At 39.9% G+C, this 540,827-nt stretch overlaps 4 protein-coding genes, 1 long non-coding RNA gene, 1 other non-coding gene and 1 pseudogene across 8 annotated transcripts; 1 reads left to right on the top strand and 6 right to left on the bottom strand.

Annotated features, from left to right (window-relative positions):
* Nucleotides 1-399: 399 nt before the first annotated feature.
* TXN (thioredoxin) lies at nucleotides 400-15,040 on the bottom strand. Its single transcript, XM_055427565.2, has 5 exons — nucleotides 14,883-15,040; nucleotides 10,161-10,265; nucleotides 9,656-9,715; nucleotides 1,042-1,107; nucleotides 400-607 (listed from the first exon to the last, which is right to left on the bottom strand). The coding sequence occupies exons 1-5, from the start codon at nucleotides 14,904-14,906 to the stop codon at nucleotides 545-547; spliced, it is 318 nt and encodes a 105-aa protein (XP_055283540.2). The 5' UTR covers nucleotides 14,907-15,040; the 3' UTR covers nucleotides 400-544.
* Nucleotides 15,041-21,664: 6,624 nt separating this feature from the next.
* On the bottom strand, nucleotides 21,665-22,317 carry LOC129557041 (uncharacterized). Its single transcript, XR_008686153.2, has 3 exons — nucleotides 22,179-22,317; nucleotides 22,031-22,094; nucleotides 21,665-21,756 (listed from the first exon to the last, which is right to left on the bottom strand). It is a non-coding gene; the product is annotated as an uncharacterized LOC129557041 (long non-coding RNA).
* A 14,778-nt stretch (nucleotides 22,318-37,095) lies between these two features.
* TXNDC8 (thioredoxin domain containing 8) lies at nucleotides 37,096-75,239 on the bottom strand. 2 transcript variants are annotated; one of them, XM_055427942.2, is made up of 6 exons: nucleotides 75,216-75,239; nucleotides 71,608-71,712; nucleotides 62,879-62,938; nucleotides 59,080-59,145; nucleotides 38,017-38,082; nucleotides 37,096-37,158 (listed from the first exon to the last, which is right to left on the bottom strand). In XM_055427942.2, the coding sequence occupies exons 1-6, from the start codon at nucleotides 75,237-75,239 to the stop codon at nucleotides 37,096-37,098; spliced, it is 384 nt and encodes a 127-aa protein (XP_055283917.1). The 2 variants fall into 2 exon arrangements, with proteins under 2 accessions (XP_055283917.1, XP_088693878.1); XM_088837752.1 differs by lacking the exon at nucleotides 38,017-38,082.
* A 27,465-nt stretch (nucleotides 75,240-102,704) lies between these two features.
* Nucleotides 102,705-306,876, bottom strand: SVEP1 (sushi, von Willebrand factor type A, EGF and pentraxin domain containing 1). Its single transcript, XM_055427567.2, has 48 exons — nucleotides 305,983-306,876; nucleotides 270,398-270,653; nucleotides 266,442-266,618; nucleotides 234,229-234,387; nucleotides 233,089-233,268; nucleotides 226,969-227,148; nucleotides 216,539-216,736; nucleotides 213,610-213,728; nucleotides 211,443-211,572; nucleotides 206,028-206,135; nucleotides 205,150-205,281; nucleotides 204,345-204,539; nucleotides 203,045-203,166; nucleotides 200,860-200,968; nucleotides 196,411-196,575; nucleotides 195,170-195,403; nucleotides 192,874-193,035; nucleotides 191,445-191,606; nucleotides 179,544-179,705; nucleotides 178,721-178,812; nucleotides 176,499-176,595; nucleotides 174,670-174,783; nucleotides 173,717-173,830; nucleotides 172,746-172,947; nucleotides 169,000-169,157; nucleotides 166,212-166,413; nucleotides 164,139-164,314; nucleotides 160,900-161,024; nucleotides 159,605-159,728; nucleotides 157,921-158,091; nucleotides 156,377-156,550; nucleotides 155,835-155,954; nucleotides 153,803-153,979; nucleotides 153,297-153,381; nucleotides 152,058-152,249; nucleotides 150,877-151,044; nucleotides 138,233-138,905; nucleotides 133,684-136,475; nucleotides 130,898-131,123; nucleotides 128,088-128,243; nucleotides 123,180-123,243; nucleotides 121,449-121,622; nucleotides 119,985-120,161; nucleotides 114,221-114,391; nucleotides 112,924-113,019; nucleotides 111,072-111,167; nucleotides 105,064-105,157; nucleotides 102,705-103,093 (listed from the first exon to the last, which is right to left on the bottom strand). Exons 1-48 carry the CDS (start codon nucleotides 306,517-306,519, stop codon nucleotides 103,072-103,074), a joined length of 10,719 nt encoding a protein of 3,572 aa, XP_055283542.2. The 5' UTR covers nucleotides 306,520-306,876; the 3' UTR covers nucleotides 102,705-103,071.
* LOC148777494 (U6 spliceosomal RNA) lies at nucleotides 104,767-104,860 on the bottom strand (annotated as a pseudogene).
* On the bottom strand, nucleotides 220,328-220,434 carry LOC148777495 (U6 spliceosomal RNA). Its single transcript, XR_016037951.1, has one exon. It is a non-coding gene; the product is annotated as a U6 spliceosomal RNA (small nuclear RNA).
* Nucleotides 306,877-389,238: 82,362 nt separating the features above from the next.
* MUSK (muscle associated receptor tyrosine kinase) lies at nucleotides 389,239-481,359 on the top strand. Of its 2 annotated transcripts, XM_088837755.1 has the most exons (17): nucleotides 389,239-389,465; nucleotides 402,382-402,508; nucleotides 407,151-407,302; nucleotides 411,956-412,083; nucleotides 413,432-413,573; nucleotides 422,971-423,000; nucleotides 432,380-432,409; nucleotides 441,441-441,565; nucleotides 448,580-448,739; nucleotides 458,888-458,894; nucleotides 465,472-465,735; nucleotides 470,609-470,784; nucleotides 471,451-471,474; nucleotides 476,407-476,608; nucleotides 477,107-477,298; nucleotides 478,663-478,811; nucleotides 480,091-481,359. In XM_088837755.1, the coding sequence occupies exons 1-17, from the start codon at nucleotides 389,387-389,389 to the stop codon at nucleotides 480,771-480,773; spliced, it is 2,670 nt and encodes an 889-aa protein (XP_088693881.1). In that variant the 5' UTR covers nucleotides 389,239-389,386; the 3' UTR covers nucleotides 480,774-481,359. The 2 variants fall into 2 exon arrangements, with proteins under 2 accessions (XP_088693881.1, XP_088693880.1); XM_088837754.1 differs by lacking the exons at nucleotides 389,239-389,465; nucleotides 402,382-402,508; nucleotides 407,151-407,302; ... (6 more) ...; nucleotides 458,888-458,894; nucleotides 471,451-471,474 and having other exon boundaries at nucleotides 465,370-465,735.
* The last annotated feature ends 59,468 nt before the right edge of the window (nucleotides 481,360-540,827 follow it).

Genomic DNA, 540,827 nt, shown 5'->3' on the forward strand with positions numbered 1-540,827 from the left:
AACCACCTATGAAAAATTCCTAACTGGTAATAGGACTCTGTTACCAAAGTTGGCAGCTCATTGTAACCTGAGACAGGAAATCTCAAATCAGAGATAAAAATTCCTTCATGGGCAGACATCAATTTTGGTCATAAGGATCATTCAGAGAACACAGGAGATATAAAATACTTTCTCTGTGCATAAGTTAAAAAAAAAACAAAACAGAATTTTAACATACTACTGTTATCTGTGCATTGCCCCCAATAAGATTTTTCTAGAAATACACAAAAAAACCTTAAACCAGTGGCCTACAAGTTTACCAAAAAAGAATCAAGAACATATGAAAGTAACTAGGACATTAAATACCATCAAATGGCCAGTTTTCATTTATTTTGAAAACTAGGTAAAGACATGAGACAGTTTTAAAAAGTGTAGAGTTAATATTTTATTGTCACTAATCAGATGGCAGTAAGGTATATAATCTTCATACTTGATCTTTCGTGTAAATAAAAAAAAATTACAAGTTTAAACAGCCAGGGGCTGGTCATGTCTTCAGAAAACATGATTAGATTAATTCATTAATGGTGGCTTCAAGTTTTTCCTTATTAGCTCCAGAAAATTCACCCACCTGTTGAGAGAATATTGAATTGCCATTAGATGTAGCACTGCATCCCTATTTTGTGTAGCAGATATGACCAAAGAATGGGTCTGGGGAAGACAGGAAGTATATACTTATTTAAAATTTACACCCATGGATAACACTCAGTTAACTTTAAAAACAACAACAACAAAAACCCACCCTCAAAAGTCAAGGCTCAATTTTTCTACACAAATACCTCTAAACAAAGATAAATGCACTGTGATATAAATATGAAGTACCAATCACAGGGATTAATCAGCAAATCCCTGTGACTTAACAGAGATTAATTAACGATGAGATGTCTCATAATGTACTTAATGAAGAATGACACATTTATATATTCATGAAAGGCAAGTCGCTTATTTGTTTATATGCCACGCTAGCCTATTACCCAGATGGTTTTCAAGGTCAGGTGTACCTACCTTCTGTCCCTTTTTAAAAAACTGGAAGGTTGGCATGCATTTGACTTCACACTCTGCAGCAACATCCTGAGGGGAAGAAAGGTATAGCAAGAAGATAAAAACAAGACTGAGTATTGGGCGCTGGCACCTGTGACCTAAAACCAGATTCTTTTTCCTCTCACATACCCAGAACTCAACATTAGGGCTTTGTGTCAATGTTTATATGCCTAAACAATGATACAGTGGCACAAAAGCCAAATTGGTTATATTCGCAATTAAAATTTTAAAATATGTACTCTCATCTTTGAGAGATACTGTGGGCTGCCGTCTATGGGGTCGCACAGAGTCGGACACGACTGAAGCGACTTAGCAGCAGCAGCAGCCTCAGATACTATACATAACAGTTTTACAGAATTATTCTGTTTTCTTGAAGTGAAACACATAAATGATGATCATAGGCTAAAGTTCAGAGTTAGCGAGAGGGACAACTTGTTTACAAAGGACTTGTTCAAGAAGAAAGTCATGGTAACCTACAGGACAGCTCCACATAGACTTTTCTGCTTTTACCACCCGTCACTCTCCACACTGTATTCACACCAGGTTTGCGGGGGGGAAGCGGGGGGGGGGAAGAGTCCATGAAAATGTTTTGGACTAGAGTTTCAAGTGAACAGGTCCATTAGGGATTCAAAACATCAGTTCAGCACTCAAATAGGGAAAGAAATGCAGAAGGAACTATGCACTCTTAACTGCGTGGTTAGCAAAAGCTATGAAGAACAGCAACCAAGAAGGCAGAAAGAACCCTGAGAAGCAGATCACAGAAACCAAAGAACTTTCACAGGAAAGCAAGGTTGGTAACACCATGGCATCTTCTAGTCAGGGATCTGGCAATGAGGAACAGAGGAGTTAAAAAGGGAGCAGCCCCAAGACTGAGCCACCAGTCAACGGAAGCAGCCTAACTTCACCTCTGAGACTGGAAGAAAAGTGTGGTTTTACATCTTTAGGAAATTGCATGTGTACTGTTGCTAGTTTGGGCAGGAAGGCGGGCAGACAACTACGGTTCTCCTGATAACCTTTTTCTTTAAACACTGCACACCAAGCAGCACAGGGCAGTAAAGGCTGCAATAAAATGGCTAGTAACGTACAAGGCAATGGCAAGCCACTCCAGTACTCTTGCCTAGAAAATCCCATGGATGGAGGAGCCTGGTAGGCTGCAGTCCGTGGGGTCGCTAAGGGTCGGATACGACTGAGCAACTTCACTTTCACACATTGGAGAAGGAAATGGCAACCCACTCCAGTGTTCTTGCCTGGAGAATCCCAGGGACGGGGGGAGCCTGGTGGGCTTCCGTCTATGGGGTCGCACAGAGTCGGACACGACTGAAGTGACTTAGCAGTAGCAGCAACGTACTGAATGCCTTGTATATTCCAGGCACCAAATACTTACTGAAAGCAAGAGTTATATGGAAATTAGCAAGAACATTTGTTTAAAACCAAAATGAAGATCATAACATTTTAATTGTACCAATTCCAGTAATTCAGGATGAAAAATGGGATGGAGAGTTGACAGGAAGATAGTGAGCTGCACATGTCAAAGTTCAGGACCTTGAGGGTGAGTAATCAGGAGACCAGGCTTCCCAGATGGTGCTCGTGGTAAAGAACCCACCTGCCAAGGCGGGAGACATAAGAGATGTGGGTTCGCGCCCTGGATTCAGAAGGTACCCTGGAGGACGACATGGTAACCCACGCCAGTATTCTTGCCTGGAGAATCCCATGGACAGAAGAGCCTGGCGGGCTATAGTCCATAGGGTCGCATAGAATTGGACACGACTGAGCAACTTAGCAGGCATGAACAACCAGGAGACCTGAAGATGACTAGTTAGAAGGGCAGGGGGACTGGTTTAGCTAAAAGATTAAACAATGGTTGTCTATAGGATGAATCTGGTCCAGATAGGTTGCTTGGTTCATGTAAGTGCTTTTAAAAAAAATCTCTGAACTGCTTGAAAATTTGGGGACACTGGCTGGCTTCTCCCAGCACTGGAAAAGCAGCTGTTTACTGCAGTTCCCTCACTCTTAAGTCGCCAGGTGGATATCATATTTTATGCAAGCAGTTGGCAGAAGCCTCAGAAGAGGTGGGTTTTAGAAGGGCAATGGGGTTGAAATGGTGAGCCACCCTCTCCACGACTTCTAATCAGAGAAACATACAGGTGTCATAACTGACCTTCATCACCTACGAGAGCATGAGCATGCAAGACAGCAGGACTTGGAGATAAGGAAGATGGGGCAGAAGGACCTCGAGCTCACCTCCTCTCCTGAGCACGTCAGAACCACAACTAGCTGCTGAACATAACCATCAAGAAAGACTGGAAGCTACCAAAAAAGATATTCTCCATCCAAAGACAATAGGGCTTGGACACTGATCACAACTTTCAGGGGAGAAAGCTAATCCCAAAGCTTTATGAGCAGAAAACACAGGGTCCCAATCAATGGAAATGATAGTCTCATTCCTGTTCTCAGATTCTGGATACCTCACCCTGTCAGAGCCTGGCACTCCTGCATTGATACAACTGCCTAACTTAAAATAAGCTAAGTCGTGAAAACACTAATGCTTCTGAGAAAGCTTCCGAGTGTTTTAATCATGTTCATAGGTTTTATGTCTTAAAATTGCAGTCTAAGTCTTTACATGATAAATTTTTAAAGCATAAAGAATTCTCTCACTGGGTATGAAAGTGATATTACACTGTTCTTCAATCCCTATCCATGAAAGTAAGAGCTGCTAAGGGAATGAGAATATTCATTTTAAAGCCCCTAGATACACCTGGTTAAACTACTTCGCAATTCGAATGTATCAGTTTATCAGTATGTATCATGATTTTTGACATCCAGTTTGACTTTTCATATAATCAGATCCACCAGCCCTTCCCTACTCCAATCATTGAAAGCATGGGCTTTACTGGATTTTTAATGACCTCAGTAAAGACCAGTTGTTGTTTACTTGCTAAGTTGTGTATGACTCTTTGCAACCCCATGGACTGTATCCCGCCAGGCTCCTCTGTCCATGGGTTTCTCCAGGCAAGAATACTGGAGTGGGTTGCCATTTCTTTTCCAGAGGATCTCCTAACCCAGGGATCAATGTTGCATCTCCTGCACTGGCAGGCAGATTCTTTACAACTGAGCCACCAGAGAAGCCCCAAAAGGTTAATAGTCCGTAACTAATATTTGATCTCTGTTACCTCTGTGAATGTTTTACTTTTTTTTTGTTTTCTATTACTTGTTCTATGCACTAATTTGCCCATTCCTGTGGGGATTTGAAAAGACACACACTCTTTACACACTCTTTAAAATTAAGGAGTTACTGTTGCAGTTTTAAAAATATCCTTTATCCTGAGTTGATCACTTCCCTCATTTAAAAACAGAAAGCTAGCCAATCCCTAATGGCACCCCAAATTCCTGCCATTAAAAAAAAAAAAAAAACAATCTGGAATTTATGTAGTTACAGCATAATCAGGATACACAACTCTTTCCTCATTACCCTAAAGCCTCCTCAGTGGCTCCTTTATGGTCAAACCCTGTCCCAGCCCAGCCCACCCCTGATCTGTTCTCCATCACCACAGGTTTACCCAATCTCAGCTTTTTAATTAGTTTTTACTAGTTAAGTGTAACAGGGCTTCCCAGGTGGCTCAATGGTAAAGAATCTGCCTGCCAATGCAGGAGTTGCAGGTTCAATCCCTGGGTTGGGAAGATCCCCTGGAGGAAAAACGGCAACCCACTCCAGTATTCTTGCCTAGAGAATACCATGGACGGAGGAGATTGGCAGGATACAGTCCACAGGGTTACAAACTAGTTGGAAATGACTGAGCACACTTGTACTAAGTGAAACAAGGCTACATTTTACCTTATTAAGTTTCTTTTGGTCGCTCTGAGTCTGACACGACTGAGCGACTTCACTTTCCCTTTTCACTTTCATGCACTGGAGAAGGAAATGGCAACCCACTCCAGTGTTCTTGGAGAATCCCAGGGACGGGGGAGCCTGGTGGGCTGCCGTCTATGGGGTCACACAGAGTCGGACACGACTGAAGTGACTTAGCAGCAGCAGCAGCAGCTTAGCATTTTGTCCCATGGGGTACAGTGGTAAAGAATCTGTCTGCCAATGCAGGAGACACGAGAGGTGGGTTCAAGCCCTTGGTCAGGGAGATCCCCTGGAGAAGGAAATGAAATCCTACTCCAGTATTCTTGCCTGGAAAATCCCAAGACAGGGAAGGGCTACACTGGTGGGCTGCAGTCCATGGGGTCACAAAGAGTTGGACACTACTAAGCAACTGAGCACCGAGGACCCAAATCCCTTCAAACCTGCTCTTGTCACCTGTTATTAACTCACTCCTGGCTGTTCTAATCAAAATGGAGACACATGGCATTCTAAGTTACTTTGTTTCTTTTATCTTACAAGTATCATACTCTGCAGAGCTGGGAGTCTGCTCTTGAGGAAATAACATCAGCCTATGATTTGCAAAAGTAGTATTCGCACTTTGCTATGCATACAGAGTTGTTTTGTATGTATACCACATTATATGTCCATGCCTTCTGACTGTCCACATTTGAATTTATTACACCTGAAAGATAATCTCTTCCAGCTCAAGTGTTTAGAGATTCTTCTATTAAAACTAGGTGCTGTTTGCCCCCCAAATACTATAAACATTAAGTGCCCTGGGTTGGGAGTTTATGGACAGCAATTATCTGCATAAAAAGTATAAAAAAATATTTATTCCTAAAACATTCCATCTATGATATGATCTAATGTTCAAAATGATGATATCCCTATTATCCTTCATCTGCATTCTTTTAGAGCCAAAATGAGGAGATGGTTTTATCTACAGTGTTCCAGAGCAACCAGACGATCCACTCCTGGAATCTGTAAATTCCATGGGGAATAATTTGTGGAATGACAATGAACTGCATTACCTCCCTTCTAATTCTGCTGACTGACCAGGTGTGTAGGAACAGACAGACTGTTACTGTGTGTATGGGACAACCTAGAGCTCTGGAATTCAGTTTTTAATGCTGCAAAAGGCTGATAAGGCTATTTAGATGGCAGAGTAGTAGTTAGTAAGAGTATGAAAAAAACCATGTTACTCAAAGTGAAAGATCAGCTTATGAGAAGGTCATTTTACGGTCTAGACACTTTGAGGGAGACGATGAGGATGCCAACCAGGCCTAAAGGAGGGGCTGTCACATGGACACCTTGGCCTGGTCCGCGCACCTACTTCCCAGAGGTTCTGGTCTGAGGCAGACAGCATCTGCCCTGGGCCAGGCACAGGACTATAGGGGCAAAACCTCCAGGCTCTGCCTCTGACCTTTCTTCTGCGCTGCAGTTTCATCACCTGTGCAGTGGGGGTGCTGATAAAAACACTTCTCCTGGTTACTGTTTGGATGAAATGACATAATACAGGTAGAGGGCTTAGCGCAGCATCTAGTATGTGTTCAGTTCAGTTCAGTCACTCAGTTGTGTCCAACTCTCCACGACCCCATGAATCACAGCACGCCAGGCCTCCCTGTCCATCACCAACTCCCGGAGTTCACTCAAACTCATGTCCATCGAGTCGGTGATGCCATCCAGCCATCTCATTCTCTGTCGTCCCTGTCTCCTCCCGCCCCCAATCCTTCCCTAGTATGTGTTGCTGCTGCTGCTGCTGCTGCTGCTAAGTCACTTCAGTCGTGTCCGACTCTTCACGACCCCATGGACTGCAGCCTACCAGGCTCCTCCGTCCTTGGGATTTTCCAGGCAAGAGTACTGGAGTGGGCTGCCATTGCCTTCTCCTAGTATGTGTTAGTACTTCCAAATAAAAATGTATTCACTTGATGTCTGATAGGATTAGAACCAGTTTCTCTAGTCCTTTCCAGGTGCCATTTGTACCTGGCTAAAGTGACCAGATTAAGAGAAAAAACATTAGGTTAAAACAGGGAGCAAGATTTTTTCACAAACACATACTGTCTGCTCTTACTTAAAAAACCCAAGACACATCAGAATAACTGTACTTGACAACCATATAGATTCCTTCATTCTATACCTATTTCTGCTTCACTGACTGTGCCAAAGCCTTTGACTGTGTGGATCACAACAAACTGTGGAACATTCTGAAAGAGATGGGAATACCAGACCACCTGACCTGCCTCTTGAGAAACCTGTATGCAGGTCAGGAAGCAAGTTAGAACTGGACATGGAACAACAGACTGGTTCCAAATAGGAAAAGGAGTACGTCAGGGCTGTATATTGTCACCTTGCTTATTTAACTTATATGCAGAGTACATCATGAGGAACGCTGGGCTGAAAGAAGCACAAGATGGAATCAAGATTGCCGGGAGAAATATCAATAACCTCAGATATGCAGATGACACCGCCCTTATGGCAGAAAGTGAAGAGGAACTAAAAAGCCTCTTGATTAAAGTGAAAGAGGAGAGTGAAAAAGTTGGCTTGAAGCTCAACATTCAGAAAACTAAGATCATGGCATCTGGTCCCATCACTTCATGGGAAATAGGTGGGGAAACAGTGGAAATAGTAGCTGACTTTATTTTTTTGGGCTCAAAATCACTGCAGATGCTGACTTCAGCCATGAAGTTAAAAGACGCTTACTCCTTGGAAGGAAAGTTATGACCAACCTAGATAGCATATTAAAAAGCACAGACATTACTTTGCCAACCAAGGTCTGTCTAGTCAAGGCTATGGTTTTTCCAGTGGTCATGTATGGATGTGAGAGTTGGACTGTGAAGAAAGCTGATCGCCGAAGAACTGATGCTTTTGAACTGTGGTGCTGGAGAAGACTCTTGAGAGTCCTGTGGACTGCAAGGAGATCCAACCAGTCGATTCTAAAGGAGATCAGTCCTGGGTGTTCATTGGAAGGACTGATGCTAAAGCTGAAACTCCAATACTTTGGCCACCTCATGCGACGAGTTGACTCACTGGAAAAGACTCTGATGCTGGGAGGGATTGGGGGCGGGAGGAGAAGGGGACGACAGAGAATGAGATGGCTGGATGGCATCACCGACTCAATGGACATGAGTTTGAGTGAACTCCGGGAGTTGGTGATGGACAGGGAGGCCTGGTGTGCTGTGATTCATGGGGTTGCAAAGAGTCGGACACGACTGAGCGACTGAACTGACTGACTGACTAATACCTACCGTAACCCAACAGGTGTGCTATGTAAAGGGGAAACAAAGGTAAGACAAGGTCTCGGATTCAGAAAAACTGACAGACCATAATGAAGCACAGAAACAAAGATCAGTATGGTAAGAGCTAAGCTCGCTGAGAGCTTATCACGCTCCAGGGCCCGCTCTGAACACTCACAGGTCTTATAAGATGCTGACAACTACCTTATGATGCTGCATCAACATTGTGATTTTACAGAGGCTCAGCCTGAGGCACAGAACAGAGCTTTACCAAGCACACACAGCTAACAAGGGACATGATCCTCCCATCCCACAACACTGAATCCAAGAAAAAGAAGGGTAGAACACACCAGGGGAACACAGAGGAAGGGAACTAACCCAATCTGGGCATGAGTGAGTGAAATCGCTCAGTCGTGTCCGGCTCTTTGCGACCCAGTGGACTGTAGCCCACCAGGCTCTTCCATCCATGGGATTCTCCAGGCAAGAATACTGGAGTGGGGCAGCAACTAGAGAATTCCTGGAGAGGATGTGTAATTTATGTCCAGGAGTGTGTCCGGCAAGAGATGAGAAATGTGCTGGGAATAAGCAATGCAGTACAGGGTGGAGCCCACAGGCTTCGGAAGTACTGCCACATCCCCCTTTTTAAAGACCCTTCTGGACCTTTAGAATTTCCATGTTTGCTCAGTGAATAAGCAACCTTACAAAGCTGGTAGGGCAGGTGTTAAGATGTGCTCATAGACAACGGAACCAAAGCTCAAAGGAGACAAGGCTGAGCCTAAAGCAGAAGTCACTGGCCCAGGACTGGAACCAGGTCTAGCACCCTTGTTGCCACTTGGTACCTAGCCCACTCTTGTCCCTCTGAGGTTTGGTGAACATGCCCACACACATTTAAATCCCAGCTCTGCTACTTACTGTAACTCTATGGCCAACCTGTTTGTTTTCCCATCTGTAAAATGGGCAATATGACAGGACCAAGGATTAAATGAATTCATACTTGTTAGGCTCTGAGAGGTGGTGAAGGACAGGGAGGTCTGGAGTGCTGCAGTCCACGGGGTCGCAATGAGTCGGACACAACTGAGGGACTGAGCAACAGCAATGCACATGGAACAGTCTGCCTGACCTAAAGTGTTAAGCATATTTCTTTTCTCAACTCTCTATCAAGGTATCCTGGTGTTTGGTCTTTTCAATTTCTATTTGTTGAGCATCTTGGATTGTTAGGTAGACTATGGAGGCTTTTAGAAAGAGGACTAGTAAAGTCAGGTAATAGATGCCTCAATGATTTTGTTTTAAGATGTGATATACATAGCTCCTGACAGCTAGAATTAAGCTTAAAATTGGCACAAGTACCTGTTCTTCTGAAATAACTTTTTAGCTAGGGTGGTAGTTGTAGTGTTTTTCTTATTAGAACAAGCAATGTGCAGTTCAGAGAAAAAGGGCAAGGGAAAAAGTTCAACATTATTCCAGATTTCTAGCCACATACCTGACAGTCATCCACATCTACTTCGAGGAACACCACGTTGGAATACTTTTCAGAGAGAGACTGGAGAATTAAAAAAATAAAATAAAAATCCACAAAGATTTACCACTGGGTGGTAGCAGTCAACACACTTAAGCTTCTTAAATGGAAACTTAAAAGTAGGGACTAAAGATTCAGATATTTAGACTAGGGACAGGTAAAAGCATAAAGGTCATTTTCTCTGAATCAAATTCTTCTTAGTATAAAATAATTTAGAACACTGATTTTGATTCCTGAACTTCAAGTAGGGCCCATGTTTCAACTTGAAGAAAAACAAAATCACTTAGACAACCAAATTAACTTTTGAAAGTTGTCTTCCATGGGCTGTATGTATCAAACTTAAGTTCTAAATTAAGCTGTTATGCTATGACTTTAGATGAAAGATCCAACAACAAAACCTCTTTCCTAGTGTTGTGACCACCAACCCCAAGCAAAGAGCTTACAAAAGCAGAAGCTGGTTAATACTTACATGAAAGAAAGGCTTGATCATTTTGCAAGGCCCACACCACGTGGCTGAGAAGTCAACTACTACGAGTTTCTCTCCTGCACTGTTCAAGGCTTCCTGAAAAGCATACTAAGAAGGGAGAGAGGAAAGCTGATGTTAAATTACATTTATTTCCAAAAGCCTTGATAAAATGTGACACAAAGCACAATTTGGAGGTCCTATTTTCAGGGCCTGTTTTTTAATAAAGAAAAAAAAAAGAAAACCAAGCAAATAAACTGAAGAAATCCTACTGTGGTGTATAGTGTTAGTTGCTAAGAATGAAACAAGTATGATGTATACAGTGTATCAATATTCATGTCTTCACAAATACAAAATATTATTTAGTTAATCCACATCCAAACTAAGTAAATGAAAGGAAAATAAAGACATTTGTATTAAAAGTGCTTCCACATCAAATCTAGGAATATAGTAGACATTCATTACATGCTTATTGATTGATGCAAGGAGTCACTCTTCAACTGAATGTCACAAATGCACAAAATTTTGCAACTAAAACACAAGTTGCTTTCAAAACTAAAACTTCTTGATTAAGCTAATTTTACAGGGAAACAGTGGAAACAGTGTCAGACTTTATTTTTTTGGGCTCCAAAATCACTGCGGATGCTGATTGCAGCCATGAAATTAAAAGACGCTTACTTTCCAGTGGTCATGTATGGATGTGAGAGTTGGACTGTGAAGAAAGCTGATCACCAAAGAATTGATGTTTTTGAAATGTGGTGTTGGAGAAGACTCTTGAGAGTCCCTTGGACTGCAAGGAGATCCAACCAGTTCATTCTAAAGGAGATCAGTCCTGGGTGTTCATTGGAAGGACTGATGCTAAAGCTGAAACTCCAATAGTTTGGCCACCTCATGCGAAGAGTTGACACACTGGAAAAGACTCTGATGCTGGGAGGGATTGGGGGCAGGAGGAGAAGGAGACGACAGAGAATGAGATGGCTGGATGGCATCACCAACTCGATGGATGTGAGTTTGAGTGAACTCCGGGAGTTGGTGATGGACAGGGAGGCCTGGCGTGCTGTGATTCATGGGGTCGCAAAGAGTCGGATACGACTGAGCGACTGAACTGAATAGAACCTATGTTAAAACATTCAAAAGCTCAAAAAAAAAAAACATTTCTCCACATCCTTACACTCAATTACTGTTGATTTTTAAGCATATACCCTTATATTCTTTTTAATGCAGTTTCCAGAATTGAGATCATACTCTTGATTTATCATTAATTTTTGCTTTCATCGTTGACCAACTAAAAAACTTTTAGTTCTTCATGAAGGGAATTTTGTTATTTTTCATAAGCAATGCTTGTTGAATAGAATTCCACCAGCAGAAATGATCAAGAAATTCCTCACCACCAACCTCCCTGAATAATTTACCAATGGTCTTGATACTGTAACCCTAGCAACGTAACATTCTAGTTAACTAGGGACTCATTTTTAACCACAATTAGTCAGCTGCTGCTGACCAAAGCCATGTGGCCATGAAGAGAAATCAGAACACAAACATCTATATCTGAAGTCTCAGTTTTCTTCAAGGAAAAGATGCCAGTCACATTGGTTTAATCAAAAACCAACACAACCACCCCCTTGCTTTGAAAGCTAAGAATCAGGTCAGATCTGGTCCAGTAAAGAATGAAAGTAAATAAAGCACCATTAAAAAAAATTTTTTAAGTGAATTCCTCTGAAGTTATTTCTCTAGATTTCTAATTTCTACCTCATGTTTTAGGGAAACAATTCACAAATGATGTTTCCCTGGGATGGTAGGTCATGGTTTCTGTTTGCAGTTATGCAGGTACAACCCTGCATGCAAATAAACACACCACACCATTGGGTATGACAAGGTAGGGGTGTTTAGCGGAAGGGCACACAGGGTAAAAAGTATAGAAATTATTCTTCCAAACCATCACCTATATTTTCCAGATGAATATCCTTCAAAGCCTTCCCTAATGTGATTTTTTTAGGTCAAACCAGCCATTCTTTGCTGCAAGGTCCAGGTAAGACAAGAAAATAAGGAATGACAGTGTCTGCTCAGATGAATGCATGGTTTTGTGAACATGGTTGGCTTTCAGTAAATACTGGGTTTCTGAAATTCTAGACTTTCAATCTAGAATATCTTTCAGCAATACATTTTGGCTTCACTGAACATGAGTCACACAGCCAGGTATAGGTAAGACTTCATGATAAATTTTATTCTCTCGCCACTTCAGTTTGCCTGAAACAGACATCACTTTGAAAATGAGTCAATATCATCTTACTAAGAAGCAAGCCATAATTTCTAGCCTCCAGAAACTACCAGTGAACATTGATAAAAGTCCCCATCACTGACACAAAGGTTCTGAAAACAAAACAATGCACTTATATTTGGGGCAGATAAGTAAAAGTAGCTTCCAGCATCTCTTTTCCTAAACACACCCATTCCCAAGGCAATCAACAAGCCTAAGAGTGGTTTGTAAAGCATTCAGTAAAAGTGCCTGTGTGTTCAAATTAGGAGTTCAAGAAACAGCAGTGGCCATTCTTAGAACAAACTGTTTTTTTCTTTTTCCTCACTTTTACAGTCTAGGTATCCCACTTGGATGTGAAATAGACCCCAGTGGTTCTGAACTACTAAAACCTCAGTTGTCTTGGATGACCAATGGCACCAATTTTAGTCCATCAGGATGAAAATTGAAAGTGTATTCAATATTTACAAGAAATATTCAAATCAGCTTACGTTTTGATTGACTCTGGATCATAGTTTTGAAGACCCATTGATTACAACCCCAGATCAGTGCTTTTCCTGTCACCCTCGTACATCAATGAGGGGAGGAAAGTGCCACAACTAAACAGGAAATTAAATATGACAACTAAAAATAGGAAAAGACTGAATTTTGAGAAGACTGTGCTCCAGGAATCAATCAACTTTTGGTTTGCAGTTGTATGGATTCTGAGACACATCAGCTAGACCAAACATTTTTCACTCCTTTCATGGGTTTTCAAAGGTTCTACTGAAGTCGCCAGCCTCTACAGAGGATCACCCCTTACTGCCCCCGCCCCATAGACTGTTATTGGTCATTCAGTAGATGCTGACCCCAGGCTTTCCTGTGGCTCGTGGTTAAGAACCCGCCTGCCAATACAGGAGACACGGGAAATGTGGGTTTGATCCCTGGGTTGGGAAGATTCCCTGGAGAAGCAAATGGCAACCGACTCCAGTATTCTTGCCCAGGAAATCCCATGGACAGAAAAGCCTAGTGAGCTACAGTCCATGGGGTCACAAGAGTCGACACGACTTCACGACTGAATACACAACCGATGTTGACCCTAACCTGAGGAAACAGCCTCAACGCTGTATAAAGCGTCAGTAACAGAAACATTCACTGAAGCATGGAAAACTGCCTAACATGTCCAGCAATGTCTTCAGTTATTGAAATGATTCCAAATCTTCTAATTACACAGAAAGAGTTCAGGCTAAATGAGACCACAAACACACACCTCAGAAATAAAAATGTCAATTATCTGTGGCTGCTTCTAGGAAACAGCTCTCTCTTCCCAGATTTCCTACAATGATCTTTATGTTTCTTGATCGTAAAAGGAAAAAAAGGAACCATTAACATTGAAACCTCCATTCCTCGAAGCCAACCTCAGATCTGAACCAAGTGTGGGCACTCCACTCGCCTTTCCCTGCTTTACTGGGGTGGGAAGTTTTCTCCCACTGACTTTTCTGACTCTGGATTAGCATCCATTTCTTCTGGGGGGCGGGGAGGGCGGTCACAGTACACCAGACACTCTTAGGCTCTGAATTCTCAGAGCAGGAGAGTATTAAGTTTGCAATAACTCTCGATATATGCAACACTTTTGCCTTGGGCATTTCTAAAAGGACACAACCGCCGTCGAGCACATAGCCGGGCGCGGCCGCACCCAGGGGACTCCGGGCTCCAGCGGACCCCACAGACCGAGAAAGAATCCCAGATGGGTAGGGCAGTGGAGGGCCCCTGGGCCCAGCCTTGGGGACTGAGTCATTCCAAAGCCAGCGCTGCCGGAAACACGCCCTGCGTCGCAGAAGGAGGAGTCCCGAGGGCGCGGCCCGGACTTCACTTCCTTGCCGCCACCTGGGCCACTGAAGCCGGACTCGTAGGGGTTGGGGTGGGGGTGTCTCCAGCCCGGAACCGCCCCTTTCACGCAGCTACAGCACGCGTCACCTCTACGGCCCGGCAGCCGGGGTGGGTCTCCGGCCTAGACCCGCTCCCCAGGGAGCTCACTGCACCCAAAAGCGCGGGTGGATCACGCGGCTCCAGAGGAAGGAGCCCGGGCTTTCTTCAAGAAGCCCTCCACCTCCTTGTCCAGGCCCGCGTCCGGATAAAGATGGGGGGCCTCAGGCAGACTCCTGCACCCTCCACCCGATCGCGGCTTCCCGGCAAGAGGGGTGGCGGGGCGCCGTGGAGGACTCCCGGGCGCTCTCCGCGCGCGTGCATCCTCCAGACACGCTGGGTCACCTGGACCTTGCCCTCCAGGGAAGCCTGTCCGTCTCCTCCCTTCCTCCAGGGAACGCGCCACCGTCCCGGGCGCGCCCAGGCCCGGGCTGCCCGCGGTGCCAGGCCGAGCGGCCGCGTCCCCTTCCCCGAGGGATGCGGAGGGGTGGACTGCCCACCTTCGGCCCACCGCCCACCCAGCTGCCCGGAGCTTGGTGCCGCGCCCTGGCATGCCCCGGAACGCCTACCTTGCTCTCAATCTGCTTCACCATCTTGGCAGCTGGGGGGGTCTGACGAGGGACCTGACGGTGCAAGAGATGGAAACGGATCCGAAGCGCCGGACTGAGCTTGGCCAGCGCGCAGCCCGCTTTCCCTTTATAGTAACGGGGGGCGGGGCGGGCGGGCGCGCGCGGCGTGCGTGCGGCGGGGGCGCGCCCGCTCGGGCCTCCCGCGCCCGCGCCGGCGTCAGGGCGAGGCCCCGCCTCCCGGGGGCCGCCGGGTGGGGCCGGGACCGCCGGCAGGGGCGGGGCCGGAGGGCGGGGCGGGGCCGCCGGGGGCAGTCGGGACAGCCGGCAGGGGCGGGGCCGGAGGCGGGGCGGGGCCGCCGGCAGGGGCGGGCGCGGGGCGGAGCTCCTGGGAGTCGTCTGGGCTCCAAACCGTCGGCATCGCCCACCTGTACCCCACCTGCGAGTGGGAAGGCGGGAGGGCCATCAGATGACCTATAGGGCGCATGCCGGCGGCCACCCCCTGATCGAGAGCATCACCTGGGAAGGCGCCAGCCCCAGGCCTTAATCGGACGCGCCCAGAGCAGAGCCCATTTACGGTTTCTCGGAAAGACCCGCCGTACCGCCGCCCCACAGCCTCGCGAACCGCCGCAAAATGCTGAGTAACGATAACCAGGAAGTGTCTCTTGGTGTGACCCCCCCACGCCCCCTCGCCGCCTCCTTTCCGGAATGTACCGCGACGGTTCTCCTGGTCCCTTCTTCCTGTCCTTTCACTTTCACCCAGGAACCTGCTGTTGCATCATGACACAGCAGTTCAGTGCCATTGTGAACTGACCGGGCTCTTGCCGGGTAGAGTTGATGCTGGTTGTTAAGTGCTGCGGCAGTGACACAGTTGTGACCCTGAGCAGGTGCTGAGCTCCCGGTTCCTCCGATTTCCTTACTGTAAGATGAGAATCGGGATGGTCCCTGACTCCTGCCGGTGGTGTTTTGAGGATTAAATAAAATTCCTGTAAAGTGATTAGGAGAGTACTTGACACATGGTAGGCACTCAAAAAATAGTTATAATTAAAGATGGGAGCAGTCATTAATCGTGCTTGGTGTCACGGGGGTGGGCATGCTTGAAGAGTTTATAATGGCATCAGCACTGTGTGTGTGTGTGTGTGTGTGTGTGTGTGTGTGTGTGTGTGTGTGTGTACAGAGAAGTAGGCAGTTCCTGCTGACACCGGGTTGCCTGTGGCAGGCTGGGTTTGGCAGGATTGGGCATTGTGTAAGGTGAACATGTGAAGCCAGGAGGGCAGCTGGAAGTGGACATAGGCAAGCTGTTGAGCTGGACAGGAGTGGGATGATGTGGGGCAGGAAAGCAGAGCATGAGTTTTTCAGAGGGAGCACTCTGGATGCAGCTTCGTCTAGGTGTGATCAGCTGGGATGGTGAAACAGCCCCCTGGCTTCCTTCTTTCTGGTCTTTCAGAGAGGAGGGAAGGAAAACAGAGGTTTTGATCCTCTTGTGCAAAGTTTCTAGAAGGTTGAGGAACACAACCTTCTAGATATAAGGATATAGACAAGGGACAAATTCTAAGGACAGCCCTAACAGAGGGAGGATAGGCTGGCCTGAATGCAGCAAACTTCCTGTAGAAAATAAGGACCAGTGGGGCAGAGAAGAGGCCTTAAGGAGTAGCAAGAGCATATTACATATCCTGGTTTGCTGCTGCTGTGTCTTCAGCCCAACACACATCTCAGCTTTTGGGCCTATTAGTTGGTATATTTACTTAGGAGACGACAATAAATAATTGAGCTGTAGGAAACAGAGGTACAGATACCCATTGACTATCGAAACCTCTCCCAGTTGACACCTCTTTAAGGACCTTTCCAATGTCCAGGACCAATATGGGGGGATACGGGGGATGCTACAATTATAGGGTACAGGTAACTGAGAGTCTAGCACGTGCATTAAAAGCCTGGACTTTGCAATTAGATTCTCTGTCCTCGTCCCCACTTTACCATTTAGTGGCTGGGTAACTCTAGACAAGTTTAAACAGTCTCTGCCTCAGTTTCTTTATCTATAAAGTGGATACAATAATACCTCCATGCTATTAGAAGGGTCAAGTGAGCTAAAATACATGTAAAGTGCTTAGAACCATGCCTGGTACACAGTGGTGGTGGTGGTGTAGTTGCTGAGTCGTGTCCAACTCTTTGTGACTCCATGGACTGTGGCCTGCCAGGCTCCTCTGTCCATGGGATTTTCCAGGCAAGAATACTGGAGTGGGCTGCCATTTCCTTTTCCACTGGTACAGAGTAAGTGCTATATAAACTATGATTACAGGCTATTATGGAATGGTGACATCCCTGTGGCAGAGGTGGAAGGCAAGACTGTAAAACAGGTGTCAAAGTCTTAAGTGAATTAAGTTATCAGGAAATTCATAATGAAGACTAGGCTCTATAACATGAATCTCAAAGGAAAAGGATTCTCTTCCTTCGGAGGGTAAAAAAAATATAGATTAAAGAGGAAGGTCTCCTGTTTACAAGCTCATGGGACACTCACGTCCTTAGTATTTCAGTTGGGACAAGGTGGTAACATTCTGTGGGGAGAGGGAGGTGCAGGGGAATTATTGGGACAGCCAGTAAGGGAGGATCTGTTTGTGCAGAAAGGTAGAGGTGAGAAGACAGAAAGGGTGATGAAGGCCTTCACTTGGGGGAGCGGGGGTTGGTTCTGTGTATTAGTCAGAACTCTCAGGTGTAAGGAGAAATTCCAGTTCAAAGTAAAAAGAATTAGTAACTCATTCAACTCCAGGGGCTTAAAGATGTCACAAGAGCACCACAGCTGTTTCATTCTCAGTGGGTTCTCCACCTAATATGAGACTCACCCCTCCAGGCTTAGGTCCCTACTGATTTAGTGTCCTGGAAGAAAGGGCACTCCTCTGCCTTGTTCTCGTAAGTGCCCCGGAGGCTGACTTTATTTGACTTTAGTTGGAGGGTGGAGGAGGGCGTCAGCCTTGCTTGGACCATTTGTTTCAACTAGGAGTGAGGAAAATTCGAGGGGTTGCCAGGGAAAGGAGAAATGCGCTTTGGATAGGCTAAAATGGTATTTCTTCATTGTCAAGAAGAGCAGAAATGAGTAGCTTGAGTGATGAACTTGCTTCAGGTTTCTGGGTCAGCTCAGTCTGAGTTTTCCTGGGGGACTGGAAAACTAGGTTTGCTGTCTTTGTCTAGGTTCGAATTTGAAGGAAATGCAGATCTGGGGCTTCTGAGCAAGCTTTTCTCAGATCACAGGTTTCTCTTAAGTGTGGCCCTTGACCGCATCATTCAGTACAGTTCAAGATACTTGATGATCCAGCAGATATCCGGACCACACCCGGACACATTTTATAGAACCACAATCTTCTGAGGTAGCTCCCTGGACTCTGCATTTTAAAGGATCATTCCAGGTGATTAGGTACACTAAGATTTGATAAACTTGCCCTGGGATCTCCAAAGAGAGGCCAGCAATTAGTGACGTGGAAAGACTGAGTCTAGCAAGAGAGTTGAGATGAGGACACAAAAGTGAACATGTAAGTGATCGAAAATTGAGAGTTCAAAATATAGTGGAAAAGATGGTTAAAGGAGAAGAAACAAATACAAGTGTGGAACGGTCATTCAGTACCAGACCTGGAGCTGGGTATATTGCATCATTTTTCTCAGCATCCCCTAGGAGATAGATTTAATTCTTCCCATTTTACAGAGAGGAAAATCAAGATCCGAGGAGGTCATCTGGTTACAACACATGTGCACCAATTCTTATACTCTGTTCATGAAGGAGAGGAAGTGCCAACACAGTTTTCAAGCCAGCCCATCTACAGATCTTGAAATATCCTTTATGTCACCAGTGAAAAGTATCTAACATTTGTTATGCTAATTTACACACTCTATAAGGACATTTGAATAGTTTGCAGGAATCCCCTCTAGAACATCAGTTCCTACTTAGGGATTTTCAGATGCTGATTTAAACACCCCAGGAGTAGACTCTTGATTAGGTACTTCAACTGTTAACTGTTTATATTTTTAAAACTAACAAACATATAAATACATTCCACATTTTCAATGCTAAGTATTTTCATGTAAATTTCAAATAGTATAATAACCCCTGTGAGTAGCCTACCCTCTTTACATTCCTAATCTGGTGCTATCGTCCCCTTCCTGTGTCCCATTTCACTGTGGACCTTGCTGAAACCAGCTGGATTCAGCAGCACCAATATACTGCGAATCTCTTCTCAGATATTTCTTTTGTCTTACCTGAGACTACTGCTCTTTTCAAGTGTGGGCTCTATGTATGTAGGAGCCCAGGAGGTCAAGCAAACACTTCTCCTTGCTCCTTTCAGACTCTGTTTTTCTAGAAGCCAGTGGATATCTCTATTTAAAAAAAAAGAAGAAACTTGACCTTTACCTTACACCATACGACAAAATAACTCAAAATTTACTATACAACTTCTAGAAGAAGATGTTGGAAATAAATTTTGCAACCTTGGGGCAAATATTTCTTAGGCAGGACACAGAAATTCCTAACTAAAAAAGAAAAACCTAATAAATTTGACTTCATTAAGATGTGAAACCTCTGCTCTTTGAAAAGCATTGTTACACAACTGGTAAAAAACATGGCACTAACTGGAACACACACTTCTCCAAAGAAGATATCTAAGTTATCGAAAGTACACAAACAGAAAAATGCTCAACATCATTAGTCATTAGGGAAATTCACAACCACAATGAGACACCATCTTGTACCCACTAGACTGGTAACACCAAATGGAGGTGAGATTGTAGATTAACCGGAAATAATTTTGATACATTGCTGCTAGGCGTGTAAAACTATACAAGTACTTTAGAAAAAAGTTTGGTAAGTTTGTTTTGTTTTCTCTTTTTTTTTTAAAGTTAAACATACATTTAACATATGATCTAGTAATTCCACTTCTAGATATTTACTCCGAAGAAATTAAAACACAAGTCCACACGAAGACTTGAATATTTATAGCAACTTTATTCAAAATAGCCTCAAAATAAACCCAAAATGAAATGATGTTACACTATGTGCCACAATATAGATGAACTTTGAAAACAAGCATAGTGAAAGAAGTCAGATGGAAAAGGCCATTAGTATATCTGAAATGACCAGAACAGGCAAATCCAGAGTCCACTAGTGATTCCCAGGGGTGGGAGGAAGTAGGGGATGGGGAGTGATTACTAATGGGGGTGGAGTTCCTTTCTGAAATCTTGAAAATGTTCTGGAATGGTGATAATTACATAACTTTGTGAATCAATCTGATCACAAGAAATGTGTACCAATTCTTATACTCTGTTCATGAAAGAAAGGAAGTGCCAGCACAGCCCATCTATGTATCTTGAATATCCTTCATGTCATCAGTGAAAAATACCTAACATTTCTTATGCTAATTTACGAACTCTAAAGATATTTGAATAGTTTGCAGAAACTCCCTCTAGAACATCATACTTGGGGATTTTCAGATGCTGATTTAAACACCCCCAGGAGTGGACTCCTGATTAGGTATTACTATTAACTGTTTAAATTTTTAAAACTAATGAACATATAAATACATTCCACATTTTCAATGCTGGTGTAAATATACTGGTGCAGGACAGGGAAGCCTGGCATGCTACAGTCCACGGGGTTGCAAAGAGTCAGACACGACTGTTTGACTAAAAAACAACAAGTAAAAATGGGATAAAGATATTCATTGTGCCTTCACCAAATCATTTAATAAAAATAAACATGCTCCTTGGATTATAAAAGAAGAAAAAGAAATGACAACCCTTCCTACAGAAGCCAGCTGAATCCAGTTCCTTACTTTGGAAATTTTATATTTTCAAAAGGCAGAGAGATAAAATATAGCTATATTATCTTTGCCCAGTGCCATTAACAACTGGTCCAGAGCTAAAAGTGATCCTGATTCTTGTGGGGAGGACAACTTGCTTATCTATAGCCACCAAACAACCAGAAGCACATATTTTTGATTATTTGTTCCTTATCTACATGGATGCTGGTGTGCCACACTGTTCACTGGCACTGTGTTAACAATCCAACTATGTTACAAGGAACCTCAGACATGCAGATGATACCACCCTTATGGCAGAAAGTGAAGAGGAACTGAAGAGCCTCTTGATGAGGGTAAAAGAGGAGAATGAAAAAGTTGGCTTAAAACTCAACATTCAAAAAACGAAGATCATGGCATCTGGGCCTATCACTTCATAGCAAATAGATCAGGAAAAAGTAGAAGCAATGACAGATTTTATTTTTCTTGGGCTCCAAAATCGCTGCAGATGGTGACTGAAGCCATGAAATTAAAAGACACTTGCTCATTGCAAGGAAAACTATGACAAACCTAGAAAGCAGATTGAAAAGCAGATGTCACTTTGCCAACAAATGTCCGTATAATCAAAGCTATGGTTTTTCCAGTCATCATGTATGGATGTGAGAGTTGGACTATGAAGAAAGCTGAGCACTGAAGAATTGATGCTTTTGAACTGTGGTGTTGGAGAAGACTCTTGAGAGTCCCTTGGACTGCAAGGAGATCCAGTCAGTCAATCCTAAAGGAAATCAGTCTTGAGTATTCATTGGAAGGACTGATGCTGAAGCTGAAAGTCCATACTTTGGCCACCTGATGCGAAGAACTGACTCATTTGAGAAGACACTGATGCTGGGAAAGATTGAAGGTAGGAGGAGAAGGGACGACAGAGGATGAGATGGTTGGATGGCATCACCGACTCAATGGACGTGAGTCTGAGCAAGCTCTGGGAGTTGGCGATGGACAGGGAGGCCTGGCATGCTGTGGTCCACGGGGTCGCGAAGAGTCGGACGCGACTGAGTGGCTGACCAACAACAACGTGCACAAGCTCCTTCCCAGCAGGTGAGCTTTGAGGGGAGAAAACCGAAGGCATGAAGGCAGTTTACTTGGTTGGAGGCTCAAGACATAAATAAGATTTCATTTGAAACGTATGATTGTCTAGACTGTCTAATTCTAGAACTCTTCAGCAATCACTTGACTAAAATTAAGTAATTAAATGGTCCAATAAATGCATTTAGAATTATTCCTGATATTGGTAACTTTGAGGGTACAAGTCAAGGTATCACAAGCAAAGATGTTAACACATTATCAGTTGGATTTTTCTGTTACATTGGCTTTTACCTTTTGTTTATCATTGTCTCTTGGCACACGTTTGTGAGGACCCTGTTCTCTCATGATCCTCCTCCTAAAAAAAACAGGGTTAGTCTTTAATTAGAATGTTGATCAGCAAAGGTGATCACAATATTTAAAAATAAATCGCTGTAAGTACCATTTACTGGTGTGAGGTCATCTTTGTTTTGCTCATAAAGGATATCTTTACTCCAGTAAAGCACTTTCTTCATTTCTGCTTCACTGCTACTGCCCTCCGGACCACTTAATCTTACCTGGACCACAGCCATACACTCGGACTCATCCCACTCTGACCATGCTTGCTCCCCTGTGACCCATTCCTTACACAACAGTATGTGCATCTGAGCAAGTCAGTCCTCTGCTTGAAACCCTTTATACCGCCCACAGTTACAAAATGGGAAAACAGATTTAGTTGTGCAGCTCTGATCAGACCTCGTCAGGAGCCAAGATTTCCTCATAAAAATACAAAGACTGGGGAATAGGGATTTCAGCTCTACTTACTTTAGATCCCTTTTTGTCTTTTTCAGAAACCAGTAACTACTATGTCAAATAACAAAATAGCATGTTATATGGTACCCATTTCTATGCTAAAACAATTTCCAAACAAGTATGACACACTGAGCCTTTTTTCCCCTTCAATATCTGTTTCACAATGTACAGGAAACTTATTTTAGTGTTACTCACACTTAGTCATTTTCTCAGGAAACTTATTTAGAAATCCATTAGTTTTTCTAGAGAAATCTGATAACTGAAATATACAATCTAGCACAGCCCCATTTGCCCACACCCAAATCAAACAAACCAGCTGTGTCAACTCCATTTAATCTTGAGTAGAGGGCAGTGTTTTCACTTTCTGAACATTTTATCACAATTATTCATAGACCTCATACACATACAATTATATTGAAATTTTAGCCATTCTTTCCTGAAAACAAGCCATTAACTCTTAGCGAAATGTGGTCTGACCACCACAACACTTAAATACGAAGCAAAAAATGAACTGCAAAGTGACTGAATTAACTGAATTAAAAGGCAGTTGAGGGACATCCCTGGTGGTCCAGTGGTTAGGCCTCCAAGCTTCCACTCCAGGGGCACAGGTTCAATCCCTAGTCAGGGAATTAAGATTCTGCAGGCTGCATGGCACAGCCCCCAAAAATACAAATAAAAAAAATAAAAGACAGTTGATCTTGTAAACTCTCTGATTTTGGAAGAAATTAAGCCCTACAGGAAAAACAAAAACACAAAGAAGTGTGGCTCCGGAGTTGCTTCTTTTGGTAAAGCTTCTCAGATTTCTTGGAAAGCAAATACTATAATATTATAGCAAAATAATACTGTAGATTTTCCATATTGGTTGCTTCTGTATTGCTTTCCCTACCATGGCCATATGAATCTCTAGGGCAAGTAGGAACATTCCTTTGATAGGGAAGAGATGGAGACAGGTGAGGTGATCTGCCTGAAGTTAACAACAGGAGACCCTGGATGAGACTCTGCCAGAGGTCCAAGTCCTGGCTGTGACTGTTCTTCACGCTGGACAGTCTTACACCTGCATGTAGAGGGAAAACCAACTGGATCACTTCAACTCTATCCCTGGGACAGGAAGCACATGGACCTTAAAAAAGGGAACTTGGCAATTCCAGGGGTAGGTCTGGCTTCAGTTATGACTTGGTGAAGAAGGTCAAGTGATGTCACCAGGACCTACCTTCTCTTTGATCTTTTGATTCTTCAGCCTCTGATTAGCCCTGTTTCTAGACAAGCCTCTTCCCTGTGTTAGCAGTTTGGTTGCTATAGTTTCAAACCTAACCTCCTAGGCCTTCAAATCCAGTGAAAAAGACACACACACACAAATTCCCCTCCCCCACTCAGGAGTCAATATTCAGGTTTTATTATGTCCTATTGGTTCAGATTGAATGGACAAGTCAACGTGGCCACATATCGGGCCAGGCCAAGGCCACATTCTCTACCCCTTTGACTAGGCTAGGACTGTAAGAGGTAGAATCCTGTAGAAGGAGCCTTCAGGGACCCCCCTCAGCTTCTTCAGTAAAATGGCAGCCTTTGGTTTCACTGTGTCTCTTAGATTTCACATTGTATGGGAGCAATACTTTTCTATGGAGGAATCAGGGGATGTCAGAAAAAAGGAATGGTTGCTGAATAGGGGTAAGAAAACAAACAAAAAAAAACAAGCTCCCAAGTTTTAGGAGCTTGTTCATGTTTGGAACTGTCAATTGTTAAGAGAAACTCTGCTTCATATTTGGCTTCCAGAACTATGCCATCTGTGAGGGAGTGAAGCTGAAAAAGGCTGGAGAGGCTGTGCCCAGCTTATGAGCACCATGATCCACCTCAGCAAACAACCTTTATCATCATTTAATAAGTCAGTAGCCCAGGCACCCCACTGTCCAACCCTGGAATGTGCGCAGGACAGCAAATGTCACCACCTAGAGCCAAGATGCTTCTTTCATGGTCTAGAGAAGAAAGGAGGGCACTGTTTCCAGCCTATAACTAACAGTATCATTAAACTGCTCTATTATACTACCCAATGACAACTGAGAAATTAGCATCAGCCCCTAACCCAAACAGAATTCAGATCATAAATATGTCTTATTCTGAGAATGTAACAAAGTTAATAGGAATACAGTTTAATTTAGGAGCCAAAAAGTGTTACGTTTTTCATGCTACAGGTTTTTGTTATCTTCAAATTGCTAAATGTAGTAGGAATTAGATTATGATATATGAAAATAGTTTCATTTTGTTAGTCAGGATAGGCTAAAGGAGGGCTTCCCTGATACCTTAGTTGGTAAAGAAGCTGCCTGCAATGCAGGACACCCTGGTTCAATTCCCGGGTTGGGAAGATCTGCTGGATAGGGGATAGCCTACTGACTCCCAAGCCCAAGTATTCTTCGGCATCCCTTGTGGCTCAGCTGGTAAAGAATCTGCCTGTAATCCGGGAGACCTGGGTTCAACCCCTGGGTTGGGAAGATCCCCTGGAGAAGGGAAAGGCTACCCACTCCAGTATTCCGGCCTGGAGAATTCCATGGACTGTGTAGTCCATGGGGTCTCAAAGAGTTGGACACAACTGAGTGACTTTCACTTTCATTTCACTTTCAAAAGGAAAAGACAAGTCCTAGTAAGGGACTTCAGCCTGTTTATGCCAGAATTTTGTTAGCCTTAACTTTTAAGTCACTGAACATTCCAGAATTGTTTCCATTTTATCCTTAGGTTAGTTGACACAGGAGGTGTTGTTGGGAAATTCCTTAAGGCACTGACTAAGCAGAAGCTTGCTATTCTAAGACCCAGACTTCAGAAGGCAGTACCATGCTACTTCTCCTTTAAAAATGTCCTTTCCCCTTTTGTGTTTCATACTGATTTCAATGCTCAAGGACTGGTTCACATTTTAGTAGTTGATGTTGAGGTCTGGATGATCAGAATTCAGAGTTGCAAGCAGCCAAAGCTTACCTAGTATGATTTATTTGTACAGAATTTCTGGTCGTGTAGAACTAGGCTTGGAAACCGAGCAGGAGTCAGGGAAGGAGACAGCAGGCTGGACTGCAACCCCAAACAAGTCAGAAACCCAGTCTGGTGAGGCCTCTTCTGCCATTGCCACTGAACACTTGGTTGCTCCTGGAAACTGGATTCCATTGGATTAGGTCTAGGATAAATGTAGGATGCCTAAAGCTGAATTTTAAATAAATGATGCTTTGATAACTCAAAGTGGCCTCTGTCTTCCACTAAATCTTAAATTTCTCAGACATACGGGTGGGGCAGCAGTGAAGTTCAGATATTTGGGGAGAAAAAAGAGAAATGCCTACTCTATTTTCTCTTTAACATATAATCTTTCCTTTTCTTGTCTGGTGAGCTGGGAACCAGGCATGATGCTGTAATTTTTTTTGCCAATTTGACTGGTTCAAGAACCCAGGTCTCTCCTTGACCACTAGGGTTGTTTCAGGATGGGGTATATGACCTAATCTGGACCATGGAGATGAGAGGAAAGTTTGCTAGAAGATTTTGGGGAAAGTTACCTTATTCCTGAGATCTGCATTGAGAAGTGATCTCATTTTCCCTCCAGATACTGTTTTCTGTAGTTGTAAGGCTGGGAAATTCTGAGTCATCTTACTTCCATCCTGAGATGAAGAACATGGAGAGAAAACAAGGCAGAAAGCATCATGGTAATTGCAGAGGAGAAGGGCTGGAACCACTGGACAAAACCCATCCACCCCACCACCACCTGCTGCCTCTCCTGCACCTGGACATTCAGTTCTGTGTTAACAATACATTTCTGTCCGGCTTAAGCAACTTCAAGTTGGATGTTCTGGCACTTACAGCCCAAAAAACCTGACTGAGAAAAGGATTCGTTAATACATAAGCCATTTTCATAATCATCTACTGAATTCTGAAAGTTCAGCATCGTGTGTTTTGATTGAACTAGGAACTGTTGCTCTTATGAAACTGTGAAGCAAAGATGAGTATTTAAATGAACGCAACACAAACAACTAGTGATCTGCTTCATTAGGCCAGGGAAAGAAGCAGTTTATGATTATTGCCAGATTCCTGCTTTTTTTGCATGAATGCCCCAAGAGGATGAGCCAGCCTCTGAGGGAGAGAGATGCATTTAAATTCCTGGAAAGGCCTCCAAAACAAATGTAACTAGTATTTTAGAAAACATTGCCCTCCCTTCTTCTTCTTTCTTCACCCAGGGGACAGCTGCTGCTTTGGCCTAACAACCTTCCCCATTTCTTTAGGTAATGACACCTATCTCTTCCTTTGGATAACTCTCTCCCCTCCATTCCCTGTAATTCTGTTGGGACCAGTCAGTCAGGTACCACACCTGCCCCTACCACTAGGCCCAAGCATGGGCAGCAGACTTCAGGCCAATCAAACTCTCTCAGAAGAGCTTAGCTCTCAAGGCTAATGATTACTCAAGGAGTAATGCAAGAGGGACAAATCACAGGAGTCACTCCTAAAGGGCTTCTCCATGAGTTCCTGAGATGCCTGGAAATGCCTGATTCCTGTCCTTCCTGAGGCTTAATACTGGGAGCCTCCCCAGTGGCTTTACTTACAGCAGTCAGCCTGAGTTTCTCTTGTAGGTTGTCAAAAACCTTAGCTGATATTCTCTGCCTAAACAATCCTTGACTACAACCAACCCTTCACTGAGGAGTCACATTTTAAATTTTTACTAGGCATATGTAATATAAGTCAGCTATAAACCTGTTTATTAACAACTTTGATCATGTGCCTAAATGATCAGATAATCAATTATTAACGAAAACTTTACTGGGAACTAAAGCATTAGAAATTTAAGTAGTTTTATGATTGAAGGAACACATATATAGCATTTATTGTGTCCAAGGCATTGTTTATTTGTCATTATAATCTAGTGATGTAAATATCATCATTATCCCCATTTTATAGGTTTTGAAGCTGGAGCAATGAAAAGTTAAGTATGGTCAAGGACACACAGTTAGTAAATGGAAGAGCTGTGATTCAAACCCTTACACTCTGACTCCAGTCCACCCATCGTGTAAAATCTGGCATCATCAGAATGCTGAGACTTCAACTATAAAATCAACTTCTAATGAACAACATTGGTTTTATGCAAAAGCATCTTAATGCTAGAATGTCTTCCAGACCAGAAGCAAGAGAGAGAAACAGAGTTGGCTGAAACCTCTGGGTTTGGACTCTCAATTTTGGAGCCAAATGAAGACCACTTAGGGTTTCCGGGAGGGGGGCGGGAAATCCTCATCTAATTAGTTAGCAAGCAGGAACTAAGTCCAAACACCTGCTGCTGTTTTTATTTCATTGTTGCCAGGTGCCCCATGAGCAGCCTTGGATCAATAAGTAATTATAATGGAAGCTGAGTATAACTAATTATGTAATTTAACTTACTCAGTTTATCTCCAGGAAAATGCCCCATAAAACTGGAGCATTTTAAAGGTTGTTAGAGAAAAGTGGAGACTAAAGGCGTTAGAGAAGAGACATTGGACTCAGCTGTGAGTCATCTCCTCCACAAGGTGAGTTCTCTCATCTCACTATTATTAACTCTTGTAAATATCTAGAAAGTTTTTCACACACTCATTCAACTCAGCGTTAAGTACCTGCTAGGTGCTCAGCACTGTCTGGGCACTGGGATGATGGCGGCAAGCAAGCAGATGAAAATCCTTGCTCTCATGGTGCTGGCATTCTATTGGCAGTTGTAATTCCCCAGCTGTACAGTTGAAAAGGCCTGAGTTTCTCCTAGCTCCTGTTTCTATTACTATAATGAATGAAAGATGAGTTCATCTGAGGGCTGTGCGAGTCTGTGCAATTATCAGTTGGGCTGGTGCTTCCAGAGGTGGCCGAGGAAGACTCTGAGGCTAAAGGCTGCCTGGGAGAGGTGATCATATCTGCTGCGAGATGATGATGATCCATTATTTCAGATGAATGAACCATGCACTCTGCACTCTCAAGCGTAATTCTCACAACCACCGAAGCTCTAACAGCAGGAGCATCGCATCTCCTGAAACTGCTGCCTTGGGTTCATCTTCTCTACTTTTCGCCCTCTTCCCAAAGGTGAACCCCTCCCTTCATTCCACATCTTAGATGTGAACTTCCCGTCTAAAGACTATGAAGATCAACACATTTGAAAATGGAAAACCAAGAACGAACAGATTCTTCCCAAAATACAAGTCGGTTATTTCAGAGGAGTTAATTTCAGAAGGAAAAACGGATCAAGTTTGAAAAAACTTACATGGATCCTAATGGTAAAACAGAAACTTGGGAGACTGGGAAGCAGACAACCAGGAAAGGACTGTGGCAGTTTTCCTTGAGCTATAAAGAACTCTTCATTGTTAAGTGCATAGTCCTGGTGAAACAGTTCTGAACCACCAACGGGTGGGGCCTTTGGGGGGTGATTATGTCCTGATGGTGGGGCCCTCATGAAAGGGCTTAATGCTCTAATAAAAAAGATCTCACAGAACTCTCTGCCAGGTGAGGATACAAGAAGTCTGCAACCACAAGGAAGTTTCTCACCCGACCGTATCTGCACCCTCATCTTGGACTTCCAGTCTCTAGAATTGTGAGAAAGAAATTTGTGTTGTTTGCAAGCTACCTAGTCTGTGGTATTTTTGCAAGTTTTTATTTTATATTGGAGTACAGTTGATTTACAATGTTATGTAAGTTTCAGGTGCTCAGCTAAGTGATTCCATTATACATATATCCATTCTTTTTGAGATTCTTTTCCCATATAGGTTATTACAGAATATTGAGTAGAGTTCCTTGTACTATACAGTAGGTCCTTGCTGAGTATCTGTTTTATATGTAATTGTGTGTATATGCTAATTCCAAACATCTAGTTTATCCATTCCCAAGTGTTTCCCCTTTGGTAACCATTAGTTTGTTTTTTATGTGTATGAGTCTCTTTCTGTTTTGTAAATAAGTTCATTTGTATTATTTTTTTAGATTCCACATGTAAGTGATACCATATGATATTTGTCTTTTTCTGATTTAAGTCACTTAGTATGAGAATCTCTAGTTCCATCCATGTTGCTTCAAATGGCCTTATTTCATTCTTTTCTATGACTGAGTTAATATTCTATCACCTCTATAGCCAGTTTCTTTCTCAAACTCCTAAACAGCAGCTGCTTCTGGGCTTGCCTTACCCTCTGCGACACCGGCAGCGAATTCTGGGCAGTTGGACACTACCCTTATGGCAGAAAGTGAAGAGGAACTCAAAAGCCTCTTGATGAAAGTGAAAGAGGAGAGTAAAAAGGTTGGCTTGAAGCTCAACATTCAGAAAACAAAGATCATGGCATCTGGTCCCATCACTTCATGGGAAATAGATGGAAAAACAGTGGAAGCAGTGTCAGACTTTATTTTTTGGGGCTCCAAAATCACTGCAGATGCTGATTGCAGCCATGAAATTAAAAGACGCTTACTCCTTGGAAGGAAAGTTATGACCAACCTTGATAATATATTAAAAAGCAGAGACATTACTTTGCCAACAAAGGTCTGTCTAGTCAAGGCTATGGTTTTTCCTGTGGTCATGTATGGATGTGAGAGTTGGACTGTGAAGAAAGCTGAGTGCCAAAGAATTGATGCTTTTGAACTGTGGTGTAGGAGAAGACTCTTGAGAGTCCCTTGTACCGCAAGGAGATCCAACCAGTCCATTCTAAGGGAGATAGATCCTGGGTGTTCATTGGAAGGACTGATGCTAAAGCTGAAACTGCAATACTTTGGCCACCTCATGTGAAGAGTTGACTCACTGGAAAAGACTCTGATGCTGGGAAAGGTTGGGGGTGGGAGGAGAAGGGGACGACAGAAAATGAGATGGCTGGATGGCATCACCGACTCTGTGGACATGAGTTTGAGTGAACTCCGGGAGTTGGTGATGGACAGGGAGGCCTGGCGGAGAGTCGGACATGACTGAGCGACTGAACTGAACTAAACTGCCTCCATATATTGAAATCCTCACCCCCCAAAAATGAGGAGGGGGCTTGGACTCTAGATCAACTAAAGGAGAAGCAGTGACAAAACAGGATCAAATCCTAAGGATACAGAGCCAAAAGGGAACTTAGAGATCACACAATTCCAACTTTCTCATTGTACAGGTGAGAAAAACTCTATCCCAGGTAAATTGTTCAAAGCCACAGAGTTCCAAGAAGATGATGGTATATATGTATATATATGTATGTGTGTATGTGTAAGAGAGAGAGACAAACGTGGTTATAAAGGCAGGTGCCAGTGAGGACTTTGCTAGGTTTAACTCAGGTGTCTTAATATGGAAATACAAGTTTAATGATAGCTATAGTTAAACGAAGCTAGGAACACATAAGAATTAAGATGCGAGAAGGCCTTCTAAATGGTGAATATACGTTTGCGACAGTAGATTATGAATCATTCTGAACTCATTTTCTTGAGCAACCGGTAAGAAGGGCAGCTGGTGAGGTGGTGACCTCATGGAGGTGTGTTCCTGATGGTGAGTATCTGGGATTAGGGTACATGTCCAATAGAACATCTTGGCAGGAAATATGTGAATGGCAGTTTTTATGCCAAAACTGTTCTTTACTATTTTAAGAAAGAAATGCCTACTTTTTCAATGTCTCTAGCACTAATTTGCCCAAACTTGGTCTATCAAGGATTTATAAAAGATGGTGTGTAGTCCACGAGTCACTGGGGTTAGTTTTTGACCCTGCTCTACCCTGCTGTGGTTAAATACTGTCAGTTTTCTCAAAGGCAGTAAAACACTGAACATCTGAAACACTCTGGTCTCTTTGGATGTCTCTAGGAGGAAAAAATACTGCTTATGGTACCAGAGGCTGTTGGACAGTACAAAAGAAGTTTATAAATAAATCAGTTCATATGTTCAAAGAGATTATATTCTGGCTGGAATAGTAGACATAAAACATCATCATCCTTATCCCCATCATCACTTGATCACATGCTGTGGAGAGGTGCCATAGAGATGCTTCATGTAGATTATTATATTTAATTCTCACATTGACCTTTTGGAGGTATCCACGGTGGCCCTGTTTACAGATGAGAAAACAGCTCCAGAGATACCTCTGGCCTGGCAGTGACTGAGTCAGACCTGCAAATGCAAGTTTATTTGACTTCAGAGCCTGTGATTTCTTCTATCATTGCACACTGCCCTCACAGGAATGCCTGAAAGCAAAACACTGTGATTCACTGCCTACCTGATTAATAGGGACAGAACTGGCCTCAACATGGAGTAGATTTGTCCTTGGCTGCAGCTGCTGTTTATCATGCCTGTCTTTGGATTCAGTTCTCACCCTCACAATGTGATCTGTGTGGGAGACACCTATAGACTAGAAACGTCGGTAGAAGCCATGCAGTCTGTAACTTGTTATTATGTGTGTTAAAGACAAGCTAGAGAATAGAGTCAACAGTGGGCCTAGTCTGTCGATCATGAATGTATGAGATTTGAGCCTGTTATCTTTCCCTCTTCCAAACCTGCATTTCTAGGCAGGAATAAAAATGTACTCCTGGTCTAGCACTGCACACACAGTGGTTGAGGGCCACTACCTTTGTCTCAGGGAGCTAAGTCTCACTGGAGACAGACATGGGGTTGCCAGGTTTAGCAAATAAAAAATACAGGGCACTCAGTTAACTATTACACGGGACATACTTACATGAAAAAATCTGAAATTCAAATTTTACTAGGTACCATGTATATTATCTGGCACCCTAGGCAGACAAAAAATCCACCACACCCCACAAAAGATGGTGGCTCTAATGGTTGTGTGTACAAAGCTCCATAGACACTCAAGAGAAGGAATGCTCTTCACTGTCTGGGATCGCAGAGGGAGGCTTTGCATGACTGTGTGGACTCACTGGAAGGAATGGTGTGTTTGCTAGTGATGCTGAAGAATGTTTGGCAGGCAGAGATGCGAGGAGGCAATTTCAAATGCAGGGAAGACTACAGAGCTTGACATAATGATAATGCCTGGAGTCCATGGACAATGGCAGGAGGGCAAACATGAACGTAAGGGCCAGATCATGAAGGGCTTTGGCAGAAAGATGAATGATTCACAATTTCATTCTGCCATCAACAGGAAAACATTCCACTTCTATTTGTTTTTTTTTTTTTCTCTTTCATATAATCAGAGTTTGGTTACATTTTCACAAAATGGAAGCCACAGATCCACGTGACCATGAGAGATAATTTCAGGTAGTAATTTCTGATGATTTGGGGTAGTATGGGGAATGTGGTATCAAATAGCTTTGACACAGGGAGAATGGTATTTTTTTTTTTTTTTGCTGTTCAATTTAAACCCCTTAATTTTATTTTTATGTGTACATAAAAATTAATAGGCAGTCCTTCCCTTGTGGCACAATGGATAGGAATCTGCCTGCCAGTGCAGGGGACATGGGTTCAGTTCCTGGTCCGGGAAGATAAGATTCCACATGCTGTGGAGCAACTAAGCCCATGAGTCACAATAACTGAGCCTGAGGGCTACAACTATGGAAGCCTGCATGCCTAGAGCCTGTGCCCAAAACAAGAGACGCCCCTGCGCCCCAACAGAGAGCAGCCCCTGCTTGCCATAACTATAGAAAGCCCACACAGCAATGGAGTCTCAGTACAGCCAAAAAATAATAGTGATTTTTTAAAGTAGGGTTTTTTTTTAATTTATTTTTTAATTAAAGGGTAATTGCTTTACAGAATTTTGTTGTTTTCTGGCAAGCCTCAACATGAATCAGTCATAGGGATACAAAATCGCCTCCCTCTTGAACCTCCCTCCCATCTCCCTCCCCATCCCACCCCTCTAGGTTGATACAGAGCCCCTTTGAGTTTCCTGAGACATACAGCAAATTCCCATTGGCCATCTATTTTACATATGGTAATGTAAGTTTCCATGTTACTCTTTCCATACATCTCACCCTCCCCTCCCCTCTTCCCATGTCCATAAGTCTTTTCTTTACATCTGTTTCTCCAACTGCTTCCCTGTAAAAAAATTCTTCAGTAACATTTTTCTAGATTCCGTATATATGCGTTAGAATACAATATTTATCTTTCTGACTCACTTCACTCTGTACAATAGGTTCTAGGTTCATCCAGTTCATTAGGACTGACTCAAATGTGTTCCTTTTTATGGCTGAGTAATATTCCATTGTGTATATGTATCACGATTTACTTATCCATGCATCTGTCGATGGACATCTAGGTTGCTTCCATGTTCTATATGGAAGCTGTCCAGTGTTGGAGAAGACTCTTGAGAGTCCCTTGGACTGCAAGGAGATCCAATCAGTCAATCCTAAAGGAAATCAGTCCTGAATATTCATTGGAAGGACTGACGCTGAAGCTGAAACTCCAATACTTTGGCCACCTGATGCGAAGAACTGACTCAATTGAAAAAACACTGATGCTGGGAAAGATTGAGGGCGGGAGGAGAAGGGGACGACAGAGGATGAGATGGTTGGATGGCATCACCGACTTGATGGGCATGAGTTTGAGCAAGCTCCAGGAGTTGGTGATGGACAGCGAAGCCTGGCATGCTGCAGTCCATGGGGTTGCAGAGAGGCGGACACAACTGAGCGACTGAACTGATGTTAAAACTGAGAAACCAACACAAGTATGTTACTGTGGACTAAGCACCAGATTTTACTTACACTTCATCATTTTTCCCACTTATGCCCCTTTCCTGCTCTAGGCTCCCATTCAGGGTACCATGTTGCATTTAGCTTCGTGTCCTGTGGGTCTCCTCTGGTCTGTGCACTGGGCTGGATGTCAGAGAATTAGAGATGAGAAAGACAACATGCTCCCACCCTATGAGAATGTTTCAGCCTAAACACTGTAAGGGTCAAGATAAGCAACTCAAGGTTCAACAGAGATCAAGAGAGCTGGTACCCCTCTCTGCTCCCCGCTGCTGTCCTTCTCCTGTTTGTCCTTTCCTTAGTGAAGCAAACAGCTTGGTACTTGCATTTCAAGGGACTGAGATCAACTTATCATTCAGAAGAAGTACAAGAACCTTTTTATGACTGCTCTTAACCTTTTGCTCTTGAGCTAACATTTAATTGGGAGATCAAGGGGGCCGAGTACTCCAGGTTTACATTATCGCACATTTTAACATCTTTGAAATCGCGATGCCTCTGACAAGAAGTGGCATCTCATAATCTTAGTGGACCAGGTAGCAGGTCTGACTTAGTTGTCACTGTGTGTGCACAAATTTAGCCGGAGCTGTTCAGGTGTGGTCACCTGAATCGATTTAGAAGCATTGTTGATGCCCTAGAAGTTTTTAATTGCAGTTTAAAATGTCTTTGAAAAGAATGCACTGTCAGCACTGAAGTGAAAAGTTATTGTAGATGCAGAACGACCTGAACACACAGCAGGAGGATATACATTTGGGCCCCATGAAGGTGAAACAGGAGGGAAGGGAGCAGGGCTTAAGAATGACACAGCCCAAGGACACGACATAAACTGATTAGAACCAAATAGGTAAATCATGGCAAACAGCTTCCACCAGACCTTAAGCCTCAGTATATGCTCATTGTAACACGTTAGCAGGCTGACACACCCACAGACACCATGACAGATCCAAGGCCAACCATAAACATCAAAAAGTGGGTGGGGACACGATTCCTGGAAATCCCCACCCCTTTTCCAAAGTGGAACACTCCTACCACTCATTAGTATGAAGTTCAGTTCAGTTCAGTTCAGTCGCTCAGTCGTGTCTGACTCTTTGCGACCCCATGAATCACAGCACACCAGGCCTCCCTGTCCATCACCAACTCCCGGAGTTCACTCAAACTCATGTCCATCGAGTCGGTGATGCCATCCAGCCATCTCATTCTCTGTCGTCCCCTTCTCCTCCCGCCCCCAGTCCTTCCCAGCATCAGAGTCTTTTCCAGTGAGTCAATTCTTCGCATGAAGTGGTCAAAGTATTGCAGTTTCAGCTTTAGCATCAGTCCTTCCAATGAACACCCAGGATTGATCTCCTTTAGAATGGACTGGTTGGATCTCCTTGCAGTCCAAGGGACTCTCAAGAGTCTTCTCCAACACCACAGTTCAAAAGCATCAATTCTTCGGCGATCAGCCTTCTTCACAGTCCAACTATCACATCCATACACGACCACGGGAAAAACTGTAGTCTCTGAAGTTACCCACCCCTATAAAAACTGACAGCCTTGCACCCTGATGCGGCTCTCACCTTCAGAGATGGCTCACACTCTGTGAAGTGTTTCCCTCTAAATAAAACCACTTTTTACCGATCTCTTTGTTTCTTACTGAATTATTTCTGTAATGAGACACCAAGAACCTGAGCTTCATTAAGTCCGTATCCCAGTTAAAGGTCTGTGGGTTCAAGTCCCAAACATAGTTAAACAGTTTCAACATCATGTTGGTAGCTTGAAATTTACCAGGTATTTATACCACAGAAATTGGCAATCACTACAAACTTTTTCCACCCAGCGAGCCCATTAAACATTTACCCATACATGTCTACTTAAAGGATTGCTGCAAATGTTAAATGAGGCGATGGATACATCATCCATCCATTGAAACTGAGCAGGATCCCATGGGGCTCCTGGGCACAAAAACATTTCTGTGTCCCCTGTTTCTTGTTTGTAGGAAATAGGCTTCATTCACCCTCCATGCCCTCTCCTGAGTTCCAAACAGCAGGTTCAAATAGTTGCTAATAAGGGAAAGAGACAAGGGAGGAGCAGCCAAGAAACAACAGAGCAGCCTTGGGGCAGGGTCCTGGTTCCCTCTCAAGTGATATACACAGCAATATCTTTGAGCTGTTTAACAGATTCTAAAACCCCACCAGGTGGGAAAAGTTAACTGTATGCTGCCTACAAGCACAAAGACCCCAGGCCAGTTGCAACTAGAAGTCTGATGATGCTGACTCCCAATTACCTCACCACCAACTGATCAGAAGAATTTCCATGAGCGGATCACACCCTCCTCTTTGAACAATTACTATAAAATTCCTCACCACCCTCTTCAGGTCAGGACACGTAGTTTTGAGGGCATGGCCTCCTTTGCCTGGTAAAGCAATAAAGCAGGGTTTTTTTCTACTTCACCCAAAACTCTGTCTCTAAGGTTCCATTTGGTATTGGTGTACAGAGGCCAAATCTCAGCTACAGGCTTGGCATATTGCTTAGCACATAGTAAGTATTTATACATATAACCACAGCTATATACACTGTGGTTTCTTTTATCCAATGACATTGTTCCAATACAAGATTATGCACTGGAGAAGAATTCTTTACCACAAACAATGGCTCAACTGCAAAGAGTTTCCTATATATTTGGAGTGCACCAAGCCAGTAAGACTTCTGTATATTTCTTGATTGCTATGACAGATCCCATCTTCTGCTATCTCTGGAAAACCTTCTCACTGAACTGGTATTACTTAGCTGTGCAAGGCTAAAAGAATGGAAATGACACAATCTCTGACAGCACTAGAGTTTCGACAATTTTTGCAGTGAGATTGCAATATGGAATTCAACCTGTAAAGCATCAGGAGAGAGATCAATAGAACACCACAATGTTTGCTGGAAATAAAAACACAACACATTCACTGTGGCCTTTTAAAACATTGCAAGTGTATTTTGTCTTGGAGTTCAGCTTACATGAATTCTCGAATCTTTTCTTCCAGTTTTTTAGCATCAGCTCCACAAAGTTCAAAAATCTGTTCACAAATACACAAAGGTGAAATATTCATTGGTTCAAATATGGCAAAGATGAAGCTTTGTGGAATTTTGTTCCTGTTTATAAATTTATCCACTACTCATTTCCATCATCTGCAAGATACTTTAGATATAAATACACATTAACACACTAAATTTCTGATGTTTTAATTATTTGGCACCTTTTCAAAATTGCTTATGCTAATATTTTAACAGATTTATGTAATTTTCCATGATATTCCTCTAAGCTAAGATCTAAAACATATCATGTTGTTGGAAATGAGGAAACCCAATCATCGAAACTTCTCAGGGCATTTATATACTGATCTTGAGGGCTTGCTAATTCATATACATGATCCCCTAAAATCAAATGACTTGTGATTTCCTATGCCCTGACTTTAGTTCAGGTAATAATAATGATTCTAAGAAGCACATTTTCTTTTTAATTTTTCATATCTCTGAATTAGGATGGTGCATCTGTCAATGAATATCTTATATCTGATGAGATATGGAAGTTAAAGACCCTTACTCTTCATGATCAGTTTTGTACCAACTGTTTGAGGTGGGATGGAGAAAAGGAAGAGTGTGGGTAAACTGAAGCTGAGATTTGGTGAAGACTTGAGTTACTAGTGAGGGAGGTTTCAGCAGCCAGAAATGGTGTTAGGACTTTGGGGGTAGAGGTTAGAAAAGTCTAGAACTACTTTCAGTGCTCAGTGTTGCAAGAGGGAGGAAACTACGCCCACATCTAATGATTCTGCTTCCCCAGGTAGCAGCATGGCGCCTGTGGACATCATGGTTCCTTCTATTTCTTGAAAGTCAACCCCACTCTTGTGCTTCTGTCTTGATCCCATTTCACTTACCGGCTCGCTCAGGGATCCACTTCTATAACAGCAAATTGCTCTTTTGATTCTCGAGAATAGGGTTACCTAAGTGTGGGTGCAGAATTTCATGTTTTATCTGGGTTGTCTGGTTTGCAGCCATCTCCTCTATAACTAGTTCTCTTGGCCTTGGCCACCAGGGGAGGAAGGTGTCAGAAAGGATCTGCAAAAGGCTCTTTCTTAAGAGTCAGTGGCAGCTGGATGGAGCCTCTAGGGCATGATGGGAGTCTCATGCTCCTCTCAGGCTAGGGAAGGTACCAAACCAAGAAGTCTTGGCAGTAACATAGGTAGGACTTGGTCACCTGAATGACCAGGCTTGGCCAGGGGTAGAAAAAGGATGATAAGCTTAGCCAACCGACCAAGGTACTGAACCCATTGCCAGGAAACTCCTGATGAAGAAGAGGCAAAGGAAGCAAGCCTTTGCCTGCTTGGCATGCTCCATGAAGCTGGGGGCTGGGAGCTGGGAGCTTGGGCATGCTTTTTTCACTCTTTTCACTTGGGGATATTAGGACTTCCTAGACAGCGCAATCTGGTCAGAAAGGAACTTTGTCCCTGGTCTCTAACCGATGCTGGGGTGGAAAGCAGGGTGGGAGAGGCTTGGGGTTCACTTCAGTCTCAGTCTCTCTCTCCCCCTGTTTTTAACTATGTTTGCAGTGGCTCCCACTTATCCTTCCTTGTGGCTTCTGTCCAAGGTTCCTCCTGAGTCTCTATCCTCTACTCCTCTGCTTCAGGAGTGGCTTGACTCCAGTGAAGGCACACGTTATAGCTGAGCAGAAGAAAGGCACTGGCAAAGAAGGGATGAGAAGTTCCCAAGCTGTGTCTGTTCCCCATGACCACTGCCAGTAATTCTAGACAGTCCCCCGCACCCCCAGTGGTCTAGAAGATGTTTTATCATTCTTATGGCAATGATTCTAGTGGATCTGATTCTGACTCCTTATCTTAGGATCTCCCCCACTGCCAAAAAGCAGCATGGAGCCAAAGAGTTTGGGGGCCCCTAAAAATGGGCTTCTCTTCTTGGGTGAGAGTTCCCTGAATGGAGGGGTGGCACAATCTATAGGGGTATTAGAAAGAGGAGGGCTCACCTCGAAGGGAGATTTCCAGGGAGGGGTGCTTTCCATGACCATAGGGATTGTGGTAAGCCCATGCTGTGACTTGGGCAGCCAGAAGCCACAAATGCACTAAGAGCCTTGGCAGCCATGAAATTTGACTCCTCTTTCTTCTAGATACATTGAATCTAACACAAGGCCACCATCACCACCCAGGTAGCTGAGCCAGGAAACTGAGGCCACTTAAAATATTCATATATATTCAGAATATTGTGCAAATGACAGCATACAGCTTGGCGAGTTATTATGACCATGTCCAGATCAAGATGTAGATATAGCTTAGCTCCTCAATCCCAGTCATTACCCTGTGCCCAAAGCCAAAGTCTATTCCAGATTTTTCACCACAAATGGGCTTGGTCTGTCTTTGAGCTTTTATAAATTGAATTCTATAGTATGTTGTGTGTATTCTTCCGTGTCTGGCTTCTTATTCCACACGAAGTTTCTGAGATTTATCTGTGTAATGGCCATGCATTCATTTTCAGCTTTTTTTTTTTTTTTTAGTGTTCTATTGCATGACTATAACACAGTTTATCCATTTAGGCTATGACCAAGAGTGCTGCTAGGAACATCCTTTGTGCAAACATCTTTGGGGGCATATGAACACCCATTCTTGTTCGGTTCTGTCGTTTACCTGAAAGGGGGATTACTGAGTTCAGCTTTTGTAGGAGTTACCCAACTTTTCAAAGAGATTGCATCAATGTAAACTCCACCAGCAGGGGATAAGTGTTCTGCTTGTTCCACATGCTTGACAGCACTTGGTACTGCCAATCTTCTTCATGCTAACCATTTGATGGCTTTAGGTGACATTAAATTTGTGTCTGAATTCCATGGCTTTTACCCAATCAACTTTCCCCTGGATTTTAGCAACAGCTTACACTTTGTTTCCTTCTCCAGTCTTATGCCCCTGAGACTTCTTCTCCCCTTCAAAGCTCAAAAACACAAATCCTGTCATTCTATTTTTCTTTGTGAAATTCTTGAATGTTTTTCCATCATATAAAATTCAAGCTTCTTACAGGGATTCCTTGATTTTATCTTTTCAACCTCCACTGTTGCTCTCTACCATAAACTCTGGACTCAAGCAACAATTTATAGCTGGAATTGTTTGTTCACTTAATAAATACTGAATGAGTGCCTACACGATCCAGACATACAATGAACAAAACAAGACAAAATTCTACCACAGAGCTCACATTCTAGTGATAATTAAATACTCTTGGTGTATGATTACCAAATAATTCCTGACCTTGTACCAGAGACACTTTATAACTCTCTGCTTCTGCTCATCTTTAATCACTCGCTAAACTTAACAATCCTTTAAGATTTAACTCATGAAGACTTCCTGAAGTCTTTTTCTGTCATCTCATAGTAGCCAGTGCAATTCCAGAATCCAAGAGTTGATTTGATTACCATCTTCTCCACTAGACCAAGGATGGGGACTATATTTTTCCTTCACAGTTTGAGTACCTAGCTCAGAACCTTACCCAGGGTAGGTGCTCTATTAGAATGGTATTAACCCTGAAGTGAGTTGAGCTAAGTTGAATCCTTGTCATTGAGGGTGGGTCCAAGACTCAGTGCTAAGTTTCGGGGATTGGGTGTTATCTATCATATTCTTTCCTTGTCTACTTTGACAAAGGCAAACATTATATTTGTGTCTCCCTGTCTAGCACAGGTCTTTGCATACAGGAGTTTAATAAATGTAGGTAACAAATGAGGAGCAGTTTACTGATAAGGGCTCATTTCACAAGTAGCTTTCTTTCGAAGGGATATATTTGCAAGGCCGTTAATATCTAATTTCCGCCCAAAATATTTTTTCATTTTAACCTGAACGTTTAGTTGTACCTCTCAAAGCATGCTCCACTCTGAAGCATTAAGAAGTAGTGTTAAGCTTGCTTTTCTCAACGTCTTCATTTTTCTTGTGCAGTTGCCACCCTAGTAATGACTGCTAATGAAAATTTCAAGCTCCAGTTTGCAAAGACCAGTGGAATATGTGGTGGTTGTTCATGCATTAGAGAACCATCAACTACGTCCAACAATCAGTGCAAAGAAAAACCCCAGGACTTTCCTGGTGGTCCTGTGGCTAAGACGCTATGCTCCCAGTGCAGAGGGCCTAGGTTCCATCCCCGGTCAGGGAAGTAGATTCTCTATGTCACAACTAAAAGTTTGCCTGCCGCAGCTAAAGACCCTGCGTGCCACAGCTAATACCCAGCACAGCCAAATAAATAAATGAATAGAAAACCCAAACTTCCGTTATGGACACTTTCAAACATTCACAAAAATAGAGAATAACATGAACACCGTCCCCCCATTTACCCACCACCCAGGTGCAACCAGAGGCAGTTTCTTATGCCAAAGACATGAAATCACCTATAAAGAGTTTATTCCTGCACTGGGAAAATGCAAGGGTGCTGGTGAGACAGTGACTTCTAAGAATATACCTCAAGGAGTCTGGCTAGTGATGTCCTTATAGAATAAGTATAAAATACTTTGGTCAGTTGATACACAACTGAGTGAATACTGAAGTTACATTTGGACCACTTGTGTGAAAGTTCAACAATTTTCAGACATCTGCAGTTAGAAACAACAAGAGCAGCATTAAAATTCTCAAAGCAACAGCAAATACCAACATAAACCAAAAGGCCCAGCCAAACTAACCCACACAAGATACTTCTTGCGGGATGGGCTGTGGAAATACTTGGATGAACAATACAAGTTTATAATTGAGATAGTATGATATACTTTTTCTTCTAAGACATTACATGTGATTAATAAGATGAAAAGGGTATATCCAACAAGGGAATGTTTAAAAGTACCTCAACCTTCTATTGAGAGGTGGATAGGGTTAATTACAGTTGGTTCCTATCTTGGCTTTTTTCTCTGACTCTCTGACTCCAGCCACACTCATTCTTTCCTCAGAACCATCTGCATCATATTGCTGGTATTTGCACACTTCCTCTTTCACTTTCACAACACCCAGGGCAGACTCTGCAAATGCAAGCAGGTAAATTAAGGTTTTTGAGCTGAGCAAAATCTAACCAAGAAGACACAGCCTCTTTGAAATAGTCTGTTTCAAACAACTTGCATTTACTTGCACCTGAATGCAAGAAAAGAGCGTATAAAGCAATCTGTTAGCTAATCTTTCCTTAATCTATACTGGCTCTTTTCTCAACTTGCTCCAGGAGTGAGATTTCGATAACATACTAATGCACTTTCATTTTCCTGTAGTAGAGTTAGAAACTACCTATGCACCTGTTTCTCAGTGCACTGGTGGCATAAATACTTTTTTGGTAAGGGACCTGCTAATACCCATCTTAGGTTTTACAGGCCATATGGTCTCTGTCAAAACTACTCAAATCAACTATCTGCAACTTTTACGTAAATCTAAATTTTTTCTCTATAAATCTATAAAGTTATATAACATTGAAAATACAGTATACTTTTTATAATGATAATGCAGCAATAAACTTCCTTTTACTAAAGAAAAATCTACTCAGGTTATTAGGAGAAGCACTGACTAAAACTACCCAAGCTGGCTAGGCATGATATTAACCACTTGGGTGAGTTATCTTATGACAGGAGGTCCTGGAAAGGAATGTGAAACTAACAAGCTGCATCAACCAGAAGAATTTGGGAAAGGTCTAAAGGAGAGAGGAGGTGCCAGTTCATATGTCCTACCAACCTCCCAGAATCCTTTTCACTGGACTCCATCTTGGTTGAGTGATATGCATGCCACTAGGAAGAACCCTGAGTCATAATGATCGGCCAGAGACAACCGGAAACTAATTCCATTACCATAAAACCTGAGACTGCGAGTCACATGAAAGAGCAGTTCTCCTGGGTTCCCTTACCTTCCTGCTCTCTGCTCAGGACCCCTTCCCAATCAAGTCTTTTGCTTTTCAATACGTGCATCTCCTTAGACAATTCATTTCCGAGTGTTAGACAAGAGGCCACTCTCAGGCCCTGAAAGGGGTCCCCCTTCCTGCAAAAAAAACAGCTATTGTAGTGCAAAGGTAGCTGTAGATAATATTTAAACAAATGGGCATGGCTGTGTCCCAGTAAAACTGAGGGTCAGATTTGGCCCTGGGGCCATAGTTTGCCAACTATGAATAACTATGCCATCAACTGAAGCTGCCTGAAAGTCAGTCACTCAGGACAAGGTGGTTTTCTGTTGGAGGGGAAAAAAGAGGCATGAATCTAGTGCTGTAGGAATTTATGTCAAGCTACATTGAGAGTATGACAAGTGATTTTGGACTCTGGCCAGAGAAAATGTTTTCCTGCCCATTACTGGAAGAGTGGGAGGGAATTTTGTTCTCGGGGATAAAAATAGTTTTGGAGCCATTCCTTTCAATGGCATATACTATTGTTTTTACGTTTCCATTAAGCTATCTGCTCAACTGTCCAGTATTGGGAAAATATACCTGTTCGCTATATCCCTTCACTTTCTTCTCCCTAAGTTCAAAGGAAAGCTAATCAGCTGAGCCTAGACAAAGGGATGAGCTCAAGCCTGTCCTCCTCTTCCTTTTAGGAGTGTCTGCTCAAGGGACAGGTCTGTCTGCTTCTGGAAAGCATATTGGAAGTAAGCCTAATATCTGCCTTTTAAAGATAGCTCTGGAAAGCTATCACCCTCCCTTTGGGGGCTAAATAGTTACAAAAATCAGCTTCCCTTTGGCTCAAATGGTAAAGAATCTGCCTGCAAGGCGGGATACCCAGGTTCAATCAGGGTCAGGAAGATTCCTTTGGAGGATGGAATGGCTATCCATGCCAGTATTCTTGGCTGGAGGATTCCATGGACAGAGGAGCCTGGCAGGCTACAGTCCACAGGGTCTCAAAGAGTCGGTCACAACTGAATGACTAACACTTTTTTTTCACCATTACAAAAACAGTAGTATCTCCTCCACCTGGATGGGTAAGTGTGTCCTCTGCAGTCCCAGATTCTCCCACAGATTGGTCATCTCAAGGTCTAGGTTCCAAGAATCTAGTGGAAAGTCTTTTGACATGGATCCAAGCCATGTTCTTCAATTACCACAGTTTAGCATGACTGCTACTTTTAATAAAGGTGACACTTTAATTTTCCACATGAATTCATGTGAGAAAAAAGGTTAACATAACAGGTCTGGTTGCTTATTCCTGGTGTGTCTCCAAGAGAACCGTGACTTCACTAAGTCCTGGGGACTGTGGTCCTCCAAGTGTTCCTTGTGTTAGCTAGCAATGGATGATTTTGTTGTATATTATCTCTGGAGCAATGGACTATGCCATTGCTGGCTTATTAAGCTGCTTTGCATAAACATCAATAATGATGATGTGCACCTAGTTTTACTGTTGAGTTTCCATTGTTAGGGCTGGTTGTGAAGCAGTGATTCCTTAGCAAGTTATGTCATTGTGACCAGTCCCCATATGAAAGAACTCAGACCCAGAGACTCAAAAAGGCATCCCTAGGCAGAGACATTCCACACATATCCCTGAAGTTCCTGCTAGGGAGTGCTTGTCCAGGAGTACTTAGAAACTTAGGTACTTCTAAGTAGCCCTGGACAAGGAGGAACATCAGAAATTTGTGCTGGACATTTCTAGACTCCAACAATGCCTCTCTTTTTCTCCCTTGTTGCTTTAACTCTATGTTTATTTCTGTAATAAATCTTAGCTGTGAATATAACATGCCATTGAGTCTTGTTAATCCTTTTGTGATTCACTGAATGAAACACTCCTATAATTTCAACAATTTAAAATCCAGAGAAGAACAGGGCTGGGACGAGGGTGGAAAATTTAAGGGGTGCGAAAAAATTTTAGTAATGAAGATACATAATATCTTAGTACTTTATAAAAAAAGTATTAAAATTTAATGCAAAAAAACCATGATAAATAAAACATCAACAATTCAAATGAAGACACATTTCCACACAGCAAGTGCAGTATCTTGCCTCACCCGAAACCCTGCCCTGGAGAAAAGACATACACAAGTAATTGCTGCCTTTAAGTTGCTAAAGTTGAGCGCTGTATCTTTAGCAATCTTTAGCAAGGTTGCTAAATGGTGGTAAATAGTTGCTGTACTTTGCTGACTTTCCCTTCATGTTCATTAGTTCTTGCCTCCTCCAGTCAATTAATCTCTGCCAACACATTAGATGCTCATGGGGTTCATACGTAACCCCTTCTAGGGATTAATACCTCTCAGAGCCCCGAAGACCATGTGAAAGCTCTTTTCCTGTCCCCCTCACGCAGAATGCCTCTGTAACTGTGCAGGCTAAGTTGCTTCAATCGTGTCCAACTCTTTGCAACCCTATGGACAGGAGCCCACCAGGTTCCTCTGTCCATGGGATTTTCCAAGCATGAATACTGGCGTGGATTGCCATGCTCTCCTCCAGGGGATTTTCCTGACACAGGGATCTAACTTGCATCTTTTATGTCTCTTACATTGGCAGGTGGGTTCTTCACCACTCTGGCCACCTGGGAAGTGACAATCTATTAAGACTGAAAACTACTGGGTAGGTAACTCCAGAATGCTAAGATAACTTAGCTTAAACGCATACTATAGTTACTCAAAGAGCTTTAGAGGTCTCCGATAACCTTTATTTCTATATTTCTATTTACCTATACGTTTTCAGGGAGATAGGTACACAGCTAGGTCCTGGGGCTCGAATAATAGCTACAGTTCATAGTATACACCAAGTCTAGTGTGAGGCACTTTATTTACATTGTCACAAATTTTCATGATCAAGGTTCAAAGACACAGGATGTTGTCGCTATGAAGAATGAAACCAAGCCTAAAGGTGGTTAAGGTACATTCCCAAGATCTTCACTAATAAGAAGCAGACCTGGAATTCAACTTATGATCATTTGGCTCCAGAGATGGCAAGTCAGCCACAGACACTTTTTGGGAGTGGTGGGTCAAATGCTGTTTTTTATGAACATGAACAAAGACCATTTGGGAGGCTTATTCTCCAGGGACCACCATTCTCCTCACTTCCTACTATCTCATCTATTGTCCCTGCCTGGCCCTTGAAGATGCTGAGTACATGATCGCTGCTTCCAATCCTATCTTCTTTTCAGCACCCAAAGGTGCTGCCCACTTGGGATTCTTTTCATCTCTGTGCCTCCTTCAAGGAGGGTGCTTGCTGGAAATGACATCCGTGTCCTCAGCTGGAGCCCACAATTCACACCCATATGGGCAAGAGCTTCCTCTCACTTAAAATGAGAGCTCAGTTCTTCTGAATTATTCATTTGTGAATAACTCATTTATTAGCATCTATGTGCTTACATCCTTTCACTCTCATCTTTCCTAAGTGCTTTGGGAAACCATCTTACTCTCACATCAAAAGATGAAAAAGTTAAAGTGAAGATTACTCAGTTGTGTCCGACTCTTTGTGACCCCATGGACTGTCCATGGAATTCTCCAGGCCAGAATACTCGACTGGGTAGCCTTTCCTTTCTCCAGGGGATTTCCCAACCCAGGGATCGAACCCAGGTCTCTCTCATTGCAGGCAGATTCTTTACCAGATGAGCCAGAAGGGAAGCCCAAGAACACTGAAGCGGGTAGCCTATCCCTTCTCCAGGGGATCTTCCCGACCCAGGAATTGAACCAGGGTCTCCCACATTGTAGGCAGATTCTTTACCAACTGAGCTATCGGGGAAGCCCAAAAGTTGAAAAGATGGAACCAATTTTTGAGAGTTGGCCCATATTTAAGCAGTTGACTAAGACCTGGCAAATCTCTGTTACTCTTCCTTCCCTCTGTTCCGTAGACTTCTACCAATTTCAGCCTGGAACCAATGTTATGAACATAGGAGATCTAGTGATTGGCTTCAGAGGCTCACTGAATAGCCTAGCAATATGCACATTTCGATTTAGGTGCATACATTATTCTTCTGGAAAGAGTTTATAGTCTCCATTGGATTTTAAGATGGTCTACAGTGGAAACAGTGTCAGACTTTATTTTTTTAGGCTCCAAAATCACTGCGGATGCTGATTGCAGCCATGAAATTAAAAGACACTTACTCCTTGGAAGGAAAGTTATGACCAACCTAGATAGCATATTAAAAAGCAGAGACATTACTTTGCCAACAAAGGTCCGTCTAGTCAAGGCTATGGTTTTTCCCGTGTTCATGTATGGATGTGAGAGTTGGACTGTGAAGAAAGCTGATCGCTGAAGAATTGGTGCTTTTGAACTGTGGTGCTGGAGAAGACTCTTGAGAGTTCCTTGGACTGCAAGGAGATCCAGCCAGTTCATCCTAAAGGAGATCAGTCCTGGGTGTTCATTGGAAGGACTGATGCTAAAGCTGAAAGTCCAATACTTTGGCCACCTCATGCGAAGAGTTGACTCACTGGAAAAGACTCTGATGCTGGGAGGAATTGGGGGCAGGAGGAGAAGGGGATGACAGAGAATGAGATGGTTGGATGGCATCACCGACTCGATGGACATGAGTTTGAGTGAACTCCGGGAGTTGGTGATGGACAAGGAGGCCTGGCGTGCTGTGATTCATGGGGTCGCAAAGAGTCGGACACGACTGAGCGACTGAACTGAACTAAACTGATAAACCAAGTTTATGAACTACTCTTAACAGAATATAGTATATTTTTCTGGTCATAAAAATCAGCCAAGATTTTGGGTGCCCCGTCTGAAAGACACCAGAGGAATGCATTTTTATTTTTTGTTTTCTTTTTCTTTTTAGTTTTTTAAAAAAAGTTTTTATTTTGAATTGAAGGATAATTGTCATACAATATTGTGTTGGTTTCTGCCACACATCAACATGAATCAGCCATAGGTACACCTATGTCCCCTTCTTTTTGAACCTCCCTCCCACCTCCTAACCCATTCCTCTAGGCTGTTACAGAGTCCCAGTTTGAGTTCCCTCAGTCATACAGCAAATTCCCTCTGGCTATCTATTTTACATTCTAGTGTATATGTTTCCATGCTATCTTTCTTTCTTTTTTTAACCACAGTGAATCTTACTGGAACACGCTATGATGGCCTAGATGAAAACACTCAGGGGCAGAGCAGGAAAGAACAATCCCACCGTATTTATCACCTGGAATTTGCTTGGCTGGCCTTTGGCCTAAAACTGTGAAATAACGATAGCTGTTGTTTACAGCACATCGCCGCCAGATGTTCATCCAAACTCTGTATGAAAACTTCCAGCAGCAGGGAAGACCCATCATCCACCATAACCCTAGGTCATGGTTATGTAGCTTCATTTCATTTAGAGTTTTAAAGTTTTATTTTGTGTATAGTCTACGCGCTTTGTGAATATTTTAAATGAGCAAGACTCAAGGAGCTAAAATAATAAAACCAGGGTCTTTTACCACTGGTGGCTCAGTGGTAAATAATCTGCCTGCCAACGCAGGAGAGACAGGTTCGACCTCTGATCTGGAAAGATCCTATATGCAGCAGAGGGACTAAGCATGTGTGCCAAAACTATCGAGCCTGTGCTCTAGAGCCTGGGAGCTGCAACTACTGAGCCCACATGCCTCAACTACTGAAGGCTGCCAGCCCTAGAGTCTATGCTCCACAAGAGAAGCCACCACAACGAGAAGCCCGCACTCAGCCATTAGAGAGTGGCTCCCGCTTGCCGCAACTAGAGAAAAAATCCTGCACAGCAACAAAGACCCAGCACAGCCAAAAATAAATAAAAGTATTAAAAAAAAATAACAAAACCATTAAAGGATGATCCAGGGTGGAGTTGGCAGTTAGGAAACGCCAGGAAACTGAAGGTAAGGGAGACTATTGTATTTGAGTAGAAGAGGTAATCCTCCGATTTTTGGCAGCAATGAAAATAGAGAAACCCAAGGGATTCCCTCAGTCTTCTGGTCTAATGAGAGGAAGCTGATCATATTTTCAAGGTAGGCAAACATTCCCCTAACTCTCAGGCCTATGAGGAATTATCATAAGGTTTTTTATTGCAGTGTACATTTTAAAAGTGTAGCTTAATGGACAGTGGCTCTTGGCCAGATGTTTTATAAGAAATGTAAAGACATTTCTCATAACATTTCTTCATAGAAGCTCAATTCTAGGGGTTTTAAAAATACTAGATAAGTAGCAGTTAACTGCTTCAATAAGTCGATTTTCAGTTGTGCCATTCCAGAAGAAAGAGGAGAATATTTATGGAAGTGGTCTCAGAGAAGTGAACTTAATTTTTCGCTACCCCAGGAAAATGGTGAATGTTACAGGTAGCCTTCCTATTGACAGGTGGGGGTAAATTCACTGGTGACAGTGGTGGTTGTGGTGGTTTAGTCGCTAAGTCGTGTCTGACTTTTGCGACCCCATGGACTATAGCCCACCAGGCTCCTCTGTCCATCAAATTTTCCAGGCATGAGTACTGGAGTAGGTTGCCATTTCCTTCTCCAGGGGATCTTCCGGACCCAGGAATCAAATCCGGGTCTCCTTAATTGCAGGCCGACTCTTTACCGACTGAGCTAGGAGAGAAGCCCTATTCACAGGGATTTTTTTTGCCTGGCCACTCCAAACTACCTCTGGTTCCAGTGATTTTCCTGTGTAGATCACTGCCAGGTAGAGCCTGGGGAGAATTTCAGAGGTCTCATGGTTTGCCCACATCTCTGGATGTAATGGTTAGGAATGAGAGCCTTGTAGAAACCCTGCAAGGTTGCTCAGTTACCCAGTGCTGGGGGTGGAGCCAAAAGAGGTAAAAGATTCATAACGTGTGTGCGGACACTCTCAGTCACGTCCAACTCTGCAACCCCACGGACTGTGGCCATCCAGGCTCAGTCTATGGAGTTTTCCACGCAAGAAAGGCAAGAATACTGGAGTTAAGTTGCCATTTCCTTCTCCAGGGGATCTTCCCAACCCAGGAATCGAACCTGAGTCTCTTGCATCTCCTGCATTGGCAAGTGGGTTCTTTACCAGCTGGATCACTGAGGAAGCCCAAAAGATTTATAATACTGTGTCTATATATCTCTCCCACCCCATTTTTTTGGTGCCTTTGTCTTTTGCACAGAAGATTGATATTTTTTGTCAGTCAGAACCAGCATTACAAATCTTTTCCACAGGTTTTCAAATGCTATTTCAGTTGCTACAGATATGAATCCTTCTGGAGATATGATTACATACACACACAAACAAAAAAATTTGGAAAACTCAGCAGTGGCCACAGGACTGGAAAAGATCAGTTTTCATTCCAATCCCAAAGAAAGGCAATGCCAAAGAATGTTCAAACTACTGCACAATTGCATTCATTTCACACACTAACAAGGTAATGCTCAAAATTCTCCAAGCCAGGCTTCAACAGTTCATGACCCCAGAACTTCCAGATGTACAAGCTGGATTTAAAAAAGGCAGAAGAACCAGGGATCAAGTTGCCAACAGCCACTGGGTCACAGAAAAAGCAAGAGAATTCCAGAAAAACATCTACTTCCGCTTTATTGACTATGCTAAAGCCTTTGACTGTATGGATCACAAGAAACTGTGGAAAATTCTTAAAGAGATGGGAATGCCAGACTACCCTACCTGTCTCCTGAGAAATCTGTATGCAGGTCAAGAAGTAACAGTTAGAACCAGACATGGAAAGGAGAACGTCAAGGCTGTATACTGTTGCCCTGCTTTATTTAACTTATATGCAGAGTACAGCATGTGAAATACTGGGCTGGATGACTCACAAGCTGGAATCAAGACTGCTGGGAGAATATTAACAACCTCAGATATGCAGATGACACCATCCTTATGGCAGAAAGTGAAGAGGAACTAAATAGCCTTGTGATAAAGGTGAAAGAGGAGAGTGAAAAAGCCAGCTGAAAACTCAACATTCAAAAAACTAAGATCATGGCATCTGGTCCCATCATTTCATGGCAGATAGATGGGGAATAAAATGGAAACAGTGGCAGATTTTATTTCCTTGGGCTCCAAAATCACTGTGGATAGTGACTGTAGCCATGAAATTAAAAGACACTTGCTCCTGGGAAGAAAAGCTGTAACAAACCTAGATAGCATATTAAAAATCAGAGACATCACTTTGCCAATAAAAGTCTATATAGTCAAAGCTGTGGCTTTTCCAGTAGTCAGGTACGTTGTGAGAGGTGGACCATGAAGAAGGCTGAGCACCGAAGAATTGATGCTTTTGAACTGTGGTGTTGGAGAAGACTCTTGAGAGTCCCTTGGACTGCAATGAGATCAACCAGCCAATCCTAAAGGAAATCAGTCCTGAATATTCATTGGAAGGATTGATGCTGAAGCTGAAGCTCCAGTACTTTGGCCACCTGATGCAAAGAGCTGACTCATTAGAAAAGACCCTGATGCTGGGAAAGATTGAGGGCAGGAGAAGAAGGGGGCCAAAAAGAGGATGAGATGGTTGGATGGCATCATCGACTCAATGGACAAGAGTTTGAGCAAACTGCGGGTGACAGAGAAGAACAGGGAAGCCTGACATGCTGCAATTTATAAGGTTGTAAAGAGTCGGATATGACTTAGCATCTGAACATTTGATATCATGACATAAGCATACCAAGTTTTAAAAAATAACTCCATAATCAACATGTTAATTTAGTGCTATTCAACAAGAAATTCTAGTCTCAAAAAATTTTCTTGGGAGATAGATATCCATGATATAATCAAAGCCTTGCTGGATGACTCTGCAGTTAGAATACAGGGAGGCAGATCAGCTTAATGGACAGGGTCACTTGACTTTATTTTCCATTAGCTAAAGAATGCTCAAACTACCGCGCACAATTGCACTCATCTCACATGCTAGCAAAGTCATGCTCAAAATTCTTCAAGCAAGGCTTCAGCAATATGTGAACCGTGAACTCCCAGATGTTCAAGCAGGTTTTAGAAAAGGCAGAGGCACCAGAGATCAAATTGCCAACATGCGCTGGATCATGGAGAAAGCAAGAGAGTTCCAGAAAAATATCTATTTCTGCTTCATTGACTATGCCAAAGCCTTTGACTGTGTGGATCACAATAAACTGTGGAACATTCTGAAAGAGATGGGAATACCATACCAGACGACCTGACCTGTCTCTTGAGAAACCTGTATGCAGGTCAGGAAACAACAGTCAGAACTGCACATGGAACAACAGACTGGTTCCAAATAGGAAAAGGAGTACATCAAGGTTGTATATTGTCACCCTGCTTATTTAACTTATATGCAGAGTACATCACAAGGAATGCTGGGCTGGAAGAAGCACAAGCTGGAATCAAGATTGCTGGGAGAAATATCAATAACCTCAGATATGCAGATGATACTACCCTTAAGCCTCTTGATGAAAGTGAGAGAGGAGTGTGAAACGGTTGGCTTGAAGCTCAACATTCAGAAAACGATGACCCAGAGGGAGGATAAAGGGAGGAGGGAGGTGGGAGGGGGGTTCGGGGGGGGAACTTATGTAAACCCGGGGCGAATTCATTTCAATGTATGGCAAAACCAACCAATATAATATTGTAAAATAATTTGCCTCCAATAAAAAATAAATTAATTACAAAAAAAAAAAAGATCATGGCATCTGGTCCCATCACTTCATGGGAAATAGATGGAAAAACAGTGGAAACAGTGTCAGACTTTATTTTTTTGGGCTCCAAAATCACTACAGATGCTGACTGCAGCCATGAAATTAAAAGACACTTACTCCTTGGAAGGAAAGTTATGACCAACCTTGATAGTATATTAAAAAGCAGGGACATTACTTTGCCAACAAAGGTCCATCTAGTCAAGGCTATGGTTTTTCCCATGGTCATGTATGGATGTGAGAGTTGGACTGTGAAGAAAGCTGATCGCCGAAGAATTGATGCTTTTGAACTGTGGTGTTGGAGAAGACTCTTGAGAGTTCCTTGGAGTGCAAGGAGATCCAACCAGTCCATTCTAAAGGAGATCAATCCTGGGTGTTCACTGGAAGGACTGATGCTAAAGCTGAAACTGCAATATTTGGCCACCTCATGCGACGAGTTGACTCACTGGAAAAGACTCTGATGGTAGAAAAGGTTGAGGGCTGGAGGAGAAGGGGACGACGGAGAATGAGATGGCTGGATGGCATCACCAACTCTGTGGACATGAGTTTGAGTGAACTCCGGGAGTTGGTGATGGACAGGGAAGCCTGGCGTGCTGTGATTCATGGGGTCGCGGAGAGTCGGACACGACTGAGCGACTGAACTGAACTGAACTGAACTGAATCGGCATAAAATTCATAAAATTCAAATTTAAGCTCCTTAGGGATCCCTAGAATACAGGTATCCTGTTCCATTAATTCAAAAGGGATCCATACCCTACAGACACCAGTTAAGAAATACTTGATGATAAGAGGTTGCTCCACCCCTAAGGCAGGGCTCTTTTACCTCCAGATAGAACTGAGACCAAACAGGACCAAGTCTTTCCTCAGAAGCATGGCTATGGATTTGCTCCAGAGCCTAGATACAGCAGAATTAACTGAGAATCCAAAGTTTTATTTTTGTAAAACAGGGTAAAAACTGTTGAGTACCAGCAGCCATCAAGCAATATCATCTGTAAAGAGAAGGAAACCAGAAAGCTGTTCTGAGCTGGCGAGAAACTTTCTCTGAGTCCAATTAATACAAGGATAAAATCAGGAAGGGAGACAAAGCTGGTGGGGGGATGCAGGGGAAAGACAGCAAGATTCACTTGTTCACCCAGTCATTCATTTGTTCACTCACGGGTGCTGGTTTAGTTACTAAGTAGTGTCCGACTCTTGTGACCCTGTGGACTGTAGCCCGCTAGGCTCTTCTCTCCATGGGATTTCCCGGGCAAGAATACTGGAGTGGGTTACCATTTCCTTCTCCAGGGGATCTTCCCAGTCCAGCGATCAAACCTGGATCTCCTGCATTGCAGGTGGATTCTTTACCAAGTGAGTCACCATCAAATACAAAGTGTGTGTTTTCTATAGAGGGAGGATTCTCCTAGGCACTGGGGTTTCAAATCAGACATGAACAACTCCAAGTACTTAGAAGAGAATGAGAATAATATACAAAGTTAAGATCTGAGTCACACAAAAAATGGGCTTGGGAGCATAGACTGGGTTAAAATCATGGAGAAATCCAAGTCAGACTGGAATACAAGGGTCTAGTCTTGATTCTATAGGTAACGGCAGAGGAGGGGTATAAAAATTGAAATAAGAGGATGACATACATGGAGCAAGGAATTATTTGGAAAAGAAAACAAGAGTGTTGGTGTGAACTTGAGGCTACTGTTTAAGTTAAAGATATTTATAGCTAGAAATAGAATTGGGGGATGAAATTATTAATGGAGAGAGGTAGAATGGAAAAAAGACAGAGCCTTGGAAAACACTTACATGTGAGAACAGCTGGAGATAAAGAAGCCACAGGAAAACCTGGGGAGGAATCAGGGATCAAAGCCAAAAGAGGAGGAAGTTTTCAGGGTATAGAAGCTGATCAGTTAACGTACTTTGGTGTAAGCCAGGGATACTAGGATTGAGAAACAGGAATTTAAACTAGGTCTAAGAAGATCCTTGATAACTTTCAAGACCGTAGATGAAGGAATGATTGGAAAATGAGAATTGGAAGCAGTGAATACATCTAATTCTTTTAAGAGTTAGATTATGAATAAAAGAGAATAGTCTGAGAGAACAGATACATTCATTAGAAATCTTTTGGTTGCAAGTGACAGAAAAAACCCAAAGTTTATATAACTGAAGAATTTATGGGGGTAGTTCAGGCTTCAGACATACATAAATTCAGGGTTCCATCAATGCCATGGGCACTTCTTGGCCTGATTCTGCTTTCCTCTGTATGGTAGCTTCATTTTTCGGTTCCCTGTGATTGCAAGCCAGCTATAAGAGCTTTAGCACTATATCTTTCCAAGTTCAAATTCAGTGCAATCAAAGTAAGAGACTTTTACTGAGCTGTTTAAGCAAAATCCTGGAATTAGTTCTGGTTGGGTTTGGATTGGCTTGACCGGAGTGAAGGGCCCATTCCTGATGGTGATGGAGTTCACTGATTGGTCTACACCTAGAGATGGACCCCTAAGGAAGTACATGGACTAAGGACTAGAAAGGGCTTGGTTTCCTGGAGGAAAATCAGAGAACTGCTAAAAGGGAATGGAGAATGGTAGCTGGGTAGCAAAAAACAGTAAAAGTCCAGTGACCAGGTCTGAAATAGGATAACGATTATACAGTGGAAGTAAGAAATAGATTTAAGGGTCTAGATCTGATAGAGTGCCTGATGAACTCTGGATGGAGGTTCGTGACATTGTACAGGAGACAGGGATCAAGACCATCCCCATGGAAAAGAAATGCAAAAAAGCAAAATGGCTGTCTGAGGAGGCCTTACAAATAGCTGTGAAAAGAAGAGAAGTGAAAAGCAAAGGAGAAAAGGAAGGATATAAGCATCTGAATGCAGAGTTCCAAAGAATAGCAAGGAGAGATAAGAAAGTCTTCCTCAGTGATCAATGCAAAGAAATAGAGGAAAACAACAGAATAGGAAAAACAAGAGATCTCTTCAAGAAAATTAGAGATATCAAGGGAACATTTCATGCAAAGATGGGCTCGATAAAGGACAGAAATGGTATGGACTTAACAGAAGCAGAAGATATTAAGAAGAGGTGGCAAGAATACACAGAAGAACTGTACAAAAAAGATCTGCACGACCAAGATAATCATGATGGCGTGATCACTCACCTGGAGCCAGACATCTTGGAATGTGGAGTCAACTGGGCCTTAGAGAGCATCACTACGAACAAAGCTAGTGGAGGTGATGGAATTCCAATTGAGCTATTTCAAATCCTGAAAGATGATGCTGTGAAAGTACTGCACTCAATATGCCAGCAAATTTGGAAAACTCAGCAGTGGCCGCAGGACTGGAAAAGGTCAGTCTTCATTCCAATCCCAAAGAAATGCCAAAGAATGCTCAAACTACCACACAATTGCACTCATCTCACATGCTAGTAAAGTCATGCTCAAAATTCTCCAAGCAAGGCTTCAGCAGTATGTGAACCGTGAACATCCAGATGTTCAAGCAGTTTTAGAAAAGGCAGAGGCACCAGAGATCAAATTGCCAACATCCGCTGGATCATGGAGAAAGCAAGAGAGTTCCAGAAAAATATCTATTTCTGCTTCATTGACTATGCCAAAGCCTTTGACTGTGTGGATCACAATAAACTGTGGAAAACTCTGAAAGAGATGGGAATACCAGACCACCTGACCTGCCTCTTGAGAAACCTGTATGCAGGTCAGGAAGCAACAGTCAGAACTGGACATGGAACAACAGACTGGTTCCAAATAGGAAAAGGAGTACGTCAAGGCTGTATATTGTCACCCTGCTTATTTAACTTATATGCAGAGTACATCATGAGGAACGCTGGGCTGGAAGAAGCACAAGCTGGAATCAAGATTGCTGGGAGAAATATCAATAACCTCAGATATTCAGATGACACCACCCTTATGGCAGAAAGTGGAGAGGAACTCAAAAGCCTCTTGATGAAAGTGAAAGAAGAGAGTGAAAAGGTTGGCTTGAAGCTCAACATTCAGAAAACAAAGATCATGGCATCTGGTCCCATCACTTCATGGGAAATAGATGGGGAAACAGTGTCAGACTTTATTTTTGGGGGCTCCAAAATCACTGCAGATGCTGATTGCAGCCATGAAATTAAAAGACGCTTACTCCTTGGTAGGAAAGTTATGACCAACCTAGATAGTATATTAAAAAGCAGAGACATTACTTTGCCAACAAAGGTCCGTCTAGTCAAGGCTGTGGTTTTTCCAGTGGTCATGTATGGATGTGAGAGTTGGACTGTGAAGAAAGCTGATCGCCGAAGAATTGATGCTTTTGAACTGTGGTGTTGGAGAAGACTCTTGAGAGTCCCTTGGACTGCAAGGAGATCCAACCAGTCCATTCTAAAGGAGCTCAATCCTGGGTGTTCATTGGAAGGACTGATGCTAAAGCTGAAACTGCAATATTTGGCCACCTCATGCGACGAGTTGACTCACTGGAAAAGAGTCTGATGCTAGGAAGGATTGGGGGTGGGAGGAGAAGGGGACGACAGAGAATGAGATGGCTGGATGGCATCACCGACTCGATGGACATGAGTTTGAGTGAACTCCAGGAGTTGGTGATGGACAGGGAGGCCTGTGATTCTTGGGGTCGCAAAGAGTCGGACATGACTGAGCTACTGAACTGAACTGAACTGAACTGAATGGATAAAGGCAGGGCACAGATGGGAGGGATGCAGTCAAGAGACGGAACTGACTTCAAAGGAGGAAGCATCTTCATTTCTGAGATGGAAGAGAAGAGAAGATAATAAAAGATGACACACAAACAATTTGACAATGGAGGTAAGCGGAGTTGATAAGGCATGTGTTAAACTGTTTCAGTTTTCAAGTAAAAACTCAAGAGAGGAAACAGGTAGCCTTATCTTTTGGGGGAAAAATTATTTAAATCTGTTGCCTCAATTATGTTACAGCAAGCACATATGAACAAGCAGAAATTGAAAATAAAATTCTACAGCTAGCATATCAAATGATCTCATCCTAAAGATTATCAACTAAATGATCTCATTTTAAAGATTATGCAGACATAATCTTTAAAAAAGTAAAGTATGAATTTTTTTTACTTTATGTATATTCCTCATAACTTTTTATTTTATTGAATCTTTTAAACTCATTTAAATAATTCTAAAACATTTTTATAGTTTTTAAAGGTTACTTTCCATTTATAGTTATTACAAAATGTTGGCCATATCCCCCATGTTGTACAACACATCCTTGAGACTGACACACCCCATAGTTTGTGCCTCCTACTCCTCTATATTGCACTCCTACCCGTAACCACTAATTTGTTTTCTTTATCTGTGAGTCTGCTTCTTTTCTGTTCATAACTCTTTTAGTTGTATACTGTTTCATAGACTAGATGGGCTTCCCAGGTGGTGCTGGTGCTGAAGAAGAACCCGCCTGCCAATGCAGGAGACATTAGAGATGCGTGTTTGATCCCTGGGTCAGGAAGATCCCCCTGAGAAGGGCACGGCAACCCACTCCAGTTTCTTGCCTGGAGAATCCCATGGACGGAGGAGCCTGGCAGACTACACTCCACAGGGCCACAAAGAATCAGACATGACTGAAGCAACTTAGTACACACATAGACAAGATGTATCATAAGTCACTTAGCCACTTTACTAAAAAAAGTCATTTACATTGCTTCCATATTTTGTTAGAAATAATGCTACAATTACCATGCACTTAGATGTTTATTTTTCCATGAGTTATTTTCATCAGCAAAAGTTCCCCAAAATGGGATATGAAAGGGAATGAACAGTTTATTCCTCTTAAGTATGCTGCAAAATCACCTTTTATAAGGTACACACAGGTGTCCGTGCTCCCAGCCATATATATTATTACTAGTTCATCACACAAAGTATTTGAGACACTTCATTCCATTAATATCATCAAGATAACAACCAACATAACATATTCGTGGGTCAGGAAGGGTCTAAAAAGTTTAGTTGTGTGAATTCATTTCATTTTCAAAACAATCCTACAAGGGAAGGGGAAACTGCTATGATTCATGTTTTTACGATAGGGAAACTAAGATACCAAGAGCTTATTAAGTAAACTGCTAGGAAATGGAAGAACTGGTTTTTGAACCACACAAATCTGAATCCAGACCCTGCCTGGTCAACCAGTAGGCCATATTACCTTGTGATTGCTTTTGATTTTGATATTCACTCGAGTGTTGTTAAAAATGTATACATTTGTGCAAGAATTTCATCATATCTTTTGTTGTAAGGTTATTTTTTAATGGTCACGCCCCCAGAGAGAGATAAGAGTCAGGTATTTCGTATAGATTTGGACACTTCAAATGGTCTGAATGGGAGATGTCTCACAGTTCACCCCCCCCTTTTTTTAAACTCCTTGCCAATATGTAAGTTCAGAAACTAAGAATTGCATTGCTATAAAAATAAGTACAGTTGTTTCATCCATCCAGGATACCTCAGGCCTTTTTTAGACTCTGATGGCTTTATAAACTATTTCAACCTGCCAGTTACAATAGAAACATACCTTCTTGGTTTGCTTGAACATCTGAAATGTGGGTACTGCTTTGATGTGGTAAGTTTGGGCCAACTCCTAGAAAAGAAAAGAAATGGAATGAAGTCATTATTTTTGTATCCTCTTTTTGGACCAAGAATGGTACTTGGTGACATCTCAGGAGGCATGTCTGAGAGCCCAGGGATAGCTGATACTTTACAGATTCTCTTGCCAAGAACTTTCCTAACATATCCTCAAAGCCTCCAGGAATCTTAAAACATAAAGTGACTGTTTCCAGCATTCCTGAGCTTTCTCACTGATGGGCTCTAGGAGCCAAAGCAGAATGGACTGAATAATGAAATGAGCTCTATTTAAAAGAGCTTGTGAAAGACCGTAGAAGGCACCAGCAAAACCCAACATGGAAAGAGAATGTTGCAAAAAAATAAGGATGAGTAAAGGTCTCTTTACAACTCACATTTAGACGTGGAGTGGTATATCGTGCATTTTAAGTAAGGCTTATGTGTTTTTTTCTTATATGCCTTACACCTTTTCACTGCCCATTTCTATAAAAGATTTTGTAGCCATGAGATAAGAAAATACATGAGAATCCCAACTGTTCTAATCCATTACAATCTGATTTCATGTATCACATTTTTGTTTATCTTGTTTAAGAGTCAAACAAAAATTAGTCACCCACAGTTCAGTTCAGTTGCTCAGTCCTGTCCGACTCTTTGCGATCCCATGGGCTGCATCACACCAGGCCTCCCTGTCCACTGCCAACTCCCAGAGTTTATTCAAACTCATGTCCATTGAGTTGGTGATGCCATCCAACCATTGCATCCTCTGTCGTCCCCTTTTCCTTCTGCCTTCAATCTTTCCCAGCATCAGGGTCTTTTCCAATGAGTCAGTTCTTTGCATTGGATAGCCAAAGTATTGGAGTTTCAGCTTCAGCATCAGTCTTTCCAGTGAACATTCAGGACTGATCTCCTTTAGGATGGACTGGTTGGATCTCCTTGTAGTCCAAGGGACTCTCAAGAGTCTTCTCCAACACCACAGTTCAAAAGCATCAATTCTTTGGCACTCAACTTTCTTTATAGTCCAACTTTCACATCTATACATGACTACTGGAAAAACCATAGCTTTGACTAGATGGACCTTTGTTAGCAAAGTAATGTCTCTGCTTTTTAATATGCTGTCTAGGTTGATCATAACTTTTCTTCCAAGGAACAAGCGTCTTTTAATTTCATGGCTGCCCACAGGATCAAAACAAATCTTTCCTCTACTGCTCTCTGCTACTCCAAACACACACTAAATTATAACTTTCATGACCACAGTAATGACAACAATGAACACATTATTAGAAAAAAAAACTGTGCATTTTGTCTCACCTTGAGACAACGAGCTATAAAAATCAAAAAGTAAAACAGTAACTAATGCTGCTGAGGATAAAGAGAAATAAGAAACCTCTTACATCGCTGGTGGGAATGTAAAGTGGTGCAGTACTTTATATGATAATTTATAAGTTCCTCAATAATTTAAATATAGAGTTATCATATGACCCAATAATCCCACTCTTAGATATATAGCCAAGAGAAATGAAAATATATGCTTAAATGTGTATGGCAGTATTAGTCATAATACCCGAAAGTTGCAAACAAACCAAAGTCCATAAAAGAATGAATGGATAAAAAAGAGGTAGTAAATTATTTAGCAATAAAAGGGAATGGAGTACTGATACATGCCAGATCATGGATGAATCTTGCAAACTCATGTTAAGTGAGAGAAGCCAGTCACAAAAGACCACGTTTTCTATAATTCCATTTATGTGAAATGGCCAGAATAAGCAAGTCTACAGACAAGGGAGACTAGCAGTTATCTAGGGTTGAGGTGGTGGATAGAGGGAACTAGGGGGGATGACTACTAAAGGGGGCAGTATTTCTTTCTGGAGTTGTAAATACCTTCTAAAATTGATTGTACTGATAGCTGCACAAGTCTTTGAATATCTGATCCTAGCTGTTTATTCTGAATTCACGGTACATGATTCAGCGTAAAGGACAATTAAACACTGTCACACTTTGAGGGAAATAGAAAAATGGAACTTTTATTACATTCTGGGTATAATGCCATATATTTTGTGTCTTTTATTTTTTCATATTCTGTTAAATATTATTACTTTGTTTTGCATATAGAGAAACTGACATTTATAGAGGTTAACAGATAAGTGGTCACAAAACTGTTAAAGGACAGAATGGGTAAATAATAGATTTTTTAATTATAAAGCTCAAATTCAATCCAATGTATGCACAGGGCACTTATGCTGCTATTTTCCCTCATTTTAAAATAACAAACACTAGGAAGAATAAGTTTTTAGACACATTGTATGTATTAATAAGCACATGTTGATTGAAAACATGAGGCTGATTATATGGTGGGGGTGCTGGGGTGAGGAAGAAAGACTCCAGAGAAAAAAGGGAAAGGTTTCCTGGAATTCCCTGTGATACTCAAAAAACTCCACACACACACACAAAACAGAACTCCACAAAAAGCATAAGCTACAGAAAGGGGAAAGCAAGGTACGTAAAAATGTCTGTAATGCACAGAACTGGATTTTAGAAATTTATTAATAATCTATCACAGGAGTGAAATTAAAAGATGCTTCCTCCTTGGAAGGAAAGCTATGACAAACCTAGACAGCATATTAAAAAGAGAAGCATCACTTTACTGACAAAGGCCTGGGCTTCCCGGGTAGCTCAGCTTGTAAAGAATCCTCCTGCAGTGCAGGAGACCCTGGTTCAATTCCCAGATCAGGAAGTTTCCCCTAGAGAATAGGCTACCCACTCCAGTATTCTTGGGCTTCCCTGGTGGATCAGATGGTAGAGAATCTGCCTGCAGTGCGGGAGACCTGGGTTCAATCCCTGGCTTGGAAAGATTGCCTGGAGAAGGGCATGGCAACCCACTCCAGCATTCTTGCCTAGAGAATCTCCATGGACAGAGGAGCCTAGCAGGTTACAGTCCGTGGAGCTGCAAAGAGTCAGACATGACTGAGCAACTAACCACACATGGTTTTTCCAGTCGTCATATACAGGTGTGAGAGTTGGACCATAAAGAAGGCTGAACACTGAAGAATGGATGCTTTCAAATTGTGGTGCTGGAGAAGCCTCTTGAGAGTATCTTGTATAGCAGGGAGATCAAACCAGTCAATCCTAAAAGAAGTCAACCCTTTCAATATTCATCAGAAAGGCTGATGCTGAAGCTCTAATACTTTGGCCACTTAATGCAAAGAGCGGATTCATTCGAAAATACCCTGATGCTCAGAAAGACTGAAGGCAAAAGGAGAAGAGGGCAGCAGACCATGAGATGGTTAGATAGTGTCACCAACTCAATGGACATGAATTTGCACAAACTCCAGGAGACAGTGAAGGATAGAGGAGCCTGGTGTGCTGCAGTCCATGGGGTCACAAAGAGTCAGACACAGCTTAGCAACAGAAGAACAACAACAGGGGTGAAAATAATTTTTCACTTTGAGCCCAACTCTAACCAACTGGTATTGTCTGTCTAGAGCAACTCTGTTGGGCAGGATTATGGGGCAGAGTCAAGAGCAACTGATGAAAAACTTTGGACTGATCAGTGAATTCTACCATAGTATGGGAGAGGGGCACATAGCAGGAGAGCCACATATTTATTGTCTTTAAAAGAATACGAAACATACAGGAACCTTATGAGGGCGTTTACTACTTCATTGCACTTTAAATTGCCTGTATAATCTCTGAGACAGCATCTCAACATCACACTGGATTTTATGAATCTACAAGGAGGGATTTAAGATTCTTACCCGAGCATTGTCCACATCCACATTAGCAAACATAACGCTTCGGTATTGCACAGACATTGCCTTCAAAAGAGTAAAAATTTCCCATTAGCTTAATGTTAAGATTAAATCACACTCTAGCAGTGTCTTTTAGCGAAAGCAGGAACCAAACAAAAGAGCTGAGAAAGAGAGTTAAGCATCATCCTGGCACTACTGCCTAGAATCTTAAGGACGGAAATCAAGGGCTGTGTGTTGCCAAGTCAAGCAAAGATCAATGGCAGAACCAGAGTCTAAAGTCTGTGTTATGTATCAAAACTAGATTTCCCAGAATACTCTGCCAGTTGTCTTCCTGTTAGGTTCTGCCAATGGGAAGCATTTTCAGGAAAATGGAAAATGGGAATAGGGAAAAACAACTCTTCTCTGCTTCAGTTCCAGACGTTCTGGAAGCATCTTTGACAGTGGTGGAGATAATGGTGGTGGTATAATGGGTGTACGGTAATGGATGCAGAAGTAGCCTGTAAACATCAGCTCCTGGGATATTCTTTTTTTCCAGACAACTGTGCTTATTCTTTGAAGGTACTGAATGACATATTGATTTGTTTGCATTAACATCATATCTGAAGCATTCTCACCGACCTGTTTCAATGAAACCTCTGTTCCACGGTGGTGTGAGGTGTCTGGAGCGTGGCCAAGTGGAGGCAACAACAGACAGAGCTGTCACTGGGGGCTGCTCCCATGGACAGGCCGGAAGCAGCATGACATGAACTGATTAGGTGGACAGTAGGTGCAGAGTTCTGTTGAAGGGATTCTCTCCAATTGTATGTCCATGGAATGTGTCCTAAGTGGGAGTTCTTTCTTCAGTAGTTCATCAAGATGGGGAAATTGGGGGAAAACTCTTGGATAATAAACATGAAGGCCTTTGGTACTTTAGAGTACTTTTCAGATTAAAAAAAAGATGCTGATTTTGATCAGCAGCATCTCCATGCCTGGTAGGAAGATGGTGCTGCCCAGGAACTCTGGGGAAACTGACTTGTACTTTTCAAGTTTAAGATATATGGATGTTCCCTGGTAGCAGTCAGGCAGGGAAATGGATTTGACAGATATGGACATCTGATTCCAGAGTCAGGTTCTATGGATGAAGTTTTTAGTCTCCCAAGTCTGACAGGAAATGGATAGGGTTACAGAAGTTGTCATTTTTGTATTGAGTAGTAGCCAGAAGTCCTGGTACAGATGTGGGTTTCTTGCTAGACTGACTGGTGGTCCCTTATGAATACTTCCTTCCCTCTCTATTCCATACCATCCACAAAGGATCATCCTCTGTCCTCAGCAAAAACTCCTTCTGCTCTATTCTTCCTCCCATACAATCTGTTACCATCTAGTCACCTATTCTGTTGATCTTAACTCTAAATTGTCTCCTGAATTTGATCTTTCCTTTTTCTCCCCAAACCACCATCCTAGTTCTGGTAAACCCATCACTGACATTGTTGTTAAACTTGAGTTACTTGCCTCAGGCTTTCCAGCCCATTCTTATACAAACTGCCAAAAGTATTTCCCCCAAATTCACAGCTGATCATTGCAAAACCCTTAACATTCTTCTTTACGACTCTACAGCAACTCATTAAGCTATAATACAAGGGTCCTTTCCCTCTGGGCTCAGCTTCCTTTTCAAGGTTCACGGGTTGCCACTTCCACTGTATAAACTGAAAGCTAACCTCACAGAGTACTTGACTTCTCATGATCACACCACGTAATTTCTCAACAAATTTATAATCTCCCTTTTCTCAAAAATGCTTTTTGGGGATCTATGCCTGGTGATTCTCTTAGCCCAGAGTCAGCAATCTTCACCCTATACAGGACTCCACATGGTCTCATAAATAAAATTTTAGTGGAACACATTTGCCCATTCATTTGCGTATTGCCATTGCCTGGTTTTGTGCTACAACATCAAAACTGAGTATATATATTATAGACCATATAGCCCATAAACCTGAAAATATTGACTATCTTTAGCCTCTACAGAAAAGGTTGCTGGCCTTTGATTTCAGTCCTCAAGGCCCAGATCAAATGGGACCATGAAATTCACTTAAGACTTAAAAGCTTTAAATCACTTCTTAAAAACCACTTTTGGTTATGATTTACTTTTTTCTTGTTACCAGACATCCTTTAGTAGAGACTCTGGTGGTCAACTTTCAGTTTTTGTGTATTGGCAAATATCTTGGATTCTTCCCCACCTAGAATAACGGTGTAGTCAGCTCACTTCCATTCCACCTTCCTGCAGAGCCTGGAAAAGGGAAAAGGGAAAGATACCTCGGATTCCCTTGCAGCTAGAGTTCTGGATGCAAACTGGTTTTACCAATGAGACGCATGCAGGTAAGACTGGGAAGGCAGAAGTGAGACAGAGCTACTTTCTTTTTGTCTTTGGATGTTCCTGCTGGAAAGCAAGATCATGAGTGATTTTGTGCTGGCGGTAGCAGCAGCTACACTAAAGGATCCAATGCCGCAGCATCAGCTTCCAGATTGTGGTTCTGACTCCCCAGCTGTTATTTCTCTGTTGTTGCTTTTTTCTCCCAGTAGTGGCCTCTCAGCTCCTCTCATATCTCATTGTGCAAAGTTGGTTCAGTTCAGTTCAGTTCGGATCCCCACAAATGGGCCTGTGGTGCTCTTGAGTCATTCTTGGGGTTCCAGTCTGGAGCCCATTCATCCAGCCTTCTAATGATTTTATGAGCATTTAATTCCTTATATTAAAGTTATTTTCTGTCTAATTTGGTTCCTGTTTCCAGTGTTTGAGCTCTGACTGATACAGTGCCCTAGAGTAATAAAAGCCTTTTCTCCAAATCCATTATGTACTGTGGGTTTTAAAAAAATTAAGCAGAATACATAAATACATTCTCTTGTAAAACCTCGAACATCACAAGAAAAATAAAGCAAAATATGAAATTTCCCTATTCTCAATCCTACTCCAATTTTCACTCTCTTTCACAGAAAAAAATCATTTGTTATGCATCTTCTGTACCTCTTTGTCTACATATATACTGATATATACATACACAGAAATGTGCTGTGTACTTAGTCGCTCATTTGTGACCCCAGGGACTGTAGCTTGCCAGGCTCCTCTGTCCATGGGGATTCTCCAGGCAAGAATTGAAGTGGTTTGCTGTGCTCTCCTCCAGGGGATCTTCCCAACCCAGGGATCAAACCCAGGTCTTCCATATTGCAGGCGAATTCTTTACTGTCTGAGCCACCAGGGAAGCCCTGGTGTATATATATGTATCAGTTCAGTTCAGTCACTCAGTCATGTCCGACTCTTTGCGACCCCATGAATCACAGCACGCCAGGCCTCCCTGTCCATCACCAACTCCCGGAGTTCACTCAAACTCACGTCCACAGAGTTGGTGATGCCATCCAGCCATCTCATTCTCTGTCGTCCCCGTCTCCTCCCACCCCCAATCCTTCCTAGCATCAGACTCTTTTCCAGTGAGTCAACTCATCGCATGAGGTGGCCAAAGTATTGCAGTTTCAGCTTTAGCATCAGTCCTTCCAATGAACACCCAGGACTGATCTCCTTTAGAATGGACTGGTTGGATCTCCTTGCAGTCCAAGGGACTCTCAAGAGTCTTCTCCAGCACCACAGTTCAAAAGCATCAATTCTTTGGCGATCAGCTTTCTTCACAGTCCAATTCTCACATCCATACATGACCACGGGAAAAACCATAGCCTTGACTAGACGGACCTTGGTTGGCAAAGTAATGTCTCTGCTTTGTAATATGCTGTCTAGGTTGGTCATAACTTTCCTTCCAAGGAGTAAGCGTCTTTTAATTTCATGGCTGCAATCAGCATCTGCAGTGATTTTGGAGCCCAGAAAAAATAAAGTCTGACACTGTTTCCACTGTTTCCCCATCTATTTCCCATGAAGTGATGGGACCAGATGCCATGATCTTTGTTTTCTGAATGTTGAGCTTCAAGCCAACCTTTTCACTCTCCTCTTTCACCTTCATCAAGAGGCCTTTGAGTTCCTCTTCACTTTCTCCCATAAGGGTGGTGTCATCTGCATATCTGAGGTTATTGATATTTCTCCTGGCAATCTTGATTCCAGCTTGTGCTTCATCCAGCCCAGCGTTCCTCATGATGTACTCTGCATATAAATTAAATAAGCAGGGTGACAATATACAGCCTTGATGTACTCCTTTTCCTATTTGGAACCAGTCTGTTGTTCCATGTCCAGTTCTGACTGTTGCTTCCTGACCTGCATACAGGTTTCTCAAGAGGCAGGTCAGGTCGTCTGGTATTCCCATCTCTTTCAGAATGTTCCACAGTTTATTGTGATCCACACAGTCAAAGGCTTTGGCATAGTCAATGAAGCAGAAATAGATGTTTTTTCTGGAACTCTCTTGCTTTCTCCATGATCCAGCGGATGTTGTCAATTTGATCTCTGGTGCCTCTGCCTTTTCTATAAAACCTGCTTGAACATCTGGAAGTTCACGGTTCACATATTGCTGAAGCCTGGTTTGGAGAATTTTGAGCATGACTTTACTAGCGTGTGAGATGAGTGCAATTGTGCGGTAGTTTGAGCATTCTTTGGCATTGCCTTTCTTTGGGATTGGAATGAAGACTGACCTTTTCCAGTCCTGTGGCCACTGCTGAGTTTTCCAAATTTGCTGGCATATTGAGTGCAGCACTTTCACAGCATCATCTTTCAGGATTTGAAATAGCTCAACTGGAATCCCATCACCTCCACTAGCTTTGTTCGTAGTGATACTTTCTAAGGCCCACTTGACTTCACATTCCAAGATGTCTGGCTCCAGGTGAGTGATCACACCATCGTGATTATCTTCATCGTGAAGATCTTTTTTGTACAGTTCTTCTGTGTATTCTTGCCACCTCTTCTTAATATCTTCTGCTTCTGTTAGGTCCATACCATTTCTGTCCTTTATTGAGCCCATCTTTGCATGAAATGTTCCCTTGGAATCTCTAATTTTCTTGAAGAGGTCTCTTGTTTTTCCTATTCTGTTGTTTTCCTCTATTTCTTTGCATTGATCACTGAAGAAGGCTTTCTTATCTCTCCTAGCTATTCTTTGGAACTCTATTTATCTCTGCTTTACATGAATGGTACTATAGTCCATAAATTTTCCTCTTTTTACTTAATTCTATGTTGTCTTGGAGAGAATTCCATCATTATATATGGGTCTATTTGACTCTTTTTATCATCTGAACAGTATTTCAGAGTGTGGATACACCCAAATTAAAAACAAACAGTGTGTGCATTAGTCTGGATTCCAACAGAAAACAGTACATTCAAATTAGGGTAATTTAGGGATGTTTATCACCAAAAGGCTAACTATAAATAACTGTAAAGTTAAGGATGGGTGTGAAGGAGCTGTGAGAGCCTGGACACAGCAGTGGCAGAGACTTTACCATCCTCAGGGCCTGAAGGTATGAAGGGAAGTAGGGGTTACTAAGCCTGAGCCTAAAATGTCTTGTTGGCCAATGAAATTTGATCAGCTTTGACTTTGTGGCAGGTGAGAATATTTATACTCCTAAAGCTAAACATTGGAGACACTTAAGTTTTAAGTGTCTGAATAGAGAGGTCTGCCAGATATTAAAATATTTGCTGTGGATATTTCAATAATTTTAGGCACAGAATAGATGTTGATATGTGAACCGTGAACTGCCAGATGTTCAAGCTCGACTTGGAAAAGGCAGAGGAACCAGAAATCAAACTGCCAACATCCACTGGATCATCAAAAAAGCAAGAGAGTTCCAGAAAAACATCTATTTCTGCTGTATTGACTATGCCAAAGCCTTTGACTGTGTGGATCATAACAAACTGTGGAAAATTCTTAGACATGGGACTACCAGACCACCTGACCTGCTTCCCAAGAAATCTGTATGCAGGTCAAGAAGCAACAGTTAGAACTGGACATGGAACAACAGACTGGTTCCAAATTGGGAAAGGAGTACATCAAGGCTGTATATTGTCACTCTGCTTATTTAACTTATATGCAGAATACATCATGTGAAATGCCGGGCTGGATGAAGCACAAGCTGGAATGAAGACTGCAGGGAGAAATATCAATAACCTCAGATATGCAGATGACACCACCCTTATGGGAGAAAGTGAAGAACTAAAGAGCCTCTTGATGAAAGTGAAAAAGGAGAGTAAAAAAGTTAGCTTAAAGCTCAACATTCAGAAAACTAAGATCATGGCAGCTGGTCCCATCACTTCATGGTAAATAGAAGGGGAAACAATGGATTCAGTGGCAGACTTTATTTTCTTGGGCTCCAAAATCACTGCAGATGGTGACCGCAGCCATGAAATTAAAAGACACTTGCTACCTGGAAGAAAAGCTATGACCAACCTAGATAGCATATTAAAAAGCAGAGACATTACTTTGTCAACAAAGGTTCGTCTAGTAAAGGCTATGGTTTTTCCAGTAGTTATGTATGAATGTGAGAGTTGGACCATAAAGAAAGCTGAGCACCGAAGAACTGATTCAGCTTTGGAACTGAGGTGTTGGAGAAGACTCTTGAGTGTCCCTTGGACTACAAGTAGATCCAACCAGTCCATCCTAAAGGAAATCAGTCCTAAATATTCACTGGAAGGACTGATGTTGAAGCTGAAACTTCAATACTTTGGCCACCTGATGCGAAGAACTGATTCATTGGAAAAGACCCTGATGCTGGAAAGATTGAAGGTGGAGGGAGAAGGGGACGACAGAGGATGAGATGGTAGGATGGCATCACTGACTCGATAGACATGAGTTTGAGTAAACTCCAGGATTTGGTGATGGACAGGGAAATCTGGCATGCTGCATTCCATGGGGTCACAAAGAGTCGGACATGACTGAGTGACTGAACTGAACTGATGTCATGTAGCCAATTTCTTTATTTGAATATATTTCTTTTAAATATCAAAGTTTACGACTGGTTAGAATGAATTCAAGTAGATTTAAGAGTTTAAGTTAAAAAATTGAAATGTTAGAAACCCTCCTGAAAAATAATATATTTTCAGTTGTGTAGAGAAATCTGAACTTTATAATTGAGGTAGGAGATTGCACAAAATGGACTGTAAATGTGAAACTTCTGTGCAGTAAGGAGAAATGAGGAGGAAATGTCCTGAGTTTCTTTCTGCAGCATGTTGTACGCTCCCCCCACCAAATGGTGTAAACACTTAAATGGGTTAATAGGAAAATTAACTAGATGAAACACTGCATAGACATGAAAATTATAATCTGGAGAGTTGATAGAAACATAAACCAATGTGTATATGGAAAAAGATCAGAATATAAATATATGATACAATTAAGTGGAATATTTTACAAAGAAATTTTATAAAGGAGCTCAGATATGAAAGGAATAAGTAAGGCATAGGATTTCTTCGATAATAGGGTTGAAGGATTGGGGGTAGTTTATTCTTTTTTATTATAGTTTAAAAAAATACCATGTTCATCCATAATTTATTCCAATATTTGGATGTTTTGAACTCTAGAACTGTGGTAAAATGTCATTATTATGAATAATCCATTCCTTTATACAATTGTACTCTTTTGTACATTTTGATGATCCTTGTAGAATTATCCACAAACAAACAGTATTAACCTGGTGTGTACTAATGATCTAATTAGATCTCACTAAATTATCTTCAGGTTAAGCAGGATGCTTCCAAAAAAAACTATGATTCCATGCAGAAGATTTTAAGTGTAATCAGGTCCCATTTGTTTATTTTTGTTTTTATTTCCATTACTTTAGAAGGTGGATCTAAAAAGATACTGTTGCAATTTATGTCAAAGAGTGTTCTGCCTATATTTTCCTTTATGGTATCTGGTTTTACATTTAGATCTTTAATTCACTTTGATTTTATATGGTGCTAGTGAATGCCATAATTTCATTCTTTTACATCTAGCTGTCTAGTTTTCTGAGCACCACTTACTGAAGAGACTGTATAGTCTCTTTCTCCATTGTATAATCTTGCCTCTCGATAAACTGATCTTGATAAATTGATCATAGGTATGTGGGTTTATTTCTGGACTTTCTGTCCTGTCCCATTGGTCTACATGTTTGCTTTTGTGCCAGTACCATGCTGTTTTGATTACTATAGCTTTGTAGTGTAGTCTGAAGTCAGGGAGCCTGATTCCTCCAACTCCAACTCTCTTTCTCAAGACTGCTATTTGCTTTTTTTGTTTCCATGCAAATTTTAAAAAACTTTGTTCTAGCTCTGTGAAGAAAGCCATTGGCAATTTGATGAGAACTGCATTGAATCTGTAGATTGCCTTGGGTAGTACAATTATTTTAAAACAAACTTATGCTTACTCACGGAGAAAGGAGGGGGAGGGATAAATTAGGAAGTTTGTGTTGGGATTATTTATTGGGATTAACACACACACACTGATATACATAAAACAAATAACCAACAAGGACCAGGGAACTATATTCAATATTTTATAATAACTTATAAGCAAAAAGAATCTGAAAAATATCTCTATCTCTATATCCCTATCTATCTATCCATCTATCTATCTAACTGAATCACTGTACTGTATGCTTGAAAGTAACACAACATTGTAAATCAACTGTACATCAGTAAAATTTTAAAATTAAAATAACAATAGTAATAAAGAAGTGGGCACTAAGTGGGGGAAAAACTATCACCCCATAATGGCTCATCACTGCCAAACCTTTAAGATTTATTGGGAAAACTATTTGAGGACTTTGAATTCCTTCTAAAAAACTGTGAAATAGACACTGATGATACTTACATGAAAAACAGGATAAATCTTTTTGCAAGGACCACACCATTTTGCTGAGAATTCTATTACCACAAGTTTGTTCCCAGCAGCTTTCAAAAACGCTTTTAATTCATCCTGAGACCAGAACATAAATGAGGAAATGTGTACAGTCACTGAATCTCATATAGTCATGCAAGGCATAAAAGGACAGCGAGATTATGGTGCCCCACCCCCTTGCTCTCCAGGGGACCCAATCTTTCCTAAATGTCCCTGAGGGCATGTATATATTTATCTTCCTGCTGCTGCTGCTGCTAAGTCGCTTCAGTCGTGTCCGACTCTTGCGACCCCATAGACGGCAGCCCACCAGGCTCCCTTGTCCCTGGGATTTTCCAGGCAAGAATACTGGAGTGGGTTGCCATTTCCTTTTCCAATGCATGAAGGTGAAAAATGAAAGTGAAGTCGCTCAGTTGTGTCTGACTCCTAGCAACCCCAAGGACTGCAGTCTACCAGGCTCCTCCATCCATGGGATTTTCCAGGCAAGAGTAGTGGAGTGGGGTGCCAGTGCCTTCTCCAGTTTATCTTCCTAAGTATACATAAGTGATGATAAATCCACGTAAAAACTTTCAGTTCAGTTCAGTTGCTCAGTCGCGTCCAACTCTTTGCGACCCCACAAAAACTTTAAGTTCTGTTTACCAGATGGATGGGTGATGATGGTTGATAATGGCTGGATACCTCTGGCAAAAGACTGAGACTGATCAATGAGAGATGAGGGTAGAGGCTGAGGATGAAGGGTGTTCAAGGCGGACACCTACAGCTAAACAAGGACCTAAACAGAGAAGTCTAAACAGAGAGCTAATTCAGCACCTTAAATCACTTCTTGTTTTTGTTTGTGTTTTTGGGGGGGTGCTGATCATTATTAAAGCCATAGTTAAAACCATACATTTAAAGATTAGACATGCTTCTTGCTGAATGTCTTAAGTGAATTTTCTATCAGTTATCTGTATCATCTAAATAAAGTAAGATTTTCCTTCTGGGACCTCATGTCATGGTATCTATGCTTGACTGCTTTGTGAACAGTGTCCTACACTAATTATTCATGACTTGTCTTTCCAACAAGTCCCCTACACAACCCAATCCTGACTCACTTCAGTGCCTTCATGACCCCTAACTGGCACATGGTAAGTACTCAGGGAGCATTTAGTTGACTACATGAATAATCTGCTAATACATAGTGTTCTGTTCAGGATTTATTTTTCCTTTTCTCACTGGAATTGCAATAATAGTACCTAATTTACTCTGTGGTCGGTATTCTCTTCCTTAATCTTTACAACCACCCTATGCAGTATTATTATTACTATCATCCCCACTTCACAGATGAATAAAAGAACATTTTTAAACTTTCTCAAGGTCAACCAGTTGGTGAGTGTCATAGTTGGGATTACTAACTTTACTAGTTTGACTCCAAGGTCCATTTCCTTATCCACTACAGAAAATTGCCTCCTGAGTTCTTTATGGTAATGGAGCTCACTCTTTCTCTCTCTAGCCCAAATGCCATCATTCATTCATCCCTGGACCACTAATTAAGATGGAGGGATGGAATCAGTAATTGAGTTAAATCAATTGGGGCCTATCCCTGGAAATAAGGATGGGATTTATTCCATACAGATGGAATACACTCTATAATAGGGGCATCCTGACAATTGGGGCATCAAACACTGTCATTTGATTTACTTTCAGGAGGTGAAACTGATGACTCAAAGAAGACACATTCTTCCTTTAATAATATGCCTCCAAGAGAGGAGTGATTAACTTTTCAAAGAGCCACACCACCTCCACTTCTCACTTGCTTCTGAAGTTGTAAGTTAGATGTCATCCTCAGAAACCCCAACTCTTCACTTCCCAGTAGTTGTTAGGGTATAAACTGACCTAGTTGGTCCCATGAACTTGACTTGGCTAAGTTCTCTGTAGGTAATACTCCCATGGTACAGAGTGATCCCACATGTACCAATTAAGGCCTACTCTGTGCCGGGTACTGGACACACTGCTAGGATACAGCATGGACAAAAAGACAAAACATTCCACCCCCTCCCTTCATGAACTCTGCATTTAGGGGAAAGTCAATGGTAAGATAAGTGAAATATATAGTAAATTTGTGATCACTGCTAATAAAGAAAAAAAGTGAAAGTAGCTCAGTCATGTCCAACTCTTTGTGACCCCATGGACTATACAGTCCATGGAATTCTCCAGGCCAGAATACTGGAGTGGGTAGCTGTTCCCTTCTCCAGGGGATCTTCTCCAACCAAGGGATCAAACCCAGGTCTCCCACATTGCAGGCAGATTCTTTGCCAGCTGAGTTACCAGAGAATCCCAAAGAAAAAAAGGAGAAGAACAAAATAAGAAGGAAGGATGAGAGTTGGATTACAATTACAGTCTGGGTGGCCAAGGACCACCTCGATGTAATATTTGAAAAAAGGCATAAAGGAAACAGTAGGTCCTCAGAATAGGTACCTAAGAAGGAGATGGAGAGGGCTTCTCTGTGAGATTCCCAGGAAACAGAAAAGAATTAGTAAAATCATTAGCAAGTGTATGCTATTTTTAAAACACTTTCGTAAGCCAAAGTTACATGGCCATACCTTCTTTCAATCTGGTTGGTCTCATATTTGTGATCTTAAACACAAGCATGTTTGGGAAAGTGTCAAAAGCCTAATTCTGAAGGTTCTAGTGGAGGGAAGACCCAGGCACTACTCTCCCCCTTCTCTCCAGCTCCTGCTACTGCTGCTGCTAAGTCGCTTCAGTCGTGTCCGACTCTGTGTGACCCCATAGACGGAAGCCCACCAGGCTCCCCCATCCCTGGGATTCTCCAGGCAAGAACACTGGAGTGGGTTGCCATTTCCTTCTCCAATGTATGAAAGTGAAAAGTGAAAGTGAAGTCGCTCAGTCGTGTCCGACCCTTAGCGACCCCATGGACTGCAGCCCACCAGGCTCCCTAAACATGGGATTTTCTAGGCAAGGGTACTGGAGTGGCTTGCCATCCTAGTCCCCCTGAAATGAGTGGGTATCAGAATGTCTGGATGCTAATGCCTGCTTCACTTCTCTACTCTTTTAAAGGCAATTTTCTTCTTTATAAATAATTATCCCTGGCCTTTACATGTATTGAGATCTGTTGCAGCAGTACCACTGGACAATGGATGGCAAGTGGCTTTAGGAAATACTACCTCACCAACTAATGCCCCCGTTCCATTCTACAGGCATGTCTGGGGGTTTTCTTTCCTAGGATAAGAGAAAAATGTGGACTATTTTACTTCCAGAAAAATTTCCAGGTACAACCAAAGTAAAATTGGTGGGTTCAGATACAGGATGGGATATGTTACAAGCTGGTCTGGATCTAGCTAGAGTAAAAGCAAGAAATGAGAAGCAGGAAGGGATAAAACTCTTTTTGATCAACTTTGCTCTTGGCATTTCTCCAGAGAATGCCATCCCTCAAGAAACAGCATGAAGAAAAAGCATTAAAAATAAACTCTTCTTGCCTCGGAGCAACAAACGAGTACTGCATGGAGGAAATATTACTTAAAGCTAATCAAATCTGCTCTCAAGATGGTCTCTTTTGAAATACTTCTTGAAGCCAAATAAATACTTGCCATGTCTCTGATATTCTGCACCATGATTTACACCTGGGAATTGCTGACAAAACTCTTCTGTTGGTTCAGTTGGCAGACTGTAACTCTCTCTTACCAATTATAGGATCCTGGCCGGAGTATAAGGGTACCTTCTCTATGACATCACTGAACGTGACATCTTAGAACCTAGAACTTTGGAAGACATGGAGCTAATTTCATTTTTATGTCATGACTACTTGGTCAGTATGTGGTCAGTAAGAATCAGACAACTGCTGGCCTTGTGTGTGGAATCAATTTTAATCTCCTACTACCTATTTCCATGCACCTCCCTCCCTCCCCCAGTCCTGGCAACCAACAAATAAGAAATAAGCAAGGTATTCATCTATTAAATAGATGAAAGTTATTTTCATTTAGGATTTTGAAGAAATTATTTTGCAGTTGAGAAAGATACTAAAGCCTTAATTCTAAATTAATTCTTCTTGTAAATTTGGATTTTTGAGTCCCTAAACTTTATTATTTTGCCTTGATTATTTAGGCGGTAGAGAAATTTCACTCTTATGGACTGAGTGGATCAGGGGTTGGCAGACTTTTCCTGTCAAGAACCAGATAATATTGGGGGCTTTATGGACAACATGTTGGTTCATATTCTTTGTTTTCACAATCTTTAAAATGTAAGCATTTTTAACTGCTGGGCTTTATAAAAACAGCAGCAGCTCCTCAAACCTTCTTCAGAGCCAGTGACCACCACTACTAGCTGAATTCCCAGCAAAATTATTCTTTCTAGCTTTTCCATTCCTCCATTCAGGCCTCTCAGGAATGAATTATCTGTCTTCCTTGTGTGTGTGTGTTAGATGAAAAACTATGAATATTTCTTGTATCATCTCAGCCAAATTGTTTTTTGTAGCAGATATCTGTCAGTTGCTTTCCAGTACCCATTTCTTCCTCTTTCTACCAAAAATACCCTGATTTTCTGTGGGCAAATTTATCCCTCCTCCATTTTATTGCAGCTATGCAGTTTGTATGGGATTACTCTAACCCTAAATCCAGGGTTCAACCCTGATGATTTTTTATTTTTTTGGCCAAACCACGTGGCTGGGAGACCTTAGATCCCTGGCCATGGATCAAACTCATGCCCCTGCAATGGAAGCATGGATCTCTAACCACTGGGAAACCAGGAACTCCCTTGATCTAATGATCTTAATCCAACCAACAATCCTATATTTAGACCAAGGGTTACCCAAGAGAGGATAAGAAAGCAAGAGAAAGCAATTCCTAGCACTTGTGACAATTACTGAAATTTCCTCTTTATCTGGATACAAACAAGACGCTGATTGGCAGCTACTAAAAAACATGCAGGAACCAGTCTTTGTGTAATAGCAATGTTTCAGATCTTCCCTGTAGCTTAGATGGTAAAGAATCTGCTCGCAATGCATGAGGCCTGGGTTGGATCCCTGGGACGGGAAGATCCTCTGGAGAAGGGAATGGCTACCCACTCCAGTATTCTGGCCTGGAGAACCCCATGGACAGAGGAGCCTGGTGGGCTACAGTCCGTGGAGTCACAAAGAGTCGGACACTACTGAGCAACTAACACTACTTCTGCTGTTTCAGAAAGCAGAGAGTTGGTTTCTTGGTCCACAGGATGAAATATTGCCAGAAGTTCCATCAAAGCCTGGACTTTTTGTTTCCATAGACAGCAAATCCCTTTATAGTTTAAACCAAATTAAGTTGGAATTTCTAATAATTACCTGGTAACCTCTCAGATACAGTTTTATAGAAATTTCTCCACTTGGGTCAAACTGCAAGAAGTATGACTCAACATTGCCACTGCTGTTTAAAAAATCTCTCATTCAAGATACACAGCAGTAGAGCAAAATCTAACTTTAGGACTGAGGAATCTAATTTCTGTCCTGCAACGTGTCCAGACTCAAAATAGTCATTACTACTCTGAAATAACTATTTACCAACCGGCATTCCAGTCATCTAAGTTTCTTTCTGAGCTTCCCTAGCTGCTTAATATTTATCAGGGGAGAAGGTGAAAGGAAAACAAGCTTTAGACTCAGACAAATGTTATTTTTCCACTTTGCAATACATGAGAGGCACCAGACTTGGATGAAACAACTTGGTTTCAAACCTAAGTGCTGCTACTGTGAGCTCTTGAGCAAATGATTGCTTATCTAAGCTTCTACTTCTTTATCTGTAAAATGGAATTAGTGCGCACCTCCTAGGGATATGATGATAATGAACAGATATAAAGAAATACATTTAAAATTATTATTTCTTTATATCTTTTATAATTATATATGTTTTTATAATTGTACAAGATAATTAACAGATATAAACAGATATGAAAAAGAGCTCCTAGCTCAAGTCAGCAAAGGCATGTATCACTCTGGCTTTCGAAGTTTCTACTTCAGAAAGGGTTTTCTTTCCTCTTAGTGGACAAAAGGCAAACTGCAAGTCAATATGCTCCCTTTGGAGCTGGCAGAAGTCTGAAAAGAAGAAGCAACATAGGTTGTAAACTAATGTCCACAAGCCCCTGATGACCCACTGTTGATTATATCATAGGGTTGACCAACATTTACAAACTGGAATATTTTAAGAATAAATAAAGCCTCTTACTCATTTTGCAAGGAGTCCTAAGATCTGGCAACCCTGGGCCTCTCCTTCTGTGTTGTATAATGACTGTCAAACGAAGAGTAGTGGTTGCCCTGCTAGAAGGAGCATGCTCTTTCTGGCTGGATCCTGTCCTCATCATCTTCCATAGCCCCAAAAACCCAAGGTAGAGTAGAAAGATGCCATTTTTGTTGAGGGTGTGCAGCTATTTGTCTTTTACCATGATAACAAGTACTTGAAGCATTTCTAATGTCTCTGTCCAGTATCTACTGTATTATTTTTTTTTTGTTCATGGGGGTGGTTTGCTTATTAATATTACTTGCCTGGCTTCTATTGGCATTTGAGTTTGAGCCTGCTGATTTTGATGCTTTTACCATCACAGTCCAGACTTTAATTCGTGGTTATCCACTGAAGATCCTGCCATCACCTCTCCTTCTTCTTTTTTTACTTTTTCATTCAAGAAGGAAAGATAGATGCTGGTACATATTGAACATCTTCCAAGCCCCATGTTGAGAAAGGCTGTTTCAAAGTATGGACTCTGTTCTTGGTGTCACTTTGTTATTTTATAAATACTCTCCTAGTTAAGGTGATTGTGTCCACTCTACGGAGGAGATGATCAAGGTGCAGCAGCAAGCTTAGATAACTTATTCTAGCCAGAATTAATTTTGAATTCAAGTCTGGGTCACCCATCAGACGGGGAGGAACATGTCAGCTGACCTTACGTCAGGTCTCTGCAGGTCACTTAGTGAGCTAGTTAGTACTGGATGAACCATGCAGTGAATTCCTTTTTTTTTTTTTCCACAACAATAAGGTATCTACCATCTCTACTATCCTTTTCCTTATGGAACTAGCTCTTCTTGAACTTCCTTCCACTGCACTTGGAAAGGAGATGGTACAGATTTAACTCTTAGGCACAGCTACTAAACCAACAAACTCCTGCCATGTCCCTGGCTTCCCAGAAGTAGAGCAAGATTGGGCCAGGATTTCTGCCTTTTGGTACTAGGGTTTGCAGATTTTTCCACAGAATTTGCAGCAAAGCAGCTTGCCCAGCCCAAGGGCAGGGAGAGTAGGAGCTGACGGATCTCAGAAGTCTGTTTGTATCCAGCTGGAATTAAGCACTATTATAAGGTCCAGGAAATGAACGACCAAGTTCATAAAAACACATCTTTTTTTATGTTTTGCAGAAAAAGTGCTTAGTTGGTAAGAAGTACAAGTTTCTAGTCCGGGATAAAAGCTCTCAGTCAAGTATTTTCTAGAAAAGGGCGCTCTAGCTTTGCCTTTTGTACTTGACTATCTTCTTTGTTTCCCCAACATGCACTCACATGTATTTTCCTAGACCCATTTCTGACCTCATTGTTGGAATCATGAAGCTCCAAAACAGTCTGGGTGGAGTCTCTTTCTGAATACTTGGGGTTGCATTAAAATAAAAAAAAAATTATCCAGGGATGGAATCCTAAGCATGTGTTGACAATTTAAAATCTTAAAAATATTAACAAGAAAAAAAAACAGAGTGGGAAGAAAAGTAAAGACAGGAAGAAAGAAAAGAAAGTGAGAGGAAAAGGGAGTGAGGAAGAGCAAAAGAGGGCCAAGAGAAAACAATAACAGGATTAATAAAAAATAAGAATAAAGAGATAAATCACTGATACATATGACTTGCAATCCACCTCAGAACTTACAGAGACATGCCAACATGTGAAGGACTGCTGCTGCTGCTGCTGCTAAGTCACTTCAGTCGTGTCAGACTCTGTGTGACCCCATAGACGGAAGCCCACCAGGCTTCCCCGTCCCTGGGATTGTCCAGGCAAGAACACTGGAGTGGGTTGCCATTTCCTTCTCCTATGCATGAAAGTGAAAAGTGAAAGTGAAGTCGCTCAGTCGTGTCCGACCCTCAGTGACCCCATGGACTGTAGCCTTCCAGGCTCCTCCGTCCATGGGATTTTCCAGGCAAGAGTACTGGAGTGGGGTGCCATTGCCTTCTCCGATGTGAAGGCCTATTTAGTATTAATATAAGATTCAGATCATGATTAGTTTTATCTAAGGAAAAAAAGATCAGATTCTCTCTTACCAAACACTCCGGTGGGTGATACCTTCTTTGAGTTGACTTCGGCTGTAGTTGAGCGGTGAGAAGGAGATGTTTAAGGATATGTTTGCGAGAAAGAGTGACTTCTTTTTTTGCCTGGGTTCAATATCTGGGTTGGGAAGATCCCCTGGAGGAGGAAATAGCAACCTGCTCCAGTATTCTTGCCTGGGAAAGCCCATGGAGAGAGGAGCATGGTGGGCTTACAGTTCATGAGGTCACAGAAAAGTCAGAAACAAACTTAGCAACTAAACAACGACATGAGAAGAAGAAGGGGTTGATCTGAAGCGCTCTGCAACCAAGGCCTAGAATTAAAGCCACTTTAGGGTCTTACTCCGGAGAAGGCAATGGCAAGCCACTCCAGTACTCTTGCTTAGAAAATCCCATGGACGGAGGAGCCTGGTGGGCTGCAGTCCATGGGGTTGCTAAGGGTCGGACACAACTGAGCAACTTCACTTTCACTTTTCACTTTCACACATTGGAGAAGGAAATGGCAACCCACTCCAGTGTTCTTGCCTGGAGAATCCCAGGGATGGGGGAGCCTGGTGGGCTTCCGTCTATGGGGTCACACAGAGTCGGACACGACTGAAATGACGCAGCAGCAGCAGCAGGGTCTTACTCTCCAGGATGCGCTCAGACTAACAGTATTAGCATCACCTGTGAATTTGTCATTAAAGAAAAAAGAATGAAAGAAGCTACAGGAGCTACAATTACAAAGAGTAATAAATGAAAGAAGGATGGGAAGGGAACTGTGTGCAGAAAGGGCAAAGGATTTGTAAGGGAGGACTTTCATCATGTGGATGAGAAGCATGAATTCTCTTTAGAAGACCTTGCTATTCAAGGGCATACAGACAGGGGCATCATCACCTGGGATGCTTAAAGGAAAAGCAGAACTTCAGGCTCCATCCCTGATGTTCTGAATAAGAATCTGGATTACAAGATTCCCCGGGTGATTCTTATGCACATTGGTGTTTGAGAAGCTGTTCTAGAGATCCTTTTCGATCAGGGAGCTGTCCGTGGAACAGAGGAGCATCAGCCTCAGGGTTGCCTGGGAACTGTGACAAATGCCAATTCTCAGGCCCCACCCTGGACCTAATGAATCAGAATCTCTGAGGGTGGGGCCCAGATGTGTGGTTTAACTAGCCCTCCAGGTGATTCTGCTGGGTGCTCAAGCTGGGGAACCACAAGGCTAGAAGTTCTTTGTAACAAAGGGATTGATTTATACATTGATCTGGTGTATTGGGCTTTCCTGGTGGCTCAGCTGGTAAAGAATCTGCCTGCAAAGCAGGAGATGCAGATTCGATCCCTTGGTCAGGATCCAGGATCCTCTGGAGATGGGAATGGCAACCCACTGCAGTATTCTTGCCTGGAGAATCCCATGGACAGGGGAGCCTGGAGGGCTACAGACCCTGGGGTCACGAAGAGTCAGACACACCCAAGCGGCTAACCATGCGTCTGATGTATCACTGTTTGAGCCATCAAGGAAGCCTGATGATGAAGAAGCAGCAATCAAAATCACAGCCTGAGAATTCCCTGCCTATCCAGTGGTTAGGACTTCTATCAGGGTAACTAAAATCCCATAAGCCTCGAGAGGCAGCATATAACAAACAAATGAAAAGAAGGGAAACAGACAAAGGAAACTTACACCCTGAGGGCCTTGGCCACGGATCAATCCAAATTTGTACCAGCTTAGCTGGTGCCTGGCCAGGTATTAACCCCTTCAGTTGCTGGATTGTAGGGAGAACCAGGGTGTCCCTGGGGGAGGGACTGGGGCAGCCTCAATGAAGTGGGACATGAGGACAGAGGCTGCTTATTAGCCTACACATTCCAATAGTTTAACAACTGGTTCAGCGAGCCATTCCCGCACCTATCAACTAAAGATCAGCCTCATGATATTGATGAAAAATGCAACAACTGCTCTTTCCAGATATCCAGGGCAATTGTAACATTCAGAAGTTGTTATTTACCAAGAAAAATATTTGCTTGGAGCTTTCACATTGAGATAGGAATAAAACCTTCAGTGATCCCCTAACTGTGTTGTGCTTAGTGGCTCAGTTGTGTACAACTCTTTGTGACCCAATGGACTGTAGCCCACCTGGCTTCACTGTCCATGGAGATTCTCCAGGCAAGAATACTGGAGTGGGATGCCATGCTCTCCTCCCAGGGGATTTTCCCAACCCAGGAATCGAACCCAGGTCTCCTGCATTGCAGGCAGATTCTTGACCATCTGAACCACCAGGGAAACCTGATCCCTTTACTAGAAGGAAGCAAAACTCTGCTAGGTCCCTAGGTTGATGGCTAGTCTATGGGACAGAGCAGGAAGGAGCTGTGCTATTTGAAAGGCACTGGTACTGGCTTAAGGTTATGGGGCCAGAGTCACAATGGCGGGTAGTATGAATAGTTTAGGGTTCAGACAGTGGGGAGAAAAAGAAAGGCAAGAGGCCAAGCTCACATAAAGACTAAGACAGAAAAATTTCAAGCATCTCCTAACCCCCCACAACAAGCCTTCAGGGAAGTGAATGAAATTGTAGGTATCAAAAACTGCGCCAAAGGCAAAGTGTTCACAAAGGTGATCATTTAGCATTAGGGTAATTATTAATATAACCATCATAGGGCAATTTCTGCCAGCTTGGGGCAAACTCGTGCCTCTGACTTTTGTGGGCTGTGGCTGCAGTACATGGTGTGAGCTATGTGACACTGTGGTAATACTAAGGAAAAACATGTACATCATTACCCCAAACTTCTTAGATTTGGTTCCTAAAAGTCCTTGGATTTTCCTTCAGGCATGGAAAGAGTTAGAACACAAGCTGAGGTCAAGGAAATGCCTGTTACTTGGAGTGAGAGAGAAGTTACATGGGAGTCAGTTTAGAAAACCATCTGCTTGAATCAGCAAACGTTCTGTAAAAGAAAAAGAAAAATCAGTGTGCCCTTGGATAAACTGAGGCATAGGGGATCACCAAGGAAAAGAACTGACTAAAACCCTGCGTCTTTCCTGCTGAAAGGGCCCTTTGTTTTCCCTATTTCAGAGAACACTGGCGTCTGCAGTTACTTCTGTCACGTCCACAGGTGGCTTAGAGTCCTCCCACACTTCCCAAAGCTGCTTGTAAAATCTATAGTTACTTGTGTATTTCTGATTGTTTTTTATTAAAAAAACATTTCAAAATACTGAGAACAGGAAACTAGAAAAATAATTAATGGAGGTTTTATTTCCAGGATTGTATTACCACCATTGTTTATATTTTGATGTTACACACACACACACAATGTAGTTTAATCAAATCACCATTTTATTACTATGTGGTTTGGCATTCTGCTGTCTCCCTTAATGTTATGCTAAGGACATTTCCTGATTATCTAATGAACTCAGACTGCATAATTTGCAGTTATTGCATACTCTTCTACCATTTGGGTACATTGTGGATTTTTTTTTTTTAATTTACTTTGGAGTATACTTGCTTTACAACGTTGTGCTAGTTTCTGCTGTATCTTAATTGACTTTTTCTTATGTTCTTCACAAATTCACAGTCACAAAGCATCACGTAAAACTGTGATGAGTGTCTTTCCAATAAGTAATTGTGGAAACTTATTTTCTGGGAGTAATTTCCTAGGAATGTACTATTTTAAGGAATCTTGATGTGTTATGCAAAACTTTCTTCTTGAGTGCTTATGCCAGTTTACTTACACCACGATGTCCATGAATTTGCTAATCTCACCATTTTTTAATCATTAGTACTGATTTTTATGACTAAACTGTTTGGTAAATTGATAGGTAAGATGGTATAGCATTATAGTTTAAAGTTGTATTTCCTTGATTACTAATGTGGTTGAACATATTTCTATTTTTTATATAAAATTATTCAATATTTAATTGTTTATTAGGCTGTCTGATTTTTAATTTGTGACAGTCTCTTTATGTTTTAGGTTTTTTGGCACAGAAATTAAATTTTTAGTCAAATCTGTTGATCATGTATTTTGCCATTTTTCCACTGATTGTATACTAGGAAAGATACCCTCTTTTTGTGGTTATTAGTGAATATTCATAATTTTCCCGATAACGAAAAGTAATTTTAGTTTTTAAACTTTTTTTTGTAATCATTAAAACACTTATTATAAAGACCTAGGACAATCATAATACACAAAGGACAAAGGATGTTCCCATCCTTCAACAAATAGAATATCACATATATCCTCCCCTATGTGTCCATGCACACTTTACTTTTTAATACTTTCACCACTTCTTTTGTTGTTGAGGAGCAGATGAGGATATATTTACATTTTCCTTGACCCGATTTATGGAATGTCAGTCTTTCTCCCTTGCTATATGATGTTTCCTATATAACCTAGTGGGATAATATCTGACAGGGCATGTTTAAGCATTTCTATTTTTCTACCATTGCTTTATGTATTTATTCTTGTACCAGACCCACATGTGTTTACCACACATTTAATTAAAATATAAAAACTCATTACTTTTCCACTGCAAACTTTTCTTAGAGATGAATAAGAGGGGGCGTAGGGATAGATTAGGAATTTGGGATTAACAGATACACACTGCTACATATGAAATAGATACACAACAAGGACCCTGTATAGAACAGGGAACCATAATAAATAACTTATAATAACCTATAATGACAAAGAATCTGAAAAAGAATATATATGTATATTTATATATACATATCAATGAATCACTTTGCTGTTCACTTGAAGCTAACACAATATTGTAAATCAATAAGAGAAAGAAAAAGAAAACATAAAGAGGTCTGGAAAAAAATCTGTGCTGTTAAGTTATATATAAAAAATAGCTCCTTAAAAAACTAAAAATAGAGCTACCATATGATCCAGCAATCCTACTCTTGGGAATATAGAGGAAACTGTAATGAAAAGATACATCCACATCAATGTTCTCTGCAGCACTATTTACAATAGCCAAAACATGGAAGTAGCTTGAATGTCCATCAACAGAAAATGGATAAAGAAGAATAAGAAAGACATGGTATATTTACACAAGGACTGTGATTCAGCCATAAAAAGAATGGAATAATGTTACCTTCAGCAACAGCAATGGCCCTAGACATCATGCGAAGTGAAATAAGTCAAAGACAAATAGCATATATTATCGCTTATATGTGCAATCTAAAGAAAAATGATACAAATGAACTTATATGCAAAACAGAAACAGACCCACAAACATAACAAATTTAGGTTTATCAAAGGGGAAAGAGGTGGGGGAGGGATAAATCAGGAGTCTGAGATGACCATAACATGCTGCTACATATAAAATAGACAACCAACAAGGACCTGCTGTAGAACACAGTGAGCTATATTCAACATCTTGTAATAACATAGAAAAGAATCTTCAAAAAAATATGTATAACTGAATTACTTCGCTGGTACCCGAAACTAATACAACATTGTAATCAGCTATACCTCCATTAAATAAAAAGAAAGCAAAAAAAAAATAGCTTTTGCACATGAAAGACAATAGAGTGTTAATACATGAGGTGGAAATGTGAGTTGCATAAAAGTTGTTTCAAAGATGTTTAAACATTGTATCTCTCTATGTAGAGCAATTTGGACATGAGTTGTAAGAAAACTGACTGGATAGGTAGACTGTGGTTAGATTAGAAAGGACTTCACAGAGAAGAGTCTGATGTTAATAAGCAGCTAAGAAGAAATATTACAGGGTTTTGAGAAGAAACAGCGATGGTGGAAAGGCACACTTTAGGAAGGATTTTTATACTAATGTTATGTGGCTCAGTGGTAAAGAATCACCTGCCAGTGCAGGAGACAGGGGTTCAATCCCTGGGTCAGGAAAATCCCCTGGAGGAGGAAATGGCAACCAACTCCAGTATTTTTGCCTGAAAAATCCCATGGCCCCCGTGGCAGGCTACAATCCACGGGGTCACAAAGAGTTGGAAGCGACTGAGCATGTGTCCTATACAGGCTAGAGGCAGAGACACTGATTCAGAGGAGTGTGTTGGGAATTTATAAAAATTCATCTATAGTAGAATTAGAAATTTTATAAGAGTGCAATGGAGCAGAAGGCAATGTGTCCTCCATACGTAAAATAGAAATGATGGCTCTGGCTCAACAGATATTTACTGTTTCTATATACTCTAGGTCTATAAGGGACAAGAAAGAGAGAATGCCACTGTTATAAGCTTTATGATAGTAATACCACTGATCAAAATGGGAACATCTTCTCCTACTGTGTGGGCTACAGGAATACCCCTTTTCCACTCAACTCACCGTAACTAAACCCCAAAAGACTATGTCCTCATCATTTTTCTCTACAATAATTCCCAAGGAGAACACAAACATTTCTGTTTTTTTTTTGTCCATCAATCTGTGGATGGAGAATCCAGTTGTGACTACTGGTTGTATGCTCTGACTTACAGGTGATCTTCGCTTCCCTCCACTCTTCCCAAGTCCCATGCGGGACAAACTCTAATGGGGGTTTTCCACCTGGGAAGTCCCTATCATTAGTTTATGTAGGAGGAGGAAAAGCATCAAACTGCTCTCATCCTTCTTCTAGGTCTTGGAGACCAGCCCTCCTGGGTGATCTAGCCCTAGTATAAGGTGATGACTACTGACCTTACTTCAGTATTCAGTCTTGAATTTTGGGCTAATTTTGGTTCTCTGTTTGACCACCACAAAACTAGCAGGAACCCAGAGGCTACAGCCCTGTTCACGATCCAAACATTCAGGAGGATTTGAGGAACAGAGTCTCAGAGAATGGTCATCTAGCTGACCCTGGGTAATTTTGTCACAAAAGAGCTGTATCTCTTACACAAATTTCATAATATGTTGGAAATGTGAGCAGTGCCCTTTGGCAATCATTATGCTAGATTATTACAACAATGGCACTGCCTGCATTGTGGGCAGATTCTTTATCATCTCAGCCACCATGGAAGGGATTTTATCTTTCAGTTCAATCACTCAGTCATGCCCAACTCTTTGTGACCCCATGAACTGCAGCAAGCCAGGCTTCCCTGTCCTTCATCAACTCCTGGAGCTTGCTCAAACTCATGTCCATCAAGTCAGTGATGCCATCCAACCATCTCATTCTTTACTGTCCACTTCTCCCCTTCTGCCTTCAATCTTTCCCAGCATCAGGGTCTTTTCTAATGAGTCAGTTATTTGCATCAGGTGGTCAAAGTATTGGAGCTTCAGTTTCAGCATCAGTCCTTCCAATGAACACCCAGGACTGATTTGGTTTAGGATGGACTGGTTTGATCCCCTTGCAGCCCAAGGGGACTCTCAAGAGTCTTCTCCAACACCATAGTTCAAAAGCATCAATTCCTTGGTTCTCAGAATTCTTTATGGTCCAACTCTCACATCCACACATGACTACAGGAAAAACCACAGCTTTGACTATGCGGACCCTTGTTGGTTAAATAATGTCTCTGCTTTTAAATATGCTGTCTAGGTTGGTCACAGCTTTACTTGGGACAAAAAAACTGAATCTTCTTTGAATTTGGTGTGTGTTTCTGTGTATTTTTGTTCAAGAAGGAATGTAGGCTTTCAAGATCTTTACTAGCATGGGGAGGAGAATACATCCCAAGGTCCATGTTAAATAATTTTACTGTAATGAAAGAATGATCATGAATGGATCCAACCAGGGAAGATCCTCAAGCAGTGAAGGCGTTTAAGGGATCAATTAGGGACCTATTGCCTTACTGAGGTGAGGGTGCCAAGAATACAGTGTGGGACATGCTTTAACCCTTTCCACATACCTTCTACTCTTTGATGTGGACAATTGATTCTTTCTTGATCGTCAGTGAAATCCTATGCAAATCAAGCTCCATTTCCCAACCACACTGCTGCACCTATAAAGTCACCACATTCTGGGTGATAACAGTGATGTCCAGTGCATTCTCATACCCTTTTATTAGGGAAAACAACCCTTTTATGATCCAGAACAACTACAAAGAGGATGACAGCTATTCAATACTGCAATCTATCTGATCTTCTTAAACTGCAGTTGGAGAGCATCTAAACACAGGAAGAGGCGTCTGTTCCCTAGTGGTGGTTACCAAGGTTCTGTTATCTACTCTGTTGACAATGATGATGTCACTCTGTGTAAGTTCCTTAGCCCTGAGCTTCATGTTTAAAAATCTAAAAGTATACACAGATGTATAGAACAGTCTTTTGGACTCTGTGGGAGAAGGCGAGGGTGGGATGATTTGGGAGAATGGCATTGAAACATGTATATTATCATATGTGAAATGAATCGCCAGTCCAGGCTCAATGCATGAGACAGGGTGCTCAGGGCTGGTGAACTGGGATGACCCAGAGCAACGATATGGGAGGAAGGTGGGAGGGGGGTTCAGGATAGGGAACACATGTACACCTGGGGCGGATTCATGTCAGTGTATGGCAAAACCACTATAATATTTAAAAAAAAAAAAATCTAAAGGTAAAGAGAGTCCATGACTCTCAAAGACCTTAAGAACCTCACTAAAGTCCATATCCCTTCCACTAACAATAATATTACAGAGAGTTGTGCTGTTAGCAGGACTGATTGGTTGTGATTGTTACTGTAGAAGCAGGAAAGAAGAATATAGAGCTCAAGGTCAGCACACCAAGAGAAAAGGGAAAAATGACCATATCAGCAATAGGAAGCCCAGGACTTCGCTGGTGGCACAGTGGATAGGAATCCGCCTGCAAATGCAGGCGACATGGGTTAGATCCCTGATCCATGTCATGGAGCAGATAAGCCTGTGAGCTACAACCACGGAAGCCTGCACACCTAGAGCCTGTGCTCTGCAACAAGAGAAGCCATCACAATGAGAAGCCCAGGCACCTCAACGAAGAGTAGCCCCTGCTCACTGCAACTAGAAGCAAGGAAGATCCAGTGCAACCAAAAATAAAGGAAGACTAAATGTTCCTCTTCAGAGTGGAGGGGTGTAGTCCAGATACCGCTGCCAAACAGACAAGCCCTCCAGTTCATGCTAATGTGAGTCACCCACGAACTCAATGACAAGGAAGATACTGGGCGGAGGAGGTACTTCAAGTACGTGAAAGGGAATGACTATTATAAGTGGCATCTTAGGCGGAAAGAAGGTGGATTTGGCCAACTCCTTTTTCCCACAGCTTCCACTTAGCTGTAAGAAAAACTGACAGAACTGAGGGCCAGGGTAGATGCGGGTCAGGGTCTAGAGAGATCTTCCACAATGACTCATACAAACAATGACGCTTAGGAAAGAGCGGTTCTCAAATCAAAGTTCAGAGTTTCAAAGAACTTACATGTTTTTCTTCTATCTTGATGCTTACTTTTTTTTTAAAATTAGAAATAGCAGGGTTTAGAGAACACAGAGACTCAGTTTGGCTTTTCACAGACCCAGGAAATATCTCTAGAGCTCTGGGTGGTAATTCACCTAAGCTTGTAAGTTTCCATATGTCAAATGTTTATATTGATAAAGTGCCAGGAACTGAAGATGTCATTTGATCACTTCTTATAGAATCTAAGCTACAATGATGGCAAGGTATACTCTTAAATTGCCAATTGTACCACACAATGCCGTTTTAAGAGGTATTCTTAGTTCCAAGATGTTAAAAAACATGCATTTAGGCTGAATGAAGCATGTTTAATATCCTGTTGAATACCATGATTTCTATTTAACTTTAACTGCTACCCTAGCACTGTTATACTCTCTAGGGATGTGGTGAGGCAACTCTGGCCAAGAGTTTATTAATTCTCAGGGCCTTATTGTGATACCTGGGTCAGAATCCTACACACCAAGCCAGAACTAAGTTGGGAGGGGCATGGTAGTGTGTTGGTAGCAGGGGCTCTGGTTAGTTCAGGAAAACTGACTGTCTTGGCAGATTGATAGCATGGCACAACAGACCAAGGATAAGAGTGCTCTTCAACTCTACTTCCCAATGCTGACTGTGCCCTTCTCTCAATATTGTCCTTTTTTTAAAAAAAAAGTATTTCATTAAAGTATAGTTGGTTTACAGTGTTAATTTTGGCTGTACAGAGAAATGACTGAGTTACATACTAATACTGTCCCTTCTTTAGTGGAAGAGGTTTGGGGTTATCCAGGCATCAAATCCGTAAGATCCACAAAATGTCTTATTTACTCATCTAGAGCATCAGCAATGTTGCATGGGGATTAATTTGCTTGCAATTTCCACTGAAGTGCTTGGCTTTCAGTATTGTGGTCAGGTTTCCTATAGTCTAGCCCAGTTGCCCAGACTGAATATGAGGTTAGGAGATAAAAGAACCTGGATTACCGACCCACTGACTGTTAGCGTAGTAGTGAAACTCACAAGGAAATGTACTTGATTGACAAAGGTGGACTGACTCAGTAAAGTCTGTGAGTATCTACTTATTTGTGAGACTTGATCTTCACAACAATTGGAGCAGGTCTTTTATTATACAGATAAGGACAGAGAGGCATGTTGTGCAATTCACACGGCTTATAACAGAAAAGGCTAGCACTTGAATGTGGTTGATTAAATTCCAGAGCTTGAGCTTTTAATCAACTGCACCTGGTAGCTCAGCTGGTAAAGAATCTGCCTGCAATGCAGGAGACCCAGGTTCGATTCCTGGGTTGGGAAGATCCCCTGGAGGCGGGATAGGCTACCCACTCCAGTATTCTTGGGCTTCCCTGGTGGCTCAGCTGGTAAAGAATCTGCTGCAAAGCCGGAGACCTGGGTTTGATCCCTGGGTTGGGAAGATCCCATAGAGAGGGGAATGGCTACCCACTCCAGTATTCTGGCCTGAAGAATTCCATGGACTATCTATATAGTCCATGGGGCTGCAAAGAGTCGGACACAACTGAGGGACTTTCACTTCACTTCACCCATAAATAAGAACTCAGTCTTGCCATTAAGGAGATTCAGACATAAATCTGTCATGATAGAATGACAAAAGTGCTTTAAAAGACATATGTTTGGAATGCTATGGAGCCCAGGGAATGAAGCAGCTAAGTTTATGTATCTTACATAGTAACACGAAAACTAAGCATGAAGAAGAGTCAGCTATTTTTTTTTACACATATACATGTATTTATTCTTTTCCAAATTCTTTTTCCATTTAGGTTGTTACATAATACTGAGGTTTTCTAATCTCACATTCAATGTTCTTTCTCATGTGTGTATTTCTTCTCCTTTTATTTATTCTTTAATATGTTTACTTATTTTAATTGGAGGCTAATTACTTTACAATATTGTATTGGTTTTGCCATACATTGACATGAATCCGTCCTGGGTGTACATGTGTTCCCCATCCTGAACCCCCCTCCCACCTCCCTCCCCATATCATCCCTCTGGGTCATCCCCGTGCACCAACCCCGAGCATCCTGTATCATGCATCGAACCTGGACTGGCGATTCGTTTCATATATAATAATAAATATGTTTCAATGCAATTCTCCCAAATCATCCCACCCTTACCCTCTCCCACAGAGTCCAAAAGACTGTTCTACACATCTGTGTCTCTTTTGCTGTCTCACACACAGGGTTATCATCACCATCTTTCTAAATTCCATATATATGAGTTGGTATACTGTATTGGTGTTTTTCTTTCTGGCTTACTTCACTCTGTACAATAGGCTCCAGTTTCATCCACCTAATCAGAGCTGATTCAAATGTATTCTTTTTAATGGCTGAGTAATATTTCATTGTGTATATGTACCACAGCTTTCTTATCCATTCATCTGCTGATGGACATCTAGGTTGCTTCCATGTCCTGGCTATTATAAACAGTGCTGTGATGAACATTTTAAAGAAGGGACACACAACCAGTAAGCCTGTGAGCTGCAACTGCTGAAGTCTGAGCACCTTAGAGCCCATGCTTTGCAACAAGAGGAGCCACGACAATGAGAAGCCCTTGCCCTGCAACTGGAGAGTAGCCCCCTCTCGCAGCAACTAGAGAAAGCCCACACACAGCAACAAAGACATCCACAAAGAAATAAATATTTTTAAAAAATAAAAGAAGGAACACATCTTATTGTTCCATAATTTCAGCTTATGGGTTTCCAGAGTACCATGGATCTGCTTGCTTGTGGCTCCAATCACAATGCTTTTACTTCCAGGCTCCTGAATATTAAACCTGAGATTCATCGGATACTAGCCAATAAATGCGACATAAACATGTTTTTCTTGATCGTGGAAAATTTCAAACACTCACAACATAGAGAAGAGAGGCAATGAACTTAAGTATCCGTAACTCAACTTCAACTATTATCCAACACTCTGCTGTTCTTGCTTTAGCTGTACCTATCTCTCCTCTCCCACCACGCCCCCACCCCCTGCCTTTTTTTTCCTGGAGCATTTGAAAGCAAATCTAAGCATGCATATAATTTATTAGTAAATAATTTACAGTGTGACTGTCTAAACTACCAAGGCTTAAAAATAATCAAATGCCATTATACCAACCAGTGAAATTAACAATAATTCCAAATATTCACCTAATACCTAGTTTATGTCTAATTTTTCCTGATTAATAAACACGCTTTTATCAGAAGGACTTTTGTCACTATCAAATGTCTTTCTAAACCTCTTCAGGACACCAGCTGTTCAGGATATTGGACCCTTCTCAGAATCCTCTGAATCAATCCAGCTATCACCATTTTCACCTTTCAGATTTCTTCTGTCTTTGACTTTGGAAAGGCAAATTATGAAAAAGGATTGAAAAACTGGGTTGTTTGCCTCTGAGGAAAAATTATACACACACACACACACACACACATTATCTAAAATATCATGTTACATTTTTATGATACTATATTCCAGGCTCCCCCAAAATACTTTTTTGTTATCTTGTATAAAAGCTTTTCTTCCCCACTGGTCTTTACTGTTTCATTCTTTCCTTAGTATCTATTCTATGGCAAATATCACCAAGGATAAATTGATAAATAAGACATAATTTCTGCCTTCATGGAGGGAGGCAGGCCAGCAAATGATACTATGTGCCATGGCCTAGCCTCAGAACCACAGATGGCAGGGGGTGGGCAACTATTGATCAGGAGAAAAATAAGAAGGGTAATTTACTCTAGAATGAGATGGCTGGATGGCATCACTGACTCTGTGGACATGAGTTTGAGTGTAATCCTGGAGTTGGTGATGGACAGGGAGGCCTGGCGTGCTGTGATTCATGGGGTCGTGGAGAGTCGGACACGACTGAGCGACTGAACTGAACTGAACTGAACTGAATCTACTCTACAAGAGAAAGAAAACATATCAAGTTTAGAAGTAGACAGAAAGAAAGTTGAATTGATAAATTAAAGTGTTTTATATATCAGAAGGTGAAATGAGGAGAAAACATAATGACTGATTCTGCTTCAGTCATTAGGGAGTAGGATGATGGTTACTGTGACTTGGGTAGATTTGTTTTCCTTCAATCTACTGTTCAGTTTAGTTCAGTTCAGTCGCTCAGTCGTGTCCGACTCTCCGCGACCCCATGAATCACAGCACGCCAGTCCTCCCTGTCCATCACCAACTCCCGGAGTTCACTCAAACTCATGTCCACAGAGTCGGTGATGCCATCCAGCCATCTCATTCTCGGTCGTCCCCTTCTCCTCCCGCCCCCAACCTTTCCCAGCATCAGAGTCTTTTCCAGTGAGTCAACTCGTCGCATGAGGTGGCCAAATATTGCAGTTTCAGCTTTAGCATCAGTCCTTCCAATGAACACCCAGGATTGATCTCCTTTAGAATGGACTGGTTGGATCGCCTTTCAGTCCAAGGGACTCTCAAGAGTCTTCTCCAGCACCACAGTTCAAAAGCATCAATTCTTCGGCGATCAGCTTTCTTCACAGTCCAACTCTCACATCCATACATGACCACGGGAAAAACCACAGCCTTTACTAGACGGACCTTTGTTGGCAAAGTAATGTCTCTGCTTTTTAATATACTATCAAGGTTGGTCATAACTTTCCTTCCAAGGAGTAAGCATCTTTTAATTTCATGGCTGCAATCAGCATCTGCAATGATTTTGGAGCCCAAAAAAATAAAGTCTGACTCTGTTTCCACTGTTTTTCCATCTATTTCCCATGAAGTGATGGGACCAGATGCCATGATCTTTGTTTTCTGAATGTTGAGCTTCAAGCCAACCTTTTCACTCTCCTCTTTCACTTTCATCAAGAGGCTTTTGAGTTCCTCTTCACTTTCTGCCATAAGGGTAGTGTCATCTGCATATCTGAGGTTATTGATATTTCTCCCAGCAATTGTGATTCCAGCTTGTGCTTCTTCCAGCCCAGCGTTCCTCATGATGTACTCTGCATATAAGTTAAATAAGCAAGGTGACAATATACAGCCTTGACGCACTCCTTTTCCTATTTGGAACCAGTCTGTTGTTCCATGTACAGTTCTGACTGTAAATCTTCTGTAGGATTAGTCAAATACTCATATAATAATGTACATGAAGCCAAGAATACACATGAGTGGGTGGACCTGTCGATTCCTTTGATCCACTTGGAGTTATCAGAGTTTGATCATCTCGACAACCTGGGCAATGAGGAATCAACTGGAGCTCAGTGCCTGTTCTTTTACTTTGATAGGAGACACCTTAGCACCCAAGAGTCTACTGTGTTAAAGTATACGCATATTCCTTTCACACCATGCTTATAGGCTTCTGGGGCCCATCTCTGTATTTTGGGGATATACTCAAGGTTCAAGTGTAGCAAGTTGGGCAGAATCTTAGGACCAAGATTGTGAACTATTTTGATAGAAATAAAATGGTTTGTGGTGTGGATGCACTTGTGTGTAATACTGCTTCCAGATATACCTAACCTATTGTTTCTTCCCCTGAATCTTACATCTTTCACACCCATACCCACAGACACCCCGAGTATTCATTCTACACTTGAATAACAATGTTGGTTTGCCTGTTCTGCCAACTGGCAATGTTGACGAAAAGTGAGAATGGGATGGGGGCAGGAGGATTTAGAACAAGGACAACAGCATCTGAAGGCTCAAAAACAAATGCTGTTGTTGCTGCTGGGGTTGGGGGAGAATTGGGAGTGGAGGAAAGTGACACAGGTAAAGGAAATGTCTGTACAAAGGCTTCAAGATGAGGACTGAAAGCCTGTTCGTCATGACATCTTTCCAATGATGTAGTCATGACTTACGGAACACTTTGAGCTGTCCTTTAAACACAGCCTGGAGTTATTTGGTGGGACTCTTACGAAAATCAAGGTTGCTTTGTGATTAGGAACATTTTCTTTCCCAAACCTCAGAAACACAGGCTGTAATAATAAAGTACCATGGTTACAAAGGTTCCTGAGAGTGTGCTGTGGCTGGTTACTCTGAACCTTAGCCTTGGTCTTCAGGTGTCAGGCAATAATTTCTAGATCTTGTAGGCATTGCTTCACTGCCTCAGTTTTCTTAAATGTAAAGAGGGAGCTCTGCAGAATTAGCTGAAATGGGGTGGGGAGGGCCTGAAAAGCATGAGGGATGCAGATATTTATCCAGCCACCCACGTGACTTCCCGTTCTCACAACTTTATGAGACAATGAAGAAGAAAATACAGTTTAAATTACAAAGCAGAATACAAACTCTAAGGTGTGCAAAAAAAAGTTTGGAAACATTTCCCTTTTGACGATACATTTCATAGACTCTCAATAAAGGATTCAGCTTTCTTTGAAGAAAGTGGCATAACTGAGAAATGCACACAAGTGGTTTTTGCTACTTCTCTGTGATCCTCATCTTACTCCATTCTTTCAGGTTTTTCTAGTTTGTCAGTGTTTATTACCCTTGCTGACTGAATACACTTTAACTTAGAGAAGCATAAACGACCTTGAACACTGCTGGGAAAGTAAAAGATATAGTGGATGTAATGAAAGCAAGAACTTTAATGATTCAGAAGGGCGAGGATCAGGTGTGTAATTAGACAGGTCAGGACTCATGTGGGTGGAGCAAACACACTGCAGAGTGGTTTCTATGAGGAGCGGGTGTGATCAGCATTTTCTCCGAAGAGAAAGAAACAGCGGTCTGTACTGTAACGTTTAGACACCCCAACAGCCTCAGTCAGTGTGTGTCTCTTGTAAGCAGTTTGGCTGTGTGCACAAAATTTAACAGCCCAGAAATATTCCACTGAGGATCATATATTTTAAGTGACTTTTCCTGCTGATTACTGTGGCTGGGAGAGGTAGCTCTAGTACCAGCTGAAGACATGTGGCCCTTACAATATGTTTGCAGCTTTTTTATTATTTTCAAAACAGTGCATTTCTTTCAGGCTCTATCCAAGGCTACACTTTGACCCAGGTGACCTTGAAGAGCTGATTGATAAGATAATTAGCCGGCGGGGGGTGGAGGCGGTGGGTAGTGAAAGTCTGAAGTTACTGTCATTGTTTTAAGGTCAGAGTTAGGAGAGAACCATGAGTAATTAAGTATAATTCCTCTGAACGAAAAAGCAATGCTGTTGCTATGTTGGTTGTTAAGGAAGTACAAATCTGATGTAACTTGGCTGGTAAATTTCAGGTATTGTAAGTGTCCGTCTTTTATGTTCCTGGAGCATAAAGCACAAATATATACTCTATAAATACACTGAGAGTTCTAATAACTGATTTAAGTTCCTTAATTTGATCATCAGCAAATATTTCCCTCTGATGTATATACAAACAGCTCACAGTTGATTGATATTTCCTCTTGGCAACAGTTTCCATTTTTATGTTAACCTACTAACCAACCATCTTGCTCTGAACTTTTGTCTAAAGTTTCATTCTAAGGAGAGTTTAAATTAGATGGAGGCATGATTTTTAAACTTATACAATACATGCCAATGCATATGCCAGATTAATTAGGGAAAACAGAAAGATGATGTTATTTTCATTCATGTGGGGCTTTTACTTCATTTTCGTGAACTTAAGTTTATTTTGTATGAATATTAAAGTATATTTAAGAATGTAAAAGTAATACATGTTCATTGAAAACAGAAATAAAGGGAAAACTGGATGAGATAAAAATCACTGTTGTTTTCTATCTTAGGGAAAATCATTATTAACAAAGTTTGTAAATTTCTATGAATATTGCACATGGATATTCTAGGCAATTGAAAGAGCATTATAAACACCTTCTATATACTATTTTCCACTGAACACTATGCTGTGATGATTTTTCCTGTAATTAAAACTCTTTGTTAATGTAATACTTAATGGCTTAATAATATTTAATCTTATGAATTCCATAACCAATACCATGAATTCCATAACTGATTCCAGGAATTTCAGTCATATAAATTGTTGCTGATTTTTAATATTAAAAATGCTGGACTTCCCAGTTAGTCCAGGGGTAAAGAATCTGTCTGACAATGCAGGGGGCACAGGTTCGATCCCTGGTCTGGGAAGATTCCCCCTGCCACGGGGCACCTAAGCCCTTGCGCCACAGACTGACTGAGCCTGTGCTCTGGAAACTGCAAGCCACAACTACCGAAGCCTGAGTGCCTTAGAGCCTGTGCTCCGCAACAAGAGAAGTCACTGCAATGAGAAGCCTATGCACAGCAACTACGGAGAAGACGTCGCTCACCGCAATTCAAGAAAGACCAGGCATATAGCACTGAAGACCTAGTATAGCCAAAAGTAAATAAATAGATAAAACATAAAAAATGCTGTGAAAATTATCTTGTGCATAAATATTTGCCTTTCAGTTGGATTTTTTAAAAAAAGAGACTGTGTTTCAGGCAAGGAATTACTGTAGCAAATGTCATGCATTTAAAAAAATTTTGATACAAGTTGCCAATTATTTGGAAGAAAGGTTGTTCCAGTTCCCTACAAATGTTCAAGAAAATGATTTTATCTAACAGCCAACTGCATACAGTCATTAAACAAACACTGCAACCACCACCACAATCTTTGCCAAGTGGGTAGGTGAAAATTTATCTCATTTCTTTAATAATTAATGAAGCTGCTCATTTTCTACCTGTATTTCTTCTCTAGTGAACTGCTTGCTCATCTCTCTGCCCAAAACATAGTTTTCTTATAGTTATCTGTTAAATCATGATATTTTAGAGCATTATTATTTTGTCATCCATGTTTCTGCTTGGTTTTACGATGCAGTTTGTGTTAAATTTCAACTTATGAGAGAAATTCCATTTTTGTAGTGAAACATCTTTACTGTGTGGGTCCTTTAAAATTTTACTTAAAAAAATTTCACATATACTTCCGAGGTTTTTAGCATACTATTCATAAAGTTGTGTAGCTATCACCACTATCTAACTGCAGAGAATTTCATCAGTCCTATATCTATTAGCAATTACTCTTCATTCTCTCCTCTCTCATCTTCCCTATAGATTTGCCTGTCCTGGGCATTTCATGCTAAAGGAATCTGATACTACAGGGCTTTTTGTGTCTGGCTTCTTTGACTTAGCATATCCTCAAGGTTCCCAAGGTTAATCTCAGTCAGCCTTTGTTTTGTCTCCTTTTGACCACATTTGGTTTTGCTACATCCTTTGTCTTTTTTGAGAAACCACAGGAACTTAAAATCTATCTGTTCATAGTACACCTTAATCCACTGACTTTGGTTAATTAACTATTCAGCTTCTACTCCTTCTTACATCATCTTTCTTGTCTGAGTTTTAGAGATTGTTAAAAATAGAGGGACTTCCCTGGTGGTCGGTCCAGTGGCTAAGACTCCATGCTCCCAATGCAGGGGGCCCAAGTTTGATCCCTGGTCAGGCAACTACACCCAGCGTGGTGCAATTAAGAGTTCACAGGCCAAAACTCAAGATCCCACACGCTACAATGAAGATCAAAGATCCTGCACACCACAACTAAATCCTGGCTCAGCCAAATAAATAAGCACATAAATATTTAAAAAAAATGATATTAAATCTTTCTGAAAGGTTTTCCTACATCTATTGAAATGATCTGACTTTTAGTACTTGACGTTCCTATGATATACAGTAGGAGCAATTTTACTATAGTTGGACAAATTGTTCATTCTTGCTACAAAAAACCATATCCCATTTGACTGTCATGGATTGTTGAATTTGTTTTTATCTGTTATCATTAACTGTTTTATGTTTGCCATATGGATGTTCCAAAGTTAAGAAGCAGTCTTTGAACACAGTGAAAAAACACAGGTATTTAAGGCCAGCATATCTGAGTTTTAATTCAAGTTACAATACGTAAAATTTTGTAACCTTGGACATTTTCCTTTTCATCCCCATTCAGCATTATTTTTGTAGATTTTTGGCCATATGAATATGGAAAATCTTATATCTTCCTCTTTTCCTCACTTATTTTTACACTACATACATTTTCCATGTTGTTGCATTATCTTTTTGAAGGCTGGTATAATATATGATTGAGAATTGTGCTTGAGGTAGCAGAGAGTTCCTTATTGGGACTTTCATCTGTGTCCACATTTCACCAGTAATAATTCTGTGATGAGCTTTATTATGTCTAAAACTTGTTTTATTAGCTCACATATAAAAATACTTTAGAGATACAGATCATAGTGCTTTCTAAAATTATTATACTGATTTACACTCTAACTGACAATATATAAAATGTCCTGTTTTATCTCATGCTTGCCAGCACTGCTTATTAACACTGCAAATTATTAACACTGTTATACTAAAAATAAGTCACTGCTAATCTGATATACAAAATGTTTTTTCCGTATCTGTGAGGTTAAACTTTTTCTCACACACATATGAGTATACAGCATTTCTTTAGTGTGTTCTGCAGTTCCATAAATTTTTTTCTATTTATATAATAAAACCATTATAATAAAGATTAATATTTGGTCTGTCATAAAAATATATCTTTCCATTTTATGTACCTTTTTTCCTCTTTTTTTTGGGCCACACTGCTTGGCTTGTGGGATCTTAGTTCCCTGATCAGAGATCAAATTCATACTCTTGGCAGTAAAAAATGAAGAGTCCATGGGCTTCCCTGGTGGCTCAGTGGTAAAGAACCCGCCTGCTAATGTAGGAGACACGGGTTCGATCCCTAGTCCAGGAAGACCCCACATGCCTCAGAGCAACTAAGCCTGTGTTCCACAATGAGAAGCCCGAGCGCCACAGCTAGAGAGTAGCTCTCATTCACCGCAACCAGAGAGAAGACCTGGTAGCAGCAGAGACCCAGTGCAGCCAAAACACATGAAAAAAAGCAGAATCCTAACTGCTGGACCACCAAGGGATTCTCTATTTTTCCATTTTGGTTATGATTTTTTGAATGACAGCCCAAACTTTCTATTTATTTATGCTATCAAATCTATTATTCCTACCATAATTTTTCTGTAACTTCTAAACTAGAAGATTCTTTTAAGTCTTTAAATTTTTTAGATAATCAATATTTAACTCCCCAATCCACCTTGGATTTATTTTTATGTGGTGAGAATACAAATTAAAGGATTTTTAAATTTTTACCTACTGTCTAATGCTAGTGACCTTTCTAATATTTTACAACAAAAATTTCACTGGTTGTTTATGCTTTCTTGATGACTTCTGAGTTTTTAAGTAGAATATTTAAACTTGTGGGTATATACTTTTACACTGATGTTTCCCAATCCAGAATGCACCATTTTAATTCCTACAGATTTTAATACTGGACAAACGCCCTTACTTCATATTTTTTAGAAGTTAAAGAATTCACTGTGAATATATTTAGTACTAAAGGTTTAAAAAATAACATTGTTCTGTAAACTGGTACAGCCACTTTGGAAAATAGTATAAAGGTTCCTCAAAAAACTAAAAATAGAGTTGTCATATGACCCAGCAATCCCAATCCCGGGCATATACCCAGGAAAAACTAAAATTCAAAAAGATACATGCACCCCTATGTTCACAGCAGCCTATTTACAAAATCCAAGACAGGGAAACAACCTACATGTCCATCGACAGATGAATGGATAAAGAAATGTGGTATGTATAATACAGAATACTACACAGCCATAAAAAACGAATGGAATATGCCACTTCAGCAACATGGATGGACCTAGAGATTATCATACTAACTGAAGTCAGATGAAGAAAAATATGTGATATCACTTATATGCAAAATCTAAAACATGACAGAAATGAACAGAAACAGACTTGTGGTTGCCAAGGTGAGGCAGAGTCGGGTAGGACAGACTGGGAGTTTGGGACTAGCAGATGCAAACGATCACATATAGAATGGATAAACAACAAGCTCCTAGTGTGTACCAAAGGTTACTATATTCAATATCCTGTAATAAACCAGGATGGAGAAGAGAATGAAGGCTATATATACTATATATATATAGCATATGGATATGTATACAACATATAAACATATACTATATAAGTATATATTGGCTTCCCAGGTGGTGCAGTGGTAAAGAATCCCCCTGCCAATGCAGGAGATGCAAGAGACACGGGTTCAATCCCTGGGTCAGGAGGATCCTCTGGAGTAGGAAATGGTGACTCACTTCAGTATTCTTGCCTGGAGAACTCCATGGGCAAAGGAGACAGGTGGGTACAATCCCTGGGGTCACAAAGAGTTGGACATGACGGAGCATACATACTCACGTGCCCGCATATGCGTGCACACAACCACACACGTAACTGAACCGCTTTGCTATGCAGCAGAAATTAACACATTATAAATCAAATATATCGCAATAAAACAAATTTTTTCAACTGCTTTTAGCATTATTTCCCTGTGAATCACATTTTTAGTTATGCAGATCCTCCTGTCATTTGCAAACCACATTCTTATGGTGCTTTACTTCCTTGTCCTGTCTGCATAACTCAGTTAATATAACTTACGGTTAGGTATAGATCTTTTAATCTATTCAAACTAACCCAACACAAATTTTACCTAGTAGGTAGATTTTCAGAAGTGAGTTTTGCTTTCAACTGTAGTAGCTTTCCCTAGCTTAAAATTTCTGGTACCACCCTGCTTTTTATTATTTAGATTTTGGATTTGACAGTTTTATGATCATAAATAACAAAAAATCAACATAGTTTGGGGGTCGATGGGGGCATCAGTTAAATAAAAGAAACACTCATAAGCATGGAAGACAGGTCAAGAGGGCGACTGCCGGAAGAAAGAAGGAAGAGGAGTCAATGGCTGACAGAAGAGAAGACGGTGAGGAGGACCACCCGGACAGTCAAGACCTTTACCACACGTCTCTTCAGTGTTACAGCGTGCTCTGGGCCTTGTGTGGACGCAGTTCTCCCAAAGGAGGAGCTGAGCTGACTGCGGTTTTCCTATTTGAAACAAAATCCAGTATTGTGGCTTCCCGCGCCCCCCAAAAAAAAGTCTGAGAAAATCTTTATCCTGGGAGAAGGATGGTGATGGAGCTAGGGGGAAGCAGTGGGAATTGAGGGGCAGCTCAGCTCTGCCTTAGGCAAACTCGGTTTTGTTTTGTTTTTCTGCAGGTGAGGCCAGGAGCACAGATGCAGCAGTTTTCCCCATTTGCCTCTTCCTTTCCCCTTTTCTGTTGTGTTATTCCAATCTCCTTTCCCCCAAAGCAGTGAGTGGTGGGATTATGACCCAGAAATGGGCTCTCTGTTAATCTTCCAGTTCTTGCATTTCTTATTCCAGCTGAAAGAAGGAAGTGAAGCACTTTATTTTGTGAACCACAGTCATGTTTTTTTTTCCCCCATCCACTAAGTTGATGCCTACAGCTTTCCAAATACTGGAGAAGGAATTAGTCAGGCCGCCTTCAGCACCAGAACAGTGTTTTGCATGGAGGATAGTAGGTCCAAAAGTTACTTTCTGATTAAATAAAAGGAAACTTTTACTGTTACATATATTGTAGGCATAATGGATGGAGCCTGAAGGGGTCTCCTTTACTGTAATTTCTCAGTACATTGCATGTAACCTCATAACATGCTAGCGGCACCAATCATGAATCCTCTTCTTTTTTCCCTCATAAAATGGCACTAGTGGCAAAACATTATTTAGTAGCAAAATATATTTTAATTGAAAAATCATTTTAAGTAACTGAATAAAAATGTATACCAGGAACCTTCCAATAGACAGCAGAGTATGTACATTTTGTGAGAGTGGAGCAGCATCTATTTAATATATTTTTATATAGAAAATACAGGCATATTTAAAAATGGAAACATGTAAGAAGGTATGTCACAAGAAATAACAAACTATAACACAAAATAAAAAGGTCAACCCAAAGTAACACGTTGACTGAAACAAGACAAGACCCAGCACCGTGTTGGAAAGTCTTCGCATAAATTGTGCGATGTCCAGGGCTGCCAGGAAGAGATGATCCTGCATTTTAGGAGAGCTGGCTGGTTGTACGGTGGTTAAAACCCAGTCCTCCTTTTCCTAGAACAAAAAACAAAGATTCAACAGTAAAGAAAGGGGAAACAGCTGTTTGGGGGCTGATTAAAACACAACTTATGGTCAAAGAAGTTACCATAAGTTCTTCTTTCTCCTAGGAGAAAAACATAGGCCATAGGCTCCTTGACATCAGTCTTGGCATGATTTTTTTTGGATTTGCCATCAAAGCAAAGGCAACAAAAGCAAAAATAAACAAGTGGGACCACATCAAACCCAAAGCTTCTGCACCATAAAGAAAAGCATCAGCAAAATGAAAAGACAACCTACTGAATAGAAGAAAGTATTTGCAAACCATGTATCCTATGAGTTAATGTTCAAACTACATAAAGAACTTACAGATGTATATGAAAAGCTGTTCAACATCACTACACATCAGGAAATACAAATTAAAACTACAATGAGATGTCATCTCAAGCCTGTTAGAATTGCTATTATCTGAAAGGCAAGAAAATAAGAAGCATTGTTGAAGATGTACAGAAAAGGAAATCTCATGCACTACTGGTGGGAGTATAAACTGGTGCAGCCACTGTAGAAAATACTATGGAGTTTCCTCAAAAGATTTAAAATAAAACTACCATGTGATCCAGCAACTCTCTGGGTATTTATCCGAAGAAAATGAAAACATTAACTGGAAAAGATGTCTGCACGCCCATGTTCATTTTGGCATTATTTACAATACCCAAGACATGGAAACAACCTGTGCCCACTGATGAATGAACAGATAAAGAAAACTTTCTTTATAAACACACACTCACACACCTCACAACGGAACATTATTAAGCCATAAAAAGAATGAAATCTTGTCAACTGTGACAAATGGATGGACCCTGAGGTCCTTAGACTAAGTGAAATGAGTCAGAAAGAAAAAGACAGATACCGCATGATTTCGCTTATAGGCAGAATCGAAAACAAAAACCAGAACCAAACTTACACAGACAACAGATTGGTGGTCGGCTGGAGGTAGAGGTGGGTGGGGGGTTGGGCAAAACGGGTGAAAGGAGTCAAAAGGCACAAATTTCCAGTTATAAAATAAATAAGTCATGGGGATAGTATATATAACATGGCAATTATAATTAATAATACCATACTGCACATTTGAAAGTTGCTAAGAGCAGTAGATCTTTAAAAGTCTCATTTCAAGAAAAAAATTTTTATAACTACACACATGGACTTACATAGTTAACTATACTGGGTGATCACTGCACAATATGTACATATAGAAATACTGAATCACTATGTTATACTAATATACTAAACTAATATAATGTTGTATGTCCATTACACTTCAATAAAAAGTTTATGATATTTAAACTTTCAAACTATTTTTCCTTTATTTGGGGATAATCTTTTCTGAACTATGATATTTATCTGCTTACAAATGAGAAATCAATTGCTAGAACACATTTTTACATAAATTTTCTTCTAGTCCATTAAATACTGACTATATATACTGTAAAAAATACGGAATAAAAATTTTGACTTTAAAAATAAATGTCCCTTATCATCAATTTCAATACTATTTTTATTATAAATAGGAATGCAAATGAACATCGGTAAAACACATTGAGTTTAAATTTATTTGCATCCTTTCTTATGAAGGGTGCAATCTACCATTCAAGAAGGCGTTACCTTGTTTAATTAACCCCTTTTTCTTTGTCAAAAAGCTTCACAAATTTGCATGTCCTCCTTGTGCAGAGGCTATGCTAATCCTCTAAAATTGTGTTGTTTCAATTTTATTTGTGCTGTAATAAATGTGTGTTTTTGAGAAATCATTGTTTTATCTGTCAAATATTAAGTAATACTTCTTCATTTGGCTTTAGATCAAATCTCAAAATGGATATTTCTGGATACAAAATAGTTACCTTCAAACCAGAGATCTCTTCTGGCTCTTGGGGCAACTTAACTTGAATTTCAGTCTTATGTTGTAGATAAATAGTAGTTTCTAGTTGTCTTACCTGGAACAGTCATGTCCTGTCCATGCCGAGAGACAATGGCATCGGTTTGGTCTTACGCATTTTCCACCATTTAAGCAGGGAGACTGGCAGACAGCTGGGATGAAAAATTCATGCATTTACTTAATGAATACTAAGCAATCACGAAGATGCTCATGAAGACACGCAGAATAAGATTTAACTCTGCTTTCTGCTCCAGCTGCCACCATTCCTCATGGACTGCATCCTGCCAGTTTGCTCAATCTCACATTATTATGTGGTACCACCTCCCTCTGTCCTTCCAAGTAAGAATCGATCTTTGTATTTAAAACCCAGCTCAAGTTCTAACTGCATACTGAAACCTTTGCTGATAACTCCGAGTCCACTAATTTTTCTCTTCTCTAATCCTTATTTATGTAACTAATTTGACACTGTTTTGAACTGAAAATTATTCATATGCTCAATGAGACTGTCAAGTTCTTGAGAGAGCCAGCAATGAACTCTATGACTGATGAAGTCGTTATATCAGATGTTAATTCTATGACACTAGATCAGGCACATAAACTAGCTAACATAACAAATGATTCAAAAGCCCTTTGTGCTTGCTAGGAAATGTATTTCATGGCTTTTACCAACTTTAATTGGAATTACAGAGCCTGGGGTTGAGTTAAAAATGAGCCACTGATGCAACTCTGAGTGAAAACTGAGAGATTTACTATACAGCCATCTTTCCCACAGGTCCATAGTCTCAGGGTCAAACTCTTCTTCTCCATGAATCTACTTGTTAAAAAAACCTAAGGACACTAAAAACAGCTGAAGACCAGCCAGTCTAACGTATCAAAGAAAAAAAAAAAAACGATGCCTGTTAGGAGAAAGTTGGAAATGAGAAACATTTCAGTCTCATTATAGCTTGGAAATGCAGGCTTCCCCAGATGAAAGACTCATCTTTGGTGAGAGATAAAGAAATGTCACTTCTTTATCACTCATTAGTAAAATCAAGGGAAAACATCAGCAATCCAGGTACTTGATAAGCATTGAGAGAGGATAAGAATGAAAACACCAGTCTTTGCTCTTGTTAAGCTTTCTCGACAAGCAAGCCAACAAAATGCACATATTTGCAATATAACAAAAAGGAAATTATAAAATGAAGCAGGGTCAAGAATAGCAAAAAAAAAAAAAAAGAATAGCAAAAATAAAACTCAATAATCTACAACTAATTCTCCACAGCTGCTTGCTAATATTAAAAAATCACTCCTTTTTAAGAGCATGATGATTTAGCAGTAACTGACTGTACTAATATTTTTTAAAAATTATTATTTTTCACTTATCCATGTAAGAGCCTAACACGTTCCTCCTTCCCTATAACATGGGTGACACCAACGTTCCATTCTGCCCACCTTCTCATGCCACCTTCTGCACAGACTTCTTTTCTTTTCCTCCACAAGAGTTTTCCAGTGATGACTAATATCTGTCTTCAATGTAATGTATCTTCTGGGAAGATACATCATCCAATTACCTGTCAGACCTCTCCCTTGTATGTTCCAAACTCAGTGTGTTTTTGTGCATGCATGCATGCGTGCTCAGTCATGTCCAGCTCTATGACCTCATGGACTGTAGTCTGCCAGGTTCCTCTGTCCATGGAACTTTTCAGGTAAGAATAATGAAATGGGTTGCCAGTTCCTCTTTCACAGCATGTATTTTCTTGACTCCTTATCTGTACCTTCAACCTCAACTGTCCTTACTTAACTCTTTATCTGTATCTTCAAACTCAGCCTGTCCTTACTTAACTCCTTATCTGTACCTTCAAAGCTCTCCCTTTTGGGTTCTCTGTCTCAGTAAATGGCACCATCTTCCACCATATTTCCACTAAACTGGAAATATCAACCTTGACTCTCCTTAGACCTTTATTTCCACAATAAATCTATAACCAGGTAGTGTTGATTCATCTATCTTCTCTCAAATATATCCTTTTGGGTCACCATTTCTTTAGACTTCATTGAATGTGAAAGTGTTAGTCACTCAGTCATGTCCCCCTCTTTAGGACCCTGTGGATTGTAGCCCGCCAGACTCTTGTCTATGGGATTCTCCAGGCAGGAAGACTGGAGTGGGCTACCCTTCCCTTCCTCAGAGGATCTTCCCTATCCAGGGATCAAACCCAGGTTTCCTGCACTGCAGGCAGATTCTTTACCTCTTGCCAATTCAGGGTGGGATACGTCTCTAACAAGTCTATTTTTAAGTCTTGCTTTCTGCCCTTTTCTGTACCGTTCCCCAAATAATTTTTCTAAAAGAAAATCTAATCACATGATTTTCCTGCTTAAGTCCCTTTAACAGCTTCTGTGGCTCAGAAGACATAATTAAGTACGCACTGCACTTCCTAATCTGGCTCTGCCTAGCTTTATACTTCCGGAGAAGGCAATGGCAAGCCACTCCAGTACTCTTGCCTAGAAAATCCCATAGATGGAGGAGCCTGGTAGGCTGCAGTCCATGGGGTCGCTAAGGGTCGGACACGACCGAGCGACTTCACTTTCACTTTTCCCTTTCACACATTGGAGAAGGAAATGGCAACCCACTCCAGTGTTCTTGCCTGGAGAATCCCAGGGATTGGGGAGCCTGGTGGGCTTCCGTCTATGGGGTCACACAGAGTCGGACAGCAGCAGCAGCTTTATACTTCACTTCCGGCCATACCCCTAAACTGCCTCTATGGCTTCCGCTCTGGCTCTAGTTAGCTAATCAAGTTTGTGTTACATTTCTATGCCTTTGTCTGGAATGAGCTCCACCTGGGGACTCCTCTTGCTCTTCCTTTGATTCTATGCTTGCAAAGCCTTTTCTGGACATCTATTGGGACTTCCCTGGTGGCTCAGACTGTAAAGTGCCTGCCTGCAATGCGGGAGACCCAGGTTCGATCCCTGGGTTGACAACTAAGCGACCTCACTTTACATTTGGGTGGTTTACTCATCTTACTATTGATCATGTAGAGAGTTCAATTAGCCTCCAGTCACATACTTATAGGCCATTCTACATCCCTTCTTCTTTTCTAGGCTGGATTCTGGAGAGGAAGATCTCCTGTTTTATACCCATTTGTATGTTTAATACCTAATGATATAAGTGGGGTCTTTGCTGAGGTAGCTGCAGCAAAATTGAAAAACATAAAGACTGTATGGCTCATGTCAGTAAGGTGCTTAATGTCAGGGAGCTAAGGAACTAAAAGAAATACAAATAAGTTAGCCATTGAGCTTAAAATGGTATGTGTGTGAGTTTAGTCCCTCAGTCATGTCTGACTCTGTGTGACCCTATAGACTTTAGCCCGCTGGGCTCTGTCCACGGGATTTTCCAGGCAAGAATATTGGAGTAGGTTGCCATTTCCTCCTCCAGTGGATCTTCCTGATTCAGGGATCGAACCTGCATTTCCTGCATTGCAGGTGGATTCTTTACTGTTTACTGTTGAGTGAGCAGGGAAGATCCTTAAATGGCACTGTTCTAGCTAACTGTGTAATATCTACAGAGATGGAAAGTTAGAAAACAGATTTTCATGGTAGAGAGCAAGTTTAGGGATAACAGGAAACTTAGGCAGGGCTTTGGAGGTGAGCTTGAACAGGCAGTAGCCATGTCTGCAGGGGACAAGATGTGATTGGCAGGAAGGGAAGTAAGTGGATCAGGTATGCTGGTGCCAGTCCACGCAGCACCTCAGGAGGCGGAAGAATCGGGCTGGATGTGGAGACAACAAGCAACTATCTCAGGTTCTTAAACAGAGCAAAGACATGCCCAGAGCTGTGTGTAATGGTTATTTTGGAAATAGAAACGGGAAGGTTAAGTAGTAGACTCTGGCAGTGATCCAAAGGAAAGGTCTCCTACTAGTTGGTGATAGTGGAGACAGAGTAGGATGCAAGAGATATGGAGTGGGAAGGAACAGAAGAGTGCTAATACTGGCAGATGAAGGAGGAGAGCGAATTGAGCGTGTCTCCCTCTGGAGGCACGCTGCCAACACCTACAGAGATAAGATGCCTGGGCAAGGGCAAAGCTGGTGTGCAGGGAGGTTCAACTTCGTATGCATGAGAAATGTAAATAAATATCAAGGTTGGGGCTCCCCTGATGGCTCAGTGATAAAGAATCCACCTATCAATGCAGGAGGCATGGGTTCCACCCCTGATGCGGGAAGATCCCACGTGCCAAGGGGCATCTAAGTCTGTGAGCCACAACTACTGAGCCATGCTGCAGAGCCTGGGAACTGCAACCACCGAAGCCCAAGCAGCCCACTAGAGCCTGTGGTCCGCAACAAGAGAAGCCACTTCAGTGAGAAGCTGGAGCACCGCAGCTAGAGAGTAGCCCCTGACTGTGGCAGCTAGAGGAAAGCTCGCACAGCAACAAAGACCCAGCATAGCAAAATAATAACCAAACAAATAAAAAATTTAAAAAAAAATCAAGGCTGATTTGTGATAAAGAAATACCAAACATTACTTTAAGACTTTCAAATACCCCTTGCTCTAGCCCTACTTTTATTTTTATTTCGTTTTGCTTTTCCCAATTTTTCTTGAGGTATTTCAAATTGGTTCCTTTTCTCTGTAACCAACAGAGTCATAACCATGTAAGGCATTAAAGGAATCTAAAAGTTGATTGTTTTCCATAAAAAGTTTAAATAATGAGTGAGAAGATGGGATGGTGATATCAGATTTTAAGGGGTGTTGCAGGCTTCTTTGAGACTTTAGTGAAAGTTATGAGCCCACCTATACAGCAAGATACACACATATCAAACTTTTAATATAAGAGTGAAATGTCATGGCTTCCTACACCACCCAAAGCTCATCTATGGTACTCTAAAACCAACAAGGTTTACAACAGAGCACTAGTGATAATGCAATCAGGAGTCAACCACTGTACCATTTCATTTGAAGTCTGCCTTTTCTCTGATGAAAATAAAAATGGAGAAATTAAAAAAAAAAAGAATTTCTAATAAAAGCTTCAAATTTAGCTTACAGTATTACATTTTTCCTTTCCTACACTCATGGATGGCTCACTTTCAGCTTTATGTGGGGTGGCTGCACATCTGATTTTGGGTTTTTGCAACTTTGACTCCCATTTCCCTGGCATGCTTCTTAATAGCCCCTTTCATCCTCCAAAACCTCCCAGTTTGGAGGCTAAATTATATAGTCACTTGAGCCTTTGAGTTCATGACAAGCTCTGGTGTCAGTTGACCTGCTCTGTTTTACAATTAACCTCACCAGGAAGTGGTATAATCATTATTTACAAGAGGAATAGTAAGGGTTAGAGTTAACGCAAAATAAATACAGTGAGTTCTAGGCTTTTAACAGTTGCCTGACAATTAGGACATTAAAAAGGTAAAAAAATCTATCATTTTAGACTGCGGGATTATTTAGACAATTACTGAAAAACCTGTCATATGCGGGCACTATGCTAGCTACTAAGAATATAAAGATCACAAATAGCCCTGCCCACCAGTGGCATATAATCTAGTGAGGGCAGGGAAAGGTCAAAATCAAGCAATTAAACAGATAGCAAAGTATAGTGGATAGGCAGGTAATTTGAGCATGGGTCGCTATGAGGACATTTTTGTCACCAATTAAATCAACAACATTTGTTACTGTCTTCCATGATAAGGAACCATCTCTTGTTATTTCACTTTAACTTCAATTGTATTTATTTACAGCCCATTCTTTCTAAATAGTTACTGCGAATTTAGTGGTTTAGCTTCATAGAGATTTAAATAAATATTCTTCTGAACTTCTGCATTATATTTTCTCTACATTCTGCAAAACAAAGCAAATGACATGAAGAAGGCTGACAAATGAGTTAACTCAGATGCTCTTATTTGTCATGCAACCCTGAGAGGTGTCTCTGAGGTAGACATAGGTTGAGCATTGAGACCACCATTCAAGGGACCATCTTGAGGAATTCGTGAGAAACCCTGATACCCTTTTGTTTTACTGCCACCTCTGAATCTGAGTCACACTCATCAGTGTTCTCTAGGATTCATGGAGTCCATTCACCAAGAAAACCAACTATGACAGGATGCCTACCTGTATGACAGCGGGACCCTGTCCAGCCAGGTGAGCAGTCACATTGATAAGGGGCCACACAGCGACCACCGTTCAGACAGGGAAGAATGCAGATAGCTAGAAAGGAAATCAAAAAGGACTGGATCAAAACCCACACACTCAGATATGATAGAGTGTTCGAAAGATATTTTCAGGAGGAGTAAAACCTTAGATGACCCACTAGATAACCTTCCCGTATATGATGTGTTTATTAATCAGTATTACTGGGAAAACACAATCCAGAAAGTCAATCTGGACCCTTAGCCTTGTGTAACGACTCCAACGCCAAATGCACTCTGTCCGAGAGGACACACCGAAATCAATGCCTGCTAAGTGCTTTACTTTCTCTTCACAGAATAAGCAGAATGTTTTTCATTCATTATCGTTTCAAATTTCCATTACAAATTACATAAAATGCTCTAAGAGCGTTTGGCTGCCTTGAGGTTCTCTTCTTGCCTGTAATTAAATGTGAAAATAGCAGTCAAATAAGCTCTTCTGTGGGTTGGTGTGTTCAACACTTTAGTAGCTGCCACCCTTTATTTCCTTGGAGCTGAGGCCTAATGGTGACTGAATCTGGCCTCTCTGACATTCTCCATGGCAATCATTTCTCCCACTAGAAATCACTGAGCTCTGTAAAGAGGTGTTATCTGTTTAAAAGAAGTGCGATTGTTTACTGACTTGGTATTCAAAGCATGGTTCTCAAGACCAAAACATTGGCATTACATAGGACTTAGTTGGAAATACAGAATCTCAGGTCTTGTCTTGGATCTACCAAATCAGAGCCTGCACTGCCCTCTCCCAGGTTGTCTGTAAGCACAGGGAAGCCTGAAAGCCCTGATCTAACACACTACAGGTACATGCGCAGCGAAATAAGCCAGGCCTGTCATGATCCTTGGCCTTCTAGCAGGTCACATGTGGGAGCCCTAAGTAGGAAGGTAGGACTGGGGAGAAGAAGAAGGAAAAATTCTCTTCTTTCTGAATCACTGTGAGAACACTTGCTTTGGTGAGCTATTAGCAGCCTAAACTGATTTCCACTGTATATTTTCCTTTCTGGATTAGTTGAAATACTTACACTTTAAAAAGTTTCAGAATTTCTAATAAAATGTCTGGCCTTAGGAAAAACTGATATAGACCAATGGCCATCATATTAATGACTCAATGTGATTAATATACTCCCAATAATTTTATCCATGTGTATATACTTTTAAAGATTTTGAAACAAAGTATAGTTTAGACATTAAAAAAATTAAAGCCACTTTTTCACTTTCTCCTGGAAACTCAAATTTAAATGTATTTTTTCCTGAGGACTGAAATTCTGTGTTAAAGTATCAAGCATTGTGTAGCTACTGGAGTACCAATTTATTTTTTTTTTTAATTGGAAAGAGCTACCCTTAATGAATGATGGACTCCCTTTCTTACCTGCAAAGTACAATTTTATGCAATGCCATGAATTCATACTGACTGCAGCAAGAAGCAGCACAAGATATCCTTGAGATAAAGGGAGACCAAGGTTGGGAAACCCTTTATTATAAGCTCCTTCCCAAAAAAGTTCTTGGAAATCTGTGCCAGTAGGCAGGTGGAGATGGCCTTAGATGGATCTTGATAACTGTATTTTCAAGGTCTGTAATATTCTAGATCTTCTGCAACTAAATGACATATGTAGATCAGCTCTCAGCCCTCTGTCTGGTCTATTATGGGATTTAAGCAGGAAAATTCCTGCCACTAGTAAGGCCAGTTCCTAGTAACGCCCCTAAGTTGGCAGCTTCCAGGCAAACCATCAGAACTCAAAGTAAAATCTTAGGACACAACTTGTAAGATATGAGGACAGACTCACGCTCTTCACAGAGGCGACCCATCCAGCCATCTGGACAGGAACATGCATTTGGGCGTTGGCAGATCCCTCCATTCTGACAAGGGAATCGACAGACAGCTGGAAAACAAGCAGGATGGGTCATAAATCTAGGGAATTCGGGAAGGCAAGGCTGGGTGTCAGAAAATAGGATTGATCATTTACATTTCAGAGTATTTCCTTGAATCAAGTTTTAAGGAAGAGAAACGAAACCCAGTTTCAAGATTTGGTTGGGGATGAACATGAGGGGCTCAGGAGGGACACAAAAAAGTTTGGGTAGTTCTGAGATTATAACTATCAAACGTTTTAGTAGTATGGGGATTCAGGGCAAAAGAGAACAAATTGGTTTATATAAAAGATTGTCTCCGTTTATCTGGACCAGGGGAAATGCCTTTCTAGGAGATTTGAAAATTTCCTTAAAGGAAGCCTTTGATGGCTAATAGCTCTCTGGTGCTGCCAGTGTTCCCCATTCTCTTAAAGAAGTGAAGACACAAACAAGTAAACAGACACACGACTCTCATTTGACTTCTGACTTTAAGTGACATGAGCTATTTCTTGAGGCGGTAGCTCCTCAGCACCCCTCTCAACAGGAGTTTGCATGTTTTCTTACAACCTATGAGCTAACAGACACAAGAAAAGATGCTCATTATCACTAGTTGTTAGAAAAATGCTAATCAAAACTACAATGAGGTATCACATTGGTCAGAATGACCATCATCCAAAAGTCTAAAATAATAAATGCTGGAGAGGGAGTGGAGAAAAGGAAACCCTCCTATCTTGCTGGTAGGAATGTAAATGGACCCAGCCACAATAGAGAACAATGTGGAAGCTCCTTAAAAGATTTAAAAATTTACTATATTAGTCACGATAGGATCCCATATGGGGCCTCATTCCTTATGGGGCACAGGGATCTGCCAAGGATGGTTGGTTAGAACTGGTATCCGTATTGAAACACCTGAGTGTCCAGGAAGTTGACCTCATGACCCAATCATGACACAGCTCTGCCTAGCGACTGAAGAACACTCCCAAGATCCGGAGAGAAGACTTGCTTAAGGAGCCATGATTGACTCAGGAAGGGGCCAGGTACTGGGCCAAAGGTCTATGTGCAAGCTTTCAAAACTCCAACTTGTAAAGTTAAGGAAAGTACCACACATAAGATAAGAGAAAACGGAAAGCCAAGGAAAGATAAAATAGCATGCCTACTAGTTGTTGGCCATATCAGACTTCCATATACATTTTCCTACAGCTTCACTAATAACTAACCATTCAAATATCTCCTTACCTCTGCAGACAGGAGGTGATGTCCAGGTTCCATTCTCTAGGCAAACACTCCTCAGGGAACCCTCCAACATGTATCCACTGTAACAGGAGTAGGTGATCATGTCCCCATACTGATAATGTACGCCTCGGGAAATTGCATTTTCTACGTGTGTTGGTGGACCACATGAGATTTCTATAGGAAAATAAACAAACAAAAAATAAGCTTGTGATACTAACCCAGCCAGTGGAGAGGAGAGAGCATAGTCTCACCTCTAGGACTTAAAGAAGAAAGATAAAATTCACAAAGGTAACCTTTTTAACTACATTCAATCTAAAAGACACCAGAAACTAAAAGCATCACCTGCTGCTCTCTAGAAAAATTAGATGTACAAGATCAAAGGTTTTGCCTTCGGATTCATATGTTGAAGCAGAGGTATTTTATACTTAAGGCACGAAGTCTTGTCTTCTTATACCTTACCAAAGAGATACAAGAATTTCAATGCAGGATGCTTAGCTTATCAGATAAGAAGAGAAGTGGCATGCGTATTATTTACAGCCTATCACTTTAAAGACCACGATTTGCAAGAATACAGATTTCATCACGGCTGTTTTATCAGTGCCTAGAACAGTACCTGGAGCAACGGGCTCTCAATAAATATTTGAAAAATGAGTAAAGGAATGAATATTGTCTCGAACCTAAAGATAACTCCATTTACACAGCTTGACGGGGTTTATGAAATTCAAGCTTTCACATTAGTTTCCCTCTTTTCAAGACTATAAGCAGTGACCCTCTTCTTTTGGAATATGTAAGACTGAAGGATAATCCTCTCTTTTAAAAGCGCATGCTTTGAATATTTAAATAAAAATGTTTATAACTAATTTTGCTTTGAGAATTTTATGGGGATAAATTAGATAACTAGAGTTGTTCTGCAGTGCCTCTTACAACAAGGGCTGAATTGGAGCCAGGATTCTCATCAGTTTCCAGTTTGTACAATGCTAACTTTTGGATGAATTTTCATCAACTGGCTTTTAAAAGGCCACTTTCTGGCCATAATACCATTTATAAACTTGCCAGAGGCCATGATCAATTTTTCTGGTTCTTCTAAATTTTATTTTCCTTCTAAGGTAGTTAAAAACATTAATTCAATCAGTCACATATCAAATAAACATGTATTCATGCCTTACTGTGTACAAGAAACTGGAAAGAAATAAATGAAGAAAATGCTGTACCTTTGCTCAAACAAATGGGTGAAGACAGACAAAGAATACAGTCATATAATTTAAAAACAGCAGTATTAGAGGCCTGGTTACCATACAGCAGAAAATTGAGGTCAGTGTAACTAATTATGCTGAGGGGATTGTCAGTGACAGTGGTCTTTGGACTAGGCTGTAAAACTTGAGTGAATCAGAGGACTACGGCTTCCAGGTTAGAGGAACAGTAGATACAGAGATAAGTGAGCTGCTGCGTTGGTTTACTGAAGTGGTTATCAAAGCAGAGATGTCAGGCCACGTACGTGGGAATCAGCTTGGATTCTTATTAAAAATGCAGACTTCTGGGCTTCTGGCTCATGAGTCTGTATCTTACATACTCTCCCCAGGAGATTCTCATGCGCACTGAATTTTAATCACTGATTTGTAGTGATAAATAGCAGGATGAGGCGAAAAGGATGAGGAAGGTGGCTAATTCGGTCTCAGGAAGGATATTTGTTCTAAGCCACAGACCTCCTGTCTAATAGAAAATGCAAAAGAGGGACTGAGGATAACAAACAACTGTGGAAACTGTCTCCTCTCCTAGGCAACCCCTGATCTTCTCAAGAATATTGAGGGGTAATTAAGCATGCCCTGAAAGGACATTTGTAATAAAGGCATGTCCCTCCTTGCTGTTGCTTCCGGTGCTCTGAGTAGTAAGTCTCTGGGAGCCAAGACCAACGTGAGGATATGCGGGTAGAATCAGGCCACTTGGCTCACTTTACTTCAGGCTAATGGCTTTAAAGTAGCCTAGACAGTCTGGCTTATACATATTTAGTTCTTCTCACTTAACTGGGGGTAGATTTCAAAAGGATTTGGGACCCAAATACCCACCTAAAAGTATGATAAACACTTTCCTGGAGTAAAATCAAAATTCTCATGCTGCAGTAGGCTGTTGGTGGAAAATTCAGGGGTTTGGGGTTATTTTATGCTTTCTATCAGGAGAAAGCAAATCACAAATATATATCAATTCAATTATTTTTTTAAAACAGACCAATAAGATAGGAATTTCTGGTGCTATTTACAGATGAGAACTCCAAAATTAAAGAAGTTAGGGCACCAGCATAAGTTGAGGATTAGGACATTTTGAGGATAGAATTCAAACCCAGGAGGGTAGGATACTGGGCAGAAAAGATGCATTACGTGTGTTAAGAAGTATCAAGAGTACTTAAAAAAATAAACAAAATAATGCCATTATTATTAATAATATTATTAATAAATAATGAAATAATGCCATTCGCAGCAACCTGTGATTACCATACTAAGTTAAGTCAGACAAAGACAAATATCATATGATATCGCTTATATGTAGAATCTAAAAAAACGGTGTTCAGTTCAGTTGCTCAGTCGTGTCCGACTCTTTGCAACCCCAAGAACCACAGCACACCAGGCCTCCCTGTCCATCACCAACTCCCGGAGTCCACCCAAACCCATGTCCGTCGAGTCGATGATGCCATCCAACCATCACATCCTCTGTCGTCCCCTTCTCCTCCTGCCCTCAATCCCTCCCAGCATCAGGGTCTTTTCCAATGAGTCAGCTCTTCGCATCAGGTGGCCAAAGTATTGGAATTTCAGCCTCAACATCAGTCCTTCCAATGAACACCCAGGACTGATATTCTTTAGAATGGACTGGTTGGATCTCCTTGCAGTCCAAGGGACTCTCAAGAGTCTTCTCCAGCACCACAGTTCAAAAGCATCAATTCTTCAGCACTCAGCTTTCTTCACAGTCCAACTCTCACATCCATATATGACCACGGGAAAAACCATAGCCTTGACTAGATGGACCTTTGTTGGCAAAGTAATGTCTCTGCTTTTTAATATATTATCAAGGTTGGTCATAACTTTCCTTCCAAGGAGTAAGCGTTTTTTAATTTCATGGCTGCAATCACCATCTGCAGTGATTTTGGAGCCCAGAAAAACAAAGTCAGCCACTGTTTCCACTGTTTCCCCATCTATCTGCCATGAAGTGATGGGACCGGATGCCATGATCTTAAAAAAAAGATGTAAATGAACTTATTCACAAAACAGAAACAGACTCACAGACACAGAAAACAATTTTACAGTCACTAAAGGGAAAGGAGTTGTTGTTCGGTTGCTAGTTGAGTCTAACTCTTTGCAATCCCATGGACTGTAACACAACAGGTTTCCCTGTCCTTTACTATCTCCTGGCATTTGCTCAAACTCATGTCCATTGATTGGTGATGCCATCCAACCATCTTATCCTCTGTCACCCTCTTCTCCTCCTGCCTTCAATCTTCCCCAGCATCAGTGTCTTCTCTAATAAGTTGGCTCTTCGCATCAGGTGGCCAATGTATTGAGCTTCAGCATCAGTCCTTCCAATGAATATTCAGGACGGATTTCCTTTGAATTGATTGATTTGATCTCCTTGCTGTCCAAGGGAATCTCAAGAGTCTTATTCAACACCATACTTTGAAAGCATCAATTCTTTGGCGCTCAGCTTTCTTTATAGTCCAACTCTCACATCCATACATGACTATTGGGAAAGCTATAGTTTTGACTATATGGACCTTTGCTGACAAAGTGATATCTCTGCTTTTTCATATGCTATCTAGGTTTGTCATAGCTTTTCTTCTAAGGAGCAAGTGTCTTTTAATTTCATGGCTGCAGTTACTGTCCTCAGTGATTTTGGAGCCCAAGAAGATAAAATTTGCCTCTGTTTCCATTTTTTCTCCATTTGCAATGAAGTGATGGGAACAGATGCCAAGATCTTAGTTTTTTGAATGTTGAGTTTTAAGTCAGCTTTTTCAATCTCCTCTTTCACCATCACCAACAAGCTCTTTAATTGCTCACTTTCTGCTATTAGAGTGGTATCATCTGCATATCTGAGGTTGTTGATAGTTCTCCTGGCAATCCTGATTCCAGCTTATGATTCATCCATCGCAACATTTCACATGATGTACTCTGTATATAAATAAGCAGGGTGACAGAAAACAGCATTGACATACTCATTTTCCAATTTTGAACTAGTTCGTGTTCCATGTCCAGTTCTAACTGTTGCTTCTTGACCTGTACACAAGGTTTCTCAGGAGGTAAGTAAGGTGGTCTTCAATAATTCTCATCTCTTTAATAATTTTCCACAGTTTGTTGTGATCCACACAGTCAAAGGCTTCAATGTAGTCAATGAAGCAGATGTTTTTCTGGAATTCTCTTGCTTTTTGTATGATCCAGCAAACACTGGCAATTTGATCTCTGGTTCCTCTGCCTTTTCTAAATCCAGCTTGTACATCTGGAAGTTCTTAATTCACATACTGCTGAAGCCTAGCTTAAGGATTTTGAAAATTACCTTGCTAGCATGTGAGATGAGTGCAACTGTGTAGTAGTTTGAACATTCTTGGGCATTGCCTTTATTTGGGATTGGAATGAAAACTGACCTTTTCCAGTTCTGTGGCCACTGATGAGTTTTCCAAATTGGCTGACATATTGAGTGCAGTACTTTAACAGCATTGTCTTTTAGGATTTTAAACAGCTCAGCTGGAATTTCATTATCTCCACTAGCTTTGTTCATAGTAATGCTTCCTAAGGCCCACTTGACTTCACACTCCAGGATGTCTGGCTCTAGGTGAATGACCACACCACTGTGGTTATCCAGGTCAAGACAAGGTTAATCAAGGTTATCCAAGTCATTAAGGGAAAGGAGGGGGAGGGATAAATTAGGAGTTTTGGACTAACAGATACACAGAAATATAAATATATATATAAAATAGCATAGGGAACTGCATTCAATATTTTGTAATAACTTATAATGGAAAAGAATTTGAAAAAGATTAAATACATATATGTGTAACTGAATCACTTTGCTGTTCACCTGAAACTAACAACACTATAAATCTAGTATATGTCAGTAAAAGAAAAAATAAAACAGCAAATGCTTATGCATATTAAAATATTAAAAAAACACAAAGACATGTCAAGAGTTGTCACAAGGCTGCAAGAGATGCTGCCAGACTGTTACGTATCAACACGGTGCTAGCCCACAGGTTCTCCAGTTGGGTTTTTAGGACCAGCAGTATTGCCATCAGCAATACCTGGGAAACTGCTAAAAATGCAAATTCTCAGGCCTCACTCCAGACCTACTGAGTCAGACACTCTAGGGTGGGCCCTGTTTGTACCGTGCCTGCTAGGTGGTTCTGATATCTGCTCAAGTTGGAGAACTACTGTGAAATAAATTTTCTATTCCAAAACCCATTAATGGATAGTTTAGAGACTCGACAATTTGGAGAAAAATACATATTTTAGCTTTAACATGCTGCCTATCCCTAGAAAAGTGTGATTTGAAAATCTATTCAGTGAATCCTGGTCAGGCAGGTTTTAGCCTAGTTCTGGTAAGTTTCTCTTTATGTTTGGATTTCAAATTAAATAAAAAAAAAATTTAAATAGCAACACAGAAGTTGATGACCATAATAAGACAGAGATCTAAATATCTACATGTCAGTGACTTGACTGAAAACAACCTCAGGAAGATGGGAAAACTTCCTCCCCCACAAGGTAAATTCACTGGCTCCCCTGCGTCCACTCACTTTCACATTTGGCGCCTGTCTGCGTCCACGTCTCGTCAGGGTTGCAGGTGATAATGCTCTGGCCCCGGAGCAGGAAGCCTTCCCTACACTTGATAGACACGTTTTGATCGACATAGAACTCCTTTTCAGAAAGCACAGCATTCTCAGGGATCACAAATGGGACAGGGCATGGATTTGCTGTTAAAAAGAAAAGAAAATGCTTACTGATATTTTCTCCCCTTTTTTTAGTTTGTTGCTTTGAAGGCAGCGTATGAACTCTGCCAGAGTTGAGTTCCCAGTGATGATACTATGAGGCTTCAACATACAGAGCTTCAAACATTAAATAGACTTATGTTGCATCCCCATGAAATTATTTGTCAGGATAAAATAGGTAAGATCTGAAAACATCAAGATATTCAACCACTAATGCATGGCCCTAAAATTCTAATATGGCAAATTAAATGCTTGTTCACAACTGCGGCCCTTCGCCAGTGAAACCAAAGCTGTGCTAGAAACCAAGAGTTAGTCGCTCAGTTGTGCCCAACTCTTTGCAACCCCATGGACTGCAGCCCACCAGGCTCCTCTGTCCATGAGATTTTCCAGGCAAGGATACTGGAGTGGGTTGCCATTTCCTTCTCCAAGGAGTATATCAAACATCCCCTTCATATTTGAAGACAAGAACGTGGGATGAACGCTTCCTACTGTCCCTGTACTTTCTTTTACTGAACATCCTTCAGAAGGATGAGCCAGAGAAAAGTCAGACATTTCTCAGAGAGCTGAATATAACTTTAGACCCACACTACTCTATCAGAGTGTCAGAGCTTAAATTATAGAGTTTCCCAGGCTTTTTGGTAAAAATGGACTCATTTTTCTATGGGTTTGAAGGAAAAACAGGAAGTGTCGCTTTTAGTGTAAGAGTGTGATGCACCTATCAACTGATTTCAAGCAATTTCAGTTTTTCTAATTTTCAATGGGTACAAACGAAGTCTTTGTGTGTAAGAAAGGGTGTCATGAATTCCAAAGGTTTGATTAATGTGTTGTAATACTTCAAACAATAGCTAGAGTTTTCTCAATTTATACCTTGTTTGGGAATATTGTTTTCATTCCAATGGCTGTAGTTAATTATCTTCATATACTTTATTTATGTTTACTTTATTATATTAATATTGAACATTAAATATATTTTCTTTCATCACTTCTATCACATGTAATTCATTATACATTTATGTCAAATTTTTTTAATTAAGTTGCATTTTCTGTGTGTTTTGGAATTGTACTCATCCAAGGAATCTTATGAAAGCTGATTCTCAGACAGGATATTTTATATAATACAGTTGATTTTTAAAACACCTCATATTATTTGGCTTGGATATACACAGATTTCTTTCTCTGGGCCAATTTCACTTATCCATGGAGTTTCTACTATGTTTTAGACATCCGGGGAAACTAAATCTGATTTAAGCCCCTCCTACGGTCAACACACACGTTTGCAGAGAGGAACAGGGTGGCTCCAAGTCCCATTTTCTGTGCAGGAAGCCTCGGGCGCCCCTTCAAGGCTATAGCCTCTGTTGCAGGAATACATCACGCTGGGCCCAGCGGTACTGTTTTCAACTTCAGCTTTCCCATTCAGAAACTCAAGTGGAGCTTCACACATGATCTCTAAGAGGAAAAAGCAAAGCCTCATCTTAAATGATTCTCCTAACCCTCTTCTTTATACAAGGAATTTATATCACTTATTCGATAATTTAGAAAGAAAAAACACAGAGAATAACAGGATTCACATAGAGTGTTCTATTACTATCTTGCATTCCAGAGATGGAAGCTATACAAGCCATTATCATTGTAGTTTGAATTAAACCTGCTGCAAAATGGAAACAATCCCCTCACCAGCCCCAGAAAGAAAGAAAGAAACTGACATAGCTCAGTCATGTCAGACTCTTTGCGACCCCATGGACTGTAGCCTACCAGGCTTCTCCATCCATGGGATTTTCCAGGCAAGAGTACTGGAGTGGGTTGCCATTTCCTTCTCCAGGGAATCTTCCCGACCAGGGATCGAACCCAGGTCTCCCGCATTGCAGGCAGACACTTTACCCTCTGAGCCACCAGGAAAGCCCCCACCATAGCAGTTTCCTATTTCAGACACGAATCCGTTTCATTCCCCTCTCCCCTCCTCTGTACATACATTCACTTTTGATTATGTACTGTTTGATCATGAACAACTGAAACAAAAAAAATGCTATTATCTGGAATGCCCACTGATGTGAATACTGAGATGTTACTCAGTGTTTATGTATGTCTTTCTGTATGCACACACACTCCCTTTTAGAGCTACAAAGTCATACTCTCCACTGAATTTTAGCCATATAATATTGCTTAAAAGACTTAAGATTCCTATTGCCCACAAAATCAGCTCATTAATCTACATGCGAAACAAAGTGAACAAAACTCAGGTACCCCAAGTCCTACAGTTAGCTTCCACTAACTTCATTTCTGATACTGGGCAGGTCACATCCCTTCTCCCAGTCCATTCTTTCTCACTGGTTAACCGAAGCGGGTAGACTGGATTATCCAAGAAGTCTCTTCTGGTTTGAAAATTTGATGACTCCTCCAGAATTATTTAGAGAAAAAAAATTTTAAACTTGCCATTTGATTGGTTTGTAACTACTGCATTTAAATACATTGCTTTTTGGCAGAGGAATCATATGAGCCATATCCTAGGAACTGAGTCACCTGAATTCACCCACGTCTTGCTAAATAAACTTGGCTGTTCTCAAACAATGAATTAGTGCAAAATTCCACCAAAAATGTGAATATTCATTTGTTGGACAGATGTGTCAACGTTAAGAAAATGTCAGTTTTACCCACTATCATTACCAAGGAAACAGCTCTAAGTCTTCTAAATTATCATTATTTTGGGGGAAACCCACAGAAAGAAGGCAAGTAAACTCAATAATTAACTAGTTTTGAAACAAAATGTTTGCCATTCCAGAATCAGCAGTCTTCTGTTCTGTTCCAATCTAATCATTAATCTCAACCACAGTTTTTCACTGTTTTATTGTTTTGGTGTCTGTGAGCAAAAGCCCGTAAAAGGTTTTCATACAGTTCATGGAGTCAAAATTTGTTTTTAATTACAGGAACAACTTGCAAAGAAAATGTGGCCACGTTATTCTTCTGTGTCCTTAGTATCATTTTGGGACTAAGAGTCATTTGACTTACTTCTGCATGTTGCCACCCCTCCGCTCCACTGTCCAGTCTCCTGACATACCCGTTCTCTGGTCCCCTGTGAATCAATAAAAACAAGTCACTGACAAGATGACACCTCTATAATGAAAAAATACGAGAATGCAGAGTCACCTCAGCTGTGAATTTGAAATTCTTGGCATTGGGATGCTAAATGAGTTCATTATATAATACAGTTTAAGAAGTAGGTTTAGACTTTCAAAAGTGTTTTCATCAAATTATCTCAAAATCCATATTCTGGCTGACCAGAGTAATTCAGGTACAGACACTGTTTCACTTTCTGCTTAAATGACAACTAGCTATAACCAGTAGCGAAGACTGATGTAGCATGTGTCTGAAATGTCTGAGAGGTATATTTGCTGAGGATTTTTAAAAATATTTTGAATTGAGTTTATTTTTCAGTATCTGAGAGGTACAGCAAAGAAGTGAATTTGTTTATATTTACCCTTGGACACTGAACTAGGTCAAGATATCTTATTGATATCAGGATTGACTTTTTTGACAATGTAACTTACCCATTATATATAAACTTACCCTATTAAGGGCCCAAGCAAGTACAATTTTAAATATTTTAAGCAAAAATCTTTCTAAAAATTTATTTCCCTGCTTTCTGAAATAAGAGCAAAAATAATATAAACTTATTTGAAAAATCATTTATAGTTGTTATCCTCAATGGACTTTTGATATATTTCCCCATATTCCACAGCCCTTTGGTGTGGGATGGGGGTGGGGGAGAGGGGAGGGGGAGGATATCAGCTATTTACCCTCAGAGTTACTATATGCTGAGCTAGGCTAAGATTTGAAATTTTGAATTTGAAAGTCGCTCAGTCGTGTCCGACTCTTTGCGACCCCGTAGACTATACAGTCCATGGAATTCTCCTGGCCAGAATACTGGAGTGGGTAGCCTTTCCCTTCTCCAGGGGATCTTCCCAATCCAGGGATCGAACCCAGGTCTCCTGCATTGCACGCAGATTCTTTACCAGCTGAGCCACAAGGCTAAGATTACGGGGTTTTTATTTCTGGATACGATTCTTATGCGTCCTCTTTTTTTGTGGTTTATCTTTTCTTGTAATCACAACTGTTTCTAATGATAACCTTTTCCTATGTTTTAAATTCCTAATTTGCTATGGAACAATTAATAAGATAAATAAAATTCTGTAACATTATGGGTTCTAAGTAGTGTGTTAAGGGGCTTGGCTTTAAGTATATGAACTGCAGCACAGGGATTTTGTGTGATGGTTTTTCAGTCCTCAGAGCTCCTTGGATACACATTCTCGGAGCTGGTTCTAAATTAGCAATATGTCTGAAAAGGAGCTATCCCCTCTCCTTTGATTTTTATCTGCTCAACTCTTGTCTTTCATCCTCAATCCTCTACTACTCAAAGGTATTTTCTTTGAGTTTACTGACAAAGCTTCACATACAAAAACTCCACTGATATCTATGGAAGGATACTCACCTGACTTTCCAAAAAATAACTGAACCAAAAAAAATAAATGTTTGAAAGAATATATATTATTTTCTTCTTATTGAAAAAAGTAATATGTGTTGATTATTGAAGGCTTAGAAAATATGAAAGAGAAGTAAAAAGTTTTCTAGAATTCTTCATCCAGAGATAAACCCTGTTAATATTTGCTGTACTTTTCCTGTGTTTATATACCTATACATGCAAAGGAAAATATACATTCTAGTTTGTGAACTATTTATTAATTTTGAGGAAGTATATGACAAGCTATTGAAGTCAGCTCCCTATTTGGGTATTCCAGAGTGGACTACACTCAAGTAGTTAATTTAAGCCAACAGTATTTTTCTCACTAATTTTTTTCCTTCTTTAATATTTTGCATAATAAATATTCTGTTTCAATCATGTCAATTTTTGTTCCAATAAAATTCTATTTTCTGTAGCTATTGCTGTAAAAAGTTGCAAATTTTACTATTTATCATTTTATGATTTATTATTTACTTTCCCTTCTCTCTTTTTTCTCTCTCTATTCCTATACATATTTTGTTTTTGATGATAAAGCTGGAGTTTTAGATCCAGATTAGCACCAAGTTACTATTTTTGACATAATATATCTGCTTAATCAACAATTAACTTCGATAGCTATATTAATTTTTAGCATCATCATAGAAACCACTTTACTGCTCATTAACAGCAATTTTAGAACATGATTATCCCATTTTTGTGTTCTTTATTTTGATTTATTCCTCAGTTGCCTGTAGGGATTTATATTTTGAGACAATCGCATGTGTAGTGACATTTGGGGGATTTAGATGTCTCAAAAAGGTTGGTAATCCTTATATAAAAGTGATAACATTTACAGAGTAGAAAAACTGACCAAGATTTACATTAGTTGTCTTAACTGCTTTGTCTGACTTTGGTAATCATATGAATACTAGGAGTAATGACAATTACTACCCTCTATTGAGCTCAGACATATAAAGTGTAGTGCTTGCCACTTTATTTTATCACTAATCCTTGCGGTAACTTTGGTTACTGCAAGGTTATGTGGTGGTTATCACATACTGCAGACAGGATGAAACAGAGGCTCAGAGAGGTTCCCCAGCATCTCTACAACCAGAAAAAGCAGAAAGCCTGCAACAGAGGTCTGCTGGGACTAAGTCCCTATTCTTTCCCAGCCACTGACACTTGGTACTAGGGGAACTTGTTAAGAAATGCAAAAATTCAAAAGTTCTTTTTATGGTAAGGCTTTCCCCCTAATGGTATGTTTTTCCATTTAGACGCATAATGTCTGACTCCATTATTATTATTATTTGACATCAGTAGCCATGCTGATGAAAACCTAAATCCATTAATTCATAGGAGTTGCAAATTCTGAGATTTGAATTCTATCATTATTGACTGGAGTTCATCCACTATTTGGTTATCTAGTCATTCAGTTGGGGGTTCTCTGGTGGCTCAGCTGGTAAAGAATTTGCCTGCAATGCAGGAGACCTGGGTTTGATCCGTGGGTTGGGAAGATCCCCTGGAGAAGGGAAAGGCTACCCACTCTAGTATTCTGGCCTGGAGAATTCCAGGGACTGTATAGTTCATGGGGTCTCAAAGAGTCATTCAGTTAGCCTTGAAAAGATACTTTTCCTCCTTTTGTTGTACTTTCAAAATATTGAATTTGCTCATGGGAATCCCCTAAAAGTTACCAAATAATCTTTTAGTATCATTATGAGTCTGTCATTCATGGCGTATTTGATGTGTCCATTAAAGTTATTACCCTTACTGACACTAAAAAGGTTTAATCTTGGCCATCTTGGGAGCCTTATCTAATTGGCTCCTGAGGTCTTTTTTTAAAACTTTATTATTTTTGGCTGTGCTGGATCTTTGTTGCTGCATGGACTTTTCTCTAGTTGCGCTGGGCGGGGGTTACTCTCTAGTTGGGGTGCACAGGCTTCTCTTGTTGCAGAGCATGGACTCTGGAGTGAGAGTTTCACCAGATGCAGCTCCTGGTCTCCAGAGCAAAGGCTCAATAGGTGTGGCACACAGGCTTAGTTGCCTTCCCGGCATGTTGGGTCATCCTGTCCCTGGGATTGAACCCATGTCTCCTGCGTTGGCAGGTGGATTCTTTACCTCTGAGCCACCAGGGAACTCTGTCTCCTGAGTTTTCTTTTTTAATTTAATATATTGCCTTTGATAGATTCCCTCCTATCTCATATGATAAAGATTTTCTAGGCTAATCTTTTACATACCATGTTCCAGACCTGAATTTGATTATTTCTGTAAATAACTGGACATAAATATTTAGAGACAGTCTTTCAGGTGCTTCAAACATATAGCTTGGAATAATAACAATTGCTACAACATCTCTTTCAATTTTGTGGTTACCGCTGGGATATTTCCAAAAATTTTAAGGTAAATTATCCACTTCCTCAAATTTAATGACCCATCAGTTTGCTTTAGATTTTACACCACTTTTCTTCTTAACAAAACGCAAGGTTAGTACTCTCACATGAAGAACTGAGTTTCAAAAACAGAAAAGCTCTCCAACTGCCATCAACCATTACATTATCATCCTTTTCTCCCCTAAAAAAGAATCTTTTGAGGAAATAAAACAAGATCCACATAAGCCTAGTTTCATCTTTCATGGACCTTGCTTATGAAAATTCTCTGATTCTATGGTCAGCAGGAAAATAATGGAACACACCATACACATTTAACAAATCTTTGGCAATGAACACTTCTCAAAACCTACATTTAATACCATTATAAAAACAAAAACAGGGAATATAGCTTCCTGAAAAATCAAAGGGCAATATTATACAATATTAAAAAGGCCTCTTATATTTCAAGTTTGATGATGTGATCATGTTTTGATGGCAGCATTCCCACCAGAGTAAATTGGTGCTGCTAATAGGAAACCAGGCAGGCATGATTTTGAGACCCATCATTTGGTTAAAACAGCTCTGATGATTTTTTTTTTCAGGCTATAACTACCTTGAGGGAACCTGGCATCTCAAAAAAAACCCTCCAACGTATTTGAGCCCATGTCTTGAGGAAATTCTAGTTGTGCATACTTAAATCCCTGTAGACACTGCCCCATGGTGACAGATTATGCAAAATATGGTTAACAGGAGGCCAAAACATAGGTTTAAGTGACCAACTAAAGTAATAATATCAGTCTTGGGGCGGGTATGTAAACTCCATTTTTTTCATGGCTTTGTTTTTTTAATCTGAAACTTATTCTGCTTTTTAAAATTATAAGTCACTTCAAATACTTCCAAGAAAAGGTTAAGCTATAAGGCAACAATGTATAAAAAAGTGTAAAAAAATCTTTTAGGACCCAAATCAGTGAGATAAAATGGTGTAATACTAAAAATATTCCTAAGTATATTGGAAAAACAAATTAATTCTAGTTAAACAATTTGTTTGCTTACCTCTAATTCATAGCCAGTTTCACAGTGATAAGTAATTGTGCTTTCAAAGTTGTATTCACTGCCAAACACAAATCCATGTTCTGGACTTTCAGGTTTCCCACAAGAAATTGGACTGCAGGATTCATCAGAAAATGGGGGCTCCCAGGTGCCGTCAAGCTAAATAACAAATTATAAATTACACTTAGGAATTAGTGTACATGAATGAAGACGTCTGCAAATACTGCTCATATAACAGGAAAATCCTCAAATGATAGTCAAAGGACCTAGAACTTGCTGCTACTACTGCTACTCATTATCTTTGACCTTAAACACACATTAATTATCAGATGGTCATCAGTAAACAATATTAGACATTTCTGAAACTCAAAAAACAAGCATTTTCTTCCTAATAAAATCCTTTAAAAATAATCAATAACACCAAGTACGTCTTCATTATGATGAGAACTGTATGGTAGATACAAATATTCCATGACTTAATACACCCTTATATTTTACATAATTCTACATTTTAATCTAAAGCTGATAAGAAATAGACACGTTTAGGCATACCGCCCAAAGTTTAAAAAGATGGCTTCCTTTTCTCCATGTCAACATGAATACTTGAAAACATTCTATGACATATTGTGAGCAAGTCACAAAATTAAAAAAAAACAAAACAACACACACAGAGACATTACTTTGCCAACAAAGGTCTGTGGAGTCAAAGCTATGGTTTTACCAGTAGTCATTTATGGATGTGAAAGCTGGACCATAAAGAAAGCTGAGCACCGAAGAACTGATGCTTTCAAACTGTGGTGCTGGAGAGGCCCTTGGACTGGAAGGAGATCAAACCAGTCAATCCTAAAGGATATCAACCCTGAATATTCATTGGAAGGACTGATGCTGAAGCTCCAATACTTTGGCCACCTGATGCAAAGAGCCAACTCATTGGAAAAGATCCTGATGCTGGGAAAAACTGAGGGCAGGAGAAGAAGGGGGTGATAGAAGATGAGATGGTTGGATGGCATCATTGGCTCAATGGACATGAGTTTGAGCAAACTGTGGGAGATAGTGAAGGGCAGGGAAGCCTAGTGTGCTGCAGTCCATGGAGTCGTAGAGCTGGACATGACTAAGTGACTGACACACACACATATTTACTTTATTCCCCCACCACCACAATTAGTATTAACATTTTCCAGTCTTCTTTTGGGGTGTACAAAGAGGTGCACACAGATGTTTCCCTTGAAGACAGTTATTCTCTTGCTAATTTATATGGTTTTCTTTGAGGAAATAGCATATGAGTTGAATAGCAATCGAAACAGGACTTGAGACTAAACCCTTTATTCTACAGATGAGCCCAGAGTAATTTTATATATATTAACATACACCTGTCACATAATTAACCATTCCCCTAATGTAGGAAATATACATTATATCTAATTTTCAATGCTGTAAATAATGCTTCAATAAATATATGTCTTGCACAGATTATTCTAGGTATTACCATTAATTTTTAAAAGCTACACAGTATTATTTTCTTTTGATGTATCTGGAGTTTATTTTAGCATATATTAACTTTTCCCCTACTGGGAAAAATTGTCATGATTCCTTTATTAGGATCTGCTTTTGACAATTTCTTCCATTTCATTCATTTCTCCATCTAAAAAATTTCACACTAATGCCTCTGACTCTTTGCAACCCCGTGGACTAAAGCACACCAGACGTCCCTATCTTTCACTATCTCCTGGAGTTTGCTCAAATTCATGTCCATTGAGTCAGTGATGCCATCTAATCATCTCACCCTCTGTCATTCCCTTTTCCTCCTGCCCTCAATCTTTCTCAGCATCAGTGTCTTTTCCAATGAGTCGGCTCTTTGCATCAGGTGGCCAAAGTATTGGAGCTTCAGCTTCAGCATGAGTCCTTCCAATGAATATTCAGGGTTGATTTCCTTAAAGATTGACTGGTTTGATCTCATTGCAGTCCAAGGGACCCTCAAGAGTCTTCTCCAGCACCACAATTCAAAAGCATCAATTCTTTGGTGCTCAACCTTATTTATGGTCCAACTCTCACATCCATACATGACTACTGAAAACACGGTAGCTTTGACTATACAGATCTTTGTCAGCAAGATGTCTCTGCTTTTGAATATGCTGTCTAGGTTTGTCATAGCTTTTCTTCCCTGGAGCAAGTGTCTAATTTCAGGGCTGCAGTCATCTGATAATCTCTAATTAGACTGGATTAGGAATGTCATGCTGATAGAAGCTAAGCAATTCTAAGTAACTTTATAAAGTGACATAAGCAGAGGCAGAATTTGACTCCAATTTGTTTCTTTTGCCTCTGCTCTTCTACTACAACCAGAAACATATGTGGTAACAATCAGGGCTCATTTCTATGCACAGACTGTCTATGTGTAAAGCATTCACATGGTTAATCTGTCATGAATCATTTGTTATAGATATCTGAACATTTTATCTATCTTTGGTACTTTTCATGTACCCTTGGCACTTTCTTATTTTTAAAAATGAGAATATTGGAAATAAATATATGTTTTTATATTTCTATGAATTAACTCCTCAAATTCTTTGACAGGATTGGAAACTTGAGGCATTTTCTCTTTTCAGGATAGCAAGATACTCCCTGTGTGGATATATCTATATCTATATCCACACGCTTATACACACACTTACTTATACACTTACACATATATCCATAAGCACACACACAGCATAAGACACACTTACATATATATCCACACTCACACACACTCACATATAGTATAATATATATATAGATGAGTTACACCCTACATGTTCTAATTAAGAAAATCTTACCTGACATGTTGATGTATTAACTCCCTCATAGGTATACCCTTCTGCACATGACACAGACACTTGCTTATTCACACTGAAATCATCTCCATGAACAAGTATATGTGTTACATTTGTTGGTAGAGGACATTTTTTAGGACTGCAAGAAATTATCTCAGGGAACCAACGACCGTCTTTCTGACAGGTGAATGTGTCTATATCTGTATCCATCATATAACCTTCTAGACACCTGCAATAGAAAAGAAAAGCAAGTGCCTTAAATGGAGTGCAATGTAGTTGGTAACTTGTTCTTGGATTCAAGAAGTTGCTACAAAGCCCAGCAGACATTTTATATGATATATTAAAATGGACTCAAATGTCAGGGAGATGGTGTTGCCTTGCAAAAACACCAGGATAACAACGATAATCAGATCAATCCTCAGTTATGCACATTAAAGAGGAGCCACGTCTAAACTTGCCTTCAATTTTGTTGACATGATTTACCTTTGCTCTGGATAATACCATTATTGAATTCATTTTTATTCTGAAAATACCCAACAGTTCAAGAAATTCTAGACAAGGTTCAAAATAAGCTCAGATACTAGTAAGAATATAGCACAATTAGTATTTACTGGGAATCTATTTTGTTCCAAGCACTGTTCTAAGTCCTCTACACAGTGTGTGTCTTTTAATCTTGTTTAGATTAAACATCTTGTTTAGATCTTGGACTGCAAGGAGATCTAACCAGTCCATTCTAAAGGAGATCAATCCTGGGTGTTCATTGGAAGGACTGATGCTAAAGCTGAAACTCCAATACTTTGGCCACCTCATGTGACGAGTTGACTCACTGGAAAAGACTCTGATGCTGGGAAGGATTGGGGGCAGGAAGAGAAGGGGACGACAGAGAATGAGATGGCTGGATGGCATCACCGACTTGATGGACATGAGTTTGAGTGAACTCTGGGAGTTGGTGATGGACAGGGAGGCCTGGCGTGCTGGAACTCATGGGGTCGCAAAGAGTCAGACACGACTGAGCGACTGAACTGAACTGAACTGATCATGTAACAGTAGTATTGGTGTTCAAACTCAAGTCAATCTGACTCTAAACTCTCAATGATTTTGAAAATTTTGCATTTTTTTCATTCAACAAATGTTTACAGAATATTTATTAAATTCCACTCACTGTTCCAATTGCTCTACAGATATTAAATCATTTTTGTGTCAACTCTATGAATAGGTATGATTATTTTTATTTCCGTTTTATAGGTGAAGAAACTGATGCTAGAGAGATTAAATAACTTCCCCAGGAAGCAGCAGAGCTGAGATTCTTGCCTAGGGAATCTGGCTCTAGAGGCCCTGCTTTTACCACTATACTGAAACCATTTAATTAATATTTATTGGGTGGGTATATTTTCAAAATTTCACAAGCCATCAGGCTAGGTAACAGTCACAGGTTTGCAAACTTGGAATGATCGGTTTACTAACAAGTGAAGATCTGAAGATAGTCAACACACAAGGAATAACAAACGGGAGAGTCTAAGGAAGCAGGTGGTATTGTGATTTCTCAAGCTATCTGACACACGAACAACCAAAGAGAAAACTGCAAATGCACTTCAAAAGTAGGAATAATTTTTGTTTTTCTTCTTGGTGCATAACCCACTATTCCTTAGCTTTCATTTCACTGACAGTCTTCCCTTGGGTCTGTTTCTTACTGCAAGTAAGAGAAAATGAAGGACTAAAATGTCTACAACAGACAGGCTTAAGAAGAGTTATTATTCATAAAACTTAAGAAGCCAATATGTGAAGAATAATCCCTAATTCCTTCAGAGACACCAATACAATCTAAATTGATTTAGAGGGCTGAGATATATTTGCACATTACAGGCATTTATTCCAATAAAAATCTAAATTATAAATTCATTCCATATTTTCTCATCTTTTTTTTTTAAGTACATTTTAAATAGAGAATTTTTCAGCAAAAAGTCACCATTGGTGCATTAAATGCTTTGTTTGCTCAGATAGCATAGGGTAGACATACTCTTAAGACTATCACTTTGTTTATGTTGCCCGTTGAAAGTACATGACTTTTGACCTGAATTCTTCAATTTTTGCCCTATTTCCCCAATATTTACATATATGAATACAATTCTTAGGTGATACCAAAGAAATTTACCAGTGTTTCAGTCAAAAAAGAGCCTGTGATTTAATAGGTATTAAAGCTAGTTCTAAAGGAGATCAGTCCTGGGTGTTCATTGGAAGGACTGATGCTAAAGCTGAAACTCCAATACTTTGGCCACCTCATGTGAAGAGTTGACTCATTGGAAAAGACTCTGATGCTGGGAGGGATGGGGGGCAGAAGGAGAAGGGGACGACAGAGAATGAGATGGCTGGATGGCATCACCGACTCGATGGACATGAGTTTGAGTGAACTCCGGGAGTTGGTGATGGACAGGGAGGCCTGGCGTGCTGTGATTCATGGGGTTGCAAAGAGTCAGACACGACTGAGTGACTGAACTGAACTGAACTGAAAGCTAGTTAAAGGATCTTGCTGGTCCAAGAAGCTCAACAGAATACGTTAATTATGATAACTGGATTAGAAACTATAATCTGAAAATGTGGAAATTTACTTTTACAAGCCAATCTATGGATAATTATGGGCAGAATAAGGCCAAGTGTTAAAAGCCTCAGTTTTCAGAGAACAGCCCAGAGAAGATATTTTCTTCCCAACTAGCTTAATTTCTGATTTATCACCTTTCATTTTATAACCCTCCTGTCTGCGCCCCTTGGAGACTCTAGAGCTGCGGTGTTACCTGAGCTTCACTTGACTTTCATAGGTGTGTGCTTCTCCAGTGGCCACTGCATTGGAGACAGATGGTGGAGGTCCACAGGACAGCGGCTCACAGACTGGGTAAGGCTGGCTCCACATCCCTTTCTCTGTACAAATCAGATCGGAACTGCCTCGGATGACATACCCAGGCTTGCAGGCGTAAGTTACCACATTTTCCTCCAATGAAGCCCTCTCAATGATGAACGTGTTTGCTATCGTTGGAGGAGAACCACACGAAGGGTGTTCACAGCGTGGGAAGTCGGAGCTCCACTGGCCATTGACTCCACAGGTGATCTCGGAGAGTCCCAGGAGTTGGAAGCCTTTGAAGCACCGAATCTGAGCTGCCTTTCCACAACCAAAATCTGTCCCATTAACAGCTCCACTCTGAATGGTTGGTTGGGAGCACTGGCAAGGCAAGCAGGAAGGTGGGCTGCCACTCCAGGAACTGTTAGAGAGACACTTTCTTGAAGGACTTCCATGGAGCTTATAACCGGGAAAGCACTGGTACTCTATCTGCCCCCCACGATAAAAGGAAAAGCCATTAGGGAAGCCACGGTCAAGATCTTCAGGAGGGCTGCAGTTGACTGGTTTACAGACAGGAACCTGGGCATCCCAGTTACCATCTGACTGACAGGTGAGTTTGGGAGCCCCGTGTAACGCATACCCATCCTGACAGTGGAACATCACTTCCTTCCCAAAGCCATAGTCCAGGCCATCCATCACCCCATTTGCCACCTGTGATGGGGGAGCACACTGGACGGGCACACAGATGGGAGTGTTTCCACTCCAACTTCCATCAGCAAGACAGACGCGACTGCTGGCCCCCTCCAGCAAGAAGCCTGGGTTGCAAGTGTACTGAACCTCTTTCTGGAATGTATATTCCTCTCCCTGTACCTGGCCATTGGCTGAGCTTGGGGGTGAACCACAGTCCATGGGAATACAAATTGGCTCGTCTCCATCCCAAGTTTTATCTTCCTGGCATGTTCTCCTGCTGGTGCCATTCAGCACATACCCAGAATTACACTGATAGTACAACACGCTCAGGTACGAGTAGTTACTTCCTTGGATGGAGCCATCCGTAACTGGATTTGGTTTGGGGCATGAGATGGCCTCACAGCGTGGGGAAGCACCGCTCCACTCTCTGTTCCTTAGACAAAGTCTGATGTCGGAGCCCACCAGAGTGTGCCCAGGTTTGCAGCTATACTGTACGGCACTGCCCGTGGTCGTCTCTGTAACATGCAGAAAGCCATTTTCAGGAGCAACGGGCAGGTCACATTCAACTGAAATGCATGATGGTGCACTGCCATTCCAAGTTCCATCTTCCTGGCAGATCAGCACAGCGTTCCCCAGGAGCTCGTATCCCGGATTACAGCTGTATGAAACCAGGGTGTTGTATCGAAATTTTGCCAAATGCATAGCAGGAGACCCCTTCGTGTTTCCCCAGATTTTAGCCACTGTTCCCAGATGATGAGGTGGGTAAGGAGTCACATGAGGAACTTCCATCATGTCATCTTCTTGGTTAAAATATCCCTGACCATCTCTGACCACAGTAGAGTCTCCAAAATCAATGTGAGGGGGGAGACCACAGTCGATGGGTACACATGTCGGGATGGAGCTTGACCATCCAGACTCTTCACAGGTCTGCATGGCGTGACCAGCTACCTGGAACCCAGGGAAGCAGCTGTAGATGATCATGGCACCGTAGCTGTAATCTGCACCTTCTACGAACCCATTTTCAATGGGTTGTGGGGGATCACAGTGGATGGCATTGCAAGATGGGATGTCCACATCCCAATCTCCTGTTTCTAAACAAGTCAAGGCTTTGGGACCTTCGAGCCTGAAGCCTCGGTCACAAGAGTATGTAATGGTTTGCCCATAGTGTAGCTCTGTGTAAGATAATTTGCCATTCAAAATCTCCTTGGGCTTTGGGCACTCAATGGGTTTACAGGATGGTTTTTTCCCAAGCCAGTGACCATTTTCTCCACAAAGAGTGGTGGTATTGCCCACCAACTCAAAGCCTGGCTTGCAGGTATACAGAGCTGTGCTCAGGTAGGCGAGACCTTGCACATCGATGATGCCGTTGAGGATTTCCTCAGGTTGTGGACATTCTACTGGCACGCATTCTGGAAGTGGAGAGCTCCACGTACCATCAGCTTGGCAGGAGGTGGTAGGATCTCCTCTTAAGAAAAACCCATCCACACAAGAATACTTGACAGTACTTCCAAAATGAAGAGCAGAAGAAGGAGCAGGCACACCGAAGGAAATGAGGGGAGGTGGGAGGCACAGAACCATCTTACAAACAGGAAAAGAATCATTCCACTGCTGGGATGGCAAGCATCTCAGGACAGAGCGGCCCTGGAGGACGTGCCCTTCCTTACAGGAAAATGTCACCACTCCCACCTCCATGGTCAACTCCTTCAATACGAGCTGGTTCTCCAAGAGGGGTGGCTCTGGGCACTTGGCAGGCACACACTTCTGATTTGGCTTCTTACTCCATTTGCCAGATTTCAGGCATGTCCAAGAATGGTCACCAATAAGCTCATAACCCTCATTACAGAAAAAGTGAACCTTGGCCCCGACTTCAAAATTTTCTCCTTTTGTGTAGCCATTCTGGAGCGGGGGAGGTTTCCCACAGTTGAGAGGGATGCATGACAGAGGGGAATCACTGTGCCAGTGGCGATTGGCCTGGCAGACAAACACAGGACTTCCAACTGACTTATAGCCTGGGTTACACTGGTACTTCACTTCACTCTCAAAGGTCCTGCCGGTTGTATGCTGGATAACAGGGAGAGACAATTAAACACAGTTTGTATAACAGACAATATAACTGACAAAATACAACGAATCATAGTGAAGAACTAAACTAAAATGCCTGTGTTAAAATAAATCAATTAAAACATAAGCAAATGAGGACTTACATGTTTCCAATAGGCCCACTCTATCGTTTCAATTTAAATAAATGAAAAGGATAGTAGAAGGTCAAATTAAGTCATCAGTCCCTACAGCAGAAATATTAGCCACAGTGGTAGGACCATAATAAGTAAAATATCAAGCCTCTAAATTGATTGATGAGTAGATGGAGCAATACCAAAAATTATAAACTGCTTGGTAAATTCAAAAAATCTCACAATGTTATAGTTTGTTGTTTTACTCACAGAAAAGAAAACATGCACAACACAAAGATACATCTGTGCTGTTAAAAATTTTTTAATGGGTATGGATCTATTGTCAGAGTTTTGCATTCATTTTTAATGCACTTTAAAAAAATTGCTGCCATAACATAAGGGTGGAAAATAAAAAGTAGCATTTTATCTTTTAAACAAAAAATATAATATTCATGATCTCAACAATCAGACATATAAGTATATAATATGATAATAGATCATTTCAGGCCATACTAAGATGAATGAGTTATGAAAACTTTAAAAACATTACAATGGTTCTTTCGTTAGTGATCACGGTAAAGTCTAGCTTCTGCGCTGCAGTAACCCTCCCAGTATTTGGACATAATTATTTACTTTGTTTACCTATTTATTTCTTGGGTACCCCACATACACGTAAACACCATGATGGACCTAATCACAGACCTATTCCGAATTATTAAATACTAGATCTCGATCACTTACCTGATACCTAGTTGGAGCTCCAGAAATATATGTTAAATGAATAAATGAAGAAAGCCTTCTTACATATACTAGACACTCTCATTTCAATGGAAAGTTAATACATCTGAACAAAGGTCTTAGACAAAGGCTTTCACTGTTTTAAAATATAAAAGAGAAATGGTGCTATACGCATGTGTGAATTTTTAAAAACTATTTAATTAGAATATAATCTGCTTAAAATGGCCTTTGATTTGGGAGAATAGATTCTTATTTCTGATTTCTTGATAGATTTAATGAGCAGACACATATTAATGAGAAAGGAGGACATTTGTGGATACGATATAATGCTTTGTCCTGATAAAATTACCTTTAGGTGCCCTAAAAGAAAATCGCAAAAGCTGTCTACTGCCCTACCTTGTGTCTAAAAATTAGAGATGATAACAGATTTCTCTAGGTTCCTTTTCGACCTTGATTTCTATAAAAATAAATAATACATCCATCTTGCAACAACTTTTATAAAGCAAAATAATATTTTCTTAAAACGGTTTTATTATAACTTCATGGTTAGCACTAAGATACTGCTAAAAAGTATTTCAAGTGTCTATATCCTAGCAGAAGGTAGAAAGCTCTAGATTAAAAGGATTTATAACCTCTGTCAAATTCTCTCCAATATTTACTGCCTATAGATTTAGTCTCTTTTTCAATTATATGCCCCTGCTTCTTTTTCAAGCATTTTAAAAAAATTGGAGTAGAATTGCTTTACAGTGTTGTGCTAGTTTCTGCTCTACAGCAAAGTCAATCAGTAACATGTATAAGTATATCCCCTCTTCCTTGGACTTCCTTCCACCCCTGCTTCTGAGTAAGCCACACAGTGGGCTGGCCCTGTCAGTGATGAAAGCCAGGGACACTTGTGAATCAGTCTCTTACCTCCAGAAAGCCATTCTCAACCTTCGGTGGTTCACTGCAAGATACAGGGTGACATGTGGGTATGGGGCTGCTCCACTGTCCTGTGGCTTCGCAGGCACTCTTCTTCTCCCCTTTGATGTAGAAGCCCCTGTTGCAGCTATAAGCCACCACGGCTCCAAAACTGTAGTTTGATCCAATTGCATAGCCATTCATGATGCTGGGCGGCTCCCCACAGCGCACAGGGATGCACTGGATGGACATGGGGGAAGGGCTCCACTGCCCACCTCGCAGACACTCAATCTTTGCTGAGGTATTCAGCACGAAACCCTCCATGCATTTGAAGCTCACAACTGAGCCTGCTGCAAATTTTGCTTTGCTCACAGATTCCAAGATGCTGTAGGAAACAGCAGGGGGTTTTTCACAGAAATGAGCTATACAACGGGGCATGGCCTGACCTTCCGGGGGAACCCACTTGCCCTGGGCATTGCAAAGGAGCTGGGAGTTGTCTGCCAGGCTGTAGCCGTCTGAGCAATAGTAGAACGCAATGTCCCCAAATAGCCGATGGGCAGTCTCTGGGGAGGCGTGTTCCACGCTGGGCGGCTCGTCACAGGAGACGGCCAGACACTGTTGGTCACTTCTGCTCCACTTGCCATTGGCCAGGCACTCAACAGTATCAGGACCGGCAAGGGTGTAGCTATTAAGTCGGGGAGAAAGAAACAGTAACCAAGTATATTATTTGAGAAAAGGTGTTTGCATCTTCTTATTTTTTATCTTTGGTCTTTCCAACAATGACTTTACTTTTATTCTTTATCCTTTAAAACAATATTTACTGTTTGAATTTGAGTTTATTGACCAAATCATCTTCATTTAAGATACACATCTTGGTAATAATACTAGGGCTTGTTCAGAAAGGAAGTGGATTTTTGCTATTTAAGAAACTCTAAAAATTGTTATACATTTTCTTACAAATAAAAATGAGGAATAAGTTATGGTTCTGTTTGATTCAACTTAGTTGGAACTTCATCTGTCTCCAGATAGTTTCAGTTGCTTGACTTGATCATTAGTCCTAAAAGCTCTGATGAACCATAGGCAGCCTCTATGTAACTCTTAGTTATTCTCTTACTTATAATCAATAAAGTTTAAAGGAGAAATTATAATTTCAGTCTCCAACGTTTCCTAAGGCCTTAACCACACTGTTAGCATTAAAAGTTGTGTCTGAATATGGCTATTTGACCAGCACAAATACATTTGCTTAATAACTCTCAGTCTTTTTTACGCACAAGGCTTTTCACCATATATGATGGTAGACTGATGACTTACAAAAATCTTAAATTATTCTCAAGTACTATCTCAATGAAGTAGAACACAATATTAGGATATGCAGTATTAGAATTATTACACTCTGACTTTCGTTTTCACTTTCTTACTGAAGAGAAAGAGGATGGGGAGATTGAAAGGAATGCCTAACATCTGATTGGTCCGTCGTTCTGATACTATTGAAGGGTAAGGGGGCTGAAATAATTTGGTAGCAATTGAACTCTGCTAAGAAACTGCAATACTTTGGCCACCTCATGTGATGAGTTGACTCACTAGAAAGGACTCTGATGCTGGGAAGGGTTGGGGGCGGGAGGAGAAGGGGACGACCAAGAATTAGATGGCTGGATGGCATCAACGACTCTGTGGACATGAATTTGAGTGAACTCCGGGAGTTGGTGATGGACAGGGAGGCCTGGCGTGCTGTGATTCATGGGGTCACGGAGAGTCGGACACGACTGAGCGACTGAACTGAACTGAACTGAAGACATATTAATTTCTTCATTTTACAGTGATGGTTCAGAAGGCTACATAATCTGCTGAGAATCACACAGATGCAACCAGAAGAGTTAGGATCTGATTTTGGTTTACTGAATTCTAACACTTTTGTCTTCTCTCTCTTCTTCTCTCCTTAAAATGAGGTCAGTTACATCACAGACGGTGGGGATCCTGTGGAAACTGTATGTCAGTGTTATTAGTACAAATTATTTGACTGACTCTTCAGCAGATTCTTAAATCATCAGTTAGTTAACATCTCCAATTTCACGTATGATAGAGAGGGTGGAATTTCTTTATCTTTGTTGGTAAGATTTATGAAATCTATAGAAAACAGAGATCAGATAAGAAATGATTGAGCAACACCAGAGATGTTTGTAACCTCCCTACCTATAATAATCATATATTATGCTGTGGGGAGAAATGGTCTCAAAGCAAATACTCATAGCTGTACTCAATAACTAAGGAGTCTCCAGTTGGGGTCTGCTGGAGCTCAGTGTTGTGGATTAGCTCAGTTCTTTGTATAAGAATCTGAACTTAATAAACTGTTAGACGGCTTCCATCTTAAAGGGTCCGGAAAGATATACAAAGATAGTATATTAAAACTTTAATTTTATTATTAAAAATCCACTGTCCAAGGTCTGAGTTCCTAGCTTCGGCTATTACTGTGTAGAACGTGCTCCATTTGTAGACATTCTTGATGTTTTCTATTTTTATGGCACAAATTTACGTCCTTGGAACACTCTGAACCATGCATCATCATTTTCACAAGGTCCTTTAATGCTGCTACTATATTTGATTGGCTGAAGTTTACAGACATCACCTGAGACATCCCTGATTTATGAGGATCCACTGCGCCATCTATAAACTGCCTCCTTTATGTCATGAGACTAGCTGATCTGAGGCAGAAGCCTCTGCCTCCAGAACCTTCCTTATTCCTCAAAGCCTCTTAAGGACACAGAAACAGTGCTTTGTAATCTGGCAGCATTTTGTTAGGCCTCTGACCTCTGATCTGCTGGAAAATCTCCACTAATTACTCTTTCCTAATGGGAAAATCACAGCAAAAAAGCAATTCTGCAATGTAGTGGGAGATTATCACTAAATACTTGTATTTTGAACAAATGAATTTAAAGAATGCATTTTTGATACTATCCTTACTTTCCTAGAATGGACACCATCCCTTTGTCTTGACTTTTCTTTATCACTCTCAATCAACACTGAGTCCTTCATCGGACAATGAGGCGATGCTATGTGCTAGAATCCCTTGTGCACAAGGTGTGCCTATCCTTGTTTACACATCTGTGTCCCAGATGAAATAGCTTTTGAGAGGAGTCATGAAAAAAGCAGCAAAGGATGAAAAGTAACAGGGGCAAAGGAATGGGAGTGTGGTACAGCTGGGGCCTTCTGCGAACTTACAAATAGGAATGGCTTATGAACATCTGGAAAAGGAAGCAGCGGTCACTAGGATCTCATGTGTTTTTGACAGGTTCTGAAGGCTAATGAGTGAAAGTGTGGCAGGCACAAATGAACTGGAAACTGTTTTTGACACTTGCTCTGACAAAGCATCTCATAAGATTTTAGCTGACAAAATGTTTCTAGAAAAGAAAGATATTTAAGTGGTTTATTAACTGGATGACCCAGAGTACTGGTTAACAGAAGTAAGCTAGCTGGGCATTTCCTATCTTGTGAAGGCCACAAAACTGTTCTTAGCCCATTGGTTTGTAAACAACACATAACTGTAGGGTGAAGGATGAGGGTTTTAATAGTCCAGTTCAGTGTTTCTAATTTTACAAGGTAATATTTAACAAAGATAAAATGGAGGTCCTATATATAGATAACAAAGAAAAATTGCACAGAGGGAAACCTGGCTTAGTGGCAGCCAGTGTTAAAGACTTTAGGTTCATCAAACGAATTGAGTGAGTCAATGGTGACATCCTTAAAAGGGTTACTGTATCTCCAGAGACTCATTTATTCAGAAAGAGAAGAAGAGAGATGAAATAAACAGTTATGTTTTAAGTACCGTGCTGCTGCTGCTGCTGCTAAGTCACTTCAGTCGTGTCCGACTCTGTGTGACCCCATAGACAGAAGCCCACCAGGCTCCCCCATCCCTGGGATTCTCCAGGCAAGAACACTGGAGTGGGTTGCCATTTCCTTCTCCAATGTGTGAAAGTGAAAAGTGAAAGTGAAGTCGCTCAGTCGTGTCCGACCCTTAGCGACCCCATGGACTGCAGCCTACCAGGCTCCTCCATCCATGGGATTTTCTAGGCAAGAGTACTGGAGTGGCTTGCCATTGCCTTCTCCGAAGTACCGTGCACCAGTCCCTAAATTTAGTGTTTCTTTGTTGTAGTTATGTTCTAATTTGCATGTGTCAGTGTGCATTCAGCTCTGGGTGTCACAGTTCAAAAATGGCTACAGGCCTATTGGAATAGGCTCGGAGGACTCTGAGAGTGAACAGACTTGCAATCACTTCCATTTATGAGAAAGAGAAAGGCAGACTTGAGGTTGAGCTGGCTGAAATGTCTGTCTTCCTAGACCTTCACTTCCAGTGCTGCGAGCTTGACATCTTAACCAGAGTGTAGCATTTTTTTGTTTTTAAGTCCTGGGAATGTATGAAGGGCTGGGATCCCTTTTTGAAACCTCTCAGTTAGCTCCAGTGATTCGTTTGTAGGAGAACCTTGGGACCAAGCCATCAAAACTTGAATGGCTGGCATTTCAGAGAAGCAGAGAAATTTATACTGAATAACTTCAAAAGGTGGAAATAAAGCCAGTGCTTTAGACGAGATAAAACATTCAATGAGGATGAGGACAGGAGCTTATTAAAAATAACTGTCTTCTAAGATACATCAGTTAGTCTTTTAAGATGCTAAAGAAGCGTATGTTCTCTGAATGACAAAAAGAGGAATTAATCTGTAGTTACTGCCTAGATAGAACTATAACCAGTCTTGGATCAAACTGCCACATCATTCCATTATGGTAGAAATCTAAATGAGTGCTCAGCTTTCTGGAGGATATAGTTAACCTGCTTATGTGAAAGAATCATTTAAAAATGATGACGTTTTATACTGATGGTAAGATACAGCCTATACATGTTGGCTACCAAAACAGGAAAAATTGGAATTGGTAAAAATCTAAAACGTTGAAATATTTAATTTTATTCTGTGTGACATTTTGTAGTCTCATTCAAAAAACAATGGGGACACCCTTGAAGTCTGTTATTTAAAACCAGGCCATATATATTTTAAAACAAGGAAAAATTTCTGTAATTCCAAAGAAAACTGTCCACTGATATTATAGTGATGCCATAGAAGGAACATTTTAGGATGAACCAGCTGTAATGAATCATCACACTTCTGGAATGATTAAAAAAATTCCTTGAAAATGGGCAGAGTAACCTCCAGATGCAATTTTCAGTGGTTTGATTCATGGCATGAACACTTACTAATTGATCTGGGCAGCTTTATGAGAAGACTTTATGAGTGGGTTTGTGAGTGGGTTATTAGCCCTTATCTTAAGAAGTCTTAAAAGAGCAGCATACTAGATATTTAAAGAGCTGCAATTTAATAAGATCAGCAGAAAGTATAAATCTGCATCAGTAAGTAATTCTGTTAACAATTGAAAAACATTATAAAAATGTTATTGTAGTATATACAGTAATTGAATTTTAAAAGTCTTTATTTGAGAAGACTCAAAAGGGAAACATTCTATCAGGAGGCTAGGCTGTCAATAATCCTTCTTTCCTATTGAATTTCTTACCAAGAGAGAATACATAAGGATGAAAAGGAAAATGGGAAATCAATGATAAATAAAATCCTCCAGTGTAATGTTTTGATAAAAGATGGATTTGGAAGGCCATTTTCAGGGCAGGAGACAGAAATGAGACATTCCTTTTCTGCCATTCATCTTACTACTCTAGGCTCCTAAAGTCTCTGCTCTTCCATCCTTATCTTGAGAGGATATTGTCCCTTCTTAATACAAGGAAAGGCTCATGCAAAGCACAACACCGACATAAGACGACAAAAACACTGAGACCAAAGCAAGAAGTTGTGTATGTGCACCCAATAAGCAGGAGTGGGTAGCTCACACACTGTGCAGGGCAGTGGCCTGTGTTAGGCAGCCCAAGGGAGAAGAGGGGAAAACAGGTTCTTATCAGGCCAACAGCACTTCAGGAAACAGGAGGAGATGACAGCACACAAAAGCCATGACATGAGCACAGTGATTCTGTCCTGGAATAGAACAGACACAGTGCATGTTCCATGCACTTTCCCTCGTGAGGGAAGAGATGAAAAAGAGGTGAAGTGATAAGGACACGCAATGGTTTCTTGTTCTGGCTATAATATAGTCTGAAAACCGCCTCTATGTAATACTTGATGAAATACAACAAAAATTATTTAAAATGCATAGCTAAGCTGACACCAATGTGCCAGAAATGAAGAGGAAATTAAACACAGAAAAGTCCGTGAATGAATGCTATGGTTGCCCTTGGGTTGGACAGGAAGGGAAGTAGAGGCACTATATATAAACTTGGGGTTGAAGTAGAGAGTAATAGCTGAGTCTCTGGCATGATTCTATGTCCTGGAAGGACATTCAGTGAAAGGATATTCACTAGAAAATTTGCACCTTGAGGCCCAGTGATATGACAAGTGAGATCCCTGCACTTGCTGGGAATCTGGTTAGAAAAACAAAGCTCCAGCTAAGGTAGCAGAACCCAGGGCTGCATCTCATGTGGATTTGAGGATAGGATTTATACCAATCGGGCTTCCCTGATGGTTCCATTGGTAAAGAATGGGGCTGCAAAGCAGGAGACCCAAGTTTGATTCCTGGGTTGGGAAGATCTGCAGGAGAAGGGATTGGCTACCTACTCCAGTATTCTTGGGCTTCCCTGGTGGTTCAGCTGGTAAAGAATCCACCTGCAATGCAGGAGACCTGGGTTTGATCCCTGGGTTGGGAAGATCCCCTGGAGAAGGGAAAGGCTACCACTCCAGCATTCTGGCCTAGAAAATTCCATGGACTATATAGTTCCTGGGGTCACAAAGAGTCGGACACGACTGAGCGACATTGTACCAATCATTTTGTATGGAAAGCCTTCAAACCGATAAATAAATGTAAAGCTGGATTTTGGTTGGTGACAGTCCTGGGGTACGTAGTAGAAAAAACAGTCCATATACTCAGACCATTAAAGAACTGTCATAGATAAAACAAACCCCAATACTATAAGGATATAATATAAAACTATAAAATGCATATTTTTCATCATGAATGGGTCAACAGACAAACAGCAAAATGAGGGCACCAATAAATTGAGATAATAGAAAAAGTGGTCTAGAATTTAAAAAATAATATGAAATAAATACGTTCAAACAATTAAAGACAAAAGCCTCAAAATTCTATTTAAAAAGAAGAGACTATGTAAAAAGACACTTGAAAAATAAAGAGTAATTTTAAAAATAAAAGTATAGAAAATAAAAGTTTAAAATAATGGGCACAGTTCAAAAGCAGATTATAGACAACAGAAAGAAAAACTAGTGAACTGGAAGATATAAATTAGGAAATTGCCCAAATGCAACCCAAGTGCTTAAAGACATGGAAAATGTGACAGATAAATGAGCGAGGAAAACGGAAACAGAAGCTCTAGTACACATCTAACAAAACTAATATATACCTAGAAACAGAAAAGTGAACGTGAAGAACAGTGGAGTAAAAAAGAGTTTATTCTAAAACTCGTGAAAGATACAAATCCTCAGATGTAAGAAGTACAGTATGCCCTGAACAAGATGAATGACAATCAATGCAGCTTTAGTCATAACACAGAACCACCAAAACAACAAAGACAGACAAAAAAAAATCAAAGGGAAAACACACTGTGTATAAAGGAACAATTCAACCATTTTCTCAGCCTCAGCACTACCGACATTTTGGACCAGACAAATCTTTTTTGTGGGGGTCTCTCTTAGGCATTGTAGTATGTTTTCGCAGCATCCCCAGAGTATATCTGCTCACTGCTAATAGCATCTTCCCCTCAATTGGGACATCAGAAACACCTCCAGACCTTGTCTAATGCTCCTGAAGGGCAATACTGCCCCTGATTCAGTTCAGTTCAGTTCAGTTCAGTTCAGTCGCTCAGTCGTGTCCGACTCTCCGCGACCCCATGAATCACAGCACGCCAGGCCTCCCTGTCCATCACCAACTCCCGGAGTACACTCAAACTCATGTCCACAGAGTCGGTGATGCATTAAGGACCACTAAATTAGATTGATGGAATCTTAAACAGAAACACTTCCCAAGAAGTCATGGGACAATGGAATAACATCTTAAAAAATGTTTATGGAAGTAAACTATTAATGTAGACTTGTATACACAGCTGGGGGCTTCCCAGGTGGCATAAGTGGTAAAGAATATGCCTGCCAATGCAGGAGATATAAGAGATGCAGGTTCGATCCCTGGGTAGGGAAGATCCCCTGGAAAAGGAAATGGCCACCCATTCCAGTGTTCTTGCCTGGAGACTCCCAAGGAAAGAGGAGCCTGGTGAGCCACAGTCCGTAGGTCACAAAGGGCTGGACATGATTGAAGCAATTTAGCATGCATGCATGTATACCCAGCTAAATTATAATTCAAGAGCAAGGGTAAAATACTATTAATTTTCAGACAAAGATTGAAGTACATGCCAAAAGAAGAATATAAAGGATGTAATTCAGGAAGTAGAAGCATTAAACCCAAAAGGAAGGAGGGGGATGGAAAAAGCAATTTCCATGACCCAATAATTCCAACTCTTAGTATGTAGGCCAGAGGTATACTTCCTTTTATGGACCAGGAGACCTGTACAAGGATGTTTACATGAGCACCGTTGTGTCAGCAAATAAAGTAGAAACCAATTAACCCTCTACCAGTAGGGAAATGGGTAATTTAGAGATTGTGCATTCTTACAAGGAAATTAAAATGAATTCTGTTGATTTACATGTATCAACAGTTATACATTAGGCTCAGCCCCTAAGTCGTGTCTCTTTTCAACCCCATGGACTATGCAGCATGCCAGCCTTGCCCGTCTCTTACTATCTTCCAGTTCAGTTCAGTTCAGTTCAGTCGCTCAGTCATTTCCGACTCTTTGCGACCCCACGGATCACAGCATGCCAGGCCTCCCTGTCCATCACCAACTCCCGGAGTTCACTCAAACTCATGTCCATCGAGTCGGTGATGCCATCCAGCCATCTCATTCTCTGTCGTCCCCTTCTCCTCCCGCCCCCAATCCTTCCTAGCATCAGAGTCTTTTCCAGTGAGTCAACTCGTCACATGAGGTGGCCAAAGTATTGGAGTTTCAGCTTTAGCATCAGTCCTTCCAATGAACACCCAGGATTGATCTCCTTTAGTGCCTAAATTCATGTCCATTGAGTAGGTGATACTATCTAACCACCTCATTCTCTACCACCCCCTTCTCTAATAGCTGTCAATCTTTCCCAGCATTGGGGATTTTTCCAATGTGTCAATAGAGATAAATAGAAAAAATATGTTAAATGAAAATCAAGCTTCAAAATGATACTCAGAATATGAAGCGACATATACAAAAATTAAAACACATAAATCAACAGAATATTTATGAGGACCTACATATATAATACAGAAAAGATATACATTGACTTTGGAAAGAGCAGGTGGTGAGAATGGCTTCCAGTTACATATATAATATTGTATTTCTTTTTATAAAAAGAAATATGCAATAACTATGGCAAAAATTTAACATGCTATTTTATCTCAGCAGTGGATATACAGGTAATTTTAATACAGATTATTTAATTTGGCTCTGTGCTCTTTTGTATATTTAAATATTTCATTAGACATTTGCCCAGAAAAAAGGAATAAGACAGAAGCTCTCCAGTCTGGCCACCCTCATGACACTTGAAAGATGAATAAATGTATGTAAAGTGGCAAAACTGCTCTTCCTCGCACCAAGTTTTACTTTCAAAAACATGAAGCTATCTCTTAATAGCTAATAATATTTTTTCTTTTAGAAAAAAAAATGAGTGGTAGTGATTTGTGACTGTATGTACTTTCTACTAATTTGGTTAAAAGAGTTTCCCTTATATTATTAAAATGTCATCTCTCTACATAACAATGATGATGATAGGTGTATGTGTGCTCAGCTGTGCCCGACTCTTGCAACCCCTGGTGGACTGTAGCCCACCAGGCTCCTCTGGCCATGGGATTCTCCAGGCAAGAACACTGGAATGGGTTGCCATTTCCTTCTCCAGGGGATTTTCCCAATTCAGGGTGTAAACCTGCATCTCCTGCATTGCAGGTAGATTCTTTACCACTGAGCTTCTGGGATGCCCAAAAATGATACAGAAAATACTGATAAAGCCATAGCACTTCTTGCATATATGAATCACTTTAATAAAAATGGCCTCATGCCCTTTAACAGCTATATCATTTAGGTGGACAGACTTGGTTTCCAACTTTCCAATGAGAAGACAGCGCCCACAGAGTGTATATTTGCTTAGAGCTGAAGGAGTCTGTATGACAATATGGCCCCAATACCTTCTGTTTTAACTATAAAATGGGAATAATATTTCTTCGGCCAAAACCCCCACTTTGTGGAAGGGAACACCTGAGATAATTCACAGGAAAGTCCTCTGAAGACTACAAAACCCTCTACGAAGGCTGGAATTTATCATCATTTTCAATGTTATCTTTAGTTCGTCTTTTAATAAATCCTTTTTTTCCATAATATATAGATTTAACATTAGGCGGACACAGAACTCTTCTTATGATACAAATGAATGATTTATACAGAAAAAAAGAAAATATGGGAATTTTTATAAGAGATGAACTTTATATGTGAAGACAAAGTTCTAGCAGGAGATATAGTAAAATATTACCAGCATTTATCTTTGGGCAATTTAAAAAATATATTTTTATTTTCTAGTTTTATACAGTGGTAATAGGTTACTTTTGTAATCAGAAAAAAAACCCAAAGTAGTCAATATCTAGTTATTATTTGAAACATTCATACTTGAAAAGATTTCACAAACATTTAAATGACTAATCTTATATAGTACTATGCAGTTCATTAGGAAGCAGTTTTTAAAAGAGTCAATCCACAGGAGAGAGATGAGACCATCAAAAGTTAACTTCTACAAATTAACACAACATTGTAAATCAACTATACTTTAATAAAATAAGTTTTGAAAAGCTAATTCCTACACTGACATTTTAATATTCAAGATTTCTTTTTTCACTTGTTAAGTGATGTTAAAATGTTAAGATCTGGGATTTCCGTCAACTATTTGAGTATTTGATGCCCAAGAGCTTTTTACAAGAAAATGTTGTCGCCACCTTCTGGCGGCCTGTATCAGTGGGATGGTCTTTTTATCTAAGTGAAATGAACTTCAACATTCATGTTCTAGAAACTGTGTCCTCTCTTCGAACATCATAATAATGGCAGAGTTTGTTGAGATATTGTCTTCTGGCTAGTCCATGCCTCATATAATTTTATCCCTCACAATGGCAGTAAGGAGTACGAACCTTTAATGAACTTGTAGAACAGAGAGGTTATGCCATTTCCCCAAGGCTACACAGATGCTTTTGAACTGTGGTGTTGGAGAAGACTCTTGAGAGTCCCTTATACTGCAAGGAGATCCAACCAGTCCATTCTAAAGGAGATCAATCCTGGATGTTCATTGGAGGGACTGATGCTAAAGCTGAAACTGCAATACTTTGGCCACCTCATGCGACGAGTTGACTCACTGGAAAAGACTCTGATGCTGGGAAAGGTTGAGGGCGGGAGGAGAAGGGGACGACGGAGAATGAGATGGCTGGATGGCATCACCGACTCTGTGGACATGAGTTTGAGTGTACTCTGGGAGTTGGTGATGGACAGGGAGGCCTGGCGTGCTGTGATTCATGGGGTCGCGGAGAGTCGGACACGACTGAGCGACTGAACTGAACTGAACTGAACTGAACACAGTAAGCAAACGACAGAACTGAGACACACATCCAGAAAATGGCAGCCCCTCGGCTGTCACTCGTTACAACTGTGTGAAAAGCAACTGTGGTAAATCTGGAACGTGAACGCTACGGACTATCGCTGCTAAAACATCTATTGAGAAAGCACGGGGAGAAAATGAGCAATCAAATGCCAGATGATCTGGGATTTAATCATCCTTCAATTCTTTCCTGCTTGCCTGAGACCTTGGGCAGATCACTGTCCCAGAGGGAACCTTTCCTTTCTCTGGGTCCTACATGGTTTTTGTGAGGATAAAATGAGACAAGGAGTAGGAAAGCACTTTGTAAACTGCTTCCTATTTGCTTACATCTCTAATGAAATGCGACCAGTAAAAATGCAAAAATCTGAACTTTATTATCTTTTTTTTTTTTTTCATGCAGACGCGGCATCTTAGTGCTGTGACCTAAAGTCTTACCTTTGGTTTTGCAGAGAACAAGACACAAATGCTTATTTAAATATGCTTTTTGCATCTATAATTAAAGTATCAAGATATTTTCCACTGCACTGCCCAATGTCCATTCTTTAAGGCCCAATTTGATAAATTACTTTAATTCCGGGAAAACACTATTTGATGGCTGGATGGCATCACCGACTCTGTGGACGTGAGTTTGAGTGAACTCCGGGAGTTGGTGATGGACAGGGAGGCCTAGCGTGCTGTGATTCATGGGGTCGCGGAGAGTCGGACACGACTGAGCGACTGAACTGAACTGAACTGAACTGATGCTCCCTTTCTTACAAGAAAAGAATATCAAGCTCTCTCTGGCTTTGGCTGCCAGGAAATTTAAGTTAGTGTTCAATGGAGCCTATCTGCAGTTGGGACCACCCTCTCTCAATAATCCTTTCCTTCCTTGGGTTTACTCACCCTTCTCTGCAAGCGTAAGTGACAGTGTTCCCGAAGGTGAAGTTACTCCCGGAGGTGACAGCATCTTTGATGGCCGGCGGCTCCCCACAAGAGACGAGATGGCAGGTAGGTGGCGCTCTATCCCAGCTGCCTGAGGCCGAGCATTCAATGACTGAAGGACCCTGCAAACTAAAGGAAAGAAAGCTGCCACTTCTTTCCCTGGCTATTGACTTACTGCTCTAGAGATCAACTAGGAAGGACTTAGGAGAGAACAGGGGCCACTTGGGAATTTTAACACATGAACTTTATTTCTGTTTTATTGATTTATATAAAAACAAAAATCTGAGTTTGGCTACAGATTCATTTAAAACTATGAGAAGGCTAAAACAACATAGCAACAACTGGGGTATATAATAAAATGGCTTAATGTGCTCATTGGTGATGTTGTCAAGTGCTTCAAACCCTGTGATGAGCAGATTACTTGGATGAGAAGCGGTGTTAGGCTGGTTAGGGTCCAGTGATAAGGGAGATAGACACCCAGGAAGTCAGAGTAATTGAAATCAAAGGGCACCATCCTTGCCATGAGCCTGGGCATCTGAACAGTGTTGTTCATCACTCTGACCTCTGTTCTGCCTTCGAATTTAAAAACCTAGGAGCTCTTCAGCATGGTTTACAACCACCCTCACTTGCCAACCAGATTTTGATTGTACAACTCACTCCATTTTCCGTTCACTTGATCTGTTAGCCAAGTTTTTGATCACAGCCTGAGTCTTTCACTTCTTTTTGAAAACACACACACACACATACAACATCAATCAAATTAACCTCTTAACAGTATTAAAGACTCAGGCCCTTATCTTGACATGATTTAACAATATTCTATGCAATGTTTTGTTTACCAAAAAAAAGAAATCATCATCAAAGCATTTTATTAGGCGTTATACTATGCTTCATAAACATTTTTTGCTTTCATGTTTAGTGTCTAAATGTTTATAGTATTGAATTGGAGCTCTCAAAGTTAGATGGACTATTTCCCTGAGCATTTACTATAGACTGAGCTTTAAGAAGCAAACATGTTTAAGAATCTTTTACACTTAGAAACTTGCATTTAAGGCCAGCCAATCACAAGGAAGTGAAACCCATTGAGTAAATAATGAGTAACAGGGTACCACAGGAAGCTTGTCTGCTATCTAGGACTGTACCTGTATCCATTCTCACACGAATACGATGCAGTAGAAAGATAGGTAAGCCCACTCAAAATATAGTTCCCATGATTTACATCTTCGGGGCTAGAACACTTGACCAGTTCACACACAGGAGGAGAATGACTCCAAGAACCACTAGCAAGACACGATGATTCTTTCTCACCCTCCAGACTATATCCTTTATTACACCTAAAGAAGATAAAAGAAAATGACAGAATAGAACTCAGTTTGCATAATTTCATCTGTGCCAAAACCTCCAAAAAGACTGATTTTATACATATTGCTAGTATATTTTTTTCCTACTGAAATAATGCTTTGAAAATTTTTTTTCAATATTGAATACTATGCATCTTGCCCACAGGGACCCTGCTGGGTAATAAACAGAAGGATGGATTTTAAGCATTTGACTTGCCTCCAGTTTGTGTCATGGGTTAGCATCTGCCAACAGAAAGTTCACTCTTTAAAATTAAACTGAAGTATAGTTGATTTACAATGTTGTGTCAATTTCTGCTGCACAGCACAGTCATTCGGTTATACGTATGTACACATTCAGTTATACATATATTCACGTGGTTCAGATGGTAAAGAGTCTGCCTGCAGTGCAGAAAACCTGCATTCAATCCTGGGTCGGGAAGATCCCCTGGAGAAGGAAATGGCAATCCACTCCAGTATCCTTGCCCGGAAAACCCCACGGACACAGGAGCCTGGCAGGCTACAGTCTATGGGGTCGCAGAGTCAGACACAACTGAAGTGACTTCACTTTCACTTTCATGCATTCTTCTCCATGATAGTTTATCACAGGATATTGAACATAGTTCCCTATGCTATACAGGAAGAACTTGCTTATCCATTCTACAGATAATAGTTTGCATTTGGCTAATCTCAAATTCTCAATCCTTCCCTCTTCTCCTCCCCTCCCCCGTGAATAACCATATACCTGTTCTCAATGTCTGAGTCTGTTCCTGGCAAACAGAAAATCCCTGGTTTGATAATGGTCTTATCTAAAATAAGTCCTTAAGATGTTATGAAAGAAGGCCCTACAAGCTAATGAATATTTTTGGTTATAAACTGGAGCTTTGGATCCAAGCCCAAATATAGAATTCAATTAATTCCACGTTAATCTGAAAACATCCTCGGGGATTGCTGTCTTTTTTTTTTTTTTTTTTACCAGTATTCTTTCACTGCCAGCATGTTATCAACAACATCTACAATGCAGTGTTAATCTCAGACACTCACCTATATATTACTTTATTGCCATAGGTAAATGCAGATCCATCAATGCCACCATTTTCTGGGACAGCTGGTGTACCACAGGAAATAGCTTAAAGGAGGGAAACCAACAGGCATTACTTTTCTTAGCCAGTATGTATAAAAATCTCGTTAAGGGCAGCTCCAGGATTTTGGCCACGTTTAAATATGAGCCTAGGGACTTCCCTGGTGGTCTGGTGGTTCAGATTCTGCCTTCCAATGCTGGGGGTGTGGGTTTGATCCCTGGTCGGGGAGCTAAGATGTACATGCCTTGTGGCCAAAAAACCAGAACATGAACAATAGAAACAAAACTGGAACCAATTCAATAAAGACTTTAAAAATGGTCCACATCAAAAAAACCTTTACAAAAATAAATATCAGTCCAATACTGGGCTTTAAATATAAAAAACATTGGGACCACACTTGGCATTTCTCCACCCTGACTTTCCAACACTGCTGTACACCAGAAACATGGGGAAATTTACTCAACATACCTTCACAATATGGTATCAGATGACTCCATTCTCCAGACTCCAAACATGTGATCCTGGCCACCCCCACCAGCTGGTATCCTTCTTCACATGAAAATGTGACCTCGGCACCCACGGTATAAGTCTCCCCAGAAGAGTGGCCATTTTCTGGATTTCCTGGAGTCTTGCATTTTATAGGTTCTTGAAAGAGAGAAAACAGTTTTTGTGGGTCAACAGGGCCTTTCACATAACCACATGAGGTCTCACAGCAAAAGAATTCCACTGCAGTTAAGGTACCAATTAAATCTTGAAGGGGGGAGAAAAAACTTCTGAAGGGAAAGGCATGAATTCCAATGACACACCAGATGATTTAATAGGCATTTGAAAAACAGTATTTTGAAACAGCAATGAATAAGAAAAAGAAACAAAATGTCTCTGTCCCCAAAGGAAGCTGTTTAGGGAGGAATTAGTGGTGGTGCCAGGGCACGGCTCAGAAGGGCTTCGGCCCCTCCTCCTCCCAACCTCATTTGTTGTTCAGCCGCTCAGTCATGTCCAACTCTGTGCGACCCCACGGACTGCAGCATCCAGGCCTCCCTGTCCATCACCATCTCCCAGAGCTTGCTCAAACTCATGTCCATTGAGTCAGTGATGCCATCCAACCATCTCGTCCTCTGCTGTCCCCTTCTCCTCCTGCCCTCAATCTTTCCCAGCATCAGGGTCTTTTCCAATGAGAAGACCACTTCTAAAGTGCAACTGACTTTCTCTCAAGATGATATAGAGGCAGCCACAGAGCACACTGAGGGGAAGTTCCCTGCCTCCCTTTTCAAACAGCTCCCAGATCATAAGTCTGCTGTGTGCAAATCCGGGGTCAGTCACCCCTTCTAGGAAGGGGAGTTATAGAAAGGGAGACTTAGGGCTGGAGCTGAACAATGGGACCAAATGAATACTGAAATTCTCAGAAAAGGGAGATATACTGATTCAATCTTTCTGAAGATCTTTTGGACTTTACATGGAACTCTCGCAAAAAGTAAACGCAATTATAAGACTGATTTTGAGAATTACTCATGAAGTTCTAATTTTTCTACTGGCTGCTTTCTCATAATTAGTATAGAGAGACATTGATGGGTTGAGTATTATCGACCTTACCACAAAATACAGGTAAAGCAATCTGGTAAGACAGAATGTCTATTTTTTCCCAATGATATAATTCTGTGTGGCTGAGGCAGAGGAAAGGTTCTGAAAGTGAAGAGGTGATGAAGTAACCTCTTTGCTCTGACTGAAGGCAGTAGAGGCCACTGCTTATATTTCTAGAGCCACTCTATTATTCTTCTATTATGGAGACATTTCTTCAACATTCAGGTGATAAAGCTGGCTCTCAGTTTTGTTTTTCAGAAACTGGGATCTATGGCCATACCACCCTGACTGCGCCCGATCTCGTCTGATCTCAGAAGCTAAGCAGGATCAGGCCTGGTTAGTACTTGGATGCGAGAATTTGTGAAGTTAGGAAAAGCAAAGCGGTAGTTTAAAGCACCTCCAACTGTTGCTTGTGTATCTTTAAACACTTTTTACTGAAGTATAATTTGATTTACAATGTTGTGTTAGCTTCAGATGTACAGCAAAATGATTCACTTATACATATATAAATATATCTATTCTTTTTCACATTCTTTTTCATTACACATAATTATAGGATAAGTTCCCTGTGTCCTTTGATTATCTATTTTACATATAGCATTTATAGTGTATATATGCTAATCCCAAACTCCTAATTTATCCCTCCCTCCACTTTCCCCTTTGATAACCATAAGTTTGTTTTCTATGTCTGTGAGTCTGCTTCTGTTTTGTAAATAAGTTAATGTGTATCATTTTTTTAGATTTCACATGTAAGCGATATCATGTCTTTCTCTGTTTAAAGTATCTTTTGAAAGATGATTTTTCTTCTCCTTATCCCTTTTGAAGTTGAAAATACTGTCTATTTTAATATGACATACATTTAAACTATATACTTGAATTAAACAATTGAAATAGACTTCCCAAGTACACATAGCCCAGTTACCTGCACAGTTTTTACCATCTCCTGTGTAGGGTGGGATACATGAGCAGACGTAGGATCCATTTGTATTCAGGCAGGAGGCGTGCTCACTACAGTCTGATCCAACTGCACATTCATCAACATCTAAAATAGAGATGGTTTACAGGCCATAATGCTGATGGATTTGTCTTATGGAGCAAACATTTGTTTTTACTTTTAAATCATTATGTATCACTTAATGCATCACACTATATATATTTTTCCTGAAGTTCAGATGTAATAGTCATAATCACATTGCAGATCTACCATAAAAGCTATTTCCACAGTTTATAGGTGGATAAGTAGAAGAAAGAAAGAAAAAGATATTCTTATATTGGGTCTGGTAAAAATTTGAAACGTGTTTGGCATGTCCATGGACAGCTGCTGTGTCACTATGGCTTGCCCAGAGCTGACTAGGACGAGATGAAATTAACAAAGGCATGCCACAAGACCCTCAGGAATTTGGGACAATTATCTCCCACAGAGTCAGAACAAAGGCACGCAGTAATTGCCAAGATTCATCTCACCAAGACACGACGGTGAAATGCCATTCCAGCTCCCGTTATCCGTACAGAACATCCTCGAATCGCCCAACAAATAGTAGCCACTGTTACACTGGTAGGTCACTGTGCTGCCAGCATGGAAGTCCTCGGCCGAATAGAAGCCATTCTCCAAAGGGGGTGGCACCCCACAGCTAATGCCTGGAATGTGACAACTACTTTAGGAGCAAATACTCAGCGAACATCTTATTTATATTAAACCTGTAGTTGAGTTAAGCATGAACTCTTCAATGCACACAAATATTACACTGAGAATACCACAGGGCTGGTGGCAGGCTGCAGCCACTCTTGTGCCCAGAGCATCAAGCACAGAGTCTGGCTCACATGGGCATGCAATTCATTCATTTAAAAAATACTTATGGAAGGACTTCCTTGGTCGTCCAGTAGCTAAGACTTTGCGGTCCCAAAGCAGGGGGCCTGGGTTCCATTCCTGGTCGGGGAACTAGATCCCACATGCTGCAAGGAAAGATCTAAAGTGTCACAGCTAAGACCCAACACAGCCAAATACATAAATACTAAAAAATAAAAATATGGTGACCCTGCTATCTGCTAGACATTGTCTGGGTGCTTAGGTTGAACCAAACAGACAAAATCCCTGCCTTACACAGTGCAGTGCTAGTCAGAGATGAGGTATATGAAACATACATATGCACCAGGTGGAAGGAGATGTTATGGAGGAACTTCCCCAGTCACCCTGTCTACAATAGCAGTCCTGCTTCCACCCAACCCTCTCACTTTACATCTCCCGATCCTGCTTTTCCCCTGGTGGCTCAATCGCTAAAGAACCTGCCTCCAATGCAGGAGACACAGGTTTGATCCCTGGGTTGGGAAGATTCCCCTGGAGAAGGAAATGGCCACCCACTCCAGTATTCTTCTCTGGGAAACCCCATGGACAGAGGAGCCTGGAGGGCCACAGTCCATGGGTCCCAAGAGTTAGACGCGACTAAGCGACTAAACCACCACCACCACCACCCTGCTTTAGTTTTCTTCAAAGCCTTTAATTCTGGCGTTTGCTGTTCTTACTTGCTATAAATAAAAATGTTACTTGTTACTTCATGCCTTTCCTACTACAATGCAAACTCCACAAGAAGAGAGACTTTCCCCAACTGCTGTATCTCCAGAACTTGCTCAGCGTCTGGCACACACTAGGTACTTTCAAAATTGCTGAATAAACGAATGAACGGGTGTATCTGACTTAAAGAGACACAGTCCTGTTTTCCCACCCAGCAACGACCCACCCCCCTCTGGGCTCCGGGCTTCACACCTGTCTTTCCCTCCATTCATTTCCTCGGGCCACTTGGGCGCCTTCACGGGTGGCGGGCTCTCTGTATGCTCATCTCCCACCTCCCTCATGGTGCCCAGCACACTTCATTACACGAAGAAAGTAATGAGGATCTGCTATACTGGCTGTTAAGAAGTACTTCACTTTTATCTAGCATTCCTCCAAATGTGTTCTTAGGCTTGCAGTAATTTTCGAGAGCTACTGAAATGCCTCAACAAAGGCTGCTCACGTTCACAGCGGGGCAATGGCTGTGTCCACTGTCCTTGACTCAGGCAATACTGCACAGAGTTCCCGACCATCTGGAAGCCTGGGTCACAGAACAGACTGATTTTGGAGCCTGGCTTTACGTCTCTTGATGCAGTTCGCAGATGAGGTACTGATCCTTCTAAAGATGGGCAATCTGGGGGCAAAGAACACTGGTTCAGAGCTTGTCAGAAACACACAGGCAACATCACCAGGTTAAGGGTTTCAAATCATATACTGTACCGGCATTTGAGAACCACTCTATTGATACTAAAACAAGATAACATGTAACCGGATCTCTGGCATGCAAAGTTTCTAGAAAAAAACTATTGGAGTCAACAAACAACTTTTCCTCTTTCAGCAGAAGTCTGCAGAATATTTTTAAGGAAAATGCCATTTTTGAATGAAAGTGAAAGAGGAGAGTGAAAAGGTTGGCTCGAAGCTCAACATTCAGAAAACAAAGATCATGGCATCTGGTCCCATCACTTCATGGGAAATAGATGGAAAAACAGTGGAAACAGTGTCAGACTTTATTTTTTTGGGCTCCAAAATCACTGCAGATGCTGATTGCAGCCAGGAAATTAAAAGATGCTTACTCCTTGGAAGGAAAGTTATGACCAACCTAGATAGTATATTAAAAAGCAGAGACATTACTTTGCCAACAAAGGTCCGTCTGGTCAAGGCTATGGTTTTTCCCGTGGTCATGTATGGATGTGAGAGTTGGACTGTGAAGAAGGCTGATTGCCGACGAATTGATGCTTTTGAACTGGGGTGTTGGAGAAGACTCTTGAGAGTCCCTTGGACTGCAAGGAGATCCAACCAGTCCAATCTAAAGGAGATCAATCCTGGCTGTTCATTGAAAGGACTGATGCTAAAGCTGAAACTGCAATACTTTGGCCACCTCATGTGACGAGTTGACTCACTGGAAAAGACTCTGATGCTGGGAAAGGTTGAGGGCGGGAGGAGAAGGGGACAACCGAGAATGAGATGGCTGGATGGCTCAACGACTCTGTGGATGTGAGTTTGAGTGAACTCCGGGAGTTGGTGATGGACAGGGAGGCCTGGCGTGTTGTGATTCATGGGGTCGCGGAAAGTCAGACACGACTGAGCGACTGAACTGAACTGAACTGAATAGTATTTCAGAATTAATAAAATGTTCTTATGAGTTAACAAAACCCATGAATTCTCGGATAGCTTCAGAAACTTCTTTAAATATTATATATTGAATTTTAGGAGGCAGCTGGGACCATTCAGAGTTTGACCACTCAGTATGTATATTATTGCATCTATTTCTTCTCCCTCTGTGCTACCTGCATGTGGATGATGGCTAGGAATTACAGAGCCAAGAGAGTACCCCATCTCAAACTGGGGTACAGGACTTCGATGGGCATTTAAAAAAAAATTAGCCATATCCCTCTGCTCATCCTATTTTCCTTATTTTACCTTTGTTCAAGTTTCCTGTACAATTATTTTGTACTGTGTTATACAGAAGGTATGTAAGTATTAAAAAATAATAGACCCTTTAGGTAAGGTAGGTTAAACATGAATTATTAGGTAAACAGTAGACTGACTAGCACACACTATTTGACCAGTAGAGAATCAAATGTCTCCTTTTGCTAGAAAATCCTAGAGTAATCAAGAGACAGCAGAGTCTAAAGAAGGAAGCTAACCCGAACAGAATATGCTCTTCGGATTGATCTTCACTCTCCCCACAATTCCCGACAGGAAATCAGGCCAGGCTAGCACGTTTCCTTTACTGAGTTCCTCTGGGCATGAGGTGGCCAGCGATTTCACCTGAAAGTTTACAAATCCATCTTTTAGACAAACCTCACTTATTTCTGGAAAACAGAATTACTATATCTTAATCTGGTCCTGCTGAAAACATTCACATACTTGTGAGCGGTGGGGGGGCGGGAAGCAGAGTTTTGGATGTAGGGTGTGATTTCAGGGGCAAAGGAAAGTTCTCTTCCTTTTCTCTCTCTCCCCTCCACCTCCACCATTCCTTTTACCAAATATTTCATAGTCACTGGAAATTCTGAAATTCTACATATAGAATTTCTTGTCTAAAACTTTGCAGTTTGTTAAGGGGCGCTTCCTCTTTGACCTCCTATCTCTGACCTGGAGGTGAGAAAGCTGAGGTTCAGGCAAGTTCTGCCACAATAACAGTAAGAGTAAACATCTATCAAGCACTTTTGCTGTTGTTTAGTCACTAAGTTGTATCCAACTCTTTGCAACCCCATGGACTGCAGCCTGCCAGGCTCCTCTGTCCATGGGATTTCCCAGGCAAGAATACTGGAGTTGGTTGCCATTTCCTTTTCTTGGGGATCTTTATGACTCAGGGATCGAACCCACGGCTCCTGCATTGGCAGGTGGGTTCTTTACCACTGAGCTACCGGGGAAGCCTGTCAAGCCCTTACTATGTGCCAAACAATACCTCAATCCTATATGCAGGATTTTGTTCCATTCTGCCAAAACTCCACTATGCAGTTCTATTTGTTTATCTTTAATAGATTTGAAAACTGAAGCATAGAGAGATGGGGTAACATGTTCAAAATCATCACAGTGAGTTCATGGTGAGATTGGAACTTGAACCCAGGCCATTGGACTGTAGGCTGGCTTTAACCACTAGCCCATCTGTTACTCTGTATGTGTGATCTTGTGCCAGCCCTAAATTTCTGCTTCCTGAGTCAGAGGGATTGGAAACATTCTTCTCTATGATTCTTTCTAGTTCTGAAATCACAAGATTTTATGAAACAGCCATGTCCAATAAAATTATAAAACATCACCAAGACACCGTAAATAACCTCTGGCTAGCTTAGTCTACTACCATAGCATCAAATGATACTGATGGAAAATTCTGAAAACTCAGCGGGGGCATAGACGCAGTAGCATTAGGCTGCGCACGTTTGTACTCAGTTTGTACCTGTGCAAGTCATTACTGTCATACACTGAAAATGGAATTGACCTGCTGTGGAGACAGGACATAGTCCCAGAGGTTGAGCTGGCTTATGGAGCCCACAAAGGACTCAGCGGGGTTGAATCCCTCTCCCTTTTCGTCTTGTTCTTGCCCAATAACCAATGCACCACCACCTAGGAAAGGAAAGAAAAAAAGGAAGAAGAGTGGCCCGGCTGTTATTTCTAAAATACTAAATTAATGAAGGCACAGCCTATACAAATGTATCAGGGGAAATTATTGAGAAGCTAAATTACCTGCATTCACTGCATGATTTATCAGTAAAGTGAGTTCGACATTTTATATAGCAACTGAAAAATCAGTCAGAGAGGATTTGGAACACAAGATTGGATTTATAAACATTCAACTATAAAACTACATATATACATATATATGCATATAATATTTTATGTCAACAACGTGGCTAAGTCCTATTTTGCCTCTTTTGCTCTAGGAAATTACCCTCCGTGACAGATTACCAGTGGCTGCTCTTCATCGTCGTCTTCTTTAGCCTAGAATGCTTAAAGTTCTATTACCAGTTCCAAGGAACATTCATCCCAGGGGCTGCTTAATGACCCAGTCCGATGGAAACTCTTCAGTACTCACCTCTGGGGACTCCTCTGTATCACTTGTTTCGTGGAAGCATTTCATTCTGCTAAACTGCCCCTCCCGGCACTCTGGAAGGCCTGCACCCCTCGGGAGCCACCCTGCCCCTTTCTCCACTCTGCTCGTGGCCGCAAGGTTGACACCCCTGGGCTACACCACCTGGTTTCTTCAGTCCTCCGGCCCCGAGGTAAGACAGTGGGATGAGAGACAAGTTTAACCTCTTGGATACCTTCCGCCCAGGCAACAGATGGAAGGGGCTGCTTTCCCCTCTGGGATCATCGCTCCCGCTGGGTGATTTCTCCCCGTCACTACAGTTCACCTACATTCTGGTGACAACTGCCACTCTCTGTCACTTCCGTACATCTCTTGTGACTTTCCATCGCTACTAGTCATGGGGTATTTTACTACCACATTTTGGTTCTCTTAACCTTGCCCAGGACAGCCTGCTGTCATTTCAATTGTGTTCTGACTCTCTGTGACCCTATGAACCACAGCCTGCCAGGCTCCTCCGTCCATAGGATTCTCCAGGCAAGAATACTGGAGTGGGCTGCCGTTTCCTACTCCAAGGGATCTTCCCAACCCAGGGATCGAAACCGCGCCTCTCACGTCTACCTGCATTGGCAGGCGGGTTCTTTACCACTGCCTGGGGAGCCCACATCTTTGAAAACAGTCCTTTCACGAAATTCTCCAGTTATCCTTCTTGTCTGTGTCACTTGTTTCCTGCCAGGAGCCCTCTTGACTGCAGTTGGTTTCCTTGACAGCATCCTCCCCTGGTTCTCCTTGAACCTTTCTACTCATCCTCAATCTCCCTCTCCACCTGCCTCTTAGAGTCCGAGGCACCCAGGATTCTACCTGGCTTCCTCTCTTCTTCCTTCAGTTATTCTCCCACGTGATCTCCTGCCAGTTCATGTCTGTAGAGCCCTCATTCATCATTTCCCAATCTATATCTTTCTCTTAAAAAGTTCATAATTAAAAATGGGTACATACACTCATTTTAAAAATGGAAGAACATTTTTAAAAATTAAGTATAAGGAATTCTTCCTATTTAACAATTCTGTGTATTTCTTTCTAGATTATATATTTTTTTAAATTATTTTTTTAGTATGTGTGTATGAGAGAGATTTTAAAACACACAGCATAGGATCCTACTACACATGATGTTGGAAGTTTGCTTTTCTTGCACATATTTTCATTTCATGAGTTTTAATAGTTACTTTATCATGTGAATGCACAACAATCCATAATTTTCTTAATTAACTAAGTTAACAACTATTTCTTAATGGTTACTGGAGTTGTTTCCAGGCTTGGTACCAAGGTAATGCTGAGCTAAATATATAGATACATAGATATTTGTTCAGATCACTGATTCGTTCTGATTAATTCCTGGTAGAGAATTGTTGGTTCCATGCAAAGAGTTTCTCTAAGGCTGTTGATGAATGTTTCTAAATAGCTTCCAGAAAGTCTAGATCAATTTTTACACCCCCCAGGACTCTATAGGAACATTCATCATGCTGAATTCTTGACAAACACAACCTATTACTAAAAGACAATTCTGTCATTTTGATATAAAAATGGTATCAAATTATGTTTTTAGCTGTATACATTCGTGGGATGTAAATTCATACTCAATATGTCTAAAACCAAATACAGAATCTTCCCCTACCCCTAGCTGTTGCTCTAATAATGGTCTTTTCCCAAGAATTTCTATCTCACCTAACACAGTCTTCAATAAATCTGGTCACCCAAACCATAGTCAGTCATTCACTGGGGTCTGTCAAATGGAGTTCTGCAATAGTTACGGACTGTAATTCATTCTTATTGCTGTGGTCAGAGAACCATCCCTGTGGGTAGCTACTAATATAGTTCCAATTCTTTTAAGATAGAAACTTTTTTTTTTACCATAAATGAAATAAATGCTCATTATAAAAATATCAGAAAACGACCAAGAAGAAATATAAAAGCCACCTGCAATCTCACCACCCAGAGAAGGGAGCGTTAAAAACAACACTTTAAACACAAAAAGAAGCCAGCCCTTCACAGGATAACACGACTTCCTGCAGAAACACTTTTAATGTTTCCTTATTTACTACAGGGAGCCTCCAGCTGTTCCTCCTCACATGACATACGTCACAGAAGAACCTAGATAGAGCAGGCTTACTGCCAGGTACAATGCTGAGAACCCTGGAACACTTAATACTTTTGCATTCCTTCAAAACTCAACTCTCTAAATATTTGCTTAAAAGTGTTTTTAGAAGAGAGCTTGAGTTCTATGAGAAAAAGGGCATAAAAGATAGATAACTATTAGCAGTGCTCTAGCTTGTATTCTGAATCTACTTGTTTAGTGTGTATACTGATCACAAACCAAACCTATAAAACATAACAAAACACCAGCAATTAATCTCCTTCTTGGAAGACAATTTAGTAATCACGCACAGTCAGCTCAGCATGCATTGTAGTCTTATTTTAGATTCCAAAGGCATTTCTTATACAGTCACACAGTTCACCTAGGAAAAGCTTCTAATAATTCACAGTCTGGACAATCAGGAGGTGGTTAGTGGGAGAGATAACTTAGCAAACTTGATGTTCATCAAAGCACCACCGCCTCTAGCATCAAACGGAATTCTGTTCTGCTTGCTAAGACGTACCAGGGATGGGTGATCCAATAGAGAGGCCCATGCCACCGTCGGATAACTTCCCATCGATGTAGACTTTCCAGGCTCCACCAGTACTCGTCCAAGTGATGGCAATGTGATGCCAATTACCGTCATTCACAGAGGGACAGTCTGTTATTTTTTCCTTGCCATTTACATAAAGAACCCAGCTGCACAAAGATTCAAAGGGATACAATCATCAGTCATATGTTGTAATCCCTTATGTGGGGCATGTTACTATCTTTCTTCCTTTTTTGTGGGTAAAGCACTTTGGGTATATAATCATTGCCTCTTTTTCTCCATTTGAGCCATGTTTCATAGAAGCAGATTTGATTACTAACTACCTTTTATTGTACTGCAGCTCACTGAAAACTGGTTTGTGTTTCTTAAACACTGAGGGGTAGGGAAAATGCCTTAGGACAAGCTGAAACAAACTGGCCCAATTTGAGATAATTCACCAACTGTCTATTCTGGAGAGAATAAATCAAGAATGGAAGGAATGGGAGTTTTGCAAATGTCAGTCTGGTTTCTTTTCTCTGGGATGTAAGTTCCTACAACTTGGAACAGACTTCAGAGATGCCCCAGGAAGTCAGTCCTCTCTCTCTATTGCCAGAACAGTCACTTGGCAGATGAAGTATGTTGATGCAAGGGAAAGAATAATTGGAACTAAACAGAGGTGACCAGCCGCAAAAGGGTTCCAACAACCATGTCACTTAGAGAAATGTCCAAGTTAAGAAGCAGCGGAAAGTGGAGTATCTTCAAAAGCAAATGGAGAAAAAGAAAAGATTAGGGGAAACTGATAAAGAAGAAGTCATGGCGTAACTGTATCTGCATCTTCTAAACCCCTATTCAAAGATGTTTATGAAAAGATATTTCTAAAACACGAATTGTTTCCCCACTGTTTTTCCTCCCCAAACTCAAACAGGCAACAGATTTTCTCTTTCTATACAATCTGTCTCAGGGGAGGATTTTGAAATTTCTTACATTTTGTTTCTGAATGTTCAAGTGTGCTAAGAAGGACAGGGTTTGAGGACGGGAAGATTTTCCCCAGAACAGGGAGGATCTCATGGCCTGAGGCAAGGAACGAGAGCTCAAGGTGCTGTCCTTGAGGCTGGCAACCTGTTCAGAGCAAAGGGCCACACGTTCGGGTGGGCCTGGGAGGGAAAGGCCATGTGGTGTGCCACAGAATCTCTCTGAATCAAAAGGCATAAACTCTCAGTCTTGCCAAGGACTCCACACATGGCAAACAGCGGAGTTCTGAAACGACCACAGAGGCAGAGGTAGTGGACAGCTCAGTGATCGGCAGGGTGGACAGATAACCAGTGATCAACGTCCCACTTGAGCCTATGGCTCTTCAGCAAAACTCTGTGGGTTTTAGATGATCCATGAGTATCTAAGACAGGAGAAGCAGTCACTAGTGAAAGAAATCTGAGAAACAGCTGAAGCTGACTTTCCTATCAGCTTAGAGGGATGGGGCCCCAAACTGCAACTAATTGATCCAAAAAGACATTAAAAAATGTCATCTTGCACCCTGGAGATTTCAAATGGATTCTTATTCAATACAAGGGTCTTCCAAGTACCAACAGTGCCACGGAAATTCTTTGACCTTTAGTCACTCTGATATAAACATAAAGGAGCACTGGTCTGAACAGTTGGTTTGATAGTTCTGCCACTCCCATGGTATGAGATTTGGGAGATAAAGTATTTAGCTTCTCATTCATTTTACCTGTTAAGGGGCATCAGTTTCTCAAGTCCTTGTGAAGCTCAAATGAAATAATACATAAGAAAATATCTGGGCTTCCCTGGTGGCTCAGATGGTAATATTTAGCAAATAGCAAAATGGACACGACTGAGCGACTGAACTGAACTGAACTGAATACATGATAAGGTACTAGCAACTGAAACGCTGCCTTCGTGTAGGACCTGTCCAGATGCTCTGTTTGACTACTGTCACCCTGTTGTCCTGTTGGAACACTTGACCCTCCTACTGCTCCATCCCCACCCATGTCAGTTCTAATCTGGTGCCAGGATAAGTCCTAACATGGCCTTCCTGATGTCTCTGCTTACCCGTTATAATCGGTTAGGAGGAAGGTATTGTCACTGCCATTCTCCAGGGCATAGGAGATCGGCGTCCCATAATTAATGTCGTCAGACGATTTCATCCAGAACGTGCAGGTCACAGCATGGAGGGACGGAAGCACACCATCCAGCATGACGTAACCATAAATGCCAGAAACTTCAAAATCCAGGTTAAAGCCTGCAGACTGTTCTGCAACAAATAAGAAAAGTATGACAAGACATACAGATGGCCAAGAGACGCATGCAAAGATGCTCAATACCACTAATTATTCAGTTCAGTTCAGTTCAGTCACTCAGTCGTGTCCGACTCTCCGCGACCCCATGAATCACAGCACGCCAGGCCTCCCTGTCCATCACCAACTCCTGGAGTACACTCAAACTCATGTCCACAGAGTCGGTGATGCCATCCAGCCATCTCATTCTCCGTCGTCCCCTTCTCCTCCCGCCCCCCAACCTTTCCCAGCATCAGAGTCTTTTTCAGTGAGTCAACTTGTCGCATGAGGTGGCCAAAGTATTGCAGTTTCAGCTTTAGCATCAGTCCTTCCAATGAACACCCAGGATCGATCTCCCTTAGAATGGACTGGTTGGATCTCCTTGCGGAAATGTAAATCAAAACTACCAAGAGGAATCACCTCACATGGTCAGGACAGTCATCACTAAAATGTCTACAAATAATAAATGCTGGAGAGGGTGTGGAGAAAAGGGAATCCTCCTCTACGGTTGGGAAGGCAAACAGGTGTAGCGACTGTGGACAACAGTATGGAGGTTTCCTCAAAAAGCAGAAAACAGAACTACCACATAACCCAGCAATTGGACTGGCATATATCTGAATAAAACTCTAATTCTAAAAGACACTGTACTTCAGTGTTCACAGTGGCGTGCACACACAAGCACACAAATGGAATACTGCTGCTGCTGCTGCTGCTAAGTTGCTTCAGTCGTGTCCGACTCTGTGCGACCCCATAGACAGCAGCCAACTAGGCTCCTCTGTCCCTGGGATTCTCCAGGCAAGAATACTGGAGTGGGTTGCCATTTCCTTCTCAGTCATAAAAAGAATGCAGTGAAGTGAAGTGAAGTCACTCAGTCATGTCCGACTCTTTGCGACCCCAGGGACTGAGGCTCCTCCATCCATGGGATTCTCCAGGCAAGAATACTGGAGTGGGTTGCCATTTCCTTCTCCAGGGGATCTTCCCGACCCAGGGATCGAACCCGGGTCTCCCGCATTGGAGGCAGACGCTTTACCCTCTGAGCTACCGGGGCAGACTAGTAATGAATGAAATAATGCCATTTGCAGCACCATGGATGGACCTAGAGATTATCACACTAAATGAAGTAAGTCATATGGAAAAAGACAAATATCATGATATCACTTATCTGCGGAATCTAAAAAAAATGACACAGATGAACTTGTTTACAAAACAGAAACAGGCTAACAGACATAGGAAACAAGCTTAGAGTTACCAAACAGGGTAAAGGGATAAATTAGGAGTTTGGGATTAGAAGATACAAACTACTGTGCATATGAACAAGTTTAGCACAGGGAGCTGTACTCAATATCTTGCAATATAGTGTAGGGAAAAGAATATGAAAAAGAATATACATACATGCATAAATAAACATATATAACTGAACCACTCTGTGTATACCAGAAACTGACAAAACATTGTAAATCAACTACACTTTAATAAAAAGAAAATATCATGGCACTTGTGAAGCATTTTTCATAAGGTAGTAGCAAGTACGCAATACTATCATCAAAGAAGCTTATTTCGGTAAATATGATAATCTGAGAAGCAATTTCAAAATTAAATATATATTGCTTATGAAATAAATAACATAGTACTTCTTTAGTATTCTGTATGTCTTTTATTAGTAGTATTTCTATTGAGATATAACTGATTTACAATATTAAATAAGTTTGAGGTGTAAACACAGTGACTCACAATTTTAAAGGTCATATTCCATTTATAGCTATTATAAAATACTGACTGTCTTTCCTATGCTTATCCCTGTAGCCTATTTATTTTATTCATGGTAATCTGTGCCTCTTCTATCCCTATACCCATCCTACCCACCCATCTTCCCCCTTCCACCAGTACCCACTAGTCTGTTCTCTGTATCTGTGAGTCTGTTTCCTTTTTCTTCAACAAACTGTTTTAAATAAAACCAACAGTGAATATCCAAGACAGGAAGAGCACTCAGCAGTGAAAGGAAGCTTCGAAACAGAATAGCTGGAAGGAGAGGTGGGGCTGATGGGAATAACTCAAGAGAGTGGAGTAACTGACATTGCAGGAGAGAAGGTGGGCGGGGTCCACTGCGAGGGCAACAGTCCATTCCTGCTCAGGGCCCTGGTTCTTACCCATTTCAGGAGCCCCAATCCTGCACATGCCACTCAACAGAACAAAAGTCCTATAGCTAGAAGACTCCTATGCTCTGAGAAAGCAGTTTAGCATTAATTCTCAAACATATCCATGGACTCTGACCTGCTAAATCAAGTGACTTATCCAAGTGTCCTTTCTAAACATGCAGAATGTGAAGAGTTCTGCTAAATTCGACTTTCTCCATTTCACCCTTACATGTCTAAGCTCAACCTCCTCCTCTGTGCTACTGGAGATAGCGTGACCCAGTTTATTGGGTGGCTGTGAAGACTAAATAAGTACAAAACGCTTCACATAGTTTTTGGTATACAGACTGTGCTTGGTTCAGGTAAACACTGACATTGCCATTGTATCACTATACTTGGTATCATTCTTAACAACATTAAGCTCACGTATACCTGTTTCACACCTGCTGCCTGAAAATCCTGGCTGACATTTACAGCTGTATGAGTTTAATTCATCCACACAGGTGGCCTGATTTTTACAGGGGTTAGACTGACATTCATTGATGTTCAACTCACAGTGTGCCCCTGTGAAGCCTGCGGCACACTGGCACCTGAAAGAATATGAAACGTTGCAACAATTAGAGTCATTGCAGAAAGGCATTAGCAGCGGTCTCCCACTAATGACAGCATTGGCTCAAAAGACTGGGAAGTTTAGTACTAATATGAGCTCTCTTGTATGTGGAATCTAAATACACACATGTGTATACACACCCTCCCACACCCACACCCACTCCCCCACCCACAGCCTACAAAACAGAGTGGTGGTTGCCAGAGGCATGGGGTGGGAAAAATGGGTGAATTGTTTTTTCTTTTTCTTTTTTTCAGTTTAACTGAATTTTTTACAAATTCTGAAATGCTCAAATACATCTTCCACATTAAAACGGTGCTTTAACTATTACTTTTTAAAGTTCATTCAAATAAATCTATTTAAGACAACATATACTTGAAATGTTGCAGTGGTAAAAAGAGAGTAGAGATTAGTTCTGGTCAAGGTGAAGTATTATTCACACACTGGCGATTTCTCTCACCACGAAGTGCTAGGAAAAATATAAGTTCACATACTGTTCTAAACACTTACCTAGGCCATGCCAAGTTGCTTTAGCTGTGTTTGACTCTTTGAAACCCCATGGACTCTAGCCTGCCAGACTCCTCTGCCCATGGGATTCTCCAGGCAAGAATAACTGAAGTGGGTTGCCATGCCCTCCTCCAAGGGATCCTCATAACCTAGGGACTGAACTCGAGTCTCTTATGGTCTTCCGGCGTTGGCAGGTGGGGTCTTTACCACTAACACTATCTGGGAATCTCCACATACATTAATTCAATCCTTATAATGATGAAGAATATTATTATTCCCAGTTTGCGATGAGTAAATTGTGGCTCAGAGAGGTTAATTTGCCCAAGTCCTCTTGATACTAAGTGGTGGTGAAGGATTTCGATCTCAATCAAGATGCCATACAGTCTCTGGAGAATGCAAGAAGCCATTTAAACTCCTCCAAATGGAAAATACATCTGATGATGTCAAATACTGACAAGAGTGTCATGAACCATGTGGCAATGTCAAAGAAAGTAGAGGGTTTGCATTTTCAGAGCGCTGTATGTCCACTTCTAGTATGAATTCTAGGAGATGACTGCCCAGGTGTTCAAGGACACATTTAACGAATGTTCACAACAACATCATTCTGCATGTTCATGATGCTGCTGCTGCTGCTAAGTCACTTCAGTCGTGTCCGACTCTGTGTGACCCCATAGACGGAAGCCCACCAGGCTCCCCCGTCCCTGGGATTCTCCAGGCAAGAACACTGGAGTGGGTTGCCATTTCCTTCTCCAATGTGTGAAAGTGGAAAGTGAAAAGTGATAGTGAAGTTGCTCAGTCGTGTCCGACCCTTAGCGACTCCACGGACTGCAGCCTACCAGGCTCCTCCATCCATGGGATTTTCTAGGCAATGTTCATGATGAAGTGAATGGGAAAATAAACTGTGGTATAATTATCCAATAGAATACTAAATGGCAGTTGAAATGAGCAAACTAGAGGCAAATTATCAACCTTGATAATACAGTGTCAAAAGGAAAAACAAAATACAAAAGGATTATATAGATATAGGATGATACTACTTATATAACATGTAAAACTATATTATTTATTGTTTATGAAGTCATATATGTAGTAAAGCGAAGTCTGAATGAGAAAGCTATAAACCGACTTTAAGACAGCGGTTACTATTAGGGAAGAAGAGGAATGTGTATGTGTGTGCACGCTTATTGGAGGGACTCCAAATCCATATTCAGACTTTATTTTTGTTTTAAATGAAAGATATGAACCAAATATAGCAAAAGGCCAAGGACTGATCACTACTGTGGTGAGTGTATGACTTTTATTATTCTTTGTAATTTTCAGTATATCTGAAATACCTTTAATTAAAAAGGATCTGCGCAATAAATATAGTTAATATTACTACTAGCATGTTTATATGGGGACCTCTTTGATATTGGTAACTACATAAATAAATGGTATTTGGAGGTTTAAAAGAAAATCTCAGTTGGAATTGGTGGGCATCTTTATGGAGTACTGTGTATTTTATGGTAAACCTACTTTGAATTTCACTCATCTTTATTGGTCCATGATTTTTTTGGAAATAACTTTAAAAATACTTGTTTTTTAAATTTTATTGAAGTACAATTGATTTACAATGTTGTTTTAATTTTTTTTTATTTTTTACTCATCCTTTACTAAGTCATTATGAAATTTTTCAATTTAACAGGGAGGGGGTTTTTTTAAGTAGAATTTTTATTGAACTATAGCACAGATTCAGATGAGTGACAAATCATAAGTGCACAGCTTGATGCGTTTCCACGAAGCGAGCACACCTGTATGCCCACATCAAGAAAAAAAAGATGATCAGAATCCCTCCCCCATACTTTTCTGTATATCTGTCCATGTTTCATATCATTATAATAGTTCAGTATCTTTGTGAAACAGATTCACTTCGGTGACAACTAGCATTCCTGTTGAAGTGGAAAGTTTGCCTTCTTCACCTTTCCTCTAGTTAGGATTTAGACAAATTTGGCATTTATCAATTGTTTTGGACCCTGGGGAGAGTTTGGAACTCTTGTTGTTCATCAGGAAATGTCTCATTGCCTATGGTTAGGTGCTATATGCCTGAAGATAATAAAAAAAAAAAAAACTATGAAAAGTTGATGCTACACTAAGGTCTCATTTTCATATTGAGAGTGAAAGTCTCACTGGCAGAACTGGCTCCCTATTTCTTCCAGATAGTGTACTAGCTCTCTTGGGGGATGGTAATGGAAGGGAGCTGGGAAATGTTGCAACTGAGGTAGAATTTTTTTTTTTTAAAAGCTTTTAACTTTTGAAAACTTGCAGAACCAGTTGCTTACTGAGGACAGTGAAGTTCCCTAAAATTCTGCAAGCAAGGCCAGCCTGTCTTTTTGTACCGCAGAAGCCACAGATCCTGCAAGGGGAAGTGAATGGATCAGAGCAGACTTGATAGTGATTAAAAAAAAAGTGTTGGTTTTCAGACTGCTTTCTATTGGTACCCTAAGACCTGCCTCAGGAAGCCAGTCTTTCTCCCCGCCAAACACCACTATTTTCAACCACATAAGATTAGCTTTAATTTTTTTTATTAGTTTACACTCTGATTTCCCTGGAAACAAGGGACACTAACCAACAAAGAAAGTTTGAAAACCATGGTCACAGAATGGCACTGTGACAGGAGAATTGCACGATTCCTTCTGATTTTAGTTGGTGGGAAAACTCCAGCTAAAATATAAGACATTTAAAACTGGGTTTTGAAAAGTGATTCTGCATTTGCTTTTGAATACATGTCCTTCCTTTTATCTTTTATGACTTCCCAAGTATAGAATAGTGGTTTCAAAGTCTGGCTGTGCTTCAGAAACACAGGAAAACTTAAAACATAGATTGTCTGTTACAAAATTACAGACTTTACCCAAGAGGTAGGAAATCAGAACATAAGGTGGTAGTCAGATTCTATCACAGCATATCCTTGGGCTAGGATTTGGGAAGGGCTGGCCTGGGATTCAAAGTAATACTCTGTAAAGACGGCAGAATGATTGAACAGTTAAAACAATAAAAACAGTGAAGAGAGTCAGGCTTAGTCTATTACCTGAAGCTATTGGCACCATCCTTGCAGGTAGCTCCATTTTTGCATGGTTGGCTGAGACACTCATCCATGTTTATGTCACACCGGGTGCCCAAAAATCCAGGTGGGCATTTGCACAAGAACCCCCCAAGCTGATCTTCACAGACTCCGTTATTTAAACATGGGCTTGACTGGCATTCATTGACTTCTGTTTCACAGTGTAGGCCTGGGGATGAATGAGGATGAGAGACAGCTCAAAGGTTAACCTCTTTGGAAAACTGGAATCAAGGTGAGGGCTCCTTGGAGGATGCTGCTTTGAAAGGATGAAAGGGAGGCTGCAGAGCCACTGGCTGACCAAACAGGTTTGAGACCTATCCTTAAATAAGCTCTGGCTTTTCTAAATCATTTTAGGACTGTATTTTTGATAAGCTGCTCTTTTAATTTTACCTTTTTCTGGAACTAACATTAGCAATGGACGCCTGAGATAATGTTTAAACAAAAATGAAACTGGCACATATAGTTCAAAATGTTCATCTGCATCTTTGATCCGGCCTCTTTCTGTCACTGATCATTTTCTTTGGACTTATTCTTTACCAGTTACATATATATACACACACACACATACATTCTATTATTTAGCATTCACTTATAATAATATTTTATCATCTCCAGTTACTTCTTGAGTGTTTGTCTTAGCAAATAAACTCAAGTCTTCTCTTTCTGTCTCTACATATACGTATATACACAGACATGTACGAGAACATATTACTTTTTCTGAATTGCTTTAGTCAATTTTAGACCTGATGCTCTCTTACCTCTAAATACTTCAGTGTGAATTTCCTCAAAAATAAGAACTTTCACTTATAAAATCATGGCGCAGTTATAAAATCAGAAAATTAAACTTATATAATGTCACTTATATAACAGTAAATATAATGATTTGGGAGGCTTTACAGAACTCTTTAAGACAACTAGGAAGAATGGAAACATCTTACCCATGTATCCTTTCACACACATGCAGTGATACCCAGCCAGGCCATCGACGCAAGTTCCTTTATTTAAACAAGGACTGGAGCTGCACTCATTTACATTTTCTTCACATAGTTGACCTGCAAAGAATCACAGAACATTTGCGCTTGAGAAAACTGAAAGGAATTTAAGACTAATAGTTTCAAACAAGTTGTTCAGGTGTAAGAGCAGAGAAATTGGAAATCAAGGCTAATATGTTTGTGGAAAAAAATATGCTCTTTGCCAAATATAATTATTTGCTGAATAATATCCCAATACATGTTATACACAGGGCTTCCCAGGTGGCACTAGTGGTAAAGAACCTGTCTGCCAATGCAGAAGACATAATGAAATGTGAGTTCGATCCCTTCCCTCCAGGAAGATCCCCTGGAGAAGGGAATGGCAAGTCAGTCCAATATTCTTGACTGCAGAATACCATGGACAGAGAAGCCGAGTGGGCTGCAGTCTACAGGGTCACAAAGAGTCAGACACAACTGAAGCGACATAGTATTAACGGATATCTACCTACCTACCTACCTCACATTTTCTTTATCCATTCATCTCTTGGTAAATACTTAGCTTGTTTCCATATCTTGGCCATTGGCTATTGTGAATAATGCTGCAATGAACATGGAAGTACAGATGTCTCTTTGAGATGGTGATTTCATTTCTTTGAATAGATATCCAGAAGAGGGATTGTTGGATTGGATGGTAATTCTATTTCCAAATTTTTGAGGAACCTCCATGCTGTTTTCCACCATGGCTGAAGCAATTTACACTCCCACCAAGAGTGCACAACAGTTCTCTTTCCTCCATGGCCTCACTAGCCCTGTTAGCTCTTACCTTTTGATGACAACCATTCTAACAGGTGTGAGATGGTAACTCGTTAGTTTAAGGTTTCAAAGGTTTATATTGTAAGAATGAGACACTCTCTCCTTACCTGCGTAACCAGATGGGCATTCACAAATGAATTCTCCAACTCGGTCTTTACAAATTCCATTGTTGTGGCAGGGCAGTGAGCTGCATTCATCAATGTCTATCTCACATTTTAAGCCTAAAATGCAAACACTGAAGGTCAATCAAAGAGAGGACGAACGGAAACAGCACCGTCCTTTAAAGGTAATTATTCCAATAACCTGAATTTATAGGGAGTGGCAGTGATGAAGAAAAGGGCAATATTTGTTAGGAATTACCATCTTATTAAGTATTTCATGAAGGTATTACCTCTTTCTAAATAGATTTAAGCTATCCTTACAAGGATAAACAAAAGACAGCAAAAGATCCCAAGTCAGAAGTAGAGGGGAAAAGGGAAATCTGAAAGCATAAAATGGAGCCAAGAATTAGTTTGATTCCAAAGCGAAAAATAAAAAGTCCCATGTACTTGTTACCAAAGCCACTTGGCTGAGGAATAGGGGTGGTGCTAAGTCCTGCCAGATCTCGACTCATATGCCAGGTGTCCTAGAATAGGGTTTATCTTCTCATAGGGTATGCATAGCTTTAGTCCATGACTAATTCTGCTGAAACCCATGTTCTTCTACAAGAGGAGGTCTCAAAGAATGGTCTCTGGACCAACAGCATCAGTAATCCCCTGGGAATGTGACAGAAATGCCACAGTCTCTGTTTTAGGAAATCCTCCAGATGATTCTGATGAGCATCAAAATTTGAGAATCACAGTCCTATACTATGCTTTTCTCAATCACCTCTCATTTACAAAATTCTAGGGCAAGATCATTATTTCTTATGAAATGTTGGGACAAAAATTCTTATAAAAATTGAAACACACACACACATACATGTGTGCACATGCTGAAATAACTGGAATGACAATATTCTCTATTTTGTCTTCCAACTTCTCTTTTCTGGTGAATTCTTTTATCTAAATATCACTTTTCTCATTAAAATGTTGGTGACAAAAAGCTCAAAAAGGAAAAACTGCATTTCTAGAAGAAAACAGGAAATTATTTTAAATGAACTGCAACATTTAACATATAGTTCATTTCTCCTCAAAAAAACATTATCTTTCTGTACTGAACTGGAATTTGAACCAAGTTGCAAGAAAACACAATTCTTACATAATTCGTACATAATCAAGTTCAAAGCCATACTGTTTTCCTAAGCACAGCTTGCAGAAAGATAGAAATAAACAACACATCATGGCCATAAGAACTTCCATTCGTGTGAAACAAATGAGAGAAACTGGAGTTTGTTTTAAAATGTTTATGCTAGACAATCTGTTCTAGGTTGAGTGTCATGCATTTATTTTGTGTTAGAATGCAACCTTGGACATGACCTCTGGAACTATATTCAAATTTAAATTGTAAGTTATGATATCATTTTTTTTCACGGAGAAGATGATTCTTTATTCTTCCTCCAAAATATGCAAAGAAAATTGTCATTTGTAAGAGCTGTATACTTTTTTCACATATTGGTTTGTTTTGTTCAACCAAATTTTTGTGCATCGTTATCTTTTTAAGTTTTTTTTTTATGTAGACCATTTATAAAGTCTTTATTAAATTTGTTATAATAGTGCTTCTGTTCTGTGTTTTTGTTTTTTGGCTACAAGTTATGTGAGATCTTTAGCTCCCTGACCAGGGATCAAACCTGTAGCCCCTTCATTTTTGAAGGTGAAATCTTAATCACTAGATTGCCAGGGAGTTCCCCAGTTTATGTATCTTGTGGCATTTATTTTTAAAGTTTCAAAGTTTGATACTTCAAGTTACAATGATGCAGTATGAAAGATACATGAAAATTTGCACTCCTCTGTGTTACCTGTATATCCAGGCAGGCAGAGACACACATAACCACGGCCCAGTTGCTGGCAGGTTCCACCACTGTGGCAGGGGTTTAAGAAACATTCATGGAAAACCTGTGAAAAGAAAATTTATCAGAGACAAGTTCATTTCAGTTAGAAGGTTTATAGCATTAGCTTGTTCCTATTTCCGAGTGAGTCCAGCAGGACTGCTGCCTGCATAACATTGGTACCTGCCATGCTGCTGCTGCTGCTGCTAAGTCACTTCAGTCGTGTCCGACTCTGTGTGACCCCATAGACGGAAGCCCACCAGGCTCCCCCCTCCCTGGGATTCTCCAGGCAAGAACACTGGAGTGGGTTGCCATTTCCTTCTCCAGTGTGTGAAAGTGAAAAGTGAAAGTGAAGTCGCTCAGTCGTGTCTGACCCTTAGCAACCTGACGGACTGCAGCCTACCAGGCTGCTCCATCCATGGGATTTTCGAGGCAAGAGTACTGGAGTGGCTTGCCATTGCCTTCTCCAATGGGCACAAATGCTATATATTATTCTTCAGTGATGCTCTGCTAAACCCAGGCAGTGTCACTCAATGCTGGTTGCATGTTAGACTTCATTTAAGGCATTTAAAAAGTTTACTAAGGATGCGTCCCAACCCAGACCAGCTAAATCAGGAATCTCTGAAGTTATATCTGCGCATCATTATTTTTTAAAGTTAGCCAGTGGATTTTAATATGTCTCCAGGGTGATATGTCTTTAGAGGTTCTATGTCAATTAGGCTCAGTTTCAAAGCTTCATTTACGAAGCCCTTACAAGTGAGAGTGTTTGGAAGCAGGAAGTTAAAATAAGAAACATAACTTTATTATCCTCCTTCAGTTCAGTTCAGTTCAGTTCAGTCGCTCAGTCGTGTCCGACTCTTTGTGACCCCATGAGTCACAGCACGCCAGGCCTCCCTGTCCATCACCAACTCCCGGAGTTCACTCAAACTCACCTCCATCCAGTTGGTGATGCCATCCAGCCATCTCATTCTCTGTCGTCCCCTTCTCCTCCCGCCCCCAGTCCTTCCCAGCATCAGTCTTTTCCAGTGAGTCAACTCTTCCTTAAAAATACTTAAAACCTAGGAATTTATTATGACATTGGGCAAGGTGCATTCAGATTAATGGCTGAATCACTCAAAATAATTGGTCTTAACTAGTCTTTAAAAAATAAATGGAGAACAATTATGTTTCAGTTCAGTTCAGTTCAGTTGCTCAGTCGTGTCCAACTCTTTGCGACTCCATGAATCACAGCACACCAGGCCTCCCTGTCTATCACCAACTCCCGGAGTTCACTCAAACTCATGTCCATCGAGTTGGTGATGCCATCCAACCATCTCATTCTCTGTCGTCCTCTTCTCCTCCTGCCCCCAATCCTTCCCAGCATCAGAGTCTTTTCCAGTGAGTCAACTTGTCGCATGAGGTGGCCAAAGTATTGGAGTTTCAGCTTTAGCATCAGTCCTTCCAATGAACACCCAGGACTGATCTCCTTTAGAATGGACTGGTTGGATCTCCCTGCAGTTCAAGGGACTCTCAAGAGTCTTCTCCAGCACCACAGTTCAAAAGCATCAATTCTTCGGCGCTCAGCTTTCTTCACAGTCCAACTCTCACATCCATACATGACCACGGGAAAAACCATAGCCTTGACTAGACAGACCTTTGTTGGCAAGGTAATGTCTCTGCTTTTTAATATACTATCAAGGTTGGTCATAACTTTCCTTCCAAGGAGTAAGCGTCTTTTGAGTTATGATTCTTAATTTTTGAAAAGGTCACAACTTTTCTCCAATAAATGATTCCCCCCACCCTATTCCCGCTGGCAAAAAATTTAAATATCTTTCATGGAAGTTGAGTAACTTGTCCTGCTAATCAGAAAAGGCCTTTGGCTAATCCCAACGTGCTTACTCAAACGATGGGTTATGCTCATGGCACATGTTAATTATTAGCAAATCAAAAGACTCTCCACATCCACAATTCTCTACACCAGACATCACAGGGAAAAATTCCAATTTCTGGTACTTAGGACTTCCAATGTTGTATTCTTGGAAAGTTCCTATTATAAATCATAAGCAAATGCAATTATTCATTGATAATATTCATGAACCTTGATTACTTGAAATTTTGAGTCTGGTAGTTTTCCTCTGTGTGACATGTATAATGAGAAATTGTTTTCCAAGCACTCCATTAGAGAAAATTTTACAAATACAAAGTAGACTTGCCTGACTGCTGACTTCATACTTCTTTTTGACATGTCCAGGAGAAGAAAGAAGCACTGCACTTTCCTCTGCTGCTGAGAAAGTTGAACTAAAGCCTAATAAAGTTAAAGGGAAAATATCTGAGAAATATATTTGGTGTAGTAGATGTTGCCAATTACGTGCATTCTATCTTTTCCTTTTTCCTTTTTAATTGAAGTATAGTTGTCTTACAATGTTGCACTAATTTTTGCTAGGAAGCAAAGTGGTTCAGTTTTAAATATATATATATATGTGAATATATATGTAACTTAATATATTTTTATATATTTGTTTTTTATTCTTTTCCATTATGGTTTATCATAGGATTCTGAATATACAGTCCCATGTGCTATAAATAGGACCTTGCTGTTTATCCATTCTATATATAATTGCTTATCTCTTCTACTCCCAACTTCCCACTCCATTCCTCCCTCCACCCGCCTCTCCCTTGGTAACCACAAGTCTGTTCTCTACGAATAGACTCTATTTAAATGCCGTGGTCAAGATTTTGATTCTCAGAGTCAGTAAAGCCACGTATATTTTCCTTTAGTCATATAAGAAGACAGGAGATAAGAGACGGATGTGATATGTCATTAAATTCTAGACTTTTAGAAATTTGGAAGTTATGAAGTTTGACATTCCCAGAGTGAAGAATCTGAGTCACTGTCATCAAAAACACCTTCAAAAGGACAGCTTACATCCACACACCCAAAGGCACTGAAAATAATAATATTCACAATTAGAGTTACCGCAGAGATAAAACTCTTCAACAGAGGATAACATGAGAAATGAAATATTATCATCTTACTGGAACAATCTGTGATGGATCTGGCACCCGTGATGGTTGTAGTTCCATAAAAGGGACAAGATAAACAGAAGGACTTCCCTGGATTGGGTTGGTAATAGTCTTGAGGACATGGATAACAGGGCATTAACCCAGAACGAGAGAATTCTCCCACTGGACAAGGCACTGCAAAAGAAAGAAAAAATCATTTGTATAAAGCAATATACCCTACCTTCTAAAAGAAGTGTATTAACCTTTGGTTATAAGAAAGCTATCACATTGCTGGTATTTTCTCTTGCACGTATTTAATACCCAGATCATTAATACTCAGACCACTTAAGTAAATATTTTGTTGCTTCCTTCCCATCTTTAGCAACACACATTAATAAAAATCAGAATTGGTCATATAATATTGTACTGTGATTTTCCCACTTTATATTGTAAGTAAACCACTCCCCAAATCATTAACTAACACGATGTTTAATAAATGAAATCTACTACATCTCACTGTCAGACCATAACTGTGCTCATATTTCCTCTGCTACTGGTCAATTACAGTTGTATCTACTAGTTCTATTTGTTTCCGATAATTTCTAATATTATAAATAATGCTGACACGAAATTCTCTATATAACATTTTTTATATAACTATGATTATTTCCTTGGGATAACACTTGCCTTTAGTTAAAGCCAAAGATATGAAAATTTAAAGCCATAAATATATCATGCCTAAATCATTTAAAAAATGTAATTTACAGCCCCATCAGCAGTGTATGAAAGTCCCCTTCTCACTGCATGCTCATCAGCATTGAAAATGATACCTTTTTTAGATTTGAAGGTAAAAATGGAACTGCTCTGTTAATTTGCGTTTTCATGATACAAGAAGTTGTATTTTTATGTTTATCTGAAACGGTTATTGCTCCTGTATCAGTTCAGTTCAGTCGCTCAGTCGTATCCGACTCTTTGCGACCCCATGAATCACAGCACGCCAGGCCTCCCTGTCCATCACCAACTCCCGGAGTTCACTCAAACTCATGTTCATCTAGTCGGTGATGCCATCCAGCCATCTCATTCTCTGTCGTCCCCTTCTCCTCCCACCCCCAATCCTTCCCAGCATCAGAGTCTTTTCCAGTGAGTCAACTCGTCGCATGAGGTGGCCAAAGTATTATTGGAGTTTCAGCTTTAGCATCAGTCCTTCCAATGAACATGCAGGATTGATCTCCTTTAGAATGGACTGGTTGGATCTCCTTGCAGTCCAAGGGACTCTCAAGAGTCTTCTCTAGCACCACAGTTCAAAAGCATCAATTCTTCGGTGCTCAGCTTTCTTCACAGTCCAACTCTCACATCCATACATGACCACTGGAAAAACCATAGCCTTGACTAGACGGACCTTGGTTGGCAAAGTAATGACTCTGCTTTTAAATATACTATCTAGGTTGGTCATAACTTGCCTTCCAAGGAGCAAGTGTCTTAATTTCATGACTGCAATCAGCATCTGCAGTGATTTTGGAGCCCAAAAAAATAAAGTCTGACACTGTTTCCACTGTTTCCCCATCTATTTCCCATGAAGTGATGGGACCAGATGCCATGATCTTTGTTTTCTGATTGTTGAGCTTCAAGCCAACCTTTTCACTCTCCTCTTTCACTTTCATCAAGAGGCTTTTTAGTTCCTCTTCACTTTCTGCCATAAGGGTGGTGTCATCTGCATTTCTGAGGTTATTGATATTTCTCCCGGCAATCTTGATTCAACTTGTGCTTCTTCCATGTATTGGGGGGTCATCTATTTTTAAACCTTTTAATGTTATTTTGTGTTTAAAATGCTTTTCATATACTACATGCAGTTGAATATCGTCATTTAACCAAGTGTGAAATTCTCTTGCCAATATTTGGTGGAATATGAGAAAAGAGCCCCGGGCTTCCCTGGTGGCTCAGTGGTAGAGAATCTGCCTACCAATGTAGGAGATAGGAGTTTGATCACTGGTTTGGGACAATCCCACAAGCCACAGAGCAACTAAGCCCATGCACCATATTTATTAAGACAGTGCTCTACAGCCCAGGAGCCACAACTACTGAAGCCCATGCGCCCTAGAGCCTATGCTCTGCAACAAGAGAAGACACTGCGATGAGAAGCCCAAGCATCACAACTAGAGAACAGTCCCTGTTTGCTGCAACTAGAGAAAAGCCCAGAGAAGCAACAAAGCCCCAGCACAGCCAAAAAATAATTCGATAAATAAATTAAATTAAAAGGAAAAGAGCTCCAAATATAACATGGATTTTCTTCAATAAATTTTGGTTACATTTGGCAGAGGGGCAGTGAGGTAGATTATCCATGACTAAATATGTGGGTTGGGGTTTTAGAGAATGATCCAAAGACAAATTCAGGTGGAGTGTGTGAACTGGAGTCATTTGGGTGAGCCTGAAAGTCATTACAAGCTGAGAAAACTACTATAACTATTAAGACCTATCTGTACAAAATTGGGCTTCCCTGGTGGCTCAGAGGTTAAAGCGTCTGCCTCCAATGTGGGAGACCCGAGTTCGATCCCTGGGTCGGGAAGATCCCCTGGAGAAGGAAACGGTAACCCACTCCAGTATTCTTGCCTGGAGAATCCCATGGACGGAGAAGCCTCGTAGGCTACAGTCCACGGGGTCGCAAAGAGTCGGACACGACTGAGGGACGGAACGGAACGGTACAAAATTAGGCATGGAAGATAGAACACAGGGAAACAGCTACTCAGTGTATCAGCATACTTACCCTTTAGGTCTTAGATTCTTGATGATAAAAAATAGTTTAGCAGAAATAATTACCAAAGAGGCTGAAAGATTTAGAGATACACTTGAGGCTCAAGAAAGCAGGATACTCCAGGTGGTGGCATCCTTTTATCAGTAGGACAATAAACATTAAATAAATGACAACACATCTGTCATAATCTCAGAATGCTTAGATCAAACTTCTTAAGCAAAAACAGCCAGCCAAATCTTTTGCAAAAGATCTCTTTTACGTACCCAACTGACAAAACTCAGGAGTTGAATCAAGAGATGGCAGAAGATAACACAGATATTAATGCATATTTAGAAAAAAAAATTCTGGTGGCTACATTTGCCACATTCAAGAAAAGTTTTAAACTCTAAGTATCTTTGTCTAACCAAGAATAAAATATCTACTCTGTTACTAGAGATAACTAAACTTCTCAGTTCAGTTCAGTCGCTCAGTCGTGTCCGACTCTTTGCGACCCCATGAATCACAGCACGCCAGGCCTCCCTGTCCATCACCAACTCCCGGAGTTCACCCAAACTTATGTCCATCGAGTTGGTGATGCCATCCAGCCATCTCATTCTCTGTCGTCCCCTTCTCCTCCCACCCCCAATCCTTCCCAGCATCAGAGTCTTTTCCAGTGAGTCAACTCGTCGCATGAGGTGGCCAAAGTATTGAAGTTTCAGCTTTAGCATCAGTCCTTGCAATGAACACCCAGGATTGATCTCCTTCAGAATGGACTGGTTGGACCTCCTTGCAGTCCAAGGGACTCTCAAGAGTCTTCTCCAGCACCACAGTTCAAAAGCATCAATTCTTCTGTACTCAGCTTTCTTCACAGTCCAACTCTCACATCCATACATGACCACTGGAAAAACCATAGCCTTGACTAGACGGACCTTGGTTGGCAAAGTAATGTCTCTGCTTTTTAATATACTATCAAGGTTGGTCATAACTTTCCTTCCAAGGAGTAAGCGTCTTTTAATTTCATGACTGCAATCAGCACCTGCAGTGATTTTGGAGCCCCCCAAAATAAAGTCTGACACTGTTTCCACTGTTTCCCCATCTATTTCCCATGAAGTGATGGGACCAGATGCCATGATCTTTGTTTTCTGAATGTTGAGCTTCAAGCCAACCTTTTCACTCTCCTCTTTCACTTTCATCAAGAGGCTTTTTAGTTCCTCTTCATTTTTGGCCATTATTGGAGTTTATAATAGGTTTCCTGATTCTCAAATTTCCAAAAATGACTGCCTATTTAGAAAAGGTATTAATACTTTCCAAAAAGCTAATTATTAACAGTTAACTGAAAGCATAAATCTTCCACTGATAAAAGTATAAATTTTCTGTTTGAAAAGATATCTATGAATGTGTATCATATGGTAGAAATATAAATGCTGCCTGTAAAACTCAAGATACTATAGCGAATTAAACTACTTTTTTCATGTAATTTTTTCAGTACAACCTCACTATTAAAAAGAAAAAAAGACTGTGCCCTAAAACCTGACAGAATTATACTGTCAGCTGTAGTACATAATTATACTATAATAGTCAACAATTATACTAAGACATAATAATAATAAAATCTTAAGATAAAAAATCTTAAGCCAGTTGGCATCTCAAAACAGCATAGTACTGTGATGTCTGTTTGTTGCTTTTTGACCCAGAAAGTGCAAAAGAAACTTTCACGTGGAAATGAGTTTAAATTACTTTCCAAGGGCAAACAGTTGTCATCACAAACGTACTTTCCAAGAGTGGATAATCAGCATTTAATATATAATTTATATATGTAGTTAGTACATACACATGCACACATGTGGCGCTAGTGGTAAAGAACCCGCCTGCCAATGCAGGAGATGTAAGAGATGCGGTTCAATCCCTGGGCAGGGAGGATCACCTGGAGGAGGATGTGGCCGCCCTCTCCAGTGTTCGTGCCTGGAGACTCCCATGGACAGAGGAACCAGGCAGGCTGCAGTGCACAGGGTTGCAAAGAGTCAGACACGACTAAAGTGACTTAGCACGCGCTCATACAACATATGAATGTATAACATACACGTATACATAATAATAGCACTATCTACTACAGTATTAAATGCACAGACGCGACACATACATGACACAGTTCCCAATGGATTCACATCATAGGAAAGAGGGGAGAAAGTTTTTGATTTAAATCTTGGACAAAGAAACCATGGTTTCTAAGTCAAGAAAAATGAAACAAAACCCATCTCACCTCTTTTATTGTAGAGAAGGAGAAAAAATATTTAAATATGCCAAAAGTGATATAAAAACAGAATTAAAAATAGAACATTGAAATGAACAGGGAAAAATGAACCCCATATGCCTGTCCCCTGATGGTATAAAGGGAAAAATACAGTCTTGGAGACCCTGGTTTCTGATGACAAAGACAGAAGTCAAGCCTCTCATTCTAAGCCTCCTTTGAACTTCATCCTAGAGGGGCAAGGTAAGAAGTGTTGTTTTCTTGTTCCACATATAATCTTTCCTTCTATTGGTATCATATGTAAACAACACCATGAACAAAACCCATTTGTGGGACTTATGATTTTGGTAAAAATTATTTTTAAAAAACTGAAAAGCTGCAGATTCTTCTAACCAAGACTCAAGACTATTAACCAAGGACTCAAGACTGTTAACCAAGGACTCAAGACTGCTTAATATCCTAATACATGATAATAGATGAAATGTATAAAGAATATTACATTATACTAACATAGTTATATTTGTTCTTCTTTAGTAGCTAAGTTGTGACTGACACTTTTTGTAACCACAAGATACTGGAGTGGGTTGCCATTTCATTCTCCAGGGGATCTTCCTGACCCAGGGATTGAAGCTATGTCTCCTGCATTGCAGGCAGATTCTTGACCACTGAGGCACCTGGGAAGTGCAACATAGTAATATACTTAAATATAATCGCTATATTTATTAATGATATTTTAACTTCAGTTCAGTCGCTCAGTCGTGTCCGACTCGTTGTGGCCCCATGAACCGCAGCACGCCAGGCCTCCCTGTCCATCACCAACTCCCGGAGTCCACCCAAACCCACCTCCATTGAGTGGGTGATGCCATCCAACCATCTCATCCTCTGTCGTCCCCTTCTCCTCCTGCCCTCAATCTTTCCCGGAATCGGGGTCTTTTCAAATGAGTCAGCTTTTCGCATCAGGTGGCCAAAGTACTGGAGTTTCAGCTTCAACATCAGTCCTTCCAATGAACACCCAGGACTGATCTCCTTTAGAATGGACTGCTTGGATCTCCTTGCAGTCCAAGGGACTCTCAAGAGTCTTCTCCAGCACCAGGGCTTGAAAGCATCAATTCTTCAGCATGTATCCTTCTTTATGGTCCAACTCTCACATCCATACATGACTGCTGGAAAAATCATAGCCTTGACTAGATGGACCTTTGCTGACAAAGTGATGTCTCTGCTTTTTAATATGCTATCTAGGTTGGTCATAATTTTCCTTCCAAGGAGTAAGAATCTTTTAATTTCATGGCTGCAATCACCATCTGCAGTGATTTTGGAGCCCAGAAAAATAAATTCAGCCACTATTTCCACTGTTTCCCCATCTATTTTCCATGAAGTCATGGGACCAGATGCCATGATCTTAGTTTTCTGAATGTTGAGCTTTAAGCCAACTTTTTTTTTTTTTTTATTATATTGGTTGGTTTTGCCATATATTGACATGAATCTGCCCCGGGTGTACATGAGTTCCCCTTCCTGAACCCCCCTCCCACCTCCCTCCTCTGCTTATCCTCCCTCTGGGTCATCCCCATGCACCAGCAGCCCCGAGCATCCTGTATCATGCGTTGAACCTGGACTGGTGATTTGCTTCACATATGATAATATATATGTTTCACTCTCCTCTTTCACTTTCATCAAGAGGCCCTTTAGATCGTCTTCACTTTCTGCCATAAGGGTGGTATCATCTTCATATCTGAGGTTACTGATATTTCTCCTGGCAGTCTTGACTCCAGCTTGTGCTTCTTCCAGCCCAGCATTCCTCATGATGTACTCTGCATATAAGTTAAATAAGCAGGGTGACCATATACAGCCTTGATGTACTCCTTTTCCTATTTGGAACCAGTTTGTTGTTCCATGTCCAGTTCTAACTGTTGCTTCCTGACCTGCATACAGGTTTCTCAAGAGGCAGGTCAGGTGTTCTGGTATTCCCATCTCTTTCAGAATTTTCCACAGTTTATTGTGATCCACACAGTCAAAGGCTTTGGCATAGTCAATGAAGCAGAAATAGATGTTTTTCTGGAACTCTCTTGCTTTCTTGATGATCCAGCGGATGTTGGCAATTTGATCTCTGGTGCCTCTGCCTTTTCTAAAAGCAGCTTGAACATCTGAAGTTCACGGTTCACGTATTGCTGAAGCCTGGCTTGGAGAATTTTGAGCATGACTTTACTAGCGTGTGAGATGAGTGCAATTGTGCGGTAGTTTGAGCATTCTTTGGCATTGCCTTTCTTTGGGATTGGAATGAAGACTGACCTTTTCCAGTCCTGTGGCCACTGCTGAGTTTTCCAAATTTGATGACATTTTGAGTGAAGCACTTTCACAGCATCATCTTTTAGGATTTGAAAGAGCTCAACTGGAATTCCATCACCTCCACTAGCTTTGTTTGTAGTGATGCTCTCTAAAGCCCACTTGGCTTCATATTCCAGGATGTCTGGCTCTAGGTGAGTGTGAGTGATCACACCATCGTGATCAACTCGGTCGTGAAGATCTTTTTTGTACAGTTCTTCTGTGTATTCTTGCCACCTCTTCTTAACATCTGCTTCTGTTAGGTCCATACCATTTCTGTCCTTTATCGAGCCCATCTTTGCATGAAATATTCCCTTGGTATCTCTAATTTTCTTGAAGAGATCTCTAGGCTTTCCCATTCTATTGTTTTCCTCTATATCTTCGCATTGATCACTGAGGAAGGCTTTCTTATCTCTCCTTACTATTCTTTAGAACTCTGCATTCAAATGGGTATATCTTTCCTTTACTCCTCTGCTTTTCACGTCCCTTCTTTTCACAGCTATTTGTAAGGCTTCCTCAGACAGCCATTTTGCTTTTTTGCATTTCTTTTCCATGTGGATGGTCTTGGTCCCTGTCTCCTGTACAATGTCACGAACCTCCATCCAGAGTTCATCAGGCACTCTATCTATCAGATCTAGTCCCTTAAATCTATTTCTCACTTCCACTGTATAATCAGAAGGGATTTTATTTAGGTTATACCTGAATGGTCTAGTGGTTTTCCCCACTTTCTTCAATTTCAGTCTGCATTTGGCAATAAAGAGTTCATGATCTGAGCCACAGTCAGCTCCCAGTCTTGTTTTGGCTGACTGTATAAAGTTTCTCCATCTTTGGCTTCAAAGAATATAATCAATCTGATTTTGGTGTTGACCATCTGGTGATGTCCATATGTAGAGTCTTCTCTTGTGTTGTTGGAAGAGGGTGTTTGCTATGACCAGTGCGTTCTCTTGGCAGAACTGTATTAGCCTTTGCCCTGCTTCATTCTGTACCCCAGGGCCAAATTTGCCTGTTACTCCAGGTGTTTCTTGACTTCCTACTTTTGCCTTCCAGTCCCCTATAATGAAAAGGACATCTTTCTTGGGTGTTAGTTCTAGAAGGTCTTGTAGGTCTTCATAGAACCGTTCAACTTCTGCTTCTTCAGTGTTACTGGTCGGGGCATAGACTTGGATTACCGTGATACTGAATGGTTTGCCTTGGAAACGGACAGAGGTCATTCTGTCGTTTTTGAGACTTCATCAAATAACCACATATCAGACTCTAGTGTTGACTATGCTGGCTACTCCATTTCTTCTAAGGGATTCCTGCCCACAGTAGTAGATATAATGGTCATCTGAGTTAAATTCACCCATTCCAGTCCATCTTAGTTTGCTGATTCCTAGAATGTTGATGTTCACTTTTGCCGTCTCCTGTTTGACCACTTCCAATTTTCCTTGATTCATGGACCTAAGATTCCAGGTTTCTACACAATATTGCTCTTTACAGCATTGAACCTTGGTTCTATCACCAGTCCCAACCACAACTGGGTGTTGTTTTTGCTTTGGCTCCATCCCTTCATTCATTCTGGAGTTATTTCTCCACTGATATCCAGTAGCATATTTTAAGTTTAAAGGCTGATACATCAGCAAAAAGTAAGGTAAACTGTACAACATGCCTACAAAAATAAACCAGTGTAGAAAGAAAGAGAAAAGAGGAACAGGAGAGAAAGAAGGGGTGGGGAGAGAAAGGGGCTTGATTGAAAACTACAGAAATATATATGAGGGACTATTCTAGAACTCACACACGCTTAAATGTAAAGTAAAAACAAAATGGTGCTTATCCAGCACCACAGGGGAAAGTGTCATTACCAATTACTACTGATTTTTCCACTCACGACAAGTAGAATGTGGTTAAACATATGCTGGGAACATTAGAAATAGAGCAGTTACCAGAAGTTTAAAGATTTTCTGGGAATTACAGTTTCTTAATTGCGGCAATTTGGTATTAGAAAACCTCAAGGCTTATTTGGAAACTTAAAGGAAAAAATTGTCAAATATGAACTTATTTCACTGTAAAAATCCTAGTTGGCTTTGCAGTTGGAGGGAGGAAGGAGGGGAAAGAAAGAAGACTTACTTTTCCTGCAGACTTTCTTGCAAAGTTAGACTGTATGCTGACAAAATAAGAGAGTCTTTGGTAGATCTCTTTCAACCATAATGTGAGGTTTTGTTTGACTTTTAATTAAAAAAAAATCCACAGCTGGTATTACACAACACACATGGTTTATGAGTTTAAAGTAGTTCCGAGCTAACCTTTCTTCTCATTTCTTCAGTGAAGCATTAGGTTGATGAACACTACTTGCCCAGTTCCTCATGGCTAAGAGGCTTTCATCTACTGTGATTCTGGTTCTGAGATTCAAACACATGCAGCATATAAAACATATATTTAGGGCAGCACTTAACTTACAGGGACTATAACTCCAAGAACGCAATGCTGGACATCCCCTTCCCTCTCCCCACATCTACACTCAAAACATCCTAAGTATTTATTTTCCAGGAATCTCAGTCTCTAACTGGATACAGATGTATATATGTGTGTGTAGCTTGGGGAAATCAGGAACCACCAGACTGGCTTATTAAAACATCACTCATTCAACAAGAGAAGTTTTTAAACTTTCAGATTGTCATGCATACATGTTAAGTCATTTCAGTCGTGTCCGACTCTGTGTGACCCCATGGACTGCAGACTGCCAGGCTTCAATACTGGAGTGGGTTGCCATTCTTTTCTCCAGGAGATCTTCCCCATCCAGGGATCAAACTCGTGTCTCTGAAGTCTACCTGCATTGGCTGGTGGGTTCTTTATCACTAGTGCCACCTGGGAAGTCCAAATTGCCATAGGCCTTGGGTTTTTCAATAAGGGTATACAGAATGGGTAGGACACACAATTTTTTTAAAAAGTCATTTTTCGCCAGTCATGCTTGTTCTGTTCCCAGTGGTGTAAGAGACAGAGGTCAACAACTTTTTATTTTTTTGCAAAGTTCCACTGAATTTGCAACGTCACTGCAGGTTTTTGCTTTTTTTTTTTTTTAGTTTTTAGCAGTAGGCTGACAGTGATTTGTCAGATGGAGTCCCACTGTCATTCTAAGTTTTCATCTTTTACTTTTGTTTCTGTCTTCCAGATTTTACACTGCTGGAAAGCTGTACCTGGTAAGGATGTTAGAACTATTTGAAATTGAAACTGTAATCTTCATATTTCTATTTAACCAGTGGTTCCCCAATGTGGGGTCCCTGGACCAAGCAGAATTAGCATTACCTGAGAACGTCCAACTCTTTGCAACCCCATGGACTATACAGTCCATGGAATTCTCCAGGCTAGAATACTGGAATGGGCAGCCTTTCCCTTCTCCAGGGGATCTTCCCAACCCAGGGACTGAACCCAGGTCTCCTGCATTGCAGGCAGATTCTTTACCAGCTGAGCCACAAGGGAAGCCCAAGAATACTGGAGTGGGTAGCCTATCCTTTCTCCAGTGGTTCTTTCCAACCCAGGAATTGAACCAGGGTCTCCTGCACTGCAGACAGATTCTTTACCAACTGTGCTATCAGGGAAGCCTGAGAACTAGTTAGAAATGCAAATTCTCAAGGCCTTTACCAGATCTGTTGAATTAAAAACTCTGGGGTGGCCCCAGGAATCCATGTTTCAACAAACCCTCCATGGTGACACTAGAGAACCAAAAATTAGTCGTATTTTAGAATCACCTGGGGGAACTTTGGGTTTCCCTTGTGGCTCAGTGGTAAAGAATCCACCTGCAATGAGGGAGACATGGGTTCGATCCCTCAGTAGGGAAGATCTCCTGGAGAAGGAAATGGCTACCCACTCCAGTATTCTTGCCTGGAGAATCCCAAGGACAGAGGAGGCTGGTGGGCTACAGTCCATGGGGCCACAGAAGAGTCAGACGTGACTGAGCAACTAAACAACAACACGGGGAGAAGGGGGATCTTCAGAAGAAAACCAGTGAACTTACACCAGAATTCCCTGGGGGGTGGAGACTGGGTTTCAGTATTTTTAACGTGCTACTGACTGGGGCATTGTTTGCAGAAATTAACACCCGTGGCCCAGTGATCTGTTATGTAGGTGAATACTGAAACATTCTGGTCAATAATGTTCAGGTAACAAAAGATGTACTAACATGTCTCTAGCCAATATGTGGCTACAATACTGATATGAACGTGCAATGATTCTAGTAGGCAGCCAGAGTGGATAACCACTCGTGAAAATCTTCAAACTGTAGGGAACAAAGGTTACAACCCAAAGGATGTATTTTTCGAGTTTCAAGGAACATAAGACCAGACCTCATTTTAAACATGAAAAATCTAAGTTCCTGGTTGACAAGTATTTCTCTCATACCATGTGGTCACATGGTTACTAGTGTTGAGGGCTGGGACCATGTGCTTCTTGTGTGTCCCTAACAGTACCAGGATGGTGTTTATATTACGGGTGTTTACACTTAAGTACCGACTGGCTGAATATAAGGAAACACTCTATGAAGAGAGAGTTATTTACATTCTTTGCATATAGCAGACATATGGCTCTGCTAACAAGATTCCACTCTTCCATGCAGAGAACCTAGCACAGGCTTGGGGGAAAAAAAAAGCAATGTGTAAGACATAACCTCCACAAGCAGAAATAGCCACGGCTCCTCTCTTCACAGTTGAAGTGTTTTCTGGACATAAGAGGCACCCCCGGGAACCAAATGCTGGCTGATAGCTGCCCAGTGGACACGATTCGCATGTTTCAAGCCCACTTGATGAGTAGGTGCCTTGTTTACATTGAGCTAAAATGAAAAATGTAATATGGTTAATAATAATGACATCAACTGTACAAAAGTAGCATTGTGAGACAATAGGGTTTTCCATATTTTGATTAATTTAGGATAAAATGAGCGTCACAAAGAACTCCCAGCAGACACATTATCTTTTAGATTCTTCATACTTCTGAATACTAATAAGTTACAGGCTCATTTCCAGATCCTTCTATTATGACCTAGCATGGTGTGGGACACATAGAAAGTGTCGATAAATAGTTTTGGGGTGAAGTTAGAAATCTGCATCTGACAAGGTCCAGCTGTTACAGGGAAACTTGCTCTTGTACAAGTTCCCATCTTGTACACTGTTCTCTGGAGGGACAGAAACAGAACCCACAACTGGGCTTTCGTCTTGCAACTATGGTGGCACCATTTTCACCCTAAATAAGAACTGGCCCTCTTACCTCCTCGTGCTTACAGACACCATTTCATTTGAGGGTTGGCAGAGGAGGAAGTACGAATAGTCTTAGCACCAGGCCCAGAGAGGTTTCCAAAATGCATAGCGATGGTTTTGTAGTAGAGTGGGCCTCGGGCCAGATTTCTCAACTCCCAGTGCCCACTGTCCTCTCCTTCTGCCCTTTCCCTCCAGATTAATCTCCCTTTCAGCATTGCCAACATTTTCAGTGCATTTGCAGTCACCCAACACTGCTCTCAAGCTTACATGTGTCATGAAGCGACCACCACTGCACTGGCAACAACAGGCAAGGAGGAACAACCCTGCCATTCCCTCTTTTAGATGCATCTTAACCATAACGTGAAAGAGAATGCTTCCATCAGGAATGGTCACTGAGAACAACAGTAACAATATTTTGGAAACACTGGATACTTTAGTAGCAAGAATATGTGCATAGGGGTCTTCAGTTATTCATTTCCAAGTAAATGGAGTTAATATCATATCAAACATTATTCAAACAAAAAGCAGCCCAGTGCCTGCTAAGAGTCATGAAAGTCCCCTCTACCAGCTAATGTAAGATGCACTAAAACACATGGAATTAATTGATGAAAACAGACTAAAGTTCTCGACAGTGGAGTCTGATTTAGACAGCAACGGGCTGTTCCAAAACTAAGATAAATGGACTTCTCGAAGTGAGGAAAACATTCAAGTAATAGCTTATAACGGAAACAAAGAAAAAAATCAGTTAATGAAATTGCTTTTGGTAATGCTCGTATTTCACCCTATTTGCTAGCGAGATTTCCTAGTGGAAATAAAATTCAGGCTTCTGGTCTAAGCATCTACCTTTGCATTCCGAGCTGCTCCTTGAATGGAGATATTCAGTGTAAGTCCCAGTCGGACAGGGTTTGCACTCAAGCTGCCCTTCTTCATCTTGATAGGAGCCCATCAAGCAACTCTCACAGACAGAATGCTCCAGGGAATAGTAGGTTCCCAAAGGGCAGTTGACTGAAAACAAGCAGGAAACACTGAATATTGTATGGAACATACTTTTTTCCCCTAGGTATGAGACTATAAAGCCTGCTTCCAGCTACTATTGTTTATGAGTTAAATTTTACTGTCAGAGGTTTACTCACAAGATAAACCTTCCATAAATGTAGTCCTCTAAACCAACAAACAGATTTTGTGTTTTTTTTGAGAAAATGCAAATTCTTAACTGACCAAGCTTACAGCTTATAGGATGGGGGCTTTGAAGTGTGGGTTAAAGCATAAACCAGATCATTCTGGAAACACACAGCTAATGGAAGAAAAGAATAAAGCAGTTAATTTGGGGCTTTGAGATATTAAAAATGGTTTCTTCACTTTCTTCTGAATGGTTTCCCTATGAACTGTCCATTATAGCATCACTTCTAGAAATAAAGACAGACAAAGGCGGTGAGCTTAGAACAAATGAGTTAAGTCGACCCCTCTCTCTGCTTGCACTGAAGCCAAGTGCAAGTCTGAGGCATCCTCAGACCCAAAGACCCCGTGGAAACTGGCCAGTTTCAAAACCTTCCTTCCCCGGAGATTTGGTCTACTATTTTGGCAGGCTTGGAGTGCAGAATTTCTGAAATCAAAGTGGGATATTAAATTCCCTGAGAAGTTGCTATCAAAGTTAGCATTCTTACAGAGGGAACACCTGAAAGAATCACTTGGGTGATTCTGAGGTGTTAATGTGTGAAAGAATTAGCAGGCAACTTACTAAAATTTCAGATTCCAAGGACCTGACCCCAAAGGGTCAGGAGGCATCCCCTGTGGATTGGGACCTGAATCAAGCTGCAATTTGACAAGCACTTCAGGGGATGCTGACACAGGTAGTCTGAGAAATATCACACTGAGAAATGCAAAAAGCTGGCCAAGGCAATTCCGGATTTTTACTCACAAGTTGAGAAAGAAACAAGAGGAGGCTCAGAATGACAATATTAATGTTTTTTTGATGAACTGGGTTTATTCCAGTGTGAAAAACCTAGCTGAGCTCTGGGAATAGCAATGATAACTGTTGATGAAGGTTTTCTGACCAGGACACAATATCCCACACTATAGAGAGATTAACAGAAGCCTCATGTCATTTGGTTCTGTTTGAGCACATAAATTTTGCTTGGAGGAGACTCTGCTATCTATAAATGATGACTGACTTAGCAAAGGGACTGGAATTGACTTAGATTGTGACAGTCTAGAGTCAGAGTAAAAGCTAAGGGATTGGGGGGGAGGAGAGGGAGAACGGGGACTGGCACTTTAATGGGTCTGGGGTCTCCTTTGGGGGTGATGAAAATGTTTTGGAACTGTGATAGAGGTGATGGTTGAATGTCACTGTGACTATACTAAATACCACTAAACTGCACACTTCAAAGGGAGAAGGCAATGGCAAGCCACTCCAGTACTCTTGCCTAGAAAAATCCCATGGATGGAGGAGCCTGGTAGGCTGCAGTCCGTGGGGTCGCTAAGGATCGGACACGACTGAGCGATTTCACTTTCACTTTTCACTTTCACACATTGAAGAAGGAAATGGCAACCCACTCCAGTGTTCTTGCCTGGAGAATCCCAGGGACGGGGGAAGCCTGGTGGGCTTCCGTCTATGGGGTCGCACAGAGTCGGACACGACTGAAGTGACTTAGCAGCAGCAGCAGCAGCAGCACACTTCAAAATGATTCACTTTATGCTATGTGAATTTTGTGTTGGCTGCCTGGGTGGGTGTATCAGCTGAATCACTTATTGTCTTAAAGACTAAGTTCTTAGCCTTTTGGCTTCGGTTTTCTCATTTATAAAATGTACTTAATAATAATGGTACCTCATACAGTAGCTAAAGAGGATTAAACAAGGCAGGGTCTCAGTCACCACACAGAGGTGGTCAGAGAAGTTTTAGTTTTTGTCACTGGAGTTGCTGCTGAAAGTTGTGAGGTCTAAAGATCTATAAATAAAACTAAGATTTGAGTCCCTTACCTAAAGTAATCTTATCCTGACCAACAGTGGTTATCTAGACTTTTGAGACAAAAAATAACAAAATGTAGGTTTCATGACAATACCCCTTTACAGTTGCAGGATCATGCTGTGTCATTTGACCCAATAGGCACCAAATATTTTCGGAGGCAACAAGAAATCTTACCACACATTCGGCCTCTCAACACGGAGCCCGGTCTGCAGAAGAGGAAAGCCTTTTCTGTTTCTAAGGAATTGCTGTCAGCTACAAGCATTTCAGAGGCAAGCTGAAAGGAATACATGGGCTCTTTAGTAAGGGTCCTTTTCAGCCGATTTGTGATAGTTTCCAACGTCTTAATGAGTCGCTGCTGATTTTCCAATTCAAGGGTATCGTTCCTTTCATCGGGCAATGGCACACTAGCTGAGATGAAAACAAAAGAAAACATAACACACACACCGTGTTGCAGCAAACCATTTGGAGTGAGTTTTTACCCCCAAAAAATGATATATATTAACTTTAAAAACGCATTCCAATATACAGTGAAATAGCTCAGTCGTGTCCGACTCTTTGTGACCCCATGGACTGTAGCCTACCAGGCTCCTTGGTCCCTGGGATTTTCCAGGCATGAATACTGGAGTGGGTTGCCATTTCCTTCTCCAGTGGATCTCCCCAACCCAGGGATCGAACCTGGGTCTCCCGCATTGTAAGCGGACGCTTTACTGTCTGAGCTAGACAAATACCGTTTGATTCCACTTATACAAGGGACCTAGAATAGTCAAATTCAAAGTCAGAAAGGACACTAGTAGTAGATCCTGGGTCAGGTCGGGGGTGGGGAGCTGGAATGGGGACTTAGTGTTGAATGGTGACAGAGTTTCAGTTTAGGAAAGTGAAAAATCCAGGAAATAGGTGATGGTGGGAGATGACGAATGTATTTAATGCCACTGAATCGTACAGTTAAATATGGTTAAAATAGTATGTTTTATGTGACTTTTTAATCACAATTAAAGAAACATTCCAGGAAAGATATACACAAATTGAATAGTAGCTAATAGCTAGTGCATGGTGAATATTAAGAACAACATGTTTTGTTTTAATCCTTCTCTTCTGTGCTGGGTCTACATCACATTTTGTAGAGTTCTTAATGATTACATGTTCAGTTCCTGCTAACTCTCACTTTTTAAAAACATGCCTAAGTTCAACATGTCAAGATGAGTTTGAAGCCGGGGGCTTGTTGCTATGAGAATCATAAAATATATCTGTGATATTATGAAAAATAACAGAACAGGTGATTGTGCTTGCCCTAATATACAGTTTCAGGGTAATTTTCTAATAATGACAACACATAGAAAGTTTGAAAATAGATTCCAAACCAAAAATTCCAACCAAAAATTTCCTATTAACTTTTCAAACAGACAATCTATTCTTACCTGTGATGTTAAAAATTAACCGAATTTTGTGGTCGGATAATGGGGCACTTCTTTCAATCCGTGAAGATCTGGCTTTGCCAGCACCCGTGGGTGTTTCTCGCACTGTGTCCTGGAAGTCATCGTAAGAGTAATCCAGCCTGTTGGCTGTACCCCAGCCACCAGGTCCTGAAAAGTTGGGGTAGAGAAACAAAAGATTGTAGAGTTGCATCTTTATCAGCCTTTAGGGTCTAATGTTAAGCCACAAATTATGTTGTCTTTGATCACTATTTAAATTGCCCATAATATTCTACATATAAAGTTTTGCCTGTAATTTTATACTGTAGTCTTGGGCACTTCATAGTAAATTGAGATTAGCAATGAACAAGGAAAAGTCTTTATAGAGCTATGTAGGCATTTAAACCATTCTATCTTTGGCCTAATAATTAATTATCATAGGTTTAGAGGAAATGGGAGACGGGTATAGATTTTAATCAATTTCTATTTCCCTTCAGGATTTGTTCCATTCTTGTCTTTTTTAATATCAGTGTCATAAATGGAATGTGCATAAACAGATTTCCCTTTGTGAAGATTATTCAAGATATTTGCATATCTGCATATTTTAAATATAAACATACTATACTTTTATAAAGATAATAACAAAGATAATACTATGTGTATATTATTTGCTAATCACTGTTCAAATTTTCTCAACAATATATTATAATATTTCTGTGTCAAATAGTTTAATATCTTTTTTTATAGCTATACTAGTTTCTGAGGGCAGCATATGAGTTAAATATTTACACACTTAAGAAACTGCTGGAGGCAGCATACCATGCTGTGCTTAGTCACTCAGTCATGGCAGACTCTTTGCGACTCTAGGGATTGCAGCCTGCCAGACTCTTCTGTTCACAGAATTCTCCAGGCAAAAATACTGGAGTGGATTGCCATGCCCTCCTCCAGAGGATCTTCCCAACCCAGGGATCAAACCCAGGTCTCCCACAATGCAGGCAGATTCTTCACCATCTGAGCCACCAGGGAAGCCCATGAATACTGGAGTGAGTAGCATGGTTGTATGTGTTTCTTTAGATGCCTTCCATATCATTGTGATCAACTGCATGGATTCAGATTGTAACTTCTTGATAAATGATGTATGGCTGTACAATCTTAATCAAGCTACTTTCATTACTCTGAATCTCAGTTTCTTTATGTCTACATGGAGCTCATTATTCCTACCTTGTAGGTCTGTGGAATAACTGAGCTAATTCATGCAAACTAGTTCATATTTGACTCATTCTAAAAGCTCGGTGAGAGTAAATAATATTGATGTAGGCACGCTGTTGTTGCTTAGTTATGTGCTTTAAACATCAAATCTATTTATACAGGTTTGTCCACTTAAGTGAGTTGGTTTTTGAGTTTCTTTTTTAGCTTAATTGATGCTTTCAGCCATTTAAAAATAACTGGGATCAATAGTTTTATTTTTCACTTAAGCATTTTTTCCTACAAGTGTCATGTAGCCATTATAAAAAACACAACACCACAAAACCCCACAGAACAAAGAGAAAAATGTAAAAGATTGCCTATAATTCCACCACACAGAAATAATGACCATAACATTTTAGCCAAGAATATTTTCTATGAATATATAAACACACACAGACACATTTATGCATTCACATATATATGTGTGTGGGTGTGGGTGGGGGGATTCCCTAGTAGCTCAGACAGTAGAGTCTGCTTGCAATGCAGGAGAACCGGGTTCGAGCCGTGGGTGGGGAAGATCCTCTGGAGAAGGAAATGACAACCCACTCCAGTATTCTTGTCTGGACAATCCCATGGACAGAGGAGCATGACTGGCAAAAGTCCCTGGGGTCACAAAGAGTCAGACATGACTGAGTGACCTCACTTGCTTTCTTTACATACATACATATATATATATATATATATATATATACAGCTAGAATAAATATAAACATACTGTATTTTAACAAAATAAGATCACACTATATGTACATTATTTGCTAATCACTTTTCAAATTTTCTCAACAATATAATATTCCTGTGTCAAATGGTTTAATATCTTTTTCTATAGCTATACTACAAACTAACGAAGTTTCTATTTTCAGACTTTGAGGTTATTTCAAAATTTTAGAACATTCTTGTGCATACACAATGTCATAAAATATAAGACACCATCAGTGAGAAGACACCACCCAATTCCATAAATATCCAAATGAAAAATGCACATCTTGGAATTTACAAAATATGGTACATATTTGTACATTAGTATGACTTTTATTTTGAGAAATATCTTCAGATAGGTCTGAGCATTTTTAACCCTTTAGTTACATATTGCCAAATGCCCTTCAATTTCTTCTCTACACACAATATATGAGTATGATTTTTATCTCATGACACCCTTGCCAACTCTGGGTATTGAGATTTTAACTCAAATTCGTTCATCTGACAGATCAAAAATGGCATCTCATTTTAGTTTTAATTTGAATTACATGAGCAATATAAGATCTAATCATTTTGGTATATTTATTGGCCCTTTATTTTCTACACATTATGACATGTCAAGGTGTTATAAATATTACTGATTTTATGAGTGGTATAAAGATACTTGAGGAAGAAGGTTTGCCTCTTAGGATCACTTGCCCCATACGCCATTCAGATTCTTACAGGATGACAAACCACCCATCACAGTCTCATGATGATAGCCAACTCCCTCCGTGTGTAGCCCTGTACCCCTGCAACCTACCCCTCAACAATCCGGGGGCAGTGGGAACCTAGGTCATGTGTGACAGAAGAGGCACTCTTATTCTAGACATGCCACTGCCAACTCCCCTGCCAAAGGTACTTTGTGATTTTCTATCTAAAACTTTAACTTCCACTATGTTCACTGAGAAGTTGTATATAATTGTTAAAACTGGAAAACAAACTTAAAGTCTACCAATAGGAAATTGTTTATATAAATTATGGCAAACTGATAAAATAATATGTAGCCATTAAAACTGCATTGAACACACACTGGTGTATTTAAAATGGATAACCAACAAAGATACACACACAGCACACGGAACTCTATTCAATGTTAGTGGCAGCTTTGATGGCAGTGGGGGTTTGGGGGAGAATGGATAATGTATATTTAATGGCTGAGTCCCTTCACTGTTCATCTGAAACTATCACAACATTGTTAATCAGTTATACCCCAATACAAAATAAAAAGTTCAAAAAATTGCACTGAAGTATAATATTTATGACATAAAAGTATCCTCAATAAAATATTAACTAGAAATTCATGTTTACAAAATAGTATGGGTCTACACACAAATGAAGTACAGTAATATATACATTAATATAGTAACAGTTATTTCTGAAACTACAGGTTATCTCCATTTCATTCTTTTTTTTTTAGTATTTTTCAAATTTTTCCAAAAAACATACATGCAGAAGTAATATTTTTCAATTTAAAAACTCTAAAGCAATAGTCAATATCACTCTTAATGCTAAATCACTAAGAGAAATATGATTAGTGTCAAAAACAAAAAGAATGTCCACTGTCATGTGAATTAACACTGCTTCAAATAATCTTCTAAGCACTTTATTATTCTCATACTTCCTCATTTAATCCTTACAATAGCCCTATGAGTTCAGCATTCTTATATACCCAATTCAAAGATGAGAAAATTGAGGCACAGAGTGGTTTGAGAACTTAAGTTCTTCCCCTGCCTCCTATTAGGTGGGTAAGCCAGGATTCAGACATTTACTAGGTTGTAGAGTTCATGCATTTAACCAGGACGGTATCACCACTGTGTTCTAAAACATTACTCTGCAAATTCTGTAGAGACAGTTTTATAAGAATGAAATAAAAACAAGTATAATTACTGAAAAAGACAAAGAAATCTCATAACATACTTTGGAGTACACTTAATAAAAGTTGTATGTCAATCATATCATAAAAAAAAGAAGAAAAAAAAAGTTCAGAATCCACATGAAGAAAACATCCAAATTCTACTTGAAGATATAGCAGACTTGAACAGATCGAGTCTTAACATATTACAAGTGAGGGATGTGAATATTTCACATGTGTTACTGTTATAAGTAACACATACAATATACTATTATAAGTCATATAAATGACTTGCTTGCAATTTAAGTTAAATGTCATATAAAAATTGCTGAGTACTTTATAACTATTGCTATTCTAAGATATCATACAAATATTTGAATTTTACAATCACAATGTGACTTAGTTAGTATTTATCATCCTGAAGCATTCTGGCTAATATTTTGAAAGAATTACATATCCTTAAAGATCATTACGCACAGGATCAGGTTATCCAGCCATTCTAGAACTCTTGATGAATAAATAAGTGGAAGGTCATTTTTCTAATTTGCCCCACTCTTTTGGAATGATTTTCTTAGTTTGCACAACAGTTCTCCCAACTACCCACATTTCATTACCAATTGCAAAGCCATTTTCATAGTCATAATTATATTCAAGGCAGTATTTTTTGGTCAAGTCCTCCAGTCTGCAGTCAATGTCATCAGCATCACTACAAAATGACGGGACCTGCAAATAAAAAATGAAGAGGAGAAACTGTGCTTCACATCTGGGTGTGCCTCGGATAAGCTCCATGCTCCTGTTCTTCACGTCTCCATCAGCAGGAGGGAAGAAAGGACCCCAGAGCGCTCCCTGGCCTTAAAACGGCTCCTGACCCTACTCCTTGCCCTCCCCTACCTCCTCTCAGTACAGCAGACCATGAAGATGAGTCTCAGGCCTTTTCTCTCTGTTTACATCACTTACCGCAAGAAACTCAGGACTCCCGGGATATCTGTCTCTGAACTTTCACCCCAGTTGAGTTTTTTTTTAACTGAAGTATAACTGATTTACAGTTTTATATTAATGACTCTTTAGATCCCTTTTCTCTGACCCCATCTCCCACTGTCCTCCAAGTAAAATCCTCAAAACTTTCCTTCGTGCCCTTTGAAGTTCACAGTCAAGAACCAGTCAAACCCTTATTAGTATTTACCTCCTCTCTCTATGTTCTCTTCACTTTTGCTCTCAATGAAACCTGACTTCCTTGTTTTTTTAGGTGGTGCTCATGGAGGTGGAGGAAGTGTCCGCCTCACTCTTTAGTGCTGTTTCTAGATCATACTCCCATGAACCTCCTTGAAGCCTCAGAGTTTTGAAGCTCCTGCAATAAGTTATACCACACAGTGATCTCCTTGTGCCCATCACCTACAGCCCTCCCCTATTCCAAGTCACTCCCTCATTCCAAGAACCTTAGTAAGTGTCCCTTGTGATTTCGGTATTCACCCAGCTGGTCCTTCCATCACCTTGAATTCTCACTTCCTCTTCCATCTTCCAGCTTTCCTTTGTCACTTACTCTCACAGTCATACCCTCAGATCTTGTCATTACCAGTAACTGCACCCTCTCTTAGACCCAGGAATCCAACACCTCTTCTGTAATCCACTGACACTGTCACGTCTTCACTGTCCCTCAGCCCCTGATGTCTTCACTTCCTTATTTACCCATCTTGATCCATCACCATAAATTCCTTACTCCCTTGCACGCACCCTCCGTGGTCTATCACCATGAATTACTCCTCTGCATGCACCCTCCTCAATTTGTCTGGAGAACTTTAACCCCAGTTAAATTTATTGCTCTGCTTTCTCCACATTTGTGCCCACATGCTCAACTATCGTCTGGGAGAAAACACATCCCTGCTTACGGCCAATCCTACATTTCTCTAGTATATTCATTTATGCTCTCCTAGAAAATCATTTTGTACCACATTCTCTTTTCTCAAACCTCCAACAACTCCTCCCCACCCTTACTCCAGACTGATCATTCTGCGTCTTTGATCACAGATCAGACAGTCACAAAAGATCCTTCTTTCACATACATCACATGTGGACTTACTCCTGTACCTGTGCTCAAGTGCTCTACCCCTTCCTGACACCTCTCCTTCTCACACCCTATATCAAATCTACTACTATTGCATCTACTTTCAGAATCTATCCAAAACCTAAGCCACTCAGCTCTGTTAGGGATACAAGTATATATATATATATTTTGTATGTACTCAAAATAGCTCTGGAGTTAACTACACATTAAGTTGCTTAGAGGACTATGATTTCACAGAAGTTATATATACACACGCAAATATATAAAAAATATATAAAACATTTATATACACATATATAGAGAGAACATTTCCTGCTTTCAAGATGCTCAATACATTTAAATACATTGCTTTGCTCTCCTGGAATCCCGAAAGAATCCTAAACTTGCATGAAAAAGAAAACCCTTTAAATGTTCAGTGATCATAAAAGAAATATAGACTACAAGGGCATTTCTGTCATACTTTAAATAACAAAACAGACATTCTCAAACCAAAGGGACTCTAAGTTTTTCTGTGTTTTAAAAAATTCAAAGTGCTTTAACACAGATTTACTTATAATTCACTCCAGGAGACCAAAACCTATGAATAATTCTAAATATGAGGAGCAAGTTTGGGTCACAAAGAAAAAGGAAATCATCAAGACAAAGAATTTCTATTACAGGTGATGCAGAGCAACTATGGAAAACTCAACAGCATCCTTTAAAATATGGCAAACAACCAAGGAATGCTACTGACATACCATTTTCCCCAGGGTCGTCTCAAATGCTTCAGAAAATTTCTTCAACAGATCCGTGTCATCACAGCGAGTTGCTTTGTACAGCATCTCAAAGGACTTGTACCCATGATTTGCAAAACGTTTTACTGGAAAAAACCAGTTTCAGTTGGTTAGTGTTTTCAAAACACAAATTTAATTTCTGTGGAATTAAATTGGTATTTTCATCCCAACATGGTTTGCAGGAATGTTATAAAAACAAAAGTTGATAGTTAAAGAATGTTTCCAGGCATTAATCGATCATAATAAACCACCAGCCAAGCAGCCATATACCCAGTTACCTGGTGATATATTTGCTTTCATATATTATTCTTTACCTTCCAATCATATGACAAAGTGAACATTTAAGGAGGAAAGAGATATAAACATTTTTTTTCATTATATTCCTGGGAATCTTTGAAAAATTCTGTTTGCAAAGATATTATATAAGTTTATAATGTATATGTTTATTTTTCAACCAATGGACACTAAAAAATTTCTGAATGGTATGTGAAATATATTTCTGAAAAGTGTAACTTCACAGAGATAAACTTTTCCTTGGATCAGAAGTTTAGATGTTAAGACTCAGCAAGATGTCTCGAAATAGTCACAGTCTCCTAACAATATCAACATTAAAATCCTACAGTCTAAATCTTTGATAGAGGTGAGTAATATCACTTATATTTTCCAAATTTAGGAACAATACAGCTCAAGTAAGTGGGTTTTACTTTCTAAGACACTGGCATTCAAACTTTATCTATAGTAGTGGATCAAATATTCACTCCAGAGATTATTATTCACACAAGATGAAGACACTGGATTATTTTTAGAACAATACACAAGATTACAGAATAGATCTAAACCACTTCTAAAAAGAGTATGACTGATCTGACTGCATCATGTATACAAGCTCTTACTTTAAATATAAGTTCTTCTCCAGGCATCAGACTATACTTTAGTTCAAGTTTACAGCTCAAGAATGACATGCTGACTCTTCTGACAATTCTGGTAAATAATAATGAGGGGGCCAAGATAGTTTTCCCATAAACTGAATCTTGTCCTATAGCAATCCAATCAGCAATAAGATTCTGGGCTAAAATTTTAAACTGAAGGATGGACATTTCTCCTATCTATAAACACTTCAAACTCATGGCACCATTTTCTACTCACAGAATCTAAACCCTGTATTAGGGCAATTTTCCTCTTTAATGTTAAGAAGTTAACACATATAGGTAGTCGAACACATATTTACACATACTAAAGAAGCCCAGAAAAATTTAGAACTTACTAGCACAGTCTGGCCATTCAGTGGAATACGGTGGTTTCCAGATACCATCTTCATAAGCACAATAATACTTGTCAGTAGATCCTTCTGTGAAATCATAGCCCTCTAAGCAACTTAATGTGCAGTTAACACCAGTACTATCTTGAGTACACACAAAATCCCCATTTACAGGTGTAAATGGAACTTCACAGGGGGAACCTGTGTAAAAAAATTGAATTATTCTTATACAGTGGTATTAAAATGTAAATTAAAATCTAGGTGTCTAAGCTGAATTTTGAAAAGGATTCCTCCTGTCCACCACTACTCCTAGAAAAACTTTCACAATAAATCCATAGTACAAGGCTGCAGCAATTTCTGCTTTTTGATTCCTAGATGGGTACAGCTAAAAATCTGTACCAATGTGCAATTAATTAAGTATGCATAATTGTGCATATTTTATGAAAAGCTAAAAGTACTTCTGATGTGCAACTGTTATTTTTGGCATTCTTTTAATAAAAAGGAAAACCAAATAACGTGACATAGCAAATACATTTTCGGAATCTGTCTCCTCAAGCATTCAAAATAGGATCATGACAACAATACTTTGTAACTTTACAGAAAATATTAATAAGTGGTTACAGACTAGCTCGGAAGAAAGCATGTGTATTTACCATGAAGTGAAGTAATAATTGGAAACCTCAATACAATCTGTCAGTATTCTAACTTTAAACAGCTGTGTTCATAGCCTATTTTCTTCACAAAGGAGAGTGCAATAGTGATTACATATCTCAGGTGTCAGCTAGATTTTGGAGGCTTATGCGGAGTATACCTTTTACCACAATGTGGATGTCACATGTTCTATTATTGCCTGAGGGGTCAGTTGCCGTATACCGCACTATTGTCTCCCCTTGAGGGAAAAGGTCTCCTGGTGTATGGCTTCTGGTGATGGACAACACAGCCCCTAAAAAGGAGAGAAGGGGAAAGGAGGAATCCAATCTGGGGTTATTGTGTGCAGTCACTTTATTTGATTTGAATTTTCGTTTACTCTTTATACAAACCAGCTGAACATTCTATTGGTACTAACTGGGCTGCTAATAGAAAATAAACTATAAAATCTTACACTAAACTATAGAAATAGTTGATTCAAAAGCCTCATTAAATGAAGGCATTCTTGCTAAATAGATTATTTTCTTTTACTAGGTCAGTCTCTGTGAATACTGGAAATTTAATTAAGAAGCCTATTTCACTTGCATTCTTGTTTTCAGGGTGTCTGTGAAAACTTTAAAGTGAACTTCAGCTATATTTGCTCACTTTTTTCTGTTTTCCCATGAGCTTTTATAACATTTCTGGCAAATGTTTAAGAACTGAGTATGAATACATAGAACTGCATTAGATTTGCCAATAGGATGCATAGTTTATGTCTCTAGGATAAAGGAAGCTTAGAGGCTCAATGAATTTACTACAACACTTTCAAATAAAATACACTGTACAAGTTTAATAAATCCCCACTGAATAATGAATGAAAAGCCATGGACAGGTAAGATTAACAATGTTAAAATATATAGAATTATCCTAGCATTAAAACATCTTATGTAATTATCCATGCTACTATATTTAGATGTAATTTGCTTTTTATTTCTCTTTTATCTTTTTAAACGCTTTTTATTTGGTGGTAACATGTTGACAACAAGATACCTGCATTCTCACCTGAGTTGTCTGAAAACTGAGGCTCGTCCCACGTCGCAGCATGCTCCTTCTCAGAGACCTGGACTGGAGGCGGGGATCTGCACCAGTCTATGCTAGGTGGTTCTACATCTAAAAAACATGAAATCAGAGGATGAAGTCACAACTGATGTTCACAACTGATGAGGAGGGTTGCAAGAGAGAATCGAAGTCTACTTGTGCAGGTGGAGAATCCTGACAGTGACACCAGGCTGGCCCTGGGATCTCTTTGATGATGACGTGGTAAACAATCTACCTGCCAATGCAAGAACTGTAAGAGATGTGGGTTCAATCCCTAGGTCAGGAAGACCCCTGGAGGAGGAAATGGCAACCAACTCCAATATTCTTGCCAGGATAATCCCATGGACAGAGGAGCCTGGTGGGCCATAGTCCTTGGGGTCGCAAAGAGTTCCATACGATTGAGCACACACGCATGTTTCACCCCTGATCTCAACATACAAGAAAAAGATGATTCTTGCTATACTTCACTCTCCTTGTTGAAGAAATACCAGATTGCTAAAACTGCCATGAACACAGCAGTATACACGGTAAATTCGGGATGTGGTGAGCATTTAATTTGTGAGTTTTGCCAGTGGTAGTTGAGCTGATCCACCCAGAAGTGAAGTAAACATTCCCAGATAATGAGAAGGCATGAAATGACCAAAGCAGTGCTTTCACAGGGATCTCTTGAATGATCCTCCTAACTGAAGGGCTGACAGATGCTACATGGAAGACTGATGGGCAGAGATCTGAGTCATGCTGCAGAATATGTAAGACATTTAGGTGTCGTTGTCATTGTTAAGTTTCTCGTCATGTCCGACTCTTTACGACCCCATGGACTATAGCACATCAGGCTTCCCTGGTGTTCACTATCTCCCAAAGTTTGCTCAAACTCATGCCCATTGAGTCGGTGGTGCCATCCAACCATCTCATCCTCTGTTACACTGCTGCTCTCAATCTTTCCCAGCATCAGGCTCTTTTCCCATGAGTCAACTCTTTGCATCAGGTGGCCAAAGTATTAGAACTTCAGCTTCAGCATCAATCCTTCCAATGAATATTCAGGGCTGATTTCCTTTAGGATGGACTGGTTTGATCTCCTTGGTGTCCAGGGACTCTCAAGAGTCTTCTCCAGTACCATAGTTCGAAAGCATCAATTCTTCTGCACTCAGTCTTTTTATGGTCCAACTCTTACATCTGTATATGACTACTGGAAAAACCATAGTTTTGATTATACGAACATTTGTCAGAAAAAAAGTGAGGATGTGATATTGCTGGAAGGCCAGGAGGTTACGCCCATAGGTGGGACTCTGGGGTGTAAGATGCCTAGGTTGATAAACTCCAGGTGAAGACAAAGAACAGGGTGTGGACATGGGAATAGGGGGCTGCAATGAAGAGGTAGAAAGGAAAGAACCATGAGTCTGTTGCCCGGCACTGTAATCTGCATTGAAGGAAGGGTTTGACGGGGGTGCGGGTGAGCCAGGTTTCAAACTCTGATGGAATGCGGTGGAATTTGAGGACGTCAGTAAAGTACAATCAAGAAGCAGTAAAGGAGGACATTTTCACATAACTACTGATTTTTACATATACGAAATGTCCTTCTATCTGTAATAACACGTCTTTGAGGGAGACTGGATGAATAGTATTTTTCTTATTATATAGGTAAAGAATCTCAAACCAGGCAAATTTACGGGACTTCCCTGAGGTCAGTAAACTGGTAAATTACAGTCATAGGCATCAAGACTAGGATGTATATGGAAACACATATCCTGAAATGAAACGAGCTGTACCTATAAGAATATACAGATTTCTGTTTGAAGCTAAGTCTTGTCAATAAATATGCAGTTTTTCTCTTTTCCTAGTATTTGCATTTCCTTAGTGTAGGATCTTTGATTTACTGCTTTCTTAGGCTCTGAACTCTGTCAACCGGTGATGGAGCCTCTTTGGCTCGCAAGTCTCCATGGCCTAGCACAGCACCTGGCCCATAACAGATGCTCAGAAAAAGTTGTTGTATAAAGAAAAGAATGAAGGAATGCTTGGAGGAGGCCAGCGCACTTTGAGAATTCGGAATCAAGCCAACGCATAGTTAAATTTATAAATCTAACAGTATTTACTATGCTCCCCAAAGAAAGTGCAAATGAAAGAGTTCCAAGATTTTCTAAAGTTATCTGATTTTAGCCAAACATTTAAAAATTGAAGTTTGGGGATGAGAGAGAGCAGTCCGCAGAGGCCAATGACTGTCAAATAACTGGAGGTCCCAGCAGATGCAGCATCTCCAGAAAAAGAAAGTCCATTTCAAAGCACATGAGACAGCATTCTGTGGAATGTTAAGCAAAAGCATTCCTACTCCCTCTCATTTATCATTAAGACACCAACACTCTGTCATCTGAGGAAAACAAGAAAATGTAGGCTTTGGAATATTTTCGGTCTCCCTCTTCCCCTGCCTTCCGGGTCTCTTTACCTCCCCTTCTTCCGTTCCCTCCTCCCTGCCATTTCCTTGCTCTCTTTTAGAATCTGAAAATTTAGCTAGTATCCAGCTAGACACTCAAGTATACTTTTTACATTTCACCATGCTGACTCTTCATTGTGAAAAATGAAAACGTGGCAAACTCTTGACTCATATGTCCATGTTTAAAGTCACAGCACCATAAAAATAAATCCAAGATATTTTTCATGTGACTGGTGATGTTCATGTTTAAAACATTAAAAAAGCAATTAAAAACAACTAAGCACTAGGACATAAACATAGATTTTTATATAAGTCAGTTTATTTACTTTCACCAAAACCGATCATTTCTAGGGTAAGAAGCCAGTTTGATACACATTAGGTATTTCAAGAGATTATGTAAAATTCTTAAAATGAATTCAATGTACTGAATTTTAAAATAAACATTAAAAATATATACGAAACCAAAAGAACAAAATGTTAGTATATTTACATAGAGCTTAATGCAGGTCAGGAAGCAACAGAACTGGACATGGAACAACAGACTGGTTCCAAATAGGAAAAGGTGTACGTCAAGGTTGTATATTGTCACCTTGCTTATTTAACTTATATGCAGAGTAGATCATGAGGAACGCTGGGCTGGAAGAAGCACAAGCTGGAATCAAGACTGCCCAGAGAAATATCAATAACCTCAGATATGCAGATGACACTGCCCTTATGGCAGAAAGTGAAGAAGAACTAAAGAGCCTCTTGATGAAAGTGAAAGAGGAGAGTGAAAAAGTTGGCTTAAAGCTCAACATTCAGAAAACTAAGATCATGGTATCTGGTCCCATTACTTCATGGCAAATAGATGGGGAAACAGTGGAAACAGTGGCTGACTATTTTTTTGGGCTCCAAAATCACTGCAGATGGTGATTGCAGCCATGAAATGAAAAAACACTTACTCCTTGGAAGGAAAGTTATGGCCAACCTAGACAGTATATTAAAAAGCAGAGACATCACTTTGTCAAGAAAGGTCCGTCTAGTCAAGGCTATGTTTTTTACAGTGTTCATGTATAGATATGAGAGTTGGACTATAAAGAAAGCTGAGCACCAAAGAATTGATGCTTTTGAACTGTGTTGTTGGAGAAGATTCTTGAGAGTCCCTTGGACTGCAAGGAGATCCAACAAGTCTATCCTAAAGGAGATCAGTCCTGGTTGTTCATTGGAAGGACTGATGTTGAAGCTGAAACTCCAATACTTTGACCATCTGATGCGAAGAGCTGATTCATTTGAAAAGACCCTGATTCTGGGAAAGATTGAGAGCAGGAGAAGGGGACGACCGAGGATGAGATGGCTGGATGGCATGACCGATTCAATGGACATGAGTTTCAGTGAACTCCGGGAGTTGTTGATGGACAGGGAGGCCTGGCGAGCTGCAGTTCATGGAGTCGCAAAGAATAGGACACGGTTGAGCGACTGAACTGAACTGAATGTGTCAGGCACTACTTCAAGCAGTTTGTATATCTTAACTAATTAAAAACTTCACAATAACCCTATGAGGTAATATATTTATTAATTCTATTTCTGGATGAAGAAACAAGAACAGAGAAGCGGGCAGTCACACTGTCTGAAGTAGGAGAGATGGCTCTGGAGTCAAGCAGTTTGTGTTCAGTCTGTACTTTTGAGCACTACAGACCACCTCATTCACATATTCCCCACATATTAAGTCTTATTGGTGGCTATCTATTTGGGCTTCCCTGGTGATTCAGATAGTAAAGAATCTGCCTGCAATGCAAGAGACTTGAGTTCGATCCCTGGGTCGGGAAGATCCTCTTGCCTGGAGAGTGAAAGTGAAGTCGTTCAGTCATGTCCGACTCTAGTCTACTAGATGGACTGTAGCCTACCAGGCTCCTCCATCCATGGGATCTTCCAGGCAAGAGTACTGGAGTGGGTTGCCATTTCCGAGTACCATCTGGTATCTACTGAGTATCTACTGAGTTGACTGGAAGTACGAACACCAGTTAGGAGATGATGGAGTAAACCAGGTCAAGAAAATGAAATTAAAAAGAAGGACTGATCTATAGCAGTGGAGTGTGAGGATGGAGAGATGGGGACAGATTTCAGAGATATTAAATAGATGAAACCAGTAGAACCTGATAACTTATTGGATGTTGGTGACAGAGGGAGAGGAGTCAAGAATGACTTCCAGATTTCTTGCCTGGTAACTAGGTCTTCACTCTGTTTTCTGAGCTAAGAAATGTCTTAAGTTTGAGTGAATTTGAAATGCCTGTGGGGCATTCACATGGGAAAGTTCAGTAGGCAGTTTTATATATAAATTTGAATTTCAGAACAGAAATTGGAGCTGGAGACAGAAAGCCAGGAGTTGTCAGTTAGCAAAATTATCAGGAAATCTAGAGAGAAAGAGGGTCAAGGCTGGAATCCTGGGGATGATCCACATTTGAGAGTTGGTCTAAGGAAGAGAAACCTAAAAAGGCAATCAAGGAGGAAAAAAAATGAGAACAATGGGGGAAAGAAACAAGAAAGACCGGTGTCCGAGAAGACGGCGAAGGAGGCAGTTTTGATAAAGAGAACATTGTCACTAATGTAAAATCTATGGAAACATTATATAAAATAAGGACTAAAAAGTGTGCAGTAGGATTAACTCTAGAGATTCCTGGTGACCTTGATTTCTATGAGTGGAGGAGACAGAAGCCAGAACTGAGTGACTTTGAGAATAAATGGCAGTTAAGCCAAAAGCTATGGCAACCACTGGGGAATTTTCAAAAGGCTCAGATAGAAAGGAATCAAAGAGATATAGTGATAGTTAAAGGGTACATGGGTTTCAAAGAGGAAGCTGCTTCAATGACAGAAGGAAGAATCAGTGAAAAGGAAGTTGCTGAAGATAAAGAAGAGGCAAAGCTTTTGGAGGTTCTGGATTATTTTCACAAACTTATCAAACTAATCTGAAGACTTACCAACAACTTTGATATGGAAGGTGCAGCTGGCTTGGTTGCTGGATGGGTCAGTTGCCGTGTATGTGATGGCAACATCTCCAATTGGGAAAAGATACGGTGGGGTAAAAGCTGGATGAACGTGGATTGACACCTTTAGGAAAGAAATTTCCAAATATTCAGAAAGTTAAAGTTAACATTAATAGTACTTTTATTACGTTTTGGTTTATAATATTAGCAAAGTGAAGTTAAAAATGAAACAATATTTTACATATAGTAAAAAGGAAAAATAAAATCAGGCGTAGCCTTTGGTATATTCCTTTCTAGGCTATTCTTACCTAGGCAGTTTATAGAGTTTGGATAGATATGAAATGTTGTTCCTTATTTATTAAACATAATATCTTAGAACATTTTTTATGCTCTTACATAGTTTTCAGAACTTATGACTGTTAAATATCTTTATAACTTAGGAAATAAGTATACGGTACTTTTTTAAAAGAAAATTCTATTCAAGGGCATTTAAATTGTCCCAAACTTGACTGCTGTAAGCAGCACTAGGAAAAATGGTTTTGCATAGACATTTAAAACATATTTTTATTATGTCCTTCTGTTCTTTCCAGGAATAGATTAACCTCAAATTCATTAACATTTTACTCATAGGTAATACAAAATTTATTTCCCATATTATGGTAAAAATTTGCATCCCCACTGTTAGTATTTGATAGGACCAGTATCAAAGTTCCCATTCATAGTTCTCTGATCTATGTTAAATATCATTACTTTTTGATAAATCAAAAATATGGCATCTGGTCATCATTTTAATTTCCAATTTCTTACTGTCTTATGGTAAGATTAAATTCTCACATGATTGTATGAGACAGATGTATTCTTCTCTTTTTGAATCATATGTCTATTTGAAAATTATGTGATAAACTTGCATTAATATGTAATAAACATTCTAACATTTGAGAAATTCGAAGCATTTTTCTCTAGTTTGCTGTTTATCTTTTGAGAAATATTTAAAAAAAATTTTTTTTAAAATATTTCAACACACAGGGACTTCATTTAGTCTAAATTCTCATGGATCCTAAAGTATGTCCCTGCACTCTTCTTAGTATTTGATGACAATGACCACGTTGACGATGATAATGTATATTTTCATAGGCCTCTTAATGGGAAGTGGAAAACACACGAGGCAGCACTCAATGCACACGTCACCTATAATTAGTCCTAGACGTCTAGAAATCACATTTAAATCAGACTTAAAAGTTGTGTTTGGTTACCTAAAGGTAAATACCATATGATCTCTCTTACAAGTGGAGGAAAAAAAAAAAAAAAGAACCAGATACAGAGAACAGTATGGTGGTTGCCAGGAGACGGGTATGGGGGTGGTCAAAAGGAGACTAGGTGGACAAAAGGTCCAAACTTCCATTTATAAAATAAGTTCTGGAGATGTAATACAGATACAGAGTGGCAGTTATATTGAATGATACACTGTAAAAAGTTATCTTTATTGTTAAGTATAATCAACATAATTATCAGGACATATTGTGTGTGCTTGCTGTGCCCTTGAAGGGCACTACTTACACACATGTCTACATACAGGTGTGAAAACTCTATACTCTTTAAGAGCATGTTCACGGATGTGAATACTAAAAGTACAGACTGAAGAGGGTGTTAAATTCCTAATTCCTTTTCTAATATCTGATGGATAATTATCTCAAGCTACTGTATAAACATACTAAAATACTGTGTTTTGAATAATGCTGGTTTTTGAAAGCAGAATAAGAAACACTGTTCTCTTCTTTAGACTATCATTTAAGGATCATATTTTCAAAGATATGTTTATAAATAGGAACTAAGATTGATTCCCCATCTTTCTTTTTCTTAAAAGATCTTCAGAGGATAGTAAAGGGCCAAGAATTTTTAGCCAAGTAATCTTAGAGGATACACAACACAAAAAATCCACGGAATGAAAAGTTTCTGTTTTTAGAGATTTTCATCTGCGATTTCTAACGAAAAATTCAAGGCTGATCATTCTGTTATCAGATGGAGCATTTGCGTTTAAGAGTAGAGTACAGCTAGAGACAGTACAATCATTAGAGTACTGGAAAGTTTTCAATAGCACACAAATTTATAGTGTATTTAGAGTCCATTTGAAAAAGGATACAAATATTTGCTCAAACCTTACCTTTTCCCCAGAGTTGTCTTTAGCTGTTGGGATTTGCCAAGTGATATTAGCGGAGTCTTGCTGTTCCTGAGTCTCAGCCTTTATGTCCGCAGGACAGTCGATCTGAGGAGCTTCCACATCTAATTCAGAAAAATTCAGATAGCAGTTTAACATACTGATGCAGTGATACAATTCTAAGTCATTTAAGAGACTGGGGCATGCATGCTCAGTAGCTAAGTCGTGTCTGCCTCTTTTGTGACCCCATGGACTGTAGGCTGGCAGGCTCCTCTCTCCATGGGATTTCCCAGGCATGAATAATGGAGTGGATTGACATTTCCTTCTCCAGGAGATCTTTCTTACCCAGGGATAGACCCATGTTTTCTGCATTGACAGGCAGATTCTTCACCATCTGAGCCATCAAGGAAGGCCACAGAGACAGGTAAGAAATATTTTTAATTCTAATCTAATCATAGAGGATTTCCAATGTACTTCAGCATGGCTTCCGAAGTTCTTCCTGAACTGGTACCTGCTTCTCTCTTAGCCTCAATCACGTACAGATCCCCAATCAGAACTCAGCCTCCACATCAGCTGTCCCACAAGAGCAGCATGATCCTTCTTATACCTGGGCCTTTGTTCACGCTCTTTTATTAGACTGAATCAACGCTCTCTTCTTCCTTGAGGCAGGTAACCTCTACTTGTCCTGTAATTCTCAGCTTAGACACAAGCTCCTCAGGAAGCTTCTAGGACCCACTGGTCCATTTCAAGTGCTCACTGCATGAGTTCTGATTGCCCTCTGTTCTTCCTAGCCATAATGCACCTTGCCATTTTTAAATTGAATTTCCTCCCCCCAAATAACTGCAGTTTTTTGAATGCCACGATTTCCTATTTCATTGTACTATATAGTACCTGGAATATAATATGAACTTGATAAATACCTTTAGAATGAAATAAACAGAAAAAAATGAATGCTGAGTGTGGTAGGAAGGGACTGCACTTGAAAACAGGCTGTCAAGTAAAATTAATTAGTATGCTAAAATGTACTGCCAAAGCAAACAACAAATTAAAACCAAAGATATTTTTTGCAGTGTGAAACTCTGCAGTACAGATACTGCATTAGATGTGGTAACATTCCATACAGCTGCAACAGTCACTGTACAGCTAAGTTCTTATTATATAATAAATCCTCTTCAGTTATATTAAGTCTTCTGCAACTTGCAGCTGAATATATCTGGATTGATCTGTGTCTCACTTTCTTGTTTCTTAAGTTTTCTTCAATTTATATTTCCCCTTTCTCAGAGGGGCTAATATGTAGAAAACTTCCCCCCAAAAAGGAGCATGAGCATATTGACTCTTAAAATCTAAAGAAGCATTTAACTTTTCCTTTAGACTTGAATAAAAGCATGAATGAACTTGGAATTTCAGGTTTATATGTACTCTTCCTCTGTATTCTTAGCACACTGCTACATTTCCTTCTGGCATTTAGAGCTGCAAAGGAAAAGTGTAGTGTAATGTGAGTCTGAATCTTGTTTCCTTTGTGAAGTTCCTCTTTTCTTTCTGGAAACTTTAGATTTTCTCCTTACCTTTGGTCCTGCTGGTGGCTCAGACAGTAAAGCGTCTGCCTGCAATGTGGGAGACACGGATTCGATTGCTGGGTCAGGAAGATCCCCTGGAGAAGGAAATAGTAACCCACTCCACTACTCTTGCCTGGAAAATTCCATGGATGGAGAAGCCTGGTAGGCTATACAGTCCATGGGTCGCAAAAAATTGGACACGACTGAGCAACTTCACTTTCACTTCAGATCTTAAAAATTTCACAAAGTAGTGAAAGTATGCCTGCCCAATACTCAGAGGCTTTTCGACTCACATTATTCAGTGTTTATGTGCATATGGATCAACAAACTCTTTTCCTCTGATAATGGTACTTTTTATTTTTGATTGAGGTATAGTTGATTTACAATGCTGTGCTAGTTTCAGGTAAACAGCAAAGTGATTCAGTGATACATACATACATTCTTTTTCAGATTCTTTTCCATTATAGGTATTATAAGATACTGGATGTAGCTCTACGAGCTATACAGTAGGACCACACTGTTGGGGGTGGGAGAGGGACAAATTAGAAGCTTGAGATTAACAGATATAACTACTTTATATAAAATAGATAACCAACAAGGTCAGAGGTTATCTAAAAGTTCAAGCCTTTCTGTAGCTCAGGGAAACTTTCTTCGACTGGTAGGAAAATTCTTCCCCTCCATCCCTTTCCCCCTCTATGCTTCTGGAGCTCCTGATTAAAGGGCACTGGTGTTTCTCAATTTCTCCTGGGTATATCTCTTAACTTCTATCTTTTGAACTTGATCCACTGGCATACTCAAGTTCCTTGTTTAGTTGTTCTCCCTTCTGAAGGAATTCTCAATTTGCTTCTTCAAATCACTGATACTGTTTTCAACAACCTCCACTTCGCTGTTTTGTCCTTCTCTTAGAAAGATTTATATTTTTACTTCTAAGAACTTTTTCTTGCTCTCCATACCTCCTTTTTCAGAGAAGTCTGCTCTTGCTGTAAGGAAGCTGGCAATGTTTTCTTGTGAATGTACTGAGATGCAGGTTTCAAAGTGCTGATGACTTGCTTTTATAAAAAAAAATTAATTCAATCTCACTTACTTAATAGGAGTCAGAAATTCTTCAAAGATTTTCAATTCCCATTGGTAAACTTACCTGATTTCTGGCCCTAATATCATCCCTAGTTTACTATTTTTTCCATCATTGCCTGGCATGTGGTACTGGATTTTTGTAAATTCACCATCTCAAAGCCAAAATCTTCATAGCATGTATCAGGGTGACATCTACCCTTTTACCACAGGTATGCAGCGAAAGCTGCAAAGAGGACAGTCCGACACTGCACTAACACGTCATCGTACAGAATTTGGTTTTCAACTTGACCAACGTGGGGACCTACCTTTACAAGCAGCTGTCTGAACTTTGGCACTCCATTTTCCAGAGGTGGTACACCTCACTTCTTCTCTGCCCCCCAATAAAACGAATCCTTGGCGGCAACTTAGCTGACAGATAGTCCCATGTTTGGCTGGATGCTTGCCACAGTTGGGAGGTGACATGGTAACACCTTTGGGTTTCTGAAAGGTGGCACAGTAGCGTTCTATTGCAGGAGAGCAAGAAAATATTATTTGCATTCTCACAAATTACAAAATGCCACAGATTCACTTTACTCAAGAAAAATACAATTGGTCCGCGTGCAGACGTCTGCATGTGACACGGAACGCATACTGTACTGTTAATTATGCTCAACCAAGCAGTGCTAGTTGTGAAGAACCTGCCTCCCAAGGTAGGCAGACGTGACACGGGTTCGATCCCTGGATCAGAAAGATCCCTGGAGAAGGCAATAGTTACCCACTCTGGTATTCTTGCCTGGAGAATCCATGGACAGAGGACCCTGGCCACAGTGGAGCCCACAGAGTTACAAAGAGCCAGACATAACTGAGGCGACTAAGCACACAGACATCTCTTTAGTTACCTCGTGTTTTCTCCCAGTGTATCAAATCTTTAAAAGATTCCTAACTAGTGTTTAAATCAATGCTGACTGTGACTTTTAACATTTGCAGAGAGAATCTTCAGTTTGCAGAATATTACGTTATGGCTCTGAGGTGTAAAATAGTGAATTAGATTCTATCTTTCATGGGGTAAGTGATGATTCAACAATCAGTTTCCATTCTTATGAGCTTATGGTAGCATCTTTCAGTTCAGTCGCTCAGTCGTGTCCGACTCTTTGCGACCCCATGAATCACAGCACGCCAGGCCTCCCTGTCCATCACCAACTCCCGGAGTTCACCCAAACTCATGTCCATCGAGTCGGTGATGCCATCCAGCCATCTCATTCTCTGTCATCTCTGACTCCACCCACCCCCAATCCTTCCCAGCATCAGAGTCTTTTCCAGTGAGTCAACTCGTCGCATGAGGTGGCCAAAGTATTGGAGTTTCAGTTTTAGCATCAGTCCTTCCAATGAACACCCAGGATTGATCTCCTTTAGAATGGACTGGTTGGATCTCCTTGCAGTCCAAGGGACTCTCAAGAGTCTTCTCCAGCACCACAGTTCAAAAGCATCAATTCTTCGGCAAACAAGCATATTTTAAGAAAAGTTTCTATACTCTCCCTAGAATCACTGTGTCATATTAGGGCCCAGACTCTTAATGATGTTATTTTCAGCACTGATGAAGAACAGCAGGTGAATTAGGTAGAATGGAGACAGGGTGGAAAACCAGATGAGGACTTAGTACAAGATGTGTGTGTGTATACGCACATGAACCCACACACATTTGTCTCCTGTAGTGGTATAGTAGGGATTCTACTGGTAGCACTACCAGCATCTTCAGTCTGTCTGTCCCATGTGAGAATCACTAAGTTATCTAGTGTCTACTATCCGCCAGGCATTATTCTAAGGGCTTTACATGGATAGACTCATTTAATCCTATGCAGGAACGACTAGCATTATTATTTTCACTTACAAACAAAAGCACTGGCTGCTGCTGCTGCTAAGTTGCTTCAGTCGTGTCTGACTCTGCGTGACCCCACAGACAGCAGCCCACCAGGCTCCTCTGTCCCTGGGATTCTGCAGGCAAGAATACTGGAATGGGTTGCCATTTCCTTCTGCAATGCATGAAAGTGAAAGTGAAGTTGCTCAGTCGTGTCCGACTCTTTGCAACCCCACGAACTGTAGCCTACCAGGCTCCTCCATCCATGGGATTTTCCAGGCAAGAGTACTGGAGTGGGTTGCCATTTCCTTCTCCAAAGAGCGCTGAGGCATAATAGTAATTCTTGTAGTTAACGTTCCTGAAGTTACCAACAGGTAAATGGCAGAACCTGTGTGCCCCCCAAATACTCTACAATCATGCCTTCTCCCTGAAATGACTGCTTTCAAACCTCTCTGTCAACAGAAGTAATTTTTTCCTGAGAATTGCTGTTTCTTTATTTTTGCACAGAGAAGCCTGGTGTGCTACAGTCCACGGGGTCGCAAAGTGCTGGACACGACTTAGCGACTAAACAAAAAAGAACAAATGTACCAGATGATAGTCCAGATTTCCTATTCTGCTTTGATCAAGAGGACTGTCAGAGACAAATTTATGGTTCAAATATAAACAACATACAGGACTTTAAATCCTTTATTTCAGGACAGTTGTTTATAAATTAAGAAAATTATCCTTTTAGCTGTCATATCAAGATTTTATTCCCTGCTAATATTCTTATAGTCTATGGCATTTTGAATTTTTATATTGCTGTTGTTTAGTTGCTAAGTCGTGTCTGTCTCTTTGTGACCCCATGGCTGGAGCCCACCAGGATTCTCTGTCCAAGGGATTTCTCAGGCAAGAATACTGTAGTGGGTTGTCATTTCCTTCTTCAAGGGATCTTCCTGCCCCAGGGATTGAACCATGTCTCCTGCACTGGCAGTTTAATCTATTCTAATGTAATGGAGAATCTTTCCCCATTGCTTTTATGTTTAATAAACCCTGAAATGGATTAATATTTACTTAACATATATTAACTATACTCTCTTCTAACTTTTAATGGTTTTATTTTTAATTTATATTTTAAAACTATAAAGTATTTACATTGGTGTCTGGTGTGTATTAAAGACATATGAAAACTTCATTTTGATTTATTTTGCTTCTTCCCAAGGAGCGAGCCAATTTTCCTATATTATCAGTTGAATAAATCTTATCTTCTCGACTGAGCTATGATGCTTCCTTAATAATATATGAAACTCATAAGTTTTGGAATCTATTAAGTCCCACTGATCTGATGGCAATTCTTACATACTCTTCATTTTTGCAATTTAGTATATATTTTAAAACCCAGCAGAACGACTTCCTTTTTACTGTTCTTTATTACACTTTCCTTTTAATCTTATTTTAGTGAGTTTTGCCTGCACATTCTTCCAGATGAATCCTGGAATCACTCCCCAGTTTCAAGAAGGGGAAAAAAGAAAATCTCTTTTGGGCTATTGAATAGCTTGCATTTTACCTATACATATATTTGGAAAGAACTTTGCCTTTTGACAAAATTTTGTAAATATATTAAAACGTCATTTTTATCTCAGCAATAATTGGTAGTTTGTATAATACAGGTTCCATATATTTTTGTTTGAGGTTATTCTTACATATTTTATATTTTATATAGATCTCTGATTGTGGTTTTCCATTACATATTCTGTTATCACTTATACAGAGGAGTTCTTTATTTGGTATTCTTAAGATTTTAATGAACTCTCAGTCTTTTAGTAGTTTCGTTTTATTTTGGAGGTAGACACATAGTTTACAAATGAAGATTTTGAATCCTCTAAGCTCTAACCTTATGATTTATTACAAGAGTTAAATCTTAGACAATCTTACTAAATAACATGGATGATTCTAGCATCCTTTTCATTTTCCAGATTTAATAAGACTGTCCACATTTTTTTTTTTTTTTTTGCTGGTAACATCAGTTTTATTGGTTGGGGTGGCAGCTAGCCTGGCTGGGGGCAGGGCCAGCCCTCAGAGGTTGTTCAGCTCCAGCAGTATCTGGTCGAGGGTCTGGTGGATCTCCACGTTCTCCTCCTTGGCACTGGCCAAAGTCTCTTCCAGGTCATCGATGGTTTTCTCCAACTTTGCCACCGACCTTTCAGCAAACTCCGCTCGGGTCTCAGCCTCCTTTAGCTTCTCCTCCAGCAGTTTGATCTCCTCTTCATATTTATCTTCTAAAAATATGGAACGCTTCACGAATTCGCGTGTCATCCTTGCGCAGGGGCCATGCTAATCTTCTCTGTATCGTTCCAATTTTAGTATACGTGCTGCCGAAGCGAGCACTGTCCACATTTTTTAAGTAGATACAGATGTAAGACAAATGTTTTTTATGTCAGTTATCAATGAGTTTCTAATAATTTTATAAAAAATGTGTTTTAAATGATAATGAATACATTTTTATCTTACATTGAGCAACCATATGAATTTTTCCTATTTGTTATGAAGTAATTTATTATGTTAATATAATATCTAATTTTAAACCATTTTTGCATTCCTAGGATAAACCTTTACACATTCTGGCAGACCAATCATTTCAGTATGGATTGCTAGCATATTTGCTGTCATAGTTTTATTTTTTCCTCTTGGTAAAAGTTGTCAGATTGGCAACAGAATAATAATAGCTGGATAGTATGAACTGATTAATTTTCCACTAGTTGGGCCAAATTAGATGGTATGAGAACTGTTTCATTTTAAAAGTTTGAAAGAGTTTCATATTTTCCTCAGTCATTTTCAAATGCTTGGAAAGATTGAGGGCAGGGGGAGAAGGGGGAGACAGAGGATGAGATAGATTGCATCACTGACTCAATGGACATGAATCTGAGCAAACTCTGGGAGACGACGAAGGACGTGGAAGCACTTGCTGCAGTCCATGGGGTTGGACACGACTTATCAACTAAACAGCAAGAGCAACAACTAAGTAAACTCTGATATTTCCATTACTTTGTAAATCACTCATATGTATTTATTTGCTTTTCTACTTTTTTCTTGGTTCATTTGACAGTTTCCATTTTCTTAGAAAATCATGCATCATAAATGGTGTTTCATTACTTTACAAACCTTAGACCTCTATATAGTCCTTTGGTATAGCTTAGAAAAATTCCACTTTTGCATTTTTCCTTCTTCTTTCTACAATCTATTACTTTATTCAAAGATTTTCCTTTCATCCACTCTACTGCATTCCATCTCCTTTTATAATTCATCTTCCTTTACATTATTATGTGTTTCTTTCAACTTCTCTTACACTCTTTTCCTAGTATTTAATTGAATGTTTAGCTATTTTTATTCTTCCTGTTTAACAAAAATATTTATATCTGTGAAATTACATCAGTGTATAATTTAACTTAGGTCTCATAACTATGGTTTCAGAATTTTCTCAATTTTGCTATTTTTTAAATTGTATTTTAAAAACGTCTCCTTTGTCCATTTAATTCATTCCCTTTATCCCTCTTTGGAGTCTTCATATTTTTGTGTTTTGGTCTAGTTTCATATGTCAGAAAATGTTAAGGACCTTGACTTTTTTATATGTGTTTCAAATAACTTTTCTTTTCTCTTGTTTGCATTTTAAATATAGAGAATTTATATCTGAAGTACTGAAATGTAAAGCTTTATATAGTCAGATCTATTGTCATTTTCTTTTTAGGAAGTTATGCTCTGTTAAAATCCAAAGATTGTCCATTTTCCTACATTTCACTCCTTAATCTGCCTCATTTAATTAATAAAATTAATTGAACTTAATTTTTTAAATGAAGCAAGAGTGCAAACTAATTTTTAGATAAGCTTTTCCCCTATTGATATCTAAAAATATCCTTATTGAATACTATATTTATCCATAAACTAATGTTTGTTTCTGAGGCACGTTTGATTCCATTGTTCTGTGCATCCTTGTACCATAAACCTACCATATTAATTACTGTGTGTCCATAATTTGTCTTATGATGCTAAGAATAAGATTTCTCTCATTGTACTTCATGGTCAGAATTTTCATATTTTGCAACTGTCTACTCAATATTCTTTTTTAAAATTAACTATTTTATTGTATTTATCCTTGGCTGCATCAGGTCTTAGCTGTGGCATGAGGGATCTTTCATTGCAGTGCACGGGCTTCTTTCTAGCTGTGGCCTGTGGACTCCAGAGTGAGCCTGCATGCTCTGTTGCCCTGAGGCATGTGGGATCTTAGTTCCCAGACAAGGGTCGAACCCGACCCCCTTGCATTGGAAGGCAGATTCTTAACCACTGGATGACCAAGAAAATCCCCAATACACTTCTGTTCATGTCCATCAAAGTTTAAGTGGAAAATTTCATAGTAATTATGGCTATTGTCAGAATTTGGGGGCTACAGTGAGTTGTTCCCCAATAAACCGTATTAATAAGGATAGTATACTTCAAATCAACCAAGACTGACATCCACTTTAAATCATTACAAAGAAGGATACAAAAATTTTTAAGAGAATTCTTAAAGCTTAAAACATTTAAAAAATTTAAGTTAAACTTAAGAATTAAAGTTTTAAAGAAAAACTCCAGAGCAACCTTATTAAATATATTACCACTTTTAATACAAGACTGGGTCCCTCATAAAATGGTTGCTTGCTCAGCTATGGAACCATAGATGATTCCTGGGAGTAAACATTAATATTTAGATACAAATTCTAATCTGGGGAGACAGCTTTCCAACACAAAAGATTTATTAAGATTCAATGTTCCATTGCTAAACCATCCTTTCTGTGGTGGACAGATCCATCATTTTCATTTAATTCTGTGAAATATCTGGAGAAGCTAACTCCCTTTGTTTTAGTTTTATGCCAACTAAGTCTAAGGTTATCAATAACCTCAGGTATGCAGATGACAACACCGTTATTGCAGAAAGAGAAGAACTAAAGAGCCTGTTGATGAGAGTGAAAGAGGAGAGCGAAAAAGTTGGTTTAAAATTCAACATTCAGAAAACTAAGATCATGGCATCTGGTCCCATCACTTCATGGCAAATAGAAGGGGAAGCAGTGGAGATAGTGACAAACTTTATTTCTTTGGGCTCCAAAATCACTGTAGATGGTGACAACAGCCATGAAAAAGATGCTTGCTCCTTGGGTGAAAAGTTTTGACCAACCTAGACAGTATATTAAAAAGCAGAGACATTACTTTGCCAGCAAAGGTCCGTCTAGTCAAAGCTATGGTTTTTCCAGTATTCATGTATGGATGTGACAGTTGGACTATAAAGAAAGCTGATCACTGAAGAATTGATGCTTTTGAACTGTGGTGCTGGAGAAGACTCTTGAGAGTCCCTTGGACTGCAAGGAGATCCAACCAGTCCATCCTAAAGGAGATCAGTCCTGGGTGTTCATTGGAAGGACTGATGCTGAAGCTGAAACTCCAATACTTTGGGCATATGATGTGAAGAACTGACTCATTGGAAAAGACCCTGATGCTGGGAAAGATTGAGGGCAGTAGAAGAAGGGGACGACAGAGGATGAGATGGTTGGATGGCAGCATCACCGAATCAACGGACATGAGTTTGGGTAAACTGCAGGAGTTGGTGGTGGCCAGGGAGGCCTGGCATGCTGCTGTCCATGGGGTTGCAAAGAGTCAGACATGACTGAGTGACTGAACTGAACTACAACTAAGTCTGTCTATGGCTTAGGAATCCTTATAGCTTTTGCCTCCTGGGAAATACAATGCCTGTCAGGCCTACATCTTCTAGTAGGCCATAACAGCTATCTCTGCATTCAGATGCTTATATCTTTCCTTTTCTCCTTTGCTTTTCGCCTCTCTTCTTTACACAGCTATTTGCAAGGCCTCCTCAGACAGCCATTTCGCTCTTCTGCATTTCTTTTCCATGGGGATGGTCTTGGTCCCTGTCTCCTGTACAATGTCACGAACCTCCTTCCAGAGTTCATCAGGCACTCTATCTATCAGATCTAGTCCCTTAAATCTATTTCTCACTTCCACTGTATAATCATAAGGGATTTGATTGAGGTCATATCTGAATGGTCTAGTGGTTTTCCCTACTTTCTTCAATTTAAGTCTGAATTTCGCAATAAGGAGTTCATGATCTGAGCCACAGTCAGCTCCTGGTCTTGTTTTGGCTGACTGTATACAGCTTCTCCATCTTTGGCTGCAAAGAATATAATCAATCTGATTTCGGTGTTGACCATCTGGTGATGTCCATGTGTAGAGTCTTCTCTTGTGTTGTTGGAAGAGGGTGTTTGCTATGACCAGTGCATTCTCTTGACAAAACTCTATTAGCCTTTGCCCTGCTTCATTCCGTGCTCCAAGGCCAAATTTGCCAGTTACTCCAGGTGTTTCTTGACTTCCTACTTTTGCATTCCAGTCCCCTATAATGAAAAGGACATCTTTTTTGGGTGTTAGTTCTAAAAGGTCTTGTAGGTCTTCATAAAACCGATTAACTTCGGCTTCTTCAGCATTACTGGTTGGGGCATAGGCCTGGATTACTGTAATATTGAATGGTTTGCCTTGGAAACGAACAGAAATCATTCTGTCATTTTTAAGATTGCATCCAAGTACTGCATTTTGGACTCTTTTGTTGACCATGATGGCTACTCCATTTCTTCTAAGGGTTTCCTGCCCACAGTAGTAGATATAATGGTCATCCGAGTTAAATTCATTCTGAAAGAGATGGGAATCCCAGACCACCTGACCTGCCTCTTGAGAAATCTGTATGCAGGTCAGGAAGCAACAGTTAGAACTGGACATGGAACAACAGACTGGTTCCAAATAGGAAAAGGTGTATGTCAAGGCTGTATATTGTCACCTTGCTTATTTAACTTATATGCAGAGTACATCATGAGGAACGCTGGGCTGGAAGAAGCACAAGCTGGAATCAAGATTGCTGGGAGAAATATCAATAACCTCAGATATGCAGATGACACTACCCTTATGGCAGAAAGTGAAGAGGAACTCAAAAGCCTCTTGATGAAAGTGAAAGAGGAGAGTGAAAAGGTTGGCTTGAAGCTCAACATTCAGAAGACAAAGATCATGGCATCTGGTCCCATCACTTCATGGGAAATAGATGGAAAAACAGTGGAAACAGTGTCAGACTTTATTTTTTTGGGCTCCAAAATCACTGCAGATGCTGATTGCAGCCATGAAATTAAAAGATGCTTACTCCTTGGAAGGAAAGTTATGACCAACCTTGATAGTATATTAAAAAGCAGAGACATTACTTTGCCAACCAAGGTCCGTCTAGTCAAGGCTATGGTTTTTCCTGTGGTCATGTATGGATGTGAGAGTTGGACTGTGAAGAAAGCTGATCGCCGAAGAATCGATGCTTTTGAACTGTGGTGTTGGAGAAGACTCTTGAGAGTCCCTTATACTGCAAGGAGATCCAACCAGTCCATTCTAAAGGAGATCAATCCTGGATGTTCATTGGAGGGACTGATGCTAAAGCTGAAACTGCAATACTTTGGCCACCTCATGCGATGAGTTGACTCACTGGAAAAGACTCTGATGCTGGGAAAGGTTGGGGGCGGGAGGAGAAGGGGACGACAGAGAATGAGATGGCTGGATGGCATCACCGACTCTGTGGACATGAGTTTGAGTGTACTCCGGGAGTTGGTGATGGACAGGGAGGCCTGGCGTGCTGTAATTCATGGGGTCGCGGAGAGTCGGACACGACTGAGCGACTGAACTGAACTGAACAGCTATCTCATTGCTAATAACTTTACTTATTATTTTTAATACTTTATACCTCCCTATAAACTTTCTGAGCCTGCACAGTGAGGGTCAATGCTACAACTGTTTTTGAATCCCTCGGTAAAGCCCAACATCCTTCCTGGAGACCCTCTCTTAGCCTTGGATCCTACTAGATCATACTAGAATAAATCTAGAAACCAATTTAAAATGTCTTTCCATCTAGGATCCTGGCATATTGCAACTTATTCCCTACATATAGTTCTCCTTTCTATTTTGGAAGTTGGTTATTTAATGAAATAGCTGTTAGTGCTCCCAGGTTTACTGTATCTGACACCTTTTAAGGGTTCACTAAATGGTGGCTGTCATCATTTCATCATGATCGTTCTGATCATGTTGTTGATCATTATGATCATGATCATTGTTGTTACCATTGTTCACGTGTCTACGGTGTACAGGCAGCAGCAAACTGGAAAAGCTGCATTCATTCTGGACCCAACTCCAGGAGTGAGATGTCATGACTCTTAGTGAAGGACAACAAAGAAAAATCTGGGGAAACAGAATTCTACAGCCAAGATTCACCGGTTCATAATCTCATCATTTCAATAACAAGGTAAAAGTAAACTGTTTTCAAAAGTGAGGGAATTACATGGCATTTGCTTTTAAAACAAATCTGCTTCAAATTTGCCCCATGTATAACAAAATTCATTATTAGAAGCTGTAAACTTTAGGGAGTTGGAAGACTGGATTCTGGTATAGAAGTCTTTTTACCAGTGGGGAGGAGTAAAACCACATACTTGTTCATGTATGTACACGTCATATATCTATATACATATGGATGTGCATTCATACTCATGTCTCTATACATATGGATGTATGTTTATATTCACATATCTATATACATATAGATGTGTATTTATACTACTATCGGTATACATACGCATGTGTATTTATACCCGTATATCTGTATACATATGCATGTGTTTATACTCATCTTGAGTATAAATGTATATCTATATACATACATGACACTTGAGGGAGCTGGAGGTGTTCAGGACGGATATGTATTAATACTCATCATGAGCCAGTTTTTAGTTCCAGGTCTTCACAGAAAACAGGAGAAACCAGAGAGCTACAGAAATGATCCATCCAAAGCACCATGCCCTAAGAACTTACCCACACACCGGGGTTCTGGACCATCCCACTGGGCGTTTACTTGACAGATAAGCCTAGCACTTCCTTCTAGTCTGTACCCTTCATCACAGGTGACCAAACACATGGTCCTGTAGGACATTTCTCCAGTTGAACAGCTGAGGCGGCCATGTTTGGGCTGGCGGAGACGAGGGCATGTTCTCACTATATGAAAACAATTAGATCATATTTCACTCAATAAAGACAAAGAAAAAATTATAAATTTAATAATGCCTATACATTGCAAGCAGTAAATAATACACTATTTTTTAAAATTAGAGTGGGATAATTAAAAGTACGTATTTTATCAAACGCATTGCCTAAATAATATTCCTGTTGTCTGCCTCTGCCTACAGGTGGGAAACTTAAGCTGTTGAAGGAGTTTGGCCCTGGCTGGGGGATGATGGCTGGAGACTGGGGATGGCTGACAAAGGGAGGGACTTTCAGCTCTTAATGGGCCTTTGCTGTGATTCTCCAGGCTACATTCTAACAAAAGGGAGGGGTCTTTTCTGGGACAGAGTTCAGGTTCAATTCAGTTTTCAGACCTCTTATGAATTTTTCCTTACTTTCTTATCCTAGTAAAAAAAAAAAAATCTTGTCGTCTCTTACAGACAGAGTTGGAGGTAAGAGAGCGGTTATCTTTTTTCCTTATTGCTTTCCCAGGTCATTCTCTCTGCCTTCTTCCTGAACACCTCCAGCTCCTCTCAAGTATCATATCATATACTCAACATCCCTTTCCCCCAACTGTCTGCGGACTTCTAGGCCATTTCTCATTCTTTTACAATTTTATATTTCTCTCTTTCTCTCTCCCTCTTCCCTTTCTTTCTTCCCCTCTCTCTCTTTCACACACATGTGCACACACACATGATGGTGATTTCATTATCTATATAGATGATCATTCCAGTACCCTAGAATCATATTCCTCACTTCTTCTCCAGTAATCACATCCTTTCCTTATTTCAGCTCCCCCTCCAAGTCTTAAATCCTCCAGACCTGACCGTGACCAATCCAAGCACCCCACTCTCTGACAACAACCTGTCTTCCCAGATTACTCCCGCAAGAGCTTCAACTCCATCAAACTCTACACCCGACTGCAGCCTCCGATCCATTACATGTATTTCTTCAGCTAAAACCATCTCTAAAGAGTTTAAACTCTTTTCACGCTTCTTTGTCTCCAGTTCTAATTTAGACTCACTCCAATAGGATCTCAAATCAGGAGAAGAAGGAAAGGGGGAGAATAAGGAGAGGTGAGAAGGAAGAGAAGAGAAGGGGGAGGAAAGGCAGGTGATCGAGAAGAAAAGGAGGGGAGGGGAGACATGGAACAAGACGGGAAGGGCAGCATGGGGAAGGGAGAGGGAGAATCAGAGTGCTGCACAGACCCATGGCTGAGAACCTTCCAGTTAGATGGCGTGCATACCCCAGTCCTAAATGTACGTACATCCCACCTATGTATCCCAGAGATACACAGAGGACAACAGAGTGGATTATTGTTGAACGTGGCAGCAGATGGGCACACACACTCATATTACTAGCTTACAGATCTTATCCTAAAAGCATCAGGCATTGTACAAAGCACAAAAATCACCCTACAAAAGAACAAATTTCAGTTTGCTCTCACATAACACTCCTGCAACATTAAAAGCCAGAAGACCATGTAGTAATCAAGAACTTTCTTGGGACTCTGGGTAAGATGTGCTTTCTTCTTTTATGAATTTGTCAATTTTTCTTATCAAGCAAGTAGTTACTTATGATGAAAGTTTAATTTTTCAATGTATGGCAAAACCAAAAAATATAATACTGTAAAATAATTAGCCTCCAATTAAAAAAAAAGAAAAAAAATAATAGGAAAGGAAATTGGGGTAAAATATTCAGTGCATATTCAACTGAAGTCATGGTTTGACAGAATCTACTCAAAAGAAACCCATTCAAATTATGTGAGTTGACAGAATATAAATTCTGATTTCATGAAAGACATATTTAAGATTGATTACTCCTTAGAGAAAACTCAAGAATTAGAAGTTAAACCATAAGCCCTAAATTTTCAATTAGTTTGAAATGAAGTCAATTATTAATGACAAATGAGTATAATTATGTTGCCTTCTATGTTTTGATTTTTATTGAGTGTGTCCATCATGTAAGTAGAATTTTTATTAAGTGTGTCCATCAAGTGCATAGAAAATATTTTGCCTTCCATATTTTGACTTTTCTTGAGGTAATCATCAGGGGTAGCACAATGCCATATGCCAGGTAGGATTAAAAGTGAATAAGATAAATTACTATGATCAAGCTATATAAAATCTAGAAAACCACATTAAACAACTGCTTTTCAATTCAATAAACTGCTGAAATGATTCCAGCTTTCCAACTTGAGACAAAATGAACTTGCAACATGTCTCAAGAGAACTGATAGTAAATGAGAACTGGTGTTTCATACACATGCAAATTATATTGCTTCTCAAAAATGTTGGTTTTAATAAACTTTCATTGCTCCTCTGGGAAAACAAAAGCATATGTAATAAATCCTATTTAGTTCTTAAATATTTTATGTTCCTTTACAACCAAGAATGATCATTTTTATCATTTTGGATAGGAACAAGCTTATATATGAGTTTCAACTTCAAAAACATTTTTATTTCAATAAGCTGGAAAATTCTGCAATAAGTGTTTGATATTCATATTAAAGCAATAATTAAATATTTATTAAGTTTTTCGAAAACAGCAATTTCATATTTTAAGAGAACGATTTACTTGGTAGCAGACAATATAAGAACATGTTCTGGTTCTCATTTGAAAGAACTGCTATATTTTTTGTCAGGCTCATACTTTCTGTCCATCTCCCAATTGTGACAGCCTTAATGAAGAATGTGTAAGAAAACAAGAATCAAGCCTATTAGTTATTATCTAACACTACAAAACATTCAGGATGTAACATGAAATTTGTGAAAAGTTTTACATTTTATACTGGTCTTTCATTTCTGTCTCACTTCTAGAAAGATTTTTAAGAAAAGAAAAAAACAGCTAAAATTATCCTGTCTTTATAATCAGATTTAAATTAGATCTTTAAAATGCTAGTTTCTCCATACTATAAATAAAACTAACTTTATTGCTAAAAATGTTCACCATAATCTGACAATGTGGGTTTTTTAATTTTTAAAAAATGTAACATCAGCAAAGCAAAATAAACTCCGTCTATGGGGTCACACAGAGTCGGACACGACTGAAGTGACTTAGCAGCAGCAGCAGCAGCAGTAAAATGAAGTATGCCTATAAAAATCTATTAATGAGGAGCCAGAGGAAGAGCCTGAATTAGTACCTTCCTTCAGGACAACCTTGTTCACTGATAAGTTAGGAAGCAGCACTAGAGGTGAAATGGAAAGAATTTTAGGAAAACTCACATCTGCGAGCATTGCTTTTACTTTGACCAAACATATTTTATTTATATTATGAAAATCGCATAAAAGGCAATAACCCTGCTTTGTAAAAATGAAACTGCATGATGGGAAGTGACATAGAAGACTACCAATGTAATTTGTTAATGTATTTGTCAGTGTAATACTTACCAACACGTACGTGTATTTGGTAAATTCAGATTTTCAGTCATTCAGCAGAGATACAACCAAGGATTGGTTGGGGCAGGAGAAGATACAGTCTATGCTCATAATGAGTTCACAGACTAGCAGAGATGATAGACAAGTTAACTAATAAAAGTACAGTGGTGTATATTGTAACAAGCTGGTTAAGCTGGCAAATGCCGTCAGAATCCCCTTACAGTGGGCCAGTTTAGGGTTGATCAAAGAACCTGCACTTGATTGTGGAAGATGGAAGAGAAGCAGTAGTCATTGCAGGCAGACTCACTGATGGGCAAATGTAGATGTACAGTTGGTTCCAGTTCATGTTTCTTTGCTTGTCTCCACCCTACATCTCAACTGCTAACCCTGTTGACCCAAGGTGGCCCAAGCTCACTGCTAGGTTCTTGGCTACAGAACATCGGGGCGGGGTTACACAGAGGTGAAGCTTCCCCTAGGCTTCCCAACACACTTCTCTCTTGTGATTCCACTACAGCAGCTGCCTGGGCTTGGATTCTTGGGTTGGTAGTAACTCTTCTGAGGCTCCAGTTTCTCTTTCCGAAACTTCTACTTTCCAGCTCCTTCTAAAATTGTATAAAGTCTTCAAATAAGATTCTTAAAATAAGTTCCTTGTCCCATAACACAGATGGGGTATTTCCTGGGTTTTCCTGACTAACCCTGACACATGGAGCAGAAAGGCTAGAATGAAGGCACAACAGGTCTGTGTATGCACATATGGAGGTTAGAGGTCGTCCCATCCCAGTGGAGGAGATCGGTGACAGGGAGGGCTTATCTACAGGGGCCATGGTCCCTATGGATCAGAGGATCGAGGCTGTTCAAACAGCTTACAAAGCGATGGCTTCGTGACAGGCGTGGCCACTTCTTAAGGCTTTAGCATAGGATTCAAGGTTCAGGACGGAGATTGTAAAGGGTTCAAGAGGCAGGGGCGATATCTTATCCTACAGGGACTGTCTGCCGATTTTCTCACTTTCTTTGGAAGGCCAGAAAGGGGAAAGTTAAAATGTCAGGCTTTCCACTTTTGCCATGAGGTGTTTAGGAGAAGGGGTAGAGATTATACATAAACCTTAATAACTACACAGGAATATATTTAAGAGGTTCTTATGATTAACTTTTTCAAGAATGGACTTTTTTACCATTTGAAACTATGTGACTGAGAATGTCTTGGCTTTCCCACATAAACAATCACTTGTCAGAGTTTAGAAATCTAGGGTCTAATTCTTTTCTTTCAGAATTTTGGTAACATTCTCTGATCTTCTAAAATTTAGAGTGGCTAGTAATGGGCTCAAGGTGAGTCTGATTCCTCTTCCTTCATAGGCAATGTTATTAAACATTTCTAATTGTGAAACAGGCACAATTTTCTAATTTTTCCAAGGTTTTCAGAAGTTTCAGTAAGATTATTTCCAGACATGGATCTGTTTGCAATAATTTGTTTTCTGGCACTCAGTAAGTGATTTTTAAGTTCAGTATCAAAGATTTCAGCCATGTGTATTTTCAAGATTTCAGTTTGCAGATATGTTCTTTGATCTTCTGTGAGTACTTCTCCTCTGCTCCATTTTCTCTCTGGATTCCTAGTCTGCGAAGAGTCTATTTCCTGTGACTGTTCTCATGTCATTTTATTCTTTCACCTTTTATCTAACCTTTCAAATGTTGCTCTACTTTCAGAAGGATTTCTGTGGTTGATTTTCTAACTTATTAATCTGGCTTTTAACTACGATCTCAGGTTTATCCCATTTCTTGGAATCCTGATCTTACTTTACCAATGGAATTGTAACTGCCCTTGAATCTCAGTGATTCCATTCGATTCAGGTCTCCTTTGTTCAATCTGTTCTTTTTGTAAATACAGGTAAGGGTCTGAATTAGGACCTGGATTTAAGCAAATCTGTAGATGAGTTTAGTATTGGTAGCTGATAAATACAAATATGAATGTCTCCTGGGGTTCACAAGTGACCCCGAAGTTGTGTATGTTGGCTTCCCTTATGGATGTGGGAGCTGAGAGAAGCCAAGAAGACAGAACTTCTCACTCTACTGCAGTATGCAAGGTGATATGCGGTCTTGGAATAGTCAAAGTCTCAGCAAAACTTTTATGGCATGCTGTCTATTCAAAGTCAAGGCTGGGGATGTATATGTTGGCTAACTACTCTTGGCACAGGATACTGGCATGGTTCTCCAAATTCTGCAGTAAAAACAGACATCAAAGCCCCATGCTGACCATCCTCTAACTCTCCCTGGACCCTGTCTTGGCTGCTTGAAATCTGAGGTTTAAGGTAACCTGTCCATTTCCTTCCCAGGCAGGCCTTTCCTTTGCTTGTTCATAAAAGAAACACAGAAGGCACAGTTTAAGACAATGTGGTCAGTTGAACTTAGTAGTTCTGACTAAACTTCCTATAATTTTTTCTCTTTCTGTGGTCCATGGTCCATGAAATCAAAAGCAACAAAGAATTTACTGGTCCATTAGAGTTTAAATCAAGGACATCGAGCAAGACAATCAATAAACAATGTGAATTGGCAGTCTGCATACCTCTGCAGGAGCTTTCGGAACCGGACCACAAACCATTGGGGAGACACAAGAAGATGCTGCTTCCCACGAGGTCAAACCCAGGGTGACATCGGACCCCACAGGCTGCGTTGAAGTGGTTGTTGCAAGTGTTTCGGATGAAGTAACCGTTTTCAGGAGGCTTCAGGGCAGGGCAGTGGACAACTAACATTTACAGAAATAAAATTAAAAAGCAAAGCTAGCCTCTTGTCTATAAAGCATCCTCCTCCCAATTTTCCTGTTTAAGAGGACATTTTATACACAGAGCTTAACTCTAAACTACCTCCAGCATTCCCATTTATTGCATATGAATTTGTTAGTGCATATTTGGAAGAACACTTACATCTCATGCTTAGTAGATATTTGTTTCTAATTAAATTTAAAAACAGACTAAATATTTAAGCCTGAAAATTTTTTTTATCTATGTGAATATGAAATTTTCTAGTTCTTGACCTTCATGTGTCATTAGCTATTTTCCTTTTCAATTAAAGCAGCATAAAATAAAGGATGAGTAAGGCCAGCAAAACATGTCTGTCACAGTCCCAGGACCCATAGTTTCTTGTACAAATTATTGGCTAAGTAAATATTTTTAATTTTTGGTATGAATAATTTCAAGGCACATTACTTATAAAAATATTTTCTTTAAATGGATTTAACCATCACCAGGGTCCAAAATAGCTCATTTATTATTCAAATTTGCTGTTAAATTTGAGACTTCTCAGGACTTCCCTGGTGGTCCAGTGGTTTGAGAATTCCTTGTTCCCAGCACAGGGGGCACAGGTTTGATCCCTGGTTGGGGAGTTAAGATCCCTCATGTCGCATCCCATGGCCCCACCAAAAATATTTATCTGAAAGAAACCTTATGACTCCTCTCTTAACGTTCATTTTAAATCTTTTCTAAGTCTGTTTTCATAGTTATGATACTTCTGGAGTCTCAGACCTCCTTTCTCTGGAACAAGATATGGCTATGTTCAGTGATAAGAAATGCTAGATAATAAAAACAAAGAATTTTCTCCAAATAAGATTAGAGGATCATGCCCAGTGAACTGGAAGAAAACACTGGCCTTACTTCCCTAAAAGAGATCAGCTTTTATATTTCCTATCTGCCAGTGGTAGGATCCTTACCTTTGCAGGTCTGGCCAGAGGCCTGGTACCCCTCCTTGCAGACACAGTCTTCAGGGGACGTACTTCCAGGTGGAGAGGTGTGATTTTCATCAGGACAAGGAAGGCAAGTGCTGATTCCTCCTGGTGAACCTTCTGGTTTGTATGTCCCGGATGGGCAAGCTGTGGGTAAGCCAGGGAAGTCCCTTTTATGTGATATGTCAATGGATAGTGAACAACATTCTGGAAACTGATTGGGGGGAAAAGAATCCCAAACAAAAGCTTTCCATAGAAATAACCGTACAATTAAAGCAAGGAAAGAAACCCAGATTTTTTTTTTTTAGAGTGATGTAGTTTGTAATTTGCCCATTATGAAGTAGCCTCTTAATGTCCCACAATTAGTTACAATCACAACACACTGCAGCATGATATGGCTGGGCTGATTTGTGGGAAAACTCAAAACAGTGTACTTGAGGGGACTAAAAGGAATCAATGATGCTCAGTGCATCAAAAAATCTTCTAAAGACTGTATACCCATATTCTAACACCCCCACCCCAACCTCTGCAGCTGCATCTCCTGAACTGCGCTCCTAACACTCACTCCCAATGGAACAGAATGACTGTAGACGTGCAAAAATTACTGTGCCCTTTGTTTTGGTTCAAAGTACTTGACAAAGGATGAGGAGAAAGTAAAGGGCTTGAGGGAAATGATCCTGCTGATGAGAAATAGGCCCTCTGAAGGAAAGAGAATCACAGACTCTGCTTTTCCCCAGGCTCGGGGGAAAAAAAAAAGATGAAAGCAGGATCTAACTGACCTTGCTTCATATCTTCCCTTTGCACCAGCAATGTGGCTTTGAACCTGTATTTACTCTCTCTAGAGTTACACTTCTGTGAAATAACTGAAAATTAAGAATTCAATAATAGAAGAAATTGTGGAAATAGAACTTGCAGTGCCTGCTGCTGCTGCTGCTAAGTCACTTCAGTCGTGTCCAACTCTGTGCGACCCCATAGACAGCAGCCCACCAGGCTCCGCCGTCCCTGGGATTGTCCAGGCAAGAACACTGGAGTGGGTTGCCATTTCCTTCTCCTATGCATGAAAGTGAAAAGTGAAAGTGAAGTCGCTCAGTCGTGGCTGACTCTTCACGACCCCATGGACTGCAGCCCACCAGGCTCCTCCCTCCACGGGATTTTCCAGGCGAGAGTACTGGAGTGGGGTGCCATCGCCTTCTCCGTGCAGTGCCTAGTAAAGCCAAATAAATGTAGCCTTGTCAAGTAAGCATTAGATCATTTCTAAAAAGTAACAACCAAGGAATGTGGACTTATGTGTGATGCTATTTGATATAAATGATCTCACTCAGTACTCACAGTACTAATTAGTATTAATAATTACTAATATTTTTATGAATAAGTACATTATTTTTATTAGTACTGTGTCCATTTTAAAAAGAAAATGGAGGCTTAGAGTAACCTGATGATTAGGTTAAAGTTACTCAGTTAAAAGGTGATAGAGCTATGAGGTTTTTTTTTTTTTTTTTTTTTTTAGTACTTCAGTTCAGTTCAGTCGCTCAGTCGTGTCCGACTCTTTGCGACCCCATGAATCACAACACGCCAGGCCTCCCTGTCCATCACCAACTCCCAGAGTTCACTCAAACTCATGTCCATTGACTCGGTGATGCCATCTAGGCATCTCATTCTCTGTCGTCCCCGTCTCCTCCCACCCCCAATCCCTCCCAGCATCAGACTCTTCTCCAGTGAGTCAACTCGTCGCATGAGGTGGCCAAAGTATTGGAGTTTCAGCTTTAGCATAAGTCCTTCCAGTGAACACCCAGGATTGATCTCCTTTAGAATGGACTGGTTGGATTTCCCTGCAGTCCAAGGGACTCTCAAGAGTCTTCTCCAGCACCACCTTGGCTTATTATATGTTTATATTGAAAATTCAAAATCGCATTTATCTTGGTTGCAATTAGCAAGCAAAGTATTTTTAAATTAAATACATTTAAACTTTTCCTCTTCCTATTATCATTTGTTTAAGGCCTGTTTCTACTTAGATAAGCTCTGGCTTATTTTTTTATTTAAAGATTTTTTTTTTTAAGGTTTACAACAAAACTGAGACGAAAATCTGTGCTAGAATATTACAGCAAATATTTATACAGCATTCTCTATGTCCCAGGGACTGTTCCACATATTTTGTAAATTATCTTTTTAATCTCTTTAAGAAGTATCATAGAAATGACACTGTGAAGTATCATTTATCTCATATTACAGATGAGAAAACTAAAGCACTAAGAAGTTAAATAACTAGCCAAAATGATATAGTAAGTGACAAAGCTGAGATCTGAACTAGGAGAATTTGGATCCAGAAGCCACGTTCTTTATCACTACATGTTCTGTGTCTCACACCCAGGTCTCCTGGATGCAAAAGTCCTTGTTTCAACAACTACAATGCTAAAACCGGAAACAATCAGCGTTGAGATAGAAGACTCATAATGTTATTTTTAGAAAATGTACTCATGCTTCTAACATTCTTGATTATATTTAAAAATTAAAGAGAACATTTTCCCCATGTATATAGTAGAAAATTCCAGAACTTGATAAATCTGTAGCCATTTAAGAATAAAAGAAACATTTTATAAATGTTTTTATAAATTTATAACTATTTTATAAATAGTTATAATGATGTGTGACTTATGAAAAGTACTTCAGCAGGAAAAAGGGGAACATGACTTCAAAGCATCATAACATTAAATATTGGATTATTCATATTTCTGAATATTCATTTCTACAAAAAGTTCAGTAAATATTTACACAGATCTTCACAAAGATGCAAGACAACACTGTCTCCCTTAAACAGAAGTCAGCAACTGTAGGAGAAAATGATTAAGAGAAATACAAAGATGGAAAAGAAAACATAAACTGTAACAGCAAAATAAAAGTTGTCATTGGAGGCAGTAAAAAATAGCCAACAGAATTGAGTAGACCTTGGAGAGGTTGTAATATTAATGTAAGAAAATACTCTTTACTTCAAGTTTTAGTGCCATAAAAACTCATAAAGTTCCAAGCAAAATTAATAAAGAGTATTTCACACCTAGAATAAAGGAAAAGTATTATAAGCAACTAAGAACAACAACAACAAAAAAGAAACAAAAATCAAACTGACATTTCATTTCTCCTGTGCAAAAACAAATGTAAGGGAAAAGAATAAGAAATATAGCTATGTGGAAAAAATATTTTGAACCCAAAATTCTGTATTTGGGCCAACTATTGGCAAATATGAGGAAAGAGAAAGACATGTGCTAATGTACATGGCTTCTGGAAAACAATATGTATTTCACTGATTGAGAAGAAGCCAAAATAAAGAATTCACACTTGAGAAAAATGGTATTGAAAAAATTGCTTGAGATTAAGAAAGTAGTGGAATATGCAGTATATTGCTAAAATAATTGCAAAAATGAAAACAAGTGTCAAATAAAGCCCCTTCTTAAAAAGACATATAATTCAAGGGAAAAAAAATAATCTTTACATATTACAAAGAAAAAAGATTTAAAATCTGAGAGACACTGGGAGATGGTTGGGAAGAGAAAAGGTGAAGTTCTCATTTCATATATACCAATATGATAGAACTGAAAGAAAAACAGGTTTAAATTTGGACACAAAGAATACACAAAACTATGAATAGAAAAAGTGCACAACTATCAAGTCAGTGGGGGAGGAAAAAACCACAAATAACAAAAATATAAAAACACAGGACAAGAAAATAGAGAGAATTAATAACAAAATATCACAAACTAAGGTAATAGAAGTAAAACCAAACATATTATTTACCATCAATAAGAGTAATGGGTTAATTTAATGCTGTTGATAAGATATAAACTTAAAACAAGCCAGAAAAATAGGTTAAAAATAATTGGATGCACAAAGACATGTTAAATATTTCAAAAAAATCTGCAAGAAGCAAACAAGTTACTACCTTAAGGAGAAATAAAAGTTTAACACATAAAGGGCTTTTTCTAACATATGAAAAATAGGATAACTTCAACAGAAAAGTTAACAAAGAACAAAAAGCTGGAGATTGAAGAAATGAAAATGACCAATAATTGCTGCATACACAGTCTAACCTCACTTATAATGAAGAAATGCAAACTGATGACTACTTTTTAATTTGAAAAAAATTTAAAGGATATTAATATCCATTCCCACTGTTGGCAGGCATGTCGGCAAACAGGCTTTCTCCCACTTTGTAGGGAAACCTGAGGGTACACACAAAACCCTCAAATGGAGCAATTCTTTTGATACAGAAATTCATTTCTAAGAATATGTCCAAGTGAAAGCCAGCCTTTTTTACCTGTACATATAAATATGTATAATTAATTATATACATAAGTATGTATAGTTATTGTTTGTCATTACACAGCATTGGAGATAACACGAATGTCAAGACATGAAGGGTCTGTTAAATTCTTGCAACACATCCATCCAGTGGCATATGAGCCATAAAAATACAACTGTGGACAAGGAAAGTCAATAAAATTGTGTAGTCAAGTGTAAATAAATGCATGTCTCAAACACCATATATGTTGTACGATCTTTTGGCTAATAAATGTATACAGATCTATAAGGTTATGTACACATGGTATATTTCTCTGGTGGCTCAGATGGTAAACAATCTGCCTGCAATGCAGGAGCCCCGGGTTTGATCCCTGGATCAGGAAGATCCCCTGGAGTAGGAAATGCAACCCACTCCAGTATTCTTGTCTGGAGAATCCCAGGGACAGAGGAGCCTGGTGGTCCATGGGGTCACAAAGAGTCGGACACGACTGAGCAACTAACACACACACTATATATTCATGATAGAATTACGAGGCTTCCAAGGTTGTTTATTTTTGCTGATCTACATTTTCACGTTTTGTTACACTGAATAGGTACTGAGCCAAAACATTAAAAGTAAATGAAAATTATGTATAAGAGAAAGTCATTGTCTCAAACGTATATGCTCATTTCACAGTTACTGCTTCTCTGACCTCAGAGATCACTTTGATTCCTCCTTCTCCTTCCATCTCTTTCAATATTGACACGAAAACCATGTTGTTTGGATTTTACTCCTTAAAATCCTTCCAAGTTTCGCCTGTCTCTCCATCTGCATTTCTCTTATCCTAGATCTGAACTCATCACCTCTCTTTCACAAAATCATTTCACTGGCCTCTCAGTCTTCACCTCTACCCTTTAACCCATCTAAGATGTTGCTGCCTGAACGTTTTTCTAAAATATAAATTTGAGCAAATCACTTTCTACCAAAAACTGTACCCACAGGATGAAGTTGTCTCTCTTTACTTAGATCTATAAAGACATCTTTGATCCACCTGTAACCTTCCTGTCAGTCGGCTACAACGAATGCGTGAATTCCATATCCTGATCAGAAGCTGCTTCAGAATTGAGCAGAGACTAGTTGTTTGTTTTTTAAATTTATTTACTTTAAAGCCTTTATTGGACTTGTTACAATACTGCTTTTGTCTGATGTTTCATTTTTTTGGCTATGAGGCAAGTGAGATATTAGCTCCCAGACCAGGGATCGAACCCACACCCCCTGCGTTGGAAGGCAAAGTCCTAACCAATGGACCACCAGGGAAATCTCAAGCAGAGACTAGTTTGCACCATACCTCTTCCACCTCAGTTTACTGGACTTGGCAGTTGGACCAATTTACTTAATTTTTCTGAGATTTAGTTTCTTCGTGTGCAATTCCCTTATAAATCTGTTGCTAGGGTTAACTGAAATAATGTAAGTCAAGAAACATGTCAGACATGTAGCTGGCATTCAGTAAACGTGATAATAACGCCTCCAACTTTTAATCTTCTTAACCGTGAAAGTGCTAATTATACTTCTTTTATAGGCTTGTTGTGCCCAGTAGATGCTCTGGTGTTTGCTAAGTATTATCTCCCTCTCTTCCCTTTCCTATTTCCACTTAGCTTCTCCCTTGGCATATGCTGTCCTTTCTCTGAGTGAACCTCCTGCATCCCTCAATGACGCGTTCTTCAAAGCTTCCCCGACTTTTTGAGATGGATTTTGTCACCTTCATTTCTGTGCCCCGGAGAATGTTACTCTCACCTCTCCTGGCACCTATCACACTGTATGTAACATACACACTTGTCTCTGTCCCTCCATGGGGAACACACTCTTGTAAGTTTAGGGAGTCTTCTGGTCATCTGACTCAGCCTTTGCTCATCCCATTGCCCGAGCCAGCAGTCACTCAGCAAAGGAGGACAGAAGGTGGAGGATGGGTTAGTGTGAAGGAAGGACCAAAGTCAAAGGGACTAACAACCAGGGCAAAGTGAAAGGACACTAGACTCTGAATCAAGACAACTGAGTTGCTATCTTGGCTGCTCCACTAACAAGCTACGGGGTCACTGCCAAGGGTTTGTTGCTTTGTTTTTTTTTCTTTTCCTACAAAACACAGAAGTTACGTTTAATGATGGCTGTGACCTTTCTGATGCTATTACTGAATGATTCTATAAATAGACTAATACTAAAAAGTAAGTTAAAGAAACTTGTCACACGAGCAGTCAGATTTTATCTACAGATTTCATAATTTATTTGAAAATGGTATTACACAAAAAGGAATTAATCTTACACTGTTACTCCCCAAAACCTTTTAAGTAATAAAGAACTTACAACACTGGAGAACAGTGTTTTGGATAAAAATATCCAAAAGTACATTTGGAACTGTATTGTGAAATTCATAATGAATCGAAAACAGACTTAAGGAGAACTATTTAAAGGCATTGCACAATTCTAGTGGGAGAGGTGTAATCAACTTCTTTGATTCCCAAGGGAGAAAATTCCTCATCTAAAACCAAGCAAAAGTTGAAAAGATGAAATTAACTGTGGTTTGAAAAAGTTCCACAAGGGATGGTAAAGACTACAGTTTTTTGGTGGTACAAAAAAGATGGTACAGTTTTTTTCTTTTTCGTATGAAATGATTCCCTTCCTGGAAATGTACCAAATATTTTTTTTAATTGTTCCTTTTGTTGTCAAAATAAAATTTCTCCTTTCAGAAACATCCTACTGGAAGTGTGCTTCTTGAAGATATCACGTGTTAAGATTAGATTTTCCTTCTACCAACACAATTTTCTGACTGAAGTAAATGAAAATATCAACCAGTTTGCAATTCATAAAATCTAAAGAAGTCTCCATTCTTTAATTATCAATTCTTTAGATGACTATTTCAGTTAATAATATTTATTATACAATAACTTAGCTTATAAAATTCCTTCTCATTAATAATCTAAGATTAATTTTAAAACTCCCCATAAATATTAAGAGCCTCTGTTCTTCGCACAATTCACCTTTAAAGCTTAATGAATTTCTTTAAAGAATATAGTTCCAGGGCAGTTGCATCAGCTGCCTTCAGGCTGTGAAGTACACAACTCCAAGAGCACCCATTCATGAAGATGAAAATACCCGGGAATTGTGGAAATCAAAAGCTTTCATTTCAGCTATATCTAGGTAGGGGGCCCCTGGAAGAAAGTTCTTTATTATTACAATATCATGCTTCTTCTCAACTTTATGGATTCATTCTGAATAAGCAATCATTCCTATAAATAGTGTGCTAGGGTTTTGAACACAGGGACCCACTGCACGAGAAAAGAACCAGCTTCCCCAGGCTAAGTTAATCCTTGTCACAAGTACCAGACAAGGACCTCAGCATACATACGAGGGACTTTCTTATTAAACAGTCAAGATCCTTTCCATTTTCATCAAGGATTAGATGAGGAGACTATTGACTGCCCTGGATTCTGCACATCTGAATCTGTGTAAAATGAATTAGCATCCTGCCAACCTCCCTGTGATTAGTTAACTCATTTGGCTGGAACACAGGTTATCTGGACAAAATTATGGGCAACTGCGTGGTGCCATAGCAGCAAATGGCACCCTAGCTGCAGGATGCCATGCTGCAAATGTAAACACCTGCTCTGACTAGAAAGGAGATTAGTGATGGATTAGGACAAGTCTATACAAAAACAAAAAAGCAAAACGTTCAAAGGCTGTGTCCAAAAGAAGACAGTGAAATAAGAGTCACGTTACAAATATATGTGTACACACACACACATACCTGTAGACAGAATATATACATATCACACATAAACACATATATCACACACAAATATAACCTGGATGAGGACAAAACACTTACGCAAAGTCTTTTTAGTTGAAAACTCTGTTCTTAATTGTTTTAAGGTATGAACTGTCGGTGAGAAATGTGAGATCATTTTGAGTTTTATAACAAAAACTCTGTGTGTAATCACTCTGAGGAAAGGCCTCTGGAGATTTTAGAATTATCTTTAATTTTATTTATTCCTCCTGTAATAGTTAATAACTCAGACTTGCATAAAGAAGAAAATAAAATTTACCATAAGCTATACTACTCTGGTTTAACTGTGCTTTAAATGTTTAATATTTAGTTGGATTCCACGTGTTTACAATTAAAAACAACTTTCCTACAATCACCTTGTTTCTTTACATTTTTCATCCACTATATTTTTTTCTTAGCAAAATAATATTAACTTTTCATTAGCCTGTTGCCGTTTAGGCACTAAGTCATGTCCAACTGTTTGCAACCCCATGAACCATAGCCCATTAGGCTCCTCTGTCCATGGGATTTTCCAGGCAAGAATACTGGAGTAGGTTTCCTTCTCCAGGGGATCCTCCTGATACAGGGATTGAACCCAAGTCTCCTGCATTGCGGGCAGATTCTTGACCATTGAGCCACCTGTGATATCAGTCCTGAGAAATAAGTCAACTGGCCTAGTGTTCAACATAATGCTACCAAAAATCTGAAAGCCTTAGCATTTATATCTCAGACTACAACGAAGGGACAATTCTCTTTAAGCTAAAATTTCATGACTATCGAGAAAATCACTGATCTTCAGACAGTAAATTCATACTATGCTACTAAGTATTTCATTAGCTTTCTGTCCATGGGGTTGCAAAGCATTGCACATGACTGAGCAACCAAGCCCAGTAGCAGTAGTGTCAAATTATTGTATATTCCCATCATCAAGAATCAAAATACATATTTTATTGTAGTCTCATTACCACTGGGTATTAACAGCATTTAAAATTACCAATTAATTATCATTTAAATGTGAAGTCCCAGACTTCCCTGGTGGTCCAGCGATTAAGAATCCACCTGCCAATGCAGGGCACCCAGATTTAGTCCAAGAAGGGCAGCTAAGGGCAACATGCCACAGGGCAACTAAACCCATGTACCACAACTACTGAAGCCTGTGTGCTCTATAGCCTGTGCTCTGCAACAAGAAAAGACACTGCACTGAAAAGCCTGTGCGCCACAGCGAGAGAAAGCCCACAAACAGCAACAAAGACCCAGCACAGTCAAAAATAAACAAACAAATACATACAATTTTTTAAAGTTTAAGAAAATGTGAAGTCCCATGAATTTTAATGCAACAGACTTTCAACTTAAATTTAGGGCGAATCTCTCTCTGAGATTTAGACATGTGTAGGCTGGGGTCACACAGAGTCGGACACGACTGAAGTGACTTAGCAGCAGCAGCAGCAGCAGCAGGCCCAACAGAAGTCTATTTGCTTCCAAAAGTTGAGACTCTTCTGGGTGAAAACTTTATTTGTGGTAAGGGTAATATTTAAAATGTTACCAAAATGGCATGATCATTGATCAACAAGAGCATACATAAGCTAGAGCATTAAGCAGAGTTCTGGCATGCCCGCTAATCTGCTGGGCTTCCCAGGTGGCATTAGTGGTAAAGAACCTGCCTGCCGATGCAGGAGATATAAGAGATGCATGTTTGATCCCCAGCTTGGGAAGATCCCCTGGAGGAGGGGATGGCAACCCACTCCAGTATTCTTGCCTGGATAATCCCATGGACAGAGGAGCCTGGTGGGCTACAGTCCATAAGGTCGCAAAGAGTTGGACACCACTGAAGCGACTTAGTGTGCGCACACACACACACTAATCTGCTAGATGAGACCTCTCTAGGTGCTGGATTGTGGGAGAGATCAATGAACCTAGAGAAAGGGGTCAGATCAGTAAAAGGGCATTTAGGGACTTGGGGGCAACACTATTTTTACCAATGAGAAAGTTATGACCAACCTAGAAAGCATATTAAAAAGCAGAGACATTACTTTGCCAACAAAGGTCCGTCTAGTCAAGGCTATGGTTTTTCCAGTGGTCATTTATGGATGTGAGAGTTGGACTGTGAAGAAAGCTGAGCGCTGAAGAATTGATGCTTTTGAACTGTGGTGTTGGAGAAGACTCTTGAGAGTCCCTTGGACTGCAAGGAGAGCCAACCAGTCCATCCTAAAGGAGATCAGTCCTGAGTGATAACTGGAAGGACTGATGTTGAAGCTGAAACTCCAATACTTTGGCCACCTCATGTGAAGAGTTGACTCACTGGAAAAGAACCTGATGCTGGGAGGGATTGGGGGCAGGAGGAGAAGGGGATGACAGAGGATGAGATGGCTGGATGGCATCACCGAGTCAATGGATGTGAGTTTGAGTGAACTCCGGGAGTTGGTGATGGACAGGGAGGCCTGGCGTGTTGTGATTCATGGGGTCGCAAAGAGTTGGACACGACTGAGCGAATGAACTGAACTGAACTGATGTATGTACTTCAACATTCTGACAACTTTTATAACTGTACTGATACACATGTTATGAATTAGCTTGTCCTAAGGAACAAGAGGAATGATAGACATTTGGACCTAGTAACACTTGTCTTAGTAGTTAGAAAGGAAGAAAGATTCTGAGTATAGTTTGGTGCTGTCAAATTTGTTTCCCTTGGGTCAAGTGAAGAGTGATGAGGTGTGAGTAAAGTCACAGGCCACAGTTGCCTTTCATGTTTTCCTCTCCTCATCTCCGCTACCTCAATTCAGTTGGACTCTGGGGGTTTGGAAGTACAGATAAATATCAGTTGCTATGCCCACTGTTGCTGTGATAATTATGGATCTTATTATTTTATGACTTGATTTAGCTGCAACCTCTATAAACACATTTCTTGTTCTAGAATATACAGAGTCAGTGATTTCTGCCACAGATACCAAATGAATATTCTTATAACATTTCTCTCAAAATGCCATAGGCCTGCTTAAAAATCTTCACTAGCTTATAGTTGCCAGTTGACCAAAGTCTATCTTTATAGCCTGGAATTCAAGTCCCAGTACAATTTAGTGCCTCCTTACTGTTCTTGACCTAAATCCCACTTGTTCTGTTGATTTAACCTACTTTCCCAACCATACAAGCTAACTTCAATCCCCATCACAAGTCTGTACTTTTCATTGTCCGCAATAGTATCCCCTTTCTAACCATGCTAATGTTATTTTTCAAACCCAGTTCATCTTCACAACTAAAAGTAAATATTTTTTGAATAGCCATAGCATTTTACATATCACATATGTATATTTTGTGCATTACATTTTATTTTCAATCAATCTCAATTGCTTAGAACTGGATTAAATGTAATTCTTGGTTCATGGCACATGTTCTGACTTCTCTGTAACAATTATAGCCCTACTTCATATTAAGTTCATTTAAGGGAAGTACTATGCAGTAATCAAACCTTCTGAAATACCTAAAAGATATTCAATAAATAATTAAAAGAGTCATCAATGAACAGATTTAAAAGATTTCCTTCTGTAGTTTCCACAAAACCTGAATCAGAATGACCCGTTCTGCCTGGCATTCTTTCTGATGATCTGCATGGTCTAATCTACTGCACCTTGAAATACTCCACTCATCTAGTCACTGTTTCCCTTTCAGATTCCCATATTCAAATGTTTGGATTATTTTCTGAATTTGAATCTGCGTGTAAAGAAAATTGCAAGTATTTTACTTTGGCAACTACAATGCTTTCAACATGTTAAATTTCACCATGTCACCACCTTTCTCCCTTTCCATCCCTTAAAGGAGGGTGTGGCGCAAAAGCCACAAGGGAGAATCCTTGGATGAGAATTCTGCTAATTACTGCTGGCTATGACACTGTCTGACCTTCTCTGTGTTATGTAACCAATTGGAGAACTGTTTTTTTCTATTATGACACATAGGTGATCAAGTTTACGGCCAAGAAATTGTAAAACTAAAATGTTATGAGCCTCTCTAGGGGTGAAAAGGATATGACAAGTAATGGGATTCCTGGGATAGAACAGTGAGATAAAGCTTTGCCTGAAGTCTTCAGCAGATGATTATAAAGGGGCAAAGTACCATGTTATGTAATAAAACGTGAGGGAGATGTTATCCAGACTTGAGGCAGGGGTGGGTGGTCAGGTAAGCTTTGTCAGTCAAAGAGATTTCAGAGGTGAGACCAGAACCATGCATGAAAGTGAGGGGATATAGAAACAGGGTGATGGCATTTCAGACAGAGGGATCAACATGTACTGACTCAAAGGCAAGAGAGGACAAGCTTGAAAATATTAAGAGTTCTCTCGAGCTGGAAGAAAGAGGGGGTGAAGTTAGAAAGGTGAGTGCAAGAACCACTGGACTGAATAGGTCACTTTCAAAAGCTAGGAATTTATTCTTAAAACAATGAGAAAAATGACAGTAAGTTAGGATGTGTGACAAGATCACCTTGGATGCCTTTTGGAGAATGATTTTGAAAGACAATATTCATCCTCAAACATGGAAAGACTTATTCACCCCACATATCTCTATACATAAGGATGATTTAAGAACTAAATTATAGTTAACTTTTTTTTTTTTTTTGCTTAGCTGCTTTACTGTTTTTCTCCATGACTCCCATTTTCCTTTTGGCTACTTTTGGTTTTCTAGAAATAGAAGTCATCACTAGGCATAAAATATGAGAAAACTGACATCACCCATTCTAAAGACATAACATGTAAAAAACAATGTCACTGGATTGATACAGACATCATGGAAAAAAATGTCAACAGAGAAGAAAGAAATGATGCACACAAAAAACAGAGGCATCTGTTTCTGGGAGGATGGAGTAGATTTATGTTTCCTTAGCCTTTCTGCTAAAGTACAGCTAAAACCTGTAGATGTTATATATAAAATAAACATGAAATGACACTGATAAGGCAGACTCACCAGAGACCTCAAGATTCAAAGAACAACATGCTGGTAAATTCTCTGGGCTTTCTTTTCCCTCACATATCCCCGACTTAGAGCTGAAGAAGCTGGAAACCTCAAAACACCAACATGGGTGGACATAAAAGCCCCCAAACAACAAAACACACCTCTTTCAGCCAAAGGATGAAGAAAAGGGCAGCCTAGCAAAACAGATCATTTTTGGACAATAAATCAATCAACCCTATTCCAGCCAAACACCACAGAAAAACCTGTGGCCCAAGCTGAACCTTACCAGGCAGAGGCCAAGTAGACAGCCTAATTTCCACTCCTGCAAAGATCTAGAAAGGCACCCCCACATGTCTGCCACGGTTGGTATGAGAGAAGACCAAGCAGAGAGATGGGTCTTTTATATCAATGGAGACCAAAGGGGTGAGGATGGTGTCTCACTTCCATACTCACCCAGAAGTAACAAAGAGTCCTTCCCTGCTCCACTGGAGTGGGTCTCAGAGTAGGCTCAGTGGTATATGAGAACTTACACTACACCTAAGCAGTGAAGAGGTTCCCTCCTCGCAGTGTCAATGGAGGCCACATGAAGAGCAATCAGCAGGCATCCAGACCCCTTCCATCCCGGGGGAACCAGTGGAGGCTAGCAAAGAGCATGGACTTCCACCCACATCCAGCAGTAATGAGGTTCCCCTCACAGACATACATGTCAGTGTCAATCAACAGGGCAAATGAGGAACCTGGGTTTCTGTATTCAGCTGGCAGTACTCCTCCCTCTTCCTCTGCTGGAGGAATGCTTATATAACACTCACGAAATGACAAAAGCATAGACTCGGAGAACAGACTAGTGGTTTCAAGAGGTTAAAGTAGGGCAATCAGGGGTAGGAGGGAAGTGTTTGTGGTTCTAAAAGGACGTGTTATGGATTCTCATAGTGGTGATGCTGTTCTATAGCTTGACTGTATTAATGTCAATATCCTGGTTGTGATAGTAAACTATAGCTTCGCAAGATGACACCATTGGGAAAAACTAGGAAAATGGTAATAGGGGATTTCTCTGTATTAGTTTTTAAAGCTGCACATGACAATAATATCTCAAAACGTGTAATAAAAATGTAAAAAGTGAGAGGCAGAGAAGCAAAAATTTCAGGGTGCATCCAGAAACACCCAAGACACAGAAACTTTACCTTGGAGCCCACAGTATCTGGGTCACTAAAGAGGATATGACTGGTTGCAGGCCAGGGATATTGCTTTGTACATGAACAGAATATGGCGAAGAGTAAGCACGAATATTGGAATGACTGGAGAGAGGTATTCCTCCTACAGAAATTTACAATTTGACCTCTTATGCATCTATCAGTTTCTATAAAATTTTACAGCTGAGCATGAGGGTCACACATTTCTCTTTGAAATTATTCTTAGGAAACACTGTTTTTCTTATTACTGTAAATTGGATTTCATGACACTTTTAAAATTTAATATTTCATTGATATGAGGTCTTTATCTTGCCACCTTACAAGTCTAGTCTATTAATTCTAGTGATTTTCCATGGATTTCTTTGGATTTTCTAGGTTAGCAGTACTTCATATGCAAATAATAAAACAGACTTTTTTTGCTTTAAATATTGATGGTGAAAAATAAATAAATGTTGATGGTGAAAAGGAGTAACCATGCCTTATTAACCTTTATGGTTATGCTTTTACATATTCCACATTTCACATATAATGTGTATTTGATTACTTTTTTCTCATAACTTATTCTGTAGTTCATGATTTATTTTCCTACAACTGCTTCCATATTTTGACAAAATCTATAAATGTCAAGGTTTTATGAAAAATTTCCCAAACATGAACATATGCTTCCCTAGTGGCTCAGTTGGTAAAGAACCTGCCTGCAATGCAGGAGACCTGAGTCTGATCCTTGGATTGGGAAGATCCCCTAGAGAAGGAAATGGCAACCCACTCCAGTATCCTTGCCTGGGAAATCCCATGGACAGAGGAGCCTGGAGGGCTACAGTCCACAGGGTCACAAAACGTCATGTACAACTTAGGGATTCAACCACCAACAACACATGTTACATATAGCAGTAATGGTTTGCTTTGTATTTGTTAACTACAGCTTAAATGGTAAACCCCCACAATATCCTGGAATGTTCTCTTGACTGTGCTATGAATTAAAACACTACCCAAACTATCAATCATCAATACATGCAAATAGCTTTACACATACAAACAGACATACATACACAATACCATGGTTTTAGAACTAAATTTGTAAAGTAACCTCGGTGTAACTAGATAACACGAAAGGCATAAATGTGTGATTAGCCACTTCCTACTGTTGCATTTGAGCTTCCAGATGGCTGACTTTGATTCTTAGCCAGTGCTTCTAAGGGTCAGTAGACTTGTTCACCTTCATTTCTCTAAAAAAGGAATGGAAAATTCCCAGGAAGTTGGGAACCAAGCAGAGTTTCCATATGCTGTGTTCTAGTATCTAAACATGCAATTTACTTTATTTACTCACTCATTCACTCAAAATTTATTAATGCTTACTCCAAGTTCATAGCCATGAAGCAGAGGCGATAAAGTGGGAGAGAGAGAGAGATGTAGACATAATCCTCCCCTAAAGGGATTCAGAGAGAATCAAAGGAAAAAAACATACCAAAAATGGTGATACTGTGTGGTAAGTGCTAACAGAAAAAAGATACTTATGAGAACCAAAAAAATCTACATCAAAGTGTGCCAGGACAACAAGGAATGAAAGGAAAAGTTTCATAAGAAATGTGAGTTTGTTATGAATCCTGATGGACTGGTAAAACTGAACAGATAGACAAGACATGGACTGTTCTAAGCAAAGGAGGATAAATTTGGAACCATGAAAGGGCTTTAAGCCTATGAAGGCTGGAGCATAAGATACTGTAATGTTCATACCCAAGAGATTGTCTAAACCTGGTAGAATCACATGGCTTTAGTCTTCTTTTATCAGACTTTCAAAAGAGATACAATAATGTTTTCTCAGTCTTTCATGAAACCATTAATTCACTTTGTCAATACAAAGCAGGTGTCTCAACCTCAGTAGAGGGTGACATTTGGAACTTGTCACAGCTGTTTGGTGTACTATAGGCTATTTAGCAGCATCCCTGGCTGCTAGTCACTAGACAACAGTAGTTCCTTCCAACTGTGTCAATCAACAATGTCTTCAGACAAAGCCAACTGTCCCCAGAGAGCAAAACCTCTCTGTTCAGAACCACCACTGGTAAAACATCATGATTTAAATTAATCAAGGACTTACTATACGCCAAGCACTGTAATATGCTTTTTACACATACGATCTCATTGAATTTTTGTAACAATCCTACTTTATTAACCCCACTTCATAGACTAAGAAACTAAGGTTCACAGAGGTAAAAAAACTTGCCCAGAAAAACTCAGCAAGGAAATGACAGAACTAGGATTCATCACTAGCATTCATGCCACTAACCGCAATCCGTAACAATTTATTTATAGATTTATGGGTTTACAAGGTTGTTTAAGGGTTTCTCAAGTGGCACTAGTGGTAAAGAACCTGCCTGCCAATGCAGGAGACATAAGAGACACAGGTTCAATCCCTGCATCAGGAAGATCCCCTGGAGGAAGGCATGGCAACCCACTCCAGTATTCTTGCCTGGAGAATCTCATGGACAGAGGAGCCTGGCAGGCTACGGTCCACTGGGTCTCAAAGAGTTGGACATAACTGAAGTGACCGAGCACACACACACACATAAGGACTCAATCACATATCTCAGTATTGCCAGCATTTAGCAAGCTCACTTGGTCCACTATTTCTCTGGGTCTGACTTTTGTCCAGCTTCAGTTCAGTCGCTCAGTTGTGTCTGATTCTTTGTGACCCCATGGACTGTAGCACTCCAGGCCTCCCTGTCCATCATCAACTTCCGGAGTTTACTCAAACTCATGTCCATTGAGTCGGTGATGCCACCCAACCATCTCATCCTCTGTTGTTCCCTTCTCCTCCAGCCTTCAATCTTTATCAGCATCAAGGTCTTTTCCAACGAGTCAGTTCTTCACATCAGGTGGCCAAAGTATTGGAGTTGCAGCTTCAGCATCAGTCCTTTTGTCTAGATTGGGCTATCATTTTCATATTGCTAACTTTAGCTACCATCCAAACATGGCTCATCATCTCATATTTAGTGAGCACCAACTCCATGCAGAGCCCAGGGAACCAACACGGGAGATGCTAAGCTACAACTGAGAAGCAACTGTTCATTTTAAATGTAGCCTGGAAAGAGCAGCAAAATAATTCTGAATCATTTCTTTGACAGATAAGAACGGTGCAATGAGTGCTATGGCAATAAAATGGAGCAGAGAGAGCGCTGGATTCTGGGTTCCCAGAGAGTTGGGTCTGCACACTAACATCTTCAGAAATGAATGACATTAGGAAAATTTAACATTCTTTCACACTGTCTCCTGTTCTGCAAATGAGGAGCATAAGCAGGTGAAGACTTTGCAAGAGGCATGTGGGTATGGCATGAATTATCTTAGAGAGCCAGTTTCCAGGACTTCAGCGTCCCTATGTACTCTTACCTAAACTGATGTGCCAGATAAAGCATCTATTAACGCCTTGACACAACTGCCCTTCGTTCACTTTTCAAAAGCAACATTTACTTTTCACCCCTTCTAAATCTTGGTGCGTTGCCCCAAGGCAATAAATCCCCAGCACAGCTCAAAATCTTGTATCTGGAGACCTATACAATAAGCAGGTCCTCTAAGAAACATTTTTTTTACTTCTTTAAAAAAAAAAAATTATCTATTTATTTGGCTGCACTGGGTTTTAGTTGCCACACGGGATCTTCGATCTTCCTGGAGGCATCTGGAATCTTTAGTTGTAGCATGTAACCTCTTAGTTGAGGCATGTGGGATCTAGTTTCCTGACCAGTGATCAAACCCAGACCCTCTGCATTGGGAGAGTGGAGTCATACCCATTGGATTACAACACAAGTCCTGAAGAAATTTTCTAGTCTGTCACATATTTCAGTTAAGTATCTTTCAATAATATTTCCTGACACCGGAAATGGGGTATTTTGGTTCATTCCCAAGATTTTCAAATTCATGTATGTTGCAGGGTGGGGAGGTGAGAGTAAAAGCGCTGTTCATTTGTCATTTTTCCTTTACAAACCCCTGACTACTGTCAAAGCATATGCCAGTTTTTTAGAAAAATCCCACAAGGGCAAAACAAAGGAGAAAATAACCTTAAGAAATACTGAAGGTGGCAGCAGCTTATTTCATCCAGCTGACAAATTCAGGGCAGTGTCTCTGCCTCGTCTGTCAATCACAGAATTCTAAAGTAATATGACTGCCACTGGAATGTTCATTAGCTTATTTAGCCTTTTTTCTCAGAAAATAAATCTGATTTGGAGGATAGTTTTAACTGTTAGAAATATTTTAACAAATAGATATGGTAGATATTGTTCAGAAATTAAACAATCTAAATCTATGGCCCCATGATTTTGATAAGAATATATTAATGCACATTTTAGGGTAAAATTATTTTATCAAAAATTATTCAATGTCGAAAAGTTTATTAAACTTCGTACTATTTTGTTTTTCCCAAAATTGATTAGGTTAAGCAAAATGGTTCCAAGTGAAATAATAACAGACAGTCTTTTAATAAATCTTGGTAAACTTCCAGTCTTTGAGACTTCCCATAAATTTGAGGAAGTGAATGATTGGAATGATGGGCTAAAAACTTTTGCTGGTGAAAAGTTTCCCAATTCCTTAGTTTCCACAGAATTGAAAAAGGACCTAAGGGAACTGTCAGCTGAGAGATCATTTAGAATCACTTTTTGATAATAGATAACTCATTTTATTTTTGGCATGCCACTCAGGAGGAATTCCTAGAACTTAGTGACATCACTTTAGCCCAACTCTTTCAAGTCCCATCTACATTTCTGTATGAAGGTGTTCAGCACTAAAAGCTACAAAAATGAAAAACATTGAAATGAATGCTGTACGGTCTCTTATTCTAACAGTGAATGACTAATCCATGGATCCATGAATTAATGAACAAGCCATCTTATTAAGAGATGAATCTCCAACAGTATATTTTTATATGTAATAAGTATCAAAATGTATAATAATACTTGACACGTTATATACAAATAACAGTTGAAAAATAACAATCTGTTAGCAACTTTGGTCACAGAACAGGTGAAAATTTCAATTAATATCAACAATTTTTGTAGCCAAGAAGTAGAAGTCTGTGATCAATAAAAGGCTTTAGGACATAAAAATACTTTGCTTTAGAACAGAATTATGTGGTGGAAATAGAGTAAGAAGATCTAAGAAAACATGGAAAGTTTCTGCATTAAAAAAAGAAGGTGCTTGCAGACAAACAAATTTTTGGTTACCAAAGAGGGAAGGATTAGAGAAGGATAAATTGGGGTTTTGATTAACATATACACACTACTATTAATATATATAAACCCAACAACGACCTACTGTATAGCACAGGGAACTATACTCAATATTTTCCTCTTTCTTCAGCTGCACTGTTAGGCATGTGGGTCTTGGTTCCCTAAGCCGGGTTCAAACCCTTGCGCCCTGCAGAGGAAGCAGAGTCCTAACCATTGGACCACCGGGAAAGGCCCTACACTCACTATTTTGTAATAACTTATAAGGGAAAACCGGGTTTCCCATGTAGCTCAGCTGATAAAAGAATCTGTCTGCAATGCAGGAAACCTTGGTTTGATCCCAGGGTGGGGAAGATCCCCTGGAGAAGGGACAGGCTACCCACTCCAGTATTCTGGCCTGGAGAATTCCCTGGACTGTATAGTCCATGGGGTTGCAAAGAGTTGGACATGACTGAGCAACTTTCACTTTCATAAGGGAAAATAATATGAAAAGGAATACATATATGTATAACTGAATCACTTTGCTATACACCTAACACAACACTTGTAAATCAACTAAACTTCAATAAAAAAATTTAAGTGCTTGTTCATAAATGGATACTACTAGAAAGAATCAAATCTGCTTTAGTATTTAGACTTTGGTGGGAATGTTTAACAGTAATACAAAAGTTTTATTTATTTTAAATTTTTATTTATTTAAATAAACTCACGTCCATCAAGTCGGTGATGCCATCCAGCCATCTCATTCTCTGTCGTCCCCTTCTCCTCCCGCCCCCAATCCTTCCCAGCATCAGAGTCTTTTCCAGTGAGTCAACTCATCGCATGAGGTGGCTGAAGTACTGGAGCTTCAGCTTTACCATCAGTCCTTCCAATGAACACCCAGGACTGATCTCCTTTAGAATGGACTGGTTGGATCTCCTTGCAGTCCAAGGGACTCTCAAGAGTCTTCTCCAGCACCACAGTTCAAAAGCATCAATTCTTTGGTGCTCAGCTTTCTTTACAGTCCAACTCTCACATCCATATTTTACATAATTCTAAATCTTGTTGCTTAAACTCAAATATGGAGTTGAAATATTAATGAAAATTGTAAATATACAATAAACTTACTTATCATAAAGGGAAAAAAATCAGAGACTAAAATTGAGAGAAATTATCTTTAAAAGTTGATTTCTCATCTATAATCATAAAAGGTTGCACAATGGTTTTTAAACATCAATACAGTACTATGGAAATGCCATCTTTAAAAACCCCATTGAAAAGTTTGGATGGCCTCTTAAAAAGCAATGAGGGACATATGTATCTTCCATCTTTCTTCAGTGTTTACATGAGCAAAAATATTTGAAGATTACTTATTTAGCAGGTGTTAATTGTTAACCCTCTGTCTCCCTTTCACTGCTATAGGAAAGAGTCACTTATAATGTGACTAGGGGAAAGAGAAGGAAACAAGGAATATTCTACAATGAGAAGCAGGAATTGTTCATAATCTTTTTTTCTTTGACAATTGCACAATATTGGGTATATTTTTATGAATATTTCTAAAGAAAACAACATACTGACTTTGGGAGGTCTCCGCTTAAAATGGTGATGGAGGAGGATCCCCAGGTCACGTCCTCCCATAACACACACTAAACCTGCAGCTATAATACATATGGGACAACTTCCTCTGAAAAAAAACCTAAAGGCCGTCTAAGCAACTACAACACATTGGGCAAGGCTTCGCAAGTGGCACAGTGGTCAAGAATCTGCCTGCCAATGCGGGTGTCATCCCTGATTTGTGAAGATTCCCCAGAAAAGGAAGGTCCCTCTAGTCAAGGTTATGGTTTTTCCAGTGGTCAAGTATGGATGTGAGAGTTGGACTATAAAGAAAACTGAGGGCTAAAGAATTGATGCTTTTGAATTGTGGTGCTAGAGAAGACTCTTGAGAGTCCCTTGGACGGCAAGGAGATCCAACCAGTCCATTCTAAAGGAGATCAGTCCCGGGTGTTCATTGGAAGGACTGATGTTGAAGCTGAAACTCCAAGACTTTGGCCACCACATGTGAAGAGCTGACTCACTGGAAAAGACCCTGATACTGGGAAAGATTGAAGGCAGGAGGAGAAGGGGATGACAGAGGATGAGATGGTTGGATGGCATTTCCGACTCAATGGATATGAGTTTGGGTAAACTCTGGGAGTTGGTGATGGACAGGCAGGGCTGGCGTGCTGCAGTTCATGGGGTGGCAAAGAGTCGGACACGATTGAGCGACTGAACTGAACTGAACTGAAAGTTCATTTGCTCATCTTAAAGTGTCTGAGTTGAGACATATACAGGGGCCTGCTGGCTGGCGGACACCATCTCTTACCGTCTTTCTCTTCCTCATACTGGCCAGTAGATACCATCTTTTTTCTTATTTCCTTCTTTCTCCCAACAGGCACCATCTGTATTCTCTCCCTCTTCTATGCTCTAAAGCCACAGCTCCTTCAAAAGGGGAACTTTCAAACGTGGCCGGTGCTCCAGTTTTTGTAGCTGCTCAGTAGCTGCTACCCCTAGATTGCACAGCTCTGGAAGTGGATGGGGCTTATGCTCGTAGGTCCCAAGGGAGAAAGAGCAACCAATGGACAAAAAGTTCTTAAACTGTTTCCACCCCCAAGAGACAGGAAGAGGCAATACCCCCTGGGAGCACAGACTTTGTTAATTAACCATTCTAGCTGCAGCCCGAAGGACTGCAGTTCATTTCAGTCACTCAGTCGTGTCCGACTCTTTGCGACCCCATGAATCACAGCACGCCAGGCCTCCCTGTCCATCACCAACTCCCAGAGTTCACTCAAACTCACCTCCATCGAGTCGGTGATGCCATCCAGCCATCTCATTCTCTGTCATCCCCTTCTCCTCCTGCCCCCAATCCCTCCCAGATCAGAGTCTTTTCTAGTGAGTCAACTCGTCGCATGAGGTGGCCAAAGTATTGCAGTTTCAGCTTCAACATCAGTCCTTCCAATGAACACCCAGGATTGATCTCCTTTAGAATGGACTGGTTGGATCTCCTTGCAGTCCAAGGGACTCTCAAGAGTCTTCTCCAGCACCACAGTTCAAAAGCATCAATTCTTTGGCGATCAGCTTTCTTCACAGTCCAACTCTCACATCCATACATGACCAATGGAAAAACCATAGCCTTGACTAGACGGACCTTGGTTGGCAAAGTAACGTCTCTGCTTTTTAATATACTATCTAGGTTGGTCATAACTTTCCTTCCAAGGAGTAAGCGTCTTTTAATTTCATGGCTGCAATCAGCATCTGCAGTGATTTTGGAGACCAAAAAAATAAAGTCTGACACTGTTTCCACTGTTTCCCCATCTATTTCCCATAAAGTGATGGGACCAGATGCCATGATCTTAGTTTTCTGAATGTTGAGCTTTAAGCCAACTTTTTCACTCTCCTCTTTCACTTTCATCAAGAGGCTTTTTAGTTCCTCTTCACTTTCTGCCATAAGGGTGGTGTCATCTGCATTTCTGAGGTTATTGATATTTCTCCCGGCAGTCTTGACTCCAGCTTGTGCTTCTTCCAGCCCAGCATTCCTCATGATGTACTCTGCATATAAGTTAAATAAGCAGGGTGACCACATACAGCCTTGACGTACTCCTTTTCCTATTTGGAACCAGTCTGTTGTTCCATGTCCAGTTCGAACTGTTGCTTCCTGACCTGCATACAGGTTTCTCAACAGGCAGGTCAGGTGGTCTGGTATTCTGATCTCTTTCAGAATTTTCCACAGTTTATTGTGATCCACACAGTCAAAGGCTTTGGCATAGTCAATGAAGCAGAAATAGATGTTTTTCTGGAACTCTCTTGCTTTCTCCATGATCCAGTGGATGCTGGCAATTTGATCTCTGGTTCCTCTGCCTTTTCTAAAACCTGCTTAAACATCTGGAAGTTCACGGCAGGTTTCTAATTAAATCCAAGTGTAAGTGCTATTTACAATCCTTTCCAGAGCTCTACAAGGGGAGGTGCTAACTTCATGCTCTCCTCGTACAAACCAAAATGCCAGTATCGCCCAGAGGGAGGCTTCACACATGTCTGGTGGCCGGGATTTTAGGCTGCCTCCCAGGAGATGCTCCTGGATTGCCTGGCTCTGGAGATGGTGGTGGGAGGTGGGGGTGGGGGTTAACTGCTTTGGAGTCCTCTGGGCCTTGTAACAATCGGAGAGACTGTTCCTGGTAGGCTAGCACCCCCAGGGCACTGCACAGAAAATAGACTGAAACACTGCCCTGACTTTCTATGAAGGAGGCCTATTTGCTTCTCCTGGAGCCTGAGGGGTAGCCTCAGGTTTGCCAAGCAAACAGAGGCCTAGAGAGGTGCTCTCAGGGAACCCAGGCAGCTGGATGCCATCTTTACTTGCTCTCTCCATCTCGCCACACCTTGCTGATACCTCCTGGAGAGGAGTTTAGATGCTCATCTGGAACCCCAATTTCTGTGACTACCACCCTGGGGACACTTCCAGATGGCTGGGTTCTGGCAGCCAGTTAGTGTTAAACTTGTAGACTGTATGTATTTTCATACTTTAAAAGCTGCTGCCTGAAGGTATGAATTCCAAACAGCCTGAATCTAGATGCTGACTGAGATCCTCCCCAGTGGAACACCTGCAGGTTTTGGCACACCTTTAACTAATGGGAGCCGTTAAAAATAAAAATAGGCTGTCCCATATAGCACAGGGAACGCGACTCAATAATGCTCTGCTGCTGCTGCTAAGTCTCTTCAGTTGTGTCAGACTCTGTGCGACCCCACAGACAGCAGCCCACCAGGCTCCTCTGTCCATGGGATTCTCTAGGCAAGAATACTGGAGTGGGTTGCCATTTCCTTCTCCACAATAATGCTCTATGGTGATCTAAATGGGAAAGAAATCCAAAAAAGAGGGGATATATGTATAGGTAGAGCTGATTCACTTTACTGCACAGTAGAAACTAATACAATATTGTAAAGCAACTCTACTCCAATATTTTTTTTAAAAAAATAATAATGTACAATAAAATAAGCTGCTTGGACAATCACAAAAGTTTAAGAGACAACCAAGAACTGGGGAGGGTTGAAAGATACAGGTCATCTCCTACATGGGGCCACTTCTTCAAGACTGAGCTGTTTTATCTAATGTATAGAAAGCAATGTAGAGGGTCAAGGAAAATGAAGAAACAGAGAAACATGTTCTAATCAAAGGAATAAGACAAAACTCCAGGGGGAAAAAACACCTTAAATAGAGATAGGTAATTTGCCTGATGAAGAGTTCAAAGTCATGGTCATAAAGATGCTCACCAAACTGGAAGAAAACTGAGTGAACATAGTCAGAACTTCAACAAGAAATAGAAACTATAGTAAAGTACCAAACAGAAGTCACAGAGCTGAAGAAGACAATACGGAACTGAAACACAGTATTCTGACTTTGAAGTTGGGCAGTGTTTCACACCTACAGCCTAATGACACATGTCCTGTTATTAAAATTATGATAGACTGGAAAATGCACCATCAGGACCCAATCCCCACCCCATTGAGTGGCAAACCAAACTAACTAGCCCAGTCCAGGCAGCAGTGACCCATCCTCCTCAAGCTGATGAGAACCACTGTCAACATGCCAGCAACATTCCCTCATAAAAAAGTGAATAGGAATACATTGTACAAATTCCTTACAGCATACAAATCCATTATAAGGCACAGCCGGGGAAGTTTTCTGGGAGAAAAAATAGCTACGCTCTGCTCAGAGAACAAGATTTCCAAATGTTCTGGTTCCTATTCAAGAATGTCTACAGCTCTCTGTCCTTTCTCTTTCCAAAGAAATGATATAGTAGTTAGACAGGAAAATGAGTGTGTGTGCAGGGTGAGGGTGGAGATCTGTGTGCATATATTTACATGTGTAATAGATATTTCCATATAAATATTTCACTGTTTCCATTTCTATTGTGTATCCTCCTTTTATGAAAAATAATATAACTGGGGCTTTGGCTCCCTATCTGGTCCTCAGCCTTGGCCCCCATCCAGGTATAATTTTCAACCTGCTCACCATTCCAAATTCACTGAAACGGAGCCATTGCCTGCAAAGCAGTGTCCTCAAGATGCCTGTTGTCTCCATACTCTGTCTCTGGAATCCCTTGAGGGGAAATTCACAACAGCTGCAACTGCTTGGATTTACAACAGGAGTTCATTGGCTATGCACAACTAGCCTTTTAAAATGACTCATTTAGGGAATTAACCATTACCATGCACTGTATTTGATTAATCGTTGACAAAAGTTAACCAAATGTCAATATTTTGCATTCAAGTAAACTGAATACATTCTTCAAACGTCTCACCGCGTGCCTTTGTGCTAAGGATCCCATGGTGCCCAAGGAGGAGGTGGACACCAGGCAATTGCTTCAGATTTAGATAATGAGTTCTTTGTTCACTCAAGGTTCTGGTATTAAACTTGGCCTCACACTTAGATCTGTTTCCTTGATGAGTACTGAAAGCAGGCAATGGGGATGCACAGTGAACTAGAAAATCACTGCCCATTCAATCACTAGTCTGATGAAGCAGGAACAAGGCAAATAGTTAGTTGTGGTGGGAAAGGGGACTTGAAGAAGCAGGAAAAAAGCTCTGAGCGATGAAATCATGTGGTATTTTGGGGAAACTATAACTAGTTCCAGCTTTTAGCTCAAAGGGTAAAGAGAAGTCAAATCATACAACCTTTGTGCTCTGCTAAGGAACTTGTAGCTTATTCCAAGAAGTGAAAGTCGCTCAGTCGTCTCAGACTCTTAGCAACCCCATGGACTATACAGTTCATGGAATTCTCCAGGCTGGAATACTGGAGTGGGTAGCCATTCCCTTCTCCAGGGGATCTTCCCAACCCAGGGATCAAACCCGGTCTCCCACAAGGCAGGCGGATTCTTTACCAGCTGAGCCACCAGGGAAGCCCAGCTTATTCCATAAATGAGTAATAATTTAAAAACTGTAAGCAGTGGCAAGATCGGGTTAGTCCTTCCTGTCACTCATTCTCTTCTTTTCCTGCCTTGTATTAGACTGAACTGCATGAAACTGCTGCCTCGTGGGTTGAAAGTAAACAAATATTGATGCTCTCATAAGGGTCAAATTAACACTTAATAGCACTTTGCAATTATATTTTTAATTGTGTTTATCTGTTAAATGTCTGTCTCTGTGGCTAGATGGTAGACTCCAGAGCCAGACAATTATTGGTTCATAAATCAGCTCTTATTAGCTGTGTGACTCTGGATAAGTTACTTAACCTCTCAGACTTCCAGTTTCCTTGTCTCTAAAGTGGAACACTATTCCTGAGAGTTATTTTGAACATTAAGGAGTTCAGTTCAGTTCAGTCGCTCAGTTGTGTCTGACTCTTTGCGACCCCATGAATCACAGCACGCCAGGCCTCCCTGTCCATCACCAACTCCCTATATATCAACGCTTGAAATGGTATTTGAGGTATACTAAAGTGAAAGTCACTCAGTCATGTCTGACTCTTTGCAACCCCATGGATATACAGTCCGTGGGATTCTCCAGGCCAGAATACTGGAGTGGGTAGCCGTTCCCTTCTCCAGGGGATCTTCCCAACTCAGAGATCATACCAAGGTCTCCTGCATTGCAGGCAGATTCTTTACCAGCTAAGCCACTAAAATATTGATATTAGCTATTATCATCATCATCATCAGTTATCATTGCTATTATCAGCGTCAGCCTCTTCATCACTTTCAAATGCCTTTGTTAACTGTGAAGAATGAGGAAAGTAAACCCAGAGCTAGAAATTGGAAGCACCTTCTTTTTGTTAGATTCCATAGATTTTCAGTCTTCTTCCCTTAGCTTAAATTTGATAACTAATCCTAGAAGGATATTTCCTCAACCTTTTAACCTTCTCATGTAGTATTAAAATCCCATACCTGAATTTCTGAATTATACAAAAATGAGTATGAAAATGAGTTATGTCCGTTTTTTTAAAAAGACAAAATATCAACAGCCTTTCATAAAGCACTGACTTACAACCAAAAAATAGTAAAAACGTCCTTCGTGGGATGCACTTTCCGCATCTCCCAAGTGAATGTTGAGTAAGACCCTTATAGCTAGCTCTAGTATTCTGCTTTTCTATGAAGTTAATTAACAAATACAGTTTGCCTCAGCATATAACTTTTCCCCAGTCAAACCAACAATCTCTACTTCAGTATACAATGGCACATTATCCTACGGCCTTTTCTCATGCAGGATTCTTGCTTTTCACTGGATTCTCATTAGGTCAATATGCTGTCCACCTTTAGCAGCTGCAATGCTTCTTGATGGTACTCACCTGCATGCAGGGATTCTCCTTATCCTCCCGACAGCATGATTTCTCAAGATAAGGCCACTAGTCTCACCCAGAAGAGTAGGATTTGCAAAAGAGATGCTGTACTTCATCTTCCAGTATCTTGTTCTTGAGATTAGCATTTCAGTGCTCATTCATTAGTTTTCTCACAATATTATCTCATGACAATAACTACCACTGATTGAGAACTGACATGCCAGATCCTGTCCTCAGTTCAGTTCAGTCGCTCAGTCGTGTCCGACTCTTTGCGACCCCATGAGTCACAGCACGCCAGGCCTCCCTGTCCATCACCAACTCCCGGAGTTCACTCAAACTCATGTCCATAGAGTCAGTGATGCCATCCAGCCATCTCATTCTCTGTCGTCCCTGTCTCCTCCCGCCCCCAATCCCTCCCAGCATCAGAGTCTTTTCCAGTGAGTCAGGCACTCTAAATGTATTCTCTCAATTACCCAACCATCTATCTATACATATGTATATATACACACATATCTACAGATACACTTAAGTATACATATATACTGGGTTGGCCAGAAAGTTTGCTTGGGTTTTTTATACAATGTTACAAACCAGTCTGAATGAATGTTTTGGCCAACCCACTATGTACATATACATATATATACATGTGCAACTAAAAGTGTTAGTTGCTCAGTCACGTCTGACTTTTTTGTGACCCCATGGACTGTAGCCCATCAAGCTTCTTTGCCCATGGAATTCTCCAGGCAAGAGTACTGGAGTGGGTAGCCATTCCCTTCTCCACTGGGATCTTCCTGACCCAGGGAGATTTTTTATCATCTGAGCCATTGGGTGTATGTATATATACACCCAATGGCTCAGATGATAAAGAATACACACACACACACACACACACACACACACACATAAAACTATACCATTACGAAGCCCATTTTACAGAAGGAACAGAGAATTAGAAGGAATTAATCATTCAAAGTGACATAGTTTGTGTCAGAGGCTGAAAGTGAGTCAGTCTTTCTGCATTTTTAAACACTTTGAGTACAATTCAGTGTTTACGGTTTCTGAAAAGCAATGAATCCAAGAAGCTTTTCAGAAAAAAAATGCAAAATAAGCAGTATGATATCTTGGAAATAGGATTTAGAGAAAAATGTCCTGGGTCTCTTCCTGGGTCCTGCTGATTGTGGGTGGGATATGCCCTCTTGAGCAAAATACTCATCTTTGCCTGAGACCTCAATTTCCTCTTGTAGAATGAAGAGTTTAGAGTAGATAATCTCTAAGGTTTCTTTTGGCTCTAAAGACAAATGATTTGCTTTGGAAAGGCATTGTTTCTATGATGAGGATAAATGCTCAGAATTCCAACTATTCTGAACGAAAGGTAACATTCTCTCCTAAAGCACTAAAATAGCTATCCTTCAGATCTTGGTTTAGAGAGTAGGATATTAGTCTAACCTTCCCTGGGATCCCGTCTTCATATTGTAACAACACAGCACAGTCTGTGATTACAAATTGCTTTGTGTAGCTAGATTGTAAGTTCCTAGAAGGTAGGTACCATGTCTATCGGTCTACCACTGAACCCCTGCCTGGTGCCTAGCACAGGGCTTGGCACAGAGAAAGTGGTCAGGAGCATCTATCAACTAACTGTATTTTAAAAGGGGCTCACAGCTTCCAGGTTTTCAGTACTGGATGATGTAGAGCTAATATTTCTTTCTGCCTTTCCAAGCGGTAAGAGTCGTACTGAGTCGTTCAGATCATGGGAAGGTTATAATTTATTTTCTTAGTTCATAGCATGCAGGAGAAGCCAGTGATGAGCAGAGCCTACCACAAGTGTGCAAAGCACAACTCAGAGTTCCTATACCACTTTCTCCCATCCCTAAGAGACAAATATCGAAGATGATAACATCAACTTTTATATCAATGAGCTGGATCTAGCTGAAATGTAGCACATAAGGAAGGCTTACTAACTGAAGCAAAGGGATGGATAAATGAATCCTTTTGTGCTTGGTGCTCTTGGCTAGAACCAGCAGCCAAAGTGATTCTGCCCCTCTGCTGAGGCTCCACTGATGGGCCCACCCACTGCATACATCATAAAGACAGCTGTGCCTTTCAGCCTGGAATGCACAACTGGTGGCAACCACAGCGACTTGGGTAACTGGGGACAGTGGGTTTGTGAACTGTCTCCCTCTCTTTGTGCAGCCTGTCCCCTGGGATGCAAGATTACAGTGCCAAGAAGCGGTAGGGCCTGGGCACAGCGTGGCTGAGGCTGCTGGGCAGCCACTCGGCAGTGGCTTATTGGCAGGGAGCAGCTCAGTCTCGGACCACACGGAAACAGACATGCTGACTACAGCATGCAGCAAAGAAAACTAGAGCTCCTGACTGTGTTTGGTGGGCTCGGGCGGGCGGAGGGAAGGAGGGGGCGTCAGGGAGACTGCCAAGCTGCGCTGCTCATGGAAGTGTGGGAAGACTCAGGGGAGGCGTTTTGCCAACTCAGAGGCAGTTGGGCTGACTCTCTACAACCTCCGTTTTCTCCCGCTTAAATGAGAAATCCTGCTGGGTGGAATGGGAACGGGGCCAAGAAAGGAGTGATTCTGCTGGGCAAGCGTGGATGCTCGCACCCAGGAAGGGTGTCCGCCAGATGGGATCAGGGCCAGTGGGAGGCGGGCAGGGGAGGAGGGGAAGAAACTGAGGGAAGGGAGGTGAGGGGCAATGAGAATGAACGTCCGTATCGGAGACTGGGACTAGCAGATGCCACCACCCATATGCAGAAAGGCTCCACAAGGTCCTACTGTACAGCACAGGAAACCATAGTCAATATCCTGTGAGAAAGCACGGTGGGAAAGAGGATTGAAAAAGGGAATGCGTGTATGTATAACTGAATCACTGTGCTGCACAGCAGAAACCAACAACACTGGAAATCAACTACACATCGATTTTAAAAAAGAAATAACAGCAAGTAGAAAAAACAAAAAGAAATGTTCCTCGAGGAGAAGAAGAGAGAGAAAAACAGATCAGGTCAAAATTGGGAAGTTCAACCCTGGAAGAACCACGTTTCTGGGTTACAGAGCAGACCTACCTACCTTCCAAATGTCAAAATGAAACAATGTTCACATGCAAGGAGCAGTGAAAGACCACACCGGACAGTATAAAGTAAACCTACTGCCCGGAAATTCTCCTGATGGGTGTTAATTTCCATGGGAATACGTTTTTCCCAAGCAGCAAAGCATGGAAGAGTTGTTAAAAAAGAAACAAAAAAACCTCTAAAAACCATGCTGTGGTTTAAGTAAAGTAGAACAAATAAAATGCTGTCACAGAAAAACCACACACTACTTCTAAATAGTTGCTATTTCCTAAAATCTAATTTAAAACACAAGAATCTGAAGTTGTTTTTCTAACAAAATATTAAAATTACGAAGATATTGTGGCAAGGAAACCTAGAGGAGGTAAAATCACAGATGTCAAAGAATTGAATTCCATTTTGAAGTGATGTCACTTTTAGAGCTTTTTTTTTTAGAGCTTTTTGATGTTCCTTTGTGCAGACTTATGAGTCGCTCAGTCGTGTCTGACTCTTTGTGACCCCATGAACTGTAGCCTACCAGGCTCCTCCACCCATGGGATTTTCCAGGCAAGAATACTGGAGTGGTTGCCATTTCCTTCTCCAGGAGATCTTCCCGACCCAGGGACTGAACTCAGTTCTCCCGCATTGTAGGCAGACGCTTTACCATCTGAGCCACCAGGGAAGTCCTCTATGAGGAGCTAAAACACCGTAAAGTGAATGTTATATTTTTGGTGACAATCCCACAAGCTCCAGATGCCCTGAGGACCAGAATCCCACTTGTTTCAATCTCTCACAGAGGCTGAAGCATATTTTGATGATTTGGCTATTGACTGATTACAAATAAAAAGCCCCAAACCTTCCCCTCCCCAGATTTGGATCTAGGCTTCAAGAGGTCCTTGAAGCCTTCCACTTCCTCTGAGAACTCTGCCCACCATGTGAACAAGACTGGGCTGGCCTCATGGAGTCTGAGAAGCCACATGAACAACACCCTAGAGGTCCTGGGCAAGCCATTTTAGACTAGCCCCCAGCTAGCTGATATGCAAACAGGTGAGAGAACTCAGGTAAGATCAGCAGGGCAGCCAACCCTACTCACGGTCAATGACAAATGTAATGACAGCTGAGGACCAAAAGGGCTGCCCAACTGATTCACTGATTCATGAGCAATATTAAACACTCCTGGGACTTCCCGGGTGGTCCAGTGGTTAAGACTTTGCTTTCCAATGCAGGGGGTGCAGGTTCCATCCCTCGTCGGGGAACATGGCCTCGTGCCTCGTGGCCAAAAAACCAAAATATAAAACGAAGCAATATTGTAACAAATTCAATAAAGACTTAAAAAATGGTCCACATTAAAAAAAAAAATCTAAAAACAATACTAAATTCTTAGTGGTTAAGCCATTGAGAGTTCCTACAGAGCAACAAGGCAACTAATATAGTTGACACAGAGCAGACACTCACCTGTACATTCATATTGGAGACCTTTCCCATAATACCCCTTCTCACAGATGCACTCAAACTGACCCGTGTGAGTCCCACATTTGCAGCTTGCCATCTGGTCACAGCAGTCTTTGCCGGCTTCACACAGATAGGAGCAATGGGACATATCCTCTTGAATAAAACTCCCAGAAGGCAGATCTACAAGCACATATGACAGGGAGGTCATAAAAAAAAAAAGGAATGAGCAGTGGAATGTTAGATTCTCTTGTTACGAGGAAAATCTTTTCATTTCCGTCAAATTCCCAATCGCTCCCCACTCCCATCGGAATAGCAAAGTGTGCGATTTGCACAAGCACAGGCTGGGGATTTGGGGCAGCCAGTTAAGCTCTTTCAGTCTGGGACCTCATCCTCAGTGCTCCAGGCCAGGCAGGGTCAGGCAGAAATTGAGTCCTTTCTGCGAGGAATCTCCAGATGCAGCAGGAAGTTATGCAGTCAGTTCTCCAGGTCAGCCTCCTGGCTTCCCCACCAGCATGAGGTCAGGCAGCAGTAACCAGATTTCTAGAGTCCCTGCTCAAATAAACAAATAAAGCTGCAGCCCTGACTGCTGCCTAAGGGTGTTGATTGTGGGCGACTTAAAACACATACCTTTACTTCTATAATTATTTGATTAAAGACGGAAATAACGGCACCATAGAAGTTGAATCATAGAACTAGGATCTGGTTTGTTTCTCAATTCTAAATAAATGTTCACATGTAAAAGGTGACCATTACTGATTACTCGAGCCATGCTCTGAAGTGAGTCGTGCTGGGAATTTGACAACTTTCATAAAGTGACTTAAAAAGGCAGGGTAAAGTTGATTATGACTTACCAAGAATCGATGGCCTAGAGTAAGGCACACAGTAAGTTCTATTTACCCTGTGGAAGAGGTTCAAAAGTCTCAGCCTAAATTTCAGTACTAGGTCCATGGTGGTAGGCCAGATACAGTGATGGGCTCACAGTAGGAACTCAAATTGGGTGAGTTTCAGCAACACACATGAACTGCTAATGAATACCCAGAAAAGAGACAGGTGATGGCCTCAGTTATGGAACATCTCTCTCAACTCATTAAGACCTGAACAATAATAGACAGGGACAAAGTAAAGGGAAGATTCCAGCCCTAAAGGAAAGAGGCTAGTACAGCCAAGTACCCTATTAAAGCCCCAAGGTCTGCAACACGGGCACCGAGGAATTACCTCTGAGACACAGGTTGATCTGGCAGTCTGGGGAGCAAGAAAAATGTAGCTGTAAGATTGGTGCACTGGCATTTAGGTCTGGGAGAGATAAGTGAACAACTTGTATATGGGGAAAGCTATTATTCTGGAATCTACGTCCACTGAGAATGGCCACAAACACGGACAGTCTTAAGGCCAAAAGTGCACAAAGTTGTCTCAGTCGTATCCAACACCAGGGACTATAGCTCCCCTGGCTCCTCTGTCCATGGGATTCTCCACGCAAGAATACTAGAGTCGGTTGCCATTTCCTTCTCCAGGGGATCTTTCTGACTCAGGGATTGAACTTATGTCTCTTAAGTCTCTTGTGTTGGCAGGTGGGTTCTTTACCACTAGAGCCACCCTGGGAATCTAAAAAGTGGATCCATCCAAATTGAAAGTAGTTTCAGCAGACCCCAAAATACAGAGAACTAGTGGTTACCAGTAGGGGGATGGGCAATAAAGGGGTGGTGGAGTGAAAGGTACAAACTATTGGATGTGAATTAGGCTACAAGCATGTATTGTACAACATTGGGAATACAGCCAGTATTTTGCAATAACTGTAAATGGAAAGTAACCTTTAACAACTGTATGAAAATAAAAAACTATTGAAAAAAAAGAAAGAAAGCAACTTCAGAGAACATCAAGACGGGGGAAATGAGGTTAATTTCTTTTGTTTTGATCATGTTTTTCAGAAAAAAAACAGGATCTTTTCTTATGGAATCAGGAAACTCCATCAGAGTAGTACACATTTTAGATACTAGTTTACAGTAATAAAAGTTATACCTTTCAAAACCCTGTTGCAATATGATAACCAAAATCCTTTCCTTGAAGATTCTGTCCCATCCAGTTTCTGACTCACATTAGGGCAGAAGGCCCCCATCCTACAAGACAGAAGGCTGGTAGGACTTGAAACAAGTCCTCTATGACACAGCTAAGAACACTCATAATTTCATAATCCCATCTAGTGCAACAGCCATTCTGTCTTCCCACTCAATATATCACTTTTCCCAGAGAAAAGGACAAACAAAAAAAGTCCCAGGTAGTGAACTTCTGCCATGTGCCAAATATTACACTGGTGAACTTTAAATATTTTACTTAATCCTCTTGACAGAACTATATGGCACATGTTATAATAGTAAAGTAAAGTCACTCAGTCGTGTCCGACTCTTTGTGACCCCGTGGACAGTAGCCTACCAGGCTTCTCTGTCCATGGGATTCTCCAGGCAAGAATACTGGAGTGGGTTACCATTTCCTTCTCCAGGGGACCTTCCCAACCCAGGGATCGAACCCAGGTCTCCCATATTAGAGGCAGACGCTCTAACCTTTGAGCCACCAGGGAAGCCCATTAGCTCCATTCTAAAAGCAGAGAAAACTGAAGGTCATAGATGTTAGATAAATTGCCTAATGTAATAGCAATAATGGACAGTTATTGACAGTTTAGTATTATAAGCCCTCAGTAAGTTTTCTAGTCGCTTCCTGTGTATTAATCCATGTATTCCTTGGAATAAACCTATGAAGTAGGTAGTCTTCTTGTATCCTATTTCATCAATAAGAAATCTAAGGAGTACAAAAGTTAAATAATTTGGTCAAAGCCACTCAGTTACTAGTTGACTGACTGGGACATTTTTTTTTTTGCTATATCCATAGGTAGCCTGAGATGCTGCTCCAAACTCTTCTGTTGGAACTACAGTAGGGCTGACCCACTTATTTTGTGTGTATATTAATCACTCAGTTGTGTCCAACTGTTTGTGATCCCAGGGATTATAGCCCCTCAGGCTCCTCTATCTGTGGAATTCTCCAGGCAAGAATACTGGAGTGGGTAGCCATTACCTTCTCCCAAGGATCTTCCTGACCCACACATGGAACCGGGTGTCCTACATTGCAACAGAGTCTTTACCATCTGAGCCACCAGGGAAGCTGATCACTAATTGTGAGGAAATCTTATGTTGCCATGATTCACCCAACAAGCTGAATCTTTCACGTGGATATCTGAAAGATCAAGCCTAATTTGCTCCATGGCTTTGGTCCGAGGCTACATCCTCGATCCCCTACTCCAAGTCTCCACTTTCTCTTCTGGATCACAGCAACACACATGCCCATCCTGATGAAGTCAGTTCATCATCTGACTTCAGTCATTCAACTAAACATTACTATAAACAGTGTACAAAGAACTTAATGAATGGATTTATTGACGTTATCCTCTGTTGCTCTCACTGCTCTTCAGTTTATCCATAAGCATATCAGTCTTCAAACTGTCAGGTCAATAAATACGTGTTAAGTATTTATTATCCCTCTAATCTTCATGAATATTTCTGGAAACATTCTGGTGAGATTCACGAAGTCTGTCTCTCAACGTTTACTTCATCCTTCCAGATAACTGTAGATGAAATCTAAGTTGAGGTTTCTGACTCCGTGTGTGGCCTTAAAACACACCTTCATTCATTCCACTGATTCTAATGGTCCCGGGTAGAAGCATATGGATATTTTAATGAAAATATATCACAGCTGTTAAAAAACAAAACAATACTCCTGTTGCAAGGTCAGAGTGTCATCTCTATGTATGAAGTTCAACACATCTCATAATACACAAGGGACACATGGCTATCATGCTCAGCAAAGACCCCATAGAGCTTGGTACTGTCTTCCCTACGGAGTGGGTTTCAAGCAGTAAGCAAGAAGGAAACCCCATATAAAGGCACTGTGGTATGCCATTAAGTTTCCATTACCTTCATGCAATGCCCGGCGAGCTAAAGCCTCAAATTCTTCAAAACTGTGGAGCAGATAGCAATGTTCCTCCTTTGGGATAGAAGCCATGTCATTCAGTTCTCGAATGTTTCCTTGCCATATGCCAAACGTAAAGATTTCCACTCCAAAATCTCGCAGCGATGCCGCAATGGGTCTTGGATCTCCCCCGTTGGAATATCCATCCGTAATGAGAAATATAACTTTTGTTGAGTTTTCTCTAGAATGACGAAGAATTTGCTGTAATAAAATAGAGAAAGTTAGTATGAGTCTGTGTTGTGTGTTCTACTCTGTGCCTCCCTTATTAGGCAACGGAGTGCTTGTGAAGACCATTAACATTCTAGAAGCGTGAGGAATGGAACACTGATCAGTGAGGCTAAAACAAAAAGGCACAGATGAGTGCCTACAACAGTCTTCTCACAGAACCATAATAAAACTCAAAAGCACTCTGTGTCATCATCAGGGTCCTCATCATCACTATGATTATTGCCATATGTGCTAAGCTGCTTCAGTCATGTCTGACTCTGTGCGACCCCATGGACTGTAGCCCGCCAGACTCCTCGGTCCACAGGGATTCTCTTGACAAGAATACTAGAGTGGATTATCATGCCCTCCTTCAGGGGATCTTCCCAACCCAGGGATCGAACCCAGGTCTCCCTCAATGAGGGGAGAGTCTTTACTGTTTGAGCCACTGTAGAAGTCCATAAAAATTACTGAGCATAGAGCTTGCTAATAAAGAGCAACAAATGTTTATGGAATGAATTTGTATTCATATTATCAATTACCGTTAAGCTATTTTTAAATTGATTTTCAGGCTCAAAATTTGGAACAAATCTGAGTCCTATATATCTACTTCCTAGCATATCTAGCTAGCTACCCACTTACCTACTACCTAGCTGAACCACCTCATGATCAAACAGTAAAAGCTGGACCAGAAGAAAATTTAGCAGAATACGTCTTTTCCAGAGTTAACAATGGCTCACTTGCTTCCTCTATTTGTTTTTCCACTGCTCTTCCAAAACTGGAGAATTGCTTCAACACTTCATCTTTTTTGGACCACCCAGTATTAGCACAAAAATCAGCTGTTTTTTTGGTGGTGTTCTATCTTCATGAGAAAATAAGACCGCTTCACTCAATTTGTTAGTTGGGCTTTAATATTTTAGGATAGTGAGTTATGCTTTATACTGTTATATGCTATTTCTTCTCAAAGATAAAAAGAAAAAATGAAACCTTTAAAAAAAGGTGTATATTTTATTGCCATTGATGCTTTGTAATATCATACTGTAGAGGCACAGAAGATCCAATGGTTAGCCTGGTTTATAATTAAACTCTATGATGTTGCTGTTCATTAGAAATGGGTCAGAAAGGTAAAGAAACACCAGGGGACATTTTCTGGCAAATCCTTAGAATTCCATGTTTTTAGGCAGTGATTCAAGAAGAGCAACACTGGAACCTAGGGTTCTATTAATGTTAAAAGGAGATATTATGATCTTAAAATAACTTTGCCTCAATTCATTTTAGGGGACAGACTCAGCTATAAGCTCTATATTCTCAGATTTTAAGATTCATGTCTATAGAAAACATATTTCATTGGTACATAATCAAGAAGCATTTATTCTAATTTGGTAATTGCTGCCAATTTGTTTTAGAGTCTGTGGGCAAAAGATAACGCTGTTAAATCTGAATTTATAAACAAACTAAAAATTACTCTGGAAAACATCTGGAAAGCCAGCATTTTGAGAAAAGGTATTCAAACACTTCATTCCACTCCTTCACAAAAAACAAGCGAAGTATAAACAACAAAGTCCTAATGTACAGCACAGGGAACTATACTCAATATCCTATGATAAACCTCAATGGAAAAGAATATGAAAAAAAGAATGTATACATGTGTACAGCTGAGTCACTCTGCTGTACAGCAGAGATTGGCACAACACTGCAAATCAACTATACTTCAATTTTTTAAAAAAGTGAAATAAAGAAAAACAAATAGTGCCGAGGGACCATACTGGAGACAGGAACTGAGGACAGGGGTGTGTTGCAGGATAACATGAGATACTAATGGAGACATTTACAAGCACACACACCAAGGGGCTCAATCAACAGTCTCAAAGTTCTTAGTGCTCCCCCCCATTTAGCTTCAAATTTATTGGCATAAACTAATCATAATAAGATCTGCTTACTGTCTACATCAAAATTCTTGGCTTAATCTTAAAGCTTAAAAATCTACCCTCTTGATGAGTGACAGAAGATTTGGAATGAATACTCGGTACATGAGAGCTAATTCCTCACTCCAGACAAGAAAAGAACCTCTGAATGACTCTCCTCAAAATGAACAGAAGTAAGTAATGTTGGTGAGAATGGGGTGAAAAGGGAACACATCTACACTGCTGGTGGGAATGTAAATTGGTGCAAACACTGTGGAAGACAGTATGGAGGTGGTTCAGTTCAGTTCAGTTCAGTTCAGTCGCTCAGTTGTGTCCGACTCTCTGCAACCCCATGAATCACAGCACGCCAGGCCTCCCTGTCCATCACCAACTCCCGGAGTACACTCAAACTCATGTCCACAGAGTCGGTGATGCCATCCAGCCATCTCATTCTCCGTCGTCCCCTTCTCCTCCTGCCCCCAACCTTACAAAACTCTAAAAATAGAACAGGCATATGTCCCAGCAACTCTACTCCTGGGTCTATATCTGAAGAAAGCAAAACAAAAAAGAAACAAAGAAAAGATACATATACCTTAAAGCCTTAAAGTTCACAGCAGCATTAGTCACAAATGCCAAGATCAGGAAGCAATCTAAGTGTCGGTTACCAGATGAATGGATAAAAGAGAAGTGGTACATATACACGATGCAATATTACATATCCATAAAAAAGAAAGAAAATTTGACATTTGCAGCAACACAGATAGATTTGGAGGGCACTGGGCTAAGTGAAATAAGTCGACAAGAAAGACAAATTCTATATGATATTATGGGGAACCTAAAACGTACAACAAACTAGTGAATATAACAAAAAAGAAGCAGACTTATAGACATGGAGGATGAACTAGTGGTTACCAGTGGGGAGACAAAAGGAGGGAAAATAGAAGGCTAGGGGAGTGGGAAGTACAGACTACTGGGTGTGAGACAGGCTACAAGGATGTATTGTACAACACGGGGGACAAAACCAATATTTTATAATAACTGTAACTGGAATGTAACCTTTAAAAATTGTATAACAAGTAAAAAATAATAAAGAAAAAAAAAACTCCAAGAAGAGAAAGAGAGTTAGAGGAAAATAAGAGATTTTAAATATTGCTGTGAGGTTGGTTCTCTGCTCTACACCTAGCTCTCCACAACCGCCAGCTCAGTTACGGAAGGAGTATGACTGACATCCCTCTATGGGGATGGGTATAGGGATGTATGGCTTCCCTGGTGGCTCAGATGGTAAAGCATCTGCCCACAATGCAGGAGACCTGGGTTCAATCCCTTAGTTGGGAAGATCACCTGGAGAAGGAAACGGCAACCCACTCCAGTACTCTTGCCTGGTAAATCCCATGGACAGAGGAGCCTGGTAGGCTACAGTCCATGGAGTCGTAAAGAGTTGGACACAATTGAGTGCCTTCACTCATAGAGATGTATAAGTCCTCATTTCATGTGCTTATTTGGGATAGTGGTAAGTCCCACAGAAGTGCCGCTGGTCACAGTGATATGAGCAATAGAACGTAACTATGTGGGATGTTCAAGGGAAGAGGACCTGATGAGTCTTGTATATTCCTGGAGAGACTTAGGAGAGAGACCCCATAGTTTTGGTTGCCATACCTTCATAGTATTTTTTTTATATCTGGTGAGGAAAGTCTAACATCCTTTTCTTTTCACTTTTAAAAAGCTTGCAGTTAACCTTGAAAATTCTCTTCTCCAATACAGCTTGAGAGTCAGTTTATCAAATTCTTCAAAGACACAGAGGCCAAAAAGAAAAAAGACAGAATCAAGGACCAGCCCCATGAGAAATGACCATCCTTAGAACCCTGACCACTATCTCCAAATACCATTTACCACTAAGAGGAACCAAGAACTCTTGAACAAATGATTGATTCAGGTCAAGAAATATACAACATGAGCTTGGAATATCCTGTCATGACAGAAAGCAAAGAAACTCTTAAATGCTACAAAGATATGACAAAGTGAATCAGAAGGCAATCTGAAGAAAAATTCCTTCTATCCTTCTGGCCACAGAAGTATATCAGTAAAAATAATAATTGGAGTTGAATTTAAATATATCAAGTATGATACATATATATGTGTGTGTGTGTACTTACATTTTCACTTAGCACACAACTCAAGCAAAAAGGCCTCTCAATATAAATAATAACTGAAATAAACTGAAACACACACACATTTTTTAGTTCAGTGTCACCTCTAGGGAAAAATCCAATTATCTACTATGGATGGCATGAAGTGAGACATTATTTTGTGTCTTTAAAGTTATACGTATGTTTCAAAGGGTAACCCCTAGCTCTAGTACGTCAAGATGTGGGCAAGCTGTGTTTACACCACCCTTGCCCTTTACTTAAAGTGATAACGTCTTTCTGAGCTGTTCCACTTGGAAATCATAACCTAACCTCTATGGACATCCCCTAAAAGCTTTTGCTCATCTTTTCCCTCCCTTCTATAAGGCTGTGGCAATTAACGGTAAGCAAGACACTGAAAAAGTGACAGTTGTGATGGCGAGGAGAAGAGGAAAAATGTAAACTTTTTTTTTGGTATGATATTCTTGACAGTGCCTGGCACAGAGTATATGCTCATAAATATTTATTCAATGAATGAATGAATAAGTGAAGCAGATAAACTCGAGGATTTGCTGGAGAGAGTTACTTGGGTAGGTTGGTCTTAACTGAGCAGTGGGAATATACAGCATGTGTGTGTGCATATGTGTGTGCTGTATGGTGTACAGTTTTGCACAAAAAAGATAAAGCTTTCTTTGTGTGCCGTTATCATCCTTCTGACACAAATGCCATCTTGCAATATTAATCTTGACTCCTGTCAATAACATTCCTTAATATCCAAGTTAGGATTTGCAGAGATTTCTGGCTGTACTACTTATTAGGTATAAAACTCTTTAGCTGTGATTCTATTTTTCTTTTCTTGCACAGAACTGCTGTTACGGGAACCATTATATCTGTTGGCAAGACAATATATTAAGCTTAAAATAGTAAGAAGAATAGCAGGACTAGAAGTCCAAGCAAAGAATTACACAAGATCTGGGTTTGGAATGCACTTTAACGATCGAGGTTGGGGAGTGGATGATTTACTGAAAATAATTGACCCCTCCCCCAATCTCTGGGCTTCATCATACTTGAATAAGAACATAATTCAGTAAAAACATTTTTTCATCCCACAGATTTAAGAAGTAAATAGAACTGTGGTCATGTTGGTGGAATGTGGTAGAGGACCAACTCTTGATTCTCCTCTTAGTGTTCCTGAAATAGTTTACATCATCTGCAATCCTTTGAAAAGCATTTAAGAAATGGAATTTTTTGTCCAGAATATTGAATGAGGCAAACCCTTTGTGGCCAACAAAAAACTCTGTGTGAACTTTGTATAGCGAAAGGTTATCACCATCTGTATTGTATCAAGCTCTGATTAGTTTGTATAAATATCTGGCAGGGAAGTAAGCTTCCCTTGTCCAGTAAGAGTCATTAGAATGATAAAAATGCAGGGTTGTGTAACGTTGTTCTAACACCCGAGATCCATCACCATTACACAAGATTACAATCCCCTCTCCCCACACCCTCCAAGTTAGACCACAAGAGAACTGCTTTGAAAAATGATCTTGAAAGAAAAAGAGAGGTTATAACAATGCTGACGTGGGTACAATATTTGCCCTTGGGCTCCATTAATTAAACTACATGTAGATATAACACCAACCTCAGCACAACCTGAGCTGCAATTACTCACTGTGGCCAACCTTGATTGAAGACAGCAACTGGAGAAACTCATAAGTCATCTTTTAATAGAAATTTGATTCTGTGAATTGATACCTATTATGATTCTATCAAAGCCTCTTTCCTCCAGGGAGCAGAAAAATTAGTAAACTATGCCAGTGTTTCAACTTGTTTTCCATGTATGGTTTTTTCCATGTTAGGAAACATTAAGTACAAACAAGACACCCTAGGGATTGTAAATTGTAAATTGGTATAGCCACTATGGAAAATAGCAAAGAGGTTCCTCAAAAAAATAAATTTGAGTTGCCATGTGATTCAGGAATCCTACTGGGCACCTACCCAGACAAAACTGTAATTCACAAAGATATGTGCACCCCTGTTTTCATAGCAGCACTATTCACCATAGCCAAAACATGGAAACACCCTATATGTTCATCAGATGAATGGATATTAAGATGTAGTGTGTACACACACACACACATACACACACACACTGGAATACTACTCAGCCATAAAAAGAACAAAATAATGTCATTTGCAGCATATGAATGGATTTAGAGACTACCATTCTAAGTGAGGTAAGTCAGAAAGATAAAGACAAATACCATATGATATCACTTATACATAGAATCTAAAATATGACACAAGTGAACCTATCTATGAAACAAAAATAGACTCATAGACATAGGGAACAAGCTTGTGGATGCCAAGGGGTTGGGGGTGAGGGAGAGATGGATTGGAAGTTTGGGGTTAGCAGATGCAAACCAGAAATATATACAGAATGGATAAACAACAAAGTCCTGCTATAGAGAATTATATTCAATATCCTGTGATAAACCAAAATGAAAAAGAATTTTTAAAAGAATACACACACATATACATACATTTATGTATAACTGAATCCCTTTGCGCTGTACAGAAGAAATTAACACAACACTGTAAATCAACTATACTTCAATTTTTAAAAAATACCCTAAGCTATTTATACTACTTTCCTCATCCTTCAAATTGCAAAATTTCACCAAGGTTCATCTGTTATTTAGTTAACATTTTTAATTTGAATACTCAAATATTTTTCAGTTCAAGGAATGTTTATTGCTTTACATTGATGAATAGTATAACTGGTAAAAAAAAGTTATTCATCTGCTGCTTCATCATTTTTCTGGACATCTTTTATTTTTATCTCATCCTACTTCCTTCTGAATCTGGTGGAAATGTCTCAAGCTTTTCTTTCGTATCACAGGTTTTATGCAGTACTGCTTCTCTTCTACTTCTAATTAAGAATTAATTCTGGATCAATAGATATCATACTAAGTGAAGTAAGGAGACGGAGATAAATATCATGACGTCACTTTTATGTGGAATCAAAAACATGATGCAAATGAACTTGTTTACAAAATAGAAATAGATTTACAAACATAGAAAATAAACTTATGGCTACCAAAGCGGGAGGGTGGATAAATTAGGAGTTTGGGATTGAAATATACACACTACTGTATATAAAATAAACAACAGGACCTACTGTATAGCACAGGGAAATATATTCAGTAACTTGTAATAACCTGTAGTGGGAAGTAATCTGAAAAATCAGATATATATAATGGAATCACTTTGCTGTACACCAGAAACTAATACAACACTGCAAATTAATTATACTTCAATTAAAAAAACTCAAAAATCACCTAAAAACTGGCACTTTAAAAAAAGAATCCTAGCATTGCATTTATTTTTCTTGTTACAATATTTCTTTGTTTCACATAGTTTTCTCTTGATTCCTTTTAGCTTCTCGGGCAGTTTTGCTTTCTTTTTTGCCCTTTGTTTATCTCATTTCTCATCGCCATTTCAGTGTTTTATTTACATATGGTAAGTACACATAACAAATGCTTTCTAGGATTTAGTTCTGTTTTTCATAGTGAATTCCTGAACTTTATCTGTATCTTACACTCTATCTTTATTTTACTTAGCAAAAAATTTCAAAGAAACCAGAGAGGAGTTTTTTGCCCTTTTCCTCATCCATGAGTGAGGTCCATGAGTCAAAGCGTTTGAAGCAAATAATCAAGTGGGTAAAATTCGTGTTGGAATACATGGCTATAACATTTGCTATTATTATTATTGATAAAACAAATTGAAGTGATTAGTGAAGAAAGAAAGAAGAAAGTGTTAGTCGCTCAGTCGTGTCTGACTCTTTGTGACACCATGGACTATAGCCCACCAGGCTCCTCTGTCCATGGGATCTCCCAGGCAAGAATACTGGAGTGGGTTGCCATTGAGGGTAAAAAATAAACCACACACTGTACCTAGAAACAGAGGATCTAGATCAGCACTGTCCAATAGTACTTTCTGTGATAACTGACATGTTACCTTCTCTGTTCAATAAAGTAGCCTCCAGGCACATGTTGGCTACTGAACACTTGAAGCAACTGCAACTAAGGAGCCAGATTCATAGCTTTAGGAATCATATGAATTTTATATTTAATTTTAATTAGTATAAATTTAAATAGCCACATCTAGCTAGTGTCCACAATGCTGGACCATGTAGGTCAAGCCTAGATACAGACTAATCCCTGGAGAGAAAAACACAGAAAGTCTTAGTAGGCCCATAAAAATATTCTGTCAACTCAAGACCTGCAAAATCAACTTGAAGATTCAGATGAATACAAAATTTAATACTGAAATAAGAAGAAAGTAAAAAAAAAAAAAAAGAGGAAAGTAACACGATAGAACAGCACTTATATCTGTAGGATTTAGGAAACCTTCAGTTCAGTTCAGTTCAGTTCAGTCGCTCAGTCGTGTCTGACTCTCTGCGACCCCATGAATCACAGCACGCCAGGCCTCCCTGTCCATCACCAACTCCCGGAGTACACTCAAACTCATGTCCACAGAGTTGGTGATGCCATCCAGCCATCTCATTCTCCGTCGTCCCCTTCTCCTCCCGCCCCCAACCTTTCCCAGCATCAGAGTCTTTTCCAGTGAGTCAACTCGTCGCATGAGGTGGCCAAAGTATTGCAGTTTCAGCCTCAGCATCAGTCCCTCCAATGAACACCCAAGATTGATCTCCTTTAGAATGGACTGGTTGGATCTCCTTGCAGTATAAGGGACTCTCAAGAGTCTTCTCCAGCACCACAGTTCAAAAGCATCAATTCTTCAGTGATCAGCTTTCTTCACAGTCCAACTCTCACATCCATACATGACCACGGGAAAAACCATAGCCTTGACTAGACGGACCTTGGTTGGCAAAGTAATGTCTCTGCTCCTTAATATACTATCAAGGTTGGTCATAACTTTCCTTCCAAGGAGCAAGTGTCTTTTAATTTCATGGCTGCAATCAGCATCTGCAGTGATTTTGGAGCCCAAAAAAATAAAGTCTGACACTGTTTCCACTGTTTTTCCATCTCTTTCCCATGAAGTGATGGGACCAGATGCCATGATCTTTGTTTTCTGAATGTTGAGCTTCAAGCCAACCTTTTCACTCTCCTCTTTCACTTTCATCAAGAGGTTTTTGAGTTCCTCTTCACTTTCTGCCATAAGGGTAGTGTCATCTGCATATCTGAGGTTATTGATATTTCTCCCGGCAATCTTGATTTCACCTTGTGCTTCTTCCAGCCCAGCGTTCCTCATGATGTACTCTGCATATAAGTTAAATAAGCAAGGTGACAATATACAACCTTGACGTACACCTTTTCCTATTTGGAACCAGTCTGTTGTTCCATGTCCAGTTCTAACTGTTGCTTCCTGACCTGCATACAGGTTTCTCAAGAGGCAGGTCAGGTGGTCTGGGATTCCCATCTCTTTCATAATGTTCCACAGTGTATTGTGATCAACACAGTCAAAGGCTTTGGCATAGTCAAAGAAGCAGAAATAGATGCTCTTCTGGAACTCTCTTGCTTTCTCCATGATCCAGCGGATGTTGGCAATTTGATCTCTGGTGCCTCTGCCTTTTCTAAAACCTGCTTGAACATCTGGGAGTTCACGGTTTACATACTGCTGAAGCCTGGCTTGGAGAATTTTGAGCATGACTTTATTAGCGTGTGAGATGAGTGCAATTGTGCGGTAGTTTGATCATTCTTTGGCATTGCCTTTCTTTGGGATTGGAATGAAGACTGACCTCTTCCAGTCCTGTGGCCACTGCTGAGTTTTCCAAATTTGCTGGCATATTGAGTGCAGCACTTTCATAGCATCATCTTTCAAGACTTGAAATAGCTCAACTGGAATTCCATCACCTCCACTAGCTTTGTTAGTAGTGATGCTTTCTAAGGCCCACTTGACTTCATATTCCAAGATGTCTGGCTCTAGGTCAGTGATGACGTTATCATGACTATCTTGGTCATGAAGATCTTTTTTGTACAGTTCTTCTGTGTATTCTTGCCACCTCTTCTTAATATCTTCTGCTTCCGTTAGGTCCATACCATTTCTGTCCTTTATCGAGCCCATCTTTGCATGAAATGTTCCCTTGGAATCTAATTTTCTTGAAGAGGTCTCTTGTCTTTCCTATTCTGTTGTTTTCCTCTATTTCTTTGCATTGATCACTGAGGAAGTCTTTCTTATCTCTCCTTGCTATTCTTTGGAACTCTGCATTCAGATGCTTATATCTTTCCTTTTCTCCTTTGCTTTTTGCCTCTCTTCTTTTCACAGCTATTTATAAGGCCTCCTCAGACGGCCATTTCGCTCTTTTGCATTTCTTTTCCATGCTTAGCATCCTGAAAACAGGAACTGAAAGTCATAGAAAGGGAGCAGGCTAAGAGGAAAACAGAAATATGCAGAAGGAGGATTTGAAAAGAAAAGAAAGCCAGGAAACCAAAAAGGCAATGAAAGACAGAAATCCTCCGTGGTGGTAGTGAGATAAAATGTCAAAAACCCAAACTAATAAAGTTTAGTACAAATTTTAGAGTAAAAACCTGCTGATTAGTCTCACTTAAGAACACAGACGCTCAATTCCATATAAACACTTCCAAACTGAATACAAGTGATATTCAAAACAGAGAAAGACAAATACCACGTGATATCACTTATACATAGACTCTAAAATATGACACAAGTGAACCTATCTATGAAATGGAAATAGACTCACAGACAGAGACAACAAACTTATGGTTACCAAAGGGGAAAGAGGGGGAGGAATAAATTAGGAGTTTGGGGCTAGCAGATACAAACTACTATATATAAAATAGATAAACAACAAGATCCTACTGTATAGCACAGGGGAATATATTTAATATCTTGCAATCACCTATAATTGAAAAGAATCTGGAAAAGAATAAAGAAAAAAAATATATGTATAACTGACTCTGGCTGTGTGGATCACAACAACTTGTGGGAAATTCTTAAAGAGATGGGAGTACCAGGTCACCTTACCTGTCTCCAAAGAAACCTGTATGTGGGTCAAGAAGCAACACTTAGAACCTTATACAGAACGACTGACTGGTTCAAAATTGGTAAAGGAGTATGACAAGGCTGTATATTGTCATCCTGTTTATTTAACTTATATAGAGAGTACATCATGTGAAATGCCAGGCTGAATGAATCACAAGCTGGAATCAAGATTGCTGAGAGAAATATCAATAACCTCAGATACATAGATGATACCACTTTAATGGCAGAAAGTGAAGAGAAACTAAAGAGCCTTTTGATGAAGGTGAAACAGGAGAGTAAAAAGACTGGCATAAAACTCAACATTCAAAAAATGAAGTTCATGGCATCCTATGCATCACTTCATGGCAAATAGGTGGGAAAAAGTGGAAACAGTGACAGATTTAATTTTGGGTCGGACACGACTGAGCAACTGAACTGAACTGAACTGAAAATCACTGCAAATGGCGACTGCAGCCATGAAATTAAAAGACACTGGCTCCTTGGAAGAAAAGCTATAACAAACCTAGACAGCATATTGAAAAGCAAAGACATCACTTTACCAACAAAGATCTGTATAGTCAAAGCTATGGTTTTTCCGGTTGTCATGTATGGATGAGAGAGTTGGACCATAAAGAAGACGAGTGCTGAAGCATTGATCCTTTTGAATTGTGGTTCTGGAGAAGACTCTTGAGAAGTCCCTTGGACTGCAAGGAGATCCAACCAGTCAATCCTTAAGGAAATCAACCCTGAATATTCATTGGAAGAACTGATGCTGAAGCTGAAGCTCCAATACTTTGGCCACATGATGCAAAGAACTGACTCACTGGAAAAGACCCTGATATTGGGAAAGATTGAAGGCAGGAGGAGAAGGGGACAACAGAGGATGAGATGGTTGGATGGCATCACCAACTCATGGACGAATTTGAGCAAACTCTGGGAGATGGTGATGGACAGGGAAGCTTGGAGTGCTGCAGTCCATGGGGTCGCAAAGAGTCAGACACGACTTAGTGACTTAACAGCAACAACAACAACATAAACTGAATCACTTTGCTGTATCTCTGAAACACTGTAAATCAAATATAATTCAATAAAAATAAAACTAAAGTTAATCTATATAAAAAATAAGATTCAAAAGATCTTTGTCCTTTATTCAATAAGGCTCATTTCTCAAATGCAAAAGTAGACTAAAATTATGTCTTTTGCTATTATGCAACACAATAATTGTGCCAATTAAAAGAAAATAATAATCTAAGGCACTAAAAAGGCATTCAATAAAATTTTCTGCTTTTTTATGAATAAAAATTAGAAATAAAAAGATAACAGTAATATGATAGAGTATTGATCTCAAAGAAACACTGTAAGTCATGCTCAGCTATGAAAACCCAGCATATTTCCCAATTAGATAAGGAGCAAATCAGTAATTCTAAGCGTTTTCATGCTTATTTAAAATCTTTTTGAAATTTCTAGCCAAAGCAATAAGACAAAAGCATAATTAGCATTGCATTTCTTAAAGTTTCTGCTCTGTATCAAAAAATCAAAATTAGAAGGCAAGGGGCAAACTAGACAATATAGTCATCAAATCAAGCTTATCAGATAGAGTATTAAGGCCTTTAAAATAAAAAAGAAAACTTCTCTATATCTCTAAACAAAAAGATTTTGAAAAATAACAGAAACAGAGGGTTTTTTTTAACAAAATAAAGACCCCAAAAAAGGAATTATATTTGTCAGAAAATGTGAAAAACATTTAACTTTACTAATAACCAAAATAAAGTTCAATAATAGAAACACTATTTTTTCACTTCTCGAATGGTCAAAGATTTTTTTTAAGTTGTAAAATATGTGGGAAACAGTACTTCTATTGAAAATGCCACCTGAATTGGTAATATTTTGGAGTACAGCGTGACAAAGTGACCATAGCTGCAAAAATGTCATGTGATTTGAACTACAAGTATACAACTATGAATATCTTAAGGAAATAACCATGGAAACTCATAAAAAGTGATCAACAGGTTGAATATCCGAGAATAACTTGAAAAACAGAAAATACAAACAACATGAAATTTCAACAAAATATTACTGGTTTATAAATTACAGGGCAATCATGAAATATCCTTATAATAATATTGTTGAATAATATTAAATGTAAAAAGTAGCTAACCAAAAATAATGGTTTTATTACATTGGTGTGAATGTGTTTGTAAAGGTACTACGTGTATGTACACATATGTATGAGAACGACTAACAGCATTTACATCAAAATGTTAACTCTCTCAGTAGTATATTTATGTGGTTTCATTTACCTCTATTTTTTACTTTTGTATGATTTCCAAAATTTCTTTCTCTTTTCTCTATTCGTCCCTTAGAGAATGTCTTGTGAACTCAGAATTTTGAGTCTCACCTATAGACTAATGACTCCTAAATCTATTCAAATAAACTCATACTCCTAATGTGAAGCTCGAGTGGCCCAGTGGACACCTCTGCCTGAAGATGGCATATGTCCCTCAAACTCAATATATCCTCTCCATGAACAAATAATGGTTCCCTCCTCCTGTTTTTCAAATATGGCACCATAATCTATCCCATTTTATAAATCTGCAACCTCAGAGTAACCTGTGATGCCTTCTTTGTGATCCATCGCTAATTGTAACCCATCCAGATCTATTTATCTCTGTATAATCTACCTGCCTCATGACCCTAGTGTCCCCGGCTTGGTGTAGGTACCAGATATTGGTTTTGTTTGGATCCATTGTCTGACCTGCTATCCAACTTCTTGGTCTGAAATACTGAACTAATCATGTTTAAAAATTCCATGATTTTTTTCTCCATCTACAAAATAAAGTCAAAATTTCTTTACAAATCTTTTTATCACCTCGTCTTAAATAACATTCCCAGTCACATTCCTTACCTCATCCATATCTTCTGCTTCCCCAACCTACCTCTTACACCTTCCTCTTGCTACAACATTCTATTAGGAAGTTTTAAGACATATCGTGCTTTCCTTCTGTTTGTTCTGTCTGGAAATAAACAACTCTTTCTTATCTCCCACTACGAATATCTCCACTTGCACCAGCTCTTTGGAAGTCAGATCAAAGTTCATCTCCTCAGTGAAACTTCCCCAAACATTAAACCCACCTCAGTGTCCTACAATACCTTCCATTACACCAACCCCACCGTAATTACAGTTAACACATTTGTTGTTCAGTCACTCAGTCATGTCTGACACTTTGTGACCCCATGGACTGCAGCACACCAGGCTTCCTTGTCCTTCACCATCTCCTGGAGCTTGCTCAAACTCATGTCTACTGAGTCAGTGATGCCATCCAACCATCTTGTACTGTCATCCCCTTCTTCTCCTGCCTTCAATCCTTCCCAGCATCAGGATCTTTTCTAATGAGTCACATACATCTGGCCATATCCCAGGCTAGCAAGATACTCTACTGCAAGGCTGACTCATATTTTTACTCTACTGAAGATCAAAAAATAACTATGAAATAAGTGGATGAAACAAATAGATGCCTTAATTGTCACGAGCTATATGTCCAACATGTAAAATAAGCTAATAAATTAGAGGCCAAAATTTTTGGTACAGTAATTTTACTATGCAATTGTGAAATGAAAAAATCTTATGAATGTTATAGTTTAAACTTAATCCACCAAACCTATATTGAGCCTCTACTATAAACCAAGCACTGTGCTACAGATTTTTAATCATTCTATTTGATGATACAACAGAACCACTCACTAAAAACAAACAAGCCAAAAGTAAAGCAATGACAAAAGCGTAAGTAGAAGGAGTATTCTGCAGTAACTGAGCTTTCCTATTTATCGGGCTTCCCTGGTGGCTCAGAGGTTAAAGCGTCTGCCTCCAATGCGGGAGACCCGGGTTTGATCCCTGGGTCAGGAAGATCCCCTGGAGAAGGAAACGGTAACCCACTCCAGTATTCTTGCCTGGAGAATCCCATGGACGGAGAATCCCATGGACGGAGAATCCCATGGACGGAGAAGCCTGGTAGGCTACAGTCCACGGGGTCGCATAGAGTCGGACACGACTGAGCGACAGAATGGAACAGAATTTTGCTATGCCAATTGTGAAATGAAAAAATCTTATGAATGTTATAGTTTAAACTTAATCCACCAAACCTATATCGAGCCTCTACTATAAACCAAGCACTGTGCTACAGATTTTTAATCATTCTATTTGATGATACAACAGAACCACTCACTAAAAACAAGCCAAAAGTAAAGCAATGACAAAAGCATAAGTAGAAGGAATATTCTGCAGTAACTGAGCTTTCCTATTCATATTGTAATATAAAATCTATTATATATAGTAAGTCTTATTTACTCAGGCTTTCTAGACTGAAAAAAAAATGTTGGCTTGAGTAAGATTTAGGCTATTTTTAATAAATCTAGCCAAATCAGCAGAGAAGGCAATGACAATGCACTCCAGTATTCTTGCCTGGAAAACCCAATGGATGGAGGAGCCTGGTAGGCTGCAGTCCATGGGGTCGCTAAGAGTTGGACACAACTGAGAGACTTCACTTTCACTTTTCACTTTCATGCATTGGAGAAGGAAATGGCAACCCGCTCCAGTGTTCTTGCCTGGAGAATCCCAGGGACGGGGGAGCCTGGTGGGCTGCGGTCTATGGGGTTGCACAGAGTTGGACATGACTGAAGTGACTTAGCAGCAGCAGCAGCCAAATCAGAAAAGACCCCAAGGGTCAAAGAAAAACGTAATTTCAGATTTATGGTCACAGAGTTTTTCCACCCACATACATGCTTTAGTTATTAAACAGGGACACAAAGCATTCTAAAGTGGACCCACTGGGACAGGACATCAAATTGAGAAATGGTGTGCACGGGAGTTGATGAGTAGTAGACTTAATCCAGACTGTAAAAAAAAAGTCAACAGAAGAAAAAACGCAAAAGACCAATCTCTCAGTAATGCCAAATTCTACCATCCGCTCTAAAAACATGCCAGAAATAAAGAAAATGTGGATAGCAAAAAGTGCAGTTATCAGAATCCAAATGACAGTGAAAGAGGGCTAAACAACACGTCATTCAAACTGCTAATTTACTACAAAATAATAAGATAAAAATTCAACTTTACGATTAACACTGTTATCAATCAACTTATAAAATGATTTCAGCTGATATGCTAAATGTCTATACAATATAACTGAGTAGCTGTTAGCCCATAAAGTCAGAGATATTAGGGAATCTATTCTTTTGCTCACATCAAGTGGTCAAAGGAGAAAGCAACCTCAAATGATACCTGGGTATCAGTTTATGGTTTTACAAATGACTGAGGCAAAGGATACAAGGGTACTGACTTAATATAACAGAAAGAATAAACCAATGGGCAAAAACATGCTTGAAGAATGCTCACTAAATTTAATAACAAGGCTAGACTGTCTCATTACTTCTATGTGGAAGTCTAATATAATTAGGCAAGAAATGGAAATGTGTAATTAAGAAATTTCATATTTTTTCAGATTAAAGAGAATTAAATTGTGAAGAAATACTGAGAAATGTTGAGAAAGAGGCATGCATGGGATAACTGTTTTAACTGCAAAGTTTTGAAATGACAACTGACTGGTAATACTTAAAAATTCAGTTGTGATAAAATAGGAAAGCAATTTTTGGAGAATTTTACTGTATGGAGAAATTTTCAATATGCAGCTTTAAAAATAAAACTTAAAAAACACTCTTTCACTACATAATTATATATGTACTCATACACATATATAAAAAGAGTAAAAGACAAAAACTATAATAGCTATATTTTTGTTTCACCTAAAACTATTAATTGATCTATTATTTACATAATAAGGAAAAGATGCAAAAATTATTTGGAGAAGCACTTGCAAATGGAAGTCAGTAAAATCTCTGAATGGTTACCCTTGAATTAAAAGTATGTGGACTATTTCAAGATAAAAATTGATGAAGGATGTTTTAACCACGCCTGGTAGTCAATAAAGATTTGATATCCACTGAGCTAGCTTAAGAAAAGCAGGGGGTTTATTGGAACCCCCTCTCCAAATCTAAGAGCAAGGAGAAGAAATGCGCTTTAAGAAGAACTGGAACCAGGAATGATCAAGCCACAGGAACCAAGGTGGCTGCTCTCTCCAACCTTCCATCTCTTTCCTTCTGGGGCCATGCTGTATCATGTTTCAGCTTCTGTCACACTGACAGGATTCCTCTGGTTCTCTCTGCATAGCCTTACCTCTGTTTCCTACCTACTGGGAAAAAAGTTCTACTCTCTCAGAGTTCTTTGTGCCTGAGTCCAAGTTCCCAGGAGAAAGATTACAAATGATCCATCTGAAACGCTGGCTTGCCACCCACAATCCATCCATAATGGGACAACCTCCACAGGGGGACAAAGGATTGAGGAGGAAGACGGGTGTGAGTCTTGCGGGGAAATGGATGTTGACATGGACTACAGAAGAAATGAGCTACAAGGGAAAGGAAGAATTCAGTGCTGTGCCTGGACCGATCCAGCAGAAAAAATGCTTTGGAAATTTATCAGGTCAAACTGTCCTTCCAAAAAAGCACCAAATGCTAGGAAACATGGTGTAGAGAATTCAAGTGTAAACATGTAACTGAGAAAGTAGAAACACATTATTTATGATTCAAAGCTGTCAGGAAAGAAGATGTCTTTTTACCAGGTATTTCAATAGTAACTATGAAGGAGCTTGTACATGTGTGCATACTAAGTCACTTTAGTTGTGTCTGACTCTTTGCAACTCTATGGGCTGTAGCCCGCCAGGCTCCTTCGTCCATGGGATTCCCCAGGCAAGAAAACTGGAGTGGGTTGCCATGTCCTCCTCCAGGGGATCTTCCCAACCCAGGGATTGAACCTGCATCTCTTGCGTCTCCTGCATTGGCAGGCAGGTTCTTTACCACTAGAGCCACCTGGGAAGCCCTTAGCAGGAGTTTAGAATATACTAAAGACACAGAGAATCTAACCATTCTATTGTAAATATCTGGGCTTCAGGAACAACCCAACTTTTCAAAAAGCCAGACGTATTTTACATCAACTGCACTGACTCATGGGAGATTCAAAGAGGATGGAGGTTGAGAGGAGATTCTCAGGTCATGAACTTACTGTGTATTGTATTTGGTATAATTAGCCTAAATTTATCAAAAAACACATTTGATTGTAAGATTTATTAGCATTCTAAATAAATGACATTTGGAAGTTTATTTTTTCTTTTGTTTTTTAAAATATTTTTGTTTTGCTCTGTATTTCAATTTGTATGAAGATCTACATTAATTGACATTACAGGGTTTCATTTTTTTTTGCAAATCTCTCTTTTTTTATCATTGGAATAAAACTGCTTTATAATGTTGTATAGTTTCTGCTGTACAACCAAGTGAACCACCTGTGTGTCTATATTCATCCCCTCCCTCTTAAGCCTCCCTCCTAGCTCCCCCATCCCACCCTCTACGTCATCACGAGCATTGAGCTATACAACAGCTTCCCATTGTTATCATGTAAGTGTTTCATATCTTTAAAAAAACTGTAATTAGACCCCAAATGGTTTACAGTTGAGTTTGCATAGAAGCCTTATCATATGTATATATTTAAGTGATTAATCAAAGACTGTAGTCATATTTACATCCATCATCATTCAAAGGTATTGACTTTTAAAATTACTATAGTACAGTCTCTAGTGAATTAAACAATTCATATAAATACATGCTTAGAACACTGACAATATTCATTAACTATGCACTGAATATATAAATGAATCCAGTTCATTACCTAAGGTACTTGAAGAAAAATTTGTCTAAGCATTGATGATCATGGAGCCGATTGCTAAAGTGAGGTTTTCTTATTTGCAGAAACTACTAAAATAGTCTTAAGGGTGATTGTTTTTCTTTTGTGAGCTGGAATGGCATATTTTTTAAAAAAGGAATGTAATTACGCAGGGGAACACTGAGTATCCCAGATCAGGATAAATTAATTTAGTTGGAAGACCATGTTTTATACTGAGGCTTGGCAAATAAATTTATAGACTTAAGTTTACACAGTATGACATTTTGAGACATGGCGTAGAAGTATCTAGAACTAAAAAATGGACCAGGAGAGATCAGTCTTTCAGTAGGAACTGTCCTTTCTCCAAAGGCAATTGTTCCAATGCCTGCCCTGTTTCTGGGTTTCAGCTTTTCACTTCTCAGCTCCCTGATGGTATAAACTAGAGAAGGGTGCTAGGCAGCGGCTGAAGGAGATTGTGCAGGGCTGCACATGTGTGTGTCCTAAGTCATTTCAGTCGTGTCCTACTCTTTGTGACCCTACGGACTGTAGCCCACCTGGCTCCTCTGTCCAGGGGATTCTCCAGGCAAGAATACTTGAGTGAGTTGCCATGCCCTCCTCCTGAGGATCTTCCCAACCCAGGGATCGAACCTTCTTCTCTTCCATCTCCAGCATCGGCAGGTGGGTTCTCTACCTCTAGTGCCACCTGGGAATCCTATAGGCCCGCACAGCATCCATGCGCTCTGAGGCCTGTATCACTCGCAGTTGGTGGGTGGTTCTCCTTAAAATGTGGACTATTCAGTGCTTGTTACTTTAAACCATGGGTCCCAGGGCCAAATCTGAGACCACAGAGAAAGTCCTACATCACGCCCTGTTGCCAATGAGTACTTAAAATGTAGACTTTTACTACTCATTAGATACAAACAGCCTAAACCTTGGTATCTTTATTGCTAGAAACTTCCAACAATAACTGCCTGGAATCACCACTTTGGGAGCAACATTTAAAAGCCAAGCATGCATATTTTGAAGGAAATTGTGACTAAAAAGAGAGAAATCTTGGCTAGAAAAAGTACTGAGAAAAACACAAATAAGCAAATACAAATTGCCTAATTTCTTTCAAAGTCAATGACAGTTTCATCTGGAAAGGTAAAACCTACAAAACAGAATTAAGACAAGGCTGTATTTGCAGACATGACTCGATTGGTGTAGGTCAAAATGAGTGAGCCAAGTTGAAAGAGATGCCATTATCAAAACAGTCTATCAAATGACACAGCTGAATGCGGCTGAACACCCTTTGTTGCTCCTGCTGCTGCTAAGTCACTTCAGTCATGTCCGACTCTGTGTGACCCCACAGATGGAAGCCCACCAGGGTCCCCCGTCCCTGGGATTCTCCAGGCAAGAACACTAGAGTGGGTTGCCATTTCCTTCTCCAGTGTGTGAAAGTGAAAAGTGAAAGTGAAGTTGCTCAGTCGTGTCCGACCCTTAGCGACCCCACGGACTGCAGCCTACCAGGCTGCTCCATCCATGGGATTTTCTAGGCAAGATTTCTGGAGTGGCTTGCCATTGCCTTCTCCGAACACCCTTTACCAACAAACAAAGCAAGCAAACAGGCTGCCTGCTTCTGCATAGGACAAAAATCACGATTGAAAAAAAAAGAACTTTGAGAGCTAGGGAAGAATGGATTATGGAAAATGGGTCCTTTGAGGCACTTATTTACATGTGATGATATTAATGGATTGTGTGTGTTAGTTGCTTAGTCATGTCTGACTCTCTGTGACCCCAAGGACTATAGCCCACCAAGCTCCTCTGTCCATGGAATTCTCCAGGCAAGAATACTGGAGTGGGTTGCCATTTCCTTCTCCAAGGAAATTAACGGATTAGAGAACATCTTTCTGCACTGAGAATGTCTTTTTTTTAAATAATGAAGGAGAATGAAAGAGTGGCTTTATTTCTTTGCCAGGCAAAGGGGGAGCACAGTGGGCTAACGCCTCAGGTACCGTCAAGAATGTCTTTGATGAGCGAAAGTAAGAGGCATTGATGGGGTAGTGGGTCAGCATCCCCTCCGTGTGTGACAAGCCAAAAGAAGGGCCATGCTCCCCTAACCTCTCAGCAAGTGATGGAGTCAGTTTCCACCATCTGCACCCTCAGCACTCTGCTGTGTCACATCGTGGCCAGCCATCCGAACTCCTCCGAGCAAACGGCGAAACAACCACTGTCATCTATGTGCAGATTTTTAAGTGAGTTTCTATCCTCAAGACGCAATGTGACACTAAGAAGAAGAAAGGGGACAGCTGGAGGGCGTAACAGAATCTGTAGGGTCAGTGCTTTCAACCCAGGACAGTTCTCCAGTTCGGGTGGGTTCAGTGCAACAGCATTTGGTGCTTGACCAAAAAAAAAAAAGATTTGAATTGTTTCACTTCAATTTCCTGATAATCAGCTAAAGTGTAATTTTTATTTCTTAAATCTGAGCTATAATGTGGGATAGAATATAAAGTTCTTATGACAATTTAGGTAAAAGCTGAGATTTAAAAGGATTTTTATATACTTGAGACCAATTGCTTCAGGCTACACCTCCAGATGCCCCAAAGGCATGTCTTCAATCATCTGTGTCCAGATGAGCAATGATATGTCACTTCCAAGTAAGTAACACATGATCATTTTAACTAGTTTTTCAAAGGCAGAAGAAACGGATTTATTTAAATGAATATATTATGTATTGACAACTATGGTTAATATTTTGACATTTTTCTTCCCAGTTGTTTTATTGAGTGCATTTATTTTATGAAACTGAATTTTTACATATAAAGACACAGAAAGTTTTGGCTCAATTAATATGATATTTGGCCAATTTACAAGGCCATTAAATAGCCTTTAAAGATAGGATGTTATTGAATATATTTCACCGTGAATATGTTTTTATTTTGTTAAACTTGGAACTCGGTTTTTTCTGCCTCTAGTTTCTGGATGTAGCATCAGCCATCAGAGTTACCCTCTGGTCCCCCTATACCCCCATTCTCACCCTTCCCCTGGGAAGGGGGCTTCCTCAGCCTCTCCCTCTCCCCTTTTCTTTGGCCTTTGGCAGCCTGTCTGTTTTTTATAAAGATAGGTTCCATGTGTCCAACTGCCTGCTTCTGGGGATGCAAGTCAATCTAAAGATTCAGTATTAGGGAGTTATGCACCTGAGCCACATTCTGTATTAACCTGATGAAGGCATTCTTGATTCTCCTCCTGCCTTCTGCTGTATTATAATTCAACTGATTCAAAACTCAGAGGTGGAAAAGGTGTCATTTATTAAACCCTTCCAAATCACAGCCAGATTGTATTATAATTCAACTGATTTAGAACTCAGGAGAGGTGGGAAAAGGTGTCATTTATTAAACTTTTCCAAATCATAGCCAAATTGTACTATAATTCAACTGATTTAGAAATGTTATTATAATTTAACTTATTCAGAATTCAAGAAAGGTGAGTCATTTATTAAACCCTCCCAAATCAAAGCCAAATGGTTTCTAAATTCCTATTCCAAACAATGCTGGGATGAACATCCTTTTACAGGAATCTTTGTCCGTTTCTTGAATGATTTCTTATGAGAAGCTAGTTCTTTGATGGGTAATAACTTAGTTTTACTGTTCATACTTTTAAGACTGCAAACATACTGACAGTTTGCCATATTGCTCTGGAAACATACTGCCAATGTTTAAATACACAGATGTATCGTGAATGTTCTACATGAAGAGAAACGCAGCTATTAAGAGAAAGATCTTGAAGATAGAAGAAAGAAATATTCTGAAGAAGGTCTTCCTTGACTGAGGGAAGAGACCCTCACTCTAATAAAGGTAAGGAAGTATGGTTAAACACAGAATCTCTTAAGTTTAGAGACGGAACTACTAGAAATTTGAAAGAGTTCATATCTGAGAAAATTAGAAGTATATGTACTAACTGAATACACATTACATATATTTTAAATATCACTGGAAATTTTATAAAATTGTATTTTACATTAGCAACCAGGATATCCTATAACCAGTAGAGCAGGATGGACATTAAACAATGAAAACTTCCAGGATCATTTCAGAGGGAATTAATAGTGCATCGAACTCATGCACCTCAAAATATATTTTCTATACCCACTGTTGAACTGGAAAAATACCCAAATTGAATTTTACTTAGTAAATGACTAAGTGGGCTTCCCAGGTGGCTCAGTGGTAAAGAATCCACCTGCCAATGCAGGAGATGCAGGAAACATGGGTTTGATCCCTGGGTTGGGAAGATCCCCTCAAAGAGGAAATAGCAACTCACTCCAGTATTCTTGCCTGGAAAATCCCACGGACAGAGGAGCCTGGAGGGCTACAGTTCACACAGAGTCACAGAGTTGGACATGACCCAGTGATTTGAGAACAGGCATGTGTACACAGATAGATACACACACACACACACACACACACAAAATGACTAAGTACATTTACTCTATAAACTTACTTTGCTCCATAAGTGATTCAGTCTTATAGTAAGCCCTGCTAAGAACTTTCTTTCTAACGTTTTTTCTCTATTAATCTCATAGGAAGTTTTGTCCTTAATTTTGAAAGACATGTATTTGCAAAACAAGCTACAAAACAAGGTAGCTGTCACTATCTCAATGTATCTAGTTAACAGACCCTCTCCTCAAGGTTATAGCTTTCACATTCACTGAAGCTAAGAAAAAAGTATGCTCTGAATTTGAAAAATTGTAATTGCTTGACCCTTAACACAAAGAAAATGGCAATTGCTTGAATGACCCCATGACAAAGACAGATAGCAAGGAAGATGAATATTTTAAAAATCTTTTCATCAAAATAGATTAAGAAAATGCACCTATTAATGGACTGCAGATTTCATTTTCTCCCCACTATCATTCATTTCAAGTGAAGCACTGTAACATTCGTGGGCTACAACAACATCTCAGAGACTGTCTCCTATCCACAATTAGCCCCCAAGCTAAAGCAGGTTACTGTGTGTAAGCAGATCCTATGCCAGAAATACATTCTTCATACGGCTGGGGGAGATTTAGAGAACAGTCTTAAAAATCTATGGGAAAGACCGAGATAATACAGAACAGGAAATTCCTTTTAATGTAGAAGTCTCTTAACCTGACAGCTTCCTCTGAAAAGTCAAAGGAGAACCACATTTTCCTGAGAAAGGTTCATTTGGGTTTACTAAACTGACAATAAAATATTGATTATATTTTGTGGGATGAATTTGTTTCCCCGTGATGCTCAGTATAATCTTTTATTTGGGGGTGAATGCCGTAATATTTAGAAGCTTCTGGGAAACTAAGATAAGAAGTTTCTGTTGCCAAAATTTAAACAGATTGCTCAGGAACTTTGATAGCTTTTTTCTAAAGAAAAAAAAGTATGATCGAGCACAAGGACAAAGGTATTTTGCAATTAGGCAAGGCCTTGCTCTGCCATCTTGAGCTGGGTTAGGCCATTTCAGGAAGAAACAAAGTGGGATTTCCAGAACTTTCTTTGGTCACACACACACACTTCCTGACACACTGGTTTGGTAAAGATCCCTCATCACTTCCTCAGTATCCACATTCTCCTTTCTCTTCAGTAATAAAACTCCACAAAGCTAAGGATGGGATTAAGACCAGGTCCACCCCCGCCACCAATGAGATCTATGTGAAAGTATTGTGTGAATTGCTACAGTCTTCTTAAAGAGCAAAGTGACTATCTTTGTCCTTTCTTCCTTCTGGGGTCTGGAATGAGCCCCTGATGGTAGGAGCTCCAACAGCCATCTTGGACCATGAGGTAAGCAGATGATATAGCAGAGAGCTGAAAGCAAGAACTCTGGATCCCCAAAGACAGAGAGCTGCCATATTTGCTCTGACTTTTCCACTCAAGACTTAATTTGAGAGAGAACCAACTGTTTATCATGTTTAAGCCAGTGGTACTTTAGATTTTTCTAATACATCCAGCTAAATTTAATCTTAGCTAATTTACTGGGTTAAAAAGCAAGCTTAGAAGACAAACTAGAAGGGATTAATCCATCTCAGGGTCTGCCAATGATTTTTCTGTGTTAGAGTGTGGAACACAATCAAGGATCACAAAATGAAATTCTAAGTATCAGGTGGTGGTGGTTAGTCTCTAAGTCATATCTGACTCTTGTGACCCCATGGACTATAGCCTGTCAGGCTCTGTCCATGAGATTTCCCAAGCAAGAATACTGGAGAGGGTTGCCAATTCCTTCTCCAGGGGATCTTCCCGACCGAGGGGTCGAACCCAGGTCCATCTCTTGCATTGCAGGTGATTTCCTGCATTGCAGGCATTCTTTACCAAATGAGCCACCAAGGAAGCCCAAGTGCCAGGTGCTAATTAGTTGTGAGAAATCACACCCAGAATTGTTACATATTACAGTCTGTCAAGAGTAAAGCTCCAAACTCAGATTTTTTTAAAAAAATGCTATCTCCTGATTTTAAAATGTCTGCAAAAATTAAAACATACATTAAATATGCATATATATTTAAAAATACACAAATACATACACACACATACACACATAGGCCATATATATCACACATATTGAAGGCCAATTGAAAAGCAGCAATGGAATGAATATAGCTTTAAAGCCATAGTTTTGTCTTCTGGGTTAGACTGGCATTATATCTTCTGTAACACTTTCAAAGCTCTGGAGATGGAATTCGCTGCTTCCCCATGGCTTTTGATGCAACTCAACACATGAAGGTAATATAGTAAGATGTGGGCAGGGGGTGGGGTGGTGGGAGGGGAGGAGAAAGACCAGATGACAAATCAGATACCTCGATTGACTCTGCCTTTGGCCTTTACTTAGCCTTGTAAGTGGAGAAGGCACTGGCATACCACTCCAGTACTCTTGCCTGAAAAATCCCATGGACAGAGAAGCCTGGTAGGTTGTAGTCCATGGGGTCGCGAAGAGTTGGACACGACTGAACGACTTCACTTTCACTTTTCACTTTCATGCACTGGAGAAGAAAATGGCAACCAGGCAGTGTTCTTGCCTGGAGAATCCCAGGGACGGGGGAGCCTGGTGGGCTTCTGTCTATGGGGTCACACAGAGTCGGACACGACTGAAGCAACTTAGCAGCAGCATCAGCAGCAGCCTTGTAAGTAGCATTTAGTTACCTAACCTCTCCTCGTATCCATGTCTTTTCTGTAAAACTAATTCTGTAAAATCATAACATAAAAGTGCTTTGTAAATTACAGGTCACTTTACAAATTAAAGGTATATCTGGTCAAGAATGAGTACATTTAATAATTCTCCTTCAGTCATTGCTACGAGAAATCCTCTCTAGCACATTTTTACCTCAAAGGACACCGGGGGAGGCTTTCCTATCTTTTGACCACAGAAGTGAAGTAGAAAAAGCAGTCTACCCTTCCTCTGTGTTTAAGTATCAAGTCATTGACCAAGTATCTTCATGATGCATTTCGACAAACGTCATAGAATACAGGTAGCCAATAGTGATGTGTCTTTAACGGTAACACAGATACACCTTCTGAATACATTTCACAGTGCCCTGTATGCTGGGAATAATGAAACTAATAAAATATGCAGGTACTAGACTAAGAAGAAACTGGAATTCAATATTTGATAATTATTTGTGCACGTCATCCCTCTCTCTCTCCCTCAAATGATTTTCAACCATCTTAACCTGGGAAATATATAAGAGGTCTGGTTCAGTTTGAGCACTGAGGCTTCATTCATGCATTCATTCACATGTCTAACGTACTGATGGGATTACAAAAGAAGTTCCTATAGAAGACCAAGGCAATATGAAAACTGTTTAAAAATTTAAGAAGCACAAAAGAGAGACCATTTTCAGAGGCCCACTTAGAAAGATCAACTTTCGAGCGTCAGGAAAGAATTTAGCTCCCTCAACAGTGAGCAATTCCTGACATTTAAATCAAGGGTCTCTAAGTCTGGAGCAGCTGAATCCACTGCAGACTGAATGACTCCCTCTCACCCTTTCTAACAGGGAAGGAGAACCTACACCTTCCTTATTCCTTCAGCATTCAGGTCATCAGAAAGACTGCTGCACAGACTATTATTGGTTCATTGTATGAAAATAAAATAGCTCTAACTTTATTCATCAGCGTTTTAATCTACTAGCCTCTTACACAACTCCAGGTTTTATCAGAAACATAAAAGCAGATACTTTTTTCCTACGAGGTTGAGAGCAGAATACTCCCCAGGTGAAGGCGTGAACATGCACCAGTGTGGACACATAACAATGATTTCCTTTCCTGGAAGCTGGGAGGAGTTTCTGCCTATCTATCCCTCTGAAGTACCGATTTTTGGAGAGGCAGCGTGTTCCCCACCAGAGGATCATATTTCTGGAACTCTGGAGCAAAAAAGAACTTTTTTTCAAAGGAAGCTCCATACTATGTTTGTATAACAGATAGCAAAAGTGAAGTGTAAGAAGGGACTCTGATTTTATTATGATGTGAAATGCTTAGATGTTGAAGAGTTTTGCATGCAGAAAGGGGTCAACCCAAAAATACACACTTGAGGAAAGGCAATTTATAAATACATGATGGAGAGAAAAACCAAGAAGAAAGATTGTTCTGAAATAGTCATCCCTTGGAAAGGAAAAGTTGAAGAGCATTTCACTTATTTTTTTAAAAACTTTCATGTAATTAAGTTCAAGGTGCTAAATCTTTCCCCTATTCTATTGATTGTGTCTCTGGAAAGATCTGTACTAACTGCCGATTTCAGTGTTTTTGTCCTGTACTCTTTGATAAGAGTTGGGGGTGGTCCCCAAGAAAAAAATATCTACATTGCAGTTCATCCATTCAAATAAAGTGCGTCCAAGCATATATTCTCTCATTAAGTGGTACAACTATGGCACCCTATAAAAAATGAAGCAACACTGTTATCTTTTTGTTTTGTTAATCATATATACCGACAGATAACAGCAAATTTCAAGTTGGTAAAGAAAATTCTCCATCTTGAGATTTTATATAAGAGGAATAAGATGTCTGAATTGGGAGGGTAGCCCAATGTACTTCCAAGCATGTCAATATGTGCATGTTTATGTGTTTGTATTTGTCTGCCTGTGTTTGTGGCTGTGGATAGCTGTGTGGTCATTCAGTTTGAAATGGAAAAGGTTTGAAAAACTCATTTTCCTGGGGTTTTGCGGTTTAGAAAACCTCAAAAATGTACCTGTGATTTTCAATTTCACAGCAAAGCTAGATCACAATCAGTTCCAATATCACCATTCTATGCACACAGGGGAACCTAAAAAACTGTCTCATCTCCATGAAAAAATGTCTCAATTCCCAAATCAAACCACACAGCTTATCATTTTCAAACTAATCTTGTGATAAAACAGACTTTGATCCCTTTGCCAAAATTCCCATTGAAACTTCTTCTAATGCCATTTCTAAACACTGATCATCTTTTATCAAATTTCTTCATGAATATCTCATTTAATTAAACCTAAGCATGTTCATCAGAGGCCTGGCAAAGTTACAATAATGACATGCAGGTTGCCAGGTTAGACAGGAACTGAGTCCGGCTGACCCTCTCCTGCACCTTCTCATAACCCAACCAAAATGAGAAAAGGAAAATAAAGTCCAGGGAAAGTTCAGTCAGTTAACACAAACGTTTCAGAAATCCCTGCCTGTTGGATTACAAATGGATCCAGACTGAAGAAAGTCACTGGGACCCCTTTGGCAACTCTACTTTCCAAGACAGGATGTAGTATTTGGAAGGAGAAAGCTGAAGACAGAGAAGGTTTTGAAGAGAGCAGTCCGTACTCGACTCATTATGCATTTAACTGTTTTGGATCAACAATACTGAGAGGCCCTGGGCAGACCTGGCCAAGCCAAACAGAGGAGCTGGTCTATGGTAAGTTCTTCCTGATGCTGAGAGGTTCTTCTCCACTAGGAGTGGAGGCCAGCAGAAAACTGAGCCTATAAAACTGAACCCTGCCTGGGGCAACTATTAATAGTTCAATACACAGAGGGCATCTTTAGTGAGTTCTTTTCTCTCATAAAGGCCTTTCAAACATCACAAGACAGGGAAAAAAAACACAAATGAAAAGTAGATTCAATACACTGACAAAAGGTAGATGCTGTCATCATAAACAAAATTCAAAGGCAAGTGAAACACAGAGAAAAAATACTTGCTGCAGACTTGGGGACAGAAAGGTTAATATTATTAAAATTTAAAGAGTATTTACAAATCACTAAGAAAAAGAACCACTTTCAAATAAAAAATGGTTATTAATCCCAAAGTATTTTAATAGGAATTTTTCAAAAAAGCTATATACGTATGTTGTCATATGTGAAATGAATCACTAGTTCAGGGTCAATGCATGTTATAGGATGCTCGGGGCTGGCATGCGGGGATGACCCAGAGGGAGGATAAAGGGAGGAGGGAGGTGGGAGGGGGGTTCAGGAGGGGGAACTTATGTAAACCCGGGGCGAATTCATGTCAATGTATGGCAAAACCAACAAATATAATATTGTAAAATAATTTGCCTCCAATAAAAAATAAATTAATTACAAAAAAAAAGCTATATATGGTCAGTGTGTTAAAAAAAAAAGTGTATGAAAAAAGTGTTCAACCTCACTAATAAGAAAAGGCAATATAAAAATAAGATTCTATTTTTCACATATAAATTAGAGGGAGATGTTCAAATGATACTAACCTGTGTTGGCTGCATCCTAGATATGGACCTAGGCACTGCATGTAGGAGTATAATTTGGTACACATTTTCTGCAGAGCCACTTGGCACAAGTATCAAAGGCCTTAAAAACAGGCATCTTCTCTGAAGGAATAATACCCACCAGTTCAGAAATTTGTGTTAAGGAAATTATTAGAGATATGAGCAAAGATTTGGTCTCACCGTGTTGCTTTCAACAGCCTGTGTGTATGTTAGTCGTTCGGTTATGTCTGACTCAGTGAATCCATGGACTGTAGCCCGCCAGGCTTCTCTGTCCATGGAATTCTCCAAGCAAGAATACTGGAGTGGGTAGCCATTTCCTTCTCCAGGGGATCTTCCTGACCCAAGGATCGAACTAGGATCTCCTGCATTACAGGTGGAATCTTTACCATCTGAGCCACCAGGGAAGCCTGTGAAAGTGAAGTTGCTCAGTCGTGTCCGACTCTTTGTGACCCCATGGACTGTAGCCCACCAGGCTCCTCTGTCCGTGGGATTCTCCAGGCAAGAGTACTGGAGTGGGTTGCCAAACAGCCTAAATACATGATAATAGGTAATTCAGTTCAGTTCAGTCACTCAGTTGTGTCCGACTCTTTGCGACCCCATGAATTACAGCACGCCAGGCCTCCCTGTCCATCACCAACTCCTGGAGTTCACTCAAACTCATGTCCATCAAGTCGGTGATGCCATCCAGCCATCTCATTCTCTGTTGTCCCCTTCTCCTCCCGCCCCCAACCTTTCCCAGCATCAGAGTCTTTTCTAGTGAGTCAACTCGTCGCATGAGGTGGCCAAAGTATCGCAGTTTCAGCTTCAACATCAGTCCTTCCAATGAATACCCAGGACTGATCTCTTTTAGAATGGACTGGTTGGATCTCCTTGCAGTCCAAGGGACTCTCAAGAGTCTTCTCCAGCACCACAGTTCAAAAGCATCAATTCTTCAGCAATCAGCTTTCTTCACAGTCCAACTCTCACATCCATACATGACCACTGGAAAAACCATAGCCTTGACTAGACGGACCTTGGTTGGCAAAGTAATGTCTCTGCTTTTTAATATACTATCTAGGTTGGTCATAACTTTCCTTCCAAGGAGTAAGCGTCTTTTAATTTCATGGCTCCAATCAGCATCTGCAGTGATTTTGGAGCCCCCCAAAATAAAATCTGACACTGTTTCCACTGTTTTTTCATCTATTTCCCATGAAGTGATGGAATTACATGATACAAATAAACGCACAACCTGTAATGGAATACTGTGTGGCCAAGAAAACTGATAAAGTAGAAATGTATTTCTTATTATGGAAAGAAGACTACAAAATATGATGGAAAAGTTAAAAAAAATATACAATATGATGCTTTTCTTGGTAAACATTATTTATACATGATATATGTACATGTATGAATATATACCTATTACCTGCTGCTGCTGCTAAGTCACTTCAGTTGTGTCTGACTCTCTGCGACCCCATAGATGGCAGCCCACCAGGCTCCGCCGCCCCTGGGATTCTCCAGGCAAGAACACTGGAGTGGATTGCCATTTCCTCCTCCAATGCATGAAAGTGAAAAGGGAAAGTGAAGTCGCTCAGTCATGTCTGACTCCTAGCGACCCCATGGACTGCAGCCCACCAAGCTCCTCCGTCCATGGGATTTTCCAGGCAAGAGTACTGGAGTGGAGTGCCATTGCCTTCTCCGATACCTATTACCTGCTGCTGCTACTGCTAAGTCACTTCAGTCGTGTCCGACTCTGTGTGACCCCATAGATGGAAGCCCACAAGGCTCCCCCGTCCCTGGGATTCTCCAAGCAAGAACACTGGAGTGGGATTGCCATTTCCTTCTCCAATGTGTGAAAGTGAAAAGTGAAAGTGAAGTAGCTCAGTCGTGTCCGACCCCTGATGACCCCACAGACTGCAGCCTACCAGGCTGCTCCATCCATTGGATTTTCTAGGCAAGAGTACTGGAGTGGCTTGCCATTGCCTTCTCCGATACCTATTACCTAGACAACTGCAAATTGATCAAGACGGATATGTGCCAAAGTATTACAGTGTATTTTCAGAAAATTTTTCTGATTATTTTATCTTCTAAGATAAACACTTATTATAAGTAAAATAAAATGTGTTTTTAAAAAGTGAATCAAAGAGAAAAACAAGAATCTAGATATAGAAGTCATGTTTAAAAAATCAACATTTCTTTACATCAAGAAAAATTGTTTAACTGCTCATATAACTCAATAACAAAACAAAATCCAATCCAATTGAAAAGTGTGCCAAAGATCTAAATAGGTATTTCTCCAAAGACATACAGATGGCCAATAGGCACACGATGAGATACCCATCATCACTAACTGTTAGAGAAATGCAAATCAAAATTACAATGAGGTAACACCTTACTCCAGTCAGAATGGCCATCATCAAAAAATCTACAAGTAGGTGGCACTAGTGGTAAAGAACCTACCTGCCAATGCAGGAAACATGAGAGATGTTGGTTGGATCCCTGGGTTGGGAACAATCCCCTTGAGGATGACATGGCAACCCACTCCAGTATTCTTGCCTGGAGAATCCCAAGGACAGAGGAGACTGGTGGGCTACAGTCCATAGGGTCACAAAGAGTCAGACACGACTGAAGTGACGTAGCACAGCACAACAAATGCTGGAAAGGGCATGGAGAAAAGGGAACCCTCCAATGCCACTGGCAGGAGTGTAAACCAGTGCAGGTGCTATGGAGAACAGAACAGAGGCTCCTTAAACTAAAAAGAGAGTTGCCATAAGATCCAGAAATCCCACTCCTGGGCATATACCCAGGCAAAACTATGATTTGAAAAAATACATGCACCTCTATGGTAATAGCAGCACTATTTACGGTAACCAAGACATGGAAACAACCTAAACATCAACAGATGAATGGATAAAGAAGATGCAGTACATATATACAATGGAATATTACTCAGCCCTAAAAATGGATGAAATAATGCCATTTGCAGCAACATAAATGGACCTGGAGACTATCATACCGAGTGAAGTCAGTCAGAAAGAGAAAGACAATTACCATATGATATCACTTATACATGGAATCTAAAATACAATACAAATGAACATGTCTGTGAAACAGAAACAGACTCACAGATATAAAGAAAAGACTGTTTGCCACGGGGAAGGGAAGTCAGGGAGGGAAGAATTGGGAGTTTGGGATTAGCAAATGTAAACTAGCATATATAGGATGGATTAATAATGAGGTCCTATTACATAGCATAGGGAACTATATTCAATATCCTGTGATAAACCATAATGGAAAAGAATATGGAAATATATGTATAACTAAGTCACTTGGCTGTATAGCAGAAATTAACACAACATTGTAAGTCAACTATAATGCAATAAAATTTTTTTTTAATTTAAAAAAGAATATCTGTTTAACATTTAATTTGAAAAGATGCTATTCATGATAGCAATACTGAATGGAATACATTTAAGTCTAAATTTGACAAATATATGCAGCACTTAATTACTAGAAATCTACAACTCCATTGAAGGATATGAAGAGAACTGGTTAAAAATGGACATACTATAGTCTTGACTTGGAAGGACTGTAATTATAAAACGTAAATAATTCCCAAGTTAATTCTATATTTTCTATATTGAAATAAAAATCTTGGCTGGTTACATTTGGAATATGTGAAAATGAATTAAAACTTCATATTAAGTAATAAATATATAAGAATTGACTTAAAGAGGAAAAAAATAAGAAAATGGAGACTTCTCATGATCAGGTATTTAAATAGACTGTAAAGTTATAATAATTAAATCACTTTTACAAAGCTTAAAATTAATAGATAGGTAATAGGATGAACTATCCTATCATCCAGGATAATAAAAAATTCATAGAAGGCCAGGAGAAGCTCAAATACCCAAAACTTTTAGTGTATGACAAAAGAGGCATTTGATTAAATTGGGAAACGATGATGGCTAGTAAACACATGATGCTGGGGAAACTGGTTAACTATTAAAAAATAAAGTTAGATATCTTTGTCATACCATACACTAAAATAAGCTCCTGATAGATTAAACTGTGAGATGGGAAAATATTTCTCTGATATGGGAAATGAGAAAGCCATGCTAAGAATATAAGCAAATGTAGGATCTTAAAGACAAAGTTTGATAGATTTGACTATATACAAATTTAAATCATCCGTTTAACCACACTGTGATAAACAAAAGCAAAAGGCAGTGAACTGCAAAAAACATTTGCAGCATGTATACAAATAGTTACCGGTTTTACTATATGAAGAGCTTTTACAAATGATCAAACCAACAAACAAACATGCACCATAGTTGCAAAATGGTCAAAGCAATGACCAGGTAATCATCAAAGGCAAAACACAAATGCCCAGTAAGTGTATTAGAAAATACTCATTCCACAATAAAATGAAAACAACTGAATTTCCTAAAATGATACCTCTGTTCACCTACCAAATAGGCAAAGGCATTAAAAATATTGGCATATGTTACTGGTGACCCTGTGGCAAAGTTACTGCTGTGGTACTCTGCTGAAGTGAAGTAAAAGTCATTCAGTTGTGTCCAACCCTTTGGGACCCTATGGACTATACAGGCTATGGAATTCTCCAGGCCAAAATACTGGAGTGGGTAGCCTCTCCCATCTCCAGGGGAATCTTCCCAATCCAGGGATTGAACCCAGGTCTCCCACATTGCAGGTAGATTCTTTACCAGCTGAGCCACAAGGGAAGCCCCAAAATACTGGAGTAGGTAGCATATCCCTTCTCCAGGGGATCTTCCAGACCCAGGAATCCAACCAGGGTCTCCTGCATTGCAGGCAGATTCTTTACAAACTGAGCTATGGGATGGGGGGTGGGGGAACTCTGCTGATGGGAATGTAAATCTATACAACCCTCCAAGGCAGAACTGGACAAAATGTATCAAGTAGTTTACAGATGCACATCTCTTAATTTAGCAACTTTACAGAAATTCTTCCTAAGGAAGTAATCAAAGGGGTCTATAAATATTTGTGTTTACCAAAACCTGTGTTCAGCAACAGATGATAAGTCAAATAGATTATAGACTATAATAATCTAGCAAGTAAGGTCGATATATAATAACTATATTAGATATATAATGATATAGATCATTTCATGATATAACAAGTGAAAATGTAGGCTACAAAACAGCAAGACACTAGTTTGTTTTAAAGTATGAGCAGATGTGCATACTGGGCAAATATTCAACAACATGTAAACAGTGGCTTTTTAAGGGTGATGAGATTAGAGGGTTTTCCCCCCTTTTCCTCCTCTGGTTTCATTCATTCCACACACACTGGCTTGCTATCCTGTGCCCAACATCTCTATAGGCTTTAAATTTTCTTCAAATGAATATGCATTACACTGTAATCAGAAAAAGTTAAATTTTGGCAAAGTAAAAGTCCAGCATCTGAAACTGACTTCCTTCCTTTAAAAGTCTGGTAAAGGACTCAGAGCAACGAAGTGCATATTGAAAATGTAAAATCACATCCCAGAGAACTGAGGAAATGTTCAGGTCACTCCACCTCTTAGCTTTCGTGACACTTCCTAAATATTCACCTGTTACAGTTTGCCCACAGTTTGTTCCTACGACAGTGAATGTGAACAGCATCTCAAGGACATCTCATAGAGTTCTCAATGACCACTTAGTGAGCCTGACATTTCCTTAAGCCTTTAAAATCCATCCTTCCAAGGGAACCCCCTCCCTCCCACAACAGGATAGGTATGATTCTGACTTTGGAGATGGGAACGCTTGACTTGGGGTGCTATGGCTGGCCCGAGGCTGAGCCCGGCTTACAGCCGGGCAGGCGGTGGTGGGTGGGAAGGGCACCTTACCGCGGCTTGCTGGAAGGCGCCCTTGGTGTAGGTGCCACCTCCTCGGTAGGTGATGGCCGGGATCTCGCGGCTGAGCAGCGCGCACTTATGTTGGTGCGCGCGGCGGGAGGAGATGTAATCGACGCGCGCCACCACGTTGTTCTTGGACGAGAAGGTCACGATGGCCACGCGCGTGGCCGTGGGCACCACGGGGAAGTCGGACAGCAGCTTGCGGACGAACTTGAGCTCGCTGAGGAAGTTGGCTTGGCCCACGCTGGACGACTCGTCCACCAGGAAGACGAGCTCCAGGCGCTCGCTGAGCTCCCGCAGCCGCCGCACGCGTCGCCGGAACGCCTGGCCCAGCCGCTCCACTTTGCTCTCCGCGGCCGCCGCGTCCTCGCTGGGCGCGGGCGGCGCGGGCAGCCGCCCGGGGGCTCCGGGCGCCGCCTCGGGGAAGAGGCGGAAGCTGAAATTGCGCGACGGGGACAGCTGCTGAAAGGTCGCCCAGCCTGAAACCAGCGCCAGACCCCAGCAACAAAAGGCCAGGCGCGCCCACATTGCGCTAGAGACGGAGCGGCCGCCGGGAGCGCAGGCGTCTGCCCCGCGCGGAGAGATGCTCGGGCGCCGGGGTCGCCGAGGGGTGTGCGCGGCGCGGGGCGCGGGGCGGCGGCCGCGAGCCTCAGCGCTCTCTCATCTGACACTGGGCACACAGTCCAGACTCCTCCGGCAGCCCGAGGATCAGGGAGGGAAGGCGCGCGCTCGCTACCCCTCTCGCTCCCGTCTTTGCTCTCCCCTCACTCCTCCTCCTCCTCGCTCTCCCTGAAGCCTATAAAATGTTTGAAGGCAAGGGGGCAGTCAAGAAGAATCTCCTGCTTCCCTCCTCTCCCTCCTGTGCCTCTCCCTCTGCCCTCGCCTTCCTCTATCTCGGCCTCTATCTCTCTCCTCCCCCTTCTCCTTCTCCTCCCGGGTTCAAGCCAAAGACTCTCGGAGATTCCATGACACCAGAACCCCGCGTCTGTCAGGCTGTCAACATTCCCGCAGCAAGCGCACCAGCGCCGAAGCCCTGATTGATCCCATATGTCTGGCAGGAGCCGCAGAGGAATTCACTGGAGATGGATCCAGATACCGAGAGTGCCACAGTAATTGGAAACACTTTGTAGAGGAAAACACACACGGACTGGCCAGGGAGTTGAAAGCATCCTTTGAAAACTGCTTGCTCACCTTTTGTGTCTCTTTCCCCCTCTCCGGAGAAACCTCAAAGCCTTCTCCAAGTGGATGTTTTATTCGACTTTTGTGGTGGGGCTTTCTGGTCGGTGGGCGGGGGGTGTCCTCTTGAGGGTCCCCTCCGATCACAATATATAGGGGTTACATCTACCCCTAAGCAGCCCATAGAATGTCTGTCGTGGCGCTGCATGCATGCACTTATTTATTCATCCATTTGGTTACCCCTTCATTCATTTAGCAAATATTTTTGAGCACCTGTTGTGTGCTAGGACACCTGGAATATAAGGAGGAACACAAATTGACATAGATCTTGTCGCCAAGAAACTTACAGGGTAACAAGTGAGATGACCATTAACCAGATATTTCTGAAATAATGTATATAATTACATCTGACCATGCTAAGTTCTATGAAGATCTTAGGCAGATAGACTTGACCTTGGAAAGGTCAGGGAAGCCTTCACCAAGGATGTGAAGTTTGTGCTGAAATCTGATGATGAGTGACAGTTTCTATCCCCCAGTCCTCTTTCATATGCCCATGGCCTTTTTCAACAGGTGAGACTCATAGAGGCCTATCTCCTTGACTTTAAATGGCACCTAACACATAACTACATACCTACACAGGTTGCCACCTTGGGGTAGTTTTTTTTTCCGAAACAAAACCCTGAAAGGGGTAGTGCAAGTGCAAAGAAGGAGTAAACTTTGCAGAAGAGATGGAGTGAACTTTGCAAAAGTAATTCTAGTGAGGAGTCAGGAGACTTGTGCAGATACGTTTCTGCAATTCATATAAATCACCTGAACCAACACACTTCCAAGTCTTAGCTTCAGTTTCCGTATCTGCTTCATGATGGAAATCAATAATCTGAGAATTTCCTTTGTCCCTAATGTCAGATGATTTAATTCCATCTGTATTTAATGAAATATCTTCACAGCGTATATAATGGTTGAAGTTTTAGGGCTCTGGAGTCCGTTTGCCTGGAATGAAATCTTGACTCCACCATTCAGTAGTTGTATGACCTTGACATCAGTTTGCTCATCTGTAAAATGGAGTAATATTACTGTGATATTGCTGATCGCCAAAGAATTGATGCTTTTGAACTGTGGTGCTGGAGAAGACTCTTGAGAGTCCCTTGGACTGCAAGGAGATCCAACCAGTCCATTCTAAAGGAGATCAATCCTGGGTGTTCACTGGAAGGACTGATGCTAAAGCTGAAAATCCAATACTTTGGCCACCTCATGCGATGAGTTGACTCACTGGAAAAGACTCTGATGCTAGGAAAGGTTGGGGGCGGGAGGAGAAGGGGACGACCGAGAATGAGATGGCTGGATGGCATCACCGACTCTGTGGACATGAGTTTGAGTGTACTCCGGGAGTTGGTGATGGACAGGGAGGCCTGGCATGCTGTGATTCATGGGGTCGCGGAGAGTCGGACACAACTGAGCGACTGAACTGACTGAAAGTTATTGTGAAGATATCATACAAAGTTTTTAGACTATCACTTAGAATATAGCATGTAGTCTACAAATGCTGGTTGCTATTATTTCCACATTTAATAATGAATACTCTTCAGATCTTTATTTTTCTAGTAATATTTCTTGACCATCTACCATGCCAGAATATTAGATTCTGAGGTATTAAAGCTGAATAAGACTCAGTTCCAATCTTCCAGAAGTTCAAAGACTATCAGAAGAGAAAACAGACTTTGCAAACAATTATAGAGCAGTAGGATGATTGCAAGGATGGGATTAGGGAGTAAGAAGAAAAAATTCTCAATCTTCCTGGATCTTCCTGGGGAATAAGCAAGACCTCATTTGAGCTGAGACTTTTGAAAAAGAGAAAGTCTGTCCAAATTTCATCTGCTACTGCTAAGTCACTTCAGTCGTGTCCGACTCTGTGCGACCCCATAGACGGAAGCCCACCAGGCTCCCCCGTCCCTGGGATTCTCCAGGCAAGAATTTCATCTACTCTGTGTTATTTCAAATACATCATTAAGAGCTAACATTTCAGGACCTTTATGTGCCAGGCAGCATGGCAACTACTATGTGTACTCACTCATATGTTCCCCACAAAAACCCAGAGAGGTAGATGATTGTTTTAGTACTTTTTGGTTGCAAGCAATAGGCACTCAGCTTCTCCTCACTGTAAACAAGAAGGGATTGCTTGGCTCAGTAACTAAACTGGAGAAAGGGGAAGGGTGGATTTGTCTCAAAAAAGCTTGGAAAAGGAAATCAAGAACGACCTAAGTCTTCCATTTTCCTCTCGCTTCTGTTTCTCTTAGAATGTTAGATTTAGTTTGCGTCTTCAGATTTATGAACTGAAAAGGAAAGACTTTTCCCCAGGAGCTCAAGTGAAAAACAATTCAACAAAAACAATCACCACCATGACCTTAGAGAAAGATGTCACTGAAGCATGCATGAGTTATATGCCCTTCCCTAGCCCAATACTAGGGAGGCCATGTGCTGTGCTTAGTCGCTCAGTCGTGTCCGACTCTTTGCGACCCCATGGACTGTAGCCCGCCAGGCTTCTCTGTCCATGGGGATTCTCCAAGCAACAATACTGGAGTGGGTTGCCATGCCCTTCACCAGAGGATCTTCCCAACCCAGGGATTGAACCCAGGTCCCCTGCACAGGCAGATTCTTTACTGTCTGAGCTACCAGGGAAGCAGTGGAATGCATGGGCCATTATAATTGCCCTAACTTAGGTCATATGCTTACTGTGGCAGAGACTCTTAGTCACCTATCTAATACATCTCTTCTAGAAGGGTCTAGAAGAGAAATAGAGCTCCTGAGTTTTTGCTGGGCACAAAATTATCCAAAATGAAGATTACACATCCCAGCTTCCACTGCAGATGGATGCAGCCATGTAGCTAGGTTCTGGGCAATGATATACAAATCCTGGTTTTGTGTGGCAGCTTCAGAAAACCTCTTTAAAAGACAGGTACTCCTTTTGTCTGTTGTCTCTTTCTTTCATCCCTTATTCCATTTCTACCTGGAACATGAGCATGGTGGCAGACCTCTAGCAGTCGTCTTGGATCGTGAGAATAATGGCCACATTCAAGCAACAGGTGAGTAGTAATCTAGAAAGAGCATGGATTCCTACACACTTCACAGAGCAGAACCACCATACTCATCTCAGATTGACTCTCTACCCCTTTTGAGTTTTCCTATTACATTCAGCTGAACTTGATTCTGTATAATAAACTCAAACCTGGAGCCATGGAAGCTATCCTCTCAATACATGCTTTCATAAATGCTATGGGAGAGAAAAGAGGAAATAATGAATTACTCACTACTCCAAAACACATCACTTGTTTCATTTCATTGCCAAAAAAAGATGTATGGCCATGTATAATTCCAAAGATTGTGAAGTACAATCTTAACATTGCTCTAGAAATCAGAAAGCTAGAAACATTTGGTGAATATTCAGCAAACAATTACAATATTGAGTCATACGAAATGGGAAAACAGCTGAGTTCAAAAAGAAAAATCGAGAAAATTCTGGGAAGCTTAATCTGCCTTACATTGAGGAGATTCCAATAGAAAAGAGTTAAAAATCAGTTTTCACTGATCTTTCTGATCTTTAGTTGGAGATAGTAAATTCACTTGGTGCCTGCTATATTACCTATAACTATGGTGAAGTACTTAGAAGTGGTCAACTCTAGCAGAAGTTTGTAATTGAGCAACTGTGGGCATTTGATAGAATTCTTCTTTTCTACATTTTTCATCCCAGGTTTTCTTAGAATTTTTGTCTTTTTATGGCACCAAAAAACCACCCAATTATACTAAAATAGTTATTAAAATGTTCTTTAAAATTATATTTGTCACATGCGATGAGTTGACTCACTGGAAAAGACTCTGATGCTGGGAGGGATTGGGGGCGGGAGGAGACGGGGCCGACAGAGAATGAGATGGCTGGATGGCATCACCGACTCTGTGGACATGAGTTTGAGTGAACTCCGGGAGTTGGTGATGGACAGGGAGGCCTGGCTTGCTGTGATTCATGGGGTCGCAGAGAGTCGGACACGACTGAGCGACTGAACTGAACTGAACTGAACTGAACTGCATGTGTACTTGTTCATGATCCTGTTAAATAATATTACCAATCAACTATTCTAGTAAATGCCTTGTTTTCAAAGTATTGATGAAGTAATGATATTCTGCTGTGGATCTAAGTGCATTTAAAATTTCCTGGATAATTCTGACACATGCCCTAGGGGCAAAAGCATAAGACCAACATATTCTGCCATTCACACCAACATACATTGGAAATATTGTATATTTCCAATGAGCTAAACAGTCAGGTCCACATTACCTATGCTTGTGATAAGGAGTGGAGACTTGGAGAAATCTTGCCTGTATGTTATCAAGATCACTGCTCTGCGCTTGGCACTGCCCCCTAGAGCTCTCTAGTGTGTTATGCTCTTTGGTCTAAAGCAGTGATTCTCCTGGGGGGTAATTTTGCACCCCACCGACTTCCTTACCCCTACCACCAGGGAAGACCAGGAAATGTTTGGAGATCTGTGTGTATTGGGGTGGGGGGACAGTGGTACCGGCATCTAGTGTAGAGGTAGGGAACGCAACTAAGCATCCTGTGATGCATGGGACAGCTCCCACAACCATTCAGCTCAATGTGTCAGGAGTGCCGAGACAGAAACTCTGGCCTGTGTGACAATTAACAGATACAAAATAAGATAAACTTTCACTATAGGAAATAAGTCAGAGAGAGAAAGACAAATATCATGTGATATCACTTATACATAGATACCAAAATATGACACAAATGAACTTACCTATGAAACAGAAACAGAATCATGGACATAGAGAACAGACTGGTGGTTGCCAAGTGTTAGGGAAATTAAAACAGAGAAAGCCTTCAGAAGCAGGAGAGCAAGCCTTTGATATGCTTCTGATCTGCCTGGACACTGCTTGGATTCCATGCTTACATGCAAGCATAGTAAGTCAGGCAGCACCTTAGATAAGAAAGGGAGTGGGTCTTGGAATTCTTGAGCCCCCCGGAGGTCTGGCCAGCCCCCTGGGTCCTAACAAAATGCTATGATTCACAAGGTTAAACACACAGCATTGTAAAAAGGTTCAAGTAAAAGCAGAACTGAAGTTCTGCACGTAAATCAGTCTGCAGCCTGGGAATATAAGCAGCAGCCCACCGAACTTTAATCTGAAGTCTCACCTGGTGGGTCAACACACCGCCTGGGACCTTTTCCCAGTTGGGACTCCAGTTTGCTGTCAATGAGGGACTTCCCAGCGCTGTTTAAATCTGGATGTTGGTCAGCCCAGTTGCTGATATATGTGCTGTTACTATTCTCTATTGTTTCTATTTGTCTTCTTTTAATAACTGTATATTAAAATTAAGTCAATTAACCCTCTACTAAATACTGAAATTGTTTATGTGTGTGACATGTGGTTTCTTTTGTTAATGAGTCCTTCAAACCTGCAACAAAAGTAAAACTTGCAGCAAAACACAAGCGGTTAGGGGAGGGATGGAGTGGGAGGTTGAGGTTAACAGATGTAAACTTTTATATATATAATGAATAAACAACAAGGTCCTACTGTATAGCACAGAGAAGTATATTTAGCATCCTATGATAAACCATAATGGGAGAGAATATTAAAAAGGATGTATGTTATATAAGTACTGAATCACTTTGCTGTACAGCAATCATTAACATTGTAAATTAACTATACTTCAATTGAAAAAAAAAGAACTTTCACTCAAGCAAAAATTAAGACTGAGAAGCAACCTAAAAGCACTGAAATGACACCATAGCCAGACTAAGAAAAATGACCTGGGATTCATCTCATGACATAGAGACTTCTGTGAGGAAGCAATGTGTGTTGGTGGTGTATGGGATGGGGGATACATTATATTTTTCTTGCTAGCTGTACACTGATATACAAGAAACAGAACCTCAATCCCTGCCTATCCAATGGGACTTTTATTAGGGACATCCACCTCTACTCCACCCTCACAGCAACCGTTTTCCTGCATCAATGCAGGTGCTGTAAAAAGACAGGATGGATTTGAGGTAGGGGAGATGGAAGGAGAAAGAAGAAAGCAGAGAGTGGTGCTAGCAAAATGTCCTTCTGAGATGTCAAGAATCAAGTCCAGTTAATGGAAGCAGAGGGAGGAAAAGTCTCACTTTCCATGCATGCTGGGCATGGGGTCTGGTTTTAAAATCTATCGCAGTGTTAGTGAACCACAGCGACAGGCAGTAGGGACAGGAGGAAGGTGCCACCTGGTGACTGTATTTTATAAGACTCTCTTTCAGTTGTGAATTTAATAAAAAAAACATTCTCCCCTGTACAGCGACTGTTTAAGTAGAATTACCTGAAGATGGAGTTCATGATGGAGAAGTCCTAGCAGTGGACATTGTAAGCAATTAAATAATTAAATAAATAGAAATAAATGTTGTCAATCTGGCTCTAACACTTTGTGGTAGTTGTTGTTTAGTCGCTAAATCCTGTCTGATTCTCTTGCAACTCCATGGACTGTTCTCCAGGCTCTTCTCCATGGGATTATCCAGGCAAGAATATTGGCGTGGGTTGCCATTACCTTTTCTAGAGAATCTTCCCGACCCAGGGATTGAACCCATGTCTCCTGCATTACAGGCAGATTCTTTACTGCTCAACCACCATGGAGGTCCAGTTTTAACACAAAATACAGATTTAAAAAGTGTTTAAATACGTATCATTTAACATGCTTATTTCATTTAATCTTGTCATAAATCCTCAAGTAAATATAATGGGCATTCTTTTTCTATAGGTGAAGAAATAGAGCTGTATGAAGTGGCCATAATGTCAGGAAATAGAAATGGTTTATTGCTATTACATTTTAATGCCGGTCATGTTTAATGTGTTGGCTCTTGCTAGCAATGCAAGCTTGCAGTGAAGGTGGTAATTAACACATCATTTGTGTCCGTCACTGCGTCTGTATTTATACTGCATCGCCTTAGATAACCTGATCTCAAACCTGACCCTTTATCCACGAACCTATCCTCAGCTAAACTTTGTAAGGACTTATATCTTGAACTGGTGAAAGGCACATGGATTGAGAATTTATTATGTGGTAACAAAAGGTATCCCCAGTTTCTAGAATGCTCTTGGACTATTATATTTACAGTGACCCTTGCCTTTACTTCTTCAGAGATAGTCATCAACAAAACAGCATGCTCAAAACATTGCCTGTGTCCTTGAATTTGTGAACCAACTTTCCAAAGGTACTCTTTTCCAGAAGGACATGCATTGAAGCACTCTAGATTCACTGACAGGACCAGCCCTCATGCCCACTTAGAAGTAAGAGCTTAATGTGTTCATCTTTCATCATTTTCAACCTGTAAAAAATAGAACAGTGTCATTTATATTTATAGATATTATACCCAAGGTCAAGGCTTGACCCAAACTCAGTTTGTGATCTTCACCGTAATTCTGGAGGTTGCTCTGCTAAAAGCAAACAGTAATAATGATAAAAAGTTTTTAAAAGGTACATTCTTTTCATCTTTATCTCTTTTTTTCTCCTACCAGTGTGTGGAACACAGAAAGATCAGAAAAGTTAATTAATTTCCTATTGACAAACTATGACACCACCACTCCCATGTGGAAGCAGCCATAATTATAGTTACTTTATAAAATTTAGTTTTAAATTATCATACAGTAAAATTGACTTTTAGTGGGTGTACAGTTCCATGAATTCAAACACATACACAGATTCATGTAGCCACACCCACAATCAGGATACAGAATAGTTCCATCACTCCAAAAAGCTCACTTTTGTGGTCACACTGTCTCCTGACTCCTAACGCCTGGCACCCCAACTGATCTGCTCTCCACTACTGCGCTTTTCTCTTTTCAAGAATCATATAAATGGATTCACATAGAATGCGATTTTCTGAGATTAGTTTATTTTCATTCAGCAAAATAACTTTGAAATTCATCTAAGGTTGTGTACAGGTTTTTGTGTGAACTTAAATTTTTATTGACTTAGGATAAATACCCAGAGGTAGGATTACTAGGTCATATTGTAAAGCATGTTCAGTGTTATAACAAAGAGCCAAGATATGTTTCAGGGTGCTGCATGTAGCATTGCTCACTCACAATAGAAATGGATGTGTTCTAATGGCTCAGCATCCCATTCAGCATTTGGTACTCTGTGTGTGTGTGTATAAGTTCAGTTCAGTTCAGTCGTTCAGTCGTGTCCGACTCTTTGCGACCCCATGAATCACAGCACGCCAGGCCTCCCTGTCCATCACCAACTCCCGGAGTTCACTCAAACTCACCTCCATCGAGTCGGTGATGCCATCCAGCCATCTCATTCTCTGTCGTCCTCGTCTCCTCCCACCCCCAATCCCTCCCAGCATCAGTCTTTTCCAGTGAGTCAACTTGTCGCATGAGGTGGCCAAAGTATTGGAGTTTCAGCTTTAGCATCAGTCCTTCCAATGAACACCCAGGACTGATCTTCTCTAGAATGGACTGGTTGGATCTCTTTGCAGTCCAAGGGACTCTCAAGAGTTTTCTCCAGCACCACAGCATACATGTACATAGTTGCATATATATTATATATATGATTCTAGATTGATAGTACTCCAATTTTTCTATTATCTTGAGTCCATTACCGAGACCACTCAGTAAACTTTAAATTTCAGTTATTATATTTTTCAGTTCCTCAATTTTCACTAGATTCTTCTTTGTATCTTGCCTGAGGTTTTGGAAATACAAAAACAGGGGGAGGACACACACACACACACACACACACACACACACACTCTTCTCCACTCGAAGCCTGAACTCGATAAAAGCCTCTTGTGAATCTCTCTCTGCGCACCCATGCCTGCTTATGGCTTCAGACTTTAGCACTGAGCCACAAGGGATTTCAGAGGGGGGAGAACGGTAAACTCACTGCTGATTCAGTGGTATTTTAAATTCTGGTCTTCTCTCCTAAGTCACCTACTTTATTAACATTTCCGAGTCCTCAAATAGGGGTTATATACGCCCTCTAGATTTTATCGTCATTAGATAGGGTGGAGTATACTTAAACCATCCTCCTACTTAGAACCAGTATCACCGTGTGTATACACGCACAGTTGTTCACTTTACCGTTAAATAACAATTTTATTTTCCTTTCCAACTCTTCCCAAGGTTATCTGTTCATTTAAACTTTCACACTTTTAAGAAAGTCTTAGTAATTTACATTCTAAGTTAGGAAATTGTCCTTAATTTAAATGTAGATTTTTAAATTATTAACTAAAAAATTTAAGAAGCATACATTTTCAATTATTATATTCTCCTCCATATATATGGTATTGTTTAGCTTCTTTCCAATGTTATACGTTAGTCATTTTACTTTTTCCGCTCTTAGTACTTTCATAAACATTTTATCTATTTTGTGGTGCTTTGAGGGACCCAGTGCTTGGACTCCTTGATACATTATTTATGCTTTTATCCTGAATAATATTTTATAGTTCCTTGAGTCCTTTATTTATTATCATTTATTGTCTTTTAAATAGAGCTCTTAAAGATATCATTCCTACTGAGTATAACTTCAGCTAAACCTCATGTGCAGTGTCATTATTATTTTCTGTGTGTATGTTTGGGCTTAGTCACTCGGTTCAATTCAGTCACTCAGTCATGTCCAACTCTTTGTGACCCCATGAACCACAGCACACCAGGCCTCCCTGTCCATCACTAACTCCCAGAGTCCACTCAAACCATGTCCATGGAGTCAGTGATGCCATCCAACCGTCTCATCCTCTGTCGTCCCCTTCTCCTCCTGCCCTCAATCTTTCCCAGCATCAGGGGCTTTTACAATGAGTCAGCTCTTCGCATCAGGTGGGCAAAGTATTGGAGTTTCAGACTCAACATCAGCCCTTCCAATGAACACCCAGGACTGATCTCCTTTAGGATGGACTGGTTGGATCTTCTTGCAGTCCAAAGGATTCTCAAGAGTCTTCTCCAGCACCACAGTTCAAAAGCATCAATTCTTGGGTACTCGGCTTTCTTTACAGTCCAATTCTCACATCCATACATGACAACTGGAAAAACCATAGCCTTGACTAGACGGACCTTTGATGACAAAGTGATGTCTCTTTTCCTTCCAAGGAGTAAGCGTCTTTTAATTTCATGGCTGCAATCACCATCTGCAGTGATTTTGGAGCCCAGAAAAATGAAGTCAGCCACTGTTTCCACTGTTCCCCCATCTATTTGCCATGACGTCATGGGACCGGATGCCATGATCTTAGTTTTCTGAATGTTGAGCTTTAAGCCAACTTTTTCACTCTCCTCTTTCACTTTCATCAAGAGGCTTTTGAGTTCCTCTTCACTTGCTGCCATAAGGGTTGTGTCATCTACATATCTGATGTTATTGATATTTCTCCCAGTAATCTTGATTCCAGCTTGTGCTTCTTCCAGCTCAGCGTTCCTCATGATGTACTCTGCATATAAGTTAAATAAGCAGGATGACAATATACTGTCTTGACTGACTCCTTTTCCTATTTGGAACCAGTCTGTTGTTCCATGTCCAGTTCTAACTGTTGCTTCCTGACCTGCATACAGGTTTCTCAAGAGGCAGGTCAGATGGTCTGGTATTCCCATCTCTTTCATAATTTTCCACAGTTTATTGTGATCCACACAATCAAAGGCTTTGGCACAGTCAATAAAGCAGAAATATATGTTTTTCTGGAACTCTCTTGCTTTCTCAATGACCCATAGGATGTTGGCAATTTGATCTCTGGTTCCTCTGGCTTTTCTAAAACCAGCTTGAACATCTGGAAGTTCATGGTTCATGTATTGCTGAAGCCTGGCTTGGAGAATTTTGAGCATGACTTTACTAGTGTGTGAGATGAGTGCAATTGTGCAGTAGTTTGAGCATTCTTTGGCACTGCCTTTCTTTGGGATTGGAATGAAAACTGACCTTTTCCAGTCCTGTGGCCACTGCTGAGTTTTCCAAATTTGATGACATATTGAGTGCAGCACTTTCACAGCATCATCTTTCAGGATTTGAAATAGCTCAACTGGAATTCCATCACCTCCACTAGCTTTGTTCGTAGTGATGCCTCTTAAGTCACTCAGTTGTATGCAAATCTTGTGACCCCTTGGACTGTAGCCCACCAGGCTCCTCTGTCCATGAGATTCTCCAGGCAAGAATACTGGAGTGGGTTTCCATGCCCTTCTCCAGGGGAATCTTCCCAATTCAGGGATCAAACCTGGGACTCCTGCATTGCATATATATTCTTTACCATCTGGGCCACCAGGGAGGGCCCACTGTTTTCTATGCAACATATAATTAGATTTTAATTTCTTCTTTGGTCCAGAAATTACTAAGTGGGAAATTTCTTTTCCTTTTATGTTATTAACTTTGAGTACTTGTTTGTATATTTTGTTAAACTATTTTAAAATTAATTTTCAAGTTTACTACATTGGAGTCAGAGAATAGGACTGTACATTTTTTGTTCTTCTTAAAATTTCTTATGACCTAATATGTGACAGACAGTAAAACATACCATTAGATTTTGAAAGAAAAGATAAGCAGTTTAGGTTGTAAGATATAAATTCTTCTGTCTTATAAATCAATATTATTATATACATTTTACAAACACTCCATATCCCCATTCAGTTTAATCTAGTCCATCTGTTTAAGAACGAAAGTGTGTTAAAATCTGGTACAGTCATTTTTGACAATTTTTAAAAATATTTTTAGGGTTTGCTTTATATTTTTGTGATACATTAAATTTTACCCAAAAATATTTTAAAAGTTGTATTCTCTGTGAATAAATATCTACTCATAAACAAGCTAACTACAACTTCAACAACAGAAAATCAGCCTCTATTCACTGAATATATATATTTACCTTGACTTTCATTTTGTCTGGATGATGCCTCAGCTTCACTGTAATTATTATCATCAACATGATCAGTATCACTGTTTTCAGTTTGCTTGCTATTTCCTTACTCAGCCTTTTTAATCTCTTTTTTTAGTCAGTCTCTCTTTGAAATGCCTTTGGAGGAGGAGATTAGATTTCTGATGCATTGAGTGAGTGAGTGAAAGTCCCTCAGTCGTGTCTGACTTTTTGTGACCCCATGACTATATAGTCTATGGAATTCTTCAGGCCAGAACACTGGAGTGGGTAGCCTTTCCCTTCTCCAAGGGATCTTTCCAAGCCAGGGATCAAACCCAGGTGTCCCACATTGCAGGCATATTCTTTACCAGCTGAGTCACAAGGGAAGCCGAAGAATACTAGAGTGGGTAACCTATCCCTTCTCCAGGGGCTCTTCCTGACCCAGGAATGGAGCCCAGGTCTCTTGTATTGCAGGAGGATTCTTTACCAACTGAGCTATCAGGGAATCCCCATGCATCTGATGCATCAGAGAGAGAAATATGAATTTAATCATAAAGAAACCAGAAGATATAAACGAACATTTCTAAGACTGTAGCATGTAGAAGAAGGTTTTAAGCATGTAAACAAAGGAAGAAATCACAAAATGAACCATTAATTTATCTGACCACATAGCCATTAACACTTTTATCATCATAAAATATCATAAACAATTTAAAAGGACAATGGCAAATTGGAAAATGGCAGAAAAAAATCTTATCCTATATATAATGCATTCTTGCAAGTCTACATTAGCAAGGTAATTGAGAATATAGACAAAGAATAATGAAAAAGAAATTCTGAGAAGAATAAATGCAGATGGACACCAGGCATATGAAAAGCTATGGAACCACATTTATAATTATGGAAATATGCATTATAGCAAAAACAATGAACTTTTTTTTTGCATTTCATGTTGACAAAAATTGATGAATATATATTCAACCTTGGAACTGGCTAAGGCTGGGTTGGCAGACACAAAGCACATGTGCTTCCATTCTTCCATCCCTCATTGAAGTTAAACACCACTTATTTATTTTAGCATTCTTTGCTGCTGGATCCAGATGTGGTCTTGCAGTCCTTCCCATCAAGGAGTACCATTAACTCTAAATGGAATGTATTTGCCATACCTAAAGTTTGATAAAATTGGAGCTACTCTACATGATTAGCCCTTGGCAGCCTGATTCAATAATATGATTATTTTTAAGGTATAATAATGATCATATAGGGCTTCCGAGGTGGCTCTAGTGGTAAAGAACCTACCTGCTAGTGTAGGAGACTTGAGAGAGGTGAGTTTGATCCCTGGGTCAGGAAGATCCCCTGCAGAAGGAAATGGCAACCCACTCCAGTATTCTTGCCTAGAGAATTCCATGGACAGAGGAGCCTGGTGGGTTACCACCCATGGGGTCGCAAAGAGTTGGACACACAGAAGCGACTTAGCACAGCACAGCACAGTAATCATATATCCTTTGCCTAGGATAATCAGAAATGAGCACACACACATTTATGTACAAGGCTGGAATTTACAGTGCTAATTACAAAACTAAAATATTGGGGATTTTGGACATAATCCTAACATATAATAATAGAATGGTTAAAGCATATTAAATACATAAAAAGAAAATCTAAACATTATGCTTATATTTTCAAAAAATTTAATGTTATAAAAATAGTCAATACGTCCTGTTAAATTGGGCTGGGGAGGCTGAAAAACTTGTTATGTGAATTTTTAAAAAAAATATGCACATAGAAAAAAATGACGAAAGGAAACATACAAATATGTAATAGTGTTTATCTTAGAGCTGCTGCTGCTGCTAAGTCACTTCAGTTGTGTCCGACTCTATGCGACCCCATAGATGGAAGCCCACCAGGCTCCCCCGTCCCTGGGACTCTCCAGGCAAGAACACTGGAGTGGGTTGCCATTTCCTTCTCCAATGTGTGAAAGTGAAAAGTGAAAGTGAAGTCGTTCAGTCGTGTCTGACCCTTAGCGACCCCACGGACTGCAGCCTACCAGGCTCCTCCATCCATGGGATTTTCTAGGCAGGAGTACTGGAGTGGCTTGCCATTGCCTTCTCTGTATCTTAGAGCAGTAGCTATCAATTCTTCTTTTATTCATTATATTTTAAGGGGGTGGAAAGACAGACTCTAACTCATCATAGGGGAGTAGCAAGACCACATGGCAGAAAATCATGTGGAAGGAAAATATTATTATGGACCTCTTTGAAAAATATATTGTCACTCAATATTAGACGCAAATCTGTAATTTTTAGGAATCTCCCACCTGCTCTTTCAATTGCCAGCCTCCTACTTGAGAATTCTAATTCTTCAAAGAGCTTTAATATATTCAGTGGGTCTTAAGCTAATGTAAAGTCTATAATATAGGAACTTCTCTCTTATTTCACTACTTGCTAAATAATCAATTTGCAATAGCACAATTTATCCCTCACGGAATGTGACTTGACCTCAGACTTACAATGTTTGCAAACTTGTACAGTTTAAAATGAAGCAACATACTCCACTAATTCTTGCATTGTTATCCTCCAGCCAGATGTTCCTTATGCTTAATTTGCCTAACAACATTCAGACTAGAAAACCATTCTAGCATTTAAATGATGAACCAACATACCCACATTTATTTTCCATATCCTTGGCCCTTTCTGGGTCTGTCTTGAATTTTTCAACATCCTTAATTTCTATTGAACCCAGATGGAATCTATGTTTGTCAGGAAAGAAAGAAAACAAAACATGTGACAACACTTTATATCTTTCTGTGTTATGTGGAAAAGGCCTTAAGATATATATTCTTAAAATTATGCTAGTTGGAATGGTTTCTAAGACTATGTCTCCAGACTCAAAGCAGTAATACTCCTAGAAGAAAACATAGGTAGTTTAAACTCAGTAATGCAGGTCTTAGAAACATATTTTAGGATCTGTGTCCTTAAAGAAGAGAAAAATAAGCAAATGGGACATAAGGAAAATGAAAAAGTTTTGCACAGTGAAGGAAACCATCAACAAAACAAAAAGGCAACCTACTGAATAAGAGAAGATATTTGCAAATGATAAGGGGTCAATATCCAAAGTATATATAAAGAACTCATACAACTCCATATAAAAAAAAACTAATGTCCCAATTAAAAAATGGGCAGAAAAGCTGAAGAGGCATTTTCCCCAAAATATACAGATTGTCAATAGGTATATGAAAAGATGCTCAACATCACTAATCATCAGGGAAATGCAAATCAAAGCAGCAATGAGATATCACCTCATACCTGTCAGAATGGTTATTATCAAAAAGACCAGAAATAACAAGTCACCAGTGGTAAGGATGTGGTTAAAAAAGAGAACCCTCACACACTGTTGGTAGAAATGTAAATTGGCTTAGCCACTATGGAAAACAGTATGGAGGTTCCTCAAAATATTAAAAATAAAACTACCATATGACTCAGGAATCCCACATGTAGGTAAATGAAGAAAATGAAAACACTAATATAGAAAGATATATGCACCCCGATGTTCATAGCAACATTATAACAGATACGATACAGAAGCAACCAATCCTTTGGCCACCTCATGCGACGAGCTGACTCACTGGAAAAGACTCTGATACTGGGAGGGATTGGGGGCGGGAGGAGAAGGGGACAACTGAGAATGAGATGGCTGGATGGCATCACCGACTCGATGGACATGAGTTTGAGTGAACTCCGGGAGTTGGTGATGGACAGGGAGGCCTGGTGTGCTGTGATTCATGGGGTCGCGGAGAGTCGGACACGACTGAGCGACTGAACTGAACTGAACTGAGGACAGGATCTGGCATGTCAGTTCTCAATCAGTGGTTGTTATTGTCATGAGATAATATTGTGAGAAAACTGATGAATGAGCACTGAAATGCTAATCTCAAGAACGAGATACTGGAAGATAAAGTACAGCATCTCTTTTGTAAATCCTATTCTTCTGGGTGAGACTAGTGGCCTTAACTTGAGAAATCATGCTGTCGGGAGGATAAGGAGAATCCCTGCATGCAGGTGAGTACCATCAAGAAGCATTGCAGCTGCTAAAGGTGGACAGCATATTGACCTAATGAGAATCCAGTGAAAAGCAAGAATCCTGCGTGAGAAAAGGCCGTAGGATAATGTGCCATTGTATACTGAAGTAGAGATTGTTGGTTTGACTGGGGAAGAGTTATATGCTGAGGCAAACTGTATTTGTTAATTAACTTCATAGAAAAGCAGAATACTAGAGCTAGCGATAAGGGTCTTACTCAACATTCACTTGGGAGATGCGGAAAGTGCATCCCACGAAGGACGTTTTTACTATTTTTTGGTTGTAAGTCAGTGCTTTGTGAAAGGCTGTTGATATTTTGTCTTTTTAAAAAAACGGACATAACTCATTTTCATACTGCAGGTATTTTGTATAATTCAGAAATTCAGGTATGGGATTTTAATACTACATGAGCAGGTTAAAAGGTTGAGGAAATATCCTTCTAGGATTGGTTATCGAATTTAAGCTAAGGGAAGAAGACTGAAAATCTATGGAATCTAACAAAAAGAAGGTGCTTCCAATTTCTAGCTCTAGGTTTACTGTCCTCATTCTTCACAGTTAACAAAGGCATTTGAAAGTGATGAAGAGGCTGATGCTGATGATAGCAGTAATAACTGATGATGATGATAATAATAGCTAATATCAATATTTTAGTGGCTTAGCTGGTAAAGAATCTGCCTGCAATGCAGGAGACCTTGGTATGATCTCTGAGTTGGGAAGATCCCCTGGAGAAGGGAACAGCTACCCACTCCAGTATTCTGGCCTGGAGAATCCCACGTACTGTATATCCATGGGGTTGCAAAGAATCAGACATGACTGAGTGACTTTCACTTTATTATATCTCAAATACCATTTCAAGCATTGATATATAGGGAGTTGGTGATGGACAGGGAGGCCTGGCGTGCTGTGATTCATGAGGTCGCAAAGAGTCGGACACGACTAAGCGACTGAACTGAAGTATCTATCAACAGATGAATAGATAAAAAAAGAGGCAATATATATTCAATATACCTGGACATATAATGGAATACTACTTAACTATACAAAAGAATGAAATTCTGCCATTTGCAACAGCATGGATGGACCTGGAGAGTGAGTGAAATAAGTGCTTTGTGAAATAACTAGACAGAAAAAGACAAATACTGTATGTTTTCATTTATATGTAGAATCAAAAAAGTAAAACAAAAAAATAGAACAAAACACAGACAGACAGAGATTGAGAGAGCAAACTAGGGGGAGAGGGATGCAGGGGAACCAAGATATATGACAGGATTAAGAGATACAGACAAACAGATATAAAACAAGTAAGTTACAAGGATACAATGTACACACGGGAATACAGCCAATATTTTATAATAGCTTAACATGGAGCAGAGTCTATAAAAATAGAGTCAGCATGCTATACACCTGAAACTAATAGTGCAAGTCAATTACACTTCAGTTTAAAAAATCATGCACATCAGGCATTTGATTTAACAAAGTGTGGTAGACAACCATTGAAATGAACCCTAATGATCCCTACCTCTTGATATTCATTTTGGGTCTTTGTAATTCTTTCCCCTTGAATGTGGGGTTGTTCTTAATGATTCACTTTCAACCATAAAATATGGCTAAAGTGTTGGGATGTCACTTTCAAGATTAAGTCACAAAGACCCTGTTTTCCCTTTTGCTCACTCTCTCCCTTTCCCGTCTGAGGAAAGCCAGTTGCAATGTCATAACTAATGATGCTTGATGGAGAGGCCCACAGGGCAAAGAACTGATGTCTCTGGCCGACAGCCAACAGGGGCCTGCTGTCTGTCAACAGCCAGGTAGCGAGCTTCAGAGTAGGACTTCTGAAGCCTATCAACAGTCACATGAGTGAACTTGGAAGCAGATCCTCCCACTGTCAAGCCCTAGGGTGACCATGACCCTGGGCAACATCATGGCTGCAGGTTTGCTTGACACTTTGAGCCAGATAACCCAGTGACACCTGGAATCCTGAGCCACAGAGAATGTTAGATACAAAAGGTGTATTATGTTAATCTACTACATTTTAAGGTAATTTACCATGACAGTAGCAATATGGGCACTTAAAGCCCATAAAGCAAACTTATGTCTTTGACATAAGAAGAATAAACAAAAGGGCCCCTGTGGACCAAAGAGTTCAAGGGGATTGCTGTTATTTTTCTTTCTCTCTTTCTTTTCTCTTGCTACTTCATCCTGATGGCCATCTCAGCAGCATGTGCTCCACAACTTAAAAGGACCCCTGGCTTTCCAGTCCAAAAACTAGAAAGAGGAACCATAGGGGACAGAGCATATGGGGGAAATTTTAGGGAGAAGAGATCTGGAGAAAGAGATCCTCTGATTTTGTGTCCTTAGTCATGAGCTGAAATGCAAGAACAGACAAAGAACCATAGCTTTGAGAACGAAACTACAATAATAACCAGTAGCCATTATTCCAGACTAACTCCTATGAGGTAAGTGCGTGGAGCAGACTAAACAGCACAGTAAGAGTTTTGAAAATTGACCTTACATTAGACTTGCCATCCATAGAAGGAGAGATAAAATGTGTGGTCTAAACTTAACTGGGTTTAGTCACTATAAAAACAAAACAAAAGACAAAAATGGGTATCTCCAAAGGATTTTAACAAGGCCTAGAATCTTGCATTATAATATTAAAAATGTCCAGGATACATCTCAAAATTAATTTTTTAAAAAACAGGAAAAAAGAAAACTTGGATCACTTTTTCCCAGAAAGAGACAATCAACAAATGCAGACCCCAAGATGGTCTGCTGCTGCTGCTGCTGCTAAGTCGCTTCAGTCGTGTCCGGCACTGTGCGACCCCATAGACGGCAGCCCACAAGGCTCCCCGCTCCCTGGGATTCTCCAGGCAAGAACACTGGAGTGGGTTGCCATTTCCTTCTCCAATGCATGAAAGTGAAAAGTGAAAGTGAAGTCTCTCAGTCGTGTCCAACTCTTCGCAACCCCATGGACTGCAGCCTACCAGGCTCCTCCGTCCATGGGATTTTCCAGGCAAGAACACTGGAGTGGGTTGCCATTGCCTTCTCCCAAGATGGTCTTGATATTTGAATTATCAAAGATAGTACAGCAGTTATTATAAATATGTCTCTTAAGATAAAGGTGAACACTCTAAAAATGTATTTTAAAAGTAGAAGTTTTGAGTAGAGAAACTATAAAAGTGAATCAAATAGAAACTTAAAAACTGAAAAATGTAGTATCAGAAATTAAAAAAAAATTCCTCAATGGGCTCAATGGCAGAAGGCAATGATGATAACAAAGGAAATATTCAGTGAACTTGAAAATGGACACATAGAAATTATCCAATCTGAAGAACAAAGAGTCAAAAAAAGATTGGGGGTGCTGAAGAACAAAATCTCTGGCACCTGTGGGACAATATCCAAGTTCTAATTTTGTTTCATTAAAGTCCCAGGAGATAGAAAAAATAGATTGGTGCTACACACACACACACACACACACACAATATATGAAATAATAGGTGAATACTTAAATTTAGTGAAGACATAAATATACAGATTCAAGAAGTTCTGAGACCCATCACAGGATAAACTGAAAAGAAAAAAATCCAGACACATCATAATGAAACTATCAAAACCAAAGATTTTATATATATATATATATATATATATATATATATATATTTATATGCTCAGTTCAGTTCAGTCGCTCAGTCGTGTCCGACTCTTTGCGACCCCATGAATCACAGCACGCCAGGCCTCCCTGTCCATCACCAACTCCTGGAGTTCACTCAAACTCATATCCATCGAGTTGGTAATGCCATCCATCCATCTCATTCTCTGTCGTCCCCGTCTCCTCCCGCCCCCAATCCCTCCCAGCATCAGAGTCTTTTCCAGTGAGTCAACTCATTGCATGAGGTGGCCAAAGTATTGGAGTTTCAGTTTTAGCATCAGTCCTTCCAATGAACACCCAGGATTGATCTCCTCTAGAATGGACTGGTTGGATCTCCTTGCAGGCCAAGGGACTCTCAAGAGTCTTCTCCATAAGCTCAGTTGTGTCCAATTCTTTGTGACCTCATGGACTATAGCCCGCCAGGCTCCACTGTCCATGGAATTTTCCAGACAAGAATACTGGAATGGATTGCCATTTCCTCCTCCAGGGGATCTTCCCAACCCAGGAATTATCCAAGGGGTAAAATGTAATGCTGCAAATAAAGGAAGAACAACAGAAATGGTAAATATCAAGGTAAGTGGACTGTTTTTCTCCTTTTACACATTCTCTTCAAATAAGTGTAGCTATCACATGCAAAAACTACAGCATTGTCTGATAGGGCTTTTATGTGTGTTACAACTATAATATAAAGAAATTGATATAAGGAACTTAAGTGGATGTAAGCCTTCTACATTTCCATGTTTCAATAAAAAACAGACTTTTAGGTTAGATTTTCAAAAGGACTCTATTTTATGCGGACTATAGGAAACTCATTTTAAAAGTAAATATAGTGGCTTGATAAAAGTAAAAAGAAGGTAAGAGATACACTGTGAAATCACCAATGACTTCCCTGGTGGCTCAGACAGTAAAGAATCTGCCTGCAATGCAGGAGGCCCAGGTTTGACCCCTTTGTCAGGAAGATCCCTTGGAGGAGGGCATGGCAACCCACTCCAGTATTCTTGCCTAGAAAATCCCATGGAGAGAGGAGACTTGCAGGCTACAGTCCATGGGGTCAGAAACAGTTAGACATGACTGAGTGACTAACACACTGTATTATCACAGTCAGAGTAGACTTTTGAACAAGGAAATATTATTAGGGATGACAAAAGACATTAAATATTGAAGGGGTGAATTCTAGAAGAAGATAAAATAATCCTAAATGTGTATGCTTCTAACAATAGACCTCAAACTACATGAAGCAAAAAGTGATAGAACTGAATAAAGAAATAGATAAATTAACAAATATAGTTGGATATATCTATGCATGCATACGTATATGTTAGTTGCTCAGTTTTGTCCAACTCTTTGCAACCCCTTGGACTGTAGCCAACCAGACTCTTCTGTCCATGGAATTCTCCAGGCAAGAGTTCTAGAGTGGGTTGCCATTCCCTTCTCCAGGGCATCTTCCCAACCCAGGGGTCGAATCCAGGTCTTCTGCATTGCAGGCAGATTCCTTACCATCTGAACCACCAGGGAAGCCTGGAGATATCTAGAGTTAGTTATTAATAGAAGAACTTGACAGAAAAACAGCAAGGATAAAGAAGACTTAAACAACACTAACTGCCATTTATAGAACATTCCCTACAATGAGAGCAGAATACATACTCTTTTCAAGTGTTCATAGAACATTCATCAACATCGATGATATCTTGAGCCATAAAATGAGCCTTAATCAATTTATATGAATTGAAACCATATGAAGTATGTACTCACTACAGTGGAATTAAACCAGAAATCAGGAATGAGAAGAACATCTGGAAAAACACCAAACATTTGGAAAAGAAAAACCCATGGAGCAAAGCAAAAAATCTCAAGAGAAGTTAGAAAGTAACTTGAACTAAATGAAAATGAAAATACACCATATCATAATATATGGAATGCAGTTAAAGCAGTACTTAGAGAGAAATTTATAGCACTAAATGCTTATATTTTAAAAGAAGGACAGTCTCAAGTTGATTTTCTAACCTCCTATTAAGAAACTCGTGAAGAAAAAATTAAACCCAAAATGAGTAGAGGAAGGAAATAATGATTGCATTATTAGGGGCATGTACTCTCTAAATAAAGGAATATAAATAAATGAAGTGGAAAACGGAAAAACAGTAGGGAAGAATCAGTGAAACCAAAGAGTGGTTCTCTGATTAAAACTCAAGCCCAGACAGACCATGCAGAGGAAAAAAGTTGCAAATCACCAGCGTCAGAACTGAAAGAGGAGATGTCACTACAGATCCCACACACATCACAAAGACAAACAAAGAGATACTACAAACAATTCTATCACACAAATTCAACCACTGATATGAGATGGACCAATTTCTTGAAAATTACAAACTACCAAAATTCACCCAAACCAAATTGGGGGAACTATAGGAGCATCTATCTCAGGAAATGCTCCAGGGCTTCATTCAGGATCACTGCCTGCTCCCAGCGTGCAGTTTCTCTGGCCTCAGGATAAGTTCTCATCTCCATAGCTCCAGCTACCATCTAAAGCTTAGTCCTGAATCTTCATCCTTTTTTTCACTGGTCCACACTTTTTGCTATAAACCTCTAATTCCACCCTCTTCCCTTCCCAGACTATTCTTTACTGAGAGGTGAATTAATATAATTTTTAGGAACTTTGGATAGGTTAGGTTTTGCAGAAAAATTTGAAGAATCCAATTAGCTTCTCTTAGGAGCCCTGTGCCCACTGCCCTCTGCCTAAATTTCTCAGCAGCATGTATGTAACTTTGTATTAATACACATTCAGGGAGCTTCAAAGCACTTGCTTGCCTCTCTCTTCATGGCTATGACCTCAGTCCAGGAGCTCTCTTCATCCAGCAACCCTTCTCCCCAAATCAACCAGCTTTCAGTAGCATGTGGCTTTTCTCATTAGTTTTATTTCCTGCTTTAAAAGACCGATAGAGACAGAGAACAGCAAAATTCTGTAAAGCAAGTATCCTTCAATAAAGAAATAAACAAACCAATAGAATCCTCAGAGAAACTAAGCTCCTTGCCTGAAAAATTGATGCAAGGTTAGGTTGCTCAAAGGATATCTCCTCTAACTCTTCATTCTAATTTAAGGGAGAACTTGATGTGTTTTGTATAGCTTATGTCTGTAGATTTATGGTTTATGCATTAACATCTAGGGTCCTTCCTCTCCTGTCAGCTTTCCAGCTAGTATTGTGTTAATTTATAAAACAAAAAATAAATAACCTAAAAGCATAGTTCTCAATTCTGTCTGAAAGTGAAAAAAAAAAGTCGTTTTTACTGATTTCTTATCATTTTGGAGCACTATTCCAGAACTAAAAATGCCTGTGAGGGACAGACATATTCCCAGACAGCAATTGCCAGCACCTGGATAGGCATGACAAGGTGAATTCCTGGCAATATTTTGAGAAAATACAAAAGCAATGGAGTGTGCAACAGACTCACTAGTTAAGCCATGAAGTTATACTGTTTAAAATTCCCAAGAGCCACTACCATAATTAACATGGATTTCTTTAAACCACCAGAGCTGGGCTTCCTTCCTCTCCCACACTCCCCGGGAATTTTAACTCTCATCCAAGACCTTCCCTTAAGACCAGCAGGTCATGGTGTTTATGGTCTGGACAAAACTGGACTTTTCCTGTTGGTCACATGTTGACTAATTCCTCATTAAAGTGGTCCCCACCTTGTCAGAAACTCATGAATGCTGCCACCAATGCTTCTCTGAGCTGAGCCCTACCCCTATCTTTTTTTTTTTTTTCCTTAATTGGTGTATATTGCTTTACAATGTCGTGCTGGTTTCTGCTGTACAGCAGCATGAATCAATTGTGAGTATACATGCATCCCCTCCCTCTTAGATCTGCCTCCCCCACCAGATCCCTCCCATCTAAGTCATCACAGAGCACTGAGCTGAGCTCCTTGTGCTGTACAGCAGGTTCCCACTAGCTTGCCCCATCTTTTTAGTTTGTTTTTCAGAACCAGCATCAGCAAGTGCTCATCTTGCTTTCTAAGCAAACAGAACTACTCACTTCTTTCCTACCTTTTGGCAGCAGCCGGCTCTGCTTACTATCCTCTCTTTCACATAATTGCCTCTTTCTTTATGCTCGGCCCCTTTTCTAAACAGGTATTTTTTTCTTTTTGTTCTCTTGTTTCCCTTTCTAAATCCCTAAGAGTATAAAAGCTAGGACTTGATCTGCACTTTGAAATGTTTCCCACACTTGTGGCGTGACTGTCACTAGAGGATTTATATTAGATTAAGTGAAGAAAACAAATGAAGTGCGGGAGGAATGAAGGATGAAAAAAAACTTGCCTGTGATAGATCAATCAAAATGCCAGTCAACGATTCTTTACAGATAAAACATGTCACCCCATAACTTAAATTCTGAGAACTGCAGCCAGTTTGAGTCATCACTAAAATAAATGTGCCTAGTCTTTCTCCTTTAGAATACTGATTTTCAAATTTGAGTGTCCATTGGTATCACCCAAGAAATGTTTTAAAATACTGGATACCTAGATCCCATCCACACAGATTCTGATTTAACTTGTATGGGTTGCAGCCTGTGCATCAAGATTTTAAAAATTTCCCCAGGTGACTGTATTGTGCACCAAAGGGACTCTATCATGTAGGAAATTTCACCTGGATCAGAAGCACCAGCAACACTTGATAAAACATAGATTGCTAGAGTTTCTGATTCGGTTGGTTTGGATGGGGGCCTGAGAATTGCAATGTCTAATGAGCTCCCAGCTGAAGCTTATAGTATTGTCCCAGAGACCTCACTTGAGAACCGCTGCTTCAGAGAAATTTCATGGGCCTCTGAATCACTTTTCTGTGCCTAGGAGTCTGTTAAAAGGTAGGCCTGCTTCAGCACAACTGGGATTGGATCCGAGATTCTGCATTTCTAATGCACGCTCAGATGATACCAATGCTGATTCCTGGACCACGCTATTTTTTAAAGGTTTTTAAAATAACATTTATTTCTTAAAAGGTAACATGTGTATAATCAGAAACCCAAAAACACAACAAGTAAAAAAAGTCATTCATAGTCACAAGCAGTTTACCATTTGATGTGCCCTTCTAGATCTCATTTGTGTGTTTTCACAGCTAAACATCCATTTTTCTGTAAGTAAGATCATACAGTTACGTATCGTGCTGTTTCACACATCATGACTATTTACCGTTTTGAAGTGCCCAAACTATGAGTATTTTGATAACCAAGAATACGTTACAGCAACTCAATCTGGAAGGAAAAACAATTATAATCCTGCCTTACTTGGCAACAGAAATTTCAGAGAAGACAAAAACGGCAACAGGCCTCTAGATAAAGATATTGGCAGAGTCTTGATTAAAATGCTACATTCCCTTAATGTTCAATTAAAGACGAGACATAAAGCAACAGAATACACAAAATATAATGCTTCTAAGATGATTCATTATCTAATCGAAACTATTAAAGTATTAGCAAGGATGTATGTTTCCATTGAATTAATTACTTAACAATGCATTCCTATAGAACAGCCAAGAGATGCACACACATCAGTGGTTATCATCAAAATACAAATATTCATTGGAAGGACTGATGCTGAAGCTGAAGTTCCAATACTTTGGCTACCTGATGTGAAGGGCTGACTCATTAGAAAAGACCCTGATGCTGGGAAAGACAGAAGGCCGGAGAAGGGGATGACAGAGGATGAGATGGTTGGATGGCATCACTGAGTCAAAGGACACGAGTTTGAGCAAGTTCCGGGAAATGGTGAAGAACAGGGAAGCCTGGTGTGCTGCAGTCCATGGGGTTACAAAGAATCGGACACGACTGAGCGACTAAAAAACAACATAAACATGAACACATCCGCATACAGCCCTCCCTTTATACTTCCTTCTGCCACTCTGCCCTTGGTTTTTAGGGAGGGCTGTGTCTTATGGACCACACTATTATAGCAAAAGATTAGAGTACAGGAGGTCAACTACGAAGAGTACTCATTAAATAAAAGTGATTTTGTGAAAAGAGTGAGAAGAAAAAATTAGTACCAAAGCACCAGTTTGAAGGGAGTTTTCAACAGCAATTTCATTACACAGATACATGATAAAAATATTAGCTTATTTGGTAAATGTTTGTTACAAAGTAAATGGTATTGAAGAATGTCAATAGGTAGTGGACACTACTCATACTGTGATCATCTTTCTTTCTCTTTTTTAGTTTTCTAGGCTTCTGCCTTCTCCTTCCACCAATTAAATGCTTGCTTTATGCATATTCCTGGTTTTAGCCCCATATTTTCATACTCCACACATTCTCCTTGGTGATCTCATCCACTCTCAAGTATTCATGTCATGCAAATCTCCATCGACAGTCCAGACCTCCCTCCAAACTACTTGTTAATCACCATGGGCATCTTCAAACTCAGCATGTCCAAATGAAGCTATCATCTTCGACAACCCTTTGATCTCCTGTCCCAACCATTTCTCTCCTATTATCCACACCCCCCGAAATTAACTTCCAGTGCTTGTCATTACCCCCATAATAACCACTGGCATTAACTTATCCATGTGAAATTCAGAATCACCTACATTTATTGGTCCATGTGGTCTTTTCACTCATTCATCACCATTTTCTGCATATTTAAGTAAGAAGAAGAACATCTACTTATCTTAGCAGTAGTACTGTAATTATTTCAAGGCTTTTTCAAATATATTTTTGTGAATTTACAATGCAAAATATTCCATCTTTTAAGTTTGTAACTTTTGGCTAAGAAAACTAATATTTTTACTCAAGTAATCTGGGTCTTAGAGATAGCATGTACTTTTGATAATTATATTTGAACTTGTACACTTATCTTTAAAAATTACTTCAGGAATGTTATTTGCTAAATTGCTTTTCCTTTTTGTTTTCCTGAGTGTATTACAACTAACTTGCAATTTAAAGAAAAATTTGAAAAGGCTTATATTTAAACAATTTCAAATGAACGTCACAAATACCAAATGATCAAATTAAAACATTAATAACTGTAGATGACGCACATGTTTCCTAGACTTACTGTCTTGTCTTAATGCTATTTTTCCTCGACATTAAAAAAAAAATCCTTTAGCACCATCTGCTTCTATAGTACTTTGCCATGTTTTAAAAATTTCATTCCCAGACTCTGCAGTTTTAAAATATCTGCATGAAAGTTTCTTAAAGGAAGTCAATTGGAACAAGAGTTTCCATTCCTCTTAGTTTGTTTCTTAACAAACATCAGATGAATTACTCAAGAAACATGGAGCCACATATTTTTTGTTATAATCAGACGTGTCCCTTCTGATTTTCCCTATGACCTTATGGCTATATGGTGCCTGAAGAAACAGTATTTTATGTGCTCTATACACAACTTGTGCAATAATTTTGCCTTAAAATATGTGGATCTAGTTCTATAATCTGAACCACAAAATGTGATGAATTTCCAGGCAGTCTCATTCATTTTATAGATAACACTTAACAAATGACTAGATTACCAAAGTAAATTCTCCAAGGGACATAGATGGACTAAAGCAATAATTCCAGCAAAATAAATCTGATAAAGTAAATAGACTGTTCCTCTATGAATCAAGTTCCTCCAGTTTGGGACAGCAGTAATGGAAGATTAAGTGGCTCACTTTTTCACTGTGTACAACTCAAGTCTGATATTGATTTAGAAATAGAAAGAAGTGGCATTAAGATAGTGATGGTGAAATTGTGGTAGAAGAAATAGCAATAGGTCAACAGCTTTCTCAGGGAAGTACAAACGTGGGTATGAAATTGTTTACCAGTATATTTATCCTTGGAGAAGGAAATGGCAACCCACTCCAGTATTCTTGCCTGGGGAATCCTGTGGACAGAGGAGCCTGGTGGGTTGTTGTCCAGGGGTTGCACAGAGTCGGACACGACTGAAGCGACCTAGCATGCATGCATGCATATTTATCCTGTTAGTCATTATTCAATATACATCAAACACTAGCTGTGTCTAGATTCTATACTAGCTTCTGTAATGAATCAATAATTTTCAATGAAATTGATTCATCATCTTAGAGATGCACCTGGACTCCCTTCCTTCATTGTTTTCTTCTCTGGTCCAATTTTTTTCACATACTAACCAGAATTAACTGTGTAAAGTTAAAATTACATCATAAGATAAAGTTAAAGCTCCCTGATGTGGTTTACAGAGACTTGATGCTTTCACAATTGCTTACCTCTCTGCCTTGCACTCAACCATGACCTCGGCCACACGGAATGACTAAGCATTCTCAGCAGTTAGGCATTTCCACCGCCCAAATGCTTTTCCATCTCTCCTTGTCTGTCTCTTTTTTTCCTTGTCTTTTAGATTCTGGCTTAAATATCTCTAAAACTTCTCTAAGAAATAAAACCTGGAGAAGACTCTTGAGAGTCCCTTGTACTGCAAGGAGATCCAACCAGTCCATTCTAGAGGAGATCAATCCTGAGTGTTCATTAGAGAGACTGATGCTAAAGATGAAACTGCAATACTTTGGCCACCTCATGAGACGAGTTGACTCACTGGAAAAGACTCTGATGCTGGGAAAGGTTGGGGGCGGGAGGAGAAGGGGACGACAGAGAATGAGATGGCTGGATGGCATCACTGACTCTATGGACATGAGTTTGAGTGAACTCCGGGAGTTGGTGATGGACAGGGAGGCCTGGCGTTCTGTGATTCATGGGGTCGCAGAGAGTCGGACACGACTGAGCGACTGAACTGAACTGAACTGAACTGAAGGTGAGCCTCTTATGCAGTCAAATGCTCTACACCTGAGTTCTACCCATCAGGTGAGTCTCTTATGCTTTCTACCCTGAGCACCTAACACAGAAACTTTTTAACTTTTCTGCCTCTCCTACTGGACTGGCCACCCTTCAAGGACAATTGTTTGTTCTGGAAATCTTGCTGTGTGAAATAGGGTCTTGGTGATAATTGGCTGAAAAAGTAAATGGAAAAGTGAAATACATTTTTCCTATTTATTTTCATGAGGTCATTTTATAGTGGCTCGTGAGTGAAGTAAGGGAAATCATCCTTGGCCTCACTACTTGACTATGTGGACTGAAATATTTTTGGTAAATGCACATACTTAGGTGTTTCCTTCCACTAAGTGGCTCAGTGGTAAAGAATCTGCCTGCCAAGCAGGAGATATGGGTTCAATCCCTGAGTCAGGAAGATCCCCTGGAGGAGGAAATGGAACCCACTCCAGTAATCTTGCCTGGAGAATCCCATGGACAGAGGAACCTGGCAGGCTGCAGCCCACAGGGTCGCAAGAGTTGGACACAACTTATCAACTAAACAACAATAACAGCAATGCACATACTCCAGCTTATTCTCCTTTTAACACATTTTAATTTATTATTAAAATGTTTTGTACTGAAATCAGTCTTTCCTACTGAGAAGATTAAGAGCTTATTCTTGCTTTGATGTATTATGATGAGTCAAAACACAGGCAACTGCAAAATCAACTTAAATTTATTTTATTTTCCTCTTTTTTGAAAGCAGAGTAAGAAGGAATTGCACTAACAAAAATTATTTCCTGGTTGAATTTTACTTTCATTTTTTAACTCTCTCATATTTTCCTAAACATTGACAATGAAAAGGTCAAAAAGGAAACCAATCAACACTTTTACACACAGGGAAGAGCAGAAAACATAATGACATTGTTCAAATGAGAGGTTAGTAATATGAGTGATCTGTGACTTTCTTGCTACCTTTAAAATCTATAATTTTATGACTTCTCAATTGTCCTACGTAAAAATTTGTAGATTTCAATCCATCCTATATACAGTAGGGATTCACCTAGAAATGTCTGTGAAATGTTCTATCATGACAGAAATAATTAATGAAAAAGTTTACATCTGACTTTAGTCATAATAAAAGGTAAATGCCTTGCATACAGTAAGTACTCATGAAATATTAAATGAATAAATCTATCAATTGGTCAACAAATGCTATTAATAAATGAAGTTTGTGTATTAAAATCCTGTCTCTGCTGCCCTCCAGTGGCTCAATGACTTAACTCTGAAAGACTTCTATTTCCAGACCATTATTTGAGGGGAGTATGAATGTTCATGCCTGGAGAATCCCAGGGACGGGGGAGCCTGGTGGGCTTCCGTCTATGGGGTCACACAGAGTCGGACACGACTGAAGTGACTTAGCAGCAGCAGCAGCAGCAGCAAGAGCGACTTCACTTTCACTTTTCACTTTCATGCATTGGAGAAGGAAATGGCAACCCACTCCAGTGTTCTTGCCTGGAGAATCCCAGGGACGGGGGAGCCTGGTGGGCTGCCATCTATGGGGTCGCACAGAGTCAGACATGACTGAAGTGACTTAGCAGTAGCAGCATGAATGTTCAGGTTTGGAAGCTTGGCAGTTTTCTTGGGCAGTTTTGCATCTGTTCTCTGAGATACCACCTTAGTGCATCAAGACTAAAGCCCCAAGACCAAATACATGATCCATCTCCTCCTATTTACAGAAGGTTTAACTTTAGCAATAGTAACAGATGTTATCAATATGTAGTAACATTTGTACATTCAAAGATTATATAGATTTTTCATTTGTAATCACATAAAACTCCCTGTAAGAAATAGTGGTGTACTTCCCTGGTGGTCCAGTGGTGAAGGCTCTGTTCCCCCAATGCAGGGGGCCTGGGTTGTATCCCTGGTCAGGGAAGTAGATCCCACATGCTGCAGCTAAAGATCCTGCACGCCACAATAAAAATCAAAGACCCTGAGTGCCGCAACTAAGACCCAGAACAGTCAAATAAATAATTTTTTTCCAAAAAAAGTAAAAATGACAACAGTAATTGCAACTGTTTTATTAATATTAGAAACAGCTCTGGCTTTTTGCTAGTACGAAACATATGTGATAGTATTGTTATATGCTTTTAGGCATGAGGGTTTAAAGAAATGATACATGCTAAAAGCAGCCTGGGATGCTAAACTTAAATGCAATCTAAAAGTAGTGCCATATGTAAAAATGCTAACTTAGCAAATACTATCACAAATATAATTTCTGCAATCGGGTGAGCTATAGAAGTGAATTTTTGTATTGTCTTGGCCTGTGAGAATTACATCCTAGAGTAGGTGCAAGAGAAAACCTTTTCAGTTCAGTTCAGTAGCTCAGTCGTGTCTGACTCTCCGCGACCCCATGAATCACAGCATGCCAGGCCTCCCTGTCCATCACCAATTTAGTTTCCCCCCAAAAAGGATTTTTTGACATTGGCTGCAAGCTAACTGCCAGATCGCCTGTGCTTCAGGCCTCGTCCTGGAGTTTTAGGTAATGATCTTCAACCGAATCTTTAAATATTTAGCTTCTCTTGTTATTATAGTTCTTCTGGAATTTCCTTTCAGTTTTAGCCAAAGAAGTGTCTAAATTCCTTCCTAGTCTGCCACCATGTCTCTAGGTGATGTGATTCTTTCTTTTTTTTTGCTCACCTACAATCTATCATCTTGAATAATAAGTCTCTTACTTAAACGTTCTTGGCTTTTTTTGGCTTTTACTCACTGTCCATTTATTATATTATTTTTTAAAATTAAGTTTAATTGGAACATAGTTGCTTTATAATGTGTTAGTTTATACTGACAGCAAAGTGTATCAGTGAATATACATATATCTCCTCTTCTTCGGATTTCCTCACCATTTAGGTCACCAGAGAGCATTGAGTAGAGCTCCCTGTGCTATATGGTATTTTTTCATTAGTTATTTATTTTATACATAGTATCAATAGTGTATATATCAATCCCAATCTTCCATTTCATCCCACCCTGCCTTACCCCCTTGGTATGTATGTCCCATTTATCCTTGATAATAATATTTGTGTTTTTCTTAGTTCAGTTCAGTTCAGTCGCTCAGTCCTGTCTGATTCTGTGCGACCCCATGGAATGCAGCACACCAGGCTTCCCTGTCCGTCACCAACTCCCAGAGTCTGCTCAAACTCATGTTTTCCTTAGTTTCAATTACATTATTAATTTTTCTTAGTATCAATTACATTATTAGAATTTTGTGTATTTTATTAATGTTTTAATAAACTCTCGGGGTTATTTAACATTTGTATAATTTTTCTACTTTTTACCTCACAGTAATTTTGCAACCTGTTTTCAGTTAATAATATGTTGGGAATATTATAAAATAAAAAATTTTTAAACTAAATCCTAAGAGAATAATTTTCTCACCATAGCATTTTTATAACAGTGAAGCATTTAAAAACAATAAGTAAACTGAAATAAATGTCCACCAAAGGAGATGTATTATATAAATTCAACATCATAAAATGCAATAATATTCACTAATAAAATTATATTTTATCTAAGTATCATTTGTTTGTTACAAGTCCATAAAATACAAAGTTAAAATTATATTTTGTGAGTTAAAATTTTATGTATTTTTTCCACTTTACAAATGCACTTTACAAGTGCATTTTACAAGTGCATGGGGTATTGTGTGTATGTTTTATGTGTTACATATACGCACATATACATGTCTGAAAGAATACAATCTAAGCCAGTAACAGTGATTGTATTTATTTTTTAATTGGAGGATAATTGCTTTACAATAGTGTGCTATTTTCTGCCACACATCAACATGAATCAGTCATAGGTGTACTTATGTCCCCTTCTTCTTGAACCTCCCTCCCACCTTTCTTCCCATCCCAACCCCTCTAGGTGGTCACGGAGCACCAGGTTTGAGCTCCCTGTATCCTACAGCAAATTTCCTCTGGCTATCTATTTTACCAACCTAGATAGCATATTAAAAGCAGAGACATTACTTTTGTCAACAAAGGTCCATATAGTCAAGACTATGATTTTTCCAGTGGTCATGTATGGATGTGAGAGTTGGACTATAAAGAAAGCTGAGTGCCAAAGAATTGACGCTTTTGAACTGTGGTGTTGGAGAAGTCTCTTGAGAGTCCCTTGGACTGCAAGGAGATCCAACCAGTCCATCCTAAAGGAGATCAGTCCTGAGTGTCAATCCTAAAGATCAGTCCTGGGTGTTCATTGGAAGGACTGATGTTGAAGCTGAAACTCCAATACTTTGGCCACCTCATACGAAGAGTTGACTCACTGGAAAAGACTCTGATGCTGGGAGGGACTGGGGGCAGGAGGAGAAGGGGATGACAGAGAATGAGATGGCTGGATGGCATCACCGACTCGATGGACGTGGATTTGGGTGGACTCCGGGAGTTGGTGATGGACAGGGAGGCCTGGCGTGCTGAGGTTCATGGAGTCGCAAAGAGTTGGACACGACTGAGCGACTGAACTGGACTGAATGTACATGTCTTAATGCTACTTGTTCAATTCATCCCTCCTTCTCCTTCCCCCACTGTGTCCACAAGTCTGTTCTCTGACTACATCTCCAATGCTGCCCTGCAAATAGGTTCATCAGCCCTATCTTTCTAGATTCCATATATGTGCGTTAATATATGATATTTGTTTTTCTCTTTCTAATTTACTGCACTCTGTATAACAGGTTCTTGGTTCATCCACCTCATTAGAAAGGACTCAAATGCATTCCTTTTTATGGCTGAGTAATACTGCATTGTGTGTATGTACCACAACTTCTCTAACCATTCATCTGTCATGGACATTCGGGTTGCTTCCACACCTGAGCCACTGCAAACTGCTGCAGTGAACACTGAGGTATGTGTGTCTCTTTCAATTACGGTTTCCTCAGAGTAAACCTTCCATCAGTTAACCCAGTAGCAGGATTGACTGATGTGATTTTATCCGTGGTGTGGTTGTTATTATCTTAATCTAGAACCAAAAATATCCCAACTTTCATTATTCTTCATGAGGCCTTTAACCAAATTCAATTATGCCTTAAAATTCAACATGTATCATACTTTAATACAATTTCCTGAACACAAAAATGTTATGGAGATTACACACACAAAAGAAAAAAAAAAACTGGGATGTTTTTCATTCCTGTTGCAACAAAAGTGAACCAAGAACACAGTGAGAAATTATTTTAAGCCAGATCTGTGGTACTTTTGTTATGGCAGCCCTGCTGCTACTGCTGCTAAGTCGCTTCAGTCGTGTCCGACTCTGTGCGACCCCATAGACGGCAGCCCACCAGACTCCTCTGTCCATGGGATTTTCCAGGCAAGAGTACTGGAGTGGGCTGCCATATGGCAGCCCTAGGAAACTAGTATTCTTTAGGAAATTATCCATTTTATCAAGGTTTTAAAATTTTACTCGTATAGAAGTCTATATATAAAACAGTCTCTTATGATTTGTAATTCCTTCTGCTTCAATTTTGTTTTCACTCCATTCTTTTTTGCCTTTTACTTTCTAAGTTAGAGGTATTTTGTCTATTTTATTCCACCTCAAAATAAGGATTTTATTTATGAATTAGAGATATTATTTTCTATTCTGAACCTCAAAAATTCCTGTTTTACCTTTACTATGTCTTTGATTATCTCCTTGGTTTATTTTTGTTGTTTACCTTTATTTTTTTCTTGTTTTCGTTTTACTTTGTTTTTACATTTTGAGATAGCTATTTAATTCATTTATCCTCATTCTTTTATTTTTATTCATAAACATGTTTAAGGCTTTGGGTTTTCCTATCACCAGTACTTTAAATATCTTCAACAGATTCTGATATATAGTGTTTTCATTGCTCCTGGTTTTCCTTAATTCTATAATTTCAGTTTGTATTTCCCTTTTCACCCATTAAGCAGAACTCGTTTAATAGTAGGCCTTTCAACTGCCAGTTGGACATACATCTATTTATTTATTATTAGTAATTTTTCAGCGGATGTTGGCAATTTGATCTCTGGTCCCTCTGCCTTTTCTAAACCAGCTTGAACATCTGAAAGTTCACAGTTCATGTACTGTTGGAAGCCTGGCTTGGAGAATTTTGAGCATGACTTTACTAGCGTGTGAGATGAGTGCAATTGTGCGGTAGTTTGAGCATTCTTTGGCATTGCCTTTCTTTGGGATTGGAATGAAAACTGATCTTTTCCAGTCCAGTGGCCACTGCTGAGTTTTCCAAATTTGCTGACATAATGAGCGCAGCACTTTCACAGTATCATCTTTTAGGATTTGAAATAGCTCAACTGGAATTGCATCACCTCCACTAGCTTTGTTCATAGTGATGCTTCCTAAGGTCTACTTGACTTCATATTCCAGGATGTCTGGCTCTAGGTGAGTGATCACACCCTCGTGATTATCTTGGTCGTGAAGATTTTTTTGTACAGTTCTTCTGTGTATTCTTGCCACCTCGTCTTACTATCTTCTGCTTCTGTTAGGTCCATATCATTTCTGTTCTTTATTGAGCCCATCTTTGCATGAAATGTTCCCTTGGTATCTCTAATTTTCTTGAAGAGATCTCTAGTCTTTCCCATTCTATTGTTTTCCTCTATTTCTTTGCATTGATCACTGAGGAAGGCTTTCTTATCTCTCCTTGCTATTCTTTGGAACTCTGCATTCAAAGGGGTAAATTACAAGATTCTTAATTCAAAAGTATCTTTTTCAGTAAGTCTAGCAAAATAGAACTTTCTAGATGGTTTTCGTTTTTCTGTAGGGGGTAAAGAGAATGATTATGTGCTCTTTGATATGTTAATTTCCTTTTGTCTTCCAAGATCTTAAATTTCCCTCTCTTGCATCTTTTTCTCATTTATTCTGAATTTTCCAGGATGTTTTTCCCATCTGTTTAACCCCTATATCTCCCCAAACTTACCTTTTCTAATTGCCTCCTTGCATCCTCTGTACATCTCTCAGTCCCTTCCATGAGGTCAGTACTCCTTTTCAGTATTTTTATACTTAGGTGTTGTTTTCTTTTTCTAGAAGTAATTTCTAGATTAACCTTAAGCCCACTGCCAGTTTCTGTTTTCTCACTTTCAAGCAGTTTTTAATAGACTGCTTTGGCCCTCCATTGACATTTCTCTAAGGAATGTGAGCAGTCACTTACTGGTATTTTGTTTTTTATTTTTCTAGTTTTACAAGTGATTGAAAGTTTGGACATTCTCTACTAGAGTTTGTATAGTTTTATTTCTTCTTGTTGTTCTGACTTTAAGAGGAAATGGTGAGAGATATGAATTTACACCACTGTCATTGCCTTCAGTTTAGTTGTTTAGTCGCTCAGTCGTGTCTTACTCTTTGTGACCCCATGAACCACAGCACATCAGGCCTCCCTGTCCATCACCAACTCCTGGAGTTTACCCAAACTCATGTCCATCGAGTCGGTGAAGACATCCAACCATTTCATCCTCTCTCGTCCCCTTCTCCCGCCTTCAATCTTTCCCAGCATCGGGGTCTTTTCAAATGAGTCAGTTCTTTGCATCAGGTAGCCAAAGTATGGAGTTTCAGCTTCAACATCAGTTCTTCCAATGAACACTCAGGACTGATCTCCTTCAGGATGGACTGGCTGGATCTCCTTGCAGTCCAAGGGACACTCAAAAGTCTTCTCCAACACCACAGTTCAAAAGCGTCAATTCTTCGGCACTCAGCTTTCTTTATATATAGTCCAACTCTCATATTAGCTTCCCTAAATTCTCCCAAGTTTAAGTGGAACATTTTAATATATTATCATCATTAAAAGTAACTTCGTAAAAAAATATATATTTTTAAAGCAAAGAAAAAAATCCTGCGAAGTGCACATGACATGCTTCACAGCAGAAGACATCTAAGTCTCCAAGCCTGTGTTCCAACAAGAATTGTTATTACGATTCTGGAATCACTACTAATGACCTTTGAGATATCAAATTACATGTGGAAATTGCAAGGATACTGCAAATGGGTAAATCCTGTTGAGATTTTCACAGAATGGATTATGCAAGATAACTATAGCAATTTTGACTTTGAGCCTAAGTAGTATTCTAGGATGATCCAGAAGGCATTGGAGTTACTCAGATGAAGCACTAGTTGAACATGGGTTCATTGTGAAGAAGTACTCTCAGGTTAGCTAGACTACTCTTTTTGACAGGATGGGTCAATATGGGAATAATGTGAATTATAATGAATCTGGAATTGAGAAGACATTTGCCAAATCTTTTATTACACCCTTTTGGGCAAGATGGAAAAATATAAGCTGTATTATAATATCATCTTTTTCTAATTTGCTCTAAGCTACCAGAGCTATTTGTGTTAGGTGCTCACTTCACTATATAAAAGAGGTCCAACAACACATTTTTTACCCCATTCTAAACAATTTTTCCTTCTTTGTTTCATGTTATTTTACCCCAACTTCTGACCTGATTCATTTTCCCATTTATGACTTTACCATGAGGCTCGGAACTGTGACTCATTACAATTTGCTGGCTTAGCAGCTACACTTGGCTGGAATTCATATTCTCTCTTTGATTACTGCTATTAAAAGGGATGACTGTAAATTAAAGATGATAAAAGTATAAATAAAATGAAGGAATGAAAGAATGACAGACTCCTTAATAAAGGTTTTGAAAACTGTTTTTAACAGCAGCATAAATATGCAGTACTAAGTAAATTCCATAAGATTCCCCATACATATTCTTTTCTTAAATATTTTATGATGTTTAATTTTGATAACTACCATCTTCCCTGAGTTCTAAACATATTGTTGTTCTGAGGAAACAGCCCCAAGATGATCAGCAGATGGCACTGCTAACTTGAGGAACTAATTCCTAGATGAATTAAAAATTGGAGATGCGACTTTATAAAAAACAAACTATTAACAGTCACTATTTTTTTCATTGCACTAGTGTATTGAAGAATAATGAGAAAATAAAGTTAAGCAGATGGAACAAATTTTAAAATTAGATAAATAACATAAAATCACTGTGAATATTTTAGTATATCAGTTCAGTTCAGTCGCTCAATCGTGTCCGACTCTTTGCGACCCCATGAACTGCAGGATGCCAGGCCTCCCTGTCCATCACCAACTCCCAGAGTCCACCCAAACCCCTGTCCATTGAGTCGGTGATGCCATCCAACCATCTCATCCTCTGTCATCCCCTTCTCCTGCCCTCAATCTTTCCTACCATCAGGGTCTTTTCAAATGAGTCAGCTCTTCACATCAGGTGGCCAAAGTACTGGAGTTTCAGCTTCAACATCAGTCCTTCCAATGAACACCCAGGACTGATCTCCTTTAGGATGAACTGGTTGGATCTCCTTGCAGCCAGGTTTTATAGTCACATGTTAAACAAAAAATGGAATATATCCTGCAAAAACTTCGTGACGGGTTTTTTCTTTTTTTTAATGAACAAGGTATTATAAACAAATTGTTATGTCATCTTTCTTTGCAACATGATGTTTTATGCCTGTAAAACTATATCATAATTTAGTTAACTAATAACATGTTGTCTGGTATTTGGATTATTTCCAATTTCTTTTTCTCATAAATAACACTGTTGTGAATATTCTTGTGCCTAATACCTTGGTCACAAACATTACAAACTGAATTGTCTCCCCACAGGAGAAATTTTTAGAAGTAGAACTTCTGTTTGAAAATACATCTACGTTTTTAAGGTATTGTTTTCAAATGGGTCACAAGAAAGGTGATACTAATTTGCACTCTCCTTTTTGCTTTATTTATATATACTGAATATTATGTTTAAAAGCCTTGGTGGACTGTCTTGGTAGTCCAGTGATTAAGACGCTGCCTGCCAAAGCAAGGGACATGGGTTCAATCCCTGGTCCAGGAAGATTCCACATGCCACAGGGCAACTAAGCCCACATGCCCTAGAGCTCACGATCCACAAGAAAAGAAGCCACTGCAATGAGAAGCCTATACACTGCAACTAGAAAGGATCCCCCATGTGCCACAACTAGAGAAAGCTCACATGTAGCAATGAAGACCCAGCAAAGCCAAAAATAACAAGATAAATAAGTAAAGCCAACTCTCAGAGAAGGCAATGGCACCCCACTCCAGTACTCTTGCCTGGAAAATACCATGGACGAAGGAGCCTGGAAGGCTGCAGTCCATGGGGTCTCTGAGGGTCAGACACGACTAAGCGACTTCACTTTCACTTTTCACTTTCATGCATTGGAGAAGGAAATGTCAACCCACTCCAGTGTTCTTGCCTGGAGAATCCCAGGGACAGGGGAGCCTGGTGGGCTTCTGTCTATGGAGTCACACAGAGTCGGACACAACTGAAGTGACTTAGCAAGCAAGCAAGCAAGCAAGCCAACTCTATTTTTTTTAAATGCATTTGCTTCAAAATGGGTACAAAAATTAATTTTAAAAAGTGTCTTTTATTAAATGTTTTCTAACTTTCAATAAGCTTATTATCTGCTTGATTTTTAGAAAATTCATATTCAAGTCTTTTACACCTTTTTGAAAATAGAATAATCATGATTTCTCTGCTTAATTTGTAAGCAGTCTGTATATATTAGAGCTTCCCTGATAGTTCAGTTGGTAAAGAATCCGCCTGCAATGCGGGAGACCCCAGTTCAATTCCTGGGTTGGGAAGATCCCCTGGAGAAGGGAAAGGCTACCCCCTCCAGTATTCTGGCCTGGAGAACTCAGGCCAGAATATACAGTTCATGGGGTTGCAAAGAGTCAGACGTGACTGCGTGACTTTCACTTCTCTGTATATATTAAGGTTATCATTGCCACTGAATATCTCAGTACCATTAACTCAAGAGTTATTTAAGAGAGCATCATTTTACTTCAGAAAACATATTTATCTGCAAAGTTTATTAAATTTTTTGAGTATTGTTTTATAATTAATTTTAATAAATGTCCCCAAGGGTTATGAAAAGGGCTGGTCTTTAATTGTATATTTTGCAGTCCTGTTATATTTCTCTTATTCTCTGTATAAAGCTATTTATTTTTGACTACTTGATTTCTCATGGAGAAGAGAGGCCAAAATTTCCAACAGTTATGTTTCTCTTCAGTTATATTTGTTTTTTCTTTATATATTATTATATTTGATACATTAAAGTTAACAACTCATACTTTTAGTGTGGATTTCGCATTTCAGCGTTAAGTCTTTTACCTATTTCAATTGTTTTCTTTAAAAAAACTCTCAAATTATACTTAGTATACATAGTTAATACATCAATTGGTACACTGTTAATTTATTAGTTAAGAGATGCTTCTAAAGTGGTAGAAATTATCTTCTCAGTAGCTTTAAACATTTTACTCATAATGGCTCCTAAGTCTTTTCAATGACTTCTTCAAACTGTCCCACAGGTCTTGGGCTTCCCAGGTGGTGTTAGTGGTAAAGAATCCAGAGGAGGGCATGGCAACCCAGTATTCTTGCCTGGAGAATCCCCATGGACAAAGGAGCCTGGGGGGGCTACAGTCCATAGCGTCACAAAGAGTCGGACATGACTGAAGTGACTTATCACACACATGCATTATAAATTAATAGACTTTAAATTCCATACTATAAATGCTATAAAAGAGGATGTGTCTCTTAAGCACTTCGTGTTTAGGGAGCTGCCTAGTTGGAATAGAATATTTCTCATGTAATTCAATGGATTTTTAAAAATAATCGTATTCACTTAATGACAGTTTTCAGGATAGGTGTATTTACTCATCAAAACATCTCCATGAAGCAGATATTATTATTACTTCTTCTACAACATTTTAGGAATGAAGACCAGAAAGATTAAGTTATTGCCCACAGTAACACAGCCAGGATCCAAACCCTCACAGCAAAAACATCTGAGTTTGTGGTTTTAATTCCACAACCAAGCCAGAGAGAGATGCCTGTGAATAAAAAGTTAATGTGCTGATTTTATTTGAGACTCTGTAAGACGACAGTGTGTGGCACAGTATTGCTGGTGCCTGGCGGCTGGGGTGCCCAGTGGCAGCACTTGGCTACCACAGTGAAGATTGTTTGCATAGGTTAGGGAGTATTAAGAGAGTCCCTTAGGCAGGCCTAGCGACATTATTACAGTGAGCAATAGAAACAGCGACAGTGATGAGGGGAACTTACAACAGGCTGAGCAAGGTGCTGACCAAGGAAGCTGGGGCAAGATAGGAAGATAATCGCAAAGGAGCAGGTCTAGCCTCAGCTGGGAATTCAAGCACACATACTGTGCCCTGGGGACTTCCAATGAACATGATAGATTCCAGAAAGGACCTGATGTGACAGGAGGGGGTGAAGTTGAAAGCAGAAGATTTTGCTTATTTCTTGACAAGCTGTCCTACTTCTAGATGTCTGCTGCTTTGATCTCCTTGCTTTCCAAGGGACTCTCAAGAGTCTTTGCCAGCACCACAGTTTGAAAGCATCAAGGAGATCAAACCAGTCAATTTTAGAGGAAATCAACCCTGAATACTTTTTGGAAGGACTGATGCTAAAACTCCAATGCTTTGGCCAACTGATGTGAACAGCTGACTCATTATGAAAAGACCCTGATTCTGAGAAAGATTGAGGGCCAGAAGAGAAAGGGGTGACAGAGGGTGAGAGGGTTGGATGGCATCACTGACTCGATGGACAGGAGTCTGAGCCAACTCCAGGAGATGGTGAAGGATAGGAAAGCCTGGCGTGCTGCAGTCCATGGGGTCGTGAAGAGTCGGACAGGACTTCCTGACTGAACAACAACCTGTCTGCTAGTATGGCCTAGAAAATACAGGACTCTACTATGGGGATGGGGAGAAACTTTATTGACAAAGCAAAGGCAATGTAATCTACTTGGCAGGAGTTACATTTGCAAAAATCAAAAGACTGGTTTACACAGCCACAGTTCATACCTGACTTGCAATGCTTTGTGATGGCTTAGATCCAGTTATCCTGATCCTATAAATCTTTTCAATAAAGCATCTGCAAATGATAAAAATAGGGCTTGGAACATAGCTAACACAGGATTTAAAAGAATCACCCATGGGACTTCCCTGGTGGTCCAGTGGTTAGGAGTCTGCCTGCCAATGCACGGGTAGTGTTAGTGACTCAGTAATGTCTGACTCTTTGTGACCCACGGACTATAGCCTGCCAGGCTCCTCTGTCCATGGAATTCTCCAGGCAAGGATACTGGGATGGGTTGCCGTTTTCTTCTCCAGAGGTTCTTCCCTACCGAGGGATTGAACCCAGGTCTCCTGCATTGCAGGGGGATTCTTTACCATCTGAGGTGCCAGGAAAGCCCCAGTGCAGGGTATACAGGTTCAAATCCTGATCTGGGAAGATTCCACATGCCACTGGGCAACTAAGCCCATGTGCCATAGCTATGAGCCCTCGAGCTCACTCCCTGCAACGAGAAGCCACTACAATGAGAAGCCCGTATGCCACAACTAGAGAGCAGCCCAAGCACGGCAATGAAGACCCAGCACAGCCGAAAATAAAGCAAAAATTTTAAAAAAGAATCACCCATGGGTTACACACCATAGTGTTTTTCATGAATGATTATTAGTCAGTGTGGATATCTATCATTTTGCCTGCAGAGTTGAAGCCCTGTGTGATCTTAGGGAAAGCATACACCTGAGAATTTTGGTGCAGACACCTCTGGTGACCACAAACTTCTAATATTTCAAGCAACACTGACCCTCAACTAAAAACAAGTGTCTCTCTTAGGGGTGAAATTAGTGACCAATGGACCGAAAGATTTTTGAATTTTGATGATAACGAAATAAAATTCTGTTAGAGTAACTAGCCAAAAACAAAATAAAACAAAACAGGTGAAATTAGATTTGCCTCAAACTTCTATGTAATATTAGATGCCAAACAACACTGAAGAAAAGTCTACACTCAAATCCACTGCCTTTCACCTGTGGAGCCTTCAGTAGATACTCTCTGATTATTCAAAGCTTGAGAAAACACATCTACTATGTACACTTCTTAAAAAGAAAAATATTTCACTCAACATAAAAATGAATCAAAATTCACAGGATGAATCTGAGACACAGAACTGACAAACCCATGAATATTATATAGAATTGCCTAAAGAGTGCTATGAGCATAGCTAAAAAGATGGGTATAAATATGAAAATTATTTATTAATTTATACATGCAGATGTATATTTAAAAGCAATACAGCAGAAATTAACACAACATTGTAAATCAATTATACTTCAATGAAATAAATTTTTAAAAAAGGTAATACAAAATCATGGTGAGGAATTTAGGTAGTCAAAAAAGTAGAGAGAAAAAAATTATTTGTAATTCTATTTATTTAAAAAAAAATCTTAACAGAGTATTTCCTCCAGCTAGGGATATGCATGTTGCAAACCATACTATAAGTAAGTTTTATTCTTACATTTGAAAATTCAATGGATAAAATATAATAGTCTGAATTTCTAAAAACATAATTTTTAATACTTCTACATAATACTATATTCTCCAGAAATCCCATAATTTCAAAAGATTTCCCTTTGCGAGCCATTAGATCATGTAGTGATGTAAACGTCTTTTCATCTCTGCATTGGCTAGAGTCCTGAAAACGAAATTTAGTGAGTTAAAATATATTATCTTTATAAGGTTTTTGATAAAAATTTATAATTAAGGGATTCCCTGGTGGCTCAGTGGGAAAGACTGCCTGCCAATGCAGGGGACAAGGGTTCGAACCCTGACCTGGGAAGATCCCACGTGCTGTGGAGCAGCTGGGCCCATGCACCGCAACTACTGAGCCTGTGCTCTAGAGCCCAGGAGCTGTCGTCAATAACAGTGATTATCTTTAGAAAGTATAACTTTCCAATTAGGAAGGCGTGTGTGTGTGCAAAGTCACTTCAATCATGTCCGACTCTTTGCGACCCCATGGACTGTAGCCTACCCGGCTCCTATGTCCATGGGATTCTCCAGGGAAGAATACTGGAATGGATTGCCATGCATTCTTGCCTGGAGAATCCCATGGACAGAGGAGCCTGGGGTGGGGGGGGCAGGCAACAGTCACATAGCATCGAAAAAGAGACGCAACTAAAGTGATTTAGCACGCACGTACACCTTATGGCTGGGGCATTTTCCTTGGGTAAATGTGATCGGCCAAGGAGTCAGGCAGTAAATGTTCTGTCTTGATATGTTATCTCAGCACACTTGTCTGTATCCCGACCACACACATCCCTCAACCAACCAGACTCACTTTTACCAGGCCATCCACTGCTCTCTCACTATGTTGTCTGTCTTTCCAGCCCTGAGCTAACGTCCTATCACTGCACCATCCACCATACAGACTGAAGTAAAGCAAGTTAGGGTTTGGTGGGAGTACAGCAAAGGAGATCAAGCCAGTCCATCCTAAAGGAAATCAACGCTGAATATTCACTGGAAGGACTGATGCTGAAGCCCCCATACTTTAGCCACCTGATGTGAAGAGCTGACTCATTGGAAAAGACCCTAATGTTGGGAAAGATGTAGGGCAGGAGAAGAAGTGGGTGACAGAGGATGAGATGGTTGGATGGCATCATGGATTCAATGGACATGAGTCTGAGCAAATTCTGGGAGACAGTGATGGACAGGGAAGCCTTGTGTGCTGCATTCCATGGGGTCACAAAGAGTCGGACACGACTGAGCAACTGAACAACGACAATAGCTGTGTATTACATGCTGCCCATTGACCAACATTCTCCTTCAATTTGCTGTTTAGAAATGGGGAACCAATTCTTACTGGTACCTTGATTTAACACTTTGATGAGCTAAACCTTAAAAATATCAGGAATTAAGTCATTCTTGCAGTCACCAGCAGCGGATTGATACCAGGTCATGGCTTGTACTTTATCATCACCATACCAACTGCACAGAAGCTGATGGATCCTGTTTTTCTCTCCAAGGTGGAATGATAACTTTAAGAAACTTTATATACACATTAACATTTACTATTTACATTTCTTTGAATACTATCAGTTTGAGAATTTTCATGTTATTAGGTCTTTGTAATTCTACAACTTATGTCCTTTGTTGAACTTTATGTTAGAAACTTTTTCTTATTAGTTTATATGAGCTCTTTGGGAACAAGTAATCAATTGCAATTTCTGTAACAGATATTTACCCTTAATTTCTCTCGGGTAGAGAATGGTCCTATCTCATTCCTGATATCTATATATGAATTCTATGTGCATTAGATTCCTGGACATATTCTGATCTTGCTATCATTTCTTCCTAAGAGAGAAGCAGGATCATGATCCACTTGATGAGTCTGGGAGCTAAATCTATGCATACATAGATCAGTACTATTTTCAAGGGGTTTCCCTGGTGGCTCAGCAGTAAAGAATCTGCCTGCCAATGCAGGAAATGCGGATTTGATCCCAGAGTCAGGAAGATCTCCTAAAGAAATGCAACCCACTCCAGTATTCTTGCCTGGGAAATCCCATGGACAGAGTAACCTGGTGGGCTATAGTTCACAGAGTCCCAAAAGAGTTGGACATGAATTAGTGACTAAACAACAACCCCTTTCAAGTCTTTTCTAATTAGAGAGCAAACATCCCCCACACTGAGACAAAAGGAACAGCTTCTTTTCTGCTTTCTCACACTGTAGGTTCAACAGGTGCAGACCCCAAATGTGAAGACTTGGGTTGCTCCAAGGCTGCCTGTGAGTGGGCAGGTGGTAGTGATTTAGTTGCTAAGTCATGTCTGACTCTCTTGCGAACCCATGGACTGTAATCTAGCAGGCTCCTCTGTCCATGGGATTTCCCAGGAAAGACTACTGGAGTGGGTTGCCGTTTCCTTCTCCAGGGTGGACAGGTACATAAACCAACTCAGGGACTCTATGATAGCAAACTCACTTGTCTATTTCCCTGTTTGGCAATACGCTCCAAAATCAGTTTAATAATAATGCGGTATTTTGGCCTCTATCTATTGACTCATTTCCTTTCTATTTCAACTGGTTCATTTGTTGGGCAGGGGAAAAGGATACTAATTACTGAAACTTTGAATTCCAATAATTTGTTTTTTAATGATGTGGTGTCTTAATAATATAAAGTAGTTTAATTTCTATAAAGTCAAATTTATCGTTGCTTTTGTTTATTCCTTACATTGCTTTTATCCTTAGAAAATCTGTTCCCATGCTAAGATCATTCAGATTTATCTATATTTCATCCAGCACTTACATAGTTTGGTTTTTTTGTTTAAATCTTTACCATATGAACCATCAGGGAATTTGAAATTATCTTATGAACGTGATGTAAAGTGCAGATTTCTTTTCGAAATGATTAAGAAAACACCCTGGCAGAACATTTTTGAGTAATCCTTTTTATTCACAAAATTGAAATGACCTTATCATATACTAAACTACAAAATATGTATACATGGCCTCACCAACAGCACTATTAGGATCTGGGACCTGCAGAACCAGGGTGTGGTAAGGAGCCGGTGGGTAACTCTAGTGGAACCAAGAGCATTGTGTCAAAGATCAGACCATCTAGACCTGGCAGTCTGGACTCTTGCCAGCAGTGCTGAGACCCAAGGAGGGCCAGGGAGCCCCAGGAACACCAATTCATGTCTCAGATAATGAGCCTATACCCTCACCTTTGAGAGGACTGGGTGCTGGTGGGCACAGCCAATGGCCAACAGCGGCTGCAGCACATCTGTGGGGGCCGGAAGCACATGGTGAGATGTAAGAACAGCAGTTAAACTTAATATAAACTTCTCTTCCCTCCACCAGTGATGGATGAACACTGAGATGGCCCATCTGGTCAGCATCTACCCAAGGTAGCCAAGGTGTTCCTGGCACCTGAGATCTCTTCTATCATGTGCTATGATGTGTCCCCCCATTACTGCCTGATGGTCATCAGGGTTCAGCGACTACTGCTAATGTACCAGATCATGTAATGAGGGACTCGCCACTGTCGTCCTAACTCAGGGTCTTTTCGTGCTTTTTTTCCCCCTCAAGGGTCAGGGGAGGTGGTAGTGGTGGAGCTGTGTGGTGGGAGCCTGAGTTTCTTCGACATTGCGAGATTGGATTGGTGATCTTTGTTACATGCAATAAAGCAACCGAGGAAAACAATACCCCTCTACACATACATATGCTATGTATACATACATATATTCATCTATCTGTGTGTTTACATACATATTAGTATATGTCATGTTTCCAGATTGTCAATTATATACCCTGTTGATTCTTTTGCCAAAGTTCTATTTTCCAGTTATGATAGCTTCATATTTTTTTTATTGGTAAGGAAGATGGTGAAGAACAGGGAAGCCTGGTGTACTGCAATGCTTGGGGTCACAAAGAGTTGGACACGACTGAGCGACTGAACAACAAGGAAAGTTCAACTTTGCACAGTCTCATTGTATGAATACATGTTATAATAAAATGTCATTTTTGACTATCAAATTTGATAGCAAATGTTAGTCTCCTACAATAAATTTTTATATTTTGTAAGTGTGATATCTACACGTTGTTCATGTCTGTGAATCAGGCATGGACTGGACTGTGGTTTGCACTACCAGCTGGCCTGCTACATGATTGAGAATGGTCTCCACCAGTCACAAACTACATCTGTTTGTGCCTCTGTTTGTTAGACAATCTGGCACCAGGAACAGCTGAGAAGAAAGATTAAAAACAGCTTGCTTGATTGATGTGTCTAGAGTTATCTCTAAATCCAAATAAAATGCTAAGTGCTATCAAGAAATCATAAATCAGGCATGTCTCTCTTTGAGCCAGGAGAAGTCTCACTAAAGCTTTTATGACACCCATTTGTGAGAGACTGGCTTGCATACAAAAAGAGATTTTAGACCTGCTTCTTCTACTCAATTAATTAGGTTACATTTCTAACCCAGTTGAGCTGTGAGGTGTAGCACAGGGCCGAGCATTAAAGTCAAGGTGACGAAAACTATCAGAACTAGGGTTGTCCAGCAGGTAAGAGGAATACAGCACCAACTAAAAATGCAGAAGGTGGTTGAGACTATGTTGAGAGAGCAGCTGTGATCCAGGAGACATGTTCATGGGCAGTGAGATGGGCATGAACAATACAGGGTAGCTGAGCAAAAGTCAGTAGGACATCATCCTGGGGGAGACCCCAGTACTGAACCTTCATGAGTAATGACAAAAAGTTTACAAAGGAACCTGTCTACACTGTAGGTGGGAATGTAAACTGGTACAGCCACTATGGAAAACAGTATGCAGGTTCTTCAAAAAACAAAAAATAGAGCTTCCCTATGACCCAGCAATCCCACTCCTAGACAAATATCCAGACAAAACTATAGTTCAAAAAGATACATGTACCCCTATGTTCATAGCAGCACTATTTACAATAGCCAAGACATGTGTGCATGTGTGTGTGTTCAGTCGCTCAATTGTGTCCAACTCTTTGCAACCCCACTGACTGTAGCCCACCAGGCTCCACTGTACATGGAATTTTCCAGGCAAGAATACTGGAGTGGATTGCCATTTCCTACTCCAGGGGATCTTCCAGGCCCAGGGACCGAACCCTCATCCCTTGCATCTTCTGCGTTGGCAGGAAGATTTGTACCACTGAGCCATTTGAGAAGTTCACCCAAAACACGGAAACAACATAAATGTCCATTTACAGATAAATAGATAAAGAAGATGGAATGGAATGGAATAGTACTCAATCATTAAAATGAACTGGATAGACCTAAAGATTATCATACTAAGTTAAATAAGCCAGAAAGAAAAAGACAAACACCATATGATATCACTTATATATGGAATATGAGGTTATGATAACCTCAGTTATGCAGATGACACTATCCTTATGGCAGAAAGCAAAGAGCTGACTCATTGGAAAAGACCCTGATGCTGAGAAAGACTGAAGGCAGGAGGAGAAGGGGACGACAGAGGATGAGATGGTTGGATGGCAATACTGACTCAATGCATATAAGTTTGAGCAAACTCCAGGAGATGGGGAAGGACAGGGAGCCTGGCATGCTGCAGTCAATGGGGTCACAAAGAGGTGGATACCACTTGAGTGATTGATCAACAACAAATATGTGGAATATAAAATACAACACAAATGAATCTATCTTTGAAACAAAAACAGACTCACATACATAGAGAACAGGTTGTGGTTGCCAAGGGGGAAGGGGTGTGGGGGAGGGAAGGATTGGGAGTTCAGGACAAGCAAGTGCAAACTAGCATATATAGGATGGATAAACAACAAGGTCCTACTCTATAGCACAGGGAGGGAACTATATTCAATTACCTATGATAAACCATAATGGAAAAGAATATGGAAAGGAATATATATACATATAACATGTATGTGTATATATAAAACTGAATCACCTCACTGTATACCAGAAACTAATGCAACATTATAAATCAACTGTCCTTCAATAAAAAAGCAAGTTTTCACATTTTTATCTTTGTGAAAATCCTAAAGGCCACATGAGAGTGCAGATGGACCTCTTCTTTAGTCAGAGCTTTTTAAAAATATACTTCTTAGTTGTTGTATTAGATGCCACTGGTTAATACCAACTATGCCTAATCTTGGCAGTAAAGTAATTACTGGAAGAATATTGTGAAGTTCACTGAATCAGCAGGAAGACTAATGAATCAAACTTGGAAAATGGGTAAAAGCCCAGGAAGGTCAGGCAGGAGGCACTACGTCAAAGCCATACCCAGGAGCACTGGGCTCTGGTGATGTCTTTACACCAGCACCTCTACCCTCTACCTTGGCTGCCGTGTGCCATGTCAGTGAATGAACTCTCAAATGCCTTTGGCTTTTGCTGATTTACTGAAGATTGGAAGTCATGGTCAGGAGCATCTGACTGATCCTGGTCATGTGCCCACCTAAGTTTGGGGGCAAGTCGGGGAGAATCTGGAAACTTGGGCTTCTTTAATGTAAAGCTCGGTCTTGATGCCTTACTAAGATGTTGAGAATAGGAGGGGAAGGAGTCTGGGTGTTAGGTAGCAAAACACATACACATGCGTACACATACACACACACATATACCAACAATGAATTTCTTTTTTTTTTTTAATTTTATTGGAGGCAAATTACCTTACATTAATATATTGGTTGGTTTTGTCATACATTGACTCGAATCCACCCTGGGTGTACATGTGTTCCCTTTCTTGAACCCCCTTCCCACCTCCCTCTTCCCCATATCCTCCCTCCAGGTCATCCCCGTGCACCAGCCCCAAGCATCCTGTATCATGCGTCAAACCTGGACTGGTGATTCATTTCACATATGATAATATACATGCTACATTGCCATTCTCCCAAATCATCCCACCTTCACCCTCTCCCACAGAGTCCCAAAGACTGTTCTATATACCTGTGTCTCTTTTGCAGTCTCGTATACAGGGTTAAGGTTACCATCTTTCTAAATTCCATATATATGCGTTAGTATGCTGTATTGATGTTTTTCTTTCTGGCTTACTTCACTCTGTATAATAGGCTCCAATTTCATCCACCTCATTAGAACTGATTCAAATGCATTCTTTTTGATGGCTGAAAAATACCAACAGTGAATTTCTATGCCTGAAATTTCAACATTTTGAATATTTTTTGTAAACATCTATTTCTGTTTTCTGCAATAATTTGTTTTTAAAAGTCTATTTCTTAAGGTCTAATTTTTTCCACTTTTTGTAAGAGAAATATTTTTTGTTTACTCATTTTTTTTGACAGGGGCCTGGTATATCTTCCTATTAATAGGGTATTTGCACACATCCGGACTTCCCCAAACTCTCCCAGGTCTTCATAAGGAAGGCTGGTTTCCAGCTCCTTCCTCCAGTAACCTGAATTGAGTGCAGAGAGATCCAGGCAGTGGGCAGTCCTGGTAGATAAACCTCATTTCTGAGATTTCTGGGCAATGCAACTGCCTAGGACATACGAGAAAGAGGGTTTACTTATGACCCGATGGTCCATTTCCAACTCCAAGATTAGGCCCCAGACCATATAAACTATGTATATTTATGGAACTTAGGATTTCTTCTTCATTTTTGAAAGCCTCTAATTTCTAACAAGAGATTTGCAAGTCAGTCCTGATTATCTTTTTTTAAGCAGATCCCATATGCATCATAATTAACAAAAACTCTAACATTTGAATGGTACTTGCCCTGGTTTTTGGTGTGAATGTAACTGTTTCTCCATTTCTTTGCTCATTTCACTAGCTATTGGGAAGAGAAATTAGACATCTGTTGACAAGTAGCTACCTTCCCACAGATGGCAACAAGATCTGTGTTTTTTTTTTTTTTTTATATTTCATTTCACCTCTTCCTTCGAGTTCTTGTCTCATTGCTTTCTCTTGGCATTCTCAAAAAGGTATGAGGCCAAAATGGATGAGGAGAGAAAAGAAGTAGTGCATTTCTCTCATACCCGCACATCTTGAAGAGGTGGTTGCCCTTGAGCTTTGCTTCTCTCCCTGCTCTCCCATCTACCTAGTTAACAACTGCTCAGCTCAAGTGCCCTCCTCTATGAGGGATGATCTCAGACTGGCCTCACCATTTGTGTGACCCCCGTCAGTGCGCAGAGTGCCCCCCCAGAGTGCTCTAAACACACCTCTCTTATGCCTGTCATCGCTGTCATGCACTCACCCATCACCCTAGTCAGACTGTGAGCTCTCTGCTAGAGTTACTGGTTGCTGGATCCCCAAGGTCAAGTTGAGTTAGTGAAATGAATGAAGAGGTTTGGGAAAGAGACAGCAAAGACAAGAAGAAAACGTTTCTTTGAACCTCTAGACTATTCCTAAACTGGTAACATGCAAGATCTCTCACACTTTGTTCAACCAGTCTGGGGGGACAAATAGAAAAAAGAAGAAAGAGCTAGATTATGGGGCTGATAACTATTTCTGTTTATTCTGTTAAAAGTAGAATGCCCGTGTAAGAGGTTCACATTGTAAACAGTTACCAAGAGCAAATAAAGTATATAAACATAGTCTTTGATAACAGTTTCTATATAATTCCCATTTCTTTATAATAAAGGCACTATGCATTTATTATTAGAAAAACGAATTGTCCGCTGTGTAAGAGCTACCCATCTGCCTCACGGCTCCTAAACAATATACAATCTTGTCTTTTATGGCTCTCAGCTGCACCCTGCCTGGAAGATGCTTTAGACATGAGCCAACTTTCTACGTCGAACAAATGCCCAGTAAAAGACACTTCGAATTCCAGTTGGGCTGAACTTGCCCCTGCTCCAGAGGGCACAGAAATGAATAAATACATCGTGCACACACATTAAGCACGCATGCAGTCCTTGGAGCAGCTGTGTTATATTATAAGTTGGAGGCCTTTTGTTAGTTCAGATGTTTCAGGTCTGTAAAAGCACTCTGGAGAAGAAATAAATATTATGAGTAAGTCTCGTTTCCAGGCTTGTAGTGGGGAAACACTTACTAGCACGGTTTACTACAGCTTTATACTCAAACAATCTCGTAAAAGAATACCAGGATTACTCACTCAGCACATGATGGCTAAGACAAAATGGTGTTTGTTTTATCCCCTAAATATTCAAAATGTGATTTCATTCAGACCATTTCCCAGATTAATTTTCTTCTCAGTAAAATTAATCCGAATAATCATGGATTATGGACTCATTTTTTTTTTCCTTAAAGCATTCATCTTTCTTTCATTTCACTAAATATTAAATATTAACAAAACTTCACAATGAGAGAGATAAGGTATATACATCTGAACTGTCCAAGGAAAGGCAGGGAGTTGGGCAAGAACTCACACAGAATCCAGATCATTCCATTTGGGGATCTGGGGTTTTTGCTTTGAAGGCTCAGGGACCGAGGCTGACAGATTTGGTAACGAGAACGTACTGACGACTGATATAAATGTGAACTTACTAATTTACAAGGAGAAGGGACTCTGATAATAACCCACCAGTGCATTCTCTTCTTATTATTAAGCCCTATGTGAAACTAAATTATAATAATATATTTAATGGACATAAAGTCAGGACAAGGGGACAGGGAGAAATTGATTATTAATGGCACTGAGAGCCTGACATGTCCATCTCCCTATGAGGTCTTGTTAAAGAGATTAGAAACACTTTGCCATGCTCTTCCCAAAGCCTGGTACATTCTTCCCCCGTTCTTCACTGACTTTTACTAATCCATCTAATCTTAGCCTAATTATCACTTTCTTAGAGAGACCTCTTATGGTCTTCTTATCTAAGGAAGGGGCTTCACTGTACACTCCAGGGCACTCTGTAATTTCTTTTTCTAGCCCTTCCCTCAATTTGTGCTTATCTACTTATTTATTGCTCTAAGTTCTGTCTACCTGTAGACCGTAAACTCCAGGAGAACAGGCACCATGTTTGTTTTGAGCTCTACCAGGTTCTCAGCACCAGCCACAGTGCCCGGCACCTCTGTAAGCATTCAGTACATATTTGTTAAATGAATAAATGAATGTTCATCCCCACACTGAGTGGAGTCACAGCTAAGAGCACAGGTGCTGGATTCAGATTGAAATGCTGGCTCCACCTCTTAATAACTATGGGAGCTTGAGCAAATTACAGAAGAAGATCCCCTATCTGTGAAATGAGGACACTGAGCATGCCTGCCTCACAGCATCCTAATGAGGATTAAGTACGTTAACAGATGTAAATTACTTGGCACATGGACTGGCACAGTAAGCTCTCAAGCAGAGTTAGCTCTTAACAGTTTCTTTCAAAAGACAATTCTAGGAAAAACGGAAAGATTGGTTGCTAAAATTCAACGTCCCTGGAACATTACTGGGAAGCATATGTAATCAATACTAATCTCTGAAGATATTTATTTATGTTTCCATGGTTTAGCAGACCATCTTTTTAATTAAAAATTCCTTATTATTAAATATGCGGATATATTAAAACAAGCCATACCCAAGCCCCTCCAGCCTGGAATTCACTTTATCTTCTCACGATGTTTTGTGTATATGTACTGACCCACTCTGCATGGGCAACAGAGCTTAACTCTAATGGTAGCTGAATTATTTTCATTTCTGAGTTCTTGGAAGAGCCACCTCTGTAACAGTGAATTATGGACAACAATACTCAAGGTGAACATTGTATAAAATTTAGGAAGGAAAGAGGAAAAACAAAATAAATACATTAAATTATGTTACAACAGAGGTAATCATTACTGTATTCATTTGTTTTAAAGGTTTTACTGATAAACACCATGGGGTGTGTGCCATATTGGACAACTATATATTATAATCTCAAAAGGCAAAACTTTCCTGGTTGTCAGAGTCTCACACAATGGTGTATGAGAAGGCACTGCCAAAGCAGCCATCTTTCCCCCCTCACTCTATGTACACATGAAGTGCATCCTTTGATCACTAGCTGTAGGTCCTATTCAAAGAGCTATATCATGTTATTTTCATGTACAACTGAGTACTTTTACTTGAAAATACCTTTATTTATTAAAACCTGCTCCTTCCTTAACTTTAAGGAAGTTAAAGTTCCTTTAAGGAAGTTAAAGTTCCTGATTTGGGTTTAGCAGACCATCAGGCCTTTCTGATATGCCTTTCTATATTTAAGCCTTCATTTGCTCCTTTTCCCACTGTTGGGAATCTTCATTTTCTTATTCTCTCATATAGGAACTCTGCTGTTTTCAGTCCTTAAGATTTTAACCATGAATATTCCACAGACTAAATCAGTGCACTGAATCTCAGAATTGGACCAAACTTAAAGATCTTCTTTGCTGAGTTTCTTCTTACAAGAAGCAAAGCAAAACTATAATAAAATATTAATAAAAGAAATTAGACTGAAATAAATGAGAAGCCAGCTCACACTGGAAGAGTTAATATTGGTGTTCATATTACCGAAAGCAATCTATAGTTTCAGTTCAACTCTGTCAAAATTCAGATGGCATTTTCACAGAAATAGAAAAAAAAACAATTTCAAAATTCATGTGCAACAAAAGAACTGAATAACTGAAGCAATTTCAAGCAAAAAGAGCAAAGCTGGAGGCATCACACAAATTATATTACAAAACTATAGGAATCAAAACAGTATTATATTGGCATAAAAACAGAAACAGTGATCAATGGAACAGAATAATATGTTAGGTAGCCAGGTGAACATGAGTGAGTCCTGCCCCATCCTGGACAGGGTCATCTCTTTCTCCCCAACCCGGATGCTGGTGATCAGAGCATGCACAAAGGTCCTCCCTCTTCTAGTCAAGGACCACTGCTAAATTTTTAGCCATATCAGGACCAAGCAAGAAAAAACTGCTGGTACGGTTTGGCACAGGCACACTCAAGATCTAAAAGGTGACTAAAAGCAACTCAGGATTCATAATGCTGTATTTGTAATAAATTAGCATTGCATTTTTGCTCCCACCTCCACCCTCTGTGGGTTTTGCTTGAGTGCTTCTAGGTAAGCTGGGAGAAATGTTATATAACCTAAAGCTGTCAATAAATTTATCAGTCTAGTGACACAGAAACACAACTCTAAAAAACTCAACTCTACCCCACTGGGGAGCTGCTTCTGGTTTCCAAACAGCCTCTGTCATCCTTTCTTGGGAACGTACTTTCACTCTGCTTAATAAAAATCTTGCTACTTAATACTGCTCTGTGTCTCTCAACTCAATTCTTTCCCTCGAGAGGGCAAGAACCAAGGAAATCATCGATCTACCAGTGATGGACAGACAAGAAATAAATCCATACACATATAGTCAGCTATAATTTTTGACAAAAGAGGTAAGAATACACAATGAGGGAAGGATAGTCTCTTCAATAAATGGCGTTGGGAAAATGATATTTCCATGCAAAAGAATGAAATTAGGGCTTCTCTGGTGGTTCAGTGGTAAAGAATCTGCCTGTCAATGGAGGAGACGTAGGTGTGACCCCTGATCCAGGAAGATCCCACACACAATGGGCACATTGTGTCACAACTGCTGAGCCTGTGTTCCAGAGCCTGGAAGCTGCAACTACTAGCCCATGTGCCACAAGTACTGAAGCCCAAGCACCCTAGAGCCTGTGCTAAGCACCAAGAGAAGCCACTGCAACGAGAAGCCTGTTCACCACAATAAAAGAGTAGCTCCCACTCTCCACAACTAGAGAAAGCCAAGATGCAGCAATGAAGACCTGGCACAGACAATAAATAAGTAATTTTTTAGAAAAAGAATGAAATTAGAATAAAACATACACAAGAATTAACCCAAAGTAGAGTAAAACTTAAATGTATGCCCTGAAATGGTAAGACTTTTAGAAGGAAACACAGAACATAGGAGAAAAATCTCCTTGACACCAGTCTCGACAATGATTTTTTTAGATTTAACATCAAAAACAAAGTGATGTTTAGCACATTTTCATGTATCTATTAGCCATTTGTATGTCTTATTTGGAAAAATGTCTACTCAATTTCTCTGCCAATTTTTTAATTTGCTTATTTATTTTTACTGAGTTGGATGAGTTCTTTATATAGTTTGGATATTAACCCCTTATCAGATATATGATTTGCAAATATTTTCTCCCATTTGGTAGGTCGCCTTCTCATTTTGTTGATGGCTTCCTTTGCTGTGCAGAACCTTTTCAGTTTGATGTGGAACAATGGATTGGTTTCAAATTGGGAAAGGAGCACGTCAAGGTTGTATACTGTAACCCTGTTATTTACCTTATATGCAGAGTACATCATGTGAAATGCCTGGCTGGATGAAGCAGAAGCTGGAATTAAGATTACCAGGAGAAATATCAATAACCTCAGATATGCAGATGACACCACCCTTATGGCAGAAAGTGAAGAGGAACTAAAGAGTCTCTCAATGAAGGTGAAAGAAGAGTGAAAAAGCTGGCTTAAAACTCAACATTCAAAAAATGAAGCCCTAATTTCATCTATTTTCCCAAACAGATGGGGAAAAATGGAAATAGTGACAGACTTTATTTTTTTAGACTCCAAAATCACTGCAGAAGGTGACTGCAGCCATGAAATTAAATGACACTTGCTCCTTGGAAGAAAAGCAACGACAAACCTAGACAGAAGATTAGAAAGCTGAGATATCGCTTTGCCAACAAAGGTCCATATACTTAAAGCTATGGTTTTTCTAGGAGTCATGTATGGATGTGAGAGAAGGAAGGCTGAGCACCAAAGAATTGATTCTTTTGAACTGTGGTGTTTGAGAAGACTCTTGAGAGTTCCTTGGACAAGAAGGAGATCAAACTAGTCCATCCTAAAGGAAATCAACCCTGAATATTCATTGGAAGGACTGATGCTGAAGCTGAAGCTCCAATACTTTGGCCACCTGGTGTGAAGAGAGGACTTATTAGAAAAGACCCTGAAGCTTTGATGTCAGGAGAAAGGGATGGTAGAGGATGAGATGCTAGGATGGCATCATCGGCTCAATGGACACGAGTTTGAGAAAACGCTGGAAAGGACAAGAGAAGCCTGGTGTGCTGCCATTCATGGGGTCACAAAGAGTTGGATATGACTGAGCAACTGAACAACAACAGTCCCATGTATTTATTTTGTGGTAATAAAGGCAAAAATAAATACATGTGACTGCACCAAACTAAAAAGTTTCACAGCAAAGGAAACCACTAACAAAATGAGAAGGCAACCTATCAAATGTGAAAAAATATTTGTAAATCATATATCTGATAAGGGGTTAGTATCCAAAATATATAAAGAACTCATCCAACTCAGTGAAAATAAATAAACAAATTAAAAAATTGGCAGAGGAACTGAGTAGACATTTTTCCAAAGAAGACATACAAATGGCTAACAGGTACATGAAAATGTTTTCAACATCACTAATTATCAGTGAAATGCAAATCAAAACCACAGTCAAATATCACTTCACACCTATTAAAATGACTATCAGCTAAAAACAAGCAATAGCAAGTTCCAACAAGGATGTGGAGAAAAGAGAACAATTTTACATTGTTGGTAAGAATATAAATTGGTGCAATCCCTATGGAAAACAGTACAAAGGCTACTCAATAAAAACATTCATAATAGAACTACCATATGATCCAGCAATCCCACTTCTGGATATTTATCCAAAAGAAATGAAATCAGAATGTCAGAGGGATATCTGTACTCTCATTGCAGCATCATTTAAAATAGTCAACAAATGGAAACAACTTAAGTGTCCATCAATGGATGATTAAAGAAAATATGGCATATACATACGATGGAACATTATTCAGCCTTAAAAAATCAAAGAAATATAGCCATTTTTGACAACTTGGATGAACCTGGAGGATATTATAGTAAGTAAAGTATTCAGACAAAGAAAAATGCTGTACTTGTAGGGGTGGAAAAATGGGAAGAAGTTGGTAAAATAGAAAAACTTTCAGTTTTAAGATGAATCAGTTATAAGGATCTAATTTACAGCATGATGACTATACTGCATTGTACACTTGAAATATGCTAAAAGAGTAAGCTTTAAACTTTCTCATAAAAATGGTAACTATGTGAGGTGATGGATATGTAATTAACTAGGTAATGAAAATCACTTCACACTGCATACACATATCACATTATAACATTGTACACTCTAAATAATTGCAATTTTGTCAATTATATCTCAATAAAACTGGAAAAAACCTACAATTTTTCCATTTGAATTATCAGTAACAAAAAGATGTGTTAAAATCTTCACAGTGGTTGGAATGGTTCCACAATGGATGTGGATTTGCCAATTTTTCATAGTAATTCTATAAATTTTTGCTTTATATTTATATAATTTATGCCTATGCTATATGTTATTTGTATAAAATATAAATCAGGTGCATGACACTACAGTATATGACAGTGGGTGAAGAATGGGTAGACATTAATGAAACACAATGTAATATAAAGCATCTTTGTTGTGACTCTCTCACATATGTGCTCATGAGGGATCTTGGCAACCAATCAGGGCTCTCTGTCCTGATCCTGAAGTTGTTACAGAATATGTTTAACATAGCACTCTGTGAAATCATCGAAGTCACCCCTCAGGGTACTTCCTTTTTACCTTTTCCTTCCCCAATATCTTACTGTTCCCAAGAATTGAATACAATAAAAAGAGGAAATCTCAGGTCAATGGGAGGGGTAAGAGATTATTTTTAATAAATGGAGATTATTATCTATTATTCAATTTAATTTATTAATTGGAGATTATTATTTAATAAATGGATTATTTAATAAAGAAATCATTTAATAATTTATAGTTTAAAAAATAATATATTTCCACTTTCCATTATATAAGAATAATTCTGAATTGATCAGAAAATTTAATATAAAGATAACAAACTCCTTGGTCTAGAAGAATATAGGTGGTTTTCTTGGAATCCAGAGATACAAACATAAAAGCAGGGCCTTGGTAGAAGGCCTAAGGAAAAAGTATGATAGATTAGGTTTTATGAAAATTAAAATCTTTTTTTAGTTATAAAAGGCAAGCTAAATAAATGAGGAACAGTTTGATAATGTATATAATACTTAGTGAAAGTTGCTCAGTTGTGTCCGACTCCTTGTGACCCCATGGACTATACAGTCTATGGAATTCTCCAGGCCAGAATACTGGAGTGGGTAGCCTTTCCCTTCTCCAGGGGATCTTCCCAACCCAGGGATGGAACCCAGGTCTCTTGCATTGCAGGCAGATTCTTTACCAACTGAGCCACAGAGGAAGCCCACGTAATACTTAAGTTCTTACTACATTACAGGTCTTTATAAATTAGAAAAAGACAAACATCCTAGAGGAAAAATAGACTAAGAACAAACTCACATAATTTACAATAGAAGTATTAACAACCAATATACATATTGCAAAAGGTTACATTTCACACATAAAAAACCCCATAAAATACCTATTTTACCCATAAAATTACCATAAACAGAAAGCCAAAGAGCCTATTATTTCATCTATATATGGAATTCTAAAAACAAATGAACAAGCATAGCAAAACAGAAACAGAGTCATAGATACAGAGAAGAAACAGGTGGTTGCCAGAGGGGAGGGGAGTGGTGGGGTGAGAGCAATAGGTGAGGGAGATTAAGAGGTACAAACGTCCAGTTACAAAATACATGAGTCACGGGAATGAAATGTACAGTGTGTGGAATACCGTCAATAATAATGTAATGTCCTCAGATGGTGACAGATGGTAACAAGAATTAGCTTGGTGATCATCTTGTAACGTATAGAAATACTGAATCACTTTGTTGTGTACCAGGAATTAACATAGCAATGTAAGTCAATTATTATTCAAAAACAAACAAACTTACGGAAAAGAGCAAATTTGTGCTTATCAGAGGTGGGGGGAGGGGGAGAGTTGGGGGTGTTAGATCAAGGTGATCAAAAGGTACAAACTTCCAGTTATAACACAAGTGAGTGCTAGGGATGTGATGTACAGCATGATTAATATAATTATTATCATTGTATGTTATATATGCAAGTTTCTGGGAGTAAATCCCAAGAATTTTCATCATAAGGAAAAATAAAGTTTTTCCTTTCCTTTTATTTTGTATCTGTATGAGATGATGAATGTTCACTAAACTTATTGTGAAAATCACGTCACAGTGTATGTAAGTCAAATCATTATGCTGTATGCCTTAAACTTATACAGTGTTGTATGTCAACAATGTCTCAAGAAAACTGGAAGAAAAATTATCATAGATGGTTCAAAAATGATATCATGATAGAAAATTGGTGACACTGGTAAAAATATCTGGAAGGAAATATGAAAATTTATATCAAAGGCTTCATAAATATTTAGACTCAGTTATGCTGTTTCTTTATCTAAAGGCCAGAAGATCACATGAACAAGAATGGATGAGATGCTGATATTTTACTTCTAAGATTAGAAATTGGAAATAACAAAAATGGGGGAATGATTGCACAGATGACAGTATATCTGTATATTAAAATAAAATCTGTAATAATCAATGTTTGTAGATATGTACACAAAACAATATGCAGTATCCCTCAAACGTTAACATATTTTCTATAACGTGTAATATGAAAGAAGTTGAGAAATGAGTGTACAAACATGGCAATAATATATGTTTGCTAAGTCTGGGAAGTACTATTAAGTGATCAACCATTGTTTTTATTGTTCTCAAGGTTTTATAATTGTTTTCCTTTTTCTGTGTGTGCTGCTGCTGCTGCTGCTAAGTCTCTTCAGTCATGTCCGACTCTGTGCGACCCCAAAGACGGCAGCCCACCAGGCTCCCTGTCCCTGGGATTCTCCAGGCAAGAACACTGGAGTGGGTTGCCATTGCCTTCTCCATCTGTGTGTGCTACAAATGGCTAAAAAAAGAAAATGATTTTTAAAAAGAAAATGGCAGCAAAGTGTCTAAAAATCACATCAGACTACTCCAGTCTTCAAATATTTCATAATCCAGAGAAGTATAATCATTGACAAGAATCATCCCCCAAATCTTACTTCACACAAAGCTAAAAATCCACTGAAAATGTCTTCTTGAGTATGTACTGTAGCAACTCCTAAAGCCCTGTGTAAACTGCCGCTTAGAATCTCCAGAACTTGCCCTAGTCTGCGCAGTTCAGTCTGGCCCTTGCACTGAGCTAAACAAAAGTAACCTCTCCTCTGGTCCATAGGTCACACACATGCAGGTTTTGCAAGAAGGCCAGAGGTATGGTTGGTTTGTCTGCCCTAATGCTGGTGATTACCAGGACATTACAAAATAAGACTTATCTGTGGGTTTATATTTTTATTAAATAAAATCTCCTGAGAGTGTCAGGGTTATGCATAAGCCACATTTATTAATCCTTGCATCAGCTCAAAGAGATCACTACAAAAATAGACTATGAATAAATTGACCACATCATAATGATTCAGTTTGCAGTATAATTTTCCAAGTGTTATTTTGTGCTACTGAGCTGCTGAGGGGCTAAATGAAGGCTTCTCTTTCCCTGAGGTGGTATGTTTTTCAGAACTGGAAAATTCTTTCCAGGCCACTTGGACATCAGTACACACTTCCTGAGCCCTTATTTATCCAGTACATCACTATAAGGGTACTGTGTTGTTTATAGAATTGCTAATGCTAGAAAATGTATCTAGCATCTTGTCCACTTCATTTAAAATGATTGAATTCAATCACATAGAGAAGCATTTTCATAGCCTCTGTGTACAACTAGCAATTATTGCTAGGCAAGGAGAAGAGAGAACTGACTGTATTCCTTTTTTGATTGTTAAGTCACCTGGCAAAAATAAGGGCTAGTAATTTTGGGAAGCAAATGCCAAAGCTACTTTAAGTATAGTGTCAACAGTTCAAATATATCATGCTTTTGTTTTCAGAAATAAAGATTTCATAAATCAGATTAAATCAAACGGGAATTTAATAAACATAGAGATCTCCTAAGAATTTAGCACATGAATTGTTGCCTGAAATTTTCTTCTATGCTCATGTTAGCACTTAAATCTGCATGTTTGAAATATTCCTGACAAGGTCACCAGCAAGCACCACAAAGCCAAATCAGATGGACACCTCCCATCCCTAAACTGCCTCACCCCCAGCACCATTTGACCAAGTTAAGAAATATCAATAACCTCAGATATGCAGATTGACACCACCCTTATGGCAGAAAGTGGAGAGGAACTCAAAAGCCTCTTGATGAAAGTGAAAGAGGAGAGTGAAAAGGTTGGTTTGAAGCTCAACATTCAGAAAACAAAGATCATGGCATCTGGTCCCATCACTTCATGGGAAATAGATGGGGAAACAGTGGAAACAGTGTCAGACTTTATTTTTTTGGTCTCCAAAATCACTGCAGATGCTGATTGCAGCCATAAAATTAAAAGATGCTTACTCCTTGGAAGGAAAGTTATGACCAATCTAGATAGTATATTAAAAAGCAGAGACATTACTTTGCCAACAAAGGTCCGTCTAGTCAAGGCTATGGTTTTTCCCGTGGTCATGTATGGATGTGAGAGTTGGACTGTGAAGAAAGCTGATCGCCAAAGAATGGATGCTTTTGAACTGTGGTGCTGGAAAGGACTCTTGAGAGTCCCTTGGACTGCAAGGAGATCCAACCAGTCCATTCTAAAGGAGATCAGTCCTGGGTGTTCATTGGAAGGACTGATGCTAAAGCTGAAACTGTAATACTTTGGCCACCTCATGCGACGAGTTGACTCACTGGAAAAGACTCTGATGCTGGGAGGGATTGGGGGCAGGAGGAGAAGGGGACGACAGAGGATGAGATTGCTGGATGGCATCACCGACTCAATGGACATGAGTTTGAGTGAACTCTGGGAGTTGGTGATGGACAGGGAGGCCTGGCATGCTGTGATTCATGGGGTCGCAGAGAGTCAGACACGACTGAGTGACTGAACTGAACTGAACCACTCCTTCCTGCCTGAGGAGGGCTTCGCAGGTGGCGCTAATGGTAAAGAATCCGCCTGCCGATGCTGAGACACAAGAGATGTGGGTTCGATCCCTGGGTCAGGAAGATTCCACGGAGTAGGAAATGTCACTCCACTCCAGTATTCCTGCCTGGGAAATCCCATGGACAGAGGAGCCTGGGGGGCTGCAGTCCATGGGGCTGCAAAGAGTTAGACATGACTGAGCACCCGCTTCAGGAACTTATTTCTTCCCACAAGGATACATGAATGGATTTCTAGCTTGTCTGGCAATCGTTTCTCACTCTATTCTGCCTTATTAACTCACACTTCTCAATATAGCTTCTAAAAGTTGGCATTCCTAATAGTTCAGTCCTGGGGCCTCAAGAATGTTCCACCTGTGCTTTCCCATGACAATCTGTGCTGTCTAATGAATAAACATCAACATGCTGAAAATACCCAAATTCATATGGAAGCCCAGCCTTCTCTTCTGAGCCTAAGACCCTAAATCCAACCTGCTTAGCAGACACTTTTGTTTGGATGTCACATAGACATCTCAAAGTTCACATCCAAATTCAAAATCATAATTAAGAATATTTTCCTTCTTAAGGTGTTTTTCTCCTTTAAAACCAAATCCAATCTTTAGCATCTTAGTAAATGACACCATATCCACCCAGTTATTCAATCTAAAACCATGAACATCACTTTTGTTCCTCCTTCTCTTCACCAAATCCTGTTGTTCTCACACCCCAGATGAAGGAACAGTTTTTTTATAACCTGATATCGGAAGTGACATACCATTGCTTCTGCTGTGTTTTATCCATTAGAAGTGAGTCATTAAATCCAGACCACACTCAAGGAAAAGGGATTACCCAGGGGCATTCCACGTTTGTGGGCTATCTAAGAGGCTGTCTACACACTCCACCGCTGTCCGGCCAGGCTTGGGAAGGATCGCTCTGACGCTTCTTCAGTGCTCCAAGCCCTGCCAAGAGCTTCTCTCCTTACACTGCCACATGGCTCAGTGGAAGCAGTTGTCGATGTTTCTTTTGGATTCCAGTGCCTGGCATGAGGCCCCGTAATGACCTGCTGAACTGAATTGTATGTCTCTAAGCCATGGTCAGAATATGTAAACAGTGCTGATGGTTGGAAATAAACTGAGAAATAAAGCTTATAAAATGGAGGCAATCTAATTCAGTGTTCTGAATTTCCTTCGGAGGTGATCTAAGTCAGCGTTCTCCAATCTTTTCCACAGGACCCTGAAAACAGATCTAATGTTTTTGAGGAATATATGGTAGGAATCTGGGACACACCAGTTACGATGATGAGGCAGAAGGAAGGATACAAGTGGTGAGAAATAGGGATTACTTTCTCATACTTGCAAAGGGTTTAGATGATGGTTTTTGGTCTTCTCTGCATCTCTCTGTCTCAGGAAATTCCAGATGAAGTTCAAGATTGGGGAAAGCAGAAGAGATGAGGATACAGAAGGGCAGCTTACAGGGCATTCAAGTACCAGCTTTATTATAAGGAAACTGAAGGAGGACAGTGCTTACCACTGTCCTCAGGCTCCCAAATGATAAAGGCCAGGGAATGCCCAAATCAAATGGACTCTTTTCCTGTACACAGAGTATGCCTAGGATTCTTGCCTGTCATTTCCCCAATGATCTGGGTAAATAACATAATCTTTCTTTTCTACAAAAGGTATAGACTCAAGCATCCAGCCCGAGGACTTCGGTCCTCTTTTTTCTCTGGTTGAGTATGCCTTCAAACCATCATTTCTCAAGCTGCAAAACACAATTCTGCATGGCCTAACCCTCCAAACACTACTCTAGAGGAAAGAGAAAACTAAGATCTACAAAAGTAACCCAAGGAAATCCCTCTTAATGCTTCACTCCCTAATCAAAAGAATCTATTGCCAAGGCCAATATTCCTAGGGAGAAGTGAGGATACTGTTTCTTTTATTCATTTCTCATCATAAAATAGGTACCAGAGGGTGAAATACATCTGGAACTCTGCTAGGCATAGGAATCACACAAATAAAAGAAACAAAAATCAGCCTTCAATAAGCTCACATTCATGAGCAGATAAAAATCCTATTGTACAGTGTGTTATGACAGAGAGGGGAACACAGGGTTGGAGTGCTAATGAGAACAGAGAAGAGGAGATCCTACCTGGGTTGAGTCATCAAATGAGACTTCTTAGGGAGATAAGAACCAGGTGGATTCTTGAAAGACAAGCCGTGATTGGCTAAAAAAAAAAAGAAGGCAGAAGAGTAACATTTCATAGGAAAGGAAGCCATGTCAAAAGCAGAGAGGCCAGAAAGAATGTGGTGATTTCAAGGTACTACAGTTACTCCCCAAAGAGTGTGAAGAAGGGAGGAGGGGAGGAGAGGTAAATAGAGGCTTTTGTTGCTAGGGAGTGTGAAGCTTATCCCCCAAATCAGTGGGAGGCCATAAAACACTCTGCTGCTGCTGCTAAGTCACTTCAGTCGTGGCCGACTCTGTGCGACCCCATAGACGGAAGCCCACCAGGCTCCCCCATCCCTGGGATTCTCCAGGCAAGAACACTGGAGTGGGTTGCCATTTCCTTCTCCAATGTGTGAAAGTGAAAAGTGAAAGTGAAGTCGCTCACTCTAGGCAGGAAAATAATGTGGCCAACTTTGTATACTAGAAGGAACTCTGACATCAGTGCAGAGAAATGATTGGCAGGGAGACCCATTAGGGAGCTGCTGGGGTGAACAGATAATAAATTAAAAAGGCAGTGAGGGCATTGAGAAAGGGACAAGTTAGAAAGGCCTTCAGAATGTAAATCTGGTAAGTCTCACATTCAATTTAAGGTTAAAGGAAAAAAAAAAAAGAACACCAGGATGTCAGGGATGAATCACAGGTTAATGACTTGGAAAGTTAAGTAGAAGATGGTGATATTGACTGAAACAAGAGATAAAGGAATTCCCACATTTCAGGGAAGATGATGAGTTTAGTATTGGACATATTGATGTTATGGGGACTTAGGACCAATTTCCTCTGTCACTAGGATCTTGGATTCATTTAAATTAAAGACAGATCTTTTGGCCGGTAGGAATTTAGACTCCATGTTTTCAGAGCTTTGTAAAAATGTTTTGAATTAGATTTGATCATCTCTGAAATCATAATACCTTCCCAAGCTATCTTCCCACAATCCCCAAAATAACTTCCCACTACTCCAGTAGGGATTGGAGCATATAGGGGGTCAAACAATGGAGACTATCTTATTCAAAGATACAGACGGCTGCATAGGACTAGCTCTTTGTCTCTTGTCAACTCACTCTAAAGAGACTTTAACACTGAAAGTCATGTTTTAGGGTAATTTAGAGAGAAGGCAATGGCAAGCCACTCCAGTACTCTCGCCTGGAGAATCCCATGGATGGAGGAGCCTGGTAGGCTGGAGTCCGTGGGGTCGCTAAGGGTCGGACATGACTGAGCGACTTCACTTTCCACTTTCACACATTGGAGAAGGAAATGGCAACCCACTCCAGTGTTCTTGCCTGGAGAATCCCAGGGACAGGGGAGCCTGGTGGGCTTCCGTCTATGGGGTCACACAGAGTTGGACACGACTGAAGTGACTTAGCAGCAGTAGCAGCAGCAGAGAGAAGGCAATGGCAATCCACTCCAGTATTCTTGCCTGGAAAATCCCATGGGCAGAGGAGCCTGGTAGACTGCAGTCCATGGGGTTGCAAAGAGTCGGACACGACTGAGCGACTTCACTTTCACTTTTCACTTTCATGCATTGGAGAAGGAAATGGCAACCCACTCCAGTGTTCTTGCCTGGAGAATCCCAGGGACGGGGGAGCCTGGTGGGCTGCCGTCTATGGGTTGCACAGAGTCGGACACAACTGAAGCGACTTAACAGCAGCAGCAGCTGCAGCAGAGCCACATTAACTTGAAAAAATTTTTATTGGAGTATAATTGCTTTACAATATTAGTTTCTGCTGTACTACAAAGTAAATCAGCTATATTTATACATATATCCCCTCCCTCTTGAACCTCCTTCCCATCTTCCAAAACCCATCCATCTAGGTCATCACAGAACACTGAGCTGGGCTCCCTGTGCTATAGAGCAGCTTCCCAATAGCTAGCTCTTTTACACATGGTAGGAGAAGGAAATGGCAACCCACTCCAGTGTTCTTGCCTGGAGAATCCCAGGGATGGCAGAGCCTGGTGGGCTGCCGTCTATGGGGTCGCACAGAGTCGGACATGACTGTAGCGACTTAGCAGCAACAGTAGCAGCAGCAGCAGCAGCGTACATATGTCAGTGCTGCTCTCTCAGTTTGCCCCACCCTCTCCTTCCCCCAGGTCCAGAAGTCCATTTCCTACGTCTGCATCTCTATTTCTGCCTGAAAAAGTTCTTAATTTATGTTCAACTCTTATTTATTAGACATATTCCACATGCCAGTCACTCTTCTAAAGTTCTTGCCTTCATAGAACTCACCAATAAGAGGAAACACGTATTCTCCAAATTTCCACTGACATCTTCATTTATAAGACTTTAGAACTAAGTCTTATTTCTGGAGATGTGTGGGTTTCCAGGAATATTTTAGCTCAATGAGAACAGTAGAAAGCCATTATGGAGATATGGCCTATAAATGACAGTTTTGTCTTAAAGAGCCCCTTGCAGGGATGAGGAGAGAAAGCAAAGTCTGAAAGTTTCTGTCCTCTGTGTTCTCACTGTTAATTCTAGTTGTATATTAAATTTTTTTAAGAGTAAAAATATTGTGTCTCAAAAAATAAATACTGTATCTCAACTGTTGAGTTTCAGTTGCTGAGGGACAGTCATGTGAGTGACCAGATATACAAGGGTCTCCAAAAAGAGATTTAATTCAAAGGTACAGGTGAAGGAGTCATACATGCGTAGATATTATCTAATGCTGTAAAATGGTTAAAGCTACTCTTACAATATGTATGCAAAAAAGGAGTGCCAAGGACTTGACGCTGGAAAAATCAATATTTAATTCCTACACGGGAGACAAAGGGTTTTATGAGGGAGACATCAATGAATGACAAGAAAAACAAGAAAAAGCGCTACGCAGGAAAACCAAGTGGAAAAAAAACCTTCAAGTAAAAAGAACTGGCCAGTATTGTCATATGCTGAGGAAAACTCAAGCAACACACTGAGATATCTATTAGCTTAGCAAGTTTTATTTTTATTTTTTTTATGTTTTGCCTTTTGGCAATATGTTTTCTAAGGTAGATTTGAAAACTTTACGTAATCAAATGTATTCATCCTTATATGACTTGTAGGTTATGTATCATATGACTTTTCCACATAAATATGCACATCTATTCCTTTCATGTATTCTTCTAGTACTTTTGCTTGTTGTAGAATTTTACTTTGGTGGCTGGATGGCATCACCGACTCGATGGACATGAGTTTGAGTGAACTCCGGGAGTTGGTGATGGACAGAGAGGCCTGGCGTGCTGTGATTCATGGGGTCACAAAGAGTCAGACATGACTGAGCAACTGAACTGAACTGAAATGAATACATGAAGTATATATATATATAATTAATATTTTTAGATTGCTACCCAGTTGACATAATGTTATCTTTTCTCACTGACTTAAAATGTCATCTTTATCATTTTAATTTTCCATTTATCTATTTATAGTCTAGTACCATACAATTTTAATTATCGTAGCTTTCCAATATGCTTCACTTCTAGACAAATTACCCTTTGTTAGTCAATTTTTTCAACAATTTTCCTTGACCATTTTTCTATATATGGATTCTAAATCAGTTCTCTACTTCCAAAAATACTATTGGAATTTTATTGGGTTTATGATTTTCAATGTAGAGGCCACACGCTACCTTGGGGAGCAATAATTCTGCTAAAACTGTGACTTGCTCTTTTTCTCTTTGACAAACTGCAGTAGGAATAAGTAAAACACTATTACAAGTAATTCTTTAAAGTCTAGACCTCCAGCTTTAAGTGGGATTACCGGAACTAAGGCATAGGATTGATGTCAAACTGAGGTTCCAGAGGAGGGGGAAATACACACTTCTCTATAAGAAAAAAACAAACCTCCAAACCTCTCCATCATTTGTGTGCTTGCCTGACATCATAGGTGTTAATGTTACCAAACCAGGTTCGCTTGCCCTGGGTGCAATAAGCCAGACCCTGAGGTGCCAAAAGTTGCTGCCAAGAGAGGGTTTATTTAGGAGGCAGCCAAATGAGGAAACGGGTGAACCAATCTCCAATCTGTCTTGCCAGAGTTGAAGGGCTCAGGATACTTCTGCAATAAAGCTGGCACACGAGGAACATGGGGAAAGGTGATTGGAGATAAGAAAAAGGTGAGGCACTCCTTGTTCTGTGCAGGCGCCAACTAAGCTACCAGCTTGAGAAGGGTGGCAACAGCACGTTCTGAGGGTGGAGCTCCGGGTTCTTTGATGTCAAAATGTCACTGAGCAGACACTCACGCATGCCCATGTCAGTGGTCCTAACCAGTCTTAACTGGCTTGAACTCAAACTGGACACAGTTGACTTCAGGTTTTTGAAAAAACAACTTGGGCAAAGATTTCATTGTTTAGGCTACAAGGTGCTTGAAAGAAATGTAAGTTTTGTAAAAAAAAAAAAAATTAAGTTTGATCCAGTGAAGGCAGGTTAGTTTCACTAAAACACCAAGATAGGTAAATGCACAAGAAGTTCATATTCAATACTGATGATGAGCTAAGTAGTTAAAATCCAATAACCAAGTCTCCCATTCATAATCCTGTGAGTGACAAAAGCAATGGATAAACACAAATGACAGTAATTCGGTGGACAAACTCCCAGGTTTCTAGGGCCAATCTCTGATGCTATCATCTCCTGTTCTTACAGGGAAGTCATTACCTCCTGCATCTCCCCAGAAAACTAGAATACTTTGCAGGGTAAGATCAGGTTTGAAGGCAGTTAAAACTCAGTTTTTGTTTTTAGTTTTTAACTAGGCACCAGGAAGTAGAAGGAAAGCAGTGACTTGGAGGAAAACACTACATGAATCATCTGGTCTCCTATTCAGCTTTGCCTGCTGAGGAAGTTACTTTTGGTCCCAGAGAGGAGAAGCCCTATACTTACCTGCCTTCAGGTTTATTAGGCTGAATCCCACCAGAAACCTGACTGATCTCATTAGTAGTTATGAGGACGTACTGGGTCACCATCTGAGCCAGGCTGCTAGCCATGACTGTTCACAGCAATTTGTAAAGAAGCCTGGATGACTCACCTCCATACAGCAGGTTACGTCTAGTGATCTTGGGACAGCATTTGCCACCTCCATTCTTCTTTCAGATGCACTGGATAACCATGTTTGCTGTTTCCCTGATTTCTGTTTATATTCATCAGAGAGGATAAAGATCACCTTAACTTGATCACTTAACCTTGACTAGTTAACCTCTAAGCTTGTCTGGACATTAAAACACCACCTATCATATGAAGTATATACTCTATCTACAATGTAGGTGCAGTGTTTTGAGGGTTGGAGGGGGAATCATACTTGGAAGCCAGACAAACCTGCATTAGAATTCTGCCTCCATCATTCACTAGTTACAAAACTTTGGCCACATTTTGAACCTTTCCAAGCTTTAATGTTCTTACCTGCAAAATAGACACTTATTTTTGCAATCAACCAAAAAATGACTCCAGTTAATTTAGGAGCAAGGGAATTTAGGGGAAGGATATTGAGTAGCTTATGGAATCCCTGGGAACACTGAAGAGTCAGGCAGGAAGCTAAGGCAGTCAGGTGGCAAGCACTCAGGCCAAGATCTCAGCAGAGGAACAGCCTGGTCAGGGTGACACAGCTCTGCACTTGAACATGGGCATAGCTGCTGGCACCGCCATCGCTGGACACTGGATACTGCTGAGGCACTGCCATGGCTGCATGCTGCTCTTGGCACTCCTGCCACCGAATACTTGATGCCACCACCACTGGAATGAATTCTAACTACCGCCTTCTTTGTGAGACATGCACCAGATTCACAGTCCCGGCAAAGGCGTCTGACTGTCTAAGCTGAGGTCACTTATCCATATCCAGCTAGCAGGGTTCACAGGAGTAAGTATTCACTTTTCTTAGCTTTCATGGGGAGAGCAGAGATTTGCCTCCTACCAGAATTCACACAAACACAGGAAGAGGTTCAAATACTGAGTTTGAAAACAAAAACAAAATTTCACTTTAGGAGATAATATCTTTCATGCAAAAGATGTTTTTTATAATTAGTACCTGGTCATAAAAGGACATTTACAGTTATCATTTTTTAATATTTATCACTTTAATCAAAACACAATAGTCTTGTACTCGACTCTTTACATAAATTCTTTTTTTAAAGACTTGGTATTTTCAGAGTAGTTTCTAGGACTTCCCTGGTGGTGCAGTAGATAAGAATCTGCCTACCAATGCAGGGGATACAGGTTCAATCCCTGGTTCAGGAAGATTCTACATGCCAAGGCACAAATAAGCCCATGTATCGCAACTACTGAACCCGAGCTCCAGAGCCCATGTGCTGCAATTACTGAAGCTTGCACACTCTAGGGCTCATACTCCACTGCAATGAGAAGCCTATGCACCTCAATGGAGAGTAGCCTCTGCTCACCACAACTAGAGAAAGCCTGCATGCAGCAACAAAGACCCTGAGTAGTCAAAACTAAATAAATAATTTTTTTTTCTGGAAAAAGGATGAACCTCTATTGACACATCATAATCATCCAAAGTTCGTAGCTTACCTTAGGGTTCAATCTTCATGCTGTACATTAAATGAACAGATGTATGATGTTATATATATCCATCTCGATGATATTATATGGATACTCTTCACCACCCCAAAATTTCTTGTGGATCTGCTTATTCATCCCTTCCCTCCTTTCCCTGCCCCTAAAAACCACTGATCTTTTTACTATCACCATAAGTATGTCTTTTCTAGAATGTCATATAGTTGGAATCATACATAGCCTTTTCAGATTGACTTCTTTCTCTTAGTAATACGCATTTAAGTTTCCTCCATGTCTTTTCATGACTTAATAGTTCATTTCTTTTTAGCACTGAATAACATTCCATCATCTGGATATACTACTGTTTATTTATCCATTCAGCTACTGAAGAACAGCCTGATCGTTTCTGAGATTTGACAATTATGAATAGAACTGCTATAAACACCTGTGTGGAAAAGACCCTGATGCTGGGAAAGATGGAGGGCAGAAGGAGGTGGGGGGGTGGCGACAGATGATGAGATGGTTGCTTGGCATCATCAGCTCAATGGACATGAGTTTGAGAAAACTCCAGGAGATAGTGAAGAACAGGGAAGCCTGGTGTGCTGCAGTTCATACGGTCACAAAGAGTTGGACACAACTTAGTGACTGCACAATGAACCACAAACACCTGTGTGCAAATTTCTGTGTGGACAAAAGTTTTCAGCTCCGTTGGGCAAATACCAAGGAGTGCAACTGCTGGGTCATATGGTCAGAGTATGTTTAGTTTTTCAGGAAACCACACACTGTCTTCCAAAACGGCTGTGCCATTCTGCATTCCCATCAGCAGTGGATGCAAGTTCCTGTTGCTCTACATCCTCACCAGATTTTGGCCATTTTGATAGGTGTGCAGTAGATAATTACTTAAATTACTTGAGAATCCCACTGGCAGCAGGATTAAGGGGTTGAACAGCCTATGGCAGAAGCCTGAGGCAAGCAAGGGAGACAAAACCTGAAGAGTAACAGCAGCTCCACACATTTCTCCAGCAGGAGATGATGAAATTGGCATTCCCGGTAGGCAGGGTGGAGGACTTCTCCCAGTGCCATTTAAGTTATATATAGAAGCTTTAGGGTCCTTGAACTGTAGCCACATTAGAATTTTCCATAGATTTTCAGACTGATCTCTTGATGCTTCCAGAGGGGTTAGATGAACCAAGAAGAAGTGCTGAATTCAGAAATATGAACAGGCGAGAAGCCCCAGAGAATACTTTTGTTCCATAGTTTAGAAAGGCCAGAGTAGTAGATTCATAATCTGGAAAAACCCCTGTAACACATTGGAGTACAGAAGATGTATTTCAAATGGACCTAGGGTATTTGATATAGAAGCAGCATAATCAGTCTTCGGGAACAAGTAGAGAGGTGGGTGAAAGTGTGGCATGATGATTGATTCAAAAAAGAAACTGCTGCAACAAATGGGAATAGCATCTACTTCACTTACCGGTTATCCCATTTGTTTCAGGAAAAGCTGGGTTTCCTCAAGAGGCCGCCTGATTGTCCCTCCGTCTGTTCTCTAGACCCATTTCTCCCCTGCTCTGTGCCTGTGAAAACCGACTTCTTTGGACTCTACCAATGGGCCTTCTTGCCCTCCTATTTCCTGTTGGTTTTGGTCAATGGCAATAATCCACCAAAAATCAAAGACACCCTCATGAGTTGGCTGAATCCCTCAACCAAAGGTCTTCACTCCTATTAGAAGATTCCTCTCAACACAGGCATCTCTGCCTCTTAGGTTCCCAGTATCTGTTTTTCATGCCCCTTAAGCCCTTAGGCTTAGAGATGGCAAAGGGCAACTACCTGTTAGTGGTTTACAGTTTCCACACTAATACTTGTGGTTTCCCAACATCTTACACCTTTGTACATATTCCTTTATTCTGTTTGAGTGGGCCAGCTGTTTTGTTTTGGGACCCAGACAAACATCCCAAGATATATAAAATATACATTGCCTTGTTCAGTCGCTAGTTGTATCCAACTCTTTGTGAACCCATGGACTGCAGCATGCCAGGCTTCCCTGTCCATCACCATCTACTGAGCTTGCTCAAACTCATGTCCATCGAATCGGTGACACCATCCAACCATCTCATTCTCTGTTGTCCCCTTCTCCTCCTGCCTTCAACTTTCCCAGCATCAGGGTCTTTTCCAATGAGTCAGCTCTTCGCATCCGGTGGTCAAAGAATTGGAGGTTCAGCTTCAGCATCAGTCCTTCCAATGAATATTCAGGGTTGATTTCCTTGAGGATTGAGTGGTTTGATCTCCTTGGTGTCCAAGGAACTCTCAAGAGTCTTCTCCAACTTCAAAAGTTCAAAAAAAAGTTCAACTTCTCCAGTTCAAAAGCATCAATACTTTGGTGCTCAGCCTTCTTTATGGTCCAACTCTCACATCCATACATGACTACTGGAAAAACCATAGCTTTGACTATACAGACCTTTCTTGGCAAGGAAATGTCTCAGCTTTTTAATATGCTGTTTAGGCTTGTCATAGCTTTGCTTTCAAGGAGCAAGCCTTTAATTTCATGGCTGCAGTCATCACCTGCAGTGATTTTGGAGTCCAAGAAAATAAAGTCTGTCACTGTTTCCATTGTATCCCCATCTATTTGTCATGAAATGATAGGACCAGATGCCATGAGTTAGTTAGTTTTTTGAGTTAGTTTTTTGAACGTTGAGTTTTAAGTTAGCTTTTTCAGTCTCCTCTTCCACTTTCATCAAGAAGCTGTTTAGTTCCTCTTCACTTTCTGCCATAGAGGTGGTGTCATCTGCATATGTGAGGTTATTGATACTTCTCCTGGAAATCCTGATTCCAGCTTCTGCTTCATCCAGTCTGGCATTTCGCATGATGTACTCTGCATAGAAGTTAAATAAGCAGGATGGATGACAATATATGGCCTTGACGTACACCTTTCCCAATTTGAACCAGTCCATTGTTCCATATCTGGTTCTAACTGTTTCTTCTTGACCTGCATGCAGGTTTCTCAGGAGGCAGGTAAGGTGGTCTGGTATTCCCATCTCATTAAGAATTTCCCACAGCTTGTTGTAATCCACACAGGCAGAGGCTTTAGCTAGTCAATGAAGCAGAAGTAGATGTTTTTCTGGAATTCTCTTTGCCTTTCTTATGATTCAGATGTTAGCAATTTGATCTCTGGTTCCTCTGCCTTTTCTAAATCCAGCTTAAACAGCTGGAAGCTCTCAGTTCACATACTTTTGAAGGCTAATTTGGAGAATTTTGAGCATGACTTTGCTAGCATGTGAGATGAGTGCAATTGTGTGGTAGTTTGAACATTCTTTGGCATTGCCTTTCTTTGGGATTGGAATGAAAACTGACCTTTTCCAGTCCTGTAGCCACTGCTGAGTTTTCCAAATTTGCTGGCACATTGAGTGCAACACTTTCACAGCATCATCTTTTCAGATTTGAAATAGCTCAGCTGGAATTCCATCACCTCCACTAGCTTTGTTTGTAGTGATGCTTCCTAAGGCCCACTTAACTTTGTATTCCAAGATGTCTGACTCTAGGTGAATGATCACACCATCGTGATTATCTGGGTCATGAAGATCTTTTTTGTACAGTTCTTCTGTGTATTCTTGCCACCTCTTCTTAATATCTTCTGCTTCTGTTAAGTCCATCCCATTTCTGTCCTTTATTGAGCCCATCTTTACATGAAATATTCCCTTGGTATCTCTAATTTTCTTGGAAAGATCTCTACTCTTTCCCATTCTATTTTTTCCCCTCTATTTCTTTGTACTGATCACTTAGGAAGGCTTTCTTATCTCTCCCCGCTATTCTTGGAACCTCTGCATTCAGATGGGTATATCTTTCCTTTTCTCCTTTGCCTTTCACTTCTTTTCTCAGCTATTTGTATGACCTCCTCAGACAACCATTTTGCCGTTTTGCATTTCTTCTTCTTGGGATGTCTACCAGCATACAATTAAATACTCCATTTTCTCTATTCACTCGATTATTTCAAGTTGGAAATCTGTCTTAATGAACAAATCCATCTGATTCTTCTTTGCGTATTTGTCCTAAATCTATCCTTTCCTCTCCATCCACACTATTAAAACCTTTGTACATCATGTGAATAGTAACAGCTTCAGAGCTGGTCTCTGCTCTAAAAAATGAGCTTAACTACACATAAGAAAAATGGCCCAGGGTCATGGGCTAAGTTCCCAAGGTAAACTCCTAAACTCATTTAAACCTACCTACATTCTTGAATACCTACCTTTTCATTGCTTGTTCCCATTGTCCATTTCCTACTTTCTTTGTTCTGCCAGTATCACCACTTGTTTACCGATCATGTCTGTACTCGTTATGGGGCTTCCCAGGTGGTGCTGGGAAGAACCCGCCTGCCAATGCAAAAGACATAAGAGACGGAGGTTCAATCTCTGGGTCGGGAAGATCCCCTGAGGAAGGGCATGGCAACCCACTCTAGTATTCTTGCCTGGAGAATCCCAAGGTCAGAGGAGCCTGGTAGGTTACAGTCCATATCGTTGCAGAGTCAGCCGTGACTGAAACAACATAGCAAGCAAGGATGCATACTCAATACTTCCACTTTGCTGCCTGTCATAATACTTCATTATGTCTTCTGGAATGCTGCTTCCCTGGGTTAATATATCACTGACAAATACCCTTTCCTCCCCCCATCCCCAAAATAAACCTAAACCATTCAACATCTGTTACGCAGAAAGCTGAGACGTGCTAGAGAAAATAATTACACCAGCGTTTATGAGAATCAGTACAACTCTGTATGAACAACCTCACTGTGTGCTCCCTTCTCCAGAATAACTGTTTTAAATCTCCTTCAACCTCATCTATTTGATAGATATGATAAAAGTCATCGGATGAGGGCTCAGTAACTTCTTTGTCATTCCTGCCTATAAGTTTCCATGTTCACCCCTTCCTGGAGAAAGGCATGGCAACCCACTCCAGTATTCTTGCCTGGAGAATCCCATGGACTGAAGAGTCTGGTGGTCTATCGTCCATGGGGTCGCAAAGGGTCAGACACGGCTGAGCAACTAACACACACACCCCTTCCTCATCATCTTCTATTACAAGATCCTATCACACCCGCCTTTCTTGAGACCTTAACTTGTCTATTATCTCTTTTCTCTCCTGTGTCTTTAACCTCTTTCTCTCTACAGGATACTTCATAGCACACCTTCAAAATAAATGAAAAGTAAAAATTCTGTCTTCATCCAACCTCTCCCTCCAGTTGCTTTATTCTCTCTACCCTTTCAACATTACTCGTCTTGAGAGAATCATGTTCACATAGTGTCTCCATTTTCACACCTCTTATTCATTTCTCAATTGCTGTATACCACGCTGATTTCTTACTTCATTCCCCATATCCCAGAGATTACCTTTCATCAATGTCATAAAATAATCTATGCTGCTAAATTCAATGGGAACCTTTCTTACTTGACCTCTCAGTAGCATTCTGGACACTCCTGGAAAGGAGGCTCTCCTGGAAATGCTCTCTTCCCTTCCCTTCCCTTTGTTTAAACTCATCTTTTTTTTTTTTTTTCTGTCTCACTAGCTGCTCCTTGCCAATCTTTTTCTCTAACTCTGTATCTTTTACTGACTTTTAAAGGGTTGGATATTTCATGGCTCAATTCTGGGGCTTCCTCTTCATCTACACTCTCCCCTTAGTATCAACTGATTCATTTTATAGCTTTAACTGTGGTCTACATTCCCATGAAAATTTCCTGCTCCTAGAATGAAGGCCTTACTGAAACATAAAAGATCCTGAATGACTTTGTCTACCTGCCTCTGTAGGTTCTACCCTAACTCTATACTCCAAACATGCTGACCCTCTTTCATTTCCATCACATCACCATGTTCCTTCATGTTCTGGGTCATTTCCATATTCTTCAGCCACTAAATGTTATGGTCCAGTCCTAGACCTCCCTAGTTTAGTCATCTGGCTTTTACCTATTCTGCAGGATTTAGCCTCCTTAGTACCCTCTCCGGAGAAGGCAATGGCAAGCCACTCCAGTACTATTGCCTAGAAAATCCCATGGATGGAGGAGCCTGGTTGGCTGTAGTCTGTGGGGTCGCTAAGGGTCGGACACAACTGAGCGACTTCACTTTCACTTTTCACTTTCACACATTGGAGAAGGAAATGGCAACCCACTCCAGTGTTCTTGCCTGGAGAATCCCAGGGACGGGGGAGCCTGGTGGGCTTCCGTCTATGGGGTCGCACAGAGTCGAACACGACTGAAGTGACTTAGCAGCAGCAGCAGCAGTACCCTCTCAGAGAAGCATTTCTCAAGCCCTCAGACTATCAGGCTCAATTCTTATATAATTTCACAGCATAATGTATCTCTCTAGATTATTATTTAGTTAATTATTTCCTTTAGTCCATCTTAAAGGAAATCAGTCCTGAATGTTCATTGGAAGGACTGATGTTGAAGCTGAACCTCCAATACTTTGGCCACCTGATGGGGAAGAGCTGACTCATTTGAAAAGACCCTGATGCTGGGAAAGATTGAAGGCAGGAAGAGAAGGGGACAACAGAGGATGAGATGGTTGGATGGCATCACTGACTCAATGGACATGAGTTTGAGTAAATTCCATGAGTTGGTAATGGACAGGGAGGCCTGGAATGCTGCAGTCCATGGGGTTGTAAAGAGTCAGACACGACTGAGTGACCGAACTGAACTAATTACTGATGCAATCATATAATATTAACTCTATCACCAGACATTTTTTCTTGCTCCATTGATTTCTGCCAAATGTTCAGTCTATAGTAGGTAGTCAATATAATCCCTTCATTCATTGACCAATCATTTTAAGAGTCCCTCCCAATTTTATAAGGTATGGGTTTCCAACACATTGATGTACCTCTAACTGTCATCCTGGTATTTAATCAGACATTACATTCATTTGTGAACACAGAACTCTTTGACTTCCCAGGAGTTTTCTAGAAAGGGCAACCCACACGGCATTTCCGACCCACTGTTGACCAGTGAGGCAGAAGACTAGGTCATTGCCCTCTGTGATCCTCAGAAGGGGCTCCTTGCCAATGTCACCAGATGTATGAGAGCAGGGTGCAGACCAGGAGCACTAACTTGGTGATGTGTTGATTCTAGCAGGAATGAGGCCAGTCTCATCAGCTGCTGTATGGTTGAATTCCAGTGTCAAGTTCAAGATATGGCTCAGCATGGTGCTACTTGGTGTCTCGGCCAGCCCTTGAGATGAAGAAGCAGAGATAGCAGAGGTAGCAAGGCAAATTTAGTTGGTGGCTGAGTGCATTTTACGAAAGGGAAGACTCACCATCAGCCCCATAGTCTCTCCACATGCTCCAAAAAGAAGTCAAATAATTGACTGCCACCCCCATCTCCACTCTCTGTGGCTGAATGAGCCTACTTTATAAGGAATAGGTTTGCCTGTATTATAGGATGGAAAGCCATTTTGTAGCCAGAGTCCAAGAAACTGCTTCAAGGACCATAATTAGCTGACAGCCTCCAGCTACAACATTTTGGGGTCTGATGCAGTGTTCACCCCTAAGCCACACTCTTCACAGGATTCTCTTAGCAAACAGATTAACTAACAGATTAATTTTACTCATTTTTTTTGTTTTTTTTTTTCTAATTTTTTAATTGAAGTATAGTTGATTCACAATGTTGTGTTAGGTTAGGTATACAGAAAAGTGATTCAGTTCAACACACACATATTTTTTTAAGATTTTTTTACCTTATAGGTTATTACAAAATATTGAGTATAACTCACTGTGCTATACAGTAAGTCCTCGTTGTTTATCCATTCTACATATAATAGTTTCCATATGTCAATCCCAAACTCCTAATTTATCCTTCCCCCACTTCCCCTTTGGTGACCATAAATTTGCTTTCTGTGTCTGTGGGTATATTTCTATTGTGTATGTAAGTTTGTTTGTATCATTTCTTAGATGTGGTATATTTAAACCATGGAATATTACTCAGCCATCAAAAGAATGAAACAATGCCATTTTCAGCAACATGGATAGACCTAGAGATTATCATACTAAACGAAGTAAGCCAAAGACAAATATGATATGATACTGTTTACAGGTGGAATCTGTAAAAATGAAACAAGTACACTTCTGTACAAAACAGAAATAGATGGATTCATCTTAAACCAGCCCTCGTCCACACATTCTGGCTTTCCCTCAACAGAGTTCAGTCTCCCCTTAGTTTCACACAGTATTATTGTCACCTTCAGGCTCAGGTCACGGTGGAATCTGAAGTAAGGTCACTAGTCTAGAGAATGCAATTCCTACTGGATTCAGAATGAGCACCGTCAATGCTTGTTCTGTATTTTAGGGAAAAGGGAAAGAGAATGAAGAGTGCCATTTCCAAATCCTGCTCCTGGACATTTGAAGAAAGAGGTCCCTTAAGTTGCTCACCTTGGACTTCCCTTTCTTAATGGCTGGTGGTGACCCTGAGTTTATCTTTAAGCTCACAAATCTACAGTTATCCAAATCTCCAGAAATCTGTGCTCTCCCTAATGCTACTTGTGGGAATGGCTGAAGTCTTTTCATCCTGCTGATTCCTGAATTTCCTATTAAAGTAAAAAAGAGCTCATTCAGCTAATGTCAAAGTTTCCCATGAGATACATGGTATTCACAGGATATTTTCAGAACAGAAACCACATCAAATTTATAGCTCTTCAATTAAAAATTACATCAGGATCATTTCAGTCACAATTTAAGGAATCAAATTCATATTAGCCAAGCAAAGAAAAAAAAAGGAATAAAGGAATTTATTAACTCCAAAAACAAGGAAAATCAGTGGATACATCTGACTTTGCATATTATTTCCTATTAATGAAGCAGGAAGCCTGCAACAGCCTTGGTTTACCTGGTCCTCACAGGTGGTGATCTAAAAAGAAGGAGCTTATTTTGTATTACGTCCAGGAAAATAACAGGGAGACCTTGAGCTATAAGCCAGCTTGAGGCGTAAGCCCATTTCTGAAGCAATCACTATGTCTAGGTAGTAGAGCTATTCTACATAGAAAATATTTGCAAAATATACAATGGATCAAAGATATAAATTATTTCATTCAGAGTATTTTTTATAACTCCTATAAATTAATAAGGAAAAAATGACTTAAGAGGAAAACAGACAAAAGTCACAGAAGAGGAAAATGAATAACAAGTTTATGAAAAATCCTCATTACCAACAGGGGGAGTGCAACATGAGTAAACTAAAACAACGTCATACCCTTTCGATTCTACTGAAACGTAAAAATTCAGTGGTAAGTGTTGAGGAGGTTGTGGGGAAATGGATTCTCTTATACACTGCTGAAAGTGAAATGGAAGTCGCTCAGTTGCGTCCCACTCTGCGACGCCATGGGCTGTAGCCTGCTAGACTCCTATTTCCATGGAATTCTCCAGGCCAGAATACTGGAGTGGGTAAGCATTCCCTTCTCCAGGGGATCTTCCCAATCCAGGGACTGAACCCAGATCTCCCCCATTGCAGGCAGATTCTTTCCTGTCTGAGCCCGAGGTGTGGTTAAATATACCATTATACATCCATGACTTAGAAATCTGCATAGCCAATAGAAACGATGAGATAGTGTTGTATATTAACCATGTGAAAGCCTCCAAGACACACTGTTCAGTGGGAAAAGGCCACTTGCCTAGGAGAATGTTTTGGAAGAATCTGCTGCAACGGACAGCTCATGACTGCTGACTCAGTGGACTCGCTGAGACCAAAGAATAAGGGAGACACCAACACAAGCAGAAAAAACTCTTAAAACCGTGCGAAGTGCAATGACAGAAATGCGCAACAGAACAGAGAAGCCCAGAGGAGGCAAACCTAAGGCAACTTTGGGAAGACGTGGGAGTTTTAGTCTGGAATTGCTCCCAGGAGATGGTGATCAAATTGAGATAGGTGGGAACCAGGTGGAGAAGAGGAGAAAGCACTCCAAGAGATGGAAACAGTAGGAACAATTCATGAAAGCTTGAAAGCTGTATTCAGTGAACCATCAGTAGGTTGCTACATATTAAAATAGAGACAGGGATTGTAAACAGATAGGCAGGGTCCATCAGGCCTTCTTTTGTCATACTAGAGAGATTTGAATTTTTTTACGTGATGAAGAGCCACTGAAGACTTTTGAGTAGGACAGGTGATCTAAAAAGAGATTAGAGAAAGTGTTAGTCACTCAGTCGTGTCTGACTCTTTGTGACCCCATGGACCATAGCCCACCAGGCTCCTCTGTCTATGGACTTCTCCAGGCAAGAGTACTGGAGTGGGTTGCCATTCCCTTCTCCAGGGGATCTTCCCGACCCAGAGATCAAACCCGCGTCTCTTGCATTGCAGGAGGACTTTTTACTGATGGGGTGGCCCTAGAGGACAGTAAGACACAAGGCGGAGAGAACAGATAGCAGGTTACCACCATCATTCCAAGAAGACGAATGTCTGAAAGGGAGGCTGGGATAGGCTGAGACTAGTGAGAATCAAAGGAGGGGAGGAAATCAAGGCATATGAAGTTGGTACAATCTGTAGGAATTAATTATGGGATGGAAGCAGGAGGGGGAGTGAGAGTTGGGGGGGAATCATGCTCAGATACATCCAGAGTTCTGAGATAAGCGCAGGAAAGATGATGAGCTGACTCAGAAGATCAGGAACACTATATCTCAGGGAATACAATGATGGTTACAAAAGGCATCTGGTATTGTCCTTCTGCTACTGTCTTAAAAGGGATTCTAGAGGGATTTTCTTTCCCTTGTTCCTCCAGTCCTACACTTGCATTACTGGCCTAAGGGGATACTCACCAGCTGGCCATGTCTATCATTACAGTCAAGTCTGAGAATTCCTGATTATACTTAGAGCCAGTGGAGCTGCTGACACAAACAGTCATTAGCAGACGACCCTTTTGGAACAAACTATGCTTTAAAATGTAAACGGTGGAGGCATTTTCCTTGCGCTGTCCAGAAAGAAGTTTCTGCTGCCTGAGCCTGGATTAATCATGAGAGAGCTCGTCAACATTCCACTGGTACATATTCTTACTTTGGTTGCCTTCAGCGGGACTGAGAAACTTCCAAAAGGTTGGTTTCAGCACTCTTGTCTCCTGTTGCCTTGTGACAGTTCTAAAGTGCATGCATGTGTTCCGATCATGACTGATTCATGAGGGCAGGCTTGGGTTTTACTTGGTGAAGTGGGGGTGCAGTATACGGAGAAAGAGAAAGCTATATAAATAAGCAACTGATGGATGGTCTCCATTTTACTGCTATCTGTCCCCTGCTTAAACTCTACAATAAAAAGTTTAGCCATTCAGTGCATAGAGTCCTCACTTGTAAGGGAAACATTAACAGGTAGACTGCAAGTTATTGAGGTCAGTTTGTTTATGTGTATGTCAAACTTCAGGGTGGTCTAAATGGATGATGAAAACCTTTTTACATCAGGTTTGCCAGGAATGTATCAATCCCACTCCCAGACATCCAGAGTGTTTGCCTCTGAACAAAAACCACTTCCATTTTCAGTTTCAGCTTTGCAAAACTCTTAATCAATATTTGAGTTCTTCCCAAATAAAAATTAGAGAAAGACACACACAAGTTGCCTATAAAAATCTGAAGAACAGCGGGTTCTCCATAGGAGGCTGGAGTCATGATTTGGTTTGGCAAGAGACTATGAAAGGTTTTTTTTTCAGAGGCTTTGGAATGTACCGGAAATAACACCACCTCAGGGGAAAGGAAAGCAACTTAAGAAACTGACAAACACCTGTTGCAGTAGCAAGAATGTCCACAGTTTCTGGCCAGCGTATTATGAAACTGAGACTAGTGTATTTCAAACCAGGAAGAAAGACAGGGAAATAGGTGATTTGCAAAGTGACTGAGGGCTTCATTGAAGTCGTTTTACAAAAACATGAGAAAGCAAACGGAATAACATTAAAAAGTTTTCTGATTAAATGGGCTGTTGTTTAGTAGCACAGTCATGTCCAACTCTTTTGCACCCATGAACTGCAGCCCGTCAGGTCCTCTGTCCATGGGCTTCTCCAGGCAAGAATACTGGAGTGGTTTGCCATTTCCTTCTCCAGGGGATCTTCCCAACCCAGGGACTGAACCCCTGTCTCTTGCATTGGTAGGCAGATTCTTTACCATTGAGCCACCAGGGAATTAAACACATTACAATAAAAAGAGTTCTGTGAATTTATGACACATTCAAATGAATTATTTTCCCTTCATATTACTTTACCAAAGAACTGAAAGGTTTGTACTGTGTAGATAAGCGAAGGTAGTTATTTTATATGTTAGATGGAAAACATAGCATAGATTTTGTGGTTCACTAGAATTTCTGGAACCACAAAGTCAAAATTCTCATACTAAGAAGATAGAGCTTTCTTCACCAACAGTCTGATTTCATAGATTTATGTTGTTTCACTGCTTTCTTTTTCTATTTTATCTGCACAGAAGGGTATCTTTCAATGCATTTAAACTTTTGTCAACTAATACTTTAAGGTACCTCCAGATAAAAGAGAATCTATATCTTTTCAAATAGCTAATAATAGCCAGAAAGACTTAACATTGACTTCAGATTATTTTAATGCTTCCTGATCATACAACAGATGTCGGAAGGGCAGCACCTGGATGTCTGGACTTAAGGATTGTTGTAAATTTATTTGTGCTATTCTAAACCATAAAGTTACATAAAACTGACATGGTTAGATGCTAAAATGTACTGAAATCCAGCCTTACTAGAAACATGACAATTGATTTTCTAATTCAAATTAGAATCCCATGCATGAGAAAAACCAAACCCAACCTCCTAATTTCTATCTAGAAAGAGATTATTTGTAGTTTCCAAACTTTATAGGTAAAACACACTGTTTCTATTTTGAAAACGTCACAAAAATATAGTGGCATAAATGTAACAAAGCCAAATCCTGACCTCTAAATAAAATAGCCAGATTGTTACCCTAACTTTGTTTATTTGTTTATAGTCTATTTACTGCTTTTATTAGATTGTAAACTCAAAAAACTAAAGCAATATTTTTGCCTATCCTACTCAAAGGGAGTATTTGAGTATTATTGGAAAAACTAAATTAATATGGGTTTAACATCAGCCTTAGCCAAAACACCAGGCCTGGAAGAGCAAGCATTCATTAACTACACTTACCAGTTCTGAGAATAAACACTATCATGAAAATATAATCCTTAACATTTTACATGTTGAAGTGCATGGACTATGTTGGTACAAAAACCACATTAATATGTGATTATTTTAGTACTATTAACAGTAATTAAATTATGCTACACAAAATATCTCTAGTTGTTTTCTCTATTCTTGGCAGAAGGCAATAATGGGAAGAGGTTTTTTAGGTGGTACACCTTTTTCCTAAGTCCTTTATTGTGAATGAATCCAGGCATCTGCACCATAATATATCATAAACTGACACAGTTAAAATAGTGCAAGAGTATTCCATGGATTCTTTTCCAATCATCAGCATATGATTTCTTCAATAAAATTAATAACCAACTTTGTAGACTAGCTTATTATTGTAGTTTTAGTTTAACTGAGATTCCTAATGTTCAAAGACAAAGGGAAAGTTCACTGTCTTTCTGAGTCATTTCACCTGGTGATACTTTCAATCATGAGCTCAGGATCAAACCACAAGGAGGAGGATTCTATAAACAGTCATGCATGAAAATAGCCAACATTTCATTGAACATTCGCCTTAACCACATTTTTCAAAAATATTTAACACTTTATCAGGGAGTACTAAGTGTACAGTGGGGTTTTCTGTAGGAGTATGGGAGTTCACGAAATAGCTTTGAATCTGTTCTATGCTCAAAGAACTCCTGTCCAAACTCCACTCTTAAAATTATCCCATGATCATACCTAGAAGTTCTTGAGTCTTAAGTGATTTATCTTTAGATATATGTTAGTAATTTGTTCTAAATCATATGTATACAGGGATAGGAGTCACAGATTCGACATATGACTAAGTCAGAACGGGCACAGCTGTCGCTGAAATCCGGGACACCGAGTACTGGATGAATGTTTTATATTGACATACACTGAAAGAGTAACTCATTCCATAGTTGGGGAAACAGCAGTTGCTTTAAATATTATTGATTTTAAAGAACAGAAAAAGTGCAGAAATGGCAAGATTTTTTTACCACAAATCCAGTGGTGAAGTAGGCAACTTCTAGGTGAAATAGGACATGAAGTTATTGGGGGAAAGTGATAAGTGAGGGGTGAGGAGAGGACCTAAAGGAAGTGATCCCGCTCAGAGAGAGGAGAGAATTGGACCAGAGAACATAGAAGGACCACGTGTCCACGCTGGGGTTGGGGACCGCACCCCCATAAGTGGTCCTGAGCTTCACCCTTGTATCACTCGATTCAACAATAGCTGTCTGAACACAGGAGCAGTGAGGACAGCTGGGTGGGTTAGTTCGAGACTGGTACTCTCCAGGGTCAGTGCAGCTAAAGGATCCGAGGGTGAGGGAGCTGAGATTATATGGCGACAAAGCTGCAGCCCAAGCCAAAAATGAAGAAAGTGAAAGGAGGGTACTTCAGGCCTTGAAAAGAATGTTACGGTCAACTTCCTTTCTCTAGTCCCCGATGCCTTTTTGTGCGTCTTTCAGGAAAAGAGGCCTTCACTGTGAGCCTCAGTTTTCTCCTAAGATGAAGTACCTGCCAGTGTTCAGCTTACCATGTTACACACTATGCTGAGGGCTGTCAGTGACTGCTGAAGTGACCCCTCCTAGGTAACAGGCACATTTTAGACGAGTCCCTATGAATCATGCCTTAATACGAAGGGATGCCCCTGCTGCTGCTGCTGCTGCTGCTGCTGCTGCTAAGTCGCTTTAGTTGTGTCCGACTCTGTGCGACCCCATAGATGGCAGCCCACCAGGCTCCCCCATCCCTGGGATTCTCCAGGCAAGAACACTGGTTTCCTTCTCCTAGGAGAGGTCATTTCAGAAATTCTAACAGACTGACCCAGAATTCCTACCTTCCTGTCCTCAGTGTCATTTCTGAAGGCAAAGACCAACAGCATGTTCTGTGACAAAGAATTAATGATATGGCATTAATAAGTGACTAAACACAGCACAGTAACTATTGAGATTATTAATGAACCTTATATAAGTTCCAGAGACTTCATAATAAAAAAAATAACGTATTTGATTACATCACCAGAAGTGTGTGTCTTTTCTAAGATATGACAAATGATGAGCAATACTGAATATCCTCTTTCTGTGGGGGATTTGAAAATTTTCTAATATCCATGTGTTTTCTCATACTGAAAAAACAATACTAATTCATGATGCCAGAAAAGCATGAATATGTTCCAAGTATAAGCCCTAATTTTACTAGAACAGAAAGGAACAAATACACCTGTTTACTCAGTTATTTGGTTATGTCAATCAGCAAATGGTCAATCTGAAGTTGATATGGCAATGACCGTGTGTTACAGTCCATAAAAGGACAACATTACAACTGTCTCATCCAGCAACCAGTATTCAAGTTCAGTTACTCTTTGCGTACAGAAAAGCACTATGTTCATTTTTATGTATTTGTTGTTCGTGTGGTCCTTGGAAAGAAGGGAGAAATAGTGTCCCAGTTTAAATAGGTCCTGGCTGAGATGAAAGCTGGACAGTAGAAAGGAAGCAAACAGAGACAGTCAGTTGATTCTATAAATATCATTAAATACAACTATGTTATTGGGTCAGTAAAAATTTAAAAGTGATTTGTTTGGATAATTTTGAACTGTGGGCAAGGTGGGCTTAACCAACAATATTTTGCTTATAGAAATTGATGTCAATGTCAGTCTTATTTTCTCCCTTGTCTGTGAGTAACTAGTACTACACTGAAGACATGGTATAGCTTAGAGTTAAAAGATAAGAATTTTAAATCAACCTTACCCATGAAATTCAGTTCTATCACTTTCTGCTCTTATTTTGTTTAGATAAGTTACTGAATGTTGCATAGCCTTCATTCCTCAACTGCAAATGAGAATAGTAGTAGTATCTGCCTTTATGTTTAATGTGATAAATAAACAGGATCATGAATGAAAAGTATAACTCGTGGCTGATGGCAGGTTCTTAATCAATTTTAGATGTTAACCTTATTAAAAACAGAATCAAACCTCACATAAAACCATCATGCCGCTGAACACTAAGGGAAGCTGTTCCCAGTGACAACTTATGTATTTCTCCGTGTTCAAGCTTGTCAAGACATTCCAAGATTTCTTTCTTTGATTTTAACTGACCTCAACAGAGTTTGTGCCACCTCCCTGGAAAGATAATATCAATAGTATATCTGCTTCCTCTGTCACTTCTGGATCTGTGTATTGAGTGAGAAGAAACTAATGCCTCAAGTTTGGGGGCTTTAACAATACATGGCATTAAGAATAACTGAAAACACAAGATATGCAAAAGTCTACCAGAGAAAGTCACTCATACTTTCAGGAATATTAACATATTAATACCCTAAAAAGTAGACATAATAAGATTGTTTATGCAATTCTGCTGCCTACCAGGAACTGTTTTATAAAGAGGATGTTATTTATACAGTCATTGTAAATGGTAAAATTTGAAGATATTGATGATATAGAATATGCTCATGGGTCAGTGCCTCTCTGAGGAAAAAAAAGGCCCTGATATGTTGCATTTGTTGACTGCTATAGTGCAAATGCTTCAGTCACAGCCAACTTCAGGGTACCAACAAAGACAGTGTTGGGAGGAGATGTACAGTAGCACAGCTGTGTATGGAATTTCTACAGATATTAGATGCAAATAACCCCAATAACATGGATAATAGAAAAATGTAGTAAAATAATCAGGAAGTGATAAACGTTGAGTATTACTTCTTTGTTTTTAACATAATTATTTTAAACATAAATTTATATAATTTAGTTTTAAATAATGGCTCTATTCAATTGCCTTGTTAAATTTCTGAAAAATTAACACTGACACTTGCAAGCCAGTATAAGCCAGTTTCAGTAGATCACAGAACACAAAGCTGTGAGCCTCTTTTTCCACTTTTGCACAGTTAGTACTACAATTATTCTGTTTTGGGCAGTGAAATTCATCTATATATTTTTCCATTTTGAGATTTTTTTTGGGGGGATGCTTAGTTGCTCAGTCATGTCTGACTCTTTGCCACCCTTTGGACTGTAGCCCATCAGGCTTCTCTGTCCACGGGATTTTTCAGGCAAGAATACTGGAGTGGGTTAGCATTTCCTCCTCCAGGGGATCTTCCTGATGCAGGGATCGAACCTGCATCTCTTGTGTCTCCTGCATTGTAGGTGGATTCTCTACCCGCTGAGCCACAGAAATCAGGATAATAAATCAATAGTTCAGGTTTCTGTCTCTAAATTATGGAATAAAGTAACGTAGACTACTCCCTATGTGCCAAGAACAATGTTAAATGCATTATGTAAATTTATTTACTGTACGTGATCATCATGTCAAGCTTTAGTCAGTTCAGTCGCTCAGTCATGTCCGACTCTTTGCGACCCCATGGACTGCAGCACACCAGGCTTCCCTGTCCATCATCAACTCCTAGAGCTTGCTCAAATTCATGTCTATTGAGTCAGTGATGCCATCCAGCCATCTCATCTTCTGTTGATGCCTTCTCCTCCAACCTTCAATCTTTCCCAGCATCAGGGTCTTTTCAAATGAGTCAATTCTTCCCATCAGGTGGCCAAAGTATTGGAGTTTCAGCTTCAGCATCAGTCCTTCCAATGAATATTCAGGGTTGATTTCCTTAAGGATTGACTGGTTTGATCTCCTTGTAGTCCAAGGGACTCTCAAGAGTCTTCTCTAACACCACAGTTCAAAAGCATCAGTTTTTCAGTGCTCAGCTTTCTTTATAGTCCAACTCTCACATCCATACATGACCACGGGAAAAACCATAGCCTTGACTAGACGGACCTTTGTTTGCAAAGTAATGTCTCTGCTTTTAATATGCTGTCTAGGTTTGTCATAGCTTTTCTTCCCAGGAGCAAGTGTCTTAAAATTTCACAGCTACAGTCACCATCTGTGGTGATTTTGGAGCCCAAGAAAATAAAGTCTGTCACTGTTTCCGTTGTTTCCCCACCTATTTGCCATGAAGTGATGGGGCTGGATACAATGATCTTAGTTTTCTGAATGTTGAGTTTTAAGCCAGCTTTTTGACTCTCTTTCACTTTCATCAAGAGGCTCTTGATGTCAAGCTTATGCAATGGTTTTATTGTTATCTCTGTCTATAGCTAAAGAGGCCAAGGCAACTAGTTAAGTGACTCAGTGGAGATGGGAAGTGATAGAGCCGGGATTTGGATTCAACCCCTGGGCTAGAGCTTCTCACTGACTAATTCTTCAGTTTTTTGTTGTTATTTAGTCACCAAATCATGTCTGACTCTTTTGCAACCCCATAGACAGTAATCTGCCAGACTCCTCTGTGTGTGGGATTTCCCAGGCAAGAATACTGGAGTGGGTTGCCATTTCCTTCTCCAGGGGATCTTCCTCACCTAGGGATCAAACCTACATCTCCTGCACTGGCAGGCGGGTTTTTTACCACTGAGCCACAAGGGAAGCAATTCCTCAGTAGTCTTTCTTTTTAAACAATGAAAGCATTCAATATTATCCATTATCCTTCAGGCCATCATTATCGGCAACCTTATTATCAAATGATGTTTTTAATCATGATGTATGTGATTATGAAATTGATCACTTATTTTGTTCATCAGTTGTTTAGAAGAATCTACCTTTTTTTAAGAGGTTGACTTTCTAAAACTTTTTTTTTTATTGACAAATTTGCTTCCATTGCATTGGAAAATTAACATTTCTGTGGCATTCTGATTATGTCCTGTAATTTTTATTATGAAGTTAATACATATTCATGTCCGTGCTCAGCCATGTTCACCTCTTTGCGACCCCAAGGACTTTAGCCTGCCAGGCTCCTCGGCTCGTGGAATTTCCCAGGCAAGAAAATATCCAGTACTGGGGTGGGTTGCCATTTCCTTCCCCAGGGGATCTTCCCGAGCCAGGGATTTGAACCCTCATCTCCTGCACTGGCAGTTGAGTTTTTATTATTGAGCCACCAAGGGAAGCCCGCTAATATATATTAATTTTATATATTTTAATATTATATAGTATGTCTTATAATATTTTGCTGTAAGATATAGCAAGACAAACATAAAAAATTATACAAAATGCTCACAATTAGGAGATAAATGATAATAACATCTTGGAATTCATCCATTTTTCCATTCTCTATGTGTGTATGTGTGTATAATTTTCTTTAAAATTTTCGGAGCCTATTACTTCATTATAATATCTCCTGGTAATACTAGTTTGAGTTGTTTATTTTGAGTCTATTTTTATTAAATTACTTATTTATGTATTTAATTTGGTTGTGTTGGGTCTTAGCTGTGGCACTTGTGACGTTTCATTGCAACCCATGGACTCTCTAGCTGTGGCGTTGCAGGCTCAGTGCAATTGTGGTGTGCATGGGCTTCAGGTGTCCAGCAGCATGTGGGTGCTTAGCTCCTGGACCAAGGATTGAACCTGCATCCCCTGCATTGCAAAGCGGATTCTTTAACCACTGGACTACCAGAAGTCCTGAGTCTATATTTTTAAATAATTAAATGTCATGATTGTTATCTTGTTGATGGATTGTTTCTTTTATCATCAAGAAGTCTTTCTTCACTCTTCAAATGCTTACTTATCACTTTATACTGAAGTTCATTTTATATTAGTACTATTACTCTATTGCTTTATCACTTTGAATATTGTTTACTTCATACATATTTTCCATTCTCTTTATTTGCAACATTTGTTTTAAAATAATTAGATATGTCGTTTGTGTTTTTTAATCATGTACCTGTCTTTCTACAGATCAGTTCATACCATGGGTTTTTACTGTGATTTTGGATGTATTTGGGCATGTTTATTCCAAATTAATTTTTATCTTCTGTTAACCATACCTGTTCTTGGTTCATTTATCCTCCTTTTCCGCTTCATTTTTTTTTTTAATTGATACAGTTTTAGTTCCTTTTGTTCACCTGCTGCTTTGGAAATTTTGATTTTTTAATCTATTATTTTGGTGGTAAGAATTAATGAAATTTTAACAGTATGCCTCTAACTTTGTATTATCTTCCCATGTTTGTAGTTATTCAGTATTTGTCATCTTCCTGCTTACAGTAAAGAACTTAGAGTGTTTTAACCATCTGCTGAACTTCTTCCCTATACTTTCATCTTATAATTCTTTATCTAGAATTCTAGTGTCACTTTTTTTTAACACAAAAATTACTGAGTTTTTAAAAAAATATATTCCACAGTATCTAAAATTTCAGTTATATTTTACCACCATCTATGCTTACTATGTGGAGAAGGCAATGGCAACCCACTCCAGTACTCTTGCCTGGAAAATCCCATGGACAGAGGAGACTGGTGGACTGCAGTCCGTGGGGTCACTAAGAGTCGGACACGACTGAGCGACTTCACTTTCACGCATTGGAGAAGGAAATGGCAACCCACTCCAGTGTTCTTGCCTGGAGAATCCCAGGGACAGGGGAGCCTGGTGGGCTGCCATCTATGGGGTCACACAGAGTCAGACACGACTGAAGTGACTTAGCAGGAGCATGCTTACTATAGTGGCTCAGTTGTAAATAATCCTCCTGCCAATCCGGGAGATGCAGGTTCAACCCCTGGGTCAGGAAGACCCCTGAAGTAGGAAATGGCAACCTGCTCCAGTATTCTTGCCTGGAAAGTCCCATGGACAGAGGAGCCTGGCAGATTACAGTCCATGGGGTTGCAAAAGAGTCAGACATGACTTAATGATTGAACAACAACAAATGCTTACTATAGTTTCTTGTCCCTGGCCCCTTTCTTTTGGGTACAAGTTATTTCTTACAGAGATTATATACTTTTGGTAACTGTTTCAGAGAAGGTCTCGGTGGTAAACATTTGTCTGCCTGTTTATTTTGTCTTCATTTTAAAAAATGATTATCTAGTCTGGTTATAGAATTCCAGGCTAGCAGTTATTAATTTTTTTTTCCTCAACCTTTTAAAACTATTACTCCAATGCCTTTTGGTATCAGTTGTTGCCAAATAATACCAAGTAAGCCTAATTGGCATTCTTCTTAAAGTAACTGATCTTTTCTTTCTAGTAAAGTTTAAGATTTTCTTTATCTTTAATTTTCTACAGTTTTAATATAGTGTATCTAAGAATGAATTAATTTTTCTTTATCTGGCTTGATGCTTGGTGGAAACTTTCAACCTGAGTATTCTGCTTTATTTTTCAAGTTTGAAAAATAATCAGCAATTTATCCCTTCCATATTACTTCTGTGCTATTTCTTCTATTTTATTTTTCTGGACTTTTATTAGAAGCTTATTAATTTTTGTCCATCTTTATGTCTCTTAACTATTAATACTTTTTATTCTTTATTTCTTTGTACTGCATTCTGTATATTTTAACAGTTATTTTAGTGCAAAGTTGGAGGAGAGGGTGGGCCTCAATGCCTAGATATAAAATATAAAAGATGTCATCTCACCTAAAAATTCTGCCCTCTTCTTTCAGCTATTCTCTTCTCAATCTTTAAAGAAAATGTATGCCTTTTATAAAGGTCTCAGAAATAGAGTTTGGTTCATTTAAACAATTCATTAGTCAATGTGCTAGCCCTCCAGATAGAGAGAGGTCTGAGATATGGTTCCTGACCCAAAGGTCAAGGTTCTTATAACTTAGCATGGGATAAAAACACAAACAAATCATCCTAAGAGCATATGTGTGGCAAATGCTATAAGAGTGACACAAATAGGATGACCCAAGGTTAAAGAAAAGGGTATTTGGTTCTATATAGCAAGTCAGGGAGATTGGGAAGAGATGATACTTGAACTGGACCTCGTGAAAAACTTAACACTCACGAAAGAGATATGGGTTAAATGGGACCCTCAGCCTCTGAGTTTACTGAAAAGATAAGTTTCCTTTAGAAACTGAATGCATTTTTTCCCCTACAATGATGTACCACCTCACACTAGTCAGAACGGCCATTGTCAAAAAAATCAAACAATAAATGCTGGAGAGGATGTGGAGAAAAGGGAACCCTCTTGCACTGTTGGTGAGAATATAATTTGATACAGCCACTATGGATGTATTTTCTATGGCCATTGTGCCAGTTTGCTCTTATCTCATGGAGTTTTCACCCTCTGCAAGTATGCTAAGTCCTTCAGTCATGTCTGACTCTTTGTGACCCTATGGACTGCAGTCTGCCAGGCTTCTTTGTCCATGGGATTCTCCAGGCATGGATACTGGAGTGAGTTGCCATGCCCTCCTTCAGGGGATCTTCCCGCCTCAGGGATCAACCTGCGTCTCTTATGTCTCCTGCATTGGCAGGCAGGTTCTTTACCACTAACACCACCTGAGCATCAGTGTACAAATATCTATTTGAGTGCATGCGTGCTAAGTCACTTCAGTCGTGTCCAACTCTGTGCGACCCTAAAAGGACTGTAGCCTGCCAGGTTCTTCTGTCCCTGGTTTTCTCCAGGCAAGAATACTAGGGTTGCTATTTCCTCCTCCAGGGGATCTTCCCGACCCAGGGACTGAACCGTCATCTTTTACATCTACATCCCTTACCATTAGTGCCACCTGGGAAACCCCATCTATTTGAGTTACTGCTTTCAATTATTTTGACATATATATACCCAGAAGTGACCTTTCTGGATCATATATTCATTCCATGAACAGAGGAGCCTGGTGGGCTACAGTCGATGGGGTCACAAAGAGACAAACACACTGAGTGACTAACACACATATTAATTTTCTGCTTAATTATTTGAGGAACCACCGTCCTGCTCTACACAAGTGGCTGTGCCAATCTACTTTCCTACCAACCGTGCACACCGGTTCTAATTTTTCCACATCCTTGCCAACATTTATTGTTATGTATTTTTTGATTTATAACCATTCTACCGTAAGTAAAGTAGTATCTTAGAGTGGTTTTGATTTGCATTTCCTTAAAGGCTAATAATGTCGAGTATCTTTTTATGTGCTTATTGTCCATCTGTATATATTCTTTGGAGACAGGTTGATTCAGCTTCTTTGCTCATTTTTTTTTTTTTGTTTGGGTTATTTATCCCAGGGATGGGGAAGCCTGGTGGGCTTCCGTCTATGGGGTCACACAGAGTCGGACACGACTGAAGTGACTTAGCAGCAGCAGCAGCAGCCTTTATATTATTGAGTCTTTTCCTAATCTGTTTGTTTGTAGCTATGTGGATCCTCTATAAATCCAATGAAGCTTCAGCTTCAAAGCCTCTCATTTGCAGAAGCCGCCTTTGAAGACCTCTAACGGTCTGTAGCAAAGTGAATATACATCAACGTGTTTTATTGAAATTTGGGAAAAATTATTTTTAAACAGGAATTGTTAAGATGGCTTCCTCTTTTCACACTAACTTCCCATCAGTGACACTTTCCTTCCAGTTGATTGACGTGAAGGAGGCAATAGATATTTTGTATCCATAATTTTATATATTTTTTCCTAAAAAGGATATCTAAATTATATTAACTTTGGGCTTCACAAAACCAGGCTCTGCCTCCACTCACATATAATAAATTCCAAGCCCAACTCACCTGAGAGCCTCCTCTTTTGATTCCTAAATGCTTAGTTAGAAAGTAGCAACAAAATCCTCTGTATACAATTCCTCCTCCCCTTTGGCAAACTTTTGCCAAGGGGCAACATCATTCTTACTCAGGTCCATCGAGGCCTCTGACTGCTTATGGTGAAAGTGAAAGTCGCTCAGTCATGTCCGACTCTGTGATCCCGTGGACTATACAAGACCATGGAACTCTCCAGGTTGGAATACTGGAGTGGGTAGCCGTTCTCTTCTCCAGGGGATCTTCCCAGCCCAGGGACTGAACCCAGGTCTCCCACATTGCGGGTGCATTCTTTACCAGCTGAGCCGTAGGGAAGCCTGACTGCTTACGAAGGGTTAGGAAACAGTACTGCAGAATGCTCTCCTTTCGGTCTCCTCTCCTTTCAGCCCCTGTCATCACCACTCCTCTTGAAACAGTGGACGCCTTAGTTGAAGAAGTTGCTACTTTCATGTGTGCGGTGGAATCCTATCCCCAGCCTGAAATTTCCTGGACCAGAAATAAAATTCTCATTAAGTAAGTATTCTGCCTTTTTTCACCAAGAATGCCAAGGCTGCCTTGGGATTTAACTTTGTCATAAATGCAATCATAGCTCTTGGCAGTACTAAAGTTCACCTTCTAGAATATTTAAAATGTAACTCCCACATTTCATAAATGTAAGATCTGAACTTTAGTGAGGTTAAGGGAATTGTCCAACGTAAAGTGATTTAACTGATATGGCAGAGTCAGGGCTGTTTCCTAGATCCAGGTTAGGTCCTAGAGGAAATTTCACAGTAATTAGAAAACACCATGGTATCCTAATTCTGAGGTACATGTTCCAGGACATTCTGGGGAGTTAATAGGGACCAGCCTTATTTCCTATACTTTCAATATCCCAATCAAGTCATGCCTGTGGTCTAGGAATCTGACCTCTAGGTAACCATTACTTTTTTTTTTGAAAATCAGAAAGGACTCTTGATGTATATAGTGAGGTAACCTCTCAAACAGTAAAGTTTTTACCTGGCATATAATGGTTATGCTATCCTTTCCTCATTACAGTAGCTACCTGACCAAAAATACTCCAAAATATCTGTAACAAAGGGAACCATGAGCTTTCTAGAAGGCCACATACCTTGAGTTAGGGCGAGAGTGTTTAACTGTTCCATAGCCTGGGGTCCATGAACTTGGATGGGGAAATGTTTGTTTTCACTAAACTCTAATTGAAATTTTGTATTTCCTTCTATTATATGTGCTGTAATGTAGGAAATTACCCTGGGCTATGGAAGTCTTCAAGTACTCTATCAGGCAAGCTATCTCAGAAATCCTGGAATAAGAAGGCTTATAAACCAAATCAAGATTTTTGAAATACAGTTTATTAAATCAATTTACAATACCCAATGAAACAAAGAGACAACCTACAGAATGGGAGAAAATATTTGCAAATTATATAACCAATAAGGAGTTAATATCCAAAATACATAAAGTGCTCCTACAACTCAATATCCAAAAATAAAAACAAAAAACCCATTCAAAAAATGGGCAAAAGAGCTGAATAGACATCCTTCACAAAGACACACAGATGGCAAACAGGCATGTAAAAAGATGCTCAATGTCACTAGTTATTAGAGAAACAACAATGATATATCACCTCACACCAGTTGGGTCGACTATCATCAAAAAGTCTATAAAAAACAAACGTTGGAGAGGATGTGGAGAAAACGAAACCCTTACACACTATTGATGAGAATGCAAGTCGGTGTGGCCTTTCTGGAAAACAGTATGGAGGCGTCTCAAAAAGCTAACAATACACGTACTGTATGATCTAGTCATTCTACTCCAGGGTATATAGCCAGAAAAAAATGAAAATACTAATTTGAAAAAGTACATGCACCCCAAATTCATAGCAGTACTATTTCCAATAGCCAAGATATGGAAGAAACCCAAGTGTACATAACAGATGAATAGGTAAAGAAGATGTGGTATATATTTATAATGGAATCTTACTCAGCCATAAAAAAGAATGAAATTCTGTCATTTGCACCAGGGTGTATGGACTTAAGAGAATATTATGCTTAATGACATAAGTCAGAGAACAGAAAAGACTGTATGCTACCACCACAGATGGGATCTAAAAAGTAATACAAGTGAATGTATGCGCAAAACAGAAAGAGACTCACGTAGAAAACAAACTAAGGGTTACCAAAGGGGAGAGGGAAGGGGAAGGGGAGTGCAAATCAGGGGTATGGGATTAAGAGATATGTGTGCGTGTACTGCTGCTTCAGTCATGTCCAGCTCTTTGCAGCTCCACAGACTGCAGCCCACCAGGCTCCTCTGTCCATGAGATTCTCCAAGCAAGATTACGGGAGTGGTTTGCCATTTTCTTCTCCAGGGGATCTTCCTGACCCAGGGATCCAGCCTGCATCTCTTTCAGCTCCTGCGTTGGCAGGCAGCTTCTTCGCACTAGTGCCACTTGGGACTACTGTGTAGAAAATAAATGAGCAACAGGATATAGCGTATAGCACAGGGAACTATAGCCGTTATCTTGTTATAACTTTTAATGGAGTGTAATCTGTAAACATACTGAACCACTAGGCTATGTACACCTAAAACTAATATAATATTGTAAATCAACTATACTTCAATAAGAAAGAGGAAAATAATTTATATTTTTAAAATTATAAATACTTATGTCCCTCACAATCTACAAGCAATTTATATACTTTAAGCAGCAATGATACAAAAGATTATAAATATTGAAAGTTTCTATTTCACAGAGTGGCTGGACTCTTAGTCCACAAGCACATCTGTAAAATATTGCAATATTCACATTTTCCATGCAAACTTAAACATAGCAAGAGACAAAAGCAAAAAACAAAAATTACATGAGAGTCAGTATCATGGCTATCCCCAGTTATTTAATGTGATTTAATGAACTACCCAGTGATTATATCATCCTTAGTCACATAGACCAAAAATTACTATATCTCTTTTTTCTTCTTTAAGATCAGTGTATGATGGAGGCCATCCATCAAATTCGAAATCAAGAATCTATTTCCTTTACATCTTTTGTTTTCAGGTTGTATTATTTTTTTTCAATTTCTACTATAACAAATTACCATAAAATTAGTGGTTTGACACAACAGAAATTTATTATCTTACAGTTTTGGAGTTCAGAAGTCTAAAATCAGTCTCTTTGGGCTAAAATCAAGGTGTTGACAGGGTTGCATTCTTTCTGGAGGGACTAGAGGAAAATCTGATTTCTTGCCTGCATTTCTTGGCCCGTTGCTCCATTTTGAAAGCCAGCAACTGCATCACTCCAGCCTCATCACATCTCATTCTCTGATCCTCCTGCTTCCCTCTCCCATCTTTTAAGGACCCTCACTATTAGGTGGCACTAGTGCTAAAGAATCTGCCTGCCAATGCAGGAGACGTAAGAGATGTGGGTTTGATCTCTGGGTCAGGAAGATTCCCCTGGAAGAAGGCATGGCCACCCACTCCAGTATTCTTGCCTGGAGAATCCCATGGACAGAGAAGCCTGGCATGCTACGGTCCTCGTCGATAGATTGCAAAGAGTTAGACACGACTGAAGCGACATAGTATGCAAGCATGCATGATTACATAGGGCCCATCTGGATAATTCATGATACTCCAGTTTAAGATTCTTGACATCTGCAAAATCCCTTTTGCCATGTAAGCTAACATATACACAGGTTCTGGGGATTAAGACATAGCTCTTTGAGGGGGGGTTTACTCCGCCTAATACACACTTGTTGCATAAAGCATTTTTATTTGGTCATAAAACTCACTTTTAGTTGACATTTCCCCTCATATTTCTTTCCATTGTCCTGCTGCTGCTGCTGCTAAGTCACTTCTATCATGTCTGACTCTGTGCGACCCTATAGACCGTAGTCCACCACCCTCGTCCCTGGGATTCTCCAGGCAAGAACAATGGAGTAGGTTGTCATTTCCTTCTCCAATGCATGAAAGTGAAAAGTGAAAGTGAAGCCGCTCAGTCCTGTCCGACTCTTAGCAACCCCGTGGACTGCAGCCCACCAGGCTCCTCCATCCATGGGATTTTCCAGGCAAGAGTACTGGAGTGGGGTGCCATTGCCTTCTCTTCCATTGTCCTAATTCCCTTCTTAACGTTCAAGTTGTGTGCCATTTAGTGAGATAACATATGTAAAACATAATTTTTACAGTTTGAGCCTATTTTGCTCCCTATGTATCCCATGGAACTAGAACTGGGCCTGGCACTTGTTAGGCACTCAACAAACATTTTATTAATAAATGAACAAATACTTCGTCAACTGTTAGTTAAGTCAATATATATATTTAACCCTTCCCTTTTCTTCCATTTTTTAAACTGAAGTATAACTGACTTGGGACTTACCAGGTGGCACAGTGGTAAAGAATCTTCCTGCCAATGCAGGAGACACAAGAGACGCAGGCTCAATCCCTGGGTCAGGAAGATCCGCCGGAGCAGGAAATGGCAACCTGCTCCAGAATTCTTGCCTGGAAAAGTCCATGGACAGAGGAGCCTGGTGGGCTGTTGTCCAGGGGGTCACAAAGAGCCGGACATGAATGAACCACTGAGCAGAGCACACACATAGTTGATTTACAATGTGTTAGTTCCAGTGTATAGCAAAGTGATTAAGTGTGTGTGTGTGTGTGTATACTCTTTTTCAGATTCTTTTCCATTATAGGTTATTATAATATATTGAATATATTTCCTTGTGCTATACAACAGGACCTTGTTGTTTATCAATTTTATATATAGCAGTGTGCATCTGTTAATCCCTCTCTGCAAGTCACATGTATGTGTGTGTGTGTGTTCATTATCTAGCTGCTATTCCCAGCAAATATGGGAGAGGACTCATATCTTGGGTAATGATATACTTTCCTAAATAAAGAAAATTTTATGTTGGGTGGGTCCTATCAATAGACATCACCTTTCAAAATTATTTTTGAAGGACTCAGCACTGCTTTGATTACTGCAGCCTAGGAAAGATTAGAAAATGTTAGCTTTCTACTCCTAAATCCTTTATTCAGAACTTACTCAAGTTTCCTCTTCCCTTTAATCTGCTTCATCCACTGGTAAATCATCTGCTGGATCACATAATCATAGTAACAAAAATCACAGATGGGGCCCTAACCTGCCATAATCGTCTGTGACCCACAGGCTCTTTGATACCCGGTACAGCATTCGGGAGAATGGTCAGCTCCTCACCATCCTGAGCGTGGAGGACAGTGATGATGGCGTTTACTGCTGCATTGCCAACAATGGTGTGGGAGGAGCTGCCGAGAGCTGTGGAGCTCTGCAAGTGAAGATGAGTGAGTGGGAAAGAGAATCATCCATTGATTTCTAAGCTGACTTGGTACACTTTGAAGCAGAGAGTAAACAGGGCCTCTTGCATATCTGGAGGTTGGGCAGCCAGACAAGTTCAAGTTCAAATCACAACGTTGAGACAGTTCCACACCTTTTATTCCTGCCATCACCCACCACCCTACAGGCAAGCCTCACCGTTTTCTGCCTTCTCCCATTTTCTAGCCTTTTTATGACTCTTTATTTGCACCACCATGAAATCTTTCACCAGGAACTCCTCTTTAAAATCTTTACCCTGTACCTTTAATTTAAAACTGTTTCATTACAACCAGACACCCTTTAAATCTCTAACCTCTTTGCAGACACTTATTCTACCCTTTTGCCTTATTTCAAACTTTATTTTCTTGAGTGACTTTTTAAACTTAAATGACTTTTCTGTTTAAAGGGAGGCTGTTTATTTCTTACCCACTTCAAGTCAACAAGACTAGCAGGTACTGATAGTTTGCTGCTGCTTTTAAGCCATTATATTTTGTATTCCTGTGCATAATCTTTCCTTTCATGAAGGCTTATACCATTCTGATGACTCTCTCTAACTCCATTCATCATCTCACTTTGAGGTCCTCTCCCATATTTCTCAAAGATTTTGATTCCAGATTTATTATCTTTCTATACTCCTGCCATTATCCTAAAGGATTTTAATAGCCATGAAACTGAACCACTATTCACTTCATCCTATAGCCCCTTGGCCTTCACAAGTCCTGTGATGTTAACCTTAACTCTTTTTCAGTCTATCCAATCTATGATCTTGGTACCCTAGGAAATAGACTGTATTTCAAATATTAAACCCCATTAGGTCACATTCTGAACATGGACATTTCTATTTCTGCTCTGTCTGATGAGGGAAGTGGTTTCTCACACTCAGGACTTGCCTCCAAACAGAAGGAACACACTTTATCAGTCTCTTTCTCAGCTAAGAACAGAGTCCAGCTTCCTCATGCCCCTCTTCCCACTCCAAACCATCACCATCATGGTCATGCTCCTGCTCTTAACTCCCCTCTGTTCTCTGTTTCATTGACCCCCCAATGGACACTCATTCAGTTCTCTCTTCACTTCGTTCTCTCTCTTACCTGGCGTGGCATCCTCATGCAGACCTTACTGCTGCTGCTGCTGCTGCTAAGTCACTTCAGTCGTGTCCGACTCTGTGTGACCCCATAGACGGAAGCCCACCAGGCTCCCCTGTCCCTGGGATTCTCCAGGCAAGAACACTGGAGTGGGTTGCCATTTCCTTCTCCAATGTGTGAAAGTGAAAAGTGAAAGTGAAGTCGCTCAGTCGTGTCCGACCCTTAGCGACCCCACGGACTGCAGCCTACCAGGCTCCTCCATCCATGGGATTTTCTAGGCAAGAGTACTGGAGTGGCTTGCCATTGCCTTCTCCGGCAGACCTTACTAGCATCCTCAAATCTCATGAACCCTTGGGCCCCAACACCTGATGCTTGTAAACTCTCAACCTTGTAATGACATAACCTTTATTTTCTCCTCTCACATCACACTATTGATGGGAAAAATCACAGAAATATGCATATTAGCACCATACAAAGGATGGTGGAATCCAGTTCCACCTGTGACCTTTATTGTGAATTTTTATTTTTGATTTTCATCACTATTTCTTTCATCTTTTATCTTTCGGCTTTGTTATTATTGTTTTGCTGGAGGAAGTCACTTGCTGCTTCTTTTCAGTGTGAACACATGAGATGTATTTTATGAATGTTTGTATGGCTGAAAGTCTTTATTTTGCCCCCAATCTTGAGTAAATAATTTGTCTCAGTACAGATGGGCATTTAAAAAGGTTTTTCCTTTAGGTTTTAATAGACAATTATTCATTGCCATATGACATTTTATGTTGAAGATAAGAAATCTTTCTCTTATTTGTTTACACATAAATCCAATGTTTATCCTAAATATTTTTGGATTTTTCTATTTCTTGAATTCTTAATGTTTCAAATTGACAGTAATACAACAGGCTTGTGTTTTCTTTTGTTATTTCTTCTTAGTCTTATTTCCCCCAAGTGAGCTACACTTTTTGTCTATTTTCTTCCTCTTCATTTGATCTCATTCCTAAACTTTTCAACCAATATTAGGTTTCTTTTTTCGGTTTTTTATAACTCCGAGTTTATCCTCATATTTTCTACATGCTATCTCGATATTCTACGTTCTAGGAGATTTGCTTGACTTTTCCTTCTATTTCACGTATTTGGTCTTCAGTATAACCATGCTGCTATTCTGATGTTATCTTTAAATACTTTGACCTAAAAACCCATATTTTTAATTTCCAGGTGTTCTTTCTTCCCTGCTTGCTCTGTTTTTCATAGCCAGCTCTATGTGTTGCATGGTGCTGTATTCACTTATCTAAGGATACTATTGATACATTTTTAAAAACCATTTTCCCCCTGCTTTGCTTCTGTTTTCTTCATGCAAAGTTTTTATTTTATTTTGGTTCTTTTCCTTCATGTTCATGGTCTTTCTCGGATGTCTGTCAATCTTTTATGTTTATCACACCTAGAAATGATGTCCGAGATTAACTGTAATAGGTAAGTAGCGAGGACATCATGGGAAAAGCTGACCTGGAGATTCTGAGAGTAAGTAGGTCCGGATGTACCCACAGATAGGCTTCCTCTCAGCCTGTGGGGCAGCATTCTGCTGACGAATGAAGGCGCGGCTCCAAAGACAGAGCATGTTTAAGTACTTCACAGGCTTGTGGCACTACTTTTCCCTCGCATATTGCTCATGTTCATTCTGGCACTGGGTGTTCTTGACTTTGGTCCTAAATCCGCTTTTCTTCGTCTCTCCTCTTCTTTTCTCCACTTTCTCTCTAGGAGAGCTCACCTAGTGTGGGTCTACACTGGTGTGGCCTCCCAGCTGTTAACATTTTGGAATGCTTCTACACTGCTCGCTAAAGAGCTGTTTCCTGAGACCCTCAAGGTCCCTACCCCCACTGCTACTCCTACGACCTAGGACCTCCTTAGGGAGCTCCTTCCCCCAGATTCTTTATGGTCCAACAACTAAAGGCTGAATTTTGGCATAGCAGGACACCTCCAGCATCGAACCTCAGCAGAATAACCAGTTCTGATTAGTCAATGCTCATGGCTCACCTGAATCATGCTTCCTTAGAGTGGGGAATCCATCACTCCACATCAGTGCTCAATTCATTCCTAGTTTACTTCATCATCAATTCTCACAAAGGTTCTCCTGATCTCTCATCAACAGATGGCAAAGATATCTTTTTCACTGAGAAGATAGTAGCTATTTGCTTTAAACAAAGGTTTTCTGCCTAAGACATTATCTGTGACTCAGGTCTGCCATAGGGATCAGTTCAGGGAGCCCAATGAAAGGAATGAATAAAATTGTCTTTGATTATATCTCAGGCATATCAACTCCCAAGCTAAGCTTTGATCAGTAGTTGTATGACAACTCTACCCACAATCAAGGTGCCTAGTCATTATCTAAATATACATACTCATTGTCATTGATAAGAAGGAGCATTGTATGCCTTACATAGCAGGCAAAGTGACAAAGATGATATTTTCCTAAAACATGTTTAAAGCTTGTCTTGTACTTTTGCCAGAGTGCAGGATCATACCACCTGTAAATGGCAACAAATAACTAGATTAAAAATCCAACCAAACCATGTCCCCTCAACACTCAACACACACACAAACACACACATGCAGTTGAAGTGAAGAGGAAAAAAATCCTTACTTCCTACTCTTCTAAGTCAAAGCAACACATTGATTATGGCACATGACCTGAAGGAAGTAAAATGCATCCATTTCTCAGTAGTCTGTCCTGCTAGACAGTCTCTATTTGATCGTACTCTACTTGATATCTGTAACATAAAATCCCTAAGGAAATGAACTTAGTTTTCACTATTTTATGAATGTTTCACATAGTAAAATGACTGGCATCCTGAACTTGTCAATTCTTCTATACATTAGATTTAATAACGTCTTCCTCTGAAAGCTCAGTATTGGAGACTAAAAATTAACTGATATAAATGATTTCTTCTGAAAAAATTAATTTAGGAGTGTTTCACAGTATATACAAGTTTGCCTTGCGGAGTAGAGTTACTCTGAATTGTATTACAGAATTTCTCTGATTATAAATATAGTAATATCTGATTTATTTTCTAGAGGACAAATGTATCTAATTTTTAATCATCAAATTTAATGGTCAAATTAAGATGGAAACTAAAGAAACAGGTCATAACTCAGAATTGTACACAAATATAAACATATCAAACCTTTATTTTCATATGTCTTCATGTCGATTGCTATGAATTAATGTGAGTTGTTACAGCAACAGCTTATTTTAATCAACTTTTTATTAACTATTTTTAAAAGTGCAGACCACTATGATAATTTCATACTCCTAATATGTTTATGAATTGATTTTTTTCAAATAAGATAAACAGAGGCAATCTAAATTTTAAAAAATTATTTCTGTTTGATAGCCACTGAAAACATGGCTCAGCACTTGATGAGTTCTGTATTATAATACACCTATGGATATTTTTAATAGATATTAAAAGTTAAGCATAAAGTTAGAAATTCTAAGTTTAGTAAATCCAAATTGCCTTTTTAATTTTTTCCTTTATTTTCCTTTAGAACCAAAAATAACTCGTCCTCCCATAAATGTAAAAATAATAGAAGGATTAAAGGCAGTTCTGCCATGTACTACAATGGGCAATCCCAAACCATCAGTGTCATGGATCAAGGGGGACAATGCTCTCAGGGTAAGTGATGATTATGTTAAAACATGTAAACACAACATATTTTCAAATACAACAATCCTTTGCAAATTCAGTCACACACTTATAAACTTCTAGTATAAAATCAACATTTTAACCAAACCTAAATATTTTAACCAAATCTAAATATTTTCCATGTACACTATTGTAACCAAACCTATATATATATATGCAAATTGTAAGGCATTCCAGTTAGGGCTGAGTAGGCGAGAAAAGATAGGGACCAGTAGTGTTAAGGATGATAAAAGAGGCAGAGCAAAGCTAAGCTAGTCTTCTTTGTTGGTTGGTCAGTTGGTTGGTATTTGAATCATTTATTTTTTTTTAACATTGAATCTTTTAGATTTTTTTTTAAAAAGGAACTAAGCTTCAAGCTTTAGACCTGACAAATAGCTTCTAGAAGGATAGAGAAGGAAATGAGATTTGGAAGAAAAGGAATGAGAATATTCTGGAGTGAAGTTAGAGCATCAGGACTCAAGACTGGTGACCTTGACAATGACCTCAATCATATACAGTAGGCAAACTTGAAATACATTATTCACATCCTTATTTTGTACTGCTTTTTTATCTTATACCTATATTTATTGATAAATTACTATTCTGCATCATCATTGTCTCTGTCCACCCTTGCATAACCTACTATGAACTCAGTGACGTCACAGACAATATGTTTTTCATATTACTATACTCAGAGTATTCCATGGGGGGATACATAGGTGTTGGTATCTATCAATTCATTGAAATACAACATAATATCAATTAGCTTTGTTTTATTTAAAATAAAACAAATAATTTTCATTTTTATGATAATCTATATAATTTTCTGGCTTTCCTTTTGTTATATTTTCTACACTAAAAGAAGTGGCTCTATATATACTGCTGAATTTAGATCCCCAAAGAGAATATAGGTGTAATATTTTAATTATAAAGACTAGTCTTTGTATTTTCTGTAGAGTTTTCCAACTTTTAAAAGGATCCCATATAGGCAGTAAGTACGCTTGTTAAGAGCAATGCTTTTAATCAAACAAACTTGGGTGTGATATTTTTAGATATCAAATTCTAAAATAAGGCTTGTTGATTTAGGACATCCAATAAGCCTTGGGGTCCTCATGTATTGAAAGAAAATAAAAATATCTTATGGTATTGTTGTTAAAATTTATTTTTATAAGGGAATCTTATACTATCTCATTTATTATTGCATGTTATCCATAATAAATGTCAAATAAATGTTAAAATAATATTTCAGATGAGTGAAAATGATGACTTGATGAAATATAGCAAATGTATCCTTGACAGACTCATGTTCATGCAAAATTAATATACGTATCTCTGGCAGGAAAATTCCCGGACTGCGGTTCTTGAATCTGGGAGCTTAAGGATTCATAATGTACAAAAGGAAGATGCAGGACATTATCGATGTGTGGCAAAAAACAGCCTTGGGACAGCATATTCCAAACTGGTGAAGCTGGAAGTGGAGGGTAAGGAGCCGTGTTTCTTCTCATGACAGTGTTAGCAGAAGGCCCCACACTCTACTATGAAGGCTGTACTTCATCTTGCAAAACAGACAGGCAGTAGGGAGTTTAGTGCCCTCAATTATTCCAGATATTAGGCCATCAAGTCAAAAATTGAAAGGAGGGAAAAAAGTTCCTATGTTTAATAGGTCATATTCCATCTATAGTCCATCAATTGACTGAAAGAGACTATAGTACTAAAACAGTAGGATACCATTTTAGAATATCTTCCTGGCTTGGACAACACTCCCTTGTTTACCAATTTGAAGATACTCATCTTTCTCAGCATAAAAAATATGCTTAAAAATGTATCCAAAAAAAAATGTAACTTCTTTCCAGACTGTATTCTGTCACAAAGGTTAAGAAAAGTAAAATACTGACTCAAAATGTATAACTCCAAATGGTCCTACTTCTATGAGTTATACTGTCAAGATATTTTACACTTTTTAAAATGTTCCTTGAAGTCAATTAATTCAACAGCTGGTTGTGAAAGATCTTCACTGAGAAATCAGAATCCAGATTGAGCTAGGGATTCTATCCATTTGGTCATCAGTTCCCTCTTGACCTGAAATTATATCAATTTTGCTTAAAAAGAGAAATTTTTTTCAGCATGCCTATACTAGGTGAGGAAACTGAGTGCAAAACTTTTTCCACCCTTTCCTGTTATAAGCCTTAGAATTAAACTCTTTGGTTCTCAATTTTCTTATCTGCAAAGTGGGGTTTATTGTGAGTATTCAGTGAGATAAGTTACTGGTAGTATTTAACACAGTGTCTGGCCCTTTATAAACATTCAACAAATGTTTACTATAAGAATTATCACTTCCTTTTCTGCTTTATTGTTATCTGATCAATAAAGTGATTGTCACACATTGATACAAATTATATTTCAATTGGGAAAGTTTCACAGTTTCCCCTAGCTTACTTTGATGTCACCTTTCTCTTAAGCCAAAATTGACCCCTTCTTACATTTCTTCCTTCTCAATCACAGTTTTCTATTAGCTCCTGTAAGATTATCTTTATTGCCTAGCTAGATATTTCTCACAGCTTTAATGATCATATTTCTATTAACTGTTCATGGAAGGGAATGAAATTGGAGGAAACTGTGGTTGTCAGACATAAAAAGGATATATTTTTAGCACAGCTGCTAGAATTTAATATCTTTTAAGTGATCAATGCTATTTAAAGCTCAGAATGCAACCACTACCTGATGTAACTCACTGAGTGAAAATTAAATAAACATACAAACACATTTGGTCACACTTTCAGACACAATGAATATTTGCCTGGATTCAGTGTTTCCTTGAACTATGTGTGGAGGGATACAGATCAAATGTTAGCCATTTATAAGCAAAATCAAGAAGATTTTTCTCTTCAAGGCATGAAATATAAGCCCTCTGATTCATGACATAAAACATTGATTGTTTAAGTTACTGTCTTCAAAGATAATGGAAAAATTTGCTTTAGTTTCAGCCTAGAGAAAATTATCACAAATTTCATTAGCTGGAGTTCAATTACACAGCTTAGTCTTGCCTTGCCATTTAGTTTTGTATCATGCCTATCAGTAAAACTGAATGCTCTCCTTCCTAGCATTTAAACAGTCATGTTCATCGTGTTAACAATTAATATATACAAGACATTTTATTCAAGTTGCTAGTACTGAAAGCCCATAATATCATTTAAAGGTACTTTACCAGGATGTAATAAGCTCATTTTAGCACACATGTCTATTTCTACTTCATTCTAGTCCCTATTAAAGTAGTCAATACACACGAAAACATGTGACATGCTTAGCACAACTGCTGGTGTATATTACGCATTTAGTAAACAGCATCAACTAAAATTATTACTATTAGAACATAAATATTGTAGCAAATCTGTTTGGGCTCTTGAAGTTCTGTGAGGTTGGCTTCCACTTAAAGAAATAAATGAGGCACGTCCACAGGATATAACACAGACACGACCTATTTAAAAGAAGGGTCAATTAAACCAAGAACTCAGAGCAGGTAAAAAGGCAACTAAGAAGTCACTGGAAGAATCCCAATATGTCTGCAAATGCCTGCTGCCTTGGCAACCATGAGGGCTGACGATAAAGCAGGGTCACTCAGGACAGATGAGCATTTATTACATATTGTGTCAGTAACGCTGCAAATTAGTTTAAGCAAATCAGAACGAGAGCCCTGTAAGTGCTATTTGATGTTGGGCTACATTTATGGCAAACAGGTGTGCCAGGAAAAGATAGGGTTTGTCTGCTGTCATGAGCGTCTAATGAGGTTGACCTTGCCAGTTTATATAGATTTCGTACAGTGTGTTCACGAATCCTTAGCAGCCATAACAAAGGTGAAAGAAATACCCCTGGACACGGAAGTGAAGTTCCCTCTCTAGATTGCCATCCTCAAGCTGCTGGGTCACTGGAATGGCAATGTAAAGATATTTTGGGGAATTCCCTGGTGGTTCAGAAGTTAAGACTCTGTGCTCCCCATGCAAGGGGCTGGGTTTGATCCCTGGTCAGGGAACTAGATCGCATATGCAGCAACTAAGACCAGCACAGTTAAATAAATTAAACAAAACAAAACAGGCTCTTTGCTATCCTATCTTATTAAAAAAGATTCTGCCTTTCTGCCTTGCCTTAAAATGTTCAAAGAGTGACATGCAAAATTACTGATGGAACAATCCAATTTAACCATGACCAAACATGGATATCTTTCTAAAAGGATGAACAATGTGATGTCTAACATTTTAAAACACTAAATGCTTTACAGGGATTATTTTATTTAATTTTCACTAACAGTCAGTGAGGAAGGGCCTATCATTGTACCATTTTAGGAAACCGAGGAACACACAGGGTAACTAACTCACTCAAGGCTGCACAAATAGTGGAACCTAAGTAATGGAGTAATGCCGAGTACAGTCTGTTCTGTTAAATAGCAGGAGGATCACGTGTGACATTGTCAAGATTAGGATCGGAATGGGGCTGGGGGAAGAAGCCAAAATTCTGTGAATGAAGGAGAACGGGAGTTGAAGAAGAGAGTAGATGTAGATTAATTTTTTCCCCAATAAATTTGGCAGAGAAAAGAGATGAGTCCAAAAAGTGAGCAGTAATTGGAGGCCTCATTGGAGGCACACAGGTAGTATGGTTTTGCATATTTTCTCTTTTAAAAAAGATTGAAATGTTTTTTTTAAAAAATTAGCAATGTTAAAATATTAATGAGAAGGAACCCAGAGAGAAGAAAAATTTGAATATACAGGAGACAGGCTGAATTTTCAAGGGGCTGTGGTACTGGAGAAGGTAAAAGAGATGAATTCAGCGACAAACTTTTTCTGGGGGTGACCACATGACCCAGTTTACCCTGTTCTGGTTTATACCTGTCATCCTAGAATAATTATTAATAGAGTCCCTCTTTTACTTTCAAAAATATCCTGGCTTCAATGGCAAATTACATGATTATTGTACTTAGGATAAAGAAAATTTCTTCCTTATAATAGGGAGAAAGGAGAAAGGGGGTGTATTCCAGTATAAATGAGTTCATAAATTAGGTGGATGGAATTTGAGAAAGCTCTGTTCCGATGGGTTCTGTTTCCTGTAGGAAGTAGGAAGTAAGATTATCTTCTGAAAATACTCCTATAAAGGGGGGCAGAGGGATGAGGAGGTTTTTAAATAGCTATGGGTAATGGGGGAGATGAGTCACAGGAAAACTAAGCTTGCTGGGCAACATGCAGGTTTCAGCAGAGAACAGGACGAGGAGTACAGACTGGCAGCAATTTGCTTCATTCTAGGTTTTTCCTGCAGGGTTGCACAGCAGTATAGGTGTAAGTTGGAAAAAGCAGAAAACCAAATCCAAAGGCAAGATATAAGCATTGGAGCTTTGCCAGGAAGGAAAAGAGGGCAAGAAAGTTGAGAATATTGTGAGAGAATGCTTGAAATGATGACTCACGGAATCTTTATGTACTAAATACACAAACCTGGGATCAAACACAGAGCTCCAGCAACATGATAGACAAGATATCATGAAAATCTTCTTACTACAAACATTCAGAAATGCCAGGTTAGTTGTATAACTCATAAGGAAACAACGTAAATTTTCTGAAGTCAGGAATGAATAGAATTTTGAAAAGCAGAGCAGTAAGATCATGGGGCGGCTGGACATTGTCCTGCATGTAATAAGACAGGTGCCCATTTCTTTAATGTGTAAAGTCAGTTTTTAAGACTCTTAAAGGGACAGAAGTCAAAGTCTTGTGCCCCTGTGAAGTGGAAGCTGGCACTGATACCCTTGTATAAAGCTGAGAACCATAGAAGTGAAAAGGTAGGCCAGCAAAACTCTACCCATCAGCAAAGAAAGACAATACAGAGGCTTGTCTATCTCTCCATAAGAAGAAAACAGAAGTTTTCTTATGAATGAATATCCAACACTCAGGACTATATCTCAATTATACTTGATTTTGAATCCATGCTGCCAGCACAGCCAGTTTAGGAATCCCCAGCTAGACAAATTAACATATAAACTAGCCCTAAGTCTTCCAAAGAAGACATAGAGATGGCCAACAGGCACATGAAAAGATGCCCAACATTGCTAATTAATACAGAAATACAAATCAAAACCACAATGAGGTACCACCTCACATTGGTCAGAATGTCTATTATCAGAATGTCTACAAATAATTGATTCTAGAGTAGGTGTGGAGAAAAGTGAACCCTACTATGCTATTGAGGAAAACATAAATTGGTGCAGCAACTATGGAGAAAGACAATGGAGGTTCCTTAAAAAAACTAAAAATAGAACTACTATATGACCCAGCAATCCCACTCCAGGGCATGTATCCAGAAAAAATGAAAACCCAAATTTGAAAATAACATGCACCCCAACATTCATAGCAGCACTGTTTACAATAGCCGAGACATGGAAACAACCCAAGTGCCCATCAACAAATAATTGCTTTAAAAAAATGTGGTATATATACACCTGAATATTACCTGACTATAAAAAAGAATGAAATAATTGTCACTTGCAGTAACATGGATCTAGAGAATACTATACTTGGTGACGTCAAGTCAGACAGAGACAGACAAACACTATATGAGTCATATGTGAAATCCAAAATATAATACAAATGAATCTACATACAAACAGATACAGATTCACTGACACAGAAAACAAACTTACTGTTAAAAAAGGTGGAGAAGGAGGGAGGGAGGGACAAATTAGGAGTATGGGGTTAACAAGCTACATAAAATAGATAAGCAACAGGATTCACTGTATTGCATATTCGATATCTTTAACCTATAATGGAATATAATCTGAAAAAAATAACTGAATCATTTTGCTGCACACCTTAAACTAATACAATATTGCAAATAAACTATAATTTAAAGGGGAAAAATTAGTCTCAGGTCAAAACTTTAACAACAAAAAAGCTGAAAAACAAAACACTTTACACAGGTTAGGGTTTAGATAAAGCCACACTGAGGATGTATTCACAATGCAAAATTATCACATCCACAGGAAACAACCTGCCTTCAGTGAGAAGTAGCTAACACAATATATAAAGAGATTTAAGCCCCAGGAAATCCAGTTACCAACACAATATGATAAATACTTTCAAATGAATATGTTAAAATGAAACACTCAAAAGGAGGAACAACAAAAAAGAAAAATACATTAGGAAGAAGAAAGGCAAGTCTGATAAAGAATTAAATATAATTTTAACAAGTGAAAAATATAAAGACTAAAATTAAAATTCAGTGGATGGATAATAGTATATTACCCAAAATAAGATTATCACAAAGTTCTTTATAACAGCAAATTTTTAAATATAATTTAAATTTGCATCAATAAGAGGCTGACATTATGTGATGAAATTCGTGTGGACCATTGAAAAGGATGAGATCAATCTAAGAGTACTAACTTCTATAACTATCCACCATATATGTAACTTGGGTATGTTTCCTATTTCTGAATTTCAGTTTCCTCATCTCTAAAACAGGGGTAAAAATAGCACCTACCTGTTAGGTTGTTGTAGTGACTACATGAATTATTACTGGCACACAGAAAGCATATAATTATCGGCTGTCTTTATTATTAACAATTAATACTTTCATAGTGCTTACCACATACAAGTGAAAAAGAAAATGAAAGTTGCTCAGTCGTGTCCGACTCTTTGGGACCATATACAAGGCACTATCTTATTTCTTTAGAAATATTAACCCATTAGAAATATTAATGTGCTCATAAGTAAAAAAAGTAAGTCAAAGAACAGTATGCTTTATATTATACATTGGGCTTCCCTGGTGGCTCAGCTGGTAAAGAATCTGCCTGCAATATGGGAAACCTGAGTTCGATCCCTGGGTTGGGAAGATTTCCTGGAGAAGGGAACGGCTACCCACTCCAGTATTCTGGCCCGAAGAATTCCATGGACTGTATAGTCCCTGGGGTTACAAAGAGTCAGACACTACTGAGCAACTTTCACTTTCATACATTGGAGTAGACGTAGCAAATTGTTAACTGTCATCATCTCTGCATACAGAATTACGTGAGGGGTGGTTACCTTCCATCATACACTTTCCATAGCTCTAGACTTTCTGAACTTTTATACAGAGACCTTTATTATCAAAAAGAATGAAAGCTTGTATTTATGCTTTGGAAAAAATTACTTCTTCCAAATATACTATATTAATCAAGTGACATCAACCTTTCTGTTCAGTGGTTTGATATACTATTTTTGTAGTTCTGTTGCTCCATTCTGCTTTAGAGCAAATTCATAGATGGAAAAAGTTTTGTCAAAGGCAATTGATTTCTATATTGATCAGATATTCACTACACTGGGGTATTGAACCAAAGAATGTTCAGGGTGGGGCCATAATAAACAGAACATGGAAACTGCCATTTCCTTAGGGGAGGAATTAATCCATAAAGACAGTAAGTTGAGAAAGTAAGGGAGCCAATTAGATGGAGTGGGAAATGAAAAGTTTCAGAGTGGCAGCTGTGGTGAATTCTCTTCTCGTTTGACTCTTCTTTCTTACTTATGAGCAGAAACCTAACATTTATGATTCTATAGTGGCTTGGAGGATCCCAACTAAAATTCCATTTGGGTTCTGATTTCTCAATGAACATCTTCTACACTTGGTTAGGTGTTATTGATTCATAGGTAAAATAAAGGTAAGTTTCCATAGAAAAGTGAAGCACTCCTGGGTGAGAACTATATAGGTATGTTGCCTTGCCCTTGGTAGGGAAGTCTTTGGTCTCCCAGATCCCATATTTGCCTGGAAGGCAGTAAAGAGATGTCAGCCTCACAACTATGGAGGCTCTTCCCCTGGAAACATTAACCCCTCTCTCAGGTACCTCTGTGACAATGGGCTTTGGGACAGGCCTTATAGCAGGATAGATGAGGGCTAGAGAAATATGAAACATATCATGTTTCAAAGAAAGTTTCATTTTCTAAGTGCTCATTTTAAAATATTTTACCATATTTGGAGTGAATTCCCAATCATTGGTTTCTTACAACAAGCACTGGCTAATTTCTTGTTTCTTTATCAAGCATTTCAATATATCAAGAATTGAGATTTGTCTTACCCAGCTTACAGGCAATCCTACCTCATTTGTGACTTCTGCCCTTTAGCTAAGAAGGTTCCTTAGCTGTCTCCAAATATGATAATGAATATATAATTATAGAACAAAGATAAATCAATCATATTTCCCAGAAAGATTTCCTTATGTTTAACTTCAAATATTGCTTCTGTTGAGATCACTTCTTTTAATTAGTTCCTCACAGAGGTAAAAATATCTTTTTCAGCAGCATAATTCCATGTGTTCTCACCCCCACTCACCACCCCTGAACAAGGATTCTTACTGCATTAGTTTTGTTTGATTGAAAACGGACAAAGTAACTTCTCAGGGCCCTGTAGAAAGAAGTACCTTCTAAGTCAAGAGACAGCCTTGTCTCTCTTTCCAACCTACTTCATGTTCTATCTTAGGCATGTGAGCATCCAAAGAATGATTCATATGGCTTCCCCTACGTGTCTTTAACTGAAACAGTTTTCCCCTGAGTACTCCCAAGTACTCAGTACTCCCAAGTACTCCAGAGCACTCAGTAGTTCTGAGTACTCAGGGCAGAGTGATACCACCTTGAAGTATGATGATTTGAGTGATAGAGCTGGAATTGTCAAGGAGAGGCTGCCATCAAGGGAGGCTATGAATGACCTTTGAAGTACCAGAGTCTTATTTTACTTTCCTGATTTTGACCTGAGGGACATTCTTCCTTTAATGGAAGGGACATCCTTCCATTCTTCCTTCATAAACATCACAGAAATTAAATACATTTAAGATGATAATGTAATTAGTCTTTTTATAGACAGAGAGATTACTATTTTGAGAATTTTTTTAACCATTGGGAAAGATCTATTTAAAAAATTACAAAGAGCTAATTTTCTTATATTTCCCTTACATTCTTACATATTTCTCTTAGGGTTCCCTCATATCCTTCAATTTAATTATTATGAAATGACTTACTTATTTGGGGATGAGCACTGATCTTATGCATTCTGTGAATATAACATTGAGACAAATCAAGCTTTGTGTGCAGAAACTGGTTGAGCATAGCAGACTTGAGACCCCAGTTAAAATAGATGGAGATTGGAGTGGATTGGGCTCCCTGGTGATGGCATTTTCCATTACTACCTCATTTTCCCTGGAGCTTTAGGCCATTAAGGAAAAGATGGGGCAGAAGAGAGGCTAAAACCAAGGGGTCTCAGTGACCATCACTGGGAAGAGGGTACTCGGCACCAGTGCAAACCTGCAGATGAGATGAGAGCCCTAGAAGCAGATCCAGAAGAGAACAGAACCCGTCTAGGTCGAGGGTTATTGCAGGCTCCTCTAATGTTTAAACAACTCCTTGTTTGCAGGAGGCCTCAAAAATAGACCCATGTCTCCACACCTGGGAGAGGCATTTTGGGGAGTAAGGAGGAAAGGTGAGCCACCCGGCAAGTTTAATTGGCTCCCATGCAAGAGTTCCCAACACTGGTCAGGGTGCCTTATTGCTGCGGTCTGTCCCTTTCTCTGCAGTCTGAAAAGCTCCACCATATATCCTTAGGAATAACTTGCTTTGTGGGAGGCTTCTGTTGTTGAGTTTTTGCAGACCTACACAGTATATAAAATAAGTAGAATTCTAAAAGACCAAACAAATACATATGTATATAGGTTGACCCCGAAGCAAATGTCAAGAGATCTGAGATCAGGACTGTTTTCAGAAATGTTAGACTTCTGTCCATCTTCTTTGCCAGAGATCAGATTTCCTTACTGCATCTAGAAAAGTGGAAGTGAACATGTAATGTTTACACACATTTGATTGACTTTTTCCTTTGTTTATGCTGCAGCTCTTAATATGACAAATGCCACAGAGAGAGGTATTTAAACCCCCAATGTGTGTTGTGCTCTCAATGATTGCAGTTTTAATAAAATTTGCAGTGGCCCTGTTCCCGGCATCAGTTCTATCTGTTTGATGCCACTAACAGGTTTGATTTGCTGTCATGATTACACTGTGTATTTAAAAACCAAAGAAAAGAAAGAGGCATAAACCTTTTCTATTTCTGGGGGCTATCATAGGGAAAATTAAATCTGCATGATTAATAGGGTGCATGCTCTCAGAGAAGGGTTTGACCCATTGATTTCCACTTTAGGGGAGATTATGGTGCATTCTCATCTGAAAAGTTCTATAGTGCTTTCAAGAAACACTTGAAAATACGTGGTCCTTTATTTGAAGAGTTGTCAGTAATGTTCTCTAAGGATAAAAAAAGTTGTATGATTATGCACTGAACATATAATACTTCAAGGTAAAGAACAGTTAGATTCTCTTCAATTGCTCTGAAGAAAAAATGTGCTTCAAAGATTTTTCTTCAGTTGTTTAAGATAATAGAATTGATATAATGTTGACAGTATATTGTTTGAAATGAAATTGAAAAGTTAAGGAACTTAGTATACTGGCTAATAACATGGGCTCTAGATTGTAGAAAATTGTCTGGGCTCCAGAGTCTAGAGCAGCTGCTTAAGTTAATAACCTGACCCCAGCATTTACCACTTGTGTAACTTCAGGTAGGTTTCAGTTAACTTCCTTTCATAGTACCTTAGGTACCCTACCCATAAAATAAAGTGAATACTACATCCTATCTCATTAGTTGCAAAAGGATAAACCAAAATACTACATTTAAAGCTCTTACAAGAGTGCTTGGCACAGAGTAATCACTCAAATAAAAGTCATCAATGTAGTTCTAGGACTAATGAAACTTTGGTACAACAAAAGCAGTGACTTAAGCAGTCAGAAAGACATTTACAGCTCTTTATTTCACATGCCATCTTCATCTTTGAGGTAGAAGCAATCAAGTTCAATTGCAAAAACTAAATTTTGATTTAAAATAGAGTTGATGTTTTCTTAGCTTTGGTTTTATCAGAAGAGTAACCATACACTTTAAAACCTGAAAGGGGCCCAAGAAGTTATAGCTCAATTGCTTAATTTTCAGTTAACAAAACTTGAGACCAGAAAAATGATTACTTTGCCCAAGTTAGCCAAGAACATGGATGGCTTAACCCCTAAACCAGGACATCTTTCATAACCCCATTCTTGAGTCTTTTCTTGCTCTATGTTTATGTTACATAGATGAGAATTCTGGAGCACTGACATGCTTTGGCATCAGATAGACCAAAGTGTTAATCCTGACTCTGCCACTTACTAGTTATGTGAGGTTAAGTAACCTCTTTGAGTCTATTTCCTCTTTGTGAAATGGGTGCAGTATTACCTGGAGCATAGGGTTCTTAAAAGGAGCTGGGATACCATGTAGACACTGTAAGTGTCTACCAGCTCTTTGATAAATACTGACTGTTGTTGGTATTGTTGTCTGTTGTTTGCATTGTTATGAAGCTGGACGACTTCTATCCAGAGAATATTGCTGGTTAGTCTTCTCAAGTTTCAGAAATAGAATGTCAGCATTACCAACTGCTTCTCTTGCTTCCAAAGAATATAAATCTACTCTCAATCAGCAATGCTTTGTCCCTGCATTCTTGATACTTGTTAGAGATTAATAACTTTGGTTTAGCCCCATTGTGACAAGGGACATAAGGATGCTTATCTAAGGTGCTATATGACAATATGCTTTTACCAGCAAACTGTAAAGAGGCTGTATAGAATCAGCATGTCCCCTACCGAAGTAGTGTAACAACATGAAAGTCAAGGCAGGCTTAGAGCAATATCCCAAGCTTACATCATATTTTGCTCACTACAGAAATAGCTGTTTGCCAAAAACCTTCTTGAAAATATTGATCATTCCATCACTCACTGCTCTGAAAAACATCTTAAGTGAGAAACTGCTTTAAAAATTTAGTGCCTGGGGAGGAGATAAAATGCTCTCTTTTGAGAAACTGGCATTTTGCTCTCCTGCCTGTAGTGAGAACTGTATGCTTTATTTTTTGCCCTACCTTGCATGTTTTTCAGAATCCAGTTTGAAGCTTGGTCATAATATTTGTTCCACTAAACCAACAAGAGGTCTCCTTTTCTTGAGATGAATGTGTTGTTAATTTACTGTCACATCATTGATTATGCTCACTTCAAAAACCTCTATGGAAAGAGATGGAAATACTAAGTTGATGGCCTAATGGAACTCTTGAAGGTAGCGGTTTTCAAGCATCAGTGCACATGACAGGCAACCACAGATTTTATTAAAAGGCACAGCTGGAGGTTGCATTCCCCAGAGACTCAGACCTGCTGGGTCTCTGTTAAGGCCTTTCAACAACCTCCCAGATGATCCTTACATAGGTAGTCTATGAACCACACTTCAAGAAACATTGGTTTAAGAATTTCTACCTGGAATGTCTTTATTCCAGATGAAAGCTTAACACTTCAAGGAGAGAGTTCGCTTATTCAGAATTTGCATGATAAATATTAGGATAGCTTCAAATTTATTCATGTGCTGAGTGCCTGCTATATTCCATGAAAAGAGGTAAATCCAAGGATACAGGGGCTTCGCAGGTAACTCAGCTGGTAAAGAATCTGTTTGCAATGCAGGAGACCCCAGTTCGATTCCTGGGTCGGCAAGATCCCCTGGAGAAAGGATAGGCTACCCACTCCAATATTCTTGGGCTTCCCTGGTGGCTCAGCTTGTAAAGAATCTGCCTGCAGAGCAGGAGACCTGGGTTCGATCCCTGGGTTGGGAAGATTGTCTGGAGGAGGGCATGGCAACCCACTCCAGTATTCTTGTCTGGAGAATCCTCATGGACAGAGAAGCCTGGCAGGCTACAGTCCATGGGGTCACAAAGAGTCAGACACAACTGAGCGACTAAACACACAGCACAAGGATACAGAGAGAAATAAGACACAGTTCATTTCTTGAAAAGTGTCCAAATTTAGTGAGAAAGATGGACATTCAAGCAAGGAATTACAATAATTAGAGTTCAATATATTTGCAACAGTAGAAGTTTGGGCAAGATAACGCACACAGGACAGGGGAGACAGAGAGAGAAAACTTAGAGAGGTGAGGTCCAATAGGGCTTTGATTAATGAACAAGAGCTCATGCTACATACATCAGTGAGAGAGGGAAAAAAATGCAGATTTATCATGCAAGCACAGGCTGACACCTAACCAGGAAGTCAAAGATGGTCTAGAGAGTTCAGTTAGTACCTACCGAAGGTGCTATGAAAACCAGAATGAACTACAGTTTGACTCACAAGCTATTTGAGTTGATGCTCTCTGTCATCTTTTGTTGGACATAATTTTAAAATGAGTCTATATCTACTACCTCATTGGTGTGGGAACCTACAGTTTGGAGGTTCTATGGTCTTATTGGGGTATCCAGAATTCCATTTCACAGCCTACTAAAATGTTCCCAAACCGAGCCACTTGAGACAACCAGGATATTATGGTGTCACTTAAGATTAAGGTTATAACTACTGTTTCTTTTCTCATTTAAAATTTCTGGCTAATAAATAAACATTTTGAAAATTCTGGTTCTTATTAAACTTCAGCTTCTTTGCCTGCTGTCAGAGCTCAGGTATCTTCCTTTTCATAAGATTAGGTCAAAATGTTATTTAAAAGTAAACTAAGATTTTGATACATACACTGTGGTTATGGAAGATGTTAATGGGGCTTCCCAGGTGGCTCCAGTGGCAAAGAACCTGCCTGCCAATGCAGGAGATGCAAGAGATTTGAGTTCACTCCCTGGGTTGGGAAGATCCTCTAGAGTAGGAAATGGCACTGCACTCCAGAATTCTTGCCTGGGAAATTCCATGGACAGAAGAGCCTGGTGGGCTACAGTCCATGGGGGTCGCGAAGAGTCAGACACAACTGAGTATGTACACACTATGTAATGTTAACAGTCGAGGAGACTGAGTGAAGAGTACCTGGGAGTTTTCTCTCACTTCCAACTCTTCTGTAAATCTAAATTTACTCCCAAATAAAATCGTTTGGAAAGGGTAAACTAAAAAAGGCTTCTGTCCTCATCATTAAGCAGTTTAGCATCTCCTCCCATTAAAACACAAAAAATAATTATTTTAAGAATGAAAAAAGTGAATCGGAGCCAAAATTCAACCTTTTTCCTGGCTTACAGTTAAATTTGTAATATATTTTTCAGGACCATTTTAACAAAAATATTTTTAATAGCTGCTCTCGTTACATCTAGGACTGAAATCAAAACAAGTTAACTTTGTGTGGCTCTTGCCTGATTTCCTTGGTAAACACGTCTTACTCACAGTCATTATTCACCATCCATATTTACAAGCTAAGAAAAATGTTATTATCTCAAAGGCCACAGAAATGTTCCCGACCCAAGCCACTTTAGAGAATAGGAATGTCACAGAGGCAGGCCAGCCTGATTTTGAGGAGGGAGTCACTGTTTGCGAGGGTACTGTGTATGTTTTTTTAAAGGAACTTGTGCTCCAATTCCTTCAGAGATGGAGCCACAGTGGATAAACCTCTTTATGCATTGCTCAGCTTCAAAGGGGACAGAAATGTAAACAGTGGCAGCACACCAGGATCAAGTTTCTTTGCTTTAGCCACCAAGAAGTCAGGAAAGGAAAATCAGGTATTTACTTTGGTTTATCATTACTATTGTCACGCTTTCTTTTAATGATTGGAAGACAAAAGAAGAATCTGTTCAGAAACAAAGTACCCCAGAGTCTCACTATGATTATTTTCAACCACCCTTGAGCCAATTTTCTCTAAGTAAAAAAATTAAGAATTAAAATGACCTTTCTTGTTCTTGTGGTGGTCATCTACTAACAGGCATCTCTGACTCCATAATTCTGAAAATACAATGCTAGATGAGACAGCTAACCTATTTAAGAATAGATTCAAATAGTCTAATATTGATTAGCATCCATGTTTTAATAATAGGATCTGAAGAATGAATTTCTCTTTCTAGAGTGATTCTTCTCAGACAATTGAGGAAAGGATTTAAGCTCATGCTTTTAACACCTACAATATATGGGATGCTGCCTGCTAAGGAAGACTGAAATTTAAAATAAGATAAAATAGGCTTCTACCTTTGAAGTCAGTTGGAAGAACAGCTGTCGTCGGTCAGGAAGACACCATAAGGACAGAAACAGGAAGGAAGGAAGGGAAGGAGGGAGGAAGGCTTCAAAGTCAGCCTTCAGTGCTTTCTAGCTGTGTGTCAGCTGCTATATTAACTTCTTTGTACAGATCATTTTACTTAATCGTCTCCATAATCCTACAAGTTGGGGGTTGACATGTTCTGCATTTTCTGCAAGAAGACACTGAAGTTCAGAGCAGCACAGATCGAACTGCTAGTAAGCAGTAGAGTGAGAACCCGAACTCAGAGCTACCCGCCTGGTTTCCTGTAAGGGGTGCTGTACACAACGAAAGGAAGTATTATTTTGATTTCCGAATTTCTGATTGTGTTCTTAGACAAGGTCCTGGAACTGTATTCTTACCGTACCAGATGGTCAGAGATTTTCTTAGGATATTGCCCAAGAAGAAAATTATAAATGTCATGCTACAAAGCAAATAATGTACTATTTCAGCCTCCATTGAGACTGAGTCTAGGTGGCCAAATTCCTGATATTTCTTGACTTTCCTCATTCGTGCAGTCAGAAGGATGGAAATCATCTCACACGTGTGCCTGTTTTCTCTTCTGGTTTCATTTCTTTCTTTCTGTAAGATCTACATGACCTGTATTAATTGACTAGATGTATTCCTTTTATCTCCACTAGAGAACTTTGACGGCTTTCCCTCCTCCCATATAAAATACATACCCTGCCCCCCGCCAGCTTTCTTCTCCATCAACTAACACAGTAAACTGTGTTAGGAAAAACTTACTTTACCTTAGAATCAAGTCACACTCACACAGATATACATTCAAAACTGAGGAGATGGACTTTAATAAGAGCAAATATAAAAATGAGTATTGGATATTCATGACTTTTAGTGGAATCAGTGACCTAACTACATCATTATATGAAATGCAAATAAAAACCTGTGCAAATTTTTATTCATAGAGGTAGAGTATCTAGAAAGAGTCTTACTATTCATTGAATTTGTGAGACTCTAGGTGTGTTAGTTTTATTTTCAGGTACCACAGATAAGAGGATAACTTAAGAAAAGAAGGAAAGCTAAGCAGTTCAAAATTGAGAAGTCAAGATGGTAAACTGGGGTTAGCATGTTGGAAAAATGAAAATATTTGATGGATTTTATTTTCATTTCTGTCCAGTAGGTAGAAGTAGGAACTAGGTCTTGTGGGTAGTAATTATAAGGAGACTGATTTTGGTTTGATTCAGGATATATATGTACCTGTTTTTTAAACACAGCTGTTTAAAATGGGTTGATACGATGAAACTAAGTTCTCCATAAATCAAACTATTATTCAAGAAAATGATGGATATACTATTTAACTTGGATGTTGATTATATCTCAGATTATTCCAATATGAGAAATCACAGACTCTCCATTCTAAATGTTCTACTGAACAATCCCAAGAAAGCAAAGAAGGAAAATGAATCCCTATCCAACACTTTTTTCAAAGTATTTCTACAAGAGGCTGTGCTGGACTTTAGGGGAAAAAATGACACAACAAAAGTAAAGTATGCTATGTTGCTCCCTCCTCCACCCCACAAAGATTACACATCACGTTGGAAGACAAGACCAATGCATCACACATAAGGTAATTAAAAGAGAATTTATCAATTAAGTAGAAATAAAGACCATGAAACAGAATATATGTAAAATTGATAAGAGGTAAAACAGTTCAGAAGTCAAGAGGGATGGTGGTAGGACAGGCAAGCAGGATACACAGTAAAACCAGGACTACAGTTTCACCTTGAAATAACAATCTCATACACTGGGTGAGTGTATGCAAACTTAAATAGTGTGCAATATCCATGCATATTTTCCTCTAATTTAAAGTAACCTCAATTGTTTATGCATGTGTGTGAATGTGTGTACATATGTGTCTATATTAATACATATGTGTCTATGCTGCTGCTGCTGCTGCTGCTGCTGCTAAGTCACCTCTAATACATAAATATATATATATTTATATACATAAAGAATCTGCCCGCAGTGCAGGGGACGAAGATTCAATCACTGGGTTGGTAAGAACCCCTGGAGAAGGAAATGGCAACTCACTCCAATATTCTTGCCTCAGAAATCCCATGGACAGAGGAGCCTGGCAGGCTGCAGTCCATGGGGTCACAAAAGAGTCGGACACGACCAGAACAACACATAAGATGCATATTTGAATTTGAGTGTAAAAAGAAATTTTGAGAGTCAATATATGAAATTTTAATTGCTGGTGGGACTCCCAGACTTCCTTTTGGGAAAATGGCAAATCTTAGAGCTTCTCTGATCCCCTGAGTTGGTTCTATATATCTGCAGTGGAGGAAATGGGTGCATTCGTTTAAGACTGCTTCCAATTCCAAACAAATCAAGCAAAATGAGCAATAATAGCAATGACAACTACAAGTGCAAAGCAGCAAAGGAAAAATCAGCATTGCCCTCAGAGTCGTCTTCAAACAAAGTCCAGTCCAGTAAAAGCCCACTGGTGTAAAATTACAGGGAGGCGGAGGGTTTACCTGCACTTGCTCTAGAACCCTAAAAGAGAGTAGTGTAAGAGATGAGCAAATAAGGTTCTCAAAACTTACTGAGGCCCTTCAACTTTAGTTGAGCAATATTTTGGAGATATAGCAGTCAAATAACACAGATACTTAACGTTCCCATCTACGTCCCCTGCCCATTCAGGCACCCATAGTTATTTTGCTGGTTGCAAAAAAACAGTTGTTTCCCCCCACCCCCATCCCCCGCAAGCTTAGAAATAAGCACAATTGTGCTAAGGAACTAGAAAGACATGCTCAGCCCAAAGACATTCAGGTATAATTTTTCAGGCCCAATCTGGTCCAACTATGGACCTTCACTTATTTCTTCTGATTAAGGTCTTTGCTCCAAGCAGGGACTCTCTGCAGTTTTCTACTGTCCAGATGGACCAGTTTTTAGTATGGAAAAATCTCATTTTTATCCAATATGACCTTGATATTTAAAAAAAAATAAAATAAGAGTGTGTCATGGACTTCACAGAGTAAAATCTAACTGGGAAGTTATAAGTTCACCTAAATTTAAGAGCATTGGGCATTAAGTATAAAAATGAGGCTTTCTCACTGTGATGCTAGGTAAAACAGAAAACTTTGTGTCTGAAAGCTGGAGAGGCATTTCTGGCTCTGCATCTGCAGCAAATCTGTGAGTTTCAGATTCCTTGTCTGAAAAATGGGCTGAATAATATCAGGTATGTATCATCACAGGGAAATGGCTAGCGTTAAACGAGATAATGGACAGCGTGTGTGAAAATACCCATCATCTGTAAGGAATACCAACGTATTCTTATTTCTAAAAGTAGATTAACAAGAGCATCGCTATTTTATACTATAAACAAATATTGCACTTGGCTTATCACTAAATCAAAGAAAGGTCTATTCTAACTACACATCAATTTAAAAAAGAAAGGTCTAAATTGACACAAAATACATCTTCATGATAGAAAGATAAAACTTCATGTGGGAACTATCTCTGATTTGGTTGTATTAAACATTTTGGAACAATTAATTTAGTGGTTGTCTCTTTTCTAGGATTTTTAAAAATTGAAAAATTCTCAATTCCATATATCCAATTTAGACATTTTTATATTTTTCTTTGTAGCTTGCTTTACTCTTCTTTTTCCCTGGAAGATAATGATGAGCTCCTCTCTGCTCTCTGGGCAGCCTCTGGGAATCAGTACAGAGGACAGAATCTCTCTTGGGTGTAGGCTCTGCTCTGCAGAAACCCCCTAACCCTGTTTACCACAACAGGAGTCTATTGCCATAGAAATGATAGCTGAGATCCCAGATTCAACATCACTGTCTTCACAGCAGGGCCTCAGAAGAGGAGAAGCCATACTAACAAGGAGAAACAATTGCTACTACTATTATCAGAATAGTAGGCAGTTTGTTGCCTTGAAAGAAAGGGTAATTGTCAACGATGAAATTAAAATGCATGAGTGAGCTATGTTGTTGGGTATGCTGCAGTTCATTTTCTGTGTGGTACTGCCTGACTAAAAGCAATAGTTTGAAAGTTTATGGCATTTAACAGCTTGCTTTTAAAAGGTCAGTGGTTTCCCCTGATTGCATTTGTTTCTTATTGAAATAAGAAACAAGCGGGTCCTAATTCATCCTGTACAGTAACATTTCTGTGCTCAAAGATTTTCCTTTTCATGATGTGTTGTTTTTGTTTGTGTGTTTGTTTGTCTTGTTCCTATTAATAGAAGAGAGTGAACCTGAGCAAGATACTAAAGGTATTTTTTTTTTCTTTCTGCACTGCTTCTTTTATAAACGTATGGTTCCATTCAACTGTTTATTTCTCTGACCTTACAAACAACTCTGATGCCATGATTTTATAAGGAAAAAACAAACGATGTATGGGGAATATTAATTCAGCATTTAACAGTGTTATTAGATGGGGTGCTTTATATATAATATAGTTATTGAGGATTTACGTGTATTAAGACAAGCTTGAATGAACAGAAATAAACTCTGTGTCCTAGACTCTGAAAATGCAAACAAAATGAAATGACATAAATCAGCATGAGAATATAAATGTCACACAGACTAGAACGGAAAGTTCCTCTGACCAAAAGCCTTGGGGGTGGGGGGACAGGAGGTGAGGGTGTTACAATCTTTGGAGACTTGTAAAAATGTCAAGGTGCCAAATAAGATTTTTATTGTTATTACTTCAAGTGGACAAGTATTACATAACTGCTCCAAACCAAACCAAATCAATCAAACTGTTCTTACTTTTGTATATTTTGGATGAAATTCGCAAGTTCTCATATAATACAGTTTGGCTTTAGGAATAAATCCTAGGCTGGTATTCTTTGATACAGCCCCTCCTTATCTAAGTATTTCAAATAAGGTATCTGAAATGGTTTCCTATTTAAACATCATGCTGCTTATAACTAAATCTAGATAAAATCATTTCACCTGCATCTGTATGATTCTGAGGGGTTTTTTGTTTATTTTTAGTTTCAGTTTTTGTTTGTTTTCAATTTACTCTTCTCAGTTCTGGTCTGAATCAAGTAACAAAAGATCTCTTTAAGAGAGGCTAGAAAATAAGAAAGAAAAGAATGAAAAAAAAAAAGCAAATCCATGCTAGCTCATTACATCCTTTGAAGTAACTGCTCAGAAATACAATTTACAAGGGACTTAAATATTCTTCTGGTCCTACTCCCTTTCCAAGAAAAGAGAGGCAATTCATTTCAAGCCAAACTGCTTATTAATTTCAAGATTTAATTTGGGTCCCCTGCCTGTTAGGCTTTCCATTACACCACCAGTGAAATTTCAGAGTGAATAGTGTTCCATCTCCTTATTACAAATTCAGATTACCCCTTAAAATGACAACCAAAGATAAAATGTATTATATATCTGAAAGTATTTTGGAAAATGGAACAAGAAAGAGGGAGCAGGATAGAGGGAGGGAGGGCAAGACAGAGGGAGGGAAGAAAAAAGAAACAGAGATAAAGGAAATGAGAATACAACATGGTTACGTTATAAAGGACTTGGAATCACTGGCTGCTTAAGTCCAATTTTGAATACAGGATTCTCAACCTGTAGTTATCAAAGTAAACTTATCCCAGAGAAAGTAAAATCCAAAACTCAGGACTAGACGCCATGAACGAAAACCCAGGGATAAACAGATTGCCCATGTCTATTTTGCATGTTGCAGATGAATAGTAATGTGCTTGCCCACAGGAAAGCAAATGGGAAAGAGCTCACAGTGAATTGGAGAAGGACGATAAGACTGTCTATAGAAAGAAGAGTTGAATAATTTTTTCTTTAAAAATCCATATCAAAACAATTACCAACATTTTCCAGGTGACCAAGTAATTCCATGCCCTTTCTACTAAACAGCTTGTTTATGTAACAAAGCACTTTTATATTGTCTTTCATCCAAAGAAAAGGTGAAATAGGGATATTCGAGGGGCATTTATTTGATATGAAACCTATCACGTTACTTTAAAAATAGATGACTTAAAATGAATTTTCAGTTTGTGGCTACTGCTGAAGCAATGGGAGTTTATTATTGAACTATGTTTAAGTTTATTATTACAGGTGTATTGTTATCTATGAAGCAGTTTGACATTTATTTTTAATGGCAACTGGCTTTTTGTTTTTTATGTTTGATAAACGTGGTGAAAGCTCTTTCCCCATCCCATTACCTTTTATGCTTGGAACTGGTAACAAATACTGATGGGTATCAGCTTTATTGCTGATAAAGCTAGGTTGAAAAATAAAGCTTTCTCTCCCTTCATCCAAAAATTAGATTCACGTAAGTTCTGATTCCTCCCCACAGCCTCCACATTTCACCTGCAGTTGTTGATGGAGAAACCAGACCTGGGGAACTTACTATGGGACATTAACCCCATACCCTTCTTCTTCACTTTATAGCTGGAAGAAAGATGGCCCAAAGAGAACCAAGATATTCATCACATAGACAAGTCCCTTTTCCCAATCTCACTAATCAGAGGAATCACGCATTAATTCATTCATTCAACAAGTATCTATTGAGTGCTCACCATGTACCACACAGGGTTCAGGATCGATTGATCAATGAATCAATCAATCAATTACCTATCAATCAGCTTGTGTTAATGAATAAAGCAAGCTCCGCCCTTGTGATGCTTCCATTCCATGAGAAGAGACAGCCAAAACACAAGTTATTCAGTTGGGATGCAGACATAGAGAACAGACTTATGGACATGGGTGGGGGAGAAGAGGGAGAGGGTGAGATGAATGGGGAGAGCAGCACGGATGCACGTACACCAGCATGTGTAAAGAGACAGCTAAGGGGCATTTGTTACATGTCTCAGGGAACTCAGACTGGGGCTCTGTAATAACCTAGAGGGATGGGAATGGCAGGAGGTGGGAGGGAGATTCAAGAGGGAGGGGATGTATGTACACCTATGGTTAGCTCATGTTGATGTATGACAGAAATCAAACCAATCATCAATCAATTAAAAATAAATATTTTTTAAAAACTAAAAATAAAAGCAAAAAAAGTGTAAAAAAACCAAACAAGTTATGATGTGGTGTGAAGGGGATGGGTCAAGAAAACATTCTGAGAAGAAGACAGTTGGGTCAAAACCCAAAAGCTGTTTGCTGTCTTCTTTGAGAGAGGTAAACTCGGAAGAAAGGTGAAAGCTATCCTTCAATACTGAAAAAAGAGGCAGGTTTCTATTTTATATGGGCTGCCCTGATAGCTCAGTTGTTAAAGAATCCGCCTGCAATACAGGAGACCTGGGTTCCATCCCTGGGTTGGCAAGATCCCCTGGAGAAGGGAAAGGCTACCCACTCCAGTATTCTTGGGCTTCCCTTGTGGCTCAACTGGTAAAGAATCCACGTGCAATGCGGGAGACCTGGGTTTGTTCCCTGGGTTGGGAAGATCCCCTGGAGAAGAGAAAGGCTACCCACTCCAGTATTCTGGCCTGGAGAATTCCATGGACTGTGTAGTCCATGGGGTCTCAAAGAGTTGGACATGGCTGAACAACTTTAATGGGCTTCGTTGGGAGCTCAGATGGTAAAGCGTCACCCTAAAATGCGGGAGACCTGGGTTGTATCCCAGGGTTGGGAAGATCCCTTGGAGAAGGAAATGCAACCCACTCCAGTATTCTTGCCTGGAAAATTCCACGGACAGAGGAGCCTTGTAGGCTACAGTCCATAGGGTCGCAAAGAGTCCACAACTGAGTGACTTCACTTTCACTCTATTTTATCTTTTGGCAAGAAGGTGGGAGTACAGGAGAGAGCAGCTTCCCTTTACTTCCTGGCCTTTTCCCTTCCTCTAATCCCGTAAAGCTTAACAATGAAACCCCTGGTCAACCAAGGGTATATCTGTCCCTGTGGAGAAGGAGACCAACAGCTTGTCAACAACCCTGCATTCATGAAGCCACCTGCAGTGCCAGCAGCGGTCTTTTCTGTACCCTCTGTGCCTCACTGGACCAGAAGTTTCTGATATGGGGCAGGGCAGCGCATTAATTAAATGAACTCCAAGGCTATGTTGACCTCTAGAATGATAATGGACTGTTTCATTTACCATCTCACATAATTCTTAGCTGTGTTGTGCAATATAGGTCATCAGAGGTTTTGCAATGAGCCTGAATGATATTCCAAATAATGTAATGCCAGCCAAAAATAAAAGCAAAAGCCATAAATTACAAAATAAATAAATAAATAAACCTTCCCTTATTACTAAATTTCCAGGAAGAACTTAAAGTTCCAGACGAAAATTCTTGCCTTTGAAAATTAAAGCAGAAAAAAAAAAAATCTAAATTTCACACTTTTCCAGTTTCTTATGCTTCTCATCTTCAGCCAGAAGCTTCTCCCTCAGGTTCAAGGGTACACTGACTAGTGTCATCTTTAGCAGCTGCTGTCCACACTTTTCCAGCATTCATGGAATTAAAATAATCCTACTCTTAATCTCTCAAGGATCCTGTGTTTTTTCTTTCCAGATTCTCAGAGGCAATAGAACCTATAAAATGATCATCACAGTAGTCTCACACTCACAAAATTCTGGACACACAAGTATAGCCCTAAGCTCTACAAGAGCTATTTCAGCCAAATGATAAATGTGGACTCAATTATGTTGTGCAATCTAAGTCTCCATTTGCTTTGTGAAAACAACAAGAAGGAAGAGAATCCCTGGGTGGACTCTCCTTCAGATGGCCGTCACTCTGCATTAGTTGTCAGGGGTCCACAACCTGTGAATTAGGACTAAGTTGGGAGAAATCCCAACCAGGTGGTCAGATGGAATACTATTTTTGTCACTCTGAAGGCAATGTACACTGCTTCCCAGCTGGCTTGTCCTCTTGAGATATTTAGACTTTCTAGTGGGTGTAGCCTCTGTCATCTAGTCTTGATTGACACTTCCTATAAACCTATCTAGCATATTCGCAATTTTTAAATTTCCCATTTCACCTTAGAGCCTTGTTTTTCTGGAATTCCAGCAGAAGTACAGCCTTCACTCCCTACCTTAAGCAAGCATTTTTAGCCCTGACTATCGGGCTCTCAGAACTGGCTCCATAATTTGTGGACTGGTTGCAAACGACAATACAGGGCCCCTCATTCAAAAATCACTTATTATTTTTAAAGACACAGGCAGAAGAAAAATAAACCAAACATGGGGCCCTGGGAGAGTATACAGGTGACTTGCTCTTGAAACTGACCCTACTGACCATCATGATAACTGCTATTCTTCTTGCTATGGAATTTTTCAGGTTGTAAATACTGCCTGCTAGTAAAAAAAAAAAGAAAAAATTCAAGCCTACATTTTGTTTTAACTTGTAATCATCTCCCACAGAGCTCTGATCTAAAACTGTTGTGGTTACTGGGCATATACCCTGAGAAAACCACAATTCAAAAAGATACAAGTACCCCAGTGTTCACTGCAGCACTATTTACAATAGCCAGGGCATGGAAGCAACCTAGGTGCCCATCAACAGATGAATAAAGAAGTTGTACACACACACACAATAGAATATTCCGTTCCGTTCCGTTCCGTTCCGTTCCGTTCTGTTGCTCAGTCGTGTCCGACTCTTTGCGACCCCGTGGACTGTAGCCTACCAGGCTTCTCCGTACATGAGATTCTCCAGGCAAGAATACTGGAGTCAGCCATAAAAAGAAACACATTTGAGTCAGTTGTAGTGAGGTGGATGAAACAAGACCCTGTTATACAGAGTGAAGTAAGTTCAGTTCAGTTCAGTCGCTCAGTCGTGTCCGACTCTTTGCGACCCCATGAATCACAGCACGCCAGGCCTCCCTGTCCATCACCAACTCCCGGAGTTCACTCAAACTCATGTCCATCGAGTCAGCGATGCCATCCAGCCATCTCATTCTCTGTCGTCCCCTTCTCCTCCAGCCCCCAATCCTTCCCAGCATCAGAGTCTTTTGGCCACCTCATTGGAAGTTAGAAAGAGAAAAATAAATATCATATATTAACTCATATAAATGGAACCTAGAAAAATAGTATTGATGAACCTATTTATAGGAAAGAAATGGAGTCTCAGATATAGAGAATGGACTGGTGGATACAGCAGGGGAAGGGGAGGCTAAGACGAATTGAGAAAGCAGCATTGACATACATACACTATCCCATGTAGAACAGACGGCTAGCAGGAAGCGGCTGCATAACTCAGGAAGCCCAGCCCTGTGCTCTCTGACGGCCGAGAAGGGTGGTATAGTGGGGAAGGAAGACTCAAGAGGGAGGGCACCATGTGTGTGCTCAGTCACTCCGTCTTGTCTGACTCTTTGCGACCCCACGGATTATAGTCTGCCAAGCTCCTCTGTCCGTGGAATTTTCCAGGCAAGAATACTGGAGTGGGTTGCCATGTCCTCCTCCAGGGGATCTTCCTTATTCAGGGATTGAATTCACTGTGGCTCCCGCATTGATTCTGTACCACTGAGCCACTTGGGAAGCCCCAAGAGGGAGGGGATACATATATAAAATTATAACTGATTCCTGTTGATGTGTGGCAGAGAGCACCACAACACTGCAAAGCACTTATCCTCCAATTAAAAAAGAAAAACTGTTGGGGTTATTTCTGAACTCTCAAGACTGAGATCTGTGTCCAGTGTTTCTCCTCAGAACTCTACCCTTCTTCAGGTTTTAGGTTTTCTAGTAACTTACACCATTTCAATGGCAGAAGAAGTATGTGTCCCCTGGCATGTTTCTCTGGAGCTGTGGGGTAGGTTCCACTGCAGCTTTAAAAATTTTTAATGTTAAAATTTTTTTAATGTTGTAAAAAAGTAGACACAGTAATATAGTAAACTCTCACAGTACCATTATCCAACAGCAACAGTGATCAATAGTCTACCATTTTATCTAAACAAGTACCATTTTATGGCTGCTAGTTTATTTTAAAGCAAATCTCAGACATAAATTCAATCACTGCACATGTAATTTAAGGACTTTTAACATAGTCACATTACCATTCATCCCCAATTAGCACCCATTTCTTAATACCATTTACTACAAGGATTGTGCAATTTTTATCTGGTTGTCTCTAAAATGTCTTTTTATATCTGATCTGTTGAATAAGAATCCAAACAAGAATCCACAAGCCTCTTAAATCTCTCTCAATCTATAATAGTCCCCTCATTTTCTTTTTTTTCCTCTCCAATGTTATTTGGTTTTTTTTTTTTTGGGAATCAAAATATCTTGCCCTGTTCAACTGTCCATATTTGGGAAATTATTAAATTGTACCTTCATAATGGCTTTTTAAAGATAACTAAATCCTCTTTCTGTTTATTTATTTATGGCTGTGTCACATGGCATGTGATTTGCAGGATCTTCCTCGACCAGGGATGGAATCTGTTCCCCCTGTATTGGGAATACCGAGTCCTAACCACTGATCCAGCAGGGAAGTCCTCTCATAATGTTGTATAACATGTTCCTCAACCCTCTGTTCTTTTGTATATTGGTAATTAGACTCCTGTATAAAATCGGGTTCAATTTCGTTTTCACGTGGGTCACAAGGGAAAGATTCAGCTTCATTTTAAACATTAAATCCACTCTCTTATTTTTTAATTGAAGTTGGCACCTTTGCATTGAAGGTGCCAAAGTTGGCACTTTTGCATGGAAGTTGGTACCTTCCTGGCTTTCTCTTTCTCCTGGCTTTTTGGGTTCAATGTTTGTATTTCTAGCATGTTCTTTGAGATTTCCTCTCTTCAGTTCAGTTCAGTCACTCAGTCGTGTCCGACTCTCCGCGACCCCATGAATCACAGCACGCCAGGCCTCCCTGTCCATCACCAACTCCCGGAGTTCACTCAAACTCATGTTCACAGAGTTGGTGATGTCATCCAGCCATCTCATTCTCTGTCGTCCCCTTCTCCTCCTGCCCCCAACCTTTCCTAGCAGTCCTCCATATCAAAAGATAGGAAAGCGAGTTAATCTGAGCAGGCAAATCTGAAATTAGAATCTGCAAAAAGCATCCAATTGTCAAACAAATTATGTCCTCCCGTGTCTCTTCGAATTATGCGACCCTTTTAAAGAGCTATTAAAAAATCAGACCAGCTTTTAATACAGTTGAATTTGATCTTTCTTTGTCCTGTACACATTCTGTTTAGTATATACTGTCTCTTCTGTACCTTCCTTTAGAATCCAGACTCCACAAATTTTACAAGTTTAGAAGAACTAAGCATCAAAGCATTGTATTAATGGGAATTTAATAGTCTAATATTATGTTTTGTACTTAAGTCCTAGAAAACAAAAGGCCAGAGCAAAAAAACCTTATATTTGAAATCAATGGGTAATTAAAAGGATTACATAATGATCTAGAGAACACTGGATTTGAAGTCAGAAGACTTGAGTTCAGGTTTCTCACCCATTAGTTTTATTACTTTGGGGAAACAAATTAAGGGGATTTTATTTCTACATCTATTTAATAAGAGCAGAATTTAGCTGATTTCTGAAGTCTCTCTCAAGATTAGTGATTCTGTGATTCTAAGTATCCTTCAATTTATTGTACATTCTGAACCTAATCTCCACTCTTTAATCAAAGGTAAAATTTCTTTTCACACCAAAAGAACTTCCTCTTATCTAGTAAGTGGGCATTCAGCCTTAGAAAAGAATAAAATTACTCATTATCCTGTCCATCTTTGTCTAAAATATTCTTTTTCTTTTTGACCCTGCATGCTCATCTCACGCTGGTAAAAGTTTAACAGATTTTGTCTGTCATTCTACCATGATATAGTTGAAGATGTAAAGCATTAATTAATTACTTCATTAATTCAACTAAATATTATTACTTTGGTAGGCACTCTCCTAGGTACTGAACAAAACAGGCAAGGTTTTTGGTTGCTGACAACTCACAATCTACTGCAGGGAGACAGACAATAGATAAAAATAAATAACTTGATCATGGTAAGGTCTATAAAGACAATGAAGTAGGATGATGAAAAAGTGAATGGGAGAAAGGTTAGACTTTATATTGGGCAGTCAAGAAGGGCCTTTCTCTGAAAGTATCACTTAAATGGAGATTTAGATGATACAAGAAAACTACCACAAGATGTATGGGATGCGTGCTCTAGGCTGAGGGATGACATGGGCATCACCTAAGTTGGGAACAAGCTTGGAGTATCCTGGAGTGGTGAGAAGCATAGGGTCACAGCACAAATGGCTGAGAAGCCAGGGCACAGCATTTGGTATTATCCTTAAGATAGAAGGAATGTGGAGGATCCTTCACAGGAGACCATGATCTGATTTGCATTTCTTCAAGACTACTCCAGCTTGATCATTCCCAGTGGGAGAGTCGCTCACCACTTCTCTTTTCCTAACAGTTTTTGCCAGAATCCTGCGGGCTCCTGAATCCCACAATGTCACCTTTGGCTCCTTTGTGACCCTGCGCTGTACAGCCACAGGCATCCCTGTCCCCACCATCACCTGGATTGAAAACGGAAATGCTGTGAGTGCCATCTGTATGGGGACTTGTCTGGGGAAGACCCACTGGTGGTGCATTTGAGGGCAGAGCACACATTTGTAGAGTTACCATGATCTCCGTCATTGGTCTCAGCTGCATCTTCAAAATCTTCCAGTATTTTCATTCTAGAAGTCACTGTCTAGACACTGAACTCCATAGGCTTACTTCTTTCCTTATATCATAGGGAACAGTAGAAAACCAAATTTATTCGTTACACTTTTGTGTTAAAGGGAAGTGGTAATAATTCCTTCCCACACAAAAATCATCAGCTGAAGGATTAGTTCACTGCTGGAGCCTACTTTGAGGAAAAGCAATCCAGAATTAGAATACGTGTCTTTTAGTGCAACATTTTGTTTTCATTTCTAATACTGGTAATAGTAGCTAATACATAGTATGTGATTGCTATGACCAGGCCCTGTTCTAAGCACTTTACATAAAAGCATTCATTTGTTCATTCTACAAATATTGAGCATCTCCTGGGCATCAGGCATTATTCTAGACATCGTACATATAGGCACAACGAGAAGAAGTAAAGTTTCCTACACTAACATGGGAAAATTACAAACAATAAAATAAGCAGACAGTAGAATCTATACTCTGCGTGAATAGCGTCCAATGCCATGGAGAAAAATAAAGCAGGGAAGTGAGAGAGCACAACCTCAGGAGGAAGATTCTGGTTTCAATAAAGTGGTCAGTTCAGTTCAGTTCAGTTCAGTCGCTCAGTCGTGTCCGACTCTCCGCGACCCCATGAATCACAACACGCCAGGCCTCCCTGTCCATCACCAACTCCCGGAGTACACTCAAACTCATGTCCACAGAGTCGGTGATGCCATCCAGCCATCTCATTCTCCATCGTCCCCTTCTCCTCCCACCCCCAACCTTTCCCAGCATCAGAGAAGCCTTATTAAGATGAAGATATTTAAGCAAAGAGCTGAAGGAGGAGGCTACGTAGATAACAGGGGGATTACAACCAGGCAAAGTCTCTGAGATAAGGGTATACCTGGTATGTCAGAGGAATAGCAAGTAGCTCAGTGTGGCTAGAGGAAAGAGGTAAGGGGTGTGTACAGGGATTGTAGATCCCACAGGCTTACACAGGTCATGGATACATCTGACTTTATTTGGGTGAAATGGAATGCCTCTGTAGGTCTGTTTCTGTTGTCTGTTTTACTGCTGACTTTTCTTTCATTGTGTTTTGTTTCCTTGTGTGTCTAGTTATCTTTGACCACCTGCTGGTCATTGTTTTGAGAAAAAAAAAATGTCAGAGGTTAATTTGAGGTCTAGATAAAGGTTCTATTCTCCAGAGAATTTTTGTTTGTTTCTGCTAGGGACCAAGGGCTACTACTAGTCTTTGATTGGCTTAAACTTGTTAAAGTAACTTGTGATCTTGCTCTTCTTTCAGTTCAGTTCAGTCGCTCAGTCGTGCCCGACTCTCTGTGACCCCATGAATCACAGCACGCCAGGCCTCCCTGTCCATCACCAACTCCCGGAGTTCACTCAAACTCATGTCCATAGAGTCAGTGATGCCATCCAGCAATCTCATCCTCTGTCGTCCCCTTCTCCTCCCGCCCCCAACCTTTCCCAGCATTAGAGTCTTTTCCAGTGAGTCAACTCGTCGCATGAGGTGGCCAAAGTATTGCAGTTTTAGCTTTAGCATCAGTCCTTCAAATGAACACCCAGGATTGATCTCATTAGCTCTCTAATTAAACTTAAGGTATCATTTACAATTCAAATCTTATTTGACAGTACATTTTGTGGCTTTTCCATGAAGCTGTAGGAGCTGTCTTAAGCCTTTCAAAGTAGTATAAAGAGATGCCCTAAGAAAACTGGGGAACTGACAATATGACTTTACTAATTTGTCTCACTCTTTAAAATGCTTGTATGAGTTTAGAACTGGAAGATATATGATTGTTCTCTGTTGGAGTTGAGGAGTAATTTTTAAAACCCAGATGGTTTGAGTTAGTTTTGGTCTTACTGAGACTCCAACTTCATCTTTCAAGATGTGATTCACAATAAAAACAGAAAATGGAATAGATTCTTTGCCGGAGATTCTAAAAGAGGAATAAAATAAACGAACAGTGACTTTCTTCCAGAAAGAAAGCAAAAGGACATCTGCAGTTCTCATGGTCAGAGAGGGTTTGCTCTTACAGCCAAGTTTTGTTCTTGGTGCTACTATCCAAGTCCAACTAGAAACTGAGATGACTGCCTTGTGCTGATGCAAACCACAGGAAATGGAGGCAATTTTAGGCATTTAATGTCAGACAAGTAGCCAACCAGAGAAGTCTGTTGAGAACAGGGAAGAGTCCACAGACCTGGGATCATTTTGGGTGGGCAGGATTAAGACAAATGCATAGCCGGGAGCAATCTGGCACAGAATAAGACAGGATTTGAACTGTGTCCTTTAACTAACTATAAGGCAGTGAACTAACTTCACTAACACACTAAAGTACAATAAGTGCTTTAAAAGATGTGAATGCTCCTTCCTCCCCATACATGAACATGCCAGTAAACTAAAACCCTGAATGCTTACAGCCAAAGAACAAGAGAAAGGCAAGGAAACTGCCCCAAAGTGATAAAAAAATTCTTTTGCTTTCCTCCTATGGAGATATCATTCATTTTTCATGAAAATTTGTAGTCTTAGATGAACTCAGCATGAGCAGTAATATCCCTTTTGTTTTACAACATTGGAAATAATACTTTGGTATGCCTACAGCAGAGATTACTTTTCCAAAAGAAAATATCTTCATATTTTGATAACCAGATTTACTTAAGGTTAAATCCAACTCTATTATTTTGGCATTCAAATAAAAAATTTGTACATCTCTCTTGCTTTGTCTGAGAGATGTATTTATAACTCCTAAAACATGTTAAAAATTCAATCATTTTAATTTATTAGAAGAGTTTTCAAAACGAACAGCCAAATCTGTGTTGAAGATTGTGGTTTTTGAAATTCCTTAAAGGGAAGCTCAGTTATATTTTATACATATTTTTGAGAGGCAGTTTTTTGGTTTAAAGGACATGAGCCATGGAAACATCTTCTCTTACCGACTGTGTAAACCCGAGATAATTACATATATCAAGTGGAATATATTATGTGGAATATCTCAGCAGCCAGATTGAAAGAGGTCAATATTCATGGCTATATTGATTAGAAACAGAATGGGAAATTTTCTCAGTCAACCTGTTCCTTTTTCTATGATGCATAAACAGACATTATTACAACTCCCTAGACATGGACCATATTAGGCCACATCCTAAAGTTCCCTGAGGCAGTCCTAGCCAACTGGGACTATCTGCTGCATGACAAGGTTATAGAAGCCAGAATACCATTCAGAGGTCAAATTATGATGAAGTTATAGGATTATCCATAACTGGGGGTAAATTCTTTCCAAACAGCATTATTAATGATAAGTAAAAAGTATTCCTGGAGAAGGCAATGGCAGCCCACTCCAGTACTCTTGCCTGGAAAATCCCATGGACAGAGGAGCCTGTTAGGCTGCAGTCCACGAGGTCACTAAGAGTCAGACACGACTGAGCGACTTCACTTTCACTTTTCACTTTCATGCATTGGAGGAGGAAATGGCAACCCACTCCAATGTTTTTGCCTGGAGAATCCCAGGGACGGGGGGAGCCTGTTGGGTTGCCATCTATGGTGTTGCACAAAGTCAGACAAAACTGAAGTGATGCAGCAATAGAAGCAGCAAAAAGTATTCCACCTATGTTGTCTACTTCAGAAGGCTTTTACATACATTTTATAAGGTCTGACCTAATATGCCTATTTAATAGAGTTCCTGTTCGACGGCCTCATCTGAGGTCACAGACTCACCCTTACACATAGAATAGAGAACTGTTTATCCAGTGCTTTTAGGTCAGTATGCCTGGGTGACTTGGAGGAAAAACATATTTATTGTAATACCAGATAAAGTCACCTCAAAGAAGTCCTCAACTTTGCCTCAGCATACCTTGCTTGAAGCTCCCAGGCATAATCTGAACTCATCCTTAAGAGCTTTTAAATCTGAAAGGCAAAATGATCAAAACGCAAGGCAAAGGGGTGTTCTGAATTTTAGGTCATCAAAAATACTAAATGTTGGTCAGATTGCTCCATGAAGAAAGAAAAACAAATTCAAATGATGACTAACAAGGCCTGCTGTGCATGAGTCACCAACTGAATCAAGCCAGGCCTCTGGAAACAGGAGGAAAAGCACTTAGGCACCACATCATCATCAGGCAGTGAGTCTTGGAACCTGATGGTCTCCCCACTGGACTGTGTCAGCACCTGGATGACGTCCAGGAGGGCGGAGGTCAGGCGGCTTAAAACTCATTTCGCTTTCCTCCCAAGAATGTTTGCAGTGACCTTGAGGAGTGACTTTTCTAGGTGTGAACAGGAAAATAGCGCAAGTTTAGCCAGCATTTAGGGGATTACTCATTTCTGAGTTGTCTCCTAGGCATCGACAATGCAGATCTACTTCTTAAAAGAAGAGACAAACTTGCAGTTACAGGAAAGTAACTGTTCTACAGATTTCACATGTATAAACTGGGAAGGGATTATATTTATAAACAAAATATCCTCAGAGCATAAAACATACTGACTGACAGAGGTGTAAGGTCTTTAGCTTTTTTCTCATTGTTGCTTTGTATTAAAATCTGGGGAGAGTCCAAAATTTTATTTCACCAACAAAGATCTACTATAGAGTACAGGGAACACTACTCAATATTCTGTAATAACTTTTATGGGAAAGACTCTGGAAAAAATGGATCCATGAATATGTGTAACAGAATCACTTTCTTGTACACCTGAAACTAACACAATGTTGTAAATCAACTCTACCCCAATAATTTTTTCAAATCGTATTTCAAATTGTTCAGCCCTTTCCATCTAACTTGGACACTCAAATCCATAGGAACTTGCACCTCTGATAAATATGATAATGATGCATTTGGTTTGAATTCCCAACTGCATGTATGTCTCTCAAAGATATTTTTCTCTCTGCCTTGTCAATTTCTCATAGAGTCCAGGCTGCTTATCTGGGGAAAATGACACAATACTTGATCTGACCTGGGAAGTTTCCCCAGTTAAGGTAAACTGATGCTCACATAAACCAGTGTTTCTAAAAAAATGGAGACTCATAGTACAGATAAAGAATAAAAAAGACAGGAGCTAATTGGACAAACTTTAACTGTGTAATTGCAACAGAGAGTGCTTGCTTCTGGGGCCACCCAGCTACCTGGCAGTAGAAGCATGGAAAGTTGGTCTCACCTCAGGGCTTCCCTCCCCCTTGCTGATCTAAATGTGAATCCTCCCTCAGGTGAAACAGTAAAATATCTTGGCTCCAAGTTTCTTACTCCTAGTTTCATTCTCTACTACTAGACAGAAAGATCTTTCTCAAGGCCACCAAGGTACCCACTCCTACTCCTGCTCAAGGTAAACCATTAACTGATTCCTTGACTGTCAGTCCATTCACACTTCTCTCAAACTAGTAGTTTCCCCCTCAGATAAGCAATGATAATGAAAAAAAAAAATGAAAAAATGGTAGAGTGCTTAAGAAAGCAGTGAAGAAAGAATCACCAGTTTAAGAAAGGTCACCACCTTAACAATGACATTTAAGTCAGACGCTTATTTTGTTCATGGTTGATTTGAGGTTTTGTTGTTACTGTTCTTCTCTTCTAATGACTACTCAGTTTCAGGCCTAGGCAAGGCAGTAAACATAAAGATTAAAAGCACAGACTTTGGGGGTCAGACAAACTAGCGTGTAAATTTGAACTCTGCAACCCAAAAGAATGTACTGGGAGCTGTCTTTCTCAGAGTTGGCATGCTGATAACTAAAGAGCACTTAGGTACATTAACCTGTCAATCATGCACTAATATGGCATTGGTCGGAGAAGGCAATGGCACCCCACTCCAGTACTCTTGCCTGGAAAATCTCATGGATGGAGGAGACTGGTAGGCTGCAGTCCATGGGTCGCTAAGAGTCGGACACAACTGAGCAACTTCACTTTCACTCTTCACTTTCATGCATTGGAGAAGGAAATGGCAACCCACTCCGGTGTTCTTGCCTGGAGAATCCCAGGGGCGGCGGAGCCTGGTGGACTACCATCTATGGGGTTGCACAGAGTCGGAGACGACTGAAGCGACTTAGCAGCAACAGCATGGCATTGGTAGCCTGGCTCTTCCAGGATATTTGATTTTCTGGTATGGGTCATGATGCAGAAATAGGACTGACTTCACAACTGTTTTTTTCCACTATTTGTTATGCATTTAGGGGGGAAACTGGAAAAGAATTATGAAAATAAGTCCGAAACTCTATTACCTCTCATAATTGACTATCTCTAACTTGAAGACACAGAGACGTATCTTGGAGGATACACACAGGGTATCTTTTCTAGCTTGTGTTAGTTATCTACTGTCACATCACAGATGTCCCAAAACCTGATCACCTAAAACAATGGCCATTTATTAATGCTCACAAGTCTGTGGCTCGACTGGGTGGTTTTGCTGATTTGGGCTAGGATTGCCTGATCTTGCTGATCTAGCTCCTGTGATTGGCAGGTTGCCTAGGAGCTAGTAGGTCCAGAATGGCCTTACTCATATATCTGGGGGTTATTATTGGCTGCCAGGTGGATCAGTGAGGATAATTGGGCCATAAGTGCCTCATCCTCTATCAGGCCCGCTCTGGCTTGTTCACAGGAGGTCACAGGTTCTGAACAAGAGAAACAAGAAAGCAAATCACAGTGTGCAAGAACGTTGCAAGTCTCTGTGTCTTTTGAAAACATGTCACAAGCCAATAAAGACTCAAAGCATGAAGAAAGAAGCCACCTTGGAAAGGAAGAGCAACGAAGTCACATTGTAAGGTCATAGGCATTGGGAGACAAAAGTTGTTGGCAATTTTTGCAATTTGCCATATGCCTTTTGATCCTAATCCTTTTTCTTTCCAGTCACCTTTATACAGCATATGAGACATTCTTGACCGAATTCTATCTTCTTTTCCCTCCCAACTCCACCAGGTTTCTTCTGGGTCTATTCAAGAAAGTGTGAAAGACCGAGTAATTGACTCAAGACTGCAGCTGTTTATCACCAAGCCAGGACTCTACACCTGCATAGCTACTAATAAGCATGGAGAGAAGCTCAGTACCGCCAAGGCTGCAGCCACCGTCAGTATAGCAGGTAGGTGGCTGTCCGCAATCGCAGTCTCAGGAGAGGAGATGGTCGGATGGCATCTCTGACTCGATGGGCATGAGCTTGAGCGAGCTCTGGGAGCTGGGGATGGACAGGAAAGCCGAGAGTGCTGCAGTCCATGGGGTCACAAAGAGCTGGACATGATGAGCGACTGAACTGACTGGCTGGCTCAGGAGAAGAGAGAGTCGGTACTATTCCACAACATCCTTCACCAGGGAACATCTTTTTTTTTTTTCTTTTTTTAAATCTCTTACTCCAGGCCCATTTGGGATATTTCTTCCTCCATAGGGACACTCCAAAGGTTGACCAAAATAATTGATTTTGGGAGATTCATTGCTTCAAAAATTAAATTCTTAAATGCCTGCCTAAGTGATATGAAACAGCTTCCAGGAGTTCATTTCTTTCAATATCTTTCTCTTTCATGTTCTTTTCTTCCCTTTCTTTGTTTATTCTTCCCTCTCTCCCTCCCTCCCTACTTCTTTCCTTCCTTCCTTCTTCCCTCCCTCCCTTTCTTTTTCTTTCCTTCCCCTCCTGTTTTTTCTCTTCCTCCTCTTTCTTTCTGTGGGTTAATCAAGCTTTCCAAGGCTCTCAAAGAGTAAGTTGGCAGACATTTAACATGCTTGTGCCAATTTCTAATTGGCTATATTTTAGGGCATTTTTACTTATAACTATATTATCTACCTTATGACCTTTCCCCTTCTTGTTTCATGCAAGTGATAGCCGGATCCACAGATATTTTCAAGGAAAAGGACTGACACATGTATTTCTAGGATATTTGTGTTGAGTTAGAAAGGTTTATTTTTAAAACTTAAATGTCCCAAAGGCTTCTGAGAACATCTGTGGAATTCCTAGAGATGGAAATAATCCCTGTATCAGGAAATGCCAGGCATGATAATATTCATAGCATGCCTACCGTCCAAGGGTCAGCAGAGAGATGCTTGGCCTCACATGTAAGGTTAGCACTGGTAGAATCTGTATCCAGAGCCAGTTCCTCAGAGCCTGATATTTCTTATTACAGTGCCACTTCTTTGATCTTCCCTGATGAGGAAATTTCTAGTAATGCTTGTGATTTTTAGCATGAGGCGAATAAGGACAAAGAGAAATACAGAGGGAGCACTGGACAAGGCTGGCCCACTGAGGCATGCCCAAGAAGGAAAGAGATTTCAAAACCAGATTCCTTCTGCCTTCTCCTCCAAGAATATATCTGTATCTTGAGATATCACATCAATTATTCAAGAATTTCCACTGATGGGAAGTCATATTCCCAGAGAAGGGTGAGACTCTTAAAAGTAAATTCAATTCAATTTAACAAATAATAATAAACTGATTACTCTTCACATACCATTTGTTATCTAAGAAGCACTCTTACGTGCATTTATTAAATATACTAGGTTCAGTCCATCGCATTAGGTAAAGGATGCAAACTTAATTCACGAATGGGATCATCAACAATGGAGTCAAAGTCTTCCAGGGACTCTCAGTCTAAAAAGGAAGCCTATCAGTCACAGAGATCATGGCACAGACTATGTTCTATGCAGAAGCACAAAGTACAACAGCAGGAAAAAAGGGAGTTTAAGGGAATCCTTCGAAAAGAGGTACCACTTGAGTTTGAGATGACAAAGTCGAAGTGAGTCCAGAAAATAGCAAGTCATGATGGAGACTGAGATGAGGTGGAGGAGAGGAAGAAAGGTTTGAAACGTGAGATCTAGCTGGATTATGAAGAGCCGGAGTAGGCTGACTGTACTCTTTAATCAATGGGAAGTCATTTAATTTTTTAGAGGAGACAAGTGAATATGGTCAGATATATTCTTTATCAAATCAACAGATGTCAGGTGTCAAAAGATGAGGGAGCATGGCATGCAGTTAGGTTATTCCAGGAGTCTGGAAAAGTTATGAAATTCTGGACAGCAACAGCAGTAATTGGTAAACAGAGAAGAGGAGAGATGCACGAAACCTATTAGGTATATGGCAGGTCAGGAGAGAAAAGACAAGGTCTGAAAGTGTCTGAATGTGGTACAACGAGTTTGGATGTCTCTGAGGTTTTAAGGAAAGTATCTAGGACAAGCAATAACAGATAAAACAAAAGAACAGGAGAAGGTTCAGAGATAATAAAATGATTACATTTTTGATGCCTTTAAATTATTTGCAATGATTCTAGTCTATCTTATGTTTTATTTGATAGTTGATCAGGAGCCAGTGTTCAGTAAATATATATTTATATATCTGTATCTATATGTTGATAACATATGTATGTGCAGAGAGAGGGAGAAATAATTACATATGAATACTCAAATCCAAGAAAATAAACTGATCTAACCTAGCTTAACCTACACATCCACTGGTTAGAGGAGAAAATATATGCTGCTAATATGAAGAAAGCTTCATTTCTGGTCATTATTCAGGAATTCAAAGATCAATTCCCTGCCACGTCTCTCCCTCTCCTTCCTCCTTCTATCTCTTCCTTACATGGAAAGAGAGAAGGAGTCTTGGATTTATGCAGTGGTGTCCTCTGGACCACCCTGGGCTTTGGTAAAGTCTACAGCTGGAGAACTAGTGATCTCATCTCTTGGCTTGGTTGGAACCCAGAGGACCTCCCTGTCTGGCTCAGCCCCATTGAGGCTCTTCCTGTAGCAGTACAATCCTCTACATCTCGGGCAAATCCTTCATCAATTCCCTCTCTAGAGTCTATTATGCAATCTTTGCCCCTTAGTTACCTTGGCTCTCTCTGCAATGCCATATAGGCTAAACTCCAAGTCATCTCCTTCCTTATCCCTCTTGGGGCCTCTAACAACTTCTGAATCACTTTCACGTTATAAAAAATCCAAAGAAGATTTAGACCACTAACTCAGTCCTGCTGTCTACCCAACTGTGTCAGACTACCATTTTTGCACTAATGTGGCTGATCTCATGTCAGGTTAAAGGGCCCTTATAAGATTCTCTGCTTCTGGAGTCCCAAATAAGAAGTAGGAAAAACTCCTGCTTTATCTTTGTGTAATTTATGAATATACCTCTCTTCTAGGATTTTGGTCCAGAGAAAGGAACCTATAAAATGTGTACCTTAATTCCATATCTTCTCCTTTTTGTAATTTCATGTAGAATGAAACCAGCAATGATTTGACTTTAGTCAATGGGTTTGGAAAGTATAAGGTACCGTTTTTGAATAACACTCCCTTCTGTAGCTAATTCATAAAAAGCCACAAGACCCATTTGTTCATCCCCTGATCTGTTTTTCCTGTTGCATCACACTTACTATGAGACTTGAAGCTCCTCTACTTTTCCTAAAATTTCCTCATGTATATTTTAAAAGGGTATCTCATGAGTGCAATGGAATAAGACATCTGAACCCCATGAGACACCTGCCATTTTTATTTCTCTCCTTAACCTGTACACATGGACATCACCAGATGGTCAACACTGAAATCAGATTGATTACATTATTTGGAGCCAAAGAGGGAGAAGCTCTATACAGTCAGCAAAAACAAGACTGGGAACTGACTATGGCTCAGATCAAGAACTCATTGCCAAATTCAGACTTTAATTGAAGAAAGTAGGGAAAACCACTAGACCATTCAGGTATGACCTAAATCAAATCCCTTACACTTATACAGTGGAAGTGAGATTTAAGGGACTAGATCCGATAGGGTGCCTGACGAACTACAGACAGAGGTTTGTGACACTGTACAGGAGGCAGGCATCAAGACCATCCCCAAGTAAAAGAAACGCAAAAAAGCAAAATGGTTGTCTGAGGAGGCTTTACAAATAGTTGTGAAAAGAAAAGAAGTGAAAAGCAAAGGAGAAAAGGAAAGATATACCCATTTGAATGCAGAATTCCAAAGAATATCAAGGAGAGATAAGAAAGCTTTCCTCAGTGATCAGTGCAAAGAAATAGAGGAAAACAATAGAATGGGAAAGACTAGAGATCTCTTCAAGAAAATCAGAGATACCAAGGGAACATTTCATGCAAAGATGGGCTCAATAAAGGACAGAAATGGTATGGACCTAACAGAAGCAGGAGATATTAAGAAGTGGCAAGAATACACAGAAGAACTGTACAAGAAAAGATCGTCATGACCCAGATAATCACGATGGTGTGATCACTCACCTAGAGCCAGACATCCTGGAATGTGAAGTCAAGTGGGCCTTAGGAGGCATCACTACGAACAAAGCTAGTGGAGGTGATGGAATTCCAGTTGAGCTATTTCAAATCCTGAAAGATGACACTGTGAAGTGCTGCACTCAATATGCCAGTCAATTTGGAAAACTCAGCAGTGGCCACAGGACTGGAAAAGGTCAGTTTTCATTCCAATCCCAAAGAAAGGCAATGCCAAAGAATGTTCAAAGTACCACACAATTGTACTCATTTCACACGCTGGTAAAGTAATGCTCAAAATTCTCCAAGCCAGGCTTCAACAATACATGAACTATGAAATTCCAGATGTTCAAGCTGGTTTTAGAAAAGACAGGGGAACCAGAGATCAAATTGCCAACATCCGCTGGATCATCAAAAAAGCAAGAGAGTTCCAGAAAAACATCTATTTCTGCTTTATTGACTATGCCAAAGCCTTTGACTGTGTGGATTACAATAAACTATGGAAAATTCTGAAAGATATGGGAACACCAGACCACCTGACCTGCCTTTTAAGAAATCTGTATGCAGGTCAGGAAGCAATAGTTAGAACTGGACATGGAACAACAGACTGGTTCCATATAGAAAAAGGAGTATTTCAAGGATGTATATTGTCACCATACTTATTTAACTTATATGCAGAGTACATCATGAGAAATGCTGGTCTGAATGAAGCGCAAGCTGGAATCAAGATTGCTGGGAGAAATATCAATAACCTCAGATATGCAGATGACACCACCCTTATGGCAAAAAGCAAAGAAGAACTAAAGAGCCTCTTGATGAAAGTGAAAGATACAAGCGAAAAGTTGGTTTAAAGCTCAACATTCAGAAAACTATGATCATGGCATCCGGTCCCATGACTTCATGGCAAATATATGGGGAAACAGTGGAAACAGTGGCAAAATTTATTTTGGGGGGCTCCAAAATCACTGCAGATGGTGACTTCAGCCATGAAATTAAAAGACACTTATTCCTTGGAAGGAAAGTTATGACCAACCTAGACAGCACATAAAAAGCAGAGACATTACTTTGTCAACAAAGTTCCATCTAGTCGAGACTATCGTTTTTCCAGTAGTCATGTATGGATGTGAGAGTTGGACTAGAAAGAAAGCTGAGTGCCAAAGAACTGATGCTTTTGAACTGTGGTGTTGGAGAAGACTCTTGAGAGTCCCTTGGACTGCAAGGAGATCCAACCAGTCCATCCTAAAGGAGATCAGTCCTGAGTGTTCATTGAAAGGACTGATGTTGAAGCTGAACTCCAATACTTCGGCCACCTGATGCGAAGAGCTGACTCATTTGAAAGGACCCTGATGCTGGGAAAGATTGAAGGCAGGAGAATAAGGGGACGACAGAGGACGAGATGGTTGGATGGCATCACCGACTCAATGGACATGGGTTTTGGTAAACTCTAGGAGTTGGTGATGGACAGTGAGGCCTGGCATGCTGCAGTCCATGGGGTTGCAAAGAGTCAGACACGACTGAGCAACTGAACTGAACTGAACCTGTTCTTTCCAGTCAAAGTTGCTAGATGCCTCATAAGTGTCCCCTTGTCATTACTGAGTAAACTACATCTCAACTCTGGGGTGCTGCCCATTTTAGGAAATAAGGAACCAATATTCCAGGAAAGTGAGGCCACTCTGGTGTAAAAGGGATGCACGGAACCACATTCATTCAGAATCACATCAAAGCATGGTATTATGCTTCCCAGATCTCTCAGAGCTCAGTCATGACATCTGCTTTCTCCGTTTCTGATTTTGGCTTCTCTCTCCATTAGCCTCATTAGGGCTTCCCTGGTGGTTCAGACGGTAAAGCGTCTGTCCGCAATGAGGGAGACCTGGGTTCAATCCCTGGGTTGGGAAGATCCCTTGGAGAAGGAAATGGCAACCCACTCCAGTGTTCTTGCCTGGAAAATACCATGGACAGAGGAGCCTGGTAGGCTACAATCCATGGGGTCGCAAAGAGTCGGACACGACTGAGTGACTTCACTCTTCTTTCTTTCTCCATTAGCCTCAGAGGTCCAGAGCTTGATGCTTCCCCTTGACACTCTGGCAGCGCTTCCTTGCCTCAGACTCTCCCCTCTGGCACTGCAGCCACCCCCACCCTCCCCTGGTGTTTTGCAGTCAACAGTCCTTTTTGCCACATTCTCTGTGCTTCACTTTGAAGCTTTAACTCCATCTGTTTATTTACTCATCCCAGCAGGAAAACTGGAAAGGGAAAAACCTGTTCTAGGGCTCAGGATTATGTCCAGTGATATTTCTAGTGTTTGAAAGACAACAACAACAAAAATAAAGATCATCCTTCATTTTCCCAAAACTCTTCCATGCGTATGCCCAGATTCATATGCATTATTTGAGAAACTTGAGATACTTTTTCTGACTCATTTACATTTGCTGCTAGTCATCAAAAGGAGCCAGAAAAACTTTTGGATCCTCTCCCTATGAACCAGGAAGTTCCATTTCCCCTTCGGTCACAACCTCGAAAGGCTCAAGTTGCCATTTAAACTCACCAGGATGCAGTGTTATTGGCAAGATGCCTTCTCTTTGTCCTCAGAACCCTCAGCCCTGTGACAGAGAAGAGCAAGACAGCTCATGATCCCTATAACGAACATAGTCCTGGAAGAGCCAAAGGCCATCAAAATAGACACAGGTATTAATTCTATCAAACATTTAAAGAAGCATTAACAGCAGTCTTTATTACCCCGATACCAATGCCAGATAAGGGCAATACAAGAAAACTAAAGACCAATATCCCTGATGAATATAGTTGCAAAAATTCTCAATAAAATCCTAGCAAACCAAATTCAACAGCACATTAACAATCATGCTTCACGATCAAGTGGGATTTATCTCTGGGATGCAAGAATGGTTCAACACACACAAATCAGTTAATATTCGTCTTTATCTGACTTAATTCAGTTAGTATGATAATCTCTAGGTTCATCCATGTTGCTGCAAAATGGCATTATTTTAGTCATTTTTATGGCTGAGTATTATTCCATTATATATGTATGTATGCACATGTATAATGTATGTACATATATATGTATGTATATACATATATCCATATTTTTAAGGATAAAAATATGATCCTCTCAGTAGATGCAGAAAATGTATTTAACAAAATTCAACATACATTAAAAATAAAAACTCTCAGCAAATTGGATATAAGGAATGTGCTCCAACCCAGTAAGGGCCATATGTAACAAACCCACAGCCAATATCATACTCAATAGCAAAATACACTTTTCCTCTAAGATCAGGAACGTGACAAGAGTGCCCATTCTCACCATTTGTATTCAACATAGTACTGGAAGTCCTAGCCCAAGCAATCACGCAATTAAAAGAAATACAAAGCATCCAAATTGGAAGGGAAGAAGTAAAATTGTCCCTGTTTGCAGATGACAGTCTCATACACAGAAAATCCTAAAAACTCCACCAAAATCTGTTAGAACTAATCAGTGAATTAAGTAAGTTCTACATATAAAATCAACATATGGAACTCAGTTGTTTTTTTATACACTAACATCTGAAGAAGAAATAAAACTATCCCATTTACAATAGCACCAAAACCAAAAAAAGTACTTAGTGATACGTTTAACTTAGGAAGAGAAAGATCTGTACACTGAAAATTACAAGGCACTGATGACAGAAATTAAACATACAAATAAATAGAAGATATCCTGTATTCCCTGTGAGGAGGAAATGGCAACTCACTCCAGTATTCTTGTCTGGAGAATCCCAAGGAGAAAGGAGTCTGGCAAGTTATAGTCCATGGGGTCATAAAGAGTTGGACACAACTAAAGTGACTTAACATAACATCCTGTGTTCATAGATCAGAAGAAATAATATTGTTAAAATGTCTATATCACCCAAAGCTATCTGTGGATTTCATATACTCCTATTAAAATTCCTATGACATTTTTCACAAAAACACAACAAACAATTCTAAAATTGTATGGAATCCAAAAAGATCCCCAATAGTCAAGTAATTGTAAGAAAAAAGAACAAACTAAAGGCAACACACTTCCTGGTTTCAAACTATATTACAAAGCTATAATAACCAAAACAGTATAGAACTGGCATAAAAACAGACACCTAGACAAATGGAAATGAATCAAGATCCCAGAAACAAACTCACACATATACGGTCAGTTAATTTATGACAAAAGAGCCAAGAATATACAATGGGGAAAAGATAGTCTTTTCCATGAATGGTATTGGGAAAACCAGATAACCATGTGCAAAAGATTCTATTTCTGTTCTGTAAATAAGTTCATTTGTATCAGAGTTTAGATTCCACATATAAGTACCATACGGTATTCGTCTTTATCTGACTTAATTCAGTTAGTATGATAATCTCTAGGTTCATCCATGTTGCTGCAAAATGGCACTATTTCAGTCTTTTTTATGGCTGAGTATTATTCCATTATATATGTATGTATGTATATATATATATATATATATGACATCTTTATCCATTCATTTCATATTTTTATTTTCTATATTTTGAGCTGATGTTTCACATTATTACAGAGAAAATATAACTTTGGACTCTGTTTCATAATAACCATAGCTAACTGAATACACCATCATGTTTCACATTCTCTGTTATGTCTCATAGTCACACTGTTGGGTCCCTTGCAATGTTCTCCATAATTGTGAGACCTGGGGAAATGTAGCGGGAACACACAACTCCCTCTCCCACCCAGTGCTTCACCCACCATAGGCAGAGAGTGTTCTTATCAGCAAAACAGAACCCATCCCTCAGCATTTCATGGTGGTTTCATCTGGTTTCCAACTGATTCAAGGTGTTTGCTTTTGTTTTTAATAAAAGAGAAAAGAATAAATGAGTAACAGCCAGTAGCTGCACTAAATTGCTACCAGCTGTCCCACAGCCAGTACCAAGAGGTAAGCATTCTTTTTATAATCACGCAGCTTTCTCATATTAGATTGGCTGTATGTTTGAGAAGAGAGCCAATGTTTTATTGGCTTTTCCAGATACTTGAAAAGATACTACAAATATTGATGACTGTTGGAAATTTTTAGAATTTTAAAAATAACTAGTTTTGAGATAAAATAACTTGTTTATAACTGCAAGATTCTTGAAGCCCTTCCCTGCTCTCCATCCCCCCCACCAAAGAAAATGTGACTGGAGAAATTTCTGTATAAAACACATGGGAGTCTAGTGAATTATCCTTTGATTCTGTTAATATTCTTGAAAAGACTGAGCACCTTTAAACAACTTTGATTTTTTTGTCCTCTCACTTGCCATTGAAATAGAAGCCTATCTAAGTTTAACATCTTTTCCCAAGTTCTATGGCTGGATTCTCTTTGGTGTTGGTTCATCTCCATGGTATAGAATCCTCTCTTTTACTTCTGAAATTGAGGGCTTTTTCATATACAGAACCTTGGTCTTTTCATGTTTCAACAGGTTTCCTTGTCCAGCTACTATTAGAATCTGTTTTTACCCCTTCTGAATTATATACCATTTTCTCTTTAAGAATTTCCTCATGGTGGGGCCCTTTGTTAGAAAATTATTAAGTGTTTCAAGATGATCACAGCAGAGCACTAAACTAAGCATGGACCCCTTCTGAGTGTGAGACCCTGTTTGACCACGTGAGCCCAGTGGGTCTGCGAAAATAACAGCTCCACCACCCATCCCCTCTTTCCTTTTCCTGTTCAGCCCTCTACTCCTTGCTTTAGTGTTGAAAAGTCCCTGGGTAGCCAACAGAGGGAAAACCGGACTATGATCCTGCCTAGACTAATGATGTCATGGTTGACTCATCTTAAAAAGAATTCAGTTCCTAGAGACATTTAATATTTTCTTACTTCCCTTCTCCAAATATGCCTGTTAATATAGGATCTACCCTCCTGGCAGATGCAGAGAACTTTTCAGAAACTTAGCGGTATCAAAATTATCTCTTATAAGCCTTGAGATGAAAATGTACTAACTTTTGTTTCTTTTCTCCTTTACTTTGATTTCCTGTGGAAACTTCCTTTCCTGGTACTAGAATGGAGGTAAGGTATTGTTATTACACCAATGTTTTGTTTTGCTTTGTTTGACATGCCATTTATTATCTATTATTTGTTGAGCACTGTAATCTTTCAAAAACTCTCTAATTTCTAATCCTTTATATACTTTCACAAAAAGATGATGATGAAGATAGGTATTATCTATTGAATACTTACTATGTGTCAGGCACTATGCTAAGAGTTTTACATACATTAAAAAAAATTTATCCTTGGGACATCCCTATGAAATAGGTACTATTATTATCCCTATTGTATGGAAAAGAAATTAAGAGAGTTACTTGGAATTGGAGACTATAAGTGACTGTTACATCAAGTAAATGATAGGCTTGGAAAAGAGAAACAGCATTGACTCCCAAACTCTCCCTCATAGCTTTATCCTGCAGATAAGAAAGTAACACCTTATAACATTCTGAAATTTACATGTTTTATTTGTATAAATTGGCTTTCATAAAAATTTTATGACGTGTGGTAACTATTTTAATCTAATTTTACAAATGATGAAATCAAGATTCAGAATGGTTGTGTGTACTCAGTTGCTCAGTGATGTCTTACTCTTTGGATTGTACTCTACTCCATGGATTGTAGCTCATGAGGCTCCTCTGTCCATGGAATTTTTCAGGAAAGAATACTAGAGCAAGTTGTCATCTCCTACTTCAGTGGATCTTCCCCGTCCAGGGATAGAACCTCTGTCTCTTGAGTCTCCTGCTTTGGCAGGTAGATTCTTTACTATTGTGCAACCTGCAAATAATAGTTAAGTTCTGCAGACATTTTAAGCACCACTTTTCTCATATTAATATTTCAGCAACTTTATGGGACAAGAACTATCATCCCTCTTTCTTTATACAAGGAACCTGAGGCACGAAGAGCTGACCAGACCACATAGCTAACTACAAAACCTCAGTCTGAGCTCAGAGAGTCAGAGTCAAAAACACAGACTCCTAACTATAATGCTAACCCATTTAACACAGCAACTAAACGGGACCTACAACTCAAGCCATTGATTGTAATTCCATGGAATGAAATAATTCATAGCATAAGTAATAATTCACAGCCTAAGAAAATTTACTGTGCCCTCAATCTTTTTCCCAATTCATATAGCTTTGATGCATTTGGTTTCCTGATAAATGTATCGGGTATTTGAGAATTAGGTGGCTTCACCTATTTGAGAATTAGGTGGCTATCACAGTTCTAAGAGACAGCATACTGACCTGAAGGATCCAACAGAGAAGCTGAATATTTGCTGAAGAGATATGTGGCATATACATGGGAAAAGGTAAATTACAGTGCAGGTCACCCACAGAAGAGACGGCATCTTTCATCCATTCATCCCTTTAGCAGACCTGTCTTCTCTGTGCATCTTTAAGCCAAACACTCTAGGAAACTTCCCTGGTGGTCCAGTGGTTAAAAATCTGCCATGCAGTGCAGGGGACGCAGGTTTGATTTCTGGATGGAGAACTAAGATCCCACGCGCCACAGAGCAGTTAGACCCACAGGCTGCAACTACTGAGCCTGTGTGCTCTGGAACCCACGTGACAGAACTAGAGAGTTTCATGCACTGCAATGAAAGATTGCACGTGATGCAATGAAGATCCCGCATGCCACAACTAAGAGCTGATGCAGCCAAATATAAATAAATACTATTACGCTGTTTAAAAAAAAAAAACACTAACTCTATTCTGGTGCTATATTGGAAAGTGGAGAAACAAAAGAAATTTTATATATTCCCTGCACCCAAGGAATTGACATTTTACTAGGGGACATATACATACACACACTGGGTCTGGAAGATCCTCTGGGGAAAGAAATGGCCACCCACTCCAGTAAAATCACATGGACAGAAGACCCAGGTGGGCTACAGTCAAAGGGTTGCAAAGAGTTGGACACGACTGAGCGATTAAGCATGCGTGCGTGCATCTGTGCGCGCGTGCACACACACACACACACACACACCTACAACAGAACCACATAATAATGGAAGAATGCACAAACCCTAAGGGCTCAAGGACAGAAACCATTTGCATAGAACTGAATGCAAATGAAAAATTTTAACTGCTTATAGTCAAATAAATGCTAACTAAAGAAACTCCCATACCATTTTTCACTTGTGGTAACACAAAGACCTTTGGTTTTCTGCAAAGGACAAGACAGTAAGTACAGGGATTTGTGGGCCATACAGGCACTGTTGCAACTACTCAGCTCTGCTATGGCAGCACAAAAGCAGCCACAGACAATTCGGAAATGGATGAACTGGGCTGTGTTCCAATAAAACTTAACTTCTGGACACTGAAATTTGAATTTCATATAATTTTCACTCCTTTTGATGTCTTCAACCATTCAAAAATATAAATACCATTTTAAACTCACAGGTGATGTAAAAAGAGGCAGAGCACCAAATCTGACCTGTGGGTTCTATGCTGACCCCCATCTTAGAGAACGTGCATGCATGTGTGCTAGGTGTCAACTCTCCATGATGCTATGGACTGTAGCCTGCCAGGCTCCTCTGTCCATGGTGTTCTGCAGGCAAGAATACTGGAGTGGGTTGTCATGCCCTCTTCCAAGGGATCTTCCTGGCCCAGGGACCCAACTTGTGTCTCCTGCAGCTCCTGCATTGCAGGCAGATTCTTTACCTCTGAGCCACACAATCATGCACAAAGACATTAGACGTGAAAGGATTAAAAGCAATTCCAGTTTGCTTTGGAGACTGAGAGTGACGTAGAGCCTTGACCATCGCATAAGTACAATGAGGGGCTGGGCAGTTACTGTCTAACAAAGGTGTGTCACCATCGAAGGAGAGGTACAGTTCTCACATGGGAGGGCAGGAAAAGAAGGTGTGGCATTTCCACTGAGGTAGTGGGGTTGTCCCTACCAACCACGGCATGGCTGGTCATCTGAAGGTGCCGTTGGACAACGTATTATGTATTCAAAGGGAGTAGATGTCTCTCTCATAGAAACTGGGACATCACATTTTAAAACAGTGGACCCTTGAACATTCAGTGGTCAGAGGCACCAATCAGTGTCTTATAGTCGGCACTATGTGGTTCCTCCGTATCGACATTTTGCATCCTTGGATTCAACTAGCCACACATGGGGTGGTATAGGACTGTAGTGTTTATTGAAAAGAACTGTGTATAAGTGGATCCAAGTAATTCAAACCTGTATTGCTCAAGGGTCAACTGTATTCTACTGAAAGGGAGTCATCCATGCTAAAGCAGAGAGAAAATAAAAGCGAAAATGCAGTAAGAATCCTTCAAATATTTCATTTGATCAAGGAGAGCTGTCTGTTACAAAAGAAACTAGAAAGGCTGGGATCAAACATCAGTTGTTGACTCCAAAAAAGAAACTATACAGAAAGAGAGGTCAGTCAGGTTTAGTTTGTCGGGAGGCGAGAGAGGGACTGACTGCAAGTGCCATATTAACTAGAACTTTTGGAGGAAGTTTGGCAGATGATTCCAAAATAACCAGCACTCTGTGAACAGAACCCTGCAACCCCTGTCCCATTGCTGAAGGAGCAACAGGACTGGCTGCCTCTGCTGTCACTCCATCTGCAGTCTCAAGAGCTACATGTGGAGAAACATGACTTCAGCTGGACAGAAAGGGGACTCATCACTTGCAAAAGTCAGAAGGCACCAAGTGAAATTTTTTGCATTCCCTAGGTTTTTCTGTCGGAGAAGGCAATGGCAAGCCACTCCAGTACTCTTGCCTGGAAAATCCCATGGATGGAGGAGCCTGGTAGGCTGCAGTCCGTGGGGTCGCTAAGGGTCGGACACGACTGAGCGACTTCACTTTCACTTTTCACTTTCACACATTGGAGAAGGAAATGGCAACCCACTCCAGTGTTCTTGCCTGGAGAATCCCAGGGACGGGGGAGCCTGGTGGGCTTCCGTCTATGGGGTCACACAGAGTCGGACACGACTGAAGTGACTTAGCAGCAGCAACAGGTTTTTCTGTGAGCTCCTTAAAAGAAATTTTTAAGTGATAAGGTTAGGAGGTTGAGGGGGGAAAAAAATGGCCCAATTGGCTTCCATATCTGGCCTCTGAAATTTGATCATCACATAAAATTTGAGGTTTATAAGTTGCCAAAATAAGGGAGATATATTACATAGTATACATAAACACACACACATATTTGATGCTAAATATCCCTTGCCTTGTGGGCTAATAAATCAGTGATAATCTACAAAAGCTGTCTTTAACGCTCCCAAAACATCAGCAAGACACAGAAAATTAGCAAGGTTTTTCTTTTTCTTTTTGCATTATGTAGCTAGTGCTCAAAAACCAATGAGGACTCAGTACTATTAATTCACACTGAGGTTGTTCTAAAGATTTTTCTAGGGTTTTTTAAAGGAAAAGAAGCAAAAATACAGAGAAAATAATTGGTTAATTCATTACTAATAACCATTATCTCTAAGGCTACTTTCATTAACTTTTCCTTTGTGTAATTTTTCTTAGTTTCCAATTTTTTTAAAAAAAATGTTTTTTGCTTATGTAATTAAAGAACAAAATCATGAACTTTTTATTTAAAACTATTAATGGAAAAATAAAGAAGTGTTATTCAATAGTTATCATATGACAATGAGACATAGATGATTAATTCTCAACTCAGACAGACCAGGAGAAATAAATATTTAACTTTTACATGATACATTTTTTTCGAAGTGAAAATAGTCACCCTTCCTCTCTTTTTAAGGAACGTTTATCAATATGTATGACCATTTTGTAAAACAGTTTGAGTTACTTCCAGTTATTAGGTATTATTATTCAGTTTCTTAAAGCACAGTATCCTTGCTCCTCTCGAACTTTCTTAGTGTCATCCTACCTTGGGTTTCCTCAGAAGTTGAGTCATGAGCTATTTCTGGTGTTTTCTCAACCTTATAAGGCCCAGGTTTTCTTGGGAGTTTTGTGTTCCCTTGTTCGAAACCTTCATTTTTAAAACCCCCAATAAACTACAAGTAATACAATAAAATTCATGTTAACTAATTAGTAAAATGCTAATATGAATTAGAAAATGATTCTATATTAGAAAACATTATTTTAAAATATAGTATTTCATGGAAGTTCATTGCTTTACCTGAATGAGCTGTATTTCATTTAATAGATTTGCTTCAAAGACAAGTCAATAATTTCTAATCAATTTTTCAAATTCAGATGAGATCTGCTAGCAGTTAAAACGCTTCAATTAAATAAATTCCAGTTGTTTAATTTTCTTTTCTTGAAATCCTTTAGATAATGAAATGCTAAATTCCAACAGATGTACAAATCTAAAGGAGAAAGCAACTTGAATTTGCCATCACTGTTAACAATATATTTGATGGAAGGCATAAAGATCTATTGAGACCATTCCAGTGCCTGCACATAATAAGGGCCCAGTAAATATTTGTCAGGTGAGAGTAGGAGCTATAATTCTCAGCACTGCATGAAGGGAGCAATGGATATGTGGAGAGAGCACCAGCAGCATTTTCATTTTCCTTATTGTCCTCTTCAATCATCATAACAGATAAGTTTGTAATCTTCTTTTTATGCCAGTACTTTTATTACCCATGAATACATAATAACCTGGGTTCAGGATAATTATCTCCATCACTTTACAGAATATGGCATCTTAAGTGACCGATGACTTTCCCTAAGACATGTGGTGAGAAAATAGCAAAATTGAAGATGCTACTTAGCTCCTCCGAGAGTCATAGAGACTCTCATCTGAGAGTCCAGTGCTTTCTCCTCCCTGTGTGCCTTTCTTCTTATTCCTTAATGGAATGTTGGGAAGATGTGTGGGTGGTAGAATCTGAGTATTGAAGATGTGTGCCACAAAATTAAAATGCTTACCTATCATAACATTTAAATAAACTATGGGAGAATTCAATGGACAGAGGAGCCTGGAGGACTAGAGTCCATGGGGTCACAGAGTCAGACATGACTGAGCAACTATCGCTTTGCTTCCCTAAAGGCTCAGTTGGTAAAGAGTCTGCCTGCAATACAGGACATCGGGGTTTGAAGCCTGGGTTGGGAAGATCTCCTGAAGAAGGGAATGGCAACCTGCTCTAGTATTCTTGCCTGGAGAATCCCATGGACAGAGGAGTGTGGCAGGGTACAGTCCATGGGGTGGTAAAGAGTCAGACACAACTGAGTGACTTTTACTTTTCATGTTCATAAAGTTGCAAGTTTTGGGATCAGACCAATTACTATACCCAATCACTTATTAGTCATCATGATGAATGTGTTTTGTAGATGTATTTATTGCTACATCAGCTTATTTGTATGAAATGTGGAGTCAAATTTTATTTATGATGGAAATAATAAAAAATACTCCCACGCATTCTGGCCTTGAGAGTTCCCAAAGCTTTCCACATGATTATCATTTTGGATCTTCATCATAACCTCTGGAGTAGCTAGAGGTAATATAATTGCTGCTGGAAATGACAATATTCAGATGGAACATTTCAGCCAACTTGCCAGTACAATCTTCTATTTCTGTGAGGCAGATGTGGAAATGGAAAATAAACAAAAAGGCAGATTGAATGCTCAGAAACAGCATATGATCCAGAATGTTGTTCACTGCTTCTTTCAGTAAGCCACAGAAAGATAACAACGGCTACTGCGCCCAGTACAGAGGGGAGGTGTGTAATGCTGTCCTGGCAAAAGACGCTCTTGTTTACTTCAACAACTCCTACGCAGACCCTGAGGAGGCCCAAGAACTACTGGTTCATACTGCCTGGAATGAACTGAAAGCAGTGAGCCCATTCTGCCGGCCAGCTGCTGAAGCTTTGCTGTGTAACCACATCTTCCAAGAATGCAACCCTGGGGTGGTACCTACTCCTATACCCATTTGCAGGTAAAATTAGAAAAAAATAAATGGGGGAATTCTGTTTGTCTGCAAACAGGGCAAGTTTTCAAAAGAGGAAGTTGTCATGTAAAGGCAAAAGCTGGCTTTTGTCCAGACTACAGACTACAAGGTAATTAATTGGACAAAATTCTTACCCTGTAAATCCCTGATGGATGATACATTATTATACATGGGACTTCCCTGGTGGCTCAGATGGTAAAGAATCCACCTGCAATGCAGGAGACCTGGGTTTAATCCCTGGGTCAGGAAGATCCCCTGTAGAAGGGAATGGCAACCCACTCCAGTATTCTTGCCTGGAGAATTCCATGGATACAGGAGCCTGGAGGGCTACAGTCCATGGGGTCACAAAGAGTTGGACATGACTGAGCAACTAATGCTTTAACACTGAACTAGAAAATGTCATAAAAGGTATAATATTCTATGATATTTGTTATTGTTTACATTATTTTCATTTTCATAGACATTCCTACTTTCTAGGAAGTAAAAAACAAAATCCCAAACTAGCATGGATTTCATTGGTAAACCAAGATAGAGAAAATAAAGACTATATAAAGTGTTTCAACATTATTTGCCAATAAACATGAGATCTTGGTGAGCATTTCAGAATATTAAGATACATTCCACCCAGTATTCTAATTTAAGTACTGACACTCTTGTCTCATGGGAGGGATGGAAGTAGTTATAAATATTTCTTTAAATCCCCCATACCCTTTAAGCATTAAAATTTATAAATCCAAGTTCAACAGAACTATCTTTGCCTCTATTTACATTTTATATAGCAAAGACAGGGATCAATATGAATTTTGAGCTAATTAGAACAAAGTTCAAATACTGTTTGTACTATTTTCTCGATGTATATGATCTGGGTTAAATTCAGTTTCCTCATTTGCAAGATAGAGTTGACAGGATTAAAAGATAAACTGCATCCATGGTATATATTAGAAACTGGATAGATGCTGTTTACTTTTCAAGGGAACAGGAAGACTATCAACATAGAATATTTCCATCTGTTTCAATAAAACCAGGAACTATTTAAATACTGAAATAGTTTTGAAGTGCTCTATTTGCATACAAGGACTATGGAGAGGTTATTAAAACACATTCTTTAATGTGCTCCATTCTTTAACTTACTGTGAATTTTGAAGGTTCAGAAACATTTTAAGACTAATATGATTTGCTATTTCTTCAGTTAAGAGTATGTTTTCATCAGATATGACATCTAGATATCTCTTGGGGAACAACCAGAATTAAGTTGAAGTGTCCTTTGTATGCTAAAACAAAATAAATTTATTGAGTAACTTTTCAACATTTGCGCCCTAGACCAGTTTACATGCTTAGGCCACAGATGTCCTTTCTCAGGACTGAATATAATTTAAATCTTTTTTTAGAAAAAAAAAAAAAAATAGTTCTTTTTTAGAAAAAAAAATCTCTTTCATTGAAATGTCAAATTTATTAGAATAGTGTAATTGTCTCTTAAATCTGTAAGCCATTAAATGTTTTTTCCTAATTCCAGTTGCTATTTAAACAAGTATTTTTAGTCTGAAAATTGGTCAATTTTTTAATCCTTATAAACTATTAATATTGAGGTAAAAAATAAGTCTAAAAATTTTCACATTTTATTGTTTTTTTCTCTCAAATATAATGAATAATTGTTTAAAAATTAGACATTTAAAAAGACTTTTTCTCTGCTTTTAAGGTACAAAATTCATATAGATTATATAGGTATTAGTGTCATGAGTAATTAAGTTGTCCGATCCTTTCTGCTGTTAAAAGAGTTTTGCCTGTTTGATTCAATGCAGTAAACCCTTCCACAATAACTGTTTTTTTCTAAGAAAATTTTCCTGCAGTTCTGGCAACTTCTGTTTTTTGTACCAATAACATTAGGATTAAAATTGGGCTCATTGTAAATAACTAGTAAGTTTGCTCTTCAGATATTCTCATTTTGTCTCCTTGCATTTATATTATATCTTTTATAATAGTTTCTGTTTGCCTTGATATTTCAAGGTAGTTCAGAAGTCTCCAACCACGTTATATTTTACTGCTACTTATTGGTAAGACTTTTAAACACATACTATTTGTCATGGTTTTCTAATCAGAAACAATAACTTGATCATTTGTACCTCTTTCAGTGGATGATAAGGAATTTCATTTATTCAGTAAACATTTATTGAGCTCCTACTGGGCTCTAAGCACTATTCTAGGGCATTTGTCCATGGGGTGTATATTGCAGCAGCAGAAGTCAGTGAGCAAGATACATGATAAACAGACAATTTATGTATTACCTTAGAAGGTACTAAGTGTCATAGGAAAGGGGAAAAGTGCACCAGAAGTGCCAAAAGTCATATTTAAGAAGTGCCAAATGTAAATTTAAAAACAGAATGCTACAGGTAGGCCTAGTTAGTTAGGGTGACTGTACTGAATCCTCCATACTTGCTTTTTGAAACTTTTTGTGGAATTATAAACCAGGTTAGTCAATTATGTTGTATTTGCATTTTGGGAATACTCTTAGCTTTTACATAATTGCATAGTCATGTATACGGCAAGTACCTGGAAGAGTTCTCTGTGTTATTTATCCCTGATCTCCATCATTTGTTCCATAGAAAAATCCTGTTGTTAAGTTCTCAACATTGATTCACCTCTTGTTCAGCTAGAATAGAGGTTTTACATATTACATGTAAAAAATTATTTTTTATAATCTTACATGTATGTATATTTGACTGGTACTTAAGTCTTGTGCTACCTTCAGCTTTGCTTAAAATTCCTGCAACTGACCAGTTGTGGGGGCTATGCTGCAATGAAGACCATATAAGGCAATCCTGAATTTTGTTCCTTTGTGGGGAATATTTTCCTCTTGCCAGACAGTAGTAATATTATTTCTTTAATTCTTGAGATTCAAAATACTTGTAAAATTCACCTGGGAGTAGATTTCTTTCCTATACGTAATATAAAAATAATGGCTAATATATTTTTCTCATCAGATTTATATCCTTTTTATTTTAAGAATGTTTTCTTATAGTGTATCTCTGAATATTTTTCTGTCTTTCTTATGTGCTCTAGTTTCTTGTTGGGAAACACTGTTAATTTGTACTTTGAATTTCTTGCTTGATTCTCCCTCTCCTTATCACCTTACCCACCATTTTTATCTTTTATTCTTTCTTTCTGCATTATTAGAACCTCTAAAGTTTTCCTCTATCATTTGTTCAATATCTTGCCAAGTCATTTCTTTTTCAACGGAGATTTCACATTTCAGTGAAACAAAGTCGTTTTCACTTTTTTGTAGTCTTTACTTTCTTCAGTCACTGTCATGTTTAACTTAACCTAGTTTTCAGTCTACTTTCCTTTCATTTTGATTTTTTCCCTTGTGAAAAACTCCTCTGTAAAGGCCATGCTTCAGTGAAAGCATTCATGTCAATGAAAACAAAAAATATTTTTAATTCTCTAGTGTGTTTTTAACCTTATAATAAAAAACAACTTTCCCAGGTATTTGCTTTCTCCACATAATATGGGGCTAGTTTTCTCATATGTCCCATGTTGCTTTTGCACAGTTTAATTATAACATCTGAATGCAAAGAGATGTGCTTTATGTGACTCAAGGATGCAACCAAGCATAGTTAGAAGCAAGCCAAGCAATGTTTCTACAGTTCTTCAGCTTCTCAGAAGGCTGAAGGCCCCATTGCTTCCCCTTCCCTTGCAGACACATTAAGAATCTACATCTCATTGTTATACTCATGACCCTCATTGTAGCCCATCACATCCAGTCATTTTACGCATGTTCATTTGGTCCATATTGGTAAGTGGTTACCTGGAAAAGTGGGAATGTAGGCCTGAGTATTAAAAACACATATGTATATGTAGGTACACACACATGTATGGACACACACTTTCCTACTCTATACTTCAAATGTTGAATGAATAACATTGCTATTCTCCTTAATTTCTTTCATCTTTAATATCCTCTTATTATGCATCCCAGATATCTTAATTTGGAACTAACCTGGTTTCTCCTGTGTAGTCTATCTTATTTTCTATAAGATAAACTTGAACTTAATCCACAAAATTCTATATAATACAACTAATCTACCTAGTCTTTCCCCAGCCTCTTCACTCACGTGTGTGTGTGTGTTAGTCTCTTGGTTGTGTCTGACTCTTTGAGATCCCATGGACTGTAGCCCACGAGGCTCCTCTGTCCATGTAATTCTCCAGGCAAGAATACTGGAGTGGGTAGTCATTTCCTTCTCCAGTCTCCACTCAGTACAACACAGAGATGACAGTTACAGCTTCATTTTCACATAGACATTACTCTAGCTCTCAGATTAAAGCACACACAGCAATGGGACAGGACTCAGCTTCTCCAAGGGTAGGGCAGGGTATGGACCCCCAAGCTCTTCTACAACCATCCAGGAAGGTGATATTATTCTGTTTCACAGAGACACTGACTGTGTTCCTCAAGCCCTGCCCATCAGCCCTGAGATTATAGAAAAACCTCTCAGGCTGGAGACTGCTTGACAATATCCATGACTTTAGTGTGTGTGCTTTCAAAGTTCTGTATAACTTGTTCCTGAACCTTTGTAGTGATTTTAATATGAAGTTGATTTCTAATCTTTTTACTATTTGAACTTAAAGTTCTTTCCTCCAGTAGCATTAGTGATGTTTTAAAAACAAGACAATATTTCATCTCACAGGATAATATACTATATATTTCATTAAGTCTCACGTTATTTACAAAAGGATCTATATAAAGACACTTTTGCAAGAACAGACAGTGTGCTACAATGATGCTTTGAAAATACAGGATTTAGGCTCCAGTTTGGCTTCATCGTGCTATGATTCATTAAATTTTGTTCTCCCTAAATCATTTTAGAGAATACTGCTTGGCGGTAAAGGAGCTCTTCTGTGCAAAAGAATGGCTGATGGTGGAAGAAAAGACCCACAGGGAACTCTACAGATCCGGGATGCTTCTGTTCTCCATGCCAGACTGCAACAAACTCCCCAGCATGCACTGGGACCCCATGGCCTGTACCAGACTGTCATACTTAGGTAACAGAGTTCTCTTGAGACATTGGAGGTTCAGAGAAATTTACTATTTTGAGGAAACTAAGGTGTGAATTCAAATCTCCTAACATTTCTAGGCATTTCTAATTTTTTTTTGAGTTCTGCCTTCCTTCCATACTAACAGAATCCTACTGCTATCCTAATTGAACCAGTTAGCATAAGGATTTATTCCATTTGTTCTAAAAGAAATTAAAGAGTACTTTTCAGAGCTGTTGAAGATCTTACCTTACTTCATAAGCAGATCTGATGACAGCTTATAACATTTTTTGGAATGCGCAGAGCAATGGCTAAGAAACATCTCATATTTTGTCAGAGAAGTGGAATAAAGAACTAAAGTCCTCTTTCTTAGCCAAGGAAGCAGATTTTTCAGCATGCAAAAATAAGCCACATGTTTGAAAATGCTGATCTCACGAAACAAAGCTGAATGACTGCATGTTGCTTTAATGAACTTCATTTGTAAGGAACTATGTGGTTAGCCCTAACAGCTGGATTCATTCCAAAGACGCAATCCTTTCACATCTGAATGCAAAAAATGTTTTCCCGTTGTATATTAAAAAGCTGAAAGAGAACTTGCATATCTTAGCACTCTCTCACAGAACATAGGAGCTATCTGGATGTTCCTAAAACAAATTTTTATCCTTTCCCCTTCAGATTATAAAAAAGAAAACCTAACAAGTAAGTATTTTTGTTTGTGCCCTTGGACCTTATGTGTATGTAACTGGATTCATGCATGCATATTTACACCCATATTTCATGATGTCTAGGACAAAGTACAGTCTCTCTCTCTTAAAGGCTTTTCACTATACTCATCCAGGGTAGAATATGAAGGCAGATCATTGGAGATCCCAGTTTATAGCTCCTAATTAGGCCATGGAGAGCACCATATTCAGTGAATGATATAAATCCTATTTCCGTCCCAAAGTTATCGAGCAGCGTTGTCCCTTCGATGGCTATAAAATAAGCCAATTTAAATTATCACCTTTTGATTTCACATTCATGATTTTTATATCACTTACTTATTTATAGAGGAAAAAAGTGTTTTGTGCCCTTGAAACCTTATGTGTATGTAACTGGATTCGTGCATGTGTATTTACATCCACATTTCATGATGTCTAGGACAGAAGTGTAGTTTCTCTTAAAGTACAGTCTCTCTTCATTGAGCCAATTCATGCTCTTTCTTTGTGACAACTGATCCTTCTTTTGGAAGAGAGGTGTTTTTTTAAAACAGCTAGTTTTCAGTACATAGTTTACAGGGTCAAATCAAATGGTTTTAAAGGGGTCATCTCAAAATATCTAGGAAAGAATTCTGCAGTCTTATCTATAGACCTTCCCCAACTCAACAATGAAACTTGTAGGTACCCTTTTAGAAAAGCAGGGGCACAGCTTGAGTCAGGCTCTGGCAAGTGTCATTCCTTTTTTGTGAAATACTCTCTCTTGACTCCCCCTACCCTCTTCCCCAAGGCCACACCCACACATATACCTTCGACCAGTTACACCTACTCACTCTTAATATTTAACTTAAAAGTTACTCTCGAAAACCTAGCCAGAATGCCAAAACCTGGACTTGGGCTACCCCTGGATTCTCACGAGCATCCTTGTTCTCACCACTCTTGTAACACTCTTTATATTTTATTGTAATTGTTTGTTTTCTAATTGCTTCCCAGCTAAGTACTTTAACATAGAGAGTTGTCGTGTCCACCACAGTGTCCTTGACACTTAACAATCAATAGTCATTTAGTAAGTCCATTAATATGTGGATGAATGAGTGAATAAGACTTCTCTGATGTTCAAAGGCAAAGGATAAAGAGATAAAATTGATCAGAGAAGAAAAAGATTAAAATGAAAGAAACTGGAGACTCAGATTGATAATGTGGACCCAAAGAGATGATTGATATTGCTCTAGGGGAGACGAGGCAAATCAATCAGAAACAATAAACAAGAACCGAGAAAGTAAAACTGTCCTGAAAGAAGAAACTATTAAACCCATAAACGATTAAATGCATAAAATTCTTGTTGAACCTGTGCCAATTTTTCATCTTGAAAAAAATCTTACTAAATCATCATGGCTTATTCTCTTACTATGCAATTAATTCCATTTTCTGAGAGTATTGATAAAAAATTACCCTTATATATACTAATAAGGTTACACTGCCAATTTCATAAATTTCCTTACATTCCTTCACATGTTAAATATGGTATGAATGGCTCTGGTGAAATGCAGATACAATAATAGTCCCCTCTCTCTTAATGATTGTTAGTTCTCCAATTTAAATCCCCCTTCCCACTCATCTGGTGGCTCAGCTGGGAAAGAATCCACCAGCAATGTGGGAGACCTGGGTTCGATCCCTGGGTTGGGAAGATCCCCTGGAAGAGGAAAGGCTACCCAGTCCAGTATTCTGGCCTGGAGAATTCCATGGACTGTATAGTCCATGGGGTCACAAAGAGTCAGACACGACTAAGTGACTTTCACTCACGCTTCACTCCCACTCATCTTGGATGGATTTTTTAAATCTTTGAATTTCTCAGTCCAAAGAAAGTCAGAGCAGCTTTCAAACCATCACAGAGGAACCTGGGAAGTCTGTAATGTCCATCAATGCTGTGACGCTTGATGAGAAATGCCATCATTGGTCCAACACAGATATTTTATTGTTGTGCTGAGTTTCTTCTAGTTCCAGGTGCCTGCTGGAGTCACAGAGGTGACCAAACTCGGTCTCCATAAGCTTTAAAACCCACTTACTTAGCTGCTGGTGCTCAGGGAAAAATCACTGTGTCCACAACTAGACTAAAAAGTCATATGTGGGCATCCCTTATAATCCCTGCTTTTACAAGTATCCTATTTCAAATGGCTTCAAGCATTGACAGCAGTGAAAGTTTTCCTTTGACTTTGTGAAGTGTTATATTAATATAGCTCCTTCTATGAAATCATTGTGTGTGTTTTTTTACTATATTGTGATTAATTGTTAATATTTCATTTAGGATCTTTTAAATCTATGCTCTATAATCTATGTCTGCACTTGTCTTCTGTGCTGACATTGTCAGGTTGTGATATTAGTATTATAACTTCCTGAAACAACCTGAAAGATTTTTCTCTTACTCAACATATTATAAAACTATCTCTTCTAAGAGTGAAAGAATGTAATCATAATACTATAATGACTTAAATTTCCTGGTTATGACTACTTTCAGATTTTTTAATTCTTCAATTTGGTAATTAATATGTTTCTATCATTTCCCTCAAGATTTTTAAAATGTAACTCCATAGTTATATATCACTTCATATTTATTGACCTTTGAATCTATTGTTAAAATGACTTTATCATTCCTAATATTGTATGTTTGTGCCTTTTTTTTCCTTTTAAAATTAAAATGTCACTGATTAGACTACTTTATAAATATTTATAAGACTACTGACCTATTTTTAAGTCTATCTTTTGTGTTATGTGTATTCTAACTTATTAATTTCCACTTGTACATGGCTGTTACTTTACCACCTGTTTTTCTTTGTTGTCTGTTGATTTTGTTTCTTTTCCAATGTCTTGAATTAAATGTTCAGCTCATTCACTTTCATTCTTTTAATCTAATGGAAGGAGATAATGTTATGACTTTATCACTGAGTACATCTTTGGCTAAATCTCATTAACACTGTTAGGAAGTTATTTTGTAATCTGTAACTATGGCTAACTTCTACTCTTTGATTGAAAGGTTATCAATTTTTTTCTTTTGCTTTACTGGATTTTATTTAATCTACTATTAATTGCATTTTGATCAGAGAATAGATGTGCCTAATTTCTTCTTCTGAAATTTACTTGGATTCATAATCTTAGTAATTATGACCTGACAAAAAAGATTATGTCTATTGGTATCCCACAAATATTTAAAAATAAAGTTTATCTCTCTTTTTAGGGTACAAAGTACATTCTTTACTATTAAGACATTCTTGTTGATTATTAAAATATTTTCTATCCATGTCATCTTTACTAAATCAAATAAAAGGATTTAAAATATAATTGATAGTGTGGTTTTAATAGATATACAATGGACTTTGCACCCCATGAACAGAGAGATTTAGTATGACATCTTTTGGTTTCCCTGGTGGCTCAGATGGAAAAGAGATTTAGTGAGATTTAGTATGACATTAGGGGTTTTCCCAGTGGCTCAGATGGTAAAGAATTTGCCTGCAATGCTCGGGAGACCCAGGTTCAATCCCTAGGTGGGGAAGATTCACCAGAGAAGGGGAATGGCAACCCACTCCAGTATTCTTGCCTGGAGAATTCCATGGACAGAGGAGCCTGGGCGGGGGAGGGGGGGCGTGGGGTACACTCCATGCGGTCACAAAGAGCTGGACACGACTGAGTGACTAACACACATATTTTTGGTTTCCAGCAGTAATACAGATTTTACCTTATTTATATATTGCACTGACCTTTTTAAAAGGAGTTTGGAATGAGTTTGACTGTTAGATGAACCAGCTTTCTCATTGTGTTGTACTATTTCCATTTTCCACATTCTTCCATTTGTTTTTGTAAATCAACAATGCTGCTACTGCTACTGCTGCTAAGTCACTTCAGTCATGTCCGACTCTGTGTGACCCCATAGACAGCCTCCTACCAGGCTCCCCCGTCCCTGTGATTCTCCAGGCAAGAACACTGGAGTGGGTTGCCATTTCCTTCTCCAATGCATGAAAGGGAAAAGTGAAAGTGAAGTCGCTCAGTCGTGTCCGACTCAGCGACCCCATGGACTGCAGCCTACCAGGCTCCGCCGTCCATGGGATTTTCCAAGCAAGAGTACTGGAGTGGGGTGCCACTGCCTTCTCTGACTTCCCTAGCTAGGTTAGGCAAATTATCATCAAACTTTCAGCAACGTCATCTGAAATGTGGGCCAAAAAAACCCAACTTCTATTATAATATCTCATTAATTTTTCCTGAAAGACCTGAGTGTATCTGGCACATGTGTAGTAGGTGCTAGATAAATCCTAACTGAACTAATTATTATCTTCTATTGTTTCACTAACTTGAGACCTGGGCTTATATGTATAAAAGCTCAATTTCAGACAATCCTGACTTTAATTTCATAAAACTATTTTATTTAATAACAATTTCCATGATTGTTGTCAGGTTATAAACAATATGATGCGTATAAAGAACACTAGCTTAGGATCTGCATTTGTCTTGGAAAAAACATGTTCTTTCTCTGTGTCTCATCTTTAAAATTCTATAAGTCTATAAGCTGGATAACTCAGACAGTAACAAATCTGCCTGCAATGCAGGAGACCTGGGTTCGATCCCTAGGTTAGGGAGATCCCTTGGAGAAAGTAATGGCAACCCACTCCAGTATTCTTGCCTGGAGAATCCCAAGGACAGAGGAGTCAGGTAGGCTACAGTCTGTAGGGTCACAGAGTCAGCCAAGACTGAGTGGCTAACATACACAAGCTGGATTTACTTACAACTGGACCTCACTGGATTCTTACAATTTCACTTTATAGATATAAAACCAGGGAGAACCTGATACATAAACACATGGTCTTAAATTTAGTTTACTGACTGCCTGAATACAAAAGTTGCTTCTTAAAAGTTTAAGAATGAATGAAACACTGTTGTTGACTTACAGCATTCCCACCAATGACGTCCTCAAAGCCGAGTGTGGACATTCCAAATGCGCCATCCTCCTCCTCACCCTCCTTCTCTGTCTCACCCACGTACTCTATGACCGTAATCGTCTCCATCATGGCCAGCTTTGCCATATTTGTGCTTCTTACCATAACTACTCTTTACTGCTGCCGAAGACGAAAACAATGGAAAAATAAGAAAAGGTGAGATTCTAGTTTACGTTAATCACTTAACACTTTAAAATTTTTATTTATTTCACATTGAGGCTGGAGATGGGAGGAAGGCTACAAACAGTCTCTTTATGACACCCATTGCTTTGTTTTAAAGTTAAGCACCCCCATCACGATCTTTAAAAACGTCAATGACTTTTTGCATAGGATCCCTTGTCCTAAGGTTAGTTTCTTGCAGCAGATAAAATCTAAACCACAACTTGGAAGAAGATGGTTGTTCCTGTTCCCCATTAGACCCTCAATCCCACTGCCACTACCAGATTGGATGGTAACAAAATTCCTGAAGAAAAAAAAAAAGTGTCTTTAGACTCCAATCCAGAATTCTTCGTTGCTCTAAAACAGAAGGATCTTTCATAAACTTAGCATAATTTGTTTTGTTTCCTCTTAAACACCTATGTCTCTGTTGAACCTGAGTACAAAGCTCTCACCTGGTCCTCAGCTCATTACTGATCTTACCTGTCTTACCTGCAGAGAATCGGCAGCGGTAACCCTCACTACTCTTCCTTCTGAGCTCCTGCTAGACAGACTTCACCCCAACCCCATGTACCAGAGAATGCCACTCCTTTTGAATCCCAAATTGCTCAGTCTGGAGTATCCCAGGAATAACATTGAATATGTGAGAGATATCGGAGAGGGAGCATTTGGAAGGGTCTTTCAAGCAAGGTAAAGTTGCCCACTTCAAAAAAAAAAATCTCTCCACTAAAACACATTGTGTCTGAACAGTTAACAGGCCATAAACTTGATGTCTATGTAATTATGTATAATATTTATTATCAAATTAGCTAAATCTTCACCTCATTCACCTTATTGTTTTGGGTACTGTAGTTTGAGTCTTGATAATTTTCCCTCTTTGCTGGAAAATAGGGTTGTATTTATGGAGAGAAACTTTATAAAGTGTTCTGATGATAAGCAATTTGCAAAACTGAATATTTTTCAGAAGAGAATTTTGTCAGACATTTTAAATCAATTTCTTACATTGCTTTTAGTAATATTTCTAAAATCTCTTATATTTTCAATTGCTATAGTCTTCACTTCATTTAAAATTTTCTTTGAACTAATGTTTCAGTTTAAAAACTCAGAGCCTGACATGTGTAGATATTAAATAGATGTTCACAGAGTGGCAAGACAGAAAAGGGAAAAAAATAACGTAAAAATGGCAGATAACAATGAGCTTCAGAAAGGAGTGTGTATTAGGGCCAATGCTAGCCAAATTAATGTCCTTGTGTGAGTTAGAATAAACTTCTCTTCCTGTAGCTCCACAGACACACAGCTTGTACACAGAATGTAGACTTGGTTTTAATCACTGATTGTTACTTTGGCCTGCTGCTCTTGGGCAGGACACATGACCTCTACATATAGTGGCCCTAGTATGGAGGTTACATGATTAATGAAAATCTCACACAAATATTTATTGGGAACCAAAAAAAAAAGAAGGGCTCCCCAGGTGGCACTAGTGATAAAGAACCTGCCTCCCAATGCAGGAGACAAAAGAGACGCAGGTTCAATCCTTGGGTCAGGAAGATCCCCTGGAGGAGGGCGTGGCAACCCACTCCAGTATTCTTGCCTGAAGAATCCCATGGACAGAGGAGCCTGAGGGCTACAGTCCATTGGGTCACAAAAACTTGGACACAACTGAAACTGCTTAGCATGAAGCAAAAAATTGAAAGGCACACTTTTAGGCCTTTAAATAGAAAGATGAAAGAGTCACGGTTCCTGCCTTCTAGGAATTTAGATTCTAGCCAGGGATTAAGGGATTACAATGGTAATGATCGTTGGGCACTTCTGATTTCCTGTTATTTATAAATAATGCATCTTCAACCTTAATCTGTGTTGAAAATAACACTAGTGATTTTTAATTGGAGTCAAGAAGTTTTAAGTGTGACCTGCTGTTGGCATCTTTCTTTGGTTCTGTGGCTTTGGGAAAGGCTGCATGAGTGGGGGGATGTGTACAAACATGGGTAGTTATCATGTGACTCTGTGTAATACTCCTGATCTTTGATTTCTTGCTCAATAAATGTATCTCTCAGGGCTCCAGGCTTACTTCCCTATGAACCTTTCACAATGGTGGCAGTGAAGATGCTGAAAGAAGAAGCCTCAGCAGATATGCAAGCAGACTTTCAGAGGGAGGCAGCCCTCATGGCAGAATTTGATAATCCTAATATTGTGAAACTCTTAGGTATGAAACTCTTAGGCACAAGTGGAGAAATGTATGCATCAGAAAACAGAGACTTGCAAATTTTTTCTCCTTTAAACTTCACTTCTATTTTTTCTTTCATTCCTTGATCAGAGAAGTGTCTCTGTTCCTCCCCATAGAATATTTTCTGTACCAGGGAGTAGAATATTTCCTTAAATCACCTAAGTTCAAAAAATTGGAGTTTTAAAAATTTTCTCAGAGAAATGTTTTGTCACTTCATTAACCTTCTTTTACCAATTTTATATTTTAATTGTTCATTTATTTTATATAGTTCATATAAATATACCAATTGCTAAAGTCCCTAGAATTAAAAGCTAACCCCAAAAGAAGCAAGCCAAGATAATAGTATTCTTATTTCTTTTCCTTTTTGAACAGAGACTTCTAATTTTTGCCTGAAAAAATAATGGGGTTAATAATCTATTTGTATGCTGGTGTGTAATTGTGACCATCTGACCTAATATTTCAAGTTGTCCAGTTTCCCTCTCAAATACATAAAGATTTTAGAATTAACAAATGCCTTTCTGGTACAATTGCCTTTCTGGTACGCAAAGAGTCAGACATGACTGAGTGGCTGAACTGAACTGAACTTTCTGGTACTAAATCTAAGGTTTTATTTATATTAACATTTTTTTCTTTCTGGAAAATAAACATTTGCAAATTTACCTAAATGTTTAACTGCAGTAACCTGAATATTTCATCTAAGATCTTTGACTATTTTTTTCCCTTTTTCAAATTTCACAAAATAGTTTCCTTATCGTCCTTCTTCAGAAAGGAAGCAGGAAAAACAGAGCAATTGTATTACATACTCAAAGCAAACATCAATTCATAAATTCATTTGCTTAATATTTATGGAGTACTTGCTCGCCAGAAATGTGGTAGGTGTGTGGAATTGAAAGAAGACTTAAGACATAATCTCTATTTTTAAATGGCTAAAATGTTGGGGGGAAAAACCTCAGCTGAATGGATAATTATAACAGGCTGGTAGGTAGGATGCAGGACTAAGGATAAAGAATAATGGAAGGAAAATCTGATCCAGGAAAGGTCAGGAACGCAGGCCCCCTCAGAGGAGGGATAAATCAACTCAATCTTAAAAGAGAAGTAGATATTTACACAAAGAAAGGAGGTCAGGGTTCCACTATGATGCTGTCAATAGAAAACCAAGGCCCCACTTCTTCTGATCTGGTCATTTGCTTTTGGACAATGTTTTCCAATGTGTACTTTAGAAATGCAACCTCTAACAAGAGGCCTATTTTGGTTGCAGGAGTATGCGCGGTGGGGAAGCCCATGTGCTTGCTCTTTGAATACATGGCCTACGGGGACCTCAATGAGTTCCTCCGCAGCATGGCCCCGCACCCCGGACGCGGCCTCAGCCCCAGCGACCTGTCCCCCGGGTCACAGGCCTCCAGCCCCGGCCCCCCGCCCCTCTCCTGCGCGGAGCAGCTGTGCATCGCCAGGCAGGTGGCCGCGGGCATGGCCTACCTCTCCGAGCGCAAGTTCGTCCACCGCGATTTGGCCACCAGGAACTGCCTGGTGGGTGAGAACATGGTGGTGAAGATCGCCGACTTCGGCCTCTCTAGAAACATCTACTCTGCGGACTACTACAAAGCCAACGAAAACGATGCCATCCCCATCCGTTGGATGCCCCCCGAGTCCATCTTCTACAACCGCTACACCACGGAGTCTGACGTGTGGGCCTATGGGGTGGTCCTCTGGGAGATCTTCTCCTACGGCCTGCAGCCCTACTATGGGATGGCCCACGAGGAGGTCATCTACTACGTGCGGGATGGCAACATCCTCTCCTGCCCAGAGAACTGCCCCCTGGAACTGTACAATCTCATGCGTCTGTGTTGGAGCAAGGTGCCTGCAGATAGACCCAGTTTCAGCAGCATCCACCGAATCCTGGAACGCATGTGTGAGCGGGCGGAGGGCAGTGGGGGTGTCTGAGGTCCAAGATGGGCGAAGAGAAATCTCCAGTCTCTTCTAAGACTCAGGGAGCAGGAGGAGTGCAACGCCTGAGCCCCCAGGAGACCCAGATAGCAAAGAATAGTAGCAGACGTGGGTACCATGCTGCTTGTTTCTCAGAAAAAAAAAAAAATACTGGGCAGAACTCCTGGAGTGGGTGGAAACTGGATGAAGGGAAAAGCAGGTGAGAAAACGCGTCAGATAATCGGAGGTGACTACTCTTCCTCACGGGGAAAGTTTGTATTACATATTGTACGGGAAAAAATGCCATCCTGTTCAGTTCCTGAATTAGCTGGCAGCAGAATAAGGCTCTGCTGTATTAAATTTTAATATGAACTGCGGTTGAGAGCTTCATTTTTAAATAGAGTTCATTCCTGTCCATTAGGAAAGTAGTGTATCTTCCTGTAAGAAATTGAGCTCAAGCACAGAAAGCTCCAAAGAAGGAAAAACCATTCATTGTCTCCTCACCCCAAGATGGGTGTTGGTTTTTTATTCAATTTCTTTCTTGAGTTTAATGCACACTTTTATATTTGTTTGTATTCGGCAGAGTTGTGGTTTACTTTATTGATAGAGGGTTTCCAAGGAATAAAGTGATAATCAGCAAGGTTATATTCTTATTGTGATTTTTAGTTCTCTTTTTCTTTGTTTCTTCTTTAGAAGTTTTCCTTTGTGCACATGTGTCATGCATTTAATATGCTTACTTTATTCTTACAGTTTTTTTTTTTCTGAAAATGTCTTTTGTGTCTATTTACCTTTTTTTGAAAATTTTATTGGTACCTTTTTCTTTGTCTCATCTTTATTTATGAATTGGTTCCTTTTTGGTTATTTGGCTATTTTTTTCCTTTTATTTCACCTACACAACAAACAATTTGGCAGAAATAATAACTTTCTAAGTAACATTGTGGACTGTTACATATATACCTTTTGCAAAGTATATTACTATTTTCTTCTGTGCCTGCTTTTGAAATTACCCATTTTAAAGTTGTCATTCATTAATTTTATTGCCACAGACTATTCTACAGTTTATAACATGGGACTTCACAAGATGCTCTTGTGACTGAGTTATTTCAAACTGATTTTGTTCATTCTGACATTTTTTTCCCTTCTAGAAACCAATTTGATAAGTAGTAGGATTAATATAGGGCTATTCACCAACTTTCTGCATGACTATTCACCTGTCTTGTTACATCTTATGATTCTTAAAAAGAAAAAAGCAAGACAAAACAAAACCCTCTGAAACTCAGATTCTTGGTGCACAAGATTTCCCAGTGGAGTCCATACAGTATATCTTTATCTGAGGCCAACATGGATGATATGAATTTCTTCCTGATATTATATAACACAGATTCTCCTGAAAAGCAAATAAACGGGAAAGAGAAAACAGCAGTCTACTCTATGGCCAGTTTACTTTCATTCAACCTAATTGGTAGTAAGGAAAGTGGAGAAATGGTCTGAATTCTTGAAAGTAGATTTTCCGGCTCTCCTCCAGAGGGCTCTACCTGATATCTCCAATTGCACCTACAAACAACAACTTTGTCATCTTTGCTAGAAAATCGGCAATGCCTTGTTCATAGTCACTCCAGGCAACCAAGACAAAAACACGGTTTTCCCTCTCTTTCACCAATGAAAACTCTATCAGTTTTACTTTCTAAAGCCCTCCTGCGCCTACCACCTCCCCTTCAAAGTGACCACCCATTGTTCAAACTCTATTGCTATCTCTTCTCTCATCTTCCTCCCATTTCAGGCCAGATAAGATGCTATGACAATACAAACGGACTCAAAATTCTGATTTACAAATAAGGAAGCCAGGAGCTAGGACTGAGACCTTGAGAGGTGCCTTAGATTCAAGTCGTGATTTGAGACAGTCATCCAAAGAGCTAGATGAGGGATGAGGTTGCAATATGAGTCTAAGACAGAAGGCCAAGAGGCCAGCAAAGCAGAAAACTTGGAGTGGACCACCATCAAGTCTGGAACTTTCCTGTAGAAATCCATGGCATGACATATGTGTGTCATATAGGCTCTGAAATCTTCAAAGATCTTTTTCCTCAGCTGACAGAGTTTCATTATAAAAGAAAGACATAAAGTCAGGCCAATCAGTAAAGCTACTCTATTGAAAAGCAGGGGGACTTCCCTGCTGGTCCAGTGCCTAATACTCCGAGCTCCCAATGCGGAGGCCCAAGGTTCAATCCCTAGTCAGGGAACTAGATCCCACATGCCACAACTAAAAGTCCCACTTGCTGCAGCTGAAACATGGCACAGCCAAATGAAATAAATAAAAATAAATTTAAAACAAAGAAAAGGAAAGCAGAGTCAGGGTAGTGAGAGTTACTTGGAGGACCTGCTGGTGCAGCCGAGATCGTGTTGCCCTTCAGAGCCAGGTTTCCACTGGCCTGTTCTGTTGTCTGTCACTTTGAGCTTGCTTTACTTCCCTCCCCACTGCAGGATAACTGCCCTTACTTTCCTGTCTCTTCCTCATGCCTTCTACAGCCTCATAGATTCTCTGTCTGTGTGCTCTTTAGGCGCTAGTGTTCAAGATCTCAAAGCAAAAATAATCATAGATATATCGGTAAATATAGTGAATGGATAAGTGGACAAGCAAGTAACTATAATAGAACCCATCCAATTTTATTAAATATTTAAAGGAACTGAAAACTAAAATAGCAACTAGAAACCTCATGATAATAATCATAGTAATACTATCAGCTAGCATTTCTTGAATACTTACCACATATATTCTAAGGCCTCTAAATATATATATTTATTTCAATTAAAGCAAATGTATTAACTTAAAACATAACATCCCTGTGGTGTTGTAATATCATTATGCCCTTTTTTAGGTTAGGACACAGGCAGAGAGAGGTTGTGTAACTGGCCTAAGCACACAGAGCAGCAGAGCCTAGGTTGTGACAAGAGGTTAAACTCTCAGTCACCATACCAAGGTGCTTCTAACGATTCCAGAGGCAACAACTGAAACTCGATGACTCTGTGATTTATAATTTGCATCTGGTTTCAAAGCATACAATATACCCCTTCCACTACTGATTTCCTTACCCATTTCTTTTCATTGATAATAAAAAAGTATATTTTAGCATTGTTGATTTTATTTAAAAAAAAATCCAACTGATGGAATGTGTATATTTTGTGAGCTCTAAATGCATTTTTAGGCTATGTCAAGATCACTATCTTATTTCCTTGGTGCTCATCCCAAGGTTCTGTATCTCAGGGACAAGGGTCCAGTATTTACCAGTATTGTTTTCTTTTGTAAATACAGATTTCTTTTTCCATTGTAAAATCAGTGTGTAAATTAAAAAAGAGAGATCAGGAGAGACATTTACAGGGCTGTTGTCATCAACGGACAGGACGGCCATCAGTAAAGCACCCGCGAGTGATACTAAGTGGCAGAATATTAAATGTGACGAGTTCCAGGGACTGCACGTAGTGCCAAAAGAATGCATTTGCTGGTATCACAATTTAGCAGGAAAGAGGCCCTCCTTCCAGTCTGCAGGATATTATAAACCTGTTCTATGTCATTCACTGTATTTCTAAGAGTACAATTTAATTTCTGAATAATATTCCTTTCTTTGGATGTACCATAATTTAGTTATTTTCCTATTTTTAAAACATTTGGGTTTTTGAACTGAAAACATTTGAGTTTTTTCCAATTGTCACTATTACAAACAATACTGCATTGGTCATCCTCATTTGCACATGCCATAATTATTTCCTTATAGAAATTCTGAGAAAGAGAATATCCAAGCCAAATGGCATGCACAAAATTAAGGCTTTTGTTATGTGTTGTCATATTCTCTAGAAACACTGTTCCCATCTCTGCATTGTACAGGGGATCTCACAGCCCTAAACATATGCTGTCATACATAGAGAATTAATTCTCTGTTTTTTAGAAGGCTTTTGTCTACTTGATTATAGATAAAGATGATCTCATTTTTATTTTTAAATTACTAATGAGATTGCACTTGCCTTGTTTCTAGGTCATTTTATAGTTCTTATTTTGGGAATCATCTATAAGTCATTTTTATATGGCATAGTTCATCTTCTGATTGATTTGTAAGTCATTTTATTTAATAAATAGTAAACCATTGTTATATTTTGCACAAAACAGAAAAATAACTTTTATTTTAAAATACCATTTGCTTTATTATTGCAAAAGCATACTTGTTTATTTTTTTGAAAAAAAAGCAATAATATACAAATAAAATGAAAAACCACCATTAGTGGTAACTAACATTAACTCATGATAAATATTGTTCCAGTCTTTTTCATGTAGGTAAGAAGGTGGATAAGCAGATGAGAGAGAGGTAGAGAGACAGATAACCATTTTAAACGAAAACAAGATCATACTGTTGTATTGGTTAAAGCTGTGCTTTTATCAGAGTGTATCAAGCATCTTCAGTATCAACAAGCACTCACGTGCAACATCTCTTCTGATGATGAAATAATATTCTGCTATATGAGGTTACAACTTACTTAACTATTATTCCAAGGTTGGACATTTGGTTTATTTCTATTTTTCATTATAAAATACAGTATTTTTATAATCCTATAGTTAAATTTTGTGAGCATCCAGCTCGAGTGATTTCTTTATATACAACTCCTACAAATAGAATTTCTAGATCAAAGGATATACTTTTAAAGCTTTTAGTACACTGACCAACTACCTTTCTGAATTATCAATATACAATCTTCCAGCTAGATGACAGTCTTTTTCTTTCAATTTCAACAATACTGAGCATGAGCACTTTAATAGTTTCCAGTATAATAGTCGAAGGTGTTCTTTTTTTTTGTAGCTTATGCTTACATTTCCTTAAATAAGATAAGACTGCACATTTTTTCAGTGTTTTGATTATAGTTGATTTACTCTGTGATTTGCCTCCTACTGTTATTTTTCTATTGGGTAGATTTCTTTCTTGCTACTTTATAAAAACATTGTATATATTAAGGAATTAAATTTTGTCATACATGTTTCAACCACTTTTATCATGTTAAAAACAGACACTTTTATTTGTCTTTTAAGATAGTAAAAGATTTTATTAATCAGGAAGGAATGTTGAATTTTCAGTCTATTCAGATGACTGTGGCTGTTTCCTTAATCTGTTACTATGCAGAAATGTAAGAATTGATTTTTTAATGTTGAAATATTGTTATGTTCTGGGAATAAACTCTCTTTGGGTGTCATATCAGTCTTTTGATTTACTACCAAATCTGATTTATTAACATTTACTTGCATCAATATTTATAAATTCATGGAATGAAAAGTTTATCATTTTTTTCTCTGTTAGAGCTGGTATCAGTATTATCAGTTCAGTTTAACTCAGTTCAGTTGCTCAGTCATGTCTGACTCTTTGCGACCCCATGAACCGCAGCAGGCCAGGGCTCCCTGTCCATCACCAACTCCCACAGTCCACCCAAACCCATGTCCACTGAGTCAGTGACGCCATCCAACCATCTCATCTTCTGTCATCCCCTTCTCCTCCTGCCCTCAATCTTTCCCAGCCATCAGGGTCTTTTCAAATGAGTCACCTCTTCACATCAGTTGGCCAAAGTATTGGCGTTTCAGCTTCAACATCAGTCCTTCCAATGAACACCCAGAACTGATCTCGTTTAGGATGGACTGGTTGCCCAAGGGACTCTCAAGAGTCTTCTCCAACACTTCAGGTCAAAAGCATCAATTCTTTGGTGCTCAGCTTTCTTTATAGTCCAACTCTCACATCCATACATGACTACTGGAAAAACCAGAGCTTTGACTAGATGGACTTTGATGGCAAAGTAATGTCTCTGTTTTTTAATATCCTGTCTAGGTTGGTCATAACTTTCCTTCCAAGGAGTAAGCGCCTTTTAATTTCATGGCTGCAGTCACCATCTGCAGTGATTTTGGAGCCCCCCAAAATAAAGTCTGTCACTGTTTCCACTGTAATCCCATCTATTTCCCATGAAGTAATGGGACCAGAGGCCATGACCTTAGTTTTCTGAATGTTGAGCTTTAAGCCAACCTTTTCACTCTCCTCTTTCACTTTCATCAAGAGGTTCTTTCATTCTTCTTCACTTTCTGTCATAAGAGTGGTGTCATCTGTATATCTGAGGTTATTGATATTTCTTCCAGTAATCTTGATTCCAGCTTGTGCTTCATCCAGTCTAGCATTTCACATGATGTACTTTGCATATAAGTTAAATAAGCAGGATGACAATATACAGCCTTGCTATATTCCTTCTCATATTTGGAACCAGTTTGTTGATCCATGTCCAGTTCTAATTGTTGCTTCTTGACCTGTACACAGGTTTCTCAAGAGGCAGGTCAGGTGGTCTGGTATTCCCATCTCTTTCAGAATTTTCCACAGTTTATTGTGATCCACACAGTCAAAGGCTTTGGCATAGTCAATAAGGCAGAAATAGATGTTTTTCTGGAACCCTCTTGCTTTTTCAATGATCCAGCAGATGTTGGCAATTTGATCTCTGGTGCCTCTGCCTTTTCTAAATCCAGTTTGAACATCTGGAAGTTCACGGTTCACATATTGCTGAAGCCTGGTTTGGAGAATTTTGAGCATTACTTGGTAGAGTGTCAGATGAGTACAATTGTGCAGTAGTTTGAACATTCTTTGGCATTGCCTTTCTTTGGGATTAGAATGAAAACTGACCTTTTCCAGTCCTGTGGCCACTGCTGAGTTTTCCAAATTTGCTGCCATATTGAGTGCAGCACTTTCACAGCGTCATCTTTCAGGATTTGAAATAGCTCAACTGGAATTCCATCACCTCCACTAGCTTTGTTCGTAGTGATGCTTCCTAAGGCCCACTTGACTTCACATTCCAGGATTTCTGGCTCTAGGTGAGTGATCACACCATCGTGATTATCTGGGTCATGAAGATCTTTTTTGAACAGTTCTTCTGTATATTCTTGCCACTTTTTCTTAATATCTTCTGCTTCTGTCAGGTCCATACCATTTCTGTCCTTTATTGGGCCCATCTTTGCCTGAAATGTTCCCTTGGTATCTCTAGTCTCTAGTCTTTCCCATTCTATTGTTTTCCTCTATTTCTTTGCACTGATCATTGAGGAAGGCTTTCTTATCTCCCCTTGCTATTCTTTGGAACTCTGCATTCAAATGGGTATATCTTTCCTATTCTCATTTGCTTTTTGCTTCTCTTCTTTTTATAGCTATTTGTAAGGCCTCCTCAGACAGCCACTTTGCTTTTTTGTATTTCTTTTTCTTGGCGATGGTCTTGATTCCTGTCTCCTGTACAATGTCACAGACCTCTGTACATAGTTCATCAGTCACTCTGTCTGTCAGATCTAGTCCCTTAAATCTATTTCTCACTTCCACTGTATAATCAGAAGGGATTTGATTTAGGTTATACCTGACTGGTCTAGTGGTTTTCCCTACTTTCTTCAATTTAAGTCTGAATTTGGCAATAAGGAGTTCATGATCTGAGCCACAGTCAGCTCCCGATCTTGTTTTTGCTGACTATATAGAGCTTCTCCATCTTTGGCTGCAAAGAATAATCAATCTGATTTTGGTGTTGGCCATCCAGTGATGTCCATGTATAGAGTCTTCTCTTGTGTTGTTGGAAGAGGGTGTTTGCTATGACCAGTGTGTTCTCTTGGCAAAACTCTATTAGCCTTTACCCTCCTTCATTCTGTACTCCAAGGCCAAATGTGCCTGTTACCCCAGGTGTTTCTTGACTTCCTACTTTTTCATTCCAGTCCCCTATAATGAAAAGGACATCTTTTTTGGTGTTAGTTCTAAAAGGTCCTGTAGATCTTCATAGAACCATTCAACTTCAGCTTCTTTGCCACTACTGTTCAAGGCATAGACTGGATTACTGTGATATTGAATGGTTTGCCTTGGAAATGAACATAGATCATTCTGTCGTTTTTGAGATTGCACCCAAGTACTGCATTTCGGACTCTTTTGTTGACTATGATGGCTAGTCCATTTCTTCTAAGGGATTCCTTAGTAGTAGATATAAGGGTCATCTGAGTTAAATCCACCCATTCCAGTCCATTTTAGTTCGCTGATTCCTAGAATGTCGATGTTCACTCTTGCCATGGTTTGACCTGTTCGACCACTTCCAATTTGCCTTGATTTATGAAACTAACATTTCAGGTTCCTATGCAATATTGCTCTTTACAGCATCAGACCTTGCTTCTATCACCAGTCACATCCACAACTGGGTGTTGTTTTGGCTTTGGCTCCATCTTTTCATTCTTTCTGAAGTTATTTCTCCACTGATCTCCAGTAGCAAATTGGGCACCTACTGACCTGGGGAGTTCATCTTTCAGTGTCCTATCTTTTTGCCTTTTCATACTGTTCATGGGGTGCTCAAGGCAAGAATACTGAAGTGGTTTTCCATTCCCTTCTCCAGTGGACCGCATTCTGTCAGAACTCTCCACCATGACCTGTCCATCTTGGGTGGCCCCACACATCATGGCTTAGTTCCATTGATTATGATAGTTTCCAAAACTTATGGGTTTCTTCTTCTAGATCTTTGTAAGTTTACTAAAAATAAGTATTATTTATTAATAAAAGCAATACATACATAGGGCCTTTTAAACACCCCTAAGAAGTATACAAATAAAAAAGTCACTTCTTCCAAATCTCTAGTTCCAGCTTAAGTAAAAACTAGTTTACCCCTTTCTAGTTTCAGTTCTGCTGACAATGACTGCAGCAATTCTAACAAATATGCTTACATATTTTTATGAATTAATCAGTTAAAAATGATATGTAATATCTCCCTTCACAAAAGATGAGCAGGTTAGAGCACTTTAACTGAGACACCTCTCAATTTTCTGAGTTGTTAGCTTTTATTTTAATTAAATTATTTATCATTATAACTTTTAAAAATACACTTAAACATCAATTCCCCAAGACAATAGTCATGAAATCAAAAATAAACAAACAGGACCTAATTGAACTTACAAGCTTTTGTACAGAAAAGGAAACCATAAACAAAGCAAAGTGACAACTTACTGACTGGGAGAAAATATTTGCAAATTATATAACTGACAATGGCCTAATTTCTAAACTATACACACAGCTCACACAACTCAGTAAAAAGGAAAATCAAAAAAATGGGCAAAACACCTAAACAGATATTTTTCTAAAGACATACAGATGCCCAACAGGCACATGAAAAGATGTCCAACATCGCTAATTATCAGAGAAATGCAAATCAAAAGTACAATGAAGCACCACCTCACAACAGTCAGAATGGCAATCATGAAAAAGTCTACAGTTAACAAATGTTTGAGACAGTGTGGAGAAAAGGAACCCTCTCACATTGTTGATGGGAATGTAAATTGGTGCAGCCACTATGGAAAACATATACAGGTTCCTTTAAAACTAAAACTAGAGTTGCTATATGATTCTTCAATCCTACTCCTGAGCATGTATCTGGAGAAAACTATAATTTGAAGATACATGCACCCCTATGTTCACTGTTGCACTATTTGCAAAAGCAAGACATGAAAACAATCTAAATGTCCATCAACAGACACATGGATAAAGAAGATATGGGGTGTGTGTGTGTGTATATGTGTGTGTGTGTGTGCACACATACATACCATATCTTCTTTATATATGTGTGTGTATATATATTTATATAAAATGGAAATAAAATAATGCCATTGGTAGCAACACGGATACACCTAGAGATTATCATACTAAGTGAAGTCAGAGAAAAATACCCTATATCACTTATATGTGAATCTATAATGTGACACATTAATCTAAATCTAAAATGTGACACAAATGCACACATCTACAAAACAGAAATAGATTCATAGAGATTGAGAATAGACTCATGGTTGCCAGAAAGGGGGTAAGGAGGTTGGATTGGGAGTTTGGAATTAACACATGCAAACTGCTCTGCAGAGACTGGGTCAATCACAAGGTCCTACTGTACAGCACAGGGAACCTATATTCAATATCCTGTGATAAATCATAAAAATATGAAAGAGACTGTGTATGTGTATAACTGAATCACTTTGCTGTACAGCAGAAATTAACATGTTGTAAATCAATTATACGTCAATAAAATAAATATTTAAAAAATACACTTAAACAAGGCTTACCCATTGACTCTGGATTATGGAAGAGACAATTAATTAAAGCTTCCACACTTCCTCTACCACTCTTTCCCTCTCCTCCATGTTCTATCATGTGTTTCTAGGCCATCCAGCTGTTTCTATGCTGTCAGAATCTTTAATGTTTGCACTTTTTTCTGCGATGAATAAAGATTTGAGTATTGACTTGTAGGTTGATTCTAAGCATGGGAAAAAAAACAAAACACCTACAACAACAACAACAACAAAACACCTACAACAGTGTGATTATGTAATACTTAAGCACTGCCACACAAATAGTGGTAATTATTTTAATTTAATAAAATATGTTAATATCCATTAACACTTTATCTCTTCTATTTCATGGATGAAATATAGTTTAAAATATCACAATATTTTATGTTCTCTTCTGTTCTTTATATTATTTTTGTCTTCCTCTTTCTTCTCCCTCCTTCTCATGTTTTTATTTTCCATGAAAGTATGGTGATACACCATTGCGAATGAAGATTGTTTGGACTCATATTGGTGGCAGGAGTGTAGTTCCTCTGCAATTTCATTGGAATGTTTACACAGCATGGCCTCTCTTTAACAGGATGGCTCCCTGTGGCTCTGCGAACGTGGCTCATGAGGAAAACATAGGCAAGCTGAGTTAGAACTTCCACAATCCCCAAAGTGATTAAAAAAAAAGACTCTACTCTGAGGATACAGTACTTAAGTGTATTTGACTTCTGGAGAGGGCTTTTATTCCTTCACTCTTTCATCCCCTAGGAGAGACTAAGATTTCCTCCTATTCTACTCTATCTCTGTACCTAGATTCAACACACAAGTGCCCTTCCCAGGCAAATTTTCCAATCTATTCAGAGAGCAATTTCTTGTGGCTCCAGCTGGTGGAGAAGCCTCTCCGTCCACATATTCTATATCTAAGCCTCGAGGTGATCACTCTGATTGACAGCCCAGAGCCCATTCCTGCCCACTGCATCTGCTGACTCGGGGCCTGGAGTCTTTATTCATGTGAGGTCGTTCCCCATCTTCCCTAACAGCTGGCTCCTGTGTGCTGCAGGCTGTAGTTGATGGTTTCCTGTGTTATTCATGAATAAGAACATTAGATACCATCTGCTGTCCAAATATTTGTCAACATGATGGGACTTAGATTGGTTTGGGCATGTTTATAGATTTATGCTCATTCATATACATTTACTGTCACATCAGTGAAAGGAAAGGAAAAGAGGGAGTTCAGTCAGCCTACCATTGTGATCAGGAAGCCTCTCTGGAATAGTAGCAGTTTAGGAATTACCAGCTCACTCCTTCTCAATCTTCTTCATTGATTCTGTGTTCGCTCCTTCTCTCAGCTTCTTAAGATTGGGCCATGCCATAGTTCAGTCCCTGGGGTGGACCTCTCTTTTATGTATTGTCTCCCTTAATGATCACATCCAGTCATCTCATTCATGACTATAAATACCACCTATGTGCCAAATTTTTTAGCCTTAGCTCAAACCCCTCTCCCCAGTTTCATACTCATACTTCTAACAAACTATTATAGGTGAGAGCTTCAAATTCACCCCCACCCCCAGAGTCTGCCTCTCTGGCCTGTTTCTGTGTGTGATCTATGATCAAAGGTGAAAAGTGCTTCATAGTTGCCTCTCATATCAAGGTGTCTCAGAGCCTCTCCTGAATGAGAGCACACTTCATGTCCAGGCACTGAAGCAGATTTGGTACTTTTTCTCAAGAAAGCATTTCAATATCTTCCAATACCCTCTCCCATTTCTACAGAAGCTTCAGAAATATACCAGTTCTTCTTTTTTGCAGAGAGCTGTTTCTCATTCCTGATTTGCAGTGCTGATGTGCATTGCTTGCATTTTTTAAAAACATGGTCTATTTGTCACGCTAGGAGAACTGGAGAGGGGAGAACTTGATGCCGTGTTCATTTCACCACTTTAAGCAAAATCTTCCTTATTGTGGTGACAATTTGCCCTTTCTTGTGGATTCAAATCTTCACAGCAAATGTATTTCAGGTCATCACTCTTTCATTTGTTTTAGATCTATTTAAGTAGCACAAACACCAAGTTTAAGTGGCACAGATATCAAGATATATGCACCTATAAACTTTCACATGGGTCCCGATCAGCATAGAAACAATGGCGCCACTCAGTTAGTGACTTTCAGTCACGTGAGTCATCACAGCATTGAGATGTGGTTGGAATCTACATCAGCAGGAAAGACCCACAGGCTAAGAGGGTCTGCTTTTTAATGAAGTCTTTGCCATTCAGCCATAAAAAAAGAGTGAATGCCATTTGCACCAACACAGATGGGCCGAGAGCTTATGATATCAAGTGAAGTACGTCAGAGAAAGACAAATATATGAGATCGCTTATATATGGAATCTAAAAAGAATGATACATATGAACTTATTTACAAAGCAGAAGTAGACGCACAGAAAACAAACTTACGGTTACCGAAGGGGAAAGGTAGGGAAGGACAAATGGGTAGTTTGAGATTAACATATACACACCACTACATGTATAACAATAACCAAAAGGACCTACTGTGGAGCACAGGGATCTATACCTAATATTTTGTAGTAACATATAAGGGAAAATGATCGGAAAAAGAACAGATGTGCGTGTGTAACTGAATCACTTTGCTGTACACCTGAAACCAACACAACATTGTAAGTCAACTATGCTTCAATAAAAAATCATAAAGTTAAAAAATTTTTACATTTTTAAAATCTTTGCCAGTGTGTTTCTTACAAAGATGTATGTGTATCTAGATGTTTACCTCGCCTTCTAAAAGATTATGTTATCTGAACATAAAACAAAATTAAAATAGAGAGAAATAATTTTGACTTCTCAACCTTTACATGTCTTCCTTATGGGATCCTTCTTAATTAAAACTTCCAAGAGATCCAAAAGAGACACTTTTTCTTATAAACTTCATCATCATACCTGTAATTATGCAAGTAGCCACCTCTCCTCCCCTTTCAAACCACAGGCTCTGGAAAGTATATTCCACATTTAGAGTTGTGCCCTTAAGAGAAGCCACCTGCACTACCTAAAGTTATGTCAGAGAGATGCTAACCACAGAACACTCCAGGCTGAGACACACACTGTTATTTTCTGGGTGTGCTCTTAACTATTTAGAGCTGTGATTAAAATTAGAAGTGTAGGCATGACACTGCTTTCTGCATTACTTTTTTAGCCATGTTAGCACCAAAGTGGTTTGTAAGATGCTCGTTATTATTTCATTTGATGTTTTACTCAAGGATGAACCAAACACATGATTTAGAGCCAACTCTGCTTTTGCTATTTTGGTTTTTTTAAATTATTGGTATGTATTATACTGGGTTTGCCCAAAAGTTTATTCAGGTTTTTCCGTAACATCTTATGGAAAAAATGAATGAACTTTTGAGCCAATCCAATATTTAAGGATCTTAAAGAAGTCTAGCTTAAAGACTAAAAAGGAAGTCTAGCTTTAAGGAAGAAAAGCTATGACAGAATTAGACAGCATATTAAAAAGCAGAGATATTACTTTGCTGACAAAGGTCCATCTAGTCAAAGCTATGGTTTTTCCAGTAGCCATATATGGATGTGAGAGATGGACCATAATGAAAGCTGAGCACCGAAGAATTGATGCTTTTGAACTGTGGTGCTGGAGAAGACTCTTGAGAGTCCCTTGGACTGCAAGGAGATCCAACGAGTCCATCCTAAAGGAGATCAGTCCTGGGTGTTCATTGGAAGGACTGATGCTGAAGCTGAAACTCCAATACTTGGGCACCTGATATGAAGAACTGACTCATTGGAAAGGCCCTGATGCTGGGAAAGACTGAAGGCAGGAGAAGGGGATGACAGAGGATGAGATGGTTGGATGGTATCACTGACTCAATGGACATGAGTTTGAGCAAGCTCCAGGAGTTGGTGATGGACAGGGAAGCCTGGCGTGCTGTGGTCCATGGAGTCGCAAAGAGTTGGATGTGACTGAGCAACTGAACTGACTGACGGACTGAAGAAAGTATGGAGTGCCATGCAGTCAGTCATTTTGTCTTCACTGATTTAAGTCACCTTTCTCAGGAGGGAAGAAAGATCTCAGGATCACTCTGTCCACACTACCCTGCTCAGGCCACTTTGCTTATGGCAACCTGAAGTAAGAATCACTGTCTTTCAGTCTATCCCCCAAACTCTCAGCAGTGACAGGCAATGAGGGATAAAATAACTGAAGCAGAAAGGTCTGCAGAGGGGTGACACTGAGTAAGCAAAGATCCACAGGTAAGTTCAATGTCTAAGATAGCAAAAAAAAAAAAAGACCAGGAAATGCCTGAGAAACTATAATTTTTAAGTTGTAATAAGAAGCCTCTAATTTTTTTTAGGAAAAACTTCTTTACCTCAGTCTCTATGGCTGACAAATTCAGTGTCCAATTATGAGATCAGTTTTCCAAAGCTTGATGAAATCATCGTTTTTGATTTTCAAACACAAGACAGTTTTGGAAGGAAGCATGCCTCTACTCAGCCAATTTTCTCAAAACCTTGGAGAGAATTCAGTTTTTCTTCTGAAAAGCCTCCTTTCTCATTGCAGTACATGTGAATTTAGCTAGCACTTGCCCAGAACTTATCATGACTAGGTAAATTATTATATCCACAGCACAATCAATAAGATGACTCTAAGATATCATCGCTCGAAAGTTAAAATGATTAACCCTTTGACATGAACCTTTTACACTTAGATTCTTCACTTTAAAAATCCATGTAGACTTTTTTTTTCCTTAAGATTGCCTTGTATTATTTAGTAGCCTACCAATTTCCTATTTTATGACAAATTGGGAAAATATTTTTATATTTTAAATATGAACATTATTTTAATGGTTGTATAGTAAACCATTATATACATGTTGTTTTATCTGGGCTTCCCAGGTGGTGCAGTTGCAAACAATCTGCCCGCCAATGCAGGAGACACAAGAAACTCAGGTTTGATCCTGGGTCAGGAAGATGCCCTAGAGCAGGAAATGGCAACCCACTCCAGTATTCTTGCCTGGAAAATTTGTTGGACAGGGGAGCCTGGCTGGCTGCAGTTCATGGGGTCCCAAAGAGTCTGACATGACTGAGCGACTGAACACACTCACAAGTGTTATCTAGGCAGACAGGAGACAGAGCAGCAAAAGACACTGACTCAAATCCCAGCAACTAACGTAATCCTTCTACGCCTCAACTTTCCTCATTTATAAATTAAGAACAAAACCTAGTTCATAGCTTGCTGAAGAATTAAATGGGTTAGAAATGGACAATACTACCAAGAATTTGCTAATAAGTGTCTAGTACTTACTATTACATAGGAAGCTGCCATGAATCATAGCTAAACGTATAGCTTCCATGAAGTATTGCGTCAGACACGACTGAGCAAATTCACTTTCACTTTTCACTTTCATGCATTGGAGAAGGAAATGGCAATCCACTCCAGTGTTCTTGCCTGAAGAATCCCAGGGACGGGGAGCCTGGTGGGCTGCCGTCTATGGGGTTGCACAGAGTCAGACACAACTGACGCAACTTAGCAGCAGCAGCAGCAGCATGAAGTATAGCTAAATCACTGCACATACCTTTTTACTTATCTTTTTACTGTTTCCTAAGAATATTGGCCACCTCATGCGATGAGTTGACTCACTGGAAAAGACTCTGATGCTGGGAAAGGTTGGGGGTGGGAGGAGAAGGGGACGACAGAGAATGAGATGGCTGGATGGCATCACCGACTCTGTGGACATAAGTTTGAGTGAACTCCGGGAGTTGGTGATGGACAGGGAGGCCTGGCGTGCTGCGATTCATGGGGTCGCGGAGAGTCAGACACGACTGAGCGACTGAACTGAACTGAACTGAAGAATACAATGGTTTCCCTGGTGGTTCAGTGGTAAAGAATCCGCCTGCCAATCCATCCCTGAGTCCAGAAATCTTGCAACAATTTACACAACCAACAGCAACACATGTAAGTAACACTTTCTTATACAGGGTACCTTTTATCCATTTTGATAAGGGAAAAACTTTATCTTCTTGCTTTAATATTATTATTTTTTTTTAATTACTAGAGACACTGCAAATTTTTTTCACTTATTCTTATCAACTATTTTTTGGTCATTTTGTAAATTGTCAAGTACACACTTCTTTTTCTTTCCAACTGATTGTCTTTCATCTGTTCTAGGTTTTTTGGAATCTCTTAGAATGTGTAACTTTATATTAATTATCTTTACTCTCATTGTATTAATTTCATATCATTTTCCTCTGGGATAGGATAAATGATTTTCATTCCATATATCTCTTATCTAAAGAGCCAAGCTGCTTTTAACTGTTTCTATTACATCGTTATTTTTATTGAATTATTTTTAATAATAATATATTCACACGAATCAGCCTCTAGAGGTTATAAAAATCTATACAGCAGAGTTGTATTTCTGGAAAGATGGAGGAGGTATGCTTTTCCCTATCCCACCCACTACATACAACTAAAAACCTTGAACGTCACATGGGAAACAAAGGTAAGACTATGAAAGGTGGAGAAAAGTAGACAGATCGGTTCAGAAGGAGGAATGACACAGTAGTGAGTCTCCTAGATTTTCATCTGGCTTCAAATATCTCAGATTTGGAGCTAAAGAAGCTGGAAACCAAGAAACATCAATGCACATACACCCCTAAAGGCCCTAACTAAAGCCTGCTCTCTATAGCCAGGAAAAAGGGCAGACTAATTAAGCAGAAAACTTCGAAACAATAATTGCTCTATTCTTCCTCTATACCACAGAAAAAATATAGTCCTTTCCCATACAGGCCAGCAAGGCTGAAAGGGGGCCTATATTTCCATCCTCACCCGTCCATAATGAGAGGCTCAAACTCTGCAGAAGTAGCATTGGAAAAATCTGACTGAAGTTACGAACTAAGACTTTCATCCCTGCTGGATTCTAAATGTGTGCAGAGGATGCATTTGAGGCAAGTAAACTATAAACTGGGGAGGTTAGAAGGACGTGAAGGGAGGCAAAGTTTCTATGCTCCATGTGAACCGGTAGAATGTCAACACCAATACACTGTGAGAGGTTACATACAAACATATAATGGAATATCTAAAGCAACCACTAACCGAATTATATGACGGGATATACTTAAAAACACTGCTGCTAAATCAAAATGGAATTCTAAAAATTGTTCAAGTAACCCACAGGAAGTGAGAAAAGAAAACAGAAAGAAAAATTAGAACAGAAAGTAACAAACAAAATGGCAGACTTAAGCCCTAGCATGTTAATAATTATATGAAGTGCAGTTATTGTGGGATTTTCATTGTTTGGATGGGCTTCCTGCTCAAGATGGGAGATGGAACACATGTCTTTGCCTCACCACCTGGGGTCTCAGTGGATTATAGATTTTGATACATTTCTGGAAGACAGAAAGCAGATGGAGTCATGCTGACAGAAAACAGAACATAGGAAATAAAAGAAGGATGGAGTAGACATGGAAACCATTCTTCTTGGCTAACCCCTTGTGACTATTTCCCTAGATCTACTAACTAAAGTGTTATCACCTTGCAAAGGGGGTAATTCAGGCTGTATGAATGGTGATCTTTCTATTGTCAGGACCTGGGCCCTTTAAGTAAATATTTTGACCACCACACCTAATAACAAATCTCTAGTCATTTCTTCTTCCTCCAACCCACCCACTAATTTGTTATTTCATTCATATGACTGAGAGTCACTGACTGGCTACTAAATGCTAGGCACTGTTGTAGATTCTGGGGAAACAGGAGTGAACAAATATATGTGCAAGGTCTTGGAGGTGGTAGTTTCCATCATAATGGAAAACAGTAAACGTGAAAAGAAAGACATAAAGATGATCATTTTAAATAGCAGTAAGCACCATGAAGGCAGAGTATTTGTGCATACATCACAAATAAATGTATTAACTATATATATATATATATATATAAAATGTATTAACTATATATATATATATATATATATATAATAGCATTCCAAGGGCTGTTTATACCAGAGGTCCCCAACCTTTTTGGCACCAGGGACTGGTTTCATGGAAGACGATTTTCCCAGGGACTGGGTGGCAGAGGATGGTTTCAGGATGATTCAAGTGTATTAGATTTATTGTGTACTTTATTATTATTACATCAGCTCCACCTCAGGTCAACAGACAGTAGATCCCAGAGATTGGAGCATCCCTGGTGTATACATCACCTACCCCAAGTGATGGAGATCTCATCACCATCAGCAACTGGTGCAACTCTAGATTCCCATCCCTAGAGATGCTTCCTGGTACCACTTCTAGGCCACTATTTTAGGTCAGGTTCCGTAATAGTCACACCAAAGATGAGGATTCCAGTGCCACCAATCTTTTAAGGAAATGTTCAGGATGGGGGTGGGGGGCAGGGAGGGAATCCTTAGGGAGGGAAGGAAGCAGAACTGGGCAGCGAAGGAACTGGGCAAATGGGGTGGTTTCAGCTCAAGTGTGACTCAGCTTGACCTCACTGGGAGCTCTGAAGCATGAAGTATATCCCAGAGGTTGTCCAGTGAAGTGAGTGAAAGTTGCTCAGTCGTGTCCAACTCTCTGTGACCCCATGGACTATACAGTCCATGGAATTCTCCAGGCCAGAATGCTGGAGTGGGTAGCCTATCCCTTCTCCAGCAGATCTTCCCAACCCAGGAATTGAACTGGGGTCTCCTGCATTATAGGCGGATTTTTTACCAACTAGTTATCAGGGAAGCCCAAGATGTTGGCCTACCCAGTGGTAAAGGCAATGCACTTAAACCTGTGCTTTGATCAGCGTTGGGCTAGAAGCTGCCCCTGAGCACACTGGGAAGTGGCAGATGCAATCTTGTTTAAGGATCATGACACATTAACCTTTTATGCTGAAGACTTCCCCTCATACTGCTAGTGGGTGTGACATAAATCCTGGTAACACAATCTATCTTTTAAGATGGTTCAGGATCCAGCCCTCCCTTCTTGCTGAAGCAGCAGCTGAACTTGAGGAGAAAAAATGCTCCAAATTCAACCTTAGCTGGCTACCAAATGAATGAGATAGAAACTGCCTACCCACATGTTCTCTATGCAATACTAACAGCATGCATTTAGCCCATTCATTGGACTTCTTTCCTACAAGAACACTTCCACTGATACCTAATCATGGAAGGGTGCATTCTCCCAGGATCACAGTTGCCAATAAGAGACAAGGAAAGAGAAATGAGAAGTAGTGAGAGAATCTTCTACCTTCCTCCTTATTTACAAACCATCACGTGTCCCTGATTTCTGTCCTGGATGCAAACTGTGTTGTCAGCATTTTAAGAAGAAATTGAGAAATTTTTCTGTATCTCTGATACATATATATATAATTTCTGGAGTCTATGCCTCTACGTGCTGGAAATACAAAAGGGGAAGTATCCCAGTTCAAGTTTACTAAACTATAACTCATCCTGTTGTCAAGGATTTCACAGCTTCGCTCACACTTGGGGAAACTCTCAGAACAGATTTGACAATATTTCGCAAATGCCACAAAAGAACTTGCTCAGCAAGGAAAATTCCAGGCTTGGCACTAAACAATGTAATCTATCAAATGGCACCAGCCAGTCTCACTCAACATGATCAGTACCAATTTTTTCTTGGACTAGAGTGGGGCCACTCTGGTCCTTCTCTGGACATGACCTTTCTCATGGGGTAAGGAGTCCGAGTTGCCAAGGAGACATGCCTCCCTAGAGTCAAATTTCCTCCTTTTAAACCATGTTCCAGGTATCAGACACCCCAGAATTTCAGAGCTGGCACAACCCTTTTTCTCAGTTCCTCTAATCCGGACTGGACAGTTCTGATATATGCACCAAGGGGCAGCTGCTCTGAAAATATTAACACTGATGTGTGCATGAGATCCTTCATGTGCTGGGCAGACTCCAGGATGGGAAAGAAAAAAAGATAATGGTTCAGAGTTCAGTTCTTCCCATACTATCACATTCTAGAAGGGAGCTCCAAAGGGTCCCAGAATTCTAATTGTGTGCATGTGTGTAATGGCATTAATACATAATACTATAATTAGCATTATTAGTATATATTAATTATATCTATTCCAATCATCATAGAATCATTCCAGAGACTCTGGGCCTCCAGCTCAATGTTCTCAGTCGCTCTAAGCAACCATTCACCCTAGGGGTCTTGCCATCTCACCAGGACATCTAGAGAGTGGGTCTCCATCACAATTAGAAACCAAAGACTTTGGTCCCCTTCTCAGCTTTGGAGAGTCTCGTCCTTTCTGTTGTTGATTTCTTACACCCAATCTGTCCAATTATTTTAGACTTTCTCAAGGGCCAAGAAGAAAAACTGTACAAGCAGCTCAGGCTTTAGGAACTGAGAAAATATCCGTGGCAAAGGAAACAACGGCTTTTAGACTAGGAACAAATTTCAGAGGGAAAAGCCGTCTCAAATATCTCTAAGTCTTCCAGTAGCAAAAAGAAAATGTAAAATAGTACCTCAACAATCATGTAGGATATTTGAATTATTACATACTTACATTATTTTAGACAACATTATAAAAATTCATTGTATTGAATATATGTGCCTATATTCTTGGGATAGATTTCAAACAGCAGAAATATAAGATATTATTTGAGGGGTCCTTCTTAGTTAAACAAATAGAAAATGAGGTCATTGATTTCACATTTGAAGGGCAAAGAGAAGTTTTTGTCCTTTGACTGAGTTTGCTTTTCCAAGAAGATATGGTTAGATAGCATCACCAACTCAATGGACATGAATCTGAGCAAACTCTGGGAGACACTGAAGGACAGGGGAGGCCTGGCATGCTGCAGTCCATGGAATGGTAAAGAGTTGGACGCAACTTAGCAACTGAACAACAACAAACTTAACACACCCCATAGGCAAGATGGACTAATTGTGTGGAAGCCAGGGGTGTCCTGGAAGATACTCAACTCCTTATGCCTGACATTCAAAGTTAGGAGAACTTGTTCGGGATGGATTGTGACGGTCTGACCAAGTTCTGCCATCAGGAAAGAAAAATAAAGTCACCGCCGCCCCCACCAGGAGGGAAGGGAAGTTTGGGATGGTGTCAGACCTCCTCATAGAGCTATGAAATTTGGCAGGGGAAGCTGGTTCTATACAGCATGACGCTGAAGAAGGAAGCAGTTCTGTATCCGTTACACACATAAAGGTTTGCTAATTCAAATTCTTGCCCAAGCACAGAGATGTGTTTGGACCAGAAGAGACATCACTGCACCAGTGGACAAGCAGGCCAGATCTCCAACAGCAGCAACTGCAGCAGAACTGATGGACCAATCCACCCTCCCAGTTCCCTGCTTCCTCTGGAATGTTAAGACAGAGTTGGCCCCTTCTGCTTAGGGTCCTTGACCATCGAGGATCTAAGAGGAGAGAACTCAAGAGGAAGAATCTATGGGGGTTTGAATTAATAATTGGAAAAATAACAAATGGGAATATATTTGCTTCCCAAGCTGGAGAAATAGGTTATTAAATACACACACTATCAGAATCACAGATTTGTTCACACCATGGTGCAGAGAAAATAGATAAAATGTAGATTCTTTGTTGCTTTCTTGAGTATTCCCACCAGCTGCATAGACGGGAAACCTATGGTTTAGTTTACCATAATAAACCTGGCCCAAAAACATTATTTAGATAGCCCTTTAGGAATGTAGGCACCTCATATGAAATTCTTTAGTTTGTGAAACCAAGCAGGGCCCTATGTGGCTCCTGGGCATGGAAGCCTTTCTGTGTCCCCCATGTCTTATTTATAGGGAATAAGCTTCAGCTTCCAGGACCCTCCCTGAGGTCTAAAGAGCAGATTTTAATCAGTTGCTAAGCAGGAATGGAGGGGCTGCAGAGACAAGGGAGAAGACCAGTGCAAGTTTGATGCATGAAGCAGGGCACTCAAAGCCTGTGCTCTGAGACAACACAGAGGCAAGCGGTGGGGAGGGAGGTGGGACAGGAGTTCAGGAAGGGGGTGCACATGTGCACGCATAGCTGATTCATGTCAATGTATACATAAACCCACAATATTGTAAAGTAATTAGCCTCCAACTAAAATAAATAAATTTTTTAAAAAAGAAACAGTAGTGCACAGCTGATTTACAATGTTGTGATAGCTTTGGGTATATAGCAAAGTGATTCAGTTATATATATACATATAGAAAAAAAGCTTACCCCAGAATATTGTGTTCCTTGTGCCAATTATTCTCCAAAATTAAAATAATAAATAAAATATTTTTATTAGATTAAAAAAAAAATTAGTGCAGGGCATCCCTGGTGGCTCAGTGGTAAAGAAACTGCCTGCCAGTGCAGGAGACACAGGTTTGATCCCTGATCTGGGAAGATCCCACATGCCATAGGGCAACTAAACCCAAGCACCACAACTCTGGAGCCTGGGCCCCACAACCAGAGAAGCCACTGCAAAGAGAAGCTCGTGTATTACAGCGAAAGAATAGCTCCCACTTGCCACAACCAGAGAAAAGCCCACGCAGCATTGAAGACCCAGCCCTGCCAAAAATAAAATAAAAAACTAAATAAACATAAAAAAAGAAACAACAGTGCAGTCTTGGGGCAGGGTCCTGGTTCAACCTCCAGGATACACATAACAGATCTGTGAGCTCCTCTGAAGAACTAGAACTCCCAACAAATGGAAGACATTAACTACTTGATCAAGCATTTCTCATTCCAAAGAGAAGTTCACAGTTTGATGACCTCAAAAATCACAGAAACTCATCAGGAGACCCCTGAGACCAGATTAAAGGAATGCAGGCCCTGCACACACCCTGATCCTTATCAGCAACCCTGCCCTTGAACCATCACTCTAAAACTCCTCAGCAAATCCCTCTAGACTGGGACACACAATTTTGAGGGCATCAGACCCCTGTGTCCCCCTTTGCCTGGCAAAACAACAAAGCTATTCTTTTCTACTTCTCCCAAATTTCTGTATCCAGAATTCAATTTAGCACCAGTGCACAGAGGCCGACTTTTGGCATCACTGTCAGATGACTTTACCCAACCTCCATCCCTCTTCAGGATGGTATTCGAGCAAATGGCAAAGAGATTTGCTGACCTCATGAAAGTAAGAAAAGGGGGTCCAAGGTTGCAAGCTGTGTCCCTGGATCCTTGCTGTTCCCCAAACAAAGCTTGTCTGTGTGTCCACTGGACTAGTGACCACTGAGTTATGCACGACTGGTTATATATTATCGTATAAAATCAGAGAAGATGGTCCAAGCCATTTGGCCCCATTGCAAACACTCTACCTCATACCAATTGTAAATCAAAGGGAAAAAGTTCAATTGGATAAAGTAGTTTAATTGGAAATAGTACAAATGAACAATGTTGGGAGAAATTCATAGTACAAGACAGTCCACAGGGTATTACAATGACGATGTTAATGGAAGGCCTAACTGGTTTAATTGCAGCCATGAAATTAAAAGATGCTTATTCCTTGGAAGGAAAGTTATGACCAACCTAGATAGCATATTAAAAAGCAGAGACATTACTTTGCCAACAAAGGTCCCTCTAGTCAAGGCTATGGCTTTTCCAGTGGTCATGTATGGATGTGCAAGTTGGACTGTGAAGAAAGCTGATCACTGAAGAATTGGTGCTTTTGAACTGTGGTGCTGGAGAAGACTCTTGAGAGTCCCCTGGACTGCAAGGAGATCCAACCAGTCCATTCTAAAGGAGATCAATCCCGGGTGTTCATTGGAAGGACTGATGCTAAAGCTGAAACTCCAATACTTTGGCCACCTCATGAGAATTGTTGACTCACTGGAAAAGACTCTGATGCTGGGAGGGATTGGGGGCAGGACGAGAAGGGGAGGACAGAGAATGAGATGGCTGGATGGCATCACTGACTCAATGGAGGTGGGTTTGAGTGACCTCAGGGAGTTGGTGATGGACAGGGAGGCCTGGCATGCTGTGATTCATGGGGTCGCAAAGAGTTGGACACAACTGAGTGACTGAACTGAACTGAATTGGTTTAATATATGTTCTTTTCTTCCATCAGCATGGACTGGTTCATTGAAATTAACAGATTCCAAAACAATCCCAAACATGTTCTGTTTACATTCTAGGAATTATGATTATATGCCTTTCATGATTCAATGGTCAAACAAAAATTCCAGCCAGTGATGTTTTCCAAAGTTCTGGAAAAAACAGGCATGCTATTTTGCAAGTGTTTAGAACCATTGACAATGACATTGTGTATATATAATCAAGAGTTTCTTTTCATTTTATTTCAAACCAGGGCACAGTGAGAAGCCTCCTATCAAAACTTCAAGGCAAAGGGATAAAATAATTACTCACTCTCCCTAAATCTTAAACCTCCAAGATGGGCAAACTAAACCAGAACTTTGTATTGGTGCACAACCCCTGGCTACGGACCAGCCCCTCAGGATGGACAGTTTGCCTGAAGCACTTGTGAGCCTGGAATCTCTTGGGCAGAACCCTTGGCTGGAGAAAAGTTTACCTCCAGGAAATATCTTTGCAGGGGGCAGGTGGAAGGGGGCGGGAGGAGTGAAGGGTCTACTTTATTGAGGTTTTTTTTTTTTCTTCAGCAGAGAGATTTCAAAACAATCCTCATTCACGTCTAGATGAATCTTTCCCAGCTAGATTTCCCAGCTAGATTAAAGATGCTGCTAAGGGCTATGGAGGAGTAAGGGAAAGACTATTCCGTTAAACTTAAATTAAACCTGCAATTGCTAGGGGCCATTTGGTTTTGAAATAGTTAGCACCAAAAAGCAATAGAAAGTGAATTTTATGAATACGTGCCTTTTGAAAAGAAGTCTTTAAAATTAATATCATTTGTTGATGTTGTAAAGGAGAAATTGAACAATAAGGTGCTATAAGTGATAGAAAAAGGACAGTGTTAATACAGTCAGCCCTCCATATCTGTGGGTTTTGTATCCATGGATACAGGGCTGCCTGGACCAGCCATTTTAAATAAGGGACTTGAGTATCCTCAGATTCTGGTGTCTGTGGGGGTCCTGGAGCCAACCCCCAATGGATACTGAAAGATGAATGTATAAGTTGATTTACTTGTATTCCTCAACTTGAAATTTTAATGTTTGGTAATCTTCCGGCAAATTTGGAAAACTCAGCAGTGGCCACAGGACTGGAAAAAGTCAGTCTTCATTCCAATCCCAAAGAAAGGCAATGCCAAAGAATGCTCAAACTACCACACAATTGCACTCATCTCACACGCTAGTAAAGTCATGCTCAAAATTCTCCAAGCCAGGCTTCAGCAATACGTGAACCGTGAACTTCCAGATGTTCAAGCTGGTTTTAGAAAAGGAAGAGGAACCAGAGATCAAATTGCCAACATCCACTGGATCATGGAAAGAGCAACAGAGTTCCAGAAAAACATCTATTTCTGCTTTATTGACTATGCCAAAGCCTTTGACTGTGTGGATCACAATAAACTGTGGAAAATTCTGAAATGGATGGGAATACCAGACCACCTGACCTGCCTCTTGAGAAACCTGTATGCAGGTCAGGAAGCAACAGTTAGAACTGGAAATGGAACAACAGACTGGTTCCAAATAGGAAAAGGAGTACGTCAAGGTTGTATATTGTCACCCTGCTTATTTAACTTATATGCAGAGTACATCATGAGGAATGCTGGGCTGGAAGAAGCACAAGTTGGAATCAAGATTGCCGGGAGAAATATCAATAACCTCAGATATGCAGGTGACACCATCCTTATGGCAGAAAGTGAAGAGGAACTAAAAAGCCTCTTGATGAAAGTGAAAGAGGAGAGTAAAAAAGTTGGTTTGAAGCTCAACATTCAGAAAACTAAGATCATGGCATCTGGTCCCATCATTTCATGGGAAATAGATGGGGAAACAGTGGAAACAGTGTCAGACTTTATTTTTGGGGGCTCCAAAATCACTGCTGATGCTGATTGCAGCCATGAAATTAAAAGACGCTTACTCCTTGGAAGCAAAGTTATGACCAACCTAGACAGCATATTAAAAAGCAGAGACATTACTTTGCCAACAAAGGTCCCTCTAGTCAAGGCTATGGTTTTTCCAGTGGTCATGTATGGATGTGAGAGTTGGACTGTGAAGAAAGCTGATCGCCGAAGAATTGATGCTTTTGAACTGTGGTGCTGGAGAAGACTGTTGAGAGTCCCTTGGACTGCAAGGAGATCCAACCAGTCCATCCTAAAGGAAATCAGTCCTGAATATTCATTGGAAGGATTGATGCTGAATTTGAAACTCCAATAGCATGCCGGGCTTCCCTGTCCATCACCAACTCCTGGAGCTTACTCAAACTCATGTCCATCAAGTCAGTGATGCCATCCAACCATCTCATCCTCTGTTGTCCCCTTCTCCTCCAGCCTTCAATCCCTCCAGGCATCAGGGTCTTTTCCAATGATTTGGCTCTTCATATCAGGTGGCCAAGCTATTGGAGTTTCAGTTCCTCAGTCATGCCCGACTCTTTTCAATCCCATGGACTGCAGCACACCAGGCTTCCCTGTCCTTCACTATCTCCTGAAGTTTGCTCAGACTCATGTCTATTGAGTCTATGATGCCATCCAAACATCTCATCCTCTGTCGTCCCCTTCTCCTATCCTCAGTCTTTCCCAGCTTCAGGGCCTTTTCCAATGAGTCGGCTCTTCAAATCAGGTGGCCAAAGTATTGGCGCTTCACCTTCAGCATCAGTCCTTCCGGTGAATATTTAAGGTTGATTTCCTTTAGGACTGACTGGTTTATTCTCCTTGCAGTCCAAGGGACTCTCAAGAATCTTCACCAACACCACAGTTCAAAAGCATCAATTCTTCAGGACTCAGCCTTCTTTATAGTCTAACTCTCACATCTGTACATAACTACTGGAAAACCATAGCTTTGACTATATGGAGTTTTATTGGCAAAGTAATGTCTCTGCTTTATAATATGCTGTCTAGGTTTGTCACAGCCTTTCTTCCAAGGAGCAAGTGTCTCTTAATTTCATGGCTTCAGTTACCATCTGTAGTGATTTTGGAGCCCAAGAAAATAAAGTCTGTCACTGTTTCCATTTTTACCCCTCTATTTGCCATGAAGGGATGGGATTGGATGTCATGATCTTAGTTTTTTGAATGTTGAGTTTTAAGCCACCTTTTCACTCTTCTCTTTCACCTTTGAGCTTCCCTGGTGGCTCAGTTGGTAAAGAATCCACCTGCAATGAGGGAGACCTGGGTTTGATCCCTGGGTTGGGAAGATCCCCTGGAGAAGGAAAAGGCTACCCACTCCAGTATTCTGGCCTAGAGAATCCCACAGATTTGTATAGTCCATGGGGTCGCAAAGAGTCGGACATGACTGAACGACTTTCACTCACTCACTCTCACCTTCATCAAGAGGTTCTTTAGATCCTCTTTGCTTTCTGCCATAACGGTGGTATTACCTGCATATCTGAGGTTACTGATATTTCTCTTAAGAATCTTGATTCCAGCTTGTGCTTCATCTAGTTCTGTATTTCAACATACCCTGTATATATAAGTTAAATAAGTAGGATGACAATATACAGTCTTGACATACTCCTTCCCAGTTTGGAACCAGTCCATTGTTTAATGTCCGGTTCTAACTGTTGCTTCTTGACCTGCACACAGGTTTCACAGGAGGCAGGTAAGGTGGTCTGGTATTAAGAGTTTTCCACAGTTTGTTCTGATCCACACAGTCAAAGACTTTAGCATAGTCAATGAAAAAGTAGATGTTTTTCTGGAACTCTCTTGCTTTTTTCTATGATCCAACAGATGTTGGCAATTTTATCTCTGGTTCTTCTGCCTTTTCTAAATGCAGCCTGTACATCAGGAAATTCTTGGTTCATGTACTGTTGAAGCCTAGCTTGAAGGAGTCTCAGCATTACCTTACTAGCATGTGAAATGAGTGTAATTGTGCAGTAGTTTGACCATTCTTTGGCATTACCCTTCTTTGGAATTGGAATTAAAACTAATAACTATAAGAACAGTTGCTATAGAAAAGGAGAGAAAGACAGTGGGGTTTTAAAATATTTTAGCTAAAAGAGAAAAGTTAACAGAAAAAATATATGGTTGAATAATTGAATTAATGAACCAACTTCTGAATTAATGATATCATTTCTTCATCTCTCATTTTATGCACACCCTTTGCTATTTAATATCATGATGACTTTCCCTATTTGTCTCTGGGTTTGTCCAGGTGCATTCCCTTAGCCAAAGATGCTAGCAAGTGACATAGGAAGAATCTTGAGAGACATGTATTCCCTTTCTTCCATTTATACCATTGCCATAGAAATGTCTAAGTTAGGCTTCTGAGTGTATGAGAGAGCTGCATGGGCAGGGCTTCATGCTGGTAGCCTGCCAACTCTTGGTCACACTATCAAGCTCAGCTGACATTTGAAGAATTGCCCACTCAAGTCTCAGCTAACACTCCACCTTTGAAGGCTTTCCCTGACATCTCCACCTGAGGAATCCCTCCTGGGCAATTTTACTCACACTAAAGGTACTATTTGAGCTTGTCTATATCTTTGTGTTCATGTTGATTGTTCTACTTGAATGAAAACACCATCAGATCAAGGACCTTATCCATCTTCCTCACTAGCGTTTCTCTAGTATCCACAACAGTGTCTTGCATTTAGCAGGTCCTCAGTAAGGATTTCTTAAATAAATGAATTTTAAAATGAGTGAATGAGTTGGCAGAAATAAAACTGGAAAGAAAACTGGTTATTAGCAGCAATAGTCAAAATATTTACCAACTGATATGGGCCATATTAGACAAATTAGGCAGATTACCATCCATCCACAGGATACCTGGAGGCCACCCTCTTACTAGATGAATGACACTTTACTCAGTTGATCTAGGGAAGATCCAGAGAATTCCTCAAGTACAGTAGCTACCCCATACCTGTGGTTTCACTTTCCTTGATTTTAGTTACCCCATCATTGCAGTCTGAAATTATTAAATGGAAAATTTCAGAAATAAACAATTCATGACTTTCAAATTCCAAGATGTTCTGATTAGAGTGACGAAATCTCACACCACTCTGCTCTGTCCCAGCCAGGACATGATTCATCCCTTTGTCCAGTGCATCCTGCCTATTCACTGTCTTGCTTATCAGATAGAAAGTCTTGGCAGAGTTTGTGTTCAAGTAACTCTGATTTTACTTAACTGTGACCCCATAGTACAAAAGTAATGATGCTGGCAAGTCAAATATGCCAAAGAGAAGCTGTAAAGTGCTTAAATCAAGTATTCATATAAAAGTTATCAACTTGATAAGTAAAGAAAAAAATCATATGCTGAAGTTGCTAAGATCCACAGTGAGGACAAATCTCCCAGCTGTGAAACTGCAAAGAAGAAACGTTTGTGCTACTTTTGCGGTCCCACCTTAAACAGCAGAAGCTATGGCCACAGTGCATAAGTGTTTAGTTAGGATGGAAAAGCATTAAATTTGTACAACAAAATATTTAAGAGAGAGAGATAGTACTCACAACTTTTATCACAATATATTGTTATAATTGTTCTATTTTATTATTGTTGTTAATCTCTTACTGTGCCTAATTTTTTAAATTTAAATTGTATCATACGGGTGTGTGTGTGTGTGTAGAAAAAACAGCATATGTAGGCTTTCGTGCTATCACAGTTTCAGTCATCCACTGGGCATCCTGGAATATATCCTTTGTGGATAAGGGTGGGGGAGTGTTACTGTATTGCAATATTTTAACAACTGAGTTAGCCACTGGTACACACATTTTGAAGATGACTCGGGTGATTAGGACAGCAATGGAACTGTACAACATTAACAAAGCTCCATAAACTGGACAAATACATCATTTGACTCACTTCTGAGTGGTCAGTAGTATCACCTTGGAACCCCCAAATCTTACAATGCTATTCCTGGATCTCTTATTGGTGGCAATGTAAAACGAGGATTGCTGAGCTTCAACATCACGCTCTCAGGCATTGCTCTTGCTTTAAGGGATTGAAGTCATTTAAGGAAAAGAATGAGATCACTTACACTTCTTGAAAACTCTTTCCCACTTCACCCACTCATATTTCTCTGAAGTCAGTGAGCCACTACTTCTTCTTGGCAACAAAGAGCTGCCCTGTCTTATTTCCCAACGTCCCCCTTCTCTGCCAAGATAATCTTTCCCAGACAGGGGCATTCAGGAGGAATAGAAGTCTCCAGAAATGGGAGGGAGAGGGGGGGAATCCCACAGAAAAGGCCCTGGCAGGGCTTAGTTAAATGAATTCTGCATTTGGATAGGAACCAGCAGCTGACGCACATATGAGAAGCTTAGGAGAGAATGTGTATCAAATAGTTCACCAAAACCAAAAAACAAAATTTTAATTTTCAGGTCATGGAGAAGAAGTCTTATTGAAAGAATGCACCAGTTAACTTTCCATACCAAATGTCTGTTAACTGCAAAGGGCAAGTTAACTACTAACTAAAATAATCAACATTATAAAACGTCACTTTTTTGGTTAAAAAAAGAAAACCTATTAGAGCCAATTTTTAAAGAGAGTGATGGTTAATTTCTCTAAACACTCTTTTACTGAACAAACAAGGATAACTACTAACAGTCTCTTGAAAAATCTATCAAAAATGAATGAGAGACATTTTTAATGACTTCAAATTGTTACATCCCGTTGCTTCAAGCATGCATAAAGATAGGATTATCATCACTGTATGAAATATCCTGTTTCTTAGAAATATCTTTCCCCATACATATGAATATTTAAAACATCAGTCCACACAATAATACAATGATTAAAAACATAAATAGGTTGGACGTTAACTAATGAACTTTTCCTTTTTTTTAGAAAACCAGCAGCATTCTTTGAGAAATGGATAAAAGCGTTGCAAGTACAGAGTTTTTAATCCTACCTCCTGCTGCGAAGGGGCTGTTAAATATTTGTAAACAGAAAGCAACCCTAGAAGAAAAGCTTCTCATTAATGGCGGCAAGTCTTTCAGGAAACACCCAACTTGAAAGATATTCTTTTCCCCGCCTAAAGTCAGAGAAGTCACTAAACCCTCCCCATCACAGCTTCAGGAATTTTTTAATAGCTTGTTTTTTCTTCCCAGAACAATTAACATTATGGAACAGACAGAATTCCAGCATCCCTACATTTCATAGATAACAAAAAGAACTCACAAAGAGCCAAAGTAATGGGAAAAGTTGATGAAAATCATGTAGTCACAGCAGAAATTTTCTTAAAGACTAAACTTTGGTCTGTGAAATCGTTTTCTCTCATCTGAAATCAAGAGGTAACTAACATGGTACGTCCCAGGCAGCATGGTGTCCAGGGAAGACCAGCCTAAAGTAATGACACTAGGTTCAGGGTTTAATCAATAGCCTAATGACAAGAATTGGTGACAAGCAAGACATACAGATATTCCTGTGGAGAGAAAGCGGGTAGGGAGTAGGCTGTGATGATTATGGTTGTTAAACAAAGGTGTTATACTTTATTTCATAGTTTGGGATGACTCATTGTTTTATAAAATCCCAGGCTGAGTCACTTCATTAATATAAGCCAAGAAAGATGAAATGAGAGACTCAGCTGGCTTGCATCCTTACTAGCCTGGGGCAGAGCCTGGCAACCCCAAACCTGAATGATGCCTGAACTGATTCCATTTCCCTTTCAAGTAGACTCCACATTAAAACTGGTACAAAATCTCTAACACTTTTTCACTAATTACAGAAGGGGTCAGTAATTTATTTTGAGGATCAATGTTTAGTAGAAAGAGAAGTTATAAAATATCACTTATCTCCATGTTGAAGTAGTAGTTTTAGGTACTTTAGTGATAAAATGTCAAATATAGCTAATTGCTAAACCAGTTGGAACAAAGCTTGCAACCAAGGTCAGACACCTGGGAGATAATAGAATGGCAATATGTAAATATTGAGCAAAAGCTGAAGACAGACCAAAGTAAAATATGAAGCGCTCAGAACACCAAGTGTCATAGAGGGAAATCTAGACAACATGGTCAAAGTGGGACATTCAAGATTAAGGCTGTAGAGACTACTACTCAGCCATATGCCACGCCAAGCTGTTTCAGCCGTGTCTGACTCTTTGTGACCCCATGGACTGTGGCCTGCCAGGCTCCTCTGTCATGGGATTCTCCAGGCAAGAATATTGGAGTGGGTTGCCATTTCCTTCTCCAGGGGTTCTTCCCAACATAGGGATTGAACCCAAGTCTCCCACACTGCAGGCAAATTCTTTACCATTTGAGCCACCAGGGAAGCTTCCCATAAAACAGAATGAAATATTGCCATTTGTAGCAACATGGATGGACCTAGAAATTACCATACTAAGTGAAGTAAGTCAGAAAGAAAAAGACAAATACCATATGATATCACTTACATGTAGAATCTTAAAAAAAAAAAGACAAATGAAGTTATTTACAAACCAGAAGCAGGCTTACAGACATAGAAGACAAATTTATGGTTACCAGAGGTAAAAGAGAGTGGGAGAAGGATAAATTAGGAGTTTGGGATTAGTAGATACAAACTACTGTATATAAAATATTTAAATACAGGGAGCTAGACGACAGAGAATGAGATGGCTGGATGGCATCACCGACTCTATGGACATGAGTTTGAGTGAACTCTGGGAGTTGGTGATGGACAGGGACGCCTGGCGTGCTGTGATTCATGGGGTCGCGAAGAGTCGGACATGACTGAGGGACTGAACTGAACTGAACTGAAGCTGTTTTATAGCATAGGGAACTTTATTCAGCATTTTGTAATAACCTATAATGGAAAAGAGTCTGAAAAATAATATATATTAATATATGGAAGGATATATTTGTGTGTGTGTATTTGTGTTAGTCATTTGGGCTTCCCTTGTGGCTCAGCTGGTAAAGAATCTGCCTGCAATGTGGGAGACCTGGGTTTGATCCCTGGGTTGGGAAGATCCCCTGGAGAAGGAAAAGGCTACCCACTCCAGTATTCTGGCCTAGAGAATTCCATGGACTATATAGTTAGTCATTTAATCAGGTATTACTTTTGTGACTTTTTTAAATTGAAGTATGGTTAGTTTACAATGTTGTGAATAACTGAATCTATATATATATATATACCCTTACATATATATATTCAGTTATATATATATATATCTCCTTGTGTTGTGTCCCTCAGTCATGTCTGACTCTTTGCAACCCCATGGACTCGAGGCGCCTCTGTCCATGGAATTCTCCATAAAAGAATACTGGAGTGGGTTGCCATGCCCTCCTCCAGGGGATTTTCCCAACCCAGGGGTCGAGCCCAGGTCTCTCACATTACAGGTGATTCTTTACCATGTGAGCCACCAGGGAAACCCAAGAATATACATCCTCACATATTTCTATAACTGAATCACTATATATATATATGTATATATATAAAACTGAATCAGTTTTCTGTACACCAGAAACTAATACAACATTGCAAATTTACTGTACTTAAAAAAAAAAATTAAGGCCATAGTCATAGAATTTAAAGGATCCATGCTAGGTGTCAGAAGCCATGCAGAGTAACCCGAGAAGCAAACTCTGTAACAAGAACAAACATCAGTAGCAGACAAGGACAGATCAAAGAAACAGATGCACAGAGTGGGGAGACCTGAGGCTCGAGAACTGAGATCCTAACACCTCCTTAAGCCTGGTTCTCACACTGTTTTAAGGCCCAGCTGCAACTCTGCCCTTGGATAGCCTGTGAGACTTCTGTATTCTTATAATAAACTCCATGACCCCTTTTCTTTAAGTCAACTCCAGTTGCTTCCTATTACTTGCAACTGAAGAATTTTAATTGACATAGCACAGGCTCCTTATAAAGACCCTGAAGCAAAGTGCCAAGTCCTTCTCCAGAAAGTTCATCAGGATTCATTTACCCAACAACAGGGTCTGTTTTCCTCCACTCTTACTAACTCTGGATATTTCCATTCTTTCAAATCTTTACAAACTCTCTTTTATATTCTAATGGTTGGCATCTGCAGAAATAGCATTTGCACATGATGGCTTTGCCATAGAAATACAGAAGGAATGGCTATCAGGGAGAAATTTTGGACTTAGGGAACAAGCACTCCTATTGACATAAATGTGTGTTATCTTCCGATGGGAAAATTATGAGATCATCTGTGGCTAAATAGGGGATAGTAAGATCATGCTTAACAAGGGGATTTTGGAATGAATGGACAGAAGGGTGGATGAGGGTGTGCTGCATCATAGGCTAAGAGATATAGAACACAGCAGCTACCTCTTGGGTCTCAAGGAAATCACCCAACCCATAAGGCTTTCTTCTTCTCATGATCCCACTGATGTCCACAGCTGATCAGTCAAAAGGATGCCTACTCCACCATACTATATGGCTCAGACGGTAAAGAATCTGCCTGTAATGTGGAAGACCCAGGTTTGATTCCTGGGTTGGGAAGATTCCCTGGAGAAGGAACGGCAACCCATTCCAGTATTCCTGCCTGGAGAATTCCATGGACAGAGGAGCCAGGAGTGCTACAGTCCATGGGGTTGCAAAGAGTCAAACATGATTAAGTGACTAACACTTCCATAAGGCTATAGTAATCACAAAATGGTGGGACTGGCAGTAGAATAAACAGAAAAAAATTCAATGAAAAATGAAAGACTGAAAAAGAGTGTATACACACACACACACGTATATATGCCATGTATATGACAAAGGTTAGATTATAAATCAATGGGAAGAGAATGAACTACTAACAAATTATATTTGAGATAAATACAGTTAGAACCAATACGTATTTGTTACATTTGTTTACAAAAACCCAGTATCTTCTCTAGACAGTTTAAGCAGAAGCATATTTATTCAGTTCAGTTCAGTTCAGTCGCTCAGTCGTGTCCGACTCTCCGCGACCCCATGAATCACAGCACGCCAGGCCTCCCTGTCCATCACCAACTCCCAGAGTTCACCCAAACCCATGTCCACAAGTCGGTGATGCCATCCAGCCATGTCATTCTCAGTCGTCCCCTTCTCCTCCTGCCCCCAACCTTTCCCAGCATCAGAGTCTTTTCCAGTGAGTCAACTCGTCGCATGAGGTGGCCAAAGTATTGCAGTTTCAGCTTTAGCACCAGTCCTTAAGTGAAGAGGAACTAAAAAGCCTCTTGATGAAAGTGAAAGAGGAGAATGAAAAGGTTGGCTTGAAGCTCAACATTCAGAAAACAAAGATCATGGCATCTGGTCCCATCACTTCATGGGAAATAGATGGAAAAACAGTGGAAACAGTATCAGACTTTATTTTTTTGGGCTCCAAAATCACTGCAGATGCTGATTGCAGCCATGAAATTAGAAGACGCTTACTCCTTGGAAGGAAAGTTATGACCAACCTTGATAGTATATTAAAAAGCAGAGACATTACTTTGCCAACCAAGGTCCGTCTAGTCAAGTCTATGGTTTTTCCCGTGGTCATGTATGGATATGAGAGTTGGACTGTGAAGAAAGCTGATTGCCAAAGAATTGATGCTTTTGAACTGTGGTGATGGAGAGGACTCTTGAGAGTCCCTTGGACTGCAAGGAGATCCAACCAGTCCATTCTAGAGGAGATCAATCCTGGGTGTTCATTGGAAGGACTGATGCTAAAGCTGAAACTCCAATACTTTGGCCACCTCATGTGATGAGTTGACTCACTGGAGAAGACTCTGATGCTGGGAGGGATTGGGGGCAGGAGGAGAAGGGGACAACAGAGAATGAGATGGCTGGATGGCATCACTGACTCAATGGACATGAGTTTGAGTGAACTGCGGGAGTTGGTGATAGACAGGGAGGCCTGGCGTGCTGTGATTCATGGGGTCGCAAAGAGTCGGACATGACTGAGCGACTGAACTGAACTGAACTGAACTGGCTTAAAGAATCATTAAGAGGACTGAAAAAAAAAAAATAGAACATGGGCTGTATTTCCAGAAATGACTCCTAAAGTCACATGGCAGGGCTAGGCTAAGAGCTGCTGCTAAGTCACTTCAGTCGTGTCCGACTCTGTGTGACCCCATAGACGGAAGCCCACCAGGCTCCCCTGTCCCTGGGATTCTCCAAGCAAGAACACTGGAGTGGGTTGCCATTTCCTTCTCCAAAGTGTGAAAGTGGAAAATGAAAAGTGAAAGTGAAGTCGCTCAGTCGTGTCCGACCCTTAGCGACCCCACAGACTGCAGCCTACCAGGCTCCATCCATGGGATTTTCTAGGCAAGAATACTGGAGTGGCTTGCCATTGCCTTCTTGGTGCCAAATTGCTAAGTTTCTTCTACTCTTGCCAGATCTAAAACTGTACAACATTTACTATTTTCTTTATTGGTAAAATCTATGCCGTATACCTTACCTTTCTCCCCATTCAATTCACTTGCAACATCAAGTCTCATAAAAGTACATCTCTTTCACAAAACCCAAATCACATCAGAAATGCTAGCTACACAGGAGTGAATAAATACTAGGGGACTTTTAGCTTTCCCGCATGTGCAGTGCAAGAGGTGCATTGGAAGAGAAATAGATGGTGAACAGGCCAGTTCACACAGACCAAAAGAACCCTCGGAGAATCTGCATATAGAGAACCGAGTTAGAGAGTAGAACAAAATACAGATATATTTAAATATACTCTGCCCGGCAATGTGATACATGATAATAGAAACTGGAAAAAGCCCTAATTTCTCAGTATGAAATAGCCTAATTATGGTACACATGTGGACTGTCATGCATCCATTTAAAGAATTAGAGGATAATTAATGATATGAAAAGATATTCACAGTGGGGTCATTGAATTTTAAAATCAGATAAAAGAGTATGAGGAGTATAATTTTATGTTGTGAATTATTCCTATAAATTGTGTTATACTCATTAATAGATATATGTACTATATATTCAACTGATGCTCAAGAACAAAACACACACCACACACACATATTTATTTGGGGAAATAGAATGAGAGTCACAAGAAAAAAGGTTATACACCAAAATGATAACATTGACTATCTCAGAACAATGGGATTGCGGGTTCCTTTTCTTTCTTTTTTCTTGTTTATAACTTTAAAATGGATATATGATAACATAGTATCTATTTTACAAAAGAAGTTTCCTTTTATAAAGGAGGATAAAGCAATATAATTTAGAATAAAGATTTTTAAAATCCTAAGTAAAATATTAGCCAAGAAATATTTTTAATAAGTTAATATATAATGAGAATTTACTATTTGACAAGACATTATTCTTAGTGCTTTAACTGTATTAATATATTTATTCTTTATAACAACCAAAGAGGTAAATACTATTATTTTCATTTTACATGAAGGAACCTAACACACAAAAAAGGTTAAGCGTATCTAGTTCCATTTGACAGGCAAGGGTTTCGTTTTTCTTCCTTTCGCCTGAAGGTATAAAACGATTCACATGCTGAAAATCTGAAACCCCTTGTGGCTCTGTTTGGAGATGGGACTCCTAAGGTTTCTTCTAGAAACAGACCAATGAATTCACAGTGACCAGATAACAGAAGGAGGAGAATCTCAGGGCAAAGGCCAAAGAGAGAAGAAGAAAGGAAACTAGATTAAGCCCCGAGTATTTGGAGTGGGAGAACTGATTCCAAGACCCTAGACTACCAGAGAACTAACCCTAGGGAGTGTCAAACAGTGAGAACTCACACAAAGGAAACCACTTGAATACAAGACCCGGCATCACACAACCACCAGTAGCACCCTGTGCAGGATGCCTCATCTAAAAAACAAACAAAATAAAAACACAGCTAACAGTGTTAATGTTGATATCAGTATTTAATGCTAAGTTCTTATTAGCTAAAAATTACTGGGGACCAACATATAAGTAACAATTCAATTCAGCTACTTAAAGTGTACTAGTCAATGGCTTTTAATATATTCACACACATGGGCATCCTTCATCACAATTAATTTCGGAACATTTTCATTACCCCAAAAAGGAAGTCCACACCTTTAGTTGTTACCACCCACCTCCACCAATCACCCTAGACAAAATATTTGATGCCAAATCTATTGTACCTCTGCAACAACCCTATATGATTGGGACTAATATTCCCCTACAGAGATAAAGGAAACTTGAGCCACAGATGGTTAAGAAGCTTGCCCAAGTTTATATAAACAGCCAGCAGTAGAACTCTGACTTAAATTTAGGCAGACTGCCTTCAGAACACTTCTCTTAACTATGATGTTATATCACCGTCACTATATTACAAATATTAAAATTTATTAACAAGTAGGAATTATTCAAAAAATATAAGAACGGTTCAGTTTTAATAAACTTCATAATAAAGTACATCATATTGGTAATTGCAATTTTAAAAATCATATGCCAAAAAGCATTTGATAACATTCAATATCTATTTCTTGGATTACTGTAACATTGAATGGTTTGCCTTGGAAACGAACAGAGATCATTCTGTCGTTTTTGAGGTTGCATCCAAGTACTGCATTTCGGACTCTTTTGTTGACTCTGATGGCTACTCCATTTCTTCTAAGGGATTCCTGCCCACAGTAGTAGATATAATGGTCATCTGAGTTAAATTAACCCATTCCAGTCCATCTTAGTTCGCTGATTCCTAGAATGTCTATGTTCACTCTTGTCATCTCCTATTTGACCACTTCTGATTTGCCTTGATTCATGGACCTAACGCTGAAGAAGCTGAACAGTTCTATGAAGACCTACAAGACCTTCTAGAACTAACACCCAAAAAAGATGTCCTTTTCATTATAGGGGATTGGAATGCAGAAGTAGGAAGTCAAGAAACACCGGGGGTAACAGGCAAATTTGGCCTTGGAGTACAGAATGAAGCAGGGCAAAGGCTAATAGAGTTTTGCCAAGAGAACGCACTGGTCATAGCAAACACCCTCTTCCAATAACACAAGAGAAGACTCTACACAAGGACATCACCAGACGGTCGACACCAAAATCAGATTGATTATAGTCTTTGCAGCCAAAGATGAAGAAGCTCTATATAGTCAGCAAAAACAAGACTGGGAGCAGACTGCAGCTTGGATCATGAACTCCTTATTGCCAAATACAGACTGAAATTGAAGAAAGTGGAGAAAACCACTAGACCATTCAGGTATGACCTAAATCAAATCCCTTATGATTATACAGTGGAAGTGAGAAATAGATTTAAGGGACTAGATCTGATTGAGTGCCTGATGAACTATGGATGGAGGTTCGTGACATTGTACAGGAGACAGGAATCAAAAACATCCCCATGGAAAAGAAATGCAAAAAGCAAAATGGCTGTCTAAGGAGGCCTTACAAATAGCTATGAAAAGAAGTGAAGTGAAAAGCAAAGGAGAAAAGGAAAGATAGCCATTTGAATGCAGAGTTCCAAAGAACAGCAAGGAGAGATAAGAAAGCCTTCCTCAGTGACCAATGCAAAGAAATAGAGGAAAACAATAGAATGGGAAAGACTAGAGATCTCTTCAAGAAAATTAGAGATATCAAGGGAACATTTCATGCAAAGATGGGCTCAATAAAGGACAGAAATGTTAGGGACCTAACAGAAGCAGAAGATAGTAAGACGAGGTGGCAAGAATACACAGAAGAACTGTACAGAAAAGATCTTCACAACCCAGATAATCATGATGGTGTGATCACTCACCTAGAGCCAGACATCCTGGAATGTGAAGTCAAGTGGGCCTTAGGAAGTATCACTATGAACAAAATATGTGGAGGTGATAGAATTCCAGTTGAGCTATTTCAAATCCTGAAAGATGACGCTGTGAAAGTGCTGCACTCAATATGCCAGTAAATTTGGAAAACTCAACAGTGGCCACAGGACTGGAAAAGTCAGTTTTCATTCCAATCCCAAAGAAAGGAAATGCCAAAGAATACTCAAACTACTGCACAATTTCACTCGTCTCACACGCTAGTAAAGTAATGCTAAAAATTCTCCAAGCCAGGCTTCAGCAATACGTGAACCGTGAACTTCCAGATGTTCAAGCTGGTTTTAGAAAAGCCAGAGGAACCAGAGATCAAATTGCCAACATCCGCTGGATCGTGGAGAAAGCAAGAGAGTTCCAAAAAAACATCTATTTCTGCTTTATTGACTAAGCCAAAGCCTTTGACTGCGTGGATCACAATAAACTGTGGAGATGGGAAACTCCCAAATAAACTTCAAGAGATGGGAATACCAGACCACCTGACCTGCCTCTTGAGAAACCTGTATGCAGGTCAGGAAGCAACAGTTAGAACTGGGCATGGAACAACAGACTGGTTCCAAATAGGAAAAGGATTTCGTCAAGGCTATATATTGTCACCCTGCTTATTTTACTTCTATACAGAGTACATCATGACGAATGCTGGGCTGGAAGAAGCACAAGATGGAATCAAGATTGCTGGGAGAAATATCAATAACCTCAGATATGCAGATGACACCACCCTTATGGCAGAAAGTGAAGAAGAACTAAAGAGCCTCTTGATGACAGGGCAAGAGGAGAGTGAAAAAGTTGGCTTAAAGCTCAACATTCAGAAAACAAAGATCATGGCATCTGGTCCCATCATTTCATGGCAAACAGATGGGGAAAGAGTGGAAACAGTGAGAGACTTTATTTTGCTGGGCTCCAAAGTCACCGCAGATGGTAATTTCAGCCATGAAATTAAAAGACGCTTACTCCTTGGAAGGAAAGTTATGACCAACCTAGACAGCATATTAAAAAGCAGAGACATTACTTTGCCAACAAAGCTCCGTCTAGTCAAGGCTATGGTTTTTCTAATAGTCATGTATGGGTGTGAGAATTGGACTGTGAAGAAAGCTGAGCTTTCTTGATGTTTTTGAACTGTGGTGTTGGAGAAGACTCTTGAGAGTCCTATGGACTGCAAGGAGATCCAACCAGTCCATCCAAAAGGAGATCAGTCCTGGGTGTTCATTGGAAGGACTGATGCTAAAGCTGAAACTCCAATAGCTTGGCCACCTGATGCGAAGAGTTGACTCATTTGAAAAGACCCTGATGCTGGGAAAGATTGAGGGCAGGAGGAGAAGGGGACGACAGAGGATGAGATGGTTGGATGGCATCACTGACTCCATGGACATGGTTTGAGTGGACTCTGGGAGTTAGTGATGGACAGGAAGGCCTGGTGTGCTGTGGTTCATGGAGTCACAAAGAGTCGGACATGACTGAGCAAATGAACTGAACTGAATATCTATTTCTAGGGGGGAAGAAAGATTGAAAAAATTTCTGAACAAGCATAGAAGAATGCTTACACACCATCTCAAGTAGATACAATACCTCATAATGACACAATGAAACAATACATAAGTAATAAAGAATAAAACAAGCCCCTTATCATTCAGTTCAGTTCAGTTCAGTACAATTGCTCAGTTGTGTCCGACTCTTTGCGACCCCATGAATCACAGCACGCCAGGCCTCCCTGTCCATCACCAACTCCTGGAGTTCACTCAGACTCATGTCCGTCGAGTCGGTGATGCCATCCAGCTATTTCATTCTCTGTCGTCCCCTTCTCCTCCCGCCCCCAATCCCTCCCAACATCAGAATCTTTTCCAGTGAGTCAACTCGTTGCATGAAGTGGCCAAAGTATTGGAGTTTTAGCTTTAGCATCAGTCCTTCCAATGAACACCCAGGATTGATCTTCCCATTATCATTACCCTAATCAATTTATTCTAGAAGTTTCATCCAGTGCAGTAAGTCAGTAAAAAGTAAATGAAGTTTCTTTTGAAAAAGACAATGCAAAAAATGATTTCTAGGGAATTGACTACACAAGTAGAAAAATACTAGAAAATCAACTTCTAAATCATTTTCAGTAATACAACATGCAGTAATCTAAGAAACTTCACAGAAGATGATGATAAATAATGCAGGGTAAATGTGTGGGGGATTGGCCCAGGAGAGTCAGCTCAGGGCTCAACTCTGTCTTTCAGCCTGTACAGTCCCCGTAAACATTAAGTCCTGTTCCACCTCACAAGAATGCGCCCCAGTTAAGATTCTTTACATTCTTTTTCCTTGTTTATTCTGCCCAGAAAAATACTTGAAACCACAATGTTAGATGGATCATTTATTTTTGTGTTTCAGTATTTTAGTTAGAAGGAAGAGAAGAGGATTTTTCATGAATCTTTTAAGTTACAGTGATTGAGACATTTTATTAGTTACAGGATTTATCACCCAAGTGGAAAAAGGAAGAACTTTTGCAAAGGAAGAATGGAAAAGCTACGGGGCAACAATACATATTCCCTTCTTCCCTGACTTACTAGTCAAAACCTCCAGGAGTGTAGAGAAAGGGCCCTTCCTTTAACGTCCATGTGACTGAGGAAGTTACAGAGTGATAATATCTTGGAACATCTTACAGACTGCTGGTGTCACTAGGGATCCAGACTGATGGGAATTCATGGCTTTGCCGGTCCTGGAGCCCAAACGTATCTGTTCAACTACAGGCAATTAGGGCTTTCAAGAGCTTCGACCTAATGAATTTACCAGATATTTTTTTTGATAAATTGTCATTTATGCATCTTTATCTCCTCCCCCCCATAAAGGCTTCTGTGTTAAGCTGTCAATATATTAATTTACCTTCAGAAACAGATCAATAGCTGAGGTGCACAGGATGAAAACTGACTTGGGGTGAGAACCCTAGTCTGAATCTCAGATCATCCGTTTGAACACCTTGTATAACCTTAGCTGAGCCACTTAACACCCCCCCCCTCCCCGTGCCATGCACCTAAAATATCCTCATAAATGTTAACAATAATCTGCCTGTTTTCAAGTATAATAGATCCTTTTATTAAAAATCTCACTTACATTTTCCATGGCTCTGGACCCTGCCAATCCCCTTTCCCCCTTGGGTTTATAGACCACCACCTTTCTGATTCTCCTCCCATCTGTCAGATGATTCTTCTTATTCATTAGCTCACTTCTCACATCGAGGATCTGACTTCAGCACTGTTACTTGGGTTAAAACCCTTTCTCTGGGTAGTCTCTTCCAAATTCATAGATTCAAGACCCAGATCTTTATCCTGAGACCCAGAACGATAGACAGGATATCTCCACTGGAACAAGCCATAGAGACTTAAACACAACAGATCCCAACCGAGCTAAATAAACATCTACCTTCATGCCTCCCACACTGTCCAAATCTGAAAACAAGTTCCTCAGGTGAGGATGATGCTGCTGGCCTGTGGATGATCCTTTGAGTAGCCAGGTTTGAGAATTCAAGGCCTCTTTTTACAATCCCAACAACCAGACCATCCAGTCTTGTGAATTCCATCTTGTTAATATCCTTTTACTCCTCCTCATCCCCACCCCCACTGCCTCAGTTCAAGATTTTATGACAACTCCTTCTCTCTACTGATCTTCCTAACACCTGTCTCAGTTCAGTTCAGTTCAGTTCAGTCGCTCAGTCGTGTCCAACTCCTCGCGACCCCATGAATCACAGCACGCCAGGCCTCCCTGTCCATCACCAACTCCCGGAGTTCACTCAAACTCATGTCCACAGAGTTGGTGATGCCATCCAGCCATCTCATTCTCCGTCGTCCCCTTCTCCTCCTGCCCCCAACCTTTCTCAGCGTCAGACTCTTTCCCAGTGAGTCAACTCGTCACATGAGGTGGCCAAAGTCTTGGAGTTTCAGCTTTAGCATCAGTCCTTCCAATGAACACCCAGGAATGATCTCCTTTAGAATGGACTGGTTGGATCTCCTTGCAGTCCAAGGGACTCTCAAGAGTCTTCTCCAGCACCGCAGTTCAAAAGCATCCATTCTTCGGCAATCAGCTTTCTTCACAGTCCAACTCTCACATCCATACATGACCACGGGAAAAACCATTGCCTTGACTAGATGGACCTTTGTTGGCAAAGTAATGTCTCTGCTTTTTAATATGCTATCTAGGTTGGTCATAACTTTCCTTCCAAGGAGTAAGTGTCTTTTAATTTCCTGGCTGCAATCAGCATCTGCAGTGATTTTGGAGCCCAAAAAAATAAAGTCTGATACTGTTTCCACTGTTTCCCCATCTATTTCCCATGAGGTGATGGGACCAGATGCCATGATCTTCGTTTTCTGTCTGGACCACGCTAATTTTTCCTACATCCTCAACTTTATCAAAGGCAAATCTAAGGCTCTTCATTGTCTCTCTATGGCTCTGTAATTCTTTCAGCTCCCTTATTTTGTACACCAGCTCCTGCATGGTCTGCCCTCATCCCATCTCTAGAGCTTCATCTGCAGTCACCTACCCACATTCCCTACCCCTCCATGAATTACCTCTATTTTCCCAAACACATCATGCTGTTCCATGTACACCTGTCCATCAACTCTCCCTTCCTTCAGTTGCAATCTCATTCCAAAACCCTAAGCTTACTCTTCTCTCATCTTCCTAGAATAGTTCATTCATCCCTTTAGCAAAAAGTCTTCCCTTATCCTCAGTGTGATAGGTTACATTCCTGCTCAGAGTTCTTCACCATTTCGTCCGTTTACATTTTGGCCATGGCTTCAGCATGAACAAAGAACTTTAACTCTGAGGGTAGCTTTGTGCCTTCCTTTGGCCAATAACATAGAAGCAGAGATGATAACGTGACAGTTTCACGTCCCTTTAAAAAAACTTCTGACATCAGTACGAGAAGAATATGTCTGACTCTGTTTCTGTAGCAGCAGGAGAAACTCATGGAGTCAGACTTCTGCAGTGAGCTGATCTGAGCCCAGCTTTGATCAGCTAACCCTCAGAGGACCCACAGACCTGTGAGGTAAGTTCTCACTGTTAAATGGAAGTGAGATTTTGTGGGCACTTGTTAGGCAGTGTTATAGCAATAGGTTAACTAATTAGCCAGTGTGGTTTGTTTCTTTTTTGTCCTCTCATAGCATCCTTGCACGCTCTTGTCCTGTTTCTCTCCAAGACAAGTAAGAAAGCAAAACAGGCCCGGCTGCCAGTATTACCACTAAGCATATCACAGACTCCAGCCAGAGGGGAAAAAAACTCCTCTCTGCATTCTAAGTTGCTTTCTTTTTGAAAGCCAAGAACAGGGCCTTTCCTCGTGGCTCGGTGATGAAGAATCTGCCTGCCAGTGTAGGAGACGCAGGTTCGATCCCTGATCTGGGAAGACCCCACCTGCCTTAGGGCAACTAAGCCAGTGTGCCACAACCACTGAGCCGCAACTGGAGAGTATCCCCTCTCCCCACAACTAGAGAAAGCCCGCACAGCAACGAAGACCCAGCACAACCAAAAATAAACAAAATCATTTTTTAAAAACAATGCAAGAACACCCTGTCTAGCATTGCTCCTCCTAATACAGGAAGACTTGAACTCTTTTTACTTTATTAACTTTTTATTCAAAACAATTTTACCCTTGACTTTTATAAGACTAATGCCTACATGTATATGCAAACCTTTATTTATAGGTGACAATCAAGTGAATAAACATATTTTCCTGCCATGAAAAAGCTAATTTAACCTTGGTTATTTAGGGAGCCCAGCTCTTTTGAAGTGTGGAGTAACTAAAAAAACTTCACAAGTAAAAATACTTTTATTTTCCCAGTGCTTTTATCTGAGTTTGTCCTTGCCACAAGGTCAGGGGCTGGACATTAGACTCCAATGAGCTCTCTGTATTCCAAAAAATCTGTATCTTGCAAGGATGATAGTAGCTTGGAGATTTGTCAGTGAGAGCAGAAATCTCCAAGGCATTGTTTTGTAGAGATGCTAAATCAAAAGATCAGTCATGATCCAAACTCATCACCAAACCCAGATGAATACACAGGCAGGGGACCCCCAGAATGAGTTTGGGATCAGGCACCTTGGGTACCCAATTCTTAGAGTCATAAAGCGTCATTGCTGCATTGCTTCAGGGAGCAAGGCCCAGGCACACGGAGAGTCACGCTGAGATGCACAACCTCTAACGTGAAACTTTTCATGTGCTGGTGCAAAAATTTTGTATTTGCCGTAGTTCTTTTGTGATATTTGTGCAGTAATATTTAAAGCGGTAGTTATGAAAGTGTTTTGGCTGTATGGGCCATGCTTCTGATAGAACATCCAATGAAAAAAATCAGAAAACAAAATGGCTCACACATATTCCTAGAAAACAAACTGGAAAAAAATACATGCCCCAAATAATTGTTAGACAAGTGAAGCAAAGAGTCAGTTTCAAAATTTCTATTTTTCGAAACAGTCAACGTAAAAATGTAACTCACATAAAGCAGCATCTACAAGTAAACACTGAAAGTTTAAAAAGTTTCTCAGAGAGCAATGAACCAGAACAAAGAAGCGTGAAGTCGCCCCATAGAGATACTCCTATCAAGGCCCCACTTCTCTCATTTCAGTCAACGTAGTCCCATCTCCAAACTGGTTTGGAGATACATGACTTACTCTTTGGCTTTCAATTTCTGAACTACACACAGACTACCATTCTTCCAACACATTGCAATTGAGGTGACTGTTTACTTCGATCACATGCCAGTAACAGATGCAGGACTGTTTTTGTTTTTTTGATTAAACACGGGACATACATGGGTGTTCAGCCGAAGGTCTTGAAATATCTCATCAGCAAAAGTACTCTTGAGTGCTTATACACAGAGACTAGAAGCTTCCTTTTCATCTTATTTGCACAGGATGAATTTTTAGATCGCTTCTCCAAAGCCAAGCCTTCCTGTTTGGTAGACCCCGTACAATCTGCTCCCGTTCCTGCTTTTAACAAGCATGAGTGAAAGCAGCCAGTCCCAATCCCATGTAACTCTTCACAAACTTGACGTTAAAATGGTCAATATTGAATATTGACCATATTCAATATTTAAATTGAACTCACCTGCTCTGTTTGGCTTTGCCTCTGAGGTTTTGTTTGCCAGGAGAGAAGTGAATTTTTTTTCCCGAATACCTGTGAATATCTCCCCACTGGTATTAAATTGAAGCTATCGAAAAAGAATGCTCAATATTGATGCAAATATCCCCAGCATCACTTGTCTGTAAAACAGAGTGTAGATGACATGGGGAGAGGAAGAAACCAAAGATATCTCTCTCTTCCAAAGTCAGTTCCTTTTATGGGATATCACAAAGTTGGCATAATGCTATGCAATCAATACAATCTTTGTGCTAACAGAAATCTGTTCCAAATAACAGATTAGAAGTAATCTATTTACAGAACAACCAGCTTATAATAACAAAGGAATTAGTATGAGATTGCTGTAGGAATAACAAAATAGCTATTTAGAAAGAAACTTTGCTAAAAAGAGTGCTTTTTAAGAAAAGATTCTCTCTGGGGACTAATGAAAGGAAATAGAGTAAAATCATAAAACAATGGGATAGGAACACACCTCTCACCCTCCAGAGCCTACAGAACAGCTTGAAGAAAAACACTGGGAGTAGAATACAGAAAAGAGAGGATCAGGACTGGATTTGGCAGGAAGAGTTTGGAGAAGGGCCAAAGTGAGAGCTGGGGAGTCAAGGGTCAGGCTCTTCCTAAGATAGGTCAGATTCAGAGGTCCGTGTGCTGAGATTTAGAGAACTATTTCTGGAAAGAGAATTCTGAACTCAGGTTAGGAATAAGCAGCAGTGGGAATATGGCAGCAAGGACAGAAGCTGAAACTAATGTGAATCTTGGACCCAAATGGATCTGGCTCCTGGATGATGTCACCTTCAAGGAAACACACTTAAAACAGCCAGAAACAATAATTAAACATTTTCAATCTTAAACACGCAGCTCAAAACAGACAAAAAGCAAACGGCTGTACCCAATTCAAAATGTGTATCTTTTCTTTTCCTATGGAGATTAATTTCATCTTTTCCCCTGAGTTCTTCTCCCCTCTTCATCTCCCACCCTGAGAGTTTTCTCTGCCCTTTCACTCTTTCCAGAAGCTGATGATACAGAGAAAAATGCTTTTCAGAGAGAAGAAGATGGGGAATAGCCAAGTGAGACAAGAGCTTTCTCTTGGGTAAGATGGGATGTGGGAATGATTTACATAGACCAATAATTTTTCACTATGTCTCTCTTCCTCCTTGTCAAAATTACACCCCCCTCAACACTCACATATATACATACACAAGAAAATTATTATCTTAAGTGGGGATCCCAGAAGTTCTTTTTATTTACAACCTTGCTTTCCCTGTCTTCTATTGGCGATTGGGATTCAGCCTTGTCATGTGCTTCTGGAGGTTTCCAGGTGGACAACCACAGCTCCCTCCACTCAACTCAGCTTGACGCTGGTGGATGGGCAAATTTCTGAGAAGCAAACACAGTTGGCTCAATATTTAATGGAATGTCATTCCAGGAGCTCTCTGATATTTGGCACCAAAGTAACTATCATCCTAGGGGCTTTCCTGGTGTTCAGATGGTGAAGAATCCACCTACTAATGCAGGAGACCCAGTTCAATACCTGGGTCAGGAAGACTCCCTGGCAAAGAGAATGGCTACCCACTCCAGTATTCTTGCCTGGGAAATCCCATGGACAGAGGATCCTGGTGGGTATAGTCCATGGGGTCACAAAGAGTCGATAGGGCTGAGCAACTAATGTTTTCGGCAAACAGTCCTCCTAGTTGCAGACTACCACTAGCTGTCCCTCTTCTCCTCGGTCTACACAAAGGAATGAGTCTCCACCCCACCTCTGGGTTTGTGACCACAAAGGAGAAAGAATGTCTATGAGGATAGAGCCTCTCAGTGAATAATTAGAAATACAAGTTTGAGTCAGAGCTTGGCTACTGGGACTTTCTGGTGTTCCAGTGGGGTAGGAATCCACTTGCCAGTGCAGGGGACAAGGGTTTGGTCCCTGGTGCAGGAAGATCCCACACACAGCAGGGCAACTGAGCCCATGCGTAGCAACTACTGAGCCCATGCTCCAGTGCCTGTGCGCCGCAGCAGGAGAGGCCACTGCGGTGAAAGGCTCGTGTACCTCTTTTTCAAGTCCTCTGTCTTTAGAGAGTGGAGGCATGTCTAACATTCTATCCCAGCATGAAGTTCTCTTCATTAAAAACTCCTGTGCCCTCAAAGCTTTAAATGTTGTCTCCTTTTCCTCAGCTTTATTGTTTGTAATAGCAAGGCTTAGAGGAATGGCGAAGTTCAATAATTCCTGATTGGAAATTGACACTGCATGAATTCTAGAATCTCCATCCATTAACCACACCCAGAGAAAAGCGTGTTCTCAGACTCTCAGTCAGTAGCCAATCAGACTGAGCCACACCCAGGACACACACACACAAAATGATACGTACAATCCTTGAAAGAGCACAGATCAGATCAGGCTTCCCCTTCACTGATACAGATATTCATCAAAGTACATTTCAATAAAGTGGATCACTAGCTTAGTGTTTAAGCAACTCCTCCTGGAGAAATAGTTAACAAAAAAAGAAAAGGAAAAAAACTTAAAAAAAGCATAAAGTGTATTTTCAGTGCAAATTAATAGATTACATGGATGCATAGAGTTAATGTAGGGTGCTATGGGAAAAGGAGTAATCAGAGAACAAGAATGAGTTCTTGCTGGGAAAAAAAGATGATTGATCAAATTTAAAAATAGGTAATAGAGGCCAGAAATAGAGTTAACATTAGACTGCTGAAAACAAATTAGAATAAGCACACCAAGAATTCATTCAGTAGATATTATTTAAGCATTTCCTCTGCTCTCTCTTCCGGTCCAGACACTGGGGATAAAAGAAGCAAACGAGCCCCCATTCTAGTAGAATTATTACAGAGTTTAAAGCAACTGAACGACATTATGTGAATCATGAGAGAGATGCTCGGTGAAATGAATAGAGATGATGACGGCCCAGCCTCTGTATAACTAGGTCTGTCAGGAAACTACAGAGTGCATGAGGAAAACAACAGGAGAAACTTGATCTGAGCTAGCTGAGGTTTACATCAGAAAGACTCACTGGATCCGGAGAAGAAATGGTAAAGAAGCATTCAATATTGAATTTAAAAACACACGTTAAAAAGCATCATTGCGTGCTTGCTCAGTCATGTCTGGCTCTTCGCAATCCTATGGATTATAGCCCACCAGGTTCCTCCATCCATGGGATTTCTTCTGGGAAGAATACTGGAGTGGGTTGCCATTTCCTCCTCCAGGGCATCTTTCCAACCCAGAAATTGAACCCATGTCTCCTGGGTCTCCTGTACTGCAGGTGGATTCTTTATTGCTGAGCTATTGGGGGGAAATTGCTACACAGTGATAGATTTAATTCACTAGGAAGATCTTTTAAAATATGAATACTCTAATAAAATAGCCTCAAAATACATAAAGTAGAAATGGATAGACCCCATCCCCAGCCAGAGGAAAAACACACTATCAAAGTAGACCTCCATACATCTTTCTCAATTATTGACAGAAAAAGCAGAGAACAGCAAAATATCAAATATATTAAAATATTATGAATATAGTAGACCTAAAGAAAACATGAAATCTTGTATTCAACTATTAGAAAATATGATTTCCTCCCAAGCCTGAGAAAGACATTTAGAAAAATGATACTAAAGACTCCTGACTTCCGAATTCTAAAATAAAGATTATATCCTACACTTAAAATAACATTACAGATTGGCATCATTTTTCACTCCCACAACACTCTATGCTAGAGATAACTGAGCAATGTTTAAAAATTTATTGTGCTTTGTATTATCTATTAAATAAAAATTTTAGAAAAAATAAAATAAAAATTTATTAAGAAAAAAGAATATTACTCAAGGACTGTAAACTTGGCCAAAAAAAGGTTCATGTGAGTGGAAAAATGAAACATGGTTTCACACGTACAAAGTACGCCTCCAGGAAGAAAAATATCATTCATGGAAGTCCAAAAAAAAATGATTCAGCATAAATAAAGAAAGAGGAAGACATAGTATAAAAACACCAGTATAATAACACATATGTGTGGAATTTAGAAAGATGGTAACAATAACCCTGTATGCGAGACAGCAAAAGAGACACAGGTGTATATAGATCAGTCTTCTGGACTCTGTGGGAGAGGGCGAGGGCGGGATGATTTGGGAGAATGCCATTGAAACATGTATATTATCACATGTGAAATGAATCGCCAGTCCATGTTCGATGCATGAGACAGGGTGCTCAGGGCTGGTGCATCTTGGGGCTGAGATGACCTGATGGGATGGGGAGGGAGGTGGGAGGGAGATTCAGGATGGGGAAACACATGTACACCTGGGGCAGATTCATGTCAATGTATGGCAAAACCAATACAATAATGTAAAGTAATTAGCCTCCAATTTAATAAATATATATTAAAAAAATAGAAAACATTTGCCCAGAAAAAAATACAATAAAATAAAAAAACACAATGAGCTATATAATTAGCAAATACCACTTTCCAAGGACTTATTGGCATATGTTAGCAAAGATCCTTCAAAGATAAACTGCATTATGAAAAAGATCTGAAAATAAATATGCAGATTTTTAATAGATGGAGAATTTCAGAGAAAAGAGTAGGAAGAAAGTAAAACTAATAACTTCTGAACTTGGAAAAGAGAAACATATTTTTTTTATTAATAAAAGTTAATATGTCTTAAAAATATTTTTAAACATATAACTTCAAAGAAATTAGGAAAGTATTATAATTTCAAGATGGAAAATTAGAACAAAGAAAAATAAGGATATATAAAAGCATAAGTGAGTGAAGTCGCTCAGTCGTGTCCGACTCTTTGTGACCCCATGAATCACAGCACGCCAGGCCTCCCTGTCCATCACCAACTTCCGGAGTTCACTCAAACCCATGTCCATCGAGTCAGTGATGCCATCCAGCCATCTCATTCTCTGTCATCCCCTTCTCCTCCTGCCCCCAATCCCTCCCAGCATCAGAGTCTTTTCCAGTGAGTCAGCTCTTCACATGAGGTGGCCAAAGTATTGGAGTTTCAGCTTTAGCATCAGTCCTTCCAGTGAACACCCAGGACTGATCTCCTTTACTAACATTTGGAGAAGTCTAAATTCAAACAAACAAAAAATCTGTGCTATCAAGTTGATATGAAAAAATGGTCCAACAATGTCTAAGCCATACACATTTAATTTGGCCAAAATCACAATAATAGCACACAATAGCAATCCACCCTAATGTGAATGTGATACCTAAAGTGAAAGAGAATAGTTTATATTAAATTAAATATAACAGTCACAAATTTAATTAGAAAGAAAATATAGATCTCTATCTAGCAAAGAACTCCCATAATTTTCAAGTTACTTTGGGATTAGATACATTAATTCTAAGTTGTAAACAGAAAAAATGTTCCAGAACACTTGGAAAAATATTGACATAGGAATAGTATGAGTAACTTTCATGCACCTTATATTAAAACATCTAACACTGTAATAATTAAAACAAATATTAAATTATTATATATAAATTATTTAACTAAGAGTTGAGAGCAACAGACTTTTTTTCTTTCTCATCCTTTCTTTCTCCGTATGCATGTATATTTATAAAACATACATTTGTACATACATGAACAATTCCACAATTGATGTTACAAAAGTTGACTTTCTTTTTGAAAAAAATAAAGGTATATCTTCACTTCCTACCATACACTTAAAAATTGCAGTAAGATTGAGTATTTTACCAATAAAAATATTAGAAGCACAAAATAAATAGAGCAAAAGGTGTTCAGATAGATTTATAAAATGATGGAGGACAAAATATTTCTAATCTTGTCACAAAATTCAGAAACTATAAATGAAAATAATACAGAATTGTTTAAGGGAAAATGAATATAGCCAAAGACATTACATTCAAAGCTAGGAAAATCTAGCTTTGATATGTAAAAGACAAAAGGTCAGTGTAACAACTTCCAAATTAAAATGACCAGCAACTGAAAAAGGGTATGCAAAGAAAAATAAGAAACTTATGAAAAAACCATCAGTCTCATCAGTAAATGAAGAAATAAAAATTAAAATAAAAGTTAGAAATGGTTAAACACCTACAATTTTGCTAAGAATCTAAAGATGCCTTAGGACCAATATTTATGAAAGCATGGGGGAAACAGGCTCTCTAATAACTAGACATCTTCATGGACATCCAGTTAAGTAGAATCAAAAATTGAATGCCCATATTCAATTGTTGTATCAGCAATTTCACTTCCAGAAATTCATCTTATGGAAGTAGAAAAGTGTGCAAAGATCCATAAGGAGTCCAGCATTTTTTAAGGATTCTGGAATTTTCTATTCCAGCATTTTTATTCCAGTTAAATGTTCACCAAGCATTATTTTAATTACAGTTCATGCACTCAGTGGATATTATGCAGCAGTTTAAAAGCTGAGATACATGTACATCCATATGCATGAAAGCTGTCCAAAATAAGGGAGAAAAACAGGTTATAATATGTATGCTGTAATTCAAATTTTGCCTTACAAAAAAGCCTTTTACATATTGGAGGTGCAAAAATGTAACTTTCTTGATAACTGAATTTGATCTTCTGAGGTTCTATTTCCATTTAGTGGTAGAAAAAAAATCACTCACTCATGTGGAGTAACTTAGAAAATTATTTTAAAGTTTAGTTTATTGAAGCTTAACTCCATTTGCTTTGGAAAACTTCTCACTCCATTTTCTGTATTTTTTTCTTGGAAACTTCTCACCTAAGAGGAAACTCATGGAATTCCTGGCATTGGAAATAGGAGGTGTGTCTGTCTCTGAGACTTGCAATGATTCCAGGCTTATCCCACCTGGTATCTAAGGATTGACACCGGATACAACAAGCCAGTTATGCCTTGCTTTTGTGTGTTTGCAGTGTGCCCTGCTGCTGTTTGTCGTTCTGACAGGTACTCAGGCCATCCCAGACCCTCAGTCTTCTCCCATCCATCAGGTCACTCAGCAATTTGTGGAATATAACATGACTTTTGGGGCGATGATAGTGCCAAGTGATTATTTTTTAGGAGATAAAAAAGCATGACTCTCATCCAAAAATAAAACGAACACATGGCAAATATTTCACTTAGCTCATTAATTCATGAGGGAACCAGTAAGATGTTACAATCCAGTAAAAAAGGAAAATTGAAAGAGTAGGATCTGGAATTCTTCCCATCAGTATTAAGCTGGAGCAGGGCATCTGCCACCAGGAGGCTCCAAACGACAGTAGGGATGCAGCAGCTTTGACCCATCCAGCAAACCCAGGAAATCTCAGAAGGTTCCCTGCAGCTTGTCTTAATCATTTCATTGACCTTTAAATAACCTGATACTGCATTGAAAGTAATTCCATTTGTTGGACTTCAGTGTTGGGATTTACAATATTTGGTTGAGTACTATCTTATTTCTCTTAGATCTGAACTTTTTCAACATCCGAATATGCAAACATCTGACTACCTTTTTTATGTCCTTTACTATAGCACTTTTCTCAGCATTTACATATTGAAGATTTACTTTACTGTAAATTAGCTTCCTTTCATATGTTTTCCATTATATTACAGACAGAGAATTAAGAATATTGATTTTTTTTTAAAGAAATATGAACTAGGTAGATTGCATTACTAAGAATCTCATTTCAGGGTAGTAATAATTGTTTAAACTAAAAACTGTTATTAAAGGTAGGCACTGGCTCTGATAAAACTGAGAGCTGCTATACTGCAGCATTCTGCTGCTTCTATGGACCTGTGCTCTAGACATTAAGGGGAGAAAATATCTTCAATAGTGACGGTGACATTGGGCTTTGGTTAGGTTTGTCTTCAGCATAATGGGAAGTCGTGGAACTCCTCCTGTTTAATGGCCTGGGTGGGGCCAATGCTTCACTAGCATAGCTGATACTTGAAGTCTATCATGCCATTTCTGCTCCAATATACTTGTATAAATGAATGCTGTGAACAATTAGTATACTTCTTAATGATGATTATTTTTGATAGCAGTTCCGAAACTAAAATATGCTAATTTATCTGCGTATATGGATAGCATTATTCTGAATACATCATTCTTTTCTCTATTATTCTCTTTGAAATAGGCATTTAAATTGTACATAGTAAATTAATTTTAAAGTAAACAAAATCTAATAGATGGCTCCAAATCTGAATTCAGGGTTCATGGTAAATTTGCATCTTAAAAATGCACAAATTTTTACAGGAATGAAGCATTCAACTCGTGTGTCCCCAAATAAGGTAAGGATATAAGAAGAAAAGAATTAATAAAGAAAGGATCAAGAATTACTAAATTCACATTTAAGAAGACAGTAGGAAGAATAATAAAACCCAAGAGCTGCTGCTTGGAAAATGCTAGTACATTTGACATTCTCCACTAAAGCTAATAAAGAAATAAAGGAAATAGAAGAAATACCAATGGTGAGAAGGGACTATGTGGTGGTGATTTTAGTAACTACGTTGTGTCTCACTCTACCACCCCATGGACAGGCTCCTCTCTCCATGGGATTTCCCAGGCAATACTGGAGTGGGTTGCCATTTTCTTCTCCAGGGGATCTACCTGACCCAGGGATCAAACCTGGGCCTCCTACTTCGCAGGAGGATTCATTACCACTGAGGCACCTGGGAAGTCCAAGGTGGCCATAGCCGAGAAGGGACTAAAACAAATACAAAAGTGGTACTTTTTTTAAGCAATATGTTTTAATAAGAAAACATATTAACACACATTCAGCCCTATGTTCAAGGGTAAATAGATCTCCCTGTAGGTATATCAGAGGTGAGTGAGTGAAGTCGCTCAGTCGTGTCCAACTCTTTACAACCCCATGGACTGTAGCCCACCAGGAGCCTCGGTCCATGGGATTTTCCAGGCATGAATACTGGAGTGGGTTTCCATTTCCTTCTCCAGGGGATCTTCCCAACCCAGGGATCGAACCTGGGTCTCCCGCACTGTAGGCAGACGTTTTACCATCTGAGCTACCAGGGAAGCCCATATCAGAGGTAGCAACTACCAAACATATCTATAAGTGAACTCATATTCTTCTCCCTGCTTTCACCCCTTATCTAAATTTTCCTCTTAGTAAATGGCACCACTATCATGCTTCCCTGGTGGCTCAGAGGGTAAAGAGTCTGCCTGCAATGTGGGAGACCCGGGTTCCATCCCTGGGTCAGGAAGATCCCCTGGAGAAGGAAATAGCAACCCACTACCGTATTCTTGCCTGGAGAATTCCCATGGACAGAGGAGCCTGGTGGGCTAGTCCATAGGGTCATAAAGAGTTGGACACGACTGAGCAACTTCACTTTCATCATGCTTAATCCAGAGGCAAGAGAATTTTATTTCATTTTCCCTTATAATACACATCCCATCAAATTACTAAATCTTGGTTGCTTTTATTTTTTACATGTATCTAAAATAGCCCACTTCTTTTCACCTACACCAATACCCTTATCTAAGCAAACATCATTTTTCACTTCAGATTCATTAGTAGCATCCTACTGGTCTCCTTTCATTCACTCACGCCCCCATCTAAACTATCATCCAATCAGCTCCTGATTTCCCTCCTTGCCTAGAAACCATTGAGTAGCTCATTGCTCTTAGAATAAAGGAAAAATTCCCTAGGATGAATGATAGGGTTCTACCTAATAAAGTTCCTAATCATCATCCTGATTCTAGCACCCTTTTTCTCACGCTCCATGTATACATTCTTTCATGTACTTAAGAGCATGCTTTAAAATTTTTACACATGACCTACCATCAATGTTTCCATGCCCATTTTTCATCTAGATAACTTCTACACAGTCTTCAGCTGTAAACTTGAAAGGTACTTTCTCAAAGGAGCCTTGTTTGCTGTCCCTTCCCCTTTTCAGACAAGGTTAAGTCCCCTTCTCCTATAAAATTCATGTCATTCATAATAATTACTTTTACCAGTAAGCTTACTATAAGCTCTGTGAGAGTAGGTACAGGATTGAACTTTGGGGACCCCAACAGAAGAAATGATTCAAATAATATACTCTAGTAACACCAAAAAAAAAAAAAAGAATGTGAAATTTCCAGTTAACATCATAAACATGATCTTCAAGGCTGCTGGTGGTGAAGACATAAGAAAGTGAGAAAAACAGTATTGGAAATTAGGAGGGGATCCTGTTTAAATAGTTGCAGAACGTTTAGTAACACTAACACCTACAGGAACGTGGAAGAATTTGAAAAATATGCCCACAGGCTGGGTAGTTTAACTAAGGAGATCTCCAGGTATAGTATTGCAGGTTTTGCCTGTGTTTTTATAGACATTTATAGTAAAATGCAACAGGAGAGAGATGAGCTAAAGAAAGGACTGTTAAATATAAAGGAACCAGGAATTGTTTGGTTTGAAAACTATCAATTTCTAAAAATAGTAAAGAGTGCTAAGTAAAAATGACTTTGTGCAAAGAACAAATTTAGGACACTGTCAGGAAAACATGGTCTAAAGATGAAGCTAAGTTTATGACCAGATAATATTTTCTTCATATTTCAGAAACCCTTAACTAGGTGCCTCTAAGAACCATCCAAACAGGACTTCTAAAAAATGAAAGTGTTATCCTTGCTATAAACACGTGTAGGTTTGTCTGTGGACATAAATTTTCAGTCTTTGGGTAAGTACCAATGATCTTAACTGCTGGATGCTAACAATGTGTTTAATTTTGTAAGAAACACCAAATTGTCTTATAAAGTAGCTGAACCATTTGGCATCACCTCCAGCAATGAATGAGAGCTCCTATTGCTCCACACCCTTGCCAGCATTTGATGTTATCAGTCTTTTAAATGTTTGCTATTCTAACAGGGTAGAAGGAAATGGCAATCCACTCCAGTACTCTTGCCTGGAGAATCCCATGGACGGAGGAGCCTGGTAGACTACAGTCCATGGGGTCACAAAGAGTCGGACTCAACTGAGCGACTTCACTCATTCTAATAGGTTTATGGATTGCATCACTGACTCAACGGACATGAGTTTGAGTAAACTCTGGAGTTGGTGACCGACAGGGAGGTCTGGCATGGTGCAATCCATGGGGTCGCAAAGAGTCGGGCATGACTGAGCAACTGAACTGACTGACTGACCGAATGGGTTTATAGTGGTATCTTGTTCTTTTACTTTGATTTTCCTTAATAATATATGATATTGAGCATCTTTTTGTATGTTTGTTTGCCATCTATATATTTTCTTTAGTGAACCACCAGTTCAGGTTTTTTACCTATTTAAAAAAAATTGTACTTTTAAAATTATTATTGTTTAATGTTAAGAGTTCTTTGTATATTTTGGGAGAGTGCCTTACTGTCATCTTTTGCCAGTATTTTCTCTGTCTGCAGCTTGTCTTCTAATTTTCTTGGCAGCAACTTTCACAGAGCAGATACTTCTAATTTTAATTATATCTAGTTTATCAATTACTTCTTTCATGGATCATGTCTTTAATGTTGTATCTAAAAAGTCCTTGCCAAACCCCAGGTCATCTAAAGCGTTGTTTTTTTTTTTTTTTACCTTTGTTAACTTCTAGATTTGTAGTTTTGCATTTTATATTTATGTCTTTAATCCATTTAAATTCTTGTGAAAAGTATAAGGTCTGTGTTTAGATTCATGTTTTTACATGGTGATATTCAGTTGTTCCAGTACCATTTATTAAAAAGACTACACTTATTTCATTGTATTGGAACAAATCTTTGTTCCCTTCTCAAAGATTAGTCAACTATGTTTGGGTAGGTCGACTTTTAGGCTCTCTATTCTGTTCCATTGATCTACTTGTCCAGTAATTCACCAGTATCAGACTGTCTGGATTTTAAAGTTGGATAGTGTCAGCCAGACTGTCTTGATCTTAAAGTTGGATAGTGTCAGTTCTCCAATTTTGTCCTTCTTAACTATTGCATTGGTTATTCTGGGTCTTTTTCCTCTCCATAAAAACTTTAGAATCTGTTCATATCTATAAAACATCTTTCTGGGATTTGGGTTGAGACTGCATTGAATTTATAAATCGATTTGTGAAAAATTGACACCTGAAAATATGCACAAACTTGGAATATCTTTCCATTTATTTAGTTTTCTAATTTTTTAATCAGAATTTTAAGTTTTTCTCATATAGATCTTGTCCATGTTTTGTTAGATTTATATCTAAGTATTGAATTGGTCACAAAGTTCATGTGAGTTTTCCCATAAGATTATGCAATAAACTTTTTGGCCAATCCAGTATTTCATTTCAGAGAAGGCAATGGCAACCCACTCCAGTACTCTTGCTTGGAATATCCCATGGATGGAGGAGCCTGGTGGGCTGCACTCCATGGGGTAGCGAAGAGTTGGACATGACTGAGCGACTTCATTTTCTCTTTTCACTTTCATGCATTGGAGAAGGAAATGGCAACCCACTCCAGTGTTCTTGCCTGGAGAATCCCAAGGACGGGGGAACCTGGTGGGCTTCTGTCTATGGGCTCACACAGAGTCGGACACTACTGAAGCGACTTAGCAGCAGCAGCAGTATTTCATTTTCTTTAGCACTAATGTAAATGGTGTTGTTTTTAACTTCAAATTCCACTTGTTCGTTGCTATAAGAAGGTGATTAACTTTTGCACATTAGTCATAACACTTACCTTTCTATAATTGATTAGTTTCCGTTTTTTGTTGATTTGTTCCCATTTTCTGCACACACATACTATCTGCAAACACAGTCCGTTGTATTTCTTCTTCTTTCACCTGTATATCTTTTTTCTTGGCTTAGCACTTACTAAAATAGTAATTTTTTCTTTTCTTCTGCTTACTTTGATTTTAACTTGCCCTTCTATTTCCCTAAAGCGGATGCTCAGATGATTGATTTCAGATCTTCTTTACTAATATACACATTCACTGCTATAAATTTCCCTCTAATCTCTGCTTTCACTACATCCCACAAATTTTGACAGGTTGTATATTCATTTTTATTTAGTTCAATATACTTTTAAATTTTCCTTGACATTTCTTCTTTTATGCATATGTTATATAGAAATTCTTTACATCTAAATATTTGGGGAGTTTCCATCCAAACTTTTAAAGAAACTGACAGCATCTAGTATTGGTGAAATATTCTCATACATGTGGGACCATAAACTGATATGTTTTGGCGGGTATGTTTTCTACTACTCTCTACAAAAAAAATTTTTTTAATGTACATTTCCTATGACCCAGAAAAGCTAAACAATTAGAAACCTAACATTCATAAAAATTTAATACTATTTATTAGTTATTATAAGCTATGTTGCAGTGACAAATG

The sequence above is a fragment of the Moschus berezovskii genome, chromosome 7 (assembly GCF_049115385.1).
Source record: "Moschus berezovskii isolate FMDL1 chromosome 7, NW_MosBer_1.0, whole genome shotgun sequence".
Taxonomy (NCBI): Eukaryota; Metazoa; Chordata; class Mammalia; order Artiodactyla; family Moschidae; genus Moschus; species Moschus berezovskii.

Coding starts and splice junctions, on each gene's coding strand:
- TXN (XM_055427565.2), bottom strand. CDS start 14,906: ATGGTGAAGCAGATTGAGAGCAAG. Junction 10,266..14,882: donor TGAAGCAGATTGAGAGCAAG/GTAGGCGTTCCG, acceptor CTCCCTTCTTAG/TATGCTTTTCAGGAAGCCTT. Junction 1,108..9,655: donor TAGATGTGGATGACTGTCAG/GTATGTGGCTAG, acceptor TCTTCCCCTCAG/GATGTTGCTGCAGAGTGTGA.
- TXNDC8 (XM_055427942.2), bottom strand. CDS start 75,239: ATGGTGCAGAATATCAGAGACATG. Junction 62,939..71,607: donor AGATTTATCCTGTTTTTCAT/GTAAGTATCATC, acceptor ACTCTTTTGAAG/GCAATGTCTGTGCAATACCG. Junction 38,083..59,079: donor TGTTCAAGCAAACCAAGAAG/GTATGTTTCTAT, acceptor ACCCACACTTAG/GTAACCCTATTCTCGAGAAT.
- SVEP1 (XM_055427567.2), bottom strand. CDS start 306,519: ATGTGGGCGCGCCTGGCCTTTTGTTGCTGGGGTCTGGCGCTGGTTTCA. Junction 211,573..213,609: donor AAGACAACTCTGGGGAAAAG/GTAAGGTTTGAG, acceptor TCTTTCCTAAAG/GTGTCAATCCACGTTCATCC. Junction 169,158..172,745: donor GATGGTGCCAATAGCTTCAG/GTAATAGACTAA, acceptor ATATTCTTTCAG/GTGCCAGTGTGCCGCAGGCT.
- MUSK (XM_088837755.1), top strand. CDS start 389,387: ATGAGAGAGCTCGTCAACATTCCACTGGTACATATTCTTACTTTGGTT. Junction 432,410..441,440: donor ACCTGAGCAAGATACTAAAG/GTATTTTTTTTT, acceptor TTTTCCTAACAG/TTTTTGCCAGAATCCTGCGG. Junction 470,785..471,450: donor TACCAGACTGTCATACTTAG/GTAACAGAGTTC, acceptor TTTCCCCTTCAG/ATTATAAAAAAGAAAACCTA.